This window comes from Pangasianodon hypophthalmus, chromosome 7 (genome assembly GCF_027358585.1).
Source record: "Pangasianodon hypophthalmus isolate fPanHyp1 chromosome 7, fPanHyp1.pri, whole genome shotgun sequence".
NCBI classification, from domain to species: Eukaryota; Metazoa; Chordata; class Actinopteri; order Siluriformes; family Pangasiidae; genus Pangasianodon; species Pangasianodon hypophthalmus.
In genome coordinates this window covers 13061176-13637891 of record NC_069716.1, presented here as the reverse complement: position 1 = coordinate 13637891, position 576716 = coordinate 13061176, and the positions used below count along the sequence as shown (strand labels likewise).

General features: G+C 39.7%; 2 protein-coding genes and 1 long non-coding RNA gene across 9 annotated transcripts; 1 reads left to right on the top strand and 2 right to left on the bottom strand.

Annotated features, from left to right (window-relative positions):
- Positions 1 to 70208: 70208 nt before the first annotated feature.
- On the bottom strand, positions 70209 to 88202 carry LOC113528834 (uncharacterized). Its single transcript, XR_003403000.3, has 3 exons — positions 87955 to 88202; positions 83761 to 83943; positions 70209 to 73698 (listed from the first exon to the last, which is right to left on the bottom strand). It is a non-coding gene; the product is annotated as an uncharacterized LOC113528834 (long non-coding RNA).
- A 42448-nt stretch (positions 88203 to 130650) lies between these two features.
- On the bottom strand, positions 130651 to 555526 carry diaph2 (diaphanous-related formin 2). Of its 7 annotated transcripts, none has more exons than XM_053235480.1 (30): positions 555201 to 555525; positions 554829 to 554935; positions 552714 to 553034; positions 529422 to 529454; positions 525622 to 525798; positions 510547 to 510651; positions 505431 to 505451; positions 471264 to 471403; positions 461353 to 461427; positions 461198 to 461267; positions 458679 to 458815; positions 452287 to 452395; positions 449067 to 449177; positions 448193 to 448305; positions 446525 to 446641; positions 442512 to 442630; positions 438371 to 438435; positions 434463 to 434567; positions 417271 to 417609; positions 405350 to 405464; positions 343903 to 344001; positions 336508 to 336602; positions 320964 to 321065; positions 319016 to 319255; positions 311082 to 311211; positions 250192 to 250315; positions 213146 to 213311; positions 202940 to 203075; positions 183277 to 183369; positions 130651 to 133285 (listed from the first exon to the last, which is right to left on the bottom strand). In XM_053235480.1, the coding sequence occupies exons 3-30, from the start codon at positions 552798 to 552800 to the stop codon at positions 133221 to 133223; spliced, it is 3288 nt and encodes a 1095-aa protein (XP_053091455.1). In that variant the 5' UTR covers positions 552801 to 553034; positions 554829 to 554935; positions 555201 to 555525; the 3' UTR covers positions 130651 to 133220. The 7 variants fall into 7 exon arrangements, with proteins under 7 accessions (XP_053091455.1, XP_053091457.1, XP_053091458.1 ...); XM_053235484.1 differs by lacking the exon at positions 130651 to 133285 and adding an exon at positions 178515 to 182998 and having other exon boundaries at positions 555201 to 555526; XM_053235482.1 differs by lacking the exon at positions 505431 to 505451.
- Positions 555527 to 557959: 2433 nt separating this feature from the next.
- On the top strand, positions 557960 to 559642 carry LOC113529411 (heterogeneous nuclear ribonucleoprotein A0-like). The gene has a single exon (XM_026918593.3). The coding sequence runs from the start codon at positions 558030 to 558032 to the stop codon at positions 558924 to 558926; it is 897 nt and encodes a 298-aa protein (XP_026774394.1). The 5' UTR covers positions 557960 to 558029; the 3' UTR covers positions 558927 to 559642.
- Positions 559643 to 576716: the final 17074 nt, after the last annotated feature.

The window sequence follows — 576716 nt, the reverse complement described above, 5'->3', positions numbered from 1 at the left end:
GCTGTAATTGACTGCAAAGGATTTGCAACCAAGTATTAAAAAGTGAAAGTTTGATTTATGATTATTATTCTGTCCCATTACTTTTGGTCCCTTAACAAGTGGGAGGCACATATGCAAACTGTTGTAATTCCTACACCGTTCACCTGATTTGGAAATCAAATTAAAGCTGACAGTCTGCAGTTAAAGCACATCTTGTTCGTTTCATTTGAAATCCATTGTGGTGGTCAATAGAGCCAAAAATGTTAGAATTGTGTCGATGTTCCAATATTTATGGACCTGACTGTATATAAAATAGAAAATTTGACCAGGTATGGATTAGGTATAGGAGGTAAAATTTGAGGTAAGCACACAGTTAGCAGGTATTTAGACAATTTGGCAGACTGACTATTTTTACTGCTGTTTGCTGGAAGATGCAAATACAAGCTTAGTAAGTAGACTAAATAAATATCATTAAAAAAAATCACAGTCTCTAAAATCTGCTTGGTTAATCATGTACAATTGATTAGTACATGATGGTATCCCATTTACAGTCCAGGTATTTCCTAGAGATTTATTTGTAAAAATTCACAGCTTCTTCCCACAATTAAGGAAGAGTTAGACAGTTTCTGGTAACAGCCTGGTCAAGGAATTCCTGCATCACTGGATCCCCACACTTAGCAGGTAGTTCTGTGAACTCCTGGAATGCCATAAGGTGCTGGTCTGTTACCTGGAATCCACAATCTCTTGATCCATGTCTGCAAAAATACAGAAGTACTTTATCAGGAAAATTTTGAATAAAAAAAACAAAGCAAAACAACAATTAGCATTTGAACAATATCCACAGGTAAGCATAAGTCACAAGAGTAAGACTGTTGTAGGGAAAATTTAGCTCAATTAGATTAAGCTGACGTATTCTCCACCATTATATAAGAACTTTTAGCTCATTAGATGTTGACTTAGTTGTGCCATCATTCCGTTGCTGATTCCGTTGGGAACAAAAGGTCACTTGAAGCTGAGTAGGGTGTAGTGTAATAAATCTCAACCAATTCCCTAATCCAAACAAAAGGCATCTGTTAAGGGTGGTCAATTCAAGGTTAGTTCCACGGAGGAGTAATTTACACCCTTTTTTCGGGGTTTCTTGCATTCCGATGACCGTTATCATCCCTTAATGTTTAACGGCCTGTCGTTTAATCTAGACAGGCCGAAGCCATCTTAGGTCCATTGGGTGTGAAGGAATGTCTTTGTCCTCTGTGTGGTTGTAGAGACAGTTAGTTTCCTTAATTTGATAGTCTCGATTCCTACACTGTAATACATTACAGCACTATAGGTAAAACATGCACCACATTTGAGAACAGGTAATAAGCCAGTCCCTGGAGTAACACTGGTCTTGTTCAGTATACTTTTAAACACAGACATTAAAAGAACCTTAGCTGTCACCCCAGGGGTTCCCAAACTTTTTGGGCAAACGAACCCAAATGGACATTATGTATTTTCTGTAACCCCAGAAAACGTCTCCAGGTTACGTATGTAACCATGGTTCCCCGAAGGGAACGAGACGCTGCGTCAAAACGCTATGGGAACGCCTTCAGCGTGACCGCGCTCTGAATTACATGTCTAATCAGTCTAATTAATGGCGAGACGTCACGGGCGGGGTGACGGAACGACCCGGAAGCATAACAGCCCGAGCGGCATGCGCCGCGCTAGCTTTCAAGAAATGAGGCAAGCGCGACAGGGATGCCGGAAGTGTGGCACCGAGACGCAGCATCTCGTTCTCTTCGGGGAACCATGGTTACATACGTAACCTGGAGATGTTCCCCTTCAGGAACTCGAGCTGCGTCGAAACGCTATGGGAACGAGTATGCCCACGCCGCCAGACTTACAAATCCCTGTCTAGTGTGGGAAAGGCACAGCTAAGGCAAAAGGACAGAAGAGCCAGGAGTGGCTCGCATATCCAGGCCATAGAACCTGGTAAAAGTGAGGGGCGTGGACCAACCCGCCGCGTCGCAGATGTCCTGCATGGACACACCTGCCAAGAAGGCCTTGGAGGCCGCTTTTTGTTTCCACACCTCGGGTCAAATGAGCCTTGACCCCCAGGGGCGAGGGGAGACCAGAGGACTCATAGGCCAGGGACATGGCTTCCACGATCCACCGGCTGAGGGTCTGCTTAGTAGCAGGACGACCCCTCTTAGGGGGACCAAAGCATACAAACAATTGGTCCGCCTTCCTCCACAGGGCAGTTCTGTGGACGTACGCGTCCAGTGCTTGCAAAGTCTAAATAGGAAGGGGCCACCGAGAGGGCCTGAAGATCCCCCACTCTCCTCAGAGAGGAAATAGCCAAAAGAAAGGCAGTTTTTAACATCAAGAGACGGTCCGAAATCTCCTCTATAGGCTCGTAGGAGGGTTTGCAAAGAGCCTCTAAAACCATGGCCACCAAGAGGTGCCCGAGATCGCACTGGACCCGAGATCGCACTGGAGGCCTCAGCCTCAGTGCACCGCGGAGGAAACATGTAACCAGGGGGTGCCTGCCCACTGACTGGCCACCAAGAGGGGCGTGGTAGGCCGCAATGGCCGCCACGTACACCTTCAGGGTGGAGTGGGTCAGCCCTGCGGAGAGGCAGGCCTGCAAGAACTCCAGCACTGTACCAACCAGGCAGTGAACAGGATCGAGCCGGCGGTCTCCGCACCAGGAAGTGAAAAGTTTCCACTTCAAGGCATACAGTTTCCTCGTTGAGGGAGCTCTGGACTGGAGGATGGTCTCAACAACCTCGGCTGAGAGACCGGAAGCTCTGAGTTGTGCCCCCTCAGAGGCCACACCCAAAGCTTCCACAACTCCGGGTGGCAGTGAAGAATGTCGCCCCCTGCCTGGGAGAGGAGGTCCCTCCTGACGGGAATCTCCCATGGAGAGCCGTCGAGAAGGGAAATCAGGTCCGAGAACCACGCTCGGCCCGGCCAGAACGGGGCTACTAGCAACAGGCAGACCCCGTCCCGGGGCACTCTCTCCAGAACTCCCGGGAGCAGAGTGACCGGGGGAAAGGCGTACAGACGCAGCCTTGTCCACGCCTGTGCCATAGCATCCAGTCCAAGAGGAGCTGGATGAGTCAGAGAGAACCAAAGGGGGCAGTGATACGTCTCCTGCGTCGCAAACAGGTCGACCTGAGCTCGACTGAACACCCGCCATATCTGCTCCACCACCTCGGGGTGGAGTCTCCATTCCCCGGGGATCGGCCCCTGCCTCGACAGGGCGTCTGCTCCCGTATTGAGACGGCCAGGGATATAAGCTGCACTCAGCAAGAGGAGCTTTCCCTGGGACCACACAAGGATCTGGAGCGCCAGCCTGTAAAGGGGGCGCGAACGCAGACCTCCCTGGTGGTTGATGTAATAGGCCCCTGCCATGTTGTCGGTGCGCACCAACACGTGACGACCTCTTAGGTCCGGGAGAAAATGTTTTAGTGCTAGAAGCACGGCCAGCATCTCCAGGCAGTTGATGTGCCAAGTGAGATGGCGGCCACTCCACAGACCACGGGCTGAGCGGTCACTCATGACCGCTCCCCAACCGGTGAGGGTCCGTCGCTAGCATTAGGCGGCGACCAGGAGCTCCCAGCACCGGGCCCTGAGACAAGAAGCCAGGCTTCCTCCACATGTCTAGAGCCCGCAGGCACCGCCTCGTGACTCTGATCATCCGGAGCAGATTTCCCCTCAGGAAGAACCCCCTGGTCTTGAGCCACCACTGTAAGGGCCTCATATATAACAGGCCAAAGGGTATTACGATGGACACTGCTGCCATCAACCCCAGCAGTTTCTGGAACTGCTTGACAGTGAGTGACCGGCCTTCCCTTACTCTCGCGACTGCCGTGCGGATCGACTCTATCCGAGCAGGAGACAAACGCGCCTGCATCGTGGTCGAATCCCACACCACGCCCAGGTAAGTGGTTCAACTGCCGCAAGTCCAAGGACGCAGCCCCCCATCCTTCTTGGGAACAATGAAGTAGCGGCTGTAAAAGCCGGACTCTCTGTCGTGAGGAGGGACCACCTTGATGGCCTCCTTCCTCAGGAGAGTGCACACTTCCTGTTCCTGTTCACCAGAGCCTGCAGGGGGCCCACCAAGGTGGGAAGAACCCCTGGAGAAACGAGGCGGAGGAAAGCCGAACTGGATTCGGTAGCCTCTCTCTATGGTACGCAGGACCCACTGAGACACATTCGGCAGAAGTTTCCACGCTGCCAGAAAGCTCACTAAGGGGATCAGCCTCTCGAGACTGACCTCTGGCATGACAGAAGCGGCTAGCTTGGCGCCCTGGAGCGGCAAACCGACAGGGAATGCCCGGGCTAGCTGCTCGGCAGGCCTCCAAGGAGGCCGCGAGCCTCCCAGACCCGCTACGTTGCCGGGCGGGAGCTGGGAGAAGCGCTCGCTGGAGACCACTGCGCCCTGAAGCACCATAGGTGGCAGGGTTGGCAGACCGGCCTCCCGAGGGCACCGAGGCGTGACGGGCACCGTATGATGAGGAGAACGCCGCCACGCCCTCAGCAGCCCTGGGCCAAAACCGTCAGGGCTTCTTCTCCTCGACAGAAGAATGGTCCTCAGATCCGTTTTAGAGTCGGAAGGACCGGGCCTGGAGCGCCGTCGAGACTCCCGGTCCCGCCTCGGGGGGGCACGGGAGGCAACGCTCTGTTTCTACGCCTCCCTATGGGAGGCGACCGTACACGGAGGGGGCTGCCCCCACCCGGCAGCCCCACGAGGGAGAAACCACTGAAAGGCCGCAGCCTGAGCGCGAGCCTGTTGGTCTACCGCGTCGCCAAACAGGCCAGAAGGAGCCACTGGGGCGTCCATGAGAACGACCCTGTCCTTCTCCTTCATGTCGGACAGGGTCAGCCAAAGGTGCCTCTCCGCCGCCACCAGGACTGCCATAGACCGGCCGATAGCACGGGCGGTCTCCTTGGTGGTGCGGAGGGAAAGGTCAGCGGCCTGGTCACTCCTCCAGGTGCTCAGACGGCATCTCAACCTCTTTGAGCAGGTCGGCCTGGTACGCCTGGTACGCCCACTGCCGCGTACGCTTTGCCCACAAGCGCCGAGGTGGTACGCAACGGCTTAGTGGGCAGCACCGGAGCCTTCAGGGACGATGCCGCGTCAGGGGACAGATAGCATGCTAGCGTCTGTTCAACCCTGGGCATCGTCCTATAACCAGCCACGTCAAGCCCCGCCACGTTAGCATAATGAGAGGAGGCGGGAGTAAATAGACGGGCGGAAAAGGGCATGTTCCACGACCTCGACACCTCGGTGTGGAGGTCAGGAAAGAACGGCAGGCTCCGGGGTGGAGGTGGCGGTCTGCTGCGCAAAAAGTGCTCATCGAGCTTCGACCTCACCGGCAAAACCCGAGTCTCAGCGGGCCAGTCGATACTCAACTTAGCGACGGCCCGCGAAACCACCTCCAGCAGCTCCTCATATTGGGGAGACTGCGGCTCAGGATCGGCGCCCTCCACGTCAACCTCCTCGGAGGAAGACAGGGGGAGCGCCGGGCCCGCTCCCCAGGGGGAAAAAACCGCAGAGTGTGCTTCTGAACCCAGGGAGCAGACGGTAGATCTGGAGGGTGAGGAAGGAGAAAAGGGCTCGCCTGTCTCCATTCCCTCCGCCAGATCTAGCTGCGAGCCCCACGAATGCAGACACTGCTCTGCCTCAGCAGAAGCGGGGCCGGCACCGCAAGGCTCACGAGTGAAGGCTCCCTCCTCGAAGAGAGCCTTCCGAGAGCGGAGCAGGCGCAGCGACAAACGCTCGCAATGCGAGCAGCCGGTTCCCTCCAGAGCCGACTCTGCGTGCTCCACTCCCAAACAGACAACGCAAAGGCTGTGTGTATCACCGCCCGTGATATAACGCGGGCAGGGAGGGACACACAGCCTAAAACGCTGTCCGCTAATCTCGCCCTTCCGGTGTTTCGTTTTGTCTTTGGCCTTAGACATGCCGCCGACAACACAAAATAGACAAACAATATGACAGACAATATGACATAGAGCGCTTGCTGAATGACAGAAAGCTAGCGTGGCGCATGCCGCTCGGGCTTTTATGCTTCCGGGTCATTCCGTCACCCCGCCCGTGACGTGTCGCCATTAATTAGACTGATTAGACATGTAATTCAGAGCGCGGTCACGCTGAAGGCGTTCCCATAGCGTTTCGACGCAGCTCGAGTTCCTGAAGGGGAACATTTTTTAATGTTATAGTAAAGGTTTGGGTAAACCCCTTTCTGGGAAAAGAGAGCATGCTCTCTGGGGAGGTGGGGGAGAGATTGTGCTCTGTTTTCCCAGAAAGAGGTTTACCCGAACCTTTACTGTATCTCACATAGAACTTGCTTAACAGAAACACATTATTTACAAGTTTATAAAATTGAGTAAAAACACAGTTTTTAACCTTGCAGCCAGTAAACTAAATTAACATTTGCTGTGGAGGCTTTTTCATACTGCTTAATACTTGCATTTAAAATTGTAATATCACTCTGTTCAGAAATAAAAACTGTTATATCATCAATGTATGCTGATAGCTACACTTTAAAACTTTTTCAGCACCTGACATTGAGACTCCATTAAGCTCTCTCCTAAGCTTACACAAAAGAGCCAAACTATACAGCTGTCCTGGCAGAGGACAACTCTGCCTATTCCCTCTTGAAACATGTATTGGAACACGTAGTCCTCCACCCACTTTGACCATTACAGATGCCTCATTATACAGCAATCTAATAAAAGATATAAATTTACCACCAAAGCCAAAACCTTCCAACAGATTTAAAAAATAATTTAAATCCTGTCAATTGCTTTCTCTTGATCTATTGAAAGATCACCCATATTAGAATCATTAAGACAACCAAAATCAATAACGTCACGTATTAAAAAAAGATTGTCCATAATCAGCCTTTCTGGAATACTGGAATACTTTCTGGAATAATGTCTGATCCTTCTGAATCAACAAACTTAAATAACCTTTAAGTCTGTTTGCCAAACATTTTGACAATATCTTGTAGTCCACACAGAGCAAAGAAACTGGCATCCAGTTTTTTAAGAGCCCCCAGATCACTTTTTTTGGTAGTAGGGAAAAGACATGCCACACACGAAAAGACACATCTAACTCAGGTTCATTCAGGAACATCAGAGCCTGTCTTCTAAAATACATCATCTGCTTTAAACCTGCCGAGTTTTTACACCCAAGTGGAATCATTTTGACTGCACTTGCAAACTTACCAAAGCATGCACGTCCCTTCTCAATTTCTTCATTTTTGATGAACGGAGGTACATTGGAAATAATAACTTTGGTCATGGGAGTAACAAGCAGTGAGACACAAACAAACACCAGTTACCCAAACTCCACTACTTATCAGGTGATTAACCAGATTTTCCAGATTTTTTTTTTATTTTCACGAAAATCACCATGGCTTTATTCATGAAGCTGAACAAATATTTTCGTAACCAATCTGATCCCCCACCACTACCAGTACATCCTCCACCATCACGCCGTGTTCAGGTATGACGGAATGACAGAGCGAGAGAAGCGGTACACCCTCCTGTATAGGGGACACCATCCCGACCGCCACAAAAAACCCGCTATTTAAAAAAAAAAAAAAAGTTCCCGCTATTGTTTCACTTACTTTCCAAATACTCTTTTACATCTGAAAGGAAAAACAGAAAAGGAAAAAAGAAAAAAAAACAGCAAAAATTTCCCAAACAATCGCCCTCTCACTGTGTACACCCTCACACACACCCTCTCCGAGAGAGAGAGAGAGAGCTTTTTTCCCCAGAGAGCTCTCTTTTCCCAGAGAGAGAGAGAGAGAGAGAGAACTTTGATTTTTACAATCCTTTATTTTACACAAGTCACATTTTACACAATAACATCAGGGTGACTCAATAAATAAATAAATAAATAAATATTTTTAAAAAGGCATTTAAATAAATTAGCTAAACTGTTGAACAGTTTGAGTATGTACTTGTGATGTTTTTATCAGTCTAATGCTGGTGTAAATCAAACATCTTCCTCCACTCCAGAACACAGAGCCTCCTTAAACCACTACATTGCTTTAAACATCTCCAAATCCCCCATACTCTTGTAAAAATTAAAATAAAAAAAAATCTTGATTTAACTAGTCTGAAGAGAATTCTTATCATATCACAGTCTGTGTTTTGTGCCATTTTGTTTTTCCTGCTCAGGTATATTTCCATTTTGGCCTGACCAAAAATAAAATTAATCAGCTGACACTTGAACCTATTTCTCCTGACATATTTAAAACCAAGAATAAAAATCTGAAAAGTAAATTCCACAAAAAAATGACCTTAAAATGCTTTGTAAAACACAATGCCTGCAACCTGGAGCAATGTATAAAAGCATGAAAAACGGTTTCCCTCTGCGAAAAAAACATTCCTGTGAGGGTTTAAAATGGAGACAAAAGAATTCACAGAAACAATACCATGTAAAATCTTCCACTGGAGGTCAGCAACTTTTTTGGTTAATGTTGGTTTGTACAGTGCCCTCCACTCTGGTTTAACAGCATCATTAAAACCTACACTTCGCCATGGGGTGTCCACCCTCCCATTCAGTTTTTTCTTGTTTAAACCGTTCACATAATCCCTGTACAGCAGTTTACCCAACACTGTTTCGATGTTCATTTCCCCTCCCCCCTGCACTCCGGGAGGGGACCAGCACATCCGTCTAGATCTGGAGTTATGCTCAACTGGGGAAAAGATTCCTCCTCTGCGGGACTGGTCTCGCTGGTTTTATAGTCCATCAGCTGAACATGCTCCTCTGATGTTAGTGTGGACCTCCAGCGATGTAAGAACTTGTTGACCACACGCAGGGACCGCAGTCCCATACGAGCTGCCAAGTCCTCTGCCTGTGATAGGTCTGTCCCTGTAATGCTCACCAGCTGGCGGAGTGTCACAATCCCTGAGGAGACCAGAACCCTGTTTACATCTGTCTGTGCTCCTACCATTATGACTAGATCATCTGCATATGCTGAAAGACAGAGAGGAGCATTGGAGTGAGGTATATTAAAACCAGAGAGTTGATTTCTCAGTTTACATAAAAGAGGTTCGACTGCTAGACTATACAGCATGCTTGACAGAGAACAACCTTGTCTAATATAGAGAGTTGATTTCTCAGTTTACATAAAAGAGGTTCGACTGCTAGAGTATACAGCATGCCTGACAGAGAACAACCTTGTCTAATGCCTCTGTATACTCTAAAATGGGCATCTAAACCACCATTAACCTTTTATTAACCTATTTCACTGTACAAAGTCTTTATCATGGCTATAAAACCTGGGTTGAACCCCAAGGTTTCCAGCACCTTCCACAAGTATTCGTGTTCAACCCAGTCAAAAGCCTTTTCCTGATCTAGAAAAATGAGACCAGTCCTTAAGCCTAATAGCCTGGAGATGTCCAAAATGTCACAAATTAAATATACATTGTCAAATATAGACCTGCCAGGCACACAGTACGTCTGGTCATGGTGAATGATCTGCTCCATTACCTTCGTCAATCTTGAGGTTAATCCTTTTGAGAGCAGCTTGCAGTCAGTGCACAGCAGTGAGACCAGGCGCCAGTTCTTCAGGTATGTCAGGTCTCCCTTTTTCGGCAGTAGGGTCAGTCACACTTTTAAAGAATGAGCGGACCAGCTCCCCCTGTGCTGTAATGCCCAACAGGTCATTCATTACAGCTTTTTTACTTTTGAGGGCTTCAATATGCCCTTGATCTCTTGTGCTCTCCAAAGACTGGAGTTCCACTATTCCAATTTCCAGAGCTTTCAGAGATCTGACAATGTTTCTTGTGTCATAAAGAGTGTCACATAGTTGACAGAATATTTTAATTTGTATTTTAGCCACATCCCACTACTGTTTTATAGAACTAAAAGCCACCTTCTCTGATTTAAAAGCATTCCAAAAATAAATAAAAGATTCCCTAAAATTAGTATCTTCTAAAAGTGCAGCGTTAAAGTGCCAGTAAGCACTCTTAGGTTTTACATTTTTTTACTGATAATACATTGTACCATACTGTGATCGGAGAACAATAAAACATTTTGTAAAAAATGACAGTTAATGTTTAAAACAATAAAACCGATCCAATCTTGCCAGGGAGAGGGTGTGGTCTATACACTGGCCCCATGTGTACTGTTTTTTTTATTTAAAGTTCTCCATATATCACTTAATCCATGGGCCTCCACCATCTCCCGCAAGCGCTTGCTGGAGTCTACAAGAGGTTCTGCATGGTTCCTATCCAAGTTATCAGTTGTGCAATTAAAATCCCCACCCACAATTAAAATGTCAGCAGTGCTGCAGCTAGCAATTACATTATTCAGCTTATCTAAAAATGCCATTCTCTACACTGCACTGTTGGAAGTGTACACACAGATAAAAACAAAAATCTCATTCTCATAAAAAAGCTTTCACTTTTAAAAGCCTCCCATTTAAAAACTCTTCTACTGTGCAAGAACTGGGAATAAAATGGCGGGCAAACAGTAAGGCAACCCCACCACTAAGTGATGTATTATGACTTAAATTGGCTAGCCCATCCCACTCCTTCACCCAATCAGCAGCATTAAAATAGGAGTAGCAGGGTCATACTTGTGAGTCCCTGTGAGAAGTCTGGCAGCTGCATTTTGTACCAGCTGTAAACAGGAAAGGGAAGACTGAGAGACACCATAATATTATTGCAAGTGAATTGCAATAATCTAAACGAGATGTTACGAAAGCATGAATTGCAGTTTGAAAGTTACTCTTGGATAAAAAGGGTTTTACATTAGTGAGAAGGTGAAGATGAAAAAAGCATGACTTTACAACAGTACTAATCTGATTATCAAATTTTAGGTTGTGATCAAAAAGAACACCCAGGTTTCTAGCACAGTGAATTTCATATGGAGGAAGAGAACCAAGGTCAAGGTCAACGACACAATTTTCCTTAGACCCAAATAGAATTATTTCAGTTTTTTTCTCATTTAGGTTTAGGAAATTGATTGAGACCCATAGCTTTAGTTCTTTTAGACAGTCCAACATTGGTTGTAAAGCATTTGTATCATTATGTTTTAAGGGAAGATAGATCTGAGTATCTTCAGCTTATAAGTGAAATGACACTCCGCACTTGAAAAAACGGAAGCCAAATGGATCATATACAGGGAAAACAACACTGGTCCGAGGATTGATCCCACCGGGACTCCACAATTAAGAGGTATGCTAGATGAGGAGTGATGACCAATGCGACAGTGAACCACCTGTTTGTCAAATAGGAACGGAACCACTGTAATACAGTGCCATGAAGGCCCACTGATATCTCCAGACTGGTCAACAAGACCTCATGGTCAACCAATTCAAACGCAGCACTCAAATCTAAGAAGGCCATTGATTTCAGAGTCAGTTTCAGTAAAGCTATCACTTGAGACTTTTAAAAGAGCAGATATGGTACTGTGTAAAGCTTTAAAACCAGATTGAAATATTTCATGGATAGAGTTTACAGTCAAATAAGATTGTAATTGAATCAGTACAAGTTTCTCAAGAATCTTTGAGATAAAAGGTTGATTAGAAATAGGACAAAAATTAGACAGAGACGAAGAATCAAGGTTTGGCTTTTTTAAGATATGCTGTCACCACAGCATGCTTAAGGCAGTTAGGGAAGGAACTAGGAGATAAGCATTTGTTGATGACCAATAACAGTCCAGGACCGTGTCAATGATTTGTCTAAGGAAACGAGGCGGGATAACATCCTGGGGACATATAGTTGGCTTTAGGTGACCAACAATTTCCTTACATAAAACCAAACCAATAGGCTCCAACTCAGACCAAGTGGAGGAACATAGTGGAACATCTGGCAAAGTATATACAGAATTAGACCTCTGAGATCTTAAAATTATAAGCTTATCTACAAAAACTTCCCAAAGTTTTCACAGAGGGAAATAGAGGGCTCAGAGAAAGAATGCATTGGAGGATTTAAAACCCAATTAATGGTAGAAAAAAGAACTTGAGGTTTATGACAATTGTTTGTGATAAGTTCAGAAAAGTATTACATTTACATTTACATTTTGCAGCCTTAGCAACTTTCTGAAACATGCTGTAAGTGTTTCTCAAAATTTCATAAGAAACCTGCAGTCTATCCTTTTTCCATTTATGTTCAGCACATCTACATGCCTGTCTAAGGGAATGTGTGTCGGTATGCCAGGGCTTATGATTTTTGTACCTCAGGGGTGCGATGAAGTTCATAATGTCTGCGAAGGTGGAATTAAAAAGATTAGGATGTTCATCGGCATCCATGTTATGCAGAGTGAAGTCCGATTCCAGGGAGTTACATACTTCATGGTTTGCTACAGAAAACTCTTCACTGGAGCATTGAGTAAGAGTGCAAGTTAAGCATGCCAAAGATGGATTTCTGAGGGTTCTGCCAGTAAGAGGGACAGTGAAGAGTACAGGCCTATGGTCAGAGAAAGTTGCACTACTGATTTCGTTGTCCGAAATAGAAAATCCATGGGTTAAAACCAAATCAAGGGTATGGCCGTGGATATGCATCGGACCAGATACCCATTGAACAAAGTTGAATGACTCAATCAGATTAAAAATTCTACAGAATATGATTTAGAAGTACAACAAATGTGAATGTTAAAATCACCCAACAACAATATTTTTTCATGCCTGGTAACTAAATCCCCCACCAGCACAGCAAATTCACTTAAAAAGGCCAACATTGGCCTATTTTACTGAGGTGGACGATATATTAAAGCTATAACAATGGTGTTTACCAAAATCAAATGTAGGAGTTGCACCTCAAAACCGTGATATAAGCCTGTAGGAAGAGATCAACAGTGAAGAGTGTCTTTAAAAATAGTGAAAAGACCCCCACCACGGCCAGACAAACGTGGGGAATTTAAAAAGTTACAGCCGTGAGGCACCAGTTCTGAGAAAGGATATAACTCGCCAGGCTTAGTTCAGGTCTCCGTGACCCATAAAAAAAATCCAGCGCTTGTGAGGAAAAAAAGTCATTTAAAATAAAAATTTTGTTTACCAGAGACCGGGCGTTAATAAAATCCATCTTCAACTGCGATGAAAATTTCTCTGGCTGTGTTTCACAGCACAGTGGATGAAGGTTATAGAGAGCGAGAGGAGATCCAATGGGAAGGTGCAGAGAAGAATCCAGGTATAACAGGGTGTTGCCAATTATGTGAATCACCCTGAAGACGCCGACCAGCACTGAATCGGTGGACGGACTCAGATCCCCACAGGAGGGAGAAATGTTGCATGTCGTAGTCCCATAACAAGGCTGACCTAGAACTGCACAGCGATGCCCCCACGCTTGCTGCGCCTCCTCCGGTGTCACCGTTGAGGTAGATCCACTGGAAGCCGACACAGGTACGCGGGGGGATAAGGTGAAAATGGTGGAAAGCCGAGAGGATGTCACGAATGTTAGGCTTGGGCAGGGCAGCGACCACACTATGAATATTAAGCAGTGTTAAACGGTTGTAAACCAATGTAGCATTGAAATTTGAAGCTAAAAAAGACATAAATAAAAACATAGCAAGTGCGACAGGCAGAAACAGAGAGGACCAAAGACGGCATGCCACAAACACCAAAGCCCAAACCTGTTCCAGCATGACAATGCCCCTGTGCACAAAGAGAGCTTCATGAAGACAGGAGTGAGGATCAGACCTCCAGATGAAGATGGTGTGTTAAGGTTGGAGTGGAAGAACTCGAGTGGCCTGCACAGATCCCTAACCTCAACCCCAATGAACACCTTCTGAAACGATGAACTGAAACACTGACTGCACCCCAGACCTCCTCACCCAACATCAGTGCCTGATCTCACTAATGCTCTTCTAGCTGAATGAACACAAATCCCCACAGCCACGCTCCAAAATCTAATGGATTTCTAACCACATACTTTTGGCAATATAGTGTATTTTGGCCCATATGACTGTCCATGTGACTCCCAACCCTCTGCACCAAGCTCTAAGCAGTGAGAACAGTCTGTTTAATCGTTCACATGGAAAAACAGGTGGTTTACAGTTTCTTCCCTACCACAGAAGAGACACTCTCTGCCCCTAGTGGGGTCAATGTGTGCCACGTGTCTGCTTGTAGCCACGGCCCCATGCACTATCTGCCACTGTAGATCAGCTGTAAGCTTCTCTATTGGCGGCTTGGACCTCCAGCATCCTCGTGGGGAAGAGTCTGGCGCCAACAGTTCCACCCAGTGTGACTCCTTCAGCCCAGCCAGAGAGCCTCTACAGACAACTTTAATACAAGTTTCATACAGTGCTTTCTTAGAGGCATTTTCCAGTGTTGTTAGTGGTGGTGTTTGGAAGGATAGAAGTGCTACCTCTCACTGATACTCCTCTACTGTAAGGGTGGTGGGGGATGATGGCTCCCTTATCCAGGAGGGCAGTGCTGAGACTACCTCTCCCAGCAGTCTCTGCATCAGGTGGCCTGACAGTACCCCCATATTACCATAATATTTTTTGCTGCAGCACCCAGGGAGCAGTTGAGGGTTCGGTGCCTTGCTCAAGGGTCTCACCTCAGTCGTGGTATTGAGAGTGGGAGAGAGTGCTGGTCATTCACTCCCCCCACCTACAATCCCTGCCGGACCTGAGACTCGAACCCACAACCTTCAGGTTCATCTTCGGGTTACAAGGCCAAGACTCTAACCATTAGGCCACGACTGCTTCCAGTTGTTACCGAAACATTGTGGATTGTGGAACAATGGCTCTTCTTCAGCACTTGGAAAGGGTTTTGCATCGGTCCTGCTGATGTTCAGCACTGAGGACCAGGCTGTCAGGACTGACTGGTAGAATGGTGTTGCTGCTGACAGGTCCATTTCCCTCAGGTTCAGTGTGAACAGGTGTTTGTCATAAGTCAAACTTTCAATACATTGTAGTAAGGCATAAGCCGTGCCAGCCCATGCCAGTCCTCCATAGAGCAGCCTCTGTGCTGTCTGCAGTCGGAAAGTTCTGACATGACATGACAAGTCGGTCAGGCCTTGACCCCCCTCCTGCAGCGGCAAGTAGAGAACAGGGCGGCGAGTCCAGTGCTGTCCAGCCCAGAAGAAATTCACAATCCTCTTCTGAACATCAATGTCTCTGGAGGTCCAAGGACAGTGAAACGATGCCACAGCATGGAGGCGATCAGGTTGTACTCTACTCCTGTAGGACAACTGGGGCAGGACCCAAGTCCACTGAGACAACTTGGCACACACCTTGCCCACTAGCCACTTCCAGTTCTTATTTTGAAAATCTGTGGTTCCTAAAAACACCCCAAGATATTTCAGACCAACTTTTCCCCACTGGAGACTGCCCGGTAGAGTGGGAGGCCTTTGTTCCTGCCACTGCCCTATTAGGAAGCTCTCACATTTATCCCAATTAACGTGTGCAGAAGAAGCTCCTGTATAGATAGCTAGGCTGTGGGTCAGTGCTTGAATGTCACCTTGGTTCTTAATAAAAACAGTCTCATCATCTGCATATGCTGACAACACAAGGTTTTCCTGCACCCCTCCCTGTAGTTCCGCTCTGAGTCAGTATAACAGTGGCTCTATCGCCAAACTATAAAGTTGTCCAGATAGTGGGCACCCCTCTCTAATTCCTCTTTCCATTCTAACTGGACAGGTAAGACCACCTCCGACCTTGAGTGTAAATCAAGCCTCAGAATACAACAATTTCAACCACCATAGAATGCTTCAAGTGCCTGAAATAAATAACCATGGTCAACCCTGTCAAAGGCTTTTTCCTGAATTTTACTGTTTAATTCTGAAAGTTAAATTCAGTCCAAGCTTAATTGTTTGTTCAATTCTTCCATTTTTAAAGTGGATTTGCTACTTTCTCTTTCCTCTAATAAATTTCATCATGTATTCTGCATGTAAACAGTGATGTATTGGAATATGCCTCCATGTGCTATAGGATGGGGAAAAAAAATGAGATATTTGGGGAGAAATAAAAAAATATCCTAACCTCAGACCAAGATAAGTGAATTAAATTTTGGCTTCTACTGTATGTTGTCATGTTAGTCACAGGAAGGGATGCTTGTTCAGGAGGACAGAATGGGCAGTGGGCCAGAAACAGGAGGCAACTGCTGAGTAATGGCCAAGGTTTCCTGCCTCATTCTTCAAATGCCAGGACCAAGAAAGCTTAGTAGAGAGCATGGAGAATTGGGCCACAGGGACAGTGGGGGGCTCAACCTGTCAAAGTCAGAAAGTGACTTTTATAAGTTCTACTCTGAAAGCCTTTACTACCCTGGCTTCAGTGAAGAAGAGTCCTAGATGTGAAATTCATTTACCAAAAAAAAAAAAATGCTGCAATTTTAAAATGATCGGTATACTAACAACATCTGGCTTCCAAAGTAAAGTTAAAAGTGAGCTAATTCCCATGAAGCTAAGTATCCTTATGTGTTGGAATGTTAGACCAAAGTCACTCATGAATGTCTCACATGCAAGAAGTGATAGCGACAGCATGTTGACAGTTTTGAAATGAGTGAAAAGAAAGATGATAAGCGTCCAAAGGAGCAACAAGGACCTAAGTGTTCAGTAGAGACTATGGGGTTCATGGTAGAGCATGTGTTCCTGTCATTTCCTAGTCTTCTCTTTGTTCAGCAATGTTTAAAGTACATGAATCCAGCTAATTTGTCCATTGCTATAATTTTGACTAGAGATAAATGGAGTTAGTTGTGTTGGTTTTGTCTCATACAATCTGCAGTTTAATGGAAGAGGTCATGAACTACATCTAATCTGAAAGCAAATTAAATTTTGACACATTCGTCTTCTGGGAATACCAGTCTGATTCCAAATGTAATTGCACCTGACAGAAAGTCATCACAATGTCATCCATCAGCTCAAAGCTTTAACACATTTTTATTCTCTCATATTTTGTATGTATAGTTGAAGAGTGCACCAGTCCATGCTGAAAACCCCCCAAAAGATATCACTGGCACTTCATGATGTAGTAAACCTTGCTATCCTACAGTAGTGGTCCTTGTGTATCAGGAATTGAGGTCAATTTTGTTGAATGTGCTCCAAATAGATTCTCACCTATATTAAGCCAATGGCATAGCTTTCTTTTAAAGGAATTGCATGACAACCGTTTATCCATAATGGCTGAGGAATAAACTAACCAGTTATTGTGAATTAAAAATTGTTAATTATATATCATTTGGTTTTGCTGTGGTCATGTCAAACGTCTCCAGGTTACGTATGTAACCATGGTTCCCCGAGGGAACGAGACGCTGCGTCACGAAACGCTATGGGAACGCCCCCGCGTGACCGCGCTCTGAATCACGTGTCTAATCCGTCCAATGGATGGGCGAGACGTCACGGGCGGGGTGACGTAGTGACCCGGAAGCATAAAAGCCCGAGCGGCGAGCCCCGCGTTAGCTTACTGGAAAATGAAGCAAGCGCCGCAGGGACGCCGGAAGTGTGGCACCGAGACGCAGCGTCTCGTTCCCTCGGGGAACCATGGTTACATACGTAACCTGGAGACGTTCCCCTTCAGGAACTCGAGCTGCGTCACGAAACGCTATGGGAACGAGTATACCCACGCTGCCAGACTTACAAGTCCCTGCCTCCAGGAGGAGGCAAGCCTAAGGCGCAAGGACGGAGGAGCCGGGAGTGGCTCGCGTATCTAGGTCATAAAACCTGGCAAAGGTCAGGGGCGTGGACCATCCCGCCGCGTTGCAGATGTCCTGTAAGGACACACCTGCCAGAAAGGCCTTAGAGGCCGCCACCGCTCGGGTAGAGTGAGCCTTGACCCCCAGGGGACAGGGGAGACCAGAGGACTCGAAAGCCAGAGAAATGGATTCTACAATCCACCGGCTGAGGGTCTGCTTAGAAGCAGGAAAACCCCTCTTAGGGGGACCAAAGCACACAAGCAACTGGTCCGCCTTTCTCCACAGGGCAGTTCTGTGGACGTACGCATACAGTGCTCGCACTGGACACGTACAATTGAGCTTCCGATGGTCGGGCTCCGAGGGAGGAGGACAGAAAGCCTGCAGCACGACCGGCCGTGGTGCCGAGGAGGGGACTTTCGGTACGTACCCCGCTCGGGGGTACAAGAATGCTTTGGCCAAACCAGGCGCAAAGTCTAAATAGGAAGGGGCCACCGAGAGGGCCTGAAGATCCCCCACTCTCCTAAGAGAGGAAATTGGCAAGAGAAAGGCAGTTTTTAACGTCAGAAGACGGTCCGAAATCTCCTCTATGGGCTCGAAGGAGGGTTTGCAGAGAGCCTTTAAAACCACGGCCAGGTCCCACGAGGGGACCCGAGATCGAGCTGGAGGTCTGATCCTCAGCGCACCGCGGAGGAAACGTGTCACCCAGGGGTGTCTGCCCACTGACTGGCCATCGAGAGGGGCGTGGCAGGCCGCAATAGCCGCCACGTACACCTTCAGGGTGGAGTGGGTCAGCCCCGCGGAGAGGCGGGCCTGCAAGAACTCCAGCACTGTACTAACTGGGCAGTGAACAGGGTCAAGCCGGCGGGCTCCACACCAGGAAGTGAAAAGTTTCCACTTCAGGGCATACAGTTTCCTCATAGAGGGAGCTCTGGACTGGAGGATGGTCTCCACAACCTCGGTTGAGAGACCGGAAGCGCGGAGTTGTGCCACACCCACAGCTTCCACAGCTCCGGGCGGGGGTGAAGATGGCCCCCCGCCTGTGAGAGGAGATCCCTCTCCCTCGCAAACAGATCCACCTGAGCTCTGCCGAACATACGCCATATGAGCTCCACCACCTCGGGGTGGAGTCTCCATTCCCCGGGCACCGGCCCCTGCCTCGACAGGGCGTCCGCTCCCACGCTGAGATGACCAGGGATGTAGGCCGCTCTCAATGAGAGGAGGTTCCCTTTGGACCACACAAGGATCTGGAGCGCCAGCCTGTAAAGGGGGCGCGAATGCAGACCTCCCTGGCGGTTGATGTAAGAGACCACCGTCATGTTGTCGATGCGCACCAACACGTGGTGGCCTCTTAGGTCTGGGAGAAAGTGTTTCAGAGCTAGAAACACGGCCAGCATCTCCAGGCGGTTGATGTGCCAAGTGAGATGGCGGCCGCTCCACAGACCACGGGCAGGACGGCCACTCATGACCGTTCCCCATCCGGTGAGGGACGCATCCGTCGCTAGCACTATGCGGCGACCAGGAGCACCCAGGACCGGGCCCTGAGACAAGAACCCAGGTTCTCTCCACACAGCTAAGGCACGGCGGCATCGCCGCGTGACCTTGATCATGCGGAGCGGGTTTCCTCTGTTTCGGAAAAACCCCCTGGTCTTGAGCCACCACTGTAGGGGTCTCATGTGCAGCAGGCCAAACGGTATCATGTTGGACGCCGCTGCCAATAGGCCCAGCAGTCTCTGAAACTGCTTTACAGTGAGTGACCGGCCTACTTTCACTCTCGCAACCGCTGTGAGGACCGACTCGATCCGAGCAGGAGACAAACGTGCCTGCATCGTGGTCGAATCCCACACGACGCCTAGATAAGCGGTTCTCTGAGCTGGAGAAAGCACGCTTTTCTCGGTGTTTAGTCTTAACCCCAGTTCCTTCATATGGGCGAGAACGACATCTCGATGCCGAGCTGCCATCTGCTCTGAATGAGCTAAAATCAACCAGTCGTCGATATAGTTCAGTATGCGGATGCCCTGTAGTCGCATAGGAGCCAGGGCAGCATCCACGCACTTCGTGAAGGTGCGGGGTGAGAGTGCTAGGCCGAAGGGAAGAACCTGATACTGGTAAGCTTCGCCCCCGAAAGCGAACCTCAGGAACTTCCTGTGCGGGGGAAGGATGGAGATGTGGAAATACGCATCTTTTAGGTCGATCGTGACGAACCAGTCCTCGGACCTGATCTGAGACACGACCTGAGTGACCCTAAGCATCCTGAACTTCAGTTGAGCGACTGAGAGGTTCAATTGCCGCAAGTCCAAAATGGGACGCAGCCCTCCCCCCTTCTTGGGAACAATGAAGTACCGGCTGTAGAACCCTGACTCTCTGTCGTGAGGAGGGACCATCTCGATGGTCTCCTTCCTCAGGAGAGTGTGTACTTCCTGCTCCAATACCAGAGCCTGCTCGGGACCCACCACAGTGGGAAGAATCCCAGAAAAACGAGGTGGAGGCAAGCCGAACTGAATTCGGTAGCCTCTTTCTACAGTACGCAGGACCCAATGAGACACATTCGGCAGAAGTTTCCACACTGCCAGAAAGCTCACTAAGGGAATCAGTCTCTCGAGACTGACCTCTGGTGTAATAGAAGCGGTTAGCTGGGTGCCCTGAGGCGGCGAACCGACATGGGGGAAATGAGCTAACCGCTGCGAAGGCCTCAGGAGAGGCCGCGAGCCTCCCAGACCCGCTACGTTGCCGGGCGAGAACTGGGAGAGGCGCTCGCCGGAGACCGCTGCGCCCTGAAGCACCATAGGTGGCAGGGTTGGCAGATCGACCTCCTGAGGGCACTGGGGGGACCCGGGCACCGTGAGATGAGGTGTACGCCGCGTCGCCCCAGAGGGGCCCGCCCTCGGAAGCCCTGGGCCAAAACCGTCAGGGCTTCTTAGCCGCGGCCCTTCTGGACATGAGGACGGTCCTCAGTGGCCTTAGTGCCCGAAGGGCCGGGCCCAGAGCGTCGTCGCGACTCCTGCTCCCGCCTCGGGGGAGCACGGGAGGCGACGCTCTGTTTTTGGGCCTCCCTGTAGGAGGGGGCCGTACACGGAGGGGGCTGCCCCCGCCCAGCAGCTCCACGAGCTAGAGAGCGACGGGGGAGGAACCGCTGGAACGCCGCCGCCTGAGCACGGGCCTGCTGGTATCTCTCAATGACGGAGTCTACCGCGTTGCCGAACAGGCCCGAGGGAGTAAGCGGGGCGTCCATGAGCACAACCCTGTCCTTCTCTTTCATATCGGACAGGGTCAGCCAGAGATGCCTCTCCGCCGCCACCAGGACTGCCATAGACCGACCGATAGCACGGGCGGTCTCCTTGGTGGCGCGGAGGGACAGATCAGCGGCCCGCCTGAGCTCAGCTACCTGCTCAGACGTACTCTCCCCCTGCTCATCCAGCCCTTTAAGCAGGTCGGCCTGGTACGCCTGTAACACTGCCATGGTGTGCAGACACACACCGGCCTGACCTGCTGCCGTGTACGCCTTGCCTACCAGCGCCGAGGTGGTCCGCAGCGGCTTGGTAGGCAACGCCGGAGCCTTCAGGTACGATGCAGCAGCAGGGGACAGATAGCTGGATAGCGTCTGTTCAACCCTGGGCATCGCCCTGTAACCGGAGTAGTCCAGCCCCGCCACATTAGCGTAATGGGAAGAAGTGGGGCTGAACAACCGGGCTGAAAATGGCCTATTCCAGGACCTCGACACCTCAGTGTGGAGGTCCGGAAAAAAGGGCAGGCTCCGGGGTGGAGGTGGCAGCCTACTGCGTAGAAAACGCTCATCCAGTCCCTGAGCCCTGAGGCTCAGGCCGTGACTCAGCAGGCCAGTCAATGTTAAGCTTGGCGACTGCCCGCGTAACCACCTCGAGCAGCTCCCCGTATTGAGGAGACTGCGGCTCAGGGTCGACGCTCTCCACATCGACCTCCTTGGAGGACGATAGGTGGAGCGCCGAGTCCGCTCCCCGGGGGGAAGAAACCGCAGAGCGTGCTTCCGAGCCCAGGGAGGGGACAGTGGACCTGGAGGGTGAGGAAGGAGAAAGGGACAGGCCCGTCTCCATTCCCTCCGCCAGGTCCATCTGCGAGCCCCACGAGCGCAACCGCCGCTCTGCCTCGGCAGAAGCGGGGCCGGCACCGCGAGGCACACTAGTGAGGGCTCCCTCCTCAAAGAGAGCCCAGTGGGAGCGGAGAGTGCGCAGCGGTAAACGCTCGCAATGTGCGCAGCCGGCTCCCTCGACAGCCGACTGAGCGTGCTCCGCTCCCAAACAGGCAACGCACAGACTGTGTGTATCCCCGCCCGTAATATATCGCGGACAGGGAGGAACACACAGCCTGAAGCGCTGCCCGCTCTCGCCCTTTGTCTTATCTTTGGCTTTAGGCATGCCGCCGATAAAACACAAAAAACGACGGAAAAAGACAGACAATAAACATAGAGCGCTTGCTGAAAACAGGAAGCTAATGCGGGGCTCGCCGCTCGGGCTTTTATGCTTCCGGGTCGCTACGTCACCCCGCCCGTGACGTCTCGCCCATCCATTGGACGGATTAGACACGTGATTCAGAGCGCGGTCACACGGGGGCGTTCCCATAACGTTTCGTGACGCAGCTCGAGTTCCTGAAGGGGAACTGATGATTTAGAAGGATAGAAAAAAAGCATGAGGCTAATTAAAGGCATATAGACATACTCCAGTGTGTATCTTTTATTTTGTCAACCCTGTACATTCTTCCATTCAAATACATATTTGGTTCTTAATATACCTTCTTTTTGTTCAGAATATTACTATTATTAGAAATCTGAACTTGATTTATTTTGATCCCCCGCAGTACCTTTTATGCCCAGGGGAGTAGGAATTAGTGAGCTCATGGGACAAACTTCACCATGCATACTTCCAAAAAGGGGTCCTGCCAGTAACACCAAAGAGCTTTGAAGTCCGTGTGCTACGTCACACTACGTTACAGTGTTCATCCTAGTTCCTTCTGCCTTATTGGCAGTCTGATTAGTGCCAAGAACGATGACAAGGGCCAAACCATTTCAGCCTGTTTCATTCTCATAATGAACAAGATCCCTAATTAGTAAGTGGATAGAATCTCTCTGTCTCATTTTCTCTCTGTTTGTGTTTTATGTTTGAGTTCATATTATTCTTTGTGTTTTTGCCAATTAGTGCTAATTAGTAATCTGAAAAGGCCATGTGCCAGTAGTAGCAGTAAAGTTTTTATATATATATATATCAGTTTTCATTTTGCATGCATGTGCATCTTGTTGCCTATTCCTTTCTATGAATCTCCCATGCTTTAATGGCAGTAGGTACAGTATGATTCCCAGTCAGCTGGAGATTAATTGCTCCTGTTTTTTTTTCAAATTAATGAAAGTGACGCTTTCTCCTTACTGTCTTTACATAATGCAGTGGAACAATTTAAGTCTTATGTGAACTTTACTCAAGGAAGTGCAAGCACCAAAGAGGGGATAAAGATGTAGCCATTGAGAATGCGCATCAAAGGAAAAGGGATCCTGCAATTTCAAGCAGGATCATCTGCATGCAGCAGGCACAGGAAAGACAAGACCAGTAGAGGCGAGTCATGTTTCATTTGAACAAACACGGCTTGCTAGTAGATACAATAGTTCTGCCAGGACATATACTGTATACAGCATATACTCTTTTTCCAACCAAATGGCGCTGTTTCTTGTACTGAAGCCCATGATCTGCTTGTGCTTGGCCAGCGGATCTGTGAACCTCTCTCAGAACTGTTTTGCAACAAGCAGCAGAGCACATTAAATGTCGTAGAGCCTACACTGAAAAAAAGGAATGTGTGGTCAGTTAGATTTAAGAAAAAATATTACATATGGTTTACTTAAAAATATTACATTTCTCATCAAAATGTGATTTCATTGCTTATGCTATACCTAATTTTAACAAGTTTCTAATTATAAGATTGAATTATGCAAAGTGAGCGTGATCAATTCAATAGTACATGTATTATAACTATAGTACTGTATTTAAGAATGTAATCAAAAATAGCAATTGAAAAAACCCTATGAAAGCAGTTGCAATACAAGCATATTAGACTTACTAACTCATGTTTATCACATTCAGAGTAAATATTAATTTTCAATAGTCACAAACTTCAGTCTTAAAAGAGTCAAGATTAGAATATGAAGATAGAATATTAGAACTCAAATTATTTAAAGGATGACTGCTTTTGTACAGGCAGTGATCTGATCCTTATACTCCTTCTCTCTCATCCTCCCATTTTAAAACCATATGCTTATAATAAAATGATTTATTATTATCATTATTTATATTAGGTCTAAAACCACAAATGTCAGATGATGCGTTTCCTCAGTGATTCTCAAAGTGGGATCTGCAAACCATAACCAGGTCGTCCTGTTTAACGGCTCACTTGAATGGGCTTAAACCCCGTTGAACCCCAACAAATCAAAAACATGTAGCCTTATGAAAAACATCAACTTGCAGCTAACGTGTATTGTGAATGGAAAGTTCAAGAATAAAAACTCTATGGCTCCAATAAACAGCCAGAGTATTACTATACACATATGAATAATGAGTCTAATATATGAAATAAAGACAGTGTGTGCTGAGGGGGTTTGAAGAGTATATTTTTACAGTTTTATGGGGTCCCTTGCTGCAAAACATTTAAGAAACTGCTTTAACTATTGGACAACTGGTATTAATCAATTGGTAATAAATGTTTTGCAGTTTGTTGTACAGATTAACATAGTGCTGTCACTAATATCACCAAGGCAGCAACCTTTAGTACAGGAAAAAAAACATTAATGATATTATAATCCTAATCTGTATAAGCCTGTGCCCTCATGCGGCATGCAATAAGGCATAATCCTGTACTGTATAAGCCTGTGCCCTCATGCGGCATGCAATAACGTATAATCCTATACCGTACAAACCTGTACCCTCATACAGCGTGCAATAAAGCATAATCCTATACTGTAAAAACCTGTACCCTCATACTTTTTACACACTTTGTGATTGTTTTATTTAAGTATAATTCAACTGTAAATAAATACACCATACTGCATTAAACAATTTATTTCCTCATTAATAAAATACATGTTAAAATGTGTAGTTTATTGGTGGTGTAAGGAATGCAAAGGGTCAGGGGTCCGTCCTCTCCATGACAATTTACACCAGGGGAGAAAGAAAGATATGTGATGTTGCTATGAGTGTCTGATATAAAGCTTTTTTTTCATGAATAGACAGTAGCACAGATAGTTTTATACAGATATCATTATCATGTTACTATGAAATTAGACACGCACAATTGCAAACACTTTCTAAAATGTAATTTCTCAAGATTTCAGTAATGTGGTATACACTTACTGGCTGCTACCAATATGCAGCTCTGCACAATTTGCCCCCTTCTCCTCCATCCATTAATGGACACATCATGTCCATCAAGAAACACGCGTCAGTGTCACTGTTTCCTAACTAAGATCAACTAAATGGTGATATTTTATGGTAATATTTTACCATATTTCAATAATATTTACCTGATAACTGTATCCAGTCACGTATTTAGTGAAAATTAAAACATAAACACGTTATAATTCACTGTAGATCCCATGCTAGTTCCGTGGATAATGGTGGCCATGTTTGTTGTGGCATTTGCTGTTTCTCATCCGCACTCCCATAGTGCCTTGCGAGAGACTGTGCTCTTTTCCCAGAGAGAGAGAGAGAGAGAGAGAGCGAGCTCTCTTTTCCCAGGCAGAAAAAAAAACACCCATCCATCCTAACCCCACCTACCACCATAAACATCCACCCTAACCCCACTTACTTCAACACTTCTTGTTACCATTAATGTTGATGTTGATATGATGTTGCATGTAGTTATTAATTTTGCTACATATTTATTTGGCATCTTTTTTGTTTGTTTGTTTTGTTTTACTACTTTTCATTTTATTTTTTACTATTATGTCTTGTTCAATTTCTAGTTCTCTTGCTCTGTTGTATGTTGCTTTGGCGATACAAAATATTTTGTCATGCCAATAAAGCACACACTGAATTGAATTGGAGAGCTTTTTTCCCCGAGAGACAGAGAGAGCTCTCTTTTCCCAGAGAGAGATAGAGAGCTATATCCCCTAAGACTTTTTCCCCCAATTAAATTATTATTATTTTTTAAAGTGCATTATATTGCAAAAATCGGGACCCATGAAGAAAATAAACAAAAAATATCTAGCAAAAGATTTACTTAATTTATATAATTTTTAAATTTTTAAATAAAAAGCACCCCAAATTTGTAAAAATCACTGTCTAAGAGACATGTGGGCTTGGTGTGTTGGCCTGAGTAATGTGCCCTGTCAGCTCTGTAGGTCTTTAATGCATGTATGCATGCTTTATTGGCTGCCTTATTCTTATACGTTGCTACTGAACCGAATATATAAAAATCTAGGATTATTTATTTTGCATTCTATCAAAGTGGAGATACAGTATCTAGTGACAATAAAAAAAAATTCTATATTTAAGAACCCTCTCATTTTATGCAATTTTAAAGATGACCAGTTTAGTTTGACACCATTCCAAATATCCAAATGTACCCCCAGTGTAGAAACCTACAAATTTGTTTAAAGAAATGATGGAGCACAAAGGCAAGAGAGACGGGAGATAAGGACATGTATGTTTTACCAGAGAAAAGCCTGTGTCAGGCTTTGTGAGAAGATACACAGTCCCTTTTAAAAGTATTGCCATGGCAAGGCCAATTCTTCTTTTTTCTTTTTTTTTTTTTTTTTTTGCTATACCCTGAGATTTGAGATCAAGGGATGAATATAAGAATTTATATCAGAGTTTCAGGTTTCATTTCCTGATATTTACATCTAGATGTGTAAAATAACTTAGAACGTGGCACCTTTTGTTTAAACCCACCCATTTTTAATGTGATCAAAAGTATTAGAACATGTGCCTGACTGGTGGCCTGTTAGATTGTTAATCTTGGTTTGAGCCCTGAGTTTTCCCTGTAAAGACTGCATTTGTTATTGAAAAGGACAAACTAACATGAAGACCAGAGATCTGAGAACCATTTTGAAGCTGAAAAAAAGAGGGAAAATTGCCATTGCGCAAGCAGTGGGAATAGCCAATACAACAATTTGGAATGTCCTGAAAAATAAAGAAACCACTGGTGTTCTAACAATCGGACATCAAACAGGTCGGCCAAGTAAAACAGCAGCAGTTGATGACAAACATTGTGAGAGTGTAACAATGGAACACTCCAAGACACTGAAAGACACTCAAGCAGGGGTTTACTGAACATACAGGGGAATGGGAAAATAACAACAAATAAACAACAGAAAATCCAAAAACAAACCCAGATACATGATGCTCAAGATAAGGATATTGCTAATGTTAATGTTGATGCTAACATTAACATAAATACAAATGCTAAGGCTAATACTAATGCTAGAGCTAAGATGAAAGGCTAACAACAACAAAAATGCAACTAAAGATTAAACAAGACAATAGCAATCACCAAGAGGATATTCAAGGACCGAATACCAGCAGAGCAAGAGCACAGTGAAGGTGAGGATGAGAGAGGTGTATATATAGTGTCCTTCATGAGCTGCGGAATGAGTTGCAGATGTTAGCATTCAGGTGAGGCAGGACACTGGGTGTGTGTTGCTAGGCTAGGATGAGGATGAAAGGCATCCTGGGAAGTGTAATTCGTTATAGAGACCTGTGAAGAAAAAATCCAAGAACAGTCAGTGACATCACCAACAGCTTCCACAACACAGGGGTGAAGGTATCATAATCCACTGTACGAAGCATCCTTTGACAGCAGAAATATAGAGGCCATTACACAAGATTAACCAAACCACACAAAAGCAGTAAGAATCAGAAGGCCAGATTAAAAATCACAAAGATTAGAATCAAGATAAACCTCTACCAGAGTGATGGAAATGCCAGTGTGGAGAAAGAAAGGATGTGCTCTCATGAGCCAAAAATACAAGCTCATTAGTCAAGCATGGTGGAGGTAGTGTCATAGCTTGGGCTTGAATGGCTGCTTCTAAAACAGGCTGACTACTATTTATTACTGATGTAACTCATGATGGTAGCAACATAATGAATTCAAGAGTCTACAGAAACATTCTGTGTGTCAATTTACAGAGAAATGCTTCCAGTCTATTTGGGAGAAACTTCATCAGGCAGCAAGACAATGACCCAAAACACACTGCAAGCACAACAAAGGACTTCATCAGGGGGAAAAAATTTGATGGTTTTAGACTGACCAAGTCAATCACCAGACCTTAACCCAACTGAGCATGGATTTCACCTCCTGAAGAGAACCCCCCTAAAACAAACAAAAAATTGAAAGGAGCTGTGGTACAGAAGAAGCCTGGAAAGTCAATACAAAAGAAGAATGCAACAGTTTAGTGATGTCAGTGGGTTGCCAGCTTGAAGCAATTATTGCAAGAAAGGGATAGGCAACCAAATATTAAGTGTTATTTACTTTAAGACTATCTGTTCCTATACTTTTGCTCATCTAAACGTTGGGTGGTCTGTCATCAAAGTTGCCATGTTCTAAGTTGTTTAACACATCTAGACGTAAATATCAGGTGGGAGCTTAAACTACTATTGAACAGGAACCAGGAAGTAAACAGTCCACTTCTTTCCCTTCAAAAACTCTTTGGTTGCTTTTGCAGTATGCTTTGGGTCATTGTCCATCTGCACTGTGAAGCGCCGTCCAATGAGTTCTGAAGCATTTGGCTGAATATGAGCAGATAATATTGCCCGAAACACTTCAGAATTCATCCTGCTGCTTTTGTCAGCAGTCACATCATCAATAAATACAAGAGAACCAGTTCCATTGGCAGCCATACATGCCCACGCCATGACACTAGGACCACCATGCTTCACTGATGAGGTGGTATGCTTAGGATCATGAGCAGTTCCGTTCCTTCTCCATACTCTTCTCTTCCCATCACTCTGGTACAAGTTGATCTTGGTCTCATCTGTCCATAGGATGTTGTTCCAGAACTGTGAAGGCTTTTTTAGATGTTGTTTGGCAAACTCTAATCTGGCCTTCCTGTTTTTGAGGCTCACCAATGGTTTACATGTTGTGGTGAACCCTCTGTATTCACTCTGGTGAAGTCTTCTCTTGATTGTTGACTTTGACACACATACACCTACCTCCTGGAGAGTGTTCTTGATCTGGCCAACTGTTGTGAAGGGTGTTTTCTTCACCAGGGAAAGAATTCTTCGGTCATCCACCACAGTTGTTTTCCGTGGTCTTCCGGGTCTTTTGGTGTTGCTGAGCTCACCGGTGCGTTCCTTCTTTTTAAGAATGTTCCAAACAGTTGTTTTGGCCACGCCTAATGTTTTTGCTATCTCTCTGATGGGTTTGTTTTGTTTTTTCAGCCTAATGATGGCTTGCTTCACTGATAGTGACAGCTCTTTGGATCTCATCTTGAGAGTTGACAGCAACAGATTCCAAATGTAAATAGCACACTTGAAATGAACTCTGGACCTTTTATCTGCTCATTGTAATTGGGATAATGAGGGAATAACACACACCTGGCCATGGAACAGCTGAGAAGCCAATTGTCCCATTACTTTTGGTCCCTTAACAAGTGGGAGGCACATATGCAAACTGTTGTAATTCCTACACCGTTCACCTGATTTGGATGTAAATACCCTCAAATTAAAGCTGACAGCCTGTAGTTAAAGCACATCTTCATTTCATTTGAAATCCATTGTGGTGGTGTATAGAGCCAAAAATGTTAGAATTGTGCCATATATGGAAACTGTGGTGGAGCGGGAGCACACAGAGAAGTGCAATGCTGCTCAGGGAACTGGTGATGAACGGGAAACGGTTGTTCACGTGTTAGTATTCTGGCAAGGTAGGGTGCTGGATTCGCACTGCAAAGGGTGTTGGTAGCTGTGGGAAGAGGTTGGCTTGCTGGCTGGACTGGGCATGTTATGCAAATGTCTTCAGTGTATATCAAAAACAAAATAATTGGCCTTGCCATTCCAATACTTTTGAAGGGGACTGTACTATATATCTGATATTTGTAAAACACACGTATATATTTAAAAAGCTTTAATTTGTATAATAAATTTTATCACCTAATAGTGCATACAGTTGCAAGTTTTTGTTAGTCCTTTTTTTCAAGAAACATCCCATTATAGTTAATAATACAAAAAAAATAAATAATAATAATAATAATAGCTTTAGTTTATAGCCCTTCAAAGACTCACAGTGATGTTGATATGGCTCAGGCAGAATTGGAATTTGACACCCTGATAAATATACACCATAGGGCGCATAATCATAACATTCTAACATTTATACAATCTTCCAGGGACCCAGGAGCTGTGAGGCAGCAACACTAGAAGAAGCCATTATTTGTCACATATATATTACAGCACAGTGAAATTCTTTTCTTTGCGTATCCCAGCTTGTTAAGAAGATGGAGTCAGAGTGCAGGACCATATAATATAGTACTCGTGGAGCAGGTAGGGTTAAGTGCCATGCTCAAAGGCCCAACAGTGGCAGCTTGGCGGTGTTGGTGCTTGAACATCCAACCTTCTGATCACAATATCAGAAGGTTGTAACAATAATTACCATGCCACCCTTTTATTAAGATAACAATCCTAAAATGGTCAAGACAATTAATTTGGCAATCAACAGTATTTTATGACAATAAATACTGTGATAGACCTGTTCCTACTCCTACCATCCTGAGGCCTATCAGCCCCTGCTGCCTTCGAGGGGACTACAAGCTTCATCTTTATTGATTGACTCATTATGACCAGCTTGCCTTATTCAACTGCAAGTAAAAGTTATATCTATAGTTAAATTTAGTAACTGATACAAAAACATTTATACAGAGACAACCCGTATTTTTAAATGTGCAACAGAATAGAAAATTCTATTTTATTCTGTTCTATTTTGTTCTAGGGATTACAATATGTTTGCTTTATTTATTATTTTATATATTTACTCATTTTAATTTTATTATGTTTATAACTAGTCAGAATTAATTTATTATACTTTATTGTTTTCTATTAAGCTGCATTACATTCATAAGTGATGCTATAAAAATATTAAAATGTGGTGATATTTCTTTATTACAGACAACACCAATGACATGTACGTATGATAGTATTAAAAAGCCAAGTAAATAAAAAAATTACAGTCAGTTGTTCACAGGCGCAAACTAATGTTAATACAGCTGAGCACTACCAGGATCTCTACAGTTGGCAAAACACTCTAATCTCCAGCAATAAGAACCTGTCTCTCATGTAGTATTTTGGTAAATTTTCTACTTTGGTTAAACTCAAGAAAGTCATCAATTTCCTTATCTGAAGCAAAGCTCCAGGGTATCTAAGAAAATCTTATTCTGACTGAGGTCACAACATGCTGAGTATGATTTATGAAAGAGCATGAACAATAGCTGATATCCATATATGGGGGTGGTCTGAGGGTATTGGGGTACAATTATAAGAATGAAAAAATTTAATGCTGTAAATAATTGTAATTTTCTACAACAGGGTTGATATTCTGAGATTAAAGAGAAACGTACTTGGACTTAAACACTGGACTTTGATTGATCTTTCCCAAATACACCTCAGTTCATTAACCTATACCTAAATCTCCAGAGGGTTTGATCTATAAGGGAGGACCCAGTGGTATCATGTTGCTTCTGTAAATAATGAGCAACAATAATTAGAGGCAAACTAAGCAGAGGAGAAGGAGAATAGTTCAGAGCTAATTTGCTCCCACTGGGTAAAACTGCGAGCAGTAATGCAGTCTTTCAGGTCACTAAGCTACTCACATCCTTATTCTACTCTTCTTGCAAAACACTGCCAAATTAGTAGACTATATCAGACAGATAAATTTATGATGCCTGGAGAATTGCATGTCAATATTCACTATCAGATGATTAAATCTAGCATACATAACTACCTAGCTACAAAAAGAGAGTAAAAACTCAGACACAACATTGCTTGATGCATAATCCATTGCTGAGTTAAGAATTAACCTCAGCACATTCACACTGGATTTTTAAAAATTAATGTACATGTGATTGCAGTGATTACAATGTTCTCATAAGTGCATGTCAAGAAAGAGGAACAGATATTAAGTAGGTTGGCAATGTCAAAAGAGCAATCTATGTAAAATATGTTAGAAGGAGACATAGATCAATCAAGCTTACTCACAATGAGCAGGAACATGCAAAATTGGACTCAGCACTCATGCCAGCAAACAGATATTAATCGAGGACAGATCATTTCATCTGTGCATGAACAGACATTATTCCACTTAATTCCATCTCTTTGAAAGTGCGATTTCTCCCAGAGGTACTCACTGTCAGAATGCCCCTGGATCTGGGTCCTGGGAGATAGCCCAGATAGGCCAACACGCTGTCTGATAGATGGATGCTCAACAAATCTCTTCATCTCAGCAGGAATGAGGAAGAGGGGAGGTGTAATGAGGTGAACCTATACAAACTGCCTCTATTTTTCCTATTTTGACACCTCTATAAAGAATCAGACCTTATTCCTATGTATTAGCACAGATTTAGACAGTAAGAAAATGAATCACCTAATATAGCATGATAGCTTAATCAAACTCTTAAAGTCTCTTCCTGTCAGGAAAAAAGTAGATCTTAGAAATGTACTTCCTGAAAACCTTCAATGTTTGTCTAATTTTGATTGTTACATTAACATCTTTTCTTGGGTTGTAGTGGCCATCCAACAGCCATGCTGAGAATAATTCAGTCCAATCAAAGCCTTTTCTTAGTTTACTAATAATTTTCTTTATTATCAAAACTAAAACAAATCAAGATACAACAGGATATCAGGAATTATCCAAGACATAGAGTCAAATGCATGTTCCACACAATTCAACATAGAATGTCAGGCGTTACATACATGCCGTGCTCATCTGCAAGTGCGGTACTGCTTAGAGGTCCACTAACGAGCCATCCAAGGCCTGTATCCTGTATCCTTTTATGTATCCTTTTATGTCCTCCCCTGTCGGGATGTTCTGTTGGCTAAGAGGAATAGCGCTTTGAGTGAAGACCTCTAGTAGCTCTATTAAGTTGTTATTAGCCAGGCTGCTCTCTTCCATTCTGCTTAATCTGCAAGTTTCCCAGGATTTAGGAATGTGTACATTTCAATGACTCAGCAACCTTTGATGTTTTCACCTTGACAGGTAGGATCGTCTCTTTCAATCTGAGGTACAGGCCCTTTTATGTTTAGTGGACACCATAATAATGGTGATGGGACTACTGCTTTTGATGGTTCTCCCACGGTTGTCTCTTTTAGATGCCATGGGTGCTTTTATTTACCCTGCCATGCCCTCAAGTGAATATGAATATGTAGGACAGTGAGACGTTTCTTGTTACAGAAATGACAATTAAGATGCCTATTGCATGTTTTACTTACATGTCCTTTAGTTAGACAGGAGTCCAGTGTTGGCACTCATTGGTGTTACTATTGTGACAAAACGTTTCTTACAGATGGATTTTTAATAAGAAAGGTGTGTCCTTTTTCATTGTGCTAATTACAGGATCTTGCATGCCTCTAAAGGCAGGATCTTGAATGATCTTTGCTTTTCTTTCTATAAACTTGAGCAGATCTTGAAACCTGAGTCTTTGCTGCATTGTTCCAATATGTCACATACAGGTGATCTCCATTTTTCTCCAAGTTTAAAGCATTTTTCATGTAGGCAGTGGTGATTTTAAAATTGGCATCAAAGTGACGTTCAACTATTTTTCTTAAGCATCCACATGGAATGTTTCCGGATCCATGTAGAAACAGCATCATGATTTTGGAACATTGCTATAATCTCATTCATTTTGTGAGTGCATACTCCAAAATTGATTTAATATTAGGTACATAAAGTACATTTCAACAGTTTTGGTTTCCTTCGTTGTTTCATTCTCGTGTGATTTTACTTTGACACTTACTGATTCTGTTTATCTTCGATATTTCACACATGCTTTTAAATGTGGTCCAAAACTTGTTAGCTCATTATTTCAAGAATCGCAATTGCTTTTAAAAGCTGATGCTTTCTGGGCATATATTGCAACAGCATAAGTCTTAGATTTGACTTTGTGATTTTAGCAATGGTTTCAGTATCATGCGATTGTGTATGTTACTTTAAAAAAATTTTTTCATAATATCATAATATAAGCCCGCATTAGAAAGACAAGCTTGTTCAATGCATTCACCAGACAGGCTGGGTTACTCACGATACAAAGAAATCCTGGCAGCAATCCAATCACAATCCAACAGTGCAGCATCCAGGTATAATCCAGTCAGTTTTGGCTTGTTATAGTGGCCTTCCAACATGATCTCTGAGAGCATAAGTTCATGTTTTATCTATCTGTCTATATATATATATATATATATATATATATATATATATATGTATATATATATATATATATATATATATATATATATATATATATATATATATATATATATATATATATATATATAATGATTAAAATTGATAAAAATGAAAGGACAATGGGATATCAAGGATTATCCTATTCCTGATATTTTGTGTCTTTTGAGTCAAAGACATGCTCCGCACAATTCCACATAGTATTGACATTCAGACATTGCATAATTGCATACACGGTCTCAACTATTTCAATACTACAAAGTGATATGAAATGTATGTTTATGAGATTTTAGGCAATAATACTGCTATGTTGCCTTATGAAGTTTTAGTGGTTGCCTTATGAAGTTATAGTGTTAGTGTTTAAGTTTTAGTGTATTTATGTTTAGAGTTTTAGTCTAACATTAACTACTACTATGGTGACGTATGATAACTGTTTAGTGTTATATTGCCATGTACACTCACTAAACACTTTATTAGGAACACCTGTACACCTAGTCATTCATGCATTCATCTAATCAGCCAATCATGTAGCAGCAGTGCAATGCATAAAATCATGTAGATATGGGCCACCAACTTCGCATAATGTTCACATTAACCATCAGAATGGGGAAATAAATGTGATCTCAGTGATTTTGACCATGGCATGATTGTTGGTGCCAGATGGGTTGGATTGTATATTTCTGTAACTGCTGATATCCTGGAATTTTCATGCACAACAGTCTTTAGAGTTTATTCAGAATAATAAAGAAAAAATAAATAAAAAACATGTGGCCGGGAATGCCTTGTTGATGAAAGAGATCAATGGAGAATGACCAGACTGGTTTGAGCTGACAGAAAAGCTACAGTAACTCAGATCACCACCCTGTACAATTGTGGTGAGCAGAAAAGCACCTCAGAATGCACAACATGTCGAATGAGGCGGATGGGCTACAACAGCAGAAGACCACGTCAGGTTCCACTTCTATCAGCCAAGAACAGAAAGCTGAGGCTGCAGTGGGCACAGGCTCATGAAACCTGGACAGTTGAAGGCTGGAAAACATAACCTGGTCTGATGTATCTTGATTTCTGCTGAGGCTCACAGATGGTAGGGTCATAATTTGGTGCCAACAGCATGACTCCATGGACCCAACCTGCCTTGTGTCAACAGTCCACGCTGGTGGAGGTAGTGTAATGGTGTGGGGAATGTTTTCTTGGCAGAGTTTGAGCCCGTTAATACCAACCAATCATTGCTTGAATGCAACAGTCTACATGAGCATTGTTGCTGACCTTGTGCATTGCTTCATGGCCATTACCCATCTTCTAATAGCTATGTCCAGCATGATAATGCACCATGTCACAAAGCAAATAGTTTCATGAACATGACAATGAAATCAGTGGTCTTCTGTGGCCTACCTAGTGACCGGATCTGAATCCAATAGAACACATTTGGGGTAGAAGATTTGCAGCATGAAAAATGAAAAATCTGTGAACATGGACCAGAATCTCAAAGGAATGTTTCCAATATCTTGTGGAATCCACATCACAAAGAATTGAGGCTGTTTGGAGAGCAAAGAGGATCCTCTGCAATATTAGTATAGTGTTCCTAATAAAGTGTTCAGTGAGTGTATTTACTGTGGTGGTTTAGAGTAACTAAGGTTATTGGTAAGGTAAGGTGAGGTTACTCTAAACTACCACAGTAAATACACTCACTGAACACTTTATTAGGAACCACAAATCTACCACAAACAAGTGTTTATATTGTGAACAATTAACTAGTCCTCTATGATAACAACTATATTTCTGTAACTTATCTCATGGTGTCTCATTGTAAATGGCTTAACCATTACATTACCATGATTTTACTGTTGTCGTGTTATTATACTCTTAAGAATAGCATTACCATAGGGTGCATGGGATGGGGGTTTCTGGAAGCAGTCTATAGAACATTGGCAAATGAAAATTGCTATTAGACCACTTTTGCTTGTATATGGGTGGTGATTAATAAGCAGGAATTCCACTTCATTTGAGTGGACGAGCAGCAGTAGTTCATAGCTGGGGCCCAACTGGAACACAACTTTGCATTACTAAGGTAAGTATTGTTCTCTCTTTATGTACAATTACATTTCTATTATGTAGTTGAATAAAATTTAAATGCTTAAAATGAAAAAGTTATACAGTTTAAGGGAAGACAGCTAGCTAGAAGCTTAACGTTAAAATTAAATCTACCAATAGTGAATTTAGATGTGGATGAAAGTAAAATTTAACATGTTACAGTTGGCATTAAGGTTTATGTCCTCCTTTTGCCATTTTTTTTTATTTTACACCTATTTCCCACAAAAATGTAAGCTTTCTAGTTAACATGCTACTGAGCAGATTCAGTTTAGCACAGTCCAAATTTCAGCTAACGTGCTTAAAATGGACATTTAATCTATTTTAGAGGCTTGCATGACAGTTTGTTGGCTTTAAATCATAACCTCTTGTCAGAAGTTATAAATAGCTGAACTTCTTTTTGTAAATGTTTTGGGCAGTTTCTTAGTGAACATATTAACACTAGCTTGCTGCTAAACATTTTTAAATTTGTGGATTCTTAACAGTATGCTTATTAAGCGTTTGGAAAGCCTGATATGCTATTTTATATTTGTTTTATTTATTGTTTACAAGCAAAATTTGTGTTTAAATTTATTTATTTATTCTGCATTTTGTCATAATAAAGATAATGTAATTTGACTCTTATTAGTAATTATGCCATTGAAGCCAGATACAGTATATTCAGTTCAGCATAGATCAAATACAAATAATGTGGTAATAAGTTTTGCCCATATTTATGGATGTTCTCTCTTCCTGACAGGAACCTATGCATCTGCCAGAATGAAGCTCTGATCCTAAGGCTGAATCAGACACACAAGGGGGAAAAAGCAAAAAGGATGGTAGGAAATTTCATTGCCTCCCACTTGGGGGTACTGACAAACAGTTAACCAAACAACCAATTGTTTTAATCATTAATTTACTGTTGCAAACAAACATTTAACTATTCATTTTTTTTAAAACTATCAAAATACATTTTCAATTGGATAAACAGCGATTTCATATTTAAGGCTTGGCAAAACTTTATTTAGTTTAAAACTTTATAAGGGGCTCTTTATTTTCATATATATGCACCACTCACTGAAACACAGAACACTCATTAGCAAAATCCTGCACAGGTATAGATCCTTACCACTCACTTTTCCCGGCTCTGCCCTCTATACACAAGTGCTAACTAATACTTTCTGACATAGTTTGCAGGATATACCCTGTAAAACCAACTGCAGTGCTGCTGCCCTATTTCGCCACACTAGGTTTACCATGTCTACCCAGCTCTTAAGGAACAAATATGCCAGTAATGCATAGATTAAATTTGTCATGAACAGTAATATCCATTTACAGAAGATATGGCAGTTTACTTCAGCCCAAAGTTCATATGGTTTTAAAAACCTAGTTATAATGCTAGCTGTTATGTTACAAACCAGGTTGAATTGGTGGTATATGATGTGTAAGTTAAACATAAAACTGGATATTAATGTAGAGTCTGTTAGTCAGTGATGACAAATAGAAAGCACCAGATATTTATTACCTGAAAATGTAGCTCTATTGCATGGTAGTGTGATATCCAGGTAAAAGGCAAATAATAAGCTAGGTAACAAGCATTCAAATTTAGATCAGTTGTGGATGCAAGCTCATTCAAAACAGGACAATTAATGGTTAGAAACCAACAATGCTTTTTCTAATTTTCAACCTTTCAGTGTAGGCATTGCCTACATTACAAACAATAGTCTAATTTATCCTCACAGGGGAAGACAAATCAGTGTTATCTAATCCCTGTTATATAGCCTGATGGTCAGATCATTGACTATTCACAACATTTGCTTAAAACAATAAATAAACAGTGTGAGTATAAATTAAATTAGAAAATAATTAAAAGCCATTGCATTGATCAACCTACAAATGGTTTACTTACAGTTGCCTCTGCATAATAAGTTTGGAAGGGAGAAAGTATTTTAACATTGAAAAAATTACATCTCTAAACCATGGCTATGTGCTGCTGACTTTATGACAAAAAAGAATGAATAAATATAAGTAAACAGCAATACACTGAATGGGATCAATTGATATCAAAGTATATATGACAGGGGAAAAAGCCAGAAAATTAAATATAAGACACTACAATTACCAACAGAAAAAGGTTTTATAGCTTTGCCGTGTTTGGAAGAATATTACTATGCTGCCCAGTTGAGACCCCTAGTATGTCTAACCCAAACTTCTTTGCCAGATGGAAAGAAATGGAGAATGGTAACTCAAGTGCACCACAAAGCCATGATGGCTGATGGTCATCCATAGACAATACAAAACAATAATAATCCCTGGATAAAAAGCTTGTTAGGGATCTGGCAGGAAGTTGGTAAAAAAATATGATTTAAAGGGTACAGAGAAAATGTTGAGATGAGACCTGAATATGACACTGACTTCGCTCCTAATAACACAGACAACAGATTCACAGACACAGACTACTCAAAGTCTTACTGCATACCATACTTTTATGCATCAGGGAGTGTCGAAAGATTTTGAATCACTAAAAAACCACTATATATTACATAATCAAGGTACCTGAAAGTGAGACATAGAATCGACAATATTATTAAGGATGGTTCTGAAAAGATAAATGTTCGTATTTTTAATGTTTTCAGCTCTGCATATAAACCTGGAAATAAATATAAAATTAGTGCTAGATTACAGAGGTTTTCAGGACTCTAAATCAGAAAACACCAGTATACTGTTTAAGTAAATAGGAAAGAGAAGGGAAGTTTTTGATTTCTGATGAAGATTGGGAGACCATTCATAACTCACAGTGGAAAATCACCGGAAATCAATGATTGGCTAAAAATTGTTTATGAAATTTATTTGATGGAGAGGTTTACAATATCCCTAAATTTACAATCAGAAAACTTTTATGAGAAATTTTGGAGATTGCTCTCTGCAGCTGGGGGTGACCTCACATGGATGGCCTGAAGATTGCTCGGGATGGTGCTGCCTGGGGACCATGGAGATGGCTTTGGACTGCGGTTCATATGGGCAGTTGTACTGTGATGGCTTGGGGCTGCAGTTGCCACAAGCAGTTTTGCACTCAGGTCTCCATCAATGGACAGTGGATAGGTTCAACAAAACAGACTTCATGTGAAAACTGTAATAAATTTCCTGGTTACACAATTGCATTATTTGTCCATGTAGTACACAGTTTTTTATTTATAATTTCACTAACCGTTGGGTATGGGTTCCCTTTTGAGTCTGGGTTCCTCTCAAGTTTCCTTCCTCATATCGTCTCAGGGAGTTTTTCCTTGCCACCATCACCTCTGACTTAACCTTTATTTATTTGTAAGTCAATTGAGAACAAGTTCTCATTTACAATGACGACCTGGCCAAGAGGCAACATAAAAAGCAGGTACAACAATAAAGACATTATACAATTACAAATAACACAATTATAAACAGTGACATAAAAACAAACAAATAACTAAAAACAAGTACAAAGATCCTGTACTATTGACTGAATTAAGTTTTTAAAGGAAGTAAGCGAAATTAATGAACTAAGCTTTAAGGTCTGCTGCAGATGATTCCAGTCATCGGCAGCAGAAAACTGAAAAGAGTAACGACCAAAGGAGGTACAGGCTTTAGGTATGCAGAAATTAATAAAACTACTAGAGCGCAAATTATGACTTGTATTATGAATATTAAGAAGTGACTGTAAATATAGCGGAGTTTTCCCAATAAGAGTTTTGTAAATAAACAAAAACCAGTGAATTTGTCTACGAGAATGAAGAGAAGGCCAGTTCAATAAAGAATACAAGTGACGATGGTGAGTGTTAAATGAAGCTCCAGTCACAAAGCGGATTGCAGCGTGGTAAATAACATCCAGTTTATGAAGGAGAGTTTTTGAAGCAGACCTATAAACTACATCACCATAATTCAGAATTGGGAGCACTGTCATTTTAACCAGAAGCTGTTTTGAAGAATGCGTAAAAGAAGATTTGTTACGATAAAGAAAACCAATATGAGTTTTAACCTTTGTGAGCAGTACATTTATGTGAGTTTCAAATGACAGTTTGCTATCAAGCCAGATACCAAGATATTTATACCATTCAACATAATCGATCTCAGAGCCATCCAATGGGAAAATTTTAGGCGGATACTCAATGTGTGGAAGATTTCTGTTAAAGACCATAAATTTTGTTTTATTTGTATTTAAAACTAAATGAAGACTAGAGAAAGCATGTTGGATGCGAGTAAAACTGGCCTGCAATAAAAATAGTGCAGTAGTCAGGGAAGAATTAAATGTATAAATGATAGTGTCATCAGCGTATAAATGTACATGAGAATCACCTGCATCAAGAATAATGTCATTAACATAAATATTATAAAGTATAGGCCCCAATATGCTTCCTTGTGGGACCCCTTTGAATAGGGGCAAGGGATCTGACAGAAGCCCCTCTACCGTCACTGATTGTAAACGACCAGAACAATAACTCTTGAACCAGGCCAGACAGCTCTCAGAGAGTCCTATTCCTCTTAGCCTATCCAGCAATATTTCATGGTCCACAGAGTCGAAAGAATTATGGTGATGTAGTTTATAGGTCTGCTTCAAAAACTCTCCTTCATAAACTGGATGTTATTTACCACGCTGCAATCCGCTTTGTGACTGGAGCTTCATTTAACACTCACCATCGTCACTTGTATTCTTTATTGAACTGGCCTTCTCTTCATTCTCGTAGACAAATTCACTGTTTTTTGTTTATTTACAAAACTCTTATTGGGAAAACTCAGCTATATTTACAGTCACTTCTTAATATTCATAATACAAGTCATAATTTGCGCTCTAGTAGTTTTCGAAAGACTCTGTGGACCATGAAATATTGCTGGATAGGCTAAGAGGAATAGGACTCTCTGAGAGCTGTCTGGCCTTTGCCAGATCAACGAATGCAGCTACACATTATTCCTTCTTGTCAATGGCACATATGATGTCATTGAGAACCTTAAGTGTAGCAGTGATACAGCTATGCCCGGATCTGAAGCCAGACTGAACCTGATTAAGGACATTATAAGTCTCCAAATGGTGCATAAGCTGCTTGTTGACCAATTTCTCTAGTATTTTAGAGAGACAGGGCAAAATGGAAATGGGTCTATAACAATTTAAATCTGAGTGATCACCCCCTTTAAAAAGTGGGGTTACAGCAGCAGATTTCCAGCCCCTCGGGAAGACACCAGTTTGGAGAGAAAGATTAAAAAAGGCAAGCAATGGGAGCTGCGATAACATAAGATGCTTTCTTTAAAAATAATGGGTCTAATTCATCCAATCCAGCAGATTTACAAGTATCCAGGTTGAGCAATTCCTCAAGTACCTCTGTCTCCTGTATTGACTGAAAAGAGAAGGAGGGGGGACCTAAGGCAGGTGAATGAATAACAGATGCCAGGTTGACAGGAGAACAACTAGATGTACCAGAACTATTCTTGTAGGCACAACCAGCATTGACAAAATGTCTATTGAATTGATCCACCATTTTGATCAATTCAAAATGGTGATAACAACACCATCATATTTAATTACAATAGGCAAACTGGAAGAAATGTTTTGATTTTCCATTTTTTTGATGGTATTCCAAAATTTTCGGGGATCAGGACCATTAACAGTCAAATGATGTTTAAAATAACTCAATTTTCCCTGTCTAATAGACTGAGTACATTTATTTCTTATAACCCTATATGAATGCCAGTCAGATATATTATTAGATGTCTTTGCTCTACGCCATAAAGTATGTTTTTGGCGAATAAGCTTAGACAAATTTGGACTGAACCAAGGGCTTTTTAAAAGGGGCATGTTTGTTCAAAACAGTTCTGAACAAGAATTTAAAATATACCCAAGCCTCTTCGACTTCAGGAATAAGCCCAATGAGACCAGTACCAGTCCATATCAGCCAGGTCATACAAGAAAGCCTGTTCATTGAAATTTTTCAAAAAACTTTTGAAAACAAGCACAGGAGGGTTTCTTAAGGTGGTGCCCTTGCGAACACAGACTATATTACAGTGATCACTAAAGCTTTGACAGAACACTCCAGATGTATACCTCTCTGGCCTATTAGTGAGGATAATATCAATTAATGTACCAGATTCCATAGTCTTGGTTTTATATCTTGTAGGAGCCTGCACAATCTGCACAAAAAGTTTAAAGCATCCAGTTGTAATTGTAAGGATGATGGAGGCTCAAACATATCCCAATTCAAATCCCCGAACAAAATAAACTCAGAGGAGATGTAAGGAGCAATTGTTTCACTTAAAACAGTCAAAGCACATGCAGGAGAAGAACGTGGTCTATAACAACCAGCTACAGTGATAAAAAAGTTTTTGGATAAAGTGACTTTTAAAAGTATTAACTCAAACTGTTTAGCAACAGATTTTGAGGTAATTACAGAGCACTGTAAACACGTCAATTGGAATGAATTGGCCAAAACCGATTAAAATTTCATTCAGATCGTAAGGGGTGGTTTAAACCTTTTCTAATCCGATGGAGAGGACATGTAAACACTTCAACGGATTGAAAATGAAACCAGATAGTTCTGCGCATGTGCAATGACGTACAAATCACGTAATGACGTATGACGCACGGCTGTCAGCGGTATTGGGGTTCTGACCGTAGCCTCACCAGGTGCCATGTACCCCTCCACCATTGAGCATAGTGTCATAAATGACTGTCGTGTCATCGTAAAATTCTCCTTCCACTCCTTGTCTGTGAAGTGGTGCAAGACGACGTTGTCCCACCAGTCCTTGCTTAGGACCCTCATCCACAGACGCCTTGTTCTGGGCTCGGGAAGGGGCATTTTAATTGCTTGATAAATACACGCAGTACCGCACAAAACATCACGCGCTCGTCGTCTTCTAATTAGCAGCTGAAATAGGCAAATGTTAAGTCTGCTTTTTAAAATGAAAAAAGAAGCAATGGCAAGAGAGTAGCTGCTAGTATCTGCATGTTGGAACGGCGGGAAACGTGTATTCGTGCACTGTGTGCATGTCAGAAGATCAAATCCAATTCTGTCAAGTAAACGCACATATCAACCCGATTACTTTATTCATCGTTCTTGTAAACACTGCGATCGGATTAATCAATCTGATTGATTTCATTCCGATTGAAACAAAAAGTGTCCATGTAAACGTGACTAATGAGTCGTCCTTCAGAAACAGCTCCGGATCCGTGACATATAGTCCAATCCGAGTTTGCAATCGACCGAGTCAGCTGACAGATGACGTTGAATTACAGCGCGTGTAAACAAAGCCAGTGCTATCAGGCAGCGCTTTATTGTATCTTCATCCAAACAGCACTCGCAGCAGAAAATATTGTCTTTGGAGGTGGCTCTGTAGACCTTTCCAGAAGAAACAGAGCTTGTTGCATCACAGAGGAGCCAAGACACAAGAAGTTGGAGACACGCACAAGTCTTCAAAAACCCCAAACACGAGCATCAACATTACATTATCACCGTGACAATCCCAAATCCAGGGTTCAGAACCGTCAGAGTGAACACACGGGGAAACCAATGACCCCGTAAGGTTGTAAGGTTTGTCAGAACTCTGGTATGTCTGGATGGACGCAGAGGTTCAAACTCAGTAAAAGCCTCAGCCCCTCAAAATAAAAGGAGACTCACAGGTGAAGCAACTCTCTGCTCTACTGGAGCTCTACACGACCAGACATACTAGGTAGAACTGGCAAATGATGTTGGGTTGAGTTAACTATGCAAAGTTGGTGGCATGCTCATTAGGGATACATTCATACATTTACAATTTATATTCTGAATGTATTTATTTCTGTAAACCTGCTTTGTTACAATGTCCATTAATTAAAGTGCTATACAAATAAAATTGAATTGAATTGAAAAGTGGATATCGCTCCATTGAGACCTGACTTAAAATAAGAATCAACACTAACAGAAAAGGTGGGAGGTGAAAAGTTGATGAAGAAATAAGATCAAGAAAAGGGGTGAAAGGCAAATAACTAGCAAAAACAATATGGGATCAATAACAAATAACAAAAAGAATAATGGGATCAAAGTGAAATAAGATGAGGTGCAAAATAAGAGACAGGTAGAATTATATAATTTTTTGTCGGGTGCTCCAGCAGGTAAGTGTATATGATTGTATATTTTTTTTTTCATTATGAACTGTTTTCTTTGATTATTACTAATTTATGTTTTAACTTGATGCTACATTAATATATTTGTACATGTTTTCAAGTATATTTTACATGTTTTAGCCTGGGCCATGGCCAAATTGTTAATCTTGCACACAAATTTTGCACACAGTCAGGAAAAACTTACTATGAAGTTAGGGCTGTGAAAAAATACCAATGGTAAAAAAATCATTTTGTGACTCACCCAAATGCCACAAAATAAGTAAATGTTTTAAGCAGTGATCGATCAGCCACTCTTTAGCTAGTAAATTCTCCAGCCCAACTTATTGTATCAGGCTGCCAATGTTTGAATTGGTGGTTCATGCTCGCTGAGGGTAGGTCAGTTGACTTGAAATGATTTCGCTGTTTAGGCGCTTTAATTTTGTGGTAGTTTATAATGTTCTCTTGCATGGCAAAGGAATGTCTTAATTGGTTAATTATCAATGTTGCCAGGTCATGCAAGAGAAATAAGCAACCTGGTCTGTAAAAACAAGCCCGAATTCCCTTATAAAAAAGCAGACAGGGCAACACAGTTAATTATCAAGTGAAGTAGTCGAAATGCAATCATAATACAATCAATTATTCTTAATCTTCCCACCCAACTTGTCAAGACGTCATGACCCATTTCTGAATCACTGCAAAGATATTCGTGGTTCAATTTATAATGTTAAACTTGAACATTCCACGTTCATACTGTGGCGAATTTATTTCACTTTTATTTCATATTTACTTTTGGATTCATGCAGATGAACAAATAAAACTGATATTTTTTTTCTGTGGTACTGTAATCCCAGATTGACTGTAATGATGACGGAGTTTTTATTTTTGGGTAAACTGTCTTTTAATATTAATAAATGAGTGTAAGAATTCCCCACATTATGAACATTTAAATTGTGGGAATGATTAACATTGTGTGCAATACCCTTAAACCCATTTTATATCTTAGGCCCTGTTAGCATATGTTATGTGTTAGGGCACATAACATACTAACAGGGCCTAAGATATAAACTTTAATATTCCTTTTTTCCCTTCCCAGTGACAGCTTTGAAGGTTTGTTAAAATGGACTCTGACTTGGTACAGTTGAGGTCATAAGTCTGCATACAGCTTGCAGAATCTGCAAAATCTTAATAATTAAAAAAAAATATAGAGGGATCATAATTATTTCATCATAATATCATAATTATTAAATATTAGGGATCATATTTTACCCCTTTCCAAAAGTGGCTATATGATTTTGAGATCCATCTTTTCACACTTAGGACAAGTGCGGGACTCATGTACAACTTTTACAAACGGTGCAAACATTCACTGATTCTCAAGAAGGCAACACGATGAGCCAGGGGGGTGTAAAATCTTGAACAGTATGATCAGTGCAAATTTTTATTATTTTCTCTTCTGGGAAAGACAAAAAAAAAAGTAACTATATTATGTAGCTTCTGAAAGGCAGTACTAAATGAAAAAATAAGACCTTCAAACTAAATAATAAGATTTTACACTAATAATCCTGTTCAAAAATTTACATCCCCCTGGATCATAATGTGTGCTGCCTTCTTGAGCATCAGCGAATGTATGTAAACTTTTGAACTGGTTTATTTGTATAAATTCAGTTATTATTCTGTCTGGTGGACTATATGTAAACATCTGTTATTTGAAATAGCTTATTCAGGGCAGTACTAAATAAAAAACAAAATGTAGTTTTTATGATCCATCTTATTTTTTTAAAATTATTAGCATTTTGCAGATTCTGCAAGGCATATGTAAACTTATGACCCCAACTGTATGTTGAGAAGAATTATTTTCTTTTAATAGATTTATAGAGGGTGGTACTTGATGACTTGTCATCACAAGCAAAATACAACACACTTTGGTAGAGAGCTAAAAGAGACCAGCAGAAATCTGTAAAGTCTCATGTGGAAAACTTGGAGGTGCAGAAAACATCTAACAGTCTAGAGAGCTTTAATACTCAGCCCCTTGAGGTAAAACAGCACCTTGAGATAAAACAGAATCCATTTGACTCTGATGTTTAGGGGGTGCAAGCAATTATGATTCAGATTCTGTTGATATGTCTATGCAAGTGTAGATGACACACCATCTCTGAAAGTTAGGCTTGTCAAACATAAGGCAGTGGTTGGCCTTCTTCAGATTCTTCGAGAACATCACCCAGAATTTCCTAGAACCGCAAGAATGTTGCTTGGAACTTGTGAGACTGTAACTTTCAAGGTGAAATCTGGGATGTAGTACTTCTATTCTGGATGCAGAGAACAGATGCGCAGATACTTAAATATGTACCCCAGTAGTGTTGTCACATTGTTTGGACATTTCTTTGAATATTGATGGCTTGCCATTTTTCAAAAGCAACAGCCAGTCATGATGGCCAGTTTTATGCAAAATCAATTTGGCTCCATGCTCCATTTTTCCTCTTGCTCTGTGTTTTGGTGAGTCAAAGCCTACAAACCTTGATTTTTTTGACAGATGCAACTCATGACCTTAGTGACCATTTACAGAATGGTTTAGAGACTGACAAGGGTCTTTTAAGAGTTAATCTGCACTGTGTCAGTTGTGATGCCCCAGCTAAAGCACTTGTTAAGTGCACAAAGCAATATTCAGGCTATTATGGCTGTGACAAATGCAAACAAAAAGGTTTCTGGGATGGTTGTCAAGTTGTCTACCAGAGAACACAAATCTAACTCTGAGAACAGATGTGTCTTTCCAGCAGTTTCAGAAAGAGCACCACCAACCTTCAGGGATATCTCCTTTTTGCATGCTCCAATTGGACATGATTCAGCAATTCGCTGCAGAATATATGCACCAATGCTGTCTTGGTGTAATGAGAAAACTGATTCTTTTGTGGCTGCATGGAAAGCTCAGAGACCGATTGACATCTGGCCAGGTAAGAGAGATCAGTTCCCGGCTTCTTGACTTAAGACCATTCATGTCTGACCAAGCCACATGGCCTGGAAGAAATTGACATGTGGAAAGCTACTGAATTGCGTTTGCCTTTCCACAGGCAAAATTGTACTGAAAATTGTTCCCTCTGATGAACTCTACAAACATTTTTTGCTATTCATTGTGGCATTGTCCATTTTGGTATGCCCACATCTTGTGAAAGAGTATCCTCATATACAGCAGATCTGTTAGTTCAATTTGTAGAGGAGTGTAGAATGGTGTATGGGGATGAGTTCTTAGTATACAATGTGCAGTCTATGGTCCACCTTTCCTCTTATGAAAACATGTATGGTGAGCTAGATGAATGTTGTGCTTTTCCTTTTGAAAATTACCTACACCAGCTGAAGACATTAGTACACACTGGTAGAAACCCTCTGTCACAAATTGTCAAACGTCTCAGTGAAATTGACAAGCACAGAGAGGAATTCAAAAAACAGCCCAAAGCTGTGGTTGATACTCAAAAACCCAGCAATGCTTTTGGTCTCAGTGACATGCAGTGCTGTGAGGTTATTGCACCTGCTGTCTTGGGTGAAAATGAGACAAAGCAAGAATGGTAATGTGGCATTTATGAGAAACTTAAGCCATACTTCATGCATCCTTGTGACTCTTGGTTGATTGGTGTTCACAACTCCCAAGTAAGGCACACCAGAATGAAAACAATGTCAGAGAGGCAACTGGACAGAAAGGCATTTTTAATTGAGGCTGAGGACGTTGCCCACATTGACCTCTCAGTGCTTCATTCATACTGTGCTGTAATCTTTTTTTTTCCTTTTTTTCTCCCCACCACTCCCTTGCATTTTTTATCTTTTGTGCTAGTATTGTGCCAGGAAATTTTATTCGTTGACTTTAATGCCACTTTATCAGTACTGTCTGACAGTCGTTCCATTACAAGATTAACAGAAGTGTGCTTGTTCCAACATCTGCCTTGTCAATGGTTAAGGTACAGTTTTGCATATATTTTAAGTGAATGGAGGACATATTGTGTAAAAAAAAATGGATTTCACTGAATTTCAGGAATTTGTTTTGTACAGCTTTTCAAACAATAGGCCTTATTCATGAAAGGAGCAGAACAAATTTGTGTGTAGTAAATGGATTCTTATGTTAATTCCTATTGAATGAGAAAATTTACTTTTACACACACACATTTGTTATGATTGAGTCTCATGAATAATGCCCAAAGTATTGGCCTTACATTTCTTACAATTAAAAGACAACTGTATTCTGTGACTTCACAGAGAACAGGGCAGAGAAGAGCACTGTTACATAGCAGTGCTGAATCACAATTGTCTATTATTATATATTTTTTAATCTCCAATGCTTGTAAATTTTCACCATTATTGAGTTTTGTATGCAGAGTTTTGATGTCTTTGAATGCCTGGTTGACAACTCATGTAGCCACCTAGGAAAAAAAAAAAAAAAAGTTAGTAAGTCAAAATTCCCATCCAAAGGGATCATTAATCACCATGATGGTGACTTCAAATGAAACACCTTTATTCCACAATGCAATGAGATATTATTTGAAGTAATTTGTTGTGTTATGACAGAAAAACATCTAGCCTGCACTGATTTTAAAGTTAAATTCAGAATACAGTATTGTATTTTATTGTAAGAATTTGCTGTTAAAGCTTGTAAAATCCTGACATTTTTTTAAAATGTGCTCTCTAGGCAAAACCCTTTAATGAACCACTATTTCATACCTTTGTATGCACCTGAGGACACACGTGCTGACAATTTAACTGATTTAAATTATTTTTCATTGCACCTGCCCTATGTTAGTTCCGGACCCTCATTATTGTTTCTTTTTCAGAGATTATATCACTGCTATGCTGTGATTAAATTCCCTGAGGATAACACTATTAATGCTGTGCCTTCCAAATGGCTCGAAATAACAAGCAAGGTTTTACCAATAATTCTCATCTGATAGTTAAACTCTTACAAATGTGACAGTGTGTCATCATTCTACAGTAGGTTGAATGCAGCTGTTGTAGTAGGTGGGTATCTTTTTAATTTTTGACATGAAGCTGTTTTTCTCAATAGACTATTGCTATTGGCCGCTTAAAAATTTTACTGCCAAAGTGAAGCGAAGAGATGCACCTGATACTACGCTCTGGTCTAAGCATGTCATGTCTGTTCTGGTTTATGCAGGTATATAGGATATTTTTGTGGTTTATGCTGATCTAACGTTTACTGTTCTACTCATTTATTTTCCAGACAGCTATGAAGAAGCCAGGTGCAAAGCAAATTAGACAACCATAACTTCAAACTTGAAGATGAAAATCTTGCTCATAGAAAAATAAGACCCCCAGCACGATACAGGAGAGCATTGGATAGTGGCAAGTACAATATTTTTTTGTTAATAAAGTGTTATGACTTTATATTAATTTAAATTAAAAGCTTAATATTAATTGTCAAAATATAATTGCACATGTGTAAACTTACCTGGGTAGCCACTGAAACTGGTTTTGTGCAACAGGCCTCAGTTGTCCTTTGCATAATGTAAACCTACCATTGATGTAAACCTAAAATTGTATGCTATTAATTATTTTTTCTGAATTAGATGAGGAAGACTCCCTAGCACCAAAGAGATGCATTGCAAGCACACCTACATGTGAGTTAATTGTTTTGATGAGCTTAGTTGTCCACTGAATAATTTAAACCCAACATTGACTTAAACCCACTGTTATATTCCAACATTTTAGTCACACCAAGGACAGACAGCCCATCTATCCTTTAAATATTTTTTTCATAAGAAATACATAATGTTTTAGTTAAAATACACATTGTAGTCGTGTCCCCAAGTTTTCACTGTTACCCTAATACATTCCCCCTTTCCACAACTTTCCACAAGTCACATTTTCAACAGGAGGTTGATATTAGTGTGAATATTAGCCAATATAATATTATTCACCTGATTCACCTGGTACACCTGAAGTTTTACAGTTGAAATTATTGAAGTTGTTCACATTTAAGATCAGTTGTACAATGTGAATACAATACTGATAGGTGTTTCTTGCTGCCCAAGTGTGCCCTGTTAAACTGATTGTTTAAAGAATTAATAGCTCTGAATGTCTACTCTTGGTTTCGCCTGTGAAGACTGCATTTGGGCTCTGTGAAGTTGGCACCCCATATAAATAAATTGTCACCAAAACTATACCATTAGTTTGTGCTGTGTTTGTGATGATTTGTGCCGCAAAACGAACATTTCGTTTGTGCTCGCGTGCTGCTGCTGTTAACGTTTATTCTTTTTTTAAGGTATGGAAAGCTTTTATTGCCAGTGCCGTAATCAAGCTCAAATCCGTGTATCACTTGTATGAAAGTGTATGTACTATTTGTGTGCACTTGTGTGCAAATTTTATTAGCATGTTGAACCATACTGCGACTTTATATTGTTTGCATTTTTGTTTGTCGTTGAAGCAAGTATTTATTATCATTTCTTATCCCAGTGTTTTTAATTACAATGTTACAGTTTTAAAATACAGATTACAATGTATTTATTTATTCTGGCAACATAAGTACCATTTGTTTTGAATCAAATTAAAAACAATTCAAGGGGTTTAACAAAAATATTTAATTAACTGTTTAGGAATTACAGCCATTTTTTACATATTCCCTCCATTTTCACAGGCTCCAAAGGATTGGACAAACTTACAATCATAATTCAGTCACGACAGCTCTCGGAATTAATTTAACAGCATTTGTTGATGGGAGTGAAGTGTAGGTAGGTTTCGTCTTGGCAGACTAGATCTGCTACACTGCTGCTGCTGCTGAGCAAGTACAAAGACAGACTTGCTCTGTTAGACATGCTCAGATGTGGAGATAAGAGAACCTGCTGCTGCTGCAAAAAGTACCACAGGAGGAACTTTGTGCCTCTTCCAAGTATGAAGGGAGAGATTTTAGTCTAGTACTCTTTGGGGGAATGGGTGGCAGGTCATGCCGAATGGATGGGCTTCGGAGGAAAGGATGCAGAATTTTTATGACTGAACTCCAGATGAGGCGCCTGGTTAGTCAGTCGATTAATGGATCGCCATGGGGGGGGGGGACATGGTTTTAAAGGCATCTGTAATGTCACTTTACCCACAGTTTTTATGAATTAGTTAGCTTGATCTACGGAGGCATATATGTCTTCGGGAATAAGGCTGTTAATGCTGGGGGTTGTGCTGTTGTGTGGGGATGAGAGGTCGATGATTAATCTTGTTTCGTCTAAGTATTTTTGCATGCAATGCCTATGGGGTTAATGCGGAAAATAGGGAATGGGGAATGGCTGAAGGGAACTGATCAAATACCTTTTGGCCAATTCATTTTGGATTAGGGTGTTGACTACTTCAGGTTCTTTTAAAATTGAAGAGAGGTTTTTACATACATAGATAGATGACGGGATGAAAATAACACCGGCCAAAAAACCTTGACCAGCTAGCGGGATGGGAAAAATTCTTAGTCCCGGGGGCAGGTTTATTAGGCTGAACAAGATTCCTTTATGACATTTGATAGGCAGTCCAGGGATAGAGATTGGTGGAGTGGGAGAAGGAACCACATACAGAACAGGAAATGGCCCTGTGGCCGGGAAAGTGTCTGCAGATGAGTTCGAGATCTACGATGGACCAGTCCAGTTTTAAATTGGAGTGCTGAATGTACATGGCTGCCTTAGCTGGAAAGGAATTGTGGTACTCGTAAAAGAAGGAGCCTCTGTAGTTGAGAGCCCGGTCTGAAATAGTAGCTAGGTATGTATCTAGCTCATATCTCCTTTCCGGGAAGACCTCACAAATGATATCTCTGTATATGCCAAAAACCACATTGAATTCTGTATGTGACAGACTCTTAGAGAGTCTAGGGTCACATTATTTTCAGACTATGGAAATATCCCTGCAGTTGACAACATGTTTGTCCAAGACATCAGAAGAGCAGAGCAGAATTTTTACTAAATTATGTCGTTACCTGCTAAAATCTGGGTTCTGAAACTATGAGGGATAGCTGCTGCTGGAATGAAGGGGGCTCCACTAGATGATGCGGGGAAAGCTGTCACAAGGCTGTGGCGTGGCGATACATCATCCGGGGAAACTCAGGGGCGGTCGAGGGGAAGAGCTGAGGGAGGATAGAGAGTGGTCAAGGAGTCGAGTGGATTAGAGTCTTCCGTAGCTGAAACTCTATTGTCCAGTCTATTAGTGGAGTCTTTAATATCGATTGAGCACTGCGAACACGGGGTCCGGTGTATCCAGGGGGTCGTACGGGGTCTTTTGGTTGAAAAACTGTTTGGTGGGGCAAGGCTGGGTGGCAGAAGAGGAAAATGAAAGAAAGAAGGTAAACAATTCTTCATGGGATAAACCAGTTAAAGGGATGATATTGCAGTTGAATAAGTTTTCCAAAATCCTAGATACTGGCCAGTCACGAATGGAGGCGTGACGATGTGCCAGTCAAGCACTGGCATTTGGAGGGGAGAGAGAACAGAGGGTCCACTTAAGCCGATAGTGTGTCTGGAGTCTCTGCCTTGGGATCTGGATCAGAGCCATTTTTTTCAAGGGATAAGACTTCATTGATGTCAAAGTGAGAAATGCTTCCAAGAGTAAAAAGGGAGGCTAGTAGCGGGGAGAGTGCTAGGATGAAAAATGTTGTAGCGTGTGCAGAAGCCATGTCCAGCGAGTTAGTCGGGATAAGGAGTTACGTAGATGGAGAAGCATGGCCAATAGTCTGCGGTGCCAGTATCTAGGGAACCAAGTAGAGAGCGGATAGAGTTTCATGGTTGAACTAGATATATAATAGGATTATTTTTAATATTCAGCTGCAAATCATTTGCAGTCAATGACTGGCTGAAATCTGGACCCCTGAATCTGAGCAGAAAGTATAGCTCTATATACTTCAGAATTCATCCTGCTACTTCTAGCAGCAGTCATATCATCAATAAACACCAGTGACCCAGTTCCATTGGCAGTCATACAGTACATGCTATAAGACTGCCTCCACATTTTTATGATTTGGAACATGAGCCCTTCCTTTTCTTCTCCATTCTCTTCTCTTCCCATCATTCTGGTACAAGTTAATCTTGAAAAAGAACTGAGAACTGAACATATTGAGAGTTCTCATGAACAGCTACCAAATGCAAATTCAACACTTTGAATCAACTACAGACCTTTTATCTACTTAAGTTGTCAGAAATAATGAGGAAACAGGCCATACCTGACCATGAAACTGTATATCAGTCAATTGTCCAATTACTTTTGAGCCTGTGAAAATGCAGGGACTCTGTAAAAATGTCTGTAATTCCTAAATGGTTAATGCAATATTTTTGTTAAATGCCTTAAATTAAAGCTGAAAGTCTACACTTCAATCACATCTTGATTGCTTCATTTCAAATCCATTATGGTGGTGTACAGAGGTAAAATTACAAATATTGTGTCACTGTCCAAATACTTATGGACCTGAGTGTACATCTAGGCTATATCTGGATATTTTATTCCTTAATTTTAAATGATTACATGGCAGACACACCTACACCAGACAAAACTCACAACACCAATATGGGTGAGTATACATTGCCCCTCACTGCTTATTCATTCAATAAATATGCTGTTATATAATGATTCTATGAATATGTTGATTCAGTGAATTCTTGACATGTTGATAGCCTAATGTCAAATGATTGCAAGAACAGCAAGTTTCTGAAGATTTTAGGTTTCAAGTTTTTCAAATAGATTGCTTATGCACATTTTTGAATGTTTAAGGGTTTTTAACTAGTCAAATAGACAATAACAAAATTTCAGTTTAAACAGCACTTAAATTAGTCGTTGCGCCCATCCCTATTGTTGAAATGACCTACATGAACTTTTGTCAGTTTATTTTTCTGTAACTGAACCTGTTTTACTGTAAATCAGTGAAATCTGTTTCAAACTGTTCTATGGAGTTATAAACTGCAAATTTAAGTGTTTTACAATTTAATGAAATTTAGATCAGTCATTGTGAATGTAGGTGTGAATATTTGACAATTAATCATAAAGTGTCTTTCACTACTTTTAACCTTCTCTTTTGTGTTAACTTGTTAACAGCATAAATGTCAGAGAATTCAGAACTGAAGAAACTGGAACAAGCAATATTTGTTTGCACAAAATGGACCAGAAACTTTTAAATATCAAATCCATGTTTATAGGTCTTGTCCCACCAAGTGACTCTTCTGATGTGTTTCTGTTAAATCCATGCCAGAGCAAAAATGAATTAGATGATTTGTGCATGAAGTTAAGACAAGAAATACAAGAATGAAACTGTAAGTTACTGAAATTAAATTTACCAGTATATGACTATGTCAGTTGATGTTTTGTTGTGTTTAAATTTTGTATGCAGCATTTGTCATTCTCTTATTCACAGTCCCCAAGATGTGATTTTTGACTACATTTTATACTGTGTTTTAGAGGTCTGCACATATGGAGTTGAAATGGGAATAATGCAGCCTGTAAAGTGCTAAAATATAATTTATTTATTTCAGATCCATCACCTAAGCCTTTTTGGTAGCAAAACTGAAGCTGTAAGGAGGATGTTGCTCACAGTTGCCACAAACAAGATATATATCGGGATAAATATCAAAGATGGCGCCGTGCAAGTGGCAGCCTGTCGCAGCAGCTCTGAATGTTTTTAAATTTTTGTATTTGTCGTACTTTTTAAATTCTTTTTATCATTGTTTGAGGACTGTGATCATGTGCAGCCTTAGGTTTGAGAGCATCAGAAAGCACTGGATTATGATTCTTTTTATACTGGCATTTTTAATTGGAACTTCGGGGGCAGTGTCAAGTGCGGAAAACTTTGACTCCGTGATTTACTCAAGAGAACAACTTTTGGCGCTTCAGCATACAGCGATGTCATCTGTACCAAGAATGGATATTCCTGTGGATCTGAGGAGGAGAAGAAGGGGGTGCAGAGCAGGAGCGAAACGCCGATTAAAGAAAAGACGATACAAGCCATCTTTACCTGTTATCATAATGGGAAACGTTCGATCATTAGGGAACAAGATGGAGGAGTTAACGGCACTTGCAAGAGCGCAATGGGAGTATCGCGAGTGCAGTTTTGTGTGTTTTACTGAGACTTGGTTGAATGAGAGAACGCCGGACTCAGTTGTTACATTGGATCGCTTTCATCTAGTATGCGCGGACAAGTGTGCTGTGGAGACTGGTAAGAGTAAAGGAGGTGGACTGGCACTGTTTGTTAATGAACGCTGGTGCTGCCCAGGACAAAGAAAAACTGGTTAAAGAAAAACTGTGTAATAAGGATATTGAATTATTGGCTGTGGGAATGAGGCAATATTATTTGCCTCGGGAATTTTCTTACGTGATATCCATAACGGTGTATATTCCTCCTTCGGCCAATGTGAGTAATGCGTGTGAGCATATTAACACTATTACAGCCAGGATGCAGTTAAAATATCCTCAATCGCTTATTATTTCGGGTGATTTTAATCAAGCTTCTCTACATAATGCTCTCCCCACGTTTACTCAGTATGTGGACTGTGACACGAGAGACTATAAAACTTTGGACTTGTTATATGCAAATGTGAGAAATGCCTATGGTTGTTCACCGCTTCCTCCTTTGGGACGATCGGACCATAATCTTGTTTATATCAGATCTGTTTATGTTCTGGCTGTGAGGAAGCAGACGCCAACAACTAGAACAGTGAAAGTTTGGTCTAGCTCGGTCTATGAGGCATTAATGGATTGTTTTGAAACTACGGATTGGGAAGTTCTATGTAAATCGCATGACGAGGACATTGATAGTTTAACTGAGTGTATTACAGACTATATAAACTTTTGTGTTGATAACACAGTACCCACCAAAAAGGTTAAATGTTACTAAAATAACAAGCCACGGGTTACCCCTGAGTTAAAGGCGTTATTAAACGATAATATATAGGATAGAGAGGAGCTGAAGCGGGTACAGAAATTATTAAAAGTTAAAATTAAGGAGGGGAAGGAGTGTTATAAATTAAAAATGGAACAAAAGTTACAACAGAAGAATGTGAGAGAGGTATGGAGTGATTTAAACAGGATGTCTGGTAATGGAAATAGAGTACAGGGATATACTGCCCCTGGTGGACAGACGTGGGTGGATGAAATGAATATATTTTTTTAATAGATTTGATGGAGGGATCTAGTGATTTAAAATTTTCCCTTCCAGATGGTATATGGCAGAGTTCCTATTTAGATCCTCCTTCAGTTTTAAGATCATCTTATTTTCCCACTTGTGAGTCCTAAGTTTGCTGTATCAGTGGAACAAGAAGTGGGTTAAGGAGAATTAAAAAGAATAAATCTGCAGGCCCTGACGGTATTAGTGCTGGAGTTCTTAAATCCTGTGCTGATCAAATCTGTTGGGTAATTCATTATATTTTTAATTTGAGCTTGCGCTTGGAAAGGGTACCTGTTTTATGGAAGACATCATGTGTAGTACCAGTCCCTAAGAAAACTAATCCCACTGAGTTCTCACATTATAGACCAATAGCTTTAACGGCTCAGTTGATGAAGGTTTTTCAGAGGTTGGTCTTAAATTATATTAAGCAGCTATTTTGTGCTGCTGAGGATAAACTGCAGTTCGCTTACAAAACTGGTGTTGGGGTTGATGATGCAATTATCTATCTTTTATATAAATCTCTAAGTCATTTAGAGACTTCAGGTAACATCGTTAGAATCACATTTTTTGATTTTTCTAGTGCATTCAACACTATCCAGCCTGCATTATTCAAGAATAAGTTAGAAAATGCTGGATTACACCAGAGTATGGTCAGTTGGTTAATGGACTACCTCTCAAATAGACCACAGTATGTAAGGATGCATAACTGCGTGTCTCAAGTAGTTACGTGTAGCACTGGTGTTCCTCAAGGAACGGTTTTAGCTCCGTTTAGCTTTTAAAGAGTTTTGTGGACTGGTGTGAAACAAATTGTCTTAGGCTTAATGCTAGTAAGACTAAGGAAATTGTGGTTGATTTTAGTAGATATCCTCATCAAGTGGAGCCAGTGAATATACAAGAGTCAGAAATTGAGATTGTCACATCATATAAGTACCTGGGTGTATATTTGAATAATAAGCTTGATTGGTCTGATAATACGATACAGGTTTATAAGAAGGGGCAGAGTCGCATTCATTTATTAAGGCGACTGAGATCCTTTGGTGTATGTCAGGTACTGTTGAAGACCTTTTATGATTCTGTGGTATCACCTGTGATCTTGTATGCTGTTACCTGCTGGGGAGGGGGATTGTTGGAGAAGGAGAAGAACAAACTCAATAAGCTGATAAAAGGCAGGTTCTGTGGTGGGTTGTGTGTTACCCACTATTTATGTGATAGCACAGGATAGAATGACTGATAAATTGGTCAGTATAATGAATCGAGATTGTCATCCTCTTCAGGAAACAGTTCAAGCCTGTGTGAGTTCTTTTAGCTCAAGATTATTTCAGCCCCGGTGTTATAATGAACAATATAAAAAGTAATTTTTTACCAACAGCCATTAGATTATATAATCAATGTCATATTAGATGACTGATGTAGAATTTTATATTGTATTTATTGTATCAGGTTTATATAAAAAGTCATTTTTACCGACAGCCATTAGATTATATAATCAATGTCATATTAGATGACTGATGTAGAATTTTATATTGTATTTTGTATAATATGGTGTAGTGCATACTTTGATGCTTGAAACAAGGGGGGCTGTATGAAATACAGTATTGTGCAGTATTTTTATTTATTATTTTTTTTACTTATTTTGTTTAATCAATTTATTGTGTGGTGAGCTTTGCTGTGACATGTGAATTTCCCTTTGGGATTAATAAAGTCAATCAATCAATCAATCAATCAATCAAACCTGTGTGGGCTTAGAACAGCATGAAGGGTCGAAAGGGAAAGAAAAGCTTTGAATACCTGGAAACTTGCACTGTGATCATTTGTAAGTGTTTACTTTTGCCTACCTAAGCTGAATGGTTATTTCAGAATCCCATAAGAATTCATTCAGATTCATTGCACCTGTAAAATGATGGGATACATTCTTTAGAACATGTTTGTTCTGTTAAGCTCTTTAGGGCTTTTCACGCTGTGCTTATCCACGGGTTAAAGGAGATTCTAAACTAGAGTAAAGGAAAATTGTGCCTATTATAATCAGTTACACTGTCTACATTGGATGTGTCATCACACTGCATCACATAAACAGTAGAACAGGTTTCCAATACATCCAATGACCCTGGGTTAAAATGTTCAGGTGTGAAAAGCTCACTACACAGAGACCTTGTTTTTTTTTTTCTTTTTGATGCAAACAAATTATTTATAAAAATAGCTTTTTAGAGGCATGCCACAAGAAGCATCTGAAGGTGTCTACAAAGGTGTTTGCTGATTGCATTGCACACACCTTAAAATATGCTCCACATCGAGGGACAAGAGTAAGTCATTCCCTGAGTTTTTTTTTAACAATATGCATGTGTACCACATGGTAGGCTATAATTTATTGGCATATTACCAAGGCTTAATGCACATATCTGATCTTTTGACATACATACAATTTTTCCCTCCTTGACTGTTTTTGCCCTGACTGTATTTAGATTAATTACCCACCATGATGCATAAGCTGTCAGTCAATTCTATTTTTATTAATTTTTCAATCAGTAGCAATTAATTTTACAAAAAGAGAAGACGTCTCCCATGATTCAACCATAAGAAATTTCTAGACACTCAGTGAGTGTCTTAAATGAGTCTTAATCTATTCATAATATTCTTGTTCTTTTCCCTTTTTCTCAAAAATTAAAACTGGTGGACAGTTGAGTGGTTGACAGTTGTAATCGAAAGATTTCACATAGGTTTAAGTATTGTTTCACTGTGGAGCATAAGTAATTTAGTAGTAGCTAAGCTGTTCCTTTATATACATATATTAGAACCTAGGCTCCATTGGGAGTAAAGTGGCCATGCAAGCTCAAAAAACAAACAAACAAACAAACAAAAAAAAAAAAAACAATTCTTGGCTAAGGTGCAAAGCAAGATTTTCAGTGCATGAGTAATTTGGTCTGTTCCTCACACAAAGCTATCATGTGGTATCCAAGACACATGGGCTAAAGATTTTAACTTTTTTTTTTTTTAACTTTTCTTTGTTCTTCACCTTAAGATCTAACAATGGCACTGTGGCACAATCACAACATTGTTTTAGTTGCTTGTCCAGGCCATCATGCTTGGTCGGCTCTTCTGAACTTTGTATAAAATACATTTTCCCTGTAGCCTTTTAGCCAAACTGAATGTTTTATTCTCATAATATAATAATCAAAAATAATACCTTGAGGCAATCTGTTCACTTCACAGGTGTTGATTGAGGAAAGCGGACACCAGTAGTGTGTAATGTGTACACACAGGCTTATATACTATTACTGTTAATATTATACAGTACACACATGTATGTTTAATTTGAGGCTTCATAATGAGAATTTATGAAATGTGTACACATGAAATGTTCATGTTGTTATTAATAATATGCATGAAAATTTGAGATGCATCCAAATTTCTATTTTTGTTTTTGTGTCTGTTTTTTCTACCATTTAAACCACTTTTTTGAAAATGTTGTTTTAATAAATGTTTCATTTAACATCATTTTATATGATGTCTTTATAATGAGAAGGTATTCATTTAGGTTTTTTCCTCAAAAAACATTTCCTCATTAACATTCTTAAAATGCTAAGTTTTAATACAGATGACATTGAATTTTTCAGGATAGTAGGAATGCTATCCTTCAAATGTTCTATTCAAGTTAGGAAAACTGGACATTTTCACATACTTGGAATATTACAAATAAACATTCAAAGAATGTTATATTGTGAGAAATTAAAGTTAGAAAATGTTAAAAAAAAAAAAAAAAAAGAGAGAGAGAAAAAACATTATTCTAACCTTTCAATAACAATTGTAATGTTAATATAATGTTAAAAATAAACAAAGAATGTTATGAGGGAAAATAAAGTTAGCAAAATGTTGTAAAAATGCTTTTGTAACCTTTAAATAATGTTCTAATTACATTAAGAAAGCTGAATATTTTAACGTTCTTAGAATATTAAAAATAAACATTGAAAGAATGTTATATTTTGGGTGAAAATTTAGAAGAATGTTGTAAGAAACGTTTTAGAAACCTTTAAATAACGTTATAATCATAACAAGAAACTGGACAACTGGACATTTTAATGTTTTAGAAACATTTCAATACAATCTTCACACAACCAAAATGGAATGTTTGGAAAACATTTTTAGAACCTAAATTTGTTACCTGGGCATGCAGTTATCTAATCAGCCAATCGTGTGGCAGCAGTGCAATGCAAAAATCATCCAGATACAGGTCAAGAGATTCAGGTAATTTTCACATCAATCATAAGAATGGGGAAAAAAGGGATCTCTGTGACTTTAACTGTGGTATGGTTGTTGATGCAAGATGGGCTGGTATGAGTATTTCAGAAACTGCTAAGGATTTTCACACACAACAGTCTCTAGAGTTTACACAGAGATCGCACTTTTTATTCATTCTGATGAACGTTGTCTTGATGGTAAATGTACATCATGACTGCTATGTGGGGCTTAGTGTCAAAGAGATGCTCAAAGGCAATGATACTCTGAATACTCAGAACATATATCTAAGTAGTGTGTTTACATTCTGAATGAAAGTGGGAAGGTTTTTTCTTTGTTGTTTTCACTTTGTACAGCACACAATGATACCTCCTATTTTCAGCCTGCATTCCTGAAATAATTGTGTTCTGATTCTTTGGTCACCCTGGTTACTTTAAATGAAACATTAGCAGTATGTACTTTCCAGTAATAGCCTAGGAAGATGGATGGCACAAAGAATTTCTTCAGAAGTTCATTGTATATTGATGAATGAGAATGAATGCCATAACAGTGTTGCACTGCTGGATATTTAGTCCATTAAAAATTTTACTTTGGTAAAAAGAATGTAGATCAATCTAATCAAAGCTAGCTTATATGATGACATTTTTCAAAACAGAAGGGATGGGCAGCTAATCATTCTTGAAAGTAGTTGTAGTCTGTAGGTGTTAAGTTATATCATGGAAAGCAGGTGGTGAGAGAAGACAAGAAGACGAGAGGCAGAGAATAAATGGACATGACCCCAATGCCTTCTAAACCAGCGGGTTACGAAAATGTATAAAATCAGCAGGCAGTGAATGAGGAAGGATTAAAGCTTAATTTAAAGAAGGAATTGCACATGGACAGACATCCTCACAAAGAAAACAGAGATTGTTATACTGAGAAGAAGAGGTGATCCTCAAGTGTCAGATTGAACTGCAAGAAAAGAATAGCCCAATTCTGGAAATGACATTGCATTGTAAACAGCAGTCTGGGGTGAACATGAACATGCAAGCAAAGACAAGATGTGGCTATTTTAAAACATTAAAAGTATTAGCAGCATATAAAATGTGAGGCAAATAAGTGATGCAAGTAAGATAAAGGGGAAAGCTTAGTGCAATAGGTCAGAAAAAGCACAAGAACTCTGAATTGGGCTTTTCCTATCAACAGTGTCAATATATATATATTGTGACTGCGGGCCGAAGCGCTGAACACAAAAAGGGAAAAACGAAAACACTCCTCACACAGCTAGGACAGCAGGGCAGGACAGCGCCAGTTCAGCACCTGTGTTTTGGACAGTCGAAGTGCACATGGCACTAGAGGTGGGGCATTTCTCTACCACTCTACCATCAAGGAGAAGACGACAGACAATAAAAAGGAGCGGCAGCTACAGAGAGGTGAGTGCGCTAGTACAGCGTACTTCGCACGACGACTGAAGAGCTGCAGAGACCCCGAAACCAAAACATGGCTGCTGTGACTCCTCTGCCCGACCCACCCCGAGATGCCCAACGCCTCCTCAATAAAATTACTGGCAGATGACGACCCTGAGGCCTACCTCCAGACCTTTGTGTGGGGCGCTGCCCAGCAGGGCTGGCCCAAGGAAGTGTGGGCCCAGATTCTCGCTCCCCTTCTCACTGCAGAATCCCAGCTGGCCTTTCACACCCTCTCATCGGGGGAGGCTACCGATTATTACCATAGACTGGTAAAGGAAGAAATCCTGGCTCGCAGTGGATTGTCCCCCACCTCCTGGGATGCAGAGTATCATAGCTAGACCTACCACCCAGAAGCCACCCCCCATGCACAAATGGACTGCCCACTACTCAGCGATTGGCTTGGAGGCTGCACCATCCATACCTGTTCCCCACTGCAGGCCACCACAGTCACCATAGAGATCAAAGGCACACCCACCTCAGCTCTCTTGGACTCGGTGAGCACCATCACTCTTGCATGACTAGTGGTCCTTCCCCAGAAGGCCAAGACATGCAAGATGCTGGCCACCTTCTGTGTCCATGGGGACATGAGGGAAGTCCCAGCCGCCCGAGTCGAGGTCGGGAGCCGCGCCGGTGAATGGCTGCTGCTGGTGGGCCTCATCCCCGAGCCACCAGTGCCTCTGCTGCTTGGACGCGACTGGCCTGGCTTCCAAACCGGAGCCACGACCCCTGAGATGTTGAAGAGGCCACACCACTGGAGTGGCAGCTACCAAAGGAGCCGTCACGGGGCCGGCTGGCCTGCCTAGCCCTGGAAGATGACGATGCCGGGACCAGAGCGGAAACCCCCTCCCCCCACCCCTGATACTAATCCAATATCTTGTGTAATAGCTCTCATGAGGGGAGCTTTGGGCAGAAACAGAAGGAAGACAGCTGGCTGAAACACTGTTGTGGCCAGGTGTGTCTCAAAGAAGAAGGAAGGAAGAACATCCCGACCTGGCACAGCCTGCCTCCTATTTTCTGGTCAGGGGTGGCCGTCTCTAGTATCATACAGAGCGCTGGGGCCAACAGTTTGACCTTCTGGTGGTCTCTCAGGCCCGAACAGCTGCCTTGATGCACCAGGCCCACGCACACCTGCTCTACGGGCACCTGGGGGCCCGCAAGCCATTTCCTCTGCCCATGAATGGATGCCGAAGTATGACACTTCTGTCAGCAGTAACCTCAGTGTCAGCAAACTGCCCCACCCATGCCCCTCATTCCGCTCCCAATCATTGTGCTCCCAATCATTGTGCCCATGGGCTCCTGGTCATTGTGGACTATGCCACCTGGTACCCCGAGGCAGTCCCACTTCGAAAGGCCACCTCCCACAACATTGTGACAGAACTCGTGCTAATCTTCAGCCGCATGGGGATACCCAAGAGCCTACTCACGGACCAAGGCACACTGTTCATTTCCAAGTTGATGACCGGCCTGTGTGAAAGACTCCCCAAGCTTCACAGGCTTCACCCTGTTTGAGCTGCTGTACAGGAGATGACCACGAGGACTGCTGGATGTGGTCTGGGAGGCCTGGTAGGAATAGCCCTCACCATTCTGCTCGGTAATTAAGTATGTGCAGGACATGCAGGAGCAGATGGAGCGAGTGGACCTCATTGTCAGCCAACATATGGAAGAGGCCCAGGCCAACCAACAATGAGTCTACAACCAGCCAGCGCAGCCTTGGGAGTTACAGCCAGGGGACCAGGTGCTCCTCTTGCTCCCGAGCACCAACTGCAAGTTTCAAAAAGGGGAGGATCTCACCCCCACGCAAAGCCAAGCGTTCACCAGTGGCCTGCCGTTGTGCCATCAAGGAGGAGGTCCAAAAGATGCTGTGGGATGGGATCATTGAGTCCCACAGGCCCTGGTCCAGCCCCATAGTGTTGGTCCCAAAACCTGATGGAAGCCTGTGCCTTTGTAAGGACTTCCAGAGGCTGAACCAGGTCTCCCAGTTCGACAGCTACCCCCTGTAAAGAGTGGATGATCTGCTGGAGAGTGGCCCCATATGGACAGTCTGAAGAACCATCTGGTTTGCTGGGGATAGTCCCACCTGGGGGCTGTGGAGATGGCTTGAGGATCACATATGGGGAGCTGTACTGTAATGGCCTGGGACTGCGATTGCTGTAGTGGCTTTGGGGCTACGGTTGCCACGAACACCTTCGTACTCAGGACTCCATCAGTGGACAGTGGATAGATTTTAACCAACTGGACTTCTTGCAAAAACTGTGATGAATTTATTGTTTGCACAGTTGCACTATTTGTCCATATAGTACACAATAATAGAAGGGATTTATTTATAATTGCACTATCCGTTGGGCCCAGATGAGGATGGGTTCCCTTTTGAGCCTGGTTCCTCTCAAGGTTTCTTCCTCATATCATCTCAGGGAGTTTTTCCTTGCCACCGTTGCCTCTGGCTTGCTCATTAGGGATAAATTCACATATTTACAATATATATATTTTGTGAATATTTACAATATATATATTTTGTCAATCCATTTATTTCTGTAAAGCTGCTTTGTGACAATGTCCATTGTTAAAAGCGCTATACAAATAAAATTGAATTGAATTGTAAGAATTGGGTTATAGATTCTCACGGTTTCCTCAGGAGCAAAAGTGGATATAACTCGACTGGATTCGAAGAGATAATGCTGTCCCTCATTTATTTCAGTAGATTACTATATACTCACATAGGGTTGACAGATTATTCCGTTGTCGATGAATGAAAGATCAAATATTACACTTATGATATATATCGCTGGTACGACACATCTGCACACACGGCAAGGTGCACGAGAGAGAGAGAGCACACATGACATCATCATAAGGCAATCATTACATACCCCCCCCCCCAACTTAAAATGAGGGGTGACCTCAGAGCATATAGAAAGGAAAGTTAACAGTACCCAGGTGTCCGTGTAACAGCCATGAGAAGTAGGTTTGTATAAAAGAAAATAAAAAGTAACAACAAAACACTTGTATCACCACTGTCCTATGCGGCTATAGCCCAACTTTTCACAAAAGAACAGCTTTTTCTTTTGTATTTTTCTTACAACTTGTACAGAACTTAAAAAAAAACATTCCAAACCTTTCACTCCTGAATGGAGTATGACAGAAACAATGAAACACGGAGGCACAGTATACTTCCAGAGCAAAGCAGTTGTTATGACATTAACTCATTCGTTAACTCAGCAATCATGAACTCATACTCTTTCTGTCAATTTTTTTTTTTGGAATACAATAAACAGAGAAAACGGATCCATGAAGCTTACTCAGGCCTTAAAAATAAAAGAAAATTATACCTGAGAAGAACAGTGAAAAAAAGGAATCACTTTAATATTCAAGTTGAGAATCAATGTAAGGATTTGACCATATATTCACATCCATTAGTGTGTCTTGCAAACACTTCTGATATGAACTTGCATGCTGCAACCACTGCAGTGGTCTCTTTAACAGGACAGATTTCCACCCATTTGGTAAAATAATCAACGAAGACTAGAATGTACTCATTCCCATGGCTGGACCTGGGAAAGGGACCCATGAAATCAATGCCAGCATACTCCCATGGGTAATTAGCTACCACTGGCTTTAGGTAGCCTCCCAGCTTCTGGTTGGTTGGTTTGGATAGCTGGCAGGCTACACAGGACAGGACATATTTCTTAACATCCTCCCACATACCTGGCCAGTAGACCCGCTTCTGTAACCGCCCCAGAGTCTTAGTTATGCCCAAGTGGCCAGCCATGGGTTGGTCATGGAAGTACCTCAGCAGAGTGCTCCACAGAGCTTCTGGTACATAGAAATGCAAGCCCTTATCTGGCAGAATTAAATAAAATTTGCAGAGCTCGGTCTGTGTACAACTTCAAAGTTAAAGTCCTGCAGACATAAGCACCACCGTGCCAGTCGGCCTGAGGGGGAGGGTCTGGTCATCAACCACTTCAAGTTATTATGGTCTGTCACCACTGTGACAGTACAGCCTTCAATGTAAGGACAGAAATGCTCCAGAGCCCAGATCACCCCTAAGCACTCTTTCCAAAGTGGATATGAGCAATCTGATTTGTGCAGGGTTCGACTCGCAAAAGCGAGAGCCCTCTCCAAGCCATCCTCACCAGTCTGAGTCAGTGCAGCTCCAAGGCCAACATCGCAAGCATCTGTGTGTACCGTAAAAGCCTTAGTAAAGCCAGGTAATACAAGATTTGTGCACTCACTAGTTGTTGTTTTAAACAATCAAATGACTCCTGGCACCCAGTGGACCACACAAATGGGGTATCCTCCTGCATTAGGGCAATCGTCAGCTCTGCAATATGGGCATATATGAGATGAACCTGCAAAAGTAACTTGTCATCCCTAGAATTTGCCGTACATTTTTAACTGTCTTTGGTGTGGGAAATTGTTTGATTGCTGCCACTTTATCCACATTAGGGCTAATGCCTTCAGGGGTCACCAGGTAACCCAAGTACAGCAACTTTGGTGTACAGAAATGGCATTTGGCCAGTTTCAAGGAAAGACCAGCATCCGCTAAATGCCTCAACACCCTACTAAGGTCTGTTAAGTGTTGGTCAAAGCTCAGGGAGGTGACTACGATGTCAAGATACACCATGCAGCAGTTATGGGTAAGTCCTGCCAGAACTGTATTCATTAGTCTTTGGAATGTCGCAGGTGCATTTAATAACAAAAAAGGTATCACCTTAAACTGATGTGACACAAAGCCTGTCTTTGGTCTTGAGTCTGGAGCCACTGAGACCTGCCAGTAATCCCGTGCAAGGTCTAACGTGGAAATAAATTTACCATGGGCCAAAAAATCCAAAGTGTCATCCACTCTTGGGAGTGGGTAGGAGACCCTCACTGTAGCCTTGTTAACCTTCCTATAATCTACACAAAATCTAGGTTCTGCTCCTGGTTTTTCAACTATCACAATTGGGGAGGCCCAGGGCCCTGAGACAGGTTCAATAATTCCATCCTCTAACATTTTGGTTATCTGATCTTCAATAATCTTTCTTTTTCCCAGTGAAGCACAGTAGGGAGGAAGATGCACTGGTTTTGCTGTCCCCGTATCTATCGTGTGTTCAACTAAAGAGGTAGGCCCCAGCTTTTCCCCAAAGAGATGTGCCGACGTCCCCCAACAAGTTTGCCAGCTTTTCCTTCTCTGCCAGAGGTAGGTCTGCCTGTTCCACCACTGGGCCAAGGTCAGGTTGGCTATCTTTAAAGGTCAGGCAAGCTACGTGTCCCTCCAAACCATCAAACTCCTCATCGAGCAGACACAGGTCTGGAGCTGAAGAGGCATTGTCCCCTAATTTAACACTAATTTAATTTAATTATTTACTAATTTAACACTAATTTAACATCTGCCTGAATCATGAAATCTGTTCCCAAAAGAACGGGACAAGACAGGTCTGGGATTACAGCAAAGCGATCAGGAAGGTCCTGGGAGAGTTCCGGAAAGCTGAGTTGACGGCCAACTCCTGCAAGTGGCCCTTGGGGCTGACCGAGGCACAGTACCTGGGCTACTGCATCAGCTGGGGGAGTAAACCCCAGCAGAAGAAAATCAAGGTGGTAAAGGTGATGATATCCCCAGCTCATCACCAAATGGCAGATATGTGCCTTCCTGGGGCTAGCCAACTAGCCCTATGCACTATGGGCCATTGAGGAGCTCTGGTATTATGTGGCGGGCATATGTTGAGAGAGAGAGCCGTGCACAACAAAAGAAAAATGCTTCTCACGCAACTGCCACTCAGGTGCTGAATGGACAGCGCCATTTCAGCACCCGTGTTTTGGACAGTCATAGTGCTATCTACCACAGTCACAGCCATGGCTATTTACCATTGGGGAGAAGTCAATAGAGGATAAAATGGAGTGGCAGCTACAGAGATGTGAGCGTGCTAGTATCCCATACTAATGTTTGTTAAACACATATGATCTTATTTGTTTCAAAGCAATTTAATAGAGAAATTTTAGTTGAATTTGTCTATATTAAAGATATTTTTACTTGCTACGGTATTTTTCACAGTGACTCTCACATTGTTTGCTTGAAAAATAGAGCACCGTCATTGATAAGTCAATAGAGCACCATCACTGATAAGTCTGTCATGTAAATCAGACCATGTTAGTGGCCAGCACATATTCCTTGGATTGTTTTGACAATGTAACAGCAGAATACTCAAAGCTGAATGTTCAAATATTCACAAATGAATAGATACTGACACACTCGGGGCTGTAATGTTTAATCTGTAGAGAATTGTCTCCTGATTACAAGGAGAAAAATTAACTTCTGCATGTGGGGTTGAACACAATATCATCTAAGTTAAAAGTTAAAAGAAGTAATCAACTTATCCAATTTGCTGTGTATTTACTCTAGGGATGTACAAGGGGTACAGCTATTGTACTGCACCTTAATGAGAAACATAACAACAAGAACCCTGGTGCTTCAATCACCATTCACCAATTAATATGAATGGTCATCACTTCAACTGAATAACAGCAGCTGACACCAGTGAAGTCAAATATTAATATAGTTAAATAAAAATAGTTTCTTATGCATGTACCTCCTCATTTATAGAATAAGTTTTTGAGGTACAATGGTGAATACATTTCAATATGAATTCAAATGAACATACGGTATGTATAGCAGTGTTATATTGTGATACAAAATACATTCCTTTGTTTTCCTCTACACCCAACTTGAAAATAACAGTTTTCCTTATTTACACTTGGAGACACCAAGCAAAGGAGATCGTGAGAAATTAATGAATGGTCAGTTGGTTAAGGTTTAACCAAACCTTAACCAATTGACCATTCATTAATTTCTCACGATCTCCTTTGCTTGGTGTCATTCATGGTTATTATGGACCTGGGGCTAATTAGAGAAATAATCAAAGATGTGTTATATAACTCCATATCCATTCTTTTATTCACAAGAGCCGCAATCAAGTTACAGCATCAGGTTACTGTTTTAATCAGTGCACCTCCAGTGCACAAGTCTAGATCCCTAGTAGATTAGTGCAATTAAATTTCACATATTAATTATAGACAATAATTTTTAAAAAACAACAGATTTTTCGCCCCCTCCCAAGTTCAAGTGTCTGCTTATTTTGTACCTCTTTAGCACATTTCCATTGTATTGCACAATCCAAAAGAAGATAATTCTTTTTATACACAAAGATGTGTATCATGTTGTTCCAGGACTTTGTCAACCAGTGGGTGTGTCATGCTCTGAATATTGCCCTTGTGGTCACTACCTGTTTGCACTGTTACTGCTTTGTTTCAGCCTCTTCTGCTCTGTGTAGTTTTTATTGATTGGTATTTATTGTACACCCAACGCTGCATTTGCTCAAATACAATTATTCATATAATTTTGCTACTGAATTATCTGCTAATTTCAAATATCATATGATAACTGGTACAACAATCACAACAAAAAACATATTTATTATTGTTGTTTAAAGTATTTGACAACTCTGATCTAGTCTGTTATGAGATAGGAGTGAATAATATAAATAGAAGTGTGATCACAGTGGGCATTTTCCCCCAATTTCATTTTGCCAATTCCCACTCACTGGCTACCAACTGGGAATGGTGAAATCATGTTCCTCCATGAAACATGAAGCCAGGCAACAGCATATAACTGCTGCTCATAATCTGTCACAAGGAGGAAAGTATTACCTGCCCTCATCTGCATACATGAACTCACAGACACCTGTGACTGGCTCATGTGCCTGAGATTGACAGGGATGCAAAAGTATGGAATCCATCCCACCCAGAGAGCCGGCCCAGTTTTGCTTTCTAGAGTACCAGGTACAGATGGCTGTGGCATCAACAGGGTTAGAACTCTCAACCTCCTGATAGGGTAAACACTTTTCTCTAGTGTCACCTGGGATCTGCCACACTGAGTATTTTTTCTATAGAAAAATGCTTGCTGGAGTCCTAAAAGGTCCTAAAATGCTGGTGGCCATTGGAATGGAAATCAGTTATGTTCAAAATTCAATTTTGTCAGTAACTCCTCTAGATGTACCATGGGTTCCCAAACTAGAGGTTTAACTTACAGCAAAGGCCATGCTACATGCTCTTTTCATCCTCTTCAGTGTAATCATAGGTTCTTTGTTCTCTCTGTGCACGGTCACCTGCTGGAGCACAGCTACCTGACGACATGAACTGCTCTGAGAAGTGATCAGCCATTTCAGGAGGTCGCGATCACTGACTGGACTTAGTGTTCACGCACGGTCCTGTTTATTCACCGGGATAGATAAACAAAGATTACTTCTGCACGTCATTCCAAAAAAATTGTAAAAAATCTAAGAAACACTATCACTCTTACTGCCTTCTGCTTTTTTTTCTATTGTGACTGCAATTTTAGTATTATATATTGTGATTGGAATTCAGGTTTATTAGTTGTCTGTATAAGTTTTTGCTGCTAACTAACGTTATGCTTAAACACTGTTTTGTTTATTCTTCTTTTTGCTAAGCTACACAAGTGTCTGGCTCCTAATGGTTATCAACCAGTTGATCATATACAATTGCACTGAGCCTGGAATGATGACCACTGGTTTGGACAAGGTCAAAGCAGAGGTGGGCTACAAGATCGACTTCTCCTCTGGCACAGCTAAGAAGAAGGCGCTTGACAAGTGGAGAGATCAGTGGAGAGAGAAGAATGTCAGGGATACAGACTTATGATGACTGCACGAGTCCATGTGGGCACAAGCCCACACTTTCGGACCTGTCACCCCTACTTCAGATTTTGCACACTCACAGCAAGGCTGTTTGTCTTTCTGGAATGACCCAGAACCCTGTTAGCCATGTGTAGTGCAAAAGTCCCTACTACACCTTCGTAAACCCAGGAAAGAATGTGTGAGGTCCTCACACATGTGGTAGTCATAACATAGACACAGGTGGCTGCGATGGAAGCTCAGATGAGATAGCAACATCAATCACCTGCCTGGTAGACATCCAGAGCAAGAAAAATAACAGCTTCCGATATCCATGCCATTGCGTCCACCAGTGTTGCCAGACCATAGGGGGCTGGCAGCCTGCGAACAGAAGAAATACAACGCTCCTCGCACGACTGCCTTTTTCTTTTGGACAGCCAGAGTGTGCAGAAATTCAGCACGGCTGGCGCCCAATCATTGGCGCAGTGCTAATCTACCCTCACAGGGGCGACAGGGAGGTATAAAAGGAGCCAGCAGCCGCTCTCAGGAAAAAGGTAGGCGCACCTTATGGCCTTACTAATGTGTGCTCTATTTTTTCCTCTAGACATAGACATCAGCGCTGATGAGCAACCACTGCCTGAGCCTGCCGATCTCCGCCTCTGGGTGTCTGTGCTCAGCCCATCTGTGACCTCTCGTTGCTACAGTTTACAATATATTCCTCATTTCCTGAAGTAGGGACATCACCTGATGGGCTTATTCACTGCAAATGCGGGAAAGGCTGTCTGGAATTCAAATGCACATATAAGTACCACAACAACTCCATCCTGCAGGACTGTGCAGATGACAGCAACTTTTGTCTCCAGCTAACTGATGGGAAGTTAAACTTGAAGCGGACACACCAGTACTACAGTCAAGAACAAACGCAGATTTTTGTGACTGGGTCAGAGTTTTGTGACTTTGTAGTGTGGATGCAGAAAGACTGTGCTGTGGTTCAGATCTTACTGGATGTGGACTTCTGGACAACACTTCTGATGAAGGCACAGGAGTTCTTCCACAAAGTTTCACTATCCATGCTTGTGGCTTGTTACTACACCCGAGCAGCTTACACAGCGCCACATGCTTTAACCGGGTTACAGCCATCTCAAACAAGAAGGCCAAGAAAACAGGCACTAGAAAACATAAACGAACTGTGGTGCCTTTGCAGAGGGCCTGAAGACCAGGATGACATGGTGGCTTCTGACAACGAAAACTGTGGTTCCACCTCAGCTGTGTGGGACTCAGTCAGGCACCTTCAGCAAGTGTGCCCTGGCTCTGTGCCACATGCACACAGATAAACTAAAACAGTGGAGCACAACTGTGTGTTTGTATCTATATATTCCTTTTTGATTGCTGAACAGACACTTTTTTGTTCAATAGTTTTGTCTTTAATTTGCTGTTTTTTATTTAAATTTACATGTTGTTTCAATACAATAGGTTTTCATTTTGCCTTTTGTATTTAACTTGTTTACTTATTTATTGCCTTTTTTATCTCAGTTGTTGGTACTTGAAGGTTACACTACCACATTACTTCTTATACCTATTGTATTTGCACTACATTGATACTGTGAACCTTTCAGTGCAATAGGTTTTCAATTTACCTTTTGTATTAACTTGTTTACTTATTTGCCTTTTTTTATCTGTTGTTAGTACTTGAAGTTTACACTGCCATTTTACCTCTTTTAACTGTTGTATTTATGTTACTGTGAACTGTACACATTTACTTCAGCATACTATGTTATACAAATAAAGAGATTCAGAATTGAAATACTTTTTCACATGTGGTATGCAACATATGAATAATGCTGTTAATGCAGGATATGCAGTTCATATTTAGTTAACATTCTTTATGTCATGATTTACACTTTCATAACAACACTGGGGCACATTTTAGTCAAGGCATAGCACACAGGCACAATCTTGTCAAGGAATATCATGTCCTTGCCTTCATATGGGAGTACCATGCTCACTGGTACAGTCTCACTTAGTATGGTGTACTTGGTGAGTACACATCCAATCACCCTCTCCACATGGACCCTGAGGTGACCTATCTGGTGTGTCTCCTCCTATCTGGTGGATCTTTTGCATCCAGCTGGCAGCATCCTCTTGTGAATGCAGGGATTTTCACTACTGCCCACATTAGTCTGACACTGTCCCTGATGTCAAATCCACGATCCGCCAACACCAAGTCTCCAGGCAATAGTTTATTAAGAAGGCCACTATTCTCAGTCATATGCTTGTCACTGACATAACCTCCCCACTCTTTGGAAATGAAAGAGATAGCTCCCTGTGGTGTAATGCCAGTGAGATACTTTAAGGTGTGCTTGTGTTTGTAGTGGGTAAATGTCTATGCTCTAGCTTTCAGATTTGATGCTCTCTCAGTGTTAATTTCAAAGCAGTCCACAATAACGGCAACAAGATTGCCTAAAGCCTCCATAAACTGATGTGGCATGCTGCCTAGCAAGCAATGTCTCTGGCCTGTGCACTAAAGGGCTAAGGTATGTAAACATTGTACCTATGATGTCTCTGAACATGGTGGACACAGTCTTTCAATCTTTTCAGTAGAGGTGTGCAATGTGCTGGATTGGCAGATTCAGCCTCAGGCACATCAGAGTTAAAAAAAGCATCTGAAAAGGTGAAAGCTTTCGGCCTGTCTGTAGTAGGCAAGGAAGAAGCTGCGACACCCATCATAACAGCAAAACATGGAAGCCCAGTGTAGTACTTGACCTTCACATCATCTTTCAAAAAATGCTCATCCATCTTCTTTTGGGAGAACTCTTCCTTCAGTATCCTGTTCGCCTCCAACAAGTGGTTAATTTTGGAACGGCTACGGCTACAAATTCCTGCTGTTCTTCAGTGTTGTCCTTTGGTGCAGCTTCATTCATCTGTGACCTCTGTGAAGCTTCATCTGGTGGTGCAGCTTCATCTAACTCTAATCTCTGGCCAGCTAGACCCGATGGTGTCGGAGGTGCATTGTTGTTTCCTGTGAGACCTTGCTGTCTCTTTGTCCTCCCATTAAACCCCCCAGAGTACATTTCTTTGATTTCTGCATGCCCGTAATGATGGTATCCATTCGGGATGACACTCATTTCATAGGCTGGTTTTCCTGGAAAAAAAACAACAAACCAAATTTCTTTGATTAGTTATGCAGCCAGCTAGTTAGCAAATTTAGCTGTGTAGCAACAACTCTACGCCATGCTTGCACTGCTTGTTTGCATTGGTAACCATACAATGGTTAGATGTGTTTTGACTATAACTTATTTGTGGAAAATGCTGTGAACACACGAACATGTGTCGGGAAATGTTGCTGAAGGTGATGTTTGTTTGTCTTGGAGCTGCTACCCATGCCATGTGACACCTCTCTGTTAACTTGGCGACGTGAGTTCCACTGTGTCGCTTCCAAGTCGGAAAGCTGAAAAATCAGTCCGTTTGCCATATGTTTTCCACGCCGGTTATGGCAGTTGATAATACGGCAAGCTTTCACTATTTCAATGTGTTTTTAAGTTGGATAATATAAACACCAACATCGGTCCCTACCGTAGCTTTCATGTAGCTTCCGTGTCCTAAAATCCTGCAGTGCCTTGCATTGCTCACTTCGGCTGACGGCCTTCAGAATGAATATCAATTTCTAATGTGGCAAACAGATGGCAGGATCAGAATTTGGCACCAACAGTCCAGGCTGATGGAGGTGGTGTAATGGTGTGGGGAATGTTTTCTTGGCACACTTTGGGCCAGTTAATGCCAATCAATCATTGCTTGAATGCCACAGCCTATTTGAGTATTGTTCCTGACCATGTGCATCCCTTCATGGCCACAATTTACCCATTTTCTAATGGCTACTTCCAGCATGATAATGCACCATGTCACAAAGCAAAAGTCAATATTTGAAGTGTAAATATACACTTCAAAGAGATACATAGGGTATATGTAGGGATCTGTGGAAGAGGCTGCTCCATCTAGTCTCGAGAGAATCTCACATCTAACCTCTCTCTCCGATGCAATACGATACATATTCTATGTCGGCAACTCTGTCCATTGAGCCTGTAAATTCTCTCCATTTTTACTGTCTGTATTCGTATCTCATATTCCTATTTGTGTTTTTTTAATAATAAACACTGTTATTAACTTATCCCTAAATACTCAGTACTTCTTTTGAAGAAAAGTATAGTGCATGATTTGTATGATTACTAGAAATAGTTTTTTCATCTGAAGTTTTAGCATTTTAGACACATTTGAAAGCAACCTCTGACAAGCTAGTATAAAAGACTAATACTTGCAAGTTTAAATGAAAACCTCTGACAGAGTAAATAAGAAAGGCCTAGGCTTGCACATCGATAGAAACCTCTGAGTTAAACGAAGAATAGTTTAATAAATAGACTACATAAAATTACGTAGTAATGTCACTTTCTTACAGCAAAGCTGTTTAGATTAAATGTGCAATTGAACACTGAGATTTTATGCATTTAATACCTTAACTAAAGGTTATTAAGATAAGTAATTGTTGGAGTCAGATACTAAAGTGGATTAAGTATTGGAGCCAGATCTTTAATTAAATATTGGAGTCAGAAAAGTTAAAAGAATGCATTTAATTTAAGACTACATCTATAAGACGGCTACAGGGGAATAGTGGAATCAGATAATATAATTTTATATTTAGTACTACAGTAGTTCTGAAGGAGAAATGTAAGACTCAGTAATTCCTGCTTAGATAATAGTGAACTCCTTCTAACATACCTACTGAGTAATTAACTAGTAGTTCTAAGTAGTTAATAGGTGTGAGATGAGCATTAATTAAGAACTACTCATTTGTTCCTGCTTAGTTCCTACATAGTTATCTGAGTTGTGGAACAGTATTGTAAATTTGTAGAGCTGGGGATGTAGCTCAGTGTTAGAGTGTGTGCTTCACATGTACATGGTCCTGCATCAAAACCTAGCATCTCCAAAGGGGACCTTTATAGTTCATAAAAACAGTGTAAGCATGGTTTAAGGAGACTTTGGTCTTTCCCTGCACCTCGTGATGTATGTATACTGACCCTAGGAATTGTAAAATTATGATTCTCTATTACAGGAATCTTAAGGACTTGAAGTTACAACTCTTTCATTAGTTTTCAGTTATTCAGTTATTTCAGTCATTATTTTTTTATTAAAAAATATTCCTTTTCTGTTTCAGCCTAGAATCAGTCCAGATCAGTCTAAATCAGTCTAGAATCTTACATAAAATGGTTATTGGTAGTCAAATCTTTAGAATTATGTTGTGAAATACCCTCTTAGACCTTGTTTTAAGCAGCGAAATGCCCTATATCTAGCTTGCAGGAATACTCATTTAGCTTGCTGGTTAACAAGCTAATGTTAGCGCTCACGTATAATAACAACACATAAATTAACCTTGATCATTTATTTAACACTGCATTTATGTCAATTAGTAGGCCTAGTTGATTTTGCTTGTTGCCTTTAATCACATCTTCTTAGCTAATAAGTAAATCAGTTAAATTTTACTAAATTTTAAAGTTTAGAAAGTAAATTTTAAACTTTCTGCAATAAATGACAAGTTTATTCAAGAACATTTAAGTTTACATAATTTAATGCTTATTTGTAAGTTAGCTGAGATGCAACTCACTTCGTAAAATTCAATATTAAATGGAGAGATGAACAAACAGTACATTTGTTCTGTGTTCTAGTGAAATAACTTGAATTTGGCTTTATGATATAGCTACTTAATATTTTGATTGAACTGATTTCAAATGCAGTGAAATCACAAACCTCAAGAAACTGAGGGGACACATAATAAGCATATGTGTGGTCACTCTAGAACTAGGGAATTAGGCATCCTGCTCCTGACACCTTGCAGCCACTCAAAGGAGACATGTTAGTGATACACATTCATTATATTACTGTTGCTCCTCTTCTTTCTATCTTTGTCGCCAGCCCCTCTTTTTTATCATACTCCAGAAAGAAATGAGTTTGCTCAATGCAATTTACTATTTAGCTAAGTCAATACCAATACCACCAAAACTGACATACAGCAAAACACAGCAAAACACTGTGTTTTTCACCTCCCACTGAATATATCTATTATAGTCCTGCACAAATCATCTGTGGGGAAACTGTGAGGTATTCTATCTGATTCCCATCAGCCACCTGATCACGATACTTACGTCAAATGACTGTCTGCACCTGATCCACATTTATGTTTAATGAACACTATTTAACTCATGTTTTATACAGCACTCGGTGTCTAGCTCAAAGCCATGCGCCCTCTTAGGAAGTGTCTTTAGGAGGATGTACCTGACCAGGCTGGAACAGTCTCCCATCTTCCCTGCCCCACTGAGGATGTCCCTCTACCCCTCTGCCCCGCAAAGGATAACATTATGGCTCACAGCCTCGCCATGGATGTCACTCCATTGTCCTGCTCTGCTTCGTTCATTAGCTCTTTCTAGAGTGTCCCCACAGGTTATTTTGCTTTGAAGCAGGTGATTGGCTTCATGCCAACCCACACCTCCTTTGCGTTGTTCTTCCCTCCAGCTTCTTTCTGTAGGTTTCTTTGTTCTCCCTCAGTCTGGCCTTCAACTCCTTCTGCAACCTTTTCATCTGTTCCTTGTTCTTCTGCCTGAGAGCCTGCTTCTTCTTATTCACTATTTCCTTGGTGATCCAGGGTTTGTTATTAGGAAAACAACACACCTGCCTGACTAGAACTATAGTGTCCATGCAGAAATTGTTGTAGTCCGTAATGCAGTCCGTCATGTTGTTAGGTAGCCAAGTGTACGATATCACATGTCGCTACTGTATCAGATGCCGGTGGGATGTAAACAATGACCATAATGGCGACGGTGAATTCCCTCTGCAGATAATGTGGATGCAAACCAACAGCCAACAGTTCAATGTTTAGGCAACAGTGACACTCCTTCACAGTAAAGTCCCGGGTTACACCATCTGCTGTTTACAAACAGTGGGGCCACTCCACCTTTCTTCTTACCACTCAGTCCAGTGACTCTGTCTGCCCTCACTGTCTGAATACTGGGGATGGAAGCATTCAAGTCTGGACTATCCAAATGCAGCCATGTCTCGGTGAAACAAAGCACATTGCACTCTGAATACTCCCTCTGGGTCCAAATAAGTGCGCTGAGGTCATCCATCTTATTGCCAAGAGACCTAAAGTTCCCCATGATGAAGGAAGGAATGAATGGCTTGTAACATCTCTTTGCCTTTGTTTTGGATCCAGCTCTGCATCCTCTGTAGGGGCTCAGCAGTTCTTTGGGAATACTGAACTGCATTCCGGAGCATGGCACAGATCTTTGGAGAGCCAGCAGCTGTGCAGCTGTGTACAGTGAAGTGATCTGCTCTCTCCCCATGGTCTTCCATTCTGATCGTAGAGTGCATAACACATAAAAAAAACTATGCAAAAAACTATGAAACTAAGAAAAATAAGAGCTGAAGAAACAAAAAGTGACAGATATGCAAGTAGAAAACTTAATATATGGTCTGGCCCATAAGTATTTGGTAATTTTGCCTCTGTACACCATTACAATGGATTTGAAATGAAGCAATCAAGATTTTGTTGAAGTGTAGACTTTTTCAGTTTAATTCAAGGGGTTTAACAAAAATACTGCATTAACCATTTAGGAATTACAGCCGGTTTTATAAAGTCCCTCCTTTTCACATAGGTAAGATATAGTATAATATCTCTTGAGACAGGAGCTGCTGTAATTGGCTGCCACTAGCATGGCGCCATTGAAGCACAGAGATTTGAAAGTACATACTGGTTACTAGCTGGTATACAACACCCAATATTTTATTTAATTCAGAATTCATAAGCAGGGCCTTTCGGCTCTCTTTGTACAGTAAGATGGATTGGCTGACTGGTAATGTTCTGGCCAAGCACTTGTACTGCTAGCCTTGTCTGCTGTCAAACAGCTGCATTTACCCTATTTTAAAAACCACCACCTGCCACCCTTTAATCTCTCTGCTAGTAATAATATTCAATTTAGAACAAGGCCATGTGCACTACATAATGGGATTCAGTCAGTGAGCTTGTGGGTTCATATGTGGCTCTGTCCTAAAGGAGCTTTTTCACTGTGTATTCTCTAATGGTATCCGCTGGGACAACAAGTCTCCCCGCGGTCTTAGAGAGAGGAGGGGAAGAAGGAAAGGGAAAGATATCTTCGTCATGAACATTATTGGAATGATGCCCCATAGGAGACTATTAAGCAGCCTTTACACACAATAAAAGTCAGTGCAGCCACAATCCTGGAAGGCAGAGCACAGTCTTATTATCTCAGAGAGACCTAAGGTCACTCGTGAAAAACATCACACATACAAATTTTTATTGCATTGTACTTTATATTATGAAAAACAAAGCATGCATAAAGGTAACAACAAGGCCTTTACTAGGTTAAAAAAGTCTTCACCTCAGTAGGTATCTGAAATAACCATTAAAATGTTATGAAATTGTTTTCAACCACTGGACTTGCTAAAGACCAACTCAATGACTGGATGTAATTTTTTTTTTTTTTTTTTTTTTTAAAGTATCCTGGTACATTTCATAAAATGATTGTATTTGGTCACTTTGTATTTTGTGTGTGTGTATGTGTGTGTGCATGCTACACATTTCCCTTGAACATATATGTTTATTAGAAGACTTAATGTTTCAATTATGTCCTCATTTTTGTTCTCTTTCACATTAAGCACCTCTGCCCACACCATTTTATTGTCTGCAGTGGTCAGAGCTTGTGTCAATCATAAAAAAACAGGTAAGCAAAGCAATTGCATTTGTGTTCTTGCACTTGGCTTGGCACAGACATGGCTCACTGAGCTGAGCAGGAAACGAGATAAGAACACATAGCTTCCTGAATCCTGAATAAATAATTTAAAAACAATCATGGACTGAAGTGTGAAACATTATTCTAATGGCACGTGTAGTCTATTTATCTTACTGGCCCAAATACTTGTTGATTGGACTTTTAATATTCTATTTACATCCCATTTTCCACATTAACTGAATTTGGCTTGAGACCATAACAAAATTATTTGAAAAAAAAAATTAAAAAGAAACTGAAGATAATTAGCTGATTCTTCTTCTTCGTCCTTCCTTCCTTCCTATTGCTTTTGTTTAGATTCTTCTTCTTAGGGGGCCAAGCATGCAGTGTTTACTACTGTACTACTCAGGCAAGACAGATGAGCCTCATTGGACTAATGATGGCGTTATAGTGAACCATTTTATGTTGTGGCTCCATAAGCTCCATACAGCTCCATACCATAAGCTCTACGGTGAAAATTCTTTTTGCTACTGTAGAATCCTGGCATGTAAGGTTGCAGAGGAAGATTTGGGAGACAGGCAGAATTTTCATCCTTCATGCGGTAGACACATTGGAGTGGGACGTGATAGGAACAGACGGTAAAAGGGTCCTCAATTGTGCTGTACTTAGTCTCCCTTCCCAAGAGCTGATGGCTGATGCATAGCATGGGGCCTTCCTCCCCCTCCACCACCTGGGACAAAACGGTGCCTGCCCCCACCCATCTTCATGAATGAACTTATGAATCATATTTTTAAGCATTTGATTAAACCGTTTGAGCAGCCCATCCATTTGTGGATGGTAAACACTAGTGCGAATCGATTTAATCCCTAATAGTTCGTACAGTTCGCGAATGGTGTGTGACATAAAAGTAGTGCCCTGGTCAGTCAGGATCTCTTTTGGGATCCCACTTGTGGGATAACACGGAAGAGTGCCTCCACAACACTGCATGCTGAGATGCTGTGAAGAGCCATGGGTTCCAGGTTTCGCATTACATAGTCCACTAAAACTAACACAAAGCAATGCCCTTCTGCAGTCCATTCTAATGGCCAGACAAGGTCCATGCTAATCCTTTTGAAAGGGACCTCGATCAATTATTTATTTTTCGCTATTTATCATACCCTAACCACTTTTACTCATCACCATGGACATTATTAGCCATGATAAGAATACTCCTATTTCTACTGGTTACAAGCCACCCACCTTCTGACATTTTTAACTCTGGATCCCAGCTGGCCTACCGAGATCCTGAGGAAGAACAAAGGACGCGACCCGTGCCAGAGACCCCGAGGAAAACGAACCGGCATCAGGAACGGGCTGAGGGCTCACGCACACCGCATTCCCCTGCCTAGCATCCTGCTAGCCAACGTCCAGTGTCTGGAAAACAAGCTCGACGACCTCAGACATTCAGGACTACAACCTCCTCTGCTTGACAGAAACATGGCTGAACCCAGCGGTACCGGACCACGCCATCCAGCATGGACAGAACAAGCATTTACAGCATGGACAGAACAATTGAGTCAGGGAAGTCAAGGGGAGGTGGAGTGTGTATAATGGTGAACAGAAGCTGGTGCGACAGTGCGAGCATTGTTCCCCTCGCTTGCTCCTGCACACCCAATCTGGAACTTCTGATCATCAAATGTCATGCTTTCTACCTTCCTCGGGAATTTACCTTGGTCATAGTCAGCGCCATTTATATTCCACCTCAAGCGGAAACGGACACTGCCTTATGTGAACTGCATTATTCTCTCACTCAGGAACAAACTTTTCACCAAGACGCTGCACTCATTGTGGTGGGGAACTTTAACAGAGCCAACCTCAAGCACGCAGTGCCAAACTTATATCACCATATCACCTGTCCCACCAGGGGCGAAAGGACACTGGACCACTGTTACACACAATTCATAGACAGCTACAAAATGCAGTCTCTGCCACCTTTTGGGAAATCGGACCATGCTGCCACCTTCCTCATGCCTAGATAAAAACAAAGGCTGAAACAGGAAGTTCCGGTTCAGAGGGAGGTCGCGCCCTGGACGGGCCAATCAGTGGCCACTCTGCAGGATGCACTGGGTGACGCAGACTGGGACATGTTCCGGCAAAGCTCTGATGACATCAACGTGACACTCTGAAATCTCACACCACTGCCTACAACAAGGGGCTACGTCCTTCGGTGAAGGAGGCGATGCAGCGCTATGGAAGGAAGCTAGAGTCACAGTTCCAGCAGAGTGATTCTAGGAGCCTATGGCAAGGATTGAGAACAATAATGGACTACAAAACACCATCCTCCATGGTGAATGCAGATGCTTCTCTTGCAGATGAGCTGAACACTTTCTAAGCTCATTTCAAGGCTGCAACTAATGGCACTAGCGGCACTAATGGTGCTAACAGTGCCAATGCCAGCTTGAATGCGGAGAGTGACAGAGCTGAAAAAGCTTTCACCATCTTGGAGCACGATGTGAGGATGGCGTTCAGGAGAGTGAACACCAGGAAAGTATCAGAACCTGAAGGCATGTCAGGTTGGGTCCTTAAAGCCTGCACTGACCAGCTAGCACTGGTGTTCACGGAGATATTCGACCTTTCCCTGGAACAGTTGACAATCCCCACATGCGTCAAGCAGTCCATTATTGTTCCTGTTCTGAAGAAACCCCAGCCTGCCTGTCTCAGTGACTATTGCCCAGTAGCCCTGACCTCAGTTGTGATGAAGTGCTTTGAAAGACTGGTCAGGGACTTCATCACTTCTTCATTACCTGATACACTGGACCCACTACAGTTTGCATACCGTCCCAATCTCTCCACAGAGGAGGCCATACAATACATCCTCCACACAACCCTGAGCCATCTGGACACCGGGAAGGGGAATTATGTGAAAACGCTCTTTGTTGACTACAGCTCGGTATATAACACTCTAATTTCCTCCAAACTCACAACCAAGTTGGAGGACCTGGAAGTGAGCCCGTCTCTGTGTCAGTGGATCTCCAACTTCCTCACAGACAGACCACAAGCAATAAGGGTGGGCAAACATGTTTCACCCTCCCTCACTCTCAGCACTGGAGCCCCACAGGGTTGTGTTCTGAGCCCTCTGCTGTACTCATTGTACACATATGACTGCGTACCCACTTCCAGCTCTACCACCATTGTTAAGTTTGCTGACGACACTTTCGTGGTGGGCCTGATCTCTGACAACAACAAGAAGGCCTACCTGGAGGAGATAACAAGCCTGGAGCATTGGTGCCAAGAGGACAATCTCCTCCTGAATGTCAGCAAGACCAAAGAGCTGATTGTGGACTTCAGCAGGAGAGTGGATAGTTTCCGGTACCTTGGTTTTCACATCATGCAGGACCTGTCATGGTCTTGCCATGAAGAAGGCCTGGCAGCGTCTATACCACTTTAGATGCTTGAGAGACTTTCAACTGGTCTCTAAGGAGCTAAGGAACTTTTACACCTGCACCATTGAGAGCATTCTGATGGGAAGCATTACAGTCTGGTTTGGGAACAGCACCCAGCAGGACAGGAGGGCTCTACAGAGGGCGGTGTGATCAGCTGAGCTTACCATCCATACAGAGCTCTCTGACCTACACTCTATCTACAGCAAGTGGTGCTGGAACAAGGCCAGGAAAATACTGAAAGAAAAAGGGAAGCGCTTCTGCTCCCTAAAGGCCAATACAGAGAGGAGAGTTTCTTCCCGCAGGCCATTCGGGCCCTCAACCAGTACAACACCAAGGAGTAAGAATCGTCCATCTCCATCCATACATCTCCTTCAAACACCCAACCTCCATCTACAGTACACAACGTTACTAATTTATTTTAGTATTGCAATTTAGTATTTAGTATTGCATCTGTTGCACATTGCACGTTATTGCACATTACATACCACAAACAGCACATATGGATGCTGTCATCATCCATCCATATATATATATATATATATATATATATATTCTATTCTTTTACACTTCTTTTAAATTCCTTCATATATATATTTTTATGTATATATTTTTCTCATATTTAATATTTTTCTTTATATTTCTCTTTATAGGGATCCGGATCAGTGTTCCCACTTCCATAAGGGAATGTTGAAAATGCCAGCCACACCAGCAAACCTGCCCCGGCTTTTATCCAGTCCTGGTGGGCATGGAAGGTTCTACCTGTGTGGAGAGAGAGAGAGTTCGGGGAGACATCAGAAAAGGTGAAGGGGGGAGGAAAAGCAGGGCGATACCTGGGTTCTGGGGGATGTTCTTAGGGCCCCGGCACCTCGGTTCTGGGGAGCTGGAACCAGGGGAGGAGTATGCAAAGGAGAAGAGGGGAGAGAGAGAGAGAGAGAGAGAGAGAGAGAGAGAGAGAGAGAGCGGAAGAGAGGGAGAGAAAGAGGAAATAGACACCTGGAACAGGACTGCCGCCAAGTGATCCTCTGCCATCCGAATGGCTTTGTGATGAATTTCGCCAGTACCACCAGTTTAATGATCTGTTCCGCCTCCCACTGGTCCGCCATCAACCACTGGCGACAGAAATCCTTCAGCTGTTCCTTCAGCTATGCCACACTCTCTCTCTCGTTATTACAGCCACTGAAAGCACAAATACATATAAGTAGACTGGAGATAATCAGACACAGGTGACCTGCCCCTGTACCTAAGAAAACTATTCACTAAAGGCTTGACTAAACAAATATGTTTTCAGCCTAGACTTAAATACTGAGACTGTGTCTGAGCCCCGAACACTAAGTGGAAGGCTGTTCCATAACTGTGGGGCTTTGTAAGAGAAAGCTCTACCCCCAGCTATAGCACGCACTATTCGAGGTACCAACAAATAGCCTGCACCTTTTGATCTGAGTAGGCGTGGATCATAAAAAACCAAAAGTTCACTCAGGTACTGTGGTGCGAGACCATTTAGTGCTTTATAGGTCAATAGTAGTATTTTATAATCAATACAAAATTTGATTGGGAGCCAATGCAGTGTGGATAAGGGGTGATGTGGTCATATCTTCTGATTCTAGTAAGGATTCTTGCTGCTGCATTCTGGACTAACTGGAGTTGTTTATGCACCTACTGGAGCATCCAGACAGTAAGGCATCACAATAATCCAACCTAGAGGTAACAGAAGCATGAATTAATTTTTCTGCATCGTGTAGTGACAATATATTTCTTATTTTAGCATATTATCTACGTGAGCTTCAAAAGAAAGACTAGAGACGATAATCACACCAAGGTCTTTTACTGCTGCACATGATGAAACAGAAAGGCCATCCAGAATTATTATGTAATCAGAAAGCTTACTTCTAGCTGCATGTGGTTCTAGTACAAGTACTTCTGTCTTGTCAGAATTAAGTAAGAGAAAGTTAATAAGCATCCAATTTCTAATGTCCATTACACATTCCTCAACTTCATTAAGCTGGTGTCTGTGAAAGCTAATACCATGTTTACGGATAATTTTGCCCAGAGGTAGCATATATAAAGAAAAGAGCAATGGGCCTAAAACAGAACCTTGTGGAACACCAAACTTTACCTTAGTATGAGAAAAGAAGTCACCATTTACATTTACAAACCGATAACGATCAGTCAAATAAGACCTGAGCCAGGAAAGGGCCGTTCCCTTAATACTTACTACATTTTCCAGTCTATCGAGGAGAATAGCATGATCAATGGTATCAAAAGCTGCACTAAGGTCAAGCAGCACAAGCAAGGAGACACAACCCTGATCAGAGGCCAAGAGTAAGTCATTTACAACTTTAACCTGTGCTGTCTCTGTGCTATGATAAGGCCTAAATCCTGACTGATACATTTCATGAATGTTATTGCTATGTAAGTATGAGCACAGCTGCTGTGCTACAACCTTTTATAGGACCTTGGAGATAAAGGGGAGGTTTGATATTGGTCTATAGTTAGACAGCTGACAGGGGTCAAGGTCAGGGTTTTTAATCAAAGGCTTGATTTGATTTAATTTAAAAGATTTAGGTACATAGCCAATGCTAAGGGAAGAATTGATTATTTTTAAAAGAGGTTTAATCATTTCAGGAATTATCTGTTTGAGGAAACAAGTAGGTAAAGGATCTAGTATACAGGTTGATGATTTTGATGATGAAATTAGTGAAATGAGTTCAGTCTCTTCAAGGGGTGTAAAACATTGTAATTGTTGATCTGATATTATTATATTATCGTCTACAGGGTTAGTTATAAAACTGTCCGGTTTTAAATTAATAGTCTGAATTTCTTGCCTGATATTTTCAATTTTACCATTGAAAAAATTCCTGAAGTCATCACTGCTATATAATGATTGTGGGCGTGTTTCTATTGTGGTCTTATTCCTAGTTAATTTTGCTACAGTATTAAATAAGAATCTAGGATTATTTCTGTTATCTTCAATTAGGGTGGAGAGATACACTGATCTAGCAGCACTAAGAGCTTTCTTATAGCTCAAAAGGCTCTCCTTCCATGCTATTTGAAATACTACCGATTTAGTTTGACGCCATTTACGTTCTAGATTTTGAGTGGTCTGTTTTAAAGTTCGTGTGTGATCGCTATACCAGGGTGCTAGCCTTTTCTCCCTAATTATTTTTCTTTTAAGTGGAGCTACCTTATCCATATCTTCTGCTTCAATTTAAGTAAGTTGAGCCAATAGTTTGGCCTCGCATCGCCTGGCTCACTGCGACCGAGAGTGTGCATTTCCCTGTGACCCAGAGGATGACGTATCCTCTCCGACCGCTCGTTTGTTTTTCTTCACACAAATTTTGGCTACATGCCCTACCCCATTACTCTTAAAGCAGATAGGCTGGCCATCATCAGGAAACTTCGGCAGCATTTTGGACTTAGCATGGCTTACAGGTTCAGTCTTAGTGCAATGTAGGGTCAGTTTTTGAACGGCTTGAGTTAACTCTCCTATGGCTTTGCCTTGCTCTGCCACTACTTTTAAGACATCTTCAAGAGTGACAGAGCTTGCTGCAGGCATAACCAGAGCAGCACACTGGGCTTCGGCAGCCTCAGAGCTTACATTACGATTAACAGCGACTTTGCTAGCACGAAATTTGGGTCTTCAAGAGACCACATTATAGCTTCATCTCTTACTTCAATGTTGTCTGTGGCTTGTCTCTCACAAATTTATGAAGTTCTTTTCTGAGGGTGGCATCTCTCACCCCCTCAACAAACTGCTCTCATATAGCAACATTCACACTGGCAACTGCATTGGACGATTGCTTCAGGACAGAGTTTAATATTTGTGACAAGGAATGAGAGTATGTACGAAAATCCTCACCTTCTAGCTGTTTACGTGTGTAGAAAGTTTGCAGTAACTGGGCCAGACTACGCTTCTCCCTGAATGCTTCTCTAAGGTAGGTAAAAATTCCTTCTGCTTGCTCAGGTTGATCACCCTTCCTTAGCCTAACCTCTTCCAAACCGTCACCTCTCAATAAAGAAAGAACAAAGTCAGCTTGGTCTTCTGGAGTCTGGTTCCTAACATGCAACACCCTTTCCACTTCTTCAATGAACTCATCCACATTTCTACCATCCTTGCTGAAATCACCACTGAAGGGCTGAATGTGGCGTTCCCTTGGCACATATATGTAAGACCTTTTAGGCTCTCTGCTAAGATTAGCAATAGCTGCCATGGCTTCGTCATGCTTTCTACTGAGTTCTAGAATTTGTCCCTGAACATCGTCCATAACTGGCCTCGCATCCTGCTCATCAGCAGCGCCCTGCCCTCCTGAAGCCTCACCTCCGGACCGTGACATGTTGAAACAATCAATTATTTACAGAGTTTTTTCGAGTCCTTTTTCAGTTCACTGGACACTGACAGCACAGCCGACCACCTCCAATCTGGGTCCCTGCAACTCACGTACACGCCACCACCATATTTCAAAAGAAAAAAACGAGCTAACCACCTTTACAAGCCCCCAACAGTCAGATACCCCACTCCTGGTACCAAAAATGTAACCGGGTGAACAGAAAAATGTATACCGGAAGCAAAATCATTTGTATAGTCTGGGGGTTTTATTCTGACTGCTGCTCTAAAAAAAATTACAGCGGTTGATGGGAGCTCAAAAAAATATATACCTGTAGATATGTCAAAGTATATTAAGATGTTACTTGGGCTTTCACAAAAAGATAGTATCTCTAGTTAGTTTGACAAATCAAACTTCACAAAACAATCATCCCTAACAGTGTTAGATTAAATGTACATGACAAAATATCAGTCAGGACAAAATGCAGCTTTAGGATGCTGACTGCCAAATATCCAATCGGTAGAAAAATCAACAAAAAAAAACTCTGGAACAAAAAAAAACAGTACAGAGCACGTGACATGGTCAGTACGAAATCACCACGATTACACTATGAGCTCGTCTAAGCTAAGACTGAAATATGTGATTGTCATAATGATTGAACAGAAATATGCATCAAATTGTAGTAGCTACAGGTAGCTCAGTCCACACACACACATGATCCAAACGCATTCACTGCAATTTGCATCAAATTGTAGTTTGATACAAATACAGAGCATATGGATCAACAATATCATTAACCAAAGGTAATATCACTCAAATAAACACGGATTTATAACATTTTACAAAATGAGTTAAACATACATACCATGTACTTCTTAGCATACACCACGAGGTAGCTCAGTCCACACACACATGATCCAAACGCATTCACTGCAGTTTGCACATTAAATGTCCTTTTAGACACTGCATTACAATGAACTGACTTGTCTTAAAGACAATGAAATCACATTTAACCCAAATGACGGTTTAATCCAAATATTTAGATCGCTACGAAGCCGAGTCCACGGCGCTCTTCCCCGAGACGCACGATGCTTCTCTGCTCACGCATACACACACCGCATCAGCACACCGCATCAGCGCACTGTACCGCGAGAGAGATACATCTCTTAAAGGGGCCGCGGCTGGTTAAACATATTTTTTATTTATTTTTTTTATTACTATTATTATTATACCACCTGGCCACATTATAGTTTCATTAGATATAAGAGATCTAACATTTAACAGTCCTAGCTTCACATCAAAGGTACTGGCTGTGTAGTCAGTAGGATTTCATTTTATGTGAATTAGGTTACTAAAATGAATTTTCTGAGTATTTCTACATTTTGTTTAACTCAGGAATATATATAATTACCTATGTGAAAAAACTACCTTTGAAAATCCATGCTTGCCTAAGACCCTAAGATTACCTGCTACGTCCAGCACCCTGGCTCCCGGTATACACCTAACTAAAGCTGCTGGTGCCCCTAACGGCCTAGCTAATTTCACGTGTCTTAAGATAGAGTCTCCTATAACCAGACCGTTCAGGTTTCTCAGCAGGTGTTTCACTGAGGAGAGCAAACCTGTTAGACACGTGAAGTTGAAAGGAGTGGTGCTCCCATGGGCGAGCCTTAGCGTTAGCTTTGGCTTTGTGATTATGCTGCCAAGTCGTCACCCAATTGCCCCCAGTGTGAGGGTTTTAATGACAGAATTGGGGAATTGCTAACTCTGCCTAAAGCATCCAGACTTTCCCCTACAGAAACTAAGCTGCTCTTGCTCTCGCTACCCCTCTCTAGAGTCTGGATGCGAACATTTAATGCTGCAATCTACTCAGAGAGTTAACTAATATACACGTATCACAAATAAAGTTTGCCATGTTGAATGTTAAAATATCTTAGTTGAAGATTTGTTGAGATTATTACAGGCAGATCTGATGGGGATGGCCTCCACTTGCTGTCTTTAGACAAAAAAGCATTCTTTGAAATAAAATGAAAATGCAGCAGAAAAGGAAAGTGAAAAATACAACAAAAGAAAATGACAGCATAAAATTTTTGATGAAAAATATTCTGTTTAATTGTTTAATTGTTAAGAAACTCCCAGCAAACAGCATCATGAGAACAGTAAAAAAAAAAAATTGTTTTGCTGATTTTTGATATACTGGATGGTTCATTCATAACACAAACAAATTTGATGGCAAAGCTGCCAAACAGGAAGTGAGGGCATATCTCAGCAATTTTGTGAGGTATTTCAACCAAACTTGGTAGGACAGTGAAGGACCTCATCCTAGCCGTCTCCAAGATGGCTTGTCTAAATTCACCTCTAGGTTCCACTGAAAATTAGTAAAACTGCTCATAATTTTTGAACCACTCAACCTCAAATCAATATTCTTGTTTCTCTTGATTCCCTTGAAGATGTGGAGTGTTGCTGATCTATCAATGTGTTGCTGATCTATCACCTTGTTTCTTTTATTTTTGATTTATGAAAAATCTATAATGCAAGAGCACCTCATGTGACATATTTTGACCAAGCGTTGTAGCCCAAACTGAAGGACCTCATCCTAAGGGTTTCCATGAAGTTGTTTGTTGTTGTTGTTGTAAAACTGCTCAAAACTTTTTAACCTCTCAACAGCAAAACAATATTCTTGTGTCTCTTCATTCCCTCGAAGATTCTTAGTGTTCTTGATTCAACAAATTTGTGAGTTCTCAAACAGTTTAGAATTTTAACAAAAATATTTTTTTTTTCACTTCTTCTCTCTATTTGTTGAATAATCATGAAATTTCAAAATTTGGATTTTTTATATCATGGATGGTCCATCACGCACAAACCAATTTGACAGTAGCTATAGGCCCATTTCGAACTTATTTTTTATCTCTAAGATATTAGCAAAAGTTGTTGCCTCCCAGTTACAGGCCTTCTTAACAGCACACGACCTCTACGAGCCTTTTCAGTCTGGCTTTCGTCCATTACACAGTACTGAAACAGCTCTGGTTAAGGTTCTTAACGATCTTCTCTTAGCCACAGATTCTGGTGCTCTTAGCACTCTCCTTCTGTTAGATCTCAGCTCAGCTTTTGACACTGTTTGTCATGAGATACTCCTCTCACGGCTTTCAGAAATTGGTATTACTGGCACAGCCTTTGAATGGTTTTCCTCCTATTTGACAGGGAGGCAACAATTTGTCATATACCAGAAATACAAATCATCCACCAAATCCATCAGTTCTGGCATACCTCAGGGTTCTGTTTTGGGCCCTCTCCTCTTCACTATTTATATGCTACCAATTGGACAAATAATCAAACGCTATGGGTTTAACTTCCACTGTTATGCAGATGATATTCAGATTTATTTTAGCGTACCTTCCACCTCAGTGTTTCCTCCGCCTACTTTAACAACTTGCATCAAGGAACTCAAGCTTTAGCTGGAGGCAAATTACCTTAAATTTAACTCTGATAAAGCTGAGGTAATTCTAATTGGCTCTAAAGCTGTTGTATCTAAACTTTCTGGTCAACTGATGGATCTGGATGGTGATCTGATTATGCTCTCCATGACAGTTCGCAATCTTGGTGTTCTCATTGATTCCACTCTTTCATTTAATGATCACATTGGTAAAGTGGTAAAGACAGCTTTTTTCCACCTACGTAATATCTCTCGTATTTGATCCTCTCTCAGACAACAGGATGCTGAAACAGTTATACATGCCTTTGTCACATCTCATCTAGATTACTGTAATTCACTTCTTTATGGCCTGTCAGCTAAAAATATCAAACGATTACAATATGTTCAAAACTCGCTTGATCACCCACACAAGAAAGAATGATCACATTACCCCAATCCTCTATCACCTTCATTGGCTTCCAGTTTCCTTGCGCATAAACTACAAGATACTAATCCTCACTTATAAAGCTCTCCATAACCTGGGTCCTACTTATTTATCTGACTTACTTCTGCCTTATATTCCTGCCCGTTCCTTACGATCTTCTAGTGAGGGATTTTTACTCACTCCTAAGTTTCGTCTGGTGACTATGGGAACTAGATCTTTCAGTGTTGTGGCTCCCAGATTGTGGAATGCTCTTCCCCAAGACATCCGTTAAGCAACCTCTCTTCTCTCCTTCAAAAACCTCTTAAAACACATTTTTTCTCTGAGTATTACCCTTCAGTTCTCAGTCTGTAAATTGTACCCTGTTATGGACATTCATCTAAATTCTCTCTGTATCTCTAAGCTAATTTAGTAAGTGGGCTCTGTATAGGTATGTGTTATGTGTTGGTATGTGCATCTCTAATCTAGCTTTGTAAGCGACCTCTGTATATTACTTTCAGGTCTTGATATGTGTTCTGTCCTTTGATATTGATGTTTATTTGTATTCCTTAAATCTCATATGTAAAGAGACCTTGGGTGTTGGAAAGGCGCTATATAAATAAAAGTTATTTATTATTATTTATTATTAAATAAAGTATTATTATTATTATTATTAATAAAATATTTCTGAGATCATTTTTTAAAAAATTAAAATAGGCTTTGTGGAGGCTTTATGGAGTCGCATGTCTATAAATAAATGCACATTTTATTACATAAATGTAAATTTTGGTGCAGTTTATATAGAAATATGGTAGAAATGGTTTTATTTTGCAGCATGTAAAATATATTTACATTTACATTCATAGCCTTCTAGGTATTTAAACCTAGGGTTTAGATTGAACTTTTTTCTGAGCAATATTAATAATTATCCATTCATTCACAAGACAGAGACAATTCACAAAGTATATTAGTGCTGTTAACTAAACCTGGGAAAACCTAGGGGCCTTCAGTAAGACCAAATCACAAACATTCCCAAATGACTGCTCTCAGCAGTTTAACTGACAGAGAAGATGAACTGTGAATATAATCTTCGAGTCACGTTTTCAAACAATAAATGTCCTGTCGACTATTATCAGTTAAATTCAACACTGATTGGCTGATGTAGAAGTCTGCATGGTAATTCATAGATGAAAAGCCATTGCACCCACTGGAAAATAATAATAATAATAATAATAACATGAAATTGAATGTGTCATTGATTTCTTGCTACAGAGAAACATTGTCTTGTATAATTTCTTTTAGATGTTAGAAGCCATGGATGCATAGCGAGCTGCAGACATTTTACTTTAACTGCTATTACCATACAGCATATCCTATGTAACAAAAATCTTAAACTAGTTAACATTAACCTGTACATAGCGCTTTAGTGACCTTTACAATACATAATCATAAAGTTGTTATTCCAGCACATATAATTATTACAGTAGAGGCATCAACACAAACTAAGCAAAAATCATTCCCACAACTCATCAGGAAAAGCCAATTTCCAGTCATTTATGGTAATACTACTGTATTTATTTTGCTGTAAATTTGGGTAACACTTTATTTGATCCTTCATAAACATCCGTTACAAAGCAATACTGCAGGATTTATATTATAACCTATGAGAGGGGGGACAATAGTTTTTTTTGCTTTGTCTTTAAATGGTAGAAGAACTGTTTGAAACCGTTATATTTGTCATTTTGTAACATTGTCTTGGAAATTATTATTTTGGCTTTAATAACAGCATAACTATTAAGAAGAATGGAGGCATTTTTTATGAAGTGTCCTTCATCTGAGGAGTATTTACTGTATATTCTTATAGGAGCATTGGAAACTAAATCCTCTTCGTTTGAAGTGCTGGTGGCCTATTCACCTTGAAAATTATTACGAAGCAAGTGTATATCCTTCCACTTGGTGACTGTGCAGCTGGCATACCACAAAACTGTGGGGAAGAGGATGCTCTAGATGCTGCTGTGGTAAAAGTTCACCAGGAGCTTTTGAGATAGTTGGGCCTGTCTCATATTAGGTTAGGTTATGTTTATATTTTATCCACCGTATTGCATCATATTGCATGCATCGTGCTGTTTACCTCTACCTGTATAGTGTTTATCTCAAACACTATGTTCTAAAACCTTGTCACCTGGTTGAAAGTTTCACTGACAATTTGTTTATTCAAAACAAGCTTTCATCTGAGTCTAAGTGGATTTCAATGAAGCAGTAGCTATTTCACATGCACGGTGTAAACACTCATGAAAATAACTCGTAATCTAGTACATTAGATTTTTCTGATGGTTCTTCAGAATGCAACTGATCCCGGAACATCTTGAGTGGTCCTCAAATGGTTTGCCCAAACATCAATTCTGCAGGACTAAATCCAAGTGATTCCTGAACAGCTTCATGGACAGCAAACAAGGCAAGGCAAGGAATACCTTCATCCCACTCAGGACCTGTGTCAAGACAGTACGTGCGCAGCATGGATTTTAATATCTGGTGAAACTGTTCCAAAGTACCTTCACTCTCCAGATAATAAGCACTGGACACTTGATGCTTCACTGTCAACTCATGCAACACCTGGGAAATGACCTTAGAAGTAAAGTTAGTGCCTTGATCAGTTTGGATAATTTTTGGAAGGCCGAGGATTGACCAAAACTTTGCCAGTGCTTTCACGATGGCTTTTACATTAACTGTATGCAAAGGCACCGCTTCAGGGAAACGAGTAGCAGCACACATCAAGGTCAACAAACACCCATGTCTGGATTTGGTTTTGGCAATTGTCCTACACAATCAAGAATAATTCATTCAAATTATTTAGGTCTGGCCAAAAAATAATGGTGCAATATATGGTAATAGGTATTGTTTACCCCTAAATGACCTGATAACACATGATCATGTGTTAAATTCAGGATCTGAGATCAATTCCCACTTGGAGCTACAAGCTGATATAGTGAATTCCACCCCATATCAACGAATTTAGAAGGTATCTACTAGAGATGAATCATCCTTTTGCGCTTCAACAAAGTGCTCTCCACCCATTTATGAGGGATTTTTTCAAAACACAAAGTTTTCAAGATCCCAGAGGGAAGAGTCAGCTCACCCAAAATAAGAGGATTTTTTAAGAGAGACCCACCATATCATCATCTTTAAGAGTCTTAGCATGTGTCACTACACATGCAGAAAACACAACGGAATTGTCAATTCCATGAACCAATATCAGAGAACCACAAAATGTGTCCTTGGAAAAGGGCAGGGCGCGCTCCAGAATGAAGGTTTGTGTAGCCCGGTGTCATGCAAAATATTGATGGGTTTATGATCGTTTCCTCTTAAGGTCACCCACCCTTTCAGTAGAAAGGGGTCAAAACTGTCAGCACATGAAAGTCTAGGAGAGGCTTTGTTCACTTTGGGGACTGTCTGTACAAACCCAACATTTGGCATTTCTTTTTCCAGGCTATGCAATCAGCGATTAAATGATCAGGCTTACAACAATAAAAGCAACCACGATTCTCAACAGAAAAAGCATTTTGTGTAACTGGTTTAGTGGTTATCTGAGATTTTCCAGATGTAACGATATGCAGTCACATTGGCACCTTCTCACCAGCTAGTGACCACTCCGATTGCACTTGTAATGAAAAAGCAGTTTTGTGTGCTAAAACAAATTCGTTGGCCACCACAGCTGTGTCTCAGCAAGAAGACACTTTGTGTTCATTTAAATGTACCACAATCTTTTCGGGCAAGCTGCTTTTAAAAGCCTCTATTAAAATCAGCTCATGAAGTTGCTCAAAATTATTCACTTTCGATGCAGCACACCACTTATCAAACTGAGAAAACTTTTCTCAAGCAAACTCAATATATGACTGCAGTTTTCACATGGGATCTAAAATGTTGCCTACAGACTTTGGGTATCAATTCACAGGCAGGGAGTACCATGGTTTTCACAATGTCATAATCTAAATTTTGTTCAAGCATTAAAGCAGCACATATCTCTTGAGCTTTTCCCTCCAGTTTGCACTGGAGAAAGAGAGACCACACATCTTTTGGCCAATGCAAAACAGCAGCAATACGCAAAAATCTCCAAGATCCTAGAAAAAGTTGTAGCACAGCAGTTATGGTCATACCCACATAGGAATAACATTCATGAAATGTATCAGTCAGGATTTAGGCCACATCATAGCACAGAGACAGCAATGGTTAAAGTGGTAAATGACCTACTACTGGTCTCTGATCAGGGTTGTGTCTCCTTGCATGTTATTTGACCTTAGTGCAGCTTTGGATACCATTGATCATGCAATTCCCCTCAACAGACTAGAAAATGTTGTAGGTGTTAAGGGATCATTTTATATCTGCCTGCTCCTGGCTCAGGTCTAATTTGACTGATCATTATCAGTTTGTAGATGTAAATGGTGACTTTTCTACCCATACTATGGTAAAGTTTCGTATTCCGCAAGGCTCTCTTTTAGGCCCACTACTCTTTTTTAATATAGGCTACCTCTGGGCAAAATTATTCATAAACATGGTATTAGCTTCCACTGTTATGCTGATGACACACAGTTGTATGTTTCAGCAAAGCCAGATGACAGACACCAGCTTTCGTCTGCACAATGAAGTTGAGGAATGTGTAATGGACATTAGACACTGGATGCTTATTAAGTTTCTTTTACTTAATTCTGACAAGAAAGAAGTACTTGTACTATTACCAAATGCAGCTAGAAGTAAGCTTAGTCCAGAATGCAGCAGTGAGAGTCCTTACTAGAACCAGAATATATGACCAAATCACACCCTCTCTTATCCACACTGTACTGGCTCCAAGTCAAATTTTGTATTGATTATAAAATACTACTATTGACCTATAAAGCACTGAATGGTAACAAGCTGCTGTACCTGAGTGAAATTTTGGTCTTTTATGATCTGCCACGCCTACTTTGATCAAAAGGTGCAGGCTATTTGTTGGTACCTCGAATAGTGAATGCTACAGCAGGGGGTAGAACTTTCTTTTACAAACCCCACAGTTATGGAATAGCCTTCCAGTTAGTGTTGAGGGCTCAGACTCAGTATTTAAGTCTAGGCTGAAAACATTTGTTTAGTCAAGCCTTTTGTGAATAGCTTTTTCTTAGGTAAAGGAGCAGGTCTGGAGGGTTCACAGGCATAGATTGTTGTGGAGAACTGAGATGTTTGGATGCTGTCCCCCACACCCCCTCCACCACTCTCAAGCATTCACTCAGGTTTGTTGACAGTGGAGTGCCCCTTCTGCTCTCCGGACCTGCCTGATCCATCCTGATGTCCTACTTCTGGTTGGAGTTCTCATCGGTTGAGATTCCTCACTGCTGTGGGTGGCCCCACATGGACGGCCTGAAGATCAGTGAGATTGCTGGGGATGGCTTGGGGATCTCATATGGGGAGTTGTACTGTGATGGCTTGAGACTTGCGATTGCTGTGGTGGCTTTGGGGCTGCGGTCGTCATGAGCAGTTTTGTACTCAGATCTCTGTCAGTGGACAGTGGATAGGTTCAACAAACTGGATTTCTTGTGAATACTGGTTGCACAATTGCACTATTTGTCCATGTAGTAAACAGTTATAGAAGGGATTTATTTATAATTGCACTATCCATTATCACCTAGATAAGGATGGGTTCCCTTTTGAGTCTGGTTCCTCTCAAGGTTTCTTACTCATATTGTCTCAATGAGGTTTTCCTTGCCACCATCGCCTCTGGCTTGCTCGTTAGGGATAAATTCACATATTTACAAGTTATTTTGATCTAATTTGAATGTATTTATTTCTGTAAAGCTGCTTTGTGACAATGTCCATTGTTAAAATTGCTATACAAATAACACTGAATTCAATTCAATTAAAATGCTGTAAAATAGGAATCAACTTCTGCTTGCTTCCCTAAACTGTGGTACTAAACATTCGTTTCGGTTTACATCAAATTCAGGGTTTAACTGTAGGGCATGAACTTGAGGAGTGGGATTCTGCACCAGAGAGCTAGGAGAAGCAGCAGAAATTGAAACACTTGGGAGGACAATTTACAGGAACTGTGAGGATAGGCACAATCTCTAGCTTAACTGCATCAAGCTCCAAGGCTTTCACCTTAAGCAACTGAGTTCCATACTCATGACGCTTTACCCACTTACCCATCCACTCAAAAGTAAAAAAAAAAAAAAGCCAAACTGAAATAATTTATTTATATCATGGCTGTAATGTGCAGCCATGTGGTAAAATGGATCCTGGATGAGCCCTCACTTTATGTTATGACCTGTCTAGGTACGCCACAACATAAACAAGGCGGTCTCCCCCCGCCTCCCGGATCACCATCCGCCAGACCCAAAACAAGAGACTCAAGCCTAAGTATTAGCCAGTAGTTTATTCTTTTACTTAAGCAATTTTTTCAGGTGCAATCACAGCCACACAAAACATCTGTTTACAAAAGAGAAAACCTAATTTACCTGTTAAAAACATAAACACCTAATAAACCCTCAAAAAAGAGAAATTAAACAGACTCATGCCCCCTACAGCTTCCCGAATAAAGTAGTTTCATATAGTGTAGACAAATATATAATACAAAAAGAGTTTCTGGCTTGAGAATAGGTAAACACTCTAATCTCACGAGATAGAACTAACACACACACACAGCCGCAAGCACTGGCGTTTCACGTGGTCGGTCGCGACACGACGTGGAAGAGAAGCCCTGAAGCATGTCACCAATTCCCCTTTTATCCCTTTCATGATCTGTACCGATCCAATCAACGTCAAGCTCATCAGCGCACCTAATTAATTAATATAATTGAGCAGAGAGGGAGAAGAGGGAGAGGGAGAACACAACAACCGTATGGCCTACTATAGGAAAGCTAAAATGGCTGCGCAAGTGCACCACACGGGCGCGTGGTGAGGGAGAGGGAGAACACAACAACCGTATGGCCTACTATAGGAAAGCTAAAATGGCTGCGCAAGTGCACCACACGGGCGCACCGTCCTGGGACGTAACATAAACAATCACGTTCAAAGTTGGCAGCAGCTTTTTTCAGACACTCTATATCACATATCACCATACTGATGCAAAAAGCTAATGATTTGAAACTGTCTTAGTTTTTCTGTACTGAGTAGAAACTACACTCCTTCAAAAACAAGCCATTAGAATAAACATCCTTTAGCAATCATTTTAATTACCCCATAACTCATCTTTGTTAAATGTCATATCTCCATTTTAGGTCCTGTGCAGACTGTAGGGCTGTTACAGGTTGGAGGAATTTCAGACAAAAAAAAGCACACAACAACATGGCCATTTATCTTTACCATTATGTCTACTCAATTACTGACCTCCTCCATACCATGAAAAGAGAAGAGAGAGACCCCAGAGTTCTGGAAAGCTAGTGGCATTGCACAGAAGTGCCCCGAATGTGTGGCAGTTCTCTGGAGTAAACTCAGGAATAACAAGTGCACGCTGAGACCCTGGGGGCTGTGTGAAATGACAACTGAAGAGCCAACAGAAGCCATCAAACACTGGCATCAGCTTTGTCCTGATGGAAATGAATTGAGACAAAGACAGCAGTGAGTGACAGACAGCACAGTGGGAGAAGAATGAACAATGGCATCACTTCATTTCTCCACACTGAGCTATAAAGCACAATAAAAGTGAAAGTATATGTTCATGTATATGTTAGGCCATGTACATTACACAAACACATGCTATTTCTCTATATTTCTCACATGCTGATCTCTTGTAGATATATTAAGATTCATTACATAAGCAGAGTATTTGGTTTGGTTGTCCCACATAGTAATAAATTTTCACAATAAATACAAAAATATTGTATTATTCGATTGCTGTAGTTTTTATTTTAAATCTTCTGGTAATAACTGTTTTTTTTAACCATTTCTGTTTTTAATCAGTCATCTAATGGCATCTACATGAAGATTCTTGAAAGCATAGATCCTGCCCATGTACTGATAAAACATGCAAACCCCACACAAAACACTCTGACCCCCCACCCCCATTATTTAAACATATTCCATCAAGTGTTTCCTTAACATTAATGCAAAACTAAAATATACCATCTGCTAAAGTGACCTATGATTCTGCCAGAAATAAAAATGAAAGCAGTTAACTTAAAGTGATGGTTGTGTTCACATTTGGAAAATACATTCAGCCTTTGCTGACTGTGGACAGCCTTTGCTGATTGTCTAGGACTGTGGAGCGTGATAACAAGGGCCATGAATGAATAAATAAAACTAATATACTAATATAAATTAATAACTAATGTAGTAGTAATAATAATAATAATAATAATAATAATAATAATAAAACATTTTATTAATAATAAAAATTATTATGCTTCATTTTCAGAGAGTTTAAAACCATAGTTGGGCACGTAATGTGCTACAAGAGCTCTGGGGTAGAGGAGTAAATCACTTAATTTAAATCATACACTTTAAAAGTGTACTTGACATCATTATTTTGATGAAAGCCATACTTCAACAGAATTGATTGGCTTTAAAACAAATGGCATTGGGCAATAAATTGCCTTTAGTTTGCATTGAATGTGAGCATGAGAGGATCCCCTAAATGCCACTGCTCATGTGTCTCCTTTATCAATTCAGGGTAAAAAGGAAGAAGAATGGGGAAAAAAGGATTATACATGCAACAAGGACACAGGCATGTTGGTAGTGACCTTAATCACATGGAACGTCCCCTGTCTAATTGACTGCTCTGTCACCTATTCTGCCCTTACTTGATTTGACATTCCATTAATGGCTCCCCTGAGCTGCTGGCTCAGAGCAGAGGAGAAAGCCAGTATGGAATTTACAGAGAAGGCGACTTCTTCCTGCTGTGCTAGTCTTTCACACCACTGCCCATTAACAAAGTACTCTGGTTCACGGCATGTTTACTGCTCCTGCGGAAGCTCTGTATAAGCTTGGCGACACATACAGTACAAACCATGGGGAGGATTTTAGTTAAGGGAAGAAATGGGTACAGCTAAATGTTTGCTCTTATCAAACCAAACAGTGTATGATAAGTAAAAGCAACCATGGGTAAGTAACTATAGAAGCTGCAAGCTTTGGCCGTTCAGCCTTTATTTTGCCCAGTGCATCACCAGCCAGCAGCCATTGTCCTAATTCTAGCATGTCACACAAGGGTGGTTCAGAACTCATGACATGATTGTGCTTTAGTACATTACAGAAGCTGGGAGCTGGTAAGACATTTCTCAGCCATTCCTTAAAAATGTTTTGCTATGAAGGCCAGTAACTCCTGTGCTGTACAAAGGCAGCAGCAGAGAATACACACAGCTACATATACACATATATAATCCAGTACACATTCTTGGATGAGCTATTCATCTACCTCAAAAACAAATCCTTCAATTTTTGTGTTAGTAAAACACCAGGGAGTGAGGATATTTGGTTCATATAGCCAGCCACTGTTGGATTTCCTTGTGCCATCCCCGCTCACTTTCCCAAATAATAGGCCTGTGTCATCTCATCATGATATCTCTGTTTGCCCGAGCAGGACACCACCTGCTCAAACACAAACATTTTTATCTAGCCTAAATCACCTGAATTAATTTACAACTCATTTATATAACAATATCCTAAAATTAAATGAAGAGATACAGTCCCCTCTGAAAGTATTGGAAAGGCAAGGCCAATTCTTTTGTTTTTGCTATACACTGAAGACAATTGGGATTGAGATCAAAAGATGAATATGAGATGATAGATCTGAATTTCAGCTTTCATTTCCAAATTTTAGATGTGCAAAAGTATTGGAACAGATAGTCGTAAAGTAAATAACACTTAATATTTGGTTGCATATCCTTTAATTGTGACTGCATCAAGCCAGCAACCCACTGACACCACCAAATTGTTGTATTCTTCTTTTGTGATGGTTTCCAGGATTGTACCACAGCTTCTTTCAGATGTTGTTAGTTTTGGGGGTTTCTTCCTTCAGTCTTCTCTTCAGCAGGTGAAATGCATGCTCAATTATGTTAAGGTCTGGTGATTGACTTGGCCAGTCTAAAACTTCCACTTTTTCCACGGATGAAATTGAACTACTGCATTATTGTCAGTCTGCAGAATAATATGAGAAATGAGAAACTCAGTAACTAAGATGATTTCCAGTTACCAAGATGTCTTGCTTATAAGCATTTCTAAATGGGTGTGAGGTTCATAATCTGCAGTGTTCCACCATGTGTCATGTGTTTTTCAGGAGTAACTCTCTCTAAGGAGAGTTTAAATGGATATTTCATCTTCAAATTTAATAGACAAAAAGCCCAGGACTAATAAACGATTTGAATTTATGGAAGAATCTAGTCTTTGTAGTTCAGATTTGATTAGTCAAGGCTTACTGTGTGCATTTGCCATCAACACACAGATATTCCAATAACCACAGTGTCTTTACTGATGAATGGTGTTAAACTGTCCTTATTGATTTTTTTATACCAATGCAAGTAGCAGTGCAGAGCCTTGTTACATTGAGACTATGTAGTTAGATCAAACTTGGCACTTTCACCAGTAATGTTGGCATGCTGAGTCCAGTATAATGGTGAATCAATAAGGGAGTCTGTGAGTCACTGTGCCTCAGTGGCTGAGTCAGACACACACACAAAATGATGATCCTATTCACATGAAATGTGTGTATCCTTCTCTCTTTCCAACTGCCCTTCCATTCCTAAAACCATCTACCAGGAGACTTTACAATACAGAAATACCTTGCTTAATGATAAACTTTTCACAGATGAGCTTACAGCCCCATTTTTGTGAATGCAAATGCAGAAACAGGGTCATGGTGGATTCAGAGATATCAGCAAAATTTTAATGTTGAACCTTACCTTCTGAATGTGACGTATATATTCTCTAAAGATTATATGCCCAGCCTTTGCTGTACAACTGCCTACAGCCAATTTCCATATTTTCTGAGTAGCTTTCAGATCCCCTCAGCTGTAAAATTTGCCCCCTACACTTCTTGATATCTATGTTATAAATCTCTACCTTTTACTGTCGGCTTCATTCAGACCCAGAGACTGAGATGGTCATAGCAAAACATATATTTATTTAGTTTCTTTTAAAAAATTGTATGTTGATTTTGCCTTAAGTTTTGGATTGTTATATTGATTCATTTAAAGATTTTATGTCGATATTGTACAATAACTTACAACAAAATATACTCTCTGTCTTCTTGTGTGCTTTTTTGTGTTTTCACGTATGTCTGAGCACTATAAGACATAACATATTAATATATTATATTAATCATATTAATGCCTCTCCTGTACAATGGGAATAGATTTGAAGAGTAATTTAATTTAGTTAGACATTCTTTTATGTTCTGTGCATATTCCATCAGACTGTATACTGCATCCACTGTCTGATGCACATTTAGTAGCCATAACCCCTTTTTTCCTTGAAGTTTGGCAGATATAAGTTTATCCCCTCTTCACACGTTGCCATGTATTCACTCATTGAATCTCTCACCTAGTCTCTTCTCTCTCCTGGTAGCCTCTCAAGACTGCATGTGAAGGAGACAAAGTGTTTTTGCTGGTAATGTTTACATCTGTGCAAATTCTACTTCTGTAAGTACAACCCAACCCTCTGTTCCCTTCAGCCGAAGCATTATTAATGAGGAGGTTTTAAGGTGAAAGAGTGATAGCATGCAGCCCAAAGTGGAGCATTTTTTGTGTGTATGCGCATGAAAGCTTGCAGAGTGAATGCGTGTCCCTGCTCCTCTTGTCAATGCTTGTATCCTGGTGTGTTACTATTGTGTTTTTGTGAGGGCATTCACATTCTATAAAGAGTACTTCAGCTGAGGGCAAGAAAAGAAAGTTCAGAGAAGCTTTTATGCACTTCTGAGTGAAACAATCTACAGAAAGCCTTTTATAGAAAGCCTTTTTATCCTGGAATTTACTTCCAGAGGGGTACTTCCACAATTATGACTCTTTCCTCCTTCTTCCCCTTTTTAATGCCCATATCAGGGGAGCAATCAGCTTTGGCAACATGGGCTAAGACCATTTGCCTGGCTGAAATGCATTGTGGGATAGAGGTCAACATGGCCTAAATGGCCTAAAGCAAAAACAAATTCAAAAAGCTATTTAAAAATGCATGATGATGATAATAATAATAATAATAATAATAATAATGTTTATGTAATGTTTGTGCTTTAGGCCATTTTACTGCACCTGCTGACCCACAATGCATTTTAGCCACACAAATTCTCTGCTTATTTTTTTATTTTTAAAAAGGTCCCATCTGTGTGCATCCTATGTGATATACACACATACACAAACACAAGCATAATCACAGAGCAAGCATGTGGCAAAGGGCCCTAGCTTGAGTTCCTTTCTAGCTACACACACGCACATTACAATACTGGTCAAAAACACATAGGTAACTTTGCAGAAACTAAGCAGGAATAAATGAGTAGTTCTTCATTAACACTTATTATTCCTATTAACTACTAAGAACTTCTAGTTAATTATTCAGTAAGAATGTTAGGAGGAGTTCACTATTAACTAGGCAGTAATTAGTTAGTCTTCCATTTCTCCTGCAGAACTACTAGTTAACTATGGCTCTTTTAGAATAACTACTGATTAATTACATCTGATCAGATTGGCAGTTATTCACAATACCTCAGCCTCAATTTCCTCCTGGAGATATACTATCTAATATACCTTGGAATATACTGTATGTATTCCAATACCTCACTGTCTAAAATATAAATATATACATATATGAGTTATTACATAGAATGTCCAGAAAGTCAAGAGCCAATGAGAGTAAAACTACACATACTTAATTTTGTATTTATTATTTACAATATATGCTGTACATATTCACTGTTATGCTTTACGCATTTTCTCAGCCACTGTATCATGTTTTGTTCATGCAGACTTTGCTCAACATTTTTGGACAGAAATATTTGCTCAACATATTCCCATTGATTCCTGACTTTTCTGACATCGTGTAGGTCGCCTCAGAGGAGCAGAGGGTCAGTGTGTCATTATTAAGCAATCAAGGCCTAAAGAAAGAAATGGACAACAATAACCTACAAAAGTACAATACAAAGCTGTAACATAGCATCGAGCAACAAATATTCTCTATTAACATACTTTCAGAAGTGTTGCAAATAATTTAGTTTTCAATAACAAAACACTAACACCTCAAGAATTAGTCGTGAATTACCATGTGTAATAGTGTTCAAGATCATTAACTACTGAAGAACAACACTTCAGTCATTAATAATGAGTTTAACTTTATTGTTTAAACTCATATCCATTTAGGTGATTCACACAACTTTGAGCTGTTATAATGTTGTATGATGTTCACAAGATGCATGAAAGATTCCCAAAAGCTGTAAGGGCAAAGAATGGAGAGGTATTGCACCACAGAAAATCAAGCAATCAGGCTGTCTCCAACATAAATTTACAAGACACTGTCCAAGATAAACACAGGCAAGGCAGTGGGCCCAGATAACATCATTTGGTAAGCACTTCAGAACTGACTAGCATAACAACACAGATCTTCAACATATCCCTCATTGTGGCTGCTGCCCAATCATGTTTCAAAACCACCACAGTTATTTCTGTCCTGAAGAAAACTCTGGTCACCTGCCTAAATGACAACAGACCAGTGGTTCTAACACCACTCATGAAGCTGTTTGAGAGTCTGGTCAAAACACACATACTGAACAGCATACCAGCAACTCTCAACTCCTTACAATTTGCACATAGGCCAGACAGATCCATAGAGTATGCAATCTCAAAAGCCATGCACCCATGACCCTCTCCCACCTGGAAAAAAGGACATCTATGTCAGAATGCATTGATATTATTCACTGATTACACCTCGGCTATTGATTCAATTATCCCTTCCAAAATTTCAACTAAGGTACCTTGCCTTATTCCCCATCATGTGTGTAGAACTAAAATATAAAGTGCTATTATCTTAGCCGACTGCACTTATATGACCGCGGATGGAAATAGTTGCAACTGACGGTTAAATGCATGTTTTACCTTTATGATTTAAATATCTGACTCCGATGCATTTAATTAAAGATCTGACTCCAAAGAATAATCTTCTAGTTATTGCTGGAAGTGTAATATATCAATGTTCCAATTGCATTTAATCTAAAACAGCTTCATGCTAAGCTTTTATTATAAAATGTCTAAGGCTGTTATATAGTCTATTTATTAAACAATTATTCTGTTAGCTCAGAGGTTTCTACAGTCATGTAAGTCTAGGCCTTTCCTGTTTACTTGTCAGTTTTTTTTACACTTGCAAGTGTTAACCTCTTATCTTAGCTTGTCAGATGTCGTTTTCAAACGTGTCTAACATGCTAAAACTTTAGCTAGGGAACTATTTATAATAACCATACAAATCATACAAGTCATGCACTTTTAATGCACCAACTGCTGATTATTTAGAGATACAGTAATAAATAGGTTTATTGCACAAAACACGAGTGCACTATATACAGAAAAAAGAAATTAAGAGAAATTACAAAGTCGATGGACAGAGTCATGGGCATAGGATGCATGATGTAAAAGCATCTCTCTATATTCAACAATGCATAATTTTTATCATGACCAGAGTACCAAATGGATGAGACACAATGTATTATATGGCAGGATGGACCCCCAAGATGGGTAGCTCACCCTAATGTGCTATATGTTAATTAGGTTCCTGAGAATGAGTCATTGGAACAATAGGAAAAGGTCTTCCATGTAGACCAGCTGGTCCCATTATGTATACGTGTGGGTGTAGGTGTGTGTGTGTGAAAAGAACAATCACAAATTGCAAAATATAAAACTGTATACTGTAAATGTTATTTCTTAAACTTATATGATAGTTATGATGTCACCACATTGTTCACCATGAAATATGGTTTAGATTGATGCCATGAACCATTGAACCATGCCCTGGAGAATATATTAGTTAAGTATAGTTTATATAACCAGGTCTAGTTCACATGGTTTCTCTGACTCACGTTCACTTCAACCTTACACAAATTACTGCCACAGTTTATAAATCTGCTACATGTGCAACTGGTTCCAGGATTACCTCAGTGTAAGGAACCAGTTAATCCACCTTAGCAAGTACATCTCTGACACTCTCATCATGAAAACAGGGACCCTCAAGGTTGTCCTAAGCTCTGCACACACGTCACGCATTACTGTGTCAGTACCCGTGCAGATAACACCATCATTAAATTTGCAGACGATACAACAGTCATTGGCCTGATCGCTGTTAATGAAGAAACGACCTACAGAAGGGAGGTGGCAGACCATGGTGTGAGAACAACAATCTCACCCTTAACATCAGCAAGACCAAAGAGAAGGTTGTAGACCTGAGGATAGTGAAGGGACACCACACGGCCCTGCTGATCAGAGGGTCTGAGGTGGAGAAAGTGAGTAACCACAAGCCCCTTGGTGTCCATATCAGTGAGGACCTATTCTGGTCACAGAACATGGCACAGCTGGCTAAGAAAGCACGGTAGAGGGTGTACTCCCTGAGGAATTTCAGCATGTCACTGGGGATGCTCAAAAGCTTCTATAGGTGTACAGTGGAGAGCATCCTTACCTGCTGCATTAACGTGTGGTTTGGTAACTATATCAAGTAGATCAAATCCACCGGAGTGTCATCTGAACACTTGCTTCAACAGAAGAGATAAGGTATGAGGAAAATCTGACCTTTCGTACAAGGCGGGTAACACGGTCAATATCACAATTTTGCTTGATCCAGTACATCTCCGTGCATTTCCCCTTCCTTGTGTTTCCAGTGTTTTCTCTCCCTCTGTTTACATGTGTGTGTGTAGAGCACATGGTTCACTGGCTCTGCACTCAGATCCCACGCCGCCAGCACTCAAGCTTGCTCATGCTCAGCGTTGCTTGCCTTCCCCTGTGGCGCACTGCATGAAGAATTGTCTCTCACGCTGCTGACTGGGGTTTGAACCCTAACCTCGACTGACGCTTATTTCTAGCTCCCTCCTCATGTTGTTAATAAAACCCTGCTTCCTGTGTCTGTGTTCTGCTTCTGGGTCCTCTCATTGTGGTGTTTATGACAAAACAAGCTGGCCTGCCCATTGAGTCCCTAGATCCCCCATTACCTAGCTTGGATTGCCCTGTTGCTCCTTGTGCTCTCTGGGAACCACCATGAACAGGTTCAGCTGAACCTCATCTCCTCTCCATGTACCCTGCTGGTGGTAGGCTTTTCTTGGCTGAAGAAACATAATCCCCAAGTAGACTGGTCAGCTGGGAGGGTTGTGAACTGGAGCCCCTTTTGTGAATCCTCGTGCCTGAAATTGGCCTTCACACCCACTGTGGCCACTACGGCTTCTCCACAGTTCCCACTGAGTCCAAGGACCCAGGTGAGGTGACTATCTGCTCCCTGGGGCCACCTTTCCCTTGGGTGTATAACCTGTCCCGTCTTGAGAGAGAGGCCATGGAGAAATATATAACCGAGTCCCTAGCTGCTGGCATTATCTGACCTTCCTCCTCCACCCTGGGGGCTGGCTTCTTTTTGTGGCCAAGAAAGACAAAACCCTCCACCCTTGCATTGATTATCAGGGTCTCAACAATATCACTGTGAAAAACAACTACCCACTCTTCAATTCTGCCTTCAAGCCGCTGCATGGGGCCATGAAGTTGGACCTGTGGAACCCATACCACCTGGTTAGGATCAGAGCAGGGGACAAGTGGAAAACAGTGTTCAACACCCCCTAAGCCTCCTCTGTTCCCTATCCAGCAGGGCAATATTGCTGTCCCGTCTGTGCAGGTCCACATCCATTGCTGCCACAAGATATGGAAGGAGGCCCGTTCTGCCATGCTCCGCTCCTCTGATCGCAACTGGTGCCTGGCTGATCATCATCGGACTCCTGCACTGAACTAACAGCCAGGCAAAAAGGTATGGCTGTCTTCCAAAGACAGTCTCTTCAAGGACATTCCCAAGAAACTCACCCCTCTCTATCTAGGCCCATTTACAATTGATAGCATCATTAATCCCCCCATGGTGAGGCTCAAGCTCCAAAGATCCTAGCGCATCCACCCATCCTTCCAGGTGTCCCAACTTAAACCGGTTCACTACAGTCCTCTGATTATGTTTGTGTGTGTGTGTGTGTGTGTGTGTGTGTGTGTATGTGTGTGGGCGTAGCACTCCAGTTCGTACCTCATCCGATTACAGATTGACTACACTTGGTTCTCATATACTCACCCAATCAGCAGCATTTAAAAGCCCTGGTTTTTAAACCAGGCTGCTGGGGGAGTTGTCTTCCTTGTTGTCCATTCAGCACCACAGTAGCAGCAGAGTGAGGAGCACTTGCTGGTTTCTGTGTGCGGGCTGCCAGCCCGTCGTCACAAACAGTAAGGCCATCCAGAGTTATTATGTAATCAGAAAGCTTACTTCTAGCTGCATGTGGTTCTAGTACAAGTACTTCTGTCTTGTCAGAATTAAGTAAAAGAAACTTAATAAGCATCCAGTGTCTAATGTCCATTACACATTCCTCAACTTTATTAAGCTGGTGTCTGTCATCTGGCTTTGCTGAAACATACAACTATGTGTCATCAGCATAACAGTGGAAGTTAATACCATGTTTACGAATGATTTTTCCCAGAGGTAGCATTTATAAAGAAAAGAGCAGAGCCTTGCAGAACACCAAACTTTACCTTAGTATGCATAGAGAAGTCAGTATTTACATCTACAAATTAATAATGATCAGTCAAATAAGACCCGTCCCAGGAGAGGGCTGTTCCCTTAACGCCTACAACATGTTCTAGTCAATCGAGGAGAATAGGATGGTCAGTATCAAAAGCTGCACTAAGGTCAAGCAGACAAGCAAGGAAACACAAACCTGATCAGAGACCAGTAGTAGGTCATTTACCACTTTAACCAGCACTGTCTCTGTGCTATGATGAGGCCTAAATCCTGAATGATACATTTCATGAATGTTATTCCTATGTGGGTATGACCATAACTGCTGTGCTACAACCTTTTCTAGGATCTTGAAGATAAAGGAGAGGTTCAGTATTGGCCTATAGTTGGACAATTGACAGGGGATGGGGTCAGGTTTTGGGGTTTGATAACTGCTAATTTAAAAGATTTAGGTACATAGCCAATGCTAAGGGAAGAACTGATTACGTTTAGAAGAGGTACCTTCCATGCTGGTTGAAATACTACCAATTTAGTTTGATGCCATTTATGTTCTAATTTTTGAGTGGTTTGTTTTAAGGTGTGTGTGTGATCGTTATACCAGGGTGCCAACTTTTTTCTCTAATTGTTGTTCTTTTAAGTGGAGCTTATCTAGCTTGTAGTGGAACGTTGATTCTAAGCATTCATTTGCCTGGTCAAGTTCTTTGGGATCAGACGGTGATCCAATCATTCAATTCAATTCAATTCAATTTCATTTGTATAGCACTTTTAACAATGGACATTGTCACAAAGCAGCTTTACAGAAATAAATGGATTCACAAAAAAAAAGAAATATTGTAAATATGTGAATTTATCCCAGTGAATTTATCCCTACTGAGCAAGCCAGAGGCGACGGTGGCAAGGAAGAACTCCCTGAGATGATATGAGGAAGAAACATTGAGAGGAACCAGGCTCAAAAGGGAACCCATCCTCATCTGGGCACAACGGATAGTGCAATTATGAATAAATCCCTTCTATTATTGTGTATTATATGGACAAATAGTGCAATTGTGCAACCAATAAATTCATCATAGTTTTTGCAAGAAGACCAGTTGGTTAAAATCTATCCACTGTCCACTGATGGAGTCCTGAGTATGAAGGTGCTCGTGGCAACCGCAGCCCCAAAGCCACTACAGCAATCGCAGTCCCAAGCCATTACAGTACAGCTCCCCAGATGTGATCCCCAAGCCATCTCCACAGCCCCCAGGTGGGACTATCCCCAGCAAACCAAATCGTTCTTCAGACCGTCCATATGGGGCCGCCCCCAGTTAGCTTGGCACTCCAGTTTAACTTTAACCAATCAGCAAACACTTGATGTTCATAGACAGGAAATTGCCAAGGAGGAAGCTAGACATCAGAGGGAGATGGAATTGGTTGAACAACATGAGTAGAGTTGGCTAAGCTAGAGTTGGAATGAATTAGAGTGAGACATCTGGATAGTCAATGTCAAAGAATGTTTCTCGGTGATGCCACGTTTTAGCCCTGAGTTACTTGACTTGTTCTTTGAAATTTTTGAGTGGATATCAGCTGAGAGACAGTGGCCAGAGGGTTATGCTCATTTGGTGAGAACTAACTGGTAAAGCTCAGAAAGCTTGCACTTGATGCCACACAAAGCACTAAATATAACAAGATTAAAAAGGCAGTGTTAAGAACTTATGGACAGCTTCCAGAAGTGTATAGGCAGCTTTTTACGTCAGAAAGAAATCAGAACAGACTTATGGGGATTTAGCTAGGAAGTTTGATAAAATGTAAGGGCTATACATTCCAGGATCTGCACCAACTGCTGCTTTTGGAGCAGTTGTAGGCTAGTGTGCTGTGTTATCTGGAGGTTCATTTGAACAAGCAGATGATAAAATCAGCTCGGGCTGTAGCAGAAATGGTTGACAATTACATGCATATATATAAGAGCTTTAGGCGAGAGAGGCCAAGTACTAGTGTTAGGATACTACTGGGTGAGCCATTGACCAATTTGTTAAAGAGAGAGGATGAAGTTAAGAGCCAGATTAGTCATTGAGCCTCAGTAAAGCCTTAGTTATGTGATAAACTCACTAAAAACTCCCTTTGCTATCAAACGATGTAATCTGCTATTATTGTAAGTGGTCTGAAAAGATGGAGCCTTTTGGAGTGAACTATATGGAACCAGATCCTCTTTGGGGGTGAATTCTAAGATGTATAAAAGTTTTGTGTCCTTAGGTTCAGTGGCTATCTCTGAGGGAGTGATGTAACAGTGACCATATTAAGGGATACTGGAGGAGCCTTGTCTCTGATGTTAGCAGGACTAATAGATATATCTGATGCTACTTCTGTTATGGCCTCATTTTTGATGTGTAGGTGTAGGAGGAGAGCATGAATCTGTCCCTCTCCACAGAGTGAGTGTAATGTCATCTTTAGTTATGTTGATGTCATGCCTCTATCCCATAGCTGGGAGTCAGGTTTGTATAACACCTTTGGTTACCCAAGACACCTGTGAAGTTTCTGAGACACAGGCACTTGAGAGAGAGTATTGTGGAGTTTTCCCTGGCTGTGTGGTGACACATTTTCAGACCCATAGAAAGCTGGTAGATCCTTTGGTGCAGGTACAAGTCCAAGGTATGACTCTTTGATACTTTTTTCCAAAAGCAGATGAGGTTGCCAAGAGTTGTGAAGCATTTTAATTGCTCAGCCCTTGTTGAGCAGCAGAAGCAGAATTCAGTGTTGGCCTTGCTGAGACCACAGCTTCTTTTCAATAGAGCTATGAAATGGAAGAAGGGTTTTATTTACAAAGTGACATGTTAATGCATAAGTGATGGCCACTAGATTATCCTACTACAGGAGAATGGAGTGTAGACACCGCCTAGCGAACAAGTATCAGAATGTATTTATTGACAGAGACTTCAAAGCACTTTTAGTCTCTCTGGATAAGGGGATCTGCCAAATGCCATAAATTTAAATGTAAATGTAGTTTACAAATAGTGCTACTAAAGGGTTTCTGTGTAGAGGTGCTCGTGAATCTTCAACAGGTGGGCACCTGGGTATCCAGAAGTGATTTTTTATTGGCCTCAGGTCCATAAAGATTTAGCTGCCTACTGTAGGTCTTGTCAGATGGTGGGGAAACCAAATCAGAAGAATCCTGTTGCTCCTTAAAGTTCCCTTTCTGTCACGGAAGAACCTTTTTCCTGAGTGCTTATTAACTGTGTCTGCCCTTTGCCAAAGACCAAAAAGGATAACACGTTTTTACTGACTATTATGGATGTGACTATGCGATTCCCAGTGGCACTACCCCTGAGGAATATTAAAGCTAAAACAATTTTAGAGGCTTTGCTTCGTTTCCTGGTTCGGTCTGCCCCGGGATGTGTAGTCAGACCAGAGTTCCAATTGTGTTTCAGGAATGTTTCAGGAAGTTGTCCGAGCTTGGTCTCAATCTGTTTACCATCCCCAATCCCAGGGCGCCATTGAAAGGTACCATCAGACTCTAAAGACCATGATAAACACTTAGTTGGCCTAGTACCCTGGGAACTGGGACCTAGTTTTGCCTTTTTTTTGTTTGCTATTAGAGAGTCTGTAAATGATTCTACAGGATTTTGGTGATTGTCCATGAGGTCTGAGGACCCCTTAAGATGTTTAAAGAGAAGTTGGTGAGGCAGCCAATGGACTGTAGAATGTTACAGCATGTTTCTGTGTTTAAAGTTTGTCTTTGGTCAGTGTGCAAGGTAGTGAGAGAAAACCTCAAGTTGGCCCAAGAACAAATGAAGGGTCAGATAGCTTATCATGTTAAGACTGGTTATGGTGCATCAATCAAGCAGCATCCATACAGGTTGTCTCCAGAGAAGTGGGAGAGGGTTAAGAAGGAATTATCTTGTAAAGGCAGGTCCATAAGTTTGGACAATGACACAATTTTTGTAATTTTGCCTCTATACACCACCACAGTGGATTTGAAATGAAGCAAGATGTGATTGAAGTGTAGACTTTCAGGTTTAATTTAAGGTGTTTAACAAAAATATTGCATTAATCATTTAGGAATTACAACTATAACATTATTTTTTCATAGTACCTCCATTTTCACAGCCTCAAAAGTAATTGGACAAACTAACATAATTATAAATATTAGGATTATTTTTAATACTTAGATGCAAATCCTTTGCAGTCAATGACTGCCTGAAGTCTGGAACCCATGGACATCTGTCGGAACTCAGAGTCCCTCTCCGAGCGGACACATTTATGGGTGGTTCATAGTTTCAGCCAATTACTTCTACCTTATTCACTGTAGTCACTCAAAAACAATCTCAAAAAGAAAAGTCTCCAGTCTTTGCATGAGAAGAAGCAAACGTCTTTATTGCAGTAGCAATACAACACATTCCAATGAGCTCAAAGAAGGTGAATTCCCTCAATGGTGACGCAGCAATCTCATGCATGAGAGTTGAGCGCGCCGAGTCCTCCAAATTCCCCTGCATATATAACCAGATGCCTGCTGGCGCCTCCCCCTTTTGGTCTGCCTATGTCAGTAATTTCCCATTATCTTCAGTTTAAACCATTTTGACTTCTCCTATCCTAATTTACATACACTCCACCATTTCCCATTATCTTCTGACATTTCCTGGAATCTCCTCCTACTAACCTGTTGTCATGTCTGTCTTCTTAGAATGTCCCCTTAATTGGACATTAATTTCCAGTTACCCAGTCACTTCTTCTTTCTGAGGCTCCACATCCTGTTTTTTCTTTTCTGAAAAATGTGGTTCTAAACCACATTTAGACTCCACATCCTGTTTTGGGATGACTCCTGACTCCTGACTCCTGGCCTAGTTAGTAAACAGCTCTTATATGGAAGTGCTCACTTCCTCTATTTGCTTTATTTTGTACTCATTCTTTTTATACCAAATTGACAACGAGTAGATTTACTTTCTGCTACATGAAAGTATTACTTTATTCTCATTTTGTTGTTTTATGGCTGCGGCTATTTTATGATTAAAATGCATCTTTGCAACTACAGCTTGTTTATATTTCCTGATTATACTTCTTAGATTATGCGTGGTCTGTATTAAACATATCTTGCCCTAAAACTAGTTTTAATGCTCATTTATACTCCCTTGGTTTTAATTTTAATTTTATTCTCTGTTCTACTTTAGCTCAGCTTCACGTCCAGTGTGCTCTTCGTCTGTTCTGTCTGCTCTTGCAGCCGAGCTCGCCCACTTCCTTCCTCTGCACATCGTGTACCAAATTCCTATTTCTGATAAGAGAGCACACAAACCGTACTTAAGTCTCCTAATATAGTCAAAGCTGGCTACTAAGCTGCCCATAAGCTGAATAAGTGAATGTTTCATAAATTTTCTCGACATCACTCCCCTCTCTGAGACTTTTTAAGTCTCACACTTTAACAAACCTTTCTCCCAGTCTTCTACACTTCTCATCTGTTTCCCTTGTCAGTCCCGTCAGTTAGTCAGGCCATCTTTTCATGACCCACTTTTGCTTCTTCTAATCTTCACCTACTTATCTTGGTGTCCACTCTCTACCCTTTTTATCCTTTGTATCTCCCAGTACTGCTGTCATTCTCGTGCATAGGTCAGGTAATATACTTATTAGTTGGCATCCCCATTCCCGGGTTTACCTCTAGCTGTCATCCACACACTCCCATGTTCCTTTTTGCAACATTTTACATAATTTCTTTGGTATCAGCCTATCTTCTGACCCAGATACTTTGTGTATCGTAGATGGTCTGTTGGAGCCCTGGGAGAGGTTACTAGCACATCACCTGGCACCCTTTACAACGTTTGCCAAAAAGACAGTCGACACCAAACATTTACCAGTAAAAAATCGACACCACTCCCTCTCCAGCACAGACATCTAATCACAACACGGTGAACCAGGAGTGGGTGAAAAACCCTGAGTTAGCCCAATTTCCAGGGAAAATTCCCACTCTGCCCGCACATAGCGCAACAGTGGATTCACCACCAGGGTCACCCTGTGTCGGGATTTTTACAAAGGATACGTAAGGAAAATATGGAAACATACAGAAACACCAAGTAATAAAGCAACATGTGTCCAGTCTCTCAACTTATTGTTAACTTATTGTTAAGGCTAGTCCAAGCTGGCCATCCGTTATGGTGGACCACAGAATGTTCTCACAAAACACGTTGTGTAATGATACAAGAAAGCGTGTAACAACTGTGTAATGATACAAGAAAGCGTGTTATTTCACATGTTCCGGTGGTCCAGGGATCCAAAAGCCTGTACAACTGTTATTGCTCTGCAAAGGCAAAAAACCTGTACTGTCATTTGTAAGGCGTTGCCTAAGTCGTAGACAGAGTTCTGAACAGACTGAAGCCATGTCCCTTCTAGAGAAAACATGTTGGCTTGATGGAGAAGATGACGAACAGGACGATTTGGATCTGGATCCAATGTCCACTCATATCACTCCCAGGAAGGAAGATATGAATACCAGATCCGAAGTCCCGCTGTGCAACGATCTCCCAGCGGGCATTCGCCGATGGGTGAGTACAGGCACCGTGGTTGTGGGGTTTTTAACTGCAACTCTTCACATGCCAGACAGTGGAAGTGATGAGCCAGGAAGCTATACCGCACCTCTCTGCACGGGCGCAAACGCTTAACCCAGGGGTCTTACGGCGCTGTGACCATGAGTGTCTCGCCGCCGCCATCTGGGCCTGCACAAAACAAGACAAACAAGACAGACAACAGAGACAGAGAACACTAGAACATAACAAATATATATATACACAGCAAAGGAACTGCCGTCTACAGATGCATTTCCTCTAATAGTCCAACAGGCATAAATGTATGTACTACACTGAAAGGTCCTTCAAGTTAAAGGTCCACCTCAACAGGAAACGGCGGACTGTCTGCCCACTCACTATTATCGTCCACAGGGAGTAGCATATATTGTCCAAACAGTGTGTGTACAGTCTTATCTATGAGAGCACGCAAGCATGGGATTCCGCAACAGATGATGATTCCAACAACAAGGAAAACTATCAGGAGTATGGTCCCAAGGCGCATTAACCCTGCCAGCCAATCCGTGTAGAACAGCCAGCTAAGCCAATCTGGCTCAGGCGAGGATTCAACAAGGTGCTTAGGGGGCCCTGGGGGCCAGTATGAAGTGGGACCACCGTGCAGCAGTCCGTGCCAATTATGTCACATACCCCCTGATCTGATCCACGCATCATGTCAGTAATGAAGCGGTTTTGAACTGCCATGAATGTTGTGGCATGCAAATGTTGTTGGGTCAATGACAGTGCCGTAATGGTGTGATTCATGAAACGCTGTTGATTATACCAAATTAATCCAGGCCAGATTGCGGTGGATCTGCACAGCAGGGACTAAGACGGCCCAAGCTGAAGACAAGCTGATACGCTGAGCGTAATATTTCTCCGGGACTCCCACAGGCTCCCACAGGCTCAGTTGATATATACTTCTGAGTCTGGCTCCCAGTCTGGGATCACAGAGTCATTGGTGACTGTTAGGTACTTTGTCTCATATTGTCCCCACAGTGAGGTCAGAAATCTATCCTCAGGCCCTGAGATACCTTGAGTTTTCCGGATCCGGGTTCCGTTCTTGGCCCTGCTCTTCCGTTCAGGACCCTTGCTCATGCGCCTGTGGCTGAACGACCCTCTGGCATTTTCCTGATCGAAATGCTTGTCCAGAATAGTTTCGTCTATGGGCATTACTGTGAGGCGCCCTTCCAAAAGAACAGGAGCGCACAACCCATGCCACAAGTGTGGGACACAATACCAAAAGATGTCTGTGAGGGGCAGGGTTCCCAGTCTCAAGCCTCAAGCTGGGTATATCCAGCCTCACCATAGAGTCAGGTTCACAGCCATATTCCGAGGCATTACAGGATGGCCTAATGTTCACAATAGGATGAACTGACTCTATAATTTCCAGACATGCTTGTTTAGGCATCATTCCGACACCTTCCGAACCTCGAGAACGTATACACAATGGAAAGGTTTGTCCGGGATACGAATACGCACGCATGTCGTCATTGCTTTGTGTGGAGAGTGGCTTGTAGTTGCATGCAGAGCTCAGAGTTCGCATCCAGTCTGCGCCATGGGTTATGGCTGCAGAGCCAAGCAAGCAAACCGCCGGGCATAAGTGTGTTGAGTTGTACGGTGGGTTGGCACACTCACCAAGTCCTGCCGTTGGCATAACTAAGGGTGGATGGTTGGTTCGTCTATGGCATATAATACAGGTGCTGTTTGGGACTGACGCTCATGCTGAGTCATAAAGCCATTGGCGGTACAGATTGTGCAGGGGGATGTCGTGGTGCGTTCCATTGTACCGAGTAATGGTGCCAGGTGTAACACCGGATTTAACCAGGGTCATGTTGGTGCTCGTAAGGTTCTGCCACCAAAAGTCAATGTCCACCTGCCGAAGCTCCAAGCCCGGCTGCCAAGCCGGGATATAAACCTGGACCCTATAGCCCATGACATCCGCCACAGTTGCCATTCTCTGTAAGCTGCCACGTTCAGAGGAATTAAAGTGTAGGCTGTAGTACCACAAAGGGAATGTCTCCTTACACCCATACGACGCTGGTTTGCCCGCAGCTACCACACTGCTTCCTTCCTCACTGAAATCAGTGCTCCCGGGGCATTTGATTCTGATTTCCACTGTCAATGTGTAGTTATCGGGCCGCTGAGAGACAGGCCAGTGATATGACTGTTGGTTTCTTGGCATTGGGGGACCAGTATAAGAAAAGGAATACATAACGAACAGCTTGTGCCGGTTGTAGGGCACCACGTTTTTCTCAAATGCAGTTGCCACCAGGCCCAGTGCACACGTTACGTCGCCAAGCAGCACGGTGTGCACGTCCAAGAGATCTTCAGTTTCGTTGCAAGATCAGGATCTGGATCACCATACAGCTGCTTCCCTTCCAGGTAGGCACTCCCCCTGGCCTACCTGATGTTTCTGCCATCCATGAAGGGTGGCACTGGCATTTGATACAACAGGAAGACTCTTGTTACTTAATCTGTTTACACTGGCGGGGCAGGTGGAATTTGAATCTACTGGGCCCGTGGTACTCCCTTTAATTAGCATTCGAATGAAAGCTAGCCACATTAGCCCTAGAAGGTCCACCATTGCCCATTCCCGGCACGTTGGGCGAAATGGCTTGGAGTGTAGGACCTTCTGCCCACTATGTCCCAACATGGAGATCATCCTGCTCTGTTGCTAAGTCCTCTAGGCTAATTGTGTCACATGGAACGGGCAGAGGTGATGGGTCGTCAGAATCTCTGAGCAACTGTAGGATTCTCTCGTCAGTGTTGCATCTATACGTCACATCCGACGTCCCAGGGGACGCACCTGGCTTGGGTTTCGTTATGTCTGGGGGTTCTACATCTGGCTCAACATGGGGGCTCTGGCTCCTGTTCGGTGCGCTGGGCCAGGTTCCTGTGACTGCCTTGCTCCATAGGTGTCGTCGTCGGCCCTGTCCGAATCGTCCACTGCTGCGTGTTGTATTAGACATGTTCTGGACTTTTTCCAGTCCGATCCCTTGACTGCTGCCCTGCAACAATGATTTAGATGATGCCAGTGCTCCTTACCTTCAACCTTGACTGTGGTAGGAGCTGCTAGTACCACCTTAAATGGCCCTTCTCTCCGTGGCTGCTTCCAGTGTTTCTTCTTGAACACTCTGATGTACACGTAGTCGCCAGGCTCGACCTGTCGAACACTCGTGCCGTGTGTAGCTTCACAAACCTGCGAATACAATGTTCTGTGTATTTGCATTAAATGTTTGATATAACTAGACATCTCACTCTCCAGTTGCTCCAACGAGGGGCCTTTGTATGGCCCTCGAGAGAAGGCAACTGGCATTGGACAACCTGTTAACATTTCATGTGGTGTCAAATGTGTGCTACGATTAGTCTGTGACTGCATTTTCATCAATGCCAATGGCAGTGCCTGAACCCAATTCAACTTGGTACTCACACAAATTTTGGCTATCTTTTCCTTCAGTACACCATTTGCCCTTTCAACCATTTCCCTGTGACTGTGGGTGGTACACACACCCCATCCGCTGTTTAATGCAAAGTGCCTCTGAAATTGCTTTGATCACTTAATTTACAAAATGCAATCCATTGTCAGGAATACCAAAGTCCATTGTCTATTGTCAGAAATACCAAAGCACGGGATTACTTCTCTGCACAGGAACTTAGCTACCGTTTTGGCATCACACTTAGCTGTTGCTATTGCCTCTACCCATCTGCTAAAACAATTTATCACTACCAATATATACTTCTTTCCTTCCTTCCTGTCCAACATGTCCACAAAATCCATCATCAGCTGCCTAAACGGCCCTTTTGGTTCAGGTATGTGACTAACGGGCGCTGTGAAGTGTTTTCTCACATTTTGCACTGCACACAACTCGCAGGGCCGTAGAAAGTTGTCCACCGTACTGGCCAGGTACGGCGACCACCAGTCTCGCCTTACTGTGCCTATGGTCTCACGACGATTGCAATGATCCACCCCATGTGCCTCTTTTATGAGCATTGGTAGCAACCCTAGCGGCACTACCCACATCCCATCCATACTCCTCCATACCCCCGTATTGGGGTCCTGTACTGTACCCCGCTTCTTCCACATCTCTTTCTCCTCTCCACTTGCTGCTTCCTGGTACTCCCTGATGTCTTCTTCTGACACCTGTGTCCCCCCTTCCTCAGGTTCTCCAGCCTGCATCATTACCTTTGCACAGCTTTCCCCTCATCTGCAACCCCATTACCTCTAATCACCAGCTCACCATCTGTCTTATGGGCTTTATATTTTACTATGGCCAACACCTTTGGCAGCATCATTGCTCCCAGCAATTCTGATATTGCAGGTCTGTGTGTGATGGAAGATCTATCAGCTCTCTGGAAGCACCTTTGTGCCCATATTGGCCCAAACACATGACAAACTCCACTTCAGTATAAATCGTACAAGATTTTCCGGCTCCTAGGTTACACGCTGCTGTCAGCGCCTTAATCTCCGCTAACTGGGCAGAGCATGGTTGTGACACTCTGGTGCTCGATATCACCTCAAACTTGTCTTCCTCCTTAACCGCATCTTTATTATATTGGATCACAGCATACCCTGCTTTATTGCCATCTCAGCTTCTTTAGTGCATTCATGTGGGGTTCCCTCATCAGGTAACACTATTCTGTCAGCTGGATTTATTGTGGGACACTGTTCAATCATCAGCTATGGTGCCGACGAGATTACATTGTAACCTGTTCTGCGTGCATTGGTTATCACAAACTTCTGACATGTCAATAACGCATGCAAGGCACAGGAAGTGTAGAGAGTTACCGGGTGCCCCATTGTGATTGTGGATGCCTTTTGATAGGCAAATGCTGCTGCCGCCTATCCCCGATAACATGGTGGCATGCCCTTCTCCACGTTATCGAGCACCATGCTAAAATACGCAACTGGTTTCGTATAGAACGGTTTGCCATAATCTGGGCAGGCTAGCGCTGGGGCCGTAACCAGGGCGCCTTTAATTAGCTCAAACGCTGTCCTGCCCTCTTCTGTCAAGACTAATAGTGTGTGTGTGTGTGTGTGTGTGTGTGTATACTTGGATGGGTTAAATGCAGAGCATAAACTCCGAGTATGGGTCACCACACTTGGCCACTTCCCTTCAAATCAGTAGATCATCTACGATCCACAGTTGATCTGGGCCCTGTTTCAGTGCTTGTTTTACTTCCTGTTCAGTGAGTTCTTGCCTTCAGTCCATTGGGACAACTGCCCTATTCTTTCTATTCCAGTTCTACTGCTAGTTTGTTTGCTGATCAATATCGTTTTGGCTTCCATGACATCTACTTTTGCCTGCTCTACCTTCAGGTATTTCAGCTGACACACTCATTCCCTTACCTACAGGTGTCCAGCTAGGCACCTGACCTGCTTCCCTAACCATGGGGCCTAAGTCTTTTGATTCAAAACCTTGTCCGACCATCAAGGAAATGTGTGGAGCAGCACCCTCAACTTGATACCATTGGGCAATTTGGTTGGGCAGTTGTGCTGTTGCTGCTACCCCTTGGGGCCCTATGATTATGTTTGTTATCTTGATGCTGTACTGGTTTCCTTCTACTTGTTCGTCCCACAGCGCTTCATACTCTTCATCTCGTCCCCCCTCATCATACTTGATTGTACAATGCCATGGTTCTCTGGTGGGTTGACAGTCATGTCGCATGTGTGTGAGCCATGGTTTCCATTGAGTGTCTAGGCTGCATAGGCCCTTTGAGGTATGCTTTATCTCCAGCCAATACACTTTATCCATTGTACACTGTTCTGCCTTTCTTTCTACCACAATGCATTGCGGAAGTTCTATCCACACTCCTGTTGGTCCACAGTATATCCTTGCTCCTAACTTGCAGAGCACATCTCTTCCCAGGAGGTTAGCTGGGGTATCAGGGGAGAATAATAATGGCGCCTGAACAGTGATTCCTTCCACTGTTATTTCTTGCGGCTCTGTAAATCGTAAAGACTGGGTTTTACCCGAGAAGCCTACTGTCTTTATTGTTTTCTGAGAGAGGGAGAGCTTAGAGCCTTCTTTTCCAATGCTTGTGAACGTCGCTCCGGTGTCAACTAGAAAAGGCGCTTGGAGCTTATTTTCTACATCCACCATAATCATTGGTTCTTGTCCAGGGTACAGTGAGGTGGGGCACTGTACCAGCTCCCCCTCTGGCTTCTCTGGGCCCCTTCACATGTCACCCTGAGGTGGCCCCATCGGGCCTCCTCCCGGATTCATTGGGGCTTGACCCGGTTGGGCCAGCCCTATCCATTGTCCTATCCAGGTTCTTGTGTTTTGCCAGCCCTGATTCTGATTGGCATTCCTCTGTGGTGGTTGTGGTGGGTATGGACAGTTCCGCATCAGGTGATTGGGATCCTGGCAGTTCCAGCATCCATTCCCTCTTCTCTGTGCGGGAGCCATTCCTTGTCTTGGCATCTGCTGAAGCATTCCTCCTCTGCCACGACCTCTTCCTTGACCCCACCCACTATTCTGTGGTGGGTATTGTTGGCCCATAGGGTAGGCTATTTGTGGCGCTGGTGCCTGATATGTCGCGGGCATCTGTGGCTGAGACACCATTACTGGTTGTGTTACCGATATGGCTTGTGGAGCCACTTGAACTCCAGGGGTTGGTTGTACATTCGCCAGAGCTACCATCACAGCTGCTTGTCTTGCAGCATTCTTTTCCTCCTTTCTCTTCTCTTGGTTTTCTTGCTTGTTTCGTGCCAGCTCCCCTAATTGAGCTTTATGAAGTTGCGTCAGCAGATCCTCCACCACCTTCTTGGCTGCTTTCTCCCTTTTTCGGTGCATTTGGACGTAATGTATCACGTTGGCTTCGTAGGTTGTCCAGGGCATTGTGTTCAGCCCTACCACCATTTTGAGCTGGTCTTGAACTTTGCTTGGGAGGACCTTTTTCAGTATCATTTTAAACAGAGTCTCGCTCGCCAATGTTTCATCCCATGACACTCTCATTTCCTCTCTCCACGTCTTCTGCAGCTTGAGAATAAAATGGGCAACTCCCTCATCCTCCTCATGCTTAAGCTTCTCCACCTTGCCCGGATCGGCCTGGGTTGGGTAGGTCATTTGAAGGGTGTCCCAGATGGCATTTCTCCTCAGTCCAAATGAGTAAGAGTCATACTTTTGGTCTCCCGCCATGTTTCTTATTTGAGCTGCATCAAATATCTCTATCATCTTGGCTTTTCCCAGTGATTGTGAGAGAATGGCCTTTATGTCGCCTAAGGCCAGCAGCTGACCCATGGTCTGTTCTTCAAACCTTGTTATCCACTTTTCCTTTCAGCATCACTGGCAGTTGGGAGGCCGTAGCGCCCGCATCAGCCGCTGTGTCTCCTTTTCCTCTGCGTCTAAATCTGGGTTTATCATTTTGGATTGTGTTCTGGTCAACATTGGTTTTGACTGAATCATCGGCACCTTTCTTCTGGGTATATTGTCACGTCCCCATTCCGCGACTTCCAGATTGGAATTTCGATTCGCATTTTCTAGATGTTCGCTGAGCTCCCTCAGTTGCCGATGGCACAGCTCCACCTCTCGCTCACTTTCCTGACCCTTCCTCCATTTGAGTACCTTTGCCTCCCCCTGGGCTTCTGCTTCTCTTAACTGACGTAGCTGTTGGCGTAATTTGGTGCATTCTTCCGTCATTTCCTCCACATCTTGCTCTACTTTTCCCACCTTGTTTTGTGTGTAGTGTATGTCGTCTTCCATTCTTTTTATTCTTTCCTGTGCGCTTTCAACCTGTTGCTTATCCTCCATACGTTCTTGCAAGTGGGCTGCCATTTCTTCCCACAGGTGGTACAGCTCTTCCTTCAAGCGGTCGCACTGTCGCGGACTCAACGGGGTCATTCTCAAAACTCCGCTTACACAGACTTCTTCTTCACCTGCTTCTGAACCCAGACAACTTCCTTGAGCGTCACATTCTTTCTTTGGTTTTCCATCATTCACAAGGGACTCTCTGTCCTCTCCAGGCCCTGAGGAGGAGGTCGAAAATACCTTCACCCTCCTTCTTGGTTGGTAGTTCACATTTGTGAAGTCTGGGACTGATGCAGCTCTTCCCAACTCCAGTGTATTCTGCCATCCCCGAGGGGTGCTCTCATACTTTAGCTGCTCTGATGGGTGTCTTTCTCCCCGGTACTCGTCTGGCTCTAGTTCCTGACGCTCCCTCTCCCACTCTGTTGGGTTTGGGCTCAGGTCATAATCCCACTCCAGCCAATCTCCTTGGTTGGCTTTCAGGTCTAGGCCTCCTTCTTTACCTCCCTTTGACCTAAACAGATTTCTGTTGGTCCTTCCAACTTGTCGTTCATCCTCTCCAGTGTACTCGGGTGACATGGATCTCACTCTTCCCTTGAACTGTCCACCCATTATTTCCAACTGCATGTCCTGGCATTCATTTCTTTCCAGTACCGGCTATATTCCCATCATTCTGGGTCTCCGTGGTTCATTGTGTGGCGGTGGTCAACTCTGCTCCCCATGCTCCTCTAATGGTGGGGCTGATCCCTTCACTGCCTCTTTCTCCTTTTTTATTTCCTTCTCTTTCTCCTTTTCCCAACATTCTCTCTGCAGCTTTCCTTCCTGCTTAAACCATTCCACTATCTCCACTATCTCCATTATCTCCTTTCTCTTTAACTTATCCTCACTTTCCTTTTTTATCTCCCCCCAGCATTCTAGCCTGGCCTTCATCTTTTCACATTTCTCCTCATTAAATGTCCCATTAAATGTCCCTTCCTCTGCCCTTTGTCTGGCCCTTCCACTTCTTCATATATTTCTTATTCTCTTTCTCTGCTTCCTTATGCTTTAAAATCACCACTTCCACTGGGGTGGGTGTGGCCTTTTCTGTACTCATGACACACCCTTGTCTCGCCTTGCTTGCCTCACTTCGGTGTCCTGAATTTCTGTTTGCGTCTGACCACTTTAAATGTGCATTCTTCTCACCATAATACTTGGTTTTACAGGATTCTTTCGGGTGTGCTCCCCCAGCGAATTCATTTTTTCCACTAAGATTGATGTGGTGGTACCACGTTCCCACTGCACCTCCCTCGCCTCTACTGTGATCATTGCTGCCAGACCTGAGCAATAATTTGCCTGTTCAGGTCGTTCTTCTAACAATTCAACTATTGGTTCATCCTCTTAATCATACGATTTTATAAACCATATAAAAATTATTTATAAATTACATTTATACTCTTATTTTACTCTTCCACCACTCTATGTGTCCACCACGATTACCACCTCGTGTATTCTGTGTATGTATGCAGGTGTGTATTTTCCGTGAAGTCGCTCGTATCAAAATATGTCTGTATGCGTGTGTCTGTGTGCATGTCTGTCTGTATAAACAGAGTGCAGATTTTGCTCTGAACACTTTCTTGCCAGCTGCAGTGATGCTTCAAATGTACTGACAATAAAATCATAAATCATTACTTCACATTACAGTGAGTTTTATTCTCGTCTCTGCAATCTTAAACTTAGTACCTGTGTGTGTGAAACAAACTTCTGTCTACAACAGATACCATGCAAATGGGAAGTACTGCATCAGAAAGGTTTCATTGGTGATTCCTAGATTGTATTTTAATATATATTCTATATTTATTTATAGATCTATATCTATTTGTATATTTATATTTGTACATATTCTTGATGTTACTCAAGATTATACAATACTTTGTTTTATATTAGCAATGTTATTTAATGAGGAAAACATTTTCAAATGTCTTCTCACACTTAAAAAAAGAAAATAAATAAGAACTATTTTCTGTACATAATTACACAGCAGACTTTCTGTTGAAGCTTTTTTCACTGATATTAAACATGACTGAAAACTCAGCAGATTTTTTTTTTTTACATCCTGCTGTGGGACATTTACAAAGATAAAAAACTAAACTGAAATTGTTGCAGGACAAAATGCACATTGATTGTACATAAACTGGTTTTGTACCTCTTCTTAAAAGAAATGACAAAGTGTGTGTGTGCTTACCCTACTTACCCACTTCCTCCTTTTCAACCTCCTGCGCACATTGCAAATACTAATGTATAACCCAGTGTGCATGCCATGCGCACCACCCGTGTAATAATAACTGTGTAATTCAATGTAAATATTTAATAAATGTAATTAAATGTAAATATGTAAATAAATGTAACTATTTCTACTCCAAACTCTTCCAGCAATATTCCAATGATTATAACCAGGATAAAATTATAACCGCCGAAATAATTGCTCTTACCACAAAAAACATTTGCTATATTCACAATATACAATACACAATTCAACACTATTGGGTCCCACCCTGCAGTCTCTGCAGTGACACACCAAAATACAATACACAATTCAACGCCATCGGGTCCCACCCTGCCTTAATATGCAGTGACGCTCCGATCTTATACTCTTTTAAACGCGGGTCCCACCCTGCACCTGTGTGCAGTGACGCATACAAAGTTACACTAATCACTTGCCTCAAACAAATTAAACAAAACTAATTAACTTAATCTTTGCTTGTTCGCATTCAATCCTGCTTTCTACCCCCTGGTTCTTGGCTCTCCAGTCTTTGGATGAGAAGAAGCAAACTTCTTTATTGCAGTAGCAATACCACACATTCCAATGAGCTCAAAGAAGGTGAATTCCCTCAATGGTGACGCAGCAGCCAGACGCCTGCTGGCGCCTCCCCCTTTTGGTCCGCCTATGTCAGTAATTTCCCATTATCTTCAGTTTAATCCATTTTGACTTCTCCTATCCTAATTTACATACACTCCACAATTTCCCATCTGTCTTCTTAGAATGTCCCCTTAATTGGACTTTTCTTTTCTGAAAAATGTGGTTCTAAACCACATTTAGACTCCACATCCTGTTTTGGGATGACTCCTGACTCCTGGCCTAGTTAGTAAACAGCTCTTATATGGAAGCGCTCACTTCCTCTATTCCCTTTTTGTACTCATTCTTTTTATACCAAATTGACAACGAGTAGATTTACTTTCTGCTACATGAAAGTATTACTTTATTCTCATTTTGTTGTTTTATGGCTGCAGCTATTTTATGATTAAAATGCATCTTTGCAACTACAGCTTGTTTATATTTCCTGATTATACTTCCTAGATTATGCGTGGTCTGTATTGCCACTTATGCTTGATTAACTTGTACCCAGAGATAATGCTTCTAACAGATCTTGCCCTAAAACTAGCTTTAATGCTCATTTATACTCCCTTGGTTTTAATTTTAATTTTATTCTCTGTTATACTTTAGCTTAGCTTCACTTCCAGCGTGCTCTTCGTCTGTTCTGTCTGCTCTTGCAGCTGAGCTCGCCCACTTCCTGCCTCCGCACATCTTATACCAAATGTACCTATTTCTGATAAGAGAGCACACAAACCATACTTATGTCTCCTAATATAGTCAAAGCTGGCTACTAAGCTGCCCATAAGCTGAATAAGTGAATTTTTAAATAATGTTTCTCGACACATCCCCAAATGCGGAGTTTCCTCCCTTGTTATGTTTTGCCAGGCCTGGTTTCTTTCTCAGTATGTTTTGGGTCATTATCCATCTGTACTGTGAAGCACCATCCTATCATTTTTGCAGTATTTGATGGAATGTGAGCAGAAAGTATAACTCTATATGCTTCAGAATTCATCTGCTTCTTCTATCACCAGTCACATCATCAATAAACACCAGTGACCCAGTTCCATTGGCAGCCATACATGCTCATGCCATAACACTGCCTAAATGTTTGACAGATGTTGTGGAATGCTTTGGATTATGAGCCCTTCCTTTCCTTCTCCATACTCTTCTCTACCTATTATTATGGTACAAGTTAATCTTGGTTTCATCTGACCAAAGAATCTTGTTCCAGAAATGGGCAGGCTTTGTTAAATGTTTTCTAGCAGTCTAACCTGGCCTTTCTGTTCTTGAGTGTTACCAGTGGTTTGCATCTAGAGGTAAATCTTCTGTATTTACATTCATGCAGGCGTCTCTTGATTGTAGACTCTGACAATGATACGCCTACCTCCTCCAGAGTGCTCTTGACTTGGCTAGATGTTGTGAAGGGGTTTTTCATCACCAAGGAAAGAATTCTGCGATCTTCAACTTTAGTTGTCTTCCGTGGTCTTCCAGGCCTTTGTTGATTTGGCCACTCCTAGAGTTCCTGCCATCTCTCTCATAGGTCTGTTTTGTTTTTTCAGCCCAATGATGGCATCCTTCACTTGCATCAACACCTCTTTGGACCGCATATTGAGAGTTCCCATGAACAGCTACCAAATGCAATTTCAGTGCATGGAATCAACTCCAGACTTTTGTCCAGAAGTTTGTTCCAGACTTTGCCGCCGTCACAGAGCCATTGATCAATTTCTTGTTACATGTCATTTGTTACATGTCTAGTTCAAAGGGGGCATGTGATGACATGTACGTCACATCACGTCCCTACAGACCATTACTGCTGGCAACTTTTTAGACTGCACACTCTGATGAAACAGCAGAATCTAATCAAATCAAAGACTTGTTTACAAGTATAAAGCAATCTGTTATAATGTTAAACTGTGCACTGAGGCATCGTATTCACACAACGCATTGTATTATAAAGCAATACACATTTTAAGGTGTCACGATTATTACATGAAATAACAGCACACATACTGGTATAGTGATTACAAGGCATTAGATGTTTCACCTGTTCCAGTATACCGGCAGCCATTAGAGAGAGAGCACGCACTGTGCAGGTACTTTAAAGAGATGATTGTATTTTGTGAAGGTGGCTGCAGTGAAGGCCTGGCAAAGCATCTCCAGGGAGGAAACTCAGACTTTGAGTTTTGAGAACATGGGCTCCAGACTTCAGGCAGTCATTGACTGCAAAGGTCCAAGTATTATCCAAGTATTAAAATTATGGTTATATTTGCAATTATGTCACTTTGTCCAAATACCTTTCAGCCCCTGAAAATGGAGGTACTTTGTTGAAAATGGCTGTAATTCCTAAATGGTAAATGCCGTATTTTTGTAGAACCTCTTAAACTAAAGCTGAAAGTCTACACTTCGATCACATCTTGATTGTTTTATTTCAAATCCATTGTGGTGGTGTATAAAGGTAAAAATCTCAAAAACTCTGTCATTGTCCAAATACTTGGACAAATGGAGGGCTACAAAAGCCTGAAATTAAGCTACCAATGCATATTTTTCCACTGTAATTATTTTTAAAAATTTAAACCATTCGATTTACCTTGTCAGCTATGCTTCTTAAGTATTAACAAAAATAAAGGTAACATAATTTTCCAATTACTTCTGAAGTATTTATAGATTACAATATATTAAAACAAATTACATAATGCAATTTAATAAACTGAAACAATGTTTGTATACTATTTCAAATGATATTCAGTTATGTGTTCTATCTAGGAACAGTGTACATAACTTTGTCCACGCTTTATAGCCACAGAAATGGAAAAAAACATATAAATCAAAACCATTAAACAAAAGAAAAAACAGGCAATACTATGGCATCTTCAACAGTACAATGTCCTGAGCCAGTTGAAGTTCATTTTAGACATCTAGATTCAATTTTAGTCCAGTCCCATGATCATAAGGAGAAATGAGAACAACTGGGGTGACATCAGATTTTGTGAAATAAAGTAAAAAGTAGTACAGGTGTTTTACTTTATCAACTAAATATTTGCAGGTTACAAGGCCAACAGATACAGCTAAATATGTAAAGGGCATCATCTCAATTGAATGGAACAATGGATGGCATTCCATGCATACGGTATCCCTGCCTCCTTACACATGCTATCATATTTGGAAAGGCAGAGTTAGGTTTGGTTTGTTTCATTAAACAAATAGGTACATCTGGGTGATAAAGGAAAAAGTGGCTCTGTTATAGTGTGGGTGCATTTTGCTGGCATTCTGACTTATTATCTTTAACCTATAATGAAATATTTCTACCCAGATGGGAGTGGTCTCCTCTAGGATTACAGTGACCCCCTCCACAGTGCATGAGGGCACACTTCATTGTTTAATGAGGATTAAAATTATGTAAATCATATGCTATGTGTAGATCATTGTGATAAATTATCTGTTTAATTATACATTGTGTATTTTCATGTGATACACTAAAGGTGTTGGGCCCTTTAAGAGCAGGCTCTCTCTCACCGGGTCTAGGTAGCAAAAACACACATGCGCTGTACGTTATATAGAGAAGTTTCCTATGTTCGTGACATGTTACTACTTTAAAATAAATATCACGTTTTGTATGTGAATGTTGTGGTGTTGATTCCTGGGACATACAACACTATGGCTTTCACACTCATCAGATCTCAACCCAATTGAACATGTATTGGAGCTTTTATATGGACATGTAAGATAGTGCTCTCCACCACCATCATCAAAACACAAACTAAAGGAATATCTTTGGACTTTTGAAGAATGCCCCCCTGCCCCTAAGGTTTTCCATATTTTGCGTTACAACCTGGAACTGAAATAGACTTATTAAGGATTATATGTCATGAATCTACACAAAACAACCCATAATATTTGGGGGGGGGTGTTGTGAATCAACATGATTTGCAAAATTATTTACAAATAAAAATTGCAAAAGTCGTGATTATATAAGTATTCTCCCCCTTTGCTGTGAAACCCAGCAACTGTACAATGTCCTTATGCCATTATAAGTCATAAAAGTACATAAAAGTAATTGAATGGGGTTGGCTTGTGTGCAATTAACTGGCCAACCTCAATATATAGGCATTGGACTACTGATCAGAAGGTTGTGAGTTCAAATCCCAGCACTATCAATCTGCCACTGCTGGGCCCTTGAGCAAGGCCCTTAACCCTCAACTGCTCCGTTGTGTAAATGAGATGAATGCAAGTCACTCTGGATAAGGGCGTCTGCCAAATGATATAAATGAGAAACAAAAAGCTATCAAAACAAGTTTGAGACAAAGCTCTGGAAGAGTATCATCAGTTCACGTAGAGAATCACTTTACATAGAGAATCAAGGTCTCTATGTAAACCAAACTTACATATCTTCTACAAAAAAAAATGGGCAAAAATATCAGGATCCAGATGTGCAAAGCTGATAGAGACATATCCCACAAGACTTGCAGCTGTAACTGCAGCCAAAGGTAATTCTATTGACCCAGGAGATGAATACTTTTGACGAACAAATTTCTGTTTATCTTCTTTCTTGCCCTGTATTTGGCTCCTTCTATCTTTCCCTCAACCCTGAACTGTTTTTTTCCCCATTCACCTTTGTGGCAATAAAATATTTTACACCTTCAAATGTTAGACATATTTTGTAAATCAAATGGTAAAAAATAAGTCTATTTAAATTCCAGGTAAGAGTTCAATGGAAGAGTTCAATGTGCGTGAATACTTATGCAACATGGTTTAAAGCCCAACACCTTACTAACTGGATTTGGATTTCCTTTCTATAGCTACAGTGAAACTTACTGGCTGTCTCAGGTTGTAACCTCTAAAAAAATGCTAAAACATTCTTATAGACATCACACATAACATCGGATTAATACAGCAATCACTACTGATAGGCAGCTTGATTCAAGGAATATTACAATGACATTAAGGGGGAAACGATTGGGGTATTTGACATTTTAATTGAGTAAAAGAGACACATACTATTTACCCTGTTAAAACACAATGCTTCAATGTCATCCTGTTTAAAATGCGTTAAGTTACAATAGGAAACAGCAATTTTATATCATAATAATGTGTGAATTTTTAACAATTTTAACAGGTCTTTTTCAGCTGATCAAATTCTTTTTATACCTTCAGTAAAACTGTAGAAATAAACTTGGTATATAAGAACAATTTATGACATTTTTAATGAAAGTTGGCAAATTTACCCAGCAAAAGGAAGCTTCTGTGCAATGTGATTTAATGCACTTTTAGGTGAAAAGTATGCAGTGCCAACACATTCTGCTAACTAGAATATGTAACAGCAATAAGAGTTAGAGCAGCAAGCACAGACATGGTAGATGCTGTAATTACCGTTAACATGAGTTAAACAGAAGCCACTGAGAGCTTTGAGTGAAACATATTCCTTTGTGTGGGACTGGAAAACAGATAAAGGCCAGCTTTGATTAGAAAAGCAAATTAATGCTTTGAGCTACACTACAGTGCTTGAAGACATATGGTCTGAGGGACTGGCTCAGATGTTTTTATTTCTTTATTCATTTCTTTTTTATAACAGCCTTTCTGCATATTGTACTGACTGCTGTTCCTTGATTATTGCACAACAAAAAAATGGATGAATGGATGAAAATTTGCTAAAAACTGTGCATTTTGCAGCTTAAGGGTAGTCATAGCATAAGAGTGGAATTCTTGCCAATATATTATAACAAAGATGATGTCTCTATAGCCATGCATCAAGCATGGGCAAAAATAAGTTATTTTATTAGTGCCCACACAAGAAAGCAGACTCATATCAGCCAACACCTCTGTTTTGATTGCACAGAGAGTGTGTTTTACATAAATTTGCCTGCAGTGATATGTATATGAAAAAAAGCATATTATGGCAAGCAGTTATTCAAACCACAGGAAAAAGGCAGGTGAGGCTAAAGTGTGATTTTAATAATGCAATCCACTTAGAGGCAGCTACAATGTCATGTATTCATGAATCATTGCTGTCATTACTCCTCTCAAGGACACAGCAGCACTCCTTAAACTCTGGCTAAGGATGAAATACAAAACATGAAACATGAAAACTGCACAATAAACTAAACTACTTTTTTCTCTGTTTTGGACATATAACACTTTTCAGAAAGCAGGGAAGGACAGAGAAGTTTGAGTAAAGTGCTTGGGTGGGCTGGGTCACCACCACAAGCAACAAGCACTTAAAAGCAGCCAATGGATCATACAAGTCAGCACTTATTGACATTTTTTGATTAAAAACTTGTCTCTGTTTCACAACAGAGAACCAAACAAGACAGAAATTATACTGTATCATAAAATATAAAAACTGCAATACTTATTTACCTCTAGGTATTCTAAAACATCTTCTCACTAACCTCTGACATGGGACGTGCTTAAAGGATATGCTTAAAGTGTTTCATCTTTTATGCTACTACAGATTCACATGAAATAAGTGTTATTTGCCAGACAAATTAAAAATGTGCATCAGGACTGGGATCCTGTGGGTAATAAGCTCATGAAAGAGATTACTGTCATGTGTGTAGGACATGACTACTTACTGTCATGTGTGTCAGACATGACTACCAACTGATGTTAAAAAGTGATTAACATGGGTGCATATAGGATGTGTACAGTTTACTGCACTCATTCATTCATATACAGTAAATGCTTTATTGGTCAGAGTCACTGTGGTTTAAGTTTCTTCATGTTTTGAGGATATGGAACCAAGCAAGTACATTAGAAAATATCACAAGCAGTTACAATTAAAAATAACTGCTGGAGCTGGCAGGAGTGGAATTTAAAAACAGTCCTGTGCACCCCTCTAAGACAAATAGCATAAGAAAAGATAGCATATTTTAATGATGCTAAAATAAAATGGCATTTTATATAGATAGAACATGATTGGAAGAAGTTGAAACTGAAAGATTGGTGAGCAGGTTAAGTGACTGAAAAGCAGGGTACAAATCAGGCAATGGTTTTGTTCAATCAATGGCAGCAAATGAGTCCATATAGCCCTGTCCTACCATACACACCTGTCTGCAAGATCATTTTATCAACATTTTGTCAACTACAATGTAATGTTTAGTTGTTAAAATAACAAAAAACAGAGATCAACCACTCAAACCTACCCAAACATTCATGGACAACAGGAAACTACTAGCTTTATAGGAAGCATAAAGATAAAGGCAAATCCATTACAAACAGGAAAATGACCAAATATATTTCAAGGAAATTAAAAAAAATATGTTAAGGAAGTTTTTAACACAATGAGGAAGTGAAAGGAATACACAGGTTGCATATGTAAGGCAGTGTAATAGTAGCAATCATGTGAAGCTGTTTGTCTGTAGTCTTCACTTCTGAGGATCATTTTTTGTTTTTGTGTGTGTATGTGTTTTGAGATTCCTGCCATGCTGGAAGGCACACACAAATCTGCGCTATCCATATTTTTGCCTCCACTGTGCACCCACTCATGGGTCTTTGGCACTTGGCTAACATGCACAGACAGACTGCCATCATCGCCCCATAGTGTTTGTGTTGTGCCGTGAGCGTGATCTTTCCAAACCAGTGCGACGGTTGTCTGCAGAGGAAGAGAGAAAAAGGGGGTGGGGAGGAGATATAGAACAATTAGATCTAGTTACACAGCAATACAAATGCATAGGAAATATATATATATATATATATATATATATATATATATATATATATATATATATATATATATATATACCATTTTCCACCATTTTGTTCCAAAATTTGTTGTGGCTGCCATGGTTAAACCAGTATATATATATATATATATATATATATATATATATATATATACTGGTTTAACCATGGCAGCCACAACAAATTTTGGAACAAAATGGTGGACAGAAATTGAAACCATGGTATGCATTCGACTTGGAAGAAATCAGAGGAAAAAGAGTTTTGTTCCTAGCCCTTACAGTTCAAAAGTTGTTAGCATAAACATGCAAATTTGAGCTGTTGGTGGCACTAGAGGGTTTGAGATAGCGACTCCAAATTTGCTATGGTAACCTTTCAGACTGTCCCTTATCTGTGTGCCAAATTTCAAAACTTTCTTATGTACAGTTCTATGGGCTGCCATAGACTTCAAGAGCAGAAGAAGAATTAAAGCTGCAAGCAACATTTTCGGGGACCAAGCATCCAGACTCGGTGAGCTGCACATTCACATGCATGCTACAATTGCTGCCTAAGCAACCACAGGAAAGCAGAGCCATAATTTTAGGCAAAGGGATTCAAGAGTGATTTGTAGTTTTACTCATAATGTGTATGTTTGGGCCATGTACAGTGGTGGAATTGTCTGACTGTAGGAGGAAATGTCTAGATGAACAAATGGACAGCAGGGTGGCATTGATGCTTCAGATGCCACTACTGCTGTGACCTGTGGAGTTGTCTGTTGCTACTTTGACCTTTGGTCGTGATTGCTACTGCTCTGACCTATTTTTTTTTTCAAATTTAAAAACATCTAAAGTATTTATGTTTTTTCTCACCAGTCTGGGCCTTTTACCCCACTTTGTACAAGTTTAGTCAGGCCACCAAATTTTGTGAAGACACAACTGGTGGACACAATTTGGAGGAGGAGTAGCAAAAATGGCAGTTAGATGGAAGCATTTACAGCATGTTATTGTAACTTTTGACCAGTAAGTGGCACTGTCATAAAATTTGTTGTATAGTCTCAGGGCATAGTCCTGAAGATGCCTACCAAGATTTGTGTCAGTGTGCAAGGTCATTGCTGAAATACAGCCTCTCATCCAGTTTTGCCAGCTTCGCCATCAGATTTGTTGGCATATTACAGGCAAACAGTTTGGAATATCAACATTCTTTGGATAACTTTTGTCCAGGTTGGTCTGAATATGATGTATGCCAAACTTGGTGTATATTGGAAATAATTTGTAGGAAGAGTAGTGAAAAAAACAGTTTTGAAAAAATTCAAGATGGTCAACAGGAAGTACACGTGAATTTCAGATGTTGGTGTGCATTCACTTCAGCATATTCCAGGCAATTATAGGAAAAATGAACTGTGAATTTAGTACAAATTCTTCAAATGATATAAGAAAAAAAATTAAAGTTGTTACAGTTCTTGATCACAAGATGGAGCAGTCACGAAACGTCTTGGGTACATTCAGGGCATGGTCCTGAAGATATCTATCAAGTAGTGTGATGATATGTAGATGCATTGCTGTGATACACCCTCACATCCTGTTTTTTGCATTTGCCAGCGTGTTACAGGAGAACGGTTTTGAATATAAAAAATTTTTTGATAACTTTTGTTCAAACAGATCTCAAGGTAATGTGAGCCAAATTTGGTGAAGATTGGACAAAATTTGGAGGAGAAGTAGAAAAAAATGGCAGTTAGATGTAAGCATTTTTTTAGCATGTTATTGTTACTTTTGGCTACTGCCAAAAGTAGCAATAACATGCTAAAAAAATGATTGAACAAAAGTGATGAAAGCATGAAATTTGTTGCATATCTGAGATCATAGTCCTGAAGATGCCTACTAAGTTTTGTGTCAGTGTGCAAAATCGTTGCTGAGATACAGCCTTGCTTCCTGTTTGGCAGCTTTGCTGTCAGATTCGTTGGCCCATTACAGGCAAATCGTTTGGAATATTCAAAATATTTTTGATAATTTTTGTGAGGCTTACTCTGAAGGTGAGGTTTGCCAAATATGGTGATGACTGGACAAAATGTGTATCCAACAGCAAAAAAAACAGTTTTTGACAAAATCCAAGATGGCAGAAAATCTATTTAGGTGGAAATGACATCAGAGGGTGCCTTTAACTCATCTCAACCCAGGATACATAGTTCAAAAGTTATGACCATAATGTACTTCCAAATTAGGCCAAAATTTGACCCAATGGTGGCGCTACAGCATTGGAAGCACTTGGCCCAAATTTGGTCAGAATGTTCACTGGCCCTTCCCAATCAGTGTGCCAAATCTCACAACTTTTTACCAGATGGTTCTATGGGCTGCCATAGACACCCTAGCCAGAAGAAGAAGAAGAAGAAGAAGAAGCAACAGTGAAGCATGATCTATCATAGGGTTCTTCAAGTCTGCAGAGTTTAGCTCCAACCTCCAAACTCACCTGCCTGTAATTTTCTAGTAATCCTGAAGACCTTGGTTAGCTTGTTCAGGTGTGTTTGATTAGGGTTGAACTAAACTCTGCGGGACAGTGGACCTCGAAGGCCAGATTTTAAGAACTCTGATCTTTCACATTGGTACAGGTATATAGTTGGTGAACACATAGCCCTCACTCTTCTCCATACATGTTTCTATTTCAATCATGAAAATATTTTTGTAGCAAGTGGGACACAGTGACCTACCAGGGACAAGTTTTAGAGGATAGTTATTTTCCTTTGATATGTGCTCTAATCGAATTTCTCATAGTCCTTTTGTAATATTTTTTTGTTTTATTCCAAGGGATTACAATAAGTGTTACCAAATAGTTGATGATATTTTGATAGACATTTCTTTTCATGGCACTTACAAACTGATGTAACATCACATCCTACTCTTGAACACTCTAACTCCTTCTCTTCTGAGCTGCGGTCACTTACTGCTTTTATCACAAGAGAAACAACACCATAGCTCTGTTTATGACACTGCTCATTTGTAAAACACCCAACTGAGCACTGTAATTCCATATTTGGATAAAATCTATTCATGCATACCAACTGTACACCTGTACCACCATGAGAGATCAGCGTTCTTCAAATCTGTCCCTACACTGTCCCGCAGAGTTTAGCTTCAACCCTAATCAAACACACCTCAACAAGTTAACCAAGTTCTTCAGGATTACAAGAAAATTACAGGCAGGTGAGTTTGGAGGTTGGTGCTAAACTCTGCAGATTTAAAGAACCCTATGATAGATCATGCTTCATTGTTGCCAATATCAAATGTAGTAACATTTTAGACCTCAATGACAAGCATAAGCTATTGTATGTCAATCATAAACATAATTACTCTAAAATACTGTTAATTTTTATTATTTGTTATGGTTATATTACATCTGTTTGTTTGTCAAAATGCATGAATAAAGTAGGCTTTTCCTCAGATTTCTATTAGCCCTAACTTTGTAACCATTGGAATCTCAAACTCAATATTTTTACAGCAGAATGCTACTAGAGAGGACTTATTTCTATGAAAAGTTCAGGTTCATAGTGTATTACAAACGAGGGGATCTGAAAGCTGCTCATAATTTTCTGAAATATGGAAATTGGCTGTAGGCAGCTGTAAAGCATAAAGGATAAAGTGGTTACTGAAGATGAAAGAATGAATTAACTATTAAAATTTTTAAATAAATAATCTGAACACTGATTGTCTTGCCAAAACCACACACTCTATCACCACAATCAGTGCTATGTTGCTGCACTTCCATTCACAAAAATTGGGCCGTAAGCTCATCTGTGAAAAGTTTATCATTAAACATGGTATTGCTGTAGTGTAGCATCTCCTGCAAGATGGTTTAGGAATGGAATGGGAAGAGAGAAGAATAGATATTGAGACAGTTCATGTGAATGGGATCATCATATTGTGTGTGTGTGCGTGCATATACACATAGTCCCCTCCATAAACTATTGGAACGCCAATTCTTTTGTTGTTTTTTTCTTCTATAAACTGAAGACATGGGTTTGAGATCAAAAGATGAATATTAGATGATAGATCAGAATTTCAGCTTTCGTTTCCTGATATTTACATCTAGAGGTGTTAAACAACTTGTTTGAACCCACCTATTTTTCAAGTGACCAAACATATTGGAACATGTGACACACACCCACACACACCCACACCTAAATTGAAACTACACTGATTTGCCCTTAGTTACACCAGTTACACCTATCATATACAGTAGATCACTCATAGCAGCCATCTGTTGTTATGCACAATTTGTCAACTGTCCATCACTTGAAAAAGGCGACCCATCAATGACCAGATATTATATGGATGCTGAACTATTCTCAGCACAAGAGTAACACTCATGAGGTAGTAGTAACTTAGTGAGTTTTGGGACTGGTACAAATCTATATACAGTTGAGTCCATAGGTATTTGGACAGTGACACAATTTTTATAATTTTGCCTTTGTATACCACCACAATGGATTTGAAATGAAGCAATTAATTGAAGTGGAGACTTTCAGCTTTAATTCAAGTGGTTTAACAAAAAATATCGCATTAACTGTTTAGGAATTACAGACATTTTGTTGACTAGTTCCTACATTTTCACAGGCTCAAAAGTAATGGGACAATTGACTTATAAGCAGTTTCATGGCCAGGTTTGGCCTGTTTCCTTGTTAGTTCATTACAAATTAAGGAGATAAAAGGTCTGGAGTTGATTCCAAATGTTGAATTTGCATTTGGTAGCTGTTCATGGGAACTCTCAGTACGCTATCCAAAGAGGTGTCAATGCAAGTGAGAGAAGCCATCACTAGGATGAAAAAGCAAAACAGACCTATCAGAGAGATTGCAGAAACTTTAGGAGTGGCCAAATCATCAATTTGATACATTCTCAAACAGAAGGAATGCATTGGCTAGTTCAGCAACACCAAAAGGCCTGGAAGACCACGGAATACACCTAAAGTGCATGATCGCAGAATTCTTTCCTTGGTGAAGAACAACCCATTCATGACATCAAGGCCAGATTAGACTTCGCTACATAACATCTAAAAAAAGCCTGCACAGTTCTAGAAGAAGAATCTTTAGACAGATGAAACTGAGATTAACTTGTACTGGAATGATGGGAAGAGAAGAGTAAAAAAATTCTGACCTCAAACCCTGCCAATTTACCAACTATAGGCCAATATCAGATCTCCCTTTTATCTCCAAGATCCTAGAAAAGGTTGTAGCACAGCAGTTATGCTCATACCTACATAGGAATAACATTCATGAAATGTATCAGTCAGGATTTAGGCTTCATCATAGCACAAAGACAGCGCTAGTTAAAGTGGTAAATGACCTACTACTGGCCTCTGATCAGGGTTGTGTATCCTTGCTTGTGTTGTTTGACCTTAGTGAAGCTTTTGATACCATTGATCATGCTATTCTCCTCAATAGACTAGAAAATGTAGGCATTAAGGGAACTGCCCTCTCCTGGCTCAGGTCTAATTTGACTGATCATTATCAGTTTGTAGATCTAAATGCTGACTTCTCTAAGCATACTAAGGTAAAGTCTGGTGTTCCTGAATGGTTCTATTTTAGGCCCACTGCTCTATCCTGCATATATGCTACCTCTGGGCAAAATTATTCGTTAACATGGTATTAGCTTCCACTGTTATGCTGTTGACACACAGTTGTACATTTCAGCAAAGCCAGATGACAGAAACCAGCTTAATAGAGGAATATGTAATGGACATTAGACACTGGATGCTTATTAACTTCTTTATACTTAATTCTGACAAGACAGAAGTGGTTGTACTAGGACCATATGCAGCTAGAAGTAAGCTTTCTGATTACACAGTAACTCTGGATGGCCTTTCTGTTTCATCATGTGCAGCAGTAAAGGACCTTGGTGTGATTATTGACTCCAGTCTTTCATTTGAAGCTCATGTAGAAAATATTAATAGGATAGCCTTTTTTCATCTCAGAAATATTGCTAAGATAAGAAATATAATGTCACTACATGATGTAGAAAAATTAGTTCATGATTTTGTTGCCTCTAGGTTGGATTATTGTAATGCCTTACTGTCTGGATGTTCCAGTAGGTGCATAAACAAGCTCCACTTAGTCCAGAATGCAGCAATGAGAGCCTTTGCTAGAACCAGAAAATATGCCCACATCACCCCTATCTTATCCACACAGCATTGGCTCCCAATCAAATTTTGCATTGATTATAAAATACTACTTTTGGCCTATAAAGAACTGAATGGTCTTGTGCCTCCGTACCTATCTGACATTTTGGTCTTTTATGATCCATCACACCTACTTTGATCAAAAGGTGCAGGCTATTTGTTGGTATCTTGAATAATGAAGGCTACAGAAGGGGGTAGAGCTTTCTCCTACAAAGCCCCACAGTTAAGGAACAGCCTTCCCATTAGTGTGCAGGACTGAGATACAGTCTCAGCGTTTAAGTCTAGGCTAAACAAATATATTTGTTTAGTCAAGCCTTTTGTTAATAGTTTTCTTCTTAGGTAAAGGAGCAGATCTGGAGTGTTCATGAGCATAGAGTGTTGTGGTGAACTGGTTCATGGAACTGGAACATGTTCACTCAGGTTTGTTGACAGTGAAGTGGCTGGCTGCTTTATGTCCCAGGGCGCCCTCATGTCTGTGTTACCTTCTGGCTCTCCCTTTTAGTTATGCTGTCATAACTAGTCTTGCCAGAGTCCCTGCTTGCACTCTGCAAGCAAAGTACATTGTCCTTAACCATTACAGGACAAAAAGCATACCTAACAATCTCTCCCTTTCTCTCCCTTTCTCTCCCCCTTTCTCCATCTACACATGCTACTCCTGAGATACCAGTGATCCTGAGCCTTTCTGCTCTCCAGACCTGCCTGATGCATCCGGATGCCCTATTTCTGGTTGGAGGTCTCATCAGTTGGAGATAGCTCACTGCTGCTGAGGATGGCCCCACATGGATGGCCTGAAGATCATTGGCATTGCTGGGGAAGGTGCAGTTTGGGGACAATGGAGATGGCTTTGGACTGCGGTTCATATGAGCAGTTGTACTGTGATGGCTTGGGACTACGATTGCTGTGGTGGCTTTGGGGCTGCAGTTGCTGCGAGCAGTTCTGCACTCAGGTCTCCATCAGTGGATAGCGGATAGGTTTAACAAAACAGACCTCATGTAAAAACTGTAATCAATTTCCTGGTTACACAATTGCACTATTTGTCCATGTAGTACACAGTTATAGAAGGGATTTATTTAGAATTGCACTACCCACTGCCACCCAGATGGGTTCCCTTTTGAATCTGGTTCCCTTTTGGTCTCAAGGTTTCTTCCTCATCTCCGTGAGTTTTTCCTTGCCAACATCGCCTCTCGCTTGATCATTAGGGATAAATTCATACATTTACAATTTATATCCTAAATGTATTTATTTCTATAAAGCTGTTTTGTGACAATGTCCATTGTTAAAAGCGCTATACAAATAAAACTGAATTGAATTGAAGAGTGTGGAGAAGGAAAGGAAGGGCTTATGATCCAAAGCATCTGTCAAACATGTTGGAGGCATTAGTTGTTATAGTATGGGCATGGATGGCTGCCGGTGGAACTGGGTACCTCGTGTTTATTGATGATGTGACTGCTGATAGAAGTAGCAGCATGAATTCTGAATTATACAGATCTATACTTTCTGCTCAGATTCATTTTCAAATGCTGCAAAACTGATAGGATGTTGCTTCACAGTACAGATGGATAATGACCCAAAACATAGAGCGAAAGCTACCCAAGAGCAAGCTACCCAAGAGCTTCTTAAGGCAAAGAAATGTATTGTTCTTAAATGGCCGGGTCAGTCACTTGACAACCCGATTGAGCATGTTTTTCACTTACTGAAGACAAAACTGAGGGCAGAAAGACCCACAAACTCAAAAACAGGAAACTCAGCATTTGGTGATGTCCATTGGTTCCAGACTTCAGGCAGTCATTGACTGCAAAGGATTTGCATCCAAGTATTAAAAATAGTCTTTACATTTATAATTGTTAGTTTGTCCAATTACTTTTGAGCCTATGGAAATGGAGGGACTATGTAAAAACAGCTATAATTCCTAAACAATTACCAATATTTTTATTAAACCCCTTGAATTAAAGCTGAAAGTCTACACTTCAGATACATGTTGATTGGTTAATTTCAAGTCCATTGTGGTAGTGTACACAAACTTATGAAAATTGTGTCACAGTCCAAATAGTTCTGGACCCAACTATATATATTTACACAATATTAACTTATCTTTTAGATTAAGGGGAACAAAAGTAACAAAGACAAAAAACAAAGTGCTGAAGAGGGATAGAAAGAACAGAGAGAAAGAGACCAGAGAGAAAGAGTGGGTCTGGATTGGGTCTGCCTGTCTAATGTCATAGTAACATCACTGATATGCTCCTGCCCCACACACAAAGCTCTTCCACTTATCTCAACACAGACAGGAGGGCATGCGCTTAAAGCAGCTCCACACAAAACAATCACAGGAGATGTTATGAAGAACACAGACCAAACTGGGATTGGGATAGATTTAAAGAGTGCTAGTGTGTTTTCTAAACCCTCATATTAATTAATCTCCTGAATGTTATATATCATTGTGAATTACATTTTAACATCATGTCACACAAGCTCAAACATGGAACACCACAGAAACTTGGCCCCAACAGTCCCAGTTGGAAGGTTGAGTGGACAGCCCTACATATCACAGTGGATATAAGAGCCAATATTGTCCCCAAACACAGACTAAAACACTAACGCCTGCCCATGCAGTGACCATTACTGAGTACTGGACTGACATGACACCAAGTCACAGTGAGATGAAACAGGTGGCTCCATCCATCATATCAGGTAAAGCTGTAAGGGGATGAATGGCCATGCCAGGAGTATCACCAGAGGTGCAGGCCAGTGCTAATTATTCAGCTTTTACTTGGCACAAGATTTGATGCAGGGGTGAGATATATGAGAGGGGAAAAATAGAAGTAGGAAGATGAAAATGAAAAGAAGCAGCCCAGAGTACTTTGTAGGACAGTTTCCTATTATATCAGTAAAAGCTCAAGATGTTGAACCTTGATCTCTGTGTTTAATTTGAACAAAAATCAGATTTCAATTTTGAATGGTGGCATACTCTTTCACCCAATTCATCCTTGACTACTGTAGGGGCTCAGTCTTGCCTTAAGGCCTTGAGAAATGCACTGTGCAAAGCACACACTGCAATTACATATAAAAAGCAGTGCAGAAAAGAAATATCCAAAACCACATAAAAATACATTTGTCAGGTTTTGAAATTCTAATTTGAAATTGCTAAGACCCTGCCCTCATTTCACTCTCAGTCTCTTCCTCTTACCCTCAGACCTAGTCAACATTCAAAGATTGCTTGGAAGGTACTGTCTTTTGTTTCTAAGTACAGGGTCATTTCTGCTCCATCTATGTGGGAGCTAGTGAGAAGAAAAGAGGGACCAGCAAGAACAAGAGTGTGGTTGAAAGCAACATTTAGTTTCAGGATGATTTTCACTGAGGCAAGCCCATCTCCATTTATTTTTTAACACTTTAATCGATCTCCGATACATCCGATACAGTATGTCCATGCTAGCTAATATATATATATGTAAATAAAGCCTGCTATTACTTCTGTTCTTATTATTTGATGATCTGTAGCCATAATAGGCCATTTATTAACTTAGTATAAAGCTAACTTTGGGATGGAACACTGAAAAATCCCTTAAAACAAGTTGGTGAAAACAAACCTCAAACACTTTAATTAAGATCGCTCAGAGCAGCATTCATTTTGTTCACTTGTGCTTAAAAGCTTTTTCTATCTTCTGGCCAAAACACCCATCAAAACGACAGACTGCCCAAAAACAGATTTACCTGCTCTGGGGAGGGGGGGCATGTCTATACTCCTTAAGTTAATTAATGTGATCGTTTTTTTAAGAGGTTATCATTACATTTACATTTACATTTATGGCTTTTGGCAGACGCCCTTATCCAGAGCAACTTACAAAAGTGCTTTGAAGTCTATCAAAAATACATTCTGATATTGGCTCACTAGGTCACAAACTAGGAATACCATCAGTCCAGAACTCTATTGGGGAGGTAATAGACAAGCGCTCAGGCAATACATTTTTTATTTATTTTTTTGGCAAGTGCTAACTTAAGTACTTTATGAAGAGGTAAGTCTTTAGATGTTGTTTGAAGACTGCCAGTGACTCAGCTGTTCGGACATCTAGGGGAAGTTCATTCCACCACCTTGGTGCCAGAACAGAAGAGTCTCGATGCATGCCTTCTTTGTATCCTGAGAGTTGGTGGGACCAGTCGAGCAGCGCTAGAGGATCGGAGGGAGCGTGGTGCCGTGCGAGGTGTGATAAGTGCTTTGAGATAAGTGGGTGCTGGTCCATTTTTGGCTTTGTAAGCAAGCATCAGTGTTTTAAATCTGATGTGGGCAGCTACAGGAAGCCAGTAAGGAGAGTAGTAATGGGGTGGTGTGGGAAAATTTGGGAAGGTTGAAAACCAATCGTGCAGCTGCATTTTGGATCAGTTGCAGAGGACGAATGGCACTCAGAGGCAGACCTGCCAGGAGTGAGTTGCAGTAGTCCAGTCTTGAAATGACAAGGGACTGAACAAGCACCTGTGTGGCCTGGAAAGAAATGGACGAATTCTTCTGATGTTATAAAGGAGAAATTGACATGAGAGTGTCAGATTAGCAATGTGAGAGGAGAAGTGAAGTGAAGTGACTTGTGGCCAAGTATGGTGACCCATACTCGGAATTTGTGCTCTGCATTTAACTCATCCAAGTGCACACACACACAGTAGCGAACCCACACACACACTGTGAACAAACACCCGGAGCAGTGGGCAGCCTTTTTTGCTGCAGCGCCCGGGGAGCAGTTGGGGGTTCTGTGCCTTGTTCAAGGGTCTCACTTCAGTCGTGGTATTGAGGGTGGAAGAGAGCGCTGGTCATTCACTCCCCCCACCTACAATCCCTGCTGGACCTGAGACTTGAACCCACGACCTTCAGGTTCACCTTCGAGTTGCAAGTCTGACTCTCTATCTATTAGGTCGACTGCCACGACTGCCACGACTGCCCCCAGGCCAGGCCAGGCCAGGCCAGGACAGGAAGGACAGGAAGAACAGTTGTTTGTCCATGGTTACCCCAAGGTTGCGTGCAGTAAACGAAGGCGAGATCAGAGAATTGTCTAGGGAGATTGCAAGATCCTGAGATGGGGATGAATCACCTGGTATGAACAGCAGTTCAGTTTTGCTGCTATTAAGTTTCAGCTGATGAGCTGTCATCCATGATGAGATATCTGCCAGACATGCTGATATCCGAGCAGAAACATGAATGTCTGAGGGAGGGAAGGAGAGGATGAGCTGAGTGTCATCTGCATAGCACTGGTATGAAAACCCATGTGAGGATATGACCGCACCAAGAGATCGAGTATAGAGGGAGAACAGGAGAGGACCAAGTACTGAGCCTTGTGGGACACCAGTGGAGAGTCTGCGGGGAGCAGATGTGGATCCCCTCCATGTCACCTGATATGACCGACCATCCAGGTAGGAAGCAAACCATTGCCATGCTGCACCACGAATTCCTAGGCTCATGAGGGTGGACAAGAGAGTCTTGTGGTTCACTGGGTCAAACGCTGTTGAAAGGTCAAGGAGGATGAGGATTGAAGACAGTTTAGCTGATGTAGCAGCATGTAGCTTCTCAGTGACGGCCAAAAGGGCAGTCTCTGTGGAGTGTGCTGGTTTGAAGCCAGACTCATTGGGATCTTGGAGGTTGTTCTGTGAGAGATAGCAAGACAGCTGATTGTAGACGGTTCGTTCAAGGGTTTTAGAAAGAGAGAAGTGATACCGGTCGGTAGTTGCTGATGTCAGAGGGATCCAGCGTGGGTTTCTTCAGGATGGGAATAACCCTTGCTCTCTTGAATGAGGTTGGTATATGACCAAATGTTATGGAGCCATTGATGATAGTGGTGATGAAGGGGAGGAGGTCTTGAGAGATGGTCTGGAGCATAGTGGAAGGGATTGGATCCAATGGGCAGGTGGTAGGATTGCAGGATAAGATGACTTGCAGGATCTCTTCTGTTGTTAGTTTAGAAAACTGTGTCAGCGAATGAGAAGGAGTGAATGAGAAGGAGTGTGTAGTGTAGAAGGGGCATTACAAGGGGGATGAGTTAAAAATAACAAGAGCGGATGATTACTATGCTAACGTACAGTACATGGACAGTCAGACAGACAAAGGCACAAAAACACAACCCTACAGGGCTGTCACTAGATAAAGACAGATGCACTTTCAGTGGTTCAAAGTGTGGTGGAGTGACAGGTTGATAACATTCCTCTGGGCAACTTCTACAAGGATTACGTGTCCTAATAGATTTAGCAAAGTTAAACAATATTTTTCTTATAAACTACTGGATTATTAATAGAAGGAAATGGTCCATTAATCAATTATAAAAGTAATCGATAGTAACAGCCCTAATTCCCTCATGATTACACTTACAAGTGAGCAGATTAAAAGTCTAGAGCTCATTTCAAGAGTGGCATTTGCATTTTGAATCTGTTGCTGTTAACTCTCAATATGAAGTCCAAAGAGCTGTCAACAACTGTGGTACACAACAGAAGAATTATTTTCTGAATGCACTTTAGCAAAAGTCCCTAATGTTTTAGCAACACAGATCCTCTGAGTATATTCAGAGAAAATGTATATTCTGCAGCATTCAAAATTCTGCTAACTCTAAATCAGATTTAGAGTTAGCATATTCTGCTAACTCTAAATCAGTTCGTTCTTCTTTTGATGTCACATAAAATCATGTAATTTTACAATAGGTTGATGTGCTGTTTGAAAAACAGTTTCTACTTGCAGGCCATCAGGATCCTGAATAAACTGTAATCCAGTCATTTCTCCTTCTACCACTTTTTCACTCATGCCTCCACTTCCAACATCTTTAATCCCCCACACTGGTCACCTCACTGACAGCTCACAGGCACTTAAGGACAATCGCTTCACTTGTACCACTGTATTATATGTTAAAGCCAGGCCAAGTTCAAAGTATACCATCATGTTAACTTCTTTGGGCCTATATTCATAAATTTGGTGTCAAACTACTCACCAAAGTGTAAACCTCAATAATTAATAATTATCTAGACATTTGTAAATGCTATTCGTGTTTGCACACAAAAAATAAGCATATCTAAGGGTAAATTAGGTGTACGGTGAAATCTCATTTTCTCTTGATTCTTTTGCTGAAACCATAAAAAATTGTCCTTTGGACCTTTTCACTTCACTCACTCAAATCTGTGATAAATTTTTATAATATGTGAAACAAACTTGCGAACTAGTCCTAGGATTTTTTGGCTGTCTTCCCAAACTACTCAGGAGAGTGTAAAACACAGTAATTATCAAAAACATGTTGGCATTTTTTTTTTTTAAATATGGCCACCACATGTCAATCTATTCTAAGGAGATGGAGCTGGTTAACTCAAATAGCTGTACTTCAGGATTGGTCATATGAATTTGAACCAACTTCGAAGACATGATCAGGACAATGTTCTGATCAATGTTCAAGGTTGGGCAGGGGTCATCAATAAGAATTAAGTCCAAATAAATGTTTCTCAGGATCCGAAAGTTATTACATCCCTCCCGCCTAGAAAGGATGGCCAATTTTTGCTCCTATGGCTCCCGGCAGCAGGCAGCTGTGGCATCATCGGGATTCAAACTTGGGTGAACGCATTTCTGTTGCTCCATGCATAAGTAATATTATAGAAATATTATAGGAAGAGGAACAATTGTAACATCACATGAGTCAACTGTAACACCATTCACAAAAACACTGTAAACCTACATGATAGATTAACATCTATCATGTTAATCTATTATCTTAATCTATCATACATTCATAACTCCATATGACATATCTTTCCTGTGCAATTATACCAGGTGTTAGCTTGGTTATTAAGTAATTAAAAAGATCATTGGATGTCTATTACACACATTCGGAGAAGCACATGCAGAAACAATTGCCCATTTAAAGTAAAAAAAATTTTAATTCTATAGTTTTCATAATAACCGTGATTACTATGGAATGGTATATGGTTACTGTGGTTTAACCATAATTCTATGATTAAAACAAAAAAGGATATTTAGCTCTGCATCATTTGCAATTCATTCATTCTACAGGGACAGAAATTATTGGGTGTGTGTTTTCTGTCTCAGTGCTGCCACCATTCGCTACTGAGACACCCCTGAAGCAAGATGCTATACAATTATATCAAGTGTTACAATTGCACTACAGGTCACACTCATTATTTCTTGATTCACGCAAGATTTATCTTGCAAACAGGGGGAGCAGGCATGAAACTCTGAAAATTATGCCAACAATTAGAGCAGAGATAAGTGTATACAACTGCACAGTATGCACATGTTCAGTTTTTGAATATATAATAATAATTAGCAAAATATTTATGGTTTTGGGTTTTTTTTGCTACCTGGACAAAAATGGGTTTTTCACAAACATATCCTGCAAGAGCAGACGAATCCCACTGGATTTTTCAAATGGACACGGAGAAATGTACTTGTATATTGACTTAATGAAGTCACAGTTGCATACATGCATTTAGAGAAAACAAATGTATTACAATGGAATACATTGTTTACCTGGAACATGCCAACTAATTGCTCATGCTATTTACCTAATTTCACATGTAAATTAATGCTTATTTTTTCAGATGTTAGTAAATCAAGGCCCAAGTTGCCATTTTATTAGTTATATTCATTGGTCATTTTACCAATTACAATTACTGGCTGTAAGCCATCTGTTGCTAGTAAATCTATCAGCACCTTCTACTCCATCCTTCTACCAGATGGGGAGAGGTGATAACGACACAAACACACACACACACACACACACACACACACACTTTCTCTCTCTCTCTCTCTCTCTCTCTCACACACACACACACACACACATTTAGTGTTGACATGTCAAATCACTTTTATTGTAATTAATAATATCTGATTTGACATGTCAACACTAAATGTGTGTGTGTGTGAGAGAGAGAGAGAGAGAGAGAGTGTGTGTGTGTGTGTGTTTGTGTCGTTATCACCTCTCCCCATCTGTTTCTACTTACAATAAACCACAAACCACAGAAAGGAGATATATAAAATGGGTACAGAGGGGGCAGACCTAATCAAGTAAATAAAAGGGTGAAAATTACAGCAGACCTAAGTAAAACCTTGGTCAAAGCAGCGCCTGAGTTTTATGAAGAGGGAAAGCAGAGTCATGTGAGAAAGTCAATTTAATCCAACCAAATTAACATGTTTAGGTCTGAGAAAATGAAACAACATCTTATCTACCTGCACCTAACACAAATATACACTGACACACTCCATGGCTCGTTCACAGCCTGGTGCTCTGCAATGTTATGGGAACTGTGGTAAGGAAGATAGGAACTTACCAAACATGGCTATGATGCAAAATCAGTGTTTAAAAACTATTCATGTTCATTTTCTCATGAGCAGAGCACAGTAGAAGCATTCTATCTGTATGTTGTCTAATTGTTTTCTTCAGAGCTTTCTCTACTATATCTCAATAAAGACAGAGTTAAATGAAAGTTGGTGAAGCAAGACAGCACAAAACTGATTTCTATAAAGAATGTTTGGCTAAAATTACAGATATTTAGAGGTTCTGTGGAACATTTATCAAACCCAGCAATGGAGTATGCAAACACAAAGCTTTCCATCAAATTTAGACTCAATAAAAGAACTTACTCCTGTGTTCTTGAGCGATTTGTAGTATATATAAATAAGACAAACATATCACATGTTATCTGGCAGCTCATTTCAACATGGTCAAAATAATGTAAACTAAAACAGTCAAAACAAGACAAATTCCATAGCCAGACATCATTCAAACTTTATTTAAACTAGTGCTTCTCACTTCCAGGTTTTCAATCAAGACTCATTTTCGATGTGCTGTCACTCACTTCCCTCAGTGAGTGACCCAGATATTTAATACACCCAATGCTTTCTTCTTCTCATAATCTCTACCTTTAGGTATGCATTAAAGTTTCAAGCTTGGATTTAAGCTCTGAGTCTATAATCTTAGTTAAAAGACAGCTTCTTAACTTCTTAGATTTTGCTAGTCTTGCTAGCCTGATACCCATTAAATGTAATAATTTGTGCAGGTTATTGGAAGCTTTTTTTTTTTTTTTTTTGGTGTCATGATCTTAGGAATTTTCTCTGAGCTGTAATGAAAGAGGAAGCTAAAGACATTGGGTGGGTTGTCACATAAGTTGTGTAAACTTAAAATGAATGAATAAACACATGTATCATTAAGCCACCCCACCCAAATGCTAACCATACCAAGTACCATTATCTAACCATACAAAAAGTTTGTAAGGGTTCAGTGCCAAACTGTGGAAATTCTCAAAAGTGTTTGGCCTCACTGTGGAAAATCATTCATATCAAAAGGCTTATGTCTTGCACTGACTGAAGCGGGATAGGTCCTTTTTCTTCCCTGCAGAACTAGATAGCAAAACTTTGGTTCAGAGATGATTCCTTAAGTCAACAGCTTAAGTTAAAAAATTACATCAATATTTACACAGTGAAAGTTCTCTATATTCAGAGTTGGCTTACACAGAAGCTTAACTTGAATTTCTGGAAGGCCTAGTCAGATTAAATTAAAATTAAAATTACTGCATTTAAAGACAAAAACAAAATTGGGGATGGAAAATTGTGGATGAACAAACTCAACTGCATTAAAATGTAACATAAAAGTAAGAGACAAAGAAAATACAGTTAAGACTAATGAGATAATATACAAATGAGAAGTTGACAAAGATAAACATTTAATCTAATAGTAGTGGTTTAATATATTGCATATACATTAAGGCTAATTGTCATGAACAGGATGCAAAGAGGATCCTAGTTGTGATCATGTTAATCACACTCAATCACTGGAAATCTAAATGTAATAAATCCACATTTATTGGATTCCAGCCTATAAAATAGCACTTAATCCTATTTTTTACTTTTAACTAGAAGTCACTTAATATTTGTAGCAACAGCAACAGAAAGTGTTAAGTTTAGACAGGAAGTAAACTGCAGAAGTAACATAAGTCGTCATGTAAACAATTACTCTTTTAATTGCCAATGTAGTGAACTGAGGTGTAGTTATAGGACAGGGAAGGTAGTCAATTGCTTGGGGTCCTGAGTTTGGAGGGGGCCTCCTGAAGGTGTTGAAGTGTAGAACTCCGCCCTAAACCTCTGAACTCCCCCCTAAACCTAAACCCCTCTAAAGGAAACCCTATCTTGCTGGCAAGTGGGACTTGCTCAAGTTTATTTTGAATCGTCACACTTTTCAAAATGAAAAGAAAAAACAAGATGAAGAGGAAAAGAAGAAGCATTAATATGGTGAGTGTCAAAAAATTAAGTAATGGGAATATTTCCATTTAGTAAAACAGCCACTTGTTTCTGCTCACATCTTTGAAATTGAGTGACTTCACAGAAATCTGGGGCAAACTCGCGTACATGCATGCTAGCCTACAGCTAACAAATTTAAAGGGGCCGAATTAAATTAGAAAATAAATGTTATCTTTAGGTGATAAATTTAGATTTTAAATTCTATATTGTTTTATACAGAATTCTTGAAAGTCTATACGGTATGTAAAGCAAGTACATCATAAGTAACCATAATTAAATCACTTACAAAAGAAAGAGTAATCCCATACTTTACTTTTTTCATTGGAAAATTAATTTAATTACGGTAACACGTTACTTAGTAACCCATTACACCCAAGGGTTGCGAGGAAAAACTCTGAGACAATATGAAGAAGAAACCTTGAGAGGAACCAGACTCAAAAGGGAACTCATCTTCATCTGGGTGATACTGGATAGTGTGATTATAAATACATTCTCTTCTGTATACTATAGGGTCAAAAAGTGCAGTTGTGTAGCCAGGAAATTATGAGCTAATTTATGAATATGTGTGTCAGAGTTATTTCTGAATTCTTTATTTTTTTAACTTAAAGTCTATTCTGTTGAAGTTTTCAACTGTTCAATGATGGACACTTCAGCACATAACTCAGAGTAATTAAACTTGAAACAATTAATGTTGTAATTAACATGAAAGGAGAATGATAAGGTCTGTCAGGTTCTCTTCTCTCATAACAATACTACTGCTCTGCCCCCACCTCTCACTTCCATCCTCCAACTCTGTTTTATTTAAAACTGGGAAAAAAAAACAGAAAGAAACAAAAAAAAAAAATGAAATGTGCAACATCTTGACTATGCAATATCCAAGATCTTGCACAATTTCTAGGTCACTATTTAAATTTAAGCAAATTTCTGATATTGACCATGTTAACTCCCTTCTACAAAAGGCCAGATTTCCCGTGGGTCTTATCCCTTCCGTTAAAGCATGAGCTCAGACGACACTCCAATGGATTTGCTTTAACATGGATCATCGGGTTTTACACAAACTGGTGGAGTCTGTGTCAGCTCGCATGCACACGATCATTAAAAAGGGGACATACCAAATACTAAAAATTCTGAAATTCATGTAAATATTTCTAAGATTCTACTTTTCACTCAAATTATTGCTGATAATATCATTTGTAATGAAAACCTTAGTGTTAAATTGAAAAATAATGCCAAACAGAAGCATTTTCACTAGTGGTCTCAGACTGGTGTAGCAGGAACAATAATAAAAATGAGAGAATGGAAACTATTCATTAATATCTTGCCCTAGTCAAATTTTTGTCCATTTACTAGCCTTCCTCTATATTGCTCTGAGCCAGCAGTATTGAGCAGTAATCTAAAAGCACTTCACACTTTTAACAACCTCTTGAAACTCCAAATTGCAAAAGTGCTCAGTCTCTCCAATGAAAAGTCAAAAGCTATGCAGGTTTCCCTTGAGACACGACCGTTCTTCAGGAACAAAATGAAAAAAAGCATCTACGACCTCCCCCTCACTCTGATGCTTTATGGACATACAAATAAATCAATAATGCATAGTTTTTATTTATTTATTTATCTGTTTTTGATGTTTTAAAAAAAATGAACTGTTAACCAGAACAACTGCTATCCCAAAAACCCAAAGCCATTTGCTAAATTTACAGAGAGGGCTTTACTGAGCAAGTTCAGTTACTGAATCATTCATCTCAAAGAAACCCCTAATGTACGATATCCACTGATGGGCCATATAACTCAAAGCTTTCCTTACATCACCTCGTAACACTATCAAACACATCCTAAAATCACATCCTTCAATATCCTTCAATAAGTTACTTACATCTGTTTCTTACTCTCTATCTCATTCTTTTTCCAGCTCTACCACTTTGCTCACCTGTATCAACCTCTACCTTTCCAGACCCCACACTCTAGGTCTCTCTCTCTATCTCTATCCCTCATTCACTTCTTACTGCTCAATATCACTCTCCCCTGTTCTGCTTCTTCTGCTCTGTCAGGCTTCAGGAGGTACAACCCCTTTTCATCCAGCTGGAGGTTTAAACTCTTCATGCTTTCTTCTTCTTCCCCTTAAACTCAGTATACAACGTACGAAAATGACAGTAAAAACAAAAAATACACTTCCAATCTAGTGGCATGAAACAGAAATATGACCCTACAGGCAGGTCTTTTGATGTGCAAAAATGAAACCAATATAAATCATGCAGGATCTCACTGTCGAAAGGTACAAAAAATTTGCAAAACATTCAATGTTTCAGACATGATCAACAAGTGGAGAAATGGGGCACCAAAGTGACATTGCCAAGAACAGGACATTCCTCCAAAATTGACGAAAGGACAAGAAGAAAATTTATCAGGGAGGCTGCCAACAGACCTACAATAACATTAAGGGAGCTGCAGGAACATCTACCAAGGTCACTCCCTGCATGTGTCAACAATCTTGTATTCTTCACAAGTCTGGGGTAGAATGGCAAGTCAGAAGCCCTTTCTCACAAACAAAACAAAACAAAACAAAAAAACATCCAGACCCACCTAAATCACCCCAAACCATGAAGCAAAATGTGTTATGGTCTGATGAGTCCAGGGTAGAATATTTTGGCCATAATTGTAAAACATATGTTTGGCACAAAAACAAGACAGTTTATGACCCAAAGAACACCATACCCACAGTGAAGCATGGTGGTGACAGCATCAAGGTAGAGGGATAGCTCCAATTCCAAATACCAATCAATTTTGACAAAACCTGCAGGCCTCTTATAGACAGCTGAAGATGAAGAAAAATGTCACCTTCCAGCATATAAAGACCCAAAGCACAAATCCAAGTCAAAGGAATGGCTTCATAAAATAGAAGATCAAGGTTTTTAAATGGCCCAGTCAGCCCAGATCTAAATCCTATCCAAAACCAAGGGAATAACTGGAAGAGGGCTATGTACAGCAGATATAGATCTGGAGCATTTTTGCAAGGAATAGTGGAATAAAATTGTTAAATCTATGTGGCTAAGTTGGTAGACACTTTTTACAATGTATCTGTTAATGGGTTAATGGGTATGCCCACTTATGCAACCAGATTATTGTAATTTTTTTTGTCTCTAAAATATTTTTGTTTTGTTCACTGGCCCCTTCCTTTCTGCTGTGTCTTGCCAGGGATCCCAGTTGGAAATACCTGTTCAAGTGCTCTCCCCATCTGCTGATGGCACCCTTCACATCACAGTGTGGCTGTAGCCATGAGATTTGTCAGATGTGTAGCAGCCTGCTCCCCTTCCCTCCCACTTTGCCTGCTGCCTATCAACACTACCTGACAGCTATCAGTAGGGATTCCAGCAGAGCCTTTGCCACACAGCTAGATAAACAAAGGAGGTAAGAGGCCAGAAAAAAGAGAATATCAAAGGTCATATAAAGTACACAATTATCACAAAGAACAGGGAATAATTTACTGGCAATTTTGTGACTTATTTTGTTTTCTTTTATGTAGAGGTGCTACTTGAATGCTTTCTGGAAAAAAAAGTAGAAACGTTTAATTATTTTGTCTAAGTACTATGTAAATTGCTAAGTAAATAATATTTCTTTTACTGCAATATGAAACAGCAATGTATAGCGCCACCATCTGAACTGGAGGGTGAAAGAACTGGAGGGATATAAGGATTTTAAGGATGACACTGCCAGTCTGGGGAGGAGAAGTATGATATTAAAGGTCCTCCTGTGACAACCCCACTTGGGGAGGAACATCTGGCAGACCAGCTGCTCCTCTGGTTAACATGTTACCCCAAGTGTTTTGAAATCTCACACACACACACACACACACACACACACAATGAACCACAGTTCATAATTGTTGCAGTGTATTTTTGGTTTATGAACTTATTAAGCTTTAAGAGTGTCCAAGCACAAACAGATATTTTAAACACACATTACACTGTTCATTATTAAAAAGGGAAATGTCAGTGTTGGCAGAGAGTTCGTCTCCTCAGATTCCTCCAGCTTCTATTGGATTTATGCTGGCTAATTCCCATATCTTCCCTGTCATCTGCACCAAGAAGAGAGAGTGAAATAGAGAGGAGCTGATTCTCTTGCAGACCTAATGAATTAAAGTGAAAAACTTCCTGCAAACATGAGTGTAATTTAGTATCAAGCTGTGGTTATGCCTTCACAATTTTTATGGTCATTACATGTGATAAAATAGGAGAGATGGAACACCCAGAAACCATGGGTGGATAAAACAATCTGAGTTGTGGTGAATGCATGCATGGCCATGTACAATGCAGTGCTCATGTCAGGGAATATGAATGAGTACAAAGCAGAGTGCTATGCTCTCCAACGTGCAGTGAGAGCTGCTAAATTCTGGTACAGACAACGGATGAAGTCTTATTTCCAGCTTAATGGCTCCTGACCTATGTGGCAGGTACTAAGGACTATCAGCGCCTTTGGAGGCAAATCCACCGCAGCAGTGCGAGCTGACTCTTCTCTGACCAATAAGCTGAATACTTTCTATGCATGCTTCAAGGCTAACCATGCTAGCACTAGCCTGCTGACTAGCTCTACAGAAGGAAGCAGCTCTGTTAGCCATGAGAGAGTGATCACCGTCTCGGAAGATGAGGTTCAAAGGGCGCCGAAGCGTGTGAACATCAGGAAAGAGGCCGGCCCTGACGGCATTTCTGGCTGTGTACTGAGATCCTGCACTGATAAGCTAGCTGGTTTGTTCACTTGCATCTTCAATGAGTCCCTAGCTAAGTGTGTGGTCCCCACCTGCTTTAAAAAATCTGTTGTTATTCCTGTGCCAAAGAACAATAAGCCTTCTTGCCTAAATGACTACTGTCCTGTAGTCCACACATCACTTTTCAAGAAGGTTTTTGAGAGGCATATCAAAAACTCCATCTGCTCATTCATCCCTGACGCCATGGACCCACTTCAGTTTGCCTACCATCCCAATAGGCCTACTGAGGATGCCAAATCTCACAGCCTACACACCACCCTCATCCACACCGACAGCAACAAAGGGAACTATCTGAGGCTGCTGTTTATAGACTACAGCTACAGGTTAGCCTCCAAGCTCAGGGACCTCAGAATTAATACTCCCCTCTGTGACTGGGTCCTGGACTTCCTCACAGGCAGACCCTAGGTAGTGAGAGTGGGCAAGTGTACCTCCAACACCTTCACCCTGAGCACTGGAGCCCCACAAGTTTGTGTCTTGAGCCCTCTGCTTTACTCTCGCTACACACATGACTGTGTACCCTCCCACAGCTCCACTTATATAATCAAGTTTGCTGACGACACAGTAGTTATTGGCTTCAACTCCAATAACAACAAGGCCACCTACCTTGATGAGGTGGAGAAACTAGTAGCTTGGTGCCAGGCTAACTGTCTCTCTCTGAATGTCAGCAAGAGCTGGTTGTGGACTTCAGGAAGAGGCAGCAGCGTTACTCAAGATTGGCAGGACACCCATGGAGAGAGTGAGCAGTCTCAGGTAAAGTGGAGTACAAGTCTGACCTGGACTCATCACATCCAAGCTCAGGTGAACAAAGCCAGACAATGGTTTTAACATCTGAGACTGCTGAGGGAATTCAGAGCCTCCACAGCAATCCTGAAAATGTTCTATACTGGGGCTATAGAAAGTTTATTGACTCAGTGCATCTAAGCGTGGTACGGAAACTGTTCAGCCCAGGACCGCAAAGCCCTGTAGAGAGTGGTGCACATGGCTGAGTGCATCTCCGGGTCTGCTCTCCCCTCTCTGCATGACATCTACACCAGGTGATACAGTACCAGAGCTGCTAAAATCATCAAGGACCCCACCCACCCCCATAACTGTCTGTTCAGCCTGCTGCAATCAGGCAAACACTTCCGTAGTCTGATGGCTAAAACTGAGCGGCTCAGGAGGAGCTTCTTCCCTCAGGCCATCAGACTCCTCAAGTTTCAAGTTTCAAGTGGAGTTTATTGTCATTTCAGCCATATACAAGTACATAGTGAAACGAAACAACATTTCTCCAGGACCAAGGTGCTACATAAGATGACACAGAACAACACAGAACTACAAGGGACTACATAAATTATACATAAAGTGCACAAGTGCAAACATGTGCAGACGGCACAAGACAGTACAAGACAGTACAATGACTACTGGGACAGACAATGGGCATAGTAAGTCCCAGTGCAGCGCCGACCAGTACACAGTTCTGTAAAAGTGAACCTAGTGACAATAGTGCAAATAGTACAAGAGTACGATACAAGTAGCTGAAATAGTGTAAACATAAGTGTAAACATAAGAGGAGCAGCCTATGTACAGTATAATATAATGAGTATTGTAGCAGCATAAACATGTGCAAAAACCTGCAAAAAATTGTAGAGAGGATGGAGGATGCTCAGTTGTGTGTGTGTATATGTGTATGTGTGTTCCTTCAGTCCAGTTACTAAGTATTGAGGAGTCTGATGGCTTGGGGGAAGAAACTATTGCACAGTCTGGTCGCGAGGGCCCAAATGCTGCGGTACCATTTACCAGACGACAGGAGGGTGAACAGTGTATGAGAGGGTTGTGTGGGGTCATTGACAATGCTGGTGGATTTGTGGATGCAGCGTGAGGTGTAAATGTCCGTGATGGAGGGAAGAGAGACCCCGATGATCTTCTCAGCTGTCCTCACTATCCACTGAAGGGTCTTGCGATCTGAGACGGAGCATTTCCCAAACCAGGCAGTGATGCAGCTGCTCAGGATGCTCTCGATAGTCCCTCTGTAGAACATGGTGAGAATGGGGGGTGGGAGATGTGCTTTCCTCAGCCTTCGCAGAAAGTACAGGTGCTGCTGGGCTTTCTTCGTTATGGAACTGGTCCTCTTGATGGTCTCCACAGAGGAGCTGCCGATGTTCAGCGGAGAGTGGTCATTCTGTGCTCTTCATTCTCCATCTCTTTAGTTTTGTTCACGTTCAGAGACAGGTTGTTGGCTCTCGGTATGCTGACTCATCGTTCTTGCTGATGACACCCACCACGGTTGTGTCATCTGCGAACTTGATGATGTGATTTGAGCTGTGCATTGCTACACAGTTGTGAGTCAGCAGAGTGAACAGCAATGGACTGAGCACACAGCCCTGTGGGGCCCCAGTGCTCAGTGTGGTGGTGTTGGAGATGCTGTTCCCGATCCGGACTGACTGAGGTCTCCCAGTCAGGAGGTCCAGGATCCAGTTACAGCGAGAGGTGTTCAGCACCAGCAGCACTTCATGATGATGGGTGTGAGTGCAACGGGATGGTAGTTGTTGAGGCAGGACACTGGAGACTTCTTTGGCACGGGGAAGATGGTGGTGGCCTTGAAGCACGTCGGAACAATGGTGCTGCTCAGGGAGGTGTTGAAGATGTCCTTGAAAACATCTGCCAGCTGGTCTGCACATTCTCTGAGCACTCTGCCAGGAATGTTGTCTGGTCCAGCAGCCTTCTTCGGGTTGACTCTGTGTAGAGTCTTCCTCACATCTGCCATGGTTAGACACAGCACCTGGAAGAAGCGTAGAAGTCGTTCAGCGCATCTGGGTGGTAGGCATCACTGTCACAGGCAGGTGATGTTGTCCTATAGATGGTGATGGCCTGGATGCCCTGACACATCTCTGCTGGCCTTGAAGTGGCTGGGGATTCTCTGAGCGTGTGTGCGCTTTGCCTCTCTGATGGCTCGAGACAGTTTGGCCCTCACTGTTCTTAGGGCCACCTTGTCGCCTGCTCTGAAGGTGGAGTCTCGGGTCCTCAGTAGCGCACACACCTCTGCAGTCATCCACGGCTTCTGCTTGGAGCGTGTGGTGATGGTCTTGGAGATGGTGATGTCATCTATGCACTTGCTGATATAGCTGGTCACTGATGTCACAGATTCCTCCAAGTTGGTGAAGTCGCCGTCAGTTGCTGCTTCCCTGAACATGTGCCAATCAGTGTGTTCAAAACAGTCCTGAAGAGCAGAGATGGCTCCTGCTGGCCTGGATTTCACCTGCTTTAGAACTTTTTTGGAGCATTTGACTAGGGGTTAACAGAATATATTCACACACCCACACACACACACACACACACACACACACGCACATACAGGAATATAGAGGCCTGCAGAGCCGAATAAGGGCTGGATTCTTACCTGAGCACCGAGAGGTTCATTAAATGCACACAAGTAAGAGAGGTAGAGGGAAGGAGAAAAAAAAATGTGTGCAAGGTTATTTGAGTAGGAAGGTCATGCCTTATGCAGCTAATCTGCCCTGAACAACTATATACTCATACACACAGACACAGACACACACAAACACACAAACCTCTCCTGAGATATCAGAAGGAGGCTCTCTTTGCTGTCGAACCAATTTGACTGACAATCTGGGTGAGATTCTGGCTGTCGTCCTGGTTCCATCCCTTAGTTTTTGTTATGGAAGGGCTAATGAGTCCACTGCTGCTGCCAGCACTGTATTAATGGGCGACAGTATTCACAAGACGAGCTGCTTATCACTCGTGCCTGAGTGGCCTTCATTCCAACCACTACTTCTGCTGAGTAGAAGTAATTTGGTGAAAACACAACAAAAGCAATAAAATATTGATCAATCCCTATTTAGAAGAAGTATAGGGAAGGAAACCCAAATAACAACACGAGAATTACAAAAAGATAAGTAATAAAATATAGAAAGGAACTCCTGTTACTTTTTTAAAGAAATCAAAAGCAGTTCTATGGAAAAATCAAGAATTCCTTTCTGCTTTCATTCCTGCTGTTTCCAGAAGAGGTGTTTCACAAAACTGGTTACTAGGTTAGTTTAAAATAATATTGGCAGTATAGAAAGAGAAAGATACAAAGAGAGACAAATAGGGCAAGACAAAGTAGAAGGACATATGACTTGAGCAAGTCTGTGGCATGAATAAAAATAAAATATGCAGTGGTTATATAAAACTGAAACAAATAAATCCCACAGCTATCCAAGGGGCTACTTTCACAGGAATCCTCTTGAAGAGAAAATCAAGTTTTAATTAAGACCCCATGATGGGAGACAATAATCCTTCCCTACATGAGCAGGAAGCAGGCAGTGGATTAGTGCCATTTGTGTACAGGCATGCCATGGGTGTAAAGTGGACAGAATAGAGGAATTTAGGGGGAAAAAATCCTATGCAACTCTTTGAAAAAAAAAAGAAAGATTTTTCAAATCTGGGTTGATCCCAGTCCATTTCAAATGTGACACTTGAAAAGTTGTTCACATCACTACTGTGACAATGGCATATAAGTATATGGCATAAAATGCACTCTGCAGTATAAAATATAATGGTGTATACTGGCTGTAACTAGAGAGAGAAAAAATTATGACAGCACCAAAAAAAAAAAATTAATCAATGAAAAACAATAACAAACCCATTATAAATGAACTTATGCTGTAGTTCACAATCATAGTACATTATGGTCAAACATAGAGATTAAATACTTGTAAACTGTGGTAACCTACCACAAAAAAAGCATTTTAGTCACCTATCTCAAGGCAGAATCTGGCTACTTTCAGACTGCTGTTATTTCTGTAAGCATTCACGCATTCTGTAAGTTATACAATACGTTTGTGTACGGATATCTAAGATACCTGTCACTTTATCCCACTGAGCATTTCCGAATATGTGTGTTTCAACTTGTCATGATACCAGAATTTTGACTCTCTTACCAATATCAAATTTATCATCATGATGTTCAATACTAATATGATACGTTTGCTGGAGAGATTTTTCTGTAGATGTGAGCTGCTAAACTGAGTCTTGAGGTGCAAAATGAGCGAAAGGACAGATAAGTGCTGAGGAGATGTTCTGGAGTTTTGGACCAATGAACAAAAAGAGAAAATACCCAGTGGATGGGATACACAAAATGTTTTAAACTAGTCATTAATATAATTTTCTAGTAATATATTGAGCGTGGAACTGTTCTCCATGCTCAGGTTTACTTTTTTGTGTCGTCATATTTCTGACCATAGGCTAATAACTGTCTTTAAGCATGCTTGCTTAAATTTACATTAAAAATTGAAGACATTTATCTAAGTGTAATAACATTTGCATTTGTAATGCCTTAAAAAGTGATGAAGAAGAATAACAAGTAACTCTATAATATTATAATGAAGATGAAGTTGTAGAACTGACTGTTTTGGTGAAAGCAAAACTGCTATGTAGGATCTGAAGTTAACAGGCAAGGAAAGCAAAGAAGCCATAAAGCTAGGAATCCTGTTCCCAGACTTTGTAGAACCAAGTTAATTACCACTTGTTTACTGATTGCTGGATTTCAACTGTCCTGTGAACAATCAGCAACTGACAGGACATCCCTGACCAGAGGACGAACCCTCTCAGCCAAGAGGAACCTCTGTCAAACTTATTGATCTAGGCCGTTGGCCAAGACCAGATGGCTCACCCAACACGATGGTAAAACTGATAACTACAGAAAAGGGGGGGGACTCACCCAAGGAACCTCAAGGAACACAAAGTTCACCACCCTTCACACATTCCACAGAACCCAGCTTTAACAGACTACATAAGGCTACTTTACATCTCTTGTAAGGACAATGACTTTTAAGATGATGCACCATGATGCCTCTTTTAATGTATATGTATCATGCTTATAGCCACCAGGTCATTATGATGCTTTTTTGATCGTTTAACAGGGATCATAGTGTTTGTCTGTGTATCAATAACAGCAGGTATGTCATGTTTGGTATGTGTGTGATTATTGAATTTCCTAAGGGTTGGTATAACGTGAAGTTGAGTACAATGTATTACATGCATGTTACCAAATTCCTTACCAAAGTTCTAACCTAACCTTATGCAAAGTTTGCAAAGCACATAACTCAGAGACCAGAATGTTAATTAGTGTCAGAGGAGGAGAATACAGTTTACACCCTGCCCCAAGATCCTGCTGATTGGAGCAAACACTTTGGGGTCAGCCCAACTGGAAAGGGTTAAAACCCCCTGACACAAAGGAAACTCTGAGTCTCATCCACCACATCTTTGCAAGAGTCTCATCCACCACACCATTCAATGAGTTCTCTTCAACTAACAGCTCAAGAGAGTCTCCATCCACATCTGAAGGAAGTCTCATCAACCAAGAGCTTTAGAAGTTCATCACGAGGAGACCACGCTTGCTCCGAGACTCCGCATCCAGACTGGTTCTTGCAAAGCCTCCAACTCTCGCCTTCACACCATTGTGAACCATTCATCAGAGTTTTGCAACCCACCTATGAGACTCCACGGGTTCGCGCCTCACTCTGTTTATCTTCCGCACTGGTCTTTCGAGACGCTACATAAGGCCAACCAGACCGCCGACCAATCAACATCGCCGAAAACTCCTTCCAAGCAACAACGCAACGAGGGAATCCTGGCAACACAAACGCAAGTATAGTACCTCCAGATTCTCGCTGAACTGGTGCGTTTAATACAAGTTTAAAGCCTTCCTAAATAAAGCGAATGTTAAATTAAACTCATAAGTTGATGGTTCATTCAGGTCATGGTCTGAGAAACTGCTAGAAACTTGGAATTTCATTCACTCTCTTTTCAAAGCCATTTTCACCCGTTTACGTGTGTATGTTTGTGTTAGATTAGTTTCTGTGTTTTAGAATAGTAATAAAGTCTCATCTGATTTTTAAAGGCCAGTGTCTCGTGTCTCTGTGCTTCAAATTTATTGCCTTAAACTGCCGATCTTGTTACTGTGCTCTTAATATAGTGTTTCACTATATTTAGGATATTATTGCCGGTGGCCACGGAGGTAATATCCCATACACAATTAATAAATACACTCGTTTCAACTTATCGCTGGACGAATAGTTGATCAGCCATTAAAATATTAAGTTTACAAATTTCCCCTCCTGAGCTGATCTGCTAATCTACTACATATTTTTGTGGAGAATACATCAGCATAACCTAAATGAGCTAAATTCCTTACAGCTATAATGTAGCATTTTACAAGTAGTGTTTGAACAGCTAACATAAAGGTGCTGTCACTATTGAAATAAAGAAGTTAATCTGTCACTCAGTCACTCACCCAGCCAGTCAGTCACTTACTCATTCAGTCTCTCCATCTGTCTGTCACTTACTCACACAGTCACTCAGTCTATCAGTCATTCAGTTAGTTTCTTCATCAGGTAGTGAGACAATCAATCTAATTTACTCAACTAATTTACTCAATTCCAAAGTTCAAATTTCCTCTTTCTTGTGGAACTCAAGGCAAATAGCCGTTGTACAACTGTGCAGTTGAACAAACAATGACAAAACAGACGATCCTTAAACATTTCTTCCTAAAAGCAAACAATTCTGATCAGCCTAATTGAGACAGTGAGGAGCATGTTGAGATCACAGAGAAATATGATCCTGGTCGAGCTTCAAAGAATCAGAAAAGTCGTACATTTGAAAATATGCAGATGTGTCACAAAGTAATATTTTTCATTACCAGAAAGTTTTCTTTCTATGCTGCGTTCATAGACCTGTTAACCATTTTATGTTTATTAATGTTTATTTACTTGCTGACTGTATATTTAAATATTTTTATTTAAATGTCCATAAGTATTTGGACAGTGACACAATTTTCATAAATTTGCCTCTGTACACCACCATCATGGATCTGAAATGAAGCAAACAAGATGTGACTGAAGTGTAGACTTTCAGCTTTAATTCAAAGAGTTTAACAAAAAATATTGCATTCACCGTTTAGGAATTACAGCCATTTTTTACATAGTACCTCCATTTTCACAGGCTCAAAAGTAATTGGACAACTGACAAGCGGTTTCATGGCCAGCTGTGGTCTGTTTCCACTTTATTTCATGACAAATTAAGCAGATAAAAGGTCTGGAGTTGAATCCAAGTATTGAAATTGCGTTTCATGGCAACTCTCAATATGAGGTCCAAAGAGATGTCGATGCAAGTGAAGGAGGCCATCATTAGGCTGAAAAAACAAAACAGACCTAGCAGACATAGCAGAAACTTTAGGAGTGGCCAAATCAACAATTTGGTACATTTTTAAAAAGAAGGAATGCACTGGCGAGCTCAGCAACACCAAAAGGACTGGAAGACCATGAAAGACAACTACAGTGGATGACCGCAGAATTCTTTCCTTGGTGAAGACAAACCCCTTCACAACATCCAGCCAAGTCAAGAACACTCTGGAGGAGGTAGGCATATCAGTGTCAAAGTCTACAATCAAGAGACGCCTTTATGAATGTAAATACAGACAGTTTTGTTGTCTTGAGTGACAAAACACTCAAGAAAAGAAAAAGAAAAGGCAGATTAAACTTGCTAAAAAAACACTAAAAAAGCTTCCCCAGGTCTGGAAAAAGACTCATTTGTACCAGAATGATGGGATGAGAAGAGTATGAAGAAGGAAAGGAAGGGCTCATGTTCAAAAGCATACCACATCATCTGTCAAACATGGTGGAACATTGTTATGGCATGGGCATTTATGGCTGCCAATGGAACTGGGTCACTGGTGTTTATTGATGATGTGACTGCTGATAGAAGAAACAGGATGAATACTGAAGCATATAGAGCTGTACTTTCTGCTCAGATTCAGTCAATGCTGCAAAACTGATAGGATGGCGCTTCACAGTTCAGATGGATAATAATCCAAAACATACTGAGAAAGAAACCCAAGAGCAAAGGCATAGAAATTAAATGTTCTTAAATGTCTGATGACCTAAAAGCAGTTGAGCATGCTTTTCACTTACTGAAGACAAAACTGAAGGCAGAAAGACTCACAAACAAGCAGCAACTGAAGGCAGCTGCAGTAAAGACCTGGCAAAGCATCTCAGGGGAGGAACCTCAGCATTTAGTGATGTCCATGGATTCCAGATTTCAGGCAGTCATTGACTGCAAAGGATGTGCATCCAAGTATTAAAAAAAATTCTAATATTTATGATTATGTTAGATTGTCCAATCACTGCCTGTGAAAATGGAGGGACACTGCAAAAAATGGCTATAATTCCTAAACAGTTAAACCCCTTGAATTAAAGCTGAAAGGCTACACTTCAATCACATCTTGATTGCTTCATTTCAAATCCATTATGTTGGTGTACAAAGGCAAAATTATGAAAAGTGTGTCACTGTCCAAATACTCAGGAACCTGACTGTATCCATACTCACCATCCACTTTAATAGGAACACCTGTATACCTGCTCATTTATCCTGTTATCCAATCAGCCAATCACAGGGCAGCAGCACAATGCATAAAATCATGCAGATACTGATCAAGAGCTTCAGTTAATGTTCACATCAAACATCAGAATGGGGAAATATTTGTGACCTCTGTGACTTTAACCATGGCATGGTTGTTGGTGCCAGATGGGCTGGTTTGAGTATTTCAGAAACTTATCTCCTGGGAATTTCACATACACAACAGTCTCTAGAGTTTACACAGCACTGTGTGAAAAACTAAAAACCAAAAAAAAAAAAAAAAATCCTGTGAGTGGAGGGTCTGCAGGCTGAAACTGCTTGATGAGTGAGATCAGAAGAGAATGACCAGACTGGTCTGAGCTGAAAGGAAGTCTATAGTAACTCAAATAAGCACTCACATCAAAATCACTGAGATAATTTTTTTCCCCCCATTCTGATGGTTTATGTGAATATTACCCAAAGCTGGTGGACCATATCTGCATGATTTTATGCATTGCACTGCTGCCGCACGATTGGCTAATTAGATAATTGCATGAATGTGTAGGTGTACAGGTGTTCCTAATAAAGTGTTTGGTGAGCATGTATGCTTTATATTGTCACTATGCTGTGGCTTTACATCTAATTCTGTACCAACAGAGAGATCTACCTGCTGAGTGAAATGCGCTTAATCAGTTATACATTATTTTGGGGGTATAACCCTACCATTACGAAATTAGGAAATATCCAGGTAACAAAGTAATCGTATGACATCACACTAACCACACCTTAGTAAGTGCTAAAGTATAACTGATATCTGGTGCTCCTTCATCCCTGCCATGATCCAATACAGTAAGACATGAGGCCATATGGAACTTTGAGATTACTCATCCACTCACAGGCCTACAGATAACACAAAACCACATTGAAACAAATTATTAAATAAAGACTCTTAAATAAATAAAGTATCTAAAAATGGTGATTTCAGCCTAGCTTTTCTGGGCTTGCAGATTAAGGCTAAGCTACTGAGGCGAAGGGCCTGGCAAACTGAGTCAATTCAAAAAGAACACTGCATGGAAATAGACATAATCTCACCAAAGCCATATTTTCTAGGATAAATGAATGAGTCAACTTGCCATGAAGCACTATAAAGTCTTTATGAGCTTGATGCACTTGGTTGAAGGCAGAACCAATTAGCCTCATTTTAGCATCCAACACTGCAGAAGTCATGGCAAAATTAATTTACAGCAAAGAGTTCTTTCTTAATACATTTATTCATCTTTTTTAATTACTAGGATATTTGATTTTTGTCACACACATATTCCAATAACCACTAGGTATATCTGAATATTAGGATTACTTTTTTTTTTTTTCAAAGGCATACAGTAACATGATATTTTATATACAGTATATATTATTTTTCAAATATCATACAGATGTCATGCTATACAACATGCCACCAACAGCTTTATTCTAATCATAAATACACAGCCTAAATGCTATTGGTAGCATTAGTAGCATAACGGATTGGTGCGCACATATGTGGGAGATTTTCTTCTTTAAACCATGATGGAGGAGCAGTGGATATGCCATATTTAATTAGCAGATTGGGGGGATATATGTATTTATTCATGTTATTATTTAAGGGCTGTTTAGCAGGGAAAAGGAGGCAGAGTGAGTGAGGTTTATGTATTCATGCATTCTTACATTCAACACATAAAGAAATACAGAAAAATATTACCAAGGCCTGAAAAATAGAACATTAATATAGCATCATAAAATATTCCTCAGGTTATGCCATGTTTAGCTTATCTATATTTGTGGGAGCAAATGTTGAGTTAAATTGGAAAGCTGCTTTCTGGTCAACACCAATTACACACCCTAAACAGAATAAGAAATTCTTGATGAAAATGATCGAAAAACCACAAGGGACTCACCACAAGTTAGACATTACCTGAGAGAAAACACCATCCCGCCAGAGCTTTCCATTAGCATTTAATTGACAAGGTACATGGTAAAGTGTACCTTGAATTATTTTCTGACAAGGTTTTCAGGTCACTGTTAGTGTACCATGAAATTTTATAGAAGTTTGCAGAACATAAGTTTACCTCAGAAACTTTAAAAAATTACAACTGAAAGTTAACAACAACTGTGTATATGTATATATATATATATATACATATATATATATATATATATATATATATATATATATATATATATATATAAAACAGAGACCCCATAACGTGCCATGGGTTTAGTGGGGGGTAATTGAGAATGAATGGGGGAAAGTCTTGTGAGAGGAGGCAACGCCTCCATTGTGCTATAATTATATATGATTATGATTGGTTATGATTGGATGTGATAGGTTCGTTCGATAAATCCTGCCTCTTGTTTTCATGTGAGCTCTCGGCCTGAATGGACAAAATGATGGTGTTACTGACTAATTATAAAGTCAGTAAACAACTCGCCCACTTAGATATCACTGCTTTGTGTCACGTCAAAAATGAAAACTTGAAATGGCCTGAAAACATGATGACTGTTAGTTTTTAGTGAGCATTCAGCTTGATGAAATGAAAGATACATCTTCGTGTCTGTGTTTGTGTTTACAGAGCTTTTATGACGATGACCCAAAAATAAGTTGACTATTAAAAAGAACAGCTGAACATCAGTTCACAAATAAAAAAATATTAGTAACACTTTACAATAAGGTGTCATTTGTTAACATTAGTTAATGTGTTAACTAACATGAACAAACAATGAACGTTTATTACAGTATTTATTAATCTTTGTTAACGTTAGTTAATAAAAATACAGTTGTTCATTGTTAGTTCATGTTAGTTCACAGTGCATTAACTAATGTAAACAAACACGTTTGATTTTAATAATGCATTAGTTACAAAATACAAAGTATTGTTCATTCTTAGTTCATGTTAACTAAAGTAGTTAACTAATGTTAACTAATGAAACCTTATTGTAAAGTGTTTCCAAAATATTGTTCAAACTGTTACTGCAATAATTGTTACTTTAGTTATTATTTTGGAATAAATGTAAAAATGCATAAAAACAATATGAAATGTATAATTAGTATTAAAAAATATTAAATAAAATAAAAAATAATAATAAAATACAAAATAGAATTATATTTGTTCTCTCTTTTTTTGTAATGTTTATATTCTACCCTTTTTTTTTTTTTTTTTTAACAAACATTGTTATAGATTTTTATTTTATGACTTCTATATTACCGATTCAGTACAAAAACATTTTAGATTTCCAAACATTAGTTTTCCAGCACTAAATAATTGTTACAGAAAAATGTTTGTATCTCAGTAAAGAAAGCTGCATATTACATAAGAGACCACTTTTCAGACAAAAAACATAATGAAGGCTGCTGATGGGTGGGACTGATGGGTGCTCCAGCCAATCCGAGCATGAAGCTCATGCAACTGTCCCCCATGGACGACGCAGAGGCCTTTGTGGAGCTCTTCATGCACAGGTAATACACCTCCTCCCCTTGCTGTCACAAGCATGTATACAGCTGGAGTACCAGAGCATGAACAAGGCCCAGAGGAACATTGATGAAGCCTCTGGTCCTTGAAACTCGCAGAGGTCCTGCTGCAGGGGTGTGCCACTCTAGCTGGGGAGACGGTGCCAGGGACATCAATGTCATTGTAATGTCAATCTCATTGTAATTCTATGGTGGAGTATCTAGGACAGGATAAAACACTGAATCTAATGGTCTAATGGCCCATTTTTATTGGCTGGGCATTCGTGGTGATGTACGCAGGTAGCCCTGTCACAATAATTACGTTGTACGACTTATTGTACAATATATGGACATGACCATTTCTGCTGACCTCGATATTGCCCATTGTGTTTACATGCATGTTTGTTTAAATAAGAATGAATGTCACCAACATTTTAGCCATTCGTGCTGCTTCTGTCCTCTTATCTTCTCTAGGGCTGTCAGATTAAAATTCGAACCTCGAATATTCGTTGAATTTAAAATAAAAATGCACCATCGAATGCAAAAACTGTGTGCATTCGAATTTAAGATGTGTAGCAAGCACTAGCACCGATTTTAAATCAAACATACTGAAAAAATTACACACAAGATATTAACAATGCACTAACAATGTTTTTTGAAGAAGAAAAATCTAGAAAGAATAGTTGGTGTTTCAAATATCCAGTCACAGTCAATAATGTCGGGGATCGATCCACTTAAGCTGAATGAACACTGGTAAACTGAAGTGCTTTTAACTCCCCCAAATGCTTCCTATACACATATGAGAGTTATCAGACATATACACAACATAAAGGTAATATTACAACTTGCTTCTGCACAAAATGATGCAAATGCACAAGTGAACCTGAACTCAAGTAAAGCGCTAGGTAGAATGGCAAGTCACATTGTGAATATACTCTTTCCGTAACAGCGCACTAAAACACACACAATGAATAACTAAGGCATAATATTGTAATAATATTATAATAATATTGTATTTCAGTAGTGTACTCATTGTAACCCAGTGTAATGTTATTATTTCAGGAGATCAGGTTTTCAAAACAAGGGCAGTTTTCACATGTTTTTGTTGATACATGTTTAAGTTAATAAAATAAAATGTGTGAATATTTGGTTTAATTTTTGCATTTTCTCGTCAACTAAAATGCCGTTGACTAATATTCGATGCCAGTAAAATTGATTAAAATTAACTAGTAGTCAAAGAATTTCCCCCACTGAAAGATCACTTTCTGTTTACTTCTGAGACCCATCATTATCGTGTAGCTCTAAGGTTAGAGGATGTGACATGTAAGAACAAATAACATGACAGGAAGGAGAAACCCTACGCTGTCAAGCTGTCTGTTTGGAACAAGAGAGAGAGAACAGGCATTGTGGCAGAGCCTGCTATCTGGGCCAGTCGTGCTTTTTTGATGGGCTTTTGCATTAATAAAGGTCTATCCCTGTCCAATAAAATGGTCATATTTCAGGCTACAGATAAAAGATGTTGCCATTCTAAGCAAATAATAGCATCTAATATGAAATCAGCAGAGCAGAAAAAGAGGCACTCTTTCATTTCCTCTTGTAGGCCGTCTGTTTTATACATCTCATTATTCATCAGCTTCTATAGCTGATAACCACTGAATTTGCATCTGAATCAAGAATACTTCATAACCTGCCCTATACAGCACCTATGCAAATGGCTTGACCCAGAAAAGAGCTAGTGTCCTCCAATATGAGCACAATGTTTTGCAAATAACAGTGAGAAAACTATATCAAGGCATAGAATGGTAAAAAGTAAGGGTTGATTGCTTTGTGGCAGTCTTCCTATCCATAATATAAACAATGCCAAGAACAACACACTGTCACAAAGAAATAGTAAGATTCTGTCAAGTGAAAGGATCAAAAGTCCCCCACAAAATACTGCAGAAACTACACATGCTAATTTTTAGGGTTCACATTACACATAGATTTAATTAATTTCATCTCACTTGCGGTTGAAAAATGATAATTTCTGCTAAATAAAATGTAATGCATACATAGTGAGGACCGAAACTGCACAAATTGGTATTCAGGCTTCACAAATAACTATGGACTTAAGCACTACTCAGACAGTTGAGAGACAGTTTGCATGGGACAGAGTTTGCCAAAAACAGAAGCATGTCTCAGTTACGCATGATTGATCATTAACCTAAATTGATTTTCTTGTATGATATCAGCTTGAGTGAAGAGCAGTCCCATGCACAGGTCATGTCTTCTTGACCTCGATTCAGTATCTTGTGGCAACATTACACTGTTGGTGAGCGATATTATAAATAAATATTTTTCATGGCCTGTCCAGACACTTGCAATTTCTTAAAAGTAGATACAGTGTTTTTCAGCCACACGCTCTGCCGATGTACTTCTAGTTCACTGTACAAAAAAATAGGATGCACTGGATCAAGTGCTATTTTATAAGCTGCTGAATAATGAGGGTGATTAATAGGGTGATTTGCAGTAAGCGATGTAATAATTACAACTGGGACTGTTGTCCTAGTTTCAGAAATATATTGGCAATATTCTAGACTCATTATTTGAATGCTTGCCATCTCCTTTATACAGTCAGGTCCGGAAGTAATGACGGAGTTTTTGTGATTTTGCCTTTATACACCACCACAATGGATTTGAAATAAAACTGAAATCAAGATGTGATCGAAGTGTAGACTTTCAGCTTTATTTTAAGAGGTTCCACAAAAATATGGCATTTACCATTTAGGAATTACAGCCATTTTAAGCAAAGTACTTCCATTTTCAGGGGCTCAAAGGTATTTGGACAATTGACTGACAAGAAGTTAATTGACCAGTTTGGTCCATTCCCTTGTTACTTCAAGACAAATGAAGCAGATAAAAGGTCTGGAGTTGATATCAGGTACTGCTTTGGCAGCTGTTCGACTGGAGCTACCAATCTGAAGTCCAAGGAGATCTCAATGCAAGTGAAGGAGGCCATCGTTAGGCTGAAAAAACAACATAAATCTATAAGAGAGATAGCAAAACCTTAGGTGTGGCCAAAACCACAGGTGAGTACATTCTTAAAAAGAAAGAAAGCACTAGTGAGCTCAACAACATCGAAAGGCCTGGAAGACCACAGAAGACAACTAAACTGGTGGATCGCAGAATCCTTTCCTTGGTGAAGAAAACCCCTTCACAACATCAACAGAAGTCAAGAATACTCTGGAGAAGGTAGGCATATCATTGTCAAAATCTACAATCAAGAGACACCTTCATGAACGTAAATACAGAGGGTTTACAACAAGGTGCAAACCACTGGTAACATTCAAGAACAGGAAAGCCAGTTAAGACTTTGCCAGAAAACATCTAAAAAAGCCTCCCACGTTCTGGAATAAGATTCTTTGGACTGATGAAACCAAGATTAACTTGTACCAGAATGATGGAAAGAGAAAAGTATGGCAAAAAAAAGGAACAGCTCGTGATCCAAAGTATACCACATAATGTCAAACATGGTGGAGGAAGTGTTATAGTATGGGCATGTATGGCTGCCAATGGAATGGGCTCACTGGTATTTATTGATGATGTGACTGCTGACAGAAGTAGCAAGATGAATTCTGAGTTGTATAGGGCTATACTCTCTGCTCACATTCAGCCAAATGCTACAAAACTGATAGGACGCCGCTTCACAGTGCAGATGGATAATGACCCTAAACATACTGCGAAAGCAACTCAAGACTTTTTGAAATGGAATATTCTTCAATGGCCAAGTCAGTTGCCTGATCTCAACCCAATAGAGCATGCTTTTCACTTACTGAAGACAAGACTGAAGGCAGAAAGACCCACATACAAGCAGCAACTGAAGGTGGCTGCAGGTGCCCTTATGTCTGTGTTACCTTCTGGCTTTCCCTTTTAGTTATTTTGTCATAGCTAGCCTAGCTGGAGTCCCTGCGTGCACTCTGCACACAATGTACATTTTCTTAAACCAATACAGGACAACAGCATACCTAATAATCTGGGTTCTCTCTCTCTCTCTGTCTCTCTCTCTCTCTCTCTTCAACCCTCCCTCTTTCTCCCCCCTCTCTCCCCCTCTCTTAAGCCACACATGCTACTCCTGAGTCACCAGCCTGATCCATCCTGATGCCCTACTTCTGTTTGGAGTTTTTGTCACCTGGAAATCAATCGCTGATCCTAAGGATGGCTGGACATGCACAGCCTAAAGATCACCATGAGGTTACTGTGGATGGTACCACATAGAAACCATAAAGATGGTTGTGGATGTTCTTCCTTGGATAGAAGTCTCGATCACTGAACAGTTAATAATTTCAGTTTGGTACAATAGACTAAGTTACAATAGACTAAGGTACAATAGACTAAGTTAAAACTATAATGAACTCAGAAATGACTCCGATGCTCATACACATAAGTTGCTCGTAAGTTCATAAGTTCCTGTTAACAGAATTGCACTTTATGTCTATATGTCTATACATTTAAAAGACAAATCATTTATAACCATACTATCTGTTGACATCCAGATGCTGATGGGTTCCCTTTTGTGTCTGGTTCCTCTCAAGGTTTCTTCCTCTTGTCGTCTCAATGAGTTTTTCCTTGCCACCGTCGCCTCCGGCTCGCTCATTAGGGATAAATTTCTAAATTTAAAATTTCTATCAAGAATTTATATATTTCTGTAAAGCTGCTTTGTGACAATGTTCCTTGTTAAAAACACTACACAAATACAACTGAAGTGAATTCAGTTAAATCAAAATGACATAGGAAGAGATTGAAGATGCTGACTAAAGTAAACACCTGGCTAGTAAGTTCTACAAGTCTGAATGACCTCATATACAGCAGTAAGATTTCATAATGCAGAAAGCATACGTACTATCCAGATCTGAATAACATAAAGAATCTGACTGCTTAAAGGACATGCAGCACAAACCCTGAAAACTGTAGTACTGTAGACGGAAGGGAGGAAAAGGAAGGAGGTGAGGCTCTGTTTCATGCTTTCAGAGTCTGGCCAGTAAATAAGCTGGCAGTGAAGAGGGAAGATGTTATGACAATGATATACGAGCTCAAAACTCCAAGGACAGGCCTTGCCTGTCCTTCTCTCTTACCAGTCCTGATGCTCTAATTACAGGATAATCAGTTTGCTTCTGGACGCATGTAAGTTGATTAATGCATCCACTCCTAGACTGAACAAGTACAGTATGTGGCCTCCTTCAGTGCAGACGTGTTGTTTAGTGTCAACTGACTGTTTCCTTTTGGGAATATTATCTCACTCTGCTCCCAATTTTTATTGTACATGATTGGTCCACACTGAAGACGTCTACTGTCAGACCAAGTTTATAACACACAATGTCAAAAGTGTGTTTCCTCCAATCCCATTACCCTTTCCCACACCACCTCCATTTCAAATGTTTAAACAGCCAGATACACGTATCATCAAATAACATACATATTTCAAAACAAAAAGCAAGATGTGGTCATGTAACACTGAGTAGTAAAAAAAGAGCTGAATTAAAAAAGATGGAGCTAATTACGGTTGGAAAAAGCAAAGCCTCAGATATCTACTAGAGACTCTTTGCTCACTATAGACACAACACTTCTGCATACCTAATCTGATTTTAGCCTTTCAAGAAGAAAACAGACTCATACTGCAAACACTGTAAAAAATGTGATGTAGCCAATCTTGTCAGGTATCAAGGAGGAAATTACAATACATTAACACTGTTCAACCTTCTGGCCAACATTCTGTGTAAGCTAAGTGATGGCAAAGAGAGTAAACCTAGCTGTAGTTTTCAGTCAGACACTATGAGATCAACCATTTTATTTCAATAGGTTGCTGTGTTCTGTGAGAAACATTAGTCAGCACTGGCTCTTCCAAAGAAATGTAATGGACTGCCAAATTCAAATTAATAAGTAAAAAAGAAAGATTCTTTAGAAGTAAAAGTGGGGCAGGTGCCCCAAAAAAAGACTAGCTTTCAGATGTAAAAATCACAGATATGGTTTTGGAGTAGTAGAAGCATGGGTCCTACACTTAGTAAAACAATCCTGCACCTGGGAAAGCAAGTAATTCTGCATGACATTCAAGATTTAGGTCCTGGGGTCTTGCAACGAATGCTTTGTAAGTTGTCATGGATTGATGACAGTGTGCCTAGCAGAGCCAGCAGCTGCAATTAAGAGGTCATGTGTGAGACTTTTACAGAGTCAGTCCCACGAAGCAGCACCTCTCTGCAGTGACAGCACACCACCGCCCATCACAAACAACATCCCACACACTCTATTCACCTCCAACCTATCACTACTGCAAAACAGAGCACTCAAATGTCTGTTGCGTAGTGTGTTTTAGATTTAAAAGTGTGAAAACTGAACTGGAATAGGAAAAAAAAGAAGTTGAAAGCAGAATGCAGAGATCCACTTTTTTCTAAAACATTCACAGGTCTGCATCTGCAATTGCCAGCCAGAGCTCTATATATGACTTAGTATTGTTCTCAGAATATGGAAATGTTTCCTTGCCATATCTGAGTATGATATATGTGTCAGTATATATGTACTTGATATGTGAAAATCATGATCATTTTGAGATCAAAACCAAACCAAGGCCTGCCCAGTGTGGCCCCTTGTAGAATAGGCCCTGAGGCAACTAATAAGCCCCTTTCCTACTTCTTAAAACATTCAAAGCCTTTTAGACATGTAACCTTTTGATAGCTCACAAAGGGCCAACAGCAGGTACTCTTATAAAATGCACCCCATTCAAAATCAGATTATTTCCACTGAAATCACCTTTTTTCCATCTGCTAGCTGCATTGGACATTGGCTGTATATTGCTACATTTATTATTATTCCTACACAAAGAAAGAGGCATATCTCCCCTTTTCTATATATAAAAAAATGTAGGACACATGCCCCCGAGAAATGCAAAGTACTTAATTCATCTCCACCTTTTCTCTCAGCCTGCCATCTGCCAATGTCCAGAAGTGATGTGTTCAGATTGGACATCAGAGCAATTATTGTTACAGCTGCCTTTAATATTATGCGGAAAGATGACTGACAACAGTACTATAGCTGATGATAGAGGGCATTTGGTTCCAATTTATTAGATCTGAGGGATTTTCTCTCATTGAGAGCAGTGCAAATAGTGCTATACAAACAAGATATGCAATGTAAAATGTCAGTTGAGTTTTTCCATTAAAAAACTTATCCTAAGTGGTTCCCTTAACAAACATTTTGAGACAGCCTGTGCAAATGAACTCCAGGGTCAGACACTCAGGCTGTGAAGTGGTGTTCTATGATAATACAATAATAATTAATGTAATGGGCAAGAGGGTAAGAAAGACTTGAAATGAATAACAGCATAAAGTATTGTGCATCATCTCCGAGACGGCACAAAAGTAGTTTCTCTCCAAACAAATAAAGGAATGTGTCCACCCTGCTGGATGATGTATATCCATGAATATGGGAACGGATGGCGAAGTCAAAGATAGACAGGTAGTTATTTAGTGTGAGAGAGGGGAGGGCAAACTAGGTATGTTGAAAAACATAGCATGCCAGCAAAATAACTGTCTTGGCTTAAAATACCACAGAACCTTTGCCTTTCACTTCAATTGATTGATTTCTCACCTCTGTTATTTATGATTTATAAGCAGGATCCAACACACCAGTGTAAAAAATAAGCCTTACCAGTAATAATTAAATTTTAATACTAGTCAGAAGAAAAATCCATGTCTTAGACAGTTGGTGCCACTGTAAGCATACAACAAAGTCTGAACTATAAACTCTAAACTTCAGTTTCAGATATGGGCACAAATGATTTTTTCCTGCTAATCAAAATTCCATGCTAACCATTTATAATGAACTGAAAATGGGTGTGTATGGGTGAATTTGGGGGATTTATGGACTTATTAATTAAGATGCTACTTTCTGTGTGGTAATTTCTCCAGATACACATGCACAAATACGAACAGATTCATACACCAGAATGTGGATTCAGACCCATAAAATAAAATATTAATGGGAAAGATCTCTGAATGCTGAATTCAGCATACAACACCATATAGAATTTTGACCTGACACGCTGCAGGAGGCACATCTAGAGAAGATGAGGCAGCACTCTACTTGAGAAAACCTTGTGTATTGTTTATTTTAGTAGTTATTCTTCCTTCCTGTGCACAGAGGTCATCCATTCCTCTAGATCACTGCTGATATGTTATCCATGGACCACAAGATTCCCTGCAGCTTGGCTCTATTGATTCTAGCACAGTGGATACTTGCAGATGAACCCCTCTTGTCCCAGTCTATTTCTAATTTGCTGTTTATGGAGATAGGGTTTGTTGAACACCTCCATCTAATTTAATGGAAGTATTAGTCATCTCATAAAGAGAGCCTCAGCACATAGCAATTTATGGAATTCATGAATACCAAGAGCTCTCTCTGTCAGGCTTAGGACAGTCATTACATCTCTTTTTTCAGAGCCTTTGAATATCAGAACAAAGGAAACATTATGCTTTCTGTCCATACTTATGCCCAGAGGCTGTTTAACCATATATGAGCCATGCAGCAAATTACTGATGCTTATACTATTTATGTTAAGTAGATGCATTTATTTAAAACATAACATATGATTTGTTCTTTGGGACAATGGCTATGAATTACATACTGGCCACTTACCTCCACTTACTAACTTCCTTGACCTGGTAAATGAATGCAGACATATACAGATATGCACAGATATTACCATATCATAGCAAGTAATGTCCATGTCATTTAAGGTTTATGTCCAGTGGACACAGAGAACAGCCCACTCTTAAACAATTCCCACAGACACAACAGACCACTGGTTATAGGATGGAGGTCTTGCTCTGAGGCTCAGCTAGCAAGCAAGCTCAGCTAGCAAGTGTCTTGGGTCTCCATTTCTGATTACTACACTCAACATTATAAAAGGTCGATAACTGTACTTTTATACAAAAATTAATAATGACAGTGTTTGCATGAACCATTCAAACTTAGCATATAACAAAATAAAAACTGTGCATTAGGAAGAAAATTAAACATGGCTAGCTTTCACTGAAGCACAAGTACGGTGTACATATTAGGACATCCTCAGACCCCAGTTCTTAGGCATATGCCAAAACACCATCGCACATCAGAATAATAGGCTTCAGGACTTCAATCAAGAACAGATACAGAGAGAAGTATCTTGCACTGAAAGTTTAAGCTGGCTAGAGTGACTAACTAAATGTATTGTTATCTGTGCAGATTGCTATATGTATATTTATGATGTGTGTACTATCGTGTTCTGTTAGCTCAACTACCAAAAACTATGGTATTTTACATTTTTTCTTGTTTCCAATGAACATAAACATTTAAATGTGTCTGCTGAGTCTCTCTTCAGAATGAATATAACTTCACTTAAAGTGCCTTAACTTAGTTGTAGATGAAATGATCAAGTTGCTTTTTGCCAATGGTTTTGGTTTCAATGCCTTTATGTCTGAGACCGTTTTGCCCAATGCCTAACTGTATGAGGCCTGACACCTGACATAGTTTTTCCTGAGTCCTGAAGCCTATTAGTCTGAGGCTCAATGCTGTTTACCATATGGCTGAGAACTGACGCTGAGGTCTGAGGATGTCCTAATATGTACACCGTACACAGGGCTTTACCCATTCTGCTGTTAGGTGGTTGTGATGTCAGAGTCAGACATTTCTCTGTAGCCCTAGATGTATTTTTGAATCCTGTGATCTCCACTACTGAATATGAACTATCTGATTGCTGTGGTGATTTCTTTAGACCAGATTGAATCAGCAAGGAGAGTCTGAATGCAGCAGAGAGTTTGCTGTTCATGTCTGTGTATTGCTTTGCTTTCTGCTAATTTTTGAGATGCATCCATGCATCTGTGCCAACAACACAAAAGGGTGATGTTGGCACAGATGCATGGATGTGTGTACTGTACACATATTTGGTGGAATCAGCACGTATTATGGTAATGTTTTGGTCCACAACTCACTGCCTGTCGTAACTGACTGGGAAGTGCTCCTATCAACCATACCTATTGATGATTTGATGCTGATCAAAGCCAATGTTGTTTTTTTTTTTTAGCTAATATGCAAGTATGCTAATATGCTAACATAGTGACTCATGAAAACAGTGCTTGGGAGAAGGATTTTTTTAGAAATGTTTATTGCACCTCACGTAATGTAAGTGGTATTTTATGAAGAACAGCCTACTTTATCATGCAGTCTGTTGAAGGTATTGTTCAATACACAGTTATATCAAACTGAGAACCTCATATCGAACAATATGATATGATGCACCATATTGTTACAGCCCTACAGGGTAGGTATTCACACTGTTAAAATTTAAATGAAAAAAAGATGAGAAATTCCTGATTTCTTTGAAAGGTGATTTCTACATAATGTATTTATTTCTACTTAATGCTGTTACAGCATACGCAAGATGTCACTTTTTATGTAAGCTTTGTTTGCCCCTTTTTCCATAGCTTAAGATAGCCACAGATATGTTTTTATTTGTTTGGGAAACACCTGAAATCTAAGAATTTTTTGGTTTTAAGGATGCTTTTCTTTACCCATCTATTGCTATTCACATATTTGCCTTATTTGGACCCTGTAGCTTGACATTCTATCAGAATAATTCCTCATTCATTTCTGAGAAAAAAGATTTAGCCCTTGAACAATAACAATGAACACCAGCATTATCTTATCTTAAAATTAGATAATAGCTGCTTACCCCTGGAGACCCCCATCCTATTCAGCTATTAACTCTGATTAGAAAGTTTAATTCCTACTGTGATCTAGCTAGATAGATAACTAGCTGCAAGTGTGCCTTCTAAGTGCGTCACTAATTATCTATTAAGTCAAATACAAATGAATTCATATAAAATAGGCCTTCTATGTGAATATATACAGTATTTGATTTAGTTAGCAGGATTAGTGGTGACAGTTTCTTCTGGCTATGCAAAGTATGCTATTCAGGTATATTGCTAAGTATTTAGAATCCATTGGATTTACATTAGAAAATGTGGAAGAAAAAAAAAACAGTAATGCATAACTGGGCCACTTTAAGCTTGAAGCATCATTATGTATGTAGAAGTTGCAGTGTTTTAAAAAAAAACAGCATTAAGGAAAGAAAATGTATTTACACATCTGTGAGTAAATCAGAAGAAGTCTTGAGCGCAACATGCCATTGTCATAAACCAAAGGTGCAAGTTATTTAAATTATTTAGTCCCTCTATCTGGATGTAAATGGAGAGAGAGACTGACAAAATAACGTGTAACGAAGCTCTCCAGGTACAATATGCTGCTTACACAGCCTTAGTCTTTATTTCTGTTTATTTCTTAGCCAGTATTTATGCTCAGTAACCTACAAGCTCAGTAACCTAAATAATCTAAAATATTCATTCCTATCTCATATGCTTGGGGACATTAAACCGAAACACTGTTTAGGCACTATCTATTTTTAGTTAAAGACAACTCACATATGGGAAAGCACACAACAAATGACTGTGAAAAGTGAAGTAGTCACTACCACTCATTCTCCATAATGGTGAATTTATTCTGATCATTATTATTATAACCCTCTGAAAATAACACGCGGTGAATATGTTTTAATACAGTGTGCTGAACACCCAATCTCTCCCACTCCCACCTCCTTGAAACTGAGCATATGTCATAGCTTTGGCTTTTTCAAAATCACTAATTACTATATTCCACTGTGGAAATGTACCAGGCAAAAATCAGATCTAACTCTCAATCATGTACTGCTGACAAACATTTGCTTCTGTAAATTACTCTGGTATTGACAATTAACATGTTTGTATGAGTCTACACACTTTAGATGGCCACTGTATTTTATGAAAGAAAGAAATATTTTAATTTTAAGTCAGAATAACAAGTCAGACAAGAAATGTTTTACCAAACATCATTTGGCATTTTTGTTTTGCCAAACAGCAGAAAGATAGAAAGAGTTAGTAGTTAGGTGGCCCTTGTCTCAGCAGGCTGGCCTCAACTCACATCAATCACATTGAGCGAGATAGCCATGGACAAAAGCAGCCACGTCCGACCTCTATAGCACTTGCGCAATTGACTTCTCCTGAAAAGGGTTTGTCACCAGGACTCTTCAGGATGTAAGGACGGATGGAAGGGGACACACACACACACACACACACACACGGCATGGGTGATTCACAGTGATGGCTACCTCAGCATGACTGTAACAAGCTGCTGTCTGCCTCCTTTCAGCAAACTTTAGAGGTCAAAAGACTTCTACTGGAAATAAAATAACATGGGACAATGTGCTCATCGCAAATCAGGGAGAGGAGATCAATGCTCAAGTTTGCCTGAAATATGATAATTTAGTATATAATGCACACATTTTTTTAGGCCCAGCTCCTCTTGTCTGCATTCTCCTTCTCACTAGATTAGGGGAAATGAGATGAATAAGAAAAATTTCTTATACATTTCAAAATTGAAAAAAAATTTGATCTATCACAAAAAAGTGATATGGTCCAGGCAATTATCTCAATAAAGTGGTGATCTTCCTCCTGTTGATCCAGCCATCCAGGCCAATGTCATGCACAGATACCCTTCTGTCTCTTGGCCCCAAGCAAATCATGTTAGGCCCACTTCCTTTAGGAGCCTTTGGGGTGAGCCACATGAATAACATCTGTCAACACCTTGAAGTGGAGCACATGAGGATTGGGAGGTAGGAGGTTTAGCTGTCAAGTGTGTGTGTGTGTGTGTGTGTGTGTGTGTAAAAGGGGAAAGTATGAATATATGATAAACTACCTACTACTATGGTAAAGGATTAAGAGCTATCTTATGTGATCAAACCTTTATACTGTACACTTGATTGATATGTTTATGCAATGATTTATTTAAGGAAAAAACAATTTAACATTTAAATTAAGGAAATAAAGTCTGTATTTTTTGTTGATGGCATATTGTGAATGAAGGTGGAAGGGGCAAATAAAAATGGCTTATATAATCATGGGGTGCTAGGGTGGGAAGAGGAAGGAAAAACTATGTAGAGATCATGTACGACATAACACGGGGAATGGAGAGAAAACACTCAATCTTTGCCCAAAAAAATTACTCTCTGTCATTTATTTAGTTTTTCTCTCCTGCTCTCATTTGATATTTCATAGATTCCTTTAAAATTTCATGACTGAAAATAGGTGGTTTAATCTTCATTAAATATACAGGGCCCACCTTTCCCTCTGTCTGGATGAATTAACTGCTAGACTGCAGATCAGACTTTTGGGCTCATATCCCATAATGCTGACAAGCATTAAATCACTTTTTTTAATGGAGGTAAGATGAACCCCTTATGCTCAATGTTAAAAAGCGACCTCTTTTAACACAAGGAAAAAATTCTAGATGAATGAATTAATGAAGGTCAAAGTCCAGAGGAAGGAAGCTCGTAGATGGCAGTAACTGCACAAGCTATATACTGATGCCATTAGGAGCTTGCTTAAGTTTTTGTCTAAATGTCTGCAATTTGCATTTTTTTCCCAGTAATTGATTTCAAATCAGGCATCACTCTAGATACAGTGTGGTGGCTTTTACTATCTAATACAGTGGTTCTTAACCTGGGGGTCGTGACTGTGGGACACAGCAGACTATACACAATGCTGCTGCTAATGTTAGTGGATAGCTCTGACTGCCAGACACCTACAACCTTGTACTACTCTGAAAATAATGTTGCTGATGATGGCACCACGTCTAACACTTCTGACAGTGAACATGACATTGATGAAGATGGCAAAGATGACCGTAAGTGATGTCCCTAACCAACATAACTCAATGTCAGATGACGCAGCTCAGTGGCCAAAAAGGCTAACAGATAGTGAATGCTACTTAATAGAGAAGAGAGGTCCAGTTCGGGTCAAAACCAGAATCTTACCCAAAAACAGTGAGGGCCATAGATTGAATGATAGCCATTATTACATGAACATGAAAAAAGGAGAAAAGATAGGCAGGTCATTGCTACTCTACAGTCAATAAAAGGACTGTGTGATCTGTTTTTGTTGTCAGTTATTTGGACATGCTGAAAATGCCCTCAGTGGAGATGACTACCACAACTGGAATTATCTTATCTAACTTTCTCATCTTTTCTCAGCCACTGGGGGATCCAAAGGACTTTTATCACCTGTAACATTCATGAAGTGAAAAGACTGAGACAGAGAGAGAAAGATAGAGGAGTCAAACATAACATATTTCAGGAGTTTGAAACAAGTGACACATTCTGGCAAACTACAGCCCATGACAGGGCAGCATGGAGAAAAAGCAGAAAGGGGGAGAGGGAAGGAGAGAGTGAAGAGTGAATGAACATAAAAAAAGAGACTGCTAGAGAGAAAGGGAGTGAGCACGTCCAGATGTTTTTCTCTGCCTCTTGCCTTATGTCAGTCTTAGTCAAACAGATTTCAGAAATAGAAGAAGCAGAGCTGAGGATGTGAGAAGGAGTGAGAGTAAGCTGCTCTCCCCAGTGGCATCTGCCTAGCAGGCTCTGTCAGGGGCAGCGCTGAGGGCATCACAGCCCCACTGAGTGGTACACGTTTGATATGGCATGGCACTTCACTTATTCATACCTTCTGATTGACCTGCCTGGCATGTGGGAACATGAAGTTTTGATTAGGAGAGAGGAAGAAGAGATAGCAATGCAATGCAAGAAATCTAGCAGTGTGCAACATATCAAACAGAAACTGGAGTGATTTATTAATCAGAAATATCAACATTTAAGGATGCGTGATAAATAAATAAATGCTTTGACACATTATTGAGCAGATGCCTGATTCTTTTCAGAGATGTTTAATGTTGAAACAGTTATGTAAGAGAGGAAGTAGGAGTTTTTCCTATAAGATTTCTAATGGCTAGACTCATACCAGTGCGTGGGGTTCTTTTCCTGCGGTCACGGAAGGCTGCACCAGACTGCAGGGCCTCCATCAGGCTGTCCATCACACCTGTTTCGTCTCCGTCTACGGGAGAAAGAGGACACAAAGGGAGAGAGAGTTAAAGAACACTGATATAGGCCAACACACACACTCTCTTTCTCTATCTCACACTTGGATCTTCTGTTGGCCCAATTATTAATGCAGTTAATTAATGCTATGCCACAGATAAATCTAACCCCAAGCTTAACCTCAGTGACCAAAAGGAAACGCACACACACACACACGCACACTATAGAATTTTACATTTTATTATATATTATGTAATATAGTAAGATACTGCCATGTCTATAACTACACGTAAATAAAAAGCAAGCATCTCAAATTACTTTCATCGTACATTGCTAAATCTCGTCTATCCACCTGGCTACAATAAAATTATATCATATATTACATGCTGTAGTTTCAGATTAAAAGCCAAAGAGAAGCTCAGCAAAAAAATAGTGCTTAATAAAAGTCACACTGGAATTACATAAGGTGCAGGGCAAAAAAGGCAGCTTACAAAGTTGGAGCTGGGTAACACATAGAGAAGAGCCAGAGGATGAAAGTGTTTAATGATGGCCACTGACAGATATTATTTCTGCTCAGAGGAGCTAAGTGCCCTTTACCAAGATTTAGTGTGGAGTCAGTCAATACTAAGGCTTTTCATCATTGTTCTGTTGATAACAGTGGGATGTGCCTTGAAAACAGGTATCTCCAAGAAGAGCTTTGCAGCTTCAGGGGAGAAGGGTTGGAAAACAGAAGGGCACTGAGGCCATGGACTAGGCCTACCGAATGTAGAAACCTCAGGGCAGAATAGTGACCAGTGATATTAAATAAACATTTAAAACACAGTGATATTTATTAAAAAAAAAAAAAAAAAAAAAACACAGTTTTGAGATTTTTAGTGTAATCATTTCACACAGAGAACACAAAACATCTGTCACTGGGAAGCTCAAAATTCACTTCTGGTCCTTTATCTGGGCCATCCATACAAAGTTTAGGCTTACTAATGAGTGTGCTGGTTTCATCACAGCGGTCCAGCAGACCACATTATTGTAAACCAGAAACAATGTCATCAATTCTCTGCATAAATAAGCTGCTTTTTGTTGCTTTAGGCAGCAGAATCAGGCATAGTAATCAAATCATTTGTGTTCAGATACATTCAAAGCAGGTGATACTAAGTAAAAAGCAAACTGAACTAATTTATTTATTGCTTAAATGGTGACATGGTTACACAATTTCTTTTATAAAATGCCACTATTTATGTTGTTGAAAAACTAGAAGAGTGCACTTTATTTGCATGAAGCAGCACATATAACGTGGAATGAAAATATTTCATATATAAGTCAAATAAAAAAAAGGTAAGAATGATATATAATGCAAATACTGCATGTGTTTTATTACAGAGGCCCTTTCCAGGGGTTACATAAAAATCAAAATGGACATATTGATGGGCAGCCCGATTTAAAAAGGACAATAAAGTTGCTCTTCATGAATAAAACCTAGCAAAACTGCCCCTCTATATCTCTCTGCCTGGTTTTAACCAGGGCACACTTTTCAACTGTGTGTCCGCCAACTTCATCAAAGTCCTCTGGAGCCAATGTCAGCCTACAAAAGTAGCACCATCCTCAATGATTTTTAGTGTCCCCAAAACACATCCCCACCAACCAGGACATCTAACACATATCTTTTGTTTTTAGGGGCAGGTAAATATTTTTGGGAGACAACATGGCTCTGGAAGCTTCTTGACAGCCACTACTTCATTTCTTTCTTCTTGGAAACCTAAGCAGCACAGGGGGCACCTGACATTTTGATCAATTTGTCCTACTTTTCCCTTAACTGTAGCCCAATTCATCTTCTGTAATGGGCAAGACTGGAGTCCTGGTAGACTAAGTACAGAGCAAGACTTTCAAATACAAGGAAGCAAATTTACTAAATTGGGAAACATGCTCCCAAGTGACCAGAAACTGCTCCATTAACAACGTTCAATTGGGCCATGCTTCCACAAGAGTCAGACAGAACTCTCGTCTGACATGTGAAACGGAGAGGAATAGCCAGAAAAAAGGACTACACTCCCTCTCTAATCACATGTTGCCCAGCATATTTTGCAGTATTTAAACCACAAAGAGAAAAAAAAAGTGACGTTTCAGGACCAAATTGAATATTTAAAAAATGTAATATGGGATTATTCAAAATGTCTTGTGCTCTTGTTATCTTTATACAGACCACATTGCGAGCATGCAGGTATGCATGGCATAGGCAGAACAAGGTCATACAGAAAGTCATAAAACTTCTGGTGAGACACTCAACTGAGCAGAATGGCTGACATTTAATGATTTCTACATCATATGCAACTACACACTCTTTTCAAATTCTGCTCTCCTCTCACATCAGCTCCCATCAGCTCAGGGACTTCATTAATGCCTCTCTACTACTGTATGCGTGAGTGAGTGCTGCATGCACACCGACTTCTTAGCAACTAAGCCAAATCAAAAGGATTATTAGGAGTGGTCAGGCATGTCAATAAAATCCTCCAAACAGCCATTACTTTACTTTGTTAGAATAACATAATAATAATAATAATAATAATAATAGTAATAACAATAATAATAATAATAATAATAACAACAGCTATTATTATTATTAGTAGTAGTAGTAGTATAAAGTACATAGACAAAAATAATCTAAAAGTTAGTCACACTGTACAAATATAAAACAACAGCATTCTAGAGGAGAGAAACATCTTAATACCAGAAAGTAATTTCTCACTGCAGAAGTAAACCACTATTCAATTTGTATTCTGATATAGGCTTCCTTTTTAAACAGCCATGCCACTGCTATAATTATGACCTGTCAGCTTCTCAAAATGATGGGCACAAAAACACAAAGAATCAATGAAGAAGTAGACACAGAGTCTCTGCCTGAATGCACAAAACCTTTCCCCACACCATTATACCACCTCCACCAGCCTGGACTGTTATGGTCCATGGATTCATGCTGCTGGTGCCAAATTCTGACCCTACCATCTGTCTGCCTCAGCAGAAATTGAGATTTATCAGACCATGCTACGTTGTCCAATTTTGGTGAGCCTGTGCCCACTGCAGCCTCAGCTTTGTGTTCTTGGCTGACAGAAGTGGAACCCAATGTGGTCTTTTGCTGTTGTAGCCCAACCGCCTCAAAGTTCTTGTGCATTTCTGCTCACCACAATTGTACAGAGTTACTGTAGCCTTTCTGTCAGCTCAAATCAGTCTGGCCATTTTCCGTTGACCTCTTTCATTGACAAGGCATTTCAGTCCGCAGAAACACCTCTCACTAGATTTTTTTTTTCTTTATGACACCATTCTAAGTAAATCCTAGAGACTGCTGTGCTTGAAAATCGCAGGAGATCAGCAGTTATAGAAATACTCATTTCAGCCTCTCTGGCACCAACAATCATGCCATGGTCAAAATCATTGAGATTGTAAAAAGATCTAATACTGGCTTGCAGGTTTTTGTATGATGAGCTGAAACCCCCTGTTTACCTCCATGCTTTCTACACTATCCATTCAACATTCAAACAGCAAAAATAGTAGAAAAAAGCAAATAAGCCTCTAAGGGAGTTTTTAGTCCCTTCACTCCTCTAGATTGTTCATGAACACATTTTTAATCCATCTGTTGCCCTGTGGAAAGTCTCCTGTGCAATTAACCTTGTGCATTATCTGTGAAAACAGCAAGAGAGGCACTGCATTTAGGATGTTCTCTGCACTCAGTGTACTTGTTTTATTGTTTGTGTTATGGTGGCTTCCTTTGTAAACAATTAACCATCACCCAGTCAGAGCGAGGTTTGACCAATGCACACTCCAATGTAAAACACTTGCAATGCTTAAAATTCCAGGCATTTATTTGCAATGACGGTTAAACAAAACTATGTTCAAATAAATAAAACTAAAGTTCCTTTCCTTCCTCTCTGTGAGTTTGTGTCTGTATGTGTGTGTGTGTGTGTGTGGCCAGGAAAGAAATAGTAACTCAAATAATCACTCTTTACAACAGTGGTGAGCAGAAAAAGCATCTCAGCCTGCATAAAATATCGAACCTTGAGGTGGATGGGCTACAACAGCAGTAGACCACAATGGGTTCCATTCCTGTGAGCCAAGAACAAGAATCTGAGGCTATCATAGGCACAGGCTCACCCAAAATGGACAGTTGAAGATTAGAGAAAAAAGTCAGCTTTTTCTTTTTTGGATAACTGCATAAATGAGCAGGTGTACAGTTGTTCCTATTAAAGTGGGCGGTGAGTGTATGTAAATCCAGTAACAAAATCCAGAACATACTGTATACAGTACATCACGATACTTCATATTACACTATGTGGCCAAAAGTATGAGGACACCTGACCACTGTCTAGAATTGTCTAGAATGTCTCTCTATGCTGTAGCTTTAAAATTTCCCTTCACTGGAATTAAAGGGCCTAGCCCAAACCTGTTCCAACATGACAATGCCACTGTGCACAAAATTGAGGTCCATAGTGACTTGAACAAAGCCTTGACCTCATCCCCACTGAACACCTTTGGGATGAATTGGAATGCTGACTGTGCACCAGGCCTTCTCCCCCGACATCAATTCAGTTCAATTCAATTTTATTTGTATAGCACTTTCAACAATGGACATTGTCACAAAGCAGCTTTACAGAAATAAATACATTCAAATTAAATTAAACCAAAATAAATTGTAAATATGTGAATTTATCCCTAATGGCAAGGAAAGGTGGCAAGGAAAAACTCCCTGAGGCGATATTAGGAAGAAACCAGACTCAAAAGGGAACCCATCCTCATTTGGATGCTATCAAATAGTGCAATTGTAAATAAATCCCTTCTAAAACTGTGGACATGGACAAATAGTGCAATTGTGCAACAAGTAAATTCATCACAGTTTTCACATGAAGTCCGGTTTGTTAAACCTATCTACTGTCCACTGATGGAGACCTGAGTACAAAACTGCTCGCGGCAAGCACAGCCCCAAAGCCACCACAGCAATTGCAGTCGCAAGCCATCACAGTACAACTCCCCATATGAGATCCCCAAACCCTCTCCATGGCCCCAGAAGTCCAACCAGAAGTAGGGCATCAGGATGGATCAGGCAGGTCTGGAGAGCAGAAAGGGTCAGGATCACTGATATCTCAGAAGTAGCATGTATAGCTCGACAGAGAGAGAGACAGAGAGATCATCATTGCCCGACCTCACTAATACCCTTGTCTCTGAATAGGCAGAAATTCCCACAGCCACATTCCTAAATATAGTGTAAAGTCTTCTCAAAAGAGTGGAGGCTGTTAGCAGCAAAGGGGAGACAAACCTTTGAACGGGATGTTCAACAAGCACATATGGGTATGATGGTCAGGTCAGGACACATACTTTATAGTGTATTTCCTTTTCTTAGAGCTTTAAACAGGTAATATTATTTTATTTAATTATGACTCCAACAGTTTGCTTGTTGTGTTTTTTTCCCTCTGCTAGAGATCTGCTAGGCATCTCCAGGCTGCCTGTCTGACATGTCTAAGTGTCCCTCTCAGAGCAATCACTGATGTTCCAATAACAGCCGAGAGAGAATGACTATGCTGAGGTCAGCCTCACACGTTATGAGTTGTGGTGTCCCTGGCAAGCCTTATGTGTGAGCTGACACTGAGACCTGTCACTTCTCCAGCACCAGTGTGAGAGAAAGAAAGTGTACCACTGATCCCCAAGAGCAAAATGACACAAATACTTACATAAAAAATGAAAAAGATGGATGTGGCACCAGGCAGATATTTTGGGCTGTGTTCCTGGGATAACTTGATGTGAAAACCCAATGTCTGTGTGTAATTTAATTAAGGAAGCTACCACAGCCCATCCTGCAGCAGGGCATTTCTTCTTAAAGTTTAGAGGGGCGCCATGGGGTCTGGACCATAAAGCATGAGAGAATGGGTTTTAGAGCATTGAACCAAGGAACTAATAGGGCATTAACATGGCTAATGAAGTAGAAGTGGGCTACAACAGCTAACTACCACGGCCTGGTTTATTTGGCTGTTCTCTTACATTATTTGATGCATTTGCCTAGGAGCAGACCAAAGTAAATTAGCTGGCACAGCAATGAAGAAAAAAGTCACCCTAAAGAGCTTGGTGCATGAAAAAGTAAGCAAACAACAAAAACAAAAAAGCCTCCTTCTGGACACATGCCATGAAGCCCCAAGCATGCAAGCATGGTAGGAAGAGAGCTTCAGTGGTAGCTCTGCTTCTTCCTCCTCTACCTCTTCCCAGTTTCTCCCATTTATTTCTCACATAATCTCTGAGGCAAGTATCAGTTAATTTTGAGACCACCTCAATGTATGGAGATTACAGGCTGCCATACAAGTCCCCATGTATGAGCTGTTATTATAGAAACAATAATGCATTAGAAGAAGCGCATTAAAATAAATGTATTGTTTATGTTACAGCCGCAACTACCATTATAAAAAATTAATCCACACCTTCTGGTCAGTCACATTCGATAATTTTATCATGCTTTGGTATAACAGTGTATAGATGCTACACAGTTTTTGCCTTGCTGCCATCTGCAAGCTAGAGACAGGATCTGTGTCTGTTACTTAATGTAAGAATATAATGCTGAACCAATCAATAGGAGGAATCAATAGGAGTCAGCAATAATACATAAGAGACCCCAACTAACCTCCGGTTACCTCCAATGACAGTAAATTATCTAAGGAACCAGAAAACCAACCAATATATAAAAAGTCTTAAAAGCTGGTTGAAACTGCAGGTTTTTGTGATGTAAAAAGTGAAATCAAGATAAATCATGTCAGATCTTTTTCCACCTTTAATGTGATATACAGTAGCAACCAACATAATTCAAGTAAAAACATATAGGAATGTTTTAGGGAACAAAAAAAACAGAAAAAGGAAAAACTTACAATAACCTAGTTGGATAAGTGTGCATACCCATTAACTTAAACTTTGTTAAAGCACCAATGCTATGGGTATGGTATTCTTTGGGTGATAAGCTGTTCTTCTGCACAAAACACATCTTTTAGACTTATGCTTAAAAATTGTACCTTGGTCTCATCAGACCATAACACATTTTGCCACATGGTTTGAGTGATTTAGACAGGCTTGGATTTTTTTTGTGTGAGAAAGGGCTTGTGTTTAGACACCCTCCCCATAGCCCAGACATGTGAAGATTACGAGAGATTGTTTTCACATGCAGGGAGTGACCAGTATTTGCCAGATATTCCTGTAGCTTCTTTGATGTTGCTGTAGGTCTCTTGGTAGCTTCCCTGGTAAGTTTTCTTCTTGTCCTTTTGTCAATTTTGGAGGGACATCCTGTGCTTGGTAATGTCACTGTGGTGCCCCATTTCTCTACTCTTTAATGATGGCCTTCACGATGTTCCATGGTACATCTTATGTTTTGAAAATTCTTTTGTACCCCTTTCCTGACCAAAACCTTTTGACAGTGAGATCCCATACATGCTTTGTAAGCTTTTTGCAGACCATGGCTTTAGCAGTCCTCCAAAAGCTGCTGTGATTTCAGTGGCATAGTTGCTCACAGTCCCCCTGAAAGTCTATGCTGGTATGTCCCACACTGCCACTGCGCCCCCAGGCACAACTGCTTGGAACGCCGCCCCAGGGATCCACAGAGCTGCACAAGCACCACACAAGCAAGCACAGACACACTGTTGAACAAAGGGCTGAGCAGCCCCAAGACCACTCAGAATGATCATACCAAACTCTCTGCCATTGTAAGAGAAAGTAAGAGGCACACCAAAAGTAATTATACATACATGTATGAAGTAAACATACATCAAATATAGTGGCTTAAGACCTGGGAAATCCGCCTCTCAAGATTGGGTCTGGAGCTACACCACAACTGGCAACTAGCAGACGACCAAAAACATCAAAACTATAAAACAGAAAACAAACATCAAAGCTCCAGTAAGAAGTGGCAGCTAAAACATACACAGCATACTCAGCCAATGGAAAAAAGTTAATGTGGAGTTAATCAGAATCACTTCACTGATTAAGTGTATGATAATTGCTTTTGAACATGAGTTTGAATTGGGTAATTCTGAGCACAGTCACATGCCCCATTATAAAAAGGTGCACACAGTTATGCAGACAGATTATTGTTAGTTTTTTCTTTTTCCCCCTAAAACACTTATATTTGTTTTTCACTTGAATTTTATTGGATGCTATATCACAGTAAAGGCGGAAAAAGTTTTGGCATGATTTATCTTGCATTTTTCTTGAATGAAGAATGAATTGAAATGTGTTGTTTTGTTTATTCTGAAAACCATATACTGTATCTCTTATGTACAAAGGATTTTTGAACTGATCTGTTCCTCTCCTGCAATATGGCACAGCTGCCTGCAAATTCATTGCTTTTCTAATTGTTCTTAAATTACTGAAAGTATGAGTGTGTCTGAAGTAGCTCTTCAGGTCTGAGCACTTATCAAAGAATTATCAGAATGTAGCACCCCCATGGCTGCAGTTACTTCAGTGCTGCACACTGAGATATGCAGAGGGAGGCAGAGTACAGCTCTAAGATGGAGCCTCTCATTTTCAGAGGTAGAGCAAACAAAAATAAGTTAAACAGATTATTAGAGCTCTTAATGGAACCTTCCTAATTAGGCATGGCTACACCAAGCAGCTATTAAAATTCTTATGCAAAAAAAGCAAGAATGAAAAACATATTTGATTATTACGTGTGCATACTTCAAGGATGGCAAATTTACCCAAAGCAACATATAAGGAATCTCCATAAATCTAGGGCTCTTGGGTGGCAACTTAGCTTACACAGAGATGTTTTCAAACAAATCAATAGCTACGTTTACATGGACACTAATAATCCGATCGTAATTGGACTAGAAGCACAATCAGACCTAAAAAGTCACATGTAAACACGTCAATCGGAATGAATTGGCCAAAACCGATTAAAATTTCATTCGGATCGTAAGGGGTGGTTTAAACCTTTTCTAATCCGATGGAGAGGACATGTAAACACTTCATCGGGTTGAAAATGAAACCAGATAGTTCTGCGCATGTGCAATGACGTACAAACACGTAATGACGTATGATGCACGGCTGTCAGCGGTATTGGGGCTCTGACCGTAGCCTCACCAGGTGCCATGTACCCCTCCACCATTGAGCATAGTGTCATAAATGACTGTCGTGTCATCCTAAAATTCTCCTTCCACTCCTCGTCTGTGAAGTGGTGCAAGACGATGTTGTCCCACCAGTCCTTGCTTCGGACCCTCATCCACAGATGCCTTGTTCTGGGCTCGGGAAGGGGCATTTTAATTGCTTGATAAACACACGCAGTACCGCTCAAAACATCACGCGCTCGCGTCTTCTAATTAGCAGCTGAAATAGGCAAATGTTAAGTTCGCTTTTTAAAACGAAAAAAAGAAGCAATGGCAAGAGAGTGGCTGCTAGTATCTGCGTGTTGGAACGGCGGGAAACGTGTATTCGTGCACTGTGCGCATGTCAGAAGATCAAATTCGATTCTGTCATGTAAACGCGCATATCAGCCCTATTACTTTATTCAGCGTTCTTGTAAACACTGTGATCGGATTAATCAATCTGATTGATTTCATTCCGATTGAAACAAAAAGTGTCCATGTAAACGTGACTAATGACTGAGATGTTCAAATGCAAGTTATTTTAGCACTTACTCATTTTTAGCCAGTGCATGTGTGAACTTTGATGTGATAACTATCTGCCAGCTGATAGGTCCCCAATCTAATATGTGGTTATTTATTAGAAATTATGCACTTCACTAAGCCTGGTGCCCTTGTTACCGTCTTTCAATGTAATGACAAAAAATATCATAATGTGAACCACACATGCTGATTTCCTGAGCAAAATTTTCCTTCCATGGGATTTGGGATATAATGTAATTTAGAAAAAGGGATGTCACTTGCAGGCAGCCGGTGTCAGCAACATTTCTGAAGTTACATATAATGCTGATATTAGTGCTGGGTGATTTTCATGAATTAATGTTTTAATTCAAATTAATGTTTTAACATGATTTTCATCATTTATTTTTTTTCATTAAAACATCCATAAATGCTATTTAAAAGTTTAAACCAATACAAAAGAAAAACACAGCCTTCTTAACATGATAAACGCCTCTTACAGCCTGCACTACTTCCAAAAACTGCACGCTTAGATTTTTTTAAAAATAAATAAATAAATGGCAAGATAAACAGGCAGCACTCAGCCTGAGCTTGTAGTACTGAGCTCATAGCAAAGAAAGGTTCAAAGATCACTTCAGAGATATGGAATTTCTTCATGTTTGAAAAGGCAGATGAACAGGTGTATGTAACATATTAAAGCATTTTTGTGGGCCAAGCACCTAGCCACACATTCATAGACTTCAAGAGCAGAAGAAGAAGAAGAATTAAAGCTGCAAGCAACATTTTCGGGGGCCAAGCATCCAGACTCGGTGAGCTGCACATTCACAGGCATGCTACAATTGTTGCCTAAGAAATCACAGGAAAGCAGAGCCATAACTTTAGGCAAAGAGATTCAAGAGTGATTTGTGGTTTCACTCATGATGTGTAAGTTTTGACCACAGACAGTGGTAGAACTCTCTGACTAGATGAATAAATGGGCAGCAGGGTGGCATTGCTGATGCAGCTCTCACTACTGCTGTGATCTGTTGGTCGTGATTGCTACTACTCTGACCTAATTTTTTTTTTCTTGCAATTTAAAAACATCTAAGGTATTTATTCTCATCTCATTCTCATTCTCATCAGTCTAGGCCTTTTCCCCACTTTGTGCAAGTTTAGACAGGTCTCAAGATGATGTGAGCCAGATTTGGTGAAGATTGGACAAAATTTGGAGGAGGAGTAGCAAAAATGGCAATTATATGGAAGCATTTTCGGCATGTTATTGTAACTTTTGACCAGCAGGTGGTGCTGTCGTGAAATTTGTTGCATGGCCTCAGGTCATGGTCCTGAAAATGCCTACCAAGTTTTGTGTCAGTGCCTGGGAAACTTGCAGTCATTGAGACAAATATGGGACCATATTATATTATAACAGAATATTCTTGAGACAAATATGAGACCATCTGTCCAGCAGCTTAACCTGGGCCGACACTGGGTCATGTAACAGGACAATGATCCCAAGCACACCAGCAAAACTGCATCTGAATGGCTAAAGAATAAAAAAATGAAGGTGTTGGAATGGGCAAGTCAAAGTCCAGATCTCAACCCCACTTACATGATGTGGCAGGATCTTAAAAGAGCCGTGCATAAAAGAATGCCCTCAGACATCAGTGAACCGAAACTGAGTCTCTCCAGAACAATGTGAGAGACTAATAAACTCCTACAGAAAACATTTACTTCAAGTAATTGTCGCTATAGTTGGTTCTACATGTTCCACCTGAGGTTATTTCCTTGTTTCTAGAAGATGGTGAGGACCACACAATTGTTTTTAGGCCCTTATAAATAAAAACCTAGAACTGGAGGGTGTACTTTTTTTCCCCTGAATGTATCAAATACTTGTGCCCTTTATAGCTGTTTGTATACTCTAGGGGTGCCTTTTCTTTTGGGAGCATGCTTTTTTCTCCTATTTTTTGGTTATTTAGGGAGAAATTAATGATTTTGTTTGAAATAGGGAAGGTACTTCAAAAATTTCAGTTAGCGATATTGTTTATTGTTTTAATCATGCTGATGGTGATGATTTTCCAACAGCAAGCTTCTTTTTCTATTTTTCAAGTCATTAACACAACAAATCTAGTGTGTGGTCTCTTTGATTTATGTACAACCCTTGCTTCCTACTGGCACAATGAGCCTGATGTTTTTAAAATTAAAAAAAGTTGGAAACATAGTGAAAGGATATTTGGTGCATTTGTTCTAGTGCATCCCTTGACCCAGGTCACATCTATCTCAAAGTAGACTATGCTTCATGGGCCTATTCATTAGGATTTGACTGCAGCTATGTGTGGCTGCTTTTGCTAGTCCAGTCATGTTCCTGCTTTCTGTGAATGCAATGAGAGGAAGTTGAGTTACTCCTATAGTCTCTCTCTCTCTCTTTCTTTTTCTGGGCAAAGCATATTTTATGTGACACAGTTTCATATCTGCCAGTATAGTGACTGCCCTGCTGGGGTGAAACGTCTTTTCCTATTAAAGAGAGAAGGATTATGTCAGATTGTGGAGAAAGTGACAGTTGCAGGTTAATTTTCTTTATTTTTCCAAAGACAAACAAATCCAAAATGATGAGTCGATTCAAAGTCAGTAAACATGCAGAACTCAGGTGATGTACAATCAGTGATACTTGGGCAAGAGAAAAAGACATGAACCAGAAACCAGAAACGACAATTACAAGACATTGAGTGTACACTTCGCACCGTTTCTGGTGCTGCCATTGCATGTTCCAGGTGTTGGTGTGCAACCTCCCACGCTTGTTCATTCCTCTTGAACCATTTGTCGACTGCAGGGGAGTCGGATGGGTTGGCATTCCATGGGAACACAGGAGGTTGGTAACCTAGTACACACTGGAACAGGGTTAGTTGCGTGGCAGAATGATGGAGGGAATTCTAGGGGTATTTTTCCCACAGCAGGAATCAGGCCCAATCCTTCTGGTTGTCAGCACCATAGGCTCCCAAGAATTGGCCCACTTCTTGGTTTGCCCCCTTGACCTGACCGTTGGCTTGGGGTTGACGTGAGGCCGACAGATACTCTCAATTTTTCCATAAAACTTCCCCATACCCGAGATGTAAATTGGGCTCCCCGGTCACTTACTATGTCTACAGGAATTCCATAGTGGGTGAAGATGAGTTCACCAGCTTCAAAGGCCAAGGGGAGAATGGGGAGGGGAATTGGGCAGAGGGACTTAGAAAACCGATCGATGACCGACATAATGACCGTGTTACCTAGGGATTGAGGTAGGTCTATGACAATGTGAGACTATGGTCATTGTAGTATGGGCAGTGGAAGGAGTCCACCTCTAGGTAAGGCACTAGGTATCTTGGATTGAGCACACGTAGTACAGGAAGAGATAAACTTTTGTATATCGAAGAGCATGTGGGGTCACCAGTATTTTCCTTGGGGGAGTTGATGTGTTTTTTGGGTGCCTGTGTGTCTGGTGGTAGGTGAGGCGTGCGCTCATGTGATGAGTTTACTCCTCAGATGAGGGAGCACATACTTTGACTAGGGGTTACATACATACATTGACTGGGGGTTCTTAGGCCTGGGGCATTCTCAATTTATTGGTCAATCTCACAGGTTAATGCTCCCACAAAACAGGCTGGTAGTAAGATGTGCTCTTTGGTGTCCTCCTTGGGAGGGGCTGGGTACATGAATGAGAGGGAATTGGCTTTGGTGTTCTTAGATCCTGGGTGGTAGGAGAGGGTGAACTCAAATCTCGAGAACAAAACCCATCTTGCGTGATGTGAGTTGCATCTCTTGGCTGTCTTGATGTATTCAAGGTTCTAAATCACAAATGGGTGTTGGGCACCCTCCAGCCAATGATGCCACGCCTTCAAGGCTAGCTTCAGTACAATGAGTTCTTGGTTGCCTATGTAGTAGTTTCATTCAGCTGGGGACAGCTTCTTGGAAAAGAATACCACAGTGTGAAGCTTAGGTTGCTTGCCAAACCTCTGTGACAACACTGCCCACATGCTGGTCTCAGAAGTATTCATTTCCACTAAAAAGGGCCTGAATGGATGTGGGTGCTTCAAGGTGGGCAAAGAGAGGTGTGCTTCCTTGAGGTGTTTGACTGCATGATCAGCTGAGGGGTTCCTTTATAGTTTCTTCGGCCCTTTCTTGAGTAGGGCTGTAAGGAACGTGACAATGGAGCTGAATCCTCGAATGAATCTAGCTCCTTAACTGCGGTGGGGTTTGGCCAGTAAGTGATAGCAGTCACCTTGTCCTGGTCCATGAGAACTCCTTCATTGATGATATAGCCTAGGAATGAGATTATGGTCACAGGAAACTAGCATTTCTCCCCTTTTGACAAAGAATCGATTTTCCAGGAGTCGAGCAAGAACCTTTCAAACGTTTTTTTGTGAACTTCTCTGGATAGGGAGTATGTGAGAATATTGTCAATACAGTACATGTGATGACAAATTTGCCAAGCGTGTCCCGGAGGACATCGTTGATGAGACACTCGAACACTGCTCGAGCGCAAGATAGCCCATATGGCATGATGCAGAACTCAAAGTGGCCAGAGGTGGTGCTAAAGTGGTGGTCATTGCCCTCACGGATATAGGCACTGCACAGGTCAAGCTTGGATTTCTTTCTCATTGAGTTGTTCCAGAGCCGCAGGGAACAAGGCGAGGGGATAGCGGTACTTGACCATTACTCGGGTCAATCCGCAATTATCAATAAATGGTCTGAGACCCCCTCCTTTCTTTTCCAGAGAGAAAAAGTCTGCTGATGCAGGTGAGGTGGAGGAACAAATGTACCCTTGTTTCAGGGCTTCCATAATGTAATCTTCCATGACCTGAGTTTCTTTAGCTGAGAGGGGGTTGATATGCTTGCAAGGAGGAATAGCATAAGCCATAAGCTCAATAGTGTAGCTAGAGGGAGGCCGCTAGCTTTGGTTTTGCTGAAAACTTGCTTAAAGTCCTGATACTCTGGGGATATTTCTATGCTAGAGCTGGTTTCAGGGCTCTCAACTAAAGTTGATGCAGCAAGGAGGGAGCCTGTAGACAGTGGTCAAGGGAGCTTGGTTAGCAATGGAGGATTTCTTGCTCTGACCAGGAAATCTGTGGATCATGAATATGCATCCAAGGAAATCCCAATACTATGAGAATGTTCTTTGTAACAGTAACAAGGTGGGAGATTTGCTCCTGATGGAGGGCACTGACTCTGCAAAGGACAGATGCAGTGCAAGGAGTTGTGGACCCCCCTCCATTCGGTCCTCCGTCCAGGGCTCAGACGTGCAGGGGATTGCAGAGTGGCTGGGTGAGCATATTTGATCTTGAAACGAGAGAGCTGTTGATGAAGTTGCCAGCTGCCCCTGAGTCAATCAGCATTGAAACAGTAGAGAAACCTTCTGAGTGTCGTATATGCACTGGTATAGCAAAATTCTGATTAGTAATAATCTGAGGCGCATTCACCGTGTTGGAGCGTGAAGGCTGATTCACTCTCTCTGTGGTGCTCTGAGAGGACTTGGGCTTGGGATGGACTGGACATAGTGCTACTTGATGTTGAGGGCTGCTACAGTAGAAGCACTGTTTATGCTTCTGATTTCTTTGGTGTTCCACATCAGTCAGCTTGACTTGTCCGAGCTGCATGAGTTCAGGCATGAGGATATCCATGACGGAAACGGAAATCTGTGGTTTACCCCTCTGGCTATGCAACTAGCCAAGTCAGATAGAGAGGTCAATGAGGGAGTCAAGTGCTGCTTGGTCATCACAGCATGCCAGTTCAGTGAGGATATCTTGATTTAAGCTCAGTTGATATGCCGCTTTGAGTGCCAGCTCATTCCAGTTATGTGCAGAATTCAGCGGTGCTCTGGTGAATGGTCAAAGACTCATGGAAAGCTAGAAAGTGCTCATAGGAGGTGGTGTGCTTTCCTCCTTGGGACCAGACGGCAGTAGCCCAGGTGAGTGCTTTATCAGTTAGTAAATTGATGAACTGTTCGATCTTGTGACTGGAGAAACACAGGGAACACTGAAGCATGAAACCTTTGCCTGAAGCGAGATCACCTGAATATTTATTGGGGCGTGCAATGAGCAATGAGGCAGATTGAGAGGGTGCTGCCATTGTAGCCTACATGGGTGTCAGCATGCTGGTTAGCATTGATCATGGTATTCTGTTGTTGTTGCTCACCAATGAGATGGTCATTAGAAGCCAGAGCCTGTTGCCACTTGGAGAAACCTGCTACTTCCGTGCGTAGGCAAAGTATTCTGTCAGGCGTTGGAGACGGTGACAGTTTCAGGTTAATTTTCTTTGTTTTTTGAAGGACAAAGAAATTCAAAACGATAAGCAGAGTCAAGGTCAATAAACGTGCAGACATCAGGTGATGTACTACAAACAACGATACTTGGGCAAGAAACAAAGACATGAACCAGAAACCAGAAGCGTATACTTCACACTGAGTGGGTGGTGTGAGAGTCCTTATATACTGTGTGGCTGTGATGGAGTTCAGGTGTGTGTGATCAGTAAGCCGGTGAACATGACAGTCTTTGTGGTTGTTGGGTGCTGTAGTCTTTGGTGGCTCTGTGGTCTGGGAGTTGTGGTCAGCAGCTATGTTACTAGCCCTCTCTGTGGGGACTTGATGTGGAAGGCAATGCTGTTTCTGGCATTAACATGACATAATACATAAAATTAAGCCTTTTTTACAGCATTCCCCGTTTACTTTTGGTGCTAACACATTTCTGTGCAATACTGAAAATCTGGTCAGTCTAGGACAGTGGTCTCCAACCCACCGATTGCGACTGATTGGTAGATCTCTGAGACTTTCCGTGTAGCTCCCAAAAATAATAGAAAAATAAATGCACATTATGCCTGATTAATGTTCAGTTTTATAGACACCTCTCTCTCTTTATCTTGATCCAGCTGTTGTATTTTTTTTTTGAAGGTGTCTCATTAAAGTGATCAATGAGATAAAAGAAGAGTCCTGGTACGTTAACTGTTGCAAACATCAATATGTGGTACTTGCTGGTGATAGCCTGCAAGGTAGCTAGCATTGCGGAGGCTCCACAAAAGAGGGTGAAAACATACAATTTCCATCCAGAATGGGAAGAGGAATTTCTTTTTACCTTGGTGAAAAACAAGTGTGTATGTATGTTGTGCCACCAAACACAAGCACTGTCTACAAGAGGAAATCTGGAGCGGCACCACAACCCCAACCACCAGAAATTCAAAGACAGCTACCCACCATAGTGCGCAATGCTTGCTAGGAAAGTAGATGAAATGAAATCGGAGTTGAAGGCCCAACAATCACTTTTCACAAAACCTGCTGCTCAAAATAAGGCTACTACTGAAGCATAATTTCATGTAAGTCACCTTTTGGCTAAACACAAGAAGCCTTTTACAGATGGCAATTTTCTTAAGAAAGCAATGGCCATTACCACACAGACTGTTTTCAAAGACAACATCAACACTGCACTCCGTGGTGTACCGCTTGGCTCTACAACAGTGACAAGGAGGGTTGAGTCACTGTCAGAGGACATGGATTGACAAGTGTCACTTGTCACTCTGTGAATATTTTTCACTACAGTTCGATGAATCCTTGGATGTAATCGACACAGCTCAGCTTGTTGTATTTGTCAGAAAGTTGTATTTCCAGGCTTCTACAACAAATGAGAACTTCCTCACTCTTTTGCACTTATAGGGGAGAATGAGAGTTGAAGATATTTACAATGAGTTTAAAAAATATGTTTGTGAAAATTACATCCCCAGTCATAAACTGGTGGCAATAACAACTGATGGGGCCCCGGCCATGCACGGTGTGTGCACTGGTTTTATAGCACTGTGCCATAATGATCATGATTTTCCTGACTTCATGAATTATCATTGTGTGGTTCATCAGCAGGCCTTGGCTGGAAAGGTCATGGACTTTTCTCATGTAATGACACATGGTCAAACCAATAAACATGACTCAAGCAAAAGCGCTTCAGCACCACTTATTCAATTCATTATTGGATGAGCTCGATGCCGCTTAAGAGACCTACTTCTCCATGGACCTGGAGTTTCTTACAGGCCTAATGGCAAAACTGAATGCACTAATCAATGATCTCCAGGGAAAAGACTGACACCTACCCCACATGATAAGTGCAGTGAATGTGTTCAAGGCCAAGCTTGGTGTTTGAACCACAAATCTAATGAATGGGAAGCTGACACACTTTCCCAACCTGGAGGAAATGTCACAGTCCATCGAAGACAAAGATATTTTTCACCCTGAGCAGTATTATGCTCACCTGGACAAAGTGGCAACAGAGTTCAATCAGCGAGTTAGACATCATGGAAGATATTGCTGATTAGTGAGTCAGATGTCATTGAAGATATTTGTCTCAAACCCATTCCTGCCCATTGATGTAGAACAGGTAGCAGCCAAATTTGCTTTGCCAAGTGGAGTTGACATGGAGATGGTTGATTTGCAAAATGACATAGAGCTGAAAGCCAGATCAAGGGACAGTTACTTTTGGGGATTTGTTAGGAGAGAGAAGTTTCCTCTCCTCACTGCATATGCACTAAGAGTGAGTGCCTACTTTGGATCCACTTACCTCTGTGAAATGACATTTATCATATAATCAAATGAAAGTATGGGAGCCACCTTACTGACTCACACTGACTTGAGTGAGTAACATGACTGCAAAAGTTTTGCCTTCTGATGGCATTGTTAAAAGTGATGCTGGATAGTATGGGGCATAGAACTGCACTTAGCTTAATTGCACTGACTTAGAATTTTGTTAGCACACATTACAGTTCTACTGTCTAAAATGCTAATGGTAAATTTAGTTTTACTGAACTTGCATTAAGCTTCAGTGGATAAGCATAACAGTTAACAGTGGCACATCATATGATCTGCTCACTGCAAGTGTGCTGATTTTTTTTTTCTTCATTGTCTACTATGAACAAAATAATGAGGCCACATGACTTTATTTTTTGTGTTGGAATTAAATTAAATAATGAAACTTAGAATTGAAGGTATGATTTAAAATTCTTAAAGCAAGACAGCTATGGCCTGTTTGATATGCTAGTTAGTGTTTTCTTGGTTGCATCAATTTGAAAGTTGGACCAATGCATTTCTTGTAATTCAAATACAATTAGCCTACATAAAAGGCCTCAAGTTGGAAGTACAAACTGGGCTGTCTTTTTCTCTCAATGCTTCAGTAGGTAGAAGCCATTCACCAAGGCTGAGGTCAGGGATCTTGGGCTTAAAAAGGTTGGTGACCACTGGTCTAAGAAAATGTTGCATTCCGTTTATAGCAAATTAAAACAAATGGGTGATTGGGTAATAAATTCACAAGCAATTTCGAATTTAGTATTTCTAATACTTTACAAGGACACATTCACAAACTAATTATGTAATGACATTTAAGAAAATATTTCAGCATGTTCATCTGTCCAGTTCCCTTTCTTCACCCAAAACATCCTCTTAAACTGAAATGCATTAAGCTTTTATTAAATATGCATTTTTTTGTTAATCATTCACATTTTAATGCTTACCTCAGTCTTATGATTCATCATAGTAAGACAGCTGTGTCAGAGACAAATGCATGAATAAAGCTGTGAACATTAACTGAAACATTAATCTTGACATGCATCTGCATGATTTGGATAATTGCATGAATGTGCAGGAGTACAGGTTTTTATTAAAGTGGCCGGTTAGTGTATTTACAGTATGTGTGTTACCTAATTTAAGACAGTAACAAACAGATGCATGTAGTGTAAAGTACTGTGATATTACCAGTGAGTTTGGTGTCTTCAGGGCACTTAGTCATTATTAGCAACTTTATTCATGCATCTGTCTCTGACACAGCTGTCTTACTGTGATGAATCATCAGACTGAGGTAAACATTAAAATGAAGTGTACTTATTGTTTGTGATTTTTCACAGCTGTAGTGTAGACCTGTGCCCCAATGGTGCTCAGCACTGTGTGAAATATTATTTGAGGCTGCAGCCAGCTCCAGTTGGGCACAAGCACTGTACCTTTGTGCATGTCAATCAGATGCTTTTTCTTCTGCTGCCGTTCCTGCTTTTCCTGCTCAGCTTTCTCCTTCGCCAGCTTGGCCCGCTTGATCTTCTCTTCCATCTCCCTCTTCTTGTGGTTCTCCTTCAGAGCCTCCTGCAGAGGGGGAGAAAGGAAGTGAGAATGAGACTTTGCAGGAGAAAAAAAATCAAGGAAGAAAGAAATGCCTGTTGTTCTGAGGTATACCAGCACAGTAGGTGCTCAGAGAGCAAAACTGCAAGATGTCTATCCTTCAGCAGCACAAGAATAACAATATCATATCATACCAAACTACATATCATATATCAATAATCGAATGTCAACAGAAATACACTGTAGTGAACACACAATGGTAATACACTTGCAGCATGCTGTCATATGTATTTTATTATAGTATATGTACTGAGAAATCGTCCTAGCTGAGGACACTGCTGACAGAGAGACAGACATCAGACACTGTTGATGGTGACAGAGAAGGACAAAGAGGGAAAGGAAACAGAAAGACCATGTCAATTCTACATTGTATTCTTATTTAGCTACAGATTTATGGCTGCTACAAGAATAAGCAGAATTGTAGAAGATCCATAGGTGAAGAGAGTGTAAGACCCACATGGCATGTAAGTAAACTTTGACTAAAAAAAAACTGCATGAGGACAGCAAGCTATCTGACCCCCTCTCTCTCTCTACTCCCTTTAAATGTCATAGAGGTTCCAGACTAGATAAGGAAGAGACACACACACAGGGATAAAAGAGAGAGAAAGAGCCATGGCCGTGTAACCTTTAGCAGGTTCATAAAGGCATGCATCCCAGGCACACACCAAGAGCATGAGCACTTTAAAGGGGAAGACAGGGTGGATCTACTTCATGTAGGTGTGCAACATCATGCTTTGATATAATGAGTGTAGACAGTGGCAGTGTCATCCCCTATGGTTTTTGAAGCACATGTTATACTCAGTGCTGCTACACAGAAAGTGAGAGTGCTGCAAAAGTGTTGAAAGTACAAGTGCAAGAATACATGGGTTGCTATAGCAGTCAATAGTGGAGCTTTCTGAAAAGTCAAGAACAATGGTATACTCATGGTTCCTGTGTCCTTGATTTACAGAAGAGGTAGAGATATACAGTAAATGAAGAGCTAATACATATAAACTATAACATAGTTTGTAACATGCCTCAGTATGTATATGACTGCTGAGCAATGAGCTTTTTTTGCTTATTTATAGCTACAAAATTATTCCTCCTGAAAAGAGATTATCAGAATCGAATCGTTTGCCCGGAAATTCTTGCCAATGTCGTCATTTAAAGTATACTGTTTTTTCTCTTTTCATCAATAATTTGGCGTTATTATTTTCATTTATTGTATTTTTCACTTTCCACTTCTGCCCCATTTTTTATTTTCTCGAAGAACGCTTTTGTCTAAAGCGTTGTCTAAAGACAGCAAGCTTGTCTAAAGACAGCAAGCTTGTCTAAAGATAAATTTTTAGGTTTAATATCCACATGGCCAACATTTTCACTGTTGAGCAGGAGGGCGCAGCAGCATATTTAATCACTATCTAATCGACATTATCATCACCATTAACATTATTTGCAAAGTGTTACATTTGACACTCAAGTAGAACATACACTGATAGATTTTATTTCACATTAATGAACTCAAAATATTCTCTACTTTGGCAGCAAGTGAGGGAGCCCATGTGAGTCAAGAGCATGTGAGACTGGGAGATGGAAATGAGGGTTCTATGTACAGCTTTGCTATTTACTTTTCAGTGGTGCTACTGCCATGCAATAAAAGGGTGAGAACAGTTATCTGTAAAAATATATATTTAAACAATAATTTGTCTACATGATCGATATCCAGTGACTCTCTGTATCCGAGTATGTAAATTTGATAAGAAAAATATGGTTTGCAGCCAATAATGACACAAAACTGTACAAACTGAAATTGAGAGAATGTCCTCAGGTTGTCAGCAGTGGCCACTAATTAAAATGTTAAGGCAAATTGGGTAAGATAATTGTGTTTTCAAAGTTCAAATAATCCAAAATCATTAAGAAAGCTTGTCATAGTGACAAAAAGCTTCCTTAAAACCCTTTTGCTTAATTAGTGTACTCAGGAACATTTATTTTAAAGTTTCCTGATAGACATAGCCTTTTGTCCGTTTTTATTACTGGAGAAAACATGGCATTTTTATAAAGCTTTCCAGTATATCCAAATATATAAGCCTGGCTTATTGAATGATGCTTATTAAAACACACTGAAACAATTATTCCTATTCAAGGCCACAGTATATTCTGCTTTTAAACAATTTATATACATGTTTATACAGCCAATTGCAGAGTTTTTGGCTCCCCTCATAAAAATGTACAAAAATTAATATACACAAAAATGAAATATACATGCACTAAGTGATATTTAGTGATTTGGATAATTATAATAAACCATTATCCAGAGCCACCCAAGACGTAACATTGCAGTCATGAAGGGTGATTTCAATGCCAAGATTGGCATCAACAATAGAGGCTATGAGGAGGTCATGGGGCAGCAAGGCCTGGGAGAGATGAAAGACAACCTGTGTGCCACAAGTAACCTGGTCATTGGAGGGAGTTTCTTCCATCACAAAAGGATACAGAAAACCATTTGAGTATCACCAAACCTGCTGACAGAAGACCAAATTGACTATGTGTGACTATCGGGAAGAGGTTCAGGAGATCTCTGCAAGACGTGAGCATGCAGCGAGCAGCCGATGCTGCCACAGATCATCATCTGCTAGTTGCCAGTCTGAAGCTCAAGTTAAGGAGGAACTGGAATAAAGAAACATACACTATATTACCAAAAGTATTCGGTCACCCATCCAAATGATCAGAATCAGGTGTCCTAATCACTTGGCCTGGCCACAGGTGTATAAAATCAAGCACTTAGGAATGCAGACTGTTTTTACAAACAATGGTGAAAGAATGGGCCGCTCTCAGGAGCTCAGTGAATTCCAGCGTGGAACTGTCATAGGATGCCACCTGTGCAACAAATCCAGTCGTGAAATTTCCTCGCTCCTAAATATTCCACAGTCAACTGTCAGCTTTATCATAACAAAATGGAAGAGTTTGGGAACAACAGCAACTCAGCCACAAAGTGGTAGGCCACGTAAACTGACGGAGAGGGGTCAGCGGATGCTGAAGCGCATAGTGCAAAGAGGTTGTCGACTTTCTTCACAGTCAATTGCTACAGAGCTCCAAACTTCATGTGACCTTCAGATTAGCCCAAGTACAGTACGCAGAAAGCTTCATGGAATGGGTTTCCATGGCCGAGCAGCTGCATCCAAGCCACACATCACCAAGTGCAATGCAAAGCGTCGGATGCAGTGGTGTAAAGCACGCCGCCACTGAACTCTGAGAGCCAGGCCTTCTCGACCAACATCAGTGTGTGACTTCACCAATGCGCTTTTGGAAGAATGGTCAAAAATTCCTATAAACACACTCCTCAACCTTGTGGACAGCCTTCCCAGAAGAGTTGAAGCTGTAATAGCTGCAAAAGGTGGACCGACATCATATTGAACCCTATGGGTTAGGAATGGGATGGCACTTAAGTTCATATGTGAGTCAAGGCAGGTGACCGAATACTTTTGGTAATATAGTGTACCAACGGCAGCAATTTAACAATGTGCTCCTAAAAGAAGCCACCAAGTTGGAAGAGTTTAAGATCACACTCTCCAACAAGTTCCAGATCCTACAGGGGTTGCAAGAAAGGCCTGCTGACAACATGTGGCAAAAATTAAAGGAGGCCATAACAGCAACATGTAAAGAAGTTCTGGGCCACAAGAAGTACAACCATAAGGAGTGGAACCTGGAAGAGACTGGAAAGATGATAGAGGACAGGAAGAGGAAGAAGGCATCAGTTAACAACAGCAATACATGAGCAGGAAAATTAAAGGCCCAGGGAGAGTATGTGGAAGCAAACAGGTGCGTCAGGAGGAACATCAGGGCAGACAAGAGAAACTATCTGGAGGCACTGGCAGCAGAAGCAGAGGAAACAGTGCAGCATGGGAACATCAGAGACCTGTACACCACCTTCAAGAAGTTTCTGGAAAATACAGCATGCCAGAGAGGCCAGTGAGGGACAAAGAGGGAAAGACAATACCTGACAAGGCATGACAAAAGAGCAGATGGGTGGAGTATTTTGAAGAGCTGCTGAATAGACAAGCTCCAAGGGACCCACCAGACATCCATCCAAGCCATTAGCCACCTCCCGATTGACTGCAGCCCTCCCACAAATGCGGAGATCCACAAGGCAGTCAAGCAGCTGAGGATTAGAAAGGCTACAGGACCTGACAACATTCCAGCATAGGCTCTAAAGGCTGATGATGAGATGACCGTGGAGATGCTCTACCCCCTCTTTTGCAAAATCTGGGAAGAAGACTGTGTCCAAGCAGAGTGGAAGGAGGGCTACCTCATCAAGGTCCTGAAAAAAGGTGACCTCAGCCTGCTCCAACTGAGTTTTGAACTGAGTTTTCAACTGAGTCCTCCTTAACAGGATGAGAGATATGGTTGACCCCCAGCTTTGAGATCAGCAAGCTGGCATTATCCTGGAGCAGTTGCTGGAGTGGAACTCACCCCTCTTTGTCAATTTCATTGACTATGAGAAGGCATTTGACAGTGTGGACAGTCAGACCCTCTGGAAGCTGCTGAGATGGGGTGCCAGAGAAGATCACCAAAATCATCAGGAACACTTATGAAGGGATGACCTGCAGAGTGATCCAGGGTGGACAAACGACCAGCACCTTAAAAGTACAGACCGGAGTTAGGCAAGGATGCTTGCTGTCACCTCTTTTATTCCTGCTGGCCATTGACTGGGTTATGAAGACATCCAAAGCTCAGAATTGAAACGGTATCCAGTGGACCCTCTGGACACAGTTGGATGACCTTGACTTTGCCAACAACCTTGCCCTGCTCTCCCACACCCAGCAACAGATGCAGGAAAAAATGTGCACTGTTGCAGACAACTCAGCAGGGCCTTAACATCCACAGAGGGAAGACAAAGGTCTTAAAAGTAAAAACAGCCAATACAGCCCCCATCATACAGGTGAAGCGTTAGAGGAGGTGGAGAGCTTCACTTCGACAAGCAGGCAACAAGCAGTCAGGAACAGATACTGACATATCAATAGGCAAAGCAAGGTCAGTTTTCCACCAGCTGAGGTACACCTGGGATGCCACAAACCTGACCAATGACATCAAGATCAGGATCTTCAATACCACTGTAAAGCCTGTGCTACTCTATGGAGCTGAAACATGGAGAACCACCATCGTAACCATGAAAAGAATCCAAACCTTCATCAATATCTGCCTCAGAAGGATCCTTCGAGGTAGAGGTAGAGATTCTCCAAAGGCACTGGAGGTGGATTGGCCACACCCTCCACAACCCTACATCCATCACAGTAAGGAAATCCTCACCTGGACCCCACAGGGTAATAGGAAAGGAGGCCGACCAAGGAACACCTGGCCTCACACCCTGGAGGCAGACATCAAGAGAATGGGCCTCACCTGGGGACAACTGGAACGACTGGCCCAGGACTGAAATTCCTGCAGAGATCTCATTAGCGGCCTATGCCCTGGTAGGGACCACAGGTGATGGAAAAAAAATAGTGATAATTTGAGCTTAAACATACAGTGATGTTATATAGTTTTATTTTACAATAATCTGTTTCCAAACATCATTCTTATAACAAGAGCAACAGAGGCTCTTTTAAATAATTACAGTGTATTTTAAAAGAACAGTGTTTTTTAAAAAAAAAAAACACACACACAAAAACACAAATACTTTATAATCTGATGTTCCTGAGCTGCGGTGAGTCGCCTCAACAATCCTGTAATAGTAACTCAGTCAGCGCTGTGTCAGGCGTGTCGGGTCAGAATTGGTGGCGACTGAGTACACATCAGACATCAAAGAACCCAAACTTTAGGCACAAAAAAGTCTGTCTACATAGTATGCCAATCAGCTGAGAGAGAATGTGAGAGAGCAAAGCAAATGGGAGTGACAGAGTGAAAGATTCCAATGTTATAAGAGGAAAAAGGATTGAGGACTGAGGAAGTTTTAGCTTCTTGCTGAAATGGTAAGACATTTATTTGTTCTCTAATTTGGTGGGAAGCTATTGAATGATAGATGATCATCCAACCAGAAGTCAGCCATTCCTGTGAAGTTTGTACTGTTAACCAGTTGTTGAATTAGAGAACTCATGATAGCTGGTTAGTAATTAACGGTTTGGTGATGGTAAGCTTATCTGTATTTTTATATTTCAAGCTCTGTTATTTCGGGTGACACTGAGTCACCTGGGGAGTCTCTTCTGGAGTGTGTAACACACAGAATATCGTTCTGTTTTTTAGCTAGCATGCTAACACTATCTGGCTCATGCCTAATGTGTTTGACAGGCAGGTGCAGGTGGTACCATTGCCCCATCAGAACTTCAATGTACCCCATTCAAACCTGAGCACAGGTTACTGTTTATGCAAAGTTTGTTAGTATGGGTTTCCTTATTATTATAGACGTTTCCTCCCAGTTCCCAAAAACATGCTGGCAGCAGGACTGGCTATGCTAAATTGAGGCTAGGTGTGAATGAGTGTTCAAAAGTATGGACTGGCATCCCATCTAGGAGTGTATTACTGGATAAAGCAGCCCATAAAGACGTATGAATGAATGAACATAGAAAGTAACCAGATGTTATAGTTTTGTTCTCTACACTTTGTTTTAGATAGCTAGATTTAGTGGGCTAGTCAATACTGTAGAGTGTGGAGCCATTTCTGATGCATATACACTATATGGCCAAATATATGTGGACACACCTGACCATCACACCCATATGTGCTTGTCGAGTATCCCCTTCCAAAATTAGTCCCCACTTTGCCACTGTAACAACCTCCACTATTATGGGAAAGCTTTCCACTATTATTTGGAGCAGTTCTGTACATTCAGCCATAAGAGCATTAGTGAGTTTGGGCACTGATGTCGGGTGAGAAGGCTTGGTGTACAGTCAACGTTACAATTCATATTTAGCGGCATTGACATTCTAGGCACTTTAGAAAATCTGTTGCACAAGTTTGGGGAAAGGGTGATGGTCAGGTGTCCACAAACCTTTGGCCATATTATGTAGATGCAAGCCTATATAGCAGCATGCTGTGAGAACACAGTGGAGCAACAGAGGTGTTTTGTTTTTTCTTTTTTTTAAATTTTCCTTGATTTTCTTCCTAATTTAGTCATGGCCAGTTCTCATCCTCCAGTTAGGGCTCATCACACGACAACTACAAACCAGGGAGGGCAAACTAACTGGAGGGTGGGAATTGGCTATCTGCTGGCTATCTGTCAAACTGCTGCTAGTACAATGTCAGGGGACGGAGAAACACACTCGGAGGAAATCGCTATCCACCCACTTCTGCATGCTAGTATCGCTGTGATTCACTGTTAACACTGCTGCTACATCTATTGCTGCTACACTATTCAGTAGTTTACAGCCAATCACTGCAATAGCTTTCCCACACAACACTGTACTGTTGTCAATGCACTGTGTACCTATTGTACTGTGTATTCACTCTTCTGTGTATTTATTGCTCAGTGTATTTTGTTCTGTGTACTTACTGTCTCACACTCGTATTTCCACTTTTGCACTTTATGTATGTGTAGTGCAACATGTCGCACCCTGGTCCTGGAGGAACGACATTTTGTTCCAATGTATATTAACTATATAGAGGAATGACAATAAAAAGCCACTTGACTTGATATTATCAATATACTAGACTCCTATTAGATTTTTATTTTTAATGCCTTCCATCATTCTTATATTATCGTATTAATCTTTTTTAATTTTCATTTTTAAAATTGTCTTTTGCTTTTATGTTACACTGTATCGCATTTGACAGCAAAGAAAGGCAAGTAATTGTGTTTAAATACAGTGGTCTAATCCCATTTCAGACAACTTTACTCAAGAAAATTTGGCATCAACTACATAAAATGCATAAAATGAATGGGCCTCCAGTAACTCAGTTTAAGCATGTATATAAGTTGACCCTGAATATGAGTAACTTTCCCTCATTGATTGATTGATTGATTGGTTAATTGATTGAATTAATGAAAATAAAGGTTTTAGAGTTTAAAGCATTTCCTCAAATTATTAAAAAAATATATAGAATCATTTTGCCTATTCTCCAATAGTTCCAGTTGAATGTATGTCTTCATATTTTGGCATCAGTTTTCATGTATTTTATAATCAATTTCAAATAACAAAAATATTTAAAAAATTTGAGATCAGTAAGCTGTGTAACAATCTCTGTTTTTGCTCTTTTCTACTGTAAGTCTGCAACAGAAATACATTTATAAGCAGCAGATAACTGACAGTCTTTTCTGCCTGCCTCACTTTGCAACATTTCATGTAGGGCTTCCCACTGCACTGCTGTGAATGCTGTTGACGTGGCTTTGCAGTCCACTTGTTTCCTTGTCTGGTACCAAATAGAATTACAGAACAGTCTGGCTGCGTGGGCTGTACCCAGTGCTGTACTATCCTTCTTCTCTTGGCTATTTGTCTCAAAAATGTATGAATACTGCAACTGGGTACCTACTTGTAATCATTTTAGTTTGTCATAATGTATTTCAAATGGCTAAAGTTGTTTTTATTTATACAAAGTTTTGATAGCATAGCACTAATACTCTAAGATGATAGTTATATAATTAATAAAAATGTACCTAAAATGCAGATCAGCAAATACATCAGAGACATTCATATACCAGTCCACCCAATCCATATCACATGCATCTTCCCTCTGCACTACTGGTGCAGCAGTTTGTTTCATTTTTATAAAGAAAATTAAATGTACAACTGTCTATGAAACAAGAAAGATAGGAACATTATTGGGCCAGCTATATTTACAACCCAATTCACTTAAAAATATTACAAGGCCGTGCAATATTTGTGTTTATACTGATTACCCATAAGTATCATACAAACACTTTGCAAGTAGGCATGCACCTTTACGTGCAACTTTATAGCTGATTGAAACTCTTGGATCTATATCAGCTGTGTAACAGCTAAAACTACTTCACAGTTGCAGTTCAGTGTTAACTGGCATCAGCATCCTTTACCTCTCTGTGCCTTTACTGGGCCAATCAGTGGCACACTCAATTAACAAGAGTATGCTGGTTTATCATCCATCTGTGTCTCTTTGATAAGTCATTAATATAGTAATATAGTGTTCATTCTTAGCCTCTAGTGAGGATTACATAGTGGAGCAGAATTCTCTCACCTTCAACCTATCTTAGCACTTCAAATATGTCAGCAAATATAAAGGATAGTCTGAAGGAACGTTGAACTTTATTATATGACTACAAAGTGTGTGTGTGTGTGTGTGTGTGTGTGTGTGTGTGCAAGTACACTCATTTTGTGTCAACTGGAAGGATAGATATGATGACTGACTCACCAATGTCGGTCATCATATCTAAATTCTTGATTAAATAACCGAAAACAATGCACCATGAATATGCTAGGAGAATTTAAAAAAAAAACAAAAAAAACTGTGGAATTCAGTCAGGTGTTGATCATAAATATGAAATTTCTTAATTTCATATTTATGATAATTTATGATAATTTCATATTTAAATAATTTCCTTGTCAAAGAATGATAATATCCATTTGCCTGGATCAGCAGTCTTGGCCAAAGATGCCAAAGCAAAGTATGATGCTGACGATGATGATGAGATGTGTCAATGTATGTGTGACAGGTGAAGCTCAATGAAATTAAGGGTGATCAATCCATGGATGTATGTCCTCCTCATCAAGAGTAGTCCTTATCAAAGTTAATTCATTAGATACTCTTATGACAGGCTAATGCAGGTAAAGATGTTGCTATGTTGAGTTGAGTTATGTTGAGATGTTGAGTTATGCCTATTGGGAATAAACACTTGTAAATTAGTGGAACTGCAAGAGGAAAGATACTGTTTGATTCAAAATGATACAAATTACCTTCTCTCATAGCGCTGTATTAATCTGTACCTTCATGAGAAATACAATGCATATATGAGAGCATCATCTTTATACCTGCTCTTTACGATAGAACAACCAGAGAGAGAGAGAGAGAGAGAGAGAGAGAGAGAGAAACAGAAGTTAGGAGAGCAAGAAAGAAACCTAATTTAACCTTCAAGTACAAAATTAAAAAGAACTCACCATGAAGCGAGTGCGGAAGTTAGCCAGGTCCCCAAAAAAGTCCTCAATGCTAATGGAGTGTGGGTCAAAGGCAAAGTAGCTTCCCAGGCTCTCATAGAGCTTCTGCATGTTCTTGTGCATGGTGGAGAGCTTTTCGTACTGTTCTCGTGAATATTTGGAGAAACCGTAAGGAAAAGTCAGTTAATGAAAAATAGACAGCAACAGGATCCACAGAACAAGGACAACTCAGTGGTTACACAGATGACTAATGGTATATGCACATCAGAAAACTACAGCAATGCTTCAGAGTCCTTTCATTATCCTACAGAGAGGTCATCAGAACATATCTGGAGCTCCTAATATGCAAAGAATCAAATCAAAGTAATACAGCACCCTCAAGACCTTGGGCTCTCTTTGAAGTCAGTGGCATCATGTACTAATAGTTTCTCATATACTCAAACACTGATAGGTAAAGTAGTCATTTGGGGTTTTTTTTTTGTTTGTTTGTTTGTTTTTGGTTTTTTTTGTAACCTTTCTACAAAAGTAGGACCAGTCTGTGTGCATGGCCTGTAATTTAACCCAAAACATGAATTTCAGTGTGACATATTGTGTTAAATCAATCTGTCAGACAGTGATGTTGGACAATATACTGCTCCTCACACAAGAAAATTTGGATTAAGTTCAAGTTCAGAATCATGGAACTGAGGCATCTGTTTTACATAAACACCTCTCACATAATTTAACAGTGCTTAAGTCCGTAGTTATGTCTGAGTTCTGAATACCAGTGTGAGCAATTTCAGTATTAAATCCTCAATACGTTCAAATCAACTCTGAATACGGTCCTATTTTACTATATAATAAACTGTATTTTTTAAACTGCCTATCAATATGATTTTGCTCACTAACCCAACATGCATTCTATACATTATTAACAGTATAAGAAATGTACATTGATCTGTACATAAAGCTTTTCATTCCTCCAGGAATCCATGATAACTAGTACCTAATTTAGGCTAATTCTGAAGTTTCATTATACATTATACCACAAAAACATGGGGGAAGAATCTGTTTCGAGTCACCCTCCCTGACACCAACCCACACTGCCCTGACTGCCCCAAGGTCATCCCAACCCCAACCCCCTGCCCCCCCCCCCCAAACACATGCCCCCACACGCCCCCCACAAACACTTCTTATATTTTTTAGTTTTTAAGCCCATACTTTGCAAATAATTAACATCAACAGCAATGTGTTGATCAGTTAAAAGGGAGTCCATGTAGTCTTTTTTGTGGATGTGATTTTAATCAAGAAATTTTATAAACAAAGCCTTTGCTTACACTTATTTCAGAACTGCTACAAAATCCTCAACACTTGAACCAAAAAACACATTCTTAACTTTCAAACCAGCCACAACAAAGAAATCTCTTTTCTTGAATGGGATTTGGATCACTGCCACCTGTTTTATAGGATTTAATTTTACAGGATTTAATAGGATCCCCTAGGTGAGGCCAAAAAGCCTCGTTAATAAATCTACCCCACTATCAGTAATGTTGATCTCTTTTCTAGAGGTTGGATGTGAGGTTGCCTTCAGTGAGCATCAGCTTTATCCTCTTGCCACACTGCCAAACCTGCTGGCAAAACTACACACCCAGACCAGCAACTGATTGCCAGACTGGGAGGTCACCCAATCACTGGCCTGAAAACTTAATAGTGTTGTAGTCAGGACCTTGCTCCTGCACCTAGAGCAGCGGAGGCTAGGAGGTGCCCTAATAGCCTGCAAAAGAGCATGTGGTTGGAGAGATGGCATGTGCTGGCATAAAGCTAAGTCAGAGATTGCCTGAGAGAGAGTCAGATAGAGACAGACCAGAGAGCACATGGATGAAGCCTAATCAGCACTGATAAGATCTGCTAGTTCGGTGTAGCTGGCCAAACCTGGGCACAGGGGAGTTTCAAAGGTCATTGTTTATGACAGCAATGTAATCTGTTCTTTTCTGGAAGCTGAGGTTTCCTGGAAGCTAATCTTTCTTGTGTTTTAGTGCTTTGAAGGGAACACACACTTTATGTTGCTGCTTTTGCATTTTTCCATTTATCCTTTGGAGGTCAGTAAATTTCTGTAATTTCTGTAGTAAAACACTGTGTTCAATAATTTCTGTAGTAAAACACTGTGTTCAAACCTGTATGATACTTCAGCTGTTTTACAGCTCTATATGGTTGCTTTCGTGGTATTGTAATACGCTCAATACTAGTGCTGGCAGATTCCACTGCATCAGAGAAGTTTACTGTAGCCACTGTAACCATGCTGTGTGTATTGTAATAACACAGTAAAACATACTATACTTTTAATGTTACTGTAAATCTAGGCACCAAAGCATGATTCTGAAGCAGCAATCAAACCACATCTGACTGAATTTTTTTTATTTGTTCCATCACGTTGTCACCCTAAGTTTTCATAAAAAGAAGCATTGGTTATTTTAATGAAACAGGGTGCAATAATATAAAATTGGAGGTAAAGTTAGGTAATGCTATGTAATATTAGTCTCGCTAGGTAGCTAATGTTTGCCAGATATCTTGGTATTTTAATAACAGGAATATAGAAAACCCATGTAGCTTTTTTCTTGTGTTTTTTCTGTGGAATTCAGACCAGTGACCCACTCTTTCTGTCACTGTTGGTTTTATTGTTCATTTTACTGGTTCCTTATTGTTAATTTGATTGTTGAATTTTAGCAGATTTTTATAGTGTGCAATTTACATCATGGGTTTGTTCTTATGTGGATTGGAATGATTTGTTACGATTTTGTACTGTAAAACTGAAGCATGTAGTCATGTAAATACAGTTTAAAAATACAATATACCATGACTGTACTGTATGTTATAGTTCTACCTGGCAACTCTTTTTTCTACCTAACTGTTCTATTGTGTGACATGAACCTGCTAAGAAGATACAAACAACACTTGCCCATTCATGGTAATACAAATGAGAATAATAAAGGCATGGATCTAAGCACCTGAAAAGAAAAAAAAAACATTTTGGTTCATATCATAGAAAAAAAATAAAACTGTACTAATTTAATGTCATGGCACTGTAGAACACATGGTTTTGGATGGAATCCAAAGTAATTAACACCTTAGTCAGAGATTAAACAGCATACCATTCTTTACAGACTTTCCACCACGCTTGCTTCCTGCACTATCTTTTTCCTGTCAGCTCCTTCAAAGCTGTCAGCATAGTTGTGATTTTCAGACACTGTCTCGCATGACTTTTCCAAGGGTAATTATGCCACACTGTGTAGCTGCATAAGCAATCAGCCGCTGAGCAAATCATAAACTTTCCCTCAGACCTCATTATGAAAATGGTGAAATTTCCAAGAGTAATCTACTGATTAATGGTCCATTATTGACTGAAATTTAAGTCCAGCATGTGCTGATTTGAACACAAATTATAAAGGCGATAGGTGGAATTATGGCAAGAAATAGAAGCATGGGCAAATGCGGTTGCAGAAGTCAAATTGACAGGGGCTAAAGAATTCAGGTTCCAATTACTAGTTTTTTTTTGGAGTGAATAAAAAATACATTGATGGTCTGGTTTAGAAAAAAAATGAATAAGCACTGAAGTAAAAAGTACATAAGCCTGGTATAACCTGGTATAACAGTTAAGTAAGAGGAATATGATCCATACTATGCAGTTCTTTAGTGCTTTCCTTTTCCTCTAAAGAGATCACACATTAATCTCCATCAACTTGAGCGCACACACACGCACAGATTTTTAAAATCTGCACACAAAACACACACAATTCAACAACAAGAGGAAGAGGTGGCTCAGTGGTTAAGGCTCTGGGTTACTGATCAAAAGGTCAGGGTTCAAGCTCCAGCACTGCTAAGCTGTTACTACTGGGCCCTTAAGCAAGGCCCTTAATCCTCTATGTGCCAGAGGCATTGTATCATGGCTGATACTGTGTTCTAACCCCAGCTTCCTAGCAAGCAGGGGTATGCAAAGAGAAGAATTTCACTGTAATGTATATGTGACAATAAAGGCATTCTTTCAACAATTAAATGAAAGTGAAAGAGAGGCATTTTAGCTCTCATCAGATGATTCTCAACTTCCCTCATCAGCCAGTGAAACTGACAGCTGGGAGTGAGTGCTTCCTGCAGTTCATCTGTGCAGTGTCACATGCAGTCACAATCAGCACACCATATTCCACATTATCCCTATGACACAGCTGGAGCTGCCATTTCACCCCCGTACACAGGCTAATAAAAGTTAGGCCCACAGTCCAATCTCTAGTGTGATGTGTCGATCATAATGCCAAAGTGGTAATTATATTTTTTCCTCCTTCCCTCAGACGAGAGGTGGTGACCCCTTGCTATCGCAAGCTCTATTACATCAACGCTGAGATGTGCTCCTATTTACATTTACATTTATGGCTTTTGGCAGATGCCCTTATCCAGAGCGACTTATAATAGTGCTTTGAAGTCTATCAAAAATACATTCTGATATTGGCTCACTAGGTCACAAACTAGGAATACCATCAGTCCAAAACTCTGTTGGGGAGTTTTTTTTTTTTTTTTGGGGAAAGTGCTAACTTAAGTACTTTATGAAGAGGAAAGTCTTTAGACGTCGTTTGAAGACTGCCAGTGACTCAGTTCGGACATCTAGGGGAAGTTCACTCCACCACCTTGGTGCCAGAACAGAGAAGAGTCTCGATGCATGCCTTCCTTGTACCCTGAGAGATGGTGGGACCAGTCGAGCAGTGCTACAGGATCAGAGGGAGCGTGGTGCCGCTCGAGGTGTGATAAGTGCTTTGAGATAAGTGGGTGCTGGTCCGTTTTTGGCTTTGTAGGCAAGCATCAGTGTTTTAAATCTGATGCAGGCAGCTCCAGGAAGCCAGTGGAGGGAGCGCAGCAATGGGGTGGTGTGGGAAAATTTAGGAATATTGAAAACCAATCGTGCAGCTGCATTCTGGATCAGTTGCAGAGGACGAATGGTGCTCAGAGGCAGACCTGCCAGGAGTGAGTTGCAGTAGTCTAGTCTTGAAATGACAAGGGACTGAACAAGCACCTGTGTGGCCTGTGTGGAAAGAAATGGATGAATTCTTCTGATGTTATAAAGGAGAAATCGACATGAGCGTGTCAGATTAGCAATGTGAGAGGAGAAGGACAGTTGATTGTCCATGGTTACCCCAAGGTTGCGTGCAGTAACCGAAGGCGAAATCAGAGAATTGTCTAGGGAGATTGCAAGATCCTGAGATGGGGATGAATCACCTGGTATGAACAGCAGTTCAGTTTTGGTGGGATTAAGTTTCAGCTGATGAGCTGTCATCCAGGATGAGATGTCTGCCAGACATGCTGATATCCGAGCAGAAACATGAGTGTCTGAGGGAGGGAAGGAGAGGATGAGTTGAGTGTCACCTGCATAGCAGTGGTATGAAAACCCATGTGAGCATATGACCACACCAAGAGATTGAGTATAGAGGGAGAACAGGAGAGGACCAAGTACTGAGCCTTGTGGAACACCAGTGGAGAGTCTGCGAGGAGCAGATGTGGATCCCCTCCATGTCACCTGATATGACCGACCATCCAGGTAGGAAGCAAACCATTGCCATGCTGCACCACGAATTCCTAGGCTCATGAGGGTGGACAAGAGAGTCTTGTGGTTCACTGGGTCAAACGCTGCTGAAAGGTCAAGGAGGATGAGGACCGAAGACAGTTTGGCTGATCTAGCAGCATGTAGCTTCTCAGTGACGGCCAAAAGGACAGTCTCTGTGGAGTGTGCTGGTTTGAAGCCAGACTCATTGGGACTTGGAGGTTGTTCTGTGAGAGATAGTAAGACAGCTGATTGTAGACGGTTCGTTCAAGGGTTTTAGAAAGAAAAGAGAGAAATGATACCAGTCGGTAGTTGCTGATGTCAGAGGGATCCAGAGTGGGTTTCTTCAGGATGGGAATAACCCTTGCTCTCTTGAATGAGGTTGGTACATGACCAGATGTTATGGAGCCATTGATGATAGTGGTGATGAAGGGGAGGAGGTCTTGAGAGATGGTTTGGGGCATTGTGGAAGGGATTGGATCCAATGGGCAGGTGGTAGGATTGCAGGATAAGATGATTTGCAGGATCTCTTCTGTTGTTAGTTTAGAACACTGTGTCAGCGAATGAGAAGGAGAATCCACAGTGTGTAGTGTAGGAGTACGAGTAGAAGTGAATGTCTGGCAGATTTTTCCAATCTTCTCATCATAAAAAGTGGCAAAGTATTCAGCAGTCAGGAAGGATGGAGCAGGAGGAGCCAGAGGGTTGAGTAGTGAAGAAAAGATGTTGTGGAGCTTGCAAGGATCTTGTGCAGAGGATTCCAGCTTTTCTTTGTAGAAGGCAGTCTTAGCAGAAGTCACTTCAGATGAAAATTTGGACAGGAGAGCACGGTAGGAGACAAGATCTGTGTCGAGTTGCAATTTCTTCCATTTCCTCTCTGCTGTTCTTAATTCTCTCCGATTACTGTGTAACACATCTGATAGCCAAGGTTTAGAGGATAGAGGACAGAGGAGGTCCAAGGATGACGAAAGGCAGGAGGAAAGTGTCAGTGGCTAGCTCCAATGGTAGGGAGGAAAAGGAGTCAGGGACAGGAAGGGATGATAGAGTGCAGGAAGCTAAGGAGGAAGGGGAGATAGAGTGGAGGTTTTTTTGAGTGGGAGAGAAGTATAGATGGCTGGTGGTTTTAGGCAGGATAGGGAGGGTGATGGTGAAGGATACCAAGAGATGGTCAGAGATGTGGAGAGGGGTAGCATAGATGTCTGTAGTAGGAAAGGGGCAGCTGAAGACGAGGTCCAGGGTGTTACCTCCTTTATGTGTAGGAGGACAGCTGTTGAAAGTTAAGGAAAAGGAATGGAGAAGAGGGAGAAGGCAAGAGGACTGGAGCTTGTCAGCGGGGAGGCTGAAGTCTCCAAAGACAGTAAGAGGGGTGTGAGTAGAGAAAAGACTGAGGAGCATGTCCATTTCTTCAAGGAAGGCCCCGAGGGGACCAGGAGGTCAGTAGATGACAACGATGAGAAGGGTGACTGGAGAGATAACTGTAACTACATGGAATTCAAAGGATGAGATGTTGAGATGAGACAGGGAGAGCGGTGTGAAGCACCATCTCTGAGACAACAGCAAACCTGTACCACCACCCCTGCCAAGAGAGTAATGGGAAGCTAAAGCTGAGATGAAATCAGCTTTCTTTACAGCAGACTGGCAGTTCCAGAGCCCACCTACCACCACTGTTTGAGACTGAGACAACAGAGGAGGGTAGATGAGGTTACTGGTAGTGCGGCCTCTGGCTTGTGCATGAAAGCTTCTGGGTCTGTGAGAGGCAACAACAGAGATTGGTTTGAGGCACATGTCTGCAGCTTAGTCAGGAGTTGGGTTAGTGAAAATAAAAATTGGGAGGGAACGTGTAGCACTTAACTAAACAAGAATATATACCATTAAAGTTGACACTTCCTAAATTAGTGTGTCTAACTGTTGCAAACTATGTTTCGGAATACCTTCAATATATCTTAGTAAGCCCTACCCACAACTGACACCTTAAGGAAGACTGAAACTACTCTTGTTTAGTCATCTGAGAGAACTAATTAGCATAGACTAACAGACACTTCCAAGCACCACAACAGAATCAACAATATACAATTCAACAATACAACAATTCAATAATACAACAATTCTAGTGGTGAGAATCTAGATCCAACTGAGTCAAGTAGATAGTACACAAAGTCAGAAACCTACATTACCAGTAAAGAATAAATTCAGGATAGAACTTAAAGCACACTGAATATTGAGCTAGATACACCTTCAATATATCTTAGTAAGCCCTGCCCACAATTCACACCTCCTATCCTTTTCAAAAATTAGAAACCAGGGCCTGTATTCACAAAGCTTCTTAGAATTCTCTCAGAGAGCTCCTATCTTAGCCTAAAAAGTCCTAGCTGGGAGTCCTAGACTAAAAGCAATTTAGGAAACTTCTCAGAGCAACTCTGAGTAAGGAAAGTGCAAAAACCTTTATCTTAGTGAGGAGGTGTGGTTGCTAGGGATGAAGCAGCAATTCAAGGACTGTGATTGGTTGATAAAAAACTATCTGTAAAGGTCTTAAAATGTGCTCTTTGTGAAAATAGAATATATGATAATAGAATGGACAGTGAAATCATAAAATGTTTGTATTAAGAAATTGTATGATCATGAATACATGCTACTTTACGCAAAATTTCTGTTATAGGCTAAATATCATAAAAACTATATTAACTATAAAGTTAATTAAAACAACCAAATGTTGAAAATGTGTCTACTTTTGAAGCAACCAATTTCCACACAGTAGTTACTATATTTAAGTTCTTACATTTATTTACCATACTGATTTTATTACTTGTAATCCATTTCAGATTGATGAGAGCAAAATGGCTCACCTTTTACCAATTTACATGACTGCAGGACAGTCTATTTAAGTTGCACTTTTGGATGGTGTGAACATCCATTGGAAATGAAATGAACTGTGTCACTATATGAGACTGTGAAAGCGCTTCAATAGTTTGTGCGATCACTCTGCTGATGGAAGGTTGTGACAGACATAAGTCATCACTATTGCACTTTTGCATTTTTCCAGTTGCCAAATACCTCAGTGTTGTAATCACTTTCATTTCTGGCATTATGGCATTACTACACTGGGTGGGAGATGTGAGCGCATCTCTAATATGTTCGACCACAAACATTATCCCATCACGATCCAATCTGTAGCATTTAATTAACTCATGATCGCTCAGTGTTTGGAGAATATTTCTTCTTTCCGCCATTTTGTCCTCTGCTATAGAAACTCTTAAGCCTCTTAAAAGTCCTCCTCTCCACTCTTAACAATTTTTACCTTAGGAGCTGTTTTTAAGGCTAAGATGTTTCATGAATCATTTTTATCTTTACTAAGATTTAGTCCTAAATTTAAGGGGAAATTCTAAGAAAATGTCATAATTTTCTTAGAATTTCGTCACTAGGAGCAACTTATAGGCTTAGGAAGCTTTGTGAATATGGGCCCAGATTCATAGTCAATTGTGCTGTCAATTTATCCTACATTCTTGCTGATAAAATATCTATGCATTTGGGACATAAGTGCTCTTCACTCTCTCCTCAGTAGTCTGCTGCAAGAGAGCAGAAACCCAATGAGAAAATCTACAAGCAAGCATCTCCATAAGACTGAGAACAGAATATCATACTTTTGGGACCAATGAAAATGAAATATATTGAACAATTTAATAAATTTTACTATACTTTGGTAGGTTTTCTGATTTAAATTGCTGTAATCTTAAAGAAAGCATGTCTCAGAAAATCACTGATTTTAAGGACGTGGTGGAATCTCTCCGGTGAGAGAAAGAAGGATGAAGTGTCGGATCTTTACAGTCTGAACAGTGCTGGAGTTTGCCTGAGGATGCTTCACTAAAGGTCATCTCTTGTGTTTGTGCTGTCTGTTCATCTGATATCAGTGGCACATCACAACATAGGCGAATCACACCCACACTATTTTATTTGTACTAACAGCCTATTAATTTATGAGCTGCATTAATAAATTGCCTATCAATTTCCAAGCTATCAACAATGTTGCAATTAATATGATGATGTGACGGATGTGATGGATGAATAGTAATGCACAAAAAAATAATGCATACCATATAGCATATAGGTCATATATAAACAGATCCACAATACATATTTATTTACATTTACATTTACATTTATGGCATTTGGCAGACGCCCTTATCCAGAGCTATAATGCTATGCTGTGCTATAATGCTATGCAAGTGCTATAGGGAGAAGCATAGCAGCTAAAAGGAAGCATGTGAAATAAAGCTAGAATAAGAACTTCGTGAAAGATTTATCAGCTTGCCTATTCAGTTTACAGACATTGTTTTGATGGCAAAAGCAATTATTTAACCATTTTAAACCTGATTAAGTTTGAGGAGGATTTGACACCGTGGTTGTCAGGATGGTTGGTTAATATATCCCTCTTGATCATACTTGTATGCAAGGCCAGTAAGATTTCCCCACCAAGGTCTCTACTGAGCTGGCTTTAAAGTCTGCCACAAAAAGATAAAACATTTTATGTCAATAGAGGCTATGCATTCTTTTTTGGAACATATAAATATTTAAACAAATTTTAAATTTGTGGTTATTATTTTAATTAAGAACCTGCTCTCAGATTTATTTAAGTAAAACAATCCCAACACTTTTAAAAGATTAATTAATCTTGATAAGTTAATTTGATAATTTGATCTTCCAGCTAGTCAGTCAGAAATTATGTTAGCTGTCTGAAAGAAAAAGTAATGGTGTCATTTTGAGATGTGTGTAAGTTCTGGGGAGTACTGATTTCCTGGAAACAGCACAATGCTGTGGCATACAACAGCTTCATTCAATGGAATTATCAATATTCCAGGCCTGGACTAGCACTGGCTCAAATCCTCTGTACAACACTTAAACTGAAGCAATAAATATGTGGCTGAAGTATAGATTTTCAGCTTTAATTGAAGGGGTTTAACAAAAATATTTCATTAACTGTTTAGGAATTACACCCATTTTTTACATAGTCCCTCCATTTTCACAGGCTCAAAAGTAATTGGACAGCTGACTGATAAGCAGTTTCATGGCCTGTTACCTCATTATCTCATGACAAATTTAGGAAATAAAAGGTCTGGAGTTGATTCCAGTGTTCCAAGTGTTGAATTTGCATGTGGTAGCTGTTCATGCGATCCAAAGAGGTTTCAGTGCAAGTGAAGGAGGCCATCATTTGGCTGAAAAAACAGACCTATCAGAGAGATAGCAGAAACTTTAAGAGTGGCCACATTAACAATTTGGTACATTCTTAAAAAGAAGGAATACACTGAATACACTGTACTCAGTAACACCAAAGGCCTGGAAGACCACGGAAGACAACTAAAGTTAATGATGGCCAAATTCTTTAGTTGGTGAAGAAAAACCGCTTCACAATATCTAGCTAAGTCAAGAACACTCTCGAGGAGGGGTATCATTCTCTAAGTCTACAATCAAGAGATGCCTTCATGAATGTAATTACAGACAGTTTACCTCAAGATGCAAACCACTGGTAACACTCAAGTATAGAAAGGCCAGATCAGACTTTACTAGAAAATATCTTTATTTAAAAAAAAAGTAATGGAGAAGGAAAGGAAGGGCATAGTGTTATGGGATGGGCATCTACGTAAAAAATGTCTATAATTCCTAAACGGTTAATGCAATATTTTTGTTAGACCCCTCGAATTAAAGCAATTAAATGCAAGTCTACACTAAAATCACATCTTGATTGCTTCATTTTAAATCCATTGTAGTGGTGTACAGAGGCAAAATTACAAACATTGTGTCACTGTCCAAATACTTAAAGATGTTCACGAATGTAAAGCTTAATTTATTTAAGCTAAAATAACATGACAATGTATTGCATTTAGAAAATAACATTAACATGCTTGTGTCAATAATAAATAGTAAAATTGGCAACAAACTATTGTCAGCCATATGACAAAAATGCATTATATTTAAAAGTAGTTTTGACATGGAATACCATACATAATTAGCTTTCACTTCAGTTGCAGCCTGTATTCTTGACAGGTCAGTTTTCAGAGTTTTACTTTACAGAGATGGATTTGGGATTCTGAAAACATATATGTATTTATCAGGTCCCTGCCAATTTTCTCCCTTCCATCAATGATGCACACAATGCGACTTGAGTAATAGCTCAATTAGGTAAATAAATAATATAAAAGCTTGGTCCCTGAGGTGTTGTGCATCTTATAAACAAAGCATATCAGGCACTCAGAAGTTTGTTTACAATGGCACATATTTTATATGTCGAAGCTACCTCTTATTAGATCAACTGCAGACATGCCTCTAGGGTCAGACAAATATCGTAAACAATAGTTTGGATTCCATTTCGAGAGATAGAGAACATACTGGAATAATGAAACCATCTTCACTGGAGTTGAGAAGAGGCAGTGACTATATTTAGCAAATTAATATAAGGATATAAATAATTAAATGATAATTATCTGGCAATCAAATGTTACCCCCAAGTTTCTCCAGTGAGGCTGAACAGTTTTATAGGGATATAAGGTCTCTAGTCAGGAGCACTGATATTGAAGCAAAGCTAATTTACAGAGAATGAAACGTATATCCTGAAGCAAAGTGGATTTGTGAATCATTAGTTTTAGCGATAGTTGTAGGAATTTTGAAAGGAAAATATGTTTGCGACTTAACAGACACATGTTAAACTCCATGTGACTTGTGTGGCATATTTCTCATGCTACAGTTTCATCTACACTCTCATATAAACAGTTTATCAGTATACAACCAGACTGATATAAACGAAAGCATTCAGCCGTATTCTGCAGTGTGAATGTTTCCAAGTAGATAGGATCCACTTAACATTTAGCACACCCTTATCCAGAACAACTTACATAAATGCTTTGTCATCTCAATCAAAAATATATCCTCATTCTAGCTCACTAGGTCAGAGACTAAAAATACCATTGAGCTAAAACCCTATTTGGGGAGGTTAATACAGAATTAAAAGAAAACACACAAAACGGGATATTTTTTAATAGTGTTTAAGTGCTTCGTAAAGAGGTAGGTATTTAGTCTTTGTTTGAAGACAGGCATTGAATCAGCTTGGACACCCAGGGGAAGTTAATTTCAGTGCCTGGGTGCCAGGACAGAGAAGAGTTTTTATGCATGTTGTCCCTGTGTCTTGAGGAATGATGGGTTCAGAGTGGGGTGTGATGTGCTTTAGGTTGGGAGGGCTTTGGTTTGTTTTTGACTTTATATGCATGCATCAATGCTTTTAAATCTGATGCCTATGCAGCCTGGCTGAGACTGGTAAAAGTTAATGTTTGCCTGTTTGGTTGTGTTTATTGGAGATATGAGGGGAGGAGAAGGTAAGACAAAAGACATCTTTAGTCCAGACAGACCCAGATTAACCCTGAGAAGCCATCTCCCATAGAGTGGAAGATGCCTAACAGTTGATGAATTGCCCCAAGATTTGCATGTTTGTGGTCCAGCTTGTAAAAATCTTGCATACCCCTCAGATTCCCTCCAACTTTTACTAACCTGGCCTATGTACTCCTTTCCTCCCTCCTTTCCTCCCTCCCTCCCTCCCTCTTTCCCACTCCCCCTCTTCTTTTTAAACATCCACCATATTCATGTAGAACCATCTATCATCTATCATGGGATGCATTTGTCCATCCCATCTTTCACTGCTGCTCCATCCTCCCCGAATTACCCTTCCATCACAGTGGGTGTTGATATCTAAATTCAAACCATGGTACCTTCTCAGGAGCTGTCCAGGGAAGAACAAGTGGAAATATCAAGTGTGTTACTACAGACACCATGGTGAATTTCTGATTTTCGATTGTTTTGGAAGGCATCATTCTACATTGCTTAAAAGTTTTTTTTAAATAGTGATAAATGTGTAATAATTGACCAGCTGTGGAGTCAATGTGGATAACGGGCCTTCAAGTGAGTAAAAAGAGAGGGAGGTAAATGCTGGTGAGGGATTGACTGTTTATAGCTTTAACGTAAATGATTGCAGGGACTTGGTTGTTTTATTGATGTTTCATAAACACACAAATACTTTTTTTTTTTTAATATGCGGAAAAATGTCTTTTGTTAACAATAAAGAATGATAGAAATGTAACTGCCTGTAGAAACTGTTCTCTTGTTTTAGTACCTTAACATTTTTTTCAGCAAGTGGACATCTGAAATGCCCAATTATCTTGGCTTTTGTAATGCCTAGAGTGTGAGACTGCCTTGACAGGCTTCCTACCTCCCCCACTGCACAACCTTTTAGAAAATCAATGCAGCTACTGAATGTAGCTCTACTCAGAACCCTAACACCCACTCACACAGTAGAGAATAACAGTAAAAGCAAATAAATTAATCCTTGTCAAGCATAAACAAAATCTCCTGATGTCTACGGGCATCAGTGCGACAGATCCAATTTTTTGTGTATGTTCACACTATTTTGATACAAAAAAAAATTATTTTATTTAACAAACATTTTTTCCTCAAAAGTAAAATTACTGAAGATGAAAGGCAGATTTTTCAGAAACTTTCTACAGTTGTGTATTCTGGTGTCAGTCGATCATCTCAAGTTACCCTCAGGTAGGACTGTGAGTGTCATAAACCACCAAAATCCTTCTGATGCAGTAGCTGGTCAGCCATGCAATGTGTCAGCAACACTATGATGAATGGGGCTATAGGGCTAGGAAGAATATCACAGAAATTCGTATATATATATATATATATATATATATATATATATATATATATATATATATACAGCACTTACTTGCAAGTCTGATGCCTGCCCACTGAACAGACACTTCAAAAGTACCATTTTCAACCTCTAGAATAGAGCTCTGACATCTATTTACCAAGTGCATATCTCAGTGAGTGTTTGACCGATTCCAAATGTTGAAAATGATAGTCCAAAAAGACCAGATATGAAACTTGAACCCTATGTCTGCAGCCTAAGAGCAATTGATCCATTCTATATGAAAAAAAAAGGATAACTGATTATATGCACCGGCTGCAGCATCAACTACAATTATACAATCTATTGTATAAACAGGGTAAGCAATGTGTAAATAATCTGTCCCAGATATCACCAGTATGAGATCTGAGTGGCTGCACTCATTTAAATGGAAGCAATCACCTTCTGCAGGTGGGATAGAAAGAGATGTGCTGCGGGAATCCTAATGAAAGTCAACACAGTTTTCATAAAACCCCATTTACATTTGGCACAGGTCATCTTGTGCACTCAAGTAACTCAAGTAACATTCATTTGTACAACTAAGGGTATTAGCAACAGTAGGTGATTAACTGGCACTGATCAAAACATGAAAATTTTAACTGGCTTACTTTCATAATTGCCTCTGTTTCATTTATATATCAACTTCAAATCTGAAAAGAGTTTCTCACACTGGATTTCTTCTACGAAGGTAATCCAGGCAAATGTCTTATTTTGTCTGAATTCTGGCCTTAAAAGAAGAGGCAGTTTAACAGGTACAAAATTTATTTAGAAAGTCATTTGTAAAACAAAGCAAATAAAAGTATTTAAAAGTATGTCATGTATTTTAAAAGTAAATATAATATATAAAGTAAATTATTATCATGGATATAGCTTATATTACACCTGGGGTATATTAACAAAGATAAATCGAACAAATCAGAGCATCTAAATTTAGAACTCCAGCAGCTGTGCTTCAGATGACAGAATCATTAACTGTCATGCAACTTTTTTCTGTTCTCTTCCTATTCCCTCTTTATGTTTCTTAATGTTAGTGGAGGAGAGAAGAAAACAGAAGCATTACAGCATAACTGGGTGTTTACATGACAATTCTATTTTTTTTTTCTCCTCAGCATTGCCACCAGGATGCTAAGGAGAATGGAGTTAGACTATCTGCACCATTGCCACTATAGCACTATACACAGAAAAAAAAAGATAGCAGACTGGACTGACAATAAGGCAACTCTTTCATCCATGCTATGTCATTTATAATGGGAGAACAACAAGTGCTGTATATTGAGGAAAAGGCTTAATGGATAATGCTCATTATGTGTTTAACTGAAAACGTCATATGCATGCCCAAGCAAGACTATCCCAAGTCCTTACTGTGATGGACAAAACATAAAATAATCTAAATCTAAGTCTCTCCACTAAGAGTACTTCAACAAAGAAGGTTTGATGAACTATTTTCAAGAAAAATTATATCCATATTGAAAAGGAAAGTAAGAAGGTTTTAGCCAGACTATGAAAGCTATGTTGCTACTTTAAAAAAGTAGATCTGCTGGCAGATATAATCTTTTGTATAAGTAGACAAATCACACACTGATTTCAGATACTGATGGTAAATTATTGACCCTTTCACCAAGAAAGCAAGGAATGTGGGAAAACTTTAGCTACGGCTAACTAACTGCAGCTTTAATCCTAATCTCTCAAATGTGCTGATGATACAAACTAGCTGAAAGCTAATAGTTAGGTGTCACAATACAAACTGCCTTGAGTAGAGTAGAAAGAGTAGAAATGTAGGGAGTAGAAAGTAGATATTTTTCTTCACTTCATCAAGTGTAGTTTAGGTGAAAGGCTCAAATAAAGCACAAATACTTAAAAACCAGACTTTGTACTTTGTAATTGTACTTCGTTACTCCACACCTCTGGATTTAATACTTCTCCGGTGAAGCAAAATTGGTTGTGGGCCTTATCTGGTTGAATTTAGGCCCACATACCACCACGGCCCACTCCCCTCGAATGGCCCTTAAGCTCCAAACTCATGCCAGAGCTCATCCTAATGCTGTTTCACACAAGACTGTGAAAAAAACTGTGCCAGAATTAAACCAGAAGGGTCTAAAGTAAGATAGATCTCACCCAGATTTTGTTGCTATCTGGGCCCCAATTAACCTAGCATTCTTGGATGTGATTTATGCATATAAATAGCTATTGATGATTATGTGTTTTATGGAAGAACAGTGCTCTTGTGTTGAAATACTGTATTAGGCCATTTTGTCTTTTGTGAGTTCATTTTTCTATTGTGGCAAAGTAAACAAATACAATTCAATTAGTCACTCACAGGCAGACTACTTCAAGAACAATCATTTACAATAGTGATGGGGTAGATTATCCAATAATGCTGGACAAGAAGTCTGTTTGGAGAGTTTGTTCATCTCATTATTTTTTTTATGCAAATACTAGTGCTTACCAATGTTTCTTTTATCAACAACTAGAAAAGCAGCATTCCTGTGCTAATTAATTGCTGCAGTGTTTCATGTAGTGTTTTTGGAGAATGAAAGTGCTTTTGGAGTCCCAAGAGAATTTCAGCTAAACCTGTGGCAGCACAGCAGAATGAAATATTCCTCTGCGAACCTCTCTTTCTCTCTCCCTCTCCTCTCTCTCACGCCCCCAATTCACCCCGCCCCCTTTCCCTCTCTCATTTGAGGTCCTTCAAAGAGTTTTTAACCCATTTTATGATGTATTCAAAATGAATGAGGGAATCAGACAGAGAAAATTCTTGACCTTCGCACATCCCTTTTAACTTTCTGAAACGTACAAGATGTATCACAGCCAATCTCTAAACTGTAGCTTTGAAAGCAAATGTAAGTTTCTTCCTGTAATCACTTTTAATAGTCATGGAAGGTAAATGGATGGCACATTTAGCACTCTGGCTTTAATGAATTGAATATGTATTTCAACTGTCTGTCAATTATGCCTTACTTTTGGTGCTATCCTTGCAAAGAAAGCAATGAATTTAAATTACGCTTTCATAAACTTGCCAATTTAAGGCTCTGTTGTTTGCACTGACAGACATGTTTGCAGTAAGACAATAAGTGCATGACAAGGCTTATAGAAGGAAAAAGAGTATATTAGACAGCAATCTTGATACACAAAAAAGAGTAACTGTGTACGGACTGTGTATGTTATTAAGAAACAATACTAAGAAGAAAAAAAACAGACATGCACGCGTGCATGCACACGCAGTTAGTTCCAGTCCACTACTTTGATTGGATGCTTATATGTATTATAACCTCGCTGGGATGTTTCACTGTTTCACTCTGCTTCTCTGAGTTTGCCATGTAAAATTACAATTCTAGCAAAAGTCCCACTGAAACCATTACTACAGTAGAGTTAGTGAGATCATCAGCAGACATGGCAAATGATCCATTTTTCATTAATATGACTTCTGACTTAAAATATGAAAGAAGAAGAAGGGAAGCCAATTTTTTTACTGGATGCACATTTAATGGGAATGTACAAATCATTGTGAGCTAGCTATCCAGCTAGCTGACAGGCTTTTAACGAGTGTGGCTTTTTCAGGATCTATTTCCATTTGTGGCAAAAAAATAAACAAATTATTTGGCCATATTGTGTCCAAAATGTCACTCAATATTTATTTCTTATTTATTTCTTTATTTATATTTATTCCGTAGCTATAAGCCATGTCCCTATCACCTTACTCTGAGATGAAGGAGCTCTCCAAAGTCCTCCATCATTTTAATCACTGCACTGGAAAACACCCTGTGCACCACTATCATTTTTTTGTTTGCCTTTCGGCAATTCTCTCTCCCTGTCTGTATGACAAGTGCATGCTTACACACACAAACATACACAGATACGCACACACAAAGATAGGTATTTATACACATAAAATGGGCAGCTGCAACATCTCTGTTTCCCAAGTGATGGTTCAATAACAGGGATTAGTCTGTGCAGGTCTGCCAACTGAGGACAAGCAGCTACATAGCCCAGCAAGCACTAAACCACCAGACATTACAGATGCTAAGAAAATCACACATATGGTGAAGTTCCAACACACATATGGTGAAGTTTCAACACAGCCATGAAGTCATATGGTTATAATTAGAATGCTAATATAAAGGGAAGGTGGAGTATGTAAGCAAATTAACCACTTGTTTTGTTTCATACAGGACCTAGAAGATCAATAAAAAGATGCTGTTATTTCAATGCGGTTATGTCATCTGCATTTTGTGCACACCTTTGTATGTGCTGATGATAATATATAACATGAATGTAGCTACAAACCTGACTGCAGTTGACTGACGGCTGAAACTACTGGAGTGACAGTGATTACTGCCAAAATAATGGAAACATTCAAATAAAATACAGGTCCATAAGTATTTGGACAGTGACACAATTTTTGTAATTTTGCCTCTGACACCACCACAACTGATTTGAAATGAAGCAATCAATATGTGATTGAAGTGTAGACCTTCAGCTTTATTCAAGGGGTTTAGCAAAAATCGAGAAAATTGAAGGCAGTGGCAGGCTGAACACAGACACACAGGAGGCAGGAGTAGTGGAAAAAAATATGCTGTTACATTTTGCAAGTGCAGTAAAGGTTGAAGAAGTGCAGAGTGATAGTGGATGAGGAAAGCAGAGGCATCGTGGTTGTCGCGGCTTGGGGTGCAGTGAGCAGGGGTGAGAGGCGTTGAGACGAGTTCCTTCGGCCATCAGGGTGTAGACTCTCGGCGCATCGCTGGTAGAGGGCATGGTCTTCGGTGCTGTCATCGGTTTCTGCGTGAGAGAGATAGAAACGAGTCAATATGCATAGGCAAATCAAACTCGCTCACCTTGATGTGTTTGCTGCACCCTTTTATACTGTCCTGTCTTCTCAAGGAGGGTGAGGAGCCGCCGCTGCTATCATTGGAGGCTATCCATGTATAGTTTTGCTGCCTGGCCTCGCAGCCTCTCACACTATGCACAACAATAGAGCTGCTGAAGTGGCACTGTCCCTTCAGCAGCCGGGCAGCAGTCGTGCAAGGAGCATGTAGAGGTTATAGTGCAGGGGCTGCAGAAACTCGGCTTGCAAGGTAGCAATGGAGCTCCTTGATGGCCCACTTTATGGCCAGGACTTTGCCTTCAATGGCGGCGTACCATCGCTCGGCAGGGGTCAGATTCCTGCTTACATACTGCAAGGGGTACGTGTTCCTCCCTGACAAACTTCTCCGAGAGCACGGCACCCAGCACGGTCTAGGATGTGTCAGTGTGGAAGGTGACCGGCTGGTCAAAGTCTGGGTTTCTGTGAACTGCTGTAGGTGATAGCTCAGCGGGCCCACCCATTCAAAGACAGTGTATGGGCCTTGCCAGTGGGCCAGGAATTTGCAATTAGCACTTAGGAGTAGGGGGAGCACTCGGTCACCCGGCTGGAAGTCTATGGACTGCACTGGCCAGTTGTAGACCTGATGTTGTTCCACCTGGGCTTCCACCATATGTTGTTGGACAATGGTGGCCGCTCAGTCGATCCACTCCTGCATGTCTTGGATGTACTCGACGAGGGTGTGGAATGGCAAGGGCTGCTCCTCCCACTCCTCTTCACCACACATGAGGGCTGGCCAGAGAGGGAGTGCGCCCAAATCCTCACCCCATTTCTCTCTGGGGAGGCCCAGTTCATCTACTATGCACTCTTGATGGGAAAGCAGCCGACTATGAAGTCCTGAAAGAGAAAATCCTGGTACACTGTGGCCTGTCCTCCATCAATGTGGTGGCAGAGATTCATCACTGGACCTACATACATAGAGCTACCCCACTACCTCAAATGGACACCCTGCTCCATACCACCAAGTGCTAGTTACAACCTGAGAGCCACGCCTCGTCAAAAGGGTGGCAATAGACAAGTCGCTGAGGGCTCTGCTGCCCAAAGAATGCAAGGCAGTCAGCATGCAAGCCCCTGACAGCCCCAGAGAGATGGTGGAGGCCCAGGAGTGTCTCCGCCACTTCCCCACCAGGATAACAATCCGTGGCTGGCCGGATGCACCCTTCACTCATCTTCCCCACTGCAAGCTCCCACCATCACCGTGGAGGTAGATGGCACGCTTGTCCCAGCCCTCCTGAACTCGGGGAGCACAGTCACCCTCATCTGGCCATCAATTTTGCCCCGTGCTGCCAAGGCTTGCAGGAGCCTCTTGGTCTCCTGCATGCACAGAAATGTCAGGGAGGTCCCCGCCATCGAGGTCCAGGTAGGGAATCATTCGCACGAATGGCCGCCGCTGCTCGGTCTGGTGCCCAAGTTACCGGTGCCCCTGGCCAGGGTCCCCTGCGGCCCCAAGTGCTCCCACAAAGGCCACGGGTTCCAGACAACAGTGGACACAACCGCGGCAGGGCCAGTCCCAGGTTAGGCCAGCCTAGCTGGCCCAAGAAGAGGATGACGCTGAAGCAGAAGCAGAAGTTGAGACACATAGTCATGCTAACCCTGTCTCTTCTGTGTTTCACCAGGTGACTCGTGAGGGCAACTTTGGGCATGAACAAAAAGCGGATGACTGCCTGAAGCACTGTTGAGGCCAGGTGCTACTGAGGATGTAAACCAAAGACCCAACCAGGGCCTTTGCCTGTGACCTCCTGGTGGTTCCCCAGCAGAAAACCAAGCTGCTGATGCACCTGACCCACTCACACTCCCTCGGTGGTCATCTGGGGGCCCTCAAAACCCTCTGGCCGGACAACGACACCAAGGTATGGAATTTCTGTCAGCAGTGCTCCCAGTGTCAATGCAACATGCCCAAGAAGCCTGCACCCATCCCACTCATCCCGCTGCCCATCATTAGTATCCCCTTCGAGAGGATAGGCATCGATCTCGTAAGGCTGCTCCCGAAATCTGCCTGGGGCCACAAGTACATCCTCTTCATCGTCGACTACACCACCTGATACCCCAAAATGGTCCTCCTTTGGAAAGACACCTCTCAGAACATCACCAGAGAACTTGTGCTCCTCTTTAGCCATGTGGGGATTCCGAAGGACCTTCTGACCAACCAAGGTACACCCTATGTCTCTGAACTAATGTCTGATCTGTGCTGGCCGCTGCAGGTCGAGTCAAGCCAAGAACACTCTGGAGGAGGTAGGCATATTGTTGTCAAAGTCTATAATCAAGAGATGCCTTCATGAACATAAATGCTAGATTAGACTTTGCTTTAAAAAAAAAAAAAAAAAAAAAAAAACTCTAAAAAGCCTGACCAGTTCTGATGCAAGTTTAACTTGTACCAGAATGATGAGAAGAGTATGGAAAAGGAAAGGGAGGGCTCATGATCCAAAGCATACCATATCAACTATCAAACATATGCAGGAAGTGTTATAGCATGGGCATGTATGGCTGCCAGTGGAACTAGGTCACGGGTGCATATTGATGATCTGCTGACAGAAGTAGCAGGATGTATTCTGAAGTGTATTTAGCTATACTTTCTGCTCAGATTCAATCAAATGCTGCAAAACTGATAGGATAGAGCTTCACAATACAGATGGATAACAACCCAAAATGTACTGCGAAAGCAACCTACTGCAAGTACTGCAGGGCTTCTTAAGGCAAAGAAATTAAATGTTCTTAAATGTCCAATGACATCAACCCAATTGAGTATGCTTTTCACTTACTGAAAACAAAACAGAAGGCAGAAAGTCCCACAAACAAGCAGCAACTGAAGGCAGAAAGCATCTCAAGGGAGGAAACTCAACATTTGATGATGTCCACAGGTTCCAGACTTAAGGCAGTCATTGACTGCAAAGGATTTGCATCCAAGTATTAAAAATAATCTTAATATTTATGATTGTTAGTTTGTCCAATTACTTTTGAGCCTGTGAAAATGGAGGGAAAAAATGGCTGTAATTCCTAAATGGTTAATGCAATATTTTTGTTTAAACCCCTTGATTTAAAGCCAAAAGTCTGCACTTCAATTACATCTTGATTGTTTCATTTCAAATCCACTGTGGTGCTGCACAGAGGCAAAATTACGAAAATTGTGTCACTGTACAAATACTTATTGACCTGACTGTATATGAAAAAAGGTGGTTCAAAATAGGCATGGTTACTAAGTTAAACAGGGGGTTTTAGTACTATCCTTTTTATTGCCATGCAGGAAAATCCTTTAAAAAAAACTTTAAATACAATTTTCTTTATTAATGAGAATGATGAAAGGAAGTCAGTACAATTCATTCACAAATCCTACATGGTTCCTGAATAATTTTCTTGGACATGAAACCCATGTAAAATATAAATACTTCCCCCTCAAAATAGTCAAAACTCTAAAGCCAAGTAAATGCAGTATGAGATAGTCCTGTGGAAGTACTCACTGGCTAATATATGTGTGTGTGTCACAAAAAAAAAGGAGAAAAAAAAAAAAGGAGAAAAAAAAAAAAAGTCCAAGCCCACCTAAATCACCCCAAATGATGTGAGGCAGAACTTTTGGCATAATTCTAAAAGATACGTTTGGCACAAAAGCAAGACAGCTTATGACCCAATGAACACCATACCCATGGTGAAGCACGCTGCTGGCAGCATCATGCTGGTGGTAGCGTCATCCTGTGTAGATGCTTCTCTTTAGCTGGGACTGGGGCTCTAGTTGAGATAGAGGGAATCATGGATAGCTCGAAATGCCATTCTATTTTGGCACGAAACCTGCAAGCCTCTGTTAGACAGCTAAAGATGAAAAATTTCACCTTCTAGCATGACAAAGACCGAACGCACAAATCCAAGTCAACAAGGGAATGGTTTCTGAAGAAAAAGATAAACATTTTGGAATGGCCCAGTCACATCCAAATCTAAATCCTATCATAAGAACCTGTGCAATTACTTGAAGAGGGCGGTGCACAGGAGATCCCCTCGCAATTTGATAGAATAGATCTGGGGCATTTTTGCAAGGAAGAGTGGAACAAAATTGACAAATCAAGACATGTTAATTGGTAGACTATTACCTTAAAATACTGAATGCTGTATTACAAGCAAAAAATGCTTTAACAAAGTATTAGTTAAGTGGTGTGCACATTTATGCAAGGTTATTGTAAGTTATTTGTTTCTTTTTGTTTCTCACTAGAATTTTGTTGGTTGCTATATGACATTAAAGGTGGAAAAGGATCTGATATGATTTATCTAGGTTTCATTTTTTTTACATCACAAAAACATGCAACTTTTACAGGGGTATGTAGACTTTTTATATTCACTGTATATAGAACAAAAAAGGATATATGTATACTGCCTTTCTAAATCTGTTTTTAATTTAGTATCCATCATCACTAATAAAATATCAAAATATGGCTTTTCTCATGCCACTGAATCTGCAGTCTAGAGCTCCAGTGTAGATATGCTGTGCCACAATTAGTCCCCTGCTTCGGCAGGCATATTTAAAATGATGGAATGTTTATCCACAAAACACTCCATTTTTGAAAGGTGCTGTGACCTGCACAAATTGGGTAGACTAATTGTGGCACTGTCTAAACATTGAGGATAGTAAAATGACATTCCTATCTTCTTCCCTACCAACTTTAAATGGGTAATAATTGCATAAAAACCTACAGCAGTGCACTCATTATTTCCTAAAAAAGACAGAGAATCACAGATCAGTGCATATTTGCTATCTTGCTTCCAATTTTCACCAATTTCACCAACCTTTTTTTAGTTTCTGTTGTTTTTAATGAGGCAAAAACTACTGGACACATTCATAAGTGTAAAATCTAATAACCATATTAGCTAATAAACAAAATGGTAACAACACATTTAAACAATAACCTTTTGTTTTCCACTGAGAACATAATATCTCTATGTGGCTTCTGCATCAGAGAAGTTGCTCACACAGAATCTACTTTGAAATATTTCTAGAAAGTTCTACAAAATGTTTGTGTGTTTATGTGTATGGGTTTATGTATTTGTGTGGCAGCATCATGCTGCTCATCACATTGAGGCCTACAGTGATAGGATACAGCAGCTCTGAGCAGCTCAGTTCCCTCCTCTGCATGATTGATGAGGCTAATTTTGTCAATTAACGAAGAAACCCCCACTGATTAACATCAGATTGCAGTTGGCAACTGTTAATGTTCCTGATGGTCCAAAATAATTGGTGTGCTTTGCAGCTTGCTCTTGTTTCTACAGCCATGTTCACTGTTCCTGCACAGACGATGCTAATGCTGTTCCTCCTATTCACTGAGCTTTAAGAGAAGACTCGTAGATTGGACTCCCAGCTCGAGTAGTCCAATGTTTGACATTATACATCACAATTAATTTGTACACACCAGATAATTATTTGGGTTAATTTGCATAATGGATATGCTTGATTGGTTCATGAGAGCCAACTGAAGTCAACACATTCATGTAACGGCATGCCTAAAGCATACATGGATGAGTAGACAGAAATGAATAAGGAGAAAGATTTGGGGCAACTTCACTAATGATTTTCTTCTAAGGGCCTAGTAGCACTTACTCTTGTTTTTAAATCTTATTTTTTTCTGCTGCTCCATAAACACTGACACAGACCTGGGACATATTGAAAAGCTGAGCTGTACTAGCAGTAAATAAATGAGAGAGAGAGATTCTAGTCCAGGTTCTAAAGCTCTTATAAAGGTTAACAGGCCAGTTGTATCCAGGTTATAAAGCTCTTATAAAGGTTATAACGATTCTGCATTCTGATGTACAGATGCCCATAACCAGATCTATATAATTTAAATGTTCAAATAGAATATGAAGAAAGCCATAACAAAGTAAGTAAAATTAAAATTTATAAAAATAAAATTTACTTTCGGCCAAAATATAAACCAATCAGGTGGTGAAGCATAAAGACATAGGATAGTCTGTGCACTATATGTTAGAAACTAGCCAAGCTAGCTACCTAACAGATTTGAAGATGGACAAACTCAGACCTGAGCACCCCACTTAGTATGTGTTTAGTATATTGCTTACTATGTAGTACTATGATAAGTATGTGCAGCGACTGTAGACACATTTTGGATTTTCAGGAATACAACCAACTTACACTGCACATTTCTATCATGTCTATGTTTTTAAAATAGCTTAGTCAACACTGCCTAGCATACAGTAGAAAACGTCAAATGCTGTTTGTTCTGTATATGTATATCATGTAACAAATCATGACATTATTTGTGTGATTAGTTGCTTCCATGCCTTTCTGTCTCTAAAATGTGTTAACACTCATTATATCAGACAGATATTAAGAGACTGTCATGCAGCAGAGATGTGATTATCTAGTCTTGTTCTACTAACACAATACCGCTCAAAAAAAATAAAAACATTCAATATGCAGCTTTAATTCTCCAATGGCAGCATCAAACTCCATAACAAATGCAAACACAAAAATCTCTTTTGTGGAGAACACCACATAGTCTTCCTCCCCCTCTGCTCCATTTGCATTTGACAAAGTAATTTGCAGACAATTGTGCAGTTCAACAGAAAAATACCAAATGAAAGAGAAATCATGAGAAAAGACAAAAAGAAACTGAAGGAATATGTGCAGGATTGATATTTAAAGCATTTTGCATGAAACCCAGTAGCCATAACAAATGAATGTCATGTCTCTTAGGCAACTTTACGTAGTGTAAAATACAGAATGTGGTACTGAGCAGTTACTTGACATGTTTGACTGCAGAATGAGTACAGACACATTTTAAACTGCAGTGGTTGACCATGTAAAATGTTATCTCTTCATTGTAGAAATAATATCTTCACTGTGGCTGTGACTGTGAATTCTGGAGATTAAAAAGACATATAGTATCACAGTGTGTTGAGTGCAGGATGTTTAGTCACTCTTCCTCCGTCGTTAGCAATAGCTTTATTTGTGATTAATGCATGTTAATTAGCTCTCTGACGGAGAAGATTGCATCATTAGAGGTGCACATCCAGACTCTAGAGAGGGTTAGTGAGAGTGAGAGCAGCGTAGTTTCTGTAGAGGAAAGTCTGGATGCCTTAGGCGGAGTTAGTAATCCCCCAACTCCGGCATTAGAGCCCTCACAGCGGGGCGAATGGGTGATGACTCGGCGGCATAATCGCAAAGGAACTCTAAGGCTCGCCCACAGGAGCACCACTCCTCTCCGCTTCATGTGTCCAACAGGTTTGCTCTCCTCAGTGAAGCACCCACTGAGAAACCTGAAAGAGCTCTGGTTATAGGTGACTCTATCTTGCGGCACGTGAAATTAGCTAGGCCTTTAGGGGCACCAGCAGCTTTAGTTAGATGTATACCGGGAGCCGGACATAGCAGGTAATCTTAGGGTCTTAGGCATGCATAGGTGCTCAAAGATAGTTATTCATGTAGGAGCTAATGATATACGCCTTCGTCAGTCTGAGGTTACTAAGAGTAACATGGTAGAGGTGTGTAAATTAGCGAAGGCAATGTCCGATGCAGTAGTATGCTCTGGCCCCATCCCTATGCGGCGTGGCGATGTAGCTTACAGCAGGTTATGGTCGCTGAACTGCTGGATGTCCAGGTGGTGCTCCGAAAACAATGTGGGCTTTATAGATAATTGGACTAACTTTGAGGGCAAGGCTGGCCTGTTAGGGCGGGACGGTGTCTATCCCACTCGGGAAGGTGCTGCTCTCATTTCTTGTAGCATAGCACATAGTCTCAGAACAGGCCTAGTTATTCGGTGACAATTCAGGGCCAAGTCCAGGGAGCAGACAAGCAGGCTAAACTGACTGTCTGCTAGCTGCACTGAGTCATCACTTAGGTTCCACCGTATTGAGACTGTGTCTGTTCCCCCGAGAGAAACAAAATTATAGACATATTCAGACAGTTTGTTTTAGTAACCTAATTAACATAAAATTAAAACAAACCGAATGCATAGCCAGCACCGATGATCTGAAGCTAGGACTGTTGGATATTAGATCTCTTACGTCTAAAGCGCTTATTGTTAATGAAACCATTACTGATCAGGAGTTTGATGTACTGTGTTTAACAGAAACGTGTCCTCCCGGGTACAGTTACATACATCAGCCCCGTCTAGCTGGCAGAGGAGGAGGAGGCGTCGCAGTCATTTATAATGATAATCTAGGCATCACACAAAAACCTAGTCATAAATTCAACGCATTTGAAGTTCTTTATTCTAACATAACATACGTAGCCACTAAAAATAAGTCTACCCAGGTGATTCCAGTAATTATTATTTACAGGCCTCCAGGGCCATATTCGGAATTCCTATGCGAATTTGCGGATTTCATCTCTAACCTGGTTGTTTCTTTAGACTAGGCATTAATTGTTGGAGACTTTAATATTCATTTTGATAATCCAGATGACCCTCTGAGAACAGCAGTTGTGTCCATTCTAGATTCTGTAGGGGTTAATCAGAATGTAATAGGACCCACCCATAGTGGTGGTCACACTCTTGATTTAATACTAACATTCAGATTAAATATAGAAAATATAGTCTCATGTCCACAGTCTGAATCTATCTCAGATCATTACCTCATCTCATTTAAAATGTGTATTAATCATAGTATATGCACCTTGCCACGTCACCGTGTCAAACGTACGTTCACGTCAACAACTGCACAGAGTTTTATCAGTAATCTCCCAGATTTATCAACCATGATTGGATCACCGTCTGATCCCAAAAAACTTGACCAGGCAACTGAATGTTTAGAATCAACATTCTGCAACTTGCTAGATAAGGTAGCTCCACTTAAAAGAAAAATAATTAGGGAGAAAAAGCTAGCACCCTGGTATAGCGATCACACATGAACTTTAAAACAGACCACTCGAAAACTAGAACGTAAATGGCGACAAACTAAATTGGTAGTATTTCAAATAGCATGGAAGGAGAGCCTTTTGAGCTATAAGAAAGCTCTTAGTGCTGCTAGATCAATGTATCTCTCCACCCTAATTGAAGATAACAGAAATAATCCTAGATTCTTATTTAATACTGTAGCAAAATTAACTAGGAATAAGACCACAATAGAAACACGCACACAATCATTATATAGCAGTGATGACTTCATGAATTTTTTCAGTGGTAAAAATTGAAAATATCAGGCTAGAAATTGAGACTATTAATTTAAAACAGGACAGTTCTATAACTAACCCTGTAGATGATAATATAATAATATTAGATAAACAACTACAACGCTTTACTCCCCTTGAAGAGACTGAACTAATTTCACTAATTTCATCATCAAAATCATCAACCTGTATGCTAGATCCTTTACCTACTTGTTTCCTCAAACAGATAATTCCTGAAACAATCAAACCTCTTTTAAAGATAGCCAATGCTAAGGGGAGAATTGATTATGTACCTAAATCTTTTAAATTAGCAGTTATCAAGCCCTTGATTAAAAAACCTGACCTTGACCCCTGTCAGCTGTCTAACTATAGACCAATATCAAACCTCCCCTTTATCTCCAAGGTCCTAGAAAAGGTTGTAGCACAGCAGCTATGCTCATACTTACATAGGAGTAACTTTCATGAAATGTATCAGTCAGGATTTAGGCCTCATCATAGCACAGAGACAGCACTGGTAAAAGTTGTAAATGACCTACTACTGGCCTCTGATCAGGGTTGTGTCTCCTTGCTGGTGCTGCTTGACCTTAGCGCAGCTTTTGATACCATTGATCATGCTATTCTCCTCGATAGACTAGAAAATGTAGTAGGCATTAAGGGAACAGCCCTTTCCTGGCTCAGGTCTTATTTGACTGATCGTTATCAGTTTGTAAACGTAAATGGTGACTTCTCTTCTCATACTAAGGTAAAGTTTGGTGTCCCGCAAGGCTCTGTTTTAGGCCCACTGCTCTTTTCTTTATATATGCTACCTCTGGGCAAAATTATTCGTAAGCATGGTATTAGCTTCCACTGTTACGCTGATGACACACAGTTGTATGTTTCAGCAAAGCCAGATGACAGACACCAGCTTAATAAAGTTGAGGAATGTGTAAAAGACATTAGAAACTGGATGCTTATTAACTTTCTCTTACTTAATTCTGACAAGACAGAAGTACTTGTACTAGGACCACATGTAGTTAGAAGTAAGCTTTCTGATTACATAATAACTCTGGATGACCTTTCTGTTTCATCCTGTGCAGCAGTAAAAGACCTTGGTGTGATTATCGACTCCAGTCTTTCTTTTGAAGCTCATGTAGATAATATAACTGGGATTGCTTTCTTTCATCTCATAAATATTGCTAAAATAAGAAATATATTGTCACTACATGATGCAGAAAAATTAGTTCATGCTTTTGTTACCTCTAGGTTGGATTATTGTAATGCCTTACTGTCTGGATGTTCCAGTAGATGCATAAACAAGCTCCAGTTAGTCCAGAATGCAGCAGCGATAGTCCTTACTAGAACCAGAAGATATGACCACATCACCCCTATCTTATTCACACTGCATTGGCTCCCAATCAAATTTCGTATTGATTATAAAATACTACTATTATAAAGCACTAAATGGTCTCGCGCCACAGTACCTGAGCGAACTTTTGGTCTTTTATGATCTGCCACGCCTACTCAGTCAAAGACTTAGTCAAGCCTTTTGTGAATAGTTTTTTCATAGGTACAGGGGCAGGTCTGGAGGGTTTCACAGGCATAGAGTGTTGTGGTGAACTGGGATGTTTGGATGCTGTCACCCCCCCACTCTCACATGTTCACTCAGGTTTGTCGACGGTGGAGTGGCTGGCTGCCTTATGTCCCAGGGTGCCCTCATGTCTGTGTTAGCTTCTGGCTCTCCCTTTTAGTTATGCTGTCATAGCTAGTCTTGCCAGAGTCCCTGCTTGCACTCTGCATGCAAAGTACATCATGCTTAACCATTAGAGGACAAAAGCTGACCTAACAATCTCTTCCTTTCTCTCCATCTCTCTCTCTCCCTCACTCTCTGTTGAGCTACACATGCTACTTCTGAGATGCCAGTGATCCTGACCCCTTTTGCTCCTCCTCGCTGCCTGACCCATCCTGATGCCCTACTTCTGGTTGGAGTTCTCATCGGTTGAGTTTGCTCGCTGCTGCTGGGGGTGGCCCCATAATGGACTGCCTGAAGAACTGTTTGGATTGCTGGGGATGGCGCCACCTGCGGGCTGGCTGGAGATGGCATGGGGATCACATATGGGGAGCTATACTGTAATGGCTTTGGGGCTGCAGTTGCCACGAGCAGCTTTGTACTCAGGACTCCATCAGTGGACAGTGGATAGAAATATAAACATAATTAATGAAACATACATGCTCTGGCACACTTTCTAGTAGGTGCATAAACAAGCACCAGTTATTCCAGAATGCAGCATCCAGAGTCCTTACTAGGACCAGAAGATTTGTTCAGCATCACCCCTATCTTATCCATACTGCATTGTCCCCAAGTAAAATTTTTGCATTGATTATATTTTGGTCATTTATGATCCGCCATGCCTGCTTTGATCAAAAGGTGCAGGCTCTTTATTAGTATCTAGAATAATTAAGACTACAGCAGGGGGAGATCTTTATTCTTATAGCCCCACAGTAATGGAACAGCTTTTCAATTAGGGCTCGGGACAAAAATCTCAATTTTTAAGTCCTATTTGTTTAAACAAATCTTTTTTAATAGCTTTTCCCTTAGGTGAAGGTGCAGATCTGGAGGGTTCATGGGCACAGAGAGTTCTGGTAAACTGGGATGTTTGGATGCTGTTCCCCCCAAAACCCTTCCCCCCAGAATCCCCCACAACTCCCCACTCTCCCACCCACTCTCACACAATCAGGTTTATAGACAGTGGAGTTGTCGGCCACTTTAAATCGCAGGGTGCTCTTGAGCCTGTAACCTTCTGGTACTCCCTTGTAGTTAAGCCTCCAAAGATAGTCTTGTCGGAGTCTCTGTTTGCACTCTACACAGCACACTGTACTTCAACTAAAACCACTACAGGACAAGAGCTTACCTAATAATCTGTGTTAACCCTCCCCCTCTGTTGAGATACACATTACTCCTGCTGCCTGAGATGCCAATGATCCTGACTCTATCTGCCCCCGATCCATCCTGATGCTCTACTTCTGCTTGGAGACTCCTTCTCCTGAGTATCACTTGCTGCTGTTGCACCGGATAAAAAAAATAATTCATGGATCAACATATTTAAATTATGGGCAGAATTTCAACCTAGGTAAATATGTAAAAAAGTAAATAAGTACAAAAACTAAATAAGTAAATAAGGGCAGGTTTATGTTAAACTTGTTCAAAAGAAATATGTATATTTACAAACCTAATTTACTGTGGTAGCATGAACTTTTTATCAATACATAAGATCATAATCACGTTTTAGAGTGTGAGAATGGCCCCACATGGATAGCCTGAAGATGCCTGTGGACTCACTTGAATAGGCTAAAGATTGCACTTCCTGAAAACAGTCCACACTCAAGTTTCATTCATTATTCAGTGGGTAACTTCACTTGAATACTATAGATTTAAAGCAAAAACACCAATGAAATAAAAAAAATTGACTGCTGCTTGTACTGAATATCCTTTCAACACACTTGTTTGACTTTATAGTATACAGTATATAGTCAGATGATAGATGAGTAATAACTCAATCTCAATCTGGTGTCAGGCAGAAGAGGACGGGTTACCTTTTTCTCTCAAGGTTTCTACATCTCAGGGAGATTTTCCTTGCCACTGTTGCCTCTGGCTTGCTTGTTAGGGATAAATCTAGATCCATATCTGGATTTCCGTAAAGCTGTTTGTGACAATGTTCATTGTTAAAAGTGCTATATAAATAAAATTTAAATTGAAACACTGAAGCATGACTGAAAAAGAAATGCAACTGGAATGATCTGGTGTGTTTGGCCTAGCTGTGGGCACTGCAACATGAGAGTCTGATGAACAGGCTCATGAGAGTAGAAGTATTGATGCTGGCCACTTGAGCTTTGTGCCAGGATAAATAGCACCACCATTTAAGCAAACATCTAACTATACAGACACAATGCAAAATACATGGAGGCAGAGGCTGAATTCAAAACACACATCAAAGAAGCTCCAAGAGGACCAGAAAAGATGATGTTAGAGAAAGATAAAGGCAGTGGTGGGAAGTTAGTCTCAAAATATAATGATAAAGTTACCAGGTACTCGCAACCTGAATTTTTCTCACCTATAGCAAAATACTCATTGATATTAGTAAGGATAAAAATATGCCAAAAATGTAAATTTTTATTTATTAAAGAACATAGAACATCCATGAAAGGATGAAAGGATTAATGAACATCCATGAAAGGAGTATGTTCCTTTTATCACATAGGTTATAGCAGCTATAAATGTTCCATCACATTTTTGCTTTAAGTTAATAAGTAAAAAAAATGCACCAAGAAACTAAAAATCTTCCACCAATACTAAATAAATAAACCTCCTTATCATCTTAACAATTACACTCTTTTTTAATCTGATTATTTGGAGTGTCTTCCAAACAAATTAGCTGTAACTAAAGAAACAATAATGTATTAGGGCATTAATATAAATCTGTGATTTGATTTACAGCTTTACTACTGTCGTGGTGTTATAGAAAATTAATCAACACCTTGTGACCCATTAGCTTTGAGAATTGAACTGTGATGTACACTAACTGAACATTTTATTAGGAACACTATACTAATACTGGGTAGGGCCTCTCTTTGCTCTCAAAACAGCCTCAATTCTTTGTAGCATGAATTCCACAAGATGCTGGAAACATTCTTTTGAGATTTCGGTCCATATTGACATGATTGTATCATGCAATTCCTGCATATTTTTCAAGTACACTTTCATGCTGCAAATCTCCCATTCTACCACATCCCTAAGGTGTTCTATTGGATTCAGATCAAGTGACTGGGGAGTCCAACAAAGAACATTAAACTCATTGTCATGTTTGAGGCGACTTTTGCTTTGTGATATGGTACATTATCATGCTGAAAGTAGCCATTAGAAGATGGGTAAATTGTGGTCATGAAAGGGATGCAACCATTTTAGGAACATTAAAAAGAAAATGTTTACTAAGGTTTAGTATGTTAGGCGAAATTCTTTCATACCAGAACAACTTCATGAAGCAATTCATGCAAATAAGTGATAACCTGGTGATTCACCAGGTCAAAATAGTGCTTAAAATCAACATCTTCCTGCATCAGTAGTACTGATTTTGCATCATGACTGAATGTACATCAGCTCCCTCACCAAAACAATAGAGTGGTTAGCTGAATTGCCTGAGCTTCAGAGTTGTGATTTGAAAAGACAGTCATTGAGCTTAATTTCCAACCATTAAACCACACATCAAGGCAAGCAAGCACATTAACATATGCAAAATCTTATCACATAAAACACATGACTTGGAAAGTATTTCCCAGTAAACAGGAATTTCAACAACATAGTCATAGGCAAGAGTGCCTAGTTTTTTTTTTTGCTGTTGTTGTTGTTATTTTTTTACCCCTTTTCTTTATGAGTAAAATTACAGGAAATACTTATGTTGTTTTTTCAACTCAGCACCTATTACAATTTGTTAATTAAATTCTTAATTTCCCTTGGTAAATTAAAGTTTCCCATTTTTCCCATATGAACAATAGCACTCCACCGTAGATGCTGTGATGCTGAGATTACTGAGACATTAGGAGTCACAGATATGAACCCCAAATACACTCCCAGTCTCTTTGTATTTGTATTTCATTTCAGTTATTTGCCCTGAATAGCTGGAGGGCTTTTGTATGTATTGTATGAATCTAAAAAAAAACATATAAAGTTCCATAATTACCACTGCATTAAAACCAAGCAGAAGTACAAAGGCAAAGTACAAATGCAAATGTTACAATCCTCAGACAGACTTTAACATATCTTCCTCATTTTGTGATTGTTTGTCACTCTGACTGACAGGTGAGAGAGAGTAACACCTTTTTCTGTTGCAAAACTCAGGAGAACTGGATCTTTATTATGATGGCTAAGAAAAACAATGCACTGCATGAAAATCAGGCTAGTATGTGTGTTTATTTATAAGAATGTAAATATGTGAAAAATTATGAAAATTAACATGATTATTTTAAGAATGTAAGAATATTGATTACTATTCTGCTTGACTTTTTTGCCATTAGTTTTTGATACATGCAGCTGTTACATTTAAAGGTCTGCAAACCATGTGAGGAAAAAATGAAAAACACAGTTCTCTGATTCTGGGCTGAAATAGCAAATAAGCTAAATAGCACTCTACCAGGCATGGGGGTGGGAGATCGATTACATTGGGCTCATCATGCATCAAAGCTTAATATGTATGTTGAATATAGTACTTTAGCCCTCTATATTAACCTCTATAACTCCCCATATGGCCTTTCCCCGGGCAGCCAGGCAGGCAGAACACCCCAGAGCCCCTCCCTTCTTCCCATCAGGCAACCCTATCAGCACTGCCTTTTCACTGAGTTACAGTACTTCTGGGACCCATAGCTCATCTAAAAGCCTTTGTAAGTTCCAATTATGGCTGATAGATAGCTATCACTAAACTGCTGAATAAACACCTCACTCAGCCATTTACATGCATGACAGCAATGGAGGGAGAAATAAAGCACTTATATTAATAATGTTGCAGAATATTTTTATGGAGATGCTTCTTGGGCTGGTTTAAGGTGATACGTTTTGAGGGGCTTGGTATTAACTGTCGATGATAATGCTTGACTGATTAACTTAACTTGATTAACATTACAGAAGAACTACAATAATGGCTATTTTACATTTTAAATAGTGTTTTGATGATATAGCAGTGCTCTGTCTTTTCCAAACATACCAGCTTAACTTTGACCAACCTAATATGCGTGCACATGCACACACACACACACACACACACGCACACACACACACACACACAGACACACACACAGAGAGGGAGAGAGAGAGAGAATTAGGGTGGAGTATACCTACATTTCAGTCATATTATAATAGTTTTTATATCCATCAAAATGATGGGATCAGCAGCACCCCACATTCTGTCCTTGTTCATGTGCTTCTGCTTTCGCTTCTGTTTAAAATATCAATATTTCAAGTGTAATAAATGTATACCTGTTTCTCTAGCTCTGATATCTTCATATGAATTAAGTAAGCCACATATTTAGTGATATTTTTAATTAAACAAAAGGTCTTCAGTATATACATTGAGTGTTGTTTGTTATTATTATCATTATTATTATTATTATTATTATTATTACAACTACTACTACTACAACATCTAAATAAGCTTGGAGGATGACATACCCTACTAAGGCAGTTTTTACTTGTTTTTTCTTTGTTTTGATAAATATATTCCTCTTTATCACAAAACCTGCTGGATATTAGTTTTTTCTTATGTGATCCCTTATGAGCAGGACTTTAAAGGAGTCTAAAATGCTTTGTGTATAAAAGAATTTTCCTCACAATCATATTGTGTCGCATCTCTCTGAAGCATAAGAAGGAAAAAATGTCTGTGTGTGATATCAAATTCAGTTAAATTACAGTTTCTGTACTTCATATTGCAATGTGAATGCAGCTCATACTCTGCAAACACAACTGATGGACTGTCTAGAGGCATAGAATCACACCTTGAATTTGAACAATTATTACAAATAATTTCATCAGCCATCACACTTAACTTAATTATTACACACATTTCAAGTAATAATTTTAAGATACTAATCCATAGTAACATTAAATCAGATAATAATACTTATAAATATATGGTGATTTTCTGTTTAAATATCATGTTCAGATCAGACCTGCAAACAGTCAGAAGCTTGTTGCTCTGGCAAATGTGCCATCATGTGTCCTTTCTAGAAACTCAATCACTTCTTCATCTAATCTAGCTCACCGTCTCCAGCATAGACAAAACAGGCCTCAGACTCCATTAGCTGAGTTACATTATGAATGAGTTACATTATGAAATCCTCCCTATTTTTCCCTACTCATATCATCCAATCAGCATGCACGGCTGTGTCTCTGTGTACTCTCTGTGCTGCCTCTAGTCACCGACTGCGTGAGACACGGTGAGATGCCCCAAGCAAGTTCACTTGTTGGGCTCATTTGGCTTTTAAAATCCTCCAGAGGTCTGTGAAGTCCAGACACTGCCACGGTATATCTGTTGCTCTCCATTTCCCCTCACTCAAGTTCAAATTATCCCAGGGCCAGCGTAATAAATACTACCACTCAGTTTGTGGTGAAATTCTATCTTGGATGGGCCCCAGTCTCGGCAGGAGCTTTGTGCTCCTTACTCTCAGCACATTTCTTTGACTTGCTGCAGCTTACAATTTAGTGCAGATGCAGATTATTATTATGCAATATAACCCATCATGAAGATTCACTTCAAGCACATAAGCAAAGAGAAAGTGAGATTGAAGGTTCTTTCTTTCAACTAATAAAAATGATAAACCACAGCCAGAATTGGAGAACAAAATTCCATAACTTAGAACCAAAACTGAGTAAAAATAGCTAATGAGTCCAAGAAACCCAGTGTCATGTTTTGATTAAAACACAAACATTCAGAAAAACTCAAGTCTTATCATAAGCTCTTTTTAAAAATACGATTGAAAATAGCATTGCTAACTGAGTTAGAAGCTTCAGTGTGGCTACACCAACTCAAAGTAACCTGGTATTAATATGGGAGTGGAGCCTTGAGGGCTGATAGCTCAGTTCTGAAGAGAAGGGCCTGTGGTTGTTTAAATGCTGCATAGATAAGTGCAACTCATTCCTTGGAAACCATTCCACCCATTCCCTTTCCATACATTTTAAATTTTACAAAAGAAAAGTGAAAACCAGCCATAGGCTAATGAATATGGCACCAGCAAGGTCTTGTGCTCTTCAGGATAGAACAAAAGAAATAATGGTAAGGATATGGACATTTTTTCCACAAACTTATCCTGTTTGTCCTCTGTCTTGGGGAAGCTCTGGATGTCATTCTCCAGCCTCTGGATCTGACGCTCCATTGAGTCCAAAATGGCTTTGAGGATCTGAGCAGACACTGAAAAAGGGGAGAATTTTATGAGATAGTGGTCAGAGAAAATATTCTGCAATAGCATGATACATATCCGACTGCTGACAGGTGCACATCACTGCTTGAAGATTTATTCTGTATATTTTGCTATATTGTTTCTTTTCAATACCCCTCACAGTGGAAGGGGGCAGATTCCACCACCACCCCGATCAAGTCTCTGAGGAGACTGAGAAAAGCTCACCTATCTACTCAGATACTAGTGAGCTTCTATCGCTGTACCATAGAGAGCACACTGATGAACTGCATCTCAGTGTGGTATGGCAGCTGTTCAGTCTCCCACCAGAAGGCTCTTCAGTGGGTGGTGAAAACTGCCCATCGCAGACATCTGTGACAGATGTTGTCTACAGAGGGTGAAAGGCATCAAGGATATCTCTCACCCAAACCATAAACTGCTCACTCTTCTCCTGTCTAGGAAGCACTACAGGAGCCTCTGCTGCTGTACCAGCAGGCTAATGAACAGCTTCTTCTCCTCAGCAATCAACATACTGAACTCCTTACACCACCACTAATCTCCCATCCTCTAACCCCCATATTGCGGTTTGTACTCTGATCACTTACTCCATTGTACAGTTTGCACATACTACACACGCACATCCCTACTTCTGCAGATGGAATAACCTTAAACAGTTTGCACAGTACTACCTCCATTCCACTTTGCATCTTTGTTCACTGCACCTTACTGTCATAATTACTGCAATCCATGTCTCTGGACTCATTTACACACTTTATGCCATTCACACTTTTTTTTTTAATTTTCATGCCTTATATTCCATTTGCACTGTTGATAACATGCCTTTTGCACACAGCACTTGCACTTTACTGCCACCCTACCTCATTGTCTCTTTGCACTTAATGTGACTTGCTGTTTTGTGCTTCTGGTTAGATGCTAACTGCATGTTGTTGGCTTTGTATTTGTACTCTGCTAAATGACAATAAAGCTGATTCTAAGCTAATCTAATTTAATTCATGTAAAAAATCTGTTTTCAACAGAGCACAGCAAATTGAATGGAATCCAACATCATGTCTGTGTCACACTAGTCTATCTGTATATAACGCATTTTGCAAACCCGAGGTAAAATACAAAAAGTTACAAGCATGTTGTAGGTCAGGTGACACAAAGGTAAATATACAGTCATGGGAAAAAGAAAGTACACTCTCCTTCAATTCTTTTCTTTTATTTATCAGGGCCTAAATAACAATTGTGTGGTCTTCACCAACTTTACTGTCCTCCACTATAAACTCCCACTAGCTGTTTTAGGCTTTTTTAAGTAAAGGCGATGCTTTTGTGTGTTCAGGTGCAAGTCAGTGTCAGGGTCGAACTCATGCATTAATGAAAGGCCTAAGGCTGAAGGGATTCTCATCATCAAATTTATTTCATTAATTGGCAAATAATCACTGTTTACTGCTTTTCACTGCACTGTGGCTCCCCACTTACTCATATCAGAACTTTCAAGTTCAGACTTCAAAGTGTCTACAGTGTCTTGGGGATAACTAAGGACTCTGAAGCTCCAGCTCCATGCTGTGATCACAGTATTGCTTTAGCATTATTAATACAAACATGCCAAATAACCACATTTAAGGAAGCCTGAGAGGGTCAACCCTCTTATCCTGGCTATATGCAGTTCTCATAGAGTGTCCACAGAGTCAGCTTCTTTAGATGTACTTCAGTTGGGCCTTGTCTTAAGTTTTGTTTATCAATTAAATGAAATCTTATAGATAATATAAGTGCATGATTACCTCAACATGAAGTTTGCTAGTACTTTTTTCAATCTGATCACATTTCTTTCTGTCAAGGCATTGTATTGATGAGCTGAGTAATGCATTACTGAGTAACGTGTTACTGAGTAACGCATTACTGTAATTAAATTACATTTCCCTTGAAAAAAGTAAAGTAAGAAATTGCTCCTCATTTTTAAGTAATTACAGTTACTTTTGATGTACTTGCATTAAATACTGTATAGACTTTCAACAATTCTGTATAAAACGAAATTGAAATTAAAATCTAAATGTATCATCTAAAGAAAATGTCTAAAATCTAAAATTTGTTTTCTAATTCAACTCGGCCCCTTTAAATTCGTTAGCTGTAGGCTATCACGCGTGAGTTCACACCAGGTGAAGTCGCACAAGTTCAGGGATGTCAGGAGAAACAATTGGTTGTTTTGCTAAATGGAAATATTCCCGTTACTTAATTTTTTCGACACACTGACGAAAACATGACGGTAAAATGTAAGTTATGTCCTGGGGAAAAACACTATCGGCCTCTTTCCAAAGCACAAGTAACCTACTGATGCACCTGCAATGACAACATAGACAAACACTTTTGAGTGATCCATGTACAGCGACAGATGGAACTGCGGCAGCCCCTGTTATGCAGGCAAAACTAGTACAGAAAGTGTCTGAAGGTGAGCTTTAAAAAACTGATTGCAGGGTACACAGTGGAAGAGAAATTCTCTTTGTTAACTAAAGAGGGTCACTTTTGTCAAATGATTACACATGCTCTTAAGCAGTTGTGTTGAAATACTGTAACTACAGTTTTAATATGGCTTATTGAGTCAGGAGTTGCTTTTGTTTTTAGTAGCTCTTATTGTTATTATGTTATTGTTATTGTAATTAGTAATGAGTAATACAATTACTTTTCAGATAGAGTAATTAGTCAGTAATTTAAATACAACATTGACAGTATAATTATTAATTAGCAATTAATTACTTTTCTGAAGTAACTACCCAACACGGCACAGGATACCAATAAAGCCTAAGCTAAACATGTCAGAAAAAAGCTGATTTACTACAAATAAAAACACAGAAATACTTATCTTAATCCCCAATATAGAAAATGCGACTGTAGTAAATTTGTCTGCACAGCATTCAAGTATGACATCTGGCTAAGACAGTAATGCCCTACTGCAAAACTGGAGCTTCATAACACAGGAAAGAGAACACAAACACTCAAATCTGAGTCTCAGTGGTTTCATGCTCTTTTCTATATGCCACCTCACCAGAACTCCTTAGTCATCTGCTCATTAATTTCATTTACTTTTTTATCCCTAACCATTAAGAGACATGCATAAACTCAAACATTCACAGTCAAACTGCATATTCATATTTACTAAAATGTTTAAGGAAGATAATAGCTTGACTTGGTAGAATTCACATTCAATTTAAAGCAAAGCCACTCATGACACCATGATAATGGCATCAGCAGTGTGTGGTAGCATATATGCATCAGTGAATAAAATAAAATACTTCTGCGGTATCCTTATTAATATTATAAGCTGAATAAAATATGATTACAAAGGACCTGCACAGCCAAATTACTATCCTCCAATCGCTATTTCATGCTGTGTGGACAGGAGAAAAAATGTTGTCTGTCCTGTTCATATTCATAATTTCCGTGTTATGTATTTATAAGAATGCATGCTGAATATTCCATAATACACTGACTTTGGATTAACAATAATTGTGACAGCTCTCTGGTCAGCACCACTTGTGGAGTCTCTAGCTCTTTCCCACGCTCAATAAAAAGGATTTATTCTCAAATTTCTTTTTCCAAAGAATCAAAAGATCAGTTTGTAAAAAGAGAGGAACCACACAAAATTACAAACAATTAGTTATAATGTGAGGCTATCAGTATTATATTCAGGAATCTGTTTGGTGAAGCAATTTATGGATAAGCTGTATCTATAATTCATTGATCAAATTTATGTTGTTCTTAGAAATCTTTGAAATATTGTCAGTGGATATTTTATTTAGACAAGTCCCTACACTTCATATCCTACAGTGATATATCTTACTTAGAAATAATCTCTGAAGTCAAACAAAGACTAAATATAGCTGCAAGCAGCGATGATGGGCCCAAGCACTACGGTGCCATCGCTACCGGGTGGGTGTATGAAAACAATGCATAGTGAAGCGAGTGCTGTAATATATTTTGCCCTGATCTGTTAGTTTAAGCCCAGGTCTAAGGCTTTACAACAGCTTCCATGTCCAAACACAAAGCTCATATTTGGTGATATAATGCATGAAGAAGATAAGAGATATATGTTGTTATCCTTATTAGCCATTAATTAATTGCAGTGAAGTAATGTGTAGTGGGCACATGCATTTAAGGGGGTACACCATAGCCCCCATGACCAAATATACAACATCAATTTGATCTAAATCAGACAATGCACTTAGAAGACAGGAGACTCTTGACGTTTCCCTTTGACATAAATTTAATCCCTCACCATGGCCACACCATTCGAGATATCAAAAATCTGTTTGCAATTTAGCATCTTCAATGCCTTGGCATAATGTTCACCACATTTGGTGACAATCGTATAAATCCCCTAGGAGGAGTATTTAAAAGTTCAGAGCCTGTAATCTTCAAAAAATCCACATTATATCCAAAATGACCTACTTCCTGTCGGGTGGACCTAATGACTGTCATTTTGAAAGTTGTTCAGCTTGATAAGAACAATATATTTACTGAATTTGGTGACTGTAGGTGAAACTGACCCCACCACTTTAGTCAAAAGCGGGCACTACAGAGCCCCCCCTCATTGCCCATGTCTTAGCTTTTGCCTACATGCTTTCAGTGCTTGGGCCCTAAAAAAAAAAAAATAATAATCCTTAGGAAAATAATAGAGCCCTGCGCGCTTTCAGTGCTTGGGACCTAATTATGTAGTAGGCATTAAGGGAACAGCCCTTTCCTGGCTCAGGTCTTATTTGACTGATCGTTATCAGTTTGTAAACGTAAATGGTGACTTCTCTTCTCATGCTAAGGTAAAGTTTGGTGTTCCGCAAGGCTCTGTTTTAGGCCCACTGCTCTTTTCTTTATATATGCTACCTCTGGGCAAAATTATTCGTAAGCATGGTATTAGCTTCCACTGTTACGCTGATGACACACAGTTGTATGTTTCAGCAAAGCCAGATGACAGACACCAGCTTAATAAAGTTGAGGAATGTGTAAAAGACATTAGAAACTGGATGCTTATTAACTTTCTCTTACTTAATTCTGACAAGACAGAAGTACTTGTACTAGGACCACATGCAGCTAGAAGTAAGCTTTCTGATTACATAATAACTCTGGATGACCTTTCTGTTTCATCATGTGCAGCAGTAAAAGACCTTGGTGTGATTATCGACTCTAGTCTTTCTTTTGAAGCTCATGTAGATAATATAACTAGGATTGCTTTCTTTCATCTCAGAAATATTGCTAAAATAAGAAATATATTGTCACTACACGATGCAGAAAAATTAGTTCATGCTTTTGTTACCTCTAGGTTGGATTATTGTAATGCCTTACTGTCTGGATGTTCCAGTAGATGCATAAACAAGCTCCAGTTAGTCCAGAATGCAGCAGCGAGAGTCCTTACTAGAACCAGAAGATATGACCACATCACCCCTATCTTATCCACACTGCATTGGCTCCCAATCAAATTTCGTATTGATTATAAAATACTACTATTGACCTATAAAGCACTAAATGGTCTCGCGCCACAGTACCTGAGCGAACTTTTGGTCTTTTATGATCCGTCACGCCTACTCAGATCAAAAGATGCAGGCTATTTGTTGGTACCTCGAATAATGCGGGCTACAGCTGGGGGTAGAGCTTTCTCATACAAAGCCCCACAGTTATGGAACAGCCTTCCACTTAGTGTTCGGGGCTCAGACACAGTCTCAGTGTTTAAGTCTAGGCTGAAAACATATTTGTTTAGTCAAGCCTTTTGTGAATAGTTTTCTTAGGTACAGGGGCAGGTCTGGAGGGTTTCACAGGCATAGAGTGTTGTGGTGAAATGGGATGTTTGGATGCTGTTGCCCCCCCACTCTCACACGTTCACTCAGGTTTGTCGACGGTGGAGTGGCTGGCTGCCTTATGTCCCAGGGTGCCCTCATGTCTGTGTTAGCTTCTGGCTCTCCCTTTCAGTTATGCTGTCATAGCTAGTCTTGCCGGAGTCCCTGCTTGCACTCTGCATGCAAAGTACATCGTGCTTAACCATTAGAGGACAAAAGCTCACCTAACAATCTCTTCCTTTCTCTCCATCTCTCTCTCTCCCTCACTCTCTGTCGAGCTACACATGCTACTTCTGAGATGCCAGTGATGCCAGTGATCCTGACCCCTTCTGCTCCTCCTCGCTGCCTGACCCATCCTGATGCCCTACTTCTGGTTGGAGTTCTCATCGGTTGAGTTCGCTCGCTGCTGCTGGGGGTGGCCCCATATGGACTGCCTGAAGAACTGTTTGGATTGCTGGGGATGGTGCCACCTGGGGGCTGTGGAGATGGCTTGGGGATCACATATGGGGAGCTGTACTGTAATGGCTTGGGACTGCGATTGCTGTAGTGGCTTTGGGGCTGCAGTTGCCACAAGCAGCTTCGTACTCAGGACTCCATCAGTGGACAGTGGATAGATTTTAACCAGCCGGACCTCTTGCAAATACTGTGATGAATTTATTGGTTGCACAATTGCACTATTTGTCCATATAGTACACAATAGAAGGGATTTATTTATAATTGCACTATCCGTTGCACCCAGATGAGGATGGGTTCCCTTTTGAGCCTGGTTCCTCTCAAGGTTTCTTCCTCATATCATCTCGGGGAGTTTTTCCTTGCCACCGTCGCCACTGGCTTGCTCATTAGGGATAAATTCACAGTGATAAATTTAAATATTTACAATATATTTTTGTGAATCCATTTATTTCTGTAAAGCTGCTTTGTGACAATGTCCATTGTTAAAAGCGCTATACAAATAAAATTGAATTGAATTGAATTGAATTAATTGTCCATATTGGGATTTGAGTCAAGTGAGATCTTGAAAGAATTGACTGTACAGTGTATGTATTTGAATAAAATGCAAGAGCATTATAGTTTGTGCCGTTATATGTGTCAGGTCAATTCCCACAGTCTCAGAGAACCCGATTTCGCAGAACACACCATATGACAAGTATGGCCGCCATGGACTACGATTCCCAACAATGGACTTTGTTACATTCACATTCACCTGACTTTTAATCACACACACCTGAGAACAATCACACTTCACAGTATATAAGGACCTGTTTCATGCACTCATTCGCGAAGTAACACTCTGTGTTTATACTTGACTTGCCAAGCTGCTTGCTCTACATTGTTTATCTGGGTTTTGATCTTGCTCTCTCCCTGGTTTTGCTTTCTGGCACTTTTTTGCTCTGTTTGTATGGTTTGCACATTGCCTGAACTATTGCCTGTTTTTGGATTACGACCGTGCCTACTGATTAGGATTTGTCTGCTTGTGCATTTTACAATAAACTCTCACTGCATTTGCATCCATTTCCACCTACCTTATGTGACAATATGTATGAGAAAAAGAGAAAAAAATGTCATGAGAAAAGGTTCATTAGTCCCTATATAGATTAGAATTTACCATATTCATCTCTGACAAATGAGTGGAGTTTGATAATGAGAGGGACAGCGCACGGTGGAGCCAGATCATATTATTTAAAACGATCTTGTAAAATGGACTCAAGGCTCAGGGAGCCTAAAAATCTAAGTCTTACAGCAATCCAAAAAGTTGTGGTTTATTAAATTTATCACTCTGCATTTACATCAAGATCCACAACCACAAAATGACAGCCGAAATCTTTTTAAGGCGACTTCTTTACTGCCAAATTACGTTAAATTACAGCCATTGATTATTGACCTAAACATGGTGCAATATATCCTGGCACTAACAAGCAGGTCCCTGTATAGAGAGTGAACTGACTTTTCCACTCTTATATTCCAGCTCAGATAACAGGCTCATCTTATCCCATTGGCTGTTTGGAAAACATGTTTGTATCTTGCTCCAGTGACACCTGAGATTAAACTGAAGGCAACCATAGGTAAACAAACCAAAAAAGCTTATTTCAACAGAACAAAAGACAGGGGATAGATGTTCAGGTTGAGCCCACTTTAAGAAGAAATCCAGTGCTGCACAGAGTGAAAATTGTGGATCTTATATCAATCGAACTGAAGAGGTGTTACTGAAAGGCAGACAAGCCTCTAAACAAGCCAATACAATACCATAAAAAAGAATGCAAATAGGTCTGTTACTGTCTGATAAATACATCACAGGGACAATTTGAATAACTGCATGCAATTTATTTATGCTTTATGTTGGTGAACTTCAAGACTATTGGATATACACAATCACCAATCACTTTATTAGGAACACCTGTACCTGTGCTCATTCATGTGATTATCCAATTAGCCACATTAGCACTGTTGGCACATAAGCATTCCTATTAATGTAACCTGTGAGGATGTATACTTGCTCATTCATCAGCAAAGTCATCATAGTTCTTAATTGAATGAATTGTTCAATTTTACAACAAAAAACAGTGTCCACATACCATATGAATATAATTACTGGTACTTACTGGTAATTTTTGGTTAAAGTTTATTTATTATTTTAATTTTCAGGAAATCCCTTTTCAGCTTTGTCATGATTACAAGTGTTTATTTACTCAATGATTATTTCAAGGGTATAGGTTGGAATCCTACCTCTGGATATACATGCTTTAAAATGGGTCATCCAAGCAGAGCCTTGTAATCCTCATTTATGGAATGAAAATATTCAATAACCATAAAGAGTAAATATAAAAAATAAGCAAAAACAATGACTGAGAATGGTGCAGGAGAATGGAGAGAGATCCTGATAATTAATTTCATAGAAAGAGATTAATCCAAATTTCTGAACTAAACAAACAAAACCCTCAACGTAGGTCAGGCTCAGACAAGCAAATCTGGATTACCCATTCACATTCATGTCACATCCACAGCGCATCTCACAAAACACACAGACACCAGTGAGACCTGTCTGTACCTTCTACCAGCTATCAAGAATGGGATCTGTAATCGTCAGCTTGTGACTCTCACTCTGTGTCTGTCTGTTTCTCTGTCTCTCTCTGAATCAGGCATTCACAGGGGAAGGAAGGGTTTGCTATAGTGGCAGTGAGGACAGAAAAATAACTGTTGCTAGAAATAAAAAGCCCTGCTTCCCTCTGGATCCTGTAAATACTGCTGTATTGATGATAACGCCACTTCATTATGAGCCACTCCACACTTCAGTGACACTCTTCCACCAGCAAAGCATCTATATTATGGATACAATTATTTATTTGAGCTTGCAGGTAGAATGGGGATAAATATCAGAAAGGGCACAAAGAAAGAAGCAAGGAGAAATTCTACAGTGGGCAATGGAGAGAAAAACTGTGTTGATGACACAAAAGACTCAACTGACAAACAGGAAAGATATATGCAGAATTCAAGTCATGTAACTTTTGAAATTGTTTTGCTTTTTGCAGCCAGTAGATACCTCAGAAAGCCACAAATTCAGCAATTCAGGAAATATAACTGATGGAGACAGAGAGGAAAGTCATAATGAAAGTTACTAAACTAAAATTGGTTTTGGTATTACAACTCCTGTCATTCATGGAACTCTGCTATGTTCAAGCAAATCAAGAGGGCACTCAAGCTGTGCAACTGTCTACCTTTGATACATAAAAAGGCAAGAGCATCTATTTTAGACCATGATGGCAAGAGGAAAAGATCTAAGTGACTTTGAAAGAGGGTTCATTAATAGGGAACAGATGGTAGGAGCTTCGGTCACAGACGCTACTTAACTGCCCAGTATTTCTATAGGAACAGTGACTACAGTAACATGCATTAGTGTGGACGTGAAGAAAAACGGAAGAGTAACTGTTCTATAGGTAACTGAGAATGTCAATCCAGAATTTGATCAGACTGTGGGAGGCATTTTGCTGGCATGGTTTGTGTCCACTTGTCCCCTTACAGGGAAGGATTGCTGTAAATTAATACAAAGTTATTCTGAATGATCACCTTCATCCTATGATGAAACATTGCTATTCTGATGGGAGTGCACTCTTCCATGATGACAGTGCTCAAATCCACAGGTCACGAGGGCTCATCATGGTTTGATGAGGATAAAAATGATGTAAAGCATTCAAAGCCTTAACCCAATTGAACCCCTATGGTAGATTTTGGACCAACATGTCCACCACTATCAAAACACTAAGTGAGGGAAAATATTTTAGAAAAATTGAACTTGTTTTAGAAAAAAGAAACTTGTAGAATCAATGCCAAGGTGCATGGAAGCTCATGGTGCATGGTGGCTTGACAACTTAATAACACACTTTACTGTATGTGGGTTCTTGCTATAATTTGTCACCTGTCTGTAGGTACAGCAGCAACGTTGGCTGTGCAGTGGCTTATGATGAAAAAAATTAAAAAATAAAAAGGGACAAAAGGCAAACTACATAAGAAAAGGCCAGCCAAGTCAAGACCAGAGAGAGGAGGCTGCAATTGCAGCAGAATGTGGGTGGGCCAATGTGCAAAGACTGACACTGAGACAGATGGCAGTACTTGAGGATTTACAGGTAAGCATTCACCTTTGTTATCAGCTGATTCATTATCCATCATTATTCATTATCCACCATGCCCTGGCATGATCTCATCTCCTCTCCATGGGTTTCATACAGCTGATTCTGCATGTCTGCATTTCATAGTCTTAAAAGGATTTCTTGCAATCTCAGTTATATATGAGGATGATTCTTTTCTTCATATACTGAGGGAGGAAATAGCTAAAACTTTAGCAAACCTTGGGAAATTTAAAGGTTATTTACATCAAGATCAAGATTAGTTGAGATGCTGAGCAATTTTACCCTGCTTGAATCTGATGTATATGATTGCTTTAACAAATTCACATTATAAAATACCAGAGAACCTCTGGGAGGGTCTCAAGGTTTGGAAAGTAGAAGATGTTTCCTTATTGCTCTGGTTGAGTTCAGAGATTAGCCTGCCTTATTGATATATACTTGTCATGACTCAAAGACTGAAAATGTCACAGACAAAAAAGGTATATGTGTGTATTACAAGTAAGGATAACCAAAAATCCGCTATGACTGAACTGTGATTAATTACCACTAATAAAAAACAAATTAATAATGCTACAAAACAACTGGGAATAAAAAATATTTATACTTTTGCTGGAGGACATTTGAGATTTTATTTAAGGGGAAAAACTTGGAGCAAACATGGATAGCTCTAAAGTCTAAGTGAGTGGCCACTCAGGTCACGCAGGTTGATTCGTCTTCACACTCATTTGTGACTTCAAAGTTGCACATTATCTCATGCAGCAGCCTATTTCCCTTACAGCACACACTTTTGCAATTGCCTGATATTTGATCAAGAAAAGTTTACCTCCAATTCCCATTCCCGTTTGCACGGGTGCAAAGATAAGCATGTCACAAGCCATTTGCTAGGAAATGGCATGTAAGCATGATGTTAATTCAGAAAGAGAATTGGACAAACAGCAGCTGGACAAAATAATTCTAAAGCAAAACAGCATACATCTTAACACAAATTTATAACTATCAAATAAGATATGTAATGAAGATGATAAAATTATAGATTCTAAAAATTCACTACACCATTCCCAGAAAGCAAAAAAATGTACAAAGCACACACATACACATGCACAATTTATGTCTAAAAGGTGTCACAGCAACCTCCTTCACCAACTAGGAAGACATCAGCACAACAGTTTTTCTGATCACTTGCAAGTTTCTTCCATCTTTCAGTATGTTTGGATGTGATCTAAGCAGTTTTGTAGAAAACAGTTCCCCTTGGTGAAGATTTAGTTAATGTCCATGCCCTTGCCATGTGAAAAACAGATTCAGCTCAAGTTTCCTTCATGCAATTTTTGTCCATGATCCGCATAAACTACTTTTTGGGTATTGTTTAGGTGGGTAGCATACAACATACTAAAATCAGCAACTGACTAAATATTCCAACTTGTCTTAATAAAAATATAAAAATAAGCATATTAAGAACATGCATTAATAGTGACCCAAAATTGTTAACTCTCTCCAATTAGCAAACAAATTGAGACTTAATTTGTGCACGTTGTGCAGATGTTGACTAGGCATGTTGCAGGCTGGGTCAAGAAATTATCTCTTTAATGTTAGCAGAACTATTACTCTGCAAAAAATTCACGAGTTTATCCAACATGTTAACTGCTCAGGGTAAATTTTAATGCTCACTTTACTGCATATCTAATGTGTGACATCTAATAGTATCAGGATGGTGCTTCTGAAATGACTTTATATACGAGTGTGTTTTTGAAGCCTTTTTGGGTTGAGATGGAAGTCATAATCCTGCAACACTACATATAGCCGAATGGGCAGTGGGTCTGCCTCTTACCCACCCATATTAGAAGATGGACACTACATGCACATTCATGATTCATTACCTAAAGTGCAACTTAAAACAGCACATTGGCTAACTCAAGTACAGTGTTATTAATTAATATGCAAAAATCTAAAGTGTAGTCATATAATTTTTGCAGATTTTACCGTTGACTGACTCAGCTACCACTTGCTAGCTAGGTGACATTATCCATTATTTTAATCAAAGTGTATGTATGTAAGTATAGGTAGCTAATGTATGGTACCAGCTGAAAATATAAACAGCAGTCAACATTTACAACATTTTCAACAGTCATGACCAGTTTTTGAGGGAAAAATATCACTGCTGTCCATGATTTTCATCTAGCTCTACCCATTTGAAGAATTGCTCTTATATCGTCTGCTCATTCTGTCTGTGCAGTTTGTTTAAAAAGAAGTGACTGCCTAAACTTACCAATATATTTTGAGTGTTTGATAAGGTCATACAGTCAATAAATTATTATGCAATTGAGGTAGTGTTAGCTGCCTTGTTTTATTCCATCACTTCATTCACTCATGTTGGTTTGTGAGTTATATCATCAGTACAACAAGCCAACTTAGAAAATAAGCAAAATACAGAAAAAATCCAGACATGATTTGATGTGTTTTTTACTTCAGTAATGGCTTCTTTCTAGCCACCTTCCCATGTACCAAGATATTTTGAGTGTTCGATAAGATCATACAGCCAATAAATTATTATGAAGTTGAGCTAGTGTTAGCTGCCTTGTTTTATTCCATCACTTCGTTCACTCGTTTGCCAGTAACTTCATTGGTGCCAGTGTGAGTTTGAGAATTTCAGAATCTGATCTCCTGGGATTTTCACACACAACAGTCTCTAGAGTTTATAAAGAATGATGAAAAAAACAAAAAACTTCCAGTGAGCAGCAATTATGTGAGTGGAAATTCCTTGCTGATGAAAGAAGTCCGAGAAGAATGGCCATACTGACTTCACCTTATAGGCTGGGTACAGAAATTATCATGGAGAGCAGAAAAGCATCTCAACATACAAAATCTCAAAATCTTGCCAAATTTTGAGGTGGATGGCCTACAACAGCAGAAGTCCACATCGAGTGCCACTCCTGTCAGCCAAAATCAGGAACCTGATACTACAGTGGGCAAAAGCTCAGCAAAACTAGATAGCTGAAATTGAAAAAAACATTGCCCCATCTTTTTCCAAACTGCAATTGTCCAGTTGCAGTGAGCCTGTGCCCAGATTCCTGTTCTTGGTTCTTTAGATGCCAAACCAATGATACCTTGATATTTTAGAACTGTAGACTGTAGTACAACTGTAGTGTGATGTGATACTGGTATACCAAGAAAAATGGGTACACTGTTCAATTTACCACTAATATAATATGATTAGACATAGTTCAGATAATTGAGCATGCTAGGGGATCACAATACCTTGTTGTATGATTAGTTGAGGAGATCTACAATTAGGACATACTGACTATAATCCTCTGTATGTAGTTATGCTATGTTTCCCTATTGAAAAAGAGGATGAGGGCAGTTGTTTTCTCTTAACCATTAACTTTCTGATGAACGGGACTTACCCTGCAATTGACAATGATAATGCAAATAAATCGGATGCATTGACAACCTACAGGCTCCAGAGTCAAAGTTCTCTGCTTTCTCTGCATACGTGGCTTCCATAGATAATCAATAAGGCTTTGTAATGAAGACTTTTGTTCACTGGTAGAAAAGCATTAAGATGATTAGTCACACTGTTTATGTCCTACTGGAAGGTCCAGGTTACAGCTAGTAGTTATTTTTAGAAGGTTGGGAAACTCAGGATGCACTGAAATCTATACAATGGTATAGATTAGGTCAACTAAAGGGTATGCTATTAATATTGAAATAATAATGACAATTCTTTTTACCTGTGTACTGTTTCTATTATTATGATATCAGTATAATAATGATTCTGAATCTAGTTCTGACTACATATATGACTATATATTGACATGTGGCAGCCATATTGTTCAGAAATGTCAACATATTTTTGATAATTATTGGGGGTCACACTCTTCTGAGTAGTTTGACACCAAAATAATGCATATTATGCAATTTACCTATAAAAATCTAAGCGGGAGTTAAAAGGTTCTCCAGAACAAAAAAGCCTCAAGAACCTTTTATCTCCTGCTTAGATTTACCCAAGTAGTAAAAAGAATTTTCACTCTAGGACTTACTATTTTCGAGATATGAGCAAAAACGTAAAACACTTCGCTATAGTGCCACCATTAGGCCGATTGGGCTTATCTCTCCTGCCTGATTAGCAGGAGGAAGTATTACATACTGACCTGTAGGACCTGTGGTTTGGTCTGCATGATCAGTTTTATCAGAGAAAAATAAGAAGCAGAAGAATAATAAGAAAAATCCTAACAAAAACAATAGGGTTCCAAGCACCTACTGCTTGGCCCCATAAAAATCACCAGTTCTTGACAAGGTACGTAGAATAATAGAGAGATCACAGAGAGACCATACATGAGTTAACATAACTGTTAAGATTTGTGATGATATTTCAATGATAATAGTGCGACATGCCTGCTGAAAACTAATTGGTTGAAGGTGGCTAATGATTTTGAAGTAATTCAGTGATTAAAAATCCAGTAACATATTTGCAGATCGATGCAGCATACTAAATTTCAGCACAATTTTGATACCTGAGAAACTGTATCTGACCTTAGCACCACCCCCTATGTATGCCCACAACCCAAACTTTGCATATTACCTCAGAATCTTGTCCCTATGTATAAAGTTTAGGTTTACGTGAATCCATGCAAGCAAACATGAGCTTATTAGGCTCCGCCTCATTAAAATTGATTGACATTGGGGCGGCCACATTGTTTAGAAATGTTTTTGATAATTACTGAGGTTCACACTTTGCTGAGTAGATTGACACCAAAATTGTGAAGATAGGACAAAAATCCCTGAACAAGTTCTCAAAAGTAAGTTTTGCATATTAGTCAAGCCAAGTCAAGTGGCTTTATTGTCATTTCAACCATATACAGCTAGTTAGTACACAGTGAAATGAAACAACATTCCTCCAGGACCATGGTACTACATAAAACAACACAGAACTACAAGCGACTACATATTTTTACATAAAGTGCATGTGCAGACATGTGTAGACATGTGTAGACAGCACAAGACAGTACAATCACTACCAAAACAGGACAACAGGTACAGTAAGATAGAGTGTAGTGCCGACTAGTACACAGTTCTAGTAAGAAAGTGAATCAGATGGGACAGTAGTGCAAAAGAGTAACAATATAAGTTGCTGTAAATGTAAACACAAGGGATAGCAGCCAGGTAGAGAGTATAAAAAATTATATACAGTATTTTATAAATATTGTAGCAGCAAAAATGCAGGTAGTGAATACAAAGATGTGCAAAAATTACAAAGAGAATGGGATGGTGTTCAGTTGAGTGTGTGTGTGTGTTGTTAGTCCACTCTCTGAGTGTTGAGGAGTCTGATGGCTTGGGGGAAGACATTATTGCACAGTCTGGCCGTGAGGGCCTGAATGCTTTGAGACCCTTTGCCAGACAGGAGGAGGGTGAAGAGTTTGTGTGAGCCACAATGCTGGTGGCTTTGCAGATGAGTGTGGTGTAAATGTCTATGATGAAGAGGAGAGAGACCCCAATGATCTTCTCAGCTGTCCTCACTATCTGCTGCAGGGTATTGCAATCCGAGACGGTGCAATTTCCAAACCATATTATGCAAATTAGCAAAAAATCCCATCATGGCAGAAATTAGTGGGTGGGGCCTAGATCAAGGATCTGCAGGGTCCAAGCACACTTTGCAAATAGCACCCCCAGTGGCCAGTTCTTGCCATGTTACATAGTACAACAAAGAAACTATAGATTTATCAAGACCTTAACTTGTCAAGTTTTATGACTAGTGTTGTGTCAAATGCTCACAGAAACCTGATTGGCTAAAGGTGGCCGTATAATTTACTGTTGATTGTAAATCCAGGTGCAGATTGATGCAGCACACAAAATGGACTTTTGGTTCATGCAAAACAGCTATTAAGACTTAACTCTACCCCCTATTGATGATCACACCCTCATCGTTGCAGACATCCTCAGAACCTTGTACTGAACATGTCTTTCAAGTTTGGTTCAAATCCATATGATCGAACATGAATTACATGTAACATGTAACACACATGTAATTTGAGTAAAACAGTTCCACCTTCTTAGAATCGTGTTGGCCATATTGTTTACAAATTAAGATGTTTTTGATGATTGTTGAGGTTCACACTCTCCTGAGTAGTTTGACATCAAACAAGATTGGACATTGCCCTCTAGCAGCACCATTGGGACGTTTGGGTCTATCTCACTTGCCTGAGTAGTGGGAGGGAGTACTACCTATTGACCAAGTTTAATGTGTCTACAACTTACAGTTTGATAATCATAAGAAGAAAGAAAAATCTTTTACAATGGGGTTCCAACCATTACAATGGGGTTCCAACACTATGTGTTTGGACCCCTCATAACTACTGTTGTCAGTGAAAACCCATTGAATGTCATTATGGTATAAATATATTTTATCAAAACAATGTGTAAATATTTTTATTTATGTTACTTTCAAAACTTGTCTGCAAGAATCACATTGGGTAATGAGCCAGTTAAAGACGTAAAGATGACAAAGGATGTCTACAACCATGCTAGCAATATCAAACCAGAGCACAGTACACAGATGACAGCAGGCAAAGTTTAAATATTTTAAATGACCTAAAAATGCATTAACAGCAAGAAATTTAGTCGAGAGGACAGAACTGACTGAATTAATCAGCAATTATTAGCACAAATAGTGATCAGTTGAGTGAGGAGACAATGATGAAGCTTAGAAGTGATACCTCATTTCCCATCATATATTCAATATTCCAGTTCAAGAAATCCTACAGTTTTCAGAGCTATAAATTCACCTGTAAGATTGGAAATTTGAGGTAAAAGAATTTAGTTTTGAAGTACATTCTACTTTTCACTGCTTTTGCATTGCGTACAGTAGCTAGTTTGTTGAACTGATGACTGTTTGCCTGATTTTTATAACAATGCTGGATCAACCCTTGTAGCCTTGACACTTGCCTCCCAAATACTTCTTCCCTCTCAGTAGAACCTGAAAAATGACTATAAAATTGGATTAAAAAAGATAACTGACAGAATGATCTTTAACAGAATTGAAAATTGAAGCTCTGTTACAGCTTGACACAAAATCTAAATAAGCTCTTTTCAGATGTGCTACAGCTTAGTCCCCCACTACACAACATACATGGCTTGCATTTCCTTACAGCCTTATCATCTTAAAGCTTAATGGAAACACTGCAAAGTGTAGATTAATGTTATTTTCTATAAGGGCTATAGCCCAGCATCTTGTGGAATTATGGGATTTTGAATATTTCTAGAAGATTACAGTCATGGGGAAAAAGGAGGTACACCCTGCTTTAATTCTATGTTGTTGTTTTTTTATCAGGGCCTAAATAACAACTCCACACCAAATTCTATAAACAAACAAATAATCTCAGTTGACAACAAAATAACATAACAAATTTCAATATGTAGTCATTTTTTCCAAAGAGTAAACCAACATTCGGAAGCTAGGTGGGGGGGAAAAGTACACTGTATAATTCAGTATCATGTACAACCACCTTTAGCAACAGTAACTTGAAGTAAATGTTTTCTGTAGCAGTTTATCAGTCTCTCATATAATTTTTGAACATTGCTTCAGTTCACTGATGTTTGAGAGCATGTTTTATGCACATATCTCTTAAGAGCCTACCACAGCATCTCAGTGGGTTTGAGGTCTGGAATTGGCCATTCCAACACCTTGATTTTTTTCTCCTTTAGCCAATCAGATGTTAATTTACTGGTGTGCTTGGGATCATTGTCCTGTTGCATGACCCAATTTTGTCCCAGCTTAAGCTGCTGGACAGATGGCCTCACATTTCTCTCAAGTATGTTCTGGTATAAAGTAGAGTTCATCGTTGTCTCAATGACTGCAAATTTACCAGGTCCTGTGGCTGCAAAACTTTTCCAGAACTTTTGTGGTTTGTTCAGATGCAATTTTGCAGTCATTTAGAGAATGCAGTCTTGCTGTCATATTATTTTGGAAGGGGCATTTTCACCCTCCCATGAAAGCCACACTTGTTCAGTCTTTTTCTGATTGTTCTGTCATGAACATAAACATTTAATGTGCTTCCAGCGGCGAGTAGGTTACATTATGTAACTTTTGGGTTTTCTTTATATCTCTCAATATTAAAAGTTCTGACCTTGGACTGAATTTGCTGGGATGTCCACTCCTGGGAAGATGGACAACTGTCTGGCAACAATCCTTCTCACTGTAGAATGGTGAATTTCAAATTGTTTGGAAATGGCCTTATAACCTTTCCCAGATTGATGAGTGGCAAAAATTGCTTCTCTGAGGTCATGGCTGATGCCCTTTCTTCTTGGCATGATGTAGACACACACCTGAGTGTTCCAGAATACCAAACTGCCAAAAGTTCTACTTTTATAGAGGTAGTAACACTTCTTCATGATTAACTAATCTTCTGCATTTCATTAGTAACACCTGGCTGCTAATTACTCTCTTAATGATTGTGGAAGTAGAAGGGGTATCTGCCAACTATTTCTTCATTTAGCATGAATGAATGCAAAACTTAGCACAGCCAACACATTTCTAAATAAATGAACACCTGTGTTGTATTTAAAGGGGAAAATCGATTGGGGATTGGATTGCCCGTTTGCCTTTTATTTTGTATCTAGTGGACTCAGAGGCATTAGACTGCAATGCGGTAAACAGAGTTATATCTACCTCAGGCAATCCTTATACTCATCAATGTTTTAATGAGACAAGCAAGGAGGAGAAACATTAACTGGCAGATTTCTTTTCTTTTCTCTCTCTCTTTCTTAGTGCCAAATCTGTCTCAACTGTATATAGATAGATTGACTTGTATTTGTTATTAATTCTGTCTTTCTCTTTGTTATCACAAACACTATTTTGTAAAAATTCTTTTTTAATTTGCCTTTGAAAAACCCATATATGTAAAAAGCAAAAATCTACATGTTGTCAGAGAATGAGAACTGAGATGGATGCAACTGCAGTTTATTGTTGTTTAATGAAAGCAAAGCAGAAAAGTCCAAAACATAAGGCAGAATCGATATATAAAAAAACAGGCATGGGTCAGGCAATCAACAAACAGAGCAAACTATGCAAAGGCAAACACATGAGTGGAGAAGCAGACAATAATTCTGAAAAACAGAATAAACAACATAGTGAATAAGGCTTGGTAAAGTCAGACGCACAGGACAAACTGACTTTGCAAATTTTATGTGAATGAAAGTCTCTTTTATGTGTGGGTGTGGGTGTGTGTGTGCGTGAGAGAGAGAGAGAGAGATTGTGCCTGATCAGAAGCCCAGTTATTGCGACTGGGTTAGCGGTGGTGGATTCTGGGGTGTGTAGTCTGGAGTGGCAACACTGTTCATCTGGACTGTACCACTCGACAAAGTACTCCAGCCGGCCGTTTCTATGACAGGAGTGATGAATGGTTTTTACCAGGTAAGCGGGCTGGCCCTCTATGTCTAGTGGTGAAGGTGGGTTGGCCGGCAAGACATTAGTGGCCAGTGGCCCCGGGATGACTGGTTTCAACTGGGGCACATGGAAAATGGATGCTATGCGGCTGTGTCGAGGAAGATCCAGTTTGTAGGTGACAAGGTTGATCTGTTTGAGCACCTTGTACAGGCCAATGTACCTGTGATTTAGTTTTTTGCAGGTTTGGGGTTGCCTGAAGTCTTTGGTAGCTAGCCAGACATGATCTCCTGGCTGGTAGCAAGGGTTTTCTCCTCAGTGTCAGGCGGCATGGGCTTTGTGAGTTTGGGTCACTTGTTCGAGTCGTTGGTGGGTGCTTCCCCATACCTGTTCACTCCTAGGGAACAGTCATCCACAGCAGGTGAGTCAGTGGGGTTGGTGTTCCAGGGAAACAGGGGAGGCTAGTACCCAAGTATGCACTGAAATGGAGTACGCCCATGGCACCCCACCCAGGGTAGGAATTGGGCCCAGTCTCCTTGGTTCTCTGCACAGAAGGTTCTCAGAAACCAGCTAATCTCCTGGTTTGCCCGTTCCACTTGGCCATTGGACCAGGGATGATAGCCAGAGGTCAGGCTTACAGTCACTCCTAACTTGTCCATGAAACTAACCCACACCCTGGAGGTGAATTGGGGTCCCTGGTAGCTTACAACATCCTCCGAGATTCAAAGTACTGGAATATGTGGTTAAATAATAGTTCTGTGGTTTTGAAGGCAGTGGTCAGACTGGGTAATTCGACAGGGCATAGGGACTTGGAGAACCAGTCAACAATGTCCAGGATAGTAGTGTGACCTTGGGATTCTGGCAGGTCAAAGATAAAGTCGACAGCGATGTGGGACCAGGGCCATTGTGGTGTGGGCAATGTTAGAAGCTTGCTGGCTGGGAGAGCTCTGGGCACCTTAGCTTGTGCACATGAGGTGCAAGAGGAAACAGCCTTGTGTACATCAGCTTGCATATTGGGCCACAAGTATCTATTCTGCAACAGGTGATAGTTGCACCTGGTACCTGGGTGACCTGTGGCTATGGAGGTATGAGCCCATGTGACTAGCCTGGTTTGGAGGTTGGCCAGCATGACGGTTCTGGGGACAAGAAAGGAGAATCAGGTGTTGTAGCATGCGGGGAATGGCTTGGTCGACCTCCCAGTCCATGGCACCCACGAGGCAAGATAGAGGTAGGATGGGCTCCTCACTGCTCACTCATGCCTCAGCAGCATGTATATGGGAGAGTGCACCTGCTTTGGTGTTCTTGGAGCCGAGTCGATAGGACAGGGTAAAATGGAACCTGGCAAAGAAGAGGGACCAGAGCACTTGACGGGGGTTCAGGCATTTAGCAGTTCGGAGGTACTCCAGTTTCTTGTGGTCAATGAAAATGACAAAAGTGTAATCGGCTCCCTCCAGCCAGTGGCACCACTCCTCTAGTGCTAGTTTTACTACAAGTAGTTCTCGGTTCCCAAAGTCATAATTTTTTTTCTGACCAGGGTAGCTTCTTTGAGAAAAAAGGCTACTGGGGTTCTTCCCCAAACCATTGAGAGAGAACAGCTCCAACCCCCATTTTGGATGCATCCACCTTAACAACAAAGGATTTCGAAGGGTTGGGATGCTTGAGGATAGGCGCAGTGGTAAAAGCTGTTTTAAGCTTCTGGAGGGCCTTCTCCATTGCTGGGTTCCAGGCCAGTTGCTTAGCTCCCTTTTTGAGCAGTGACATCAGTGGGTGTGCTATAGAGCTGAACCCCCTAATGAAGTGCCAGTAAAAATTGGCGAAGCCTAAAAACCTTTGCAGATTCTTCACAGTCTTGGGTGTTGGCCAGTCTGTTACTGTGGTCACATTAGCTTGGTCCATGGTGACACCATCTGGACTAATAATGTACCCAAGGAATGAAATGGTGTGACGGTAGAACTCACATTTCTCCCCTTTACTGTGGAGAAGGTGTTGCAGAAGATCATTGAGTTTCCAGAGAGGGGGAGTAGAACAGGATGTCCTCAATGCATGCAATAACATATTTTCCCAACATGTCTCTTCTTAGTTTACGAAATATTGGAAGACAGTGGGGGTGCTAGAGAGCCCATAAGGCATTACCAGGTATTTGTAGTGGCCTGTGGTGGTACTGAGAGCCATCTTCCACTCATCCCCTTCCTGGATACACACCAGGTTATAGGCACTGAGGAGGTCCAGCTTAGTGAAAACATGGTCAGCCCTGAGCTGTTCTAGAGCCACCAGGACTAGTGGCAAGGGGTATCTGTATTTCACAGTGGCTTGGTTGAACCCTCTGTATTCCAATGCAGACTGAGTACACCTCCATTCTTTCCCACAAAAAAGAAGCCGGCTGATGCAGGTGACAAGGAAGGCCCTGTTGTAGTGCCTCTTGGATGTACTCCTCCATAGTGCCCTGTTCTGCTAGAGAAAGGGGGTAAATTCTGCTGCAGGAAGGAGTGGTTCCAGGAAGCAACTCTATGGCACAGTCAAAGGGACGGTGAGGAGACAGAGCGTCCAGGTGCAGAGGGAGATGGTGAATCCTCCAATGGGCCCTCCATCAATGGCATGTATCCGGTGAAGCTTGGGAAGCTGTTCTCCTACCTCCTTCCCCTCAGGTAAGTGATCAAACACATGGTGGAACAGTGTTGAACAATCAAATTATGATGTAGGCGAGCCCCCTTGCTCACCAGCCATGGTTGCCTACTTCAGTGCTTTGCCAGTGAGAAGATTCATGAAGCGTGAGCTCTTATGTAATGCCTCTTATGTAATCACTCACAGAGCGATGCGTCTCTGGGGATTGTGTCCACGGCATCGGGGGCATAGGTGCATGTAGAGTGAGGCGGCGAAGGTGAGAGCTTGGTTTACCTTCATCTCAAAGTCAGCAAGATGCTGCAGTTGCTCTCCCGTCAGCTGTCCATGAGCTGTAATGGCATGTCGCTAATCTGGCTCTCCTGCTGCATCCATAGGTAAGCGAAGTAATCTGTCAGGGAATGAGAGCTGAGACAGATGCAACTGTAGTTCAGTGTGGTTTAACAGGAGCAAAGCAGAAAAGTCCAAAACATAGGGCAGAATCGACATAAAAAAACAGGCGTGGGTAAGGTGATCAACAAACAGAGCAAACTAGGCAAAGGCAAATATGCCAGTGGAGAAACAAGCAACAATTCAGAAAACCAAAATAATCAATACAGGCTTGGTAAATTCAGATGCACAGGACAAACTGAACGTTTACTTCGCAAACTTTCTGTGAATGAAAGTCTTTTTTCTGTGTGTGTGTGCGTGTGAAAGATTGGGAACCAGTGTGTGCGATCAGAAGTCTGGTGGCTGGGAGCAGGTTAGCGGCGGTGGATTCTGGGGTGCGTAGTCTGGGGCAGCCAAGCTTGTAGGCTGTGGTGTGTTCTGGGAATAGCCTATACATTGTTTCCTTTTTAAATTCGCACCACAGAAATCAATGTGTAACCAACCAAAAATAAGGCCAGGTTTCAGCATTACAGCATTACAGAAAGGGCAGAAGTACGGAGGGCCGAAAAAGGCAGAAAAGCTGTAGGACGGTACATTATTTACCTTCCAAAAACCCCACCTGGCTTGAGGCAGCTAGCATGCCTCTTTCTATTCTATCACCAATTATCTCAGCCTGTCTCTGACTCTGAGTGCAATGATAGAAAGATGCCTTTTGGCTGTTAGTTATCAGGCATTCTTAAATTTCCCAGTAAGATGAATACTGCTCTAGTGCTGAGTAAAAATAAGATATCAAAGTGCCCAGCATTGCATTATTAAGCCCTTACTTCTTCATGACTTAGTAAACCATGAATCTATGAATACAATTTTTTGGCCACACTTTTCTTAGTGGATTGTATTTAATATGAAAGCTGTATGCTGAGCATTAAGGCTGTGTTCCCTACAGATATGCTAAATAGAGGTTAAGCTTATTTGCAACTGATTCAACAACATTAACTTTTGAACAGGATGATTGGTGTAAATTGTTATTATTTTCTTCAGAAGCTACATAAGATATTTACATGTTTCCCAGATGACAAAATGAGAACAATTTACACCGATTATCTTGTTCCCATGTTTACATCCCCCCGGCTCTTAATGTAGTGTGTTGCCTTCTTGAGAATCAATGAATGTTTGCACCTTTTGTAATAGTTGTGTGCGAGTCCCTCAGTTGTCTTAAATGTGAAAAGATGGATCTCAAAATTAGATATCCACTGTTGGAAAGGGGTCAATTATGCAGAAGATGCTGGAAAAGTAATTAATGTGCAGTACCTGGAGGATTTCTCTATAGAACAGTGGGCAGTCTAACTACTCAGGACAAGGGATTCATGAATAACTATCACAAAACATAAAAACAACAAACAGTATTGAGATTCAAGCGTATGTAAACTTCTGAACTGGTTCATTTGTATAAATTCATTTATTTATATTATTTCATCTTGTGGACTATATCTGTTATGTGAAATAGCTTATTCAGGGCAGTACTAAATATAAAACAAAATGGCACTTTTATGATCCCTCTTTTTTTTTTAATTATTAACATTTTGCAGATTCTGCAAGGCATATATAAACTTATGACCCCAACTGTATATACATGTACATACACATTCACATGTGTAAATACATAGTGCAAATACAGTGTTTGTGGTGCTATAAGACCCATTATGATCAGGTATATAAAGGTATAAACTGAGAGAAGGAGGACCTGTTTAGAAGTCTTTTAGCTTGTGGATAGAAGCTATTCATGAGTCTCAAGGATTTGGTTCAAATGCTGCACAGTCCTTTCTCTGAGGGGAGCAAGTTGAACAGAGTGGAGTCTGCCCACATGTTTCAATCCTTTCTTGTACATTGTTCCATGTAGATGTTATTAACATTAAGGGAGGCTGGTGCCTGTGACTCACTGGGCAGTCTTCACCTCCCTCTGGAGTGTTTTCCTTTCTGATTCAGGACAGTTCCACAGGTGTTCCACAGGTGCTCCAATCAGGTATACAGGTTGGTGTGTAGATTGTGTCCTCCTAAAGTCCATTACTATCTCTTTTGTTTAACTGACATTTAAGACAAGGTTATTATCCTTGCACCAGTTCTCAAGTTGTTGCACCTCATCCCTTGATGAGTCCCACAATTGTGATGTGATCCACAAATGATGACTTAAATGAATCACGATACACATACAAATAGTAGGCAGAGAATTGATTTTTTTTTTTTTGTTTGATTGTTTTTTAAGAAAACTTACCAGAAAGCTTCAGATGTGTGTACCTCAGGATCCCACAGGATGAAACAAAAAAGATTGTGCTGTTTTTTTTTCTCAGTTTGTTTGCGGGAAACAAGTTAACAGTGGTGCACATTTCTGACTTGCTGTATCTGCAACACGCAGACATTACACGGGGAAACCCTGTTCGCCAAATTCATTACAAATAGGAGGCAAACATACCTTTTTTTCATCAGTGGTTCACATGCGCATGACCTAAACACTGCCTTACTGAGCTCTAAAATAAAACCATATTTTTACCATATTTCTGTACAAACAAAAGAAATTGCTTTCATATATTGAGCAACCATATACTGTAGATCACACAGAAAAAAAATAAAATAAAATAATCATATATATTAAATTATGTTCATTGTACATGCTTTCATTGTTCTTAAATTACTGTTCTCCATTGTATTAAAAGAGAATAGTGCCAACAGTAAAGTTTGGTGTAGGAAGGATAATGGTCTGGGTCTGTTCTTCAGGGTTTGGGCTAGGCCCTTTATTCCAGTAAAGGTAGTTAATGCTACATCATACAGAGCCATTTTAGACAATTGTATGTTTGTGGCAACAGTTTGGGGAAGGCCCTTCCTGTTCCAACATGACTGTGCCCCTGATTAATATGCACAAGTCATGGCTTTCAATTCCTAATTTGATTTTTCAATTTCATATGCAAATATGAGGCACTCAATTTTAATATATTTGAATATTGGTCATTCTGTGCTGGTTCATTTTACAGGACAAAACACAACCTGGTTCCCACATCAAAGTCCGACACTTTTCAGCTCCCTCTGATGGATGTTACATCTTTAACTTTATAAATTAAAGACGTAATGTCCATCAGGGGAAGCTGTCCACACTATTTAATCAGATAACATTTTTTTCTCTTATTTAATTTAAATCAAGCAGCAGCAACAATCACTGATATAATTTTGTTGTTCAGACATAGCTAATGTGACTGAACTAGTGGAATAAGGCTCAAAATAAGATTCCTAGCTCATTATGGCCTAGGCAAGATTCCAAGCATGCTAGCTAGTTGGACTTGTGACAAACAACCTCTCAGGAATAGAGCTGAGGAGTAATCAGAAGCAGCTGAGAAGTGATTTAAAACATGTGACTGACATTTTGTCATAAAATACTTGAAATAATCTTAGAAATGTTAGCAACACTGTTCTGTCCTAAGCACCTAATACTGAATAATGATAAAATCTCAATTAATAAGTTCTCAGGTTATTTCATGAGACAAATCCATATTGGCTATCTGGCAATATAACATCAGCTAGAAATGACAAACTTTTAAGCATTACATGATCCAAATGTGGCAGTGGGGGAATGGTCAAGTGTCAGCTGCGGATGGAGAGGAGGCGGGTGATGATTCTCATCTGTGTCTTATTACTTCCAGCCTACTTATGTGTGTTTCCTTTTGCTTTCAGGGACTGCCCTGAGCCACAGAGAGAGAAAGAGAGAGAGAGACAGTCTCATAACTGGCGGAGCTTTGGCAAAAAAGCAGAGTTTTGGAAAGTGCGCTGAAAAGTGCTGTGAAAAAAATAAAAGTGAGCCAGGAGCTCTCCTGAAATTCGTACACACGGGTTTCTACAGTAAGGGATATAACACAACTGGGTAGGCTGTCATAGGAAAATAATCAACAACGGGGTGGTGTGATGTAGACCAACACAAAGCAGAGGGCCATTATCACTCTAAAGTTAATTATTTTCATATTTCATAGTCATATTATTTACACCTGCCTCACAACCATTTGTTCCTCAATCTGTTGCCACAAAGTTGAAAGCATACTATTGCTAGGATGCCTTTATATAAATGTCAGGCCTTCTTGCCCAACATCAGCGCCTGACCTCACTAATGCTCGTGTGGCTGAATGGGCAAATAGCCTCATTCCAAAATCTAGTGGAAAGCTGTCTCAGAGAAGTGGAGGTTATTATAACAGCAAAGGTGGGACTAAATATGCAGTGGGATAGTCAACAAGCACATATGGTTGTGATGGGCAGGTGTCCACAAACCTTTGGCCATATTGTGTAAGATGTTTAAATGTTTAATTCCTTTTATATGACAACAATTTGCCAAAAAATACAATTTTTATTAATTAAAGGATACCATACATTTCATTCATTTATAATATGTAAGTTATTGCTGTTATTACTTATATATTACCTTGTAACAGGTATTACAAGCTATATAAGCCATTCCCTCACCAGCCCAACTTTTTTTTCTCTCTCCTGAAGATTAAAATTAATCTTGCCATGTCACTGAGAAACTGCAAAACAGCTTTATCACTGACCTTTAAAGACTCCTTCCAGAAATGGTAAATAAATGTCTGCATACAGAAAATTTCCAAATGTCAACATCTATACATGCATTTAAACCATTTATGTGGAACGTCCACCACACAAGTCCCTCTTGTGAGTTTTGCATTACAACTGGCACTACTCTCATACAACAGAAAATTAATCAGCACCTTCTGACCAAACAGAATTGAGTATTCAACGTTGCTAGACAGTGCATCAACAGTGATATAAAGATGTAAAATAATGTATATAAGATATATAAAAATATTTGCCCCCTACTGGGCAAATAATTCACACATCTCCAGAATAACATTGGTACAGAGATAAAACAGACAGAACAACTAAAGTTTTTTTGAGCGTCATGGGTGAGAGAGCTGAGCAGCACAGAGCTGTGTGTGTTTATGTGTGCACGGTACGATAAAAGCACTGAAAAGCGAGAGTGATAATAAAGAGCCCTTTGAGTTGTTCCAAGCCTGCTTCCCAACTTTTCATTCCTGACCCAACCCAGGCAAAGTGTCACATTATGAAAAACTGCAAATTCTTAAAGCTGTGTGTGTCTACTTTCATATTCAATGCTGAACATGGGCACCCCCAAAACAGTTGGAAATTCCATTTTTCAGCCTCTGGCAAAAAGAGTTAAGAAAAGCCTGCTGGGTGGCTCCCTCATAAAGCTGGAACCCAAATAAGGGTGTCAAGATTGTGCAAAACTTCATCAGGAATTCCGCTGAGAATTTAAATATATAAAAAGTTTTGCTTTGTTTAACAATTTTCTTGGTTCCTGCATTGTTTTATATGTACATTTATATATTCAATGTCTTGCACTATTATTCTAAAATAGTATAAAATAATAAAAATTACAACAATCATTATATGAGTAGGTGAGAGAGAAATAATTGTAATTCTAACTCTGACAGACCCTGAGGCCAATGGACATTTCTAAAGAGGGCCACTATTTCAACACCAGGTAACATTCACATAGTGTGCATTAGTGTGGAATCTGCTGCTACATGAGCACTAGGTATGCAACAATGTTTGGGTAATAAATTAATAGCCAGAGAAAATGTTTACATTTGTTAGAGATTAAAAGTACAGAAATATCTCACAATGTTGACATTGTGGGGGCATATACTGTATAAATAACATCTTCATTAGTATGTCTGCTGTAGCCTGGTGTTTGAAACTCACTTATAGTCCAATTTTAGTCAGTACCAGTTCCCCTCCACTAGCTAGTTCTCCCCTATTACATGACACCTACCAATCGGGGAGGGTGAGGCTAAAACTTGCTTCCTCCAAAACATATTAAGCCACACATCATGTGAATCCTATACCTAAACCAATCTGTAGTTAAGAGAAGGATTCTTAATTGGACATAGATATTATGAAGAAAGCCCTTAATTATTGTATTTCAGCCCCAGACATATTTCTCTGCCATTTGACAATACATTGAATATACACAATGTGGCAGTGAAGCATGACAGAATCCAAGTGTCCATTTTTCCCCCCACCCTCAAGTAAATATCAGATCCAGACAAAGACCAGCAACACACCTCATGCACTGTGTCATTCTTAAAAGGAGTTGATTTTGATTTTAATGGTGTGCCCATGGCATGGGGAATATTAGAGCGATGATGGACAGTTTTGCACCTTCCTCTCCCTGACCTGTGCTTTGCAAAATGTCACAATACCTGATCTAATGCCTGATGCCTGATTTTGTAGATGACATATTTTGTGAGCAACAAAGGTTAGAGGTTTGGGGACCGTGTCTTTATTGATATCTGCAGCAAACATGAAGAATATGATTTAAAATGAGCCATCATCTGTTTTCTAACAAGCACATGCTACTACTTACAGCATGAGTCCATTATGTTTTATGGACTGGTGGTGTGGAAAAAGACAAAGAAACTAGAGCTGAAAGGATGGAATGGGAGTTGAGGGTGGGGTTCATTGGTTACAACCATGACAGGTGACAGGAGGATACAGCAGATAACCAGAGTTAGAACTTCTCTAACAAACATCTCTGTGGACTCCACATTGTACTCTCTGACTCCATCACAGTGTGCCTTTCTCTCGTCTTAAGTGCTGTCATACAGATTAATTGGTGAATAATGATTACACTGCAACTCAATTACGAATGACATTTTGATGTCAGAAAATTAATAGCTTTCACACACTCAAGCCAGAGCTAAGTACATCTTTATTCAAATGCGTTTTTTTTTTTTTTTAATGTGACAGTTCTTAATTTTGAGATGATGGAGATATTCAGACAAACTTTTGAGAAGCACAAACACATGCGCACCTTTCTTTGTAAAAAAACATTCCAACTCATAGATCATTTATATATAACCAAAGGTTCCCTGTCATCATTCCACAAAGGCCAGCTTCCTCATGTTCAGTAGATTAGTACACAAGCCTATTTCTAGCACTTTCTGTCCTACATTATCTTAATTCTTTTTAATTTAATTCAAAAATACTCCTTTTATAATTAATTCATAAAACACAATACAGCTCCACATTATTAGCAAATACTGCATCATGTTGAGCCGCAAGGATGGTTTACTAATGTCTAATGAAAGCATGCAATATTTTTAATAACTGTGCCAATTTGCACACAGAGATAAAATACTGCAGATGGATAGACACCAATGTTTATCACTGACAACAAACACACAATAAATAGTTACACCAGAATGATATAGTTCATTAAATGAACATTTAAAAGGTTATTTGGATTAAACCATAAAATATAAGGCAGGTACTGAAATACTATCCAGAATTTTTTTTACATTTTGGGGAAAAACACCTTCAAATTATCAAAACAAAAAGAAGTGGTGAACAAAATAAGATCTAAAGGTATTTGTTAACAGTCAGCAGAAGCACTCAAGCACAGAGAGGCTGTAATTCACTTCTTTTCACAGTTTTCCCTGCATCCAGGTCATCTACTGTATGAAGTGAGCTTTATATCATTTGTCTTACACTTATAGCATGTCACAAAAATATCCTTTCAAACTGCCACAACCCATCTCCCAAGGGCACTCTAAGTTGTTTAACATATCTGGATGTAAATATCAGGAAGTGAAAAGCAGAAATTTTGATCTTTCATCTCATTTTCATCTTTTGTTCTCAAACACAGATGTCTTCAGTGTATAGCAAAAACAAAAGAATTGAAACTTGCCGTTCCAATAATTTTTGGAGGTGACTGTATGTCCAGTGCATTGATTTTCTTGCTCAATCACTCACTCTATTTCTCACGCTCTCACTCACTCACAAATAACAAAAAATCCATCAGTAATTCATTCAGTAATCTCTTTATCTTAGTCAGGGTCATAGTGGTTCAGGAGCCTATCCCAGCAACAGTCTATTGCAGGGCACCATGCACACGTGCACACATGCATGTGCGCGCATTCACACATTCAATCAGACCTAAGTTGAATTTAAACTCCAGAAAGACACAGCTCTGGGGTCCATGGTTAAATCCTGAGATTGGGTTACTATCTGTGTGGAGTTTCACATGTCCTCCCCATGTTCGTGTGGGTTTCCACCGGGTTTTCCAGTTTGGGGTGGTGACTTTCATGGCTCCTTTGACTGCAGCTGCTCACATAATAATAATAATAATAATAATAATAATAATAACAACTTAGTAGTTATTGGGTTTGTATGAAAGAAGTATTCTTCTTAAACCACATCGATTTGCCAACAGTTACATATTTTATTTTATTAATGAATGACACTGTGCTTTTTATGGAATGTCTGTGAGGCTCGAGTCTTCAGGACACAGGAGCTTGTGCTTTGATAACAGGAAGCTGGCTATTTTTATCTCATTAACTTCAAGAGACAAAAAAGGAGATCCTGGTTAGGGAGCAACTGTATATACTTTAGCTACTATAATCAATAACAAGCACTAACCTCCTTGTCAGGAAACATACTGACTTTAACACTCACGACTCCTATAAATGTTAAATAAACATCTGCTTACAAAAAAATTTCACCATATCAATGTTTTCTTTGTTAAAGTACAGTACACCACTGTTTTAATCCATTTATTATTAAGCTTAGATGGCATGATGTGAAATTGTAACAATGTATTAGAACAAGTTGTCATGATCCAGGCCATATCTCCTGTGGATTTCCCCGTGTTTCCCTGTTTTTCCCCTTCCAAGTGTTCCAGTGTTTTTTTCTCTCTCTCTCATTTCTGTTATGTGTGTGTGTCTGTCTCTGGGCATAGCACTCCACTTCACACCTCGTACAATTCATTCATTGAGCACACCTGCTCCACACCAGCTCACCAATCAGCAGCATATATAAGCCCTGGTTCTTCAGCCACTCATCGCCAGATCATTCCAGCTTCCAGTGCAGTAACATGTCAGGCCTACTCGTGTTTGTTTTCTGTGTTTGACAATCCAGTATTCATTTATTTGCTTACTTTGTCGTTTCCCTGTGTTCCAGGATCATGTCTCCCCCAGTCTGTCTGCTTGCTTACTTCCTGCTCTGCTTCCCCCGTGGCTCACAGATAACGCTGCCACAAGTGCATTAATATAAATCTCGTTACAGATTGTTACAGTTTAACTACAATGTTAGTTTAACTACAATGTAAAGTACTTAGGTGCTGCTTACTGCCTGTTAGCAACCACCAAAGAATGTCCAATACATTAGCACATGCCATTCACATTCACAGACCACTCGTTATCTTTATTCTTCACAACTTGACAGATACAGTTAGGTATAGAGTTGAATCGTGTAAAGGTGTGTAGGTGTGGTTCTAGATTGAAGAGACAAACAATACTGTGTAAAATATGAATGCAATAATATAATGATAATATAATTCTATAGCAGCTATATGGGATTAGCTAGCAGATAGCAGCATACAGATAACATGTGCTACAGCATGTGCCATGAGTACAGCTTACAACAAATTCTCAATTATAGAAGTACAAAAGCTATAGAATGCACAAACACAACAGGATATAAAACTTACTAGTTGTTGCACGCACACATGATATTAATCAAATGTAGCTGTAAAGAACATCTTGGATGAATTGAGATTATCATGATAGCACATGTGGCTCAACTGACTTGCATCATCACTACTGGTCCTTAGCACAGACTGGGTCCTAATTGTAGGTAAGTAACTGACTGCCTAATTAAAATTCTAATAAGGATGAGTTATACTATTGCATGGACACTAGATGGTGATATAAACATATTCAGCTGACCATCATTCTCTGACTTTATTGTCAGCTCCAGTCTTAACAGCTTTACCAGGTCCAACAGGCCAGACTGCTCTTGGGAATTGTGGATCAGCAATCATAACTACTGTTAGTTATGCAGAAAGCAGTTCAAGAACTGATCTGTCAGTACTTGGCTGTGCTTCCATGTTTTAAAGCTAAGCAGTTCAGATTTAAGATAAATTACCTGTGGTAAGGCAGAATCCAGCTGCCCCATTAAGAGAGTTATGGGTTATTGGGTCTGGATCAACTACATCTGAGAATACATATCCCAGGGGCTTTGAGTATATAATTCTCTCTATCTCAACTAAGACAGTTCTGAGCACCTCTCCTGTGACTGTTTGAGCATCAATGGTGGTGTACAGAGCTGTCTTAAAGTGAATTTCTCTGTCCCAAAGTGAGGGGCATTGGGTAGATTGCAGTGGAAATCAATCTGCTGCTTGGGAAGTTCTTCCTGCAAGTGGGGGTGAAGATTTTTTAAAGCTTCTTTAAGCTCACTGTCCCCACCCTTGAAATTAGTTCCTTGGTCAGAGTGCAACTCATGAGGTTCCCCTCTCCGAGCAATAAATCGTCGGAGAGACATAAGGAAAGAGTCTGAACTAGCATGAGACAGAAGGTCAATGTAAACTGCTTTTGTGGTCAAACACTTATAAATGATGCCCCAGCGTTTCTAATTCTGTCGCCCTGTTTTGATTATAAATGGGCCGAAACAATCCATGCCTGTGGAGTAGAAGGCAGGAGGAAGGAGGTAAGTCTGCCATCTTTGGGACCTCTGGTTTGCCATGCCATTTACGACACTCAGTGCAGTGATGTAGACGAATCAGAATCCAGAAGCACCTTCTGATTTCAGTGAAGACACACTCTGTACCAGGGTGATGTAGGTGTGCATCATACTGCTTAAATAGTAGCTTAGTTTCTGGATGAACTGGGTCTAAGACAATTGGATGAAGAATATCAGGGCTCAGCTGATCACATCTTTGAAGCCATCCCCCTACTGTAATCAGGTGAGTGTCAGAATCAAACTCAGGGGCTAGCGCCATTACGTGACTGCTCGAGTAAACTGGATTCCCTGCTTGAAGCTGAATGTACTCATTAGTTTGAGTACATTCATTCGTTTACTCATTAGTGGGCTTTTACTCCAGCGGTTATGTTCTGCAAGCTAAGACAATGATATGCGACGAGTAATATCATCAGCTGGGTTATCTTGTGAATTTACAAAAGACTATGCTTGGGAGTCAATAAGCTCCTGGATGTCTGCAACTCTGGTCCCCATGAACACTTTAAGGTGGCATGAGTCTGAATGAAGCCAGTTCAGAACTGGTGTGGGATCAGTCCAGTATTTGAAAGTTCCAAGGTAGGCTTTCTTTTCAGGGCTGCTGCCAGCTGAGCTCCAGTTAGAGCTGCACAAAGTTCGAGTCTTGGTATTGTCTGTTGCTTTTTAGGAGCTACACTGGCTCTAGCTGCCAAGAATGCCACTTCAATTTGTCCTTTATCATCCTCAGTGCGAAGATAGGCAACAGAGCCGGATGCTCTGAGGCATCACTAAAGACATGAACACTTCTTTTGCTGACGAGTGGATCTAGATTTGTAGTGTAGCACCTGGGCAGTGTGACACAGGAGAGCTGGGGGAGCTCGTATTCCCAGGTGGACCATGCACGTCGGAGATCAGCAGGTAGTTCAAGATCATCCCACTCTCTTTTCTTGTCCCAAAGCTTTTTGAACTAGGATTTTACCTTGGGCGGTGAAAGGTATTAGGAATCCCAATGGATCATACTGACTGGAGAGAATGCGATATGTTTCACATAGTGGGTTCAACTTTCACTATGTGGCTATGTTTATAGCCAAGCATGTCAGATCTGCACTGCCACCTAAGTCCCAGTGTGCACTCTTTAGGGTCTACTCTATCTGGACTGAAACAAAGTACACAGCTTTCTGATCTGATCTTCTGAGGCAGGTGATTTATCAGTTGTGGAGTGTTGCTAGCCCACTGGCACAGCTCAAATCCACCATCTGCAAGCAGATGTTGCATGCCATCCACTAAATTCCTGGCAGTCTCAAAGGAAGGGATACTTTGTAACCAGGTATCCACGTAGAAGCAACGCTCTACTGATGCACATACATCATTGTCAGGTTGGCTATTGTCTGCAACATGCTTTTGTAGAGCAAACATTGCGCAGCACTGGCTGCATGTGGTTCCAAATGGTAACACTGTCCACTGGTAGACATCAGATGGTTTGTCTGGATTCAGATCTTGCCACAGAAACCTCAGGAATGCTTGGTCTTCTGATTCATTGAAAACGATCCTGTTCTTCCCATTATGATGGACCATGTGGTGAGGAATGTAACACCCTTGATTATGGGCAATGGCAGATTGGGGAATTCTCATTATGTAGCCTCCATCCAACGGTTTGCTTATTTTAGCATTGTACATTTGAGACATTTCAGAGTTCTGAGACAGCTGTTTTTCAGTCCTTCAAAGATGAGGCAGTATTGCTTCCTTTGGAGCTGCTAAAGGTGGATGACTATTTTTCCACAAAAGGGGAGTGGCATATCTTTGTACACTTCTATTCTGTCTGTTTGTCCAGTATGCACATGGCTTCTGCATCTTGCCTTGACCCATTACAAGCTTTTCATTTCTGTACGGCACGATGTCCATCTGTCACAACCTCTTGACATGACTGAAAATTTCATCATCCAGGGGGACCTAAGTGGACTGGCTCAACTGGTCTCAATCAGTTGGAGGTAGTCTGACCCAATGAGCAGCAGTGGCCTTGCTTATTCATTTGCCTGAAGAGGCAGATCTCTGAGATGGAGATATCTTCTTTGGAGTGTTTTGACTGGATATGTATGGGGTGCGAGCCCAAGCTCCGCAGCTGTGAATGCCTTCCTGATCTTAAAGTTTCAATCTGACTGTGTGGCGGGACACACTAAAAACGATACTGAGAAGCCATGGATGGTGCGAATGTCCTGACGCACTGTGTGGAGGGACAAGTCTACAGGACTACCCTGAAGGTCGAGATACTGAGCTGCCTCATGGAGAAGTATGGTGCATTCTGAACCATTATCTAACAGAGCATAAGGGTCCAGTGAAAGGTCATCGTTTCGTAGGATGACTGCATATTTTTAGCAACACTTTGCTGCTGTCTGTCAGTCAATTGACATACAGAGTTTGCACTGGGGTGCTGGCAGAATGGATAGTCTCCCCAGATACTTTGGTGGCACTGGCACTCTTGTCAATACTGACCACATGCAGGACCTTCAAATGTCTCCTTTGGCACTTCCTACATTTAGCCTTGAGAGTACACTGGCCCACCTGGTGAACATGCCTACATTTCCAGCATCTCTGACTATATTTAATCTAGGTCTCAATCTGCTTTTTTGTCAGTAACTTAAGGTTTGGACCCTAATTAAGATAATGTTGTGGTGTGTTACAGAATGGGCAGAATTTCTTTGGCTTCTCCAATGGTTTCACTTCAGAAACTACATTGTGGCAAGACAGTGCCGCTTTATAAACTTGCCTTTGTTCACTTCCATGGAAGATGGCAGTAGACTTATGAGAGACTTTAAGTCCTCTTTGTTGCTCTTTGCAAGAACCTTGTGCCTCTCTTCTTGGATCGATGCTAAACGGAGTACCCTCCCCTCTTGTACCCTAATTTCGTACTCCAGCCACTCTGCTAGGTCAAGCAGGGTAGGTATTAGTGTTTTAAGGGGATTCACATACCTCTTGAAGTTTGCCCTGAGGTTTTGAGGCAAGTTGACTAGGAGTCGGGAGATGTGAGACCCACAAGTCAATTCTGTGTGTCCATTACTTCCTAACTGGTCTAGCATTCCAACCAAGGCCTGTACTCTCAGCGTGAAAAGCCTAAATGCTCTGGTGTCAGATATTGCAACTTCTAAAGCAGTAATAATGTCCACACATAGTGAGGAGACTTGTGATGCAACGGTTCACTCCATCATAGAACACATCCACCGAGTTACCTCGAAGACTATGAGGTTGATTATGTGCCAGAGCAAAGACCTGCACACATAACACCAGACCACTCCAAAGAGGGAGGGCAGTTATTTGGGGCCACAGGAGGTACATCACTTTCTTTTTCCCATGACTGTATGCTACAGTTGTAACTATTGTCAGAGCCATGCTGTTATAGAAAATTATTCAACATCTTCTGATTTAATCATTTACCCACACTGTGGTATACAGTCAGGTCCATAAGTCCACAATGGACTTGAAATGATGCAATCAAGATGTGATTGAAGTGTAGACTTTCTTTTTGTTTTAATTCACGAGGTTTAACAAAGATATTGCATTAACCATTTAGGAATTATAGCAATTTTTTTGCAGAGCTCCTACATTTTCACAGACTCAAAAGTAATGGGACAAACTAACAACCATAAATATTAGGATTGTTTTTAATACTTGGATGAAAATATCCTTTGCAGTCAATGACTGCCTGAAATGTGGAACCCACGAACTTCACCAAATGCTGAGTTTCTTCCCTTGAGATGCTTTGCCAGACCTTTACTGCTATAGATGTTGTGAAGGGGTATTTCTTCACCAAGGAAAAATTCTGTGATCATCCACTTTATTTGTCTTCCCTAGACTTCCAGGCCTTTTGGTGTTGTTGAAGAAATACCCCTTCACAACATCTAGCCAAGTCAAGAACACTCTGGAGGAGGTAGGTGTATCATTGTCAAAGTATACAATTAGGAGACGCCTTAATGAATGTAAATACAGACAGTTTACCTCAAGATGCAACCACCAGTAAAACTCAAGAACAGAAAACCCAGATTACACTTTGATTAAAAAAACCTCTAAAAAAAAGACTGACCAGTTCTGAAGCAAGATTAACTTGTATCAGAATGCTGGGAAGAGAAGAGTATGGAAAAAGAAAGGAAGGGCTCATGATCCAAAGCATAACTCCATCATCTGTCACATGTGGAGGAAGTGTTACAGCATGTATGGGTGCCAGTGGAACTGGATTACTGGTGTTTATTGATGATGTGACTGCTATTAATTTCTGCTCAGATTAGTCAAATGCTGCAAATCTGAAAGGATGGTGCTTCACAGTATAGATGGATAATGACCCAAAAAGTACAGTGAAAGCAACCCAAGAGCTTCTTAAGGCAAAGAAATTAAATGTTCTTAAATATCCGATGACCTCAACCCAGGTCTACACTTCAATCAGGTCTACATTTCAAATCCATTGTGGTGGTGTACTGAGGCAAAATTACGAAAATTGTGTCACTGTCCAAATACTTATGGACCTGACTGTGTGTGTGTCAGAACTACATTACCCTTTTTGCCCCTGCACATCACGAGATAACATGCACTTTTTTTGTCTAATGAGCACCAGTATATAAGTTCTGTCTCTAGTAGCACTCTTTGTCTTGCATTTGTGTTCACATTATGGTTTTCTGTTCCTGTGTTTTGCATAGTTCTTTTTGTTCTTGTTCATGTTCCTATTATTTTTGTGTTGCACCAATTAAACCTTCTCTGCATCTGACTCCAATCCCTGACAGAACGCAAGACCCACTATGGATGCAGCAGACATGCCTCAGTTCATGTTGGCCCAGAACGAGCAAATCCTGGAGCACCAGAGGCAGCTCAACAAGATCAAGGCCCTTCTGGGCCAGCTCAAGGCTGAGCTCCCCAAAGAATTTTTTGGGGGGAGGCTATATGTGTATTAGCCCACTCTACTCAGCCAAATAAAGAGACCAGTGTTACAGCTGCGCTCATGCCAGAGGCCAGTGGGGCAGCCTCTCCAACTCAGCTCAAGCCAGAGGCCGAAGGGATGGCCTCGCAAGCCACACTCAAGCCAAAGGCCGATGCATGATTTTAAGTGGTGTGTTGCTGCCTCATGATTGGCTAATTGGATAATTGTCTCAATTACTAAGAGACAGTTTTACCTATATTTAAAGCCCTGACTTGTTCAATTTTCACCAGTCTATTACAATAAATGTCAATATCCAATGGCTGTCTCACTAACAAACATTCAGAGGCTAACTTCAGTTTGCTCGCCATGTTTGTTGTGCGTCATGTGTTGAATCAATTCCAAAGATTTGGGGTTGATTCAACAATGTTTTCAAACTTGGAATCAGGAACTCTTTAGGATTGACTCCCAGGATCTATACTGTGAAGATGTGTTACATCTTTAGAATTAGTTCATTTCTCATTTCTCTTTGTTTTCTCCCAGATGTCCTCATGACAGATTTGTCATGTTTAGGTAAACACTATAATTATGATGGAACATGTTTGCTTGCTGAACCAGAGGCATGCTTAGAATGAGAGAGGAATACAGAGCAAAGGATAATAACCCTTGCAATAGAACTAGCTGCAAGTAGAAATGCTTTTTTTTTTTATCATGGTTAAAGCATTGAGGCAATAATTTTAAAACCTTTTTGTAAAATGCTTAATATATTAATACTCTGAGAAGCCACATATTTTTCAAAAGTAAAATCAAAGTTTAGAATTTTTTGGTAGCACGTAATGTATAATAAGGGTATATTAATAACACTTGATTTTAGCAGCGGGGGTGTGATTGAGTGTTGGCTGTGGACGTAGCGGAACCGGGTTGAACCGGGGTTGAACGTGTGATGATTCTCTTTTGTGTCTTATTACTGCCATTATGTGTGCTTTTTTCTGCTTTCAGGGACTGCCCTGGGCAAGAAAAGAGAGTAAAAGTACATCCTAAAGTACTTAAGTTAGCACTTACAAAACCAAAAAAAAAAAAAGTATTGTCTGAGCTCTTGTCTATTACCTCCCTAACAGACTGATGGTATTCCTAGTTTGTGACCTAGTGAGCCAGTATCAGAATGTATTTTTGATAGACTTCAAAGCACTTTTGTAAGTCGCTCTGGATAAGGGCGTCTGCCAAATGCCATAAATGTAAATGTAAAAGAGGGAGTTTCATAGCTGTCAGAGCCTGCACCACACACACACACATACACACACACACACACACACACACACACACACACACACACACAGAAATTGAGCTTGAACCCTCAGCCTGAAGTTGAACTTGAACAAGGCGAATGCGCGTACTGGTGTTGCCTCTTTTGATTTGCATTTTGTATTGGTTTGTGGTGACATAGATTGAACACATGCTGAAAAGCTCTCAGCTGAAAAATTAAAATAAAAGCCTCCTGAATCTTCCTCTAAACATGCATACCAGGTTCTACAACGATGTAATATAGTTGTTGTTGTTGTTCCTCTTTCGGCTGCTCCCATTAGGGGATCATTGGTCCACATATTTGGCACAGTTTTTATGCTGGATGCCCTTCCTGATGCAACCCTCCCCAATTTTATCCAGGCTTGGGCCCAGCGCTGCACCATTGCACGCAACCCCAGTGGCTGGGGTCAGTTCCCTGGCCAGGAATTGAACCTGGGCCACAACGGTGAGAGCGCTGTGGCCTAACCACTAGTCCTCCAGGGACCCCAATGATATAATATAGTATCATTACTGAACAGTTAAGTCACAAATCTATTGATCAATAAACAATGATAGTAATGAAACTTTTTATCCTTTAGTCTTTATTGATTTTTCAAAGAATACAAATATTTACATACATTTATCAGTCATTAAAATGCCTAACCATAATAATAATATAAATAGAAATATAGCTGCAAGAGGCAAACTGCAGGGGGGCAAGCACCCTTTGCAAACAGTGCACCCAGTGGCTAGTTCTTGTCAAGCTGCACAGACCGCCAAAGTGACCACAGATAAATATAATATTCAGGTTTCATAATGGGAGCTCAGTGCAAACACTGTGAAGTGAATGCTGCAAGCTGATTGGCTAATGTTTTTGAAGTAACCCAGTCAACAGTAGCAATCCACTCACAAATTAGGATGCAGTACACAAAAATGTCAGCTTGATTGAACTTATAGAGCCTGAGAAACTATTACTTTAAATCATCAACCCTGCCCCTATGACCAGACCCAAAGCTAAGCACACACCCTCAGCATTTAGTCCGGAATAAGTATTTCAAGTTTCGTGCAAATCCATCTAAAATATATTATAGCTGCTTGAGTAAATTTATGTCTGTCGTGCAATGATTGGCATGTTGTTTAGAAATATCAACATGTTTTTTGATAATTATTGAGGTTCGTGCAATGCGACACCAAATTTGTGAAGATACGGGAAAAATCCTAGGACTAGTTCACAAAAGCAAATGTTTGGGTGGGTGGGGCTAAATGGTCCAAAAGGCAAATTTTTATGGGGTATGGACAAAAATCAAGGGGAAAAAGATGTTTCACTGTTCCTTTTATTTTACAATGTGCAAAAACATGAATAGCACCCTCCAACGGCCAATTTGAGTTTGACTGCATCAGTTACCATTGGGTCCTTAGAGGGTCCTACCATTCAATTTTGTGACAATAGATCAATGTTAACCCTGACAAATGCTTGCTGAAATCTGATTGGCTGATAGAAGCCATGTTTTTTTAAGTAATCAGATCATCATCAAAAATCAGCTTACAGATTAGTATAGAGATACAATACACCAAATTTCAGCTTGATCAAATTTAAGGTTCCTGAGAAACAATTATCCAAACTTAGCCCAGCCCCTTTGTGTGACCACATCCCAAACTTTGCACATGTCCATAAAGGCTTTTAAAGTGTTGTGTGACAAAAGTGTGAGTTAATTAGGCATGTTTTTGATAATTATTGAGTCTACACTCTCCTGAGTAGCTTGTAGAAGCTAAACAGTTTTAAGGCTTTTTTGATTTATAAATTTAGAAACTGTAGGACTTACAGCTCAGGAGAGGTCAGTCAAAACACAAAATACTTTGCTATAGTGCCACCATTACGCCGATCAGGCTCATCTTTCTTGCCTAGAGCAGCGAGAGGGAGTACTACCTACCGAGCAAGTTTCCTGTCTCTATCACCTACGGCCTGGTCTGCATGATCAGTTTTATCTGAGAAAAATAATAAAAAAAAAAATCCTAACAAAAACAAGAGTATTCTTGTCCCCCTTTTTAGGGGGCTAAGAATACTTTTGTTTTTGTTAGGATTTTTTCTTTCTTATGGGATGACACTATAAGAAAAAAATCCAACAATTTACATAGGAAACTGTACACAGAAAGTGAAAGGCAATGTCTTTATGACTTGTTTAAGTGTAGTAAAAACAAATTTTCTTTCAATCTTTCAAATTTTATAGATTATACATTCATTATATGGTCAAAGGTTTGTGAGCACCTGACCATAACAACCATATGTGCTTTTTGACCATCCTGTTCCAGATTTAGTCCTCCCTTTGCTCTTATAATAACCTTCACTCTTCTGGGAAGGCTTTCCGCTAGATTTTGGAATGTGGCTATGGGATATGCCCATTCAACCACAAGAGCTTTAGTGAGTTCGGGCACTGATGTCAGACAAGAAGGCCTGGGGCACAGTCGGCATTCCAGTTCATCCCAAAGGTGTTCAGTGGGGCTGAGGTCAGAGCTCTGTGAAGACCACTCAGGTTCTTCCACTCCAACCTTGGCAAACCATGCCTTCATGGACCTCACTTTGTGCACAGGAGCATTGTCGTGCTGTAACAGGTTTGGGTCTCTTAGTTCCAGTGAAGGGAAATTGTAATGCTACAGCATACAAACTCATCCTATACAATTGTGCACTTCCAACTTTGTGGCAAAAGTTTAAGGGAGACCCACACATGGGTGTGATGGTCAGAGGTCCATGAACCTTTGGTCATATAGTCTATATCTTGGATAATACTTAATCATTGGTTCTGTTTGGGAGGACCCCATTTATACCAGATTATAGTAATGGCTTTTGTTTAGCAGTTGTAAGTAGTATCGTGCCTTTTTAATATCACTGGACTGGTGTAATGTTACCAGATGCAAGGTGGCATATGGCAGTGGAATTTCATATCCCAAAACATTAATCAAAAATTTCAAAAAAAATGAAGGTACATCTTTCCCAACTTATATAAATTTTTCACAACTCCATAAAATATGTGTGTTGTTTTAGGTATTAAAAAAAATGAAAAAATTTTTTCCAGGTGAATTCTGTCCACACATATTATACCATTATTCTGTTGAGATTCCCAAATTAAATTAGAACAATGAACTGCATTTACATTCGATTAGACTTTGATAAAAAAAAAAAAAATTTTGATAAATTTACTTTAGTACACTTATTGGTGTATGCACTAATCCTGATTTTTATAATTTGGTTTATTTCCTCTAGATTATCTGTCCTAGATTATCTTCCATGTTGAATTAGTCACTGAACTGTATATATATGTTAGGCCACATATATAAAGTGCTGTAATTATCACACCTTTCACCCAATTTGGATGTATATACCCTCAAAGTAAAGCTGAAAGTCTGCACTTTGAGTTCATATTCATTTAATATGAGCTCATATTAATAATGAGCATATATTTAATTTAATTTAAACTCCAAAATACTGCGGTAGACAGCTAAATAAACAATAAATAAACAGTAAATAAACTTCAATGTTCAAATATTTATGGACCTGACTGTAGGTCTGTAATTGTGAATGTAATCCCTACATTTGCCTTTTTTGGAACGATTGACTCTTTCCATGGGAAAGTTAGCCTGAGATAGCTCTTCACTAAAAATCTTATATCACCCTGATGGAAAGCCAGCACTACCTGGGATCTTGTTTGACTTGTTTGACTAACTGCATTTTTAATTTCTCCCAGTATAATGTCTGCTATGATGGAATTATTGTGTCTTTTGCCAATACAAGGTAAATCTACTGAACTAAAAACATTTTATTACTTTTAATTTTGAAACAGGCTTCTGTATATAGTTTTTTTTATTTCTTTTCTATTTCTTTTCTATTTCTTGTGGTTCATATTTTAACTGATTTGTTTCTGGGTTTCATATTTTAAGGATGGTACAATCAGCCAGTGGTTTCCACAGAAGCCAGCCAAGTAACTTATCTGCTCTAGGACCTAACTCATATTATGTCTGCTTTAAAAATCATGCCTTTTCCACTTCTTACTTTAGTATGTCATTGATCCTTGATTTTTGTATTTGATCTAAAAGTTTTGGGATGCTGTTATTTTAAGATTGCCATATTAGGTTGACTGATACATTATAGATTTGTTTGTCTTTATAATTAACTCTGTCAAAGCAATCGATTGCCTTCCATGAGTCCCACAATATAGATGTGTCTACTTCCCCATTGTTATTTTCTTCCAGATATGTTTTTATTTCCAGTTTAATATGTTCTACATCTTCCTTGTTATTCAGTAGACCCACATTGAACCTCTGTGTTGTGTTCCTCCTTCTTCAATCTAGCAGAACAATCAGGTACAATGCACTTTGATCAGACACATCAGCTAACACAACTCTGCACTTCTTCATCCTATAGCAATCTCCTTTTTGCATTAAAAAAAATGTATCCTGGAGTAAACAGAATGTGGGGCTAAATAGTGAGTATAGTTTCTTTCTTAGGGATGGGCATACCTCCAGACATAAAAATATATAAATATATAAAACCAATATCTTCCCTAATCAGTTTTGGTTAGTTTTGTTAAATTGATATTTTTCTTGTAGGAAAATCTATATGTAATCTTTTCAAATTGGTCATTACGTTTGCTCTTTTAACTAGATTTCACAATCTGCTGACATTTAATACATTACCTTAGTCTCCTCAGATTGCATATTTATTTGAAAAAAAAATATTTTGTGTCATTTTGGCCCGACAAGCTACCCATGGAACATTTTTTTAACATGTAACAGTAACATACTTAATACCTCAGGCATGCTTAAGGATAAAAACAATGAAATAAAAGGACTTCCAAAATTTGAGGAGTTTGAGGATTCTTGATTCCCCCTCAAATTTATGTGGGAGCCTCACATAATGAAAAAGCAGAATTAAGCTTATGTACTTATTAATGTTATTTAAAAATTGGAGTAATAATTTTTTGATAGAGAGTGATTAACTGTTTTCAGTTTTCAATATATAAGTCTGTATATCTGTTATGAGTTAAAACTTATTTTTTGTGTGCAAAATTGTATGTACTAATTTATGTTGCTTTCTATAATTAAAATGCCAATAACTAACTAAATAAAACAAATAACCACCACCACCAACTAATAACAAACACAACAACTATTATTATTATTATTATTATTATTATTATTATTATTTAAATAACTGTTTAACCTCATAGTATCTTACGAAGGTACTATAAGCATCATAGCTTTTTAAAGTTAAAGCTTCAAAGTTCAAAGTGCATTGCATCAAAAAAGCTTGGAGAGAATACAATTTTTACCAGATGTCCCAAAAATGTCACTTTTTTCGCCTCAAAACAGTACTGCTATTCCAACGATCTTCAAATGTCTTTCGAAAGTAAAAAATGGAAGACATGTCCAAAGCGCCTCCTGCAGACTTCCCTCACCAAAAGTCTCACAGCTCCATCAGCCTGTGTCTAGTCCCACTAACAATACAGTAACCAACATGTAGATCATTTATTCTTTTCCACTGATGAAATAAAGTTGATACATTCCTCTGATTTAAATTCCTAAACCAGTTTATACATCTGTATGTATAGGCTGTTTAGCTGTCAAACTGTGCTGTCCTCAGCATTTTAATTTGTTTGGCATGCATGTTTGGGGAAGATAAGGAAGGTTTTTTTTTTTCTTTTTTGGGAATAGACAGATTTGAGAGGAATGTAGGGCACACCTCTATGGATTAATCTGCAGGGGGTATATTCTTCAGGTGTGACAGTGGAAAATATTCTGGTGAAGTAGAACACTTTTAAATGGAGAGTGGGGGAGACAGTACGGCAGACAGACAGATAGAAAAAGGCAGATATAAAAATGCAGTTAATAATAGATTATTTTACAAAATAGATTATTTTACAGAACAAGTGTGTCACTAAAAAGAGTATTACATTAGAAATAGTATTAACTGATAGAACAAAATTTTTCAATTGGTGGCCTACTAAGTTACAGTTGAGGCCAAAAGTTTACATATGCCTAGGCTAAAGATCTCAGTTTTTCACAACTTCACACATTTCAGGTTACCATGCATTTCTTTTGACACTTCTTACATAAACCAAGTTGACTGCCTCTTTAAACAGTCTGGAATATTTCAGAAATTGATTTAATGACTTTTAGAAGACAGTCATTAGCATTAGAGACAGTGCCTCTTTGCCCTTGATACCATAGGAAATTCCAAGCAACTCAGCCAAGACCTCAGAAAAAAAAGTGGAGTTTGGTTCTTTAGGAGCACTTTTCTATCAACTGAAGGTACCACAAGCAGCCTAAAGCATCTGTACAAACAATTGTATGCAAATATAAAAATCGGGGTACCACACAGACACTACATCATTCAGGAATGAGGCACAAATTAACTCCGAAGGATGAAAAAACTTTGACAAAGACAACAACAAAGGAACTGGTAAAGGAGTTGGCGGCATCAGGGCCCAAAATATTTATTTCAACCATTAAGAGTACTACACCACTGTGATTTGAAATGCTGTCGTGCAATGAACAAGCCCCTATTCTAAGACCAGCATTAAAAAAGCCAGACAGAATTTTGTAGGCCAATTGGAGAAGTGTTCTCTGGTCAGATTAAAAAATAAACTGTTTGGCAATAATGATCAGCTATATGTTTGGAGGAAAAAGTTCGAGGGTTTTAATCCAAACTGTGAAACATGGGAGTGGCAGCATCATGTCATGGGGGTGTTTTGCTTGAAAAGGAACTTGATCAGAAAATATATGGCAATATGAGGAAGGAGGATTATCTAGAAATATTGAAGCAAAACCTCAAGACATCACTCAGACAGTTAAAAATTGGTCCCAGCTGGGTCTTCCAGCGAGACAATGATCCTAAGCATAGCTCCAAAGTTGTAACAAAATAGCTTAAAGACAACAAAGTGAAAGTGTCAGGTATTTCCCCCTCATGCAGAGTGTCGGAGCGCTCAGTGTGCTTAAGCTGCACGTAGCCAGACAGCACACATTTCTGGGTTGACATGACTTTGTTTACACTGCCATGTGTGTTTTTGTTTTGGTTTCTGTCCTGCCTCCACCTCTGTCTTATCATTGGTTGCTCCCTAATGTGTCTTGTTCATTCACACCTTTTCCTAGTTTTCCCCTTGATTAGTTGTGTCTCTCTCTGACTCTCGCTGGAGGCGGTCACATTTTTTCCTCTCTCGCTGTGTCTGTGTGCCTCTCCCGTCTCGTCTCTATTTTTCCTTCTGCTGGTGAAGCTTCTCGAATCCTAAATTATGGAATTGATAAGCTGGTCCCTCAACGCAATTGATACTATCCATTCCTACGAAGGAATGCTGGTTCGGGAGAGCCGACATGTCCGGACGGGACTTTTGCTGCTGGATACACAATGGACTCTTGGAACAAGTGGAACATCGTCTGTCTGGCACCTCTGTCCCTAGAAGACGTCGAAGATGTCTACATATTTGGATTTTTGATAGCAGGTGTCCTGATGATTGGCCTGGGGATGTTCCTGATCTATCGACAAATTGGAAAGCAGGCAGCCAATAAAGAATCCCCCAATCTGTCAGCTGTCATCACACACCATTGTGGAGCCGTTGCTGACCAGGTGAGGGCATTACATCAGAAGGTGACACGGATTAAGGAACTGTACCATCTACAATCCCTGGACATCCCCCGACGCTTGGATACCATCACGAATATGTTTTCGGAACTGTGTAAATCCAACGCGACCCAGTCCGCAATCATGGTCACGCGCCAGGAGGAGATGACTAGGGTCTCACGGCCCTGCAAGGGGACATAAAGTTGGGGGCCATGCAGAACCAGGTGCCCGACTAAATTGTACGATCTCCTGAGTTCTTAGATTTGCTTGATTATATTTGTGCATTTTCCTCCCCGGCTAATTTTTCTTTCTCCCAGAGGACCTTCATCGCAGAATATGCTTTGTTTTGACTCTGATCTGCACCGGACACTCCAAAGACACACAGCTGTGATAACAACAGCTCCCCAAAGCACACCATATCAAATTCGGCTAGTACACACTGTTTTCGTAAATACTCTGCCCTAGTCAAGAACTGCCTCAGTGTCACATTTTCCTCTTTTTTTCTAATCTCTTGTAATGTCATATGTGTTTGTGACTTTGTTTATTGCTTTGACTGTTCTGTTAATGTTCTTCTATCGCGGATGAGAGAGGACGTTAGCGCCTCGCATGGCTGCTTTAAGGACCTCTTCTCTCCTTATAGGGGGAAGATGTGACCCGTCATTCCATTCATCTCGTTGTAGAAATACAATGACAATGAATGTTATCTATCTACATAAAACCCCCATGTGTCTTTGTTCTCAGAATTTATTTTTCAGTGTGTTGCCGCCTTATCTGTACCAGCACTTGCATCCACCTCCACTTCGCAATTCGTGACAGAATACTTTGCCTAATTATGGATGCAGGAGGAAAGCACAAGGAATATTTCGCCAGATGGATGATACCGGTGTTTGATTCAGTGCGCTTTCCTCAGTGGCTGGACATCGATACTCCGGCCCCTTTCGAAGGCTTTGAAAGCTCTCTGAATGGATTCTTCCTTCAGTGCCAGTTTCATTTTGAGAGGCTGCATGACCCCAAGCCCAAAGAGGGACAGTGGCTCATCGGTTCAGCTCGCCAATGGACGGAGCTCCTGATTGCCACAGGTCACCTCGGCTTTCTGAGGGTCATCTACGGAACGGGGGACCTTAACCTTAGTTTAGAAAAATTTTTGGGGAGGGCCACCCTGACGGATGAACCTGCAAGGTCATTCACCAACTACTATGTAGAGGCTGATAGGGCAGCCTCCACAGCCCAGCTACAGCCAGAGGCCGACAGGGCGGCCGACAGGAAGGCCTCCACAGCCGAGCTCCAGCCAGAGGCTGACGTGGTGGCCTCACCTCCAGAGCTCAAGCCTGAGACCAACGAAGTGGTCTATCCTGCAGAGCTCCAGCCAGAGGCCGACATGGGGGCCTCCACAGCCCAGCTCCAGGCAGAGATCGATAAGGCAGCCTCCGCTGCCAAGCTCCAGCCAGAGGCTGATGTGGTGGCCTCCAGTCCAGAACTCCAGCCTGAGACCAGTGAGGTGGTCTCCCCTGCAGAGCTCCAGCCAGAGGCCAACAGGGCAATGTCCACAGCCCAGCTCCTGCTAGAGGCCGACAGAGTGACCTCCATAGCCGAGCTCCAGCCAGAGGCCGAAGGGGCAGCCTCCCCTGCTGAGCTCATTCCAGAGGCCAACGAGGTGGCCTCCTCAGCCAGGCTGGAGCCAGAGGCCGACATGGCAGTATTCCCACCCTCCAGATGCCAATGAGGCAGCCTCCCACACCATGCTCATGCCATGCTCATACCATGCACAAACCTGAGACTGACAAGCTTGTCCCAGCCTCATGTCTGCTCCCTGGCTCCTCAGGAAACAATCACCAATATGGACAATGCTGGTCCCGGATCTTGAGTTTGGCCTGGAAATTTTACCCAGAGGGGCCAGAGTGCCCTTTGGGGGGATCTGTCAGGCATTAAGCTGCACGTAGCCAGACAGCACACATTTCTGGGTTGACATGACTTTGTTTACACTGCCATGTGTTTTTTTGTTTTGGTTTCTGTCTTGTCTCTGCCTCTGTCTTGTCATTGGTTGCTCCCTAATGTGTCTTGTTCATTCACACCTGTTCCTAGTTTTCCCCTGGGTTAGTCTGTGTATTTAAAATCCCTGTGTGTCTTTGGCATGCTTTGGCAAAGTATTGTTCAGCCTGTTGCCACCTGATCTGTACCAAGCCATTTTGTTTTGTGTCTCACTTTTCTGGTTTTTGATCTTGTTCTCTTTCCTGGTTTAGTGATTCTGGTTTTGCCCTGTTTTGCCTGTTTGCTGATCGCCTGATTGTGTGCCTGTTTCTGACTACATTTTTGCCATATGTTTTGGATTTTGTCAGCCTGCTTCTAAATAAAGCTTTTACTGCATTTGCATCCATCTCTATCTCGCAATTCATGACATAAAGTATTGGAGTGGCCATCACAAATCCCTGACCTGAATCCCATAGAAAATTTGTGGACTGATCTGTGTCTGAGCAAGGGGCCCCACAAACCTGACTTGAGTAAGACCAGTTCTGTCAGGAGGAATGAGCAAAGTCAGGAGGAATGAGCAAACTATTGTGAGAAGCTTGTGTAAGGCCTCCCCAAGCTATTCAAGTTAAGCAATTAAAAGGCAATGCCACCAAATACTAGCAAAGTGTATGTAAATTTTCATCTCCTGAAAATCTGATATAGTAAATAAAAGCTAAGGGCATTTAGCTATTATTATGAAATGACCTCTTATGGAAATAAATTATATACCCCAAATTGACTTAATGCAGGAAATGTATGGTAACATGAAGTATTTGGTGTTGTGAAAAATTGAGCTTGTATATCTTTAACCTAGGTGTATATGAATGTTTTTTTCAACTAAATGTAGTTCCACACATTTAAAATGAAAATAACCATGCATTGCTAGAAATGCTGGGGAAGTCAACTGGTTCAAGACACATTCACTGCTAACACAGTGTTTCTGACTGTATAGTGTAGGATCTGAAGTGAACAGGCAAGGAAAGCAAAGAAGCCATAAAGCTAGGAATCCTGCTTCCAGACTTTGCAGACCCAAGTTAAGTACCACTTGTTTACTGATTGCTGGACTTCAACTGCCCTGTGAACAATCAGCAACTGATAGGACATCCCTGACCAGAGGATGAACCCTCTTAGCCAAGAGGAACCTCTGTCAAACTTGTTGATCTAGATCGCTGGCCAAGACCAGATGGCTCACCCAACACGATGCTAAAACTGATAAATACAGAAGGGGGGGGACGACTCAACACAAAGTTCACCACCCTTCACACATTCCACAGAACCCAGCTTTAACAGACTGCATAAGGCTACTTTACATCTCCTATAAGGACAATGACTTTTAAGATGATGCACCATAGTTTGGAAACTTGTTGCCTCTTCTTTTTTGTCATTCCGTATGTGTGTCATACTTATAGCCACCAGGTCATTATAATGCTTTTTGATCGTTTCACAGGGACCATAGTGTTCGTGTGTGTATCAATAACACCAGGTATGTCATGTTTGATATGTGTGTGATCACTATTGAATTTCCTAAGGGTTGGTATAATGTAAAGTTGAGTACGATGTATTACATGCATGTTACCAAATTCCTTAACAAAGTTCTAACTTAACCTTATGCAAAGTTTGTAAAGCACATAACTCAGAGACCAGAATGTTAATTAGTGTCAGAGGAGGAGAATACAGTTTACACCCTGCCCCAAGATCCTGCTGATTGGAGCAAATACTTTGGGGTCAGCCCAACTGGAAAGGGTTAAAACCCCCTGACACAAAGGAAACTCTGAGTCTCATCCAACACACCTCTGCAAGAGTCTCATCCAATCCATCTTCCAAGAGTCTCATCCACTACATCTCTGCAAGTGTCTCCATCCACATCTGAAGGAAGTCTCATCAACCAAGAGCTTTAGAAGTTCATCACAAGGAGATCACGCTTGCTCCGAGATTGCATCCAGACTGGTTCTTGCAAAGCCTCCAACTCTCGCCTTCGCACCGCTGTGAACCATTCTTCAAAGTTTTGCAACCCGCCTATGAGACTCCGCCGGGTTCGCACCTCACTCTGTTTATCTTCCTCATTGGTCTTTCGAGACACTGCATAAGGCCAACCAGACCGCCGACCAATCAACATCGCCGGAAACTCCTTCCAAACAACAACGCAACGAGGGAATCCCTGGCAACACAAACGCAAGTATAGGACCTCCAGATTCTCGCTGAACTGGTGCATTTAATACAAGTTTAAAGCCCTTCTAAACGAAGCGAATATTAAAATAACTGATAAGTTGATGGTTCGTTCAGGTCATGGTCTGAGAAACTGCTAGTAACTTGGAATTTCATTCTCTTTTCAAAGCCATTTTCACCCCTGTTTACATGTGTGTGTGTGTTTGTGTTAGATTAGTTTCTGTGTTGTTAGAATAGTAATAAAGTCTCATCTGATTTTATAAAGGCCAGTGTCTTGTGTCTCTGTGCTTCAAATTTATTGCCTTAAACTGCCGATCTTGTTACTGTGCTCTTAATATAGTGTTTCACTATATTTAGGATATTATTGCCGGTGGCCACGGAGGTAATATCCCATATACAATTAATAAATACACTCATTTCAACTTATCGCTGGACGAATAGTTGCTCAGCTGTTAAAATATTAAGTTTACAAATTTCCCCTTTTGAGCTGATCTGCTAATGTCCTACATATTTTGGTGGAGAATACAACGGCTTAACCTAAACAGCTAATTTCCTTACATATTGGTGGAGAATACATCAGCTTAATCTAATTGAGCTAAATTTTCCCTACAATAGTCATGGAAGATTTCATCTAAAACAATAGTCAGATGTCTCGCTTTCCTTCTATACCTGAAGGCGCGATATTTTTTACAATGTATCCTTGGGTATAGTAGTGCTTTCAGCTAGAAAAAGCCAATGCTTTAGTACTTTGTAGTCAATTCTAAATTATTTTGGATAAATACATACATTCACAACAGTAGAACTTAATTCATTCATGAATTAGTTAATTCGATTATCTTCAGTAAGTGCCTTATCCTGGTCAAGGGTCACGGTGGGTCTGGAGCCCAACCAGGAACACTGAGCACAACATAGGAACAGAATTCCCTGGATTGGATGCTAATCCATTGTATGGCAGTTCACACACACACATACTCACCAAGGGGCAATTTAGGATATACTCTACATTTAGAGTAAGGTGGTGTGAGAAAACTGGAGTACACATAGGAATCCCTACACAGACAGGGTAAGAACATCTCATGTGAAGCTCCACATGAGAGATGACAGAGAGACAGTAATGGCTGGTCAGTGCTGCTTTGTATGTAATGTATGTAATCCACACTCTCAATCCCCATTCTCAGTAATCCATATATTGACATTCTCAGTCCCTGTGAAATAATCAACGGTCTTCTAGCAGAAGGGTCTACATTAGGCCAGGAATTGGGCAGCAATATCTCCAGTGAAGATGCACTGGTGCAGCCCTGTCGGTCCATCTTCAATATTACATTTCTGCCCATAGATAGAATTCAGGTCTATCGACATAAACACAATTTAACAGGGCTATTCTGTGGAATAGCAGGATAAATCAAGATTATTCATATATGTCAATGAGGTAACGAGAGATATCATAGGGAGGTGTAGAAATGGGTGAGAGCAGCTCTTGCAACAGTCGGGGAACAAAGAATGCCCCCAGCTACATTCAACCTAATGCCATTTAAAGCTTAACTAAGTCCATCTATATTTTTAGTGTGTTCACTTCACTGAGACTCCTGAACTACTCCTGAACTCTTGGTCCCTCTCTGTTCCCGTCTTCCTCCAGTAAAATAATCAATCTTTAATTATCTGTTCTATGCAGCCAGCTGGAGGACAAAAAATGGGTGGGAGGGACAATACAGCAAAAAAAGAACAACACAGTATCAACAGTTGGCTGGTAGACAGTAAGAATATACTGCAATAAGGGAAGTTTGGAAAATTGGGTAAAAATGATTTTTATGGAAAGGCCATAACTTTTTAAGGGGACAACTATCTGCATTTTAGGTGGCATGTTATGTGCCTGTACATATCCTTCATACACGTACAAAAACAAGTCAAACTGAGTAACTGCAGTGGATGGTTTACTCAAGCTTCTCCTAAGAGTTCCTCATTGTTAAAACAAAAAAAGGTCACTAAAATAGCTTTGTTATCAATATATATTGAGAAGTCGTACAAAGTTTATGTACCATGCTTGAATTTTTACTACCTCTGCATTTATAACACTGCAGTTACTGTCATGTACAACCTGGAGAGTCTTGCTGTTTATGCTCGGTAACTTACATAGGGTTTCACTAATGCTTTCACTTAATAAATCACTTAATCCACTTTAGAAGGATGTTTACTTCCACCATTTCCATCTGTAAACAAGTGGCATCAGACAACACACAAGACTGATTAATACCACCACAGCGTCAAACATGTGATCGTGCGCAAGGACAATTAACTTCCCTGACAGAGAAAAGTATGCACAAATAAATAAACAAGAGAGCACAATGCCACTCTGAATTCATGGTCACTCCCAGTGTCCCAGAATTTCCTTGAGCACATTTGTGACTGGTTTTCCCAGATGATCAGCATACATTTAAATTACCACTTACCTTGAAGGAGTTGGATGTTAATGGTTGAGAGTGAATGCACCAGTCCAAACTGCCAAACTGTTAGTCAATCTATCGATCCAAATACAGAGCACATCATGGAGACACAGTACTGTGCAAAAGTCTTAGGCACCCTATTTTTTTTAGTACAAACTTTGTTATAGATTTTTATTTTATGATTTCTACATTATTGATTCAGTTCAAAAACATTTTAGAATTCCAAACATTAGTTTTCCAGCACAAAATTAAATGTTACAGAAAAATGTTTGTAGGTCAGTAAAGAAAGCAGCATATTACATGAGAGACCACTTTACAGACAAAAAAACATGATGAAGGCTGCTGGGTTTTGCTGCAAAAATAAGAAGCAAGTGCGACAGTCAAAGTCTCCAGGATAAGTAAAGTTTACAGTAAAGTTTACAGCTAATTTCCTTATAAAACTGCACAAATTGTACCTGAGACTACTTTTTTTTTTTTTAAAGCTAATTTTAACACCAAATATTGACTTTATTTCATTTATCGCTGTTTACAGCTCTTTACAGTATTTCTTTAATGTAGAAACATCTAGTTTCATTATTTTTGAAGGCATTTTTGCTCCACAGCATTTCTTTGCATGTGCCTAAGACTTTTGCACAGTACTGTGTGTGTGTGTGTGTGTGTGTGTGTGTGGTGTGTGTGTGTGTATATATATTAGATTAGATTCAACTTTATTTTCATTGTTCAAAGTAAATATACAAAGCCAATGAAATGCAGTTAGCATCTAACCAGAAGTGCATAAGTGGCATATTTACAATAAATTACAAATAAGGATATATAGCTATGAGGGTGATATGTACAGGGGAATGGATGACTTATGTATAGGAGGTGCAGTAGGTATTATAAATAGGGATAAAAGTGATCTATATATGTATGTGCAATCAGTGTCCAGTGGTGAAGACGTTAAGAATATAACAGGAATATGTACATGCACACACATATTTGCATGTATGTAAGTACAGTAGTGCAAAAACCGCATTATAATTTATGTAGTGCAAAGAAGCCAGGTGAATAAACAGTGAAGTAAGTAACTGAAAACAGATATTACAGTGTGCAGTGTGAGGGAAGAAGCTATTTCTCAGTCAGTTTGTGCGGGCGCTAAGGCACCGGTAGCGCCTTCCAGATGTGAGGAGGGTAAATAGTCCGTGATTTGGGTGAGAGGCGTCTTTGATAATGCCATTTGTGTGTGTGTGTGTGTGTATATATATATATATATATATATATATATATATATATATATATATATATATATATATATATACATATATATATATACACACACATACATAGACTCCTTGGTAAAAAAAAAATTGCAAATGGCAAAATATTAAGCTTTTAATGGTCTTAACAACAAATCATTGGTCAGGAAATTATCAAGAATTAAACAAATAGAGAATATGGGATAGATTTCTTTAAAAGTGTGACCCTTGATGGGCTGCATCAGGTGTGGCAGACAACCAAATAATGACTAATCTTTTAAAAAAAAAAAAATCCCAGAAGATATCTGTGGAAGATTTTGTACACCCAGATTTTGTACACACACATATATATATATATATATATATATATATATATATATATATATATATATATATATATATATATAAAAATATATATATATATATATATATATATATATATATATATATATATATATATATATATATATATATATATATATATATAATGTATATACACATCGATCAGCCATAACAATAAACCACCTGCCTAATATAGGTTCCCCTTGTGCTGCCAAAAGAGCTCTGCCATGGACTCCACAAGGCCTCTAAAGGTGTGCTGTGGTATTATTAGCAGCAGATCCTTTGAGTCCTGTAAGTTGTGATGTGGGGCCTCGATGGATCGGACTTGTTTGTCCGGCACATCCCACAGATGTTTGATTGGATTGAGATCTGGGGAATTTGGAGGTCAACATCTTGAACTCTTTGTCATGTTCCTCAAACCAATCCTGATTTTTGCAGTGTGGCAGGGAGCATTATTCTGCTGAAAAAGGCCAGTGCCATTAGGGAATACTGCTGCCATGAAGTAAAAAAAAAAAGATTCAGACCAGGCCACCTTCTATCATTGCTCCATAGTCCAGTTCTGATGCTCACATGCCCATTGTAGGTGCTTTCCGTGGTGGACAGGGGTAAGCATGGGCACTCTGACCAGTCTGTGGCTACGCAGCCCCATATGCAGCAAGCTGCAATGCACTGTGTGTTCGGACACCTTTCTATTATAGCCAGCATTAACTTTTTCAGTAATTTGTGCTACAGTAGCTCTTCTGTGGGATCAGACCAGACAGGCTAGCCTTCACTCCCCACATGCATTGATGAGCCTTGGGCGCCCTTGCGGTTCACCAGTTGTCCTTTCTTGGACCGCATTGGGTAGGTACTAACCACTGCATCCTGGGAACACTTGGCCATTTTTCCTGCTTCCAACACATCACTGGACTGCACTGGACCCACTCCAGTTTGCTTACCAGCCTCATGAGGGTGTGGATGATGTGGTCATCTATCTGCTGCAGTGTACTCACTCTTATTCTTATAAGTGGTGGTACTGTGAGGATCATGTTTTTTTATTTTTCCAGTGCCTTCAACACCATCCAACCATTCATGCTGAGTGAGCATGGGTGTCAGCACATCCACCATCTCCTGGATTGCTGACTACCTGTCAGATAGGCCCCAGTTTGTGCAATTGGGGCCCTCTCTATCTGACACGGTGGTCAGTAACAGAGGAGCACCTCTCCATTTTTGTTCACTTGTACACCTCAGACTTTCAGTACAACTCTGAATCATGCCACCTGCAGAGGTTTTCTGATGACTCTGCAGTGGTGGGGTGTTTTAGGGATGGACAGGAGTCGGAGTACAGGGGACTACTGGATAACATTGTGGACTGGTGCACTAAGAATGACCTACTCCTAAATGTGACAAAGACCAAGAAGATGGTGGTGGACTTTAGGAGGATCAACACTGATGCTGTGTACAAGAAGGGAATGAGCAGAGTCTACTTTCTGAGGAAGCTCAGATCTTTCAATGTATGCAACAAGATGCTGGAGATCTTCTACCAGTCTCTGGTGGCAAGTGCCATTTACTGTGCTGTGGTCTGCTGGGGGGGCAGCATCAGTGCCAGGGAGTCAGCGGAGCTCATTCTCCAAAAGACTCATTCAAATTCGTTGTCACAGAGAACGTTACAGGAGTTCATTCTTACCATTCACAATAACATTGTACAACAGCTCACCTGTGTGTGACAGATGATACCACTTTCACATTACACTACTACAAGAAAGCTATCATTTAGAAAGCTGTCATTATATACTACATTCTCAAGGTTCTTCATATTCATTATTCACTGCCAGTTTTCATAAGTGTACTTATGTAAATACTGATGTAAATCTGGTTAAATCTACAACTGTTCCATATCTGCACTACTACATTTAATTTAACTTATTGTATTTTATATTTTATATTTTGTGTGTGTACATGTTGTATCTTACTACTGACCATGCTGCTGTAACACAATTTCCCTCATGGGATCAATAAAGTATATCTATCTATCTATCTATCTATCTATCTAACTTTGAGAACTGACTGTTCACTTGCTGCCTAACATATCCCACCCCTTGACAAGTGCCATTGTAATGAGATAATCAATGTTATTCACCTGTCAGTGGTTTTAATGTCATGGTGTGTGTGTAGAAATGTATATATACATGCAAAAACACCTTTAGCAAACAAACACTTGAAGTAAACGTTTTCTGTAGGAGTTTATCAGTGTCTCACTGTGTTTTGGAGAAATTTTGGCACACTCTTCTTTACAAAATTGCTTCAGTTAATTCATGAGAGCATTTGTTATGCACGGCTCTCCCACCACAGCATCTCAGACAGGTTGAGGTCTGCACTTTGACTTGTAACTCAGATTAAGATGGTCAGGAATGTGGATCAGAGAGACCACATGAATTAAATATGGTCATCTACATTGGTTTTTACCAAAGTTTTCCCCAAAGCATGTTTGGTACCAACGTGCTCCATATTTCATGGTGGACAATGTGCTGATATTGAATATATTGCACAAGTTTAGGAAATATCATTTAGAGAATATTAGTCTAAAAGGGGGAACCTTCTGTCATTGTTTCATAAACTCATTCCCAGGAACCGAATTAGCATATAACACCTTGGGATGCACCTACCTGACTGGGGGTCTGCCCTACCATAAAATACATTTTGTCTGTCCCATTTGATATTCTGGTCATTATGCAGAGATGCACTGGGTATAAATGAGGTATGAGAGTTAGATCAGTGGGGGGGGGGGTCTTGGGGAAGAAACCTTTACCATCTGGTCTCATCTGATCTTTTTCCGATGCAATTCCAACTGCATTCTATGCTAGCCACACAGGTCCATCCATTCATTCTGTTGTAAGTTTCCATTTTGACTTATTACATGTTATTCCGTTATTATGTGCTCTATAATAAACTTTGTAATTATGCTACCTCTAAAATACTCAGTAGTTATTTTGGAGAGAAGTATGATTCATTGATAGTGCATGAATTGGTTGATTTGTATGATAAATAGAAATTTGTATGAGAAATAACTTTCTAGCTGAAGTTTTAGTATATTAGACACATTTGAAAGCGACCTCTGACAAGCTAATATAAAAGGCTAATACTTGCAAGTTTAAATAAAAATCCCTGACATGTAAATAGGAAAGGCCTAGATGTCGACACAAACCTCTGAGCTAACCAAAAAACTGTTCAATATATAGGCTATATAAAATACTCTGGTGTAGGAAAGCCACTTTCTTGTGAAAGCTTAGTATGAAGCTGTTTTAGATTAAATGTAACTGAACACAGATTTTATCCCTTTAATACAACTACTGGACTCAGATCTTTAATTAGTTAGAGTCAGATATAAGATAATAAAGTTAAAATTCAAGCACGCATTTAACCTTCAACTGCACCTATTTCCGTCCTTGGTCATAGGAGAGCCACAAATTAAGATAATATAATTTTATACTTAGTCCCACACATTCAAATTAGACAACTTAGAATTTGACAACACCACTAGCAGTATATGTATGTTTCTGTAATTATAAATAGAAGCACAGGTATTCACTAGATGATGGGCATTATTGCCTGTCACACCTCCTACAGTGCCATCAGGGTCATCAGCTGGGAGCCACCCTTCATTGATGTTTCGCTCTATTAATGCCAGGACATCTCGGGGCAGGAGGTAGTAGTGATATCCTTTGGGAACTTCAGCTGTTGGTCAAGATCAGCAGGTTCCACTCACATCCATGTGCCCTTTTTTTGCATTCCGGGGTGCACTTTCTTGCTCAACAAAATGGATCAGCCATTGGAATATTAAAGGTCTGGCCCTGTTTGCTTCCAGGCTGCATGCTTCCAAGACCTCCGCTAGCTTCCGCAGGACCCAGTTGTGATGCCATCTGTACCAGCCCTGGGTCAGTGCTGCCTTGCAGCCAGAGAGAATGTGCTGCAAGCTTGAGTTCCAGGCATCACATAGTTCAAACCAGGAGGCTGACTCACAGGAGCGAGGCATGTGCCCTGTTGGGCCAAGGGTGATGTTCTTCCTGCTGTTGTTTTTCAACTCATGCTTAGTGGACTCCAGGTTTCCCATCTTCTTCTCCTCCAGCAGATCCCAAGTGTACATGAAGGTGTCTCGGAGGATATATATAGACTCTCTAATTAATACTGATTCTGTGACATGCATTCATCATAATGGATTGCATCAACAGCTGCCTATCTGCCACACTTAACTAAATGACAAACATGAATTGGCTGTCCCAGAAATGCTTCTCTCCATAGCATTCAGATTTTGAGAAAACTCTCATCCATCAATCTACTTCAGCAATGTTTGACTCCTTCAGGAGAGCACATAATTACTATGTGGTACAGCCAAGCACATAAATTATATTAGGTAACCAATTAAGCAACTAACAAAATAAATACCCCTCAGGGGGTTCAACCAATTCATTCAACGAAATTAGAAAGATGTCAATTTTTACATTTCGAAGAATAAAATTTCAAATGCATAACATAATTCTGTGTGCTTTGTTTCGGTACTTCCCCCCACTATGTTTAAGACATTTTGTAACCTTCCCATTTGGATTCTTAACCTTTCCTCTCGGTTATACTGAAATACAGGTTTCCCGTGCTTCATTAAAGTTCTCTTATTGAACCAAAAATTATGTAATGCAATTCTTACAGAAACAATATGCACTATCCAACATTGGAGCACTTCATGCATAACTTAAGATCAAAAGTGCCATTTGACTATTACGAAGTTATTTATTTAAATGTTCTAATTACATTTGTTATGCGCCGTTGGATCTAATCTCTAGGGTTATACTATGAAACAACTTCATCAAAATAAATGGCTAAAAGGGTCCCTTACCTACTGACAAACGATTTACTAAAAGTCTTGCAAAAATTTGCAATTAAAAAATATGTATAATATATGAAATATAGGCAAAAACATCAAAAGATAACACATTCAACTACACCACATTCCTACAAGACTGGATTTTTGCAACACAAAGAAAAGACAAGCCTAACTGCCAAGCTTAATTAGGCATTCATTCAGGATTCTAATACTAATTACTAATATTAATAGCAATTATAATAAGATATTAATACATATAAAACAAAAGAACTACATTAAAATGATGCACTGAGACCACCAGTTGAAAGCACAGCTACAGCGTAATACTGTGAGTATTCATGTTGAAAATATACGGTGAATTAAGTAATTTCCATGAATCAAGCACATGTCCCTTGCACTAAGCACAATTAAGATTCTTGACAAAGTGATACAATATAGTTAAAAAAATATGCATCTTTATATATAGCTATGAACATCTGTGCCTCACTCTTGGTGATTGTAAAACCAATGTATGCCATTATGTGAGTATGAGTAGTAGTTGTTGTTCTTTTTCTTTTTTTTTTTTTTTTTTTTTTTTACCTTTGCTGGCATTCTCCACATGCTCCAGCTCATCAGGGAACTTCAGGATCTCTGGATACATCTCCTCACATTTGTCTGCCAAGAAATGCATAAGTGTTGTATTCTGGTCTGTTGACTTTGTGTCCCGTAGCTATGAAAAAGTCAGATGGAGATGAAAACTTAGTTATTGATATTACTGCTACAAGTTACACATAATCCAAACTTAATTTTACAGATTTAGCCATTCGTTATTCATTTTCAGTTAAAGGAAAAATAAAGGAAAGGTCTTCAAAGGAAAAGCAACCTACATCTGTGACTAGAAGGCTTGTGCTTTTCTATACCTGGTGATCTAAAATAAATGAACATATAGGCCCTGTGGCATGTTGTGGTGATTTATAATGAATAACTGCATGAGTTACATTACAGAGAAAGGAGGAGTTGGACACAATATATAAATTAGGTTTTTGTGTGTGCTATTTGAACTTGATAGCAATGGCAATGTCTCAAAAAAAATCACAGACGAATCAAAATGAAACCCACCACACAGACATAACTGCATGAAAACTGATCAAAATACACTATGAACACTGCTAATAAGGTACAGTACTGTGCAAAAGTTTAAGGCACATGCAAAGAAATGCTGTAGAGCAAAGATGCCTTCAAAAATAATTAAACTAAATGTTTCTACATTTAAAAAATACTATAAAGAGCAGTAAACTAATAAATGAAACAAAGTGTATTCATTAAATATTTGGTGTGACAATCCTTCGCTTAAAAAAAAAAAAAGTAGTCTTAGACTTATGTACTATTGGATGGATGTACTATTTTGATCCCCAAGGGAAAATTTGGGAATTGGAATGGAAGTTTCTCTCTCTGTGCTGTGTGGGTGTCCTCGGGGTTCTCTGGTTTCCTCTCACCTTGATAAAACATGCAAGTAGGTGGATTGGTGGATTGGCTAAGATAAATTGCTCCTTGGTGTGAATGAGTGTATGAAAGTGTGTGTGCATAGTACCCTGTGATAAGACATGCAGGGTGTATTTCTGCTTCACACCCAGTGTTCCTGGGATTGGCGCTAACCTTAATCAGGATAAAATGGTTAGACTGACTTATTGAATTAGATATTCCTAATCTATTATCTATTTATTGCAACCGTTCATGATATACTTTTGTGTAGGGCAAGTGCAAGCAAGCATAAAACAAGCTTAAAAACACCAGCAAAGAAGCAAAATAAATCTTTCATCTTCCCTTTTTTAAGTGATGGCATAACTTTCAGTTAGTATTATTTCAAAGTAGTAAAGCCCATGCATTGAACATTTTCAGTTTCTAAAAGTGTCTAAAATAAATAAATAAATAAATAAATTTAAACAAAGATTCAGCTTGTCACCTAATACTTAGGTCTTGAAGCAGCATGATTCACCACTCCTTTCCCCAGTATAATTAAGCAACCAAATCTGCAAATATTATATGTTACCAGTTACCTGCCAAATTTGAGATCCACTGGTATGCATTTAAAAGCAGTGGAGCATCTCTCATACTGTACATTTGAATCAGAGTTGACCCAGACCAGACCTACCTTACTGAGCTCCAAAATAAAATCATATTTTTACCATATTTCTGTACAAACAAAAGAAATATATTTTCATATTTTGAGCCGTTGTTCCATATTGCTGATGCAGACAGCAGTGAGTTACATAGATCTGCTGGGCTGGGCTTGCCATTTAAATGTAGCTGTTAAACGCAATGCCACAGGTAGCTGCCCCTGGGGGTTGTGTCATTACCTCCTGCTAGCTTCTAATCCATATAGCCACTGCTATGGAATCTGATATCTAGCAAGGCATAGTTTTTGTAGTCATGCTCAAAAAATGAGACAGGAATTAAAATGCAATTCATGTAGTTTGTTGAATGGCTCCCACTTCTCTTTAATATCCATTTTTATCTGAGAAAATTAGACAGCTAGCAAAGTACACATCTTAGCTAAATAATGCTAATGCCGCTGGCCACAGGGATTTGTTTGAGGGACAGACTCTCTGGTTGGCCCTATAGGGGGAATTTTCTGCTGACATGCACAGAAAATCCAGATACATTATTCAATTACAGAATTAAAAATTCTTGTCACCCAGTCATATATTGAGGATTTCCTGTGATGTAGCTCCTGTTTTCAAAAAATTTGCTGAGAATTTCTTGCCTGTGCGGGTGTTTAAATTATATAATTTTTTTCATTTTCATCAATAATTTTGTGCTATCATTTTCATTTGTATTTTCACTTTTCATTTCTGCTGCATTTTCATTGTCTCAAAGAACGCTTTTAATTTCTTATCTAATGACAGCGAAGGCCATCCATGCTGGATCCGTCTAAAATAATATCAACAAATCTTCAACTAAGGTACGTTAAACATTCAACATGGCAAACATTCAGTTTGTTCAGTGTGTCGAGTGCATGATGTTTAGTCTTAGTTCTTCCTCCGTTGTTAGTAATAGCATTATTTGCGATAAGTGTATATTAGTTAGCTCTGTGACGGAAAAGATTGCAGCAATAGATTTGTGCATCCAGATGCTAGAGAGGGTTAGCAAGAGTGAGAGCAGTGTAGTTTTTGTACAGGAAAGTCTGGATGCCTTAGACAGAGTTAGCTATCCCTCAACTCCGGCATTAGAGTCCTCACAGCGGGGTGAATGGCTGGCAACTATGAGGCATAATCGCAAAAGCCAACGCTAACGCTAAGGCTTGCCCATGGGAACACCACTCCTCTCCGCTTCACGTGTCTAACAGGTTTATTCTCCTCAGTGAAGTACCTGCTGAGAAACTTGAAAGAACTCTGGTTATAGAAGACTCTTAAAGCATGTGAAGGCAAGGTGTTCCACAAGGTTCTCTTTTAGGACCACTGCTGTTTTCTTTCTATATGCTACCTCTGGGTAAAATTATTCGTAAACATGGTATTAGCTTCCACTGTTATGCTGAAGTCAAGGCTGCTGATACCAAGATCTGCTGGCAAATAGTCGCATGGTTGAACAGACAATGGCAAAATAGTCAAGATTTAAAAGATTCTTGGTAAAATTAGGCAATTTTGATCAGCCTAATCGATACAGAGGGGAACATGTTGAGGTCATGGAGACATATGATCCTGGTCCAGCTGCACAATAGCATAAAAGTCATAGATTTAAAAATATATGTTGCAAGGTCTGGTTTGGGTGCTTCTTTAAATACATTTCAATCTATTTAAAACAAGTTTAAATAAAATGTTATTAGCAGCCATGTCATAAAGTGATATTTTTCGTTAGTGAAAAGTTTTCTTGCTCTCGGTGGTATGCTGCTTTCAAAGTCCTGTTGACTATTTCATTTATTTTAATTTAAAAGTTGACTGTATTCAAAAATGTTAATTAAACATTAATCTTACTTGATGGTATCATTCTTGTATACCCCAAAATACTTTGCACTTTAATGCTAGTTTATTAAATTTGGGGGAAGAAAAAATTTATTGCCTATTAGCCATACTTTTCTGCCCAGCTGCACTTGAATTGCAAGAATCAATATGGGAAAGAATTTCAGCTCAGCACTTCTGCAAATTATCTCTATTGCTGCTGCGTCCTTCATCTGAAGTGAAAACGTTCAACAGGTAATACAGTAGTAATCACGAATGCTCCTGTGCTAACATCAGACAAGGCTGATCATTCTCAAAGCAATGCTGCAGCATGTGAAACCCAATGCTGTCTCCTTTATTTAAACAAAATGAAGCTCTGCAGCTGCTGGGTCCCTGGAGGACTAGTGGTTAAGCCACAGCACTCGCACCACCATGGCCTGGGTTTGATTCCGGGCCAGGGAACAAGACAGTGCAATCCCAGTGCCAGTCCCAAGCCTGGATAAAATTGGAGAGAGTTGCGTCAAGAAGGGCATCCGGCATTAAAAACTGTACCAAATCAAATATGTAGACCAATGATCTGCTAACAGAGGCTATCTGCTAAAGACACATTTAAGTACGAAACACAAAAACACAGAGTGCAACATATCTCCACTATTATGGTTTCTGGATGGCTTCAGGAATAATGAAAATATATTTTCTTTTTCAGAATCAAGTCATTAAAATGCAAAAACATCCACTGAATGGCTAGAATTCTGAATCAGAGGGGGAAAAGTTTTGCACCTAGAAACCATATCTAAGCTGACAGTATTCCAGTGTTGCTGAAACATTTCAGTGTCCATTATTATTGCCAGTTATCCACAGATGATCACTTTGCAGGCCAACCCAGAAGTTAGCATCACCCTGGTTCCCTCGACAAAAAGCCCACAGGATTTTTCCATTAGCGTTTGGATTATTGCAGAAAATAAGCTCTGTGACCAACGAAAGATTATGATTCTTACACATTACAGATCATCAAGATAATCTTCACAACTGAACACAACTTTTATGAATTTTGAAGCCTAAATACAATCACCAGAAGTAAAAAGCTAAAGATAACGAACGAACTACACCAAGGTTGCATCACCACCACTAAGCTTCCGACAACTCTTTCAATCTTTATTTGAAAAACATGTTCCCTAATAAGGATCTACTGTGCTCTTTTTGTGGATGAATTTGCCCTCCACCTTTTTTGGGAATGTGTCCATGTTACATTATTTTGATGAAAATTCCACTTGTTTATACAGGTAGTAGATGAGTTTTCTTGGTCAGTGTGATGCCGTTTAATGTCCCCGATAACCTCTGTAGTCCCTTTAGCCACTTGTTAGCAACGTCTTTTTCAAGACATGTAAAAGCTTTAAAAAATCAAGATCTGGGTATTACTGATGTATTTTATGTTGTAGAATAAAATGTGAAAATATCTTGAGCTTGTGTTAACCACAGACCTTATTTCAGGCATTTAACCACAAAAAAAACATTAAAAAAAAAACACTGATTTCAAGACGATGGAACCGGAAGTGCAAAAATGCTAATTCATTTGCGGGGGTATACTGCTATGCAGTATTGTCTATATCAGATGTCTTCAAACTTTTCCCCCCATAAGGCCTATGCCACAGTTTTCTGAGAACTTGAGCTCCACAGTCTGAATACCTCTAGTCTAGTAAGAGTTAGAAAAGGATTTATAGTGGCATTTGCAACCGACCCACTATATGAAATCTGGATTAAACAGATATGTCATTTATTTTTTTTTATCATGTCTATTAATGTTAGACCATACCCAGAGTGAAAATACAAACAGATAAAAATGACATATAATGTTACTGGAAAGCATTGTGGGTAGATGAATGAAACCCTGCCAATGAGGCAAAACTCCTCCTACTAACCCCCTTCCATTCTGCTTCCAGTCTACTTAGAATAATGGGTAAAAAAAAAATGTCTCATGAAGATATGGGGGAAGAGAGATACGGGAGAGAAAAATGAAGGAAAGAAGGAGGATGAGTGTGTGTGTGTGTGTGTGTCAGGCGGCAGAGATGGAGGCAGCTGCAGGTTAGAATGCTTTATTTAAAAACTGGCAAACAAATCTTAAACGTTATGCACAATTTTGGTCAAAAACAGGCAAGGGTTAGGAAATGTACAAATATTGATGCGCAGCACATGCTAAGAAGGGGACAGAGTGCCAGACAGGGGTCCATGAATATGTCTGGAAGCAACTTCACTCCAGTAAGTCGTTCCATATTCATTTTCCTTTGCAACTGCACTACAGCTCGAGCAGCATGCTGAGAGAGCTAATTAGCACAGCCCACCTTAGTGTGCCCAACCCAACAATATTCCTGTAATAAAACCCTGCAACCAAGCTCCTCTTCCCTCCACACACAGCTCATAAATACTGCTCCCTCAGACATATATGCCACACTTGCATATATGCTCTCCTCTCACTCACACTTTCATTAGATCAATCTGCTCACTCCGAATAATCACAATTTAATTTCATGCATTTCAAATTTTAATTTGTTTATTGTTATATCCCAAACTGTCATTATTGCATCCAAAGGCTCTGCTGTGTAGTTTTCATCTGATACATAAGAAACACAAAATGCTGTATCTATGCAATTAAGACGCCTTGTTTTCATGACATGGCTGTGCCTAAACACCATATAATTAGGAATCCAGACAGAAGATTTTTACTCCTTCCTTTCTCATTCAGACTGGCAAGCTTAGCATCATGACTGATGCTACATATAGCAGCATTTTGCATACTGCATACATATGGCAGTAATTTGCTTGTATTATAAGACTTTTTTTTACGATAATGTTTTTCTAAAATGGTGTCATTTACAAATGGTTGTCCTTTATAGTCTGTATTTTTTTCTGAGCTAGCTAACATTTGCTTACAGTTGAGGCCAAAATTTATATACACCTAAAGACATTCAAACTCAATTTTTCACAACTATATGCATTTCATGTTACCATACATTTCCTGTGTTATGTCAATTTGGGTATCTACTTTATTTCAATGATATTTCATTTCAAAATAATAGCTACAAGATTGATTTATTTCAGCTTTTATTTACCATGTCAGATTTTCAGTGGGTCAAAAGTTTACATACCCTGTCTTAGTAACACTTCAATTGCTTGAACTTGAATCAAATGCTTGGGGTAATCGTCTCACAATACTTTGCCGGAATTTTTGCTCATTCATCCTGACAGCACCAGTGTAAACCAGTCAGGCTTGTGGGCCACCTTGCTTCCACTGAAAATCCTTTTTCAGTTCAGTCCACAAATTTTCTGTGGGATTCACATCAGGGTTTGTGATGGCCACTCCAATACTTTCACTTCGCTGTCTTTAAGCCATTTTGTTATAACTTTGGAGGTATGCTTAAAATACCTCCAACCCTATCCCTAAACCTATGTATGCTTAAACCCATTTGTGACCAAGTTTTAACTTTCTGGCTAATGGCTTGAGGTGTTGCTTCAGTATTTCTAGATAATCCTTCTTCCTCATGATGCCATCTATTTTCTGAAGTGCACTGGTACTTTTACCAGCACAACACCCGCACAGCTGCCATGATGCTGCCATCCCAATACTTCACAGTTGGGATGGTGTTCGTCACAATAAAAGTGGCAACGCTTTTCCTCCATATATATAGCTGATCATTATGCCCAAAGAGTTAAACTTTTGTTTCATCTGACCACAGAACAGGCTGTTCTCCGCCAAAAGGCTGGTGATCACCTGCAAAGTTCAATCTGGCTTTTTTATGGCGGTCTTGGAATAGGGGCTTCTTCCTTGCTAATTCTAATGATATACGCCTTCATCAGTCAGAGGTTACTAAGAGAAACATTGTAGAGGTGTGTAAATTAATGTCCGATGCTGTAGTCTGCTCTGGCCCCATCACAATACAGTGTGGTGATGTAGTGTACAGCAGGTTATGGCAGGTTAACTGCTGGATGTCCAGGTGGTGCTCCAAAAACAATGTGGGCTTTATAGATAATTGTGCACATGCATAACTCAACTCTGAATATGGCCCACAGGTTAAGGTTGGGGTTAGACAATCATATAACAAATATAGAGCAAGCAAATTATTTTAGTTTCTGCAGATATTTGGTAGACCTTACATCACCTCTACTTCAAATTGTCCAGAATAAAATGACAGAAAAAAAATCTCTGAACTAAACGGGGAAAAAGTAGCTATAGATAATAGTAAGAAGCTAATTATGAAACCAGGTCAACAGGCTCTTTAAAGCTTCTGCATGATCTCCAGCCAACCAATTAGCTCAGCTAATAATACAAAGAAGGAACTCTGACCTCAGGGCTGCCATTTTAATAGAGAAACCATGTACAATTTGTTCAGAGCTCTGTGTGTTTTTAAAAATACCCATTTTTGGTCAAGTGTAAAGACAAAATTCTAAATACAGAATTACAGTGTCCCTCTACCATTCAAGCAGTTTTCAAAGATTTGTATGAGACTATCCATTGTAATGACTTTTTAAATTTCTATTAGGATGTGTAAATTCAATTATGAGAGAATAAATGGTAAAGAGAAATGCTAATTTATGGTGTGGTACCTTGCAGAGGAAGTTGATGTTAAACCCGAAAGTCTGGGCATTTCTGGAGCCAGCATTCATGTAGTTTCCCACAAGCAGTACCAATTCCAGGAGCTTGCTGAAGCCCTCACTCTTCTTCACTTCCTCACATGCAAAAGTGACATTCATGATGTCAGGGCGGATGTTGTTTACTTGCTCCTCAAATGTCAGCTTGAACAAGATTCCATTCAGACGAGGGCGCAATAGCTTCACTGAGCTCATCTATAAATTAAAGACAATGACAATTCAAAGGTGCACCTTTTCATCATCCTGATATAATGCCTATACTGTATATCCATATTGTGTCTGAGTGCAGTACATATTGTGTCAGTCCCAGTATTATACTAATTAATAAGTTATCACCACTGGCTATGTGAAAATTTTGTCTGAAATACTATTTATTGCAAGCATGTGAGGCTGGAGAAATGAAATGGCATTTCAGTAAACAGAGAACTAGGGAATCATAGGAAGAAGTACTGTAACCTGGGGCAGAGAGGAGAGAGAAGATAAAATAAATATTCAATTCAAATTCAGTTCAAAAATTCAAAATATTCCCTATGGGTCAAATTCAGACACAGGCGCTACAAATCTTTGCATATTTCAGCAATCACAGACAGTTCAGTAATTACTTTTCACATTTATTCATCTTTGTGTTGTAACAAAAGATTTGCACATAGTCACCTGCCCCAACAGACAAACTACCATTCAGCGTCACCCTGTCTTTCATTTGTCTTTTTTTTTTCCTTGTATACTATAAAAGGAAATCACAATAAAACAGTTGGTAGAACACTGACACATCAAAGAAAGCTCAAGTTTACTTAGTTTGTAAAAGAACTGTGTTGATGAAATGCCTCCTCAGTCTGCTCCTGTTTTGCTCCCTTTGTGCAAATGACAGTGAATAATGTAAACTGCTACTGAAGTGGGGATAAAAGGTAGCAAAAAGAAACAGGTCAGTGACTTGGCTGATCCCATCAAACGTTGAGCTATAAATCTATTTTTTAAAAAATACTTGCTTTTTTATGTGTGTGCAGTGAGGCTTTAATACTGCACTTATGCATGACTTGCGCACATATTTAAACCTCAGATTAACTACAGACTTAAGGGCTACTAGGACAGTTGCCAGGCATTGTGCATGGGGCAGAGTTTGGGAGGACAGTGCTAGCTCAGTGGTTAAGACGTTGGACTACTGATCGAGAAGGTCATGAGTTCAATCCCTAGCACCACCAAGCTGCCACTTGCTGGGCCCTTGAGCAAGTCCCTTAACCCTCAACAGCTCAGCTGTATAAATGAGATAAATGTAAGTTTATATGTGGAGATAAATAATGTGCAAATTAAAATGTTAAATATCTTAAGGAAACATGCAAGTAGTTTGTACTGTGATTATATACTGCGATTGTACTTTTTAAAGTAAGAAGAGGAACACACATTAATGATTCCTAAAAATCATCTTATCATAAACATAAAATCAAGTCATGCCTTGCTCTTTAATATTCATCAAAATCACAACCAGACTGTTATGGGTGTTATGACTTGTCATAAAAAATGCCATTTATATTCTTGGCCTTTTAATTATGCATTACTGTGTCTCTTTATATATTGAATAGCACAAATCCTGCATAGATCCTGGAAGCAGTTTTCTGTCTTCTGTACTCTCCCTCTTTCTTTCTGTCTCTCAGACACAGAAAGACATGCACACTAACTCACTCATTCTTTTCTCATCTCAGCTCCAAATCCTTCACATGTACAGAGGTACTCATGTGAACAACAAGTTATGGAAAGGGAGTGAGGTAGGGTGTGCTGGTGGGAGGGAGGGGTCAGTGTCACAGGTTAGTAAAACTGAAAGACATAATCAAAAGGAAAGTGAAGTGTGTTTGCTCCCTGATGTCTCAGTGACAGCTGCTTGTGTTTGTGCATTGCCTCTAATACGTACCACAATGCCAAACTGCTCTGACTCACACAGCTCCTCGTACTCACTCTTCAGCTCAGCCAAGGCGCTCAGCTCCTTCTGTTCAGGAAGATTCTTGATCAGGTTCTGTAAATATACAACACATAGCAATTATTAGTTTCCAAAGGTGCACAGGAAGTCACACAGCTCTAGTCTACTAAAACAGAAGAAAAAACTAATGACTGGGCTCAACCTTCCTTTCTCACCCATCAAACGTTGCCACTGGTTAATGAACACATCTAAAAAAATCCAAAAAATACATTATCCAAAATGAAAGGCTGGGGCTACAATAGCCGTTGTGCTTTCAGCTAATCCTCTCAAGTTCACTCAGACGTCATACACTGAATCTCTAAAACACACTGTTTACTCTATTTCTCCTACCACTACCTCGCTATGCAAAGAAAGAACCTGTCAGATGTGAACATACAGCACAATACCTTAAAAAGTTTCTTGAAACCGAACTCAAGAGGAATTATTCAACATATGCCTCAATCCAATTTTAGCCATGTTGGCGAAGACAAATCATATTTGGCCACATGAGCTCATCACCATGAAGCTCAGCTGGAACCGTAAAGGAGACTGACATTGAGGGAGATTACATCAGTAAGGAACAGTTTTTGGTAAAGTAGATATTGTCATTTGGATATTTCATATTGCCAGGCAAACTTTGCAATTATCCCTATGAATATGTGTGCTCTGAAGATGTTGGCAGGGGACTCAGCTGCATCCTTAAATGTTAATTGTGCATGTAAAATGTCAGAAGCATAAATGAAGAGGAGCATGGGACTTTAGTTATTTATTTATTTTCATCTTTGGGCTTCTGGAGGCTTTCTATCTCATTAAACCTGCCTAAATTTTCAAGGCTAGCAGGATTATGGGAAAGTAGGGCTGGGCGAATACTGTGAAAGTACTGAATACTGAGGGGATGCTGGAAGAGGCAGTGAATGGCACTCTAGTATTTACTAGCTGAAGACATGCTTTGGTCAGCTAGAAATCTTCTACTCATTTTGATATCTTCTTCTGAGGTGTGATTTGCATGCATTTCAGCTTGATTGCTAATGGCAAGTCATTACACATTCAAGGAGCATTAAAACAGATACAATAATCCGCTGCTGTAATTGTCACCTTCTCTGTATTGCACAAGTTTTATAAAAATAACTTATGGACAGCAACCTGAGTGTCACATTTAAGGGAACGCTTCAGCTTAATGTTAGTTAGTGGCAGGTTCATCTGATTATTAAGAGCGCATTTATCCATCAGAGCAGTTAGCTCAGAGCACTGTAACTGCAGCACGTAATAAGAAATAATGAAGAAGCAGAAATAGTAGTTAGCTAGCTTTCCAAACAACAATTATTAACAAAAATCCCTTCGCCTTTTATCACAGGTCTTTCTCATATGATTGGATAACAGGATTAAACATGAAGACACCTAAACTATAAACTAGGAATGCAGAACTCAACTCAAATTAGTAAACAAATGATTGATTGTGGATCACTCTATCAAAATGGAGCATGACAGCACAGAAGCAATGCAGCAATCAATATTTCTGCTGTTTCCCTAAATCTGATTCTTGAGTTGTTTTTCTCTGCCAACACTAAGATATGAGACAAGCAATTAGCATTTACTAGCTTCTCGTCTAGACTTCTTTTCAGCAGCATATGGTGAAATGCCCAAATATGCAGTTGTCAAATTGGTTGCAGCAGTGAGACAATGGTGCAAACAATCAGAGATGAAGCATAATTAAAGATTTTCTTATTTACCACAACCCCATATAATGAGCAAATGACACAAATTCGGAGGCATATGGAAGTATTCATCAGAAGCATATCCCAAACCAGGATGAGTCAGTCAGCTCTCTCCAGGCTTCCAGACACAATCTGCGTCTGGGGGAGCAGAGCAGTGCTGAGTCAATGGGTCCTGCCAGGATAATCATTCAGCCAACTGGGTTCTCCCAGCTGGAAAAGGCACCTGCTTGCTGTTACTCATTATTCTTACTCTTGCCTTGATTACCTGTCAGTCAAAAACTCAGGTACAAAAAATAGGACAGAACCATGATAAAGTGAGTGCAAAATCGCATCCTTGCCTGAACAATGAAAAACAGTTCAAGCCATCCTTAAGCAGCCCAACAAAGACTTCCCTTGTACTTATGGTTACAAGGGAAAAGAGAAAGCTTCTAAAAAGGGACGCTTTACATCCATTAGTCCATTTATCAAATACGAATCGGAGTGGAATTGATACTTTTGGTTTGTTTGTTATTTGCTTTGGTTTAGTTTCACACTGCAAATAATTAAATGAACCAGAACCAAAACAAACTAAAAAAAATTTCAATTGTTTAAGAAGCGAAAGAGAGCATTAGATTCAAATGGACTAAACATGCCATATCTGAAAGCATTCATACGGACAAGATACAGATGACGATTCAGTAAACATTTTTACAGGGCTTTGATCTCTGTTGCTATTAGGTTGGTTCAATTTCATTTCGGGAACATATAGACACTCTCAATCTGTTCCAAGTAAATGCACTGTAATGAAGTTTGGCATACTTTATAACAGACATGTCTAAACACTAAAGACAAAGTATCTGATTCCACTGGCATTCAGATGAGTCTTACAGTGATGGCAAAAGATGGAAGAAAACAAAAGTTTTCCTAAAATTACATGCAAATTATAGAGACATAAATACTTGCTATATATTTAGTCTATGTTTATATCATGATATAATTGAATACATAGACATACTGTTTTGAAGAGAAAGGCATAAGTGCTTTATTTTCCATGCACGTGCCAAGTTATAATGTTTATAAATAAAGATGGTTACTGTAACAGGAACACCTGCACCTGTTCATTCATACAATTTTCCAGTCAGCCAATCATGTTGCAGCAGCATAGTGCATAAAGTTGTGCAGATACAACAGTGACTTTGACTGTGGCATGATTGTATGTGCTAGACAGGCTGGTTAGAATATTTCAGAAACTGCTGAACTGCTGGGATTTTCATGCAAAACAGTTTCTATATTTACACAGAATGGTGCAAAAAACAACAAACGAACAAACAAAACAAAAAAAAAAAAATGAGAGGGCACAACAGAATGGCCAGAGCTGACAGGCTACAGTAAATCAAATAACTTTACAACAGTGATGAGCAGAAAAGCATCTCAGAATGTACAACACAGTGAACCTTGAGGCGGCTGTGCTACAACAGCAAACCATCAGGTTTTACTCCCGCCAGTCAAGAACAGGAATCTGAGGCTACAGTGGGCATAGGCTCGCCGAAAATGGACAGATGGAAATTGGGAAAGGACCAAGGGTCTCATTTATCAAAGTGCACATAATACAAGTACTAAATTTGTGCGGACCCACTCGTACACACAAGAAAATGGATCTGTAAGCAACAGCCATTGATAAATCCCACATATTCTGAATTGATGTGCTTGTGCAGGGTTGCACTCATTTGCATAAAGAAATGTCCAACGTCCCACTAAAAAGCACAATAGCCTGGTGCTGCATGTTTCAGACAACATGGAACATGCCAAATGACCATTGACAATTAAGTAAACATCACAAACATCACAATCTGTATCCACATCCACTCGTTGCAATGATCTGGCTGAGGGGGTTCAGGCCTATGCGAAACAGCAGTGGAGACAGTGCATCACCTTGGTATATGCTGCGCTTGATGGTGACTTGTGCAATGGCTTCCAGTGCTGTTTTCCACAGCTGCATTGAGCTCTTGATGAAGGTTATCAGTGTCCTGCTAGCATTGTGTAGTACCAAGCACTCTAGAATCTATGTGTGGGGCATTGAGTCATAGGCCTTCTTGTAATCAATCCAGGCAGTGCTCAGATTGGTCTGCCCACTCTTAGAGTCTTGGATGACTGCTCTATTGACCAGTAGCTGGTGCTTTGACCCTCTGGTGTTATTTCCAATGCCCTTCTGAGCTTTGCTCATGTGCCTGTTCAACATAGCTGCTATGATGCCTGAGAGGAGCTCCCATGTTGTGAAGAGGCAGGTTATTGGGCGGTAGGTCAAAGGTGTTGTACCCTTGTGGGGATCCTTCGTGATCAAGATGGTCCTGCCCTGTGTTAGCAGCTCACTCATTTGTGCTGCCAGGCAATCATGGAGTGCTGTTAGCTTCTTCAGCCAGTAGGGCTGGATCATGTCAGGTCCTGGTGCTGTCCAGCTCTTCATACCTCAGCCTTGTTGTTGGATGTCTGCCTTTGTGATGAGGACTGGCTCTTGTTCTGGGAGGTTGCTGTGGTCCACTCTTAGATTCACCAGCCACTTGGCATTGTGTGATGCCTCAGTCTCTAGAGCCTCACATACGGACACCTTGTTGTACTTCTTGTCCATCCAGAACCTGTCTCTGATGCGGACCTTGTTAATCTGTGCAATGTCCGAGCCAGTATGGCTTTTGTTATATTTCTCTCGCTCACGTTCCGAGGTAGGCTTATGTAGCATTTGGGGTCTAAGCATTTGGATCCTTACTGGATACTTGCCCTGACGGCAAGAATAAATGAAGGGCACGACATTATCACTGCATTATCCAGCTCCATATGCACACTACATTTACATGCAATTACACTTCTTTACCAGTAATGGCCAGTATTGTGCAAATATTACAGCCTCATGCATAAGCTAAACTCGATAAATCTTATTTAATGACTAGAAACATGCATACACACAGTATACGGACAGATAAATGAGGCCCCAGGGTTTGAACTGCCTTTAGTCTTCAATCTTGACCATACTTCCAAATGACATTCCCTCAGTTGTTTTTTTTTTATGACGGTTACAGTCCAAAATATTTCATAAATGTTCAAGTGGGTTGAGATTTGTTGATTGTGAAGGCCATAGCATATGATTTATAGCATTTTCAACCTCATCAAACCATTCAGTGAGTGTTTGTGCCCTGTAGCTGAAGACACCATGGCCATCAGGAAAAAAAAAATCATTATAGATATATTGCCAAAAGTTTTGGGACATCTGCCTTTACATGTACATGAACTTTAATGACATTCCATTCTTAATCCATAGGGTTTAATATGGAGTTGGCCCACCCTTTGCATCTATAACAGGTTCAACTCTTCTGGGAAGGCTTTCCACAAGGTTTAGGAGTGGGTTTATGGGAATTTTTGACCATTCTTCTAGAAGCGCATTTGTGAGGTCAGGCACTGATGTTGGAGGAGAAGGCCTGGCTCGCAGTCTCCACTCTAATTCATCCCAAAGGTGTTCTATCGGGTTGAGGTCAGGACTCAGGTGCAGGCCAGTCAAGTTCGTCCACACCAAACTCGCTCATCCACGTCTTTATGGACCTTGCTTTGTGCATTGGAGCGCAGTAATGTTGGAAGAGGAAGGGGCCATCCCCAAACTGTTCCCACAAAGTTGGGAGCATGAAATTGTCCAAAATGTCGTGGTATGCTGAAGCATTAAGAGGATCTAATCACTGGATCTAAGGGGCCAAGCCCAACCCCTGAAAAACAACCCCACACCATAATCCCCCCTCCACCAAACTTTACACTTGGCACAATGCAGTCAGGCAAGTACTGTTCTCCTGGCAACCGCCAAGCCCAGACTCGTCCATCGGATTGCCAGACAGAGAAGCGTGATTCGTCACTCCAGAGAACACGTCTCCACTGCTCTAGAGTCCACTGGTGGCATGCTTTACACCACTGCATCCGACGCTTTGCATTGCACTTGGTGATGTAAGGCTTGGATGCAGCTGCTCGGTCATGGAAACCCATTCCATGAAGCTCTCTATGCACTGCTCTTGAGCTAATCTGAAGGCCACACGAAGTTTGGAGGTCTGCAGCTATTGACTCTGCAGAAAGTTGGCGACTTCTGCGCACTGTGCGCCTCAGCATGCGCTGACCCTTCTCTGTGATTTTACGTGGCCTACCACTTCGTGGATGAGTTGCTGTTGTTCCCAATTGTTTCCACTTATATTTAGTAGTGAGTAAATTTCACGAATGGACTTATTGCACAGGTGGCAACCTATCAAGGTACCACGCTTGAATTCACTGAGCTCCTGAGAGTGACCCATTCTTTCGCAAATGTTTGTAGAAGCAGTCTGCATGCCTAAGTGCTTGATTTTATACACCTGTGGCCATGGAAGTGATTGGAATACCTGAATTCAATGATTTGAAGGGGTGTCCCAATACTTTTGGCAATATAGTGTAAAGGTGATCAGTAAGAATAACAATTATTTTACTGTGATTCTTCTCTTTACGGGAACAAGCCGACACAAATTATACCAGCAAAATTAACTTAATATCTGTGTATATACATGTGCAAAGTCTATTTCCTGCAGGTGTGAGAGATGTGTTTGTCGATCTTTCTCCCCATTTTAACTGAATTTCTCCTCAATTTTGGATGTAGCTCTGCCACTGTCTCCGCCTAACATTATGTACTACTTCCTAGCTGTGGACTTCTCAATCGGCTTCTACCATGGATTTCTGTAAACACCATGGATTTCTGTAATCTTAGAACACTCTACACTAGAACACTCTTAGAATACTATGTGGAAACATAATACTGGAGTTAGGTGTTATATAGTTTTATTTTATAATATTTTATATATCAACTAGTTTCGCCCCTACAGTTTTAGAATCTTTGCACAGGAGGATTTGTCAGAAATTTAGTGCTTCTTCGAAAAATACAGCTTTACGCTGTATGTTTTACCACCTCTACATATACTGTAGAAAGACACATTTCTGTCCAAACTTCAAGACCAAAACATACTGCTGATGCATTTCAAATTGTATAATTGTCAAACTGTACTTTCAAATCTGGCTGGTGACTAATTAACATGACACTAACAATGCAAATAGCCTCAATCCGATTGCAATTCATTCACAGTCTATAAAAATAGACCACATTTTCATACCAGCTGTATCTCATAATTGACAGAACAGACTTAATTATCAGCCTAAACATATTTCCTCCTTTTTGTATTCTGGTAACGATGATAACAAAACAGCAACAGCAAAAATAACCAGCACAACAATTATAACAATAATAATGGCGACTGTAGACAGCAACACTGGCAAGTCAATGAATACATTAATAACATGACATCTCATTCACAGGGATTTGTATGGTTTATTATAAGTCTAATAATAAACGGATTTAAAAATGTGTCTTTAGTAAATGACAGCACATTTTTAAATCATTATTAGACTTAGATTATGTGGAGCATATAATTGTTGAAATAATGAAGTTTTCTGTATAAAAAAAAAGGCATTTATATAATATTTCTAGAAAGAGTCTCAAGTGTCAGTTTGCAGACATAGGCATTACTTCCTGTTATCAATTATGTTATTGCAGCTATAAACAGTCCTCTTTTTTTTCTCTTGAAGTTTATAGGACAAAACCAGAACCCCCACTTGTGTGTCTGTCTGTGTGTGTGTGTGTGTGTGTGTGTGTGTGTGTGTGTGTGTGTATGTCAGTGTAAGGAAGTATGGTTTGGCTCATACATTCTTCCACAGCAGAGCACTGGCGTGACTCCACACTCTGCTCCACCAGTGTGCAGCTGTATGAGCTTTTCCATCTCAGGCCTCTCATGGATAAAAAAGTGAATCTTTAAGCCCTCCCATCCCCATGTTAGTGAATGAAACACAAGCCAAACTTACATTTATATCATTACATTAAATTATATCAACACAAATTATTTTCAGGAATAGTATTCTGTTTTTTTTACAACTTCAAGTGACCTTGATATCTTCCCCAGTATGTTTCTTTACGCTAAAACGTGTTTTATAGGGGTTATTTGATGATTGCAAAAAAGGGGATGGTTGATGAGGTAATTTTGTACAGAGTCTCATGAACATTTCCAACATGGACCTAAAGCTTTTGACAGTCCAAACTGTAGCAAGCTACATCTTGTTCTGTTGTAAATTGTTCTAAAAGACCCTTAGCAGTGAGTTCTTTGCAGCTTTTCCCAGTATGATGCTCATTTTGATGTCTAAGCTAGCTTGTTGTACTGATATTATAACTAGCACACCAACGTGAGTGAATAAAGTGATCTTACTCTAGCTAAATTTCATAATTTACTATTGACCTTAGCAACACTCTAAGTAGCTTAGTAAGATTAGCCAGTAACTCCTTTTTTGTCACGCTCCGCTCTGACACCACACCTGCACTTCCGCATTCCAGCCGTGAGTTTTGATCCCGCATCGCCTCCCGTGCGGAAGCGCGAGCACACCTGTTCCCCATTTTCCCCACTGATTGCTACCTGTATAAATAAGCTATGTGCGCCTCCACACATCACTGGATTATTGTGTGCCTTTCTTGCCCGATATTCTCACGTTTAACCTGCCTCCATTTGGGTCTACTTCGCCACACCCCCACCTGACACTTTTTAAATATACTCCACCCACAGAATGAGCATACAAGAGCATGTCTCTATTCAAATGAGTAATTTACTGCAAGTGCCAGGGCTAGATGAAAATTGTGGTGAGCAACAACTGTTTCCTAAAAAAACAGGTTTTGTTGAGGTTCAGTTGGTACATTACATTAGCTACTTATACTTAGGATTAGAAAATATAGCTAGGGCTACAGACTCTGACAGCACAACCAGCAAACAGCAGAATAAGAAAGGAAGAAGAAAGAAAAGAAAGGAAGAAGAAAGAAAGAAATTTGTTCATTTAAATGATGTTAATTTTTTAATTTAAAGGATGTTTAACCTGTGTGCAATTAAAGTGTCATATGATATCAATATAAATACACCTGTTCCTGAAAAGTCCCAGAGTTTGTTAAATAACACACCTAAACAAACTGCATCATGAAGACCAAAGAAAATGAAAAAAATTATGGCACACTTTGACTTTGCCTATAGAGGAGACCACCCACCAAAAGTGACCAGGTAAGGAGGGCATTAGTCAGAGAAACAACAAGACCAGCAGGAAACCATACCTTCTATACTTTAGTGAAGCTTAGAAAGTTAAGACATGTGATTCATCTGTTAGGATTGTGACAGGTACCCCACCTCTGTATATTTTTATTGTTTTCAAATATTGTTTATTGCATTTTTATGTTTTTATGCAACACCAGATTCAATTTTACATTCAGTCATTAAATGAACATTTGATGTTGAAGAGGCTCTGCCAGAATCAAGCCTCAATTAAGCTAAGGGGCAAGCAGTGAGTCCTGGAAACAATGGCTGATGCTACTGCCAAACTTTGAAGTTAAAGCAAGCCACGTAATATGTGGTCACGAATATATATGAAGGCCAAAGTAGAGAAGACAATGCCTGTGACTGACAAATAAGAAACAATAATATCAAACAATGGCAAAGACACAGGCCCTCAAAACCCCAACAAATAATAACCATAAAGGTAGCTGCTGCAGTAAGGCATGGTATGGTGAAGGAAGCAGGTACAATATTGTAGTGTCCAGTGAGATGCAAACTGTGTAACTGAGGGAAAAGTACAGAAGCTTCAGCCAAGCATAACATACAGTCAGGTCCATAAATATTGGGACATCGACACAATTCTAACATTTTTGGCTCTATATACCACCACAATGGATTTCAAATGAAACGAACAAGATGTGCTTTAACTGCAGACTGTCAGCTTTAATTTGAGGGTATTTACATCCAAATCAGGTGAACGATGTAGGAATTACAACAGTTTGCATATGTGCCTCCCACTTGTTAAGGGACCAAAAGTAATGGGACAATTGGCTTCTCAGCTGTTCCATGGCCAGGTGTGTGTTATTCCCTCATTATCCCAATTACAATGAGCAGATAAAAGGTCCAGAGTTCATTTCAAGTGTGCTATTTGCATTTGGAATCTGTTGCTGTCAACTCTCAAGATGAGATCCAAAGAGCTGTCACTATCAGTGAAGCAAGCCATCATTAGGCTGAAAAAACAAAACAAACCCATCAGAGAGATAGCAAAAACATTAGGCGTGGCCAAAACAACTGTTTGGAACATTCTTAAAAAGAAGGAACGCACCGGTGAGCTCAGCAACACCAAAAGACCCGGAAGACCACGGAAAACAACTGTGGTGGATGACCGAAGAATTCTTTCCCTGGTGAAGAAAACACCCTTCACAACAGTTGGCCAGATCAAGAACACTCTCCAGGAGGTAGGTGTATGTGTGTCAAAGTCAACAATCAAGAGAAGACTTCACCAGAGTGAATACAGAGGGTTCACCACAAGATGTAAACCATTGGTGAGCCTCAAAAACAGGAAGGCCAGATTAGAGTTTGCCAAACGACATCTAAAAAAGCCTTCACAGTTCTGGAACAACATCCTATGGACAGATGAGACCAAGATCAACTTGTACCAGAGTGATGGGAAGAGAAGAGTATGGAGAAGGAACGGAACTGCTCATGATCCTAAGCATACCACCTCATCAGTGAAGCATGGTGGTCGTAGTGTCATGGCGTGGGCATGTATGGCTGCCAATGGAACTGGTTCTCTTGTATTTATTGATGATGTGACTGCTGACAAAAGCAGTGTTTCGGGCAATATTATCTGCTCATATTCAGCCAAATGCTTCAGAACTCATTGGACGGCGCTTCACAGTGCAGATGGACAATGACCCAAAGCATACTGCAAAAGCAACCAAAGAGTTTTTGAAGGGAAAGAAGTGGACTGTTATGCAATGGCCAAGTCAATCACCTGACCTGAATCCGATTGAGCATGCATTTCACTTGCTGAAGACAAAACTGAAGGGAAAATGCCCCAAGAACAAGCAGGAACTGAAGACAGTTGCAGTAGAGGCCTGGCAGAGCATCACCAGGGATGAAACCCAGCGTCTGGTGATGTCTATGCGTTCCAGACTTCGGGCTGTAATTGACTGCAAAGGATTTGCAACCAAGTATTAAAAAGTGAAAGTTTGATTTATGATTATTATTCTGTCCCATTACTTTTGGTCCCTTAACAAGTGGGAGGCACATATGCAAACTCTTGTAATTCCTACACCGTTCACCTGATTTGGATGTAAATACCCTCAAATTAAAGCTGACAGTCTGCAGTTAAAGCACATCTTGTTTCATTTGAAATCCATTGTGGTGGTGTATAGAGCCAAAAATGTTAGAATTGTGTCGATGTCCCAATATTTATGGACCTGACTGTATCATATAAGCCAGGCAAAAGATAAATAATTAAATTGTATTTAATAAATTCAATTATGGATTATTTTTGGAAGCTTTATCTATGCACATATAGTCAGATCAATAAGTATTTGGACATTTGGCCAGTTAGGAATTACAGCCATTTTTACACAGTCTGTGAGGCGAGGATACACAGGAGACAGTAGAGCACCTCAAGAGAGAAAGAGCCAACCAGCACAGAGTCGTGTGTGCATGTGTGTCTTTGATTTAAACGCAGAAAAGTGAAAGTAACGTTGAGAATAAAGCCATTTCGAGTTATTCCAAGTCTGCCTCCCACTTCCTCATTTCTGACCCAGGATAAGTGCTACACCAAATAATTGATGTTCTCGTCAGTGAAGAAAACTTGGGCCTGTACACTGTTTTAGCAATTCAGCCTTCTTTTTAGTATTTGCCAGTTGTCATTTATGTTCTCTCTTTTTCTCAAATGATTTGCCTTTCATTTATGCATATTAGTACATCTTGCTAAACTAATGGGTTTAATTCTACTGAGTCATACATGATATGATTTGTTATCCAATAGTACTTAAAACAAGTGAATAATATATTCATATATTATGTAAGGCTTCTTTGGCATTTCTGTGTGCAAAAGCTGGCAATGCAAAATACCACAGTGGGATAATGCAACAAAAAGGTTGTTAAGAGTATACAGTGTAAAAACATTTGAGTTGCAACCCTGTCACAGCTGAAACAAAGTGAGGCATGTCTGAGCCTATTCTCATAGCATAGGCACGCTTAAAACCCATGCCAGGTTCTGTGAACCCCCTGGCACGTGGAGTTGACCTCTTTATCTCCTGCCTAGATATAACATTCACAATAGACTGAAAGCAAACAATAGCTCTTTTAACCTTACTTTCCATGCTTGCCCAGTGAGACATTTGCTTATGTTAGGGGACACCTTCACTGTCTTTTACAGCCTACTGCATGACTGTCTATTATAAACATTCACACTGTTACCTGATTTGCAGGTCCTTTGTCATTGGGAATCTTAAGGGCTCTCTGTATGCGTGATACATTGGTATGTTTTAAAAAAAATCCTTCTATCAGATAGAATCATTAACTAAGTAAGAAGAAATACATTTTCCTCACAAACTGTGTACACATACAGTATGCTGTGGATGGGAGTTTCTTTGACATCTGGATGCATGAGGAGTTCTATATTATTTTTGTAATTCACAGATAGGTATACAGTCAGGTCCATAAATATTTGGACACTGACAATTTTTGTAATTTTCCCTCTGTACACCTCCACGATGGATTTGAAATGAAGCAATCAAGATGTGATTAAAGTGGAGACTTTCAGCTTTAATTCAAGGGAATTAACAAAAAAATCAGTATAGGTCTGGAGGTCTGGAGTTGATTTCATGTGTTGAATTTGCTTTTGGTAGCTGTTCATGGGAACTCTCAATATGCGGTCCAAAGAGGTGTCGATGCAAGTGAAGGAAGCCATCATTAGGCTGAAAAAAAACAAAACAGACCTAGTGGATGATCGCAGAATTCTTTCCTTGTCAAAGAAAAACCCCTTCACAATATCTAGCCAAGTCAAGAACACTCTTGAGGTGGTAGGTGTATCATAGTCAAAGTCTATAATCAAGAGACATCTTCGTGAATGTAAATACAGAGAGTTTACCTCAAGATGCAACACTGGTAACACTCAAGAACAGAAAAGCCAGATTAGACTTTGCTAAAAAAAAACATCTAATCTTCTGATACAAGAATACCTTGTACCATAATGATGGAAAGAGAACAGTATGGAGATGGAAAGGAGGGGCTCATGTTCCAAAGCCATACCACATCATCTGTCATACATGGTGGAGGATGTGTGGGGCATGGGCATGTATGGCTGCCAATGGAACTGGGTCACTGGTGTTTATTGACAATGTGACTGCTAATAGAAGTAGTAGGATGAATTGCAAAGTGTATAGAGCTATACTTTCTGCTCAGATTCAGTCAAATGCTACAAAACTGATAGGACTGTGCTTCACAGTACAGATGGAGAATGACCCAAAACGTACCGCAAAAGCAACCCATGAGCTTCTTAAGGCAAAGAAATGGATTGCTCTTAAATGGCCTAGTCAGTAACTTGACCTCAACCCAAGACATAACAGAAGACAGAAAGACCCACAAACTAGCAGCAACTGAAGGCAGCTGCAGTAAAGACCTGGCAAAGCATTTGGTGATGTTCATGGGTACCAGACTTCAGCCAGTCATTGACTGCAAAGGATTTGCATCCAAGTATTAAAAATAATCCTAACATTTATGATTGTTAGTTTGTCCAATTACTTTTGGGCCTGTGAAAATGGAGGGACTATGTAAAAATGGCTGTAATTCCTAAATGGTTAATGCAATATTTTTGTTAAACCCCTTGATAAGTAATAAAATAAAATAAATAAGTATTTGGACTGTGACACAATTTTCAATTTTATCAAGATGTGATTGCTTCATTTCAAATCCATTTTGGTGGTTTTGTATGAAAATTGTGTCACTGTCCAAATACTTATTGACCAGAGTGTATCTTACACACATACCCACGCACTAATAAAGCTTAATGCCAAATAAGGGAAGCCAGTGAAGCACTATTTTAACCAGAATCCATTCTCGCTCTTCAGTCCACGGAGACAGTGACACATATCTATCACTTTTCCCTACTACAAGAAAGAATATGCAGAATAAGCACACTATCAAATACTTTTCTAATTACACAATAAATAAGAGGACAACACAAATATTTTTAACCAACAGGTAAAATGATATGGATGAAATCAGATGAGTTGAAAAAAAGAGTTCAGTTTCTCCCCACTGGGAGTTAGGCCCAATCCCACTTCTACCCCTTAGCCCTTCTCCTTTCCCCTAGCCCTCCGTTTCGCGCGTTCACGTGAAGGGATAGGGGTGTCTTGATTCTCCTTTGGTTGGAGGGGTAGGGGTAAGGGGAAGGACCAGATAGCCCTTCAGACGAAGATTTTTCGGGACCACACTTCAAACGAAGAGGTATGAATTATCTCAGCATAACCTGGCTACAGCAGCAACATGGCTGCCCGAGCGAACAAAAAGACCTACAAAGCATTATTGACGTTAATAAAGATTTTAATGAACATAAATCATTTGTTTTAGGTTATATTAAATCGTGTGTTCACATTTACGGTGATGTTATTCAAAGAAATCTTTGCAAAAAATCGCTAAAGTTTGCTAACGTCATATCATTACAGACTGCACGATAGTGCCACAACATATTTTCATGTCTGATCAGGGCTGTAACCACCAAAGACATTGAGGGGGCTAGACCCTCCAATAATTAGAAATCGCTAAACTTTTTTCGCAAATATTGCCAATTCGAGAGAGAGAATTAGGACCTTGATGACGTATGATGACGTGTAACGGAATAGTAGTGGTGTCCCAATTCTTAGGGGAATATTTTCCCATCTACCCCTTGACACTCTGTTTCAAGGGACAAGGGGAAGGGGTATAAAATAGAATTGGGATTGGGCCTTAGTACAGATTTGTTGTTGCTGTATTTCTATGGCACATTGAAGATGTCATTCTAAGCACCAATACCATTATATAAATCAATGCATTCATAACGTTGCACTGATCTGTATAGATAAGGTAAAGATATGTGTAACAGCTGTCAGCATTTTTAGGTTTGAAAATCAATTAGAAAAACAAAAGGGTGGATTTAGATTCACAAAGAATGATAAAAGAAATCGTCTGTAAAAGAAATAGTCTGCTACATGCAGACACATTCCTTTAAATGGAGCCTGGGTGTATAAAAATGAATCATTTGAACTTTCCTTGTCTACATAGCTGCATAGCTGTATAGCTGTGCAGTCTGAGCACAGGCAAACGAAGCATTTGCAGCAAATGTAAAAGATTATAGCAAGCATCTTTTGTAGGGCAGTGATGGCACAATGGTTAAGCATTGGGTTACTGATTAGAAGGTTGGGTGTTCAAGCCCCAGCACTGCCCTGAGCTGCAATGTATGTGTGACAAATAAAGGCTTCTTCTTCTTCTTGTATAGCCAAAACATACACATTTTCCCAACAGGTCTAAATTCCTGCATTCCGGCAGAAAAATCTCACGTTAGAGGAGCAGACATGTAAAGGAGAGGTAGTTTGATATAAATAAGATCAACCCTTCTATGAAGCCTCATGTTTTACCAAAGGAAAATGCACTAAATTTGCAATTACTACATCAAAGATGAATACAAAAAAAGACAGAGACAGTCAGTGTTTAGAGATTCCAGAATGCTCATTGATCTTGCCCTAAAGACAAAAGGCAAAAAAAAGGAAGGCCAAATAAAACAAACCTTGGCATGAAAAGAAGCTAACTAGATCATATATACATGTAATGAACATTTACATGTAAATAAAATAAACATACACAGACATGCACGCGCACAAGCACATGCACACATACCTGGATTAACGCCTCACTCAGCTTCTCCTCATCCACCTGCAAGACAACATCCCGGATCTCATCATAAGGCATTCGGAAAGATCCAAGGAAAATGGCTGTTGAAAGAAAAAAAGTTATTTTATTGCTCCTTCTTTTAGCTTGCTGGATTTCAAAAACATATTTCCCACCACCAATGCCCTTCACACAAAATGGCCACAGAATACACTCTAGGGTTGTTTGAGCCATTTGAGGGGGATTGGTGTGAAATAAGAAACATTTTACTTGAAAGAAGTAACAATGAAAGAAGCCAAGGCACCTCTGATTTTGGGGGCCATTACACAGTAATGGGTAGAAATCAAAGTTTCAACTTGGGTCAAATCCAGTATTATCCAGTATTAACACAAATGTAACAACAAAAGCATACCTAATTAAACTGCTTTGTTGACTCAAATGCAATCAGGTCTAACAATTCCAACATTTCACGGGAGGGTCTCATCTAGTGGCCTTCAGCATGCAGGTTAACCCAATCCACATCCAGGATAACAGTGACTCAGTAAATAACCATTCCCTATGCCTCATTCACTGAGGTGCTACAATTCCTAGCTCAGTTCTAGCATTTCATCAGGAGGGCAACTGTATAAAGCAACATGGCAGGTCCTTTAGAAGCAGATAGTGTATACAGTCAGGTCCATAGAAATTGGAAGTGACAGAATTTTCATAATTTTGCCTCTGTACACCACCACAATGGCTTTGAAATGAACAAATCAAGCTGTAATTGAAGTTTGACCATGGAGTCCCCCCATTTCCAAAAAAATTAGCAACAAAGTTGCTTTTGGTAGCTGTTCATGGGAACTCTCAATATGCAGTCCAAAGAGGTGTTGATGCAGGTGAAGGAGGCCATCATTAGGCTGAAAAAACAAAACAGACCTATCAGAGAGATAGCAGAAACTTTAGAAGTGGCCAAATCAACAAAATGGTACATTCTTAAAAAGAAGGAATGCACTGGAGAGCACAGCAACATCAAAAGGCCTGGAAGACCATGGAAGACAACTTAAGTGAATGAATGCAGGATTCTTTCCTTGGTGAAGAAAACCCCCTTCACAACATCTAGCCAAGAACATCCAAACCTCAGCATCCAAACCATTGGTAACACGCAATAACAGAAAGGACAGATTACAAAACATCTTTAAAAAAAAAAAAAAAAGCCTGCCCAGTTTTGGAACAGGATTCTTTGGACAGATTAAACCAAAATTAACTTGAAACTATAATTAACTTGTACCAGAATGAAGGGAAGAGAAGAGTATGGAGAAGGAAACAGAAGGCTTATGATCCAAAGCATACCACATGTCAAACATGGTGGAGGAAGTGTTATGGCATGGGCATGTATGGCTGCCAATGGAACTTCACTAGAAATTTAAATAAAAGTATTCTACTTTTACTCATGTTAGCAAAGGAATCTCTACTTGCACTCAAGTACCAGATTTTTGTACTTTGCCCAGCACTGACCTACAACCCACAGCAAACAAGTACTGATAGAAACAATCATCTTGTTTTTTCTAATAACAATAAATAAATAAATGCTCTGTTTCAGAATATGAATAAAACAACCACGGGATCAAGAACTCAGCAAATTTGCTGTAAAAATTTAATTGGACTAGGAAAACTTTGACCTTGTTTCATACTTTACACATTCAGAGTGAGTGAATTATCTGAGGATTTCTTTCTCTTCTTCTGCTCCGCCTTTTAACAAGTTTTGCTATGATAAGCAAATCCCTTACTACATTTCCATCTCATACTGTCATTCAATTTTCATCTTTGCCAACATGCCAGCATTTTGTTTTAAATTGTTTGTCCAACAGCAATACAGTATGTGTTTGTAAACTTCACACTAGCAGTAAAATATAAGGACTCCTTTCATTTACTTAAAGCTGCATTAGGCAAGATTTGGCAAAATTCAGTAAAAGTAGGTCTATAATGGTTAATTAGGTGGAGTTGAATAAGAATTAAATTCCCAGCCATGCACAAGCACACTCAGACATTCATCTGCTTGAAAGCCAGTTATAACACTATGAACTGGCAAATTTCATCACATAATGATTTATGAGGATGTTTATGCATAAACATTTTTTTGGGCATAAGCTTATATGAGCTCTGGTATTAGCATGTCAGCACTGCTAGCTAAAAGACAGCTGCTTGAAAGGCAAGTTATAACATTATAAACACACAAAATTTGGTTCATAATGATTCATGAACATGGTCACAAGTGCCTTCGCTGTCCTTTTTTCTTTGTAATGAAAAAAAAAAACTGGGAGCTTGCCAATTTCAGACTGAGAAGGGGCTAAGTGAAGGGGCATTGTGGAGTGTCTATAACATGACTAATAAGAGGCCCATGAACAGAGTATAGTATGCGATCTATAGTCTCTTCAACAGCTAATGCATCACAGAACCTTGCTGGGCTAATTATTTCAAATGAAGGAGAATGACTTCATCTCTGGCTGACCTGCTTTCCTTTAAAGTATTTATTTCTGCTTCTATAAGGCCCCATGTGAAAACTATTTTATCTTGTGCATACAGAACCCCACCCAGGGTCCAGAGCAACAGAGCAAATATGCAGTAATGCTTTACAAGGTCATAAAAGGGCCAGCAGGAATGTTACCAACTAAAAATAAGGAAAATAAGCCCAGCTCAGGAACTATAGCTTCTGAAAGAAGCAAAAATGGAAACTTCTCTGTCATGTGAGTCCTCCAGGGGCCATTAAGCTTCTGATCAATATGTAATATGGTGGGAGTACAAGGTCTCACAAAAATTAGTACATATAGCACTAAAAGACCAGCCAGCATATCCCTAACACTTATATGAATTCTACTTGTGATTCATACTTATTCTATAATCCCACAGAGTATTGAGTATGACATGAATCCTTTCTAATCCATTGTGCTTACACAAAACCTCTTTTTGTGTATATTTTAGTGTTTAGTATATATTGTAGTTTATGTACTGTATGTTTATTTACATAACGTGTATTAACATTAGGTAGCATCGAGCTACTGGGTGTTTATGGCCCTATTGGGCCATGGTGAATTACTGTATTAACAACCCATCTCATAGGAAAAAAGTTCACATTTACCTTATGTGTAGCATCTTCTATATGATGGATATCAACATTGTGATACCCAATGGAGGACCACTATACTCAAAACTGTTCATAATAACAGACTTTTTAACATTATGCAGTTAGGATTAACGTTTGCATTGCACGGTTTGATTTTGTACATTATAACTGTGAAACTTTTGCAATGTGAAGTTTTTGCACCTGAGTAAACTGTTCATGCATGCACGGAGCAAATCAAGCAGGGGGCATGGTTCAGATAACCACAGAGTAAAAGTTTGGATATACCGTACATGGATATACATTTCTTGTTTGTGACAGGAATTGCTATTTAATGTATAGAAGTTGCTACAAGTAAGGTAAATGTAAATATTGTAAAATGTTAGTATATCTTACATGAACATAAAAATTATACAGCATAGGATACACTAGACAATAAAAAGTGTAGGATACACTAGACAATAAAAAAAAATCAGTAAATGTGCATATGAACTGGTTCTCTCCCCGTGTAATTTACATTATTTATATTATTATTTTGGATATGTTTTTCAAAAGCAAAGTTATTAAATAAAATTCGAAACTAAATAAATGGCGACCCACATCCCTGTTTGTGTCATGTGATGCGAGTGGAGATGAATGCAAATGCAGTATAAGCATTTATTAAAGAGAAGTCGGCAGAAAAGCCTGAAACATGAAGGCAAGATCAATGGCAAAAAACAGGCATAGGTCAGGCATTGAACAAACAGAACAAACTAGGCTAGGCAAAACATGTGAATCAGTAAACTGGCAGATGTCAAGAACCACAGTAGCAAACATGGAAACAAAAGACTTGGTAAAGTTAGGAGACAAAACACTAAACAATACTTCGCACAGAATGAAGATATACAAGGGTTTAAATATCCAAACTAATCAAAGGGCAAACTGAAACAAGTGCAAGCAATAAGGACACATGAGACAACCAATGACAAGACATGGGTGGAGACAGGACATAAACCACAACGAAACCGACGTGGCAAAGTAAACAAAACATGACAACATGGTAGCATGAGGGGAAAATCCCTGACAGATTCCCCCTCCAAGGGCACTTCTCCCAAAGTGCCTTCAAACATTCTCCCCCCCGGCGGTCCTGCCCCTCTGGGCAAAATAGCCACACAAAACCCAAGGTCCCGAGGCATTGTTTCTCTTGTGGGCTTCTTCCAGGGCAGCTAGGGAGCAGACAGGGGTATTTTGGCAGGAAGCAGGCTGTGAGTCTGTGGCACTTCATCAGTCTCATGCAGGTGCTGAACTTGGAAGACCACATCATCAGCCTCTAGCATGAGCAGGACTGAAGAGGCCGACCTGTTGGCCTCTGGCTGGAGCTTGGGTGAGGAGACCACCTAGTCGGCCTCTGGTGGGAGTCCTGGAGGAGAGGCTGCCTCATTGGCCACTGGCTGGAGCTTGGGTGAGGAGGCCCCCCCTGTTGGCCTCTGGCTGGAGCTTGGGTGAGGAGGCCACCGTGTCTGCCTGTGGAGGGAGTTCTGCAGGGGAGGCCACCCTGTTGGCCTGTGGTTGGAGCTTGGCTGAGGAAATAGCCCTGTCAGCCTCCGGAGGGAGCTTGGCAGGGGGAGGCAACCTCGTCGGCCTCTTCTTTGTCTCCAGACCTCTTCTCCACGTAGAAGCTTGTGAACGGCCAAGTGGGTTCAACCGTCAGGCTGGCCCTCCCCAAAAAATTTTCAAGTTCAGTTTGGGACACCCGAACACCTTTCTTAATAAGCCGACAAACTCAGCTACATTGATAAGGCCTCTAGTTCCCATGGCGATCAGGAGCTCCGCCCACTGGCAGGCTGGGCCAGCGAGCTGGGACAACAAGAACCCCAGCCACTGCTTCTTGTCAGGCTTGGGGTCCACAAGGCTCTCAAAATATAATTGGCACTGCAGCAGGTAGCATTCTGGGTAAACTGCAAAGCCATCAAATGGTTCCAGGGGATATTTGAAAGTCCCTTGAGAAAAATGGATCGGATCGAGTGCTGGCATGGTCATCCTGGCTCTACACCCTTCTCGCCTTCCTGCTGCATCCATGGTGAAATATTCTGTCATGTAGTGGATATGGATGCAAATACAGTATAAGCATTTATTAAAGAGAGGCAGGCAGACAAATCCATAACATGAAGGCAAGATCACTGTCAAAAAAACAGGTGTAAACACATGAATTGGGAAACTGGCAAGAACCACAGTAGCAAACAGAAACAAAAAAGCTTGGTAAAATTAGGTGGCAAAACACAAAACAAAACTACACAGAACAAATATACACAAGCATTTAAACATCCAGACTAATCAAAGAGCAAACAGAAATATGTGTGAGCAATAAGGACACATGAGGGAGACAACCAATGACAAGACAGGGGTGGAGACAGGACATAAACCAAAATAAAACACATGTGGCAAAGGAAACAAAACATGTCAGCATGGCATGAGAGGGAAATCCCTGACAGTTTGTAAAATATGCCACACAGTGCCCCTAGCACGTAACAGCCACTTGATGTATAGTTACACCCGTAATAATCCACCTGTAGAACTGTATAGATTTAGATGTATGCGATAGGAGGTTGTTTTTTGTTTTCTTTTGTTTTTTGTGATACTGCTTTTTCATTTTTCAAGTGAGGGCAAATTCCTTGCGCTGAACCTGCCATTTTCCACCTACATATAAGTGACAATAAAACGTGTATGAAAAACGTGTACACAAAATTAGTGTATTTTGTACACTGTTATGTACACTGTTAGTTCTAGGAATGGTCATTTAGTAAAATATGTACAAAATAGGGCTGTGACCAGGCTGGGGACTAAGTGTTCAACAGCTCATAAAGCATCACCATATGTATTCCATAGGTCAGCAAGGAGGTGCTGGGCCCAGACTTGTGGGTCAGAGCTAGAAGCTGAAATAGTATCAGTGGTGAAACACCATATGACCCATACCTGCTGTTAGACAATACAAACACACGACGAATGGTGCATCCTGTTAGGTGTTTATTTTACAAATGATATCTGAGTCTTTGGGAGGAATTAATTTGTAATAAGAATGACCTCTGCATTTATTGCCAAGAAAGCACGTAGCCTCCTCAGGACTGAAAGGTGCAAATGGGTTTTGGGTTGAGTTGGCAAAAAGTGTGATGCTATTTTGCAGCTGGATAAACAAGGCTAAAGAGGCTGAAACCACCAATTCTTTAAGAAATACAGAAACAGACATTCAGGGGCAGCTCATATCAATGGGCTAGCAGGGCTATGCCTCACCTGTCTTTCCTAAAAAAAAATCAGTATATTTAGTATATTTATTTAGTTTTTTTGAGAAACTGAGTGCAACGGCACCACCAACAGTCATAAGAAAAACACACAGAATGATATGAAGCAACGCTGTAGGCTAACTGTAATGAGCCCAGCAGTACAGCCTACCAGTGACAGTTGTGTCAGGTTATTACATAGAGTGACATGACCCCTGGATGTGATCTCCATTTGGGCTAATATATTCTAGCACATTTCAGTGATTCGTCAATCAACAAAGTTGATTATTTACTCTATCATAATTTTTCCCCTAAAATGTGTTTGGAGGATTTTTTTATATGATTAGACAATGTGTATTTAATATATAGTATACAGAAGTATATACACACAAATGTGGCCAGTGGAGCATTATGGACTTGAAACACTAAAAATATCACTTTCAAGCACACTCTGACATTCAACTGCTTGAAAGGCAAGTTATAACACTATAAAAGCACAAAACGCATTCGCTGTCCTTTTTATTTTGTAATGAAAAAAAAGGCCATATCAGTTTGATTCATTATGTAAAGCCATCCATTCAAACAATTCAGAGCTTTAAACAGATTGAGTTTACATACCTGTCCAGGGCCAACATCACTAATTCTGCATCCAGCTTCATCCCATTCACCAGTAATAAATTACTCCAACCACTGCCAGTGTTTATTACGGTTTTATAGTGTTTCTTTTCATTATGTTTTGTTTATTTCTAACCACAAAGTGATGTTTCTTTTTTTGTCACAGGTGAATTATAATGAAATATAAAATGACTAGAGGCCCATCCAAACACAGACAAGCATTCCAGACTAGAAGGCAGTTTTTCAACAGGTTTTCTCAGCCACATAATACAGTGCTAAGGCCATGGCTTAAACCATTATTTTAATCAAGTTCTACATATTTTCCAGTTTATCTGTACTATAAAAATGTATTATAAAAAATAAACAAAGATAAAGAGACTTTAAGTGTTCTTTGCTATGTTACAACTGAGACAATGACAAGTAATAACAAGAACTTACACAGATTTTGGGCCGTTTTGGCATCCAGGATTCTCAACTCTTTTGCTTTTTTCTTAAATTGTGTCATTCTCTTATCCATTTCCTCCACGTCCTTTTTCACTGTGAGAAAAAGAAAAGACAGAAAAGAATTATTGGTACTGTCATAAACCTTTGTTTCAGGATGAGTCACCCTTTTATGTAGTTTAGAGGGAAAATAGAGCATCTAGAAGCATGATGCTGAACCATTGCATTCAAAACATAAAGAACAAAATTCAAATGATACTTCTGACATTTCTACACAGTGAAAGCACAAGGCTTTAGATATAGTGGTTTAGCTACAAGACAATAGAAAGATTATAGTGTTAAAAAGTTGACAAACATCTGATTCACTCTGCATTAACTTTTTATATTAATCTGACTTAGAAATAATTTTTTTTAATTAGGGTCAGAATTTGGAATCAACAGCCTAAATCCATGGACCCAACCAGCCTTGTTCAGTTCAGGATGGTGGCGAAATCCATGCCACAAAGAACCAGGCTTTATAAAATTATAAATATATAACCAAGTGGGGTTTTTGTTTGTTTGTTTTATTTACCAATCCTGTCTTCCATGCCACCAATTGCTATTTTATATTTGTATATGTGACATTCATATACGTACAGTGAGAGTAAAAAGTATTTGATCCCTTGCTGATTTTGTTGGTTTGCCCACTAATAAAGAGATGATCATTCTATACTTTTAATGGTAGATGTATTCTAACATGGAGAGACAGAATATCAAAACGAAAATCCAGAAAATAACTTTAAAGAATATATTTTAATTGATTTGTATTTCATTGAGGGAAATAAGTATTTGATCCCTCTAGCCAAAAGCACTTAATACTTGGTGGCACAGCCTTTGTTTGCAAGCACAGTGGACAGACGTTTGTTGTAGTTAACCACAAGGTTAGCACACATATCAGGGGGAATTTTGGCCCACTCTTCTTTCCAGATCCTCTCTAAATCATTAAGGTTGGTGGGCTGTCGCTTGGCAACTCGGACCTTCAGCTCCCTCTATAGATTTTCGATTGGATTGAGGTCCGGAGACTGGCTGGGCCACTCCATGACCTTAATGTGGTTCTTCTTGAGCCACTCCTTTGTTGCCTTTGCTGTATGCTTCAGGTCGTTGTCATGTTGGAAGACCCAACCACGGCCCATTTTCAACTTCCTGGCAGAGGGGAGGAGGTTGTCCCTCAGGACTGCACGGTACATGGCTCCATCCATCTTCCCACTGATGCGGTGAAGTAGCCCTGTGCCCTTGGCAGAGAAACACCCCCAAAACATAATGCTTCCACCTCCATGCTTGACGGTGGGCACAGTGTTCCTGGGGTCATAGGCAGCATTTTTCTTCCTCCACACATGACGAGTAGAGTTTAGGCCAAATAGTTCAATTTTGGTCTCGTCTGACCACAGAACCTTCTCCCAATCACTTTGTACATCTTTGAGGTGATCATTGGCATACTTTAGGCGGGCCTCCACATGTGCCTTCTTAAGCAGGGGTACCTTTCGGGCACTGCAGGATTTTAATCCATTGCGGCACAAAGTGTTGCCAATTGTTTTCCTGGTGACTGTGGTCCCAGCTGCCTTGAGGTCATTCACTAACTCCCACTGTGTGGTTGCAGGCCGATTTCTCACAGTTCTCATGATCATTGCCACCCCACGAGGTGAAATCTTCTGTGGAGCACCAGACCGAGGTCTATTGATGGTCATGTTATACTTCTTAAATTTTCTCACAATTGCACCAATGGTTGTTACTTTAATACCCAGCATCTTGCTAATGTTTTTGTAGCCCATTCCAGATTTGTGCAGGTCAACAATCCTGTCTCTGAGGTCCTGAGAGAGTTCTTTGGTCTTACCCATGTTGGAGAGTTTGACAATCTGTCTGATTGTCTGATTCTGTGAACAGGTGTCTTCAATTCAGGTAACAAGTTGATTGGGAGTGTCTAACTGGTCTGTGAAAGCCAGAACTCCTAATGTATACTAGGGGATCAAATACTTATTTCCCTCAATGAAATACAAATCAATTAATATATATTCTTTAAAGTTATTTTCTGGATTTTCTTTTTGATATTCTGTCTCTCCATGTTAGAATACATCTACCATTAAAAGTATAGAATGATCATGTCTTTATTAGTGGGCAAACCAACAAAATCAGCAAGGGATCAAATACTTTTTACTCTCACTGTATGTATTGTTCTGTACTCACACATACTGTTAAGATTTATATGCAGGTATTGATACATCCCTTTATTATAAGTACCTTCCTGTCATTTCACTAAATATGCATTTTACTGCTATGAAAAGGATTGGTATGTGTATGCACTGTGCATTAAAAAATGAGGGGAGAGGAGAAAATGGCCTTGCTAAAGGATCATTGAAATTTAATAACCTAGGCCCTTAATTTTCATAGTGCCGTCAATATTTTTAATAATGGCTGAATGATGACATCACAAGCTCAGAATAAATAAACCAAACTGCAGTAGTCTCGAAGCTAAGCCATTCTGGTTTGGAGGAGTTACAGTCTCTCTACCTCAGGAGTATCTCTCCAACAAGGTCTCACAAAAAATCATTCATATAGTATTAACATACCTTCCATCGTAACACCTGTAAGAATTCTACTTGTAATTTGTACTTACTATACAAACCCAGTGAGCATGTGTATAACATGAATTTGTTTTAATTCATTGTACTTTCACAAAACCTCAGATTTTTTTCTCTAGTGTAAGCGATTTATATGTATTTTTAGCTTTTAATATATATTGTAGTTTATGTACATAAAGTGTTTTATATTCTCTCATTCTAGTTTTGTTTTTGTTCACGTTCCATTATCTTAAACTTAGACAGGGTCTGGCTACCAGGTGTGTACCACGCATGCGTGTTTACAGCCTTATTGTGGCTGCTGTAATTTTCTGTATTAACATCCAGTCTCATAGAAAAAAGTTCACATTTACATTACTTGTAGCACCTTCTATATGACATCATATGATGTATATGCATGCAGGTTATATTCAAACTTTCACTTTGTGGTTACCTGATCCGCACCCCCGCTTGATTTGCGCTGCGAATGCTCTGTTCCATAATAATTTAACCATGCCCACATCTCTATTATGCTTTTAATAACATTGATATGTAATAAATAATTTGACTAATATTTATGACTATCAGGAATTTTTAGCATACAACCTGCCCACTTCCCAGATGTTATGTCACCTTAATATCCCATGCACTACCATCCCTCTTTGCCCATTTCCTATCCATGTACAGTTGCAGGAAAAAGTTTGTGATCCATTAAAACAAATTTGGATTAATGTATTACTGATAACATATTGTATGACCAGGGAGTCATCATAACTCGGTCATAATAATAGACAAATCCATTCCAAAGAAATGTTTGTTCATGTGAATCTTGCCTGCGAACCATGCATTGATCAAACAAATTTCAAAGGACATGGTGGAAGAAAGCATCATGGTAGGGTAGTTCTTCATCATCTTAATGAATGCTGGGTGATGCAACAATACAATGACCCAAAACACAAGTAGATGAACAACTGAATAGTTTAAAAATAAGATAATTTATGTTTTATAATGACCAAGTCAGAGTCTAGTCTTAAGTACTTTTAGATGCTGACCTGAAAAAGGACTGTTCATGCAACTGACCCTCACCCTAGGGCTGTAGGAACTAATGGTCTAAAATTCCTCTTCACTGTGCAAGTCCTATTAGCAGCTACATAAAACCTTTGGTGGAGGTTGTTACTCCTGAAAGAGGTTATACTAGTTCTACTAATAAAGAGGGTTCAGATTATTTTCATGTATTTACAGTCAGGTCCATAAGTATCTGGACAGTGACACAATATCATTGTAATTTTGCCTCTGTACACCATCGCAATGGATTTGAAATGAAGCAATCAACATGTGATTGAAGTGTAGACTTTCAGCTTTAATTCAAGGGGTTTAATAAAAAAAAAATTCATTAACCGTTTAGCCATTACAGCCTTTTGTTTTACAAATGTAGTCCCGCCATTTTCACAGGCTCAAAAGTAATTGGGCAAACTAACAATTATAAATATAAGGATTTTTAATACTTGAATGCAAATCCTTTGCAGTCAATGACTGTCTGATGTCTGGAACCCATCACCAAATGCTGCGTTTCCTCCCCTGAAGTGAACTGAAGTGAAGTGACTTGTGGCCAAGTATGGTGACCCATACTCGGAATTTGTGCTCTGCATTTAACCCATCCAAGTGCACACACACAGTAGTGAACACACAGTAGTGAACACACACACACACACACACACACACACACACACACACACACCCGGAGCAATGGGCAGCCTTTTTTTGCTGCGGCGCCCGGGGAGCAGTTGGGGGTTCGGTGCCTTGCTCAAGGGTCTAACCTCAGTCGTGGTATTGAGGGTGGGAAAGAGCGCTGGTCATTCACTCCCCCCACCTACAATCCCTGCCAGACCTGAGATTCGAACCCACGACCTTCAGGTTCACCTTCAGGTTGCAAGTCTGACTCTCTATCCATCTCACTTGTCTTCAGTAAGTGAAAAGCATGCTCTATTGGGTTGAGGTCAGGTGACTGACTTGGCCATTTTAGAATATTCAATTTCTTTGCCTTAAGAAGTTTTTGCGGTATGTTTTGGGTCATTATCCATCTGTACTGTTAAGTGCTGTCCTATCAGTTTTGCCACATTTGACTGAATCTGAGCAGATTCTATAGCTCTATACACTTCAGAATTCATCCTGCTACTTCTAATCAGCAGTCACATCATCAATAAACACCAGTGACCCAGTTCTACTGGCAACAATACATGCCCATGCCATAACACCTCCTCCACCATGTATGACAGATGATGTGGTATGCTTTGGATCATGAGCCTTTCCTTTCCTTCTCCATACTCTCCTCTTCCCATCATTCTGGTACAAGTAAATCCTGGTTTCATCTGTCCAAAGAATCTTTTGCAGAAATGGACATTTGGTCTTTTTTTTTTTTTTTTAGATGTTTTCTAGCAAAGTCTAATCTGGCCTTTCTGTTCTTGAGTGTTACCAGTGGTTTGCCCTCTTTTTACATTTATGAAGCTGTCTCTTAATTGTAAACTTTGATAATGATATGCCTACCCCCTTGAGTGTTCTTGACTTGGCTAGATGTTGTGAAGGGGTTTTTCTTCACCAAGGAAAGAATTCTGCAAACATCCATTTTAGTTGTCTTCCGTGGTCTTCCAGGCCTTTTCATGTTGCCAGTGCCATTCCTTCTTTTTAAGAATGTACCAAATTGTTGATTTGGCTACACCTAATGTTTCTGCTATGTCTCTGATATGTCTGTTTTGTGTGTGTGTGTGTGTGTGTGTGTTTTTCACACCTTTTTGCGTAAACTCTGGAGATTGTTGTGCGTGAAAATCCCAGGAGATCAGTAGTTTCCGAAATACTCAAACCAGCCCATCTGACACCAACAACCATGCCGGTTAAAGTCACTGACATCACACTTTTTCCATAGTACATAACAGCCACCTGATGCATCAATATGCGATGGGAGGTTATGCTGTGGTCTGGGTTTTTTTTTTTTGTTGTTGTTTGCTTGTTTGTATGATTTTTTTTTGAGCTACTGTGTTTTTATTTTTGCAGTGAGAGCAAAATTGTTGTGTTGAACCAAGAATTTTCCCCTTATGTATGAGCAACAACAAAACGTGTGTATCTACGAAAAAATTGTGTGCTTCGTTCAAGTCACAAATTCTGGGAATGGTCTTTTAGTAAAGTATGTATGAATTAGTGCTGTGACAGGCTGGTCTCAGCATGATGCTTTCAACACATCTTTCAGCTTCTCAATTGTTTCTGGGTCCACAAAGCCCCACCACTCCAGAGGGAAAAGGCAGGCCTTGATTTTTTTTTTTCTTCCACCTATTTTCTCCCTAATTTAGTCTTGGCCAATTCTATGCTTCCTCCGGGACCCATGAAATCAGCCAACTGCTTCTTTTTCGAACTGCTGCTCATGCTGTGTCACAGGGCAGTGTAACACACTGTGAAGAAAGTACTATCCACCCACTTCCACATGCATGAGCTGACACAGACACCCATGATTGGCTAGTGTCACTGTGATTGATACGGGAGAGAGAGTAAGCCATCCTTTACACCCAAAAAGAATGGCCAATTTTGCTCTCTTGGACCACAGATGGCTCTGGCATTGTCAGGATTTGGATTAATGATCTCTGGACAATAGGGTAAATGCTTTACTGTTGCACCACTTGGGAGCCAAGGGACAGCCCAGCAATGTTCCAATGCACATTCCATTCTTGTGGTGAAAGATGGCCAAGAAAATCAGAGTGGGTGCAGTTTGCTATCTCTGGCACACTTGTTTATTTAACACTCACAGCAAGCTGTCTGTGGATTATGACTCCTGGAGGCTTGGTCACATACTGGCCCACACTACTTCTCTTTCTGTTACAGAAAATGAGCTGTATAAAACTGCACAGCACAGCAGAGAACATAATCAAATCTTTTGTTTTCAAAAGGTAAGACTCAGTAAGGTAGTCTCAAGGTAGTCTCAAAGGGTAAAAATCAGTAAGACTTGGCAAAAATAGTTTAGTCTAAAGAAATGGGGGCAAATCTTTAGGTACATGAACTATCATAATAATTGCTAAGATTACTCACACAGGAAAACCACTCACAAAGCAAGATTTTTTTTTGTCCAAACAATTCCTTTATGCACTGCCCTATTTGTGAAGCCTTCATTTGTGCACACAAATTGGCAGCTTCTCTGTTTAGCTAAAGCTTCAGATGACTATAATGAATGAATAGCCAATGAGAAAAGATTCCAACTCTTAATATCTTAAAGACTTTCAGCATATCACCAAAAAACATATCTCAAATTAACTGACTAAAAATAGAATTGGCAACTGTGTGTTGCCTTAATTATTACAGAGCAGGGGGTTTATCTACTGGTTGGAAATGGTTTTTTTCCACCATTTTTATCATGTGTGGTGAACAGAGTGAGAAAACAAGCTGGGACTAGCAGCATGGGTTCTGCAGACAACCTCCGAACACAATGCCACTAATACAGATGGCTCATTAGGACCTTGTGGAAAGCTCCCTGTGTGCAAGAATATTATGTAGAACACAAATCACACTGATATATTATTATATAGGTTAGAAACAATATCAGTGAATACAATATCAATACAAATCAAACAGTAAAACCATTAAGTCATAAGCTGAGGAAACTGACTGAAACTGACTGAACGAAGACTTCAACCATAGAGAAATAAAAAAAATAGTGTGGCAAGCAGAACAATGAAAATATAGACAGGTCCTCTGAAAATGGTCGTGCAACATTAAGTGGGTCAGACAGCAGGGAGTCTGGCTGTCTACAGGTCAATTTATTCCCTGAATGTGCAATTTGCCTAAAAAATTTGTTTCTTCACCTTAATGATAACAGATTTTGACGCCATGTGTTGTAGTCACAGCAATTCATTTGTAGCAAAGGGAGAACCAAGTAGAAATAATAATTTAAATATATCACCATATTTACTGATAGATGAATATAATCTATTTGTAGTAATATGCATCAGAGAGTATATTATCTTAAAATGCAAACATTTGACACCAACAAAACACTCAAGACACTTTAATTCCAGCTGTGAACAATTTCTGCAGACCATGGCTAAACTGATATCTCCTCTCTGAACCCCATATCCAATTTATTGTCTGGATATAACACCTGCTCTCCAAACCACCATCGAGCTCCACACTCACATGTGTGCTTCTGCTTTCAAAAAGGCAATCCTTTCCTCTTTATGTTGCAGACCTGAATTTGTCTCTCTATTTTTTAGCCAGGCAAATCTCTACTGATCAGACAATCAATAAAAAAGTGTGTACAAATTAAAACTGGGTATAGCACTTTGGGATAAGCACTTAATGAGAAACCAAATTCAAAGCCAAAAGTTTGTTGTGGTTAGCTGAACAAATTTTGATTATGTCATATAGAGATGGGTTTTTTCAGCTCTAACAAGTCTATCATTAATGAAGCAATATGAATCATTCTTACCCAGGTCTATGTTTGTGTTAAAGGCAAGTTAGAAAGCTAGCTATAAATAAAACAAGAGCCAGGAGAATGGTCACTTCAGTTTTGCTGTGATTGTTTTCTAATGTCAGGTTATTAGTTGGCATGTTATTAAATGGTAGCTGAGGGAGGAGCTGCACTCCCATTCATGCAATTACCATCTCTTCTAATAATAACAGGAAATTGGGAAGTTAATTATGACTGTCATGTGCTGACAGGTGGATTCCATCTATAACACCAAAGGAAAAATAAGAGCATTTCAGAGGACTGTCTAGCAAGTGCTCACATATCCACAGTCTAATCCCCAGTTGAGACTAGCGGTATGGGTAAAACATGTGTGGTTATAAGTTTAACCTGCTAACCTGTATCTCAAATGGTTTCACTTTCAGGGGGAAAAACAATGTATAGCTTCCCATTGGAGATGAGCCACCAGGATAGCCTTGCCCTTTCCCTTTTCCTAAAATAAGAAAACACTTCTAGTGTAATCTGCATTTTATTAGCTGATGCACATTACTCCCATAAACAATAAAAGACAGCCTGAAAAATCAGTGTTCTAACTTGAATAGCGTTGTTTGAATTCTATCCATGCAATGAATAAAAAGATTATCTGTTCTTATTAGAAAGTGGGTTAGAAGACAGAGTAATCACTCATGCTTAGCCACTGCTCCTCAGACATTAAGTGTAAGGAGTTAAATTACAAAACTGAATGAAATAAAAAAAAATGTTGAGGACAGCACAGCCTTTTAGGTTTCTTTACCTGCTGAAAATACTGATAAGTTTTTAAAATTTTTCTTCTGAAGGTCAGCTGAGACATTGATATAATTGCTATAATGTAAAAGGACATAAGAAATACTTGCATGTATGTGCAGGAAAATGTCAATGTATGCTGAAAGATAAGGGTGGGGTGCAGGAGAGACAGTGTGTAGACTTTCCTCTCTAGCTCCCTTGGAGGTGTCATGGTTGTTAGAGAGAGACAGGTTTATCTGCTGTAATCAAACCCAAGAGCAGATATGTGCAAGTGAAGGTCTCATCAATCCCACAGCGGACAGCCATTGCTCCGATTCATGCATTGCCTCTCTTCACACAACCACTGCCTTACTGACATGTCAGACTTGCTGAACATTTGAGTGAGTGTGTGTTTGTGTGTGTGTGTGTGTGTGTGTGTGGAGAGAGGTAGAGAAAGAGAGAGGAAGATTATTTCACAGCCCCTTTGTCAGTTTGACATTGTTCACAAATTTCTGACAGAATACAAGTAAACAAACAAGACAGAAGGCATATAAACAAATGTACTATCAATGCCTGTGGTTATCAACTGCATCTATATATACGCATACCTTATTTTTATTCACCTCAATTTCACCTCACTTTGTGTGGGACATCATCTACACCTTATAACAAGCAGAGGAAGCATTGGGCAGTTGTGTTATGAGCCAGGCAGCGGAAGTAGCAGATAGAGGAAAATATTTCTATGTGAGGGAGCTGAAGTAGAGCCAAAAACTACAGCTTCTACAAATGCTGGAGAACAGCCTGTTGTTTCTGAAAGCATGGGATAAGTATTATCCAGCTGGTCCAAAATTCAAGGATTATAGAACTCTCTCTCTGTCTCTTTCGTCTAAGCATTATTCATTATAATCCCTTGGGCCACTAACCATAAACCCACACATTCGCACAACTTTTCCTCTAATTCCACATTTAACACTTCCCACCATCTTGATTCGGAGATCTGTGAGAAAAATGTTCCTGAACAACAGAAAATAGTGTGTCACTAAGAGAGGAGACAGCATGACAAAAGACATTTCTCCTACCTGCTGCTTATATCTGTCTTCTGCATGATTTGTCATCCTAAAAATCAGTGGGCCTCTATTAAATTCTCTTAAATCAGCATCCTTGATTACAGCTTTACAGAACTGTAACAGTTTTAGTCAAGCTTAATGTCAGACTTATGACACAAACATATATCATGGTAGTGGCAGAGAAGCACAGTTCTGCACAGTGTTTCATTCTGGCCTATGACTGCGGGACTGTTTGGATGGCAAACAGCGGCTCTGACCCACTCTACTCTGCAATTAGTGTATTCACACTAGCCAAGTTTGAACCATGTACTCTCCCGCTACCCTGGCAGGCAGGATTATGAGGCATTTACAGGACCTACTGCTACCCTCTGTCTGGATTACAGGAGGATTTAGCTATGTATAAACCCCAGCAGTAAACGTGGCTACAAGGCCTTACTCTATTTTCCCCTGCACTGACATATCTTTACACTGGCTTGCCTTTGTTCATTTTTTAGCACACACTACAGCTCAACAATGACAATGGTTAAGGGGGAAAAATCAATTGATTTGATGGGACCTACTGTATATATTTAAAAAAATAAATAAATAAATAAAAATAATCAGAATTAGGAGTATGCAAAAAATAACATTTATGGTATCATCTGAGCAATTTGTAGGTATTTTAGATAGTTCTCACTGGAAATTCTAGAATTTCCTCTGTGTGTGTGTTTGTGTGCGTATGCGTGTGTGTGTGGTTTAGGGGTCTCAGTAGGCCCAGATTGGCCATTGGGAGATTCAAGAGAAATCCCAGTGGCCTGATTCCTGGTGGCCAGTCCTGTGAAATGATACACTGAGATGCAAAAATGTGACTATATGCATCATGGAAAGTGCGATTCACATCATGGAAATCACCATTCTATTAATTATGCATCTAATTCAGTTGAACTGTTTGAACACCAGAGGTCCCAGTCTGCGCAACCCACAGAGTTAAAATATATAAAGAGCAGACTCGTCATATAAACACGTTCTTTAATGGAGAGCCTGCTGAAGTGAAATGACCCATAGCTCTGGATCACAACATGCATTATATGTTATACAGTTACACAATCACATTGTGACTGTTTAAAAAAAAAAAAAAAAAGCTGCTCAGTAGCTTTCAAACAAGCCCTGTGCTGCTAGCATCTATAGTGCCCAAGAAAGAGTTCAAGGAAGTCTGGCATATTAGCTGACTTTGGAGCTCTATTTTTGGTTAATGACACCTCAGACCTACGGAGCTCATTAAGGTTCAATTTATGATTTTCACCAAGTAAGACTTTGTTTAATCAATTTTTGGGAGAATTTATAAATTTATTTATTTTAAGTTATTGCGAGCCTTTAGTATGCTTTGTTACAATATTAATCCTCTGTTCATAGAATTTTTTTTATTTATTTAGTTTTATACAGACAAAAATGCGCATTCTTTTGCATTGTTGATTCAAAAATAAAAGAGCAATCTTTTCAGTCATAATTTTTATTTAAATAAATAAAACTTTGTTCAAAATATTCTGAATATTGAATTGAACCATATCACGAAGCTACTAATGTGAATCAAATTGTGAACAGAATGCATCATTATACCCTTATTATCTAGCAAATAAAACTGCAACTGGCTGCATAATTGGCATTAGGCTATATAACTGAACATATTTTTGTTACAGTTCATTCTTAAAGTCAGTGAATATTTTAAAGTTTATCAATCAAGATTGTTGATTGGAACCACACTATAAAAATGAAGCCCTTTCATATGAGATAAGCAATGTCACACACCAATATAGCCTTAGGCTATCTAGCTACCATCTCTAACTTATTGTAAACTTTCACTCATAGAACTACTGCTCGCTGGGTGTTTTTTTTTTTTTTTTGTGAAAATCCCAGGAGATCAGATGTTTTTGAAATACTCAAATCACCCTCTCTGGCACAAACAACCATACCACAGTCAAAGCAGACGTACAGCAATTCCTAAGAAATTAGTCAGTGAGTGTACATTACGGTATGTTCGTCAGCTGTCTCAAAATTTGTTGCGGGTATATGGGGTGGCCTGGGTGGTTGTGAGACTTCAGGCCTGAATTTTTTTTTTTTTTTTTTTTTTTTGTCCCAGTTTGGCCCTGGTTCTCAGAGAACAGACAGAGTTCATTATCATATAACCAATAATTTCAGAACATTTATTCAGACTCACACAAAAATGATGTCTTTTAAGCCTTCTCTTCCCACAATCATCAACTCAAACAGACTCACTCCATCTTGCCTGACCTTCTCTTGGAATCCTCGGCACCTGTCCATCCAGTTAATATTCTGTTCAAGAACCAACCCACAGCACTGCACACCCAAGATATGCACACATATTAAGTGCTGTATTGGCATTCGATTTTCCAATAATTTCGTATTTCACTTTCAAAGTAGGCCATCATGGAAGGACAGAACACTTAATTCACTGCCAAATTCCATCTGATTGGAAATAAGCAGTGGCTAAATTTCAGCCTGCTCTATAAGCAGAGAATCTCCTACACTCCTCCAGAGAGTAAAGAAGTTGGTCAGTCTGAATATGTAACTACTTTACTAAAGCCAATCTTAGCTATACTGACCTTCATTGCAATTATTTAACTGTAGTGCAGAGCAAAGTACTGGGCTCCTAAGAGCATGCCTGAGGAGAGCAGATTTTATGCTCTCTGAGAGACAATAAAACGTCATGAATTGCAGTTGGCTTTGATTCCTTCCTGTATGGGTAAACCTTCAGGTGATGGTTTACAATCTCACCAGCATGGTGATTGCAAAAAGCCCAAAGAGTTGTTTTAATATACTCGTTAAGTCATGAACTGCAATATGTTGATGACTACAAGCCATGCTGTGTGAGTGCTAAAATGTAATCACAATGCAATGGTGAGCTACTGAAAATAAAATCAGGCAAAGCTTTGGTCTACTTAAACTTACACAGCTGAAGAACAGTAATTACAAACAAAAGCATAGTGTGCAGCTGCTCTCCGCTCCCTCATAGATCTCTTGAGTCACATTAAATAGACTCCATACAACAGCTTAATGTAACTCTGAACAAAACATTTATATAATGTGCCATGGTCCCACCAACATGTGAAAATATTTCAAGCTATTTTCATGCACACAGTATGATATTTTTTTTTTTTTAAAACTAATACATACTCAGATTTCTACTCTCTAGCAGAAACAGTCCCACTGAGAATTTCAGATTTCTGCCACCTCTCCTGCCCTTCCTCGCTACATCACATAGTCCATCTTTTTTTCAGTTTACCCAGCTTACCCAGCTATTTCAAATATAAGGGTTATGGTGCATGAGCCTCAGATGCCCTCATGTCTCAGGATTGGTCTTGAAATGCCAAGTAGTGGAGAACTAAGAAGTAATAATGATTAGAGAGGGATAGATGCTCTTCTTAGTGTGGCAACAAATCTTTACCTCTGACGACCTTATTCCTCCGCCATATGCAGACCCTTGTAAAGGAATACAAAGAAAAGTCATGTCTACTCAAAGGTTCACCTGATGAGGCAAGGAATGAATGAGAATCAAACAAAAACACCACACCAACAAAATAGCAATACTGAAAAAGAGGAAAGCAGATCAGATACTATTCACACAGATCAGGCTAGGGTAGGATGAGCTCTCTCTCTCGGCCAGTGACCTCTCTCACTCAGGACATTGGAGAAGACCTAGGGCCAGCAGAGCAGCAGACATCAGTCTCTTCCTCAAAAACATCAATGCATTAATGCAAAAACAAACCCATTCTGATTCAGAAACAAAGACATTCGAATTCTGATTCATAACACACACACACACAAACACACACACACAAATTTCCTCTTACCACTATAGACTCTATTCTGTTTCCTATCCCTGCTCTCTGCCTACTTTTATTAGTAATTATTCTATTTATTATGCAATATTCTACTGAAGAAAGACTAAACTGGTTTCTCAGCCAGGGCAACAAGCTATTTCTGAAAGCAAAATTCTTCACTCAAAAGCAGGGAGTAGGTGCAGAAAGCAGAGTCTGCTGCTGACTATGAGACACAACCCAAAAATTATCTATTATAGATTGAACTTAATCCACTCTGTATCAAATCATGACATCTAACTCCAGAATAGAAATCCTCAGATTACCAATACGATATAGTAAGCTCTTACCTGCAGCTGTATTGTTATTATTATTATTTTTAAACATTTCTCCTGTAGATCTGGCAGTATAGTGCCCACTGAAAATCATTCTCACATGCCAGGAGAGAACCTCATCTACTCTTGTGATTATTTAATTTAATTACTAATTACTCTCTGCATAGCCCATGTTGTGGCTATGGGCTGTTCTCTGTATAAGGTAGACAGACATGAACCCAGTCAAGCTTGTTAGGATTAGTGAAAAACCAGGTGAGAAAATAGTAAGAGATGTGGAGGAATTGATTCAGTTTTGACATCTTTATTAGATGTGTGCTTTCAGGGCTGACACATTTCTATTCAGTTATAAACAAGCTTGGAGAAGAGGGGCTACTGTTCAGTGCTGTGTGCAATATCAAAGGCTTTTTTCATGGCATTGTTAACATTGTTTCAGGACTGATTTTATTAAGCTCATCTTGTGAGAGTCCTCAGCTCCCTTTTAGTGGTAGCTAAGGTTGTTTGATAAGTTTCCATTTCATCACACTGTATTTATTAAATAATTATATATGTAAACTGCCTCACTGACAGTTTATGTTGGGGAGAGATGTGTGGCCAACTCATAAATGATGCTATATTACAAACCTTTATTTAGAGAAGCATTTTAGCAAGAGGTACACTATTGAGGACATGGCTCTGTGCCAGCCATTCAGGCCACTGAAGTGAACCTTGCTTTGTGCACTGGGGCACTGTCATGTTGGAGCATGTTTGGGCCCCTTAGATCCAATGAAGGGAAACTGTAATGCTACAACATATAAAGACATCCTATACAATTGTGTGCTTTCGACTTTGTGGCAACGGTTTGGGGAAGGCCCAGATATGGGTGTGATGGTCAGGTGACCACAAACATTTGGCCATGTAGTGTATATTGTCTGTATGTGTGTGTGTGTGGATATATAATTTCCCATGATATGGAGCAAGGTACAGATTGGGTTTACTGAAATACTTAATCTGCAATGTTAACTTCTTATTGGCAAGATAGTGACAGTTAAATGCTATGCCTGGAAAACAAGGTAGTAGCGGAAAACCAGCGCTCATACGAAACACCTCTGTTTAAGGCTAATGACTCCCAGGCCTCATAGGAAGCTCCCTCCGCTGATGACTCAGTATGGTCCATATATTTGAGTACTCATTATGTCGTACAGATTTCACCTAAACACTGTTTCACAATGCTCAGAGGAACTTTCCTCCCCTGCATCTCACCCACAACCATAAGAAAGACTGAAAGAGAAAGCTTAAAAAAGGCAAAGCATACACAGAAGACCTTGGAGTATAACGTGAAACACAAATCCACAGGTAATGAGTTGATGGAAAAGCATAAAAGCAACACTGAACATTCATAGTAATATGAAAGTGCAAAAGAGGGAGGAAGTGCTATATACGTGGATGCAGGTGGTGAACAGGGGAGAGCTATTAGTGCTGTATTTCAAAGCAGCCTATCCACCATCTCTCAGTCATAAGCACATACAGAAATGATTTCCACTGTCAGCATATGGTTTTGTGTATGTCTGAAAACCCTTTACAGAGAAGAGAGGCAGAAGCACAGAAGAAATGCAGATGCAAATGGAAATCAATGCATTATATATGTTACTCTGTTGCTCCCCCACCTGTCATGAATTTCTCCTCTCAGCGCTCATCTCAGATTCAGATTTTTTACAGTTTACACAGTTACTAAGTAAAGTATAAAAAGCGAGTGAAATTCTTATGTGCAGAGAAACAAGGACAATGCAGTAAAACTATATATTTTTCCATACACACTATATGGCCAAAAGTTTCTGGACACCTGATCGTCACACCCATATATGCTTTTTGAACATACCATTCCAGATTTAGTCCCCCTTTGCTGAAATAATAACCTCCACTCTTCAGGGAAGGCTTTCCACTAGAGTTTGGAGCGTGGCTGTGGGGATTTGTGTCCATTCAGTCACAAGAGCATTAGTGAGGTCATGCACTGATGTTGGGCAAGGAGGCCTGGGGTGTAGTTAGTGTTCCAGTTCATCCCAGAGGTGGAGTTGAGGTCAGGGCTCTCTGCAGGCCACTCGAGTTCTTCCACATCAACCTTGGCAAACCATGTCTTCATGGAGCTTGCTGTGTGCACAGGGGCATTCTCATTCTGGAACATGTATGGGCCCCTTAGGTCCAGTGAAGGGAAATTGTAATGCTACAGCATACATACAACTTCCAACTTTGTGACCACAGTTTGGGGAAGGCCCACATGTGGGTGTGATGTTAAGGTGTCCACAAACTTTTATATATACATAAAGATAGACAGATATATTCGATTCAATTCAATTCATTTTTATTTGTATAGCGCTTTTTACAAAGGTCATTGTCTCAAAGCAGCTTTACACAAACAAAAGTAAAGTGAAGTGTGTGCGTGTGCCGTCTCTGACGAGCAAGCAGGGCGACGGTGGCAAGGAAAAACTCCCTGAGATGGTGATAGGAAGAAACCTTGAGAGGAACCAGGCTCAACAGAGAACCCATCCTCATATATACACGCAAATATATGTATATGTATTAAACACGTTCTTTAGAGGTGCGAGTGTTTATTTTTAAGCAGCCATATCACCTGTGGGATAAAACTGTCCCTGAGTCTGTTTGTGTGTGCTCTGATGCTGGAGTGATGTCTACCTCAAAGTAGTAGTGAAAAGAGACTACTTTCCAAAATCTGCTGTAAATTCTATAAACATTCATCCCCTGTTCATCTTCAGACATTCATCTTGAGACATCACACTAAGGAGAATCTCAGACAGACACATGTACAGATGCACAGACAACCTGCATTAATCTATTTAAATAGTTGCAAGGAAGGTTGCTTATTTTTTACTGTTTATTTGGCATTTTTTTTCACTAGCTCGCTACCAACCATATATTTTTGAATGGCTGCTCACCGGCCAGTTGAATGCACTCAGAGGAAACCATTAAATACCTCTTCTGCATACGTGAGATCAAAGGTGGCCAGTGACTGGTTAGACAATAGGATGAATTTGTATCTGTTGAACCACTTGAGAGCCTGATGGTTAAGGTTTTTTGTTTGTTTGTTTGTTTTATCTTAAGTGTGTCTTGTCTTTAAAAACTGTTATGTTTACAATTAAGACCTAATCTGCAAATCTCATGCACTGCTATATAGTACATGAATAATATAAGGACACCAAGAGAGCTTAACTAAACTTTGTTTCAGCAGTTACTTGAAGTACAGAAAAGTTAATTCCCCAATCACACTAACAAAAACATATAAAGTTTAAATCTAGCAGACATCATTTCACTTTAAATGTTTATCAAACAATCCTGACTTTTTTTTTTTTTTTGCTTGTTTGTTGGAATGGGAATTCATGGAACGGAAAAAAATATTTGTAAAATGCTAGGACACACCAATACTTTCCTCAGAACATGGCCAAATCTACAGAGGAAATGGGTATGGAGAGAGATGAAAAATAAAGTGGCTATTGATTGGCTACTGGATGAACTTTTGGCATCAGAGTTCAGGTGCTAGAAGATGCACAGCTTCTCTGCGACACACATGCTAACCATAAAGTAAACAGGAGGCAATTTTTCTTGTTGATGTGCTATAACACACACAAATCCTTGACCAACGATACTCATCCTGCTACCCCTTTCCAACTTTCACCAAATCCTTTTAGGTTGCACAACAGAACCTTGTCAACATGTGTCATTACAGAGGTCTCAACTGTACCATTTTAGGTGGGCTTTTGTCTTTTTGTCATAAGAATAAACAATTAGGAAGAGGAAACAAATCTCTCTGTCTCTCTCACACACACACACACACACACACACACACAGACAGAGAGAAAGAGAGAGAGGTTTTGTTTTAAGCAGCACATAGGCAAAATCTTCAAAATGCCAAATACAAAGCCAATTAAGTTATGCCCATTATCACATGACAAACAAAGAAAAAGAAGTGATAAGAAGTAAAGAAGGAGATACACAGATAAGAATACACAAAAAAGAAACCTCCACACACTGGAGATTCCAAATCCTTTTCACATTTGCTGTTCACTGCATATAGAGTACTTAAACATATCTTTGCTACTTTTGTTTACAAAATATCAACAAGCATCCAATCATTCCGAAGCAAGACTGGGAGTCTCATTTACACTTTTTTGTCAGAAAGGACAAACTGGGGATAAAACAAGACTAAATTCCATAGTGTTAAATTATACACTCACATATCAGAGCCGGTGTACTTTCAGGCTCCTACCTCAAAATATCTGCTTCTCTTCTGCCAAAAAATGAAAACAATCCAAGATATAAAATTATCAACATTAAATATTATCCGAAAGCTATATATTCTCTCATACATTGAAATGGCCGTCAGACACATATCCCCATTCCACACTGTCTGTCAGACGCAGACCCACTAATTCAACCAGTCTTATACTGGGCAACATTGTCCAGAATTATACTGGGCAGGTGAGAGCACCTGGTGCAGCCACTGTCTAAACACGCCTCAGGCTACAGAGTTGGCGACCTCTCCCATGACACAGAGGAAATCATGTTTTGTTTTTTTCAGAGAAATCACTTGGTCTTTTTCCAGTCTTCAACTGTGTAGTTTCGGTGAGTCTGTGCCCATGATAGCCTCAGATTGTTGTTCTTGGCTGACAGGGGTGCAACCTGATGTAGTCTTCTGCTGTTGTACCCCATCCAGCTCAAGGTTTGATGTGTTGTGTGTTCTGAGATGCTTTTCTGTTCAAACGTCAACAAGGTTTCTTTCATCAACAAGGTTTTTCACATTCACACCATTCTGTGTAAACTATAGAGACTGTTGTGTGTGAAAATCACAGGAGATCAGTAGTTTCTGAAATACTCAAACTAGCTCATCTGGTACCAACAAACATACCACAGTTAAAGTCACAGAGAGCACACTTTTTCCCCATTCTGATATTGAACATTACCTGAAGCTCTTGATCTGTATCTGCATAATTTTATGCATTGTGCTACTGCCACTTGATTGAATAACTGCATAAATGAGCAGGTGTCTAGGTGTTCCTATTAAAGTGGACGGTGATTGTAGTACATCAATGTTAAGGTGATTAAAGTTGTGAGAACTATAAAATAATCCAGGGATGTTGTGCTATGTACTAAGATACTTGCACAAAAGATACTTCAACAAAGTATTAGTTAAGGGCACACTTATGCAACCAGGTTATTTAAGTTTATTCTTTTTCTTTCCTAAACTATTTCTATTTGTTTTTCACTTGAATTGTGTTGGTTGCTATATAATATTACAGGTAGAACAAGATCTGACATGATTTATCTTGGTTTCATTTTTTACATCATAAAATCCTGCAATTTTAACAGGGGTGTGGATTTTTTTTATCCACTGTATGTTTTTACACAGCATCAAAAGAAGGAATTAACAAAAGAGTCAGTTTCAAAACTAAAGCTTTTTCATCATGCATACTGGCCCTTCACTCTTTGCCCCTTGAGAGGGTGTCCAAGTCCTGTCACCTACAGCATGAACCCAGGCTGTCCTTGCTGCCTCCATGTCTCTTTCTGACCTAAGCCCCTGACCAGATGGGCAAACAAGGCATTGGAAGAGCCCTGGGGTAAGAGCAGAGGTCCCTGACACCCAGGTGACTGCATTTATGTCCCCATGCTCAAATCCACTACTTCTTCCCTCCTGATGTATGAGTGATACATCAGGTGGTGAATAAATGAGTGACATATTCCTGACAGATTAAAGAGAGAAAAATATTCAGAGGCCATCTGCTCAGCCAGGCTGGACTGGTCTGCCTTGACAGCACTGATGGGGTGAAAATGAGAGAGTAAATTTTGGTTTTCTCTCTACTACACACACACAGACACACACAGATCTTTAGCATGCTCCAAGCAATCTCACTGCACGATATAGCTTCTTGCTGTAAAGATTTATTACGTTGCATTTTATTCATTAGATTCATATAAGGTATAACTACATATATGTATGAGACATTAAACGTGCCATTAACTGATGATAAGACAGAATGTCTATCCCCCAGTAGTTTATTTTAAATGAACAGAGTCTGCAAAGGACTGAGACAGCCCACGCCCTCATTGCCTTCGGTCCACTGCAGAAAGACATTTTAGCAAGCGGAAATATCTTGAATATAGTCATATTTATCTAGTATTTCCTATTATAAGATTGCAATATAAGATTTCCAAATATAAGATTCTTAAACCTTTATAGACATTTTACTAATTTAAAGGTTTAAATTTTCTTATACTATTGCCAGATAATTTTGATTCTTTCTAGAAATAAATGCTAAAGATTAGCAAAATTATCTGCTAATAGAACAAGACTATTTAAAGCTTGAAGTTAGTAATAATGGTTATAAATATGTTTTATAATCTTATATTTGATTGATTCTAATAGTATGACAGGAAATACTAGATAAATTAGATTATATTCAAGGTATTTCCTCTTTCTAAGTTTCTAGGTAATTTTCTGCAGTGGACAGAGAAAGCTGCCACAAATTCCCTCAGAGCATGATGCATTTGTCTGCACCATCTGCACACCGCATGCTCTTACTGTGACATTGTTTGTTTTCACTTCCTGTTCCTGTCTCCAGCCCGATGCTTTTGTCTGCACCATGTGCACAGCTTGTGCTCTTACTGTGACACTGTTTTCACTTCCTGTTCTTGACTCCACCCCTTGATTTTTCATATGTGTATTGCACCCACCTGTTACCTGTTAATGATTAGTTTGATTTGCAAAGTTTGATTGCAAAGTCTCGTATCATGTATGTGTGTTACTGAGCCTTATTTCCTAGCTTCCGTGGTTTGCTATGGATGGCCAGAAAGGCCATGTGTTGTTTTTTTTTTTTCTTCTTGCGATCTCTAGATAACAAAAGCTGTTTTTTTGAGATCACAACATATTTCTTCATATGTCGAAATGCATTATTGGACATATTACATACTCTACATAAGGGAGTGCCTTAATAGAAGCTACCTGACACAGTGGAAGAATAACAGCCATACGATCCTAAGGTCATGGGTTTGATCCTGAGCTCAGGTGACTGTGAGGTGTTTGACTATATTCTTCTAAAATTTCCAATTCGGAATTAAAAAAGCAGCCTTATACTCTACATTTGTCAGTGCTAAACCATTTCCAAATTACAACCCCTGGTAAAAATTATGGAATCAGATCATGTACAGGAAAAAAAAATATGGAATCACTCAATGCTGAGCAAAATATTATAGAATCACCTTGTAATTTGCATTTGCATTTCTAAAACAAATATTTTTATTTTTTTTTTAATGATTCCCATTCCTCGATATTGAGTGATTCCAGAATTTTTTTTTCCCTCTATTTGATCTGGGAAAAACATATGCCATCAAATTAAAGTAATTTAATTTAATTTGTTTGAGGTATGTTTCACAAAGCCAGAATGTTCAGCTATTAAACAAAAATTGTTTTGTGTCATATCTGTGATTTGTTTATTTGTTACAAAGTAAAAAACCTGGGTGAATATCCTCCAAGTGTAGTGATTCTATTTTTTTCCCCCCAGGGGTTGAAGTGTCAGGCACTTGAGGAGGCAATTCAAAAATATGCAAGTATACAATAATGAACACCTTAGTTATCCTGAATGGGTGGTCAGTGTCACTGCCACAACAGCCTGTTTTTTTTTTTTTTTTTTTTTTTTTGTTTTGTTTTTTTAAATAAATTCCTACTAATTTACTCTTGCTTACAAATTTACAAAGCTTTGGGATCAATTTAAGAATTAGTGTAACTGCCTTGAAAGCACTGTAGTATCATTAGAGGCTAATCAGAAATGGCATTTACAAGAAAAAAAGGGCAGCACTAACAGCTTCTGATAGAGAATTGCTGCCTGTCTCATTCTCAAAGACTGCTTCTACTCCTCCTGAGGGCATCCAACAACCTTCTCCTTTCAGAACATGTACCGAGTTGTGACACAATTATCAGGAAGAATTCTTTATATATACATATGTGTGTGTGTGTGTGTGTGTGTGTATACAGACACCGATCAGCCATAACATTATGACCACTGATAGGTGACGTGAATAATATTGATTATCTCGTTACAATAGCACCTGTTTAGAGTTGAGATATATTAGGCAGCAAGTGAACAGTCAGGTCTCGAAGTTGATGTGTTGGAAACAGGAAAAATGGGAAAGCGTAAGGATAAGAGAGACTTTGACAACGGCCAAATTGTGAAGGCTAGATGACTGGGTCAGAGCATCTTTAAAACGGCAGGCCTTGTGGGGTGGTCCCAGTATGCAGTGGTTAGTACCTACCAAAAGTGGTCCAAGGAAGGACAACCGGTGAACTAGCGACAGGGTCATGGGCGCCCAAGGCTCACTGATGCGCGTGGGGAGTGAAGGCTAATCCGTCTGGTCTGATCCCACAAAAGAGTTATTGCAGCACAAATTGCTGAAAATTTAAAGCTGGCTATGATAGAAGAGTGTCAGAACACACAGTGCATCGCAGCTTGCTGCATATGGGGCTGTGTAGCCACAGACCAGTCAGAGTGCCCATGCTGACCACTGTCCACTGCCAAAAGTGCCTACAATGGACAGGTGAGCATCAGAACTGGACCACGGAGCAATGGAAGAAGGTGGCCTGGTCCGATGAATCACACTTTCTTTTATATCATGTGGAAGGCCGGGTGCGTGTGCATCGTTTACCTGGGGAAGAGATGGCACCAGTATGCACTATGGGAAGAACGCAAGCTGGCGGAGGCAGTGTGATGCTCAGGGCAATGTTCTGCTGGGAAACTCTGGGTCCTGGGATTCATGTGGATGCTATTTTGACACATACCACCTACCTGAACAGTGTTGCAGACCAGGTACACCACTTCATGGCAACAGTATTCCCTAACGGAAGTGACCTCTTTCGGCAGGATAATGCACCCTGCCACACTGTAAAAATTGCTCAGGAATGGTTCAAGGAACATGACAAAGAGTTCAAGGTGTTGACTTGGCCTCCAAATTCCCCAGATCTCAATCCAATCAAACATCTGTGGGGTGTGCTGGCCATCAAGTCCAATCCATGGAGGCCCCACCTCGCAACTTACAGGACTTAAAGGATTTGCTGTTAACGTCTTTGTGCCAGATACCACAGCACACCTTCCGGGATCTTGTGGAATCCATGCCTCGACGGGTCAGGGCTGTTTTGGCAGCAAAACATCGCACATATTGTGGGATAACACAATATTAGGCAGGTAGTGATAATGTTATGGCTGATCAGTATATATACAAATGCTCCACACAAGAATTCCTATGTACCTGTACAATTAATTGAGAGAGAGATTGGAGAGAGAATCAGAGATGTATAGTATAGTAATTTGCATCTCTTCTCCAATTCTCAAAAACATTGCATCCTAGTTTCTTTGCTGACAGTGAGAAGACAGACACACATCATATACATGCATATACACATGGGTGCAGCATCCTGATTCTGAATCTAGGTCAAAGCATTAAAATTTCAACACAGTCCTCTGAATAATGAAAACAATTCAGATATATGGTGTGCCACAGGGCCACAGCATACCTGGCTTGCTCTGGCAGATGCCAGCACATCAAAGTGGGAGTGTATGGTGTGGTTCCCCTGTCAGAATCAGAATAACTTTATTGCCTTTGAGGTGTGTTCACAGGAATTGGCTTTGGATTGGTGCTGGTGTGTAACATTAAACAGTACTCCATAGTTTATTGTTTGCTGTACTGTATGTCTTGATGTAATGACAGACAGTGCAACAAACAGGGCAACAGCAGCAGGTGCAATAATAATGTAATAATACCATGATTACACAGTGGTCAGGACATCAGACAATAGATAGTGCAGTACTACTCCACTTAGCCAGTGGACAGGATGGATAGGAATTTTGCATCATTATAAAATAACTCACAATGCAGTTCTTTGTTTTGAGCAAGTAACAAGATAAATGCATACTTTAAGCATATAAAGGTGTTTTTTTCTTCCAGTTCTGCCTTTCTGTAAATAGTTAATCCATAAATGCAAGAGGTATTTTTTCCCTTTTTTCCCTCCCAAAGCTATATTGGTTCCCAGTGAACAAGCACTACCAAAATACTGTTGTAAAGCTTGATTGATCAGTAAACACTAACAGAGGCCTATGTTTTTTATGCAGGGTGGAGGAGTATATATTGTGTGAAAATGGGCATTGATTTCCTGAACATTAACTTGTACGTAACATCACTATATGACAAAAAGGAAGGAAGCTATTGAAGAAAATCTGTTTCAGACATTTGCCTTTGCTGTGATGTTGACCATGTTTGGATCAATTCCAAAATCAGTTCTTCTGCTGGTTACAATCATAATTCTATGTAAATCCTACAAATATTCAACCACTAGTTCTTAAGACTGATGGTCAGACATATGGATGGACAAATGGACGAAAGGACAGACAGACAACCCAACAACCTGAAAACGAGGCTAGTGAGGGAACCTCTGTAATAACAGGAACTAACTCCTGTGTTGGGAAACTTCCCATCTGTTATAAAGCACTGACACTTTTTCCATAAATATTAAATAAATGTCTCAGAAATAAATGTCAGAAAACTTCTCCATATTAATGATTACATACTTTTCTTTGTTATATTACAAGGCTTAGATTATATGGAGCATCTGTTGTACAAGTGAATGGTAACATATTACAATGAGCACATTATTATAAACATATCATGTTATAGTCATAAATATGAAAACTAAACAACACATTCTGGCTTGAGAATTCAACTGTACTGTGGAATAAGTCAAGTGGCTTTATTGTCATTTCAACCATTACAATAATTACTGTAATGAACACAATCTCTCATAAAAGAAAAATTTTTGACTAGCATTCTGGTGGGATGTCATAGTTGACACCGCACGAATGCTGCTAAAATTCCAGCACCCCAATGTAAAATGTTTTCCTACATTCCTGGGAAAGAAGCTATTGAAGAAAAACTATTGTTTTTTTTCTACCCTGTTTTAGACAAGATGCTCAATGAGCTTAATAGATTAACAGCTTAACGGTTCTCCAGCATGAACTGTGACATAATGAATGGCAACCAAACCCTAAACCCCACAAGTGATGTGTTTCTCAAAGAAGCTCTGTTTTCATTTGCTAGAATGTATGACTCAAACACTGAGGACTTAGGACATGAAATACATCAGTTCAGGAGAAGTTTACAAAGGAAAATACAGAATGGTGTGCCAAGACCCTCTAGAGTTATAGGGCTGACATCATTAATTAGTACTGCTTCTTGTCTCAGGTGGCAGATGAAAAACTAAGCAATTTGGGTGTACTAAGTATTGACTCAGGGAGGGCAAAGTCATCAAACCTTGATTAATTTCTTGAACTGTTTGAAAGAAAGCATAAAAACCATATAATACAGTTGATTTAACAGAATGTCAATATAAAACTGAAAAAGACTGAATAAATAACAAGAGCAAAGCCCTTGAATGGTGATCATTTGTTGAACTGTTTGTATAAAACATGACAAAGTGTAGAACACAGAATATAGTGAAAATGTAACTGAAAAACAAAACTGTATAAATAAAATTTTGAATGATATAGAACATTGACTATTGCCTCTTAATGCCCGCAATGCACTGAATAAGATGGCGAACAATCAGGTAGAAATTAACTGGCCTCTCTAACGGAGCCACTTGCCCCAGTCTGCAACACCCCCCAGTTAGCAAAGTGTGATTCATTACAACTGAGAACACATTCACTGCTCCAGAATCCAGTGGTGGAATGCTTCATACCATTGCATCTGATGCTTGGCATTGTGCATAGTAATGTTAGGCTTGTGTGCAGCTGCTCATTTCACGAAGCTTCTGATGCACAGTTCTTGTGCTGATGTTGTTTCTAGAGGAGTTTGGAACTTGGTAGTGAGCAATGCAATTTTTTATGCGGTACATGCTTCAGCAATTGGCAGCACCACTCTGAGAGTTTCTGTTGCCATGTTCTTGCCATGTTACAGAGAACAATAAAGAGACCACAGATGAACATACTTATCACATTTCATGAAGGTAATGCTAACCACATGAAATGCCTGCTGAAAACTGATTGGCTGACATGGCCATGTTATTGAAGTAATCAAGTCATTATTAGAAATGTACTTACAGATTAGCACACAAATGAAGGACACCAAATTTCAACAGCTTATGGTTCCTGAGAAAAAGATATTTAAATGTAACACAGCCCCATATGGATCAGCACACCCCAACCTGTTTTTGGTAATTAAAAATGAGGAACAGACTCTGTTGAGTAATTGGACACCAATTTCCTGAAGATATGGCAAATATCCTAGGACAGTTTGTAAAAATATTTTCACACATTGTGCAAATTATCATAGATTTGATTGGGTGGGTCCAAAAGGCAGCTGAAAAAGGATTAATTGTACACCTTATTTTACAAAGATATCCTTGTTTTTAAGAGCAAAACCATGATCACTAGAGTTCCTGTGATGTAGTTCCTGTTTTCGAATCATATGCCGGGACCTTCTTGCCTGTGTCGGCATTTAAACTATACTGTTTCTTTCTTTTTCATCAATAATTTTGATGAAATGCTGATGACACACAGTTGTATGTTTCAGCAAAGCCAGATGACAGACACCAGCTTAATAAAGTTGAAGAATGCGTAAAGGACATTAGACACGGGGTGCTTATTAAGTTCCTTTCATTTAATTCTGACAAGACAGAAGTACTATTACTAGGACCACATGCAGCTAGAAGTAAGCTTTCTGATTACATAGTAACTCTGGATGGCCTTTCTGTTTCATCATGTGCAGCAGTAAAAGACTGGTGTGATTATTGGCTCCAGTCTTTCATTTGAAGCTCATGTAGATAATATTACTAGGATAGCTTTCTTTCATCTCAGAAATATTGCTAACATAAGAAATATAATGTCACACTATGCAGAAAAATTAGTTCATGCGTTTGTTACCTCAAAGGTGGATTATTGTAATGCCTTACTGCCTGGCTGTTCCAGTAGGAGCACAAACAGAATGCAGCTGCAAGAGTCCTTACTAGAACCAAAAGATATGACCACATCACTCCTATCTTATCCACCCTGCACTGGCTCCCAATAAAATTTTGCATTAATTATAAAATACTAATTTTGACATATAAAGCATTGAATGGTCTCACGCCACAGTACCTGAGCGAAAGTTTAGTCTTTTATGATCCGCCACGCCTACTTTGATTAAAAGGTGCAGGCTACTTGTTGGTACCTCGAATAATGAAGGCTACAGCAGGGGATAGAGCTTTCTCTTACGAAGCCCCACAGTTATGGAGCAGCCTTCCAATTAGTGTTCGGGACTCAGACACACTCTCAGTGTTTAAGTCTAGATTGAAAATATATTTGTTAGTCAAGCCTTTTGTGAATAATTTTTCTTAAGAGCAGATCTGGAGGGTTCAAAGACAGAGTTTTGTGGTGAACTGGAATGTCTGGATGTTGTCCCAAACACCCACCACCCTCCCACTAACTATGCTGTCATAGCTAGTCTTGCCGGAATCCCTGCTTGCACTCTGCACGCAAAGTACATTGTCAACCATTACAGGATAATAAGCATACCTAATAATCTCTCCCTCTCTCTCCCTCTATCTGTCAAGCTACATATGCTACTTCTGAGATACCAGTATCCTGACCCCTTCTGCTCTCTGGACCCACCTGACACAACCTGATGCCCTATTTCTGGCTGGAGTTCTCATCAATTGGAAATCACTCACTGCTGCTGAAAATGGCCCCACATGGACAGCCTGAGGATCATTGAGATTACGGAGGATGGTATCACTTAAAAACCATGAAGATCACTCTGGACTACAATTAATATAAACAGTTATGCTATGATGGCTTAGGGCTACAATTGCTATGATAGTTGCCACAAACAGTTTTGCACTCAAGTATTCATCAGTGAACAGTGGATAAGTTCAACAAAACAGACTTCATGTGACAATTGCTTTTGCACTATTTGTCCATGTAGTACACAGTTATAGAAAGGATTTATTTATAATTGCACTATCTGTTGTCACCCAGATGAGGATGGGTTCCCTTCTGAGTCTCGTTCCTCTCAAGATTTCTTCCTCATATCGTCTCAGGGAGTTTTTCCTTTCCAACATCACCTCTGGCTTTCTCATTAGGGATAAATTCATAACCCATTATACTTTCAGGATATAAATTTAAAATTTATATCCTCAATATATTTATTTCTGTAAAGCTGCTTTGTGACAATTTCCATTGTTAAAAGAGCTATACAAATAAGATTGAATTGAATTGAATTATCAGCACAACCCAGTGGTCAAAGCTGAGTGAGACTGCAAGTTACGAAATGGTCAATAGAGGGATCTACCTTTCAAGTTTCATGACAATGGCCCAATGTTAACCCTGTTAAATACCTGCTGATTTTTTTTTTTAAGCAACCAGGTCATCATCAAAATTCCAAAATAGCATAGATATCTTAGAGTCTAGCAAATTTCAGCATAATCAGACTTTTCTTTTCCTGAGAAAGTTATGTGAACTTAACTCCACCCCCTATCGATGACCAAACTATGGAGGCCTTAAAATCTTTCTTGCGAATCTATGCAACTAATAATGTAACAGCTGTTGAAAAGAAATGATTGGCATATGGTAGCCATAGTGTTTAAAATATCTCGACATCTTTTGTGATAATTACTGCATTTCAGACTCTGCTGAGTGTTTTGACGTCAACGTTGTAAAGGTAAGAGAAAAATCCTTTCGATTTATAGCTAGATAAAAAAAAAAGTATAGACAGCAAAAGTAGGCTGTGCATAATATACAAATAAGTTGTAAATCTAAGTGGGTCAAGCTAAATGGCTTATTTGTTTGACACAACACAAGGAATTTGGGGAAAAGAATTTGGCTGTGCAACATAAAATTCATGAGATATTCTGCATCTTGTGAATATTTGGTATTTCTATCTTACAATGGGGGGCACGGTGGCTTAGTGGTTAGCATCTCTGGGGTTGGGGGTTCGAACTCTGCCCTGTGTGCGTGGAGTTTGTATGTTCTCCCTGTGCTTCGAAGGTTTCCTCCAAGTACTCTGGTTTCCTCCCCAGTCCAAAGATATGACTGGCATTTCCAAATTGTCCGTAGTGTGTGCATGGGTGTCCGAGTATGTGTGTGATTAAGGGATGTAAAGGGTTGGCACTCCGTCCAGGGAGTCCCTTGGGATAGGCTCCAGGCTACCCTGTGACCATGTGTAGGATATGCAGTATAGAGAATGGATAGATGGATGTCTTTTAGTCTTTGGTTCCCAATTCACCATTTAATTCTTAAGCTAAATAATAATAAGAAGAAATACAGCCACAAGCGGTGATCTGCAGTATCCAATCTCCTTTCAAAATAGCCAAGCTATACAGAACAATAAATGGACCATACATGAACATACTTATTGAATATTGTGACCTAGCTCAAAGCTAACCATGTGAGATGTTAGTCAAAAACTGATTGGCTGATGGCAGACATGTTTTTAAAGTAACCCAGTGATCGTTAGAAATCTGCTACAAGAATACCAGAATGATGCAGTATACCAAAATTATTCGCAATCAGACTTCTGGTTACTAAGAAACAGCTATTTGAACTTAACCCTGTGCCCGTGTCTGACCATGCTCCAAGCTTAGCAAACTGCGTCAAAATCTAGTCTTGAACATGCCTTTAAAGTTTTGTGACAATCTATACAATATCTCATGAGTTACAGCACTGCCTCCTCTAGACTTGATTGGCATGTGGCAGCCACATTGTTTAAAAATCTTAAGTTTTTTGAGAAGTACTGAGAGTCCGACTATGCTGAGTAGTTTGACACCTATTTTGTAAAGATATGCCAAAAATCCTAGGACTAGTTTACTACTTTCACATTATGCAAAACATTGTAAAATTGAGTGGGTGGGTAAATAGTCCAAAAGGCAATTTTTGCATGGTTTCAGTAAAAGAAATTTGACTGTGCACCTTATTTTACAAGAGATATGCTTGTTTTTAAAATGCATGAACACACACAGTGCCCCAAGTGGCCAATTTGAATTATGTTGCATCACTTACCAGCAGTCCTAGAGGTACCTACTATTCATGTTTTGTGATGATAGCTCATTGGTAACCCTCTCAAATGACTGTTGAAAACTGATTGACTCAAGTTGGCTGTTTTTAAGCAAACAGGTCATTATCACAAGGAGGTAGTATGCCAAATTTCATCTCGAGTGAGGTTAACTTAGAAACAGTTATCTGAAATTAACTTGGCCCCCTGTGTATGACCACACTTCAGATTCTGCACAGTACCACAGAATCCCGTCATGAACAAGCCTTTCATGTTTCATGCAAATACATGCAAGCATTCATGAGTAACAGCTGTTCGAGTAAATTAGGCTCCATCCCACTAGAATTGATTAGCACATTGTTTTGCATATTATGCAAATAAGCTCAAAATCTAAGTGGGTGTGGCTAGATGGATCTTGTGAGAACCCAAGGAAGCAGGAGAAAAAAAAGCACTTGCCGCACTTTTTGCTTGAACCTGAACCTAAATATACACTCATCAAACACTATTAGGAACACCTGTACAGCTACTCATTCATTTATCTAACCAGCCAATCGTGTGGCAGCAGTGAAATGCATAAAATCATGCAGATATGGCCCAGTAACTTTGGGTAATGTTCAAATCAACCATCAGAATGGGGAAAAATGGGATCTCACTGCTTTTGACTAAGGTTGGTGCCAAGTGGGCTGATTTGAGTATTTCTGTAACTGCTGATCTCCTGGGATTTTCACACACAACAGTGCCTAAAGTTTACACAGAATGGTGCAATAAAGAAAAAACGGCTGCAGTTCTGCGGACAGAAGCGCCTTGTTGAAGAAAGAGATCAACGGAGAATAGCCAGACTGGTTCAAGCAGACAGAAAGGCTATAGTAACTCAGATAATCAGTCTGTACAATTGTGGTGAACAGAAAAGCATCATAGCATGCACAACATGTTGAACCTTGAGCGGGGTGGGCTACAATAGCAGAAGACCACATCAGGTTCCAATTCTGTCAGCCAAGAACAGAAACTGGATAATGAAAGATGAGTGGCTGACGGTGGCCATTTTTGTTCAGTAACCAGTCATCATTAGAAAAAACAATTAGAGCTTAGTGCACAGACACAGTCTCCCAAAATTGCCCAAATATCCTAGGACTAGTTCACAAACGCAGGTTTCCCATATTATGCAAATTAGCAGAAATCCATTATGGTACTAATTAATGTTTGTGGCCCAGATGAACGCAACTGAAGTGAAGGAATATGAGGAAAAAATAGTTTTGACTGTCAAACCTGTGGGTCATGAGATACGGCCCAAAATGTAAACCATTGTGTCACAGTACTACCAAATGTGGGCAAATTTCATTTCATGAACTTCCATGTCAATCCTCTTCATGGTTTTGGCTGCATGATTTATTTTAGCAAAGAAAAAAATAATAAGAATAAGAAAAATATATATAGCTGCAAACACCAATCTGCAGAGGCAAAGCACTCTTCACAAACAGTGCTTCCAAATCTCAACATGTTTTTGAAGTTAATGATCAAAATAAATAAGTCACAGCAGTGGCTCCACCCCCTCTGGAGGTTTCCCACTCCAGCCTCTTTCTACAGGGGCATCATTGAGACCTACTGCATCACTGCCAGGTTCTGAAACTGCAAAGCTTCTGAACAGACACAACTGAAGAGGATAATGAAGACATCAGGAAAGATCATTGGTGCCCCTCCCCTCTTTGCTGGTGATCTACAACCATTGCTGTGCCCGCAGAGCCTCCAGCATCATTAAACGCGCCCTCCCACCTCTCTCACAGTCTGTTTCCCCTCCTGCCATCTAGGAAAGGGTTCAGGAGAACCGCATAGCTTTTTCACTCAGGCTGTGATCATGAACATACTGTGCCCCCAACAAGCATGCCCACCCCCTTACACACCTCTAGTTGTTTTTTTTCCCTAGATTTTTATTATTTTAATTCCTCTTATTATTATTATTATTATTATTATTATTAATATTATTATTATTATTATTAGTTCTTTTATAAAAGTTACTTTTGCCATCTTGTCCAAAGATTTTTGGTCTATCTTAACAAAATTGGTGTCAGACTACTCAGGGAAGTGTCCTTATTAAAAGTTGTTTGAATCCTATTGATATTTTAAAAAATAACAATACCAATCAATTCATGTGAGGCTACTCAAACAGCTGTAACTCATGACTGCTTGTGCGCATTCACACAAAACTGGAAAACTCTATACAGGACAAGATTGTGAGGTCATGTGCAAAGTTTGGGGCATGGTCATACACAGGGGTAGAGCTAAGGCTTGATAAATATTTCTCAACAACTACGAGTCTGATCAAGATGAAATTTGGTATGCTGCATCTATGGTGCTAATCTGTAAGTGACCTTTTGATAATGACATCAGTACTTAAAAATCATGGCTGTCATCAGCCAATCAGATTTCAGCAGGCATTTGGCATTCTAGCAATATTCTTGTTTTTGCCCATAAAACAAGGATTTCTCTTAGAAAATAAGGTGTACAGTTAAATGTTTTATTGACCTTGATTCTTTGCAGAAGTCATATAATATGTGACAGAACACGTGATTGACAGCTTTCTTCTTGCCCAGGTGTGGCCTATTCAATTGATCATTTAAACAATTAATAGCTCTGAATGACTATTCTTGGTTTGAGCCCTGGGTCTCACCTGTGAAGTCTGCATTTGTTGTTAAAAGGATAAACCAACATGAAGACCAGAGAGCTGTCTATGGCAGAAAAGCAAACTGATTAAAGAGGGAAAATCATTCATAGCCATTGCATGTGCATTGAGCATAGCCTGAACAAAAATTTGGAATGTTCTGAAAAAGAAAGAAACCACTGGTGTACTAACAACCAGACACTAAACAGGTTGGCCAAGCAAAACAACAGCAGTTGATGACAAAAACATTGTGCGAGCTGTGAAGAAAAACTCAAAAATAACAGTCAGTGACATCAACAGCCTCCACAGGGCAGGGATGAAGGTATCACAATCCACTGTTCAGAGACTTCAAGAGCAGAAATATAGAGGCCATACCACAAAATGCAAACCACTCATCAGTTGTAGGATTCAGAAGGCCATATTGGGATTTCCAAAGACATACAGAGATGGGCCACAACAGTTCTGGAACCAAAGTGATGGAAGGCCAAAATATGGAGAAAGAAATGATCCAAAACATGATCTGACCTGCATGATCCAAAAGATACAAGCTTGCATGGCTGTTTCTGGAATGGGCTCACTAATCTTGATGATACATAATACACTGATGATATAACTAATGACGGTATCAGCAGAATGTATTTTAAAGTCAACAGCAACATATTGTCTGCTAATTTACAGAAAAATGCATCCAATCTAATTGGGAAGAACTTCATCCTGCAGCAAGACCATGATCCAAAATGCATTACCAACAAAACAAAGGACTTCATGAGGGTAGAAAGTGGAAGGTTTAAGACTGGCCAGTCAATCACCAGACCTTAACCCAACTGAGCATGCATTTCACCTACTGAATAGGAAACTGAACAGAGAAATCCCCCAAAACAAACAACAACTGAAAGAAGTTATGGTGCAAGCCTGGAAAAGCATCACTATGAAGAATGCAACAGATTGGTGATTTCAGTGGGTCACCAGGTTGATGCATTTATTGCAAACAAAGGATATGCAAAAAATATTAAGTGTTACTTTCTTTAATTTACTTTAAGAATATCCATTCCTATACTTGCTCACCTAAAAATTGGGGGGTCTGACACGAAAGGTGCCATCTTCTAAGTTGTTTAACACATCTAGATATAAATATCAGGAAATGAAAGTCGAAATTCTGCCCTATTGTCTCATATTCATCTTCTGATCCTAAACCCAAATGTCTTTAGTATATAGCAAAAACAAAAGAACTGGCCTTGCCATTCTAATACTTTCAGAGGAGATAGTATATCACTATATGATGCAGTAAAATTTGCAACAAAAAAGGGGAGGGGGATTTCATTTAATATAGAAAAGGTTAAGCATAGTGCACAAAGTTTCAGTGTTTCAATGTAATTAATAGGATAAGTCTCTGACCCCATGCTCCCATCCCCATGATCTACAACTACATCAGTTTGTCTAAATTTGATCATAGTATAATCAGTGAAATCTCATATATAAATACCTGACCATCAAATGCACGTCAACCTTACCTAAACTGTTGTCTCAAAATTGGAAGCACACAACTGTATAGGATGTCTTTCTATATAGCATTTCAATTTCCCTTCACTGGAACAGGGATGCATGACAAAGCCCTAACAGAAGCTTTTACCAGATATACACCAGATTGCCCTCAGCACTAAAATACACTTTCTTGAAAGATGTGATGTGTGAAAATTAAGATTTTTCAAAAAAGCCTTACCGATTTTCATCAACTGATTTATTGATTTTTTTTTTAACTGTTCAACTGTGGCTCTCATGACACATTAATCGCTCACTATGTGATGTTTACATTAACACTGAGGAAATTATTTTATGCTGAATGTCTGTGCCTAAAGTACTAATGTTTTTCCCATCACACACAGCTGTTCCAAACAGCAGTTCAGTTGGAGCCATTGCTGATGTATGACTGCCCTCTACTGCCCAGATGTCTAGACACGAAACACACTCCGGGTACAAATGAGGGAGAAAATTCTTCTGCAGTATGACAAGATATGGACACAGGGGTTATACTGAATGCATTGTTTACATTCTGTTGCTGATAACTAAATTAATCCTATCTCCTGTATTAGTGGCAATTTTATTTCTCACTTTTGAAGACAGACTCTCACACGTATACACACGTGCTATGATGCTGTGCACATTCATTATTATTATTATTATTATTATTATTATTATTATGAGGCCAAGCACCGAAGGTACGTAGGCACCCTATTGCTATTCTCCCTTTTCTTTTTCTTCTTCTGGCTAGGGTGTCTATGGCAGCCCATTGAACTGACTGGTAAAAAGTTTAAAAAGAGGGTAAAAAGAGGGTCTAAGGAACATTCTGACCAAATTTGGGCCAAGTGCTGCCAACGCTCCAGCAGCACCATCGAGTCAAATTTTGGCCTAATATGGAAGTACATTTATGGTCATAACTTTTGAACCATGTGTCCAAAATTTAAAAAGTTCCCTGGGTCGAGACATGCTCAGTGCACCCTATGACATCAATTTCTGCCTAATTACATTTTCCGCCATCTTAGACTTTGTCAAAAAAAATTTTTTCTTCGCTACTCCTCCTACAAATTTTGTCCAATCATCACCAAATTTGGCACACGTCATCTTCAGAGTAAGCCTCACAAAAATTAACAAAAGAATTTTGATTACTCAAAACAGTTTGCCTGTAATGGGTCAACGAATCTGACAGCGACATTTCCAAAAAGGTAATTAGGTTGTATTTCAGAAACGACTTTGCACACTGACACAAAATTTGGTAGTCATCTTCAGGACCCTGACCTGAGGTTATGCAACAAATTTCGTGACACCTACTGGCCAAAAGCTACAATAACATGCTAAAAATGCTTACATCTAACTGCCATTTTTGCTACTCCTCCTCCAAATTTTGTCCAATGTTCACCAAAATTGGCACACATCATCCTGAGACCTGTCTGAACAAAATTTATCAAATAATACTGATATTCCAAACCATTCTCTCATAATGGACTGGCAAATGTGTGAAACTACAAATCATTCTCTAATCCCTTTGCGCCTACAGTTATGGCTCTGCTTTCCTGTGAAAGCAGGGCCATAACTATAGGCAGATTCTGCTTATGGAACAATTGTAGCGTGTCTGTGAATGTGTAGCTCACCAAGTCTGGGTGCTTAGTCCCCAAAGATTCTGCATGCAGCTTTAATATTATTATTATTATTATTATTATTATTATTATTATTATTCACTGCGCACTAATACAGAGAACCAGGGCACAACAGGACACACTAGACATACACACAAAGCGTGCACCAAAATTGGTCAGCACCTACTAAACTCAATCCAATAAGCAAAACTGTGAGATAGCCTGAGAAGTCAAGATAAACTATATGGCCAAACGTTTGTGGACACCTGACCATCAAACCCTTTTGTGCCTATTCCAAATGGGCATTAACACAGAATTGGTCCCCCCTTTCACTGCTATAATAGCCTCCACTCTAGTGGAGATACAGTGTTCCAATTAATTCCAAAGGTATTCATTGGGGTTGAGGTCAGGGCTTGGGGCTCGACCTTGAGTTGAGCATGTCCTAGTTCAATAAACCGGTCATATTTAATTTGGATGCTTGCAGTGGCAGAACTGCACAATTACTGTCAAGATATTATTCAAATTTATGAATTGAATATGAGTTCAATTAACTTGGGAAAGAATTGAGATCTACCCATGCTCACAAGCTAGAAATCAGGACTTATATCGACTTTTACCCTGGTTTTGCCCAGCTGTAGCAACACTTCCCTCCACCATAGGCCTTTCTTAACTATAATGAACAGAACAATGGCACCAGGCATTGGCCCACAGCGAGACAACACACACACAAACACACACACAGTTCAAACACAATTAGCACACTGGTTCTAATAGAGTCCAAAAATCACATCTGGTACTAAAGCAATAAACACCATAATCACTGTTTTAGAAGAAAAAATGTATGCACTGAAGTTCATCAGCTGATTAAGTGTCAGAGCCCTAAAGTGGGAATAGAATGCAATAAGATAGTTGTATTTCAAATGGTCTCATGCTTCTGTCAGTTCAGTGTTTCTATCAACTACACAACCACAGTTACAACTTGCAAATTTATGATTATATAGAAGTTATGTTTGATATGTCTCAAAATATGTTTGAGAACTGCAAAAAAAAAAAAATCTATCTACCCCCGAATACCCCCTACCCCAAACACACACACACCCTACCCTCCGACTCCAGTTCAATACTGCAACAGTATTGCAACAACAAAGGTCAGCTAGTGAGCCCTTGTAACAGGCACTGCCAGCAAAATGTGTGAAGAATTAAATGGTAGCCCCTAGCTGTTCTTACATAGTAATTAATTTGATTTCTAAATTGTAAGCCTGGAGCTACATTAAACAGCCTGTAGTTGTTAATGGTTAATGAGGTGCCACTTGTGTGGGGGCTATCTATCTATCTATCTATCTATTCATTTGTTTATTTATTAAATATCTTTATTTGCTTATTGCTCTTACTTCTGCTAATCACATTCTTCCTTTTCAGACTGAAAACTAATGGAATTTACCATTCAGGAATTACAGCTATTTTCAACAAAGTACCTCCATTTTCAGGGGCTCAAAGGTATTTGGACAATTGACTGACAAGAAGTTAATTGACCAGGTGTGATATCAGGTATTGAGTTGGCATTTGGCAGCTGTTCGACTGGAGCTACCAATATGAAGTCCAAGAAGGTCTCAATGCAAGTGAAGGAGGCCATCATTAGGCTGAAAAAAACAACATAAATCTATAAGAGAGAAAGCAGAAACCTTAGGTGTGGCCAAATCAACAGTTGGGTACATTCATAAAAAGAAAGAAAGCACTGGTAAGCTCAACAACATCGAAAGGCCTGGAAGACCATGGAAGACAACTAAAGTGGATGATTGCAGAATCCTTTCCTTGGTGAAGAAAAACCCCTTCACAACGTCAACAGAAGTCAAGAATACTCTGGAGAAGGTAGGCGTATCATTGTCAAAATCTACAATCAAGAGATGCCGTCATGAATGTAAATACAGAGGGTTTACAACAAGGTGCAAACCACTGGTAACATTCAAAAACAGGAAAGCCAGATTAGACTTTGCCAGAAACATCCAAAAAAAGCCTCCATGTTCTGGAATAAGATTCTTTGGACTGATGAAACCAAGATTAACTTGTACCAGAATGATGGAAAGAGAAAAGTATGGCGAAAGAAAGCTCATGATCCAAAGTATACCACATCGTGTCAAACATGGTGGAGAAAGTGTTAGGGCATGGGCATGTATGGCTGCCATGGAACGGGCTCACTGGTATTTATTGATGATGTGACTGCTGACAGAAGTAGCAAGATGAATTCTGAGGTGTATAGGGCTATACTCTCTGCTCACATTCAGCCAAATGCTACAAAACTGATAGGACGCCGCTTCACAGTGCAGGTGGATAATGACCCTAAACATACTGCGAAAGCAACTCAAGACTTTTTGAAGGCAAAGAAATGGAATATTCTTCAATGGCCAAGTCAGTCACCTGATCTCAACCCAATAGACAAGACAAGACTGAAGGCAGAAAGACCCACAAACAAGCAGCAACTGAAGGTGGCTGCAGTGAAGGCCTGGCAAAGCATCTCCAAGGAGGAAACTCAAAATATAAGTTTTGAGAACATGGGCTCCAGACTTCAGGCAGTCATTGACTGCAAAGTATTTTCATCCAAGTATTAAAATTATGGTTATATTTACAATTACGTCACTTTGTCCAAATACCTTAGAGCCCCTGAAAATGGAGGTATTTTGTTGAAAATTCCTAAATGGTAAATGCCATATTTTTGTGGAACCTCTTAAAATAAAGCTGAAAGTCTACACTTTGATCACATTTTGATTGTTTTATTTCAAATCCTTTGTGGTGGTGTATAAAGGCAAAATCACAAAAACTCTGTCACTGTCCAAATACTTCTGGACCTAACTGTATATGGATATGTCAGTCCACAGCAGCTCAGCTTGACACAACCGCACTCCACTTCACAACTGCCTTCCTACCAGCCCAGCCTCTGCTGTGCCCAGAGTGGGTGGCAAACGAAGTTCCCTCCTTAATTATCTTCACGCCTCAGGCAAGCCCTCATTACCAGAGTCATGATATATGTGACAGGATTAAAAATGTAAAGCAGCAAAACAAAGAATGACAGAGTAGTCATTTAATTTACTTAATACTTAGTACTGAAGAAAACATTCAAAGATATCATGTCTCCATAAGAAAATTGATGCAAACACCAATAGTCAGAAATCCCAAGGTAAAGGGTGTCCAAATTACACCAAATTCAGTGCCCAAATTCAACTGACCTTGTTTCATTCCACTGTGTGTTTGACACAACTATATGAAAGTGAATTAAATGTGCGAACTCAAGAATGGATGTTTAAAAGAGATACTATTGATATAGCACCCTGTAGAAACAGGGTAGAAAACTGTGTAGCAAAAAAAAAAAAAAATCCAAAGGCACTGGGGAAAAAACCTTCAGTTACAGTAGTCTATGTAATTCTGCTCAGATTTCCAGTGATGCATCTCTGAAGTTGATCAAATTTGCAGATGACATTACTGTGATTGGTCTTATCACCGATGGTGATGAGTCAAAGTACCACCAGACGGTTCAACAACTAGCCTCCTGGAGTAGCCAAAACAACCTTGAACTCAACACTCTTAAAACCACAAAGATGTACATCAACTTTATGAAACACACCTCTTCCCACTCCCCACTCATCCTTAATAATACATCAGTGAGCACTCTCACTTCATTTAAGTTTCTGGGAACTACGATCACACGGGATCTTAAATGGGAGCTGCATGCATCATCCATCAACAAGAAAGCTCAGCAAAGGATGTATATCTTACAGCAGTTGGCAAAGTTCTATCTACCCCAGGCTATACTAGTGCAATTCTATACTGTCAGTATAGAAAGCAACCTTACATCCACCATCGCTATCTGGTTTGGTGCAACCTCCTCCAGAGAAAAGAGGAAGCTGCAAAGCACTATCAAGACTGCAGAAAAAAATATTGGCTGCAGTCTGTCACCACTTCGTCAGGACAAAGAGGTGAGCAGGATGATTCATCAGTGACACCTCCCACCCTGTTAATTACCTGCTAATCACCATGCATGGTTAAAATAAAGATCAATGCACAATAAATTCCATACAAAAAGCAGAATAAACCAGGTCTGACATCTCACAGACAAACATTACATATAGAATTTTTTTAAAGCTCTCCTCTGACAGCTAAAATAATAGTGTACAATGTTGCAACATAAATTATATTTTAAATAGCCAATTTTAAATGCATCATTTAATATACATTGGGACAGATAAGAATGATAATGTGCCCATGTCGCAGAAAACCAAATTCATCTTGCTGTTTTGAAACGTCAATGTAACATGTAAACATTGTCACCCTTAATCCATACACTTCATATATGGAAACTAACCTGCAAAAACAGCCTTCTTATTATTCATAGCTGTGACTCACATTTACACATTTATCACTGCTATTAAGTCCATATCAGTATAGACCCACCCATTTACAGTGAGATAATGAGGAATGTTTCATCCTAGACTAGTATTTTTTTTTGGTGTGTTTTTTTAATGAAGCACAAAACAGGACATCCGATCAGAACTGAGACCGTTTAACATATAACAGGCTTAAAGACAATTTAAAAATAGTCTGTTTAATTCTAATGGATAAAGAGGGATTGTAAAAAGGTAATGTAAAATGAATTATAACTGTTTTCCATATATAAACCACGCATTATAAGCATTTTACTAAGTAGACATTCGGGAAAATGTGGAATATAGGCACTTTAAATTTCCTAAACAGATCATTTTTTCATCATGATCAAATAAATATACAAAGTAAATATAAGCAAAGCGATTATATATGTTGGTAATAGTTTTTATCATATTTTAAACCTTTATTTTTATTTATTTTTAAACCAAAATTTTCATCCTCAAATATGAACCAAAATTGCAAGGTAATACATTGAAAACGCAGAAATTTGTTCCAAATTAAACTAATTAATCATGTACTGAGTATAAAAGCACAGAAACAGCCAATGGGAGACATATATCTATCACAGACAGTGGACACACCACTGATATTTTCTGGTTCACTCATATTTAACAGGAACCATATTGACCACTGAAGCAAAACATGTATTTATCACTTGAAATGAAAACTACAAAGGACAACAGGGAGAATAATATTTTTTTTCCTCCATAAAGCATTGTGTGGACTCCATCAGACATGTGATCAGCAAAAGCAGAACTAAATAACAAAGACATAGAGAAGAGAGAAAAGGTGTGGCACTCTTGTAGGTATACCTGGCCTATTTAAGGAAATGTTGAAAAAACCCAAGACTTTTTAAAAGCTGCTCTTTGCCATGGGGAAAAAGAAGCAAGTCTATCCCTGCAGAGCAGGGATTTCAGAGGAATAAATTAGGAGGAAGTGAAACAAATGCTCCCAAGCATTCAGACTGGCTTACTGCAAGACAGTAATTGACGGGGCAGGACTAAAGTGAAACAAAGAGAGACACAGAGGCATCACGTCAGTCAGTGAAGCTGCCGGAAGTTAACCTGTTAAAAGGAAGCATAGAGAACATGCACATCCCATAGCAAGCTTCCCAGTCTTACAGACAGCTGTGGAACGTGTTCAAATCATTTTTCTTCTCATAGACAAATCTTGCTTAGCCACCTCCTCCATCACTTTTTTTCCTCTCTATTGACTGCTTTACTTTCTCCTCTATTGCCACTGTTCCTCCATCTCCTGTTCTCATTGCTCTGCATGACTACTTTCAATCCCACAAACTCAATCTCCTTCTTTCAAAACTGTCTTGTAACACTAGTCTCCAATCAATCTGGATGCTTTTGTGCAGTTGTCTGAGTTGTTCTCCGAGCTTTTTTTTTTTACACTATGGCTTGATGGAGGAGAGGACCGCATCATTGTTATTCTGCCAGAATCTGTGTTGAGCATAAGACGTGGGGGGGATCGTTTACTGCACTGACAGAGGAAGGAAGAGAGGGAGCCTTCTTCTGAATACCCTTACACTCTGTTCTAGTTCCCTGAAGTCCACACAAATCAAACACAACAGCAGGCTGTGATGTGAAAAAAGAATTCAATTCAATCAAATTTTATTTGTATAGTGCTTTTAACAACAGACATTGTCACAAAGCAGCTTTAAAGAAATCAAATAAAATTTATCCCTATTGTGCAAGCTAGAGACGACACTGGCAGTCACAGTGGTGGTTCGTTGTGGCCCAACACTTTACTTAGGTACTTTATGGCATGTTTTTGCCAGACTGCCTGGTGGGCCAACCTAGAAGAGGCAATAGTCACGTTTACATGGACACTTTTTGTTTCAACCGGAATGAAATCAATCAGATTGATTAATCCGATCGCAGTGTTTACAAGAACGCTGAATAAAGTAATTGGGTTGATATGCGCGTTTACATGACAGAATCTTCTGACATGCGCACAGTGCACGAATACACGTTTCCCGCCGTTCCAACATGCAGATACTAGCAGCCACTCTCTTGCCATTGCTTCTTTTTTTCGTTTTAAAAAGCAGACTTAACATTTGCCTATTTTAGCTGCTAATTAGAAGACGACGAGCACGTGATGTTTTGTGCGGTACTGTATTTATCAAGCACTTAAAATGCCCCTTCCCGAGCCCCGAAGCAAGGACTGGTGGGACAACGTCGTCTTGCACCACTTCACAGACGAGGAGTGGAAGGAGAATTTTAGGATGACACGACAGTTATTTATGACACTATGCTTAATGGTGGAGGGGAACATGGCACCTGGTGAGGCTACGGTCAGAGCCCCAATACCGCTGACAGCCGTGCGTCATACGTCATTACGTGATTTGTACGTCATTGCACATTCGCAGAACTATCTGGTTTCATTTTCAATCTGATGAAGTGTTTACATGTCCTCTCCATCGGATTAGAAAAGGTTTAAACCACCCCTTACGATCCGAATGAAATGTTAATCGGTTTTGGCCAATTCATTCCGATTGACGTGTTTACATGTGACTTTTTAGATCTGATTGTGCTTATAGTCCAATTACGATCGGATTATTAGTGTCCATGTAAACGCAGCTATTGTTGCTCACAGAATGACTGACAGACTGACTTGCTGACTTGGACTTGCTGAGTCCCATTGTTGAAACAGCCATGCATATCTACACTCTATCTACAAAAAAAAAAAAAAAAAAGAAAAAGAATATGTGGTTGATTAGATTTAAGAGATCATATTACATATAGTTTACAGAAAAACTAAGTTTCTTATCAAAACATGATTTCATAGCTTATACTAAATGTAATTTAAATAAATTTCTAATTACTAATTTAAATTATGTAGAGTGAGTGTGATCAGTTCATGTAGTATTAACATGATCCAATTAAGTTCTAAAATTTCCTGCTGATGGGAAGAAACTATATTATTAAACTAACATAATTAAAGCATGTGCAGTAGAATAGTGCAGTGGTAATTGTTGTTGCCTCACAACTGCAGTGATCTGGGTTTGATCCTATGCTGGGGTGAGCATTTTATTCAGCGCTTTGAAAATACACAAATGTTCGATGTACGAAAACAAATTGTGTTAATGTAACACAATTCATTTACATAAAACCTTTGTATGCAATTGAATTAAGAAAAGTCAGTTAGCTTTTTTGCCTGACAGAGTCTCATTGCACATGCGCAAAGAGTCTAGCTAGCCGAATTTCAATCTTGCTACTCTTAGCTAGCAAGCGGTGAGTGATACCAGGGACATTTTGTGTTATACATGCATCTGCTGATACATGTGTGACAAATGCTATGCAGCCGATGGTAGTCTTGCAAAACTAGGCTTGCCTAGTTCCTTTTGTTTTAATATGTTTATTTATTTATTAAGCTTTAATTTGTCATCCATCTGAAATGTATTATTGATGTTTGCAATGATGTCTCAAACGCTGATTTGCACTACATGATTGCCTCTGGAGCTGGAGATCTGACAGAACAATCTCAGGTTTAGAAAAATTTAATTGTACAGCAAAATCTCAACACTCTAAAATCAGTCTTAAATAAAAATAAATAAATAAAAAATAATTTTAAAAAAAAACTGACATTCTTCACTCAAAAAAAAAAACAAACAAACAAGAAAAACAACGCTGATGAATAGTATAATTTTATTGTCACAAATATACACTGATAGTATTATTGCTGTCATATGAATACTTGGGATTTGTATTACATATTCATTAACCTTCACATTGAACAAAGTGAAATTAATTAATTAAAGTGTTTTTTGTTGTTGTTGTTTTAGTAGTAGTTCCCCACCATGCTAGGGAAAAATAGCAATACATTCTTATAGGTACAATCATTTTGATGTCTTGTTTGTGAGATTAGTTCTCACTAATTAATTAATTAAATTGTGTAGTTAATTTTTATTTAGTTTCTATTTAGTTTGAGTATAACTCTATTTTAAGTGCAGTAATGTTTTTACATGTAATTTGTTATGCCTCAAGCCTTTAGATGTGAACATTAGTTAAGATTTATTTTGTTAGCTGTGAACAAAACACTGCCATATTATTTCTAGGGAAAGCACTGCAGTGCACATTATAGGCAAAAGATTTACTCATGAGCATGAGACAGAATTTCTTTGTTTTGAACATCGCAATTTAAAATAGTGGCAAGACAAATTTGCTTCTCTGGTTTATGGTAAGTATTTAATATTTATCATGAGCTCTACCCCTTCTTACACACTTTTTATTATAAGCTCTACCCCTTCTTACACACTAGGGAGCAGCACCAAAGGTAGTTGATACAAATTGGAAAAAATAATACTGAAATGGCCCACAGCACACTACTGCTCAACATTTATCAGAATTATAGCAAATCCAGAGCATAGCCACCCAAAAGGGAGTTGCTGTAAACCGCCGTATATACGTGCACTCCAGTTTTTGCCGTGACATGAAGGACTGTAAAAGAGAGAAGCTCTGTCTCTTAGGCTGATCGCCATGCGTGATCTGGCTGAAAAGAGGAGGCCTACTTTTCTCTCATCTGAGAATTAATGAGAGAAATGCTCACCTCTCCTAATGGCGTAAAATCAACCAATGCTACCCAGTAGCATCGCACATGTTTTTGTCTCTTTTTTCTGTGCAAGGTTACTTTCACCTTTAATGATACACAAAACAGCTGTTTCAACTTTGTTGAACGGCCAGACCTCCACGACTTATGAAGCTGACTAAACGTCTTCAGGAAGTGAATCAACAGACAGAGAAATGTGCAAAATGCATGTGAAGACAAACTAAAACATGCTGCACTGCCAGTCATTAGCTGCATGAGGACAACTCCTATAAAGACCACATCGGCGCTCATTCAGAGAGATGCTTCAAAGGCTTGAGCTGCTTTCTTCTCATGCTCCCAACAAACTAAAAATACCTCCAAGTAAGACTGTACATATGGGCAGGAAAAGATAGTGTTCACTACTATTTCTTTCAAAGTTCTACTGTGTTAAGTAATTTGAAGCTGCAAACTGTTTGGTAAAATCAGCATTCTTTAAAACAAAGGGAATTGTGCACGTAGCCGCAAATCTGTTTTCTTCTCTCTTTGATCTCTCTCCTATCTTTGCATGTGGTCTCACTCTGATCTTACTAACAGAGTCACTCAGTCAGTGATCTTCGTTTATGTGGAGGAAAAATAAGATCCAAGCTCTGTAGGTATTTCTATTCCCTGTTGTTCTCCTTGTTTCACATACCAGGAGGCATGACCATGTATCTCACATAATTCATGGTTAATTCAAATTTTTATAAGCTTAGTGCGAACAAGCACACAGACACGTGAGTTCTAGAGCAGAGCGCGAGTCCACACACATGCACGCGCTCTCTCTTTCCCTTGTGCACTCACACATACGCACACACTCCTTTCCTCTCTAACACACACATGCAACTCTTCTTTGTCTGTCCCTGTTTAGAATTAGTTCTATAGTTAACAGTTAATTGGTGTTTATTCTTTTCTATTTCAATAAATGCTATATTGCTGGTTTTCTTATTGCCTTGTTGTGGTTATTACTTTGATACTGCAAGAAGCCAAACTATTCAGAACTATTCCTTCAGAAACCAAGTCACTGACAGGGTCATTAGCATCCACGGCTCACTAGTGCGCATGGGGAGTGAAAGCTAGCCCATCTTGTCTGATCCCACAGAAGAGTTATTGTAGCACAAACTGCTGAAAAAGTTAAAGCTGGCTATGATAGAAAGGTGTCAGAACACACAGTGCATCGCAGCTTGTTACATATGGGGCTGCATAGCCGCAGACCAGTCAGAGTGCCCATGCTGACCTCTGTCCACTGCCAAAAGTGCCTACAATGGACAGGTGAGCATCAGAACTGGACCACGGAGCAATGGAAGAAGGTGGCCTGGTCTGATGAATCACATATTCTTTTACATCATGCAGATGGCCGGGTGTGTGTGGGTCGCTTACCTGGGGAAGAGATGGTACCAGCATGCACTATGGGTAGAAGGCAAGCTGGCAGAGGCAGTGTGATACTCTGGGCAATGTCCTGCTGGGAAACCTTGGGTCCTGGCATTCATGTGGATGCTATTTTTACACATATCACCTACCTAAACATTGTTGCAGACCAAGTACATCCCTTTATGGCAATGGTATTCCCTAATGGCAGTGGCCTCTTTCAGCAGAATAATGCACCCTGCCACAAAAATTGTTCAGGAATGGTTTGAGGAACATGACAGAGAGTTTAAGGTGTTGACCTGGCTTCCAAATTCTCCAGATCTCAATCCAATCGAGCATCTTTAGGGATGTGCTGGACAAGCAAGTCCAATCCATGGAGGCCCCACCTTGCAAGTTACAGGACTTAAAGGATCTGCTGCTAACTACTTGGTGCCAGATACAACAGCACACCTTCAGAGGTCTTGTGTAGTCCATGGCTCAACAAGTCAGAGCTGTTTTGGCAGCACAAGGGGGACCTACACAATATTAGGAAGTGGTTTTAATGTTATGGCTGATTGGTGTATATTGTTACGTACCTTGCAGTTCCAGTGCTTCCTGTATAAACAGAACCATTCCCACTACTGGTTATATAATTTAATAGTTTCTGTTAGCCCTTCTTGTTTTTGTTTTTTTTTATAGAAATACATTTTAATCTCAGAGCCTATAGATTATTGGTGTTGGTCATTAGAATATGTTAAATATGTTTTAAAAAAAATCTTGTGTCTATCGTCTCATGAACCCTGTATCAGCATATGTTTCGAATCATGGCTTTAGTGTATCATCTCGTGCCAACTTACTCCTGTCTAATGTAAAAATAACATTCTTATTTGCATGGATGTGTTGAAAACATAAAAACAAACATATCAGCTTTTTTTTGCTTGCTGTCTGGCTAGAAGAATAGCACACTTGCTATCCAACTAATTTCTGGGTGCGATTTAATTTGTCCTACAAAACATAAAGTGGGTTTGGAAAGTATTCAGACCCTTTCAGATTTTGCACATTTTTATTGTATTATAGATTTCATTCTAAATTGATTAAATTTACATTTTTGCCATTAATTTACACACAAACAACCATAATGACAATGTGAACACGGTTTTAGAAATTTTTGCAAATTTATTAAAAATCAAAAACTGAAATCTCTCATAAGAGACTGTTGGCAAGCCAACTTGAGCTCAGGTGCAACAAAAATATTATGCAATTAATAACTGATAGACAGGAACTGATAGACACTGAATTAATTCCTGTCTGTCACAGCACAAGCTTAATAGTAATTACAACTAGATTTTCAGTTTTCCACCAAGTAAGAACCATAACTAAGGGCTAATTTAGATTTCTGCATGTGAAGAGACACATGAACACATTTGTGTTGAGACAGAGGGAAGAGATTTTATGGGTTATTGTATCTAACATAGGAGAATTCATGTACACCTCTAAAATCTTAATTACGGAGCTGTATATCACGCAAATACTGATTGATTGAGCATTTGAGTGAATAAGGTAGCATTTGGGTTGGGACTACAATAAAAGAATAGCAAAGTTTGGTTTCTGACTTCATTCAACTTCATTCCTTCATCATCAAAGTTCTTCTGAGGCTGTATGAGATGAAACCCAAACATTCAAGCATTCTAGTGCTACAACTTCTTCTTTCATCAACTTCAGAAGCACTGATGATGGTCCTGTCACTCTGAAAACTACTCTGAACCTTTACTAGGTATTTAAATGATATATGATGTATGCCTCCAAAAATTCTCATTTAGGACTGACTGTGGATTACTAATATTGACTTTACAAGAGGACTCCACTGACTAAATAATGCTCAGTAGTGTCACTAATAATTTATCCTTTAACAAAAGGTTACTCTAACATGTACTTGAATCGCTTCCCAGAACCAGATAACTACCTTTACTCAAGTATATCTATTGCAATTTTCTTAGTGCAAGGTTATAAACAAACCTTGGTAAGGACATTAATGGTTCATTTGGACACAAGTGAAACATGTAAGTATGCCAAATACACTCGAGAGATGTGGGAAGGAGATTATGTGAGAAAAGAAAATAAAAGAGAAAGAATAAATAACAGAAAGAGACAGATAGACACTGAATGAATAAATGTAAACAGAGCGTATTGTTTTTGCAGACATTCATGTTGAGAGTTTTGGGAACAATTCCACTGCAGTCTGGACATACAGTGTCTTTCATAGAGCTTTATGGAATTGGACTGAAACTCAGATTTTGGTCTTCTGTTATGTTTCTCATAGGTTGCAGTTGGTCCTAGGCCACTCTCCACAAAGACTGCGTCACAAAGACTGTTTTCACTGTTCACTTATCTCTGCAACCATAAGAGTGAAACACCCAAACAGGATGAAAATACCAGTGCCACCTGTACCTTCAGTGCTATATGTTGTCAGTTGAAGGCCACCTCCTAATTGAAAAAGTGTTTAATTATGAGCCATCATAAGAAATTAGAAGCAAAGACAGGGACTCCAGCTCAGTGGAGGAATTCTCACACGCAGTTCTACACATTATATGATGTGTATAAAGCCAGACCTGTTGTAACACTGTTGGAACTCAAGTCTGACACTAAAATATAGTAGCAGAGAGTGCTATTTGTTGTATGTCCAGGACACTATCACTTTCACTCATGTTCTCTTATGCTCACACAACATTCACAAGAGAGAGCATGCAATTTTTGTTAGGGTTTTGCTGGGAATCAAACCCAGGTCGCCGGCGTAGTAATCCAGCAAACCCCCACTAGGCCACCAGGGGAATGACTCAAGTGTAGAGGAGTGAGGCGAGAGTAGAGTAAAGGAAACAGTTTATTAATTAAGATCCAAAATCCAAGGCAAAAAATAACAAAAGTTTAATCCAAACGCTCAGAAGATACCAGGGAAAAAAAAAAAAAAATCCAAAAGTGCACAGTCCAAGAAACCAAAAATCCAAACGCTCAGAAGAACCAACAACGGCAAATTCAAAGTCCAAAAAGTTCACAAGAAAGCAAAGTACCAAAACAACACAAAAACATAGGTAAGGACCACGGAACAGAGGTTACTAGTCTTAAACATCACAGCACAAAGACTCCGTGACTAGAGGCCAAACTGAGGGGGTATAAATACACAAACAAATCAAGGGGGCAAACTGAAAACAGGTGTAAGTAATGAGGACTAGGCGGGGCACAAGGCACACGGAAAAACAAAAGCACATGGCTGTCAAAACAAAACACAAAACACAGAAGCAATAGTGGCCTCTAGAGGCCAAGATAGTCCAAGTCCTAACAATTTTATCCATTTTCTCCAAAGCACGCAACTTTCCACAATTTCTAATATATGATTAGTTGCACCTTGTTAGTGTAACCGTTAATCATAACAAAAGATATGTTGCCAGTAAATTATTCAGAAAGCAAGAACAGAATACAGTAAGTGAATAAGGGTTTGTACAGCTGACCAGACAACCTGCATTCCATTCATCCTCTGAGAATCAAAACACTGGAATTAGGAAAGAATAGAAGGCTTCCTCATGACTTCATAAAACATCAATTTGCACATTAAACTGAAGCAAAAATATTATCCATCTCTGTGAAAACATGAAAGAATATATAAAAAATTATTTCCTTAAATTCAGTTCATCCTTAAAATCCAAACAATGCCTCAGTTAAAGACAGAGGTCTTGAAGTTTGTAAGGGAAAAAAAAAAACACTACCACATATCATATGTGGAACATATGTGCCCTAACTCTCATAGTGGATATCAACAATAAAGAAAACGTGTTAGGGCAAAAGCAAGAGAAATTTTGCAGACATCAATCTTAATTCAACAGCATCAAAAAGCTGAGGCACTGAATTACTTTTCAAATGCAGTAGGCCATTCTGCACATTCAATCCATAAGTGCATCTAATTTGATCCACTGAGTCAAAATAGAGGCAAAATCATTGACTGATACTAAAACTGAAGAGGATCTGGAAAAAAAAAAAAAGAAAAGTAAGTGGCAGAAATAGCAAGGAAAAAAGGGGGGGGGGGGGAGACTAAGGGCAGAGAGGAAGTTTTGGACTGCAGAACTGCAGGTGAAAGACTTAAATTTTGTCCTTTTTGTATTTTGGTCCTTGTCTACACAATTTGCCTGACAAATAAAATGCAGCTGCATTTCGTCTTCCAGTGCCACAAGAGAAAGTGAAAGAGGAAGAGAGATAGCAACCTTTAGTGATGTTTATCAATACAAAGCTCTTTGTGGGGAACACAGCTGCACCTGCTTGTCTCTTCTAAACCAATTCAGCCAAGCTTCACTTACAAATACAAGTCAGGACTGAAGAATAGAAAGAAGAAAAAAGAAACTTTTACCAGCATATACTCAGCAGGTCAATCTGAACTCACTACATAAATAAAGAAGCGATTGTGCAGACAACTGAACCTAGGCTCAAGCACTGACTTCTTTGCCAGGTGCTTTGTAAAGATTAAAGTAAGTGGTAATCTGTGAGGTCTTTCCTTCCAAAATCACAGCCATACGTACAATTAAAACTCTCCAACTCTGCCATTTGAAGGGTATTGATGTCTGATGTCTATGAATAACTGTTATGCTGGAGATTCACTGTATCCCAAATATGATTTGGAACTGGTGTATGTTAGAGGTGTGGTAGACTAGTCGACTAATACATTCACTAGTTGCCGCTGTGAGAATGTTGACTAGTTGGGTGGTTGAAAAACACAGTGAAGCAGACAGTAATATAAGGAGGTACAATGGATATTAAAAAGTCTACACACCTCCATTAAAATTGCAGGTTTTTGTGATTTAAAAAACTGAAGTATTGGTGAAAGTTCTAACTTGATTTATCTTGATTTCATTTTTTACCAAGATAAAAAAGGGTAATAAAAAGGGTGTCTAGGCTTTTTATATCCATTGTAAATGTACTTTAATTGTAAAATATTTCAGACTAGATGAAGTCAATTTTACTGTCAACTGCACAAGACCACACTTGGAAAAGTCTTTTTTTTTTCTTTTGCTTTAATGGACCATTATCACTTTGATATCAGTTTGCATGAAGTGGGGAGGTGTGTGCAAGACCATGCGAGATCCCACTTACCTGACCCATGCCAGCTCAAAGAGGCCAGTCCAGGCTTGTTTTTGGACTCTGCCGAGGCCAGAGTTGAACATGGAATGAAAACCTCCTAGATGCAGCTGTAGACATCCTCCATTCATCATTAAGCTAAGATTTTTTTTATTATTAAGCTATGTCCTTAAATAGTGTAACATGTTACACAGACTTAGTATTTTTTCCACATTTATTGCAGTGATTTATTTATTTTTATCATAAACAGCCTATAACAGCATTGATGCTGGAAATGTAATTTGAAGCCTATGTGCTAACTGAAGTTCAGTTTGGCACATTTTTCTGCACAAATAAATAAAAAATAGCAATATTCTGACAGTTTTTGCTGGGAAAAGATGATTTTTTTTTTATTACCATTCAACAAGTTAAAATTAGTAGTCGTGCGACCTCTAGTGTACACTATATATACAGTAGGTGTAAGGCGTAAATATCAAGCAGTATTCCATACACTGAAGAGACTTGTGCAACAATAGGTTTAATATATCATTCTTTATGACATGTATGCTTACTGTCAAAAGAAGGCTGTGGTCTGTATTTCTTTGGAATGCATTTATTGGCATGACATAATCCTCTGAGTGATTAGATATAATAAAAAGTCTGTTTTCCCCCCTTTTCAAAGTTTTCATCATTCATCCATCTAACTTTAAACCTGCTATTCAGAAACTTCTAGCTGCTAACAGCTAGAAGTAGCTTAAAGGACTGCTAACAGGAATGTTTTCTGAAAAGAGCTTAATATAGTTTGTAAACATTGTTAATATGTACCACTCATTCCCCAGTCCACACAGGTGATTTCTAGAAACTAAACTGACGGGGTTTTTTTCCAATGTCCATTAAAATATGTTCAGCACATTTTTGTCTGGACTACATTTTGAGTGAGGCAAAAAAAGTTACTGCTAAAGGATGGGACAGTTCCAACTACTCAAGACCTGACAGCAGACCCACAACCCATTAGTAGTATTATTTCTTAATATTATTCTAATATTTTATCTATTCACATCTATCATATTCACTGATTATGAGGCAGCTTTACCAAATGTATGCATCATTTTCAGCATGCTCACACTAGCTGGCTTCCACCTTGCTCATCTATTTGCTAATTGTATAGCTAGTCATCAAGTCAATAATGGAGAATTAACAGTCACCCTCTTAAAATCCATTTAAGAAAGGAGCTCTGAACTAGCTAACTAAGCTAGAAATGGATAGCTAATTTTTGTAGAATTAATTTAATGCCAGGATAGCCAGTTTTTGCCTTGGAGTAATTTTTTTTTAATTCAGAGTGTTGAAAGTCTTATTTCAAGGAGATTGTTTATTATTCTAAGGTGACGAGGAGCATTAGCTTAAAAGTTACTTATCAAGGCTAGCTTAATTCATTCAAAAGCCAAAATGTCTCCTGTCCCACAAGAGGTGACAATACTTTGGATCATGTCTACATGTAATGTGTCTGAAGCTTACAAAACCATCACCTTCTCTCACCTTGGTCAATCTGATCACCTATCCCTGCTGCTACTCCTGAAGTATACCCCCACCGTGAAACACATAGAACCCCCATGGTGAGAACTGTGAAAGTGTGGCTAGAGGGGCCAGACTCCTCATTACAACATCAGTTCCAGCACACAGACTGGAGCGCATTTGCTGCTCTCACCACACAGGACTATCATATGGACATTGACATCTACACTAATGCCGTTCTTGAAATGAAAATGAAATGAAATGAAAGCCTTTACTGTCATTGTATATCGCTGTATACAATGAAATTAGGAGCACTGCTTCTGACTGAAACAAACAAACATATAACATTAGACAATAAATAAGACTACAAAGTGAGTATACATTATGGTATAAAAGTATGCATGTATGTATGTACTGCAAGTATACAGTATTACCATATTAACCATATTAGCACCATATTAACAGATGTGTTGTCTCAGTCACTGCCCTTCAGACAGTTAAAACTTATCCCAATCAAAAGCCTTGGATAAATAAAGAAGTCTGTCTCCTACTGAAGGCACGAGATGCTGCTTCCAGGTCTGGAGATCAGCAAGCTTACAGTGCATCCAGGGCCACCCTGAACATCAATCAACGACTTCCGTCGAGTTGCTCTTACCCCCAACATCACCAAGTGCTTTGAGAGGCTGGTCCTTTATCAACTGAAAGCCTGCCTACAACCATCACTGGATCCTTATCAGAATGCTTATCATCATAACAGGTCAACGAAGGATGCCATTAGCTCAGCCCTTCACTCTGCCCTCACTCATCAGGAAAATAGCAACTCCTATGTGAGGATGCTCTTCATTGACTTTAGCTCTGTGTTTAATACTGTCATTCCATCTAAGCTGATCTCCAAACTCTCCAGTCTTGGTATCAGCCCCGCTCTCTACAAGTGAACCCTGGACTTTTTGACCAACAGACCCCAGTCTATTAGAGTTGGCAACAACTCCTCCTCCACCATCATACTAAACATCGGCATACCACAAGGCTGCGTGCTGAGTCCTCTCCTCTACTCCCTCTTCACCTCCGACTGCGTACATGTGCACAGTTCCAACTCCATAATCAAGTTCGCAGATGACACTATGTTGGTTGGCCTGATCAGAGGTGAGGACAAGAAAGCCTATAGGGAAGAGATTCAGCATCTGGTAACATGGTGTGCCAATAACAACCTCAAACTTAACACCCAGAAAACCAAAGAACTGAGTGTGGACTACCGGAAGTCCTTGAGAAACCACAAACACATCCCTATCCTTGTTAATGGGACTGAGGTAGAGCAGGTCTCTAGCTTTAAGTTTCTGGGTGTCCGCATCTCCACTGACCTTTCCTGGAACCTCAACACCTCCTCTCTTCTCAAAAAGGAGACTTTTTGAGACGAGAGGAGGCTTTTGGAGGAGACTGAAGGAAGCTCACCTTGCTCCTCAGATCATGGTGAACTTCTGTCGCTGTAACATTGAGAGCATCCTTACAAACTGCATCACAGTATGGTACAATGCCTGCACAGTGTGTGACAAGAAGGCAATACAAGGGGTAGTGAAAACTGCCCAACACATCACTGAAACACAGTTGCCCAACATTTCAGATATTTATCAAAAGCGTTGCTTGCGGAGAGCGAGAAGTATTATCAAAGACACCTCCCATCCCCACCATGGACTGTTTGTGCGTCTCCCATCAGGAAACCGCTACAGAAGTCTGTGTTGTCGCAGAAAAAGACTCATGAACAGCTTTTTCCCCTTCAGCTGTACTAATGCTGAATTCAGCTTCTAAGTGTTAACTGCTAGGCTCCACCTAATAATTACGATAAGATAAGATAAGATAAGATAAGATAAGATAAGATAAGATAAGATAAGATAAGATAAAACAGAACTTTATTCATCCCGAGGGAAATTCTTGTGCCAGAGGTTACTCAAACAGATATATCACAACAACGTAGGAATAAAAAACAATATAGTAATAAATGAAGTAGTAAAAATAACTGCAGTGCATGATAGAATAGCAAAAAACGTGAGATATTTTAGGAAAAAATAAGTAAGTACACAAAAAATAAGTGGAGAAGTAGAAAAGTAGAGTGAAAAGTTGAAAGTGACATTGCACACGATATTGCACTTTATATTACACATGGTATTGCACATTCAAATGGTAGAATAGCAGAAAAATGATAATGCTCACAGTATTGCACATTATTATTCACAGATGTACTGACAGTGATATTGAAAAGTAGTAAATAGTAACAATAATGGTATTGCACATGATAGTGATACTATTATTCTCTGCCGTTTTAAAGATGGTCTGACCCAGTCATCTAGCCATCACAATTTGGCCGTTGTCAAAGTCTCTCTAATCCTTACGCTTTCCCATTTTTCCTGTTTCCAACACATCAACTTCGAGAACCAACTGGTCACTTGCTGCCTAATATATCTCAACCCTTGACAGGTGCTATTGTAACGAGATAATCAATATTACTCACTTCACCTGTCAGTGGTCATAATGTTATGGCTGATCGGTGTATATCTATCTATCTATCTATCTATCTATCTAACTATCTATCTATCTGTCTGTCTATCTGTCTATCTATCTATCTATATGTGTGTGAATGTATGTATATATAAAAAACACAAAACACAGACAATACTGTTAAAGAAATTCTGATAATACCCCCAATCCAATACTGTGCATAAACAAGTTCTGTAAACTAAAATCTGTAGACAAACTGCCCAGAACAGAAGCAATAATCCCTTCCTTTCTTTTTTCCTCTCTCTCTCTCATCTCTGAGGAGGCAGTGGCGTGGTTTGTGAATGGAGGGTGGAGCCAGGAAAAGTGAGTGGTAAGGATCTCCACCTGTGTGGGATTGCTCTAACACGTCTTCTGTGTTTCAGTGAGCGGCAGCAAGCTCTCTCTCTTGCGTGGCTCTCGTTTATCCCAACTTTATCCTTGCTTCCACTCACTGAAACACAGAACACATGTTTGAGCAATCCTGCACACTCACTTTTCCCAGCTCCACCCTCCATTCCCAAACCAGTGCTCAGCCACCCCCCGTCCTCCACACTCTAGTCCTGTTCTCTCTCTTTAGGGGAATGCAATAAAGCAGAAATTCAGCCAAACTAACTATGTGGTGTTCCTCTACAACATCCAAACCTTCGAGGGCAAAGCATACAGTACATCGATATGGAAAGATGGTAGAGAAGAAAGTGAGAGACAGAGATTATTATTATTTTTTTTTAAATAATCTTTATTTCACACGATCAACCCGCGGCCCGCGCACCTCACACGACTGCCGGCAGGGTGCTGAAAGGACAGCGTCGCTTCAGCACTCCCATTGTTGTGGACAGCCGGAGTGCGCGTGGCCATGAGGTGGAGCAGCCTAATGCAGCGCGTCTGGCAGCCAATAAGAGCAGCAGCCAAAATCTACCCTCACAGAGGAAACCGAGGGATATAAAAGGAGCACACAGCCACTCTGCGGTTGAGGTAGGTGAGGTTTACATGCCCACTAATTGTGTCCTCTTCCATTCATGCAGACAGAGATATAAGCGGATAAGACGAGCCTCACTCTCTGTACGACAACCACCCCATCCTCTGAGAGCACCCGCCGTGCATCCTCAGTCCCGCCGCTGCGCTGCTGCTGCTCGCTCGCCACACCACACACCGGGAGAACCTCTCACTGCCACCTTCACTCCACCTTTCCCCAGCCTCCACTTAGAAAATAAAGAGCACATTTTGCCCATTTCTGCCTCTGGGTGCTTGTGTTCAGCTTCTCTGTGATCTCGCACGTCACAACTCAATGCAAAAAAAAAAAGAAAATAAATAAATCCCCTTCCATCACAGTACAGAAAATGTTATTATAACACCACTGCATTTCAAAAGATATCATATTATACTTTCTATTCTATTTTTCCTGCTTGTATAGATTCCAAGTTTTGCTTGACCAATCATAAAGTTGATCAGCCGCCATTTTACATTGTGTAATATGCATTATGCGTAAACTTTTCTCCAAATTTCAAAAACACTTGACTCAGCAAGACAAAAAGTGGTTTGAGTCTCACACATTCCAAAAAAACAATGAAACAGTTTCTCTTGAACCACAAAATACACACTCATCATGAACACTCGGATTAATAAAAGAAATAATCACATTAACAGCCACAGAACCATGCAAGATTCTCCATTGTAAATCTCCAGATTTCTTTTTCAATGGTGGTTTGAAAAGCACCCTCCAAACTGGTTTTGTTTTTTCACCCCATTCCAAGCTTATCCCTCCAAACTGTATCAACTCTCCCATTTAATGCTGTTTTATTAAGAACTTTAAAAGAACATTTATGTAACACTTTTCCTTCTACTGTGTCCAAATCTAAATCTTACAAATCATGAAGATCCAGCAAAGGACCTGACATATCCTTCAAGTTCAGAGTAATCCTAAGTTTTGGGACAGGATCTTTCCCATCAGGAACCAAATAGCCATAGCCAGCAAGCGGGCTACTGCCGCTATGTCACTTAACTCAGGACCAGCCACATTAACAAGTTGTCTCAGTTTCACAGTCCTAGAGACACACAACAGCTGTGTGAGGCCTGGCACATCGCCAGTTATATCTAAGCAAGCCCTCTTTACAAGTGGCTCCTCCAAAAGACAGAAGAGGAGTCTGAATTCCCTGTTCTCTTGGAGATAAATTTTTAAATTTTTTAAAAAGTCCACAGTAAAAATATGCTGATCCATTCAAGTGCAGTTTCCTAAGATCCATAAAGAAAAGACCAGTAGCCAATCCAAGTCCTTCCACTCTTTGTAAAATAGCCTTGGCCACATTCCTCCACACAAGATCAGCAGGGCTTGTTAAGAGTTTAGAGAGACGAAATGTTGCCAGTCTGTTTGGCAAATGCACCAAACTTTGTCCACCTTCTTCCTTAGACAAAAACAATATACTTTGGGGAACTCAGTGCAATCTATCCCAGAAGAAGTCTACTAAGATTGTTTGCAGCCGAGATAACAGCCCTACGGGCGGATCTACACAAAACAGCTTATGCCAGAGCGTTGATGCAACCAAGTTATTAACTATTAGTGCTCTTCCTCTAAAGAATAATTGTGAATGAATCTACTTTCATTTAGTCAGTCTACATGCCATTCTCTCTACTATCCCCTCTCAATTTTTCTTCTGTATGAAGAAAAAAGATTATAAACTCCCAGATATTTAAACTCCCAGATATTTAAAACCTCCCTTTTTTCCAGTTCATTCTACCAGGTAAGACCGGTAGGCCCTGCTCCCATTTCCCCAAAGCCAATGCATCACTCTTCTCCCCATTGACTTTAGCAGCTGAGATGACTCCAAAATCCTTCATAATACACTCTATGTAGTTAATATCTTGCTGCCCATTAACCGTGATCATTATATCCTCAGCATAGGCAGATACTTGATGTAAGGTGCAAAACAAATCCTTCAATAGCCAGGAATATGCACAATGCTCTCCAATACCCTTAAAAACCTTATATAGTACTTTGTAATAACAAGTAGACAAATCAACATCCTCTACATACTCACTGCTGTACAGCCTGGCACAGAACCATACAGCTCTCATTCTTATTTCAGAGTGCTCTGTTAACGCCTGCCCATCTTCAGAGCATAAACAGTGAATTCAACAACTCTGGCCATTCCATCCCTCAAAGCTGAAAAAGAGTTTAGACGGGGCATCCACTTGAGAAAAATTCAGAAATCAAGATCGGACCAAGGCCCTTTTTTTTTTTTTGCTCCAATCATTAGCAGATCTGCAAGAAACTATTTTTTGGACATAAGAGTCTCCAAGTACCTTTGATCTTCAGTAACATCAGCCAAATTTTGTAATTCAACTATTTCAGATTCTAACTTTTTCATAGATCGTGTTATATCCCGAGTGACACTGAAAGTGTATTGCTGACAAAGCATCATTATTTTAATCTTCTCGAAATCCCATGACTGCCGCAGATATTCAAAACACTGTTTTCTCATCTTAAAATTATCCCAAAAACCCAAAGACTTCTCTAAAATTCTTGTCACATAGCAAAGAGGTATTAAATTGCCAGTAGGCACTCTTAGACTTTATATTTGCTATAAAGGCTTGACATGTAACTAAGCAGTGATCAGAAAAACCTACTGGAACAATTGCACATTTTTCACAATATTAAAATTGTGCTTAGGGCAACAAAACCTATCAATTCTGGCCAAAGAAATAACATTTTCTCTTGCATGTGCCCTTACAGTATGCAAGTGTGTATACTGTCTAGCATCATTATTAAGCCCATGCCATATGTCACACAAACTATGAGTCTCAACCAGCTCACATATTGCACAAACTGAAGCAGCATGAGGCTCCAGATGAATTCAATCCAATGCATCATTTTCTGTGCAATTAAAATCTCCACCAAGAAACAAATAATCATCAAAATTACATGTTTTGCAAGACAGTGTTAACACTGTTTAAGAAATAAACTCTTTCAGCCCCATTCAGTGGGAGCATAAATATTCAGAAAAAACAAAGTTAAATCTTTCCAATTTTGCCTTCAAAACCATTCCTACCAGGTATTACCTGCTTTAACTCGTATGAGATAGGCAGTAAGTTTTTGGCAAAAAGACGAGCCATCCCTCCTCTGGTTCAAACTCGTACGAGTAAGCACTACTTCTCCTTTCCATTCTTTTTTCCAATCAGTTTCATTTAGACTGTCACTATGTATTTCTTGAACAAACATCATCTCTAAGTCCTTTTGTCTGATTAACTCGAAAAGTAATGCTCTTTTATTCCTATCTCTTGCACCATTCAAATTGAGGGTGCCCATCCTTACCACACTTATTAAGAAGTAGATTGTCATGAAACATGATACAAGCAGTGACCTAAAGGAACAAAGAGACTTATGTAGTTTCAAAACCAGTTTTTTGTTTTAATTTCAATTTTGAAACAAACTTCTTCAATCTCAGTTGCTCTTCATACTCACCTCTCGTCATCATTTCAACTGAATCAATGAACATTTTACAATCAGGGAAGTAATCCTCAACCTAAACATTTTTCATGTCTTTCGTCTTTTGCAGAAATGATCTTATTTTACCAAACATGTAAGCACTTTGTCGGTTTCGTCTACTTCTGCTATTCGTTGCCTCACTGTCAGAGTCATCTGACAGTGAAAAGATTAAAGATTTAAAAGATTTAAAAGGAAAAGATTAAGGAAAAGCTAGGGGCAAATAAGCACTTGTCCAGTGATTATTTGCCCCTAGCTTTTCCTTAATCTTTTCCTTTTAATGGAATGAGTTTTAAAAAGTACTCATCATCTCAGTATCCAAACTCTCTTCAGCCACAACAGACTCTGCCACAGCAGTAACATCATCATGCATTACATGAATTTCATTTTCTACACTGTTTGCACCCGTTATTGTACCACTTATACTTTCACCTCCACTCTCCCCGGCATCCTCAGCCTCGACAGACTCGCTTCTCTCACCCTCCTTATGTACATCTTCCCCAGCAACAGCAGCACTGGCCCCGGCTTCAGCAGTCCTACCCATCTTTTCATGATTTACAGGTTAGAATCATTAACCCTCTCAGTACACGCACCTCTAATACGACCCTCCTTTCCACATCTGAAGCATTTCATTATATCAGAGGTGGCAAAAACCAAATAGTCAAAACCATAAATTCAAAACTTATATTGTATTCTTCTATATCATTCTTTAAAATCATACACACTTGGCATCTAAAACAAACAATGTGCTTAAGTAGTGGTGATTTACAGCCAAGCAGGATCTTTTTCATTTGGGACACTACTTTAGCATATCTTGAAAGCTCTGTAATCAAGAGTTCATAAACGGGGGACGTTGGACAGAATAACTTTTTTCGCCAGTTGAAGCAGCGGCATTACAGGGATGAAGGTTTCTTGTATAATGCCATTCTGTACAATACTGTTTACCTTTTCAATAGTGTTGAGGAAAACAACAGCAGCACTATTCATACAGGAAGCAGATAGTACGCTGACAACTTTTCCTACAGCCAAAGCACATTCTTCCACTGAAACATTAATCAGACATGCAAGTTTGATACCGTATCTGCGCATTAACTAGTCCAAACTCACCCGCTCTTCAGATGCTATTGCCGACCAGCAAGCACTGGATAGTGGCGTTCTTTTAACCTAAAAACCTCCCTCCCCAACGTTCTTTCCTAGAATACCACAATAACACTTTGAAAACATCTATGCAAAAACTTTTCAGCAAAGAAACGTGAAAATTAAGAGGAAAAAGGAGAAAGCTCACTCACACCAGTACTACACTCACAGCCCTCACTCCCAGCATCCATTCAGAGAGAGAGAGAGAGAGAGAGAGAGAGAGAGAGAGAACAGTTCTGTAAAACAACTTCACACTGGCACATAAACACACTCCTGTTCTCTGCTAATTGGCACAGAGACTTCACCAAAACTCTCCTTAATGTAAGTGTTAAAATCAGATAGTTTTATAAAAAATAATTAAGATTTCACAGAGACAAACAAGTTTCCTACAGTTTGCTGAGATGAAAGCTGTTGAACATCTCATGCGATATCTTAAATGAGGTCTGTGTGTGTAATTAGTTGGAAGGAGGAAGAAACAAGCCTGTTTACCTCTGGACTTGGATGAGAAAGTAAGTGAGAGTTGGGCAAATAGGTCCGGGTTCTCAAATTTCTCCTCTTTGACTTTGATCCAAAAGCAATTCTCTGCCATCTCTTGAGGCACTATCTGCAAGAAAAGAAAAACTACATTGGAATTGTACTACAAAAGAGACAAAGACATACAGCCAAGATCTCTTCCTGATCGCTCATAAATAGTAACTACCTAATCCACATCATCTTTGCCTCGTTCTCAACCAATACCATGTTGAACAATTTGGAATCACAATGGGCTACTTGCAGCCAGGGCTATGAAACATTTCTGTTTTGATATTGGGTTTTGTGTGATTCACAAGCTTCCTGGAGCACTGTTTACATTACTGCTTGCCAGTATTATTTGTCCTTTGTAACATGATCAAAATGGGTGTCTGCCATAAGGTATTTAAAACTGTATATTTTGAAAGACAAATGAACAAATATCATGAGCACTGCTGTGTAATACCAAGAATATTCTGTGATATATACAAAGTGAGGTCCATGAAGACATGGTTTGCCAGGTTGGAGTGAAAGATCTCGAGTGGCCTGCACAGAGCCCTGACCTCAACCCCACTGAATACCTTTGAAATGAACTAGAATGCTGATGGCGCCCCAGGCCTCCTCGCCCAACATCAGTGCATGACCTCACTAATGCTCTTGTGACTGAATGGACACAAATCCCCACAGCCACGCTCCAAAATCTAGTGGAAATCCTTCCCTGAAAAGGTGGTGCATCATTGAAAAATGACCTTTACTTTAAATTGCTAAGGTATAGAGGAGTTACAAAGGTTATATCAAAAATAAGGTGAATATTTTGGGTTTTACTGGAACATATTCAGCAATGCCAATTTCTGCCTCCATCAAAGATCATTAACACTTCAGAATGATATGTGACAACTGTGAACAGTGAAAAGACCAGGCAAACCACATGCTGTTTCCTAGTATGGTAAGTGTAAATCAACCTGATACATTCATATTGAAATAAAAAAAATCACAACAATTAAATCTTATTCCACTCATCAAAAACTGAGAGAAAAATAAGAGGCTACTTCAAAACAGAGAAGATGGTATTTGAATCCTCCCTGTAAACTAGACTTGAAATGTTCTGATAATTAAAATAATTATAGTTGGAAAAAGAAGAAAAACGTTTGATTTCCAAACTGTAACCTTATTCATAAATGTAAATATAATGATTTTGTTGAAAATAATTGTGGTCTCCATGACAACACAACAAGAGGAATTGTCATTATTGTAAGAGATACACCTGAATACAAAAATGTGAAAGTCATAGATCCAAGATGGCACCCAATATGGCTGCCTCTTCTCTATGCATGCTTTTGTGCATAGAGAAGTGATTATGGAATCCAATAAACACCTTTTTTTGGAGTAGCCATAGGCTTGATATTTTTGGAGTTCGTGCTAATGAACTGGTCTAGAACATTTTTTTTTTTTTTTTTGGACATAAGGGTAGAAAAGGCATCTGTTTTAAAGTACTCTATGGAATTCCTCAAGAGGCTCAATCTGTTCCTCCACAAAGCCCTTGGCTGAGAAAGATCTTAAGCAAAGAGAGGGTGGTACAGGTACCAATAAGCAAAAGAGGATGTAGAAGAGGTAAGAACATTTTGCATAAGATTAAGACTGTTGTTGGCAGAAGATCGGATTTCAATAGACCCTGACTGGTTGGATGTAGGAATAGAGACAAGTCACAGTCAAACCTAATCGAAGTTAAGTTACTGAACAACAGATCATCCAACCACGCTATGTTGCCAGCTTTTTTGATGTCAGACACTAGATCTCTTGTCAATAAGATTGATGAGTTCCAGGCCATCTTGATTAAAAAAAAAAAAAAAAAAAACACACGTGGATGTGGTTGTAATTTCAGAAACTTGGTTCACTCCCTACCTGCCTGAAGAATTATTGGGTATTGATGGCAACACCTTATGTTCCAAATGCCGAACGAGATGGCTTAGGACTACAATTGCTTTGGTAGCTTTAGAACTGCAATTCCCAAGGACAGTTTTGCACTTGAGGCTTCATCATTGAACAGTTGATAGCTTCAACAAAACAGATTTCATATATAAACTATTAGGAACCCTTGTGATTACACATTTGCACTTTTTGACCATATAGTATACAGTTTAGAAGGTAATTACTGAATCACACTATCCAGTGTCATCCACATGAGGATGGGTTCTCTTTTGAGTCTGGTTCTCCTCAAGGTTTCTTCCTCATATTGTCTCAGGGAGTTTTTCCTTGCCACTGTCGCCTCTGGCTTGCTCATTAGGGATAAATTCACAAATTTAAAATTTATATACTGAATTTATATATTTCTGTAAAGCTGCTTTGTGAAAATGTCCATGGTTCAAAGTGTTATACAAATAAAATTTAACTGAATTGTATTGAATAGTACGACCTATAAGAGAGTGGATTACCACTCACTCATGGCAGGAGGTGAATGAAGCAACAAGTACCAATGAAAAAGCCAACGTATTTTACGATACTATCTTGCCTGGAATTGACAGACATTTACCTATGAGGACAGTGAAAATTTACCCTTCAGACAAACCATAGATCACCCCCACCCCTTCAAGACTGGAAAATCAAGTGCCCTGGCAAAGTTCTACAGAAACAATGTCCAAAAGGAAACATATGCAGCAAAAAAAAAAAAAAAAAAAAACACTTCTACAAATCCAAAGTGGAAGGCACGAAAAAAGCGAAATCTAGAGCTTGGCTCAGCAGAATTAATTCCATGTGCAAAAGTGTGAAAAAGGTAGACTGAATTAATGTTCCTTGAATTAATTCCCAGGACTTTGTGACAATTGCTAATGCAATCAACATAAAGTTTGCTAAAGTGTCCCAGTCACTTATGCCTCTTGAACATTCAGCTTTACCTCCTTTCCTACCACCCCTTCAACTGCCTACTATTCCAGTGTGGGATGTGTACAGCAGATTGTCTTCCATTAACTACTACAAATCCCTTGGCCGAGACATGATCCCTCCAAGAATATTGAAGGAGTTTGCATGTGAGATCACCATTCCTCTTTGCGACATCATTAACAGTTTATTTAATCTTCATTAAATAAATTGTTGATGATGTCGCAAGGAGAAATGCTGATCTCACATGCAAACTTTAAAACTTTTGGTCTATTTAGTATTCATGTTTCATTGTAACAGCAAAATAATTCAGTGTTTTTAATGACAATAGTCGTTATGAACCTGTAATAATGCTGAAAGGTCAAGAAAACATAAAACATGGTATTTACTAGGGATGCATCAATACCGATACTGGTATCAGATATTGGCCCAATACTGTGCATAATTACTCATATTTGTATAAAATGCCCCAATACTAACATCCTATACCAGGTGATGCTGTGTTACATAAGGATATTGTACATTGCCACACTAATGAGCAGTGTATCAAAATTAGTGCTCAAAACAAAGCAGACTGGATGGGCTTCCAGTTGGTAGCATGTGAGGACGTGTTCTTCGTGAGATAAAGACCCTTAAAAAAAGCTACTCTTGAAAATAGATGAAAAGGTAGAAGTTCAAGCTACAGAGATATGAACTCAACTTGAACATCTAAGAGAAGGATTTAAAAACACCATGGATCAACATGAGAACCACTGCATTACAGGCCTGCATGCTCTCTCTGGAGGAAGCAGACGTTGCCACATTAGAACACGTGGAGGCTAGGTCTTGTCGTTGCAACCTGCACATAATCGCAGTGACAGAGAAGGGAAACATGTCTCTGATTTCATGTCACAACTGCTCAAAAAAAGCCCCCCCTGCTAGATAAAAGCACATCATACCAGGGGATGACCAGAGGTGAGAGCACTGGTAGTGAAGTGTCACTACTTCCAGGAACGCAAATGCTGAGGAAGGCTGTGCAGATCAAAGAAATCCTCCAGATGGAGACGTCATATGCATGCAATCTGACTACACCCAGAAAGTCATCCGACAGTGGGCTGCTTTCAATGAGGTGTGAGGCCTGTTGCGACGCTGCGAGAGAGTGCGTTATGGCAGTTTTTGCCTCACCATGTTGAAAATCACGACAAAGGCTGGGATCGGCTGGACCTTCAAGGATCCCAAGCAAGCCAAAGAGACAAAAACTGAAATCATAATAGGAACCAACTTTATTTCACTCAACATTACAGCTGTGAACTCTGGACTAAGCTTGAATCATGAAACCGGTTACTGAGGAGATGCTAGTGAGTTAGACAAACATAGCATTGTAACCTGTTTATTCATTGTTTATTCATCTTAAGTCATACACCAATTGCTAAAGACCAGCATTGCATTATGTGCATGTTTGTTGCTCTTCACTGTTCATAATATTTAGCACTTTGAGAAAATAATAGTAGTTTATACCATAGATGGACTATTAAATTTAGGTACTTCAATGCGAATGTTCTTCTGTTAAAGAGAAATGTGGAGAAAAATAGTTTCAAGGTTTTCGTTGAAATTCAGGTGTGTTAGGTAAGCTGCACTATGAGGTATGTGGATTGGAGATACTAGCAGCCTCTTACTTAGAGACCAACACAAGGTTAGGTGGATTTGTTGTTGTTTCGCTGTTTTATTATTTTTTTCTTGGTGTCTTTTTGTGAATGTGTGTGTGTGCCCTTACTTTCAATCCCCCCTCTTCCTTGCAACAGTCAGGGAACCCATATTGTTATACATTTAACAATATAAAATACTCATAAAATACTCATACTCATTTTAGTGAACTAAAACGGCCTTAACCATCCAATTGAAACAAGCAAGATATTCTCCCATATGTCCAAACAGAAAGCATCTATAGTATATCTGCCAGAGACACACTTGACCAGAGCAGCCTGAATAGGGGAGGTTTTTCCAAAATCTACCACTCAAAATTTACTGCAAAGAGCAGGGGTACGGCCATTCTGATACACAGAGACGTAGTGTTTTGAAGAATCAAAGGTAATAACAAATAAAAACGGACGCTTTGTAATTGCCCAAGGAAAGTTGCTCAGTCAACCAGTTCTGTTAGTCAACTTGTATGCCTGTAATTGGGACAATGTTATATTCTTCACCATTTTGATCTTTTTTACATGCCTTCCAGAACCTATAGTTAACAGCTAATAATAGGATGAGATTGTAACTATGTATTAGACCCAGTATTGTATTGGTCAACATCTCGGTCAGAGGCAATGAGCAAATAAGCTCATTGGGTAAATTATTTCCTACAGACCTATGGAATGATAGATGCATGGAAATACAGGAATCCTGCATTTAGGCTATTCATTTTTCTCTTCTAACACTGGATAATTGATTTCATTTTCATAGATAAGAGAATGCTTCCTCTGGTGAGGACGTGTGAGTACACAGGCATAGTTATTTCTGACCATAATCCCCTCTCTATAACACACCTGCTTTCCTGACATCATACCATTAAGAGGTATATGGAGACTTAAGTCTAGGCTGTTGACAGACAATAAATTTGTTGGTTTTATATCTAATAAAATAGATTTCTTCTTCGAAATGTAAGCCTTCTTGAACACTATAGATCAACAACACTCTAAATCACTCTAAATCACAAGGGCAAAGTGGGAAAACACAGGACCTGATGGGTTGCCCCATTTAATTCTTTAAAAATTTTAGAAAAAGTACTCAGAGTAGCCACTGAACAAACATTATTGCCACAAACCATGACAAAAGCTATAATTTCAGTTCTACATCTAAAAAATAAGGATTGCTGGAAGTGTGGGTCATATCAACTTGTTAGTTTACAGATTTCAATATGTAGTCATTTTTTTTTGGTAAAAAGTAAACCAATATTCAGAAAGCAGGTGGGAAATATTACAAGTACACTCTTTCTTCTGAGCAATTAGCAGCCAGGTGCTACTAGTAAAATGCACAAGATTAGTAAATCATCAAGAACTGTGACTACCATTTTAAAAGCAGCGCTTTTGGCAGTTTGGTGGTCCGGAGCACTCAGGGGTGGGTCTACATCATGCCAAGAAGAAAGGCATTAGCCATGAACTCAGAGAAGCAATTGTTGCTGCTCATTAATCTGGGAAGGGTTATAAAGCAATCTCCAAACAATTTGAAATTCACCATTTTACAGTGAGAAGAATAGTTTACAAATCATCATCATCGGCAGTCATTCGAAACAAGTATGACTGTCCTCTCTTTTGGGTCTACTTGTGGGACTTCAGATGGCTATAGAGGCCAATCCGTGATCTGCATACTTTGGTACAATGTGGAGAGAGTGGTAGTCATTGATAATGGTTGAGCCTTTTTATCTTTCTCCTTGCGAAGCTGTCGCTTTATCTCTGCGGCACGGCGGAGTTCTATTTCATGATGTGCTGCACCATCCTGCACGGATTTCTTCCAGGAGCGTCTGTCCAGTGCAATGTGTTCCCAGGTGCTCAAAGTAATATGGAATTTCTTCAAAATGGCCTTGATGTTGTCCTTATAACGTTTCTTTTGTCCACCAGTTGCTCGACTACCTTCCTTCAGCTGAGAGTACAGAATCTGTTTGGGGAGACGTGTATTGGGCATGCTGATGACATGGCCTGTCCATCGAAGTTGGTGCTGCATTATAGTAGTGGTGATGCTGGTCATGTTGGCTTCCTCCAAGATGCTGATGTTCATACGTCTGTCCTCCGAACTGATCCTCAGAATCTTTCGTAAGGATCTTTGATGGTATTGTTCCAAGGCTCTCAGGTGTCTGCTGTAGGTGGTCCATGACTCGGCTCCATACAGCAGGGTTGGGAGGACAACAGCTCTATAGACCAGGAGTTTTGTTTGGACTGATAAGTCTCGATATTCAAAGACTCTTTTCCTGAGCCTGGCGTAGGTTCCACTGGCACAACTCAGGCGGTGGTTCACCTCAGAGTCTATGTCAGCTTTCGAGGAAAGAAGGCTGCCGAGGTAAGGGAAGTGGTCCACATTTTCAAGAGTGGTATTGTCCACTTTTATGTTTGGCTGGATAGCTAGCTGGTTAGGTGGAGATTGATAGAGGACTTGGGTCTTCTTGATGTTTAATTTTAAGCCCAGGGCTCTTTACGCCTTGGCAAAAGCATTCAGAATGCCCTGGAGGTCTTCTGCGGAGTGTGCGGCGATGACATTATCATCCGCGCACTGTAACTCTGTAATTGTGGTGCAGTTGACTTTACGCTTGGCCTTAAACCTGTTAAGGTTGAAGAGTCTGCCATCAGTTCTGTACATGATTGGAATCCCCAGTGGCAGCTCTTCGTGAATGAGGCAAATAGGATGGGTGCAACAATGCATCCCTGTTTGACCCCTGTTTCCACTGTAAAAGGCTCAGACTCGGAGCCGCCATTGCTGAGCACTGTGGCTGACATGCCGTCATGTAGGAGCCTCAGTATTCTAATATACTTGTCATGACAGCCGTACCTTGATAGTATGCTCCACAGGGCCTGGCAGTCTACCATGTCAAAAGCCTTTGTCAGGTCTATAAAGGCCATGTACAAAGGCTGCCTTTGTTCACGGCATTTTTCCTGCAGTTGCCGTGCTGTGAATATCATGTCTGCTGTACCTCTGAATGGGCGGAAGCCACATTCTGATTCTGGGAGTATTTCCTCAGACAGTGGTAGTAGTCGGTTTGCAAGAACACAAGCAAGAACTTTGCCTGTTGTTGACAGGAGCGAGATGCCCCTGTAATTTCCACATTCAGCCTTGTCCCCTTCTTAAATATGGTCACTATTAGAGCATCCCTGAGCTCTGAGGGAAGTTCTTCTTTTTCCCAGACTTTGAGGAGTAGGGCATGAATGTGGTGCAGGAGCTCCGAACCGCCTTTCTTTAGGATCTCAGCTGGGATCCCATCCGGACCGGCGGCCTTGTTGTTCTTAAGGCTCCTGATGGCGTCTTGAACCTCTATTATAGTTGGAGGTTCTCCCATGTCTTCTCTGATGGGACTCTGGGGGATATGTTTGGTAATGTCAATTCCAGTTGAGCTGTCACTGTTGAGGAGTTCTTGGAAATACTCTTTCCATCGGGCATTAATGGGCTCATTGTCCTTCAGCAGCTCCTGACCGTCCTTTGAGCGCAGGGGGTTTAGGCCATGATAGCTTGGACCACAGACGGCCTTGGTAGTACTGAAACAGCCCCTGGTATCACCAGAGTCTGCCAATCTCTGGATTTCAAGAGCCCTTTCTGTCCACCCAGAGTTTTTTAGCGCCCTTACCCGTCTCTGGACATCTGCCTTGGCTCAGGAGTGAGCCAGCCTTTTGGCCTTGCAGGTTATATCATTTTGCCAGGCACAGAAGGCTTTCCTTTTCTTGGAGATGAGTTGTTCTATCTCTGTGTCATTCTCATCAAACCAGTCCTGATGTTTTCTGGACTTGTACCCGAGAATGGTTTTGCAGGTAGCAAGGATGGTAGACTTTAACAGACTCCAGTGCCCTTCAATGTCATCAGGGTATTCTTGTTGGAAGCTTTCCCCAAGACAGGCCTGAAGTTGCTGCTGGGTGGCAGTTTCATCAAGGCTGTCAAGGTTCAGTCTTGGTCGGATCTGCTTTTTTTGAATTCTCCTCTTCCTCTTAAGTTTGATTGACATTGTGGAGCGGATGAGGCGATGATCTGTCCAGCAGTCATCTGCATCGACCATGGCCCTTGTGATGTTCATGTCACGGCAGTCCCTGGCTCATACAATGACATAGTCAATGAGATGCCACTGTTTGGAGCGGGGATGTCTCCAAGATGCCTTAAATTTGTTTTTCTGGCGAAAGAGAGTATTAGTGATGATGAGATCATGCTTAACACAATTGCTGAGAAGCATAACTCCACTAGTGCTGATGTTTCCGATGCCTTCCTTTCCTATAGTGCCCTTCCAGAGATGTTGATCCATTTACAAATGGAGAGCCTTCAAGACATATGCCAATCTCCCCAGGATTAGGGATCCCAGCAAATTCAGTCCAAGGTCAGACTGTTTAATGCTCAGAGATATCAAGAAAAACCCAAGAGCTACTGTACATCACGTGACCTAAAGGCCTCAGTAAGCACATTAAAAATGTTTATGTTCATGACAGCACAATCAGAAAAAGATTGAACAAGTATGGCTTTCATGGAAGGTTGGCTACGAAAAAGCCCCTTCTCTTCAAAAAGAAAATAGGAGCATGACTTGAATAGGAGTTTTGCAAAATTGCATCTGAACCACAAAAGTTTTGAAACAATATCCTTTGGATTGATGAGCCCAAGGTGGAGATTTTTGGTCATCATGCACAGCGTCATGTTTTGGTGAAAACCAAACACAGCATATCACCACAAACACTTCATATCAACTATCAAACATGGTGCTGGAGTTGTGATGATTTGGGGTTGTTTTACAGCCACAGGACCTGGGAAGCTTGCAGTCATTGAGACAATGATGAGCTCCATTTTTTCCAGAATATTCTTGAGATAAATGTGAGGCCATCTGTCCAGCAGCTTAAGCTGGGCCAAAATTGGTTCTTGCAACAGGACAATGATCACAAGCACACCAGCAAATCAATATCTGAATGGCTAAAGAAGAAAATTCAAGGTGTTGGAATAGCCAAGACAAAAGTCCAGACCTGAAACTCATTGAGATGTTGTGGTGGGATCTTAAGAGAGCTGTGCATAAATAAATGCCTTCAGACATCAATGAAGTGAAGCAGTGCTGTAAAGAAGAGTGGGCCAAAATTTCTCCAAAACAATGTGAGAGGCTGATAAACTCCTACAGAAAATGTTTACTTCAAGTTATTGTTGCTAGGGTGTACTCTATTTTTTCCCCCCAACTGGTTTTTGAATGTTTGTTTACTTTTTGTAAACGACTACATATTGAAATCCATTGTGTTTTTTGTTGTCAAATGAGGTTATTTGTTTGTTTATAGAAGTTGGTGAAGACTACACAATTGTTATTCAGGCCCTTGCAAATAAAAACATAGAATTGAAGGAGGGTGTACTTTCTTTTTCTCATAAAAGAATGTAATAAAACCATTCTGGGGATCAGGAAATCATATTTAGAAAGACGGGGAGGGGGGGACTGGCATTGCCAAATTTGCTATATTATTACTGGGCTTTCAGTATACATAAAGTTATTTTCTGGGTGTCTAACTGATATCCTTGGAGCATACCCATACAGGCTGAGATGGAACTGTTTTCTTGTAATCCACTGTCTTTTACATACCTTTTAGTGAGAAGTGGCCAACAACCAACCCAACTGCAACTAACTAACTGACAATATGGTCACAGTTTAAACACTTTAAACAAAAATAGGCTCTTTCTTTGCTAACAATTACATACAATTGACTTTTCCCACCCTCCTTTGTAGATTTTAACTTTAAATGTGGTTCCAATTGTGCGCAGCTAATTTTTTTTAAACACAGTGTTAAAACACATTATAAACCTAAGTCCCATTTCAACAGGTATTTGCAGGTATGATGTTTAGTTAAAAAGCTTTTGATTTCCTTCCCAGCTCCTCCAGTTGATGGCTGGATCAAGGAGCTCTTCAAGGTGACTGGAAACTTCTTGGATGCAGTCTAGTATCTATATTATACATCGCAATCCAAGGGTGGCCTCTCCCTAGCTAGACCACCTCAGGGAGCTATGTAGTAAAAACATTGGAAATTATACAGTACCCTCCAAAAGTATTGGAACAACAAGGGTTAGGGCATCCCTCATCACATTTTGGACTTGCCCTGCCTTGGTGTCATTCTGGTCAGCCATTTTTGAAACAATTTCCTGTGTCTCTGATAAAAACATATAATTAGACCCAGTAACTACAATACTTAGGGTCAGCCCTGAGGAGCTCTCATTGTCAGCAGCTCAATCCAAAGCATTGCCTTTCTCCCTACTACTGGCATGACAACTCATTATTACAGTTGAAATCTACCAAGCCACCAACACATTCCAAATTCATACAAAGTGTCATGTCACACCATCCGAGGCACAACCAGAATAATTTTTCAAAGTTTGGCAGCCATTTCTCTCTTATTTTGTAGAAAAATTTGTATTTGAACATTAATTAATTAATTAATTACGAAATTTTGCTCAGCACAACTGAGAGAGGACATGGCTGAGAGTTGATGTGGTTATTGGTGAGAGATTCTGGTAGATCTCGAACTAAGATTATTCTATTAATTATTAAACAATTTACTGTCAATATCTCTATCAAAAGAAAACAAAAAAACACTGGAAACGTAAATTCAGAAGAGCATGGTTGCCTTTGTCCTGCCAAGAGTTCAACTGGAAATGCAGCTGAGACACGCCGGTTATCGGAATCTGTATCAAAACACATTTGATTGTACTCTGTCTTAAAAAAAAAAAAAAATGGTATCCTTAGTATTTGTCAAACACTTAACATTTTTTGTGCAATAATTTTTCCACTGTTGCACTTGCACATATACTGCAAACCCTTACACATATGGGTATCCTTAGAAATCATAGTCAGAGGACGTCTTGCCAATCACTGCTTTGAGCAAGATCTGAGCCAATGTTACTGCTGTCTGCCTTGACTGTGTCTTATCTGAGATTGTTACCACAATAATCTAACATAGAAGAGAGAGAATGAGAGATAGAGAGAATTATATTATTATGAAAAAGCTAATAAAAAGAAAATCATAAATATGTATTTTATGATTGTCCCCATTAAGTTGAATTTAACTCGCAAGCACACATGGCAGCATTTTGCTAATTGACACTTCAAAGTAAGAAAACGAAAATTTAATTTTCACAGGAGAAAACTCAGAAAATACATGTTTATATTTCAGTAAGTGCTTTCTGAAAGAGTTACGGTAGGCTGGCAGGTAACTTTACTGTTTATTACTGTCTTAATGCTGTGTTGGAACTTTGCTCTCTTTTCAACAAATAGGTGTTGTTGAAACAGGTCTGAAAAAAAGGTGTTAAGATGTCATTATATTACTTTCTGTTCTAGACTGTGTGACCTTCATTACCTTGGACCAGTTGACCCTCTTCATGGCTGTGTCAGGTTTATAGGTCTTCTTCGGTTGTAGCCCATAAGGTAGTTTTTGGACAGCTGGTACTGGAGGGAGACCTGTGGCTCCAAGGAAAGGTGGAGGAGGTGCAAGAACACCTCCAGGAGGAAGGGGTGCAGGTGGCAGACCAAAACCAGGTGGTGGTGGTGGTGGTGGTGGTGGAGGTCCCATACCTGCTGGAAGGGGAGGAGGAGGTGGAGGGGGTGCTCCTGGTAGAGGGGGAGGAGGGGGTGCTCCTGGTAGAGGGGGAGGAGGGGGTGGTGGTGATAGAACTCTTTGAGTGTCTCCTGCTGCAACCTTGAGATGAAGGAGAGAAAACCAAAGTCACATAGGAATGCCACTGCACTGAGTCACATAGGAATGCCACTTGCCATGTAAAATATAATCAACAGCATGAAAATTTAGCATTTTCAATGTTGCCAGTTTACATTCACAATATTGAAGTGGGTGTGTTATGAATTCCTGTTAATTTTATTATTCTTGTTGGAGGTTAAGTTCAACACAACCCTATTAACCCCTATAACCCATAATACAATTCTCCTCATTGAGCCAAGCATTTTGATATGTCATATGCCTACATTGTGGTAGTTTTGTGATTCCACATATTTTAGGTGTTGCTACTGGTAGGTTGATAGATAAACAGATGGAGAGAGAGTGTTATTAGTAGAAAGACAGAAGGAGTGAGAGAGTGATACAGGTAGATTTATAGAAAGAAACATGGAGGCAGTATGTGTGTGCTACTAGTAGATTGATAGAGAGATGGATGGAGAGAGAGTCTCTGTTACAGGTACACTGACAGAGTGAGAGGGAGAGAAGAGGGGCTTCAGGCCATGTGCACACAGGTGTGTGTGAAAACCGTAGGTCCGATCAGTTAGGGGAAAAAAGTCATTCTAAACAGTTTGAAGGACTGTGCTGAGTATGGTGGAAGTAGCTTGAAAGCTCAAGGAGTTATAACAGTCAGAAATTTTTATTAGAAATCAATGGGAATTTTGGCCACTTTGAGCTTCCATAACAGGAAAACTGTAATTCTGATCAGTTAGAAAAGTCAAAGCACACTAAGTCAGCACAGGTTGAAGGTCTGTGGTGTGTTTTGAAAGCTGTGGGATGAGTAGCTTTTTAAAATTTTGTGTCTCATAATAAGCCAACATAATAATAATTAAAGCTGCAAGCAGCATTTTCAGGGGCCAAGCACCCAGATTCGGTGAGCCACACATTCACAGATGTACTACAACTGTTGCATAAGCAATCACAGGAAAGCAGAGCCATAACTATAGGCAAAGGGATTCAAGAATGATTTGGAATTTCATGCATTTGCCAGTCTGTTATGGGAGAACAGCTCTGAATGTCACATTTTCTTTTATTAATTTTGTTTAGATAGGTCTCAAGATGATGTGAGCCAAATTTGGTGAAGATTGGACAAAATTTGGAGGAGTAGCAAAAATGGCGCTTAGATGTAAGCATTTGAAGCATCTTATTGTAACTTTTGACCAGTAAGTTGCGCTGTCGTGAAATTTGTTGCATAGCCTCAGGTTATGCTCCTAAAAATGCCTACGAAGATTTATGTCAGTGTGCAAGGTCGCTGCTGAGATACAGATTTGGTGGCAAATTCCAGGCAAACCATTTGGAATATCAACATTCTTTTGTATGATGATGTTGTACGCCAAATTTGGTGTTGATTGGAAATAATTTGTAGGAGGAGTAGCGAAAAAACAGTTTTTGACAAAATCCAAGATGGTCGAAGCACACTTGAATTTCAGATGATGGTGTGCGTTCACTTCAGCATACTCCACGGAATTATAGGAAAAATGAACTGTGAATTTAGCCCAAATTCTTCAAATGATATAAGGAAAAAAAAGTAGTTACAGTTCTTGACCACAAAGACAGAATTTGGAGGAGGAGTAGCAAAAATGGCAATATAAGCATTTTTAGCATGTTATTGTGACTTTTGACCAGTAGCTGGCACTGTCACAAAATTTTTTTGCACAGCCTCAGGGTATGGTCCTGAAGATGCCTACCAATTTTTGTGTCAGTGTGTAAAGTCGCTGCTGAGATATAGCCTCACTTCCTGTTTGGCGGTTTTGCTGTCAGATTTGTTGGCTCATTACAGGCAAACTGTTTGGAATATTCAACATTTTTTGATAACTTTTGTGAGGTGATGATTGAACAAAATTTGTAGGAGGAGTAGCGGAAAAACAGTTTTTGACAAAATCCAAGATGGCGGAAAATCTAATTAGGTGGAATCTGACGTCATAGGGTGCACGTGTGTGTGTGTAAATTATAATTTTTGACAGTTGGAGCTTGAATTCAAAGACGTTGATTGAATACACCATTGTGGTGGTGTTTTTAGGCCGGTGGTTTAAAATCAATCAACATAATTATTTATAATGCTGTAAAATTGCTTTTTGTCGTGTGAGCACTAGGTGGCACTGTTCTGAAACTGTGCAGGTACCCTCAAGTCATGACATCTATGACATATGCTAAGTTTGGTCTGAATACACTAAAACGTTATTGAGACATAGCCTCAAGAGCATTTCGGCATGCTCCTCGGCAAATTCGTTCTCGCATTAGAATGGTTTGACTAATCAACTTGGACTTGACAACTTTTTGTCTGACGATGATCTGATTTGATTTTCATGAAAATCAGATAAATGGTCTAGGAGGAGTTCGAGAAAGTAGCATTTCAAATTGGCAGACATCAAGTTCGGCCAACCATGGTGTAATTAGTATCATTGTCCTCGGCATGACCCAAGGAATCTATCAAGACCAGTTTCATGACAATAGGCAAAAGTAATCAAAAGCTATTAGCATTTTTTTTAAATTCCATTATAATTTTTGACCACAAGGTGGCACTGTCCTGAAACTTTTTTAGTGCCTTCATGGCATTGTGCCAAAGACATACCAATTTTCATAGTGACATGTCAAGATGTATGTACAATACAGCATTTTACATCTAAATTCAAAATAGCCGACACCCAAAAACGTTCCATATTATTCGACTCTGTATGCCCCACAGAATCTACAGTGACCATTTTCTTTTATCTGTCTGTCTGATTTTATGACAAACCGTTCAGAAGTTATAAGCAAAAATATGACTCGGGACAAGCCAAGGAATCAGAGAAAAAAAAAGAATTTTGTTTTTAGCCTTTACAATTCAAAAGTTATTAGCATCAACGTGAGTGCAAATTTGAGCTGCTGTTGCCACTAAAGGGTTTGGCGACTCCAAATCTGCTATGGTAACATTTCAGACTGTCCCCTGCCTGTGTGCCAAATTTTATAACTTTCCTATGTAGAGTTCTATGGGCTGCCATAGACTTCAAGAGCAGAATAAGAAGAAGCAGAATAATTATAAGAACAATTACAACAGCCTATGCAACTTCGGTGCTTGGCCCTAATAATAATAAAAATAATAATAATAAAAATAATAGTAATAATAATAATAATAAGCTTAAACAGCAGAACAGAATGTTGGTTTTGTCAAGCCAAAGTAATAATAAGCTTAAATAGAAGAACAGAATGTTTGTCTTTGTCAAGTCAACATAATGATACATTGCGCATTTTAAAGGTTTATAGTTAGATTTAATGTCGTGGAACATCTGATAGACAAGTTAGTTCCTGTTATTGCTTACGTTATAGCTGCAGTAAACAGTCTAAACAGTTTAACTGAGAAACCAGAAAGCGTAAACTCCTCTTAAGCCTCTCCTGCACTGGGAAACTTTACAAAGCACAATGACTGTTACACTGTGCAAATCTGTTTTACAAATATCAAAAATATATAACTTTCAAATTCACATGTGATTACATCAAACATCAAACAACAAACATTTCCTTAGCCTCCCATATGTATTGTCTTTGCAACTTTTCCAAGGTGTGTGATGCGCGCACAAACACACACACACAAATTTCATCTTCCTATATCAAACAGTTGAGGAGATACACTATATTACCAAAAGTATTCGTCACCCATCCAAATGATCAGAATCAGGTGTCCTAATCACTTGGCCTGGCCACAGGTGTATAAAATCAAGCACTTAGGCATGCAGACTGTTTTTACAAACATTTGTGAAAGAATGGGCCGCTCTCAGGAGCTCAGTGAATTCCAGCGTGGAACTGTCATAGGATGCCACCTGTGCAACAAATCCAGTCGTGAAATTTCCTGAAGCGCATAGTGCAAAGAGGTCGTCGACTTTCTTCACAGTCAATTGCTACAGAGCTCCAAACTTCATGTGACCTTCAGATTAGCCCAAGTACAGTACGCAGAGAGCTTCATGGAATGGGTTTCCATGGCCGAGCAGCTGCATCCAAGCCACACATCACCAAGTGCAATGCAAAGCGTCGGATGCAGTGGTGTAAAGCACGCCGCCACTGGACTCTAGAGCAGTGGAGACGCGTTCTCTGGAGTGATGAATCACGCTTTTCCATCTGGCAATCTGATGGACGAGTCTGGGTTTAGAGGTTGCCAGGAGAACGGTACATTTCGGGCTGCATTGTGCCGAGTGTGAAATTTGGTGGAGGAGGAATTATGGTGTGGGGTTGTTTTTCAGGAGTTGGGCTTGGCCCCTTAGTTCCAGTGAAAGGAACTTTGAATGCTTCAGGATACCAAAACATTTTGGACAATTCCATGCTCCCAATCTTGTGGGAACAGTTTGGAACGGGCCCCTTCCTCTTCCAACATGACTGTGCACCAGTGCACAAAGCAAGGTCCATAAAGACATGGATAACAGAGTCTGGTGTGGATGAACTTGACTGGCCTGCACAGAGTCCTGACCTGAACCCGATAGAACACCTTTGGGATGAATTAGAGCGGAGACTGAGAGCCAGGCCTTCTCGACCAACATCAGTGTGTGACCTCAACAATGCGCTTTTGGAAGAATGGTCAAAAATTCCTATAAACACACTCCTCAACCTTGTGGACAGCCTTCCCAGAAGAGTTGAAGCTGTAATAGCTGCAAAAGGTGGACCGACATCATATTGAACCCTATGGGTTAGGAATGGGATGGCACTTAGGTTCATATGTGAGTCAAGGCAGGTGACCGAATACTTTTGGTAATATAGTGTATATGTATATTTTAATTATAGTGCCCCCTATAGATCCATTGAGTCATGAAATTTCAGCTGTGGCAACAGAGTGTCCTACTGGCTATGGAAAGTTAATAGAAATTGGGTTTTGCATTCAGAGGATAGAGCTCCTTAAGTAGATACATGCAATGGTCTAAAATTACATTGTTCTGTAGCAGCAAAAGAGTTTGGCCAATCAAACCTGTTTTACAGATGAATGGTCTAGGACAAGTGCATTTCACAGAAAATTCAAGATGGCAGAAAATATTTTAGCCAAAAGCATATGGGGGAAAAGATGCAGGAGCAGTTCTGCAGATATAGCATGTTATCCCTACAGTTGTTGAGATACAAACCAAAAGATAAATCTATTTATTATAGCTCCCCCTTCAGGTGGGTCTGTGTCATTTTATTTGGCTGAGTAGTGGATGGGATATGGGACAAAATTATTAAATTTGGTGGCAATATCTCCCTAATGGATGCAATGGCTGATAGCATACAGCAGTCATACTGTTTACAACTCTCAAAGGTTTTTGATAATTACTGAAGGTCAAACTCAGCTGACTAGTATGACACCAATTTTGTGAAGCTAGTACAAAAACCCAGGACAAATTCTCAAAAGTAGATTTTGCATATTATGCAAAAACTCATACCTGCAAAAAATTAAATGGGTCTTGAGGCATTTTTGTCAGGGAGAACTCATGGAATAATTGGCAAAAGAATTTTCACTGTATGACTTCCCTACAGCTCATGTACGTCATGTCACATTCCAGCACTTCGTGCTTGGACCCCTAATAACAATAATAATCCTCCCAAAAACAATAGGGTCTTTCACACCCTTGGTGCATGGACACTAATGAAATGACCTAGGAGAAGAGGTGAGAAAAGGGCCAAAAGGCTGAGGGAAACATGTCTCTGCTGAGAAATCTAATTCCGGTCTTACAGATAGTTCACACAATCAAACACTATTTTTCTCATAGGTAAGAGAAAAATCACATGGTATAGGCATGGATTAAAATGTGTCATAACACTGAACAATTTTCTACAGCCTGATAAAATAACAGCATTGATATTTATTTGGATATGAAATATGGTCAGTGTTATGTGCAGTTTGATTCATCTCATTTAATCAAAAAGCGTACTTGATGAGAGTAAACCATTAGAACTGTTTAACATGTAAATTGTCTCTGTAATATGCTAATAGACTAAGCATATAAATAGGATGCAGGCCCGTGAATCTGCTGCAGACATTAGAAGACTAAACAGGCTTTAACACTGATATCAAGCAGTGGTTCCTTACAAGAGATTAACCTGTTCTTTTCTTTTGAGCTGCACACTTCACAGATGGTTCATATGATTTGGGTTGGAATGTGATGACACGACTCATGCTTTGCAATAAAGCCTCTTGTGTGTCCCTGGCTTTCCATCCTTGATAAAAAATAAACTCCATTATTACTGAAATACAGGAGAAGATCTCCACAAAACTATTATAGAAGTTATTATAGAAGAGACATGGTGAAACTACTTGCTTTTACTGATAAGAAATAGTGCTTGAAAAAAATCAGCAGCATGAACAGGTATTTAGAGTCATGATATCATGCCAGCCAAATCAAACCATTTCCATAGCTCAGAAATGATTTGACCTTTGGATGATTATACACCAATTTCCCCATTTTTTTTCTCCTTTCTCAATTTGCATTAAGCCTCATTCTATAAAGAGCTAAATATAAAGTTTTATAATTTGTCTAAGCAATTGTCCTTGAAGTGCTTCACCCTGTGTTCAGTGGATGAAGGGATTAATATGTGCCAAGTTATATTTTTATCTGCATTACTGAGTGTTTGATTACACAATGCAACAGGTGGACTGTTCATTAGGGCAAAATTTTAAAGGTACAATGTGCAGGACAATGAGGCTCCTTGACAAGTAGCTCATCCTATAATTGTGTGCCTGTCATTTTCCAAGTATCCCATTTCCTCTTTAAAAAAAACCAAAAACAAGCAGCACATTAGCTTCTAAATTAGAGCAGCCGTGTTTCCATGCTACCTGCTCTATGTTGGTACATGCCAAACAAAAGGCCCTCCAGCCACAGGCAGCAGAGTCTTACTGACGAGGTCAGACAGGTCTTTATCTACACCTGAGATTAACCTGTGTAAAATAAAGGCATATATGGTGTGTTTGTAGTGTTGGGCTTTACAGCTGAGTGGGGAAAAGACTTGAAGAGACAGTCACCATTTGGGTAATAATGGGGACAAATACAGAATTAAAACTTTCCCATTTAACTGCCGATGACTTCAGAGGGTTACAATATTAGAGTCAACTAAGTGACTGACCTTGTTTGTGTCTATGCTTGTGTTTAGAGCTGGAATAGAGAAACACTCCCATCCTTAATATCTGTCTCATAAAATGTTTTGAAATCTCTCATGTAAAAATTACATTTCTGTAAAAAGAGAGTGTACTGGAGTGTCCAATTAAAGCAGCCAAGATGAACACTGTTAAAATACAATGCTTCCTTGCTAATTAAGTGAAAACGAACAGTGTTCCTGCTTGTACTACTTGAGGCTGGTGTACACAATAGAATAGTAGACATCATGTCTGTATGACTGTCATTTTGTGCAGTTGGTTTTTGCTCCTCAAATGCGCAAATATAAACCATTTTGGAAGAAGCACTATAGACCAAATGATTTTTTTCCTTCCACATAAAAACAAAGCAGTTGATTCAGTTTACAAAGCTACTTCTTCTGCAACTGTGTGCTCTTATTTTGTTCCATATTCCCATCTTGGGTATAACACAACTAGGGCTGTACCGTATGCAAGTCTCGCAATTCGATACATCTGTATCAAACAATGCATCAAGCAGACTGCATAATAAAGTAGCCTATTCATCATAAAATACAGATTATATTATTTGAAATGTAACGAACACTTAATCAAACCACACTGTCTCCTCTGAAAAAGCAACTTCTATATCTCGAATCAAAAGAGGCTACAGGGATTTTTATTTTATTTATTTATTTATTTTTTTAAAGTGTTTCTCCTAAGCATGCTGTTTTTCACAATACAATAGCATACTAGCTTACTAGGTCCTAGGGTAAGTAGCAAGCAGGAGCTGGAAGAGTCCCCAAATCTTTAAGGTCTATAAAGGAGCACTTTGTTAATTCATGATAAAGCACATTAATGAAACAGTCTACAGTAATAAATGAGTTGACTATAAATCTCCAATTATTGCAAATCATGAAAAGTATATTTAACATGAAATATGTCTCAAGAACAATAAACACTATAAATAGAGTTGGATTTTTAACATTTATAGAGTTTGTTGTCTGGAACGTTATTCCTGCTTGTAGTTCAGAACACTAACCGAGGGTTAAGGGTCAATGTATACATTTTCCTATTTTTTTTATGCCAAGCTGTGCATGATTCTATGGATATATTCTATGGATAGATTCTATGCATGATTCTAAATTTCACAAGAGCACAAGGCTTTCACATTCTTAACAAGCTGAAGCATCCTTAACCTTTTTTCTATGTATATCAAAACATTCTGATTACATGCTCATATTTTTAGATGAGAATAGGAGGTTGTTCCAGAACCTTTTTGGGTTTTTTTTAAAGCAAACTCTAATTTGGTCTTCCTATTTTGAGGCTTACCAGTGATTTACATCTTATGGTAAACCCACAGTATTTAGTCTGGTGAAGGCTTGCTTCACTGGCAGTGACAGCTCTTTAGACTTCTGAGAGTTAACAGTAACAGATTTTAAACTACTTTTAGCCAATTTTAAACCACTCTAGAGCTTTTATCTGCTTACTTGTACGTGAAATAATGAAGGAATAACACATACCTAGCCATGGAACAGCTAAGCAGCCAATTGTCCAATTACTTTTGGTCCCAAAAGTGCTGTAATTCTTATTGCATTCACCAGATTTGGATGCAACTACCCTCAATTATTTAGTTTGACTGTGAAGGAAAACACTCGTTCTCTGTTATTATTATTATTACTATTATTATTATTATTATTATTATTAAATTAGACTAGCTCTTCTGATTTTATAATATTATTTATTATTTAGTGCATTTGTGAAGCAACACATTTGATTTTTATTATTATTATTCCACCTGAAATTCTGCATGTGTCTCCTCTTACAGTTTTTGAGATATCGACACCAAAATAAGTGTGTTTGTATAGAGCTTTTGGAAATATTCTTCCATTCTCCTGCTACTACTTTTTCATTCCTTTTCCCCATTCACTGAATTGGACTTTTTTTTTTTTTTAACTGCTCAAATTTGTTCAATTCTTAAGCTACAACCACCTAAATTCACATGGTCAAACCAGGGTGCAGCAGGAATTGCAGTGCCAATTTACACTGCCCTCATCCTTCTCTTTTAATTCATCCATCTTTCTTCCCCCAATTCATTTCCATGGAGGGGAATCTAGAGCAGGTGAAATCACTGTTGCTCTAGGGTGAGTGTTCATTTGTCTGTATTCACTGTCAGCAAGACATTTTTGTCTAAAATCCTTATACTTTCACCTAGAAACTCCATTCAAGCTTTAAAATGTTCAGCTACTCCCCCATTCAGAAACTTGTAAATATCTAACAGATTCTAACTACATTTTTCAAGTTATGAACATTTGTCTGACACTAGGGCAAGTCAAGACCCCTACTGACAAGCTTGCGCTTTTCTTTAATGTTAATTTCTCTGTGTTTAAACAGTCAAACTAATCCAGGTCAATCTACACATTTGTGGTTGGATATTGATCAGCAAGTGCTCCTGTCACTAACCATGTAATTAGGTAAGCGATTTGGTGAATATTTTCAGAGTTTTGAGCATTTGAAACTAGCACTTGCATAGTCTTTTATAGGCATGCCTCTTAAAGGAGCCTTTTTCTCCCATTTTTTCAAACTGTCATAAATCAAACAATTCCAGCTGATACTACACATATTAGGCATCAAACTGATTGATTGGATCTCCTGACACTAATCATGTAATTAACTAAGTGATTTGTTGAACATTTTGCAAGTATTAATTGGTCAAGTATTGCAAGTATTAATTGATGTAGCTAAGCAGTGGGAATATGAGTATAGCAGGATGTACAGCAGTGGGATTTGTAGACCTGTTACCAGGCAGGATAATGGTCAATAACAGAAATAATATGATGGCCCACCTGCAACAGTTTTCAAGTGCAATGTGATTACAGTGCCCGAGAAGTAGAAAATTCCAGTGATGGCAAGGCTCTTTACAGGTGTATATACAGAAAGAACAAAAGAAAATAAATAAATGTAAAGGAAAATATAATTAATTAATTAATGTACACAGATTTTCTGTATTGTTATTTCTTTTTTTTCTTTTTTTAATTGCTCGTAGCATCACAACTGCATGCTCGCTAGGTCAACACCAACCCCAAAGAATGGTTTTGGACTCATTCTTATAGCCCAAGCCCCTCCCTTCTGAGCTAAACCATCTGCAATCAGCAATTAACGGGGCTAAGCACAACAGAGCCAAACTAAGGAACTTACCAAGCATCATAGCATGTTCACAAATTTATGGAAGTACGGCTTTGAATATCAGAGTTCATTTGATAACTTTTGTTCAGACAGGTCTCAAAATGATGTGAGCCAAATATGGGGAAGATTGGACAAAATTTGAAGGAGTAGCAGTGAAACAATATTTTAACAAAATCCAAGATGGTCGATTCGAAGTACAAGATACACTCTCGCATCCTGTTTTTTGCATTTGCAGCGCTTTATGGGAGAATGGTTTTGAATATCAAAATTCCTTTGATACCTTTTGTTTAGACAGGTCTCACGATGATGTGTGCCAAATTTGATGAAGAGTGGACAAAGTTTGGAGGAGGAGAACAAAATTGGCAGTTAGATGTAAGCATTTTTAGCATTTTATTGTAAATTTTGACCAGTAAGTGGCGCTGTCACAGAATTTTTTGCATAGCCTCAGGGTATGGTCCTGAAGATGCCTACCAAGTTTGGTGGCTTCACTGTCAGATTTGTTGGCCCATTACGAGCAAACGGTTTGAAATTTATGACCATAAATGTACTTCCAAATTAGGCCCAAATTTGACCAGAAATTTGGTGGCGCTAGAGCGTTGGCAGCACTTGGCCCGAATTTAGTGAGAATCTTCCGTCGACCCTCCCCAGTCAGTGTGCTGAATTTAACAACTTTTTACCAGAAGGTTCTATGGGCTGTCATAGACACCCTAGCCAGAAGAAGAAAAAGAAGAAGAAGAGGAAGCAGAAGAATAATAATGAGAACGGTTGAACTTGAATTCTATATTCATGAAAATCAGACAAACAGTCTAGGAGGATTTCGAAAAAGTAGGTTTTCAAAAAATTTCAAAATGACAGACAGCAAGTTTGGCCAACCATTACATAAATGGTATCACTGTTCTCAGCATGACCCAAAGAATCTACCAAGACCAGTCTCATGACAATAGGCAAAAGTAATCAAAAGCTATTAGCATAAAAAAAAAATTCATTATAATTTTTGACCACAAGCTGGTGCTGTCCTGAAACTTTTTAAGTACCTTCAGGGCACAATGCTGATGACACATACCGATTTTTATAACACACCAAGACATTCATGAAATACAGCATTTTACTTCTAAATTCAAAATGGCTGAGTACCAAAATGGCCAACATTGGATACTTTCATATAAATAATATCAAATTTTCCTATGTTGGCCATTTTGGTTCTCGGCTATTTTGGTTCTCAGCCATTTTGAATTGGTATGCTCCACACAATCTACAGCGACCAGTTTCAGGATTTTAGGACAAACTGTTCAGAGGTTATAAGCAAAAAATATGAGTTTTTCCATATCTTGTGAGCACTAGGTGATGCTGTTCAGAAACTGTGCAGGTACCCTCAAGGTAGGGTTACAGAGATATAGCCTCACATCCATTTTGGCATGCTCATCATCGAATTCGTTTGCACGTTATTTGAGAACAGTTTGACTAATCAACTTTAAGTCGATAATTTTTTTGTTTGCATGGTCTGAAGATGATCTCTTTACATTTTCGTTAAAATCAAATGAATGGTGTAGGAGGAGTTCTAAAAAGTAGGCATGTCAGAAAATTCAAAATGGCGGAAAATCTAGTCGGCGGAAATTGAAACCATGGTAGGTTTTCGACTCAGAATGAAAAAAAGAATTTTGTTTCTAGCCCTTACGGTTCAAAAGTTATTAGCATAAACATGAGTGAAATTTTGAGCAGTTGGTGGTGATACAGGGTTTGAGCTATCAATACCAAATCTGTTACAGTAACATTTCAGACTGTCCCCTATGGAAGTATTTTCCGGACAAATTTAAAAAGCAATTGCAAATGGCATTTTCTATTAGTGCACACATAAATTGTGACAAAATTCAAATGCAAGTGGTGTATTTTTGTTTAAACAATCTCTGCCAAATTTCAAATGGAAAAGCAAAGACCATGTACAATTTCATTTCCCATGTCTTACAAGTTATGACCCTGTCATACTGAAAATAGCAATAGCAATTACCCGTTTGCCATTTCACTTCCTTGACGTCTCGTATGGAGCCTGTTCAGATGGAATCGCAATTCTCTTTGCATTTCCATTTCCGATGCCTTGCACAGAAGCTTGTCAATCAGTGCTGGGGGTGGGAGCATACTATGGTGTGTGTTTGTATTTGGAAGTGACGTCAGTCACAGTCGACACCCATAATGGGAATTCTTGCTCTTTTTATTGAACCAGATTGTTTGGCTCAGCTCAGCAATAAGAGCCGGCACAGTTAACTGTATAATGTTTAATATTTGCAATTGAACAAAAGTGTACAATGTTCCCATTTCTTGAATAAAAAAGAGCCGGCTCTTTTGGCTACCAAATGACTCTTCATTTAGTACCACTTCTGGCTTTTATAATTCAGACAAATTTAGCAATGTTTGACCTATGATTGGTATGCATTCACATATATCACTTCAAGTATTCAGAGTAATTATACATTATGTTTGGCATAAAAACCTTAAATAATGTAAAAGCACTATTACACGTGTATTGAATTATCCACAACACAACAGAACATGGTGTGCCATATAACAAATACAGTATAAACTAGAGTGTGCAGATTTGGATGTACAATTCTAATATACCCGTGAAGGTTTTAGTAGACCCTGCTCGATATGATATTTTACCTTACAAATTCTACATTCTGGCTTTATATTATTAAATATCTGACCGGAAATTAACAATGACCTTTTCGCCACACTGCTCAGCTATGTGCACTCCACAGGAGTGAAGCCTCAGCTCAATCATCTGCACATTTTCCTTCCTGGCCGTCGACTGTGACTGATGTCATTTCCAAATACAAACACACCCCATAGTATACTCCCACCCCCAACACTGATTGACAGGCTTCTGTGCAAGGCATCGGAAATGCAAATGCAAAGAGAATTGCGATTCCATCTGAATTTTGGCAGGCTCCATACGGGACGATGAGGAAGTGAAATAGCAAACTGCTAAAATAGTAATTGCTATTGCTATTTCAGTATGACAGGGTCATAATTCTTAAGACATGGGAAATGCAATTGCAAATGGACTTTGCTTTTCCATTTGAAATTTGGCAGACACTGTATGTTTGTGTAAATGAAAATGCAAATAGTAATATGCGATTTGCATTATGTCACAATTTATACGTGCACTAATAGAAAACTTTCGAAATTTGTCCGCAAAATACTTCCATAGTCCCCTACCTGTGTGCCAAATTTCCTAACTTTCCTATGTCCTGTTCTACAGGCTGCCACGGACTTAAGAGCGGAAGAAAAAGAAGAAACAGAAAAATAATAATAAGAAAGTTGACGAAAACAACAGGTGCCTACACACTTGCGGTGCTTGGCCCCTAATAACAACATGAATACCAATATACCTCAAGTTATATACATATATTCCTGTTCCACCCCACCTTCAAACAACACAAATAGATTTGCTGGCTTCCGGGTGCACTGTGCCGGCACTGCGCGGTACTGGCACATCATAGCCAGTCCGCCCAGTCAATGCCCAGTCTGTTTGGCCAACGCAGCTCCACAACCCGAAAGACTGACTACACCGAACAAAACATGGAACATAAACAGAATAAACAGATAAGTATGAATAAATAAATACATGAAACGAAACCGAGTGTATGTTTGTGTTCCGTTAAGGTGTGAACGAATGTCGGGGTTGTAGATGGGGTATAAATCTATGTGTGTATGAATCCAGCATGCTAATGGAGTTTGTGTGCACCCACATATCCGTAGCAATGAATGGGAGACTGTGAAATTGTTAACGTGAATGAAAGCCAGTGCTGCTGCCGCCAACAGTGACAGCATGCTCTGTCATACAAGTATATGAGTATATAATATTAATAACGACTAAACGATCACACAAATTATTTTGTACAGGAAAACAACAGATGAAAATGGACAAAGTGAGCCAAAAATCATATGCAATAATAAGAGGTTCCTTTAGGAACCCACAGGTTGGTGTGTGAGACAATAAACATTAGGCACACTGACCTAACATACCCAAATTAAGTTTTTCAATTCCTCTTGTGCTATAACCTTTGACAAGTAGCGTGCACAAACAAAATTCAGTGGTCGCGTACACCTTGTTATAGCCTCTTAACACCTACACATTACAACCTCCATTTCTTCCCCATTGGCCAACGTTTGGCAAAAATTGGCCAAGATTTGCATCAAAATCACACTCGTAGTTTCTGCAGGACTGGCACTATCTAGTTTAATTTCAATTCCTATATACGGTACTGTGCAAAAGTCTTGGGCTCCCTATTTTTTTTAGTACAAACTTTGTTATAGATTTTTATTTTATGACTTCTACGTTATTGATTCAGTACAAAAACATTTTAGATTTCCAAACATTAGTTTTCCAGCACAAAATTAAATGTTACAGAAAAATGTTTGTATGTCTTATGTATTACATAAGAGTCCACTTTTCAGATAAAAAAAAAAAAAAAAAAAAAAAAAAAAAAATTAGAAAAAAAAAAAAAGGGAAAGTGCGACAGTCAAAGTCTCCAGAAGAACTGTGGCTGGTTCTGCAAGATACTCAGTAAAATGTACAGCTAATTTCCTTATAACACTGCACAAATTGTACCTGAGACTACTATTCTTTTTTTTTTTTAAAGCGAAGGATCGTCACACCAAATATTGATTCTGTTTCATTTATTACTGTTTACTGCTCTTTATAGTATTTTTTTATGTAGAAATATTTAATTTCATTATTTCTGAAGGTATCTTTGCTTTACAGCATTTCTTTGCATGTGCCTAAGACTTTTACGCGGTAGACAATTAAAATAACACTAACTCTGTCAATGTCAAAATATTTATTGACCTGACAATATATCTTTTTTGAGGTAGCTATGGAACATGACTATGAAAAAACACTCAGAAACCAAATCTTCATTGATACGATGCATCAGTGTAAATATGCAGAGCAAAAACAGCCTTTATTTGTGTGAAAAATGTTACATCTTTCTCTGCCTCTGTGTTATGCCTGTTTTCTGTCTGAAAAGGAGTGCAACTTTACCATAAGCACATATTTGGTGCGTTACTTTTTTTGATGGTGTACATGTAAATATCCCATGCTAATTTTCTGTTCAGTCAGCACGTTACTGGTTTCTCAGTAAAGCATTTTACTGGTTCCTCAGAGGCTGTTGATACAAAAAGAGCATGGCATCAGAATGCATGGGGGAAGAGTGAAAATCTTCAAGGATTAGTTCTGCTTCTCTATCTATTAATATGCTGGGCTTCAAAGCAGGGAAACAGCAAGAAAAAGCTAGATGGAATTGGAAGGTAAAACTACAATAAACATAAGCAAGGATCAAAAGGATCAAGAGACCAAGAAGAAAATATGAGATTTAAGTTGAAAATATGTAACATTCCTTTAAATATAATATAAAATAAACATGAATATAGATGTATATTGCATGGAGTGCTGCCACATAGGTGCTGGCAAGTAATGGAAGGAAATTCAGAAAGGCCTGGTATAATGTAAATGTGTAGGAGCCAAGTGATTAATGAACAAAGCAAACAAAGATAGTGGAGAAACAAGTGGGTAAAATGACAACACTGCACTCAGGCCAGATGACGTGCAGGGGAGAAACCTGCACATAAATAAATATCATGCTGGAAGAGGCACAAGAGGAATGGCCTATTCCATTGATGCCCCTGCTAATGTGTCCATTTTGTGAATCAAGGAGAACAAATGGTGGGCCAGGGCTGCAATGGTTCTTAATGATGCCAACTCATCTCTGAAAGGGGGGAAACAAAAACACCTGGCAACACAGAGGGGGTAACCAAGCAGGTATGGAATTAAGAAGACAAAGCAAAGGCATTTGCAATGAAATACATTCTGTGTCTGGGAAACAGTTTCGGATGCCATGCCATTTTTAATTTAATTCTACAAGCAGGCAAACTACTCTCTTTTTGGTCTATAGCAGCCCTAAAGCATTTCAAATTAGATTAAGTAGGAAATAGAAAGCATTTTCTGCAAGAAGACTTGTGCATTTGGTATGAAAAGGAATGAGGATATGTGAGTCAGAGAGGAAACGCAATCCCTCATTCCAATGATAGAAAAGAACAAAATAGCACAACAAAGCAATTCAGTAGAATCAAATCCTACATTTTAAAGAGAAGATTGGCTGCTGATTAAATCATCCAGTTTCATATATCTGATAAAAAGGTTTAAATTTTACAGAATTAGCCAATATACCTGAGCAACTGCATTAACAGTTACTTTTCCAGAAAGAAATTGGCTAATATGACTGCACAACAAAGAAATGGCTATTCATAGTCTTAAAGTGCTTATATACCTCATTTTCAGCGTATTTCATAACACCAGTAGGACTGAGTAAACCAGGAGGCACCACTTTTTTTTTTTTTTTAATTATATTATATCTCTTGCTTACTGAGACTGTCGGTACATTTAGGAGCACTTGGAAAAAACTTTTGAGTATGCATGTGTCTCAGACTAGTGAATGTCAGTGATAAATGTCTTTGAAAGCATCTTAAATACTGATACAGACACCATACAGTGTGTGTGTGTGTGTATGCGTGGGTGTGAGATGAGGTGCAGTTGTACCTGGCTTTGTAAAGAGGTGATCTTCCCCTCCAACTCTCTGATTTTCTCCTCCTGTTTCTGCAGCTCAGCTTGTGCCTCCTGTCGTGCACTGAACTCCTCGTCAAACTATAAAAAGTCATATACAAATACACATGCACACACACGCATGCATACATGCATGCACACACACACACACACACACACACACACACACACAAAAAAAAAAAAAAACCTGTACTTCTGTGGACAACACGTTCTTTTAAGCACACTTTCTCTCTCACACACACAACTACATCTTTCACCAATTATTCCTCAATGGCCAAATCTCAAACGTTTATGAAGGTCACCACATACAGACAGGTGACATGTTAAAGGAAAAACCAACATAAAGTATGTTATTACGGTGTTGGGCCACCATGAACCACCAGAACAACTTTAATGCACCTTGGCAATGATTCAATAAATCTCTGGAACTGTACTGGAGGGATGAACACTAGGGAAAGATGGCGTCGGTGTGCTTGGCTAGCCGTCTGCTCTTTGGGCTGCTTGTTTGGTTTTTTATTTCTCTTTTAATTCAGAATGTTTTTACTGTGATTGTTTATGACCGTCAAACGCTTTTAAATATAAGGGACTTTGTTGAATCGTCATCAAATTCTGATCTGAAATTTTCTCATTCAAACTCCCCTCCTCCCTTTTTGACGACTGTGGGTTGGATCGCCTTCAGCCTGGGCCTGGATATGATCGCTTTGTTATGTGGCGTTCACTTGAAGTGGCTTATCAGTGGATTTTACCTGTGTCTCAGGACAAGTTTTTCATCCCTTCTCGCCGTCTTCATCGCGAGAACCAAGACTGCTCCGCAGACTGCTCTTTTTTGAACTGTCCTAGAGGGGCGGTGGGCTTGCGTCTGTTTTTAAGAGTGGTTTTGGTTGCTGATCTCTAAAGACTGACTTGTTATTGAGTTTTGAAGTTCTCCTATTTCAGCTAAATATGAACAAGTTAGCCATTGCTGTGGTTTATCGCTCCCCAAAACCAAATAAGGATTTTTTAATTGAGTTTGCGAACTTCTTAGGAGACATTGTTCTTCGCTATGACCGGCTTTTGATTGTGGGGGATTTTAATATTCACATTTGTTGTGCATCAAACTCCTTGGCTAAGGATTTTATTAATCTGATTGACTCTTTTGACTTCACTCAAGTGGTGAATGGTCCAACTCACAAACTGGGCCACACATTAGACCTTGTGTTGGTGCATGGTATTTCGATTTGTGAACTCGAAATTTTTGATTTGAGATTTTCTGATCATATGTCTGTTACATTTACCTGCTCTTTTTCAAATGAAGTTTCAAAAACTATGATGGTTTCACAGCAGATTCGTACCTTTAGTCCATCTTCTAATGCCGATTTCTCTGCTTTGTTCAAGGACGCTTGTCAAACTTATATTCTTGATTCTCTTTCAAATCTGTTTAATATTAATGAACATCTTATGTTATTCAATTCCATCAGTACTGACATAATGAATTCTGTGGCTCCACTAAGAGATAAATGGCATAATTCTAAAACAGAACCTTGGTTAACTAGCACCATACTTGAACATAGACGGGTTTGTCGTAGAGCTGAACGAAAGTGGAAAAAAGATCAATTACAAGTGTCTTTTGAAATACTCATACCAAAAATAGATAGATAAAATAAAATAGATACCAAAAATCAATCAAAGCAGCAAAGTCTACATACCTTTCTGACATTATAGCGAAAAACTGTCATAAACCTAAAATGCTTTTTACTGTTTTAAATTCGGTTGAGAGTCCTGTGAGTGCTGTCTGTCTTAATGCATCAACTGCAGTATGTGACAGCTTTTTAAAGTTTTTCACAGACAAAATTGTTGACATAAGACAGAATATTGTATCTTTAAACTGCGATTTGTCCGTTTTCTCTCCCCATGTGCTTTGTCCTTTAAGGAATTCCAGTCAGTTAGTTTTAACTCACTACAAGATATTATTAAGCAGCTTAAACCTACCACATGTCTTCATGACATTATTCCAACACGTTTTTTGCTGCAGGTCTTTGATGTCGTCGGGCCTAGCATTCTAGCTATAATAAACAAGTCCCTTCTCACAGGTGTTGTTCCTAGATACCTAAGACATGCAACTGTTAAACCTTTGCTTAAAAAATCTAATCTTGACCCAAACATTCTCTCCAATAACAGGACTTTTTCAAATTTATATTTAATTTATTTCTAAAATCTTAGAGAAAGTTGTGTTGGATTGAATTGGGTATCCTTTCATTTTTACGCTGATGACGCGCAAATTTATTTGCCCTTAAAGAAAAATGACAAAAAAGGCTTAAGCTCATTATCAGCATGTTTGTCTGATATTAAGTCTTGGTTTTCTTTAAATTTTTTGCATCTTAACAAGAGCAAAACTGAGGTTATTGTGTTTGAGCCCACAGGTGTGTCAGGTGTTTTTGATGGCGACCTGGGAGATTTGGTCCCTTATGTAAAACACTCTGTGAAAAATTTGGTTGTTATTTTTTATTCTGTCCTTAAATTGGACAAACAGATAAATGCTTAGTTAAATCTAGCGTTTTCCAGTTAAAATTACTGTCTAAGGCTAAGAGTTTTTTAACATTTAATTTAATCTAGACTTGACTACTGAAATTCTCTTTATATCGGAATGAGTCAATCCAATATTAGTCATCTTCAGATGGTTCAAAATGCAGCCATCAGGCTTTTGACTGGCACTCGGAAATTTGATCATATTTCCCCAATATTACATTATCTGCACTGGCTGCCAATTCGTTATAGAATTAAAATTTTGCTTTTTGTTTTTAAAGCACTGAACGGATTAGCTCCAAAATACCTTTCTGACCTTTTGAATTTAAATAACTCTGCTAGATCACTAAGGTCATCACAACAAAGATTGTTGACGGTTCCGAGGTCTAGACTTATGTCGAGGGGTGACCGAGCTTTTTCCATCATTGGTCCAAAATTGTGGAATAGTCTCCCTTTATCCCTAAGACTAATTTCTGCAGAGTCTGAATTTAAATCTAAGTTAAAAACTTACCTTTTCTCTCAGGCCTATAACTGTCTTTAATGTCTTGTCTTTTCTGATTTGTATTTTTGATGTAAATTCCCTTTGTGGTCTTTTTATTCTCTTTTATTCTCTTTTTGTTTCCTTTTTAGATATTTATCTTGTCTTTTATGTACAGCACAATGGTCAACTATTGTTGTGTTTATTTGTGCTATATAAATAAAATTTGATTTGATTTTGATTTGATTGGTCCAAAATCTTCCATAGCTGTTCAACTGGGTTGCGACCAACTCAGTTGGTAATGTCACTGGGTTGCCGGCTTGATGCGATTATTGCAGGCAAGGGATATGCAACCTAATATTAAGTATTATTTACTTTAAGACTATCTGTTCCAGTATTTTGCACACCTGAAAACTGGGTGGTCTGCCACCAAAGGTGCCATGTTCTAAGTTGTTTAAAACATATAGATATAAATATCAGGAAATTAAAGCTGAAATCTGATCTCTCATCTCATATTCATCTTTTGACCTCAAACCATTCCAAAACTTTTGGAGGGGACTGTAAATCTTTTTTCTCCTGATGACTCCACTTTCACTGTTTATTCTTTTCTGCTGGAAAATCAACTGGGGGTAAGCTAAATGCTAAAAAAAAACATCTGTGTTATTAAGTGTCTGCTTGTGACCTAAATTTAAATAGTTGTCATGCGCTCCCAGTATAACACAAACAAGCATACAGAATAGATCATCAACATTAATTCTGCACACACTCATTCAAATCATGTAGCTGAGCTGACAGCTATTGATTAGCTACTAATCAGGCCAAAGCTGTTTTCCTGCTAAAATGTTGGTGTTAGGAGTACAGCAGCATACCAATGACCCAAGCACACAGTGATGAATAGCTTTACCTTTTTGGAGAATTCAGCTGCTCTCTGTTCACTCTCCTCCAATTTGGCCTTATCTACACACTGATCTGAAAGTCACACACACACACACACACACACCACATTAAGACATCCTTATTAGGGGACAAGCACAGAAAGAACTGGAACCCTATTGCTTTTGTTTGTATTCTTCTTCTACTTGTAATAATGATTATTACAAGATTATTATTATTAGCATAGAAGGCCATCAAGCCATGCATCGACATGAAAATATTCATGTAATTTGAGCACTAGGGGGTGCTAAAACATTGCTAGTTACTCTGGAATTTGGAACAAATTCATAATTCTGGTGTCATCTGATTTCTGACAGGATGCTGAGTCATTTCCATCCACCATTTCCACATTTCTGCCATTATGCAAAACAGGATGTTTGGCTATATCTCAGCTACACTGACATTTTCACACCAAACTTGGTAGACAAGAATGATGTCTTGAGAGACCCTATTAAGTTTTGTCTCTTGACTGCTAGGTAGCACTATAATAAGGAAAAATGTGTTTTTTCCTATTAAGTGTTCAGTTTAGCATCATGATTCATATTTTCTCTGATTCCTTGGAAGGGTCAGTTGATGTAAAAATTTCATGGCCACCATTGTATTTTATAAACAATTTTGAATTTCTTGAAAACTCTTTAAAACTTGAAAAATGAAGAAATTATGCATAAATTATTATTGTTATAAATGAATTAATAACAAAATTAATTACTGTTATGAATTTATGTTTTTTTATTATTATTTCTACCAATATAAAGTGTGTTGAAACCTTTGTAGGCATAAAAAATATTAATCGAATGTATAGCTCCACAACTGATTGACCTAAAATCATGGCTTTGTGGAGACTGCCACTTTGACATCATATATTGCTTTTAAAATCTGCAATGTAATGTGACAGACACTGACAGTGAAATAGCCATAAAAATGTGAGGTCCTATCTCTGCAGTGCTTCATTGTATCGACATAAAATTTGAAAGCTACATTGAGGACCATGTCCTAAGATAGGACAAAACATCATCTAGACATTTTTACACCCTGTTTAATATTCAACAAGAACCTCAGGATTAAGAAAATACAATAGGCACAGAAAAATTGCAAGAGGGAAAAGGACCATCTCACTTGTGTTTTTCCTGAAAGAGATACACATGGTCACTAATCCTGTGATAGAAGATGGTCTGAATATTTTTCATGATACATAGACTGAATATATTTTCTTGATTTGTCTCAATACTCACACTCTTTAACCCCTCTCAGCAATGCGCCTCTGTTTATTTCTAATGATACACTAGAAACACACTCTCACATACTATGATAAAGTTGTTGTTTCGAGAAAAATAATTCCACTTGGGTTGAAAATGCCAGAGCTAAAGTATGCAATGTCACTCAGACATTCCTGGTGCTACATACTCAATACAAAGTGCTGGACTGAGCAGAGGGACAGGAATAATACAAGACAGACCTGTGCAGAGAACCAGCTGTTGCGGGAGAACCCATTTACACAGGTTACAGCCCACTGCTGCTGGAGAACCCACTGATATAGCACCCACATAAAAGCTTTGTGAGATCAAAGTGGCTGAAAACCCACTGGTTCTACTTGTGTTGCAGAAGCCCTGACTGAAAACACTGACATTCAGATGATTGAGTGAAAATCTGTTGACACATAGGTTGACATTACAGATGATTTTACTGAAGAACTTGAAAAAAAATCTCTGCTATTATTAATTTCATCCTCAAAAGAAAGACATGATATTACACAATTGAACAGATAAACAAGTTCCTAGACGCTGCAAAAACAAAACTTTGGTTTTCCCAAATCAATTTCCTAGGATCATGTACCATGGTGATGAAAAAGGCAACAACAGAGGAGCTGGAACAGCCCAAATGCTGCAGGCTCAAAAAATTCATCAGTGCCCTTCACAATACGCTACAAATCCATCATCTAAAAAGGAAACGTTAAGTTACGGACAGAATAAAAGCTACTGCTAATGATGTGACTGTTTTCAAAAACTGTAAAGTCAACAAGTCAACATCCTGTTTGGACATATTATCAGTACACAGGGTACAATGAACATTTTAATATAAAATAGATTTTGAGGGAAGCTGGGAAAATGGGTTATACACTATATGGCCAAAGGTTTGTGGGCACCTGACCATCAGACCCATATGTGGGCCTGCCCTAAACTGTTGCCACAAAGTTAGAAGCACACAAATGGCATAGGATGTTTTTGAATGCTGTAGCATTACAATTTCCCTTCACTGGAATTAAGTGGCCTAGCCCAAACATGTTCCAGCATATTGTCCCTGTGCACAAAGCGAGGTCCATGGAGACATGGTTTGCCAAGGATGGTGTGGAAGAAGTCGAGTGGCCTGCACAGAGCCCTGACCTCAACTCCACTGAACACCTTTGCGATGAATTGGAATGCCAACTGCACCACAGACCTCCTCACCCAGCATCAGTGTGTAACTTCACTAATGCTCTTGTATAATGCTTTTAATGAATTTTATTAATTGGCAAACATTATAAACTTTTCCTAACTTAAAATCCTTATTAAAAAAAAAAAAAAAAAACTACACTATGAACACTAGGGTGGCATGGTGGCACAGCAGATAGCATTGCTGCCTCACATCTCTAGAGTCCCTGATTTGATACTGTTTTCCTGTGTCTTTCGACTACCCAAGAAACATGTATATAGGCGGCTTGGCTATGCTAAATTGCTCCAGCTATGAATGAGTGTGTGAATGTGTGTGTGCTTGGTGCCCAGCGATGGATTGGTGTCCGATCTAGGGTGAATTCCTTCACCTTCTGCCCAGTGTTACTCAGCAGGTTCCGATTTCAAAGCCACCCTCACCAAGATAAAGATGAAAATTATTGAAGATGAATGTAGAAAGGAACCATGAGCACTAACTTTAATCCCTCTCTACCCTACCAGCTAACATTACTGTTTGCAAATATGGCAGTAACTTAAAACTTTGGAAGTCTGACCTTTCTAAATGTATTTTCCACACTTCCTGCATGTTATGCTTGCTTTCCATCTTTTTTGTTGGCCAAAAATTGTATCTCCTCCATTTCTACCACTGTACACTGTAATACACTGTTTTCTCATGGGAATGCTTGTGATCTCATGACATTGTCAAGTCCCCTCTTGACTGTGACCACGCTTTCCCATCCATTGGGAAAGCCATTCCCACCCATTCCATTCCCATCCCATGCTCAGTCATAATTTTTTTAATGTTGACAAAAGTGAAACAGTAAAATTATAGTCTACTTAGAAATATGTTCCCAGACAATTCAAGGACCTTTTTTTCACAGGAGCTGCTCATAGTTCTCTTATTTCCTCCATTTTGAACCTGTAATTCATTCGGAACAGAAGCTATGTACATAATGTGTAGTACTTGTAAAATAAATAAATAAATAAATAAAAAATTAAAAAAATTAAAAAGCTGGTGGAAATTCATTTTAGGGAACATCACTAAATTTCAAGCCAAAAAAATATTTAGGGTGATTACATGCCTTCAATAAATGTCAAAATAAGTCAAATTTGACTGGAACAGAATGGAAGGGTTAAATATTTTTTTGGAGGCTTGAATTTAACACTTAATTTTATAAAACATCTTGTCATCTTACTAACACTGAGATAAGCTGAAATGGATAGAGTGTCGGACTTGCAACCCGAACGTGAACCTGAAGGTTGTGGGTTCGAGTCTCAGGTAGAGCAGGGATTGTAGGTGGGGGGAGTGAATGACCAGCGCTCTCTCCCACCCTCAATACCACGACTGAGGTGAGACCCTTGAGCAAGGCACTGAACCCCCAAACTGCTCCGCGGGCGCCACAGCAAAAAAAAGGCTGCCCACTGCTCTGGATGTGTGTTCACTACTGTGTGTGTGTGCACTTGGATGGGTTAAATGCAGAGCACAAATTCCAAGTATGGGTCACCATACTTGGCCACAAGTCACTTCACTTCACTTAATGTCTATGTATGCGTAATTGTATGTATAACTGCTATAAAATTAAGATGTAAATAATGTGCTACAGTATTTCCTATTTACAGAGTTTTTAATTTTTCCAGCTAGAATTTAGCTAAATAGAGTAGCTGCATAACACACTTGTAACTTACCAATGAGTTGGGTGAAGTCTACATCTAGTCTCTCTCTGTAACCAAAGTCAGGGTCCATTCCACTCCGGTGCAGAACAACCTGAGCCACACACTCTTCAATCACCTTGTAGTATTGAGGTCTGAGTGAGAGAAATATTTACACATTTATAAAACTTTGCAAAACTAATCTTTAATAATATTCCATGCCACTGAAACAATTCAGTGCGTAACGAAATCAGTAATAACAAAGCATGAAGCTACAGAATGAGTTGACAGATGCACAGCAGTTATGCTCATACCTACATAGGAATAACATTCATGAAATGTATCAGTCAGGATTTAGGCCCCATCAAAGAACAGAGGCCTCTGATCAGGGTTGTGTCTCCTTGCTTGTGTTGCTTGACCTTAGTGCAGCTTTTGATACCACTGATCATTCTGCTTGATAGACTAGAAAATGTTGTAGGCGTTAAGGGAATGGCCTAATTGTTATCAGTTTGTAGATGTAAATGGTGACATCGCTACGCATACTAAGGTAAAGTCTGGTGGACTGCAAGGTTGAACTCTCTCTCTTTCACCATGTGCAGCAGTAAAATATCTTGGTGTAATTATTGACTCCAGCCTTTCATTTGATTCTCATGTAGATAATATTACTAGGATAGCCTTCTTTCATCTCAGAAATATTGCTAAGATATATAATATCACTATATGTTGCAGAAAAATTAGTTCATGCTTTATTACCTCTAGGTTGGATTATTGTAATAAGCTCCAGTCAGTCCAGAATGCAGCAGCGAGAATCCTTACTAGAACCCAAAGATATGACTACATCACCACTATCTTATGCACAATGAATTCACTCCCAATCATCTTTCATATTGATTATAAAATATGACTATTGACCTATAAAGCACTGAATGATCTTGTGCCACAGTACCTGAGCCAACCTTTGGTCTTTTATGATCTGGCTATTTGTTGGTACATCGAATACTGAAGGATACAGCAGGGGGTATAGTTTTCACTTACAAAGTTATGGAACAGCCTTCCAATTAGTGTTCAGAGCTCAGACACAGTCTCAGTGTTTAAGTCTAGGCTGAAAATATATTTGTTTAGCCAAAGCTAGAGGGTTCACAGTCACAGAGTCTTGTGGTGAACTGGGATGTTTGGATGCTGTGGCCCCCCTCTCTCACGCATTCACTCAGGTTTGCTGACAGTGGAGTGGCTGGCTGCTTTACCTTCTGTACCTTACCTTTACTGTTACCTTCTGGCTCTCCTTTTTAGTTAAGCTGTCATAGCTACTCTTGCCGGAGTCCCTGCTTGCACTCTGCATGCAAAGTACATAGTTCTTAACCATTACGAGACAAAAAGCATACCTAACAATCTCTCCTTCTCTCTCTGTCAAGCTACATATGCTACTCCCGAGATACCAGTGATCCTGACCCCTTATGCTCTCCAGACCTGCCTGATCCATCCTGATGCCCTACTTCTGGATGGAGTTCTCATCGGTCGGAGATCGCGCCCTGCTGCTGGGGGTGGCCTCCACATGGACGGCGTGAAGAACATTGGGACTGCTGTGGATGGTGCCGCTTGGGGACCATGGAGATGGCTTTGGTCTGTGGTTCATATGGGCAATTGTACTGTGATGGCTTGGGACTGCAATTGCTGTGGCAGCTTTGGGGCTGCGGTTGCCCTGAGCAGTTTTGCACTCAGGTCGCCATCAGTGGATAGGTTCAACAAAACAGACTTCATGTGAAGACTGTAATGAATTTCCTGGTTACATAAATTGCACTCTTTGTCCAATTATTAAAATAATCCTAATATTTATGATTGTTAGTTTGTCCAATTACTTTTGAGCCTGTGAAAATGGAGGGACTCTGCAAAAAACATCTGTAATTCCTAAATGGTTAAAGAAATATTTTTGTTAAACCCCTTCAATTAAAGCTGAAAGTCTACACTCCAATCACATTTCACTGCGTCATTTCAAATCCATTGTGGTGGGGTACAGAGGCAAAATTATGAAAATTGTGTCACTGTGCAAATACATATGGACCTGGCCATATGTGTTATGCTATCTATCTATTTTTACGTACAGTTTTCACAGATCTAAAATCTGTGGGGGAAATTATGACGCAGTGTGCTGACACAAATCTGTGGGGCTAATTGATCCCATTAGCCCCTCCCCTGCATGCTGCTTATTCCTTTTGCATTTTGCATAAAATTGCATTTTATTTATGTCCTGTCAACACTGTCTACTATATCATACATGTATCTTGCACCTTGGGTCCAGGATAAAGCTTATTTCATCTCACTGGGTACTGTACATTGTATCTGGTTGTGACAATGATCTACTTGACTTGACACATCAAAGCACAAAATTTGCTTTTCACAGGAGAAAGCTGAGAATGTGTGTTATTGTGTTTAGGAGGTACTTTATTAAAGATTTAAGGTAGGCTGGCAAGGTCAAGGGAAAAAAAGCATCTTTTTAACTCAACCTCAGTTCTCAACTAATGTTATTATTTGGTATGTCATGCAGCTGGATTTTCAGTTGAGTACTGGTGACTTAGCTTGTCACATAGTCTGTGTTTGTCATGATGTAACTAAGCTAGCTTCAGACATAAGTCATGTTAGCTTTAGCTTACTTCATGTTACTTGATCAATTTATAATATCTATGTACTGTAGCTGTAAAGGTATTTTGTACTTTGTGATTTTATTATTTCTGATATATGACTTTATTATAAAATAACTCTTGAAATCTCTAGTCAGATTTATTTTTAATTGGCTACTTTCATACTTGTTTTAATAAGTGTTTGTAGATATAAAATTATCAATAAAAGTAAAAGTAATAGAAGTAAAATAAATAAATAAATAAAAGTAAAACACTGCCTGCTCCTACACTTGTGGCTGAAATACACATTATTATTAACATAATAAGATGTCCTACATTTCTTGTGGCTGGGCTACCATCTTTCCAGCATGGTACAGATAACTAGAAAGACATAAAAGGCTGACCTAGAACTGTCAGACCCTACCACTGTAGATAGCATATGCCCCCCCTCAATACAGCATCACACTCACTTCTCCCTCCCTCCTTCTCGCTGTCTGGCACCTTCTTTCCTGTCTCTTATCTAACTAATGCTCCACACGAACCATGTAATCCTCATATCAGTCACAGCCAAAACCATGTGCGACATATTTTCTCACTCTCATCTACCTCCTCTTTATCATGTCCTACAAGCCAACCTAATAAAAAAAGGGAAAAGGTGAAAAGGAATCTAAAGTTCTGGTTTATTCCAATTTCTTAGTGAGTTTAAAGTTTAAATGTCTGAATTATGGGAACGTTTTGTTTGATTTAAAGACAAAACTAATACAAATAAGAATACTAATACTACTAATAATTAATATACTCTTTCATGCAAGTTGATAGCTTTGATTATCAGCCAGTCAGTAAATCATATGGACCAAACTACAGATTGGGTCAGATCCGATCTGGCAGAAAGAGATATGGCATTAATGTCCCTATTCCCTATTGAGACTTGGTCATTAACGTACACAGTGTCTTTAAATCCAACAAAACTTTCCTTTTAATCTAAATTATAGCCATACAACAAAAAACAACTAATTTAATCTAGTACATAAAAACATTTCCAAGGTTCAAAGGCTGGAAACGCATGATGAATTATGATGTGATCCTGGATTGCTGTCTGAAATAGGGATTTGGGCATAAAAGCCACAGCCTAGTTTTTAAAAAGAGAAAAAACCTTTCACCATCAGATTTCTGGCTTCTACTTACTTGTATAAACACTGTAATTTGGTGAAAATATGTTGTGTATAGTCAGGACTGGTAACAATAAAATAAGGTATTTAGATTTAGAGAAAAATATTTAAAATATGCTTCAAGAATATCTTGAGGTCTGTTTTGTTGAGTCACCTTGGCCTATATTGGAAATGAAGCGCAGGAAGACCAGAATGCCCTTTAGGTTAAAATTAGGTGTTCTGGCACAGATTAGAAAAGATCATTATTTGGGGAAGTTATGCTCACCTGATATAGTAGTCATTCCTGATGAGCAGCAAGTGCTGAAGAATAGATAGGAAATAGGACTCTGCGCCTGTATCTTTCACCATGTTGGACAGAATATGGTAAACCTCATCCATATCAGTGCACCAACAGTCAAGGAACTGTTTGTTTGGGGTGTGTCATGAAGATAGAAGAGCATGTTATAAACTAAATGACAGAACAGTGAACAGAACAGACAAAACTTTTTTAATGAAATAACAAAAATACACAGCAATTTCAAAGCCATTTGGCCAGTGTTGTTGAAAGTCCATAGGTGTCTGAATGACCATACCCGTGTCTGTCCACTAAAACTGTTCTCCCTTATTTTAAAGTCTTTTGAGATATAACTTAAGCCAACAAAACCAAGGATGAATTGCTCCTGCTGTCTACTTATAAGCCCTTGCCAATAGTATGGATATAATATGAATCTAAATTCCCAAGCTCCAAAGCTTCATTATGTAAAGCTAAAATACAATAATCACCCCTTTCATAATTTCTAGATGTTTGGTGATACCTGATATTTTAAGTTAATTGCTTAAATCATACCATATTCTTTCCAACTAAATATCCACTGAACTTACAACATATCAGTTGTTCAAATCGTGCCAGTTCTATACATGTTCTGTCAGCACAGCATGGCATTTGAAGTTCATTTCCATTCCTGATAAAAGACTGTAAGTGTCCAACATAAATCATGACTACTTGCATACAGAACACTGATTTTGGGTTTTGTGCACTAGCATTAATAATAAACATAGTGAAATAAAGGCTCATGAATAACCATAAGCAGGAGTAGCAACCTCTGTGAAACCGGCACCCACTTAAAAAGAAATTGTATAAAACCTACAGTATATTAGTTGCTTGGGTTGATTTGTGCTATAAATGGTTTGTGTTTGTTTGGGTGTTGAGATTTTATAACAGCTATATTTCAGTGTAAGTCTATAGCCAAAACTGATCTCACAGTGCACCAAACCCTTGACATCTGGTCAGTTGGTTGCTCTTTGCTTTGTTGAGATATTACAGTGATGTTACTCTTGGCAGGCAACTTACACTGATATTTATATAATATCACAAAAACCAAATCAACACAAACAATTTCTTTCCGGCACAACAAATAAGCACAAATGCAACATAAATGAATGTTAATGGATTCACTGAGGTGGTCCATCACTGACAAGCAGTGTCTTCTCAGCTACTAATTAAAATTCAGCAGCTGGATGGAGTCTCCAAAAATTGACATTCATGAGAAAAGCACAGAATGAGGCAGAGTGGTATAAAGGTGAAAAAGCTGTTGTTGGTTTGGACAGGTACAGAAATGAATGTTATGAACTAAACTATGAGTATCACATGCAAGGCTGCTTTAGATATTTTCCTTCTCACTAAAGGAATATGCTGGAGCACATAGAAAAACTGTTATTTCTATGTGAGAATTAGGGGTCAAATTCAAATGTATAGAGGGAAAATGGTAAATATACATAACCACATGGGAAGTTATCAGAAGCTGTGAAATATAATGACAAATTCTGCCTTAGCCTGGACAGGCTCCAAGTGAAATGGGGGCACCGGGTTTAAGATTTAAGAAACTGAGAGAGAGCAGCACATCTCACTCTTGAGCTGTTGTTTGTGGAAAAGGAATTGCTGTGAAAAGGATATTCCATCTCTGTGCGGATGTCATCCAGCCGGTGAGACAGCTCAATAGAATCCTCCTCCTTATTCTCATTGAACACCTTCAGCTGAATGTCCAATTCTTCCGTCTCCTTCAGCTCCTGTCATTAGAGAGGAGGAAAAAATGAGTATGTAAGATCATTAAAGAAACAGCGGGGAGCTACAACTGGAGGTTACTATCTCCATCCCCATTGTTGTCACTCTGATCCAAATGGTGTATTATTTACAGTAAATGCACTACAATCACAGTAGGTTTAGGTTTCTGATTTAAGCACATTTGACTGCTTGCTGTGATGCCCTCCTCCTATTCTTTAGCTCTATTCTATATTTCTGGATTCCACTGGTGGGAATGGAACACCTACACCTGCAGTATGAATTACTGCAAGTGGAGTATATATGCAGTAAAATGTAACCTAGAATTCTGCAGCTATCAATCACACAACTGCACTTTAGGCATGACATCTGTGTTATAGAAACAGAGAATCAGAGAGTGAGAAAGCATGTAATTCCACAGCAGGGAACAGTAAATTCACACATGCGTGCACACACACACTCCAACTAACTCTTTACCATATATTAAATATAACTAAAAAGTCTTGTTTTTCTTTTCTTTTTTTGCTTCTATTTTTGAATACAATAGAAACTGGAAACTTATTATACTTAATTCTTGTGTCTAAATAAATGTCTACTGTAAATGGAGCAATAAGGATTGGAACAGAAGTCCAGATAGTGTAAAACAATTGAGCAGGAAGTGTATTAGAAGTTCTTTTATTAGCAATTTGCAGCAGAATTTCCTGAAATGTTCTAGAATATGCTCAAGGGAAACACTGCTTTGAGAAATGATATGTCAGAAAAAACTCACTGGCAGGATCTTCTTCAGGCCACAGCGCAGAAACTCGTTCCGTAAATGGATTCTGAAGTCCAGATCATCCGGAGAGGTGACCAGGGCATTGATTAGTTGCATGCAGGCTGTCTGTGTTCACATGTGCACACACAAATACAAACAAGGTCTAAACCCATTCCTCATCAATTTGATGCTAATTATTACTACCTTATGTTCACATAATTATATCTTGGTGTGCAAAATAAAATATGGTAGAACATTATATAAAACAATGAAATTATGATGGATGCAATAGTGAAGGATAAGACAGGATGAAAGTCTCCACAACAAAGAGCAGACAGCATGAACAACTGGTCTGTAGATTTTTAAACCACTTGTAGTGCAGTTGGCAGATGATGGGATGAGCTAAACAGGCACACTAAAACATTTTTAATTTAGAAGTTCACTGCAGTGGGCAGAGATAAGTGCTACGAATCTTAACTGGTTGTAAAGTAACTCCTAGAACCAAGGCAACATGATGAATAATATGTGAAGAATAACAGCCATGTGGAAGGATAGCACTCTGTGTGTGTATATGAGAGGCTCAGACACTCTATTAACATCAGAGACACTTCCCCAGAAAAAGAAAAGAAAAATTCAGAAAAAATCTCTTTGCCTTGCAAGTGTTCTCCTTTCACCATTCTCAATGTCAATTCATCCATTATTTTGTTCGAAGAGTTTAAGGACCTAACAAGTGTAGTCTAATGTCAAACATTTCCTGCAGGCAGCTGTGCTCATCATAAGCAGCTCACTGATAAGCTTCTGGTGAATAATCTGAAAAAATATCGCTCCAGTGGAATAATTTTAAAAAAAGGTGCTGCTGGGACAGAACAAAGGGCCTCATTTATCAATCCTCTAGTAAAGTTGTATGTAAAAACAAACTAAAAATTTCCGTTGGATTTACAAAAGTTCGTGCTCACATGTGTATGTTGATAAATGCCAATCACCCATAAATTACCAGGCACGTGCACAGCACATATGATTAGCATTTGGTGATGCCTACAAAACTTCACTAAAGGCAAAGCTAACAGAGCTGAAACAATGAGTAAATGGCAAAAAATTACTTCTCAGAGGTAGAAGTTAAAGTTATTTTGACTCACCTCTCTGTCAATAAAAATATACAGTATATTATTTAACAGCATTACAGCACCTGAAAAGGCCAATATCTAGAGCCAAATTACAGAAAAGGTTTACACAGAAAAAGGTTTTTCTTCTTAACTGAATGACTGGCCTTATTTGTCTTAAATTATGGATTTATGCTGGCTTGGTTTCTTTAATTCTTTTCATGTTTATTATTTTTCTTTAGTTAATGCCATTAATATGAAATGACTGGGTTTCACAACATTTTCATTACATTTAGATGTAATTGAAATACACAGGATATTTAAACTTGACAGTGTAGTCTGTATATAAAACTGCACTAATTCATATATTATATGAATTGAAGCCGATCAGTTGAGGTTTAGTTAGTCATTAGTTAGACTTTTTATGAGTATATTTGAACACACTCAGGAGCATGCCCAGAATATGAAACTTTTTCTACAGGATATTTATGAAAACCAAATTTCTCATGTAAATGATTTACAAATAAATCCATTCATATCCACCTAGATAAATGCGGCCCAATGTTTGAACGCTTTCACTGGCAAGAAGAAACAAAACAGAAAAAAACTATTTTTAATCCCATTAAAAAGCCAGACCTTGTAGCCTATTCACAGGTTTTAATAGTTCTTAATTTCTCTGAATCTTATGCAGCAGCAAAGTTTTTTAATTCACATTACAATTAGTAAAGGTTTTTTCATTAACAATCCCTTTTTTGCAAGATTGAAAACCAAATTATGCAAAAACTGTTTTAATCCAGCACTTTATAGCCAAGAATCTTCTTCACTACAAATCCACACCTGATGATTGGTTGGGATATGATCACAGATGAACATGACCAGTACAGGAATAAAAAGAAAATTGAACAGAAGATGATAAACTCTGTATCACTGCCATTTCTCTTCCTCTCAGACTAGACAAGAGAAGCAGAGTACACACACAACACTACATGGCCAAAAGTATGTGGACACCCCTCCTAATTATTGAGCTCAGGTGTTTGTCACACCCATTGTTAACAGGTCTATAAAATCAAGCATATAGCCATGCAATCTTCATAGACAAACATTGGCAGTAGAATAATTCACTGAACACCTTCGAGGTGAACTGGAATGTTTACTGAGAGCCACGCCTTCTCGTCCAACATTGCCTGACCTCACAAATGTCCCATTGACTGAATGGGTACAAATTCCCAGACACACTCCAAAATCTTGTAAAAAGCCTTTCCAGAAGATTGGAGGCTTTTATAGCTGCAGTCGAGTGGGCGGGAGGGGGGGCTTGATACCCATCCATGGTTTTGGTATGGGATGTCCAACAATCTCACACAGGTGTGAGGGTCAGGTCCATATACTTTTGGCCATACATGCACATGAAAGATACAATAAACTAAACATAGGGCTATACTGTTAAGCACATTCCAATATGTTATAACATTTCATTCACAGGGAAATATGGTAGATGCTCACATATCAGGCTAAAAATTGGTTAACTAAGAAAAACATAATTGTTGATTTGGTGAAGCTTTCTGTAAGGAGATGTATTTTTAAAATTTATGGAAAAAGTCTCGGTGTCAGCGCTTTTTAACTTCAAGAGAGAAAGAGATAAAAAGAGAGGCTGATGAGGGAAGAACTTTTTAAAACTGCTGTAACATAAGTGATAACAGGAAATAACTTGTTTCAGGAGCTAAGGTACAGAAGACCCCTGAATGATAAAAAAAAATATCAGTTTCAGTGTAGCCTCAATGTCAAATATAGTTTCTTGGGCCAAAAAGCCTCACTGTGTCCCTGTCCACTGACAGCAACAGATTACTGCAATAGAAATGTTACAAAAAAAAAAAAAAAAAAGAAAGAAGGGAAACAAAAAAATACACTTACTGTGTATTTGTCATTATTGTGTGTCTAACAGCATTTTTAACAATGAACTGCAAAAACTAACCACAAGCTTGCAATGACTGTTTGCATTATATTCTTTAATAAAAGTGTTAAATGGAATAAGAAAAAATATATAGATGTTATTCAGATCAAAGGTGGGTGTGAGTTGTGTGGGAATTAGCAGGTGTCAGGCTGTAATGTTATTTTCTTGCAAAGGATAGACAGCTGACCTGGAGCTGCTGAGCTTCATGGTTCTCCAGACCCTCTACTATTGAAGCAAATCTCTCTTTGTTATTTCTCTCTGCTGCGATTGTCATGGCTGCCAGGATCTTATCCAGACTAAGAACAATAAAAAGACAAAAAGACATTAAAAGACACATTAGCAAGATATTTAAAAAAAAAAAAAAAAAATCATTGGGAAAAAAATTGATGGGAAATTAGTTAATAGAAACCATTAGCCCAAATCCCATTAGATACGGTTTATTCAAATATGAAATGTCAGAACAAATGAAATTATATTTTTATATATGAAACTAATATAATGTCACCAAGTATTAGTAAATGAGTCACTGAATCATTCATTCAAACCGATTCGTTCAAAACGGCTGATTCATTCATGAACGAAGCAAGTGATTGTCTATGAATGAGTCATTGACTCACTGACACCCGATTCGTTCAAAAACGCTAAATCATTTAAGAATGAAACACCATCCTGTGCTCCTACGAGATGCAACTGTTCTGCTTTGTTTGGAACTATTTTCGTTGGTGAAATAGAGCAAAAACAGTCAAAATTGGCAATATTGCATCATTATCACTTAATATCAACTTATTGTTTATTGAACTGTTGTATAAAATGAATGTCACATTTGCAATCGTGCTGATATTCGGGGAAAATAGCACTCTTGCTCATGTGATATGTAACTATATTTATTATGTTATTAAAAAAAAAAAAGAGAGAACTCATACAGGGGCAATTCATATCTTGAATTTTGTGGACATTTTTATTAATTTTGGTGGCATTTCCGACCCTGCACGACACTATCTGACACCAACGCCAGACTAGCTTGCTTGTTGTTAACCGTAATGGAGGGCTATTGCCTAAGCTAGGCTGGCTGTATTGAGATGTTTTATTAGTGGTTTGTGGTTTAATTTCACAGCAGTGGCACACTATTCTGAAGCTTAGAGCAAACACTATCGTTACCTGGTTGTCACCAGTGAGGGCTGGTCAGGGAGACTTGGATGCGTGCGTTAACTGTGGTGGCTGTGACAAGGGAAGTCGAAGAGGAAGGGGCAGGGGCTCATACGGTTTCGCAGAAATAGAACTTAAATGCAGTTGTTCGGCACACACTTAATTGAGAATTGATGCCATGGGCCAAATTTAAATAAAAACTAAAATATAAAATTAAAAAAAAGAAAAAAAATGTCTTGCGAGAAGGGCACTTATCTAGTCAGAGACCAAAAGGGCAGGTGATTGAGCACCATCTGGGGTCTATCTGTGCACATGCCTGCACCTGATGATAGCCATGATACTCAGAAAAGTATAATGCATTACGACATTAATATATCACAATATTTATTCACCAGAGCAGTCTTATCATACTATCACACAATCTAGTATCAAAACAATTTTCTATCAAAACAATTTTCTGACCATCTGACTGTACAGACTAGATCAGAGTACCTTTGCCTTGGAACAATGACAGCTTTGTGGACTAACCAATGACTATAATCCAGAATGTTTAACAATTAATGGCAGTTGACAATCAGTATTGTCCGTGGAACAGATTATTTGACTGTCTTGAAGACTAACATGTGCTTTCTCCAAGAGACTTGAAGTCAGTCAAACGCATCTTTTCAAACTGCTCCTCACAACGTGTCAAAAGGCACTATAACACACTTAGAGTAAAGCACTATCTGCCATCTTCCATAAAAATGAGTTCAAACATTGATGCGACATTTGATATTGTCTTTATAACAAAATCAGGAAAAAAAAAAACTTTCTTCTTCTGCTAAAACAGGACAGAGCAGTCCAAATGCAAATGCAGAAAACGAACCTTTAGTGACATGTTGCATGGTTTTGTATGCCTGAAGAATTTTGTCACCTGGCTGGATGAAGTTTGGTGGTCTGTAGTTCCCAAGAAAATTTTCATAACATTCCTAAATGTCTTCCATAGAATTTTCTCTGATCCACTAGAGGTCCTTCAAATAGTCATTGACTACCTGTTTGATTTGTGTTTACTGCAGCTGTCTTCAGTTCCTGCTTGCTCTTAGGGCATTTTGCCTTCAGCAATGAAAATGCATTCTCATTCAGTTTCAGTTTCTCTGTATTTTCTATGGTGAAATGTTCTCTTGATTGACACAGATATGCCTACCTCCTGCAAGTTGTTCTTGATCTGGCCAAATGTTATGAAGGGGTTTTTCTTCACCAGGGAAAAATTTATTTTCATCTACCATAGTTGAGCTTGCATGTCTTGGATCATGAGCAAGTCCTTTCGTTCTCCACACTTTGGCCTTTCCATCACTTTGTTAGAAGTTAATCTGGGTTCCAGAACTTTTGTGGTTCATCTCTGTATTTCTTTGTGAATTCCAACGTGGCCTTCCGGTTCTTACTGTTGATGAGTGGTTTGCATCTTGTGGTATGGCCCCTACATTTCTGCTCTCAAAATTTTCTTTGAATGCTGGATTGTGAAACCGTCACCCCTGTCCTGTGGAAGTTGTTGCTGATGTCACTGACTGTTGTTTTTGGGTTTTTCTTCAGTGTTCTCACAATGTATCCGTCATCAACTGCTGTTGTTTTCCTTGGCCAACCTTCAATGTCTGGTTGTTAGTACACCAGTGGTTCCTGGGAAGCTGCCCATGTTTTGTGTGTTGACGTAGTTCCTGTTTTCGAATCATTTGCCAGGAGTTTCTTGCTTGTGTCGGTGTTTAAACTATACTGTTTCTTTCTTTCTTATCCATAATTTTGCAATATCTTTTTCATCTGCTGTATTTTTCACTTTCATTTCTGCCATATTTTCATTTTTTCAAAGAATGCTTTTGTTTTTTGTCAAGACAGCTAACAGAGGCCATCGACGCCGGATCCACGCCGTCTCAAATAATATCAACAAGTCTTTGACTAAGGTACGATAGCTTTATTTGTGATAAATGTATGTTTAGTTAGCTCTCTGACAGAGAAGACTGCAGCATTAGAGGTGCGCACCCAGACTCTAGAGAGGGTTAGTGAGAGTGAGAGCAGCATAGTTTCTGTAGGAGAAAGTCTGGATGCCTTAGGCAAAGTTAGCAATCCCCCAACTTAGAGCCCTTACAGCGGGGCGAATGGGTGACGACTCTGCGGCATAATCGCAAAGCCAAAGCTAATGCTAAGGCTCACCCACGGGAGCACCACTCCTCTCCGCTTCACGTGTCTAACAGGTTTGCTCTCCTCAGTGAAGCACCCGCTGAGAAACCTGAAAGAGCTCTGGTTATAGGAGACTCTATCTTAAGGCACGTGAAATTAGATAGGCCTTTAGGGGCACCAGCAGCACTAGTTAGGTGTAGACTGGGAGCCAGGGCGCCGGACATAGCAGGTCATCTCATGGTCTTAGGCAAGCACAGGTTCTTCCCGAGTATCCATATCACTCTGGAAGGTGTTGCTCTCACTTCCTGTAGCATAGCACATAGTCTCAGGACAGGGCTAGTTAATCGGTGACAATCCAGAGCCAAGGCCAGTAGCAGACAAGCAGGCTAAACTGACTGTCTGCTAGCTGCACTGAGTCGTCACTCAGGTTCCAACATATTGAGACTGTGTCTGTTCCCCGAGCTAAACAAAAATGTAGAAATACCCAGAAAGTTTGTTTTAGTAACCTAATTAACATAAAATTAAATCAAACCAAATGCACAGCCAGCACCGTTAATCTGAAGCTAGGACTGTTGAATATTAGATCTCTTACGTCTAAAGCGAATTCTGTTAATGAAACTATTACTGATCAGGAGTTTAATGTACTGTGTTTAACAGAAACGTGGATTAAACCGAATGAGTAAGTAGCATTAAATGAAGCTAGTCCTCACAATTACAGTTACATAAATCAGCCCCGTCTAAGTGGCAGAGGAGGAGGAGGCATTGCAGTTATTTATAATGATAACCTAGATGTCACACAAAAACCTAGTTACAAATTCAACACATTTAAAGTTCTTTATACTAATGTAACATACATAACCACAAAAAAATAGGTCTACCAAGATGATTCTGCTATTTATTATTTACAGATCCCCAGGGGCCATATTCTAAATTCCTTTGTGAATTTGCAGATTTCATCTCTAACCTGGTTGTTTGTTTAGACAAAGCATGTAGATAGTATCACTTGCTTTGTTTCATCTCAGAAATATTGCTAAGATAAGAAATATATTGTCAGTACATGATGCAGAAAAATTAGTTCATGCTTAGGTTGGATTATTGTAATGCCTTACTGTCTGGATGTTCCAGTAGGTGCATAAACAAGCTGCAGTTAATCCAAAATGCATCAGCGAGAGTCCTTACTAGAACCAGAAGATATGATGACATCGCCCCTATCTTAACCACACTGCATTGGCTCCCAGTCAAATTTCGTATTGATTATAAAATACTACTATTGACCAATAAAGCACTAAATGGTCTCGCACCACAGTACCTGAGTGCACTTTTGGTCTTTTATGATCTGCCACACCTACTTTGATCAAAAGGTGCAGGCTATTTGTTGGTAGCTCGAATAGTGAAGGCTGTAGCAGAGGATAGAGCTTTCTCTTACAAAGCCCCACAATTATGGAACAGCCTTCCAATTAGTGTTCGGGGCTCAGACACAGTCTCAGTGTTTAAGTCTAGGCTGAAAACATATTTGTTTAGTCAAGCCTTTTTTTCAGGGAAAGCCGTTTTTTCTCAGGGAAAGGAGCAGTTCTGGAGGGTTCACAGGCATAGAGTGTTGTGGTGAACTGGGATGTTTGGACGCTGTTGCCCCCCACTCTCATGCGTTCACTCAGGTTTGTCAACGGTGGCGTGGCTGGCCACTTTATGTCAAAGGGTGCCCTCATGTCTGTGTTACCTTCTGGCTGTCCCTTTAGTTATGTTGTCATAGCTACTCTTGCCGGAGTCCCTGCTTGCACTCTGCATGCAGAGTACATTGTCCTTAACCATTAAATGACAAGAGCATACCTAACAATCTCTACCTCTCTCTCCCTCCCTCTGTCGAGTTACACATGCTACCCCTGAGATACCAGTGATCCTGACCCTTTCTGCTCTCTGGAACTGCCTGATCCATCTCTCGCTGCTGCTGGGGGTGGCCCCACATGGATGGCCTGAAGATCAGTGGGATTGCTGGGGATGGTGCCACTTGGGGGCCATGGAGATGGCTTGGAGATCTCATATGGGGAGTTGAACTGTGATGGCTTGGGACTGCGATTGCTGTGGCTTTGGGGCTGCAGTTGAAACGAGCAGCTTTGTATTCAGGACTCCATCAGTGGACAGTGGATAGGTTTAACAAACCGGACTTCTTGTGCAAACTGTGAGGAATTTACTGGTTGCATAACTGCACTATTTGTCCATATAGTATACAGTTATAGAAGGGATTCATTGATAATTGCACTATCCGTTAGCACCCAGATGAGAATAGGTTCCGTTTTGAGTCTGGTTCCCCTCAAGATTTCTACCTCATATCGTCTTAGGGAGTTTTTCCTTGCCACCGTCACCACTGGCTTGCTCATTAGGGATAAATTCACATATTTACAATTTATTTTGGTTTAACTTAATTTTAATCTATTTATTTCTGTAAAGCTATTTTGTGACAATGTCCATTGTTAAAAGTGCTATACAAATAAAATTGAATTGAATTGAAGTTCCTTTCTGTTTCCGCACATTTCAAATTGTTGTACTGGCTATGCCCAAAGCTTGTGCAATGGCTCCTCTCTTTTCTCAGCTTCAAAATGGCTTGCTTTTCTCCCATAGACAGCTCTCTAATCATGTTGGGTTATCCTTGTAGTGCAGTCTTCACAGGCAAAACTCAGAGCTCAAACCAAGAGTAAACATTCAAGGCTATTAATTGTTTAAACAATCAATCTAACATCAACTTGCCAAGTGATCAAGTGATCAATCTTTTTGATCACTTGAAAAATGGGTGGGTTCAAACAAAAGATGCCATGTTGTGTAAGTTGTGTAACATATCTAGATGTAAATATCAGGGGAAAAAAAAGCTGAAATTCTGACCTATTGTCCCATATTCATCTTCTGATCTCAAACCCAAATGTCTTCAGTGAATAGCAAATTGAGAAGAAAAAGAATTGGCCTTCCATTCCAATACTTTCAGAGGGTACTGTAAATACCCTAAAATTAAAGCTGAAAGTCTGTACTTTGAGTTCATATTCATTAGTTAATTTCAGCTCCAATATACTGTGGTAGACAGCTAAAATAACAATAACATTGTTAACTATAACTATGTCCTGGATCTGATTGTAAATAAATAAAACATTTTGGAAAATATCTTGAAGTCAGTCCTACCTCCACTGGAAACGGACTGCATACTATAAAAGACTGCAAACCAAATATATCCTTGGTTTACCTACAGTAATAATAACATTTCAAATACTGGTTAGTAATGGAACAACACAATAAACTTACATGTTTTCCTCGCCAATAATACAGACTGCAGACAGGATCTTCACAATCTCTGTCATCATATTCGGCTGCTTGGGATCAACAGCCCTGGCCAGAAGGAGGAGGCTTCGTTCATCCCCGAGTATCCTTTGCAGGCCATACTGAAAATTGTCAAACACTCACAAGTTTAATTTTATTACACCATTAGAAGAGAAACATTTAAAAAGTAGTGATAAGCAGTGGTTCTGACAGGCTTAATATGTACTAAGTAATGTGTACATGGCAAAAGTAATGAGTTTCAAATGGTTGGTGGCAGGAGTGTTACTCATATGTTAGTTGTTGGTTATTCATAACCTAATTTTTGACTTTTAACAATATTTCATAAAGTTGTATAATGTTAAAAAAATAGAGATACCATGTAGCACCACTGGGAATAGGTGGTCATAATTCCTTCATATTATACCAGCAGCTTACTGCATAGAATGCTTTACAGAAGTCAAATTGTTCCAAAGAAATTCATTTCTTTGCTTTAATTACCTGCTACGAGTTTTATTTTGGATCATTTCAGTTCATCAGCATTACTAATTGTATTTATAGAAAAGGGTTTCTTTATGATTAACAGTAAGTAAAAAACTGTATAAAAAAAAACAAAAAAAAAAACATATTTATATATAACATAATACCAAGGTGCACATTTGTACATTGTTAAATGGAGGGACTTATTACAACCACATCTTATAATCAACATTTTTTGCAATATAAGCAGGACACCATTCAGATGCTTATTGTTTCCAGTCAGTTCAAATATCAGAAACATAAAGAAATATCTAGGCATATATGTACAGTGCAGTGAAAAAGCATGCGTCCCCTCCTGATTTCCTCTATTTTTTCATATTTGTCACACTAAATGGTTTCAGATCCTCATATAAAATGTAATACAACAAGGAAAACTGTTTTAACACAAAAAATTTTAGGTTATGCAACACCTATATCAACCATGTGAAAAAGTAACCCCACCCACCCATCCACCCACAACCCTTTAGCAGAAACAACTGAACAACTGCAAACAAATGCTTATGATAACTGGCGATGAGTCTTTTGTATTGCTGCGGAGGAATTTTGGCCCACTTTTCTTTGCAAAATTGCTTTAAATCAGCCACGGTGAGGGCTTGAACTGACCATTTAAGGTCCATTCACAGCATCCCAATAGTGTTCAAATCAGGACTTTGAATAAGCCATTCCATAATACTAATTTTATTTCTTTTGAGCCATTCAGAGGTGGACTTACTCGTGTGCTTCAGATTGTTGTCTTGCTGCATAAACCAATGATCTGAAGCATTTGAGCAGACAGCAGAATTCTTGGTTCCATCAATTATGGAAAGTCCTGATGCAGTAAAGTATCCCCACAAGATCACACTACCACCACCATGTTTGACAGTTGGTATAGTGATTTTATTGTGGCATGCTGTGTTAAGTTTAAGCAAGATGTAATGGGGCCCATGTCTTAGGATAACAAGCATTATCCTAAAAGGCTTGGGGGTTCCTTAGATGTTCCTTAGATGTTCTTCTGGGTTCTTATGTGAATTCCTGGATGAGTCATCAATGCGCACGTGGAGGAACCTTTTTTAGGCCCAGCCCTTTCTGAGAAGATTCACCACTGTTTCAAAGTTTAACCCTTTCAGACAGAAGTATTTCAATAGGTTTCAAATAGTTTAAGTTCTTTCAGACATACACCTAGTTGCTAAATAAAGAAATACAACACGAGTAACAGATATGAAAATGTGAAAGATTTGATGTGCTTTAGTGTGACAATATTCAGCAGGCAACTGTGGACCTTCTATTTTAGACATCATATACTAGACAACAATCCCTAAAAATGTCATGCATCTAGCATGAATAGTTCAAAAGGAGTAAGTATAGGACTTGGTAACTTTTTCCGTAGCACTTGTATTCACAGGGCTACACCCCCTTTTTAATCTCAGAAACTAATGCAGATACAAGCCTGAAAATTTTACATTATTTCCAGAAAGTATGAAGCAAATCTGAAATGGTCAGTTGGGAGGTGATTTCCCATGCATTAACCCAACAAAGAAAAAAAATATTTCCTTATTCACTCCGTATATTTTCCCTGGGTTTTTTTTTTTTTTTTTTTTTTAGGCTTAAAGGCAAGTACTTGTGTTTAAAGTGGTCTAGATAGTCTGAAAAATGCCTATTTTGCACACTTCTATTGATGAAAAGTCTGGCAACCTTGGAGATGTAAACTACGCACATATAATTTGCATAATCTAAATGGCGTACCCAAAAATTGACTCTGAATATGTGCAAATCTCCCCACATATAGTATATTGATGGAGGTTTTGTTTCTTTTTATTACATTTTTTATCTCTTTATCATTTCTACAGTTTGTTTTGCATTTTTTATTGTTGGTCTACCCCAAAAGTGAAACTAATCCATCTACTTATATGCTGTACTGAATTCCATGCCTGCTACTTGGCCTGCTCTCCTCAAAACCTTAACACTTCTTATTCAACCACTTAGCACACCTTATTGTTCATGAAGGCTTTGAGGCACTGGATGAGTTTGTGTTGGTTCTTCTTGTCAATGCCCTCTTGTCTGGAAAAAATGAAATAAAACTCTTGAACGATCAATCATTCTGCACAGAAATGGCTCAAAATATTTACAAATTAATCACACTTACTGTTTCTTGTCAAGCAGCTTCTCCAGTACATCCAAAAGCAGTCCAAGACCCTCATGACCAAAATTATTCACCCAGCTACAAGAAAAATAAAAACAAGCAAAGAACACAATCAAAATATATTGTAAAAACAGATGCCTGCTGTTTTTATGAGGTTGGACATAATGCCACATATCTCTGATAGTAACCTAACCGGGGAAAAGCACTGATTCGAATTCAATTATATTTTAAATCAAACACTACTACATCTTCAATTCCCTTGAGTTTCCAAATTAATTCCAACCTTATTACCATTTTTGAGTTAGATAGATAGATAGATAGATAGATAGATAGATAGATAGCATTTATTGTCATTGTATTTCTACAACGAGATGAATGGAATGACGGGTCACATCTTCCCCCTATAAGGAGAAAAGAGGTCCTTAAAGCAGCCATGCGAGGTGCTAACGTCCTCTCTCATCCGCGATAGAAGAACATTAACAGAACAGTCAAAGCAATAAACAAAGTCACAAACACATACGACATCATACAATAGAGCAGTTACGTGAGGGGTCTTTTTTGTTGGTTACAGTACGGGGGGGGGGGGGGGGGTTGGGTGTGGGCAAGAGATTAGAAACAAGAGGAAAATGTGACACTGAGGCAGTCCTTGAGTTAAGCTTTTCATAGAGTAATGTTTCTTTTTGAGGAGTTACATATCAAATATTGTAGCTTGAGCCTTTGGCAATCTGAATTACACTCAAGCTTCTTAAATAATGATCCATCACGGCAATATGCCTAACTGCTCTCACACTCCTTGGACATTAGACAGAAAAACCAATGCAGCACTTAGTGTTTCTGGCTACTCAAAAAAGATTTGCTGGGTTTCAAATAGTAGGACACCATTACAAGTTCAGCAGTCATCAACCATATCAGTATAGTAGTTAGAATTTTTTCCAACAGACTGAATTAATTTAACTTATTTCCTTCCTTAAAATATTCATCAAACCACTCAGTGAGCCCTTGTATCCTGTGGATGGGGGCACTGTCATCCTGGAAGAGACCACACCCTTCACGATAGAAATGTTAAGGCATAGGATAAGGGTGACCAGTCAGAATGACTGTGTATTGATTTGTATTGACTATGGATGCATCAATATGGATACAGCTATCGGGTATCTGTCCAGTACTATGCTCATTTACTCGTACTCCTAAAAAAAAAAAAAAAAAAAAAAAAAAAAAAAAATGCTCTGATGGCAACATGCTATGCCACATGATAGTGTGATGTAAACCTAGTGTATGTTGTCATACTAATTAACAAACAACACAGAATGAGTGCAGTCTGGACTTTCACTATTAATGATGGTAATCAAAGCAAATAGGACCGTAAACTGTGCTCTGCAAACAGAAGTGGAGGAGGTACTACAGCATCTTCTTACAATACACATAGCCTGATGGAACATTTTTAAGGCATTTAAACTCTCTATTATAAATCTTTGCTCCTGAGTCATGGAGCAATTCATGGCACCTTGCATTTACTTATTGACCACACACATTGATACTGTTCCACATTCTCAGGTCAATGGCCCTCATGCTCTCTACTAAAGATGCTATTCAAACACCACATCTTAAACATAAAACTAAGCACAAGTTCATTGATAGCAGCACACAGCGGCCAAATCAATATTGCTGTCTTGTTTGCACTGGGGCAGTAGACAAAAAATCTGCACAGTAGAGCTAAGAGGTGGGGCAATGCGTCTACCTGATGGCCACACATATTTCATATCTCTCGAAGGCCATCAACTAGCAATTGATGTAAATGAATTGGAAAAAAGAATGGAAAAAAGAATGGGAAAAAGAAAGTACACCCTCCTTCAATTCTATGTTTATTTTTTTTTTATCAGGGCCTACAGTAAATAACAATTGTGTGTGGTCCTCACCAACTTCTATAAACAAACAAATAACTTCAGGTGACAACGAGAACACGTCAGATAATAATATTTTGCCCAAAAAATTAAACCAACATTCAGAGACCAAGTGGGAAAAAAAAAAACCACACTACAATTCGGTAACATATAGAACGAAGTATGAAGTAAATGTTTTCTGTAAGAGTTTCAGTCTCTCACATCGTTTTGGAGAAATTTTGGCCCACTCTTCTTTATAGCACTGCTTCACTTCATTGATGTCTGAAGGCATTTATTTATGCACAGCTCTCTTAAGATCCCACCACAGCATCTCAATGAGTTTGAGGTCTGGACTTGGTTATTACAACACCTTGAATTTTTTTCTTCTTTAGCCATTCAGATATCGATTTGCTGGGGTGCTTGTGATCATTGTCCTGTTGTGTGACCAACTTTGGCCCAGCTTAAGCTGCTGGACAGATGGCCTCAAGAAAATTCTGGTATAACGTGGAGTTCAACGTTGTCTCAATGACTACAAGTTTCCCAGGTCTTGTGGCTACAAAACAACCCCAAATCATCACCCTTCCACCCCCATGCTTGACAGCTGGTATGAGGTGTCTGTGGTGATATGCTGTGTTTGGTTTTGCCAAATATAGTGCTGTGCATGATGACCAAACATCTCCACCTTGGTCTCATCAGTCCAAAGAATATTGTTCCAGAACTTGTTTGTTCAGATGCAATTTTGGAAACCTAATTCATCCTGCCATATTCTTTTTGGAGAGAAGGGGCTTTTTCCTAGCCTCTCTTCCATGAAAGTCATACTTGTTCAGTCTTTTTCTGGTTGTGCTGTCATGAATATAAACATTTAATGTGCTTACAGCGACCTGTAGATCGCATGCTCTCTTATTCTATCTTAGTGTTTTATAAGCAACATTAGTATATTCCAGGAGACTGTACTATCTGTTGGTCTTGGCTGGTCATCATATCTGCTATAGGTGCAAAGTGCATGAAGAGCTCCTCTTCAGATAATGAAATTGCACAGACTTACTGTTTTGTTTTTTAATTCATCAACACCCCTAGCCCACTCAAATATAAGCTATATTTGGGGAAACACTGCAAAGTAATTAGGGAAAGTCTATTACTTATGTTCCAGTGAAACATACATCCAAACAGCAATAATCTTTACAGTAAGACAACCCCAAATGTATGAATATCCTAGGAATCCTCTCTCCTCAACTTGCTATTCTTATGATGACCACTATACACTGATTTATTTTAAGAGCCACATCTCAGACAGTACACTGGCAAATAACTGAGAGGGTATTCTACCAGGGCTCTCTGTGCTGATTCTAGCCACCTAAACAGACTGTATTCCTGCTAACATAAGCTTACTCTTTATAGTCTCTCAAATACTTACAATTAAAAAAGCAATGTGATGTTATAAAATCATCACTCTGGGCTTTACACACACTGTGTCAACTACACTATGTAAAAATTTTTGTTCCTGGGCAGTAAGTGTTATTTTTTTAATTGCTTATGCCTCAAAAGCATAGAAAATGGCTATTAAGCCCCTCAAACTTTGTTTTTGTGACCTGGACATTGGCATTTTAAAATTTCTCTATTTTCATTGAGAAAATGGGCAAATTTGCATCTTTTCATTCACATAAAGTCAGAAAAAAGAACATACGAATCAAAATTAACATGTACTTATACAAAAGTTATATAAAAATGACCACAAAAGATTCAGAAGTGAGTATTTTTTGAGATTTACATCAATTAGCCATAACATTAAAACCACTGAGAGGTGAAGTGAATAACACTGATTATCTCGTTACAATGGCACATATCAAGGGGTGGGATATATTAGGCAGCAAGTGAACAGTCAGTTCTCAAAGTTGATGTGGTGGAAGCAGGAAAAATGGGCAAGGATCTGAGCGACTTTGACAAGGGCCAAACTGTGATGGCTAGTTGACTGGGTCAGAGCATCTCCAAAACGGCAGGTCTTGTGGGGTGTTCCTGGTATTCAGTGGCTAGTACCTACCAAAAGTGGTGCGAACAGGTGACAGGGTCATGGTTGCCCAAGGAAACGGTATTCCCTAATGGAACTGGCCTCTTTCAGCAGGATAATGCGCCCTGCCAGACTGCAAAAAATTGTTCAGGAATGGTTTGAGGAACATGGCAAAAAGTTTAAGGTGTTGATTTGGCCTCCAAATTCCCAAGATTTCAATCCGATCAAGCATCTCTGGGATGTGCTGGACAAACAAGTTCAATTCAATTCAATTTTATTTGTATAGCGCTTTTAACAACGGACAACAGTCACAAAGTAGCTTTACAGATATAAACAGATTAAAATTAAATTAAACCAAAATAAATTGTAAATATCTGAATTTACCCCTAATGAGCAAGCCAGTGGTGACGATGGCAAGGAAAAACTCCCTCCCTAAAACGATATGAGGAAGAAACCTTGAGGGGAACCAGACTCAAAACGGAACCCATCCTCATCTGGGTGCTAACGGATATTGCAATTATAAATGAATCCCTTCTATAACTGTATACTATATGGACAAATAGTGCAGTTATGCAACCAGTAAATTCCTCACAGTTTGCACAAGAAGTCCGGTTTGTTAAACCTATCCACTGTCCATTGATGGAGTCCTGAAAACAAAGCTGCTCGTTTCAACTGCAGCCCCAAAGCCACCACAGCAATCGCAGTCCCAAGCCATCACAGTACAACTCCCCATATGAGATTTCCAAGCCATCTCCATGGCCCCCAAGTGGCACCATCCCCAGCAATCCCACTGATCTTCAGGCCGTCCATGTGGGGCCACCCCCAGCAGCAGCGAGAGATGGATCAGGCAGTTCCAGAGAGCAGAAAGGGTCAGGATCACTGGTATCTTAGGGGTAGCATGTGTAACTCGACAGAGGGAGGGAGAGAGAGGTAGAGATTGTTAGGTATGCTCTTGTAGCTATGACAACATAACTAAAGGGACAGCCAGAAGATAACACAGACATGAGGGCACCCTTTGACATAAAGCGGCCAGCCACTCCACCGTCGACAAACCTGAGTGAATGTGTGAAACTGGGGGGGGGGGGGGCGACAGCATCCAAACATCCCAGTTCACCACAAAACTCTATGCCTGTGAACCCTCCAGAACTGCTCCGTTACCTAAGAAAAAACTAATCACAAAAGACTTGACTAAACAAATATGTTTTCATAGACTTAAACACTGTGTCTGAGCCCCGAACACTAATTGGAAGGCTGTTCCATAACTGTGGGGCTTTATAAGAGAAAGCTCTACCCCCTGCTACAGCCTTCACTATTCGAGCTACCAACAAATAGCCTGCACCTTTTGATCGAAGTAGGTGTGGCGGATCATAAAAGACCAAAAGTGCGCTCAGGTACTGTGGCCTGAGACCATTTAGTGCTTTATAGGTCAATAGTAGTATTTTATGATCAATACGAAATTTGACTGGGAGCCAATGCACATCAAACCTGATCAGAGGCCAGTAGTAAGTCATTTACCACTTTAATCAGTGCTGTCTCTGTGCTATGATGAGGCCTAAATCCTGACTGATACATTTCATTAATGTTATTCCTATGTAGGTATGAGCGTAGCTGCTGTGCTACAACTGCTTCTAAGATCTTGGAGATAAAGGGGAGGTTTGATATTGGCCTATAGTTAGACAGCTGAAAGGGGTCAAGGTTAGGTTTTTTTAATCAGGGGTTTGGCAACTGCTAGTTTAAAATATTTAGGTACATAGCCAGTGCTAAGGGAAGAATTAATTAGCTTTAGAAAAGGTTTAATTATTTCAGGAATTCTCTGTTTGAAGAAACATGTAGGTAAGGGATCTGGTATACAGGTCGATGATTTTGATGATGAAATTAGTTAAATTAGTTCAGAGGGCAGTAAAACATTCTAATTGTTGATCTCATATCATTATATCATTATCTACAGGGTTAGTTATAAAACTGTATGGTTTTAAATTAATAGTCTGAATTTTGTGCTTGATATTTTCAATTTTACCATTGAAAAAATTCATGAAGTCATTACTGCTATATAATGACTACTGTAGTCTTATTCCTAGTCAATTTTGCTACAGTATTAAATAAGAATCTAGGATTACTTTTGTTATCTTCAATTAAGGTGGAGAGATACATTGATCTAGCAGCACTAAGAGCTTTTCTATAGCTCAAAAGGCTCTCCTTCCATGCTATTTGAAATACTACCAATTTAGTTTGACGCCATTTACATTCTAGTTTTCAAGTGGTCTGTGTTAAGGTGCGTGTGTGATCATTATACCAGGGTGCTAGCTTTTTCTCTCTAATTATTTTCTTTTAAGTGGACCTACCTTATCTAGGGTGTAGCAGAATGTTGATTCTAAGCATTCAGTTGCCTGGTCAAGTTCTTTGGGATCAGTCGGTGATCCAATCATGGTTGGTAACTCAGGGAGATTACTGATAAAATCCTGTGCAGTTGCTGACATGAATGTACGTTTGACGCGGTAGGATGGCAAGGTGCATATGTTATGATTAAGTTACATTTTAAATTAGATAAGATAATGATTTGAGATAGCTTCAGATTGTGGAAATGTGACTATATTTTCTATATTTAATCCAAATGTTAGTATTAAATCATGAGTGTGACCACTACTATGAGTGAGTCCTATTACATTCTGATTAACCCCTACTGAATGAAGAATGGACACAACTGCTGTTCTCAGAGGGTCTTCTGGATTATCAAAATGAATATTAAAGTCTCCAACAATTAATGCTTTGTCTACAGGAACAACCAGGTTAGAGATGAAATCCGCAAATTCACAAAGGAATTCAGAATATGGCCCCTGGGGATCTGTAAATAATAATTAGCAGAATTAATAACTAATAAATAAAGACCTTCAAACACGTTGAATTTATGACTAGGTTTTTGTGTGACATCTAGATTATCGTTATAAATAACTGCGATGCCTCCTCTGTCAGTTAGACAGGGCTGATATATGTAACTGTAATCGGGAGGACTAGCTTCATTTAATGCTACATACTCATTCGGTTTAATCCACGTTTCTGTTAAACACAGCACATTAAACTCCTGATCAGTAATACTTTCATTACCAAAAAGTGCTTTAGACGTAAGAGATCTAATATTCAACAGTCCTAGCTTCAGATTAACGGTGCTGGCTGTGCATTTAATTTTATGTTAATTAGGTAACTAAAACAAACTTTCTGGGTATTTCTACATTTTTGTTTAGCTCGGGGAACAGACACAGTCTCAATACGTTGGGACCTGAGTGACGACTCAGTGCAGCTAGCAGACAGTCGGTTTAGCCTGCTTGTCTGCTCCCCGGCCTTGGCTCTGGATTGTCACTAATTAACTAGCCCTGTTCTGAGACTATGTGCTATGCTACAAAAAGTGAGAGCAACACTTTCCCGAGTGGGATGGATACTGTCCCGCCCTAATAGGCCAGCCTTACCCTCAAAACTACTCCAATTATCTATAAAGCCCAGAGTGTTTTTGGAGCACCACCTGGACATCCAGCAGTTCAGCGACCATAACCTGCTGTAAGCTACATCGCAACGCCACGTTGGGATGGGGCCAGAGCACATTACTGCATAGGACATCACCTTTGCTAATTTACACACCTCTACAATGTTACTCTTAGTAATCTCTGACTGACGAAGGCGTATATCATTAGCTCCTACATGAATAACTATCTATGAGTACCTATGTTTGCCTAAGACCCTAAGATTACCTGCTATGTCTGGTGCCCTGGCTTCCAGTATACACCTAACTAAAGCTGCCTAAAGGCCTAGCTAATTTCATGTGCCGCAAGATAGAGTCTCCTATAACCAGAGCTCTTTTTAGGGGTGGTGCTCCCGTGGGCAAGCCTTAGTGTTAGCTTTAGCTTTGCGATTATGCCGCAAAGTCATCACCCATTCGCCCCGCTGCAAACTCTAATGCCAGAGTTGGGGGATTGCTAACTCCACCTAAGGCATCCAGACTTTCTCCTACAGAAACTATGCTGCTCTCACTCTAGCTAACCCTCTCTAGAGTCTGGATGAGCACCTCTAATGCTACAATCTTCTCTGTCAGAGAGCTAACTAACATACATTTATCACAAATAAAGCTATTACTAACAACAGAAGAAGAATGACTAAACATCCTGCACTAACTTACCTTAGTCAAAAATTTGTTTTGTCTTGACAAAAAACAAAAGCTTTCTTTCAAAAAATGAAAATACGGCAGAAAAGAAAAGTGAACAATACAGAAGATGAACACGATACCGCAAAATTATTGATTAAAAAAGAAAGAAACTGTACAGTTTCAACGCCGACACAGGCAAGAAACTCCCGGCAAACTGTTTTTGTGGCACAAAGGAGGTTTTAATGTTATGGCTAATCAGTTATCTCCCATCTTGTTCTCGTGATATTGTCCTTGGTAGCGGCATTTAAAGTCCATTATATCCTAGGGGATGCACACGCCTTGCTCCTCTGAGTACTCTCCCATGTTCTCTTTGAATTTATCAAGATGAGCATCAAGGATATGGACATTGAGGTCCATCCTGCAGTCCATTGTGCTGTAGATCTTCACCATAATCTCAACCAACTCCACATAGTTTTCAGCTTTGTGATTGCCCATGAAGCCCTGAACCACTTCGACAAAGCTGCTCCAAGCCACTTTATCCTTTATAGCTAGCTTCTTGGGGAATTCCTTATACTCCAGAAGCTTTTTGATCTGCGATCAAACGAAGACACCTTTGACTTTTGCCTCAGACAGCTTAGGAAAGAAGTCTTGAAGGCACTTGAAGGCTGCCAACTCCTTATCTAGAGCTGTGACAAACTGATTCCTAAGGCCCAAATTGATGTGCAGTGGTAGCATCCGCACCTTCCGCGGGTCCACCAATGGCTCCCACTTGATGTTGTTCCTCCCCACAGCAAACTCTGTCCACTATGGCCAGTCTCACCTTTGGTAGTGCGCCTTGGTGTCCCCAAAGACAAAGATAACAGAGAACCTTGGTAAAACCTCCTTAGAGACCCATCAGGAATGTCACCATTTTGGACCTCCCAGCCTTACTCATCATTCAGCATGTCTTGACCGAGGTCAGAAAAAAACAAAATAATATGAAATTTCTGAATTTTTTTCTGATTTTATGTGAACAAAAAGATGCAAATTCACCTATTTTCTCAAAGAAAATAGGTAAATTTTAAAATACCAATGTCCTGGTCACAAAAGCAAAGTTTGAGGGGAATAATAGCCATTTTCTATACTTCTGTGGTATAAATATTACAAAATAACACTGACTGCCCGGGAAGAAAAAAAATGTTACATAGTGTTATTGCACATCTCTGCTGATGCCAGTCTTTTTTTCTGCCAATCATCTGTGATGACTACTGCTCCTTATCTAATAGCTAATGCATAGAAACATTGAGCTACTAAGCATGCAAACTTTTGTGGCAATTTAATCCCTGCTTAAATCTAAACATTGAGGCCACAATGGCAGGGGGGCCTGTAATACGCAACAAAATGTCTAATTTAAAGCAATTTGACTCTTGTCAGTCATTTTGAAAGATCTATTTTCTTTAAACTATGATCAGATTTTTGATCCTTTTCTAAAGAAACTATGGAAACTAAAGAAACTTTGATCAGGTGGGTACATTATAATAGAAGGATATGAAAGAGATGGCTTTTGCACTGGGTGTAATGGGAGAAGTATATTTCAAGTCTCAGAATATTTAGGTGCCTGAAGTATTAAAACCAGTCTTCCTATCTATTAGAGTGTAATGGACAGATCAGGGAGTGATTGTCTCAAAGTGACTAGAGGCTATGATAATTTAGACAGCTGTGCTATGGGCTGTGCTCCTTTAACTAGGCTCTCAGGATCTTCATGAACATTGAAAGACTCATTCACACATTTTCAGTTAGTTTCCTAAAAAAATTTTTTTTTTTTTTAAACTCCCCTCAGTGGGTACAGATATAAATGTAAAGATGAAAAAGGGTAGTTAAAGACTGCGGTTCTCTGAATAACACAGAAGTTACTGACCTGACAGGATTGCTGGTTAGAGACACACGCAGAGACTCAAGGCAGTTGAGCAACTTCTCCTCAGTAATGCCAGACCGCAGCTCATGTACATATTCCTGTGATGACAGCGTACACTCATGCTTGCTGTTCCTCAGGCCCCCCTACAGTAATGAGACAAATTAAGAAACATTTACTGAGAATTGACACTCAAAAGCCACTTAGATATACATTCATTCCAACATCTACACTGCTCAAAATAATTAAAGGAACACTTTGAAAACACATCAGATCTCAATGGGGAAAAATATCATGCTGGATATCTATACTGATATGGACTGGGTAAAGTGTTAGGAACGAAAGGATGCCACATCGTTTGATGGAAATGAAAATTATCAACCTACAGAGGGCTGAATTCAAAGACTCCCCGAAAATCAAAGTGAAAAAAATGATGCAGCAGGCTAGTCCATTTTGCTGAAATTTCATTGCAGCATCTCAAAATGGTACTCAGTAGTTTGTATGGCCCCCACGTGATTGTATGCATGCCTGACAACGTCGGGGCATGCTCCTAATGAGACGACGGATGGTGTCCTGGGATATTTCCTCCCAGATCTGGACCAGGGCATCACTGAGCTCCTGGACAGTCTGAGGTACAACCTGGTGGCGTCGGATTGACCGAAACAATGTACCAGAGGTGTTCTATTGGATTTAGGTCAGGTGAGCGTGGGGGCCATTCAATGTTATCAATTCCTTCATCCTCCAGGAACTGCCTGCATACTCTCGCCACATGAGGCCGGGCATTGTCTAGCCTGTAGAGGTCTGTGCATCCCTCCATGGATATACCTCTCCAGACCATCACTGACTCACCACCAAACCGGTTATGCGCCCCCCCAAACTGATAGGGGAATAAAGTATTTCAAAATCAAAAATGACCAACATTAGTACTTTGTTGCAAAGTCATCCTCTTGCCAAACTGTCTTCCATTCCCCAAGGTTATGAGGGGAATGGTCCATTCAACCAGGAATCTGTGTCCAGTCAACCAGGAATCTGTGTCTAGGGTGAAAATTTACATCTCAACAGGGCAATGACCACAAACACAGAGCAAAAACTACAAATGAATGGCTTGAAAAAAAAAAGGTTTATGATCCTTAATGGCTGAGTCAAAAGCCAGACAAATTGAAAATCTGTGGCATGAACTGAAAATTGCTTTCCCATGTTCATTTAATTTGAGAGAGTTGGTGAAAATCTCTCAAAGAATGTGAGAAAATGCAAAAATCAAAATGTGCAAAGCTCACAGAGACATATCCAAGACAACTTCAAAGCTGTAATCCAATGATTATAAATTCCATTACAGATTAGCAGAACGATGTAGCACACCAAATTTAAACTCAATAAGACTTTTAGTTCCTGAGAAACAGCTATTTGGACTTTGCTCCCTATGGATGATCATGCCCCAACCATGCCCCTCAGAACCTTTTACTAAACATGTCTTTCAAGTTTGACTCAAATCTATATGACCAATCATGAATTACAGCTATTTGAGAAAGCCAGTTCCGCCTTCTTATAATTGATTGACGTGTGACGGCCATATTGTTTACAAATGTCAACATGTTTTTAATAATTATTAAGTTTCACACACTCCTGTGTAGTCTGACACCAAACTATTGAAGACTGGCAAAAATCCAAAAAGCAATTTTGTATGATTTGAGCAAAAGAACGAAGCTAAAAAAAGAAGTTACAACTTATTTTCCAAGAGATATGCTTGGTTTTGGCGGACAAACAAAATTTGAGTGTGATTGTGTGAGATTGTAGTGGGTCTGTATCTGAACTTAAGTTTTGTAAGCATAGCACAATGTTAACCTTGTCAAATGACTGCATAAAGCTGATTGGCAGATGGTGGCCATGTTTTTTAATCAATTAAGTCATCATCAAAAATCCACTTAGCTCATAAATGCCCCATACCAAATTTCAGCTCAGTTGGACTTCTCTGCAAGTCCACTCTAGCTTTCATGTGTTACAGCTGTTTGAGTAAATTAGGCTCCCAGTGCCTCACTACTTTTTTTAAATTTTCAAAACTCTCACAGCAATGATGTTGGTCCATTTTTTTTGCCACAGCTACTTATTTCACAAGCAAATAAGGCACTGTTTATATAGCACTCCAAAGCACATACAGTTGAGAGACAGAGCGTGAGAGAGAAAGAGAAAGAGAGAGAGTGAGAGAGAGAGAGAGAGAGAGAGAGAGGGAGGAACGGGCAGAGTTCATCTCCAATTTGTTAACTGAGGCCTGAGGGTTGATAGGACTGGCGCCAAACGCACAAGCAATAAAATACATTCCCAACAGAGATGAGGTCAGAGTGGAAGACTGCAAATATCAGTGTGGTCATGAAGCTGATCCTCTCCAGTGCTTACAGCCATAGCCAACTCTACTCCATGTCACAGCCATGTGTGATCAACATCATTCAAGCCTTATTATTCAGGCACTGACCCACAATGCAGAAATGTCAAACACAAACAGGACAGGTGTGTCATGCAAGATTTCACAACATGCTCTCAGACTAATAATAAAGAAGGTAAGACAGAAGCCTGTAGTCACTTGAAAAGAATTGCAGGATGACCTGAAAGTTTCTGCTATCTCTCTGATAGGTCTGTTTTGGTTTTTCAGCCTAATGATGGCCTCCTTCACTTGCATCAACACCTCTTTGGACGGCATATTGAGAGTTCCCATGAACAGCTACCAAATGCAAATTCAACACTTGGAATCAGCTCCAGACCTTTTATCTCCTTAATTTATCATGATATAAGGAGGAAACAGGCCACAGCTGGCCATGAAACTGCTTATCAGTCAATTGTCCCATTACTTTTGAGCCTGTGCAAATGGAGGAACTCTGTAAAAAAAAAAGGCTGTAATTCCTAAACGGTTAATGCAATATTTTTGTTAAACCCCTTGAATTAAAGCTGAAAGTCTATGCTTCAGTCACATCTTGACTGCTTCATTTCAAATCCACTGTGGTGGTGCAGAGGCAAAATTCCCAAAACTGTGTCACTGTGTCACTGTCCCAATATTTATGGACCTGACTGTATGTACACTTGCCAGAGGAACAAATGATCTCTGCTACTTACTTAAAAGCTTTATTTTTCTTCATAATGTTTCTGCAACTAAGCCTTTTTCTTGGGCGTGTCTAGTGTAATGTTGCTGTGATGCGCTATGATTAATACTAGCTTCACTGGCAAATCAGCAAAGCAAGCTAACTGTAATAGTTACAATCTCTGCTGCTCTTTACACGCCTTATTTGTCTTCATAATGTCTCTGTAACCAAGCCTTCTTCTTCGGGCCCATAGCCATTCACATCACCCGTTATGAACAGCGCAGTAATAGTAATAGTGAATTCTTGTGGCATTAAAGCTTCAGTTTCCAAAATAGACCTTGCCCTTGTGTGTGCCTTTCCAAACTATATCCAATCAATTCAAACTGCAACATTATATCTTAAACTTCATTAAGACAAAAGATGAGGAAAAACCAGCTGAATTTAAAAAAGGAAATCTTGAACAAGCACGTAAATCAAACCCTAATGAATCCAATTAGGCTGCATTATGTAGCACCAGAACCAAGCTTAATTTAGAATATACCAATTATATTAACAAATTATTATTGTTCTCTAAGCTAAGATATTATGAATTTGGTAATAAATCTAACAGATTACTGGCAAACCAGACAAAAAAACAACAAACAGAGCAATTAATAAAATCTATAAGGACACCGGAGGGTTCCCATACATATGGGATTAATTAATTCAACCTTTGAAGTCTTTATTGAATCTCTACACCGATCAGCCATAACATTAAGACCACCTGCCTAATATTGTGTAGGTCCTCTTATGCTGCCAAAACAGCTCTGAGCCGTTGAGGCATGGACTCCACAAGACTTCTGAAGGTGTGCTGTGGTATCTGATACCAAGATCTTAGCAGCAGATCCTTTAAGTCCTGTACGTTGCGAGTTGGGGCCTCCATGGATCGGACTTGTTTGTCCAGCACATGCCACAGATGCTCGATCGAATTGAGAATTTGGAGGCCAAGTCAACAAGGCCAAGTCTTGATCTCTTTGTCATGTTCCTCAAACCATTCCTGAACAATTTTTGCAGTGTGGCAGGGTGCATTATCCCACCGAAAGAGGCCACTGCCATTAGGGAATACTGCTGCCATGAAGGAGTGTACTCGGTCTGAAACGATGTTTAGGTAGGTGGTATGTGTCAATTTAACATCCACATGAATTCCAGGGCCCAAGGTTTCCCAGTAGAACATTGCCCAAAGCATCAAACTGCCTCTGCCTGCTTGCCTTCTTCCCATAGTGCATCCTGGTGGCATCTCTTCCCCAGGTAAACGACGAACACGCACCCGGCCTTCCACATGATGTAAAAGAAAACATGATTCATCAGACCAGGCCACCTTCTTCCATTGCTCCATGGTCCAGTTCTGATGCTCACGTGCCCATTGTAGGTGCTTTCGGTGGTGGACAAGGGTCAGCATAGGCACTCTGACTGGTCTGCAGCTACGCAGCCCCATACGCAGCAAGCTGTGATGCACTGTGTGTTCTGAGACCTTTCTATCATAGTCAGCACTAACTTTTTCAGCAATTTGTGCTACAATAGCTCTTCTACGGGATCGGACCAGACGGGCTAGGCTTCGCTCCCTATGCGCATCAGTGAGCCTTGTGCATCCATGACCCTGTCGCCAGTTCACCAGTTGTCCTTCCTTGGACCACTTTTGGTAGGTACTAACCACTGCATACCGGGAACACCCCACAAGACCTGCTGTTTTGGAGATGCTCTGACCCAGTCGTCTAGCCATCACTATTTGGCCCTTGTCAAAGTCGCTCAGATCCATGCGCTTGCCCATTTTTCCTGCTTCCAACACATCAATTTCAAGAACTAACTGTTTACTTGCTGCCTAATACATCTCACCCCTTGACAGTTACCATTGTAATGAGATAATCAATGTTATTCACTTCACCTGTCAGTGGTTTTAATGTTATGGCTGATCGGTGTATATAAATCCCAAAACAAAGTCTCTAAATTTGATATGATCACTTATTTGAAGAATACATCACTTCTGATGGTCTTGGATGCAAATACATACAGTCTTAATACCCAATTCACCTCTGAATAAATTTTAGACACTATTCAATCAATACCATCACAGAAAGTACCAGATCCCAATGGCTACCCTGTGGAATTATATAAAAGAAATTGGGTCTGAGCTTCAACTCATTAATGCTGGATATTATGCACCTGAGTAATAACACCACAGTACCGGACACTTGGAAAACAGCTTCAGTATGCTTGATACTTAAAAAAGGTGAGGACCCAGAACACTGTGCCTCTTAGAGACCAATTAGTTTATTAAATGCAGATTGCAACACTTTTGCCAAGGTTTTGGCATGGCAAGTAGAGGCTATTTTGCCTAAACTTATTAACCCAGACCAAACTGGGTTCATAAGAACACAATACAGTTTTGATAATGTATGTAGATTGATTAATATTACCAATCCATCAGAAAAGAGTTAGACCTTACCTTCATTGTCCCTCTTGTGCAGAGAAGGCATTGGGCCAGGATTGAATGAGCATTTTTGTTTGCCATTCTTGAAAAAATTTTATTTAGGAACCAATTATATTAATTTGGTTAAATTATTATATGCAAGACCCTTACAGTATAATTGACACTAATAATTTAGACTCTGAAAAATTTCAGACAGGTTGAGGAACTAGATAGGAATGCCCGCTCTCACGTCTGCTCTTTTCTCTGGCCACTGAACCATTGGCAGAATCAATCAGATGTTGCCAAGACATCTCAGGCATCAATTTGGGTTAATCATCGAATTTCACTGTATGGAGATGATGATTTGTTATACATGACCCACCCAGAAGAGTCTATTCCAGCCATAATTAAATGTATCTCACAATATAGTAAACTCACTGGCTACAAGATCAAATTTTTCAAAATCGTTTGCCTAGCTTCTGAATGTAGCTCTTAAGCAACAGAGAGTTTCAGATACTGTACTTAGGTGTCCATGTCACCTCAGATCTTAATAAGCTTGCCAAAATTATCTTCATTTAATGGCCAATATAAAACAGGATCTCAAATCATGGGACCTCCTGCCTATCTCTCTTTTGGGTAGGGTAAATGTAGTAAGAATGAATATCCTTCCTCACTTATTATATTTATTCTAGTCATTGCCTTGTTATCTACCCTCCTCCTTCTTTAACGAATTAGACAAAATCATGTCAAATTTTGCATGGAATAATGAGAGACTTAAGGTTTATAAGACTTCAGGTTTATAAATTAATGAGACCAAAGGAAGAAGGGGGTGCTGTTTGCCCAACATGCAGTTATACTACTGGTCATCTAAAGTCAAGTCATATGATTAGCTGGTGTTCAAATATGACTCTTGCAGAGTCTGCACGAACTCTAAGGCATGTTCCCCCATTCCTCTTAAATGCTGTACCTGCTGTTTATTAATAATATCATGAAGGTAAAGGGCATTTCTAAGAATTTTGCTGTATATAATGCTATCATGAACTGGGCAGATATTGAGAAATACTTTATGATCCCAGACAGATTCTCTGTGTTTCCCCCTTTGATCCACAACCCAGATCTACTATTTCATTTCTATAATATCAGATTTTTTCGCTGGACTAAGAGAGGACTCAAACATGCTTCTTGTTCGTTCTCTGACAATGTGTTTAAATCATTAACACAATTGCAAAAGGAATATGGACTACCCAGGACAGATTTTTTTTTAATACTTTCAGCTCTGCCATTTACTCACATCAGCCATTGGAGGTGGGAGATTTAGAAGAAAGTTATCTGAACTTGACATATTAAAAGTTAAACAAGGTCAAACACATGGTTTCACAAATCTATGGCATTTTGCTACGTAGTACCAAACCTTCTCTTAATAATTTGAGGGAAATCTGGGAGAGAGATTTAGGTCATCCTACAGGAGGACTGGTTTGATATTAGAAAAAAATTGTTTGCCAAATGCACTTCCATTCCACTTGGCATTCATGAGCTTAATTTCAAATTTATGAACAGGATATATTTCATACCTGTTCGTTTACAAAAAATGTTTCCTGACAGATCTATTCTCTGTTTCAAATGTAAAACTGAAAAAGGGACCTATCATGTTTAGCATTGTATTATGTTTTGGGAGTGTAAAATCATTAGAACTTTCTGGGATAGAATACATTCTATGGTAGAGAAAATCTTTCATATGCAATTTTAGATCCCCTGCCTTGTACCTTCTTGTCGTGGGTGTAGAACATATTTAGGTACAGGGAACAAGTTCTTGCTTTTAATTTAGTCTTTTTTTTTTGGCAAAAAAAAAAAGTTTCCTAATTTGGTGGGCTAATCCCTCCATGCCAAGTGTTGATCAGTGGTTCTCTCAAGCTGCAACCCTCCTTCTGCTAGAGAATCTTTGGAACCCCTTATGGATTTATGTGGAAAATAATAAATCTAAGTTTGGATCCTTTCCCAGTCACCAACATGGGAATGGGCAGGGCTAAAAACTGTACCAGAACCAGGCGCAAAAGGGGCTCAGAGACATTTTCACTTTTGAATCCCTGTTATGATGTCCACCCATATATACATTGACAGTCTGTGGTTCAGAGTTAACCAGAACCTCATAACCACCACCACCACCACTACTACTAATTATTATTATTATTATTATTATTACTACTAAGTGTTGTACATTATTATTGAACTGAAATACATCTCACAAATTATTACAATTAGTGTTTATTGCAATTATAACATGAGGCCAAACTCAGTTAAAATGTTTTTTGACAAACTAATAAAAGCCATGTAACCCAAGACAAGGTATTATGGCCAGGTCTACAATAATTTGTCTACAATGATTCATTTACTACCTTACTCAAATATAGTCATTACCACCAATATGCCTGCTTCACTATGAAAAAATAAAGGTTGTATAAAAAGACTTTAGTGAATCACAAAAGGCCCTTTAGGTTTGCACAGGCTATTTCTGTCAGCTCATTTGAGCATGGTTGACAGATCATCCTCCTGTTAAAAAATAATATATTACTTAACTTTTTTTTATGTACCATTTCCCTTTTCTCCTGCCTGTCTTGCAATTAATAGAAAACCAGTTACCTGTTGTATTTATTCCTTCCCCTTGCTAATTTCTTTCTCTTTTATGCTAGCTCCTTTGGAATTAGAACAAAGACTGCACATGCACCTACACATCATGTCAATATACATTAGGTTAGAGCAGAGGGTCTTCAATTTTATCTACAAAGAGCTGGCGTGGCTGACGGCTTTTATTACTGCCAAATTAGGGGTGCACTTGATAGTTGATGGGAGACTAAGATGAATTAATTAAACATGTGAAATCAGGTGTGGCTCATGCTTGGTTGGAATGAAAGCCTGCAGCCACACTGGTCCTTAAGATTGAAAACCCCTGGGTTAGAGAGCGAGTGACACCTCATGGATTTTTGAGCATTTTAGTCTAGTGTAGTTTGATTTCTTTGGTGTTTTTCTGGTATTTAGAATACACCAGACTATACTTAAAATATAGTCTAGTGTAGACCTGTTTTTTTTTTTGTTGTTCTTCTTCTTCTTCTTTTCTTTTCTTTGGTACCATGCTCTCTTTAATTGGTGATACTAGCTTTGTGAATATTCCTTGTCTCTGTGATTGAGTATTTTGGTTTTCTATGAATGCTTAGTCTTGGTTTTTTTTTTTGTTTTTGTAATTACAATCAAATCTTTCGCCATACTTCTAAACTCCTTTCAGTTTCATTTTACCACGAGCTCAAACTATCCACCCAAACTGCAATGTTAATTTGTTATTGTTCACGCTCTCACCCTAGACCACCCTAGGCCTCCTGCAGGGACGTGACAAGTGGTGTCTTGTCTGAGATAGGATCAGATTATTGCATGTGGGTTTAATGCTTTATAGTGTTCTGGTTTACTGTGCATACAGCAGAGCTAGGTGAGCCTGCAGTCATAAACAGCTCATTTTGATCCTGTAGGATCAAGGGATGAGACCCATGCCAAGTTGCACACTATACGTCTCCACATGGAGGAAAAAGAAATGGCAGTGGCACATAAAATAGATGGATCAGAAGATCACCATGCACAAGATAGAGCTTGAGGTAGTCCAGGAAGTTCGATTATGACAGCTCGACTTAGAAATGATGATTACGTTAAAGTCTTTATTTTAAAGGCTCAGATACCCTGTCTCCTTGCTGTCCTCTCCAACTGTCCCTTTTGTGTACCTTTGAATGCAGAGTTCAGTTCATCAAAGCTCTCATGGCAGACCCTAACCTAAAAAAATTTGCTAGGGAGAATGGATAAATTGATTTCTGCATTTTGACATTATGTTTTAGCTGAAGAGAATAAGGTTTCCTCCATGTCATAACCTGTTGTGCTATCTGATGAGTTTGTGCTGACACATAAAAAATGTGTACAAGCATACAAAAGTAGAACCTCCTGACTGATCAGCAGTGTAAGTCAGTCAAAGACTCTTGCTTTGAAAGATTATCTAGTTATCCTTCTGGTTCCTCTTCGTCCTACCCCTGTAACTGGAGACCTTTACAGACATATGCTTGTTGATTGTGTTGGTCCTCTGCCTTAGTATTAAGTCTGGAAATCAGTACTTACTTACAAAAATGTGTGCAGTTACTTTTCCAGATGCTGTTGTCATTAAAGCATGCACCATCACCACTTTTGTTTTACCTAAAACTTTCTATGAAAACAGTGAACACAGCATATGGGTGTCCAGTCCTCACCTTGAGTCTAAAGGGGCTGTAGTGAGATTTCACAAGTCTTTGAAGTATATGTTTCAGAAATACATCCTAGACACTGGAAAAGACTGGGATGAGGGTGGGCCACTTGTGCTATTTGCAGTGCACAAAGCTATCCAAGAATCATTAGGATTCAGTTCTGCAGAGCTTGTGTTTGGACATTTGGTTCATGGGCCTCTGATAGGTCTTAAAGACCGATTCTTAGTAGACTGTGGCAACTGACAGAGTTTTAGATTATTCATGCACAGTTTCATAGAAGTCTACACAAAGCTTAGCATGTGACACTCTCAGAACCTTATGAAGCGGTTTTATGATATGAAAGCATTTCCCAGGAGATTTAAGCCTTAGGTGGTCCCTAATTTTGTAGAAATTATAATAGAGCTTAAAAACAAGAAAGGTTCCAAAAATACTGCTGATGAGCTTTCGCATGCATAAGACAGTCAGGAGGTATGTTGTAACCCTTGTATATTTGTATTTTTAAAATTTTCACAAACTAAGTTTGTTCTCTGGGATGGATGCTTATATTTACAGACAACAAATACTTAGACAATTATCAAATAAGGACAACAAGGAAGCTTGAACTGCGCTAACAGATCCTAGGGCACCAACCATGCCAACTAAGCTAATGAATACAATAATGCTGCATTAGTGCTAATGAAGGTACTAAATAAGCAAGTTAAGCTAACAAAGGGATATAAAAATATGAAATATGAAGTTAAGATTTGATTTCTCATTTTCTGGATGAAGGTGCAATTTGTGACATTGTGATATTATTCCAATAATCTCATGTAAATTATGTGTTTATGTACACAAAAACAGAACCAGGACTGTGTCTCTCTCTCTCACACGCACACAAGTACACACACACATGCACACACACACACACACACACACACACACACACACACATGGAGGCAGCAAATGTGAACAAGCAATCACTGTGTTCACCCCAGACATATTTCCTTCCTCATACAATACCTATAGGTCTAAATTAGGACAGTGTGTGGTGTTTTATGGCAAAAGACTCACAGCACTGTTGCCATGGGGACCCGTTACCGTCAGTCAGTGTTTCAAAGCCACCAAAATCTATTTTTAAACACATGCAGTGCTTGTTTAAGAATGCAGCAGCTTATGACTGTATTCTCTCAACCTCAAATTCAAAACCTATAAACACCAACTTGAAATGAAACTATGAAATTGCCTACACATTAATGGAATTTATAAAGGTTATAACCAGCATACTGGAAATGTCATGTCTCATTTCACTGTCCAATAATAATCTGGAGCTTTTAATGCAGCTTCAAGAAGAATGAAATTCATTCACTACCAGTGCATATTACAGCATGAGAAAGGTGGTAGAGCTGTGGTAGAGTACATCCTCATCAATCAAATTATCAAGTAAAATATGTTGAGAACACACTTTAATTGTTTTCCAAATCATGACCATAATTAACACATCAACATGTGCATAATCAATTATATGAAATGTGAAACATGGGTTTAGCAGATATGTGCTACAATGTGTACACAGATAGGAGCTGTACAATGTTGTCAACTAATTTTGAATTTTAAGACTAAAACTTAGTTTCTTCATGACCAGAAGCATTATTCCTGCACATTGTATTTTATTATAGAGATCTAACATTTTTCAGTTATTTATTTTTAATCTGGAGAAACAAACTTCAATGTGAAAGCAGAACTTGACGTTACATTCAAATAAAACCAGACACCAAATTGTACTGGTGAGGCAGCAGTCTTTCACTGTGAACACTGTATTCCCACACTGCTTTTAAAAATGAACACACATTGGAACTGCAACATTGTGCTATGAACACAGATAGTAGATGGTCATTCTCTCACTGCGATTAGTGTATTACATACATCTGGTGTACTTAAATAAAGGTCTCTCTCATTAATTCTGTAGAGAAATGAAATCACTATAAGATACTATCTTTGTGTATAGACTGAATGAACATGAATCTACTTTATGTTGATTTATTGGTATAAATCAATAAATCAATATATCAATAAATAAAGGGGCAGCTCATATAAATGGGCTAGAGGGGCTAAGCCCACCTGTCTTTCAAAGAGGAAAAAAAAAATAATAAAAGTTCTCATTTTATGCATTCCCACAGTCTCATTTGCGGTTAGCAAAGAGTATTTTAAAGAGTGTTATTTTTTAATTTTGTAAAACAGAGTGCAACAGCACCACCAGCAGTCGAAAGAAAAATACACAAAATGGTATGAAGCAAGCCTCTGGCTGACTGTAATGAGCCCAGCGCTGTAGATTCATATAGCCACTTGGTGACAGTCATGTCAGGTGATTACACAGTGGCATGCCCCTAGTTAATCTCCATATAGGCTAATATCTTTCAGCCTGTGTAATGAACATGAACAAAGTGGATAATTTATCTATAATCATTTTTATTATAGATTTTATACATAACAGAACATAATAGGTTACAGTCAAAGTGTAACACATTTTGCTCCAACAATGCGACAGCCATCCATGGCCAGAAGCCAAGAGAGAGAGAAAAAAAAATGCTGATTAATCATGAAGAGATGTTTCAAAGAGTCTATGGCATGCCCAAACATTATGCTACAGTTAACTAGCAACCAGGGTTGTCACAATACCAGAATTTTGACTTCGATACCAACATCAATATTTACTTTAATATCACGATTTTCCATACTAATGCGAAAATATAACAAAAATTATGTTTTACCAGTTATCAAGTATCAAGAATGCTCATTATCTGTTTATTGCACTGATTAAAAATACAACTTAACATTTCTGAAAAAATACAACTTAACATTATTAATTGAAATAAACTAATTAAAAATTCCCCACTAGTTCAACTTCCACAGAAACAGCTATTGAAGACAGAAACTTATAGTATAGTCATCATCATCTTAACTATATAAGAGCAATAATATCTAAGTTTGTAATGTGAAAATGTCAGCAAGTCACTCTACAATATTATAATTAAGTTAACTGCACACTCTCAAAAATCACTAAAGCTGCATTTTACAAGAATTGTTAGAAAAGCTGGGCTAACATTGAAAAGAAACATTATACAGGACAATTAGCTAGCCTGTCAGCTTTTAAGCTCTTTGTGAAGGTCAGGATGCTTGTTAGCAAGGCATTTGTGGGGTGTTCTTTTGAACTACCCTGATCATCTGCAAGGTAGTCAATATATGGCCAACTGACTCCTTGAGAAGCTTTGGTCATGAAAGGAAACCAGGTGGCTTCACCTCAACCACGATTTTATCAGGTTATACTATGTCTGAGGTTTACATCACTGCACACTCTTTGATTAGCAGCATGTGTAATGTGATTCACCCAGGGAAAATGTATTGGAATAAAGAACCAATACAACTAAAAATCCTGGAATCAAACCATTTTTCTTTAGAATAAAAAAAAAGCACAAACCATTCAATGTATCGTGCAACCCTACTAGCAATCGTAAAAGCAAACCTATCACATTCTCTCAGAGGAAGTTTTTTGCTCTTCCAAATTGATAGCATGTGACAGTGCAGAGGTTTGTGTTTGAGATCAGAGATGAATATGAGACAATAGATTTCAGATTTCATTTCCTGATATTTACATGGAGATGTGTTAAATAACCTAGAACATGGCACCTTTGATGGAAGACCACCCAATATTTCAGTAAGCAAAAGCACTGGAAGAGATGGTCTTACAGTAAATAGCACTTATTTGGTTGTATATCCCTTGCTTGCAATAACTGTATCAAGCCGGCAATCCACTGACATCAAACACCCAATTCTCAAGTGATGAGAAATATTGGAACACCTGACTGACAGGTGCTTCTTGTTGCCCAGGTGTGCCCTTTTAGATTGACACATGGAGTTTAAAAGTGCTTTGAAGTATTGCTAGCCAGCCATCAATTGCCTGCCACTCCATATAATACAGGATTCTTCATATATTTGAAAATATAATGCTATGGAGTCAGATCATTTAAATTTATCCAAGCAATTATGACACTTATTTCAATTATTGTTTTAAGCATGTGGGGGCTAATTTGCATACAGACACAAAATTTCCCACAATAATCCCCCCTCCTCCCCCCACACACACATTTTTTTTTCTTTTTACATTATTTCTGTTTCTTCCTTGCTCTCTTTCTTTTTCCCTTTTCTTTTCTCTTCTCTCTCCATTTCTCTGTGCATTTACTTTTATCCTTCTTTCCATTTTTTATCACTTTCACTCAGTTCTTTCTTGTTTCTATATTTCCTCCTTTCTCTGTTCATTCTTGCCTTCTCTTTTTCTTCTATTCTTTCTTCCTTCTCCTGGCTTTCCATATGTATCATCTTTTAGAAACATTTTAACTCTTTTTTTAATTGTTTTAAATCTCTTTATTCATCACTTTGCCAGTATGTACACAAAAGTTACATAGCTGGTAAGTCTATTTTCTGGGTGTAGCATTCATGCCTTGTAGTTCATGCCTACAAGGTTGCCAGAGTTTTCTTTATTTGAAGTGTCCAAGACTGTTTTTTTTTCCAAACAGTGTCTAGACAACTGCCTTAAGATAAGATAAGCACTTGCCAGTCAGGAATAGAAAATGTGGACTGAAGCAGGAAACAGAGTTTTTTCATTGCCATCAAATGTAATACAACATAGCAAAAACCAAGAGACCATTTAAAAATTAAAAATAAAAAAGACTATGTGATGACATATGAATGAGAAGATGGCAAGCACTGAAGTAACCTAATAGGACTCTAGTATATGGACTATATATTGCTGCATAAACAGTCCTAGTAGTAATTATCACATTAATTACCACAAATTTGGTTTAATTCATCAATATGGCCTCAACCCTCACTGCAGATATGCTTGAGGTCTGAATACCAATGTGTGATTAATTTCAGTATTAAATACTCCCTAAGCATGCATAACTCAACTGTGAATATGGCCCATAATGATTCATTTCAAGTCGAACCAGCTGGTGACACAATAAAAACACTATGTCTATATATGCAATTGGACTACACCTCTGGTTCAAAGAACCAAAATGTCTCAGAGTGCATGGTCTCATAGCATAAGCATGCTCTGATCACACTAGTTGCATGTGGTGTGCAAAAAGAGTCTTCTGTTCTTCAGTGGTTTCAGTAGGGGGATCCAACAGACTTCAGCGGGAGCTAGATTATATGGGGCTCTGCAGAGAAAAACCAACTGGTTGAGTAATGCCTGATACTTACGAACCTACTGCTCAATAATTATTGATCCTCTGGCTGTTGTAGACAAACCAGTACCCACAGCAATAATAGAAGCATGTACAGAAAATGGACCCTGAAATTGATCATTCACAGCCTGTAGATCTACCCTACATCAGGCCTCAATGTCTGAGAATGAGACCAGCTCCCATATCCAAAAACCCTGAAGACTTGCATAAAGAGCCTCAATCAACAAAGAGTAAAGAGCCGGCTGGAGGGGCTAGACCAGCAGAGTGAGGACTAGGTTCTAGAGATTGGAGTGTTTTGTTGGTAATGGTCTGTAACAAGGTCAAATCTCCACTTGGGAGGATGGAAGATCCCTGAGTACAAGCAATGACAGAATGCAAGAAGCAAAGGAACACCACCAATCAAATCCCGGCACCACCAAGCTGCCCCTGTTTGGGCCTTGAGCAAAACCCCTAACACTCAACTGCTCAGTTGTATCCTGTCCCAATTATAAGTTGCTTTGGATAAAAGCATCAGACAAATAAGGTAAACGTAAAAATAAAATTGTAAATATTGCTGCCAAGGCCTAGGAGATGCAAGGAGACCTGAGGACAGCCTGCAAATTAAGAGGAACCATTATCATGTCAGTGATAGCCAGGCTCACGGACCTTTCATTCATTTATTTCAGTAATCACCTTATACTGGTTACAGTCACAGTGGATTCAGTGATGGGACACAAAATAATGGACACAAAATAAACTTAAGACTCCAAATTTACTTTACAAATGATTACTGCTTAATGTTGTGTCAGTGTCTGAGCCTGACACACTTCAACTGCGGTGCCTTCTTTTGCACATTGGACCTGCTTGATTCATCCTGATGCACCGGTCCTGCTCTGTTCTTCTTCCTTTATCATCTGGTGATATCTGCACTGCGACTCAATTTCTGCTTTAGGTTGAGAGAAACCTACAATACTCAAAGGATTTCTTTATGCAATTCTTTTCATATAATTAATAACCATGATCAGATCTCTTTAGCTGTGGCTCATTACCAGACATAGCTATAGAATAGAATAGAATAGAATCTGCCTTGGACTCACTACCAGCTACAACAGTAAACATGTAGTTGTAAGGATGTCATTAAAAAAAAAAAAAAAAAAAAAAAAAAAAAAAAAAAAAAAAAAAAAAAAAAAAAAAAGAGTAGTAAAGAGTAGATTCCAGTTGCAACAATTAACACGTGGCCATCTTAGCATTGGTGTAAAATACACTCAACCAGAAAAAACTGAATTTTTTTAATTAAAAAAAGGGTTTAACAGACCATTACCAAAGTAGAATGAAGATATGTATTTAGTCCTACACCCACTTAATGCGTACCTCTAGGCTACCTCTAAGTGGCAAAAGTGCGTACCTCTAAGTGGCAAAACAGAAAAGCATTTGCTTTATCATCAGGAGCTCATGAGTTCGAAACCTGACAAATCCACAGACTTCTGTGGATGGGAGTCAAGAGAATGAGAGATGTTGTACTCTCTCTCTCCTATCAATAAGAGGAACACCAGCCAATCATGTGTGTCAGTGAACTTATGCATACAGAATATGGCAGATAGTGCTTTCCTCAGTGTACGTTACACTGCCCTGTGATACTGCAGCTAGAAAAGATGCAGAGGCTGGGTTTATGTGTCTCGGATCATTTGCTTGCCCCGCCATGCTTGGCTGCTATTTCTTATGTGATCGGGGAGAGTTAGCTAGTGGGTGAGAATTGGTAAGACCAAATTGGGGAGAAAATGGGGAGAAAATCCAAAAAATATATTAAAAAGAATAATTCTTACTCCATTTAGATTGGTTACATGCAAGTTCATTTTCAAGAATGCAAATATAAAAATTATCATCTGATTATCATTATCTTCCATGCAATGCTTTTCCTATTTGTAGTAGCTCACTGGGTTTTCTGCCCTGGGAAACTTATGCCTACTTGCAAATGGAAATGAAAGTATATTCTACAGTGCAATCTGTGTTAGAGTTTGGGAGATGTATAAAACAAAATATCAGCTATTTTAAAGTCCATGAGGTCTATTTTATTGTCAATGAAAATCTTGCACCATCTCTTCTGACATGGCACCTAAGCGACACCAAAGACTCTCAAAGACCTGGCCCATTTGTCTGTTACTTCACTTTATCCACCCTGATATATCTGTGCCTCTTTCAAGGTCCTGTGTAAGAACTTGTGATGCGACAGTAATGCAGGCAGATATACCTTCGGCAATCTAGCCATAAACTGTTAAACTTGTTCCGTATCTGATGTGATTTTGCAGGCAAACAGCCAAGGCAAGGTTACAAATTGAAAAAAAGAGCTATTCCATGTTGTTTTGGTAATAAATGAATCAATAAATAAATTAAGCAGAGCTATCAACATATAGTTGTATTACTATACAACTATACTTTGATAGCTCTGCTTAATTAATCCTATTCTATTCCAAAAAAAAAAAAATTGCCTTCTTTTTTCTTGGTTGTCTTCCAAAACCCTGCCACAGTAACAGTCATATCACAGCCAGCCACGAACTCCATCTCCCAGTAGACACTGCGGCCTACAAACTTGGCCATTTTGGATTACAGTCCCCAGAACACACACATGCTCTCTTGCTCGCAATCACCCAGCTTCTTATTGAGCACATCTGAGCTAAAACAGTGAGACCCTCGTTCACAAACAAACTGTGATGTATACACTCAGTTTTGTCCCCGCACACCTGACGTTACCAAGCCATTGTCTGTTACTGATTCTCTGGTTTTTGACTCATTCTGTTTTTCCCAGGCCCTTGCTGGAACTACCCAAACCCACATACCGCCTGCACAAACCTGTCCACTTATGGCAGCACCGAAAAAGTTTGCAGGTGACATTAGCCAGTGTAAAGGCTTCAAGCTACAATGCTCCCTGTATTTTGCTAACTATGAGGGGATGTCAGAACTGAAGAAAATTTCCCATTTCATGGGACTATTCACCGGCAGAGTGTTTAAGTGGGCGGCTCCAGTCTGGGAGCAAGGCGGCAAATCCATGTCCATCTATGAGCGCTTCACTGAGAGTTTTTGACCATTTCATGGAGGGCAAGGAGACAGGCGAGCAGCTGCTAACCATCGCCCAAGGCTCACGCCGAGTAGCAGACTACAGCGGCGTTGAGAGTTCCGTTGCTTTTACTGCATTCAAGCTGACCATCTCATCAGGCAGTGTCCCCTCCAGGCCCGGACCAGCACTAGCATGAGCGGGAGCTCTGTCCCCACTCGCAAACGGTGAGTCAGACCCAGTTTTTGTCTCACCAACCTTTTATTTTACCTGTTGTAATAGAATACTCAGGCATGTATTATGTTCTGATAGCCCTAACTGACTCCAGTTCACCGGGGAACTTTAAGTCACTTTGAACTGCCTCAACATCCGGGAGGCGCTCCAACAAGGATACATCAGGCCATCCACGTCTCCCACAGTATGGGCCCCCCAGCAGTCCAGTGCCTTATCAATGACGTTTTGAGGAACATGTTGGGGAAATATGTTGTCATGTACATTGACAACATCCTGATTTACTCCCATTCCCTTGATGATCATGTCTGCCAGGTCGCGAGATGACTCCTGCAGCACCAGCTTTACGTCAAGGGGGAGAAGTGTGAATTTCACTGGCACACACTCTCATTCCTGGGTTACATTATCAGTCCAGATGGAGTCAGCATGGACTAGTCCAAGTTAACCACCGTTGACATCCTTCCAGCCCTTGATGTCCATGCTCCATGGAAACACGAAACGCCTGGCATGGTACCCAGCCGCTGAACATGCCCTAGTCCAGCTCAAAGCCACATTCACCATGGCCCCATTCTCAAGCAACGTGACCCGTCCAAGCCCTTCGTTGTGGACGCAGATTCCTCCGAAACAGAAGTTGGAGCTATCCTCTCACAGCAATTCAGGGATAACACCAAGCTCCATCCCGTCGCCAGCAGAATGAAACTAGGATATCGGCAACCGGGAGCTGCTGGCAGTCAGACTCGCCCTGACGGAATGGCAGCACTGGCTAGAGTGGACCGCCCATCCAGTTATAATTTTCACCTAGTACAAAAATCTTGAGTACCTATGCACAGCCAAACGGTTGAAACCTCGGCAAGCTCGCTGGTCTCTGTTCTTCTCCCGTTTCCAGTTTGCCCTGTCTTATTGCCCAGGTTCAAAGAACACCATAGCAGATGGTCTCTCCCCTGTCCACTCTACTAAACCCAGCGAGAGCAAGGAGGAGTTCATTCTTTCTCCATCCTGTGTCATGGCGACATAGACTGGGTACTGGATTGGGTTATCGCACACACGCCTCGGCAACAAGTTCCCCAACAAGCGCTTCGTCCCGGAGCAGTTACGAGCTGAGCTTATCTCCTGGGCACACACACGACTGTAACTACCGGCCACCCAGGCACCCCACACACTTACCATCTCCCACAGGAAAAGTACTGGTGGCCATGCATGTTCACAGACATGTACCATGCAGTGTTTTTATGCTCCATATGAGCCCAAACAAAATTACCCCAAACCCTACCAGCTGGTAAACAACTCCCTCTGCCCACGCCTCAATGGTCCTGGTTACACATCGCCATTGATTCCCTCATGGACCTGCCAGAATCTCAAGGCAGCAGAGACATCTTTGTGATTTTCCATCGCTTCTCCAAATCCCTCAGTCTGGTTCTGCTCCCCAACATTTCCTCCACTTTTGTCACAGCTGAACTGGTCTTTAATCATGTGTTCAGAAATTTTGGGATCCCGGAGGAAATTCTCTGTGACTGGGGCCCACAGTTCACAGTTCCCATATTTGATCGAGATATTTTGCGGACAAGTTGGGGTGGCAGTAAACCTAACCTCAGGCTACCACCCACAGGCCAACGGCTAAGCAGAGTGAGCGAACCAGATCAGCCAATTCCTCCGCATATTCTGCACAGCTAACCATGAAGATTGGTCACAGTTTCTGCCATGGGTGGAGTACACTCAAAACTCCCTATGCCACTCGGCCACCTGGCTCATCCCTTTCCAGTGTGTGCTAGGCCATCAGCCCCCCCTTGTTCCCATGGAACGCAAACCCCACCGACTTGCTGGCCATGGACAACTGCTTTCAGCAAAGTGAACAGGTCTGGAAGAATACACACCAGTGACTGTAGCGATCCGTGCGAACCTACAAAAGGAACGCTCAGGAGACTGCATCTGGCTCACCACCAGGGACCTGAGACAACCCTACTCCTGTAAAAAGCTCAGCCCCAGGTACAATGGTCATTCAAGATTCTAAAACAGACAAACAAAGTGACCTACAAGTTTGATTTACATCACAGTCGCATAGCCCCGTCCTTTCATGTCTCCCACCTTAAGCCAGATGTCCCTGTTCTCCTAGCTACTGACATCCCAGCCACTACACCTCCTGCTCCTCTGGACATTGAGGGCCAACCAGCCTACCTGGTAAAGTCTACCCTATTTCAGGGGTAAATGGATTCTTTTTGAGAACTTCTGACAAACCATGTTTTCCTCTCAGGTGAACACATCGCAAATACATGTTAGTATTTGCCGACTATATATACTGTCAAGGTCAAGTGGCTTTATTGTCATTTCAACAATATACAGCTAGTTAATGAAACAACGTTCTTCCAGGACCATGGTGCTAGATAAAACAAACAGACCTACAAGAGACTACACATTTTTACATAAAGTGCACATGCAAACGTGTAAACAGCACAAGATAGTACAATGACTACCAAAACAGGACAATAGGCAAAGTAAGATACAGTCAGGGAGGGCTTTTATCAAACTATAACGTATTTATTCATCAACACAGCTGTAACCTTGGTGAAAGAATTATCCCATCCATAAATAAGGTCCAGACATCACAATGATTCAATATACCATTACTGTCATTATTATTATTATTATTATTATTATTATTATATAACCAAATAACTGAAGGAAGCACACTACTATCAAACCCAATGGATTGAAGGTGTGGTTAAGCATCAAGAACAAGCAGTTGACAAGGCTTTAACCATGGGAACTGGCAAAACAACAGTTTCGCAAAAGTATAAGCAAACACAAAACTACTGCAGTAAGTACCCATAAAGTGTAACTGGCATTAATTAGCTAAACACTAACATACTTCTCGGTCTGTAAGATATTAGGAACACCAAGGCTTGCACATCATTAACCTCATTTAACCTTGTTTTTTTAAACATTTAAACAACTAACAAATGACATACCTATAATGCCACTTCTTTCTTCCCCCCTCTCTTTGCATGCATGTGTCCAACAGTGTTAAAAGAAATAAGAGACACTATATAAAACAATGGTATCCTGTCACACTCTTCTGCAAAGGCATTTTAGAACACATTGCCTTCATTGTCCTGTCAACTAATGTGTGAGGCTTTCTCATTATTTCAAAAAATTAATATCTGTGCTCAAAATAAACATGAACAATTCTCACCTTTAAAACATCTCTGTCAGCTATCTTCTTTGAGGTGTCCACAACACGTGCCAGTATGGCTCAATTTTAATTAAGAAACTAAGGGAAAGTGATTATCTTTGGAAGATCCATCCCCTAAATTTTCACTGCACAACAGATAGGTACAATTAAATGCAAAAGGCAAACAATAAAAAATAGGGACTGAAAGGTTATTCAATGCTTCTTCAAGCATTTATGACATAAATAATTACAGGCAACAAAGAACTACAATGAAACATTAATTACCATAAACCATTAATTATATTTAATAAAAGAAGTTAGATGAACAGTAAAACGCCACACCTAATTTTCTTATTTTTCAGTATCTCTCACACATTCAGGCTCTGTGAATATCACAGATGTTTGTTATAAATATTCTATGTAATGTCATCTCTTTCTACATATGCATGTGCCCAGTGTTTGAAAAAGAAAAAAAAACGGAAGAAAAAAGAAAAAAAAAGGGCACTATATAAGACAATGGTGTCCTGTGATACTCGTCAGCCGAGACATTTTATAAAACTTTGTATTCATTGTCCTTTGTATTCATTGTTCATTTGGCATACGCCCTTATCCAGAGCGACTTACAGAAGTCCTTTGAAATTTCTATAAATAAATACATCCTGATGCTAGTTCACTCGGTCCTGGATTAAGAATATTATCAGTCTAAAAAAACTCTACTGGGGAGTTAATAATGCATATGATGCATTCGTCCAAAAAACAAATCAAACTCATCAGCTCTAACCATGAATTATTACTACAGCTTCACCGTAGTGACTGGTAGCAACTTACAAACACCATGTTTTGGAGGATTTTTTTTCCCCACAATATTTAACAGCACTGCAGCCTTAAATAAAAACCAAAGGGAGATGAACTGCATAACTCTAAGGAGAATTTATACTCCTAAGTTCATTTATGCTGAATTCATAATGTTGTAATAATGTTGTAAAAAAGTAATGAAATAATTTCTGCTGTTTCCAATTTTGTTTTTTGTTCTACAGCAGTGCTGAGTTTGATGAGAATGATGCCAGCTACCAGAGAAAAATCACTTGTTATTCCTTGTGTAAAACGATTATCTAAGTCACCAAGTACAATTTGTTAACTAATAAACAAACAAACAATTAACAGCAATATTACTGCTATAGTACTGTAATAACAGGCAAAGCAGATGCAACTGCAGGTAATGCAGCTTTAATGAGAAAAGTCACCAAATCCAAAACGATGAGCAAGTTCAGGGTCAAAAACAGAGTGGAAATATGTTAATGCATTCATTTCAAATAGAGCTTCATCCTTTTGTTTACCTGGCTAATTTTAGTAACCATTTGACAGAGCCATGTGGAGAAAAAAATAAAATCATATGGTTGCACCAGATCAAGGGCAAGTTGGCAAGTAACACCTTGTCACCAACAGTTGATAAATAATTCAACAAATTCACCTTATATCATATCATGAGAAGAGAGGGGATAGCCAGAGAGGCACTACTACCTAAAGTACTTAAAGTGCTTTAGTAATACTATAGCAGTACTATCTAAGCATAGCATTGTTTATTTTCTATTGTGTTTTTTTGTTGTTGTGTTTATTTTCTGCAACCAATTTTACAACCAGCAGTACCGGCATAAATTATTTAGATGGCACCGCATAAAGTGCTCAGTAATAAAGCAACCCATCGATACAGGTTTAAGCCTGTTTGAAAAAGCATGAGTAATCCAGGGACTGTTTCTGTGTTAGGGTCTTTAGATTTGCCAGGGCCAGATTTGAGAGAAAATGGTTATCTGATTGCCATGGCAATAAAATAGTTTTTCCTTCTCCTCCCACATATTTTAAACAAAAGGCCTATCTTAATTTAAAGATATTTCCTGCCATCTGGTGGCCATCTTGAACATGGGATTTTATATTGTTGGCAAAACATTCAAAAGGTGCCAAAAGTTCTGTGACTGTGCATGAAATGACTGAGGACAAGTCATAGATTGAGACAGTGCAGTCAGGAATTAATAAAACCTAACCATTTTCCAGGATCAACTTTATCTGGCCCTCTCAAGAAAAATGTGAGAAAATAATGCATGATCTGTGACCCAGCTTTGATAAAACCACCAATTTATAGGTTTGGCCATTTAAGGAAACTGTTCATCTGATGAGCACATAATATTGGCAGCTAATGATGGAATGTTAGAGAGTATCTCATGACTTTATTCCTAAGAAATTCATTAAAATCAAACCACATCACCCCGTCGCTCTGTTTCTCTCTGACACACACACGCACAGATGCATGCACACACACAAAGACACACACACACATATGAGGCTGCATATATTAATGGACTAATACATTCACTAGCAACTGCTTTTAAACCGGAACTGGTTGTGGACTTCAGAGAGGACAACAGAGAACATACATACCTCTCACATTCAATGGGACACCAGGGGAGAGGGTAAGCCACTTCAGGTACCTCATTGTACATCAGCGAGGACGCATCATGAACTCTGCACACTCCAAATATAATATTGAAGGCGAGACAGCGTCTTTACAATCTACGCCAGTTGAGAAAGTAAAACATCTCCTCAGCTACCCAGAAGTCCTTGTACACCACCACTACAGAGTACATCCTTACTAGGAACATCACCATCTGGTACAGGAACTGCAGTGATGAGGACTGCAAAGCCCGGCTGAGCATGGTGAGTTCTGCTGAACAGATCACCAGGTGGTGCAGGACCAGAGCAGGAAAGATCTTCAAGTGTTCCACACACCCCATCTATGGACTGTTCCAATGGCTGCTGTCTGGAAAGTGCCTCTGCAACCACATGGCCAGGATGGAGAGACTAAGGAGGAGCTTCTTTCCCCAAGCCATCACAACCCTTAACTCATGACCACCAACACCCTCCAGCTCCTCTGCACATGACATTAACGTAGACACAGCCCCTGATCATGCATGTCACATATGGCACACCTGGCATACTTGCACATGCATAGGACACTTTAGTGTATATACACCGATCAGCCATAACATTATGACCACTTGCCTAATATTGTGTTGGTCCCCCTTTTGCTGCCAAAACAGCCCTGACCCGTCGAGGCATGGACTCCACTAGATCCCTGAAGGTGTGCTGTGGTATCTGGCACAAAGGCGCTAACAGCAGATCTTTTAAGTCCCGGCCTTCCACATGATGTAAAAGAAAATGTGATTTATCGGACCAGGCCACCTTCTTCCATTGCTCCATGGTCCAGTTCTGATGTTCACCTGTCCATTGTAGGCACTTTTGGCAGTGGACAGAGGTCAGCATGGGCACTCTGACTGGTCTGTGGCTACACAGCCCCATATGCAGCAAGCTGCGATGCACTGTGTGTTCTGACACCTTTCTATCATAGCCAGAATTAACTTTTCAGCAATTTGTGCTACAACAGCTCTTCTGTGGAATCAGACCAGACGGACTAGCCTTCACTCCCCACGCGCATCAGTGAGCCTTGGGCGCTGTAACCCTGTCACTAGTTCACTGGTTGTCCTTCCTTGGACCACTTTTGGTAGGTACTAACCACTGCATAACGGGAACACCTGTACATCAGCACATTCATGCAGTTACCTAATCGGCCAATCATGTAGCAGCAGTACAATGCAAAAATCATGCAGATACAATTCAAGAGCTTCAGTTCATTTTCACATCAAACATCAGAATCAAGAAAAAGTGTGATCTCTGTGACTTTGATTATGGCATGGATATTGGTACCAGAAGGGCTGGTCTGAGTATTTCAGAAACTGCTGATCTCCTGGGAATTTCACATACAACAGTCTCTAGAGATTACACAGAATGGTGCAAATAATAAAAAACATTGAGTGAGTGACAGTTCTGGGGGTGGAAACACCTTGTTGATAAGAGAGGCCAGAGGAAAATGGCCAGAATATGGTTCGAGCTGGCAGGAAGGATATAGCAACTCATATAATCACCCTTTACAACCTTGGTGAGCAGAAAAGCACCTCAGCATGAACAAAACATTAAATCTTGAGGTGGATGGGCTTCAACAGAAGAAAACCACACTGGGTTCCACTCCTGTCAGCCAAGAACAGGAATCTGAGGCTATCATGTGCACAGACTCCCCCAAACTGGACAGTTGAAGATTAGAAGAAAAAAAAAAAAAAAAAAAACACCTGGTCACCAGACTTCAGCTGTCCACTTTCACTGGTCATTATCCATCTGCATGATTTTATGCATTGTCCTGCTGCCACATGATTGGCTGATTGCATAACTACATGAATGTGCAGGTGTACAGGTGCTCCTAATCGAGTGTCCAGTGAGTGTATGTACCTACATATACAAATAGAGATACATACATACATACATACATACTCATATGTTTATTTTTTTTCTATGCTCTGCCTTACCCCTTTACCCATTGTTATATTGTCTGTATAGTCTATTAATTGTTCTTGCTATGCAGTCTTTGGAGTTGCTGCATCTCATTATACTGCAACTTTGTACCTGCTTTGTCCAGAGTGTCCATGGGAGTGTCCATGGGAGCAGACAGGCACTTACAAATGTAGCATACTCACAGCTCTACTTTGCTAGTCTCATTGCACAAAAACAGTGACACTCTCCCTCTCACCATATCCCAAGTACTGACAAAGACAGTTACGTAAATAATCCCTCAAAAATCTATAGGGATTGCATGGAAGGTAAAGACTGAGCATTTAAACAGTAGATTTTTACTGACACATGAAAAGTCTACACAACAAAGACAAGCTTACAAGAAAACAAGCAAAATGTAAGCATTCAGAATCAACCCAAAGGAGAGATGACAATGACTTTTATACTACAGCACTGTTGAATACTCAAATCTAGTCAAATGGTATCGATTAATATCATCATCAATTTCTAACAGCAGCTCTGACAGTAGTGCTGGCTGTAAATTTAAATCACAAGTTCATAATCATGCACTCATTCTAATACAGTATCATTTCTATAGTAATATCTTATTCACAAGAGCTTGTATTTCGAACACTTGAAATAATCTTAGGCTAATAATAAATGGATAAAAAACACATTATTTAACAAAAACATAATTGTTGATGGGATGAAGTTTTCTTTATTTAACATTTTTTCCATAAATGTTTTATTTAATATTTATGGAAGGAGTCTCAGGAGTTGCTGCTTTATAACAGCCAGTAAGTTTTCCATGGGCCAGAGGACTTTGCATGACGAGCTGTGTGGTGGTGTTTTTTTTTTGTTTGTTTGTTTTTTCCAAGACAAAAAAGAGAGAGGCTGGCAAGGGAACGACTGTTTACAGTTGTTATAACCTAAGTGAAAACATGAACTAACTTGTTTCATGGCTGTTCCATAACAACAAATGTAATGTATAAATTGTTAAATAAGTATTCATTACTAAATTAAAAAACTGTAATGTATAAGAAGGAACAAAACACTTTGAGGCATGTGGTTATACCAGCATAAACCACTTCATAATGATAACCCTGATTTTCATTAGGTGATGCCACATGACCCTGTCATGAATCATTTTCCTACAACAGCATGCTCTGTTTTGTTTTTTTTCCTTACATAATGAAGGGTCAACACATACAGTAAACTCAACCCTCAGCCCTGACAAAAGTCATTTTGCCTAATTCCCCAAACCAAAACACAAATTATTACTACACATGGATAAAAGGGATAAATTGGCTACAGATATGGAATATGAAGAGAATGATCTAGTACTTGACAAAATACTGCAGTAGTCATTACAAGTTTTTACAAGGTAAACTCCTGAATAAACTTTACTGTCTGACTCGTACAGATTTAAACATTCACATGTGCAAAATCAGTACACTGTATGGAAAAGGTACAGTCAACTTTAAATACCCTGCAGCTTTAAAAAAAAAAAAAAAAAAAAAAAAAAAGAAAAAGAAAAAGAAAAAGAAAAAAAAAAAGAAAAATTGTGTTTTTCCAACTGCTATGTCCTTCTCCTACTAAATGGTATATAAAAAGATATAATGAATTATTGAAACGTAGTCCTGCCAGACTGTTAACGTGTTCATAAATTAAAACTAAAATTCAACTGACAAAAAAAAAAAAAAAAGAAATGTACAAAATGCTATTAAAAACATAGTCTTTCTGTGTCAGACACACCATTCTAAAAACCTTTTTCAAAGTTAACATCCTTGGTATTAATTAAATGTAAAATGTGCAGAGGTTCAATGAGCACTAGATATTAATATATTTTACAGAGACAGCCTTGTAAAACTCCAAGGACAGATAGCAGATAAAGTGTTCACTGGCCCATTTAATCCCATGAGTTACTACTGTGCTTAATGGTCAAATATGGTAACTGCAACAAGTGCTCAGATGCAGTATATTCATTGTCTCATGCTGGCTCTGAATGTTTTGTTTATGAGTGGGTGGGAGTGGGGAAGTTGGTACATCAGACAGGATAGTTAATGATATAACTTTTTCTGTGTTCATTTTGTACACTGTGACACAATGGCAAAAGGAAATATACCTGAAGTATGCTGTAAAAAATCCATTTGAACATCTCATATTGCAGGATAAATTCATTAGTATGGACCTGACAGGCCGGACACCACTGTAACACAACAAACTAAGGACATAGGGAAAACGTCTTTTCATCATAGGCTGATGACTCCATGGATATTTCAACACACTTGAAGCTTGTTTTCAGTTTGTTGTTGTATTACATAATTCAATTACAGCTAATACTGTTCAGGAGAGAGTTTTTGCTATTGCTAGTGGTACAAGTGCAGAATCTACCTCTAGTGTTGTTTTGGAAGAGCTGAATGTGTTTTGTTTTCTGGATGGGAATAGACTAGTAGCACAGACATTAAGTGGGGCTACTGATGATATTGACTGCTGCATCACTAAATTTAACTGATACTCATAAGAGTATACAAACTGTGTATAGAGTATAAATCTTGAATGTTCCTCCTACCACCACCAGTTGGACCTTGTATTATATTAATAATACAAGGTCCAACTGGTGGTGGTAGGAGGAACATTCAAGATTGGCGGAGGTGGAGGCAGGTGGAGGCAGGCAGACCTGGCAGGTGGAGGCAGACAGACCTGGCAGAGAATTGCTAATAAGGTGTGTGACACCATAATTACTAACACAAATGATTGTCTTTATGGTTTGTCTTTACTGGATATCTGGCTGTCATCGCATTATTTGACAGTCAGCAATTGTATGAATTCTCTTTAAAAAAAAAAATTAAAAAAAATAAATTCCCCACAGAAGACTTACAAAGGGTAGTCAGTGCCTATCCAATTATTAAGAAGACCTGCATACAAATCAAAATTAGTGTAATTTATTAGAACCCTGAGTTTAGGTGATGCAAATTAGCAATGACGTTCAGATATTTATTAATAAACAACAACATGAAAGAAGTGTTTGTTGAGACACTGAAATTGCTTCGGATTGTAGTACCCATGATGACTGCAGAGTCTGAGCAATGTTTTTCCACTTTCAAATCTATAAAACCTTTTTTTTTTTTCAGAATTATATAGTCACAGGATATGACAAGTGAGGGATGCATGATAATCCTGATTTCAATAAAGCTGTAATCGAAACATTTGCACTGAAAATCTTTTTTTTTTTTTTTTCAAATTAAAGAGTGAGGTAGCAGTGTTATGTCAGAAATGTTCAGTTTGATCAACTAAGGGAATTAGTTGTTTTGTTTGACTTTTTGTTAGGCTATTTGTCTGTGCTAGAGCACTGGCTTTTAGCCCAGACTACATCTTTCTGTTCCATTTGTTGGTGTACAGTTAGTTTGTTCATGTTCATTCAAGTTCATTCAAGTCTGTTCAACTCTCAAATGCTTATTAATGGGTTATTTTTCAGTAAACTAAAAATTCACTATATGATAGCCTATAGCAAATCAAGTCCTGCCCCACCAAAATCTATGATCATGAGCAGCTGCTAAACTGCTCATAATCTAAGCCATTTGTATCACACAGACATTTTTGCTCATGGACCTGCAAAGCTTTTGTGAGTTTTTGCTGAGAAACTCATAACATGCTGTTGGCTTTTGAAAACTGTCAGCAATGATGCCCGTCTATGAACACCAGGATACAGACACACAAGTGCAAACAAACATGACACAAACATTGATCTATACAATAGTGTTCGTTAGAAAAACAAATATCCAGGTGTGGGGGCGGAACTAATGGCTACTGAGTAGAAGTGTCCGCCACAGCTCCTGCAAAGTTCTAATAATTTTATATATCAGTAAGCCTCAATTTTATTTGGTCAAACAACACATGCTAAATAACCAATAATTATTTCTACCATGTCACAAACGTTTTCAAGGGAACAGAGAGAGGGTACGTTGAAGGATACCACTTCAAACTCCATGGCTAACTCTGAAGTGGATGCTAACGCTAAAGGAATGGACACGCTAGAGAAAGCTATATGGGTTATACAATCCCTGGCTGATTAATTTCAGGAGGAAAACCGGGTGTCTATTGCTTCTCTACACTCAACACTGAGTAAGTACAGCCAGAGAATCCCTGATGTGGACAACAGACTGAATGAATTCAACAAGAGTATGAACAGTTTAGAAACATCCTTTATGCTGCTGGCTAAAGAGAACTCTGAAAGAGAAAGTGATGTACTTGGAGAGCTATACCAGAAGACAGAACATTCACATTGTGGGCAAAAAGAAAGCGAAAGAAAGAGATTAAGGTTTAAGTTTTTCCTTGCAAGCTCTCTACTTGCTGCATTCCCTATTTAATGCCAATCAGATGAATGGAAAATATGAATGAAAATATGTTTTTTCAGAAAATTGAAGATGGCAGAAAATATTTCAGCCAAAAATAATTAAACCATATGTGAAAAAATGCAGTAGGACTCAGCAATTCTTCCGAAATGACATGTTTTACTATATCCTGTACAGTTATGGAGATATAAAACAAAAGAATAATTCATTTACTACAGCGCTGCCTTCAGGAGGGTATGGGCCATTTCATACAGTCTGAGTAGGGGATCAGATTTGGGATGAAACTACCAAATTTGGTGATGATAACTCAATTATAACTCTCTTATGGCTGTTTAAGTAAGTAAGCTCTGCCATGCAATGATCGATTGGCATGACAGCCATGTTGTTCACAAATCTCAACACGTTTGATAATTATTGCACCTCAGACTTTGCAAATCCTATAAGTTGTTCTCAAAAGTATGTTTTGCATATTAAGCAAATTATGATAAATTTGAGTGGGTAGAGTGAGCTAAATGGCCCAAAAGGCACATTTTTAGGGCATAAGGAAAGAAAGGATGAGCAAAAAAAAAAAAAATAAAGTTTCACTGTACACCTTATTTTACAAGAGAAATATTTGTTTCTAAGCATAAAAACATGAACAGCAACCCCCACAGACCAAGTTAAGTGAGACTGCATCATTTACATCAGGTCCTGAGAGGGGGACTGAACTTTCAAATTTTGTGACAATAGCACAGTGTTTACCCCATCAAATGCCTGCTGAAAGCTAACTGACCATGGTGGCCATATTTTATTTATTTATTTATTTTTTAAGTGATCTTCAAAACTTCACTTACAGATAAGCTTAGAGATGAGCAGTTTGACACCAAACTAGGACAAGTTTTCAAACGTAGGTTTTGCATATTATGCAAATTAACTAAAAATCATTATTAAAATGATTTTGTTGGGGAGAACCTAAGGAATAAGCAGCAAAAAGAATTTTCAGTGTAGGACTTACAGTTTCCGAGATATGAGTCAAAACATAAAACACTCCACTGTAGTGCCACCTTTAGGCCGATTGTGTCGATCTCTATCGCTTGAGTAGCGGGACGAACTAATACTGACTGACCATGATTCATGTTTGTAGGACCTCCTGATCAGTTTTACCAGAGAAGAAGAAGAAGAATCTGAAAGAAAGCACTTCATGGTTAGACCTTGCAAATCCTTTGCAGTCAATGACTGCCTGAAGTCTGGAATCCATAGACATCAAAAGATGCTAGGTTTCTTTCCAACTGATGCTCTGCCAGGCCTTTACTGAGCTGTCTTCAGTTCCTGCTTGCTTTTGAGGTGTTTTGCCTTCAGTTTTGCCTTAAAAATTCAAGCAGCAAATAAAATGCATGCACAATTGGACTGAGGTCAGGTGATTGACTTGGTCATTGCAGAACAATCCACTTCGTTGCCTTAAAAAAAAAGCATTTGGCTAAATTTGAGCAGATCATATCCCTATATAACTCCAGAATTCATCCTCCTTCTTTCGTCAGCAGTCATATCAATATGAATATGCAGGGTGGTGTTTATGCTTATAATATGTTAAATCAAATATTTATATATTGATAAAACCAAGCTTTTTGACTAGGTTTGGCAAGGGGTTAAAAGCAGTCAAATAATAAATTTCTATCTTAAATGCATATATTTGAATAATTAACCACGTACAATTAGGCCTTTCAAAGTTTCAAAAAACAAACAAACAAAAAAATCCCAAAGTAAATTTGGGTTTTTTTGGGGTAAATGAGCATCTTCAGGAAAAAGAGTAAAAACAGTAGAAAAACTATTTCCCAGGTAGCTTTACTACATGCATGTTTTAAACTTCAAATGTGTTCCAATATGTCAGTGCAACCTTGTATGCTCAAGAAGAAAAAAAAAAGATGTCACAAGATGTCAGTCTCTCTTTCATTGCTCCTGAGCTATCAGTAGCATTGTCACAGCAAGACGGCTTTCTCAAATGCAAATTTGCTGGTCCGCCATCTTTCACTTGGTTGCAATCACACAGAACACAATCTTTAAAAAAAAAAAAAAAAAAAAAAAAAAAAAAAACAGTCTATGTAATGCAAAACTTTGGTTACCACCACTCTAACCAGTCACAAAATCATAACAATATTACCGCTTTCAGATTTACGCGTTTTTATAAAACAACGCTGTGAACAGCGCTACTTGCAAAAGCACCATTCTCGTATACACACTAGCCAGCACAAGAGCAACAAGAGCTAATCTCCATAAATCCACACGCAGTTCTTACTGCACACAGTTGCTAATAGTTTGTTCACCCCATATTTCTCAGGTTCAGCATCTTATGAAATAAAGAAACAACATTGTAAAATAAGGCTAGCTAGCATGCTGCTTGCATTCCCTATGCATGCAGTATGAAATGCTAATTGTTAGCTTAGCTAAGCTCAGGGGCTAAATACTAGGTTAAATGCTAATTATACTCTGTTTTTTCTTCATGGAAACAATACTCACACCCGTTTATACTCTAGCAAATATAATACATCCTTCTCCTTTTCTAAGTGCTTAACAATTTCTGCAGTTTTAGATAAAAAGCAAGATATATAGATCATATCACGATCATAAAGCAAACCAACTTCATAGGACGTTTGAGAATTCACCAATGTTACTGCTTCCCTAGTGTTGAGGTTAAACACTTGCCAATATTAAGTGCTAGATAAATGCTCCTCTACAACTTTTAACTTTCACACTATTAATCTGAGCTCCTGAGGTGCCATGGGCAATTAAGTCATGGAGCTGAATCTGAATGATTATAAATGGCTGAGTCATTATGCACAAAAAAAGATATGGGCAAAGCTAGGCTACTGAATTTAACCCCATACATGCCTGATTAAATTTGGATGGGTTACAAATAAACAAGAGAAATGAAGAAAAAAAATGCTGTAATTCCTACACCATTTACCTGATATGGAAGTACATTCCTTCCGATCAACGCTGAAACTTTGCACTTGGAGCTCTTATTCAGTATTTAATTTAAGCTCCAATATACTGTTTTAGACTGCTAAAATAAGAGTAACATATTAATATAAGAAATATTCATGGACCTGACTGTATTTACAAAGAGGGTGTCAATGACTCTGTGTATGGTGACCTGTGATGGACTGGTATCTCATCTAGGGTGTATTCCTACCTTGCACGCAGTGTTCCTGGGATAGGATTGGGATCCACTGCCACCCAAACCAGGATAAAATGGTTAGTGAAGATGAATGAATAATGCATAATTATGTGTGTGCAATTATGGGTGGAACAAATGACAATTAGATGAGCAATGGAACATTACAGCAACAATAGTACTATGGGCGCAATGTGGATTGAACAAAGATACACTATATGGTCAAAAGTATGTGGACACCTCTCCTAATTATTGACGTTAAGTGTTTCAGCTACACCCCTTGCTAACAGGTGCATAAAATCAAGCACATAGGCATGCAATCACCACAGACAAACACTGACAAGAGAATGGATTGTGCTGAAGAGTTTTAAACGTGGCACTGTAATAGGATGTCCCCTTTGCCACATCAGCTTGTGAAATTTCTTCCCTGCTCGATCTGCCCCAGTCAACTGCAAGTGTTATTTGGAATGGGATGTCCAACAAGCTCATGTATGTGTGATGGTCAAGTGTCCACATACTTTTGGCCATACAGTTTATGAAAATATATATTTTATTTAATTTTGAAAACTGAACGTATATATACATTCATACACTGAATATATATTCAAAAAATTATTGCCTAAAATAATGCTCATAGACTGTTTAAAGAAAAGAGAAATGTTTGATTCTGAAAGTGAAAGGATTTACATGCAGTAATTACATTCTTACAGCTACATTGATAATGAAATATGCGCAATGTCCTTGCACTGTAAAATATCCATAATTGTAGTAATTTGTCTCAAGAAGAGGGGAGCACAAGAGAAGAAGGATGAATTGAAAGCAAGTAAATATTTTGGTACTTACCGCAACTTTGCTCCCAGTTATCTGCATGCAGCGGTCAGCAAAGGGAGTTAATGTGCAAAGAAAACAGCAAACACAAAGAGCACATCATGAGTAGGCCAGAGTAGCATTTCTACTAATCAGCTGTAGTAGTGCACTAAGTAGTCGTGCACTATACTGAGCGACAAAATGATTCCAACACACTCTGTAACCAAGGTTATGCACAAAAGAAAAGGATGTTGTCTAAGAAAAAAAAGGAAAGAAGGTGCGTCCAGAAAACTTTCACCCAAACATTTTAGCCTGTAGCCTTTTGTAGGACTACAACATGTCAGAAGCAGACACAAAATTTCTTCCTTATTAGTGCTATATAGTGTGCATACACATATATATACATACATACACACACATGCACACACACACACACACACACACACACACACACACCGATCAGCCATAACATTAAAACCACCTGCTTAATATTGTGTAGGTCCCCCCCGTGCCACTAAAAAACAACTCCACAAGGCCTTTAATGCTGTACTGTGGTATCTGGTGCCAAGACATTAGCAGAGGATCCTTTAAATCCCGTGAGTTGTGAGGTGGGGCCTCCGTGGATCAGACTTGTTTGTCCAGCACATCCCACAGATGCTCACTCAGATTGAAATCTGGGGAATTTGGAGGCCAAGTCAACACCTTGAACTCTGTCACCGTAGCAGCAGGATCATGGTCGAGCGTCAGCTGTGGATGGAGAGGAGGCAGTTCAAACTGGCAGGTAACGTGTGATGATTCTCACCTGTGTCCCGGTAGTCTACTTACTGGTGTCTCTGTGTGCTTTCAAGGTCTGCTGTAATGCGAGAGAATGGCATAGTTGGCGAAGTATGCTACATGCACCCACACACACAGGCTGCAGAGCATGAATCTGAGCAGTGAACTTGGCAGAGTGAAAATCGTAAGTCCGTGACAGACCCTCTTTTGTTGAATTGACCTTGTTTTGTTGAGTTTGGAAAGTGCTTTGAAAAGCACAGTCTAAATAAACGCGAGCCTGGAGCTCAGCTAAGGTCACGCCTGCCTCCCTCAGACTTCCATCACCCTCTCTCACACCGGGGTTCTACAGTCATGTTCCTCAAACCAATCCTGAACAATTTTTGCATTTGTGTGGGCGGGGCACATTATCCTGCTCAAAGAGGCCACTGCCATTAAGGTATATTGTTGCCATGAAGGGGTGTACTTGGTCTGCAGCAATGTTTAGCTAGGTGGTACATGTCAAAGTAACATCCACATGAATGCCAGGACACAAGATTTCCCAGCAGAACTTTGCCCAGAGCATCACACTGCCTCCGCCAGCTTGCTTTCTTCCCATAGTGCGTGCTGGTGCCATCTCTTCCCCAGATAAGCAACGCACACGCACCCAGCCGTCCACATGATGTAAAAGAAAACGCGATTCCAGGCCACCTTCTTCCCTTGCTCCATGGTCCAGTTCTGATGCTCACGTGCCCATTTGTAGGCACTTTCGGGGTTGGACAGGGGTCAGCATGGGCACTCTGACAGGTCTGCGGCTACGCAGCCCCATATGCAGCAAGCTGAGACATGCTGGTGTTCCAACACCTTTCTGTCACAGCCAGAATTAACTTTTTCAGCAATTTGAGCTACAGTAGCTCTTCTGTGGGATTGGACCAGACGGGCTAGCCTTCGCTCCCCACACACATCAATGAGTCTTGGGTGCCCATGACAATGTCGCCGATTCACCAGTTGTCCTTCCTTGGACCACTTTTTTTTTAGGTAATAACCACAGCATACTGGGAATACCCCACAAGACCTGACGTTTTGGAGATGCTCTGACCCAGTCGTCTAACAATCACAATTTGGCGCAAATCGAAGTCGCTCAGATCCTTACACTTGCCCATTTTTGCCCATTAGTCATTCTACGAGAACTGACTGTTCACTTGCTGCCTAATATATCCAACCCCTTTTCAGGTACCACTGTATCGAGATAATGTTATTCATGTCACCTGTCAGTGGTTTTACTGTTATATCGGTGTATATTTATTTATTTTATGGAAGAATTATTTTTTGTTGTTTGCTATTGTTTAGTTGATGAGAAAATGTGTGAGAAAATGTGTGAAACAGAGTGACTTATAGAAGTCAATGGCAGGATCTGCATGCCATTTTCAAGAAAACAAACTAAACCTAAATTATATAAACAAAACAATAAATTAACTAATTAATTAATTTTAAAACAAACTTAATATATTCAGAATCCACAGCCTCTTACAGCAGTTTTGAAACAAGACAATGTTTTCAAAGCCTTTTTACTACCACCAGTTTCTCATTTATACCCAACCAATACACTTCTCTCTACTTGGATTTACATTTATGAGGCCTGATTTTGGGTGTCTTTTTAGCAGTGCAGGATTGACAAGCATGCTTATGTCATATAAACCAGTACAAAAAATGTGTTTTGACAGTGTGGGAATGAATAAACCCCATTCCTGACATAAGTAAGTGTCATGGTGCATCATCCAATGCCAGCCCTCTACCTTCTTTGTAAAATACAGTAATAAAGTTACATTACTTTTGTTTAAAGTAAGAATTGACCAAACAAGGAGATAATTCAGCTTAAGATCATGCTTTTATTACATTTTAATTAAATTTGCTGCAGTTCCGCTTTAAAGGATATTTTGAAGTTGTGGTGTGAAAGTCGCAGTTTGGTAATAGTAGCCCATACAAACCAAAGCATCAGTTCAACATTTTTTTTTAGAATAGAATTTTTTTATTCATGAACAAAACACTAGCTGATTATATCTTTTGACAGATTTTAATCAGCTGTAATTCATGTCACATTTCAAGAGAAAAAAACTAACATGCAAGTGACTTATTTGTCCTACTTTCATGTATGTGTCCACCACTACAATCTACAGTCCCCTCTGAAGGTTTTGGAGATCAAAAGATGAACATGAGACGATAGATCAGAATTTCAGCTTTCATTTCCTGATATTTACAGCGAGATGTGTTGAACAATTTAAAACATAGCATCTTTTGTTTAAACCCTGGGTTTGGAAAGCTATTAGTCTCAGCAGCAGTGTTTGCATTCTAGGCATTTCCACACATAGACAGGCTATGGAATTTTCTTGTTTGTTCACCAACATATAGTTATAAAATAACCTATAATTATAAAATAATAAAATAACCTATAATTATTTACGAGAGTTTATCATCATCAAACAATACAAATGAAAAAATTAATTTTGAATGCGGAAATGTGAACACCTTATGTTGGGGCCTCTGGAATATTGGAAGACATTTTATAATTGCCTGGTGGTGCACCAGAAAGGCTGACTCCGAGCAAAGCATGTAAATTAGCCACTTAACAATACTGTTCCCCAATATTCAGGATAAGAAGAAACTGCAGTGGTCTGTAAATTATTAACAAAAGTAGTAAACTGGAACACTCACGCTGGTCCGCCTGTGCAGTAATAAACCCAAATAAGACAGAAGTGTTTTAGGCAATTTTTCTTACATGGAGTTGATCTGTCACATAATCCTGGCCTCTAAACACTCACTAAATTATACTTCTGGTATCACCACCAGCAAGGGAACCTCCTTCACCACCAGAGGACCTCTTAAATACACAGAAAGCTGACCCACAGCAGCCAAAGATGGCCATCATGCTAGAGATTTACCACATACCAATCTAATTGGATACAAAAAAAAAAGCTAGAATGCAACGAAAATTAGCACCACCACCATGAGAAAAAGGTGAAAAAGCTTTGTGCCCAAGGCAAAATTTCATAAAACTTCATTTGGATAACCCACTTTAGATCCTCCACAATCAGAAAACCATTTAGAGCAGGGGTTCCCAGATTTTATGGGCAAATGACCCTAAATAGACATTATGAAGTTTGAGACCCCAAGCCTTCACCACCCTACACTGTTTAAATTCCAGAGTGATAATTTAGGACCTCAATAACATTTGAACATTTTATTATGTAAGTAACATACACCAATCAGCTACAACATTAAAACCACTCACAGGTGACATGAATATTAGGGATAAATTCACATATTTACAATTTATTTTGGTTTAATTTAATTTGAATCTATTTATTTCTTCAAAGCTGCTTTGTGACAATGTCCATTCTTAAAAGCGCTATACAAATAAAATTTAATTGAACTGAACTGAATTGATTTTTATGTACATTAAACACACTGACAGGCTCTGTCTCATAAAAATAAGAACTTTTGGCCATGATTGAGTTTATTGCCATGGGCTGCATCTCAAATAAAAATTCTAACCTTACATTCAAAAGTATTTTATTACTCATCTAGACAATCCAGAAGACTGGTATTCAAAACAGTGCCTATAATAGGAAAACTGATTAATTTTAGCTAATAACGTTCTGAAATTGTGATTGTGAAACGTTCAGAAGTATGTGATTTGAGACACAAAGCTAGTTTGTTTAGTAAAGGCAACCAGACGGGGTTGAATTCCTATGCTAGTTCAGCATGTCGAGACAGCAAAAAAGACTAATAATGTCCAATATTAATATAAATTTTAGCACAAAATATTATACAAAATATATTCTAAATATTAGCACACAAAATTCATCTTTGATCTTAACACTCCTTGCAATAAATTAAAACAAACCAGTGGACATTTTACATGTTACAGTTAAAGATTACCATTAAAGCTTGATACTGTTGCAGTGTAGTATTATAATGTGTAGCAATTTCAAAGTTTAATTAGGGCGGCAACAACTAATCGACAAAATAAATAAAAACCGGTAACCACACAGCACACACAGCAAGCAAAATCAGCTTAGAATTGGGTGTTTGATTTAGTGAGCCTATTTTGAATTTATCTGGGCAGAACTGAACAAATCGGGGCTTGAAATGCAGATAAGACATATAGCTGCAAAAAAGTGGGTTGAGCCAGTACTTAATGTAGCCAGGAGGGGAAAAATTAATAGATAAAGTTAAAATTTATATATATTAAAAAAAGCGATGTGTGTCTTTAGCAGAAGGGGAAGTGTTATTTGGAGTGGAGATCATGTAAAGCCAATTGCCCTGAATTTCCATGGTACATCTCTGTTCTCTAACCAGTCTAGCTCTCTAAAACAAGGAGCAACAAATAAAACACACTTACAGATTTCGCTGTGGCAGATATGTACTGGACAACCATCTCTCGTTTAGTGCTCAGGTCCTTTTCACGCAGAGGGGCTTTACGGTCTTCATTCAGGTTCATATCCTCCTTCACATGAATATACACACCGACAAAAACATACATACACACACACTGTAAGTGAGCACATTTATTTAATGAGTACAAAAAATTAGTAACACAAGCAAAGAAACTAACAAAAGCATAATAACCATCAGTAACCAGAAAATAACCTGGGAATGTGGGAGCGAGTATACAATTCATACCAAGAACTAGAAGAGGAAGCATTTCATTCCAAAAAGTGCTGCAACAATTATTATGAATAATCATTATGGTCAATTATGAAAAAATTATCAACATAGACTTTTATATATTTGACAACAGAAACATGTTATAATGTAACAGTACTTAGTCCTTTACTCCTGTGCAGAATATAATGCAAAGTGGAGATGCCTTTCATAGTAGCGCATCAATGAGATACACAAGCATAAAAAATGAAAGAAGCCAAAAAAACTTGCTTGGTGATTGAATATACAAAATAGTTGACATTATAGCATCATATCACATTTAATTTAAGGGGCTTGATATGTTTGCAGTGTAGCAGTATAATATGAGTAGCAATTTCATAGTTTAATTAGGCAGTAACAACTAATTGACAAAATTGATAAAAACCGGTAATCACAGAGCTAACATGGTATACAAAATCAATTTAGCATTGGGTGTTTCAGTTAGTGAGACAGCCTCCAGATATGTATTTGCCTATTCTGGGCAGAATCGAACAAATTAGTACTTGAAATGCAGATAAGACATATAGGTGCACAAAAGTGTGTGGAGCCAGCAAATAATCTACAGAATACTGTCACTTTCATGTTAGTCTCATTTGGTCAACGTAAACACTTGATAATATTCTCATGCTGTGACATTATCTGATAAATATCAACAAATTTGTATTGCAGTTAGTGATGTTATTTAAATGAGCAATAGTATAATAGTTAGAGTTCTGTAGTAGTAGTATTAGTTGACTGAAATCTAACAATTTTTTTTTATAAAAATTTTTGGTATTTAACATATTAAAAAAAAAAACTAATCAAATTCTTTATTTGTTATGTCAGTTGGTTATTCTTACTGTAACAGGGAAAAATCATTACAGATTGACCCTAGATGACTAACAAGATGGTAAATATTAATATTCTCACTGTTTTGTGGACACCTGACCATGAGAACTATACAGGGCCCTTTCCCAAACTGTAAACACAAAGTAGGAAGCACACAATCATGCGTCTTCATAGACAGATAGATAGGTAGATAGATCGATCAATAGATCACTTTATTCATCCCAGAGGAAAATTCACCTATTACAGCAGCACAGAGAGTTAGAAGTATACTAAAAGCAATTTAACGTTATAAACAAAACAAAATAAGAATAAATATATATGAAGGATACAGTGTAAGAGGGCAATATGGTAGTGCATTGGAGTGTAAACACTGTAGATATAAGTATCAGACTTGAGTGAAAAAGTGGCAGGGCAGTGCAAACGTAAACATTGTAAACAGCAATAAAATGATAAAGATACAGTCTTGTACAGATTGAATATAAGAAAAGGAAAGAAAAGGGAAAAATGTGTCGAAATAAATTGACAGGGCATATGGATATGAATAGTGGATGGTGATAAAGTTCAACTATTGTTCTATGAGCTTATCCTAAGACTGGTTCAGTGCAAAATAGTGTCCCAGCACAATGATGAGCTGTTGTACAGTGCAATCGCTGCTGGTACAAATGACCTCCTCTAAGCATCCTGCTCAGCATTTGTATACATGCTACAGAGCACAGTACAATGTTAACTACCTACTGAATATGTATCATACTGTACGCATAGAAGACTCTGCACTCATTATGTTTCTCTACTCATTTATTCAGGTTTATTCTTTGTTACTCATCTGTATATAAACAGTTATGACAAATTTGACTGACAATGAGCAACTTCAGTCTTCTAGATTTAAAGCACATATACCCTGATGGATTTGTAAGATTTTTGTTTTCTAATTCTAATGAAATTTTTCTTTTTCTTCAATATTTGAATATTTGAACATTTCCAAGCAAGCTACCTTAATCCATGTAAACCACCACATTACATAAATATATTCTAAGTACAGTATGGTTCTTGTCCATAGCTCAAAACAACACTGTCTAACTATATAACAGTATCAGTTAATACAACTGTGTGCTAAGGGTTCCATCCCAAAAATGGGAATACAGTGGGAATAACATGCTTTTCCATCTAAGCAGTCCCTCTTGACAATTTTAGATCTACAGCATATAGCAGACACCTTTATCCAGAGCAAATTACAATGATCTCATTTATTCAACTGAGCAGTTGAGGGTCTGACCTCAAGCGCAGGTGTAATGGTTTGCGCTCTATCACAGACTACAAAGGTGGGAAAATCTGCGACTTTGTGGGGACTAACTGCCTCACTACCTGATGAGCTAAACACCTCCTATGCTCAGTGCGAAGCAAGCAACACCTTCCCTGCAGTCAAACTAGCAGTGGACTGCAAAAGCTGCGCACTAACCATCTCTGTGCCTGATGTGATCAGATCTTTCAAGATGGTCAACCAATCAAAAATCACACGTTCCTCCCTTCTGACCACCATGGACCCTCTCCAATTTGCATACCGTGCAAACAGAGTGATGGACGATGCCATTGCTCTGACGATGCACAGTGCTCTCACACGCCTGGATAAGAATAACACCTGTTTTTAGAATGCTGGTCATCGACTACAGCTCTGCCTTTAACATCATCATTCCAGCCAAACTCATCGCCAAGCTCAAGTACTTAGGACTGAACACTCGTGTGCAACTGGATTTTGGACTTTCTGATGAGCAGACTCCAGGTGGTGAAAATCGCCGACCCCATCTCCTCCACAGCGACTCTGAACACAGGAGCTCCGCAGGGATCTGTTCTCAGCCCCCTCCTGTACTCCCTGTTCACACACAACTCACAGACTGCCATCAAGCAGATGCTACCGTAGCATTCAATCCAGAACCAGCAGGTTGAAGTACAGTTTCTACCCGCAGGCCATAATGATCCTAAATAAACTATAGTCTAGTCATTACACCTTCTCCCTCTCTCCCACTCATTTCTTGACTACCTCCCAAACACTGGTCAACTCACTGACAGCTCACAGACACTCATAGACAATCTCTTCACATGTTTCTGTCACTATTGGTCATGTTGCAATATTACAAAGGCCACTATTACCACTTTACTTCCACTAAGGACTCAGTCCAGTCTTTGTGCAATATATTGATCATATTTATTACTAACTACATATACTACTACATCTAACTTATTATAAACTTTTTAAGAGCTACTTTGTACTGCTGCTTCATCTGCTTAGTATACTCTCCTATGTCTATAGACTGCTCAGACACTAAACATTGCCCACAGCTACTATTTATTTAACTACGTCTTTTCACATACTGAGACTGCACATATTCCAGTGTCTACAGTTAGGATCTGCACTTTACCTACATACTTACTAGGCATACACACCAGTTCCCTAACACATTCTGCATATTTTGTATATATATTGTATTATAAATCATCTTTTCCCCCCTCTTTCTTCTTTCGTCTGTGCAGTGGGGTTACTTGGATCCCAGGGCGATGTGTGTTGAGGGGGGCAGCACAGTGTTCGGGAGTCTGAGAGCCTGGCGTTAGAAGCTGTTACCAAGTTACCTGGCAGTCTTTGAGCAGATGCTGCAGAACTTACTTCTGGATGGCAGAGGGGCAAATAGATTGTGCTGCCCTCCCAGCACATTTCTATGCTGCACAGCTAGACAGTTAGTGAACAACAAATCATTCCCCAATAAAGACCAAGGCGTATCTTTTCTTGATTTTACTGAAGCAACGATATTGTAATAAAACTAAAACTACAAGCAGAAAACATGTATACATCAATATACATGACATTCATTTAGACTAAACCAAAAACTGACATTAGAATCCGCTTATGCTAACATGCTAAATCACACATGCTAACGTTCTACTGTATTTTGTATTCTGTATTTTGCCAAAGACAACGGTTTTACAGCAACATTCTACATTGTGTGTTACTCTTTTTCAGCATTTTATATAATTGACAACTTTATTGTATCAACTTAAAATCACAATACTTACAGACAAATAGTCTCCAAGGCTCTGACAACAGTACCAAAAAGCGTCCAGTAGTCAGCAGTATAACACTAAAAATAACACCACAAAATTTCTCCATATCAGAAGGAAAGGCATCGCATAGATTGTGGTAGGAGTATGCACAATGCTGGATGCGGCGGATGCTGCGTGGAAAATGTGGAAAATGTCCTAAACAGGGGGTAGATGCGCTCCAATGGTGCGTTCAGCTGTCCACACTACCCTCTGTAGGGTTTTGCAATTGGAAATTGGTGCAATTCCCAAACCAGACAGTGATGCAGCTGGTCAGGAAGCTTTCTATGGTGCCATCAATGGGCAATTTATGCATGGGGGGAGTGATCATCACACCATTTTCTGAAGTCAACAATCATCTCCTTTGTTTAGACAACATTTAGAGACAGATTGTTGATGCATGAGGATGGATGGGAAAGTCTTGTGATTGACTGATTGACTGTGTTGAAGACTGCTAAAAGGCCATGAAGGATGCAAACCTATGACAGTTTGTCCACTTTTGTCAACATGCTGATTGTGTTTTTTACCAAAAAGGTATATTTTGGTCTCTTCTGACCACACACAATGCCAACTGTAGTAGTAATGACACTTTGTGAATCATTACTAAATTCTAAAATTGTGACCTTTGGGTGCATTTGCCTCCTTTAACACCCACTTCACTTCGTGTGTGTGTGTGTGTGTGGGTGGGGGAATACTTCAGCCAAGTTTCTGAAGTGAAACAATCAACAGCAGAAATACACTCAGAGTAGCACAATAATACGGGACACCAAATTTCAGCTTGATCAGACTTACGGTGACTGACAACTAGTTATTGGAATTTAACCTCGTGGCCTGTGGATGACCACGCCCCAACTGGGCACTTAGCATTTAGTCCTGAATAGGCCTTTCAATTTTGTTTGAATACATCTAAAATGTTATAGCTGAAAGAGTAAATTAAGCTCAGCCATTCAAAAATAGATTAGCGTGTGATGGCAACACTTTTTAAAAATCTCAACATGTTTTTGGTCATTATTGAGGATCAGACACTCAAGTAATTTAGAGATGTTTAAGTTGACTGAGACGGAGTGCTCATAAAAATCTGAATTAAAAAAAAAATCATTAATGTTAACAACAGTGACAGTCCAGTCAGTACAATAAGCTTTTTAATTGCACTGCTTGTGTTTTTAACTTAAATTTTAATTTAAAATTTTAAATTATTTTCCTAATCATTATAATTGTAAGGAAACTGGTTCTGTTTATACTGTAAGCAATGGAAATGCAAGGTACATACCAGCATTATAGGTACTTCACTGTTATTTTAATTAATCATAAAATCAATCATAAAATGATCAGGCTCTTAGAATATCCATTTTTTAAGTTTAGAATTTTCATTAAAAATTAAAATGACCAACCTTTATACCTACAAGTCAAAATGATTAAAACCTTTATTATTTTTCTCAACTAAAATTATCAATGACTTGATTTCTAAAGGATTAGTTTGGCTTCCTGCAAAATCAAAGTAATAACCAACAGAAACTTTAAAAGACTTGCATGTGGTGGATGGCCCACATAAGTGCTATAACATAACATATCAAAGTTTGGATCTTATTTTTTCTCTTGGAGTTGTTTTTAGTTTGTTGTGAGCACAAGGAGAATGCAGCTCGAAACTTTGAAGCATCTGTGTGAATGAGAGCTGATGCGGCCTTTGAAGGAGTTTTGTTCTGTGCTGATGAATGGTGATTCAGCATATTTTCATTTGTCTTCATGTGTGCAATTTGGAGGTTAATTCAATTCAATTCATTTTTATTTGTATAGCGCTTTTTTACAAAGGTCATTGACTCAAAGCAGCTTTACACAAACAAAAGTAGTCCATGGATTCACTCCCTGACAACATTCAGTCAGCTTCATAACTCGCAGAGGTCCAACCCATCAACAAAGTTGAAAGCAGCTGTTTTGCTTACCTTTAAAAGTGAAAGTAAACTTGCACAAAAAAAGACAAAAATATGTGCGGTTGTTTTTATGCCTCTGGGAGAGGTGAGCATTTCTTTCAATACGATCTCAAATGAAAGAAAAGTAAGCCCCCTCTGTGCAGCTAGATGGCTGAGTGAGAGAGAGTGTCAATTTGGTTGCATTATCTGGGGGGTGAGGAGGGGGGGGGAACACCTTTTCACAGATGTTCGATTGGATTGAGCACGGCAAGAAACAAAAAGCAAAAAAACAAACCCTAGCTGGCTGGCTCTTCCGTCCATCCCGCTCTTCAATGTCTGCTCCCTGGACAATAAATTGGATTACATCCGACTCCTGCAAACTACGCAGCGTGAGTTTAGAGACTGCTGCGTCTTTGTTTTCACAGAGATGTGGCTCAGCGACAGAGTTCCAGACACCGCCATTCAGCTAGACGGGCTAACCTCATTTCATGCCAACAGAAACACAGCTCTGTGTGGTAAGGCTTGCAGTGGTGGCTTGTGTGTTTACATCAAAACGGAATGGTGCAAGAACTCAGTGGTAGTTTCTAGTTACTGCTCATCGCTAGTGGAGTTTGTGACTGTTAGATGCAGACCATTTTATTTACCACGGAAATTCACCACCGTCCTCATAATCGCTGTGTACATTCCCCCCAGTGCTAAAGCTAAAGAAGTGCTCTGAGAACTGTATGGGTCTATTAGTGAACTGCAGAATTCTCACCCTGATGGACTGTTTATTTTTGCCAGAGATTTCAACCATGCAAATCTGAAGTCAGTGCTCCCTAAATTCCATCAGTATGTGGACTTTGCAACGAGAGGGGAGCACACGCTGGATCTTGTTTACACAAACATCCTCAGCGCATTCCTTGCAGAGCCCCGCCCCCACCTCGGCTTCTCAGACCACATCTCTGTTATGCTAATCCCAGCATACAGACCGCTCGCCAGACGCTCCAAACAGGTGAAAACCTGCCCAGCAGGAGGCAGCTCTGCTCTTCAGGACTGTTTTGAACACACGACCATGGTGGGTACCATCGGCAAGAACGACGAGTCAGCATACAGAGAGGAGGTGCAGCGGCTAACGGACTGGTGCAGAGCCAACAACCTTACTACTCTCCGCTGAACATCGGGGGCTCCTCCATGGAGATCGTCAAGAGCACCAAGTTTCTTGGTGTTCACCTGGTGGAGAACCTCACCTGGTCCCTCAACACCAGCTCCATAACAGAGAAAGCCCAGCAGCACCTGTACTTTCTGAGAAGACTAAAGAAAGCACATCTCCCACCCCCCATCCTCACCATGTTCTACAGAGGGACTATCGAGAGCATCCTGTGCAGCTGCATCACTGCCTGGTTTGGGAATTGCACCCTCTCGGATCGCAGGACCCTTCAGCGGATAGTGAAGACAGCCGAGAAGATCATCGGGGTCTCTCTTCCCTCCATCGCAGACACTTACACTTCACGCTGCATCCACAAAGCCACCAGCATTGTGGATGACCCCACACGCACCTCTCACACACTCTTCACCCTCTTGCCGTCTGGCAAATGGTACCGAAGCATTCGGGCCCTTACAACCAGACTGTGCGACAGTTTCTTCCCCCATGCCATCAGACTCCACAATACTCAGAAAGTGGACTGAAAAATCACACACACATACACACACAACTGGACATCCTCCATCCTCTTTGCAATTTTTTTTTGCACAACCCCACATTACATTATGCTGCTACAAATATTTATTATACCGTACATATCTTATACCCTCTACTAGGCTGCTACTTCTTATGTTTACACCTAAATCAGCAACTTATATTGTACTCTTTTTGCACTATTTTCACTATATTCACTTTCTAATAGAACTGTGTACTGGACGGCGCTGCACTGGGACTTACTGTGCCCATTGTCTATCTCAGTAGTCATTGTACTATCTTGTGCTGTCCGCACATGTTTGCACTTGTGCACTTCATGTATACATTTATGTAGTCCCTTGTAGTTCTGTGCTGTTTTGTGTTTCTTATGTAGCACCTTGGTCCTGGAGGAACGTTCTTTCGTTTCACTATGTACTAACTGGCTGTATATGGTTGAAATTACAGTAAACTCTACTTGACTTGACTTGATGTAACAAGCTGCGATGCACCGTTTGACACCTTTCTATCATAGCCAGCATTAACTTTTCAGTAATTTGTGCTACAGTAGCTCTTCTGTGGGATCAGACTAAATGGGCTAGCCTTCACTCCCCACGAGTCTTGGGTGCCCATGACCCTGTTACCAGTTCAACAGTTGTCCTTCCTTGGATGACTTTTGTTAGGTACTAACCACTGCATACCATGGAACACTCCACAAGACCTGCCGTTTTGGAGATGCTCTGACCCAGTCATCTAGCCATCACAATTTGGCCCTTGTCAATGTCGCTTAGATCCTTATACTTGCCAATTTTCCCTGCTTCCAACAGATCAACTTCAGGAACAGACTGTTCACTTGCTGTCTAATATATCCACCCCTTGACAGGTGCCCCTGTAATTAGAAAATCAAAGTTTTTCACTTTGCCTGTCAGTAGTTTTAATGTCACAGCTGGGGGCAGTCGTGGCCTAATGGATAGCGAGTCGGACTTGCAACCTGAAGGTGAACCTGAAGGTTGTGGGTTCGAGTCTCGGGTCCAGCAGGGATTGTAGGTGGGGGGAGTGAATGACCAGCGCTCTCTCTCCCACCCTCAATACCACGACTGAGGTGAGACCCTTGAGCAAGGCACCGAACCCCCAACTGCTCCCCAGGCGCGGCAGCAAAAAAAGGCTGCCCACTGCTCCGGGTGTGTGTTCACGGTGTGTGTGCACTTGGATGGGTTAAATGCAGAGCACAAATTCCGAGTATGGGTCACCATACTTGGCCACAAGTAAAAAAATAATAAATAAAAATAAATAGTTCAATGTAGCTGCAAGTGGCGATCATCACGATCCAAGCATCTTCAGCATAGAGTTGACTGATGTGTGGCAGCCATATTGTTAATAAATTTGTTTGTTTTGATAATTATTGAGATTCACACAGTGCAACACTGAATTTGTGAAGATAAAAAAAAAATCCTAGGACTAGTTCGCAAAAGTAGGTTTTATTACGCAAATTATCATAGTGAGTGGGTCTAAATTTTTCAAAAAGCAATTTTGTATGGTTTGAGCAAAATTAATTGGGTTAAAGAAAAAATTTAACCTAATTAATCTGCATGAGATTGAATCAGATAGTAGTGGGTCTCAATTGGACTTACAATTCCTGCCAAACAGTTATTTGACCTAAGCTTTGCATATGAGCTCAGAATCTTCTCCTGGATATCCCTTTCAACTGTCATTCAAAACCTTGCAAGTTAAAGCTGTTTATGTAAATTAGGCTCTGCCTCATTATAATTAATTGACCTGTGTGGGCCATATTGTTTGCAACTTTAAAAATGTTTTGAATAACTTTTAAGGCTCACACTCCTGAGAATAAATTGACACATTTTTTGTAAATTGAGCTAAAAAAAAAAAAAAGAAAAAAAAAAGAAAAAGGATGAATATGCAACAGTAGGTTTTGCATATAATGCAAATTATCGTGAAGTGGAGTTGGCTGGGTTAAATGGTCCAAAAGGCGAATTTGTGAGCTTTCTGCCACAGAATCAGCATAACAAAGAATACTCATGGTGAACCTTATTTTACAAGAGATATGCTTCTTTTTGTATTAAAAAAAAAGGAATTGTGCCCCCCAACATTTGAATTTTTTACAAGTGGGTTCCAACAGGAACCTACCATTCAACTTTCATGAACAGCTCAATGGTAACCCTATCGAAATCCCGCTGAAAGCTGATTGGCCATTGTGTCTCTCTGGCTTCAGTGATTGGCCAATCCTGTCTCACTGGCATCAGTGCAGCACAAAGTGCATGTCAAAATTGGGGTGACTGAAGACTGAAAATGTCAAGAAGCTCTTCAAGGTAGTAAATACATTCTGCCAGGCAGTACTCCATATAAACTTTCCCCTTTTCTTCAAGGTACTGAGCAGCTCAGCCATCCAAGAAAGCTCTAGTACCACCCTGCCATGCATAAGAACTGCTGCACGTCCTTCAAGAAAGTGGGTGTGGGAAGGTTTTCCACAAAAGCAAAAAGATTTCAGTTTGTCAAAGACAATTAGATGGTAGATGGCAAAGATGCTGTTGCATACTGGGGGAACAGATTATAACAGATGTCAATCAAGTAAACAATGTGTAGATAATGTGAAGATATTATCATGTAACTTTACCAATAAACTATATACATTACAACTATTTTTTGCATTACAAGTCTTCTGGAAAAAAATATGTTTAGATATGCAAATAAGATACTAATCCATTAAATATGCACTTATTTAAAAATCTAGATATTTTGGATATCTCCTTTTTTCAATTAAAAAAACTCAATACTATGCACATGTATTAAAACTTGATTATTGCCATGTTTTAATACAAAACTGTATGTAGGACAGTTTTGTATTAAAAGGAGAGGACAGGAGTGAGAGATGGAGAGAGGAGAGGCCAAAACTTAGTCTGTTTGTTTTCTCATACTCGTGAACAGAGTCTTTTTTACATTTCATTACCTTACTTATTTGCGTTATGGATAGCTGCTTACATCTGTCTTTTGATGCTTTTGCACATATTTTTGGTGTTTTCCCCATCTCTTTCTACTGTATTGAGGTCTCTGTTGTAAGCTAGCAGAACACATCACGTGACGTATTTTGGCGAATCACATCGCCAGAAATGAACTTTAAAATTTCATAGCCATGAAATTCTGTTTCCTTGTTTAGGTCGGCCTGTAGTTTCTCACTATCAGCGAGGTCTAAAACGGAAATGATTAAATTTAGACCAGCTTTCATGATGCTAAAGGGAACTCACTGTTTTCAAGGGCAATTGCAGAGAGATATCTGGTTGAAAAATGCTTACTGATGACAAAGTTAGGGGAAATTGACAGACAGAAGAACATCAAATGGATCTCCATAAAGGATGTCCATCTTTTTAGGAATGAGAACTACAGACAAGGCCCATGAGGGTTCTATGATGCCTCATATCAGCATAGCCTTTAGTAGTTCAAATGCAATAACTTGCTTGAAGGAAGAGAGTCATCAGGGTTGTTGCTTTTTAACTACATTGGCTTTGACCAACGTCAGAAACACAGGCCACTCCTCTTTTCCCAAAAAGGCATCACGGACAGCTTGCTCTAGACTGTAAGCAGCATCTAGTTTGGATTCACTCAGTGAAGGTAAAGGCAAGACAGCCCTCACAAGGTTAAAAGTAGAACTCTCAGAAGTTTAGTTGACATTAGATGGGCTATTTGTTAGGCCTTTAGATTCTTGAGATTTCAGCTTGTTGTTTTAAGCTCCATCCTGAGACATGGGTGTCTCCAGGCTGGGAAGGAGAAGCAGTATATTCTGACTGATCACAGTATGTCTGGTCAGCCACACTGAAATGCAGAATTTCAAGCCCCAGGACAACAGCACAAACAAGACAGTTCTCTGGTAGGGTGGATACAGGCAGGTGAATGAGGGTTTATTTTTAAACTGGGTGTTTTGACTGGGTGCAAAGGGCTGCTTGGCAGTAGCAGTAGGAAATGTGTCTTATGCGCCCCGGTATATGTTTCTCGTGATGCTCTCAATCCTTTTCAAACTGGGTTCATCATTGACTTGTCCCTGCAGCTGGCTGGCCAAACATGGCAGAATGCTTTTAAGAATGAGCTGGATGGCGTCGGTGTCCCCTGCACATAAGTGTGATCTCACTTAATCTTATTGTCATAGTACTCAGACTGATACAGAAAGCTGATACAAAGAGTTTCAAAATCAGCCCACATGTGAATGTTCAAGTATGCCAGTTCTCACCAGTCACAAGCTGTTCCAAGCACATTTCGCAATGTTTCTAGAACCTCAACATCCGACAATGAATGTAAAAACAATCATGCCACTTTTCTAAATAATGCAAGGGGTCTGAATCTTTGCATTTCTTCCCAAACAGAATGCAGGTTTTGGTTTTGGCATAACTGATAATCTGTGGAGACTATGTCCAATTTCTGGGTCCAGGAAGCAACAATTGCCTGGACATCCTGCATAGGTGAGGTGAGTGGTTGAATGACTGCATGCACTTCTGGAGGTGTTTTAATCACCAGGTAAAAGTTTAAGTAAGCTGGTGCTTCAGCTACTGTCCAAGTTGGCAGTGAGTTTCCTTTGGGTACTGTGGGATCAGTAGAACACAGGATCTCAGAGCTTCTAAAAATTGACCTTTCAGGCATTGCTGTTCCACATTACTCTTCTGAAAATTCTGAGTCATGACTGACTGAAGATTTTGGAACAATCTATTTAAGGTTCAAGGTCCCCCATCATCACTTCCCACTATGTCATCAGATAATAACAATAATGGTAAGCCAGCACACCCTTGACTGGGTCCAGTTTACGTATCATACAATATTAAGTAAAATTTTAAAAAGTAGGACCAAAAAACAGAAAAATGTTTACAATTCAGTCACAGATGTGGACAAATTTGTTGGTACCCTTACAGCGCATTGAAACAATGCTTCATTCCTCCAGAAAAGTATGAAATTAAAAGCAATTGTGTCATGTATACCTGTATGCCTTTGGTATGTCATAGAGTAAAGCAAAGAAAGTGTGAAAAGAGATAAACTATTGCTTATTCTACAAAGAGGTTCTAAAATGGCCTGGACAGATTTGTTGGTACCCCTAGAAAAGATTATAAATATTCAGATTATAGTCATATTTCAAGCTAACTGTTTCCTTTAATTAGTATCACACATGATTTCAATCTTGTAATCAGTCATTCAGCCTATTTAACTGGAGAAAAGTAGTCACTCTGCTGTTTGGTATCATCATGTGCACCACATTGAACATGGACCAGAGAAAGCAAAGGAGACTGCTGTCTGAGGAGATCAGAAAGAAAATTATGGAAAGCATGTTAAAGGCATAGGCTATAAGACCAGCTCCAAGCACCTTGATGTTCCGGTGATACAGTTGCAAATATTATTAAGAATTCTAAGGTCCATAGGACTGTAGCCAACCTCCCTGGACGTGGCCGCAAGAGGAAAATCATTCCCAGGTTGAACAGAAGGATAGTGCAAAAGGTAGACAAAGAGCCAAGGAAAACTTCCAAAGAGATACAAGCTGAACTCCAAGGTCAAAGTACATCAGTGTCTGATCGCACCATCCGTCACTTTTTGAGCGACACTGGGCTCAATGGAAGAAGACCCAGGAGGACTCTACTGTTCAAAGAAAAACATAAAAAAGCCAGACTGGAATTTTATTTTGACAATCCATAATGCTTCTGGGACAATGTCCTTTGGACAGATGAGACAAAACTGGAGCTTTTGGGCAAGTCACAACAGCTCTATGTTCATGGACAAAATATTACGCTTTCAAAGAAGAGAACACCACACCTACTACGAAACATGGTGGAGGCTCAGTTATGTTTTGGGTCTACTTTGCTGTGTCTGGCATGGGTTTCCTTGAATCTGTGCAGGGAACAATGAAATCTCAAGACTATCAAGCATTCTGGAGTGAAACATACTGCCCAGTGTCAAAGTTTTCAGAAAGGTCTCAGTCGCAGGTCATGAGTCCTCCAACATGAGAAAGACCCAAAACCCAAAGTAAAAGCATCCAAGAATGGCTAAGAACAAAACAATGGACTATTCTGAAGTGGCCTTCTATGAGCCCTGATCTGAATCCTATCGAACATCTGTGGAATCTGTGGAGCTGAAACATGCAGTCTGGAGAAGGCACACTTCAAACCTGAGACAGCTGGAACAGTTTGCTCATGAAGAGTGGGACAAACTACCTGTTGACAGGTGCAGATGTCTCATTGAGAGCTACAGATACTCTAAAGGTTGTGCAACAAAATATTAGGTTAAGGGTCCCATCATTTTTGTCCATGCCATTTTCATTTGTTTTATCGTTTAAAATATTCTGTTGAATCAAAAATCAAAAGCAAAGTCTGATTTTTATTAAATACGGAATAAACACCGATGGATGCCATTTACTTTTGTCAGTTGTCAAGTTATTTCAGAGAAAATTGTGGGTTCTTCTTTTTTCGTGGAAGGGTACCAACAAATTTGTCCACGTCTGTAAGTGCTTATGACAAACTTGTACACAAATCTCAACAGTAGAAGCAAACACAAAATTCATGGGACATCACAGTTCCTACTAAAAGCAGAGCAATGACAGTTAACAAGAAATAACTCTCAGCTTACATATTTGATGACTAATGAAGGAGAGTGAGCAATGAGATCAGATTGCAGTGCACACAGTTTGCCTGCAACAGGATAATAGGCAGATTATATGGAAAGGTCGTAGAGTAAGAGCAATTGGAACCACAATGCTGTAAGCAGTTAATCGGTTCACAATTGGAGACTTTCAGAAAAAGAGGAGGATGGAGAAAGGCACCTTAGACTAACAAAACAGACACTGGAACACCACTGCAGATGGAAGTGTTTCTTTGTCACCATGAATGCACGACTTCCATCATAAGTAATATGCTTCCAACTAGGTCAGTAGAACACAAGCCCACACTTGGCTTTAAAGGCATATGAATCATTAGGTGATAGAAGAGAGAAAAGGGAAAAAAGAGAGTAGATGATGGAATTATTATAGCTAAGCACTGCTAGCACTAACAGTGAGAGTTCTTACAGAAACAATAACAGTGAGTCATTGGGAAGACATTGATTTTGCCACAATGTCAAGCCATGTCATGTAGTATAATCTAACAACAACAGAGGTAAGAGCATTTGAGCAACAGATGTTGATCAATACATTTTACCTTATTTGACCGTACTTCATACTGTGTTGAGGTATAAACACAAACTATACAACAAAACATAATATAGCCTTTTCTCTTCATTTCATTTTAATAAAAAAGATCAAGTGAAAACTGTAACTTACCATCATCTTTTCAAACAAGTCAACAATCTCTTTTTCAGAGAGGTTCAATGAACGCTCATCAAAAAGTGGCTGCGGTATAGGTAGTTCAGAATGCGTGGAGATGGGGTCTGTTGGGTGCTGGATAATGGGCTTCTCCTTCTTTATGCCTTGCTTTCGAAAGCTTGTAATCCTGTCACGCTGTAGGGTAGAGTTACATCAAAATTTTAACAAACAGAAATTGTGCATTATTTTGATTTCTTTTTCACGTCATATTTTGTTAAAGAAAATGGTAGTATACCAAGTACAATGCAGTCTTTATTGGAAATTATATGCTATACTGAAAACTGCACACACCTATCAATTTATTAGGAACATCTGCTTAGTTATCCAGTTAGCCAATGTGGCAGCAGCACAGTACAGATACAGGACTTGAGCTTCAGTTAATGTTGAAACATCATAAATCATAATGAGCAAAAAATATGATCTCAGTGATTTTGACCATGGCATGGTTGTTAGTGCCAGACGGGCTGGTTTGAGTATTCCAGAAACTACTAATCTTCTGTGGTTTTCTGGATACAACAGTCTCTTTCGTTTACAAACAACTGTATGAAAAACAAAAAACATCTAGTGAGTTCTGAAAGGCAGAAACATACTGTTGATTAGAGAGGTCAGAAGAGAATGGCCAGACTGTTTTTAGCCAGCCCATTTGGCATACATCATCCTGGCACAGTCACTGAGATTTTCTTCATTCTGATGTCTGAAGCTCCTGACCTGTATTGGCATTTTTATGCGTTGAGCTGCTGGCTGATTGGATAATAGCATGAATGAGCAGATAAATAGCTGTTCTTAAATAAAATGTCTCATGAGTGTATTATTTTCTGTACAAAGTCTACTTAAACCGTATTACTTAAAATGAAGCTTTTTTTTTTTTTTTAAACTACTAAAATTCATGTCAAAAAACAGAGACATTGCTAGTATAGGGGGGAAAAATCAGAAGATTTAAACAATTCAACATCTCCCTTACAGTAAGGTCCACAGATTTTTGGACATTGGCAATGTTTTTGCTGTTTATTGCTGTAATTCCTACACATCACCCGATTTGGACCATTTCAACTCCAATATACAGAAATAGACAGCTAAAATAAAAATAACTTTGTCAATGTCCAAATATTTATGGACCTGACTGTACCTGCACCTCTACCATTACACAGGACAATAGCATGTTAATCATCTTTAGCTCAGGTGACTATACAGAAGAGCAAGGCATGACTATTAGAGCTAGAAAGTAAGTAGTAGTAAGAGAGTGTAAGCATTAAGTTTTGTCTGCCAGTGTCCTAGTCTCAGTTAGTAGGAAAAATAGACCATGCACTGTTAGTTTGTCATGTGCAACTTTGTTTTGAAGATGAGCATGGTTGTGTGGTTAAAATAATAATTAAATAAATGAGTAAATTAAAAAAAAAAAAATCATAGCACACACGGATGCAAAAATGAAACTGAGAGTGCAAAGTCTATCTATCTATCTATCCATCTGTCCATCCATCCATCCATCTTCATATACAGTCTTCTCTGAAAGTATTGGAATTCTTTTGTTTTTGCTATACACTGAAGACATTTGGGTTTGAGTTGAACAATGAATGAGAGACAATAGATTCCAGCTTTCATTTCCTGCTATCTAAATCTAGATGCATTAAACATCTTAGAACATGGTAGCATTTGTTTATACCCACTCATTTTCCAAGTGATCAAAAATACTGGAACATGTGACAGGTGGTCATAGGTGTTTCTTGTTGCCCAGGTGTGCCCTGTTAGATGGATTATTTAAACAATTAATAGCTCTGAATGTCTATTCTTGGTTTGAGCCCTTGATTTCACCTGTGAAGACGGCATTTGATGTTAAAAAGGATAAACCATCATGAAGACCAGATAGCTGTCTATGGGAGAGTGTTAGTGGTAGCTCAGTAGTTAAGACATTAGATAACTGAGTGGAAGGTCTTGAGTACAAATCCCAGCACTGCTAAGCTGCCACTGCTGGGCCCTTTAACCCTGAACTGCTCAGTTGTATATATGAGATAAATGTAAGTTGCTCTGGATAAGGGCATTTGCCAAATGCCATAAATGTAAATTAGAAAAGCAAGCCATTTTGAAGCTGAGAAAAGAAGGAAAAATCTAAGCCAATGAATAAGCATTGGGCATAGTCAATAAAACGATTTGGAATGTCTTGAAAAAGAAAGAAACACTGCGAGAGCTGTGAAGAAAAACCCAAAACACCAGTCAGGGATTATCAACAACCTCCACAGGGCAGGGTTGAAGGTATCACATCCACCATTTGAAGAAGACATCCACAACAGAAATAGGGGCAAAACCACAAGATGCGATCCACTCATCAGCAGTAAGAATCAGAAGGCCAGACTGGAATTTGTACCCAGGTGGAGCTAGTGTCATGGCCTGGGCTTGAATGGCTGTTTTGGGAAAGGGCCAACTAATCTTTAGTGATGATGTACTTCATGATGGTATCAGCAGAATTAATTCAGAAGTCTACAGAAACATACTGTGTACCAATTTACAGACAAATGCATTCAATCTAATGAGGAGGAACTTCATCATGCAGCAAAACAATGACCCAAATCACACTGCTCACACTACAAAGGACTTCATCAGGGGGAAAAAGTGGAAGGTTTTAGACTGGCCAAGGCAAACACCAGACCTTAACCCAATTAAGCATGTGTCACACCTCCTGAAGAGGAGGCTGAAGGGAGAACCCCCCAAAACACAACTGTGGTACAAGCCTGAAAAAGCATCACAGAAGAAGAATGCAACAGGTTGGTTCAACACTTTGGCCTTTTCGTCACTTTGGTAAGGGTTAATCTTGGTTCCAGTTCTTTTGTGGCTCATCTCTGTATTTCTTGCAAATTCTAACCAGGCCTTCCAATTCTTACTGCTGATGAGTGGCTTTCATCTTGTGGTATGGCCTCTATATGTCTGACTTATATTTCAAAGTCTTCCTCGAATGGTGGCTTGTGATACCTTCACCCCTGCCCTGTGGAGGCTGTTGGTGTTATAACTGACTGTTGTTTTTGGGTTTTTCTTCACAGCTTCACAGTTCCCATAGACAGCTCTCTGGTCTTCGTATTGGTTTATCCTTTTTAACAACAAATGCAATCTTCATAGGCAAACCCCAGGGCTCATACCAAGAGACATTCAGAGCCATTAACTGTTTAAACAAATCAATCTAACAGGGCACACCTGGGCAACAAGGAACCCCTGTCAGTCACATGTTCCAATATTTTTGATCACTTGAAAATTTGGTGGGTTCAAACAAAAGGTGCCGTGTTCTAAGTTGTTTAACACAAAGATGTAAATATGAAAAAATGAAAGCTGAAATTCTGATCTATCTTCTCATATTTATCTTTTGCTCTCAAACCCAAATGTCTTCAGTGTATAGCAATAAAAATATGAATTGGCCTTCCCATTCCAATACTATCGGAGGAGACTGTGTATATACACACACACACACACACACACACACACACACATACACACACACCACATTGATACCTGACGATAATGACGATACTTAAACAAAAAGCTTATCATGACTTGGAGCTTATCAGTATTAGATTACAACACTGAGATCAAATTGCGCATTATTAACTTGGATCGAGTGACAACAAAAAAGTGTTAATCAGATAATAAAATGGTTTATCTATGTGCTTTGATCTCTCAAACGTCTCAGTTTCATAACTGCATGTATAGTTACAGAAAGATGAAAAACAAAATGTAAATGAACAAAATAACATAAAATCAAAGAACAAACACCTTACCATGTCATCAGCCAATGTTTTAATATGTATGTTCTGTTGAAGGGAAGGGACAACACAGAAATGAGACCAGAGTAATCACTATCATTTCAGTGTGCCCAAAGGGAGTGGCTCCTTTTGACAGAGACACATATGTAAAATTTGTACAGTTTTCCTTTCCAAGAATTTTTCGGAGAGATATTTGGATTTTTTGGAGTATAATGCAGATTAACACTTGAATGCATATGTCACATGGTTTGGGTAAAAATTCACTTAACCTATGTTAACCACATTCACCTCTCTGTAGTGTGTGGCATAAATTATTTAAAAACAAATAATTTGGTAATAAATTGCAGGTAATATTGAGGAATACTTTGTAATTTTTGGATGGAGGCTGAGCAAAATAATCCAAAAATTTAACATCTGCTTGTGCTGAACATGAAAACGTCTAAATTGTATTTTGTGGCATTTACTACTATGTACGTTATGCCTGTAAATAATAATTATATATTTGTACATTGTATATACACACTTTGTCATGGAAGAAAATTAATCCTCACTGTTTTATAGGCTCCGGCTTATTGAACATGTCTTCAAAAATTCACCCCAAGTGTGCAAATCCTGCATGACTACATGTTGTGGGGCCACCGACGCGTACACCTAGACACCAAAACTAGTTAATAAATGTAAACTCCACGTTCTATGGGTTGCACAGTGGTGCAACAGATATCGTTTCTGCCTTATAGCTCCAGAATCTCCATTTTAATCTTGAGTTACACTCTGTGTATCTGTTTTGCAGCCAGAGATTTCCACAAGGTTATCTGGGTTCCTACTATCTCCCAAGAACGTAGTGAAAGCTGAATTGGCTGAAATTGTCATAAGGTATAGATGAACAAGGGGCTGGCATCCTATAATGGGTGCTACATACTGTTAGTGTGTTTGAGTGTTTTTTTCTTCACCATAGTTTCACACTCCTGAAGGTGGAATCTTTGCTTTACTGTATCCTTCTGATCAAGTTTATGTGAAAATATTTAATGAAAAATGTCAAACTGGCAGCTATTTTTCCAAATAAAGTGAAGGAAAAATCTAACATTATGAAAAATATTTGTTTGTGGTGTCCTTCTGCTGTGAGTACTTGTTTTGTATCTCTAAACACTACGCTTAATTTAAAACTGACAATTAACATAAATAAAGAACACCACCTCAATCCGAACTCTCTGTCTGATTTCAATTAAAACTCTAATATATGCACTTCGCCTCACTATCGCATCAAACATTCAATCACATCAGCTACTATACCCAGCTTTACTGAAAATCTTCCAGATCAGACACTGGATAGTGTTTATCAAAATTAGATCTGGGGACCCCCAGGGGGCAAAAGATTTTTTATTTTATTTTTTTTTATGTTCCTACAGTATAGAAATCACAACCTATCCTTACCAAAGTTCATTATATTTATTATTCAGTTACTGGTCATTTGAATTCTGTGGCTTTATTTCCAAACATTAATGACTATAAATAATGTCAATTGGTACCTAATGTGTTGTATCAGTGGAAATTTCAGGATTAAAAAGCATAGTGGCTACAATAAATAACCAGAATAGTATTGTACATATTTAAATAAGGAGCTAAAAAAATTTTTAACTGTTTACGTTAACAATTTAACAGTTTACTTTAACAGTTTAATTTTAGCAAGTAATTTTACAGTTAGGGAATCCCTGGCTGCAAAAAAGTTGGCTGCAAGACAACCCTTGTGGTGGATAATACAGCACCATTTAAAAGAAAAACAATTGGATTGCACTACACATAGCACTTTGAAACTTGCCCAAATACAGTATCTTGATCTTGGTTTCAACACATTAATATACCACATCTTCACTGGCTCACTATCTTGCTTTCATATAGCCCTTCTTGAGCTATGGTTTCTTTCAAGCCACCCTCCCATGCATAGCTCTAGAAATGGTTGTCAGATCCACCTTAACTACACTCCCAGTCAATGTACTCTTTCAGAATGTCTGTTAGCCTGTGGCTACCCTCATTAGTCTCTGTCTTTTTTTTTGCGCTGAGTTTTGAAGGATGACCTTGTCTAGGTAGTGCTTGGGTGGTGTGACGCAGCTTCCACTTTCTCACTATTGATTTAACAGTGTCTACTGGTATGTTCAACCTCTTAGATATAAGATAAGATAAGATAAACTTTATTGATCCCACAGTGGGGAAATTCACTTATCACAGCAGCTCACAGGCAGATAAAGAGCAGGAAGAAAGAAAAGGAAGGAAGAAATAAAAGTTAAAACTATAACTATATATATACCCTATAATTTAACATATAATTTACCCCCTATTCCTAAGTTATGAAATTCTATTTCCTTACCTTTAACATTGTTAGAATGTTCCTTAGTCTTCATTTTCACTCCGTTCCTTCAGACTAACAGTCTCTTCAAAGACTGTTTTAATATTTCACAGGTGAAGTGAAACCTTGAATTTCAGTTTTTGGGCTGAATTTCAGTTTTTGATTCTCTTTGAAATACTTGCAGACCAAAAATTAATTTTGACTTAGACAATTCACTGTCTATGCTTTTGCAACTTGGTATATCATAACAATGACAATTTATTTATAAAGCACAATAAAAAACAGTAAACTGCCAACCAATGTGCTGTATATAAAAATTAATAAAACAGACTAAACAAAATAAAATACAACAATGAGAACAAACAAGGTTAACTAAAAGCCTTGGTGAAAAGATAAGATTTTAATTGAGATTTTTAAAGAGAGTCCAGATTCAGAGCTGTTCTAATATGCAAAAGTAGACTATTCCCCAATTTTGGGGCCACTACTGAAATGTGCAGTCTCCTTTCCTCAGCCTGGATCTAGGAACACTCAACATTCTTTGACCCGCTGACGTAACAGATTTGTGGGGCTTGTGCAGATGTAAAAGGTCTGAAAGATAACAAGGTGCTAACCCACTTAAGGATTTAAAAACAAACAATAGGATCTTAAACTTGATTCTTTAGCAGACCGGCAGCCAGTGAAGAGTTGCTAGTATGGGGAGATATGGTCTTGTTTACGAGTCCTTGTAAACGTCCTCATGTTGTAACTCCTATATAAAGGGAGTTACAATAATCCAAGATACAAATATGTGCATCACCCTCTCATAGCCATTAAACAAAAGAAATGGCTTGAATCTGGCCAGTAATTGTAGATGAAAAAAACTCAATTCGACAACAGCATTTATTTGTTTGTGGAATTTGAGAGAACTGTCAAATATTCCCCCTAAATCCACCATCAGTTTACTATAGAGAGCTAGATGGCCTAATTACATTTTGAAGTGCCATCAGAATCCCCAAATACAACAATCTCAGTCTTGGTTTCAGTGAGATATAAAAAATGTTGAGCCATCTAAGATTTAAGGTCTCCAAACAAGCCAACAGTGGTTCTGTAGCGTTGTTTTTCTTTTTCAAAGGCAAGTAGATCTGAGTATCGTCTGCATAGCAGTGAAAAGAGATACCAAGTTTGTTAAAAAGAGACCCAATTGGAAGCATATACAATGAGAACAGGATGGAGCCAAGGATAGAGCATTAGGGAATCCCACATGTGAGGGGGGCAACATTAGACTTAAACTCACCCATCTGAACTGAAAAACTTGTTACTCAAATATGATTTAAACACAAACTGGACTATAAGGATCTCATAGTTAATAGTATTGAATGCCGCACTAAGGTCCAAAAGCACCAAAATTACTTGGTCTCCCATATCAACCGCTAAGATGATTTCATTCAGGATTTTTAAAAGTGCAGATTCTGTAATATGGTGTGCTCTAAAACCAGACTGAAAAACCTCAAACAGTGCATTCTTTTCCAAAAAGTTCTGCAACTGAAGGAGAACAACTTTCTCTAAGACTTTGGCTAAAATGGGAGTTTAGAGGTTAGTCTAAAATGTGCACAAACTGTCGGATACAGATTTTTTTTTTTTTTTTTTTAAAGAGGCTGTACTACCTCATGTTTTAACAATGCTGGCACAGGCCTAGTCTCCAGGTAAGAATTAATTATGGACAGGATACTTGACCCCACAACATCAAATACCTGTAAAAACGAACAACTATTTTTAGAACTTAAAACTCTCGCTTTCAATGGTTTTGATGAGTATTATATCCTTGGAGAAGTAAAATGTCATGACATCAGTAATGACTTTTCAGCACTTACTTGCTTTTGCATTTTTCAACAAATTTTTTCAATTATTTGTTTATCTCAGCACTGTTTCTGCTGCAATGCTGTTCATGTGAGCTTCCCGTGTTATTTGGCTTTAACCAGCTCCTTCGTGTTGTCATCCATGCTACTGTGTTGCCAAGCAAAATGAGGAAGGAATGTTAGCTAAGGATCTGCCTACTTCTGGCTATTGTTGGTTTGTAATATGAATGGGAAAACAGGAGCTGGACTAGCAAATAAAGCAAAGACTGGTTCAAAAAACAACTTGGGATTCCACGTCTGACTGTTTTCAATGCAACTGACAAAATGTGTTTAACATTACAATACACAAGTAAGCCCAGCCTAACAAGCTACACACAAGGCCAGTTCCAGTTTCTAAATAATTATTCTTAGAGCTTACATTGGGCAACATAAATGTTGTACATCCCTTCTATGTTCTAGTTTAGATACAGGCCTTTACTCAGTGGTCAAGACTTGCCTGATCATGATGCACCCGTAGCTGATTATCACAGAACAAAGACTTTGACTCAAGTACAAATGTCTAATTCTTTTGAATTATCTGGGAAAAAAAAAAGAAAAAAAAGAAAACACACACACACACACACACACACTGTGCTTACAAAAAAACTACTGACAAGAAACGCAGTAAAACCTAAATAAACAGTGGCATCGTTTTTCCAAGATGTATTCCAAGAGTAATTTTTTTTTCTTTTACTGGTAAGGGGGATGAAGCTGGATGTGGAATTAGCACTGCTGCTCCTGGACAGGTATGTAAACTCAATCTGCATAAAGTTTTGAATTGTTTAAATGGCCGGCTTTGCATAACTAATCAATTAAATACATTTTTATCCCAGAGAGCAAGGTAAGGTCAATGCACTCCCATGCAGCGAAAAATGCTAACCAGCTAGCATGGGGGTGGCAGTTTAAAAACTCATGAGAGCTCATTACCAAGAAAAACAGGACAGGAAAGTCACTCTTGACCATTCTCACAGCAGCAAATTGGTATGAGCTAACAATGCTAACTAGCTAACACTAACAGTAAGAGCTGAAAAGTTTTTTCCAGGTTTTTTCAGTGTTTCAGGTCTCTCTATTAGTTTTAGGTAGTTAGCATTGTTAGTTGCACTGGTTAACAGCTAGCAATCCCCAGTAGTCTCAGGCAGCTTAAAATTTCATGAAAGCTCATTACAAAGAAAGACAGGACAGCAAATGCACTCAAACATTCTCACAAATCAGTACGAGGCTCATTCTGTTGTAGTGTTATAGTGTTATAACTCAGCTTTTAAACCGTTGAATAGCAGAAAGGGCAATAGAATAGGTCAAGCTAAAATGTGAACAACATTAGAAGCCAGCATATTGCATAAAGACAAAGCTGAAAGTACCATCCAAGGATCTGGTATTACCAAAGCCATTTTCCTTTCAAACATATGAAATCAGAAAGATTGCTCATGGCTGAGTTTCCCAAAAGCATTGCACAGTAAGATCATCTGAACTGGGAGAGAGAGTGTTCAATGTGATGGTCACACTATTTAACAGGGTGATTCCATGTAAAATCAGACAGGATCCTGGAGATGTGTGCTGCAAGATTTTTTTTCAGTTTTTATTTGTTGCTTGTAACCTAAAACCAAAGTCAGTAAAAGTACGTTGGTTGAATTCTAACATCACAATTTTTCCATTCCCCTGAAATATATAATATTTTCTAATCAAAAAAATGCCTTATCTGGGAAGCTATGTTGAGGATTTAATATCTCCAGAAATATTATTCCCAGCCAAATGAAAAATGGCAGACAAAGTCAAACTTTTCTATCTGGCTAAATGCAGAATTCACCATAGAAGGCCAGTTTGTTTGTTTGTTTTTTTCTAATGGGGTCCACAAAATGGGGAAAAAGGGCAACATTTCTAAACATGAGTGAAATATCTTATAGGCCCCACTTTAATAGACACTGATACTGAAAGTCACAGTTTGTGCTTATAAGGCTACAAGCACAAAAAATTGAATTCAAGATATTGACAAACTACAAGTTTAAAAATGTGTGCTATTTTGAAATGCCCAGAAGTGAGTTGACTCATTAGTTGACTCATTAGTAGAATTACAAAAAATTGTGTGAACTATGTGTAAAGTATAGTCATGTTATGCAAGTTGCATTTTCCTTCCATGTTGTGTTCACCTTTAAATTTATCCATGAGACAACCTGAACTGTGCAATCCTGAGTCATGGACTTTGGAAAATCTGTGTGTGTGAAAATTGTAACAGCACTATCATATAGCAAATTAAAAAAAAAAAACTTCTCTTGTCAGCTATGAATTCCTTCCCCATTTACAGAGTAATGTCAAATCAACATGTATGTGCACAACATCAGAAAGTAAAACGTCTTATCTTTAAATTAGTTTTGCTGTATATTCAAGTATTGGCTTTAGATTAATCAACATACAGATATATTTGCTTGTTAAATCTAAAACACTAACTGTACAGTTCACTGTTTGAGGAAGAAAATATGCATCACGCATCACAGTTAGCTGGCTACCTTGATGCTAACAAAAAAATACTTCTTTGGACACTTCTTTGGTGAACCATGCTGTGAAAATGGTATAATTCCAACCGGCGAATTAACACTTAAAAGGCAATCAAATGCAGCATTGTATTTTAGATGAACTTCTCACTTATCTTTCTTCGCTCCAAGCTCATGCCCTGACAAAGTGCTGCCTGTCTCTATCGTGGTGTTTTCTTTTTTCTTAATTTATGCTCAGTGTTTGGGGGCAGCACAGACCGTAGGAGGTGCTGTTTATCAAGTTAAGAGGGCTGTCACTGTCGATTAGTTGACCATTTCCTTTGATTAATAATCAAGTAGTTGATATGCAGTTTTAAAAACCTTATTGTACAGACAAATGTTAACATTTGTTTTTTTATAGATAAATGCTACATATAAGCACTATATAAATATACTTTGTTATCCTAAAATTCTGACCTTTTAATGAAAAATAAATCCAACAGTTACTGTCTTTCTTATAATAATGAATAAAAACTTTAATATTTTTTTTTTAGATGCATGGCTTTCCTGGACAAAAATGCTGCAGTATCTGTAGCATTACTGTTTTTTTTTTTTTACTGTAAGGGAGATAATGAAGAGAAATTAAAAATACTAAGTCTTAATCTCAGTTCATAATAACTTTGTTAATTCATTGTAAAATAATTTGACTGATTTGTTACAGCTAAGTTACAATCATCCATTAATGAACTCAAAATGTAGGCTTTAATGTTGCAATGTTATAAAAGTTTGTATTTTCAGAATAACTTATTTGTTATTATCAGAGGTAGATAGAGTACCAAAAAATAGTTACTCAAGTAAAAGTACTACTACTACTAAGAAAAAATACTCCAGTAAAAAAGTTCCCATACACATATCTACCTGAGAAAGATTAAGAAAGTACATAGTCAAAAAAACTACTAAAGTAGCTGTTAAGGCCGATTTTTACTCCTGCATTTAAATGTATTTGCGTTGCGATGCAGAGAGGAAGCCTATGGGTAAACATGCCATGCAGAGATGTGCTAGTGCACAGTCCTCCCACAAGCTAACTACACGTTGTGTGTATCTCCATTGCTATGCGTGAGGCGAAAGCTGATTGGTTGGCAGGGAGGTGTGTCTGATTGCGTATACGTAAACGGTTTGATGAGACATTGTGACATCTTTTCCACAAGTGTAGTCAAATTTAGGTTAACATTGTTTAAATCAGAGTAATATTGTTCAAAGTACATTTGAAGTATAAACAATAAAATGCTAAACAATAAAGAAAGTGTTAACAAAATTTTCCCTTGTCGCATCCAGTACTTTCCATCTTCTATAGATGAGCTCTTGTGCCAAAACTGCTTCCTGAATGTCCATCAAAAACCTTAAAACAGCTCACAACAGTAATGGATAAACAGTAATGGTAAAAACCTCAGTTTAAACATATTCACTCATACTTTCTCAGACCGGTGTCATTTGCTGAATATTTGATTACATGAAATTTTCATCAAGGATTTTTTTTCTTATAATCGAGTATTCGTGACAGCCCTAGTTAAAACATTAATTTGAATTAACCAAACTAATTGTGAAATTTGCCCAGCACATGCCAGGTCTGATTATACTGAAGTCACTTTACTTATCAGGACCAAGGGGACATTGGAAAGAAACCATATTCAATTAAATTCAATTTTATTTACATAGCACTTTTAACAATGGACATTGTCACAATGCAGCTTCAGAGAATTGCAGAAAGTATTCACCCCCTAGTGATTACCTCTTTTTTTTCTGAAAAGAGAAATAGCAAAACGTGAAATGCAAAGCATAATGTTTGGTGTAGAACAAACATAACCCTATACTTACAACCCAACACACAGGTAACACCATTCCTGCCATTAGGAATGGGTGGTGGAAGCATCATGCTCTGAAAAGGGTTGCCTTTCAGCAGGAGTAACTAGAAATCTTGTTATCATCAAGTGTAACATTGATGGAGCCAAATAAATGCACATTCTGGAGAAGAACCTGTTCCAGTCAGCCAGAAATCTGTGTCTAAAGTGAAAATTTACATCACAAAAGGACAATGACCCAAATCACAGGGCAAAAAATTTGAAGGATCGGCTTGGTAAAAAAAAGGTGGTTTGTGTTCTCGAATGGCCAAGTCAGTGCCCTAACTTAAAACCAATCTAAATCTAATAATTTATTTTATTTAATAATTTTATTTCTGTAGAGAGGCACTTCAAAAGGATCAGATAAAATCTCAATCTAATACTTAAATTTGAAATTGTAATACAGCAACAAGAGAAATAATCACAAGGGAGTGAATACTTTCTGGAGGCACTATAGATTTAGATCCCTAATGATTAAGCCAGTGGTGACAGTTAATTACAGTCAATTACAGTCCCCACTGAAAGTATTGGAACTGCAAGGCCAATTTTTTGTTGTTGGCTATAAACGGAAGACATTTGAGTTTGAGATCAAAAGATGAAGGAGAGACGATAGATCAGAATAACAGCTTTCATTTCCGGATATATATATATACATACATACATACATACATACACACACACATACACACACACACACACACACACACACACACACACACACACACCTTGTTTAAACGATTAATAGCTCTGAATGTCTACTCTTGGTTTGAGCCCGGGGTTTCACCTTTGAAGACTGCATGTGTTAAAATGGATAAACCAACATGAAGACCAGAGAGCTGTCTATGGGAGAAAAGCAAGCCATTTTGAAGCTGAGAAAAAAAAAACAGGTAAAATCGATCAGAGCCATTGCACAAGCATTGGGCATAGCCAAAAACAACAATTTGGAATGTCCTGAAAAAGAAAGAAACCACTGGTGTACTAACAACGAGACACTGAGCAGGTCAGCACACCTGGTCCAAGGTATCACAATCCACCATTCGAAGAAAACTTCAAGAGCACAAACACAGAGGCCATACCACAAAATGCAAAACATTCATCAGCAGTAAGAATGGGAAGGCCAGATTGGAAATCACAAAGAAATACAGAGATGAGCCACAAAAGTTCTGGAAACCAAAATTAACCTCTACCAAAGTGATGAAAAGGCCAAAGTGTGGAGAAAGAAAGCATCTGCTCATAATACAAAACACATGCCAAGCTCAACAGTCAAGCATGGTGGATGTAATGTCATGGCTTGGGCTTGCGTTATCATGTGACTCAAGATGATGTGATGTGAATTCAGAAGTCTACAGAAACATTCTGTCTGCCAATTTTAAAGAGAAATGCAAGTAAGCAAATTGGGAGGAACTTCATCATGCAGCAAGACAATGACCTAAAACACACTACCAACACAACAAAGGACTTCATCAGGGGGAAAAAAGTGGAAGGTTTTAAACTCAATCAAGAGACCATAACCCAACTGAGCATGTATTTCACCTCCTGAGGATGAGACTGAAGGGAGAAACTCCCAAAAACAAACAACAACTGAAAAAAGCTGTGATACAAGCCTGGAAAAGAAGAATGCAACAGTTTGGTGATGTTAGTGGGTCACCACTAACATTAAGTGTTATTTACTTTAAGACTATCTGTTCCTATACTTTTGCTCACCAAAAAACTGGGAGGTCTGCCACCAAAGTGACACGTTCTGTGTTGTTTAATACATCTAGAACTTCTTGTCAGCTGAAATTCTTATCCATCATCACATATTCTTCTTTTGATCTCAAACCCAAATATCTTTAGTGTATAGCAAAACAACAGAATTGGCCTTGCCGTGTCAATACTTTCAGATGGGACAGTATACATGATCAGGTCAAACAGTACTGAGTGTATAGTTTCTTCCATGTTGGCATGGAAGTTTATAATGAGTTCGGTAAGTAGATTCACTGTTGTTTAAAGGTGCCTTCATTGTCAGAATATCCAATGCTCTTTGCCCACTTTGCATAATATTATCGAAGCAGTTGCCTACTAGGTATGAGACAGAATACCATTGTCTCAAATATCTCGATACGAAATACTGGTGAGGCGAATTTGCTCCTCATATCATGTATCGTGATATATCGGTTTAATATTCATTATGAGCACCACCTCCACTTACACACTACCTTACAGGCTGCCTCAAAGCAAATAGTCCAAAAATTTAAGTTAAACAGAAGGAAGTGTTATGGCACACAAACACAAGGTCCACGAGCCAAGTCCAGTCCACAGTCTTGTTTCATTTGGCCTGCATGAACATGGAAAAAATAATACCGAAATGGCCCATAGTACACTACTGCTCAACACTTTCACACTATCCAGAATTCACAGCAGATCCTTAGCATAGCCATCCGAAGGGCAGTTACTGTAAACCCCTGTACATACATGCCTGTGTGCTGTGCTGATTTAAGTCACACTCACATCTAAACTCAAAAGCATAACGCGTTGTAATTTTGGAGGGATGAGGAAATATACAAAATATTTTTTTCCATATGTACAATTAAATTGGTAAGTGTGACATTCATGCATTGAAGATGGACCTCCAAACCACAGCACTAATGTGTGCAGTGCTCGGTGACACTAATTTATTATTCAGCCTATTCATATAAAACACAATTTACCGCCAAACAATCTGTCCATATTATCACTGCCGTGAAATACATTTATGACACTGAAAATGATTAAAACAACGTGTTAATAGAGGAAAATTACACCTTATAAATCCCGATTTACTTTAACAATACAATGTATTGATATTGCAGTAGTTAAATTTGTTGTCACCACAAAATAAATGTATTATAATGTAATACGTGCGTCAATATCATCTCTTGAAGCCTGTATTGGGATATATCTCGTATCACGCCTTTACTGCATCATCTCATACCTATTGCCTACACTTCTGATGGTGGCTCAATGGTTAAGGCTCTGAGTTACTGATCAGAAAGTCGGGGTTGAAGCCCCAGCACCGCCAAGCTGCCACTGTTGGGCCTTTGAGCAAGGCCCTCAACCCTTTCTGCTCTCTGACCCCAACTTCCTAACAAGCTGAGATATGAAGAAAAAAAAAAAAAAGGAAAAAAAAGAAGGAATGTGCTGTACTGCATGTCTATGTGACAAATAAAGGCTGCTTCAGCTTCAACTCCATTCATCTGTCAGTTATGTTTTAGTAAATGTGGCACATGGCAGCAGCACAATGCAAAAAGTCATGCAAATACAGGTCAAGAGCTTCAGTTAATGTTCGCATCAGACATCAGAATGGGGGGGGAAGGGTGACCACTGTGACCTTAACCATGGCATGGTTGTTGCCACCAGATAGGCTGTTTGAGTATTTCAGAAACTACTGATCTCCCGGGATTTTCACACTCACACACACACACACACACACACACACACACACACACACACACACACACACACAGTCTCTAAGCATTTACGCAGAATAGTATGAAAAACAAAAAACATCCTGTTAGTGTAGGGTCAACAAGCTGAAAAACCTTGTTGATGAGAGAGATCAGAAGAGAATGACCAGACTGGTCTGAGCTGACAGTGACTTAAATAAGCACTCTTACAACCCTGGTGAGCAGAAAAGCATCTCAGCATGCAGAAAACATCAAACCTTGAGGTAGATGGGCTACAACAGCAGAAGACCACATCAGGTTACACTCCTGCCAGCCAAGAACAAAAATCTGAGGCTATCATTGGCACAAACTCAACAAAACTGGACAGTTGAAGAAAAAGAACAGGTGCTTTTTTCTAATCTTCTACTGCCCAGTTTCAATGAGCCTAGGCCCAGATCCCTGTTTTTGGCTGACAGGAGTGGAACCTGATGTGGTTTTCTGCTGTTGTAGCCTATCCACCTCAAGGATCAATGTTTTGTGCATGCTGAGATGTTTCTGCTCACCATGGCTGTAAAGAGTTTCTACATCCTTCCTGACAGCTTGAACCAATCTGTCCATTTTCCTCTGACCTCTCTTATCAACAAGGCATTTCCACCCACAAAACTGTCACTCATTGAATGTTTTTTGCTTTTCGCACCATTCTGTGTAATCTCTAGAGACTGTTGTGTGTGAAATTCCCAGGGTATCAGCAGTTTATGAAATACTCAAACCAGCCCTTCTGGTACCAACATCCTTTCACATTCAAAGTAACAGAGATCACAAATTTTCTTCATTCTGATGTTTGATGTGAACTTTAACTGAAGCTTTTGAACTTTGTCTGCATGATTTTTTGCACTGCACTGCTGCCATATCATTGGCTGATTAGATAACTGCATGAATGTGCATGTGTCCATAATAAAGTGGACAGTGAGTGTATGTTGTACTGATGCACATTTTTTCTTGTGTTTTTACTTAGATGTGTTTCTGTCTTGATGGATTTTACTTGTGTGTGTTTCTCTCATCATAAATTAGTTCTACAAATATCAAAGAACATTACTTGAGCATTCAAATTTCCTTTGGTGCAAACGCCTATGAGAGCAGTGCAAGTAAGGTTGACTAACGTTAGCCATCATTAAAGAAATTTTAGCCATATTCTAAAAGGCAAAATGACTATTATGATTACAACAATAACCATAAAGTAAGCATTGCTATTTCCAAGCAGGTCAGTTGGACCAAACTTAAGATTTTAATTTAGATTTAAGATCAATTTAAGATGGCAAGAACAGACTTAAATGACAGCTGCAACAGGTGTCCTGTACTGCTTGGGTCTGCGGAAATGCTGAACTTGAATGCAAACAAATGATTAGCTTAGTGTCTGAGAGGCCGCAGAGTCCCGGTACAAATGAGTCTCAAGGCCAGTTGGTCATTAGAATGCAATTTGATAAGCTGAAATGACCTAATTTTATTGAGGTTTTTTTTTAAACCTCATTTCATTCTTTACATCATTTTTCATTTAAACAAGCATTGGTCTGCCTTGTTTATCTTGTATGTGGGTAATTTGTTACAGTCCGCTGTATAAAAGTTCATTCAGTATTTTAAGCTCTTTATTAAAATGTACTGGGTGATGTCCCACAGAAAAACATTTAATGTGTGTTCTACTGCTGAGTTTATTTTGTAAAATCCATAAAATTAATTAAGCTTTTCTTAACCTTATAGTATTAAAATCTTCAAGCTATTGCTTGGTGGGCGTTAGAAAAACTCCACAGAAGTTAGAAAAGTTAGAAAATCAAAATAACTGATGAAGCTCTGTTTGCCTAACGGTTAAAAACAACAAATTTTATGACCTTAAAATTCTAAAATGTAATACAAGATGTTTTAAGCAGGGCTGTGCAATTTAACAAAAATATTGTATCACAATACTGAAAGACATTTCTATGATTCATGATATAATGGTTTGTTAAACTGCCAGCAGTAGAGGAAAAAAAAAATTAAAACTGTTAAAGGCTGAATCTGATGATGTCCAGAAAAATAAACTCTTAAAATATTAATTGAAAAAATATTTTAGATTTACACATTTAACAAGAAGGAAAAATCTCTAACAATGCTAAGATTTTACAGTTTTAAAGATACAGTATGAAATTTTCCCATTAAATCAGTGGCTTTTAATTAAAGTTTGTAAGACAATACTGGCGATATCACAAAAAAAGTGTATTGTGTATTGTGAAAGAAACTGCGGGAATATCTGGAACTGCAGGAATATCTGGAAAGAAATCTGGTCACTTTCTGCGTGTGACAACAACCTCTCATATTCTTCACATGCCTGGGCTATGGGGGAGGGTGGCTAAACAGAAGCCCTTTCTAAAACAAAACATGCAGGCCCGCCTACATCATCCCAAACCATGTGGCAACGTATAACTTTTTTGGCATAATTTTAAAAGATATGTTTGGTGCAAAAACAAGACAGCTTATACACCCACAGTGAAGAATGGTATGACAGCATCATGCTATGGGGCTGTTTCTCTGGGACCGGGGTTCTATTCAAGTTTGAGAGAATCATGGATAGCTACAATTATCAATCTATTTTGGCACAAAACCTGCAGGCCTCTGTTAGACAGCCAAAGATGAAGAAAAAGGACTACAACATAAGGGCAACTTACACACTGTATCCTCTAATGACTAATAATCCACATTACTAGCAAAGCACAGGCTGTGTGTAATTAATGAGCTATTGTTTAATGCCCCATGTAGTTGCTCAACCTGGCTTAACCAGACAGACCTCCTCAACAATTTTTGACTTCATCTTGCCTGAAAAGGACAAAATAAAGGTCTGTCTGTATTATTGCTGACTCCCTCCTTTGTGCATAAAATTCTTCCATGCCTTCCAACAGCCAGAGTCCAAGACCTCAAATATGAGCAGCATATTTCAGCAACAGGGAATAAGCCTGGCCCTGAAACAGGAAACATACCAATGAGCTCACTGCTGAGGAAGTGAGAAAGAATGTCTGAATGACATCAGCACTCTCAATAAGGCAGCACAAGAGAGGATGAAGCTGTGAACCCTCATTTAGACTTGAACTGAAGGCAAGGGTTTACTTATATATACGTACATAAATATAAGTATAAAAAGCACTGACAATTGAGACTATTTCCATAAATGTCAAATAAAAGTCTCTTAACAGAAAACTTCACTATATCAGCAATTATACATTTTTCTTTATTAAGTACCAACATATTTTTTAAAACTGTTTTGTATTAGCCTCAGATTACGTGGAGCATCTGCCATACAAGTCCCTGTGTATGAGCTGTTACTATAGGAACAATAACATATAATACAAATCTCCAACCCTAGGGAAGACTATGTTTACACTGCTTGAAAATAATGGAGCCTGTATACAGTATAAAGAATTGGAATCGCAATGAATGAATACCACCTACGGAATTAACTTTTGGCCAGATAAAGGTAAACTGGGGGTTGGTCTACAGCCAGGCAGACTTTGTTTTGGGCAATCGAAATAACTGACTGACTAGGGATCCGAAGTATGAATAACAAGGATTGGCTGTAAATCTGAATGATGCTGTTGAATAATTGTCACAGAGACTGTTTACAGAGTAATTATGGAGTAATAAGATATAAGAATAAAATATGATTTTTATGTATGATAGATGATTAAATAGGTGATGAGTGAGGAAGTTTATATTTCTATGACAGCAGTCACACTTTGCCTTTTAATTGCTTAACTTGAATCAATTCTTGGAGTAGCCTTCCAAGCTCTTCACAACACTTGAAGCCAGAATTCTTGTCCATTCCTCCTGACAGACCTAGTACAACTCAGTCAGGTCTGTGGGCCTTTGTGGGTTGCTCGGATATGTTTTTAAAGTTCAGTCCACAAATTTTCAGGGGAAAAAAGGAAAAAAAAAGATTGTGATTGCTCTCCAGTAGTTCATTTTGTTGTCTTTACTCCAATAACACTAATTTAGATATTGCACATTTACATGTATGCATCTGCTCCAGCATATCAATTTTAATCTTTAAAAGGGACACTCTGGACAAAATCTTAAATTTAACCATCGATACAGCTGTTGTAAACATGCCTACTTGTGACTTACCACAATTACAGAGTGAGCTCTGTAGCAAGATTTCCCTGTTTGAATACTGGGGAAACCCACTCCTGATTATGTATTTTGGATGCGGATGCAAAATTTAAAAAACTATATTATGGTGGACATTTTGGTGGGCAGTGATCTCTAGATAACAGTTTTTTCAGGGAAGATAGATAGCTAGCTGGCTACCGCTAATAAGCAAATGGATTACTCAAGCAGCAGAAATCACTCAACTGATGTGGATTTTTTGAGTTACTGCTACACATACATGTCTGAGCTAGAATATATGGAACTGCCCCAGCAAGAAGAATAACAGAAGGCAATGAGCAACTGTAGTAGGTCTTTCACAATTATAATGACCCCCATAACTGATGAAGGCAAGCCTTTGCTAGTTCTCCTACCTCAGTTCAGCCCCGTTTGTTCTGGGCATGGATCTTCTCTGCTCTCCGTTTTGTACTAAATACAGTCAGAATCTGTTTCCTTCAGCATCTTCTTCAGCAAAAGACCCAGCAACTCCACTTTTGAATCTCTTGTACAGTCCTCCAGTGTGCTGTGTGCTGACTGGTTATAATCTGACCTATCGAGATTTTTATTTAGGAATCGAACTCAAATTATCTAAAATGTTATGCACTTATTATTATGGATTAGCCCAAATGACAAGGAGTGCTATTCAGGTGCACTAACACTTTTAATGGTGGAAAATTCTTATGGCTTGGCATCCTATTAGTGACTAAAGGATGCTAGCGGTGCTCTAGCCTGCAATGACAGGAAGTATACAGTGGATAAGTCTAGACACCCTGCTGAAACGGCAAGTTATTATGATGAAAAATATTAAACCAAGATAAATCACGTCAGAACTTTTCCCACCCTCAATGTGAAATTACAACGCATAAAAATTTAGTGAAAAACAATCAGAAACATTTTAAGAGAAGCTGTACCTTTATTGATCCCCCATAGGGAAAAGTAAGTTAAAAAAAAAAAAATTTTTTTTAAATTTGAAGAAGAAGAAGAAGAAGAAGAAAAGAAAAAGAGTCAAAGCAGGAAAAGATGAAAGAGCTGCTGTACCTATTTCTCTCTATTTTAAGGAAAAATAAAGTTACAACATCCTTGTTGCATAAGTGTGCACACCATTTTATAAATGGGAATGTGGCTGTGTTCAGAATGAACCAATCACCTTCAATTTCAGGCTCAAAAGTAATTATCATACAGCTGTCAATCAGTGAAATTATACTGATTAACCCCAAATAAAGACCAGCTGTTTCTGAAGCCATGGTCTGCAAATAGCTGACCATGGCTTCAGAAGGCTCCACAGGCTCTCACTTTCAAAAGGAATCGATCAGGAGAGGGGTATAAAAAAATTTCCAAAACAATAGATGTACCATGGAACACCGAAAAGGAGAGCGCAAGTGGAGAAAATGGAGCACCACAGTGACATTACCAAAAACAGGAAGTCCCTCCAAAATCTACAAAAGGACAGACCAAAACTTACCAAAGAGCCTGCCAAGAGACCAACAGCAACATTACAGGAGCTGCATGAATATCTGACAAGTACTGATTACCCTCTGCATGTGACAACAATCTCTTGTTTTCTTCACATGTCTGGGCTATGGGCTAGGGTGGCTAGACAGAAGGCCTTTCTCACAAAAACACATCCTAATCCAAAGAGATCACCCAATACCATGTGGCATAATGTGTTACGGTCTGATGAGACGAATTCCAAAAAGGTATAATTCCATAAGTTATGTTTGGCACAAAAAAAGCATTTCAACAAAAGAACATCATACCCACTGTGAAGCATGGTGGTGGCAGCATCATGCTTTAGGGCTGCTTTTCTTCAGCCAGAACTGCGGGTTTATCAAGGTGGAGGGAATCATGAATAGCTACAAATACCAGCCAATTTTAGCAACCAGCAAAACATTCATGTATCTGCTAGTAAGCTGAAGATGAAAAGGAATTTCACCTTTCATTACAACAATGACCAAAATCACATGCCCAACAAAGGAATGGTTTAACCAAAAGAAGATTGATGTTTTTGAATGACTTAGTCTGAGCCCAAACCTGAATCCAAATAAAAATCTGCTATACATTGAACACATTTGGGTTTGAGATCAAAAGATGAATATGAGATAATAGATCAGAATTTCAGCTTTGATGTGTTAAACAACTTAGAACATGGCACCTTTTATGCAAGACCACCCAATTTTGTAAAGAGCAAATGTATTGATATTTACTTTAAGACTAACACTTAATATTTGGTTGCATATTCCTTGCTTGCAGTGACATCAAGCTGGCGAAACACTGACATCACCAAAGTGTTGCATTCTTCTTTTGTGATGCTTTTCCAGTCTTGTACCACAGATTCTTTCAGTTGTTGTTAGTTTTGGAGGTCTCTCCCTTCAGTCTCCTCATCAGGAAGTGAAATACATGCTCAGCTGGATTAAAGTTTGGTGATTGACTTGGTCAGTCTAAAACTTTTTCCACTGATGAAGTCCTTTTTTTTGTGTTGGCAGTGTGTTTTGGATCATTGTCTTGCTGCATGATGAGGTTCCTCCCAATTAGATTATAGACAGAATGTTTCTGTAAACTTCTCAACTCACTCTGCTGCTACAATCATGAGTTACATTATCAATAAAGATTAGTGATCCCATTCCAGAAGAAGCCTTGCAAGCCCAAGCCATGACACTAACTCCACGGTGCTTGACCAATGAGCTCATATGTATTGGATATGATCATGAGTAGATCTTTTCTTTCTCCACACTTTGGTCTTTCCATCACTTTGGTAGAGGTTATTCTTGGTTCCAGAACTTTTCTGGATCATCTCTGCATTTCTTTGTGAATTCATATTAGACCTTCTGATTCTTACTGCTGATGAATGGTTTGCATCTTGTGATATGTCCTCTACATTTCTGCTCTCAAAGTCTTCTTCAAACGGTGGATTGTGATACTTTCATCCCTGCCCTGTGGAGGTTATTGGTGATGCCCAATACAGCTCTCACAATGTTTCTCTCATCAACTGCTGTTGTTTTCCTTGGCCGATCTGTTTGATGTCTGGTTGTTGGTATACCGGTGGTTTCTTTCTTTTTCAGGACATTCCAGATTGTTGTACTGGCTATGCCCATTGCTATGGAATGGCTCTGGTAGATTTTCTCTCTCTGTGGCTTGCATTTCTCCCATAGACAGTTCTCTGGTCTTCATGTTGGTTCATCTTTTTTTTTTTTTTTTTTAAACCAACAACTGCAGTGTTCTCAGGTGAAACCCAGAGTAGACATTCAGAGCCATTAACTGTTTAAACAATCAATCAATCTAACAGGGCACACCTGGGCAACAAGAAACACCTGTCAGTCACATGTTCAAAGATTTTTGATCACTTGAACAAATGGATGGGTTCAAACAAAAGGTGCCATGTTCTAAGTTATTTACACCTAGATGTGTTAAATATCAGGAAATGGAAGCTGAAATTCTGATCTATCATCTCATTATTCATCTTTTGATCTCAAACCCAAATGTCAGAAAAATTGGCCTTGCCGTTCCAATACTACACACACGCACATACACACGCGCGCACACACACACACACACACACACCGATCAGCCACAACATTAAAACCACCAATGGGTGAAATGAAGAACATTGATTATCTTGCTGTCAAGGGGTGGGAAATATTAGGCAGCAGGTCAACAGTCATTGCTCAAAGTTATTGTGTTGGAAACAGGAAAAATTGGCAAGCGTAAGGACCTGAGTGACTTCGACAAGGGCCAAATTGTGACGGCTAGATGACCGAGTCTGATCATCTCCAAAACTGCAGGTCTTGTGGGGTGTTCCCGGTATGCAATGGTTAGTACCTACCAAAAGTGGTCCAAGGAAGGACAACCGGCGACAGGGTCATGGGCGCACAAGGCTCACTGATGAGCGTGGGAAACGAAGGCTTGTCCATCTGATCCGATCCCACAGAAGAGCTACTGTAGCAAATTGCTGAAAAAGTTAATGCTGGCTATGACAGAAAGGTGTCAGAATACAAAATGCATCACAACTTGCTGCGTACGGGCCACAGACTGGTGAGCATGCCAATACTGCCCCGTGTCCACCACTGAAAGTGCCTACAATGGGCATGTGAGCATCAAAACGAGACCACTGATCAATGGAAGAGGGTGGCCTGGTCTGAAGAATCATGTCTTCTTTTACATCATGTGGACAGCTGGGTGCATCTGCATTGTTTACCTGGGGAAGAGATGGCACCAGGATGCACTCTGAGAAGAAAGAAAGTCTAAAGGCAGTGGCCTCTTTCAGCAGGATAATGCGCCCTGCCACACTGGAAAAAGTGTTCAGGAATGTTTGAGGAACATGCCAAAGAGTTTAAGGTGTTGACTAGGCCTCCAGAATCCCAAGATCTCAATCCGATCGAGCATCTGTGGGACGTACTGGATTCTATGCCTTGAACAAACAAGCCTGATCCATGGAGACCCCACCTTGCAACTTACAGGACTTAAACGATCTGCTGCTAACGTCTTGGTGCCAGATACCACAGCACACCTTCAGAGGTCTTGTGGAGTCCATGCCTTGATGGGTCAGAGCTGTTTTGGAAGATGCCTTCATGAAGGTAAATACAGAGGGTTTATCTCAAGATGCAAACCACTGGTAACACTCAAGAACAGAAAGGCCAGATTAGACTGCTAGAAACATCTAAAAAAGCCTGCCCAGTTCTGGAACAAGATTCTTTGGACAGATGAAACCAAGATGCACCAAAATTATAGGAAGAGAAGAGCATGGACAAGGAAATGAAGGGCTCATGGTACAAAGCATACCATATCATCTGTCAAACACGTAGGCAGCGTTGTGGCATGGGCATGTATGGCTGCCAATGGAACTGCATCACTGGTATTTATTGATGACTGCTGACAGAAGTAGCAGGATGAAATCTGTAGCGTACAGAACTATACTTTCTGCTCAGATTCAGTCAAATATTGCAAAACTGATAGGACTTCACAGTTCAGGAGGATAATGACCCAAAACATACCGCGAAACCAACCCAAGGGTTTCTTAAGGCAAATAAATGGAATGCTCTTAAATGGTCGAGTCAGTCACCTGACCTCAAAACATCTGAGCATGCTTTTCACTTACCGAGGACAAAACTGATGGCAGAAAGACCCACAAACAAGCAGCAACTGAAGGCGGCTGCAGTGGACCTGGCAAAGCATCTCAAGGGAGGAAACTCCACATTTGGTGATGTCCATGGGTTCCAGACTGCAAGCAGTCATTGACTGCAAAGGATTTGCATCCAAGTAGTAAAAAAAAAATCCTTATATTTATAATTATGTTAGTTTGTCCAATTACTTTTGAGACTGTGAAAATGGAGAGACTCCTTTAAATCTCAAAGGGTATACTTCAACGACATCTTGATTGCTTCATTTCAAACCCACTGTGGTGGTGTATAGAGGCAGTTACAAAATTTTTGTCACTGTCCAAATACTTATGGACCTGGCTGTGCAACACACACACACTCACCACCCACTTTATTTGGAACACCTGTACAAGTGCACATTCGTGCAGTTATGTAATCAGCTAAATCATGTGGCAGTAGAACAATGCAAAAATCATGCAGATATAGGTCAAGAGCTTCAGTTAATGTTCACAAACATCAGAATGAAGAAAAAGTGTGATATCTGGGACTTGATCGTGGCATGGCTGTTGGTACCAGATGGGCTGGTTTGAGTATTTCAGAAACTGCTGATCTCCTGAGAATTTCACACACACACACAACAGTCTCTGGAGTTTACACAGAACGGCGCGAAAAACAAAAAACTTTGAGCGAGAAAAAGTTTTGAAGGTGGAAACGCCTTGTTGATAAGAGAGGTCAGTGGAAGATGGCCAAATTGGTGAATGAGCACCAGTGGTGAGCAGAAAAGCATCTCAGCATGCATAAAACATTGAACCTTGAAGTAGATGGGCTCCAATAGCAGAAGACCACATCAAGTTTCACTCCTGTCAGCCAAGAACAGGATTCTGAGGCAAAATATCACCTGGTCTTTTTCCAGTCTTGGGCTGTCCAGTTTTGGTGCATCTGTGCTAATGATAGCCTCAGATTCCTGCTCTTGGTTGATATGAGTGGAACCTGATTTGGTCCTCTGCTGTTGTATCCATTTCACCTCAAGGTTTGATGTGCTGTGCTTTCTGAGATGCTTTTCTCCTCACCTTGGTGGTAAAAAAAAAAATGCTGTTTTGAGCAACTACAGACTGGTCATTCTCCTCTGACCTCCCTCATCAACAAGGTGTTTCAGCCTGCAGACCCTTCACACACAGGATGCTTTTTGGTTTGTGCACAATTCTGTGTAAACTCTAGAGACTGCTGTGTGTGAAAATCCCAGGAGATCAGCAGTTTATGAAATACTCAAACCAGCTCTTTCGGTACCAACACCCATGCCACAATCAAAGTCACATAGATCACATTTTCTTCTTTCTCATGTTTGATGTGATTTTTTGCATCGTTCTGCCGCAACATGTTTGGCCGATTAGATAACAGCACTTGAGCAGTTGTACAAGTGTCCCTTATAAAGTGGACAGGGTGTGTGTGTGTTCATGTATGTATATTATATATATACATACACATACACACACACACACACACACACACACACACACATACACATATACACACATATAAATATATACATACTTACATACACACACACACACACACACACACACACACCCCTTCAAAAAAAAAAAAAAATGTGCTGAACTTTTGGGAGTTGGAGCGGTCCTGAGGTGTCAAGAGCTGTAATTAATTATGTCCCACATAATAACTAATATTTAAGGTCAGCATCCAAGCAAACCGTTCATGATTCATCCAAAGTGGACTATGAAATATGTGGGAGGAGAAGTCATGATGTAAGACCATCGTATCCATTACCTGTAATGTCACACTGAGGACTAACTTGACAAGCAATAAGAAATGTTCTGCGTTGTGTATACAAGTGCTTAAGAAGAAGAAGAAGAAATGTAACTATTTATTTAATAAATAAACAAGAAGAACAAGAAGAAGAAGAAGAAGCTAGATGAGCAGAATGCTAAACCTGAGGCAAACTAACCAACTGCCTAACCCCTTCAATTTATAGTTAACTAAGTGTTGCATCCTAACACAGTTCTAAGACAGTTCATAACAAAAATGAAAGATAGTATGTACATACCAGCTTTTTGTTCTTACTATCATCCTCATTTGATTTCTTTTTAGGGTGCTTATTGGGGTCGTCCACACCACTTGCTTGCTGATCCATTTTTGAGGAAAAGCTCTCCTTCAAATGTTAAGGTGTTCTGTACTGCTTAAAAAGTACCCGGTTTTGTGGACTTTAGAAGGAAATCAAGTTCTTCAAAAGCCATTCCATAGGGGAGGTGGAGTGGGACAATTATTCCACATTATTAATAAATCCAAATGTTGATAATGCACGTTGTAGTAAGTGGCACTAAATTCAGCCTTGACCAGTTCAGCAACAGCTTCAGTGTTGGGAAATCTGTCAGAAAATAATTTAAATGATTTCATTATAGTAGGTACATCTGAATGTTTTTCTAAATCATTGTCATAAAAAAAAAAAAAAACAGACAACTAAGCTGTAGTCTAAGATTCATGTTCATGTGTCACATAAGATATGTTGATTAACTTGTACAGCTTGTACAAATACGGCACACACCCAATGGTTACACTATACCCAATTCTGGTTAGGCGATTAAATGCTCTTCAATAAAAGCAACATCATAATTCTCTCTACTGTACTATATACACTCACCAAGAACTTTATTTGGAACACTATACTAATACTGTGTAGGACCTCCCTTTGCTCTCAAAACAGCCTCAATTCTTCATGGCATGGATTCCACGGAATCTCAAGTTTCTTTGAGATTCTAGTCCATGTTTACATGGTTGTACCATACAGTTCCTGCAGATTTTTTCAGGTGCACATTCATGCTGTTAATCTGCCATTCTACCACATTCCAAAAGTATTCTATAAGATTCAGAGCCAGAAACTGTGAAGGCCACTGAAGAACACTGAACTCATAGTCATGTTCATGAAACCAGTTTGAGAAAACTTTTGCTTTGTGACACGGTGCATTATCATGCTGGAGCCATTAGAACATGGGTAAATTGTGGCCATGAAGGGATGCACATGGTCAGAACAATACTCAAATAGGCTGTGGCATTCAAGCAATTATTGATTCATATTAACGGGCCCAAAGTGTGCCAAGAAAACAAAATTCTGACCCTACCATCTGTGTGCCTCATTAGAAATCGAGATTCTTCAGACCAGGATACATTTTTCCAGTCTTCAGCTGTCCAGTTTTTGTGAGCCTGAGCCTACTGCAGCTTCTGCTTTCGGTTCTTGACTGACAGAAGTGGAACTCGACAAGGTCTTCTGCTGTTGTAGCCCATCAGCCCCAAGGTTTGACGTGCATTCTGAGATACTTTCCTGCTCACCACAATTGCTCAGAGTGGTTATCTGAGTTACTGTAGCCTTCTGTCAGCTTGAACCAGCCATTCTCTGTTAACCTTTCTCATCAACAAGGCATTTCCATCTGCAGAACTACCACTCACTGGATGTTTTTTCTTTATTAAACCATCCGGAGTAAACTCTAGAGAATGCTGTGCATGAAAAATCCCAGGAGATCAACAAATACTCAAACCAGAACATCCTGCACCAACAGTCATGCCACAGTCAAAATCACTGAGATCACATTTTTTCCCATTCTGATGGTTGCTGTGAACATTACCTTAGGTTGCTGGCCTGCATGATTTTATGCATTGAACTGCTGCCACACGACTGGCTGATTAGATAATTGCATGAATAAGTGTACAGGTGTTCCTAATACAGTGCTCGGTGAGTGTATACAAGTCATTCACTCTTCTCTACTATAGCCCTTAGTAAACAATGTGATTCGTGAATTTAACTATGTGGATTATGTAATACACTAACCAGTTTTACACAAATTTAAAACTCTATGAACATAACCGAGTTACGAATCCGGTTCAACATGCGATGGGTTAGTTAATTTGTTAGTTAGCTAGTTAGTAAGTTTGTCGGTTAGTTAGTAGTTTGGATTTGTTTTTCCCATCGTAACCGAATTTAGTTATGAGAAAATTCCAAGTGTCGTTATCCGAACAGTTAATCTGAACACAGGAAAATGTTATCCTTCCATACACCGCCAAATACGACCAGGAACGTTTAGCCAGTATTGACGGGCTAATAAAGGCACACGTAATAAAACAAAACAAAACAAAATATCAAACTCATAAAATCCCATCCAAAGCTTACCATAATAGCCAAACAAGGCCCACGATTGTTCCGCCTGCTGACGTTTCTGATTCGCCCCGTGATTCAGAGTCGTCCCATAGAACGGAAGTAGGTGTGTTCAATAGGTCCTTTCCCCAAGAAAAAAACGGAAGTACGTAAAAAAAAAAAAAAAAGATACAACTCGTGTGTGTGTATATATCATTGCTTCACACAAAGACACAGAGAACAAGAACAAAGCAAACCAATTTTAAACCCCGTCCATCCCCATGTTAGCGAATGTGAAACCCAAAATACAGTTAAAGTTACATCTCCACAAATTATTTTTGGGAATAGTGTTCTGCCGTTTTTACAAGTTCAGTTGACCTTGATATTTCCCCCAATATTATTCCTTACCATAAATGCGTTATTTGGTGATAAATATATGGCCGTGGTTGATGAGTTGATTGATAGTTTGGGGTTTCGCTAGAAATGACAGTCACGCCTCATGAACACTTACGCACCACCCAACCTGGACCTAAAGCTCTTACTGAGTTTACAGCCCAGCAGAACTTCATTATCATCTTTAAAACGTCTGTAGATTTACAGAGGTGATAGCATTGACAGTTCTGTTGCAAAGTCATGTCTTGTTCTCCGGTTAACTGCTGTATCAGATCCTCAGCGGGGAGTTCAAAAAAGCGCACGTATCTATGAAGTGCTGCAGGAATGAGTCCTAAAACTCGGAAATGAGTTAACATTTTTGCACTTCCGGTTCCATAGTCCGGTTTTAGTAACAAGCTCAAGATATTTTCACGTTTTGTTCTACGACATAAAAAACATCAGTAATACCCCACTCGTGATTTTTAAAGCTTTTATTTGTCTTCAATTCAATTCAATTTTATTTGTTTAGTGCTTTTAACAATGGTCATTTTCACAAAGCAGCTTTACAGAAATAAATACATTCAGGATATAAATTTAATGAGCATGCCTGAGGCGACAGTTGCAAGGAAAAACTCCCTGAGACGATATGAGGAAGAAACTTTGATAGGAACCAGACTCAAAAGGCAACCCATCCTCTTCTGGGTGACAATGAATAGTGAAATTATAAATAAATACCTTTTATAACTGTGTACTACATGGTCAAATAGGGCAATTGTGTAACCAGGAAATTCATTATAGTATTATTTAAGTCATTATTATATTATTTAGCATGAAGTCTGTTTTGTTGAACTTATCCACCGTTCACTGATTGAGACTTGAGAGCAAAACTGTTCTTGGCAACTGCAGTCCTAAAGCTATCATAGCAATTGTAGTCCTAAGCCATCACTGCGTAACTGTTCATATAGGTACCACCCTCAGTAATCTCAGTGATCTTCAGGCTGTCCATGTGGGGCCATCTTCAGCAGCAGCAAGTGATTTCCAATTGATGACAACTCCAACCAGAAGTAGGGCATCAGGATGGATCAGGCAGGTCCAGAGAGCAGAAGGGGTCAGGATCACTGTTATCTCAGGAGTAGCATGTGTAGCTCAACAGAGAAAGAGAGACAGAGAGAGAGGGAGAGATGATTAGGTATGCTTATTATCCCGTAATGGTTAAGGACAATGTACTTTGCGTGCAGAGTGCAAGCAGGGACTCCAGCAAGACTAGCTATGACAGCATAGCTAAAAGGAAGAGCCAGAAGGTAACACAGACATGAGGGCACCCTTTGACATAAAGCGGCCAGCCACTCCATCAGCAACAAACCTGAGTGAACACGTGAGAGTGGAGGGGGGCATCAGCATCCAAACATCCCAGTTGACCACAACACTATGCCCGTGAGCCCTCCAGATCTGCTCCTTTACCTAAGAAAAAAACTATTCACAAAACGCTTGACTAAACAAATATGTTTTCAGCCTAGACTTGGTGTGATGCTGTGCTGCTTTGTAAGAGAAAGCTCTACCCCCTGCTGTAGCTTTCACTATTCGAGGTACAAACAAATAGCCTGCACCTTTTGATCGAAGTAGGCGTTGTGGATCATAAAAGACCAAAAGTTTGCTCAGTAACTGCGGCATGAGACAATTCAGTACTTTATAGGTCAAAAGTAGTATTTTATAATCAATGCAAAATTTGATTGGGAGTCAGTGCAGTGTGGATAAGATAGGGGTGATGTGGTTATATCTTCTGGTTCTAGTAAAGACTCCTGCAGCTGCATTCTGGACTAACTGGAGTTGTTTATGCACCTACTGGAAAAGCCAGACAGTAAGGCATTAGAATAATCCAACCTAGAGGTAACAAACGCATGAACTATTTTTTCTGCATCATGTAGTGACATTAAATTTCTTATCTTAGTAATATTTCTGAGATGAAAGAAGGCTATCCTAGTAATATTATCTACATGAGCTTCAAATGAAAGACTGGAGTCAATAATCACACCGAGGTCTCTTACTGCTGCACATGATGAAACAGAAAGGCAACCCAGTGTTACTACAATGGATATAAAAAGTCTACATACCGCTGTTGAAATGGCAGGTTTAAAAAGAAAAGAAAACGAAGATAAATCATGTCAGAACTTTTTCCATCCTCAATGTGAAATTTCAACATATAAAAATTAAGTGGAAAACAATCATGAATATTTTAGGGGAAAATAGGAAAAATAAAAAACTTACAATAACCTGGTTACATAAGTGTGTTATTAGTTAGTGAGTGAGTGAATGAATGAATGAATGAATGAAAATAGACCAACATGGTGATGAAGGAGGTTTAAACTAAAAAAAACAGCCACTAAGAATTTCATTATAAAATACGTATATCCTGGAATCCTTTGAAGACCATATGTTAGTGATAAGAATGATATACAAGGCGGTCAGGGTGGATTTCCTCTGTTTGGAAGAGTGGACTGTCAGTGACATTATGTATGTCTTTTATGTTTAAATATATGATTATCAAATCACCTTACTAATAAACGAATTAAATTTTAATTCTCGTGATTTTTCATTATCTTTCTTTTTATCAACGCATTTTTTCTTTCGCCCCGCTTACGCTTTTACTTTCATACAGTTTTAACATTTTATTCGTATGGTGATAAATTTATACCCTTTCACCCTTCATACATATTTGTGCACTACTCAAACGGTATTTATGAGCTTTCTCTTCCCCTGAGCTTCCTATGATTTGAATTTTTAACATGTGAATGGAACGTCGGTTTGTTGGTGACGTCATTGCTGCGACAGCGTAAAGTACGCTAGTGCTCTCGAAGACGGCGCTCTATGCTCGCTAGAATGGATCAGCTTTGCAAACTTTTTGTTGGTGGATTAAATGTTCAGACGACTAGCGAAGGACTCCGTGCTCATTTCGAACAGTACGGGCAGCTGAACGACTGCGTTGTTGTTCAAAACGACCATCTTCAGCGGTCACGCTGTTTTGGCTTTGTAACGTATTCAAGCGTTGAAGAGGCTGATGCAGCAATGGCAGCTAGGCCACACGTTGTTGATGGTAAAAACGTGGACTTGAAAAGAGCAGTGGCTCGTGAAGATGCAGGCAAACCTGAAGCTCTTGCCAAAGTAAAGAAAATATTTGTTGGGGGTCTGAAAGAAGACATCGAAGAAAAGGATCTAAATGAATATTTTGCTCAGTTTGGTGTAATCGAGAAAGCAGAAGTCATCACGGACAAAGATACCGGCAAGAAGCGTGGCTTTGGTTTTGTACACTTTGAGGACAATGACTCTGCGGATAAAGCAGTTGTGCTCAAGTTTCATACGATAAATGGGCACAAAGTAGAAGTGAAGAAGGCACTCACTAAACAAGAAATACAGGCTGCTGGTGGAGCCCGGGTCAGTAGGGGCAGAAGAGGCGGCGGAATGGGAAGAAATCAAAATGGCTTCGGTGGCGGAAGGGGTGGTTACAGCAGCTATGCTGGTGGCTACGATGGAGGTTATGGCGGGGGATATGGCGGTAACTACGGAGGGGGTTATGAAGGCGCATACAATGACCAGATGGGAGGCTATGGTGGTGGCAATGGCTACGGTGACTTTGGCAGTGGATACAACCAACAGTCGTCTGGTTATGGGCCTATCAAAGGCGGAAACACTTACCGTAGCGTTGCCCCTTATCCTCGTGGTGGTGCCTCTGGCTACGGCAGGGGTGGATACGGAGGCCCATGTTGAAACCAACTGGGGGGGTGAAAGTCGTCAGGCTGTCCACACATTTCAAAGCCTTACGGGACACAATGCGCCATTTGTTCGGCACTAAATACTAAAAACAATGGCGGATTTTAACCCCACTTATCGGGTAGATACATGACTTCCAAGCGACCTGACTTGTTCGCTCAGCTTTTGTTGGAGGACACGTTCCAGTCTACTTGGAATCAGCGCATGTAGGCACATATATAAGGATATCTTAGCTATGTTATACATTGATATCTTAGCTTTCTGATCTGCTTTTTTTGTTTGTTTGTTTTGAATTCAATTTTTTTCCTGAAAACCTGTGTATTGGCAGTCATTGTGGATTGCACGTGTTGAGTTATCCAATAGGAATGTTGCTAAAGTTTTTTAATTTTTTTTCCTCCTGCCTGAAACGCCCCTCAACCATGTAGCAAGCCGTTATGTTAAAACCTTAGTATCTCTTTTTGCGATCTGTAAGACCACCATAACATTAATTCGAATGAACATATGTTTTATTAAGGCAGTCACTTGGTAGAATAACGTTTTTTATTTACACTACGGTCGTGTAGTTTAATTATATGCTTTATATGGATTTATTCTAAAGTATTTTATCCATTTGTCTGTAAAACTGTTAAACATTGAAGCAAATGTATGTTTTTTTTTTTTTATGTTTTTTTTTGTTGTTTTTTTTTTAATAAAAAGTTGACAGATAAACCTTGTTTGTTGTGGCTGATGGTCAATTCCTTTCTGCTCTCGAGTTGCTCTACAACTATGTATATATTTGGACAGTAACAAAAACAAAACAAGTAACAAAATTAATTGCTTAAATTAAAGTAAAATGTAAGTGAAGTAAAATAGCCATTAAATTAAATCACACAAGGGTGTGAAAAAAGGGTGTAAAAAGTGGTAACACATGTTAATTCAGAGATTCCCAAATTTTATCATAATTACCCTAAATAGTTATTATGAATTTTCTGTGACCCCAAGCCATGGCAACCCTACATTTTTTTAAATTCCAGAGTTGTAATTTAGGACCATATTAATATTAGAACATTTTATGTTAGTGACATGTGTAAGAAGTGAATGAAAACCAAAGGAATATTCCTTGCACTGATTTACCAGTCTACTGAGAAATGTGTTGTGGTGTTAAAGGAAAAGAATCCACGCTGGAGTGGTGTGATACAGCCCGACACGAAGCAGATTGTTCTGGTTTATACTTGAGGAATGATTTTGTGTGGGCGTACAGAAGCAGTGGCAACACGAGCGGTATTGTTCACAAACTTGTCTGTGAATCTTATGTATCTGGAGGAATAGAAGGCCACATCCACTATAGTTGGCACGGCAGAGCCAAAACATCCCACGAATCGAAGTGTTTTGTGAGTTTATGCGCAGTGACGAGCTCTGTCTCATAAAAAAAATAATAATAATTGCTGCCACTGATGTGATTGTAATGGGCTGCTTTACATTTTACATTTAAAAGTACTCATCTAGAAAATCCAGAAGACTGGTAAGACCTTTAGGTAGGTTGGAAGGCAACATGAGAGGCTTTTAAAATTCAAACACTAATAGGAAAACCGATTAGTGTTAGTATTCAATAATGATCTAAAATAGTACACAAGTATGAGATTTGAGACACAATGCTAGTTTATTTAGTGAAGGTAAATGGACGGGGGCTGTATCTAGATGGCAAAAAAGACTGAATTAATGTACATTATTAATTTAATGTGACATTTCTAAACATTAGCATGTAAAATCAGTTTTTGATGTTTCTAGTATTAATTGGTAAAAATAAATGAATAAAACAAAGGAGAAGATTGAGTTTCTCTCCCAAACACATTTGTAAATCAAGTGACCCCTCATCACTTGATTTACAAATTACATGAATTTACACTCCCGTGTTTATTCTTGGAATTTGATAATTGTGTGTGTGTGTGTGTGTGTGAATGAGAGTTTCAGAATAATAACCTGAGAAAAATCTTTGCCAGAGGTAAAGTTGGTTTCACAGTGAGTGGCCAATTTATAAGATACACCAATCTAGTAGCCAGTTGTGCCTCTCTTGGTCTCAGGAACAGCATATTCTGCCTAGTACTGTAGTACAACCTCTGGCAAAAAATTATAGAATCACCACACTTAGAGGATGTTCACCCACATTTTTTACTTCATAGCAAATCAAAGATATGACACAAAACAATATTTGCTTAATATCTGAACATACTGTCTTCATGAACTATATCCCAAACTAATTACATTAAATTATTTTAATTAATGGTATAATTTTTTTTCCAGATCAAGTAGAGGAAAAAGATGTGGAATCACTCAATGCTGAGGAAAAAATCATCAAAAAAAAAATCACAATTAGTACTTTGTTACTATACCTCTGGCTTTTACGACAGCTTGAATTCTTTGAAGCATGGACTTCACTAATGAAAAACAATATTCTCCATCAAGCTGGTTCCAACTTTCACTAATTAAAATAGTTTAATTTAATTAGTTTGGGATATGAAGCTTCAGCTTCATTTTCCGAATATTTAGCTATTAAGCAAAGATTGTTTTGTGTCATATCTGTGAATTGTTTATTTGCTAAGTAAAAAAGGTGGGTGAACATTCTCTAAGTGTGGAGATTTAATAATTTTGCCAGGGGTTGTATGGAGTTTGAGATGCAAGGCAAGGTTTGGTGACTTTCCCTGGAGTGCTGGCAAATTTTCCCATTGAATAGAGTGGATGGCTTAAACTGCCCAGAACCCAAAACATTATTCCATTTCATTACCATAGACTTCAAAATGGCAAACATAGTTGATATAATAACAACTTAGATAAATGGCAAATTGTTTATAAAGTAAATGGTGTGTGATGGGAACAGAAGGTCTAGCTCTGAAACACTGTGGGCAAAAGAGCTGCTTTTTTGAATTTTCCAACAGCTTACTTGCTCTGATTGTGCAGACACTGTTCCGTTATTCACCTATTATTCAAATCAATTTTTAGCAAATGTTACCTTCACCAATCATTACCATCTCAACATGTTCCTTTGGTAATATATACAATAAGGACACATGGATAAAGCAGTGTTACTGCTCACATTTTCAAGATCTAATATGCAGACATGTTCCAGGATCAAACCATAGACCTACAGTTATAGCTAGAACAGTCCCCACATCCCATTATATAGCTTATACCATTATAGTTATAGCTTGAACAGCACTAGTCTCTCCAGGACCTTCATGACATGTGATGTGAGAGCTACTGGTCTATAATCTTTCAGGGAGGAGGGAGTTGTATTCTTTGGAACAGGAACCAGACAGGATGTTTTCCACAGCTCTGGCACCTTCTCCTGTTGAAGGCTCAGGTTGAAGCAGTGGTGGAGCATCCCACATAGCAGGTTGGCACAAACATTCAGTACCCTGGGGCTGATTCTGCCAGGCCCTGCAAATTTCCCAAGTTTTTAGCTTGTCCAGCTGTCTCTTCACCTGGCTGGGAGGGGTGTAACTTGAGAAAGTAGAGGCATGAGTCCTCTGAAGAAGGCTGTGGGATGAGGGGGTGTGAATGGTTGTCAGATGAGCAGGGGAGAACCGGGGTAGACGACAGGGTGGGAAAAGACGTTTGATCTTGGGGGGAGTTGGGGAAGAGTGGTGGTGAGGGATTGGAGATAGTGGGCAAGGGTGTCACGCTGAACAAATTCAGCTCATTAATGTTTTAAAGACTGCCCCCCACAGACTGTTGTTTTACTTTTAAGCTGGTGCTCTGCTTCATGCCAGCTCACACCTCCTTTGCTTTGTTCTGCTGAAGCCTACCCTCCAGCTTCCTTCTGTAGGCTTCTTTGTTCTCCCTCTGTCTCCCCTTCAAGATGGCGGCGAGTGCACATGCTGCGGCTTCTCTCTCTCCCGACAGTACGGTGTTTTCGTGTTTTTTATCTTGTAAGTCGCAATGTTATTGTAAGAATTCGTCACGTCTGTCTGTCTTTAAGCGTTGTAGGGAAAATTTAGCTCATTTAGGTTAAGCTGATGTATTCTCCACCAATATGTAGGACATTAGCAGATCAGCTCAAAAGGGGAAATTTGTAAACTTAATATTTTAATAGCTGATCAACTATTCGTCCAGCGATAAGTTGAAACAAGTGTATTTACTAATTGTGCATGGGATATTACCTCCGTGGCCACCGGCAGTAATATCTTAAATATAGTGAAACACTATATTGAGAGCACAGTAACAAGATCGGCAGTTTAAGGCAATAAATTTGAAGCACAGAGACACAAGACACTGGCCTTTAAACATCAGACGAGACTTTATTATACTAAGCTACTATACACATATACTAAACTACTACACATATATACTACACTACTACATACATATCCTAAACTACTACACACAACCAACACACACACAGACATACACATTCATACGTGTAGGGATATGGAATGAGAAGAACCAGTGAGAATAATCAGAGAGTTGAGTTCTTAGACATAAACCTGACAAATCATGAGATCCTGACCTGAGTGAACCATCAACATAAATCAGCATTAATCGGTGAAAAGAGTTTTAGGTTTACTGCACCAGCTTAATGAAGTTGGGAGGTATCAATACTTGCTTTGGCTAGGTGGTGAATGGAAGGAGTTGGTGTGGGTCAGCAGGTTCTAGTCGGACCGGAGTTGGAGGGTGTTAGAGAAGTTGTTGATCGTCGCCGGAGAGGGAGGCTGGAGTCTGGAAGGCTGGGCGAAGGGTCGAGTCAAGCGAGGTTCGGTGATGCAAGTCTTGGAATCTTCTGGGGCAGGTTCTCTTCCTGTTCCAGCTCTGTTCTGGTCCCTGCTCCGTTCCAGTTTCAGCTCCAGCTCCAGCTCCCGCTCCGGCTCTGTTCTTTGTTCTTTGTTGTTGCGTTCCCCTGTTTCTGTGTTCCTCTGTGTCTGTTGTACTTGCTTGGGCATGTGGTTTTTATGTTAGTTTAGATGAGCCGGCCTCTTGAGGTCTTCAACCAACAGCAGGCTGGTTTGGAGATGATTGGAGAGTGGCTTGGCTGGCCCTCCAGCTAATTTGCAAGCGACCCCTCCCGGGGTGCCTCCTTTTTAATGCCCATGTAATGTGGTCTTATTTACCTTTAATGTTTATAATAAATGTATGATATGAGGTACTGAGAATTGCGAATCATCAACAGCTTCAGCACATGAAGACAAGCATGCAGATACCACACATGACATACATTAGCCATGGCCATTAGCTACTGGGTATAATGGCATGTTTACAGAAAGAAACAGACTTAATATTATACAATTCCATTAATAGTGGGGTTGTAATATAATGCTGGTTAGAGTACGTGATTTGGAGGTAACACTGGACTTCCCACCATGTGAGAAGTCGCCGTGGCTGAAGTGTAAGTTAACTCTTGCCCTCTGGTTTAATACAGGTTGTGGGAATGCATGTTCCCCATACAGATTTAACACAAACTCAACGATTATATGGAAATAAAATAAGGCAGATACAGAGAAAGAAAAGAACATTCTTAAAAGTGGAGGAGTCTTTTTACTGGTTCAGTTGGGAACAAAGGTCACTTGAAGCTGAGTAGGGTGTAGTGTGATAAATCTCAACCAGTTCCCTAATCCAAACAAAAGGCATCTGTTAAGCGTGGTCAATTCGAGGTTGGTTCCACGGAGGAGTAATTTACACCCTTTTTTTGGGGTTTTCTGCATTCCGATGACCGTTATCATCCCTTAATGTTTTACGACCTGCCGTTGAGCCTAGATAGGCTGGAGCCATCTTAGGTCCGTTGGGTGTGAAGGGATGTCTTTGTCCTGTGTGTGGTTGGAGAGACAGTCAGTTTCTTCAGTTTGATATTCTCGATTCCTACAGCGTGTATACAGTCATGAGTTTCTGCTCGACGTCAGTAGAACCTCATTTTTAGAGTTAAACTCTGCGCACGCCGAAGAGCTGCGTGACCTCGGTCTGCTCCGGAGGTCTATTCCATCACCGACCCCCACTCCTGTATCTCGCCCACAGTGGATGCGCCACAAGCGGCGTGAGAGGAAGCAGAAGAGGGGTAAGCGCGGAGGTATCCGGGCTAGGCTAGCGGATAACCCACACAAGCCAGCGATCCCCACCATCGTACTGGCCAACGTACGCTCTTTGGAAAATAAACTGGACTACATCCGTTTACTGCGCTCCACTCAGAGGATTGTAAGAGACTGTTGTGTTTTTGTATTCACGGAAACATGGCTCAGCAACAGTGTCCCGGACTCTGCCATTCAGCTCGACCAGCTAACATGCTATCGTGCAGACAGAGTTCTCATCGAGGGAGGTAAGTCCCGCGGCGGCGGGCTTTGTGCTTACATCAATGATGCTTGGTGCCATGACGCTGTTGTGGTCTGCAGACACTGTTCACCCCTGGTGGAGTTCATGATTATTAAGTGCCGTCCGTTCTATCTACCGAGGGAATATACAGCCATACTGCTCGTTGCTGTATACATTCCTCCCAGCTCCAGTAACAACAACAGGAGTGAGGCACTGAATGAAGTATACCAGCACATCAATGAGCAGCAGACATCTTGGCTGGGGATTTCAACCATGCAGACCTAAAGAGTGTGTTTCCTAGAATATATCAACACATAGACTTTCCAACTAGGGGAAACAACATACTGGACTTTGTTTACACCAACCAGAGTGGAGCTTACAAGGCTCTTCCCCTCCCCCACATTGGTGCCTCAGACCACATCACTGTCATGCTAATGCCTGCATACAGACCGCTTGTTAAAGTTGCCAAACCAGTTCGCAAACAAATACTGGTGTGGCCAGAGGGGTCTTCAGAGGCTCTTCAAGACTGTTTCAGCACCACAGACTGGAATATGTTTAAGCAAGCTGCCACATACAACAACACCACTGACCTCCAGGAGTACACAGAGACTGTCACTGCCTACATCACCAAGTGTATTGAAGATGTAACGGTCACCAAGACCATCACTGTTCGGGCCAATCAGAAGCCGTGGCTGACAGATGAAGTCTACAGACTCCTGAAGGCTCGTAACGCTGCCTTCAGATCTGGGGATGAGGAGGGACTGAGGACAGCTAGGGCCAACCTGTCCCGAGGCATCAGAGAGGCTAAGAGACAGTACTCCAGGAGGATAGTTCATTGTTTTAGCGACAGCAGAGACACTCGAAGCCTGTGGCGAGGGATACAGACCATTACGGACTACAAGCCCCCGCCGCAGACCTGTGACAGCACCATCTCCCTGCTGAACGAGCTGAACGCCTTCTTTGCTTGCTTTGAGGCACAAAACAGCACCACTGCACAGAAGACTCCACCTCCTCCTGGCGACCAGGTGATGACATTGTCCATGCACAGCGTGAGGAGATCCCTCAGCAGGATCAACGCACGCAAAGCTCCGGGTCCTGACAACATACCTGGTCATGTACTGAGAGACTGTGCAGTAGAACTCACTGATGTCTTCACAGACATATTTAACATCTCACTTAGTCAGGCTGTTGTTCCCACATGCTTCAAAGCCACCACCATCATTCCAGTCCCGAAGAAGTCGTCACCCTCCTGCTTCAATGACTACCGTCCGGTTGCACTTACTCCTATCCTAATGAAGTGCTTTGAACGACTAGTCATGCACCACATCAAGTCTTTCCTCCCCCCCTCCCTTGACCCCTTTCAGTTTGCATATCGGTCCAACCGCTTAACCGATGACGCCATCGCCACTGCTCTCCACTCAGCCCTCACACATCTGGACAAAAAAGACTCATACGTTAGAATGCTGTTCATAGATTTCAGTTCAGCATTCAACACTATCATCCCTCAACAGCTCATTCAAGATTGGCCATCGGCCAATCAGTTTTTAGCAGGCATTTGACAGGGTTACATTGGCCCACAGCTATGAGAGCCAGCCTGGCTTATTCAGGTTTGTACACAGAAAAACAAGTATATCTCTTGGAAAATAAGGTGTATTGTGACCATTCTTTTTTAGGTTAATGTGTTTCCTCACACTCTGAAAATTGTGAAATTGTGATAATTTGCATAATATGTGAAACCTACTTTTGAAAACTTGTCCTGGATTTTTGTCCTATCTTCACAATTTTGATGTCAAACTACTCAGCAGAGTGTGTTGTAAATCTTTCTGGATGACCAAAATACTACAGTTTCACCAGAAGTAAGATAACTGAAGAATCAGTAGACTAAGAGCCAGATTATAATACAAGAGATTATTGTGTGCACAAAGACAACCTAGGCACTCTATAGTCTAAACATGAGTTGGACACAGTCAACTTTTATACTAATATGTATGTGCAAAGGACACACTGGAGACCAAACAGATAATACGCAAGGATAATAAGAGATAAAACTAAGAGAAAATCATAATCAAGGACAAAAACATCATGACCTAAGGAACAGACACATGTACATCATGAATAAGCAGAAATCACATTGAATGGATCTTAAATGATTAAATCATGTATCTTTCATCACATAATCACGGAAAAATAGAAAATAATCCCACAATCCCCCCCCCCCCCCCCCCCCAGGGTTTTTTTAAGATTTATTTTTGCCTTTATTATGATAGGACAGTTTAGATCTGACAGGAAGCGAAGTTGAAAGAGAGAGGTGGGCGGGATCACGAAAGGTCGACACGTGCTTCTGGTGAGAGAAGCAGGCGCCTGTGTGTACCGGGTTTCTGCTTAAATCTACAGCTGCATAATGTAAGGTTTGAGTGGGGGGATAGTGAAGGAAGTATGGATGTAGGAAGTGAAGAGGAGAATGATAAATCTTTAGGAAACGGCTGGAAAGAAGTAAGGACCAAGCGAGGAGAAAAACGGAAGAAAAGGAGTGAGATAGAGGAGTCTGATGAAAAGAGTAGGGAGAGTATAAAGTGTATAGTAAGGTTTGGAGATCAGCTTGGAGTAAGCAAAATTAATCTATTAAAACTGACAAGTTCATAAATAGAGATATAGGAAATATAGACTTCGCTAAAGTGCTTTCTGATGGAAATTTGCTAGTTGGATGTAATAAAGAAGAGCAAGCAAATAAAGCTCTCAAGTTGAAAGAGTTAGGAGGGATAAAAGTTGTCAGCACAAACAGAATTGGAGAAACAAGTAAAAGTAGGGGCCGAAAAGGGATCATTTTTGGTGTTCCTCTTAACATAAGCATGGAAGAGTTTAAAGGTAATTTAAAGGGAGGGAAGATAGTGAATGCTCAAAGGATAAAATCAGGTATAAATGGAAACAGGAGAGATACTGAAACCGTAGTAATAGAATTTCAAGGGGATGAAATTCCAAAAAGAGTAATGTTGGGGGTGATGAGCTACATCGTAAGAGAGTATATACCAGGACCAGTGAGATGTTTTAATTGCCAAAGGTTTGGACATGTGGCTACAAGATGCAAGGAACAGTGTAGATGTGCTCGTTGTGGAGGAAACCATGAATATGGCAAATGTGAGGAGGGAGTACAACCCAAATGTTGTAATTGTGGAGAGGCACACAGTGCAGCCTACAGAGGATGTGAAGTATTAAAAATGGAAATGGAGATTCAGAAAAGGAGAGTAGAGAAGAAGCTAACATATGCTGAGGCAGCAAAACAGATTAGAAGACAAACTAAAGATCAAAGAGTTCAGTCAGGGGTTCCAGTTGAAGGAAACAATGAAGTTTTTATGATGGTTGAAAAGAAAAAATTGGTGACATTCATTGCCGGAGTTATTAATAGTACAGCTGGGATTGAATCTAAAACTCAAAAGACTCAGTTAGTAGTTATAGCAGCAATACATCATCTTGGATTGACAGGCCTAACTTGGGAAGAGGTTAGGGATGAACTTCAGATAAGATCAAGTCAAGAAGCATGCGGATAATACATAAATATGATAACAATACTTCAGTGGAATGCAAGATCTCTGATCTCAAATGGTCAGGAATTCAAGCATTTTATTGAAGAATTGAATGTAAAACCGGACATAATATGTGTTCAAGAAACTTGGATGAAAAGTTGTTTAGATTTTGTTCTACAAGGGTATACGGTAGTACGCCACGATAGGGAAGAAGGGAATGGTGGAGGGTGTGCTACATTTATTAAAAGAGAAATATCATATAGAATACTGGGAAAGGGAAGAGATCAAGAATATATTGTTGTGGGGATTTGGGGTAGAGGACAGGAAATAGTTATCATAAATTATTATAACCCATGTAAAAAATTGGAGTTAGATGAGTTAAAAGAAGTACAGGGTCAAGATAGTCATAGAATAATATGGTGTGGGGACTTAAATGCACATAATACACTATGGGGAGGGAGATACATAAATGCAAATGGACAAGTGGTAGAGGAATTAATAGAGGAAAGGGGGCTGGTTTGTTTAAATGATGGGAGGGGAACAAGGATAGATGTTCATACGGGAATGGAGTCTGTTTTGGATTTGACGCTAGTTTCTAACAATTTGGCTAGTAAGTGTAATTGGGAAGTATGGGGGGAATCTAGCATTGGGAGTGATCACTACCCAATAGTTACAACGTTGGATGTAGAGATAGATAGAACGATAACACAAGGAAAAGGAAGGTGGATATTTGAAAAAGCAAACTGGGCTAAATTTGAAGAAATTTGTGAGGAAAGAATGGTAGCAATTGAGTCAACTCAAGAAATTGACATCCTTAATGAAAAAGTCTGTGCCATAATACTTGAAGCAGCGTCCGAATCAATCCCAAAAAGTAAAGGAAAAATGACAAGGAGAGCCGTTCCATGGTGGACAGACAAGTGTAGTAAAGTTGTGAGAGATAGAAATAAAGCTTTTAAACTTCTCAAGAGAACACATAATTTTAACCATTTAATATCATACAAGAAAGCTCAAGCAGTGGTGAGGAGAACTATTAGGCAAGCTAAAAGAGAAAGCTGGCAAGGATTTTGTAATGAAATTGGAAGAAGAACTCCAGTAGGTGATGTGTGGAGTATGATAAAGAGAATGGAAGGTAGTAAGAAAGAGTGGGAATATCCAGTATTAGAGTCAGAAGGAGAAATAGCTGTAACGGATAAGGACAAAGCAGAAATGTTGGTAAAAACATTTGTACAGATACATGGGTCAGGGAACTTAAGTGAGGAAGGAAGGAGGAGGAGAGAAATAACAAAGAGGAAAAATCTAGGAAAGTTGGAAAGGAGTGGGGGAATGGAAGATCTGCCAATTAACTTCCCATTCACCTTAAATGAATTGAAAAGAGCAATTTGTAACTCAAATAAAACACGTTCGTCTCCAGGAAAGGATCAGATTGGGTATATAATGCTGAGACATCTTAAAGATGGGGCTGTGGGAAAAATTTTAGAATTGTATAATAGAGTGTGGGAGGAAGGAAGACTACCGAAAGGTTGGAAAGAAGCTGTAATAATTCCTATAAGAAAGCCGGGAAAAGACCCTTCAAAACCCTCTAATTACAGACCAATAGCCCTCACATCGAATGTTTGTAAAATTATGGAAAGGATGATTACAGAAAGGTTGACATATTTACTGGAAAAGAAAGGAATAATATCTAAATACCAAAGTGGTTTTAGAAAAGGAAGAGGAACAATGGATCCTATTGTATGTTTGGAAAATTAAATTAGAAAAGCACAGATAAATAAAGAATCAGTAATAGCAGTATTTTTCGATGTCGAGAAGGCGTATGATATGATGTGGAGAGAGGGACTTTTGATTAAACTAAAAATGATGAATATAGGTGGGAGAATATATAATTGGATGAAAGACTTTTTAGCGAACAGAAGTATCCAGGTAAGAATAGGGAATGAAGTGTCAAATATATACCAGACAGAAAATGGAACTCCACAAGGGAGTGCAATAAGTCCATTAATTTTTTCTATAATGATCAACGATGTTTTTAATCAAGTAAATCAAGGTATAGGAAGATCTCTTTTTGCAGATGACGGGGCACTATGGAAAAGGGGAAGGAATATTTTATATGGTAATAGGAAGATGCAAGAAGCAATTAGAAAGTTAGAAGAATGGGCATATGATTGGGGATTTAAATTCTCAGTGGAGAAAACTAAGACCATAATTTTTTCTAGGAAGAGGGTTGTCCCAGAAGTGAGTTTGAAGATGTATGAGAGATCGTTGGAGAGGGTGAAGAGTTTAAAATTTTTAGGTGTTTATTTTGATATGAAACTTACATGGGCTGAACATATAAACAAAATGGTTGAGAAATGTCAGAAGTTGTTAAATGTCATGAGATGTCTAAGTGGGGTGGAATGGGGGGCAAGGTTTTCTTCATTAAAAACTATTTATGTAGCACTGATCCGGTCTGTATTTGATTATGGTAGTGTGGTATATGAATCAGCATCAAAAAACTTGTTGGAAAAACTCAATAAAATACAAGCTCAAGCTATGAGACTGTGTTGTGGAGCAGTAAAGACGACACCCATTCCAGCTTTACACGTCTTGTTAGGAGAGATGCCACTAGAAATTAGAAGGAAACAGTTAATGATCAACTACTGGGCTAACCTCCAGGGGCATAAAGAAGAACATCCTATGAAAATGGTCTTACAGAAGTGCTGGGAACAAAATAAAAGGTGTAGAATATGTTTTGGGTGGAGGAGTAAAATATATGAAGAAGAAATGCAGGTAAATAGTATCAAGATAAGCCCAACAGTTTTAATTCCGGAATATGAACCATGGGTTTATGTGACACCTCAAATAGATTTGTATATGTTGGAAGTCAAAAAAGCAGAAAGAGAAATAGACCTGTCATCTGCATTTTCAGTATATGTTAGAAACCAATATACCCAGTATATACAAATATATACAGATGGATCAAAAGATCCAGAGCGTCAGACAACTGGGGCTGCTTTTTTAGTTCCAGGCAGTGGAATCAAGGGAATAAAGCGAACTTCAAATCATTTGGCAGTCTATACTGCAGAAATGGTAGCAATTCTCTTGGCATTGCAGTGGGTAGAGGAACATAAACCTGGGAATGTTTTAATTTGTTCTGACTCAGTATCAGTCTTAAAGAGTTTGAGATCCTTTAAATCTAGCCACCAAGATATTCTCTTTAGTATATTACAAATACACTCAAGAATTGTTCAAAATAATATTTCAGTCAGTTTTATATGGGTTCCTGCACACATAGGAATAAAGGGAAATGAAGAGGTGGATAAATTAGCAAAACAAGCACTACAGAGAGAAATCATAGAGATTCAAGTTCCGTTAAGTAAGTCAGAGATTAAGGTTTTAATTTGGAGTAAAGTGATTGAAGAATGGCAAGTAAAGTGGAATAATGGGAAAAAGGGAAGATTTTTTTACAGCTTAATTAATAAAGTAAGTCAGAAGATAAAATGTATAGGTAAATCAAGGAAAGAAGAGGTTATTTGTAATAGAATAATGTTAGGTCATTCAAATTTAAATAGCACACTTAAAATTATAGGGAAACATCCAAACGGATTATGTGAACAATGTCATGTTGAAGAAACAATACCTCATGTGATTCTTGAATGTATTAAGTATGAACAAGAAAGGAACAATATGATAGAAGAAATAAAGAAAAATGGAATTCAGCAACTAAATTTTAAGGTTTTAATAAAATGGTCAAGTGAAATTAATAGTAAAGTTTTCTTTGGTTTTATTAGGGAGACGGGGCTGATAAATAGAATATAAATCTCTGTCTGTTCCACACTCCGGAGCAGAAGGTGGCGGTAATGCACCTATTACGCTGGTTGCCAGCCGCCGTTAAAAACCAAGAAGAAGAAGAAGAAGAAGAAGATCACGAAAGGTCCTCAAGCCGGGATTCGAACTCAAGACGCCCGTAGCGCACGGCGCTGTATAAAATGTTATTTATCAACGGATCAGCAGTAATCCTCAGCAAACTTCGGCTGTGCGTCTTGCACTATCAGCCCGGAACTAAAGTTCGATTCAGTTCGGTTACTTGAACAGGCTTTTTTAAATTATTTTTTATATTAACCAATGATGTACCAAATGTAAATACAATACAACATAACATCAAGAAATATAACAAAGAACATAGATAACAGCCAGGGAAAGAAAACCCAATTATAACCTAAATAAAGTGATACAAAAAAAAAGCAATAATAAAACAGATAACAGAAAATCGAGTAAGCAAATGAATAAATAAATAAACCAATAAATAAATACAAAGTAATAATTTTACAGGGGAATCCTGAAAAAGGCACAAGTTAGTGTTTTCCTCGCCTTAGTATTTTCCGATACTGAGAGCGTTTCAAAATATTGTTGCAACTCTCTAACAAACACCTTAAAATGCGGCTTATTATTGGAGAACTTACACTTGTGGATATGGTATTTATTATTTATTATTTATTATTTATTATTTATTTTTATCTGTATCCACAAAACCAAACAAAACATCTTTCCAAAACAAAGAAAATTGAGAGTACACAAAAGCAGTTACAAACTTGCAGAAACTATTCCAAAATGCTTTAGTATAATTACAGTACCAAAATAAATGTACAATCGTTTCATCTTGTATATTACAAAAGTTGCATATTGTGTCAATATTAGGTTTGAATTTTTTTAGGTAACTGTTCACTGGGTAGAACCTTCGGATTAATTTGAAAGATACTTCTCTGACTTTGTCACAATAAGGTATTTATGTGGCAAAAGCCAAACTTTTTTCCAGTTTGCAATATTTGTAAAATTACTCCAATAGGCAATAACATATGGTTTGGAGACAACGTCTTTCTGAAAAAGAGAACGAATCAGTTTGTTACTTGAATGTGGAATGAGATAAGCTTTACCCACTGTTGTTTGGAATGGATTACAATTGGGATAAAATTATCATTACAGTGTGAAGACTCATTTTTGGTTATAACAATTCCTAAATAAACTACTTTTTCTTTAACCGGAATATTACAAATTGAGAAAATGGAACAATCCATAATAGACAATAGTTCACATTTAGAAATATTCAGGTGTAAACCAGATGCTTTGGAAAACGTATCTATTACTCCTAAAGCTACTGCAACTTGATCACTATTTTTTAAGAAGAGAGTAATGTCATCCGCCAACTGACTGATGACCACTTCCCTCCCTGCAATAGAGATACTTGTAAGATTACTTTGCTTAACATGGTCTGCTAACAGCTGTGCAGCCAATAAAAATAAATAAGGAGAAATGGGACAACCTTGAAGTATACCCCTTTTAATATCAAATCTAGATGAAGTCCCATGCTTCAGTTTAATTGAGCTGTTAGCATTACAATATAAAGTTCTAATTTTATTACAAAAAAAGGACCAAAACCAAACCTTTTAAGACTAAGGAAAATAAAATTATGTTTTATTTTCTCAACTTTCTCAATCCGTTTCTTCGCATCCTTTATTTCTTTGCATGCAAAATCAATTGTCAGCTTTAAGCCCTCTATTTTCATGGAGTTTTCACCTACCATATTTTCGATGGTATCTGATCTCGTGTTGATCAGTTTCGAGAGAGTATCAACAATGTCCAAATTGGATGGGGAAACTGCACATTCATCTTTAAGGAGAGCTTTTTTAGATGCAGGAGGCTTGCATGGTGTCACTGGATAGGAGGGAAATTCCTCTTCTGAAAGCATCAGAGACAACTGACCGACCGGGTTAGGGTCATGACAGCTAGACAGGAGGGGGTTCGTCAAACCTGTTGCAATGGCCTGTTTAGCAGCCTTCATCGTCCTCTTTTTTTCCCATGTAGACACATGAATGATAAAATATGACAGACTCTGCTGAGAATGTAATTACAGTCTTATCCTCAATATTAATATTTCAGTGCAAGCACTCTGTAAAATATGTGCGGTCAGGTCGCCATCTTGGAAAAACCCCCTGTGAACAGGCTTAAAGAAAAATTCGTTCAGGAATCGAACGTCACTATTGTGATTTACATTTGTGTCAGACTTTTGAACGTGGAATTGCTGTTTTGCTCTGGAGAAATGGTGAGTGCTTTCTTTAATTGCTATTCACATACGCTGATATGATACTATAATGCCAATATGCACTGTGGCCTGGCCCCGTGTTAGCAAATTAGCCAGGTACACGTGTTAGCCAGGTACATGTGAACCAGCCGTCTTGCCATCTCAGATGTAGAATTAGTTAAGCCAGGAACACACTACACGACTGTAAGGCTGATTATGAATGTAATTTGGTACTTACAGCTGATCACACCCAAACGCATTAGAGCAAGTTGCATTCAGTCGGTGTTTACAGTCAGCATTTAAAATCATAAGTGTGTTCAGTTCAGTCTTACAATGTTTCACTGCTATAGAAAATTTAATGTCAAGACCAGTAGTTGTTACTCATTGCAATGACATATTGTTCTCTGTGTTTCAGGATCTGTCAAGAATTTCCAAGGGGAAAAAGAAAGTTAAGAATCGAAAAGGAGTCACCAAAACAACAGTAGAAGCAGAATATGTCCGTCAAATTGAAATTTTTGTGTCAAATGCAAACACCAGACTGAAAAGAAATAAACTAAAGAAATAAACAAGGGAACTGAATTGTATAAATACTTTGAATGAAATAAAAGATTAACTTCTACATGATGTTTGTGATATTACTTACAAATATTAGAGAACTTTTAGATCACAGTGAACTCACACTAAACTAAGAGAATGAGTTTAACACAGTGATATGACGGTGGTCTCACATGGTGAGCTCACAGTATGAGCACGCAGTGAGTGCGCTGTGACCTCACATTGACCATAGTATGAGCACACAGTGAGTGCGCTGTGTGGTTACACTTTTAGCTCGCTGTGACCTCACATTGTGACTACATCATGAGTATCCTGGGAGCTCACAGTTTGAGCACACAGTGAGTGCGCTGTGACCGTATTGTGACCATATTTTGAGCACACAGTGAGTGCGTTGTGACCTCACATTGTGACCATAGTATGAGCACACAGTGAGTGCGCTGTGCGGTTACACTTTTAGCTCACTGTGTCCTCACATTGTGACCACATCATGAGTATCCTGGGAGATCATGGTGAGATCACTGTGAGATCAAATTGTTGACTGGGAAAACAAATCATGACATAAGTTAACAGGAGGATGACAAAGAACACCATGAAACACAATAGAATTTCACGACCATATTGCCGCCAGGACCCTAGCCAGGCACATAACCAATCAATGCTAACTGGATTGATACTTTTAACATGGTCATGCAACTCATCTAGATTTTTAATATACTGAGTCAAATTTATGGTATGGTCGAACATATCCGTATAGCACTCAGGGCCTATCACTACACAGCACAAAAAGGGGTACCTAGGACATGAGCTAAAGCAACCCGATTTTGCAAAATCATCATCCGGTGTGATTGTAATGTAGTGGATATAAGACCTACGGCTTGTGCAGTATCATTAGCCATTTTCTCAACTTCATGAGATAATATACAGATTTGATCAAGGCTAACCAATGCACCATAATTAGGAATGAGAGCACATAGGAATCTGTTCCAAAAAGTTTGACTACAGGTGAGATATTCAACACAAGGGCTCAGGTTGATGCAAGTGATATACTAAGGGGTGTTTCATATTGTTATGATGAGTATGGATTTGATAACCCACAGGACACATTATCCCATTAGTGCTGAAAGTAAAGGTGGCATCATTCTCTGCAAAAAATGAAATATCTACCATCCTCCATGTTATGTCATGACTTAGGCCCAATCCCATTTCTACCCCTTAGCCCTTCCCCTTTCCCCTACCCCTCCATTTCGCACGTTCACGTGAAGGGGTAGGGGTGTCTTGATTCTCTTTTGGTTGGAGGGGTAGGGGAAAGGGGAAGGGCCAGATAGCCCTTCAAATGAAGATTTTTCAGGACCGCACTTCAAACGAAGGGGTATAAATTATCTCATC

Excerpts from the sequence above, each read along its gene's own strand:
- diaph2 (XM_053235480.1), bottom strand. The coding sequence starts at position 552,800 with ATGGATCAGCAAGCAAGTGGTGTGGACGACCCCAATAAGCACCCTAAA. Across the intron at positions 471,404-505,430 it reads TAACTGGGAGCAAAGTTGCG|GGGGGCCTGAGGAACAGCAA; the intron begins GTAAGTACCAAA and ends TCATTACTGTAG. Across the intron at positions 311,212-319,015 it reads ACATCAACTTCCTCTGCAAG|CTACGGGACACAAAGTCAAC; the intron begins GTACCACACCAT and ends ACTTTTTCATAG.
- LOC113529411 (XM_026918593.3), top strand. The coding sequence starts at position 558,030 with ATGCTCGCTAGAATGGATCAGCTTTGCAAACTTTTTGTTGGTGGATTA.